At 43.4% G+C, this 576,716-nt stretch overlaps 2 protein-coding genes, 1 long non-coding RNA gene and 1 other non-coding gene across 5 annotated transcripts; 2 read left to right on the plus strand and 2 right to left on the minus strand.

Moving 5' to 3' along the window:
• Positions 1-79,557: 79,557 nt before the first annotated feature.
• myo5b (myosin VB) lies at positions 79,558-418,235 on the plus strand. Of its 2 annotated transcripts, none has more exons than XM_041190990.1 (39): positions 79,558-79,922; positions 183,696-183,806; positions 191,262-191,433; positions 199,839-199,983; positions 221,888-222,044; positions 245,916-246,059; positions 248,483-248,564; positions 269,926-270,033; positions 271,097-271,206; positions 286,180-286,445; positions 287,053-287,134; positions 287,342-287,482; positions 291,612-291,734; positions 297,536-297,619; positions 309,070-309,216; positions 310,944-311,041; positions 330,441-330,527; positions 332,378-332,489; positions 332,711-332,922; positions 336,111-336,267; positions 340,295-340,534; positions 341,975-342,211; positions 362,077-362,170; positions 369,982-370,130; positions 372,129-372,248; positions 373,350-373,487; positions 376,643-376,708; positions 383,001-383,240; positions 390,840-390,937; positions 395,307-395,505; positions 397,763-397,856; positions 399,528-399,665; positions 404,111-404,262; positions 404,856-404,945; positions 408,490-408,640; positions 409,660-409,945; positions 411,333-411,507; positions 412,766-412,846; positions 413,978-418,235. In XM_041190990.1, exons 1-39 carry the CDS (start codon positions 79,896-79,898, stop codon positions 414,128-414,130), a joined length of 5,466 nt encoding a protein of 1,821 aa, XP_041046924.1. In that variant the 5' UTR covers positions 79,558-79,895; the 3' UTR covers positions 414,131-418,235. The 2 variants fall into 2 exon arrangements, with proteins under 2 accessions (XP_041046924.1, XP_041046932.1); XM_041190998.1 differs by having other exon boundaries at positions 79,559-79,922; positions 373,350-373,484.
• Positions 418,236-474,023: 55,788 nt separating this feature from the next.
• On the minus strand, positions 474,024-478,318 carry LOC121282751. Its single transcript, XR_005944136.1, has 3 exons — positions 478,183-478,318; positions 477,412-477,627; positions 474,024-474,157 (listed from the first exon to the last, which is right to left on the minus strand). It is a non-coding gene; the product is annotated as an uncharacterized LOC121282751 (long non-coding RNA).
• On the minus strand, positions 477,781-477,867 carry LOC121285841. The gene has a single exon (XR_005944808.1).
• Positions 478,319-478,567: 249 nt separating the features above from the next.
• On the plus strand, positions 478,568-533,999 carry acaa2 (acetyl-CoA acyltransferase 2). The gene is made up of 10 exons (XM_041191603.1): positions 478,568-478,812; positions 492,108-492,274; positions 495,504-495,632; positions 503,898-504,014; positions 509,878-510,025; positions 510,973-511,148; positions 512,102-512,231; positions 514,280-514,350; positions 515,007-515,161; positions 529,117-533,999. The coding sequence occupies exons 1-10, from the start codon at positions 478,797-478,799 to the stop codon at positions 529,199-529,201; spliced, it is 1,194 nt and encodes a 397-aa protein (XP_041047537.1). The 5' UTR covers positions 478,568-478,796; the 3' UTR covers positions 529,202-533,999.
• The last annotated feature ends 42,717 nt before the right edge of the window (positions 534,000-576,716 follow it).

Below are 576,716 nucleotides of genomic sequence, written 5' to 3' on the forward strand. Positions count from 1 at the left end.
TCGCTCCATCTCTAGCTCTTCATTCTTCCCAAAGGTTAAATCTTTGGTCAACTTTCTCTGTTTTTCAATTTCTCCAGGGATTTGTAAGACAGCCCTAATCAATGTTACAAATGACATTGTCTGTGACTGATCATGTTGAAATTCAACATCATCATGGAAAGAGCAGTTCACTGGACTCAATTTCCAACTCCCTCCTCCTCCACCAGTGCCCTGTGATTACAGTGTGTGCAATTTACAGGAATAGATACAAAAAGGTTTACAACAATGGTTCAATGAATAGGATCTTTCAGTTACCTGGATAGGTTGGCAAAGCTGGAATTGTTCTCTGGAAAGAGAAGGTTGAGAGGAGATTTGATGAACACAAGAAATAGGAACAGGATTAAACCATATGGCCCATCGAGCCTGCTTCACTATTCAATACGATCATGGCTGATCTTGGACTTCATCTCCATTTTCCCACCCGCTTCCTTTATTCCCTGAGAGATCAAAAATCTGTCTATCCCAGCCTTAAATATATTCAGTGATGGACCAGGTCAGAGGCTAGGAATCGTGCGACGAGTAGCTCGCCTCCTGACTCCCCAAAGCCTATCCACTATATACAAGGCACAAGTCAGGAGTTTGATGGAATGCTCCCCACTTGCCTGGATGAGTGCAGCTCCAACAACGCTGAAGAAGCTTGACACCGTCCAGGACAAAGCAGTCCGCTTGATTGGCACCACATCCACATACATTCACTCCTTCCACCACTGATGCACAGTAGCAACAGTGTGTACCATCTACAAGATACACTGCAGGAATTCACCAAGGCTCCTTCGACAGCACCTTCCAAACCCACAGCTACCATTTAGAAGGACAAGGGCAACAGATAGATGGGAACAGCATCACCTGGAAGTTCCCCTCCAAGTCACTCTCCATCCTGACTTGGAAATATATCGCCGTTCCTTCACTACTGCTGGATCAAAATCCTGGAATTCCCTTCCTAACAGCACTGTGGGTGTACCTACACCACATAGACTGCAGCGGTTCAAGAAGGCAGCTCACCACCACTTTCTCAAGGGCAACTAGGGATAGGTAATAAATGCTGGCCCAGCCAGCGAAGCCCACATCCCATGAATTAATGAAAAAAAGATCTATAACCCTCTGGGGCACAGAATGCCAAAGATTCACATCCCTTTGAAGTAATCTCTCCTCATTTCAGTCCTAAATGATCAGCCTCTTATCCTGAAATTGTGCCTCCATGTTTTAGACTGCTTAACCAGCAGAAACAATCTTATCAACATCTACCCTATTGACCCCTTCAGGATTTTGTAGGTTTCAGTAAGATCACCTCTTATTCTTCTAAATTCCACACAATATAAGCCCAATTTACTTAGCTTCTCATCTTAGGACAACCCCCTCATCCCAAAGACCGATCTAGTGAAGCTTTGCTGTACCACCTCCAATGCAAGTACATCCTTTCTTAAATGTGGAGACCAAAACTGCACACAGTATCCAGATGTGCTCTCACCAAAACCCTGTACAAGAATTTTTTATTCTTGTACTCCAATCCCCTTGCAGTAAAGGCTAACATGCCATTTGACTTCCTAATTGCTTGCTGCATCTGCATGCTAACTTCCTGTATTCCTTGTACAAGCACACCCAAGTCTCTTTGAACATCAACACCTACAAATTTCTCACCTTTTAAAAAATATTCTGCTTTTCTATTCTTATAACTAAGTGATTAACTTCACACTTGCCTATCTTATCCTCCATCTGCCATTTTGCTGCCCATTCCCTTAACCTGTCAGTATCTCTTTGCAGCCTACCTTCCCGCTTAGCTTGGCATCATCAGCAAACTGATACATTACACTTTGTCTCCTCATCTAAGTCATTCATATAGACTAAATAACTGAGGCCCCAGCACTGATGCTTGTGGCACTCCAATATTCACTGCCTGCCAACTTGAAAAAGCCTCTTTATGCTCACTTTCTGCTTTCTATTCATTAACCAATCCTCTACCCATGCTAGAATAATACCCACAACTTCATGAGCCGTTATCTTGCCTATTAACCTTTGTGTGGCACCTTACTGAATGCCTTTGGGAAATCCAGGTATACTATATCTACTGGTTCCCATTTACTCTGTGAGCTACATTCTCAAAAAAACTTAACAAATTTGTCAAACAGCATTTCCCTTTATTAAAACCACATCGACTTGTTCTAATCATACAATGCCTTTCCAAGTGTAATATTAAGACTTCCTTAATAATAGATTCCAGCATTTTCCTAACAACAGATGTTAGGCTAACTGGCTTGTCTTTTTTAATTTGTTCATGGGATGTGGGTGTTGCTGGTGATGTTGTCCATCCCTAATTGCTCTTGAGAAGGTGGCAGTGAGCTGCTTTCTTGAACTGCTGCAGTCTATGTGTTGTAGGAACACCCACAGTACTATTAGGAAAGAAGTTCCAGGATTTTGACCCAGTGACAATGAAGGAACAGAGATATATTTCCAAGTCAGGATCGTGTGTGACTTGGAGGGGAACTTGCAGGATGTGGTGTTCCCATGCATCTGTTGTCCTTGTCTTTCAAGGTCATGGGTTTGGAAGGTGTTGTCGAAGGAAACTTGGTGAATTTTTGCAGTGCATCTTGTACGTGGTACACACTGCTGCTAATGTGTACCAGGTGGTGGAGAGAGTGAATGTTGAAGATGATGGATCGGGTGCCATTCAAGCAGGCTGCTTGTTCTGGATGGTGTCGAGCTTCTTGAGTGTTGTTGGAGCTGCACTCATCCAGGCAAGGGGAGAGTATTTCATCACACTCCAGATTTGGGCCTTGTAGGTGGACAGGCTTTAGGGAGTTCGGAGGTGACTTAATGACTGCAGAATTCCCAGTCTCAGACCTTTTAGACACAGTTGCTGAGCAGACTCAATGGGCTGAAAGGCCTAATTTCTGCTCCTATGTCTTATGGTCTTATTTATAGGTTTGGCCCAGTTCAGTTTCTGGTCAATGGTGATCCCCAGGATATTGATTGTGAGGCACTCAGTGATGGTAATGCCATTGAATGTCAAGGGGAGGTGGTTACATTCTCTCTTATTGGAGATGGTCAATGCCTGGCACATGTGTGGCGCGATTGTTACTTGCCACTTACCAGACCAAGCCTAAATATTATCCATGTCTTGCTGCATTTGGACATGGACTGCTTTAGTATCTGAAGAGTTGCGAATGGTGCTGAACATTGTGCAATCATCTGCAAACATCCCCACTTCTGACCTGATGATGGAGGGAAGGTCATTGATGAAGCAGCTGAAGATGGTTGGGCCTAGGACACGACCCTAAGGAACTCCTACAGTGATATCCTGAAACTGGGATCATTGACCTCCAACAACCACAACCATTTCCTTTGTGCTAGGTATGACTCAAACCAGTGGAGAGTTTTCCCCCTTATTCCCATTGACTCCAATTTTGCTAGGGCTCCTAGATGCCACACTCAGTCAAATGCTGCCTTGATGTCAAGGGCAGGCACTCTCACCTCACCTCTGGAGTTCAGCTCTTTTATCTATATTTGGACAGAAGCTGTAATGAGGTCAGGAGCTGAGTGGCTCTGGCAGAACCCAAACTGATCATTATTGATCAGTTATTGCTGAGTAAATGCCACTTGATGGCACTGCTGATGACACTTTTCATCACTTTGCTGATGATTGAGTGTAAAATGATGCAGCGTTAATTGCTTGGGGTGGAATCGTCCTGCTTTTTCTGAACAGGACATACCTGGGCAAGTTTCCATATTGCCAGGTAGATGGCAGTATTGTAGCTGTACTGGAACAGCTTGGCTAGGGACGCAGCTAGTTTTGGAGCACATATCTTCAAAATTGTTGATAGAATGTTTTCAGTTCCCATAACCTTTGCTGTATCCAGTTCCTTCAGCGTTTATTGCTATCACGTGAATCGTATTGGCTGAGGGCCTGCGTCTGTGATGTGGAGACCTCAGAAGGTGATCAATGTGGATGATCCACTCGGCACTTCAAGATCGCTGCAAGTGCTTCAACTTTGTCTTTTGCACTGATGTGCTGGGATTCCCCATCATTGAAGATGAAGATATTTGTGGAGCTTCCTCCTCCAGTGAGTTGTTCAATTGTCCACCACCATTCACAACTGGGTGTGGCAGGACTGCAGAGCTTAGGTCTGATCTGTTGGTTGTGGGGTTGCCTAGCTCTTTCTATTGCATGCTGCTTTCACTGTTTCACATGCTATACAATCCTGTGTTGTAGCTTCACCAGGTTGCCACCTCATTTTTAGGTATGCCTGGTGCTGCTCCTTTGTTGAACCAGGGTTGATCCCCCAGCTTGATGGTAATGGTAGAGTGGGGCAAATGTTGGGTACAATTCTGCTGCTGCTGATGGCCCACAGCACCCCATAGATGCCCAGTTTTGAGCTGCTAGATCCGTTCAAAATCTATCCCATTTTGCACGGTGATAGTGCCACACAACACAATGGAGGGTCAGTTGGAAGGACGGAGAGGTCTGGTCACCCTGACTCAGGCTTACATTCTACACCAGACAGACCAGTGTGTTGGGGGTTGTAAGTGTTTTCAGCCATATTGTGGTGATATTGGCCTGAAGATTTTAGGCTGCATTGGAAGAAGGGTCGAGTTTGGTCACCTTGACTCAGGCCTACAGCCAACAACAGACAGCCGAGCTGTGTTGGGTATTGAAAGTTTCAGCCAAATGGTAGTAATATTGGTCTGAGGGTTTTATGCAGGTTTGGGGTGAAAACTTGGTGTTTCTGCTGGTGCCTTGTAATTTATTCCAGCCATATCTTGGTGATATTGGCCTGAGGGTTTTTTCTTAAGGATTCAGGACAAGACATGATGTTTTGCCAGTGTTTTTGTAAGTTTAAACTGAGTCATGGGTAAATTGTGTGGAGTTAGTGTTTTTGTAAGTTTAAGCCTGAGTCGTGGTGACTTCGTGTTGAGTACTGGGAATGGGCTGTTTTAAATTTTGGGGTTTGTACCCTGGGGTTGTAGGTGATTCAATAAAGCAATTGTGAATTATCAGAAGAAACTTGTCTCACTGGCCATTCTGTTCAAGCCATACACGCATATCTGGTGTCACGGACTTGAGTGGGGAGAGTCCCTGAGGGAAGAGGGGAACCCCTACACAATTGGCGAACACGGCAAGACACCAGTAGGTGATATGGCCGAAAAGACGGCACCGTGGACAAAGTTGGGGAGGAAAATGATCCTCCCATGCTAATGCAAATGAGGCTACAGAAGTACATCAGTGAGAAGCGAAGGCCAATTGAGGCTTGGTTAAGGGAGATAGCTAATTCAGAGAACCCGTTAGGACGGGTCGAAGGGTGGACTGAGTCATCCCAAAGGTGAAAGATGGTAGAAAAGGCAGTGTGGTTGTATGGGTAAGCACTGTAAGGATCAGCGTGAATATATTAAACTCAGACAATAAGTAGAGACCCTGAGGAAACAAGCCTCAGACTGGTAGTTAACCGTTTGATGAAGGAACTTGAGGAGCTAATGACACAAAAGCCCACTGAACAGTCAGGGCATGAACAGACCATGAGCTATTATCAGGGCCAGGTCTGTAAGGTAGAGGAAGAGAGAAACGAGTATCGGAGGTTATATTAATAGGTCAAGGCACAGGCTTAGGACTTGAAGACTAAGTATGAGGGTATGAAGATGACTTATCATTTGGTAAAGGAACAGAACAGGGACAAAGTGCCTTTTGAAATAGAGAAGTTGTCTAATAATCAGGTCCAGACACAGCTCACTGAGTGCCTGGAGGAGGTGGACAGGGTCCCTTTTGCAGAAGTTGTGTTCATTCAAGAATGGATGGAGGAGAGAAAGCTAAGAGCTGAAAAGGTAACAGACTTTTTGGTTAGAACAGTTTATAGTGCTGAGAAATGTGGCAAGGCTTTTCAGGAGTCAGAGAATGTAAGATGCAGGGCATGCAAGGGAATTCGGAACTTAAAAGGGAAAATGGGTACGCAACGGGTACTGGTCCCTACTGAGAAGAGAAGAGATGAGTTCCTCTGTCAGCGAGGCTATGGTCCAGCTGTTTGCGTAAGGTTGAGATATAAAAGAAACTTTGGGGTCATGGAAATGGTTAGGGGAAAGTAAGAAATTCAGTTGACGTGCCCACAGTATAGCTAAAATGCTGTGTGAACAGTAAAAGGAACCTTTTACTGTCCACACAGCATTTCTGATGAAAAGTCATTTGGACTCGAAGCGTTAACTGTATTCCTCTGCACAGATGCTGTCAGACCTGATGAGTTTTCCCAGCTATTTTTGTTTTTGTAAAAGGAACCTTGTGTGTTTGTGAGTGGATTCAATTTCTATCTGTGTGTTTTAATAGAGTGTCTTGTTTGAATTTGTGTGTCAGTGCTCCAGTGTTCAGTGTCTGTCACTGAGTGGATGTTGGAAGTGTTAAATCCAATTGTGTTGTACGCTTGCGCTGAGTGAGAGGGAGAGTGGATCTTTGTCTCTTTGATTTCTCTGTGTGTCTGCAAGCGACTGTCTGTTCACCTAAAAGTTGCTTAACCCCTTGTGGTCTATTTTCGTATGTGGTTTTCAAACAGCTGATTGTCTAATGTGTTTTCAAAGATATAATATTGTGAGAGAATGTGTGTGTGATAAAGAGTTTGCGTGGATGAGTATGTTTTAAAATTTCTCCTGAAACTGTGATACCTATCTTAAAAGGGAAGTGTAATTAGTGAAGTAAAATCTTCAAGGTTTGAACCTGGAGTCATGATTACTGGCCAGAGTCATGATTCCAGGGCATTTTAATAAACATGTGGGAATTTTAGTCTAGATACGAATTCACACATGTGAGAGCAAGGTTTGATTGGAATCTGGAATATTTGAAGTGATCATGGCTAACCCTAATTGGATTGGTCTTGGGTTAGAAATTTGCTGCAGATTTTAAAGATTTGGGAATTTTGTCTCTAGAAAAGGCAAATTTCTGAGATTGAATACTACTAATTGGAACTTAGGTTCCGACTGCCAAAAGTAGGGCAAATAAAAAAGAGAGCTTGATATTTTTAACAATTGGAATAGTGATTTAAAACACTGTCTGAGGAGAGCGTAAAGATATATGAGCAAGTGTGTAAAAGACATGAGACTTCAAAACGTGGATACAGTTTCTGGTTTTTTTAATTTATTTGTATTGGGCATACAAAATTTTTAAGTTTCTCAATTGTCACATATGTTTGGACAAATTAGCCCATTTTACCCCGAGCAAAATGGATCTTTTGTGTTTTTCTTACAGGTAAACTGCAAGGAACAAGATCTGCAGTAGCTTCGATAATTTGAGAATTTATCTGCAGATTTTCAACATCACAGAAATAATCATGGACTAAAGACTTCCTTTTTAAAAAAAAAGAAAACTAAGAGGAATGTAGCCTTAACCCATTCAGGCCATTGGTTATTCCCCAAAACAAAGTGCTTGAGTATGAGAAATCTGATGTAAACACATTGACCAATGAGTATCAGACTTTTCAAAACCAGTAAGTCTGGGCACAAGAAATTGGAATTGATTAATTAATTTTAATTCATACTGGTTGGTACTCTAAACATTTTGAAGGAAAATTATCTGAAATTCAAAGGGATTCTAGGAAAACAAAAAGGCATACATAGACAGTCTAGGTGGTTCCTACGGATATCAAAAAAAGTGAGTTTCTTCTGAGGAAGAAGTGAATTAAATATTACAAGAAATCTGTCTGCCCAATGACACTGTTATTTGGATTTAGGACAATTTTGAGACATGAAGAGCATGAGAATTGTAAGGCCCCAGAGAGATGGATACAGATGAAGGGAAAGCTGGAGAATCTTTTAAGTTCATGGCATGATGTAATTTTGATGATATTTAATGAGGTGATCTGCAGGCTGGGAGTGTCATCCCAAAAGGGGTATCAATCTAAACTGATATTATTCAGAGATCACATTCAAGTTACAATGGATAAGATCAGTTATACTGGGGATGGATTTTAGCGCTGATATTCAGATCCATCTCTGGATCCGTATTGCCCCTCAATTTTTGTTATTGTGCAATTCATTATTTTATTAGATTTACTGTGTGATTTGAGAAGACGAAGGTGTTAGAAAGCCAGATGTTTGTATGATTATATGCAATCGTAATAGTAAGAGAAGGCATGTTGTAAAATGGGTAAGTGCTTAGATCAATATGTATGTAACTCAGTTAGTTAAGGGGGAGGAAACACAGTCAGCCATGGTTGGCAAAAGACATGTGACCGAGCAGTAATATCTCATTTTGGGTATGATATCCCGCCATTACCTGAGCATTTAACAAAACTGGTAAAAGATGTGGAGCTTTCATAAAAACATAATTAAACTCTCCAACAGAAGAATAGTAAAACGAGAGATGAGATCAAGGAGGTAAATACCCCACCTTGGTGGGATATTGGTCTCAATATCGAACCCCCCCTTGGATTTGAATTGAATCACATATATTAGTAATTACAGTTAATTATGGCATTATATGTATCTATACTATCATGTAAAGTAAAACATGAGGCAAAACCGGTGATATTGGAAGAGTTATTTAAAGGTGGATTTGGGTTGATGGATTTAAATGTATAGATTCTGTAAGAAGTGTAGGGTTTGGCTGGGATCTGCAATACCTCATCATGGTGGAAGATTCATCAACAGTAATATCTTATTTAAGATAAAAAAAGAGATATTAAAAGGGGGAGATGTAGGATTGGAATCCCCTCCAACTGGGAAATTTATGGAACATAATTTCAAACCCACGGACATATTTTGACCTCATGAGTGGAAATTTAATTACAAAAAAGTTAAGCTGCAGTCAGCAGTACAGGGCTGGACAGCAAGGGGTTTATTCGGACATTTAGTGAAAAAACAGTGACTCATCAAAAGGGTTTGGACATTGACTGACTGCTATCAGGGAACAATGGTACCAGGGAAATGCCATTACCTGCCATCAACTAATGCAACCTGAAGTCTGATTATCCAATACAGTGGCACAAAGGACATATCATCAATGAAATACACTCAAGGAATTATGCAACTAAGGTCTTCATCACAGACAATAGGACTGGAATAGGGTCATTCAAACCCTCTTTAACTTTGGAGCAAGGTGCTGTTACTGTGCCACTTCAAACAGCAGGAGAATTGCTCATACAATGAGAATTGATAATATTTGTCTGGATATGTCTTCCATGGAAGACCCAATATTGTTTCAACCAGCAGCAGCTGATGACAGTTGTGTGGACTTTGCATGGAATCAAGTAAATGGACATTGTAACAACAGGAAATAGGTTTTGTCTAACATATCTGAGTTAAATTATTGTAAAAGAAGTCCAGATCTGAGTATCTGGGCTGCAGTTGGAAGGAGGGTCAGGGCTGGTCACCTTGACTCAGACCTACAGTTAACATTGGACAGACCAGCCATGCTGGGGACTTTAAGTGTTTTCAGCTATTTGTGGTGATATTGGCCTGAAGGCTGCAGTTAGGAGAAGGGTCGAGCTTGGTCATCTTGACTCAGGCCTACACTAGACAGTCCAGCTGTGTTGGGGCTTGTAAGTTTCAGCCAATCGTAGTGATATTAGTCTGAGGGTTTTGTGAAGGTTTGGAGCGAAAACTTGGTATTTTTTGCTGGTACCTTGTAAATTGTTTCAGCCATATCTTAGTGATATTGATCTGAGGGTTTCTTAAGGTTTCAGGACAAGACTGTGTTTTTGTAAGTTTAAACTGAGTTGTGGGGACGTTGGGTCAGGTACTGGGAACGGGTTGTTTTAAATTTGGGGATTTTGTGCTGTGGGGTTGTGGGTGATTCGATAAAGTAATTGTGAATGATCAGAAGAAATTTGTCTCGTTCAAGCCACATACGTGAATCTGGTGTCATGAACTTGAGTTTGGGGAGGGTCTCTGAGCGAAAAGGGGAACCACTACAGCCTCCTCAATGTGAAGACGGGAATTTTTCTCCACAAGGACTGCCCGATTGTCACTTCTAACAATACTGGACAGATGCATCTGCTAGTGGTAGATTGGTGAGGATGAGGTCAAATAGGTTTTTCCCCCTTGTTGGTCTTCTCACCACCTGCTGTTGACCCAGTCTGCCCTCCATGCCCTTTAGGACTTGGCCAGCTGGGCTTGTGATGGTACTATTAAGCCATCTCTAGTGATGGACATTGAAGTCCTCCACCCAGACTACATTCTGTGCCCTTGCCATCCTCGGTGCTTCCTCCATGTGGTGTTCAACATAGAGGAGTACTGTTTCATCTGTTGACAAGGGGACGTTTGGTGATAAAAAGCAGGAGGTTTCCTTGCCCATGTTTGATCTGATGCCATGAGACTTCATGGAGTCCAGAGTTGACATTGAGGACTCCCAGGGGCAACTCCCTCCCAACTGCCTACACTGTGCCGCCACCTCTGGTAGGTCTGTCCTGTCAGTGGGACAGAACATAACCAGGCATGCTGATGGTGGTGTCTGATACATTACTTATAAGGTATGATTCTGTGAGTATGACTGTGTCAGGCTGTTGCTTGACTAGTCAGTTGAGCAGCTCCCCCACAAGCCCTGAGATGTTAATAAGGAAGACTTTACAGGGTCGGGTGTGCCCTTTTCATTTCCAGTGCCTAGGCCGATGCTGGCTGGTCTGTCCAGTATCATTCCTTTTAGACTTTTTAGTGGTTTGATGCAACTGAATGGCTTGCTAGGCCATTTCAGAGGGCAGTTAAGAGTCAACCACATTGCTGTGGGTCTTGAGTCACATGAAGTCCAGACCAGGTAATGACAGCAGATTTCCTTCCCTAAAGGACAAAAGTGAACCAGATGGGTATTTATGACAATTGACAATGGTTTTGTGGTTACTATTACTGAGATTAGCTTTTCAGTTCCAGATTTTATTAATTGAATTTAAATTCCACAAGCTGCCATGTCAGATTTGAATCTGTGGCCATAGAGCACTAGCCTGGGCTTTTGGATTGCTAGTTCAGTGATAGTACCACTACACCACCACCTCACCCACCCTGTAGTTCATTGTTTTCTCTCTCCTTCCTTTCTTGAAAAGTGGTGTAACATTTGCCAACTTAATGGAACTGTTCCCGAATCTAAGGAAATTTGGAAAATCATACCCTGGGCGTGAGCCACTAGGTCCTGGGTAATTGTTGGATTTTAGTTCCTTAAGTTTTGCCAATACTTCTTCTCTGCTGATATTAATTTCCTTAATTTCCTCATTCTTTTTAGCCCCTAGGTTACCATCTATTACTCGTGTCTTTTACTATGAAGACAGACATAAACTTTTTGTTCTAAAACTCTGCCATTTCCTCATTCCCCATGATAGTTTCTCCTGCCTCTTCTTCTAAGGAGACAACATTTACTTTAGCTATGCTCTTCCTCTTTATATACTTATAAAAGCTCTCAAAATCTGTTTTTATCTTTCTGGCTAGTTTACTCTCTATTCTATTATATTCTATATTCTAATTTTTTCCCTTTTTATCAACTTTTTGGTGGCCCTCTGCTGGTTTCTAAAACACTCCCAATCCTAAAACTTGTTACTGTTTTTTTGCAACATTGTAAGCCACTTGTTTTAACCCAATACTATCCTAACTCCCCGAGTGACACGTAGATGAGTTTTCTTTGCTGAGATTTTGCTTTTCAATGGAATGCAATTTTGTTGAAGATTTTGAATAGTTTTTTTAAATGTTTCCCACTGTACATTTAACGTCATACTTTTTGGTCTATTTACCCATTTAACTGTAGCCAATTCTCCCTTCATTCCTATGTAATGGCTTTATTTTAGTTTAAGTTTTTGTTTGCGATTGGAGTAGGTCAATTTCAAACTTAACATGGATTTCAATGGTATTATGATCACTATTTCCCAGATGGTCTTTTATTACAGCATTATTAATTAACGCTGCTTCACTACACAATACTAGATCTAAGATAGCTTTGTACCTAATCAGTTCCACCATGTATTGCTCCAAGATTGAGGTGTTCAAAATCATGAGGGGTCTGGAAAGAAAGAAACTGCTCCTGTTGTTGTAAGGGTCAAGAACCAGAAGAAATGGATTTAAAGAGATTGCAAAAGAAACAAAGGTGACTTGATGAAAAACCTTTTTACGCAGCATGTGGTTAAGGTCTGGAAACCACTGCCTGACAGTCTGGTGGTGGCAGGTACAATCATAGCTTTCAAAACAGAATTGAATAATTGCCCGTAGAGAAAATATTTACAAGGCTTTGGGGAAAAGGCCGGACAGTTGGAGTAGCTGAGTTACTCTTGCAGACAGCCGGCATGGACACGGTCAACTAAATTACATCTTACTGTAGTGTAACCATTCTTTGTTTCTATGATGCTAAGAAATGCATACATACAATCCTCTCAGTCCCAGGATGTTGCTGCAGGAGTTCCTCAGTCCTATTCATCTTCAGCCGCTTCATCAATGACCTTTCCTCTATCATAAGGTCAGAAGTGGGAATGTTCGCTGATGATTACACAATGTTTAGCATCATTCATGACTTGTCAGATACTGAAGCAGTCTGAGTCCATACGCAACAACACCTGGATAACATTCAGGCTTGGGCTCTCAAGTGGCAAGTAACATTTGCATCACGTAAGTGCCAGGCAATGACAATCTCCAGCAAGAAAGAATCCAACCATCTCCCCTTGACATTACTATTACTATTACAGCATTACTATTGCTGAATCCCCCACCATCTACATCCTGGTGGGGGTTAACATTGACCCGAAACTGAACTGGACCACCATATAAATACCGTGGGTACATGAGCAGGCCAGAGGCTGTGAATTCTGTGACAAGTAACTCATCTCTTGGCTCCCCAAAATCTGTCCACCATCTACAAGGCTCAAGTCAGGAGTTTGATGGAATACTCTGCACTTGCTTGAGTGAGTGTAGCTCTGTAGCATAGGGGGATTAACACAGAGAGGAGAGGTGGGAGTTCAGTTTAAAACAGCGAGGAGAGCCGAGAGTTCAGCACATGGAGAGCAGACCTGTTTGAAAAGGGCAGCAGAGTGGGAGATAAAAACCAGCGGCAGAGAGGGAGGCTGAGCAGATGGAGAGCCGAACTGCATGAGAAGGGCAGCAGCAGCGGGAGATAAAAACCGGCAGCAGAGAGATCCTTCAACATGTTTCTACCTGTCAGAGCTGAAGTGTGACGTCAAAGAAAAACAGGTAGGTGATTGGTCAGTATCTCTTCCGTGTCTCTTTTGATTGGCCAAGTGGTTTCAATCAGGGGACGTTATTACAGTTGAAGAGTACATTTCAGAAATTCACATTTAAAATATTTATCATCCAAATGAATTAATTAAATAGAATAGAGATGGCTGGGCAGGTGATGTGTTGCAGCTGTGGTATGTGGGTGCTGGTGGACGCCGGTGCGATCCATGGCAGCCACATCTGCAGCAAGTGTTGGCTGCTCAAGGAACTTGGGCTCAGAGCTGATGAGCTGGAATCTGAGCTGCAGACACTGCGACACATCAGGGAGGGGAAGATTTACCTTGACACTGTGTTTCAGGAGACAGTCACACCCCTTAGATTAATTACATCAAATTTGGACTGTGGTCAGGGACAGGAGGGTGTGAATGCGAGTAAGGCAGGTATGGGGATCCAGAATTTAGCTCTGGAGGAGCATCAGCCAGTGCCCTTGTCCAACAGGCATGAGGTTCTTGCTCTCTTTGTGGACGAGGGCACAGACTGCAGGGAGGATGAGCGAACTGACCACAGCATGTGGTACAGAGTGCCATTCAAGCTGGGGGAGAAAAGAGAAATCTAGTAGTAATAGGGGATAGTATAGTTAGGAGAACAGGCACTGTTCTCTGCAGCAAAGACAGCGGGCCCGGATGGCTGTGTTGCCTATCTGGTGCCAAGGTTAAGGATATCTGTCCTAGGCTGGAGAGGAACTTGGAGTGAGAGGGGAAGGATCCAGTTGTTGTTGTCCTCGTCAGTACCAACAACATAGGTACGGCTAGGAAAGAGGTTCTGCTGAAGGGCCATAAGCAGCTCTGGGCTAAATTAAAAAGCAGAACCACAAAGATAATAATCTCAGGATTACTACCTGAGCCACATGTAAATTGGCTTAGGATAAATAAAATTAGAGAGGTAAATGCGTAGCTCAAAGATTGGCATGGGAGAAATGGGTTCCGATTCATGAGACACTAGCACCAGTACTGGGGAAGGAGAGAGCTGTTCCGTTGGGACGGGCTTCATTTAAGAATGCTGGGACCAGTGTCCTGGCGAATCATATAAATAGGGTCGTAGGTAGGACTTCAAACTAATTAGTGGGAGGGAGGGCTCAATTGAAGGGAAGTTAAAAAATCAAAAAGAAACAAGAGTGCAGAGGTGCAGGTTAGTGAAGAGGCGAACGATAATCGAAGTGTGGCAGGAAGGGGCAGAAAATATAAGCTGAAGAGTGCAGCAGAAATTAGTTAAAACAGCGAGGCTTCAGGACAGAGGTTAAAACAGTGAGACTCAAGTAGGAGTAAGGGTAAAATAAAAGCAAGTGTCCATATTCTAATTAGTTAAGATATGTCTGGGGAGCTCATTTGATTATCGTTCGCCTCTTCACTATCCTCTGCACTCTTGTTTCTTTTTGATTTTTTAAACTTCCTTTCAATTGAGCCCTGCGCTATGTGGGAAATCCTAGATGCTCCTGGCAGTCTGGATGACCATGTGTGCAGGTGGTGCCTCCGACTGGAGCAACTCGAGCTCCGGGTTTTAGAGTTTGAGCAGCAGCTGGGGGCACTACGGTGCATTCACGAGGCTGAGAGGTTCATGGATAGCAAGTTCCAGGACGTGGTCACACTACTGCATTAGAAAGTGCAAGTAGAGAGGGAATGGATGACCACCAGACAGAAGAAGGGGACCAGGCAGGTAGTGAGGGAATTCCCCGAGTGCCTCTTACTCGCAAACTGTTTCACAGCCTTGGAAAACGGTGAGAGTGACGGTTCCTCTGTGGAGGCCAACCAGAGCCAAGGCCATGGCACTGTGGGTGGACCAGCTGCTTGGGGGGGAGGAGGAAGTGTGGAAGGGCAATAGTGGTAGGGAATTTGTTAGTGAGGGGAGTAGACAGGCACTTCAGCGGCTGTAGACTTGACTCCAGGATGGTATGTTGCTTCCCGGGTGCCAGGGTCAAGGATGTCATGGAATGGCTGCAGGACATTCTGAAGGGGGAGGATGAACAGCCAGAGGTCGTGGCCCATGATGGGACCAAACACTTAAGAAGAAAGAGAAATGAGGTACTGCAAGCAGTCTTTAGGGAGTTAGGTAGGAAATTGAAAAGTAGGACTTCAAAGGTAGCAACCTCTGGATTACTCTCGGCGACACTGTTAATGAGTATAGGAACAGTAGGAAAGAGCAGATGAATGCGTGGCTGGAGAGATGGTGCAGGAAAGAGGGCTTTAGATTCCTGGGGCATGGGGACCATTTCTGGTGGAGGTGGGACCTATACAAGTTGGATGGGTTGCATCCGAACAGGAACGGGACCAACATCCTCATTGGGAGGTTTGCTCATGCTGTTGGGGCGGATTTAAACTAAATTGGCAGGGGGGTGGGATCCTGAAAAGTAGTTCAAAGGGGAAAGAAGCTGAGATGGAATTAGAAGTTAAAATGCTTGTGAGCCTGGAAGGCAGAGGAAACATAGGCTAGATAAGAAAGAAGTGAGTTTAGCAAGGCTAAATGGAATATATTTTAATGCAAGGAGCCTGGGGAAGAAGACAGATGAGCTGAGGACACAGACAGGCACGTGGGAGTATGACATCATAGCTGTGACCGAGACTTGGCTAAAAGAAGGGCAGCATTGGCAGCTCAACATTCCTGGTTATAGGGTATTCAGATGAGATAGAGAGGGAGAGGGGAATAGAAGAGGAGCGAGGGGTTGCAATATCGATCAAGGAATCAAATATAGCAGTGAGGAGGGATGATATCTTGGAAGGATCATCAAATGGGGCCATATGGATAGAAGTTAAAAGCACAAAAGGGACAGACATGCTGTTGGGTGTGTACTATAGGCCCCCAAACAGTCAAGGAGAGATAGAGGATCAAATATATAATCAAATTTCAGAGAAGTGTAAGAATAATAAGGCAGTAATAGCAGGGGATTTTAACTAGCCAAATATTAACTGGGATAGTTTTAGTGTACAAGGTAGGGAGGGAGCAAAATTCTTAAGTTGCATCCAGGAGAACCTTTTTAGCCAGTAAGTAGAAAGCCCAACAAGGGAGGGGGCAGATCTGGACCTAATATTCAGAAATGAGTCTGGGCAGGTGGAAGGCGTAGGGGAGCATTTTTAGAGATAGTGACCATAAGACTATAAGACCATAAGACCTAGGAGCAGAAATTAGGCCATTCAGCCCATCAGGTCTGCTCCGCTATTCAATCATGGCTGATAAGTTTCTCAACCCCATTCTCCCACCTTCTCCCCATAACATTTGATCCCCTTACCAATCAAGAACCGAGCTATCTCGGTCTTAAGTACACTCAATGACCTGGCCTCCACAGCCTTCTGTGGCAATGAATTCCATTGATTCACTCTCTGGCTAAAGAAGTTTCTCCTCATCTCTGTTCTAAAAGGTCTTCCCTTTACTCTGAGGCTGTGCCCTTGTGTCCTAGTCTCTCCTACTAATGGAAACATCTTCCCCATGTCCACTCTATCCAGACCTTTCAGTATTCTGTAAGTTTCAATCAGATCTCCCCTCATCCTTCTAAACTCCATCGAGTATAGACCCATGGTCCTCAAAAATTCCTCATATGTTAAGCCTTTCATTCCTGGGATCGTTCTCGTGAACCTCCTCTGGACCCTCTCCAGGGCCAGCGTATCCTTCCTGAGATACGGGGCCCAAAATTGCTCACAATATTCTAAATGTGGTCTGACCAGAGCCTTATAAAGCCTCAGCAGCACATCCCTGCTTTTATATTCTAGTTCTCTCGAAATAAATGCCAACATTGCCTTTGCCTTCCTAACTACAGACCCAGCCTGCAAGTTAACCTTAAGAGAATCCTGGATTAAGACTCCCAAGTCCCTTTGCACTCCAGATTTCTGAATTCTCTCCCCATTTAGAAAATAGTCTATGCCTCTATTCTTCCTACCAAAGTGCATGACCTCACACTTCACCACATTGTATTCCATCTGCCACTTCTTTGCCCATTCTCCTAACCTGTCTAAACCCTTCTGCAGCCTCGCTGCCTCCTCAATACTACCTGTCCCTGCACCTATCTAACTCAGTTAGATTTAAGATAGTTATGGAAAAGGATAAGGTTGGGCTGGGAATAAAAGTTCAAAACTGGGGAAAGGCTACTTTTGCTAAGATGAGATACAATTTGGCCCAAGTGGACTGGGAGCAGCTATTTGGGGATAAAACTGTCAGAGCAGTGGGGGCCATTCAAGGAGGAAATAGCAAGAGTAGTGCAAATATGTTCCCGTAAAGACAAGTCCCAAGAACCCTGGATGTCAGGGGGCATAAAGGTTAGGATTAAGAAAAAAAGAGAAGCTTATGGCAGATACCGAGGGCTTAATACAGCAGAGTCCCTAGAGGAGTATAAAAAGAGAAGGGAGGGGGATCTTAAAAAGGAAATTAGGAAAGCTAAGAGAGTGCATGAGAAAGCATTTGTGGATAGAATAAAGGAAAACCTAAAGGTGTTTTGTAAATGTATAAAGAGCAAGAAAATAGCTAGGGGTTCCCGTATGGCGTGGTGCTGGGGTCCTTACTGTTTGTGGTGTACATAAATAATTTGGACTTAAACGTAGGGCGTATGATCAAAAAGTTCACGGGTGACACAAAAATTAGCAGGGTGGCAAATAGTGAGCAGGATAGCCGTAATCAGCAGGAGTATATCAATGGACTGGTCAGAGCAATGGCAAATGGAATTCAACCTGGAAAAGTGTGAGATAATGCACTTGGGGAGGGCTAACAAGGCAAGTGATTACACCATGAATGGTGGGACCCTGGAAAGTACTGAATATCAGAGGGACCTTGTTGTGCATATCCGCTGATCCCTGAAGTAGCAGGGCAGGTAGTTAAGGTGGTTAAGAAGGCATATGGGATACTTGCCTTTATTAGGCGAGGCATAGAATAAAAGAGCAGGGTGGTTATGCTGGAACTGTATAAAATGCTGGTTAGGCTACAACTGGAGTACTGCATGCAGTTCTGGTCACCACATTATAGGAAGGATGTGATTGCACTGGAGAGGATGCAAAGGAGATTTACCAGTATGCTGCCTGGGCTCGAGCCTCTGACCTATGAGGAAAGATTGGATAGGCTGGGGTTGTTTTCCTTGGAGAAGTGAAGGTTGAGAGGGGGCCTGATAGAGGTGTATAAGATTATGAGGAGCATAGATCTGGTGGATAGGAAGGCGCATTTTCCATTTGTGGAGGGGGCATAGATGTAAGGTAAAAGGTAGAAGGCTAAGAGGGGAGTTGAGGAGAAGTTTTTTCACCCAGAAAGTCATGGGAACCTGGAACGTGCTGCCTGAAAAGGTGGTTGAGACAGAAACTCTCATAACATTTAAGAAGCATTTAGACATTCACTTGTGTTGCCATAGCCTCCAGGGCTATGGGCCAAGTGCTGGAAAATGGGATTAATGTAGTCAGATGCTTGTTGATCAGCGCAGACACAATGGGCTGAATGGCCTCCTTTTGTGCTGTAAACACCAATGAGTCTTTGAGTCAAGAACCAGAATGAGTAATAATGGTAAAAAGTCAAAGCTTAAGGCTCTTTATTTGAATGCACGCAGGATTTGTAACAAGATAGATGAGTTGATGGCACAAATAGAAATAAATGAAAATGACTTGATAGCTATTACAGAGACATGGTTACAGGGTGACCAAGACTGGGAGCTCAATAGTCAAAAGTATTCGCGGTTCCAGAAAAATTGGGAAAAAAGGAAAAGGAGGTGGAGTAGCTTTGTTAACAAAGGGAGGTATCAATACGGTGGTGAGTAGTGATATAGGTGCAATAGATTGTCATGTGGAATCAGTTTGGGTGGAAATAAGGAATAGCAAGGGGAAGAAGTCACGGGTGGAAGCCCTCTATAGTTCTCCGAAAAGTTACCTCACTGTAGGACAAAGTATAAATCAGGAAATAATGGAGGCATCTAGGAAAGGTGCTACAATTGTCATGAGTGATTTTAACCTGCATATTGACTGGACAAATCAGATTGGCAGGGATAACATGGAAGACGAACTTGTAGAGTGCAGAAGGGATTGTGTTTTAGAGCAATACATTGCAGAACCTACCCAGGAACAGGCTATTTTAGATCTAGTAATGTGTAATGAGGTAGGATTAATAAGAGATTTCATAGTTAAGGATCTCCTAAGGGGTAGCGATCACAACAAGGTAGAATTTCAAACTCAGTTTGAGGGCGAGCAACTCAAACCAATGTCCTCAACTTAAATAAAGGCAATTATAGAGGTACGAAGAAAGGGTTGTCTAAAGCGGGCTGGGCAAATATACTAAGGGGAAGGTCAGTGGACGAGCAGTGGCAGATGCTTAAGCAGATATTTCATAACACTCAGCAAAATTTATCCCAGTCAAACAGAAGGACCCAATGAGAAGGATGAATCACCCGTGGTTAGGAAAGGTGGTCAAGGAGAGTATTCAATCAAAAACTAATGCATACAAAGTGGCAAAAACTTGTGGTAGGCCAGAGGATTAGAAATTTTTTTAGGAACCGGAGTGGACGACTAAAAAGCTAATGAAGAGGGAGAAAATTGATTATGAAAGTAAATTGGCAAGAAACGTAAAAACATACAGCAAGAGCTTCCACGGCTATATAAACAGAACTAAAGTGAGCGTGGGATCCTTGGAGGATGTGACTGGAAAATTGAGAATGAGGAATAGGAAAATAGCAGATAATTTCAACCAATATTTTGCATCGGTATTCACAGTGGAGGATACGACAAACATCCCAAAAATATCAGATAAGCAAGGAGTTAACGGGAGGAAAGATCTTGTAACAGTCTCTATCACAAGGGACAAAGTATTTGACAAACTAATGGGACTAAAGGCAGGCAAGTCACCAGGACCTGATGGCCTGCATCCAAGGGTTTTGAAAGGAAGTGGCTGCAGAGATAGTGGAAACATTGGTCAAAATATTCCAGAACTCACTGGATTCCCGGATGGTCAAAGCGGATTGGAAAACCGTTAATGTGATGCCCCTATTAAGAAGGGAGGGAAACAAAAAGCAGGAAACTACAGGCCAGTCAGCCTAATATCTGTTATTGGGAAAATGCTAGAGTGCATTATTAAGAAAGAAGTAGCTGGACATTTAGAAAAGCTTAATGCAATCAGAGTCAACATGGTTTTGTGAAAGGGAAATCATGTTTGACAAATTTGCTAGAGTTTTTTGAGGATATAACAGCAGAGTTGATAAAGAGGAACTGGTAGATGTAGTGTATTTGGATTTCCAGAAGGCATTTGATAAGGTGCCACATAAAAGATTATTGCACAAGAATGGAGCTCATGGTTGGGGGTAATGCATTAGCATGGATTGAGGATTGGTTAACACATAGAAGACAAAGAGACGGGATTAATGAGTCTTTTTCAGGTTGGAAAGATGGAACTAATGGAGTGCCACAAGGATCAGTTCTAGGGCCTCAATTATTGACTATCTATATTAATGACTTGGAGGAGGGGGCAGAGTGTACTGATTCCAAATTTGCTAACAATACAAAAATAGGTGGGAGGGCATATTGAGATGAAGACATAAGGAATCTGCAAGGGGAAATAGATAGGTTGAGTGAATCGGCAAAAACTTGGAAGATGGAGGTTAATGTAGGAAAGTGTGAAGTCATGCACTTTGGTAGGAAGAATCAAAAAGCAGACTATTACTTAAATGGGGAGACACTCCAAAAGAGTGCAGCACACAGGAGTCTGGGTGTTCTTGCGCATGAAACACAAAAAGTTAGTATGCAGGTGCAGCAAGTAATTAAAAAGGCAAATGGAATGTTGGCCTGTATTGCTAGGGGGTTGGAGTTTAAAAATAGGGAAGTCTTGTTACAACTGTACAGGATGTTGGTGAGGCTGCACCTGGAGTACTGCGTACAGTTTTGGTCCCTGTATTTAAGAAAGGATATACTGGCATTGGAGGCAGTTCAAAAGAGATTCACCAGGCTGATTCCTAGGATGAAGGGGTTGACTTATCAAGAACGGCTAAACAGGTTAGGTCTTTATTCATTAGAGTTTAGAAGAATGAGGAGTGATCTTATTGAAACATAAAAGATTCTGAGGGGCTTGACAGGGTAGATGTTGAGAAGATGTTTCCACAAGTGGGGAGATCTTGAACTAGGGGACATAGTTACAGAATAAGTGGACACTCATTTAAAACTGAGATGCAAATGAATTTCTTGTCTCAGGGGGTAGTGAATGCCTGGAATTCTCTACCCCAGAGGGTTGTGGAGGCTAGATCACTGAAAATATTTAAAGAGGAAGTAGATATTATTGGGGAGTTGAGGGGTATGAGGTGTGGCATGAAAGAGGAGTTGAGGCCTGGGCAGATCAGCCTTGATCTTATTGAATGGCAGGGCAGGCTTGAGGGGCTAAATGGCCTACTCCTGCTCCTATTTCTTATGTTCTTATGTTCTATCAACCATCCACGACAATTCAGCCTGCTTGATTGGCACCCCATCCACCACCTTTTACAGTCAGTCCCTCCACATTAATGCCTTTTATTGAAGGAAATCTGCCATCCTTACCTGGTCTGACCTACATGTGACTCCAGCCCCAGAGCAACGTGGTTGATTCTTAACTACCCTCTGAAATGGCCCAGCAAGCCATTCAGTTCAAGGGCAATTAGGGATGGGCAACAGATGCCGGCCTAGCCAGCAACGCCCACAGCCTGTGAAAGAATAAAAAACAACTTTGTTTTGCACCATATATTTTCTACAAACGCAAGGAGCTGGTTAAGGTTAACAATTACTGCAAAATGTTATTTTGTGTTATAATTGTTATTGATTTGATAATTTACTTTTCAACAAATTTACTTAAAGCCCAAGTCAAGGTCCAGCCATTTTTTTCCTCCAACCTTCCTAAGGCGAGGTAGGTCATGTGATAAAACTAAAACTTTTGCTTATTTCCCTGGGCACTTCCTGAATATTCCTAGATATTGGGCTAAGCTAGGACACTTTCCCTGAGATGTAGGAAAATAAAACTCATCTAACTCTTGTGATATTGAATGGCAGAGCAGGCTCAAGGAGCTGAATGACCTACTGCTTCTATTTTCTATGTTTCTATAGCTGTGATTCAGTTGGAAGCATTCTTGCTTCTGAATCATAAAGTTCCACGTTCAAGTCCTGCTCCTAAAATTGAACACACTAAAAATCAAAGCTGATGGTCCAATGCAATACCAAAGGAGCATTACACTATTGGAGGCACCGTCTCTCGGACGAGACATTAAACTGAGGGCACATTGGCCTACTCGGGTGTAAAAATTCCCATAGTGCTATTTCAAGTAAGAGCAGGTAAGCTCTCCCCAGTGTCCTGGCCAATAGTTATCCCTCAGTGAACATCACAAAAAAATAGATTACCTGGTCATTAACACATTGCTGTTTGCTGAACGCAAATGAGCTGACACGTTTCCTACACTTCAAGAAAGACTTCGTTATCTAAAAAATACTTTGAGGTGTCTGGTGCTCATGAAAAGCACTATGTAAATGTAAATCTTTCTTTCTTTAACCCAAGTGGCCTAAAACAGAGAAGTCAAATATATATCTAGAGGTAACAAGAGCAAGAAGCCCAAATATATAACTTCTAATTTACCCAGAGATGAGATAAATCAGGAAGGAATAATTTAGTAATGTCAAGTTTGACTTACAAAGGTCTTTTGACTGTAAGAAGAAAAAAGTAATGAGGTGAGTAAAGAGCTTTAATGTCTGAGTGGTTTGGGTGGGGGAATATTCTCAGAGTTGTCATGATCTGATGAGCCTAGATTTCAACACACAAAAAAATCAGATATGCTTGAGAGTGACTTCAAGTCAATTGTGTGATCTTGCAGAATCAGATGACTGCTGTAAACTGAGCTTCATCCTCAGGCTTTATAGCTGTCATCGAGTCCATTGACCAGATTACTGTCCTTGAATCACTCCCACAATTCCATTATCCTCCAGGGAGATGCCTGATGAGACAGAAGATCAAATTTGTGTTGTATAACAGGCGGGTGAAATATAAAACCTCAACAATTTACAGTATAACATAGCTCCCTCGACAGCTCCCATAAGGATTTACAGTATAGTTAATAGATAGGATGTACCTAGTGAAAGAACTACTATTGAATACAAAACACATGTACATGTGACTTCTGCAGAAAAAAAAGTTTTATTTAATCTTGGATATCCTAGAGGGCCAAACAACATGAAATTCCTAAGTTTCTTGAGAGACCTTAATTTCTGCTCCAGTACACTTAATTATATCATTTATGGTCCCTGTCTCTGAATTCAGTGGATTTTTTTTTAAACTATTGTTTTTAGATATAAATGTAAATGCAAATGTTTTTAGATATATTGAAATGCAATATTTCAGGATGCATTACTTCAGTTTTATGTGTGTACATGTATTTCACCTGCCTCGATTCAGTGGTGGCACTCGTCTCTTAGTCAGAAATCTTTGGGTCCAAGCCTCATTCCAGAAATCTGAATGCATAATCAAGGCTGATACCACAATAGAGTGCCAACAAAGTGTGAAATTTGCCCTATTTCATAAGAGCCATTAAACCGAAACTGCATCTGCCCTCTCAGATGCATGTAAACAAACCCAGGACACTCTTCTAAAAACTCTTCTTATGCATTTGGCTGCTGCGCTTCCCTACATTTCGAACATACTTCATTTGGCTGAAATGCATTGACATGTGCAGAATATTATTTACAAGAAAAGGGGAGAATAATTCATTTGGTTGTGCTTACTTCCTGATTGTCACATATTTTCAATGTCATGAATTGGTCAGACCTTGTCTCCCAATCTCTGACAATTTTCACACTAAAGATGAGTAACATCACACAAGTGCCAGGCACTGACCATTTCCAAGAAATGAACAGCTAACCACCACCCCTTGACATTCAATGGCATTACCATTGCTGCATTTTTTTTATTCATTCATGGGACATGGTCTTCACTGGCTAGGCCAGCATTTATTGCTCATCCCTAATGTTGTTCATAGGCAATTAAGAGTCAACCACATTGCTGTGGATCTGGAGTCACATGTAGGCCAGACCATGTAAGGATGACAGATTTCCCTCTCTAAAGGACATTAGTGAACCTGATGGGTTTTTACAATAATAGGCAATGGTTTTGTGTTCATCATCAGACTTTTAATTCTAGGTTTTTATTGGAGTCAAATTTCACCATCTGCCATTGTGGGATTCCAACTCGGATCCTGAGAGTATTATGAGGGTCTTTAGAATAATAGTCCAGTGGCAATACCACTATGCCACCACCTCCACATCATCAACTGGGGGTCACCATTGACCGTAAACTGAACTGATCCAGCCATATAAATACTGTGGCTACAAGAGCAGGTCAGGGGCTGGAAATTCTGCGGTGAGTATCTCACCTCATGACTCCTCAAAGCCTGTCCACCATCTCCAAGGGACAAGTCAGGACTGGGATGGAATACTCCTCACTTGCCTAGATGAGTTTTTTTTTAACTCATTCATAGGATGTGGGCTTTGCTGGCTGAGCCAGTGAAATGAGCCAGCATTTATTGCCCATCCCTTGATTATTGCCCTTGAGAAGGTAGTAGTGAGCTGCCTTCTTGAACCGTTGCAGTCCATGTGGTGTAGGTACACCCACAGTGCTGTTAGGAAGGGAGATCCAGTATTTTGACCCAGTGACAGTGAAGGAACAGCAATATATTTCCAAGTCAGGATGGTGACTGACTTGGAGGGGAACTTCCAGGTGGTGGTGTTCCCATCCTTCTGCTGCCCTTGTCATTCTAAGTGGCAGTGGTCGTGGGTTTGGAATGTGCTGACTAAGGAGCCTTGGTGAATTCCTGCAGTGCATCTTGTAGATGGTACACACTGCTGCTACTGTCGGCAGTGGAGGGAGTGAACATTTGTGGATATGGTGCCAATCAAGTGGCTTGCTTTGTCTGGGACGGTGTCCAGCTTCTTCAGTGTTGTAGGAGCTGCACTCATCCATGCAAGTGGGAAGTATTCCATCACATTCCTGACTTGTGCCTTGTAGATGGTGGACAGGCTGTGGGGAGTCAGGAGACAAATTATTCGTCACACAATTCCTAGCCCCTGACCTGCTCTTGTTGCCACAGTATTTATATGGCTAGTCCAGTTTAGTTTCTGGTCAATGATAACTCCCAGGATGTTGATAGTGGGGGATTCAGTGATGGTAATGTCATTGAACATCAAAGGGCGATGGTTGGTTTCTCTTTTGTTGGAATTGGTCATTGCCTGACACTTGTGTAGCACAAATGTTACTTGCCACTTGTCAGCCTTTAACATCTTCTGGCTTTTTGAGTGTTGTTGGAGTGCAGCTCCAACAACACTCAAGAAGCTCAATGCCATCCAGGACAAAGCAGCCCCTTTGATTGGCACCTTATGCATCATCTTAAATATTCACTGCCTCCGCTACCGGGGCACACTCAATGGCCATGACCTCCCCACTCTGTGGTGCCAAGTTGTTCAATGCACAGCAAATCACCACAATTTGGTAGACCCTTGCTGGGGTGTACTGAAGTGCCCCACCTGAATCTCGATTTCAGACCTATGGTGTGCCTGTTGGTGGTGCAGGTTGCTAAATGGCTCGCATTTTATCATTCCTCTGCCACCATTCTATGATTCCTCACTGGTGTCAGCAGCCATCTCTTTTATGGGTATCCCTTGTTGGCAAGAATCCTGCCTTGAAGGTGCGAGGGGGAACAAAAAGCTATGGTACCTTGGAGCATCCAAGTAGATAGGCATACTCCCAGGGTATTGTGCACAGACTTACAGGATTCACAGGTGGTGCTCATAGACCAGTTGCGCTTTTATGGAATGAAATCCCTTCCTGTTAATGAAGGCCACTGGCTGGCCTGTGAGAGCCCTGATGGCACATGCATGAAGTCTATGAGACCTTGCACCTAGGGATTTCAGCAATGGCGCTGAATCCTCTGCCTCTCTCAGCCTGACTCTCCACATCAGTTCAACACTGTATGTATTGACGAAGGCATTGGTCACCACCTTGATGCAGTGATGTACAGTTGATTGGAGATGCTACACATGTCTTCTTTGGGCCCCTGGAATGAGCCAGATGTATAGAAATTTAGGGCCATGCTGACCTTGATGGTCATTGGCATCAAGTGACAAAGATTACAACCAGAGCTCACCTCCAATGCCAGCGTGACACAATGATCTGTGACAGCCTCTTGGGAGAGGCGCAGTCTTCAATTACACTGCCTCTCTGACATTTGCAAGTAGCTAATCCTGGTCTGTATACCCAGGCCGGTATACCTGTACACCTGCTGGTACCTGTTCATAGTCCCTGTGAGTTCTGCTGCTTTCAGATCTCGAGATTGCCCCTGCAGATAGCAAGAGGTTGTCACTTGAATCTGTGTGCCTGCACCTCCTTCCCTCTCAGGGTCCTCCACCCCACTGGAGGATCCACCTCCTGAATGGGTGATACCCTGGCATGGGCATTGCCGGTCTCAAGGGCCACTCTACCAGATACTGCCCACCCCACACCCTCTCATGCCCCTCTTATTGACCTCCATGCCAGGAGTTTGATGGCACGATGGAGGCTTGACTCCAAATTGACTCCTGGCTCTTCAATTCCATGTCCTTGATGCTAACCACTGAGACATATTGCACCAGCCTTCCTGGAAAGGCAAAATGCCTGACCCCATGGCTGCAGAAGGCAGCAGTGACCTCATTTGCTATGCCAATGCCACCCTTAAATACCTGCTGAGGCTCTGATACCCCATGCACTTCTTGTAAAATTTGAACAGGCCCATAAAATGCCATTCATATGGGTCTTCAACAACCTTAACAAGCTCTTGACTGCCGGTTTTGAGAAAGTGTGCTTTGTTCCCATTTGACTTGCCATCTGCTGTTGGCAAAATGCAAACCTGACATGAAGACGTCTGAGGTCCAGTCCAATGCCATGCCACACAATTTTATGCCACCCATTGCCTCCAAAGCCCCCTGCTACAGAGCCATTAAAACCAGGCTATCTTCTACCCAATTGAAATCCTTCACGAGTTTAAAGACCTCTCTCAGCTCACCTCTCAGTCTTTTCTTTTCTTGTGTAAAGAGCCCCTGGTTGGACCCTGGGAAGTACTGAGGATCAGAGGGACCTTGGTGTACATGTCCACCGATCCCTTAAGGTAGTGGGACAGGTAGAAAAGGTGGTTAGGAAGGCATATAGGCATATGGGATACATGCCTTTATTAGCCAAGCATAGAATTATAAGAGCAGGGAGGTTATGCTGGAACTGTAAAAGGGCTGATTAGGCCATGGTTAGAATATTGCATGCAGTTCTGGAATCCGCATCATAGGAAGGATGTGATTGCACTAGGGAGAGTGCAGAGGGGATTTACCAGGATGTTGCCTGGGCTGGAGAGTTTTAGTTATGAGGAGAGATTGGATAGACTGGGGTTATTTTCCTTGGAGCAGAGGAGATTGAGGGGGTACATTATTGAGGCTCATAAAATTATGAGGGGCATAGATAGGGTAGATAGGAAAGAACTTTTCCTCTTGGTGGAGGGATTAATAACCAGGGGGCATAGATTTAAGGTAAGGGACAGCAGGTTTAGAGGGGATGTGAGGAAGAATTTTTTCACCCAGAGGGTGGTGGGAATTTGGAACTGCCTGAAAGGGTGGTGGAGGGAGGAATCCTCATAGCATTTAAGAAGTATTTGGATGTGCACTTGCAATGCCATGGCATTCAAGGCTATGGGCCTAGTGCTGGAAACTGGGGTTAGAATGGTTAGGCACTTGTTTGACTGGTGCAGACTCGATGGGCTGAAGGGCATTTTTCTGTGTTGTGGACCTCTATGGCTCTATGTATATTCAGCCTGCCCTAAAAGTTACAACCTTTTGGCTCTGGGACAGTTCTTGTAAAAGTTATTTGTACCTCTCCTGTCCTCTATGTCATTTTTTGTAAGATACTGGGGACATTTTTCCAGGCTGTTTGAGGCAACTTCAGAGGTGAACGGGATGGGAATGTCCAGGAAGTTGACATTGGATTTGGATTCCAATGTGATCCCACCCTCTGCCAACCCGCGCTGGGACAGATTGAAGGAGAGTAAGAAGTCACATTGAATGTCTCTGGTAAGTAATTAAGAAGTGGTTGATGTTGTTAAGAAGCCAATTATTAGCTGTTTTATCACTGAACCCTGAATTTGCAAGCCATGGAATATACTTCCTGGCCAACTGCAACTATACCAGCCACCTAAAACAATTATTCACGGTTCTACTTCCCTGACCTTTCCTCTTGATTTTCTGTTTATTTACCTTTTTCAAGTATGCATCCACTTTCCTTTTTAAAAGCTATTTTAGATTCAGTTCCTACCACAGTTCCGAAATGACATTCCATATCCCAAAATTAGTTGCATTAAGAATTCTCTTCACATTACTTCTTGTTTCTCTTTGAGCCATGTCCTCTATTTTCTGATTTACTGACCAGTGCAGATAGCTTCCCTCTATCTTATCAAGCTACAGCTAGAGCTGAGATAACTACATTCATCACAGCACAGAGATTGAACTTGGGGCATTCCTGGTCCATACGGATTCCATTATTCATTGGATAAAGTCAGTGATCCATTGGCAGAACCAGTCAATATAATTTTCAAATGATAACATTTTTAAGATAAATGGTACTTTGTGAAAATTCTACCTATTATATAGTGAGTGCCAATCACTCGAGGAGTTGGTTTGGAGCCTAAAAGAACTACACTGACAACAAGCTGCATAAAATATATTTCAATCTCACATTAATTCATCCCTTTGTGACACTTACTCTACCAAGGACAAATTCGACATATAATAATATTACAATAAATGTATATAACTATATCTTTCCAGACGATCGGCTGCAGTAAAATAAATACCGAACAAGAAACCTAACCAAAGTAGAATATTATTCACGGTCCTTGAGACTACAAAGTCAACCAATCAACATGATTCTGGATAACAAAAACCTAAATTGTAGGGGAAAAAAAGGAAACATTCAGAAACATTTTGAAGATTGGCAATGTTTAATTCATTCAAGTTACATACAAGTTAAATAGCAAGGGTACAGAAAATTCTGGAAAATCTCAGCAGGTCTAACAGCATCCATGAGAGAGAGAAACAGAGTTCACGTTTCAAGTCCATATGAACCTTCTTCAGAGCTAAAGAGAAGCAGAAATGTAATGTAATTTATACTGTTTAAGGTGGGTGCAGCAGGTGAAGCTGGATAGAAGGCTAGCGTTGTGTGGCGAGCTAAGGAGAGATTGACAAAGATGTCATGGACAAAAAGACAAAGGGAGTGTTAATGGTAATGATAAGGACCAAAGGAGGTGCTGATAGCAGCATAAAGGTAAGAAAGCAAAATGTGATAATAACAGAACAAGGGTCAGCACTGTGTGAAAGAACAACATTGAGCAAGTAACAGATGGCCCTTTTGGGGTGGGGTTGGGGGAGGGGATGGTGGTTGGGGAAAAAGGATGGAAAAAGGGATAAAAAGGGGATAAAACAATGAATAAAAATGAAAATAAGTGGATAAAAAATAAAAAATTTTAAAAAAGGGGATTAAAAAATGGGTGAAGATACAGGAGAGAGAGTTCATGGTCTGAAACTGTTGAACTTTTTGTGGAGGTGTGTAAAACAACAATAATAGAGTAATTATAAAAACAAAAAACTGCGGATGCTGGAAATCCAAAACAAAAACAGAATTACCTGGAAAAACTCAGCAGGTCTGGCAGCATTGGCGGAGAAGAAAAGAGTTGACGTTTCGAGTCCTCATGACCCTTCAACAGAACTAGGTGAATCCAAGGAAGGGGTGAAATATAAGCTTATATTTCACCCCTTCCTTGGATTCACCTAGTTATGTTGAAGGGTCATGAGGACTCGAAACGTCAACTCTTTTCTTCTCCGCCGATGCTGCCAGACCTGCTGAGTTTTATAGGGTTATATTACTTTCGCAACATTAATTGGGATAGGCATAGTGTTAAGGGCTTGGATGGAGTGGATTTCTTAAAATGTGTACAGGAGAACTTTTTAAGTGAATATGTAGAGGGTCCAACAAGGGACTGTGCAGTGCTGGACCTAATTCTGGGGAATGAAGCCAGACAGGTGGCTGGGTTGGTGGTGTGGGAGTATTTTAGTGATAGCGACCACAACATGGTACAATTTAAGCTTGTTATGGACAAAGAAATAGACAAGTTGCAAAAAATTGTTTTGGATTGGGGGAGAGTGGATTTTAGTAAAATAAGGCAGGATCTGGCCAAGGTGGACTGGGAACAGCTACTTGTGGGGAAATCTACAGAGGAGCAGTGGGGGGCATTCAAAAAGGAAATGGGGAGAGTACAAACTCAACATGTTCCCTCTAGGGTGATAGGTAGGAGAAACAAGCCCAGAGAACCATGGATGACCAGGGATATTCAGGATACAATGAGAAGGAAAAGAGAGGCTTTGAGCAGGTACAAGGGGAACAAATCAGTGGAGGTATTAGTGGAGTACAGAAAGTGCAGGGTGGAGCTTAAGAAAGCAATTAGGAGAGCAAAGAGGGGATATGAGAAAGCTCTGGCTGGTAAAAGTAGAGAAAATCCCAAGATATTCTATAAGTATATCAATGGGAAGAGGATAACCAGGGAAAGAGTAGGGGCCATTAGGGACCATGGGGACAATCTATGGGTGGAGCCAGAGGACATCGGTAGAGTGTTGAACGAATACTTCACATCCGTCTTCACCCAAGAGAATGAGAATGAAGGTATGGAACTCGGGGAGACAGACTGCGAGGTTCTTGAGCAAATTGATATAGGTAGGGAGTGACAAGGTATTGGAGGCGTTGGCAGGCTTAAAAGTAGACAAATCTCCAGGTCCGGATGATTTGTGTCCCATTGCAGCAGGCCAAGAACAGATATGTGGGCATAAGAACAGGATGGTGTGTTGAAATGAAGGAGGAGATCGCATGGGCTTTGACCCAAATTTTTAATTCCTCTCTGGCTACAGGGGAGGTGCCAGAGGACTGGAGAACAGCTAATGTGGTTCCGCTATTTAAGAAGGGTTGTAGAGATAAGCCAGGGAACTACAGGCCAGCGAGTCTCACATCATTGGTAGGGAAACTATTGGAGAAAATTCTGAAGGAGAGAATCTATCTCCACTTGGAGATAGGTTTGATCAAGGATAGTCAGAGGGAGGTCCTGCCTAACAAATTTGATTGAATTTTTTGAGGAGGTGACCAGGTGTGTAGATGAGGGTAGTGCAGTTGATGTAGTTTATATGGATTTCAGCAAAGCCTTTGACAAGGTCCCATATGGGAGTCTTATAAAGAAGGCAAATGCACATGGGATACAGGCTAATTTGATGAGGTGGATTCAAAATTGACTTAGTTGTAGGAGGCAGAAGGTGATGACAGAAAGATGCTTTAGTGACTGGAAGTCAATGTCCAGTGGCGTACCACAGGGATCTGTGCTGGGTCCCCTATTATTCATCATTTATATAAACGACATAGATGACTATGTGGGGGGTAGGATTAGTAAGTTTGCGGATGACACAAAGATTGGCTGGGTGGTTAACAGTGAGATTGAGTATCTTGGGTTACAGGAAGATATAGATGGGATGGTCAAATGGGCAGATAAGTGACGGATGGAATTTAACCCTGAAAAGTGTGAGGTGATACACTTTGGAAAGAGTAATTTGACAAGGAAGTATTCAATGAACGGCATGACACTAGGAAGTTCTGAGGAACAAAGGGACTTTGGCGTGTGTGTCCATAAATCTCTGAAGGCAGAGGGGCATGTTAATGGGGTGGTGAAAAAAGCATATGGGACACTTGCCTTTATCAATTGAGGCATAGATTACAAAATTAGGGCGGTCATGTTGGAGTTGTATAGAACCTTGGTGAGGCCACAGCTGGAGTACTGTGTGCAGTTCTGGTTGCCACATTATAGGAAGGATGTGATTGCACTGGAGGGGCTGCAGAGGAGATTCACCAGGACGTTGCCAGGGATGAAACATTTAAGTTATGAAGAGAGGTTGGATAGACTTGGGTTGTTTTCATTGGAGCAGAGAAGACTGAGGGACGACCTGATCGAGGTATACAAGATTATGAGGGGCATGGACAGGGTGGATAGGGAGCAGCTTGGGTGACGGGTCAGTCATGAGGGGACTTAAGTTCAAGGTAAGGGGCAGAAGATTTAGGGGGGATGTGAGGAAAAACCTTTTTACCCAGAGAGTGGTGAAGGTCTGGAATGCACTGCCTGGGAATACACTTTTCACCCAACCAGCCTCCGCATTCACAGGATCACCCTCTGCTGCCTGTGACCAGGCCACGACCGCTGCAGCACTCATCGCTCCCTGTGTGTGGGGGTAGGGCGAGCACGGAGATTCACGCATGCACATGGGCGCGTGCAGTAAAAGCTCCCTCAGTGGTGGAGGTGGGCTGCCTCACATCCTTTAAAAAGTACCTGGATGAGCACTTGGCACGTCATAACATTCAATGCCATGGGCCAAGTGATTAGGTAGGTAGGTCAGGTGTTTCTCAGGTGTCAGTGTAGACTCGATGGGCCGAAGGGCCTCTTCTGCACTGTGTGATTCTGTGATTCAATGTTAAGTCCAGAAGGCTGTAATGTGCTTAATCTGAAGATGAGGTGCTGTTCCTCCAGTTTGTGTTGGGCTTCACTGGAACATTGCAGCAGGCCAAGGACAGACATGTGGGCATAAGAACAAGATGGTGTATTGAAATGGTAAGTGACAGGAAGGTCTGGGTCATGCTTACAGACAGTCCAAAGGTGTTCCTCAAAGTGGTCACCCAGTCTGTGTTTGGTCTCCCCAATGTAGAGGAGACCACATTGGGAGCAGCGAATGCAGTAGACTAAATTGAAGTGGGTGCAAGTGAAGCACTGCTTCACCTGAAAAGAGTGTTTGGGCCATTGGACAGTGAGGAAGGAGGAGTTAAAGGGGCAGGTATTGCACCTTCTGCGATTGCATGGGAAGATGCCGTGGGAAGGGGATGAGGTGTTGGGAATGCTGGAGGAATGGACCAGGGTGTTCCGGAGGGAACATTCCCCACGGAATACTGATGGGGGGGGTGCGGCGAAGATGTATTTGGTGTTGGCATCATGCTGGAGTTGGCGGAAATGGTGGAGGATGATCCTTTAAATGCAGAGGCTGGTGGGGTGAAAAGTGAGGGCAAGGGGGACCCTATCATGGTTCTGGGAGGGTAGGGAAGGTATGAGGGCAGAGGCACAGGAGATGGGTAAGAGATGGCTGGGTCCCCCTTGTCCTCACTTTTCACCCCACCAGCCTCCGCATTCACAGGATCACCCTCCGCTGCCTGCGACCAGGCCACGACCACTGCAGCGCTCATCACTCGCTGTGTGTGGAGGTAGGGCGAGCACGGAGCTTCACGCATGCACACGGGCGCGTGCAGTAAAAGGTCCCTCAGGCAGCTCTGTGCCTTAGGGGGCTTTCTCAAATAAAAAAAATGAAGAATTTAAAAATGTTAATAGCATGGCCCCTCATGTGGCTCTGTTACATGAACAAGGACATGTTACAAATTAGTTTGAAAATTTTAAATTTTTTTTAAAAATCACTGATTGAAACCTCATTTCGCCCGTGGATGAGGTTTCACAAAAAATCCAAAGGCCGCTTGGTCTTTTCGCCTGCCCACCAACCGTAAGGCTGGATTGGCAGCGAAAATTTTCATTTAATTAAATCTTTAATGGCCTTAATAGGCCTGTTAATTGTCGGCCGGTGCGACGCCAACTCCCTGGCGTGCGCCCGCTGACCGAAATATCGCGCGAGTGCACAATGACATTGGGATGCTTGCCCAACGCCATTGCGCATCATTTTACTCTTATTCAGGTTGGGCGCACGTCCGCCTGATGAGTGCAATATTCTGCCCAAAGTTTCTGTTGGCTGGTAAGCTCCTATATGAAATAGATTTGGGAGGCATTAAATGTGTCTTACTGAGCTTACCATAAAAAAAGTTAGAAGTTTTGGATGGGGAATCCAAAGTTTAGGGCCTAGGCAGATGAATGCATGGCTGCCAATGGAAAAGTGATAAAAATTAAGGATGAACAAGAGGCCAGAATCAGAGGAATGCAGAGATCTTGGAGAATGGCAGGGTTGGAGGACATTACTGAGGTGGTGGTGGTGGGGGGGGGGGGGGGGGGGGGGGGGGTAAGGCCATAGGAAAGTTTTGAAAACAAGGATAAGAATTTTAAATCAAGGCACTGCTGGACCTGAAGCCAATGTACGTCATCGGCCACAACTGATGGGTGAATGAGACTTAGTATGAATTAAGGCATGAGCTGGAGGGTTTCAGATGAGTTCAAGTTTACAGAAGATATAAGGTGGGATGCTGGCCAGCAATGCATTAATATAGTTAGGCCTAGAGATAACAAAGGCATGGATGAGTGCTTCAGCAGCAGATGAACTGAAACAGTAATAGAGAAGGGTGATGTTGCAGCATTACAATTAGGTGTTCATGGTGGTGGATTGGAATTGGGGTCAGAAGCTCATCTCTGGTTCAAATAGGATGCCAAGGTTGCGTACAATCTAGTTTATAAATCTGTTTAAACCTCAGCTACAGCACTGTATAGGAAGGAAGTCAAAGCTTTGGAATGGCTGCGCAGATTTGCTAGAATAGTATCAGGGATGAGGGAATTCAGTTAGGTGGAAGGACTAGGGAAGCTGGGGTTGATCTACTTAGAGCAAAGAAAGCTAAAGGGAGATATGATAGAGGTGTTCAAAATAATTAGGGGTTTTGGAGGCAAATGGGGAAAAACTATTTCCATTGACAGGAGGGTCAATAACCAGAGGACACAGTTTTAAGATAATTGGGAAAAAAAAGCTAGAGTGGGGGTGAAGTGAAATGTTTTACTCAGGAAGCACTAATGATTTGGAATGCGTTGTTTGAAAGAGTAGTGGAAGCAGTTTCAATGAAAACCTTCAAATGGGATTGGAGAAATACCTAAAATGGAAACATTTGCAGAGCTATAAGGAAAGAACAGAGAAGTGGGACTAATTGGATAGCTCTTTCAGAGGGACAACACAGGCGCAATGGGCTTAATAGGCTCCTTTTATGACATATGATTCTAATGTGTTTTGTGCTCTTGTGTTGCAGACATTTTGTTTGGAGTTTAGCACCTCGAGCAATTCTCATAACTGAGTCACTGTATGATGCAGGGTCTGATGGTTGATGTTTCAGCTGCCATTGCAGAAGAAGCAGCAGCCACCCATCGTCTGAGTGCTGCAGTGGATATAAGTATATCTTTCCCTGCCAGTATTTAGGCAATTGGTAGCAAGCTAGGGGAACAAGGGAAAAAACCCTTGTTACGGTATTTTGGCTCATTGGTTATATAATGTATCCTCACCTGATCCTCCTCAACTTTGGAAAACAGTTGAATAAATGCTTCACTGGTTCAGGCTATAAACTGCCAAACAACTTTATTAAATAACAAATGAATAAGCGAATAGTAGAAATGACTTCCAGTTATTACAGCCTTAATGATATCAAATAACAATTTGTCTCCTCTGTTGCATCTGTAGACTATATCAATCCTTCTACATCACACTCCGCCCACTGACAGGTTTACAGGGGCTGCCCTGGGCTGTCGCACAGGGCTCTGCTGCACAGGACTCAGGTGAGCACTTTAATAGGGCCGCCTACAGAATAAGCCTGATGGACATGCACAACAAAATGCTTGGTGCATTGGGAATCCTGCCAAAAACCTGTATTCAGTGTCAAAGAGCATGGAGGAGTCCAGTACCAAATTTGCTTTGCGCAGAGTCTGGAATCCATCATCTCCAGAGTCGAAGTTTTGGCAAATTCTGTTCTCACACTTATAGACCCAATCATGATGCAGGGTCTGATGGCTGATGTTTCAGCTGCCATTGCAGAAGAAGCAGCAGCCACCCATCTTCTGAGTGCTGCAGTGGAAGCTCAGCTTGCTGTCATGCAAGGGCAGTCTTCTGCCATCATGGTTGTGGAATATAGTGTGCAAAGAGGCTTGTAGGATGACATAGCAGTCCAGCAAGTCCTCCAACAGATTAGCAGCATTGCTGAGGTACTGCTCTGGGGGTGGGGTGGGTGGGGGTGCAGGGCTGGAGGTGCCACTTTCCATGGAACACAAACTTGCTGTGCTCTCTCAGGAAAACTGTTGCATTTGAGCTACAATGGCAAACCAAAGTGTTGCCATTGGGCAACAAGAGTTATCCACTGATGACATGATTCGTGATGCCAGTGTGCAACCCAAGCACTCGTATGCAACATGCATACAGTGAAAGCCTCCCAACCCTGCCAACCCACAGCACCCTTGCTGTAGCCAAGGACGCACCTGTCCGTGCCAAGGTGATGCAGTCTGCAACCAGACATTCTAGGTCCCCTGCAAGGCCATCTGCTGCGTCTCCCACTGAAAGTCATCAGCCTTGCACTAGCCATACTGCAGCCTCTGAAATAGCACTAGGATAGGCAAACACACCTGGATAAAGATAGTAAGGGAATGCACAAGGGTGATAGTTGAATTCTATATGCAAGATGGCATGATTTCTTTAACAAATTTTGTTTGGAATGTTTATTTTTATTGGAATGTGGCAGCTTTTATTTTTGTATTGTGGCCAAATGGACACTGTGACGATCAGTTACAGAGGGAGGTACTGTTGCTGAATTGGCTATTGCAGTTGCAGTTACTGGTATTGCATTTGGATGAGTTCTTCATGGACAGCCCAGCCAGAAAGGGGACATCTAGTTTGCTTCCTTGCTCTTCTTCTGCTTAGTCCTTCTCATCATGCTCAACTGCTCACCTTGCTGATGGCAAGGGCTGCCCCCTCATGATGACAAACTCGTGCAGCATGCCGAAGACCACCATGAATCTTGACACCTGCTCTGCCCAGTAATCTGGGCTTCTCCTAAGAGGTGTGCGCAGTGGAATCATTGTTTCAGCATGCTAATGATCTGCTCTAACACATGTGTGATGCCATGGCTTTCACTGTATGCATGTTGCATATGAGTGCTTGGGTTGCACACTGGCATCATGAACCATGTCATCAGTGGATTACACTTGTTGCCCAATGGCAACACTTTGGTTTGCCATTGTAGCTCAAATGCAGCTGACACGGTGGACTGTCACAGAATGAAGGCTTCATGACCGCTGCCAGGGTACCGGGCAATGACGCACATGATTTACTGCCTATGGTCACATAACGACCCGCCCCCCCACCGCTCGCACAGGGAGCGCATAGCGCTTCCCGCCGGACGTCACGCTGGGCGGGCCTTAATCAGCCCACCCACGTAAAAACACTTCTCTGGCGGGGATCGGCTCCCCACCTGCCTGACAGGCAGAAAATTCTGCCCATTCAGTTTGAGGCTGAGTTATGTATTGCAGAGTGCTTCCCTGCATATGCATTCTGGTGAGATCTCATATTAAGGACTTAGATGAAATACTAATGACTTTGATGAAAAGACAGAGAGTAATGTATCTAAGTTTGCCAAGCTAAGTGGAAAAGGTGAGGTGTCGGGGGGCACACAGAGAGGCTGCAAAGAGATGTAGACAGGTGAGAGGGCAACAAGATGGCAGATAGAGTATAATATAGGGAAATGTGAAGTTTGGTCATTAGAATAAAAAAGCAGAATTTTTAAAAAGGTGAGAAACTTGCAAGTGTTGATGTTTAAAGAGACTTGGGTGTACAAGGAATGCAGAAAATTAGCATGCACGTGCAGCAAGAATTACAATGGAGAATGGTACGTTGGCCTTTATCACAAGGGGATTAGAGTACACGTGGTCAATCTGCTCACATTGTCTTAAAGGTGTATTGCGCCTCCGATGTGGTAATTGAGAGAATGTGAGCAGATTGACCACAGTACAGGAATAAAGAAGTCTTGCTACAGTTGTACAGGGTTTTGGTGAGACCACATCTGGATTACTTTGAGCAGTTTTTGTCTCATTTAAGAAAGGATACATTTGCACTGGAGGCAGCATGGCGAATGTTCACTAAATTAGTCCCTGGGATAAGAGGGTTGCCCTGTGATAAAAGGCTGAGTAAATTGGTCTTATATTCTCTGCAGTTTCGAAGAATGAGAGTTGATCTCATTGAACCATACAAAATTCTGAAGAGGCTTGATAGGGTTGACACGGAAAGATTGTTTCCACTGGTCGGGGAATCTAAAACACGGGGGCATAGTCTCAGGTTAAGGGACTGAACATTTAGGACTGAGATGAGGAAGAGTTTCTTCACTCAAAGGGTTGTGAATCTTTGGCATTCTCTATCATAGAGGATTGTGAATGCTCCATTGTTGAATACATTTAAGGCTGGGATAGACAGATTTTTAGTCTCTCAGGGAATTCAGGGATATGGGGAGTAGGTGGGGAAATGGAGTTGAAGATTAGTCATGATCTTGTTGAATGGTGGACTAGGCTTGACGGGCTGTGTAGTCTACTCATGCTCCTATTCCTTATGTTCTTATATGCAGGCACAAAATATTAAAGCTGCTTTATGCTAAGTATAGATTCAACCTAAAAGGGAAATAAAATTCCTCTTTCTTCTTTCCCTCTGGTAATAATCACCCTCTGCTTCATTGTGAGAACTGATTTAATTGGGAGGGCTGGTCCCATTCTATACCCCATCCCAAACTTCCTCCATACAGGGTTATACATTTCAGTCCCAGCAGTGCAATACCAGTAGTTCCAAAACAAAAACAACAGGTCAGTTGGCATCTGTGGAGAAAAGAGACTCATTAATGTTTCATGAAGTGTCTATGTAGTATAAAGTGTTAATAGAATGGATATGCTAATCTATGGGGCACATGATGATGTGGTACTGACGTCAGGCAGTCATGTGCTAGGTACTGTAGTCAACAGATAGGTATCTCTGAGGGGAGATGTGCCTTCCCAGTAACCCACTATGTACCTGCTGTAAATAGTGTAAATAAACTAGGTTTTAAGTTAATACCCTGATATGCCTATAGCTCATCCTTACTATGATCCTAGCTTAGCACATTCTACAACTGTCTACACCTGAAATGTTAACTTGTTTGTTCTCTCCACTGATGCTGTCTGGTCTGCTGAGGGCTTCCTCTATTCCCTCCATTTGCTGTTTTTTGCTTTTGGTCTGATGGTTCTAAATCTTTCTGTTTCTTCAGTTCACTAACATCAGGAGGTAGAAATCAAAAGGTTATGTATGAATGAAGAACTGGTCTATCCCTTCACTATAATTAGCATCCAGAGGAAATCATCACCACAAGCCTGAAAGGGACTAAAATGTTACTCTGATTTACCTGAGTAGTTGTGAAATGCTGCTTGTGTTTTTCATTAATAGTCTGAACAAACACAAATTGACATCTTCTGAATTTTTGGTAACCTTCATTAATCCATTTTTCTGAAGGGGTAGGGATTGCAGTACAGATCACTCTGTTAGTGTGTTCTAAATAAATAACATAACCCTTCATTGACCTCTACTTTTGCATATTCATTAATCTTATAATAATATTGCCCGACATTACAGGGTGAAAACTGTGATTCTTGCTCAGGATTGGTACTTTTGTCCCTATGTTGGCATATATGAACTTCTTGACCTAGAAGGAGGTCGGACCACAGCAAAATGGAGGCAAGCAGAAGACAACTCCAAACAGGCTCCTGGAATTGTGCTACTACTTCAATCTGCTTAGATTCTTTCCAAAAGAAACAGTGTTTTTTTTTTAATTCTTTCATGGTATGTGAGTGTTACTGGTATGTGAGAGATGCCTAATTGCCCTTGAACTGAGCGGCTTGTCCTTTCAGAGGGCAGTTGAATCAACCACATTGCTTTGGATGTAGGCTAGACCAGATAAGGACAGCAGATTTCCTTCCCTAATGGACATTAGTGAACCAGATGGATTTCTGTTGCGTATGGGGGGACAAAGTTGTCAGGGGGTGAGGTTGGGAGTGGGGGAACGAAGGTGTCGGGGGGGTAAAGTTGGGAAGGGGGAGGAGGAAGTGCGGGGGGGAAGGAGGGCGTAATGGGAGAGAGAATACGGCAAGTGGGGAGGTAGATATAAGGGGGAAGAATGTTTAAGGGAAGGAGTTCAGAAGTGTGGGGAAGGAGTTCAGAGGGGTTAGGACTTTGGAGGGAGGAAGGAATTTGGGGGAGGAAGGAGTTTGGAGTGGGAGAAGGACTTCAAGGGAAGAAGAAGGTCGGAGGGGGGGAAGGCTTTGGTGGGAGCAAGGAGTTCAGAGAGGGGGAGGAGTTTGGATGGGGGAAGGAGTCCAGGGGGAGGAAGGAGTGGAGGGAGGAAGGAGTCTGGAGGGAGGAAGGAGTCAGGGGGAAGGAAGGAGTTTGGACGGGGGGCAAAACTTCAGGGGGAGGAAGGAGTTTGGAGGGGGGAAGGAGTCCAGGGGGAGGAAAGGGTCCCGGGTTAAGAAGGAGTTTAGAGGGGGTAAGGAGTTTGGCGGGAGGAAGGAGTTGGGAGAGGGAAGGAATCCAGGGGGAGGAAGGAGCCCGGGGGGGAGGAAGGAGTCCAGCGGGAGGAACAAGTCCGAGGGCAGGAAGGAGTTTGGTGGGGGGTAGGGGTAAGGGCAAAGGAGGGAGTAAGACTGGAGGAGGGAGTAAGGGGGAGATGTCCAGGTGAACGTGCAAAGGAGGGGAGACAACTACTGCCTCCTGGGGAGCATACTGAGGGTGGGCATGGCAGGAGGAAATGGTGAGTATGAGAGAGGGTAGAGTGAGCCGGGAGGGTGAGGGTGCAACAGTAATGGTAGAAGGCACAGTGATGGTGGCTGGTGGGGACTTGGAGACAGACACAGATCCTGGGGATGCGAAGGAGGAGGCCAATGTGGATGGAGGTGGGATTCTCAGGAAGGTAGGGAATGTGCACGGTGAAGTGGGTATCCTGGAAAGAAAAGAGTTCTGGCTGGTAGGTGGTGCTGAGTAGGTGGAAGGTGATGCCAGGGGGGTCAACAGTGATGGGGGAAAGAACATGGGTGACGGGGGAGGGGAAAGTATGCGGGAGCTTATTTGGAACTTGACTACGACTGTGTTTTTCAAATCGAAAGTGAGCGGAGCCTCCAGTTGGATGGGCACTGCATGGGAGTGCGATCTGTGGCTTGGAGGAGGTGTAGGTCAGCTCAGATGGACAACTGAAAGAGAGCCCCAGCAGGCAGCATTGAAAATGCTCAGGACAAAGAGGTGAGTGTGATGGAGGAAGGCTCTGCATGCATGGGAGAGTGCTTGTGCGAGGCTCCGAGAGGCCCTGCCACACACACACACTTCTCCCTCCAGAATCACTTGTGCTCCCGGTGCGTGTAGCTGAACTGCTAGTAGCTGTTGGGGGATGGAGGTGGTGGTGGGAAGGGCGGTGGTTGCCGGGGACGACACCATTATACATTATTCAGTGAATATATTTTCAGATTATAAACTGACAATATGTGTTCACCCATGCAACCACTATGATCAGAAATTCTTAACTTTTCTAAGTCTACCACTTCTTCTAGATGCTGCCCTCACATCCACAGCAAGGGTGGAGACAGCCTGTGCATCCACTGGAGAGCAGAGACCTTGAGGGCCATGTCTTGCTTTGGCTGTCCTCCTGTGGGCCAGCTGCTCGCTCTGCAGTGACAGAGGGCGAGATTGAGGGGGTCAAAGGCAAAGGGGACTCAGTGGGAGAGGGCACCCTCTGAGATTCCTGAATGGATGACCCAGGGGTGTTTAGCTGCTGCTCCTCCTCTCTTTGGGTGCCTGAGGACCCTGGCCTGACTCCATGAAGGGCAGGAGCACACAGGGGACGTCAAGGTGCCCCGTTTCCCTCTTGCCACTGCAGGAACTCCCCCACGGCTACTGCGATGGAATGCAGGTCTGCGTGCATCTCCACATTCTGCTGGACCAGGGACTCCATGACATCCACTATCTTTCCTAGGGAGACCTCCATACAGGCACATGTGAACACCACTTCATCAGAGAGCAGGTGGATGCACTTCTCCAACTCGATGCCACTCTGACTCTCCACAATGAGTTGGAAGGCTGAATCCAGAGGCTTGTCATCTGACTCGGACCTCACAGATGTCTCCTCCCCAACAGTCCTCCAAGTGCCAGGGAGCTTGGCTGAACTTGCGTCTTCCTGGTGCAGACACGTGTCCATGTGGTGACCACCAGATTGTGAAGCTGAGCCTGCTCTAGATCTAGGTCCCACTGAGGTGTGTGTCTCTGCACTGGTGGAGGGTGTGGTTAATCACTGTGATGGGTCTTCCAGGCTACTCATTTCCAGCTCTTCAATAAGACCATAAGACATAGGAGCAGAAATTAGGCCATTCGGCCCATCAGGTCTGCTCCGCTATTCAATCATGGCTGATACGTTTCTCAATCCCATTCTCCCGCTTTCTCCCCATAACCTTTGACCCCCTTACCAATCAAGAACCTATCTATCTCATTCTTAAATGCACTCAATGACCTGGTCTCCACAGCCTTCTGTGGCAATGAATTCCATAGATTCACCACTCTCTGTCTAAATAAGTTTCTCCTCATCTCTGTTCTAAAAGGTCTTCCCTTAACTCTGAGGCTGTGCCCTCGGGTCCTAGACTCTCCTACTAATGGACACATTTTCCCCACGTCCACTTTATCCAGGCCTTTCAGTATTCTGTAAGTTTCAATCAGATCCCCCCTCATCCTTCTAAACTCCATCGAGTATAGACCCAGAGTCCTCAAACGTTCCTCATATATTAAGCCTTTCATTCCTGGGATCATTCTTGTGAACCTCCTCTGGACCTTCTCCAGAGCCAGCACATCCTTCCTGAGATACGGGGCCCAAAATTGCTCACAATATTCTAAATGTGGTCTGACCAGAGCCTTATAAAGCCTCAGCAGCACATCCCTGCTTTTATATTCTAGTACTCTCGAAATAAATGCCAACATTACATTTGCCTTCCTAACTACCGACTCAACCTACAAGTTAATGGAGGAGGTGTCCTCTTGACTGGACCTGGATGGAGCTGAGAGACTGGCTAGTTGAGGGTGTCGGTCACTTGCCAGGGCTCCCTGTGAACCAAAGATGAGATCATTAGTGCATGGCAGCGGAGTCAAAAGCAGGAGAGAGAGCACTCACAATTGTGTTGAGAGAGAGATGAATGGTTGCAGGATCCACATGTCGGTGTTCACCGCCGACCTCATTGCTGCTGGAGCCACAGTCCACGTTCTCACCAGTCAGCGCAATTGTACACTCCTCCAATTGTGTGGGGGGCCTAATGTGGGCTACCCCACTCCTGGTCTGGGACCTCTCCCTGCTGATGTGAGCCAGCTTCTCCTGCATGAAAACAGATGAAGAGAGTGTGAGCAGGACACATGGCACTGCATGAAATGTTTGTGTGGTGAGATGGGATGGGATGAGGACGCGAGCTCCAGAGGATATGAGCCTGATGGAGATGTGAAGGGGAGTGTGTGTGAGAGTTAGTTGTGTTGTCCCTTGAGGTGTGAGGTTCCTGTGGGTTTGAGAGTGTGTGAGTTGAGGTGGTTGACTTACCCTGGTGGATGGATGAGAGCATTCATCCTCTTCCTGAGTGGATGGCTGATCTCCTCTGTGCTCCGGTAGCGCTGACTGCCGCTGCCACCAACTCCCAGGCCAGATTGTGACTCTGGTGAACCTCCTGTGGCCAGAGCAGGGTTAGGGGAAATCATGGTAGCCTTCCACTGTGTCCAGCAGGTGCCCCAGAGAGGCGTCACTAAATTTGGGGGATGCCATCTTCTTTGCTTTCAGGGCCATCTGTTGCCTGTAGCAGTCCTGGTCTGAAGACATGAAGCTGGCTGTGCTCTGTGAGCTTTAAATATGGCGCCCGGAATGAGGAATTGCTGAGGTCACTGCATGGCAGGAAATCAGAGCCTACCTACCAGCGATCTGGCGTGTTCCCCGTGAATGCATAATTAATGAGGTGGGATGCACCAGGATGCATAAAAAGCCGTCATTACAGCTGGCAGTAAAACATCCTTTTTCCCACCCGCTACTGCACCTAGTGCAAATCTGGGGTGATTCTGCCCATTGAGTTCTGAGTTAGTTGATCTTGGCTGGGAATTTACTTGGGCCCATACAATTGGCCTCAGTGTCTCTGGAATACGAAGAGATAGATGCATCAGAGTTCCTGGGGTTGTGATCACCATTGAGTAATCTCCACTGGAAACTGAAAATATGTGAATATTATGTGGTGAAAATGTGAAACATGACGCCAACTAAAAAAAAGCCTACATTCAGATGGGGAGGCGATGGCGTAGTGTATTGTGTGTCATTGGATTAGTAATCCAGAGAGCCAGGGTAATGCTCTGGGGACCCCTTATCTAAGGAAAGATATACTGGCATTGGTTGCAGTCCAGAGAAGATTCACAAGCTTGATCCCAGGTATGGAGGGATTTTCTTATGAGAAGAGGTGGAGTTTAGAAGAATGAGAGGTGACCTTATTGAAATATATAAGATTCTTAATTTTTTCTAATTGGAGCCTGTTTCTCTACCCCTTTCTTTCCCTTAACTTAACTGGGACCTGTTCCTGTCTTTGTCCCTTACCTGGGGCTTCATTTTGGGACCTCTGCCTTGTCCCTCTCTCTGTGACACTTCTCCAGATTAAAACTGACTCACTGGCTGACTCAAACTGACTGTTTACTGACCCTTGAAATGGTCTGGTGATCTATCAAAACATTCCAAGAGGATCTCACCCTTGTTTCTAGGCAGGAACAAATATAACAAGCAATGGAACATTCTGTACCTTAATGTTACAATCTCCATTGTCTGTTAAATTAGCACATGGAAACATAGAAAGAATGGATTTCATAACAAGGTTCCATCGAGACTTTTGGGAGGGGATTGGATTGTTATCTGAAAAGAAAATATGTGCAGAGTTACGGGGAGAAGGTAGAGAAGGGAGTGGCACTAGGTAAATTGTTCCTCTGGAGAACAGATGCAGACACAATGGGCCAAATGGCCTCTTTCTGTACTGCAACAGTTTTGTGATTCGGTGATTCTGCTTATTTCCTACTTAGCTCCCTAAAGTCTGAATGCAGGATCACATCCCTCTTTCTGCCTATGTTCTTCACACAATGTGGACCACAAATGCCTGCTGATCACCTTCTCTCAGGCTGCTCTGCAGCTGCTCGGTGAGATCCTTGACCCTAGCATCACGGAGGCAACACACCATCCTATATTCACACCTGCAGCCTATCTAAATGTCTAACTATTCCCTTAACTATTGAATCAGCTATCACTACTCCTCTAGTCTTCCTTGCATTCCCGGTACAGCTGAGCTACCCATGGTGCCATGCGTTTGGCTCTGGCTGCACTCCCCAGATGAAACACCATCAGTATTCAGACCTGAATACTGGTCGGACAGTAGGATGCACTCAGGGGATTCCTGCACTACCTGCCTGTTCCTTTTTGACTGCCTAGTGATCACCCATCCCTTTCTTCCTGAATATTCTTAAACTGTGGGGTGACCACATCTATAAATGTGCTGTCCATGAAGCTCTCAACCTCACGTATGTGTCGCAGTGTTGCCGGCTGCTGCTCAAGTTCCAAAACCTGGAGCTCAAGATGCTGCAACTTACAATACTTCCTGCACAAATGGTTATCCAGAGCGTGGGAAGCATCCTGGAGTTCCCACATAGCATACATGTGCACTCTAGAGAATGGAGCAATCTTGCCATTTCTTTGTTAATTAACCTTCCACTTTTAATAACCCTTACCCATACTAATAAACTTTACTGCTATCAATAAATTTTACTAGTCTTAATAAACCTTATTAATACTGATAAATCGTACTATTACATGACACACCTTACTGGTGGTAAAAAACCTTACTTAAAAATAAAAGATAAAGGATAATATTCACCAGCTGCTCTCTTGTTACTTGTTATTAATGGTTAAGATCTTTTATTGTTTTTAATTTACCAGTTGTTTAGAATCAGTCCCTCATCAGCCAATCAACTTATGAACTTCCTATGATAACACACCTTGATTTTTGACTCTAAACACAGGCTCTGACTGTCCACACATTAGACCCCCCAGCTCACTGAGCTCTCGCTGAACTCTTGCCACTTTTCTGGCCCCTTTGAGCTCTTGTAGCTTTCCTGGCCTCTCTTCTTTCTGAGATCTCACCACATTTCTAGCCCTCTAATGAAACACACTATACATCATATGAAGTGATGCAATGCCTCATGATTTTGTTCTCTCTTGTACAACCTCGTAGTGAGATATAGCTCCCAGTAAGATGTGTTCCAATTAAGTTAATGTTTTCTCTACCTCAGCAGTCTCTATAAATAGTCTGTGACCGTGCAACAAAACCAACATTATTATATGATGGTAGTGAATGAAAGAAAAAGCATAGAAAAGTCTCTACCATTATCAGAAAACTTTGAGCAGTTCACAGGTCTCAACCAAGCAGAAGCATGGCTGAAATGGCACTGAAAATTTACCAGATATTGTGCCACATTGGATTTCACTGCAAAGCCAAACAGTGAGCAGATCAGTACGCTATTATATGTGATGGGCAGCTGTACAGATGATGTTCTAGTTAGGCAGGGGATTGACAAAGAAAAAGCTACATACGATGAAGTAGTAAAAGCACTTGATGCCTACTTCAATCTGCAAAAGAATGCTATTGTTGAGTGGGCTAAATTTAACAAGTATACCCAACAATAAAGGGGGAAGGTATCAATGCATTAATCAATGATTTGTATAGGCTTGCTATGATATGGCAGGTAATATTTGCCAGGCTGACCAAATCCACAAGGAAAACTTGACCACACTATCACAATGGTATTGCAATTTGTATTTTTTACGAGAAGGTTAGTGCACTGAATTCAGAAGTAATGAGTCCACTAACACCTTTAGGGATTTTAAAAATTAAATTGAAACATTTATTAACAAAAGAATAAAACACATACACTAAATTATAGTTACACAGTTGCTTAATATTATAACAATCCCCAAAATCCCTAATTAACCAGCCTCCCAACTACACACCCTGTTAAGACAGCAGTCCATAATAGATTTTAAATGTATAGAGACAATCTGGCAAGGTTACCACAAGCACCCATTTGACAGTGGAATTCTAAAGGCTTTTAACACAACATTGGTTACTGGAACAGCAGACTTCTGCAAAGGGGATAGAGGCTTTTCTCCCAAGTCTGTTTCACACAGTGTGCCTTTCAGGTCTCACATGGCGAAGAAATACACCCTCTGATCCTGCAACGACCACACAGGCCCATTAAAGAGGAAAAGTTACACTCTCCAATCCCACAGCGACACTCAGACTTCCTTTTAACTTGTTAAAACATTTGCAAGGGAGCCGCAATCATTCCTAAGATTGAAGACCCAGCTCCCAGCTTGACTACATTTCATTATTTTTGTACTTTTTCTTATCATAATACATTTGAGTACATTTGAAAACATCCAACTGGTAACCGACACACCAGTCCCATGCTAACTCTATCCTATTGAGTACATAAACATGTGATTTTGCTAACCAATTATTCTAAAGGCCGTATACATAATTATATTATACAATCAAAATTAAAACACATATGCAAAGACCTTGGTTCTCACAACTCAAGGCTGTTTGTGTTTCATCAAAGTCCCCTCTTTGTCCATTGTATGTCTTCCCATATCTAAGCTCAAACCATCTGCCCCTTCCCTATGTGAGAGGGGAGTACACTTAATCTAATTTATGTCCTACTTTTGTCTCCAGTCTGACTCTCAAGGCTATGCAACATTCATCTGGTAATCTTCATCTCTAAATATGTTTAGCAGCCATGTCTGCCTGGAGATTTTAAGGGTTTTTCAGTAAATTATTACTGTATTCTCTTTTAGCATGTTTAATTTCCCCCTAACACATGGCCACCCCGACACAGTCTTCCACCCTTCCTTGAATATTGCTCCTTCTTTGATTTGTAAATCTCATTGTTCCCCATGTCTTTGGAATTTATTTTCCCATCATATAAAAATCTTTTAATTTGTCGTTATGCTCAGCACTTTTGGGAAATATCAACATAATTTTAACCTTGCCCTATTTATCTTGCCATATCATGTCTCTGAAAATCCAACAACTTTTCCCCTTATCTAAAAATGCAAATTTCATTCACACACTATCTGCTGACTTTATCCTAGCTCACTCATTAGCATTTCAAATGCCATTTTACACTTAACTCTTTTGATATTTTTAACCTTGCAGTCTATCCATCTCTAATTTAATTAAATCAGCCACACAAAGAAACACACACACGCCTATTTACAATATCCCACAATAATGTTATGAAAAATAAGATAGTTTTGTGATATTTGCAGAGAACTGTTAAAATGGCAGCTTAAAGGATAAACTAATCAAGGACAGAATTGTTGTCGGAGGCTTGGATGAAACATTGTCTGACCACTGGGATTCGAGGGATGATTTTAACATTAACAACGGCAGTTCAACTGAGCAGACAAGTTGAGGTCAAGAAGCAAAATTGATCGGTGATTCGGGGCGACAGAGAGAACCATATCCTGAAAACAACTGACTCGGTGGAGTATGTTAAATCTAAAAGCAGAGAAGTGGCCATAGAAAAGCAGAAGGAGCAGGAAGAGCATTTATCAACTGCCCCGTGTGGTGGAAAAAACACAGGCACGACAATTGTGCCACCAAAGAGGCCAAATGCCATTTTTGCAGAATGAAGGGTCACTTTCAGGATTTGTGTCGTAGCAAGAAGCCTGTACAGTACAAGCAAAATGAGAAGCCTTTGAAAGGTGGCAAGATCCATGAAGTAAAAGATATCAATGATATTGAGATGCCTTTCCTTGGAGAGATCCAGGAACCAGGAGGAAGCTCCTGGATGAACCTAGGATTGGGAAATGAGACACACTTTAAGTTAGGCACAGATGCAGCAGTTTTGGTTCTGTCTGATGCTCAACTCTAGTTTGAGATAAGATCTCTTCAGCCATCATGCAAAAAAGTACATGGGCCAGGAGGATTAGAACTCAAGGTCAAAGGACAATTGAATGCAACCCTTCAATGTAGAGAGAGAAATATTACTGAAACCTTATATGTGAGCCTGAACCAGAGTTGTTCACTCTCAAACAGGAAAGCCTATCCTGGCTTACATCTGAGTTGCAGAATGAAGGAACTGGAGAACCAAGAAGATCAGCATTAAAAGCTTCAGAGCTGAATTTCCACAGCTGTGCACAGGGTTAGGAAAGCTGAAATGAAGCCCATGTGCCTGTTTACACAAAAGAAAAGTTCCTCATCCACGCTTGCCAAAGGTAGAGAAGGAAATTGTTGAAGCAAGAGGTTATTTCTCCTGTGACAGAACCAATAAGCTGGTGCTCAGGGATGGTCCCAGTGCCAAAATCCAGCGGACCTAGCAGAATTTGGGTAGATCTTACACAACTAAGCAAAGCAGTTGAAAGTGAAGTTCATCCTATGTTGTCTGTGGATGTGAGCTTAGCAAAATTGGGAAAGAATTTAATTTTCACAAAGCTAAATGCTAACAGTGGTTTTTGGCAACTACGTCTTGATGAAGAGCTTAAGTTGCTCACAACCTTTATTCTGCTGTTTGGGAGGTTTTATTTCAATAGATTACCCTTAGACATCACATCAGTACCAGAAATCTTTCAGAGGACAATGTCAAGTATTCTAGAGGGACTGGATGGAGTTGTATGTCAGACGGATGTTCTATGGATCCTCTCAAACAGAACATAACACTAGAGTGTGAGCTGTACCGCAATGCCAATAGGAAACAGGACTTGTACTCAACAACAAATGCAAATTCTCACAGGTGACTGTCAAATTCCTTAGGCATATTGTGGATGCATCCAGTATCAGAGTTGATGCACAAAAGACATGAGCAATTAAGGAGTTTTCAGTTCCTTGGAACATGACTGAGCTCCAGGGATTCATGGGTATGGTAAACATAGAAACTAGGAGCAAGAGTAGGCCATTCAGCCCTTCGAGCTTGTTCTGCCATTCAATATGATCATGGCTGATCCTCTATCTCAACGTCATATTCCTGCTTGTTCTCCATACCCCTTGATGCCCCTAATATCCAAAAATGTATCAATTTTTGTCTTGAATTACTCAGTGACCTGGTCTCCACAGCTTTCCCTGGTAACGAATTCCATAGGCTGACCACCCTCTGAGTGAAGCAATCTTTCTTCATCTCAGTTCTAAATGGCCTGCCCCATATCCTGAGACTCTGGCCCCTGGTTCTAGATTCCCCAACCAGGGGAAACATTCTTCCTGCATCCAGTATGTCTAGCCCTGTCAGAATTTTATATGTTTCAATCAGACCCCCTCTCATTCTTCTAAACTCTAATGAATACAGGCCCAGTCAAACCAATTCTCCTCATAAGACAGTCCTGCCATCCCTGATACCAGTCTAGTGAACCTTCACTGCACTCCCTCTATGGCAAATATATCCTTTCTTATACTGCATGCAATATTCCAGGTGTAATCTCACCAGGGCCCTGTATAACTGCAGTAAGACATCCCTACTTCTGAACTCAAATCCACTTGCAATGAAGGCCAACATACCACTTACCTTCCTAATTGCTTGCTGCACCTGCCTGTTTACTTTCATTGGCTGGTGTACAAGAATGCCCAGATCCCTTTGTATATCTACATTTCCCAATATATCACCTTTTAAATAATACTTTGCCTTTCTGTTTTTCATACCGAAGCGTATAACTTCACATTTATCCATGTTATACTGCATCTGCCATGTGTTTGCCCACACACGCAACTTGTCTAAATGGCTCTGAGGCCTCCTTGCATCCTCCTCACAGCTCACAACCCCACCCAGTTTGTTTTGTCAGTAAACTTGGAAATATTGGTAAACTAGGTTGGAAAGTTCTTTTCCAACCTAGATGTCATCAATGAGTCATTAAGTCAGCATTGAAACAGGACAATACTTGGCGCTGTGAGGAAGCAAAACAGAGGTCTTTTGAGAAGAAAATGAGATGCTGATGGCATCTGACATTTTAGCTTACTATGGCCCAGAGCTACCCACTACCATTGCTGCAGATGCATCTTCTACAGGTTTGGGAGCTGTACACTTCCAGATAGAAAGTGTAGACCATACAAACAAGGAGCAGGAGTAGGCCATTCAGCTCCTCCAGCCTGCTCCATCATTTAATAAGATCATGGCTGATCTGATTGTAATTTGAAATCTGCATCCAGCATCCCCCAATAATCTATCACCCCCTTGCTTACCAAGAATCTATCCACCTCTGCCTTCAAAATATTCAAAGACTCTGCTTCCACCACCTTTTCAGTAAGAGAGTTACAAAGACTCACTATCCTCTGAGTGAAAAAATTTCATTTCATCTCTGTTTTAAATGGGTGACCCCTTATTTTTAAACTGCAACCCCTGGTTCTAAATTCTTCCACAAGAGGAAACATCCTCTCCACATCCACCTGTCAAGACCCCTCAGGATCTTCTATGTTTCAATCAAGTTGCCTCTTTATCTTCTAAACTCCAGCAGATACAAGCCTAGTCTGTCCAATCTTTCCTCATAAAACAACCCATCCATTCCAGGTATCAGTCTGGTAAACCTTCTCTGAACTGCTTCCAATGCATTTACATCCTTCCTTAAATGAGGTGACAGATACATACACAGTACTCAAAATGTAGCCTCATTAGTGCCTTGTGCAACAGAAGCCTAATGCCCCCTACTTTTGTATTCAATTCCCCTTGCAATAAGTGATAACATTCTATTAGCTTTCCTAATTACTTGATGTACTTGCATCCTGGCCTTTTGTGATTCATGCACAAGGACACCCAGAATTCTCCACACTTCAGAGCTCTGCAATTTCTCACCATTTAGATAATATGCTACTGTTTTATTCTTCCTGCCAAAATGGACAATTTCACATTTTGCCACATTCTACTCCATTTGCCAAATCTTTGCCCACAACTTATCTATATCTTTTTGTAGCCTCCTTATGTCCTCTTCAAAACTTACTTCCCTACCTATCTTTGTGTCATCAGCAAATTTGGCAACCACCCCTTCAATTCCTTCTTCCAAGTCATTTATATAAATTGTAAACAGTTGAGGTCCTGGCACTGATCCCTGTGGCACACCACTCGTTACATCTTGCCAACCTGATAAAGACACATTTATGCCTACTCTCCGCTTCCTGCTGGTCAGCCAATCTTCTGTCCATGCCAATATGTTTCTCCCTATACCATGAACTCTTATTTTCTGCAATAACCTTTGATGTGGCACTTTATCAAATGCTTTCTGAAAATCTAAGTCCACCGGTTCTCCTTTATCCACAGCACATGTTACTTCCTGAAATAACTCCAATATGTTGGTTAAACACAATTTTCCTTTCCGAAAACCATATTGACTCTGCCTGATGACCTTGAGCTCATCCAAGTGCTCTGCTATAACTTCTTTAATAATAGCTTCTAATATTTTCCCTATGGCAGGTGTTGTTAACTGGCCTGTAGCTTCCCACTTTCTGTCTCCCTCCCTTTTTGAATAATGAATAGATCAGTTTACCAAGCATCTCATTTACTGTCAGAGACTGAGCAGAGATATGCACTGATAGAGAAAGGAGCATTAGCTGCTACGTGGACTTGTGAAAAGTTTACAGGTTATGTTCTGGGTCTCCACTTACAGATAGAGACAGTCCATAAACCCTAGTGACCTCTTAAATTCTAAGGAGTTAGCAAAAATGCCTATATGAATACAACGATTCAGACTGAGGTTGGTGAGGTTTGATCCAAGGATACAATATTTTCTGGGAAAACAGCAAATGCTTTGTCCTGTATCCCAGTGGCAAAGCCTGAACAAGGTGATGTAGCCCTTGTTGAAGAGACAGAAACCTTTGAATCAACAACAACCACATCTCTACCAGCAACAACTCAGCGACTGAATGAAATCAAAGATGCACAGAAATCTGATGAAGAATGAGATCAGGTCAGAGAGTATGGAGTTAAAGGATGGCCACATAATCTCATTCTCAGACAGGACTATGAACAGTGAGAATATCTCAAGGTAGTTGTTGAATTGCTCATCTATGATGAGAGTGGTCATTCCGAGAGTTCTAAGACTCAACATGCAAACATAGTTCCATTGTTTAAAAAGGGATCAAAGGACATGCCAAACAATTATAGGTCAGTTAGTCTAACATCAGTGGTGAGCAAATTAGTAGAATCAATCCTAAAAGATACGATTAACTGTCAGGTGGAAAGCATGGACTAGTCAGGGATGCTCAGCATGGATTTGTTAAAGGAAGGTCTTGCCTCACAAATTTGATTGAATTCTTTGAGGAGGTGACAAGAAGGGTTGATGAAGGTAATGCAGTAGATGTTGTGTACATGGATTTTAGCAAGGCATTTGACAAGGTCCCACATGGCAGGTTGGTCAGGAAAGTAAATGCCCATGGGATTCAGGGTAATTTGGCAAACCGGATAAAAGTTTGTCTTTGTAACAGGAAACAAAGGGTAATGGTCGATGGATGCCCTTGCGAATGGAAAGTTGTCTCAAGTGGTGTTCCACAGGGCTCGGTGTTGGGACCCTTGCTGTTTATGTTATATATTAACGATTTGGAAATGAACACGGGGAGCATGATTGGGAAATTTGCAGATGACACAAAGATTGGCCGAGTAGTGGATAGTGTGGAGGATAGTCATAATCTCCAAAATGATATAGATGTGTTGGTGGAGTGGGTGGTAAAGTGGCAGATGGATTTTAATATAGAGAAGTGTGAGGTCATACATTTAGGGAGGTCAAACAGTTACAGGGATTACAAAATAAATGGGAATTTACTAAGAGGGGTAGATGAAGTGAGGGATCTTGGCACACAAGTACACAGGTCCCTGAAGGCAGCAGTTCAAGTAGACAAGATTGTAAAGAAGGCATATGGAATGCTCTCCTTCATTGGCAGAGATATAGAATATAAAAGTAAGGTTATAATGTTGGAATTGTATAAAACACAGGTGAGGCCACAACTGGAGCATTATGTGCAGTTCTGGTCACCACATTACAGGAAGGACGTAATAGCTCTGGAGAGAGTGCAGAGGAGGTTTACAAGAATGTTGCCAGGGTTAGAAAAATATAGCTATGAGGAGATAAAAGCAAAAAACTGCGGATGCTGGAAATCCGAAGCAAAGACAAAAATACCTGGAAAAACTCAGCAGTTCTGACAGCATCTGCGGAGAGGAATACAGTTAACTTTTCGAGTCCGTATGTCCCTTCACCAGAACTAAGGAAAAGTAGAAAAGAGGTGAAATATAAACTGGTTCGGGGGTGGGGGGGGGGGGAGGTGGGGCAGGTAGAGCTGGATAGAGGGCCAGTGATAGGTGGCGATTCCCAAAAGATGTCACAGACAAAGTACAAAGGGGTGTTGACGGTGGTGATATTAGCTAAGAAATGTGCTAATGGTGACATTAAGGGTAGAACACAGGACAAGCAAAGGACAGATAGCCCTAGTGGGGGTGGAGTGGGGGGAAGGGATCGAAATAGGCTAAAAGGTAGAGATAAAACAATGGACGGAAATACATTTAAAAATAATGGAAATAGGTGGGAAAAGAAAAATATATAAAAATTATTGGAAAAATGGGGATCGGAAAGTGGTTGGGGATAGAGGGGAGAGTTCATGACATAAAGATCTTGAACTCAATACTCAGTCCGGAAGGCTGTAAAGTGTTTAGTCGGAAGATGAGGTGCTGTTCCTCCAATTTGCGTTGAGCTTCACTGGAACATTGCAGCAGGCAAAGGATGGACATGTGGGCATGAGAGCAGGGTAGTGCGTTGAAATGGCCAGCAACAGGGAGATCTAGGTCATGCTTGCGGACAGACCAAAAGTGTTCCACAAAGCGGTCACCCAGTCTGCGTTTGGTCTCTCCAATGTAGAGGAAACCTCATTGGGAGCAGCAAATGCAGTAGACTAAATTGAGGGAAGTGCAAGTGAAATGCTGCTTTACTTGAAAGGAGTGTTTGGGCCCTTGGACGGTGAGAAGGGGGGACGTAAAGGGGCATCTTCTGCGGTTGCATGGGAAGGTGCCGTGGGACGGGGTTGAGGTGTAGGGGCGTGGAGAGATTGAATAGGTTGGGGTTATTTTCCTTTGAACAAAGAAGGCTGAGAGGTGACTTGATTTAGGTGTACAAAATTAAGAGGGGAATAGATAGAGTGGACAGGATAAAATTGTTTCCCTTGGTGGAGAATTCTAGAACCAGGGGACATAGATTCGAGATAAGTGGCAGAAGGTGTAGGGGGGACATGAGGAAGAACTTTTTTATGAAGAGGGTAGTGGGTGTTTGGAATTCACTGTCCAAGTTCGTGGTAGAGGCAGAAGCTCTAAACTATTTTAAAAAGTACCTGGATCTGCACCTTAAGTGCTGTAAGCTGCAGGGCTATGGGCCGGGTGCAGGAAGGTGGGATGAGAAAGGGCACCTGGGTGTCCTCAGACTGGCTTGGACAAGATGGGCCGAATGGCTTCTTCTGTGCTGTAAATTTTCTATGGTTCTATGGTTCGGTTTACTGCAATGATTACACCAAGCAATTTTGGCATCACAAAATGTTGAGCCATAGCAAGGTATTCTGTTTGATTGCCAGGACTCTCTAAATGATTGCAAAAGAGGGTATCAAGCTGTATTACTTGTGCTACTCTTCTTCAGGAGATATAAGAACATGAGGAATAGGAGCAGGAGTAGGCCATTCGGCCCCTCAAACCTTCCCCGCCATTCAATAAAACCATGGCTGATTTGCTCCAGCCCTCAACTCCTCTTTTGTGCCAGCTCCTCATAGCTCTCAACTCCCTGATATTTCAAAAATCTATCTATTTCCTCTTTAAATACTTTCAGTGATCCAGCCTCCACAACACTCTGGGGTAGAGAATTCCAGGCATTCACTACTCTCTGTGAGAAGAAATTCCTTTGCATCTAAGTTTTAAATGAGTGTCCCCTTATTCTGTAACTATGTCCCCTGGTTCGAGGTCCCTCAACTAGTGGAAACATCTTCTCAACATCTACCCTGTTAAGCCCCCTCAGAATCTTGTATGTTTCAATAAGATCACCCTTCATTCTTCTAAACTCTAACGAATAAAGGCCTAACCTGTTTACTCGTTCTTGATAAGTCAACCCTTTCATCTTAGGAATCAGCCTAGTGAATCTCTTTTGAACTGCCTCCAATGCCAATATATCCTTTCTTAAATACGGGGACCAAAACTGTACTCAGTACTCCAGATGTGGCCTCACCAACACTCTGTATAGTTGTAACAAAACTTCCCTATTTTTAAACTCCAACCCCTTAGCAATACAGGCCAACATTCCATTTGCCTTCATCATTACTTGCTGCAGTTGCACGGTAACCTTTTGTGTTTCATGCACAAGAACACCCAGATCGCTCTTTTTTAGAGTCTCTCCCCATTTAAAAAATAGTCTGCTTTTTGGTTTTTCCTACCAAAGTGCATGACCTCACACTTTCCTACATTAAACATCATCTGCTAATTTCCCTCCCCCCACTAATTAATTTAAAGTCCTATCTACAACCCTAGCCATACGATTCACCTAGATACTGGTCCCAGTATGGTCCACGTGAAGCCCATCCCAATGGAACAGCTCTATCCTTCCCCAGTACTGGTGCCAGTGTCCCAAGAATCAGATATATTTCACCCACACCAATCTTTGAGCCACACATTTACCTCTCTAATCTTATTTATCCTATGCAAATTTGCACATGGCTCAGTAAGTAATTCGGAGATTATTACCTTTGTGGTTCTGCATTTTAATTTAACCCCGAGCTGCTTGTAGCCCCTCAGCAGAACATCTTTGCTAGTCCTACCTATGTTGTTGGTACCTACATGGACCATGACAATTGGATTCTTCCCCTCCTACTCCAAGTTTCTCTCCAGAGCAGAACAGATGTCCTTAACCTTGGCACCATGTAGGCAATACAGACTTCAGGCCTTTGTCTTTCCCTAACTATGCTATACCCCATTACTACAACATTTCTCTTTCTTCCCCCACATAAAAGGTGTTCTGTACATGGTGTTGTGGTCAGTTTGCTCATCCTCCCTGCAGTTTGTTTCCTTGTCTACACTGGAGCAAGAACCTCATACCTATTGGACAAGGGCACTGGCTGAGGCTCCTTCAAAGCTAAAGTCTGGATCCCCATATTTTCCTCACTAGTAGTCACACCCTCCTGTTCCAGATCATGGACCAAATTTGATGTAATTAATCCAAGGGGTGTGACTGTCTCCTGAAACACAGTGTCCAGGTAACTCTCCAGCTCCCTGATGTGTCATAGTGTCTGCAGCTCACATTCCAGCTCATTAACTCTGGGCCAAAGTTCCTTGAGCAGCCAACACTTGCTGCAGATGTGGTCACCGTGGATCACATCGGTGTCCACCAGCTCCCATATACTACAGCTGCAACACATCGCCTGCCGAGCCATCTTTATTCTATGTAATTCATTAATTTGGATGTTAAGTATTTTAAAAATGCGTTTCTTAACTGTACTCTTCAACTGTAATAAGGTCTCCTGATTGAAACCACTTGGCCAATCAAAAGAGACATGGAAGAGATACCCACCAATCACCTACATGTTTTCCTTTGACATCAGGTAGAAACAGATTGAAGGGGCTCTCTGCTGTCGGTTTTTATCTCTCGCTGCTGCTGCCCTTCTCACGCAGATCTGCTCTCCATGCACTGGGCCTCCCTCTCTGCTGCCAGTTTTTATCTTATTTAAAACTTATTAAGCCAGCTATTTAATTAACTAGATGCAGCTGCCGGCAGAGCCTGTATCAGCCCTGTTTTAAGGCTGACTAAAACTCACCTTCTTCCAACCCTAAGAGCAACTTTTAGTTAATTGCTAAATTAAAGAAAGACTAGACTTTAGATAGAATTTAACCCTTAATTCAACCCTTAAACTCCCTCAGTCACCAAGCTCCAACTGAAGAACTCGACTGCAGTCAAAAACAGCACTCTAGTGCAGACAAGATAACTGTTGATGTAATTTTCCTTTCCATCAAGACCAATGGGGACATCTTGGGATGAGCCTCTTTAAACACAGTGGTAAGATGTTCTTGATCATAGTAGATGACTACTCCAGATGGATAGAAGTCAAACGACGGCAGCGTCACAATTCTGAAGTAGTAATTACATTGCTGAAAGAGATATCTGCAACACATGGAATCACAGACCTTGTAGTCTCGGATAATGGACAGCAGTTTGCCGGTGAATACTTTAAAGAGTTCACAGAATTGTTTGGATTTGTCCATACTATCCTCAAGCTATTGGTGAAGCAGAAAGAGGAGTGAGTACAGTAAAAACATTGCTGAAGAACAAAGACATCCAACTTGTACTTATGAGCTTTTGTTTGACTCCACTCCCAAATGTTTTAGCACCATGTGAACTTCTAATGAGAAAAAGACTATGAACTTAACTCCCTAATCTCCCCCCGCCACACACACATGCTATGTGTACAAGCTGGACAACCTGGATAAGGTGAAGGAGAAAGAGGATGAGTATCATTCCAGCCAGATGTGAAATTATGACAAACGTCAAAAAGCAGACAATCTACCAGATCGCCAACCAGGAGAGCCAATTTGAATCCAAGACCAAGCTTGTTATGGGCAATAGGTTGAGCAGATACCACAACCACCATCCTACCTCATCCAAACAGATAATGGTACAGTGAAATGCAACAGGCATGCACTAGTTGCCACACTTGGGGAGGTATAGTATAGGGAGTTAAATCCAACTGTCTGATATGTTAATGAGACATTATACATCATCACAGGAAATGATGCATTGTCTCATGATCTTATTCTCTCTTGTATAATCTCTTGGTGAAATGTGTTAAGAAATGGGAAAGTACCTGGTGGAGGCCAAGGACTCCATTTTCCCGCAGGCCCCAGAGTTCTGGGCATGGAGCGCAGCAGTGGTGATAGTCTGTGTGTGTTCCATTATAGTTTTGTTTTTTTTTTAGTTAAAAACTCAGCTCTCTGGGACATTGGGAATGCACCTGCATTGTGAAAACAACAATCACAGGACCCAGGTTTGGCGCCATAACTAGGTGATCTCTGGGATCGAGAAGGGGAACCCAGGGAGAGAACCCAGGGACAGGTTCTAGAGAAAGAGAGAGTGGGAACTCAGAGAGGGAGTCCCTGAGGAAGGAGCCCCCACGAGGAGACGACGGTCGGAACTACAGGGAGAGAAACCACTGGGGAGAGGTGCAAAGAAAGAGGCTCCAAGCAGCAAAAGTGCTGCTATTGACAGGCTCCAAGTAGTGAGGGCTTGGGAGAAGTCCTGGAGAGCTGAAAAAGCAGCAGAAGGTGACTCCATGCTGTGGGCCGTTAGGACAAAAGTAATTGATTGGAGCAGTGGTGTTCTGCTCGGCATGGCTGAGGAGCTGGAGTTGTGCCTATGAGTCGGTGCTGGAGTGCAGCCTGAGGAAGCAAGTGGAACAAAGTCTCAGAAGGAGATTAAACCATCAGGAGGTGAGCAGATATATTATGTAATTCACAGTGGACGCTGATGTCTGGGTGGGTTGCTGAGAAATCCGTGGGATCTGTTTTGGTTGCGTATGCCATTTATTTTGCAGTGTAGTATGTTTGACCACAGTTTGCTTGTTAGTTCACATGTACTGCAAGTTAATTCTGAATGTTAGGCCTGAATTCTACCCTTGGGGTGCACCCGAAGCCGACGCAGCCTGAAGCGGATGTGAAAACGTCCCCTGACATAGTTCGCGCTATGAACCTGATCTTATGTTGGGTGGCCAATTAAGACCCGCGCAGTGTTAAACGCAACTACCGGATGTATTTTCCATGTGAGATGTGGGAACATGTTGGTCGCGGGGTCCAACTGGGGCCCGGCGGGGTGTTCAAAAACGGAAGGGGCTGCCAAGAGTTATCGGGGAGGCCAAGGGAGCTGTGATAAAGCGACCCAAGTGTCCTGGTGTGCAGTCATAGCCTCAGCACCTGGTGGTCATGGAAGGTGGGAGGGCAAGTCGGGTGGGCACTCTGCTCCCCATTTCTCAGATGAGTGCCTGGGAATGCTGTTTGAGGACGTCAGTGTCAGGCGGCATACCTTAATGCCCAGGAACGGCAAGAGAAGGCCGCCACACCTGACCAAGAAGGCCTGGACAGAAGTTGCCACCCAAGTCAGTAGGTACGACGTGGTGTGCTGCATGTGGCTTCAGAGCCGCAAGAGGTTCAGTGATCTGCTGTGGTCAGCAAGGATAAGTGCGAAAAATGCATGGACCTGTGCGAAGAACTTTAGTTGGGTGCCCGTTGCTTGGAACGTTCAAGGGTCTAGGAGTGTGTATGCCAACTGGCTCTGAAGACTGCCCTGCCAACGCTGGGATGTCAGCACAACCGGCCTCAGTGCATTGCGGGGTGAGATATGCCACAGTGACACGGCCCGCCTAATGCCCGGGTGGGAGGGCCGCTGCTGGGGGCGGGGTGGGGGGGAGGTGAACCAGGAAAGGACCTTCAGGAAGCAAGAGTAGCAATGAGGATATTTTTCCCTGTCAGGAGAAGAGGAGTCATAACGCTATGGAGCACTGCAGAACGGGTGGAGGAGTGCCAAATCTGTGCATCCTCACTAAGCATGAGTGTGATGCACTGGAGCTGGGATGTCACCGGCCAGCTCACTCCTCCAGTCATGGTGAGGTGGGGGGTCTCGGATGAAGGTAAGAGTGCAGGTGACAAATTCGTGTGTGGTGGGTACTGGAAACATAACGGGCTCCTCTCATCAGAAACTGAATTGTCATCACCATAGACCCCATTGAAGCTCCAATGCAGATGGCACAATGCAGCAGGTCCCCACTATCTCCTCGGCCCGCCTAGCATGCATAGTGACTATGATGATTGAATCTACTAATCGTTTGCCTTCTTCCTGCTGATGCTCTATCCACAGGAGCCACCAGTGATCCTAACGACCCCACTGAGCTCTGAGGAAGACATCACACCTGCACCAGCGTCACACCAGCTCGGCAGGTAATGCACAGAGGTAAGGGCACATCACACTCGCTTGAAGAACTGGCAGAGGCAGAGAGGTCCCAGGGAGCTGACAGTGGGAGTACAGCTGGAGACTAGGGCCATGCTGTGTCCAAAGCAGATGATGAGTCCCTGGAGTCATTCATCAGGCAGCTGATGCTGGATGTCCAGTGCGATGCGCGGGAAGAACTGGCAGAGATCCATGAGGGTCTGCATGCCATGGTCTCCATCCTGGAGGAGTCCATGCAGAGCATGAGTTCTGCGTTGTCCCTGCCTCCCCCATGGAGAGAGTGATGACCCTCATGGAGAGGCAGCTTCAGGAGCAGACTCAGGAGTTCCTGGGGATGCACTCGGATCTGCAAGCCCTCACACAGGCAATGACCTCAGGAGGTCACTGCCAGTGTGAGAGATGGATGAGGCACCAAGTCTCTCTGCTGGGACCTCAAAATCAATGGTGAACAGGGATGTGTAAACGCACCTCACACTGGCAGATGAGCTGCCTGTCATTTCTGTGAGCTTCTCTCATGGCTCTCTGGACAAGGCCACCTGCCCCTCCACCCCTCTGCCAGATGCTGCCGTGATGACTGAGGAGTGCCCAGCCATGGGGCTGGACACATCCTCCTAGGCGGAGCCTGCTCAGGCTCCGGCAGCCAGACGATGACCCCAAGGTCATCAGGGCCACCAGGACAGCAGAGTGAGCAGGCTGCCTCCAACACCACTGTCAGCGAGGAGGGGACACCAAGACGTATCACCCGCAGACTTAAATTGAACGCACCTTGAGCACAACAGGGGCGTGTCACAGGTGACATTATTTGTGTTAATTATTTTGAAGCTTGTGTTAGGGATGGACAGCTTGCTTGTTCCTTGCTCATGTGAAGTAACATAAATATTTATGTAACTTAAATGGGCTGAGTTGGTTGAATGGTATGAATAGGTGCCAGATGCAGCACAGGCTTATAAAAGTATGGCATTGTGTGGTATTGGCATAATGTGTTGGGTTCTCTTTTATTGAGCGTTAGCAAAGGAGACAGTGCCATTGGATTGATGAGGCGTTGAGGCCTTGGATGCCCAGCAGAAGGTTTGCTGCATCAAAGCATCCCTGGTGTCCCTGCCTCCATGAAGGTTCCTGTCCTCTGCATCAAGGTCCTCACCCTTCACCTCCCTAGGCTCGTCCTCTGAGCCATCACTTGAGTCATCCTCTGTGGTCTGTGGAGCTGCCTCCCTTCCCTCAGTCTGCAATGGGTCCCCCCTTGACAGAGCCAGATTGTGCAGGGCGCAGCATTTGATGACCATGAGGGAGACACCCTCTGGAGGATACTGCAATGCTCCTCCTGATCAATCCAGGCATCTGAAGCCCGATGGTCCTCTCTGCCACTGCCCTTGTGGAGGCCTGACTCCTGTTGTACCTCTCCTCAGCCTCAGTTCTTGGGTGACCAAGTGGCATCATAGAAACCTAGAAACTAGGAGCAGGAGTAGGCCATTCGGCCCTTCGAGCCTGCTCCGCCATTCATTATGATCATGGCTGATCATCCAACTCAATAGCCTGCTCCCGCTTTCTCTCCATACCCTTTGATCCCTTTCACCCCAAAAGCTATATCTAACTCCTTCTTGAAAACATGCAATGTTTTGGTCTCAACTACTTTCTGTGGTAACGAATTCCACAGGCTCACCACTCTTTGGGTGAAGAAATTTCTCCTCATCTCAGCCCTAAATGGTCTACCCCATATCCTCAGACTGTGACCCCTGGTTCTGGACTCTCCCATCATCAGGAACATCTTTCCCGCATCCACCCTGTCTAGTCCTGTTATAATTTTATAGGTTTCCAAGAGATCCCCCCCTCATTCTTCTGAACTCCAGTGAATATAATCCTAATCGACTCAATCTTTCCTCATACGTCAGTCCTGCCATCCCAGGAATCAGTAGGGTAAACCTTCACTGCACTCCCTCTATAGCAAGTACATCCTTCCTCAGATAAGGAGACCAAAATTACACACAATATTCCAGGTGTGGTCTCACCAAGGCCCTGAACAATTGCAGAAAGATACCTCTGTTCCTGTACTCGAATCTTCTGGCTATGAAGGCCAACATTACATTTGCCTTCTTTACCGCCTGCTGCACCTGCATGCTTACCTTCGGCAACTGATGTACAAGGACACCCAGGTCTCGTTGCACATTCCCCTCCCTCAATTTATAGTCATTCAGATAATAATCTGCTTTCCTGTTTTTGCAACCAAAATGGATAACCTCACATTTATCCACATTATACTGCATCTACCGTGCATTTGCCCACTCAGTCAGCTTGTCCAAATCACACTGAAGCATCTCTGCATCTTCCTCACAGCTCACCCTCCCACCCAGCTTTGTGTCATCTGAAAATCTGGAGATATTACATTTAATTCCCTCAATAAATCATTAATATATATTGTGAATATCCAGCATCGATCCCTGCGATCCCTACTAGTCACTACCTGCCATTTGGAAAAAGACCTGTTTATTCTTACTCTTTGTTTCCTGTCTGCCAACTAGTTTTCTATCCATCTCAATACAACACCCCCAATCCCATGCGCTTTAGAGGTGGTCATTAGCCACCTCTTCAAGGGGGTAGCCCTTGTCATCCAGGAGCCATCCACCCACTCGCGCAGGAGCCATGAATAGCTTTGGTACCTGTAACAAGACGTAAGCATCATGTGAGCTCCCAGGGTAATGGGCACAAACTTGGAGAATCTGTGTCCTGTGGTCACAGATGATCTGAACCTTCATTGAGCGGAACCCCTTTCTGTTGTCGAAAGCTCCCGGCTCACCTCTGGCACCTTGATGGCCACGTGAGTCCATCTATTACACCCTGGACACGGGGGAACCCAGTCATCGCAGCGAAGCCTTGTGTTCTCTTCGCCTGGCTTGCCTTGTCTGTCCGGAAGTGCAGGCTTGTCTAAAGATAGCATCAGTCACTAGCTTGACACAACTGATTGAGAAACGCTGCACAGATCCCCCACTGAGCCCTAAAAAGGACCGGAGGCAAAGAAGTTGAGGGCCACTGTGACCTTCAAAGCCACTGGCATGAAGTGTCCTTCCATGAAGTTGGAGGCGATTTCCGAGCCTATCATGTGACATATAGCTGGCACTGTGTCCCTGGAGAGGCAGAGCCTCCTGCAGCACTGGACCTCAGACATCTGGAGGTAGTTGGAGTGCTGCCTGAACACTCTAGCTGCTGGGTAGTGGGGTCTTCGGCATGCCCTCATGCCTTGGCCTCCCCGTTGGCCCTGCACCAACCGAGTCCGTGCCTCTCCTGTTAAAGGTCTGTCCCTGAGATGCTGCCCACGCTCACCTCTCCCTCCTCCCCCTCTCTTCCTCTTCAGAGGAGGTTCCACTGGCAGAATACACTATCCCCATTAGATGGGATGCAGAGGAGCAGTGCCGTGAAAATGAAGGAGCACTGGGCTGCAATACACAGGAGAACCTTCCAGGGAAGATGAGGACCTGAGATGCTGAAAAGCAGGCTTGGCAATCAAATAAGATGCCAAGAAACTTTTGGACAACTCTGTACTCACACAGCAACAGACTGGCAATGACAGAGAAAGTGCTGCTTCTCCGGGGAGCTTTTATCCCACCTGTGGATGAGGAAATGATTAAAACATGAATTCTGCCCACCGTTTTGCCCTCACGACGAGCTAACAATTGCACAGGCAACGTACAAGTGTGGTCAATGGGCTTTTTAAAGACCTTAATTGGCCATTTAATTGTTGGTGGGCGCTGCTCCAACTGCCGCACGTGTCTGCCGACCTCAATATTGCACGCGTGCGCAATGGCGTTGGGACGCATGCCCGACATCATTTTGTGTAATTTTACGTGTGTTTGGGTTGGGTGCTCGCCCAACCTCAGAACAGAAGACTCAGGACGTAGAGTATAAGATAGATATTTTAAATTGTTTTACTTTTCTGACGTTGTGTAGGAAAGTTTATTTGTTTAGAAACCGTGGAATCTTGTGGCTTTCTCTCAGTAAATTCCTGGGATTTCAAACTTTGTCTACTTTAAACAAAAGTTACTGGTCCCTAACTGGTTGATAACAGATTTCGCTCACGGTAAGGTGTGTTCCAATAAAATTAATGTTTTCCTTACCTCAGCAGAATGTAAATATTCTGTGGAAGCATAATGAGCCCAAGAATATTATCGTAATGACATTAAAAGAAACACAATGCTATTCATTGACCTTAGAGTGCAGTCAGTCAGTCAGATGGATGATCAGCTATTTTTGATTGATTAAAATTGAAAGGCAGCATATGGTTGCTTTTGCCAAGTCCTTGTCTAAAGAGGCAGGAGAAAAGAAATCAGGAAAATGTGGGTAACATTGAATGTTGAGATTTAGGTTTGCTTAAGATGAAAATTAATTTCAAACTATTTATATAACTGATGTAGCTGTAATTTATAAAATTAATCATTTTAATTCACCTGCATAGCGAGACAAACAAGTGCAAAAATGCATTTAGTTTATAAATCAGATCTTTGCAGGTTGATTTTAACCCTGTCCATCTGGCGGACTGGGCAAGCAAGGAGTTAAAATGACTGCAATGACTTTCCCCTCTGATCCTGCTGACACCCCACAGCTTGTAACTTTTAACTAGATCATGGTTCATGGTTAATAGTTTAAAGGTAATTTTTAGTTCTGGGAAAGTTAAAGTTTGACTGTAGAAAATGGGGTAAATGCAACTAAAACAGCTTGAAGTCTATTACACTTAAAAGGTTGGGAACATGTTGAGTTAAGGGGTTAACAGCTAGAAAGGAAAGATCCTAAAACAGCAGGTGGGCTTGCTTAGCTGGAGACCTGATGGCTACAAGGCTTGCAAAGAAACCATAGAAACCATAGAAAAGCTACAGCACAGAAGAAGGCCATTTAGCCCATCTTGTCCATTTCAGCCCAAGGACACCCAGGTGCCCTTTCTAATCCCACCTTCCTGCACCCAGCCCATAGCCCTGCATCTCACGGCACTTTAGGTGCAAATCCAGGTACTTTTTAAAGTTTCTGCCTCTACCCCCAACTTGGGCAGCGAATTCCAGACACCCACTACCCTCCGTGTAAAAAAATTCTTCCTCATGTCCCCCCTACACCTTCTGCCATTTAGAAGTGCAGTCCAGAGAGATGTTTTGTTTTGAGAGTTAGAGTTAAATTATTTTTAAAGCATCCAGTGAATCTTGAAAGGCTATGTTGTCATGGAGATAGGTGGAGCTTAAGCAGATTCTATGGTTTCAATTTTTCTGTGTGTTTGCTGGGAGAGGGGGTTGGTTGCAGTTTCAATCTCGTGTGGTTCGCAGCTCACAGAGAAGCCCTGGGAGCTGTTAGCAGGTCCCAAGCAGTTTAGGCTCAGAGAAGTTCTGGGAAGCTGAGAAGGTGGTGGAAGGTCACTGGTTCCATGTTGGAGGCGGTTAGGGCTCAGAGAGGCCCTGTGAGCCATTTAGAGCTTGGTGTATCTGGGAGACTGCAGTTTGGAGAAACCAAGGGGCGGTACCAGCTTAGTGAAGTTAGAGGTCTGTGAAGGACCTTGAAATGTGCCAGTAATTAGAGGTGGGAATGTTATTATTCATAGAGTCATAGAGGTATACAGCACAGAAAAAGGCCCTTCAGCCCATCGAGTCTGTGCTGGTCAAACAAGTACCTAACTATTCTAATCCCATTTTCCAGCACTAGGCCCATAGCCTTGTATGCCATGGCATCACAAGTGCACATCCAAATACTTCTTAAATGTTATGAGGGTTTCTGCCTCTACCACCCTGACAGGCAATGAGTTCCAGATTCCCACCACCCTCTGGGTGAAAAAGTTCTTTCTCACATCTCCTGTAAACTGCCTACCCCTTACTTTAAATCTATGCCCCCTCCACCAAGGTTATTGATCCCTCCTCTAAGGGAAAAAGTTCCTTCCTGTCTGCCCTATCTATGCCCCACATAATTTTATTAACCTCAATCACAGCTCCATCTCAATCTCCTCTGCTCCAAGGAAAATAACGCCAGTCAATCCAATCTCTCCTCATAACAAAAACTCTCCAATCCAGGCAACATCCTGGTAAATCTCCTCTGCACTCTCTCTAGTGCAATCACATCCTTCCTATAATGCGGATTCCAGAACTGCACGCAATTTTCTAGCTGTGGCCTAACCAGCATTTTATACAGTTCCAGCATAACCTCCCCGCTCTTATATTCTATGCCTCGGCTAATAAAGGCAAATATCCCATATGCTTTCCTAACCACCTTATCTACCTGCCCCACCACCTTAAGGGACTAGTGGACATGCACACCAAATTCCTTCTGATCCTCAGTACTTCCCAGGGCCCTACCATTCATCGTGTATTCCCGTGCTTTGTTTGTCCTGCCCAAGTGCATCATCTCACACTTACCTGGAATAAATTCCATTTGCCACTGATCAGCCCATCTGACCAGCCCGTCTATATCCTCCTGTAATCAAAGGCTATCCTCCTCACTATTTACCATCCCACCAATTTTCGTGTCATCCGTGAACTTACTGATCAATCCTCCTATGTTCAAGTCTAAATCGTTTGTATATACAATAAACAGCAAGGGACCCAACACTGATCCCTGTGGAACCCCACTGGACACAGGCATCCAGTCACAAAAACATCCCTCGACAATCACCCTCTGTTTCCTGCCACTCAGCCAATTCTGGATCCAATTTGCCAAATTGCCTTGGATCCCATGGGCTTTTATCTTCGTTATCAGTCTCTCATGCGGGACCTTATCAAAAGCCTTGATGAGGTCCAAGTGGACTACGTCAAATGCATTGCCCTCATCTACACACCTGGTCACCTCTTCAAAAAATTCAATCAACTTGGTCAGACATGACCTCCCCTTAACAAAACCATGCTGACTGTCCTTGATTAATCCCTGCCTCTCCGAGTGTAGATTAATTCTGTCCCTCAGAATTGCTTTCAATAGTTTTCCCACCACTCAGGTTAGACTGACTGGCCTGTAGTTCTCTGGTTTATCCCTTCCTCCCTTCTTGAATAACGGTACCACATTGGCTGTCCTCTAGTCCTCTGGCACCTCTCCTGTGGCCAAAGAGATATTGAAAATTATTGCCAGTGCCCCTGTTATCTCCTGCCTTGCCTCACTCAACAGCCTGGGATACATTTCACCCAGGCCTGGAGATTTATCTACTTTTAAGCCTGCCCGACCACTTAGAACCTCCTCCCTTTCTATGCTAATTTACTTAATTATATCACAGTCCTTCTGCTTGATTTCCATACCCACGTCGTCCCTCTCACTTGTGAACACCTACACAAAGTATTCATTTAGAATCCTACCTACAACTTCCGGCTCCACACACAAATTACCACTATCGTCCTTCATGGGCCCTACTCTTTCCCTGGTTATCCTCTTACTCTTAATGTACTTGTAAAATAACATTGGATTTTCCTTTATTTTACCTGCCAATATTTTATCATGCCCCCTTTTTGCTCTCCTAATTTCCTTTTTAAGTTTCCTCCTGCACATTCTATATTCCTCTAAGGCTTCAGCTGTTTTGTGCCCTCGGTATCTGCCATAGGCCTCCCTTTTTCTCAAGATCCAATTCTGTATATCCCTCAACATCCAGGGTTCCCTGGATTTGTTGGTCCCATCCTTTATCTTTATTGGAATATGTTGGCCTGTACTCTCCCTATTTCCTCCTTGAATGAGTCCCACTGCTCTGACGCAGATTTACCCAAAAGTAACTGCTCCCAGTCAACTCTGGCCAAATCATATCTGATCTTATTAAAATTGGCCTTCCCCCTATTTAGAACTCTGATTTCTGGCCCATCTTTGTCCTTTTCCATAACAACCTTGAATCTAACGGAGTTATGATCACTGTCTGGAAAATGTTCCCCCACTCTTACCCCTACCACTTGCCCGGCTTCATTCCCTAAAATTAAGTCCAGGACTGCCCCCTCTCATGTAGGACCTTTTATGTATTGCCTTAAAAAGTTCTCCTGGATGCATTTAAAGAATTCTGCTCCCTCTAAACCTGTCGCACTATGACTAACCCAGTTAATGTTGGGGAAGTTGAAATCCCCTACTATTACTACCCTATTATTTTTACACTTCTCTGAAATTTGCCTACATATTTGCTCTTCTATTTTTCTCTGTTTGGGGGCCTATAGTACACTCTCAGCAATGTGATTGCTCCTTTTTTGTTTTTAAGTTCTACCCATGTGGCTTCATTTGAGGAGTCTTCCAAGATGTCATCCCTCCTTACTGCTGTAATTGATTCCTTGATCAATATTGTGATACCCCCTCCTCTTTTACCTCCTTCCCGGTCTCATCTGAAGACCCTATATCCTGGAATATTGCCAATCCTGCCCCTCTCTCAACCATGTCTCTGTGACAGCAATGACATCATACTTGCATGTGTTAATTTGTGCCCTCAACTCATCTGCCTTATTCGTCAAACTCCTTGCATTAAAATAAATACCACCCAACCTTGCCAAACTCCCTTGTGCTTTAACTGGCCTATAACTTACATGCCTTCCAGAATCACTTGCTCTCTCTTCTAATTTTGGCTGTGCATCTCCCCCTGCTGAACCTCCTCTCAGGATCCCATCCCCCTGCCAAGTCAGATTAAACCCTCCCCATCAGCACTAGCAAACCTCCCTGCAAGGATGTTAGTCCCATTCCGGTTCAGGTGCAACCCGTCCGCCTTGTACAGGTCCCACTGCCTCCAGGAATGGTCCCAATGTCCCAGAAGTCTAAAGCCCTCCCTCCTGTTAATTCTAAGTTGTGCATGATCAAGAATGAACATCAAACTGCCTGTTAGTAAAAAAGGACAGCTGATCATTTATGACATACATTCATCTGGACTAACCTCCTATTTCTATACTCAGTAGCGTGGCACCAGAAGTAACCAAGTGATTACTACCTTTGAGTTCCTGTTTTTCAATTTGCTTCCTAGCTCCCTAAATTCTGCTTGCAGGACCTCATCCTTCTTTCTACCTATGTCGTTAGTACCAATATGTACCACGATCTCTGTCTGCTTGCTCTCCCCCTTTAGAATGCCCTGCAGCCATTCAGTGACATCCTTGACCCTGGCACCAGGGAGGCAGCATACCATCCTGGAGTCACGTCTACCGCCACACCAATGCCTATCTGTTCCCCTTACTATTTAGCCTCCTACCACTATTGCTCTTGCCCTCTTTTTCCTCCCACCCTGTGCCCTGAGCCACTCACAGTTCCATGAGCGTGGCTGCACTCCCCAGAGAAACTGTCACTCTCACCGTTTTCCAACACAGAAAAATGATTCTTGAGTGAGTTGCACCCTGGGGATTTCCTGACAACCTGCCTGACACCTTTCTTCTGACTGATGGTCACCCATTCCCTCTCTGTCTGCACATCCGTAAGCTGTTGGGTGACCAGGTCTAAAAACGTGCTATCCACAAAACTCTCAGCCTCTTGGATGCACCTCACTGAATCACAACAATCACAGAATCACACAGTGCAGAAGAGGCCCTTCGGCCCATCGAGTCTGCACCAACACATGAGAAACACCTGACCTACCTACCTAATCCCATTTACCAGCAGTTGGCCCATAGTCTTGAATGTTATGACGTGCCAAGTGCTCATCCAGGTACTATTTAAAGGATGTGAGGCAACCCGCCTCCACCAGCACATTCCAGATCGTCACCACCCTCTGGGTAAAAATGTTTTTCCTCACATCCCCCTAAACCTCCTGCCCCTCACCTTGAACTTATGTCCCCTCATGACTGACCCTTCAACTAAGGGGAACAGCTGCTCCCTATCCATCCCGTCCATACCCCTCATAATCTTGTATACCTCGATCAGGTCACCCCTCAGTCTTCTCTGGTCCAAGGAAAACTACCCAAGTCTATCCAACCTCTCTTCATAACTTAAATGTTTCATCCCTGGCAACGTCCTGGTGAATCTCCTCTGCAGCCCCTCCAGTGCAATCACATCCTTCCTATAATGTGGCAACCAGAACTGCACACAGTACTCCAGCTGTGGCTTCACCAAGGTTCTATACAACTCCAATATGACCTCCCTAATTTTGTAATCTATGCTTCAATTGATAAAGGCAAGTGTCCCATATGCCTTTTTCACCACCCCATTAACATGCCCCTCTGCCTTCAGAGATTTATGGACACACACCCCAAGGTTCCTTTGTTCCTTAGAACTTCCTCGTGTCATGCTGTTCATTGAATACTTCCTTGTCAAATTACTCCTTCCAAAGTGTTTCACCTCACACTTTTCAGGGTTAAATTCCATAATAAACTCAGAGCTCAAGTAGCTGCAGTTGGTCGCACTTCCCACACATGTGGTCGGTCAGAGCGCAAGGAGCATCTAGGACTTCCCACATGTTGCAGGCGGTACATAACACGGGACAGAGCTGTCCTGCCATGCCTCTAGTTGAAAAAAAACTTTTACTTTAAGTTACATATAGTAAAAGAAGTTAAATTACCTTTCCTTACCTTTCCTTAACTTAATCTATTTTAAACTGGAGAAAAACTGGAGAAAAAATTGGAGAAAAACACTTACCACCACTCACCAATCAACTCTCACCTTTGTCACTTTTTGAAGCTTCTCCGCACTTGTGCTGGTTCTGGTCTCTCCACCACTCTCTCACGCTGTCTTGTGATGTCACTCTTGTTATTTTTACTGAGAACTGACTGCAGGACACTCTTCCTGCATTGTATAATGTCATTGGCTGAACATACATATGTATTGAACTTTTTCGAAAAGAACACTTTTCCTAAGCAAAGTACACTGGCTTACAGCAGCTACTGTGTTATAGAGTCATAGAATCATATAGCACAGAAACAGGCCCTTTGGCCCATCATCATCCGTGTTGGCCAGCAAACACCTATCTATTCTAATCCCATTTTCCAGCACTTGGCCCATAGCCCTGTATGCTATGGCGTTTCAAGTGCTCATCTAAATACTTCTTAAATGTTGTGAGGGTTCCTGCCCCTCCCACCCCCCTCAGGCAACGTGTTCCAGATTCCAACCACCCTCTGGGTGATAAACCCTTCTTTAAATCCCCTCTAAACCTCCTGCCCCTTACCTTAAATCTATGCCCCCTGGTTATTGAAACTTCTGCTAAGCAGAAAAGTTGCTTTCTATCTACTCTATCTATGCCCCTCATAATTTTGTATTCCTCTATCAGGCTCCCCCTCAACCTTCTTTGCTCTAAGGAAAACAACCCAAGCATATCCAGTCTCTCTTCATAGCTGAAACGCTCCAGCCCAGGCAATATCCTTTGAATCTCCTCTGCACCCTCTCCAGTGCAATCACACCCTTCCTATAGTGTGGCAATCAGAACTGCACACTGTACTCCAGCTTTAAACAGCTCCACCTAACCTCTATGCTCTTATATTCTATGCCTCGGCTAATAAAGGCAAGTATCCCATGTGCCTTCTTAACCACCTTATCTACCTGTGCTGCTGCCTTCAAGGGTCTATAGACATGTACACCAAGTCCCTCTGATCTTCTGTGCTTCCTAGGGTCCTACCATTCATTGCCATGTTAGTCACTCCCTTGCCATGTTAGTCCTCCCAAAATCCTTCACCTCACACTTCTCATGATTAAATTCTATTTGCCACTGCTCTACCCATCTTCCCAGCCCATTTTATTGTCCTGTAATCTAAGACTTTCCTCCTCATTACTTACGATACTACCAATTTTCATGTCATCTTTGAACTTACTGATCATACCTCCTATATTTATGTCTAAATAATTAATGTACACTACAAACAGCAAGGGTCCCAGCACCGATCCCTGTGGTACACCACTTGTCACAGGCTTCCAATCCCAAAAACAATCCTCGACCATCACCCTCTGCCTTCTGCCACTAAGCCAATTTTGAATCCAATTTGCCAAATTGCCTTGGATTCCATGGGCTCTTACCTTCATGACCATTCTCACATGCGGGACCTTGTCAAAAGCCTTACTGAGATCCATGTAGACTACCCTCATCTACACAACTAGTCACCTCGAAAAATTCAATCAAATTCGTTAGACATGATATCCCCCTAACAAAGCCATGCTGACTATCCCTGATTAATCCCTGTCTCTCCAAGTGGCGATTAATCCTGTCCCTCAGAATTTTTTCCAATAGTTTCCCTATCACTGATGTTAGACTCACTGGCCTGTAATTACCTGGTTTACCCCTACTACCCTTCTTGAATAATGGTACCACATTCACTGTCCTCCAGTCCTCTGGCACTCCACCACCACCACCACCAGAGTGGATTTGAAAATTAGCGTCAGAGGCCCTGCAATCTCCTTCCTTTCCTCACATAGCAGCCTGGGATATGTCTCATCTGGGCCTGGGGATTTATCCACTTTTAAGCCCGCTAAAACCGTTAATATCTGCTCCCTTTCAAAGCTAATTTGTTCAAGTATATCACAGTCCCCCTTCCTGATTTCTACACTGACATCGCCCTTCTCCATAGTGAACACGGATGGAAAGTAATCATTCAAAACCTCACCTATGTCCTCCGGCTCCACGAACAGATTGCTACTTAGGTCCCTAATGGGCACTAACCTTGCCCTGGTTATCCTCATGCCCTTAATATATTTATAAAATGTCTTGGGATTTTTCTTTATCTTGCCCCCTCAGTGTTTTATCATGCTCTTTGCTCTCCTATTTACTTTTTTCACTACCCCCCTAGACTTTCTATATTACTCTAGGGCTTGCGCTGTTTCCAGCTCTCTGTATCTGCCATTAGCCTCCTTTTTTTCCCTTATCTAATCCTCTATATCCCTTGACATCCACGATTCCCTGGGCTTGTTGGTCCTACCCTTCACCTTTATGGGAACATGTTGGCCCTGAACTCTCACTATTTCTTTTTTGAATGACTCCCACTAGTCTGATGTGAACTTTCCTACAAGTAGCTGCTTACAGTGCACTTTGGCCAGATTCCATCTTATAATATTGAAATCGGCCTTCCCCCAATTCAGGACGTTTATTTCTGGTTCATCTTTATCCTTTTCCATAACTACCTTAAATCTTACAGAGTTATAGTCACTATCCTCGAAATGCTCCCCCACTGACACTTCTGTTGCATTTGCAAAGGACGCAACCAGCTTTTGTGGAGACATAGAGCTCCCAGAAAGAGGTTGTATGATCCAGCTGTAGGGTGTAAAAGATACTGGAATTAAAATAGACGGAGACTGCCACAGGAGCACCAGCTTCCCCCACCTCTCTTTTCTGAAACCCCTCATCAAAGCTGAGTTGTTTGTAATTTGAAAATCTAACAGAAGACCTCATTGCTGCAAGCTGGGAGTTCTTAAATTCTGAATCAACACCACTCTCTCAAGGGAGAAACCCCAAGAACCAGCAGCTACTGTGGACTGGGACACTTCAGCTGTGATCAAGCATTTGAACGATCCATGAGTATTTTTTTCCTGACTTGTTACTTGGCCAAGTTTTTAATATTTATGTTCTGCAGGGCTTTACTTCTTTTTTGCATGGTTTGGGGGATTGTGCATGTGTTATTTTTGCATTAGTAGGTAGTTGGACATATTTGTACATTTTAAGCCTTTTGTAATAATTTCTGCATCTTTACCTAAGTTTTAGCAATAAAACTAACTCTTTACTTGTTAACTTAAGGAGCTTGGCTGTCTTATTTCTTACACCGAGCTATGAACAGTTAAATATATATTAAATTGGCAATATGACGTCCCTTGTAAATTCAGATTCTGTTATAACCAACTCAGGAGTAGGACAAAGTGAGGAGTTAGTTCACCTCTGCTGACCTGGTTATAACATAGTGAATCCTCAGCACTGATGCAACGCTAAGGTTTTTGGGATGGTGTTACCAAAAAGTGCATAACAATATGCGCAGTATGAGTGTGCATGATCTACATTAATGTTGGTCTAATATTGTTTTAATTTTTAACAGAAAAACCTGCTCTTTTAGTTGCTTTAAAATAAATTTCTGGCTAAATGAGACACCCCTCTGGTTTTGAATCAGACAGTGTTGTTTTTGAGCAGGCTACGCACCGAAGCAAACGTTTTAACCCCCAGCAACAGCTGAGTGGGCAGAGGTTAATTGGAAATGGGAAACTGCCCAATCTTGTACAACGTGATAACCAAGAGATTTTAACACCTGGGCCTTACCTTCATTGGCCTTATCAGTCTCTCACCTGAGCATAATGGGAGTCACCATTTGGCCAGTGGGCAAGAATGAGAGTTTGGGAGGCAGACAGTCACTACCAGGGAAGGAAAGGAATGGAATAAAAACAGAAAATGCTGGTAAAACTCAGCAGATTTTAACGTTTCGAGTCCTGCTGAGTTTTGCCAACATTTGCTGTTTTTATTTCCGATTTCTAGCATCTGCAGCATTTTGCTTTTACTTAAGCAAAGGAATAGATCCTGACAGTTGGAGTGGGACAGGGGTGGGTGGGGGGTGTTGATGGTAGAAATTATGAGGACATCAAAGTCAGAAGGATGCCTGGAGAAGGGGGAGGTCTAAAGTTTATGTGGAGCCTGAAGGAACATATCTTCTCCACCTGGCCTCCAAAAAATCAAATTATCATGCTTTACTAGGACTCTTCTGGCTCCAGGTTGTTTTGGCAGGGAAGCTATGATACCTTCCACATGCAGATCTGCAGTTAAAATTACTGTCAATTCCTGACTACACCATTGGAGTCTGATTTTCATATTTGAGAAGGGCTCTGCTGTCTCCTGGTGACTGTCATGCTTGTCTGATCAGTAGAGAAGTTTGTTACAATCCAGTTAGGGACCAGTAACATTTTGTTTATAGTAGATAAAGTTTGAAATCCCAGTTACCCACTAAGAGAATAAATCCACCAGATTCCATAGTTTCAAACAAGCAAAATAAACTTAATTATACAAACTCAGAAAATTAAAACAATCTACAATATCTATCTTATATTTTAACATCCAGAATTAACATGAGGTAAAAATGAATTAATAGGCAAACTGTGGCCGAACACACTACACTACACATTAAATGGCAGATGCGACCAAAGCAGATCCCATGGACTTCTTAGCAACCCACCCAGATGTCAGTGACCAGTGAGTCAAAATATCTCATTAAAACTCTGTCTCCCTCACAAGGAAACTCTTGACTTTTGAAGATCTAGCTTCTGAATTCCCTCAAAAGCCACTCCAACTTGGATTGCCTCAACCATTGCTCACCTTCCGATGGTTCAATATTTTCTCCTGAGACTGCATTCCACAGGATTTACAGGGTCCCCTTCTAAAGGGGGAGGGCAAACAGACAGAGATAGTAGGTACATATTGCTACCAATGACAAAGGTAGAAAGAGGGATGAGGTCCGGCAGGCAGAATTTATGGAGCTAGGACACAGATTAAAAACACGACCTCAAAGGTAGTAATCTCTGGATTACTTCCGGTGCCACATGCTAGTGAGTATAGAAATAGGAGGTTAGTCCAGATGAATGTGTGGTTGGAGAGATGGTGCAGGAGGGAGGGCTTTAGATTTCTGGGACATTGGGACCATTTCTGGGGATGGTGGGACTTGTACAAGGCAGATGGGTTACACTGAACCAGAATGGGACCATGGGCCAGTTAAGGCACAAGGGAGTTTGGCAAGGTTGGATGGTATTTATTTTAATGCAAGGAGTCTGATGAATAAGGCAGTTGAGTTGAGGGCACAAATTAACACATGCAAGTATGATGTCATTGCTGTCACAGAGACATGGTTGAGAGAGGGGCAGGATTGGCAGCTCAATGTTCCAGGATATAGGGTCTTCAGATGAGACCGGGAAGGAGGTAAAAGAGGAGGGGGTATCTCAATATTGATCAAGGAATCAATCACAGCAGTAAGGAAGGATGACATCTTAGAAGGCTCCTCAAATGAAGCCACATGGGTAGAACTTAAAAACAAAAAAGGAGCAATCACATTGCTGGGAGGAAGGGATAAACCAGGGGACTACAGGCCAGTCAGCCTAACCTCACTGGTGGGGAAACTATTGGAAGCAATTCTGAGGGACAGAATTAATCTACACTTGGAGAGGCAGGGATTAATCAAGGACAGTCAGCATGATTTTGTTAAGGGGAATTCATGTCTCACCAATTTGATTGAATTTTTGGCATGGGAGACTGATAATGAAGTAAAAGCCCATGGGATCCAAGGCAATTTGGCAAATTGGATCCAGAATTGGCTGAGTGGCAGGAAGCAGAGGGTGATTGTCGAGGGGTGTATTTGTGACAGGATGCCTGTGACCAATGGGGTTCCACAGGAATCAGTGTTGGGTCCCTTGCTGTTTGTGGTATATACAAACGATTTAGACTTGAATATAGGAGGATTGATCAGTAAGTTCACGGATGACATGAGAATTGGTGGGGTGGTAAATAGTGAGGAAGATAGCCTTAGATTACAGGAGGATATAGACGGGCTGGTCCGATGGGCTGATCAGTGGCAAATGGAATTTAATCTGGATAAGAATGAGGTGATGCACTTGGGTGGGACAAACAAGGCATGGGAATACACGATGAACGGTAGGTCCCTGGGAAGTATCAAGGATCACAGGGACCTTGGTGTGCATGTCCACCGGTCCATTAAGGTGGCGGGACAGGTAGATAAAGTGGTTAAGAAGGCATATGGGATACTTGCCTTTATTAGCCAAGGCATAGAATATAAGAGCAGGGAGGTTATGCTGGAACTGTATAAAATGTTGGTTAGGCCACAGCTAGAGTATGTTGTGCAGTTCTGAAGTTTGCATTATAAGAAGGATATGATTGCACTACAGAGAGTGCAGAGGAGATTTACCAGGATGTTGCCTGAGCTGGAGTATTTTAGTTATGAGGAGAGATTGGATAGACTGGGATTATTTTCCCTGGAGCAGAAGAGATTGAGAGGGGACATGATTGAGGTAGATAAAATTATGAGGGGCATAGATAGGGTAGACAGGAAGGAACATTTCCCCTTAGAGGAGGGATCAATAACCAGGGAGTATAGATTTAAGGTAAGGGGCAGGAGGTTTAGAGGGGATGTGCGGAAGAATTTTTTCACCCAGAGGGTGGTGAGAATCTGGAATTTACTGCCTGAAAGGGTGGTTCACGCAGAAACCCTCATAACATTTAAAAAGTATTTGGATGTGCACTTGTGATGGCATACAAGACTATGGGCCTAGTGCTGGAAAATGGGATTAGAATAGTTAGGTACTTTTTTGACCGGCGCAGACTCGATGGGCCAAAGAGCCTTTTTCTGTGCTGTGGACCTCTATGACTCTATGAGTAATATTATAGATAACACATCTTCATAACAACTATACAAACAGCACGTCTTTGCCAATACTTATTCCTCGACTAACATCACTAAAATAGATGATCTGATCATTGATTTCATTTGTGGGTGCTTGCTGTGTACTTACTACCACATCTCTTATATTACAACAGTGACTACTCTTCAAAAGTACTTTGTTGGCTTTAGAGTGATTTGCGAATACTCAAAGTGCCAAAAAGTATGATAAAAAGTAAGTTTTTTAAAACAATGTTGTCACTAATCATTCAGTGGTTATGTAGGCAGATGTGCGCTTTCTCATACAGTAAGTATTGGATCTGCATTTGCACTCCATGAGGGAAAAGATTATATATTGCCATATTGAAAGAATTGGACCCACAGGTCTGAGTGGCTTCTAATGACTTGGCGGGTAAATGCATCACATTACCTGATACGAGATTGGGAAGGTCCAAGTGGTCCTAATGCTCCTGATCTCTAAGATTGGTCAGAATTGTTGAAGAAGGATGCATGGCAGATGTCAGATAAAGGCAGGAGTGGGAATGGCTCTGAAGTTCCAAATGGGTTACAGGTTCCTGTGGGAACTGATCAGTCTCATGAATGATTATGCTAGGGTTGCGAACTCTGGTTGGATGCATTCCTGAAGGTCACATCACATGGCCTCATGCCTCCATCCACTCCATCCCCACACTCAGGCTGCTGATCACCTGAACGTCCATCCTCTTGGTTCAGTACCTTCCCCCTTGTAATTAGTGGACCAACAGACTCTCCATTAGACGATTGGGTGATTCTTGACTATGTCAAAGACTTTTCCCCCCAATCTCTAACATTTGTACAACTAATAAATGTAAGTGTGCAAAGCAGAGGAAGGAAAAAAACGTTTTTTCTTTAAATATTCCTGTGATTTTTTTCCTCCTAAAATTAGTCACAACAGTGCCCAGGAGAATAATTTTTAATTCCTGGAAACTCGAGGACAATCTTGGAGGGTTGGCAGCCGGAACTGGGTTTGACACAGAGGGCGGGGGCTGCAGAATCCCATCCCACCCAGGTGCTGCGGGATGGGTAAAGGTGAGACGCGGGCAGAGAAAGCCCCAGCAGATAGTGCAGGTGGAATCGGCAGCGAACACTGTCGCAGTCCTGAATTAATCACTGAAGCTCAAAACGCGGAAGTCACCAGCAGATGTCTCACCATCAGTTCCCAGTGCCTGTTGGGGAAAAGGCTGGGTGAGGTGACCCCGGAGATCAGAACACCTTGCGAGGCTTTACCCAAACACACACACCTTCTTGTCAAGCCTGCCTCATCAAGTTTGGGGAGCAATTTATCGTTCTTATTTTGTTCGATTTGTACATTCTGTACGATTTCATTTCGCAATTTTATATATATATATATATATAAACCCCATCCCATTAGCAGGTCGGGGAGCGGCTTAAAACCTGGGCGGAGATCTCGACACCAACTTTACACCTGAGTGAAAGGTCGCTGGAGGAAGGGAATTGCGGCGGGTGTGTGAAAATGGCGACCAGGGAGACATCGCTCTGCCAATGTCCACTTTAGGTAGCAATTGAGGCTGTCGGCGGCGGCCACATCGACCCCTTCATTTCTTCAACAGCAGGTCGGACAAAGTGCAGAGCGACATGTCAGCCTCGGAACTTTACAGCAAGGTGCGTACGAGAGATTGTAACCATTTTAAAATGTGTCTGTCTCCTGGATACCACAATGCGAACCTGTGTCAAAAATCGACAGCTCGCTGCAGCACCGAGTCCAAATAATATACATGTATATAAGATAATCACAATACTATCATTTTTAATGGCTGAGTTATTTTTAAAAGAATCGGTTTCTTCACCTCACTTCCTTTCGCCTGTGTTTGTTCGGAAGCTTGAGTAAACATTTGGCTTCCCGCTGCCGTTGAGATTAAAGTCACGGTTGTGCGATCGGTTTAGTTGAGGTAATTTTCATTCTGGCAGTTTTTTTTGGGGGGGGGGGGGTGCGGGGGGAGTGTGAAAAAATATTGAATGCTATTTCCTCGAAGCCTTGTAGTGCGGAACAGGTGTTTAGTGCAGGTCGGATGTGGGGAATAGGGATCGTCTGCAGTTTAGCAACACTGGTAACAGGCGTAGGGTTAAAAAAAAATCTGCACTGGGCTTTGAATGAAAAAAAAAACGATTTTATGCATTTCCACCTCCCGCAGTTGTAAGATTCAGGATTTGCTGTTGTGCCTTATTCCGGAAAGGCGGGAGGAAAACAACGATGGAATTATGAAAATGCTGATGGACCCTTTAATGAAACTTTGATTCGATGAATCTGATACAATATTAAATCTGGTACAATAGGAATCTCCTCTGCTTTTCACGAAACGCGAAACGATTTGTTTATTTTTTTAGCCATATATGGGTTTCACAAGATCCTTGCAACTACTGACGCCAGGCATCATAAACTGTAGATAAAAGCAAAAAAACTGCGGATGCTGGAAATCCGAAACAAAAATACCTGGAAAACTCAGCGGGTCTGGCAGTATCTGCGGAGAGGAACACAGTTAACGTTTCGAGTCCGTTTGACTCTTCTGTAGATGCTGCCAGACCTGCTGAGTTTTTCCAGGTATTTTTATTATCAGAAACTGCCTGGGTTAAAGGAAACATTTTTTTCAACAACGTTATTTTGTTGTAACAACCCGAGGCTGGCTGCAGAGTTCTTGGTGGTATCATAGTGGTGATATTATTGGAGTAAGACCCTGCAGACCTGAGTTAAAATCCCACCAAGGCAGCTGGGGGAATTTGAATTAATTAGTGAAATCTGGAATTTAAAAAAAAAAGCTAGTCTCAGTAATAGTGACCATGAAACCACCAGATTGCTCAAACCTTTTTGGCTCAATAATGTCCCAATGGGAGGAAAGCAGCCATCTATACCTGGTCTAACCTACATGTGACTCCAGGCCCTCAGCAATGTGGCTAAATCTTAACTGCCTTCTGAAATGGCCCAGCAAGTCACTCAGTTGTATCAAACTGCTACCGAAAAGTCAAATATGAATAAAACAGGACAAACTACATGCCATTGAACTAAGGCATTGAATATGACAAAGGCACACCCTGCCCAGTTGAACCTGCAAAGCACTTCCCATTAACATCTGGGTACTTAAGCCAAAGCTGAGAAAGCTGTTCCACCCAGCCATTCTCCCAGGCTCCTCCATTACTATCCCTGGGCATGTCCTATCTCACTGACAGGCAGATCGACCATAGGTGGTGACACAGTTGGAAGGGAGTGGTCAGTATTGACTCCGGACCACATGAAGTCTTGTGGCATCATGGGCAAGGAAACCTCCTACTGATTATCATCTACTGTCTTCTCTCAAATGGTGATCAGTACTTCTCCATGTTTTTAAAATTTATTTTTTCACAGGATGTGGGTGTCGCTGGCTAAGCCAGCATTTATTGCCCTTGAAAAGGTGGTGGTGAACCGTTGCAGTCCATCAGGTTGTGGTACATCCACAGTACTGTTAGGAAGGGAGTTCCAGGATTTTGACCCAGCAACAGTGAAAGAATGGCGATATAGTTCCAGGTCAGGATGTTGTATGGCTTGGAGGAAAACTTGCAGGCAGTGGTGTTTCCATGCATCTGCTACCCTTGTCTTTCTACGTGATGGAGGTCACGGGTTTGGGAAGTGCTGTTGAAGGAACCTTGGTGAATTGCTGCAGTGCATCTTGTAGATGGTACACACTGCTGCCACTGTGCATTGGTGGTGGGGGGAGGGAATGTTTTTTACATGATGGATAGGGGGCTGATCTTGTGGGCTGCTTTCTCCTGGATGGTGTGAAGCTTCTTGAGTGTTGCTGAGAAGTGGAGAGTATTCTATCGCACTTTTGGCTTAAGCCTTGGACAGGCTTTGAGGAGTCAGGAGATGAGTTACTCGCTGCAGAATTCCCAGCTTTTGACCTGCTCTTGTAGCCCAGTTGATTTTCTGGTCATTGATAACCTGTAGGATGTTGGCAAAGGCACAAATGTACCCTTGGTGGAGGACTTCAATATCCATCACTAAGAGTAGCTCTGTAGCACCACCACTGACTGAGCTGGCTGAGTCCTGAATGCCATATCTACCTGACGGGGCCTGCAACAGGTAGTGAGGGAACCAATATGAGGGATACTTCTGACCAATCCACCTGTTTCGGATGCATCTTCCCAAGACAGTATTGGTAGAAGTGAACACCACACAGACTTGTGGAGCCAAAGCCCTGTCTTTATATTGAGGACATCCTTCATCAGGTTTTGTGGCACCACCATTGTACTAAATGGGATAAATTCAGAACAGATCTAGCAGCTCAAAACTGGGCATCTATAAGGAGCTGCAGGCCATCAGCAGAAGCAGACTTGTATTCCACTACAATCTGTAATTTCATGGCTTGGCATATCCTCATCCTTAGTGGTAACACTTTTGCTTCTGGGTGCGAAGGTTGTGGGTTCAGGTCCCACTTCCAGTGGCTTAAGCAGAAAATCCAGAAGGACACTTCTTCAGTACTCTACTGTTGGAGGGGTTGCATTTTGGAGGTGACGTTAAACAGGTAGACGTAAAAAATCTTTTGATGCTATTTTGAAAAAGAGCATATGGACTTTATCCGCATTGTTCTAGCTAGTATTTATTCCTTGATCAACATCACTATCTGATTATTTTTTCATTGCTGTCGTCAGTCAGTGTGCCAAATGTTTTTTTTAATTGTAATGTATCTAGTAAAATGTCAGGATGTACAATGGGTGTGTGAAATTTCCATTCGTGAATCCACATTGCAATGGAAGCAGTTTTATTGTACTTCATGCAATGGTTCTCTGGTTCCTAAATACTTACACCTGGTGAATGTAATTACAACTGCTACAAAAGTTTGCAACCTTAACCTTCTGGTTACAGAACAACCAGATGGCAAAAAAAATACATTGTGTTGTGTGAGGTACAGGCTATTGTAAACACTTACACTGGGATTGATAGACAATAGGCAGTTTCTAAACACAGGCAGATCATATTGCTAAGAAAGGATAACATATATCAGAGTTCACGTTAAATGTTGCATTTGTAATACACTAGTACCAGTGTTATATTGACTTGAACATGTTGGTGGATGAGAGTTCAGTTTTGACAAATATATATGTTTTTAAAAACTGTGTGGGATTTCTACAGGGAATGCTTGCAATTCAGCTAATATAAGCCCAGGATAGCTGCAAGTGAGTTACATATAAAACTCTGATCTTGTGTCATTTATTTCAGATTGTATAGATGGCTTCTTGGACCCATGGTATACAAACACTTCCCTTTAATCTCTGGGACCTCTAAATGTATCAAGCTTAATTCAGTATAAGCCTGATTGGCTGTGATGGTCCTTTATGAAATTAGTTTGGAACAACTTGAACTTAGTTCCAAGGCCATGCAGGCATGGACCCATAAATAGAATTATTTGATGCTGAGTTGGCAAGTTCACTGAAGGATGGAAAGAAAAATGGAAATGTACAGAAGAGGTGGTCAGGGCTAAGGCAAATTATTGGGATAGTGTAGGAGATTTTCTGTGTACTTGAAAGTGTATTGTACCCTCATGTCCCCAAATGATACCTGGAGTGACTGGCCTGCTGTATCTGGCACTGGCTACCTAAGAGAATGGAGGTGGCATATGTTCAGAATGTAGGTAGGTGGGAAGATAAAAGTATTCTAAAAGACTAGGGTAAGGACACAGCAGTGCAATTCCAATTTGGTTATTTAATTTGGAACATTTATACATTTTTAATTGGAAGCCTATCAATAGTACAACCACGATATTAGTTCCTTCAGTTTGAATTATTTTAAAAATGTTATATTTGATGAATGAGGCTTCATATCCTGGAAGAGCTGACTTAATCACAGGCAACCCTTTATATAATTTAACTTTCCTCATAATTAAATATTTCACTGTTTTCCCCCAATGCCAACTATTAAGATCAGAGCTGATTTAGCCCAGAAACTTAGGAAAGGGACCAAGGCCCATATTTTTAGAACACCATCAAGTTTGAAAAATGCAGGAAAGAAAGCAAGATAAACTGAGAAGCAATAACTAAATTGAGTTTTAAATGTTTAAATGAAGAAGAAAAGACTGAGGGAGGTAGGGAGTTTCATAGTTTTGAGGCCTTGGAAAAGCATGAGTCAGTGTGGGAGAGGGTCTGTTGAGTCTTGATTTTAAGACAGTGCGGATGCAGGGTGGTGAGTGGGTGCACATGTAGAATTATTTTAAAAAGTTGTTATTACAGTGATATTAAAGCAAAATATTGAACTTTTTGTATTCTGTAGCATTAGAGGAACTACAGCTTTAGATGAACAAAAGAGTAAAGAAACACTGATTATAGTGACAGGGCTGAGTACGAATGGCATGTATGATAATTCCATAGTACAGTTGAGTCTGCCTAAATGTTGTATTCTGTTACATTGGGCAAAATTGTCACATGATGCAGGGTATAGTAATAGGAAAACTTTCCTTATAAACACTTAAAAACAATTTCCAGACTGTTCTGAAGGCTTTTACAATTTCAAAGATAAAAAAAGTTGCAAAAATTCAACATTTTACTTCTATTTCACTAATACGTTTTTTAAACAATGTTAGTTCTTTTCAACAGCAACTTGTATTTACATAGCACCTTCAATGTAACAAAACATTCAAAGACATTTCACAGAGACATTATGAAACAGCTTATGCCACTGAGCCACATAAGGAGCACCTTTTAAAGGAAAAAAAATGACTTAGAGAGGTGAAGAGGTTTAAGGAAAGAATTCCAGAGTATAAGGCCTTGGGAGCTGAAGGCATTGTGAGATTGGAGAAGATTAGAGATAGGGAGGGGTGAGCACATAAAAGGGATCTGAAAAATTTAAAACTGAGGAGCCAGTGTAAGTCAATAAACACAAGGACGATGGGTGAATAGGATTTGGTATGATTTATGACACTGGGAGAATATTTTTGGATAACTTAAACATGACAACATAGCATGGATGGGAGTTTTGGCAGCAGATGAGCTGGGGTAGGCGCATGGGTGGACAATACTACAAAGGTGGGAGCCCATTTTAATTTGAAATTGAACCACAATAATTGCTGTTTCATCTTTTGCATTTTTTAGTCAATCAAGTCATTATATGAGAATTGCAGGTAATAGTGGATGTCAGAGAGCATCTTGTGATTGGATCAGGAGCAATATCATCATCTTTACAATTCACACTATATTTAATGATTTCATTTATTTAATTTCAACACTTCTTAACTCAAGGCTTTGATGACTGTTTGGATGATAAAAGATCATCAGTACTGGGATCTGTCCTGCTTGCTGAAGCTGCTTGTAAATGTTCTGTAATTCTGTGTCAGCTTCAATCTCTTCCAATACAGTATAAAGAGTTAATAGATGGGACTTGCTAATGTATTATGTAGATGATGGTGTACCACTGACATCAGTCATGTGTTAGACTCTCTCTCGATATAGGTTGGAGCACCATGCCTAGGAGCAACATGCCTACTCTGCAACCTGTTTGGAGGTAGCATTGATAGACACACTCTGGTATCTGCCTAACAACAATTGTCTACAGTCTGTCTACTAACCCGAGAGTCCACATAGAAGAACCATCTCAGAACATCCAGATCCACCATATTCTCTCCTTTACTGACCAGAATTTTATGGCCAAAGCAGTTGACAGTGTTTCTGAGTCATGTGATCCAACTTCCAGCAATGAAATTCATGGCGTTCAGAAAACTAATAGAAGATTATTTTGGTTTTGTAAACAGCTAATCTTTTTCTAGAAAGAAATGTTACGTGGTGATTCCTGAAAAGCTTGTTAACTTCAGTGTTCTTCAACTGAAGCTTGTACATGATATTGCTTCAAAGATAGACAAGTTCCACAATTGTCAGGCCAGAAATTTTAGGATGTGCAGGGCAGTTATCTATAATGATTAAGACATTTCAACCCTGAGCTCAAAAACTTCTGTCCAGAGATTGACTTTTACAATTAATATACGTGCAAAACATTCAGGAATGTCAGTTGAAAAGATAGACACAGCTCCCAGGAAAGTCCATGGGGGAAAAATGGAGCAAAGAGCAGGTGACTTCTTCTGGACACAAATATGAACAGATCTGAGAAAGTTCCTCTTTGAACAGCCAAGGTGTTTCAAAAAAAACAGTGGCTAAAGGCATGAGTTTCCCTCCCTTCCTCCCACCCCACGCCCCAACCCCAATGGCTAAAGCTTCCAGAAAATTCTTGTTTTAATGTGGTGGAGCACTTCACAAGGCTGGTAAATTTAAAGTGATGCAGGCAGAGTTGATGAAAGCCATTCCTTTATCATTTCTGAGGTCACTTCATTTCATTAGCTTCTCTGACCATTACCTTACGAGTTGCAGGATGAAATTGTTTCTATCACTTGTTCAATCCCAAGCTGACTTTAGAGAAATCATGAAACATGCCAGCCTCTGCAATTTTGTTGGCTTTTTCCAGTAAAATATATTCTGAAATTTTGGGAATATTGTGGTCAAAGCCTGCAATGAGCCGTTCAGTATGTTCTGTGTCAATGTCATTGGCCTGGATTTTGCAGTAGTAATCACAGTGAAGCTCAATATTTACCATTATTGTTCCTCTGAAACTGACAGCTTCTGGTGTCACATCTGTGCAGTCAAATTCACAAGCTGCTGTCAGTAATTCTACCTTTCCCCGTAGGGTGTACTGTTAAGTCATTCTGAGGCTGTGATCAATCAGAAATCACTGAACTGATTTGCCCTTTTATGCTATTGGTCTCACTGTAAAAAAAAAAATCTTTGAAAAAGTTGTAACGTTGTTAAATGAGTTGTAACTCAATTTTTAAAGATATATTAAGTTCATATTTACTGTTGAACAGCCTCACTGGCCCTGAAGAGTAGTTTTTTTATTCATTCACGGGATGTGGACTTTGGCTGGCCAGCATTTATTGTCCTTCCCTAGTTGCCCTTGAGAAGCTGGTGGTGAGCTGCCTTCTTGAATCACTGCAGTCCATGTGGTGGAGGTACACCCACAGTGCTGTTAGGAAGGGAGTTCCAGGATTTTCATCCAGCAACAGTGAAGGAACGCGATCTATTTCCAAGTCAGGATGGTGGGTGACTTGGAGGGGAACTTCCAGGTGGTGGTGTTCCCTTCTACCTGTTGCCCTTGTCCTTCTAGATGGTAATGGTCGTGTGTTTGGAAGGTGCTGTGTAAGGAGCCTTGGTGAATTCCTGCAGTGCATCTTGTAAATGGTACACATTGCTGCTACTGTGCATTGGTGGTGGAAGGTGTGAATGTTTGTGGATGTGGAGCCAATCAAATAGGCTGCTTTGCCCTGTATTGTGTCAAGCTTCTTGAGCGTTGTGGGAGCTGCCCTCATCCAGGCAAGTGGGGAGTATTCCACCACACTCCTGACTTGTGCCTTGTAGATGGTGGATAGGCTTTGGGGAGTCAGGAGATGAGTTACTCGGCACAGGATTCCTGGCCTCTGACCTGCTCTTGTAGCCACAGTCTTTATACAGTTAGTCCATTTCAGTTCTTGGTCAATGGTAACCCCCAGGATGTTGATAGTGGGGGATTCAGTGATGGTAATGCCATTGAACATCAAGGGGCGATGGTTGGATTCTGTCTTATTGGGGATGGTCACTTGTGTGGCGCGAATGTTATTTGCTACTTGTCAGCCCAAGTCTGGATTTTGTCCAGGTCTTGCTGCATTTGGACATGGACATGGACTGCTTCAGTATCTGAGGAGTTGCAAATGGTGCTGAACATTGTGCAATCATCAGCGAATACATTTTTATTTGTGGACTATCAAATTTTTCCATTATGATAAATTCCCATTTTAAACATTTTTTAAAAAGTTTGATATTCCTGCTATTGTAACGCTGTGTTTATGCCCCAATCATTCATTGCTTTCTCTGTAACATTTTAATTAAAATTGAAAAATTCCGTGCAGTCGGAGTCTGAGAATGCTTCAATGTGATTGGCTTGTTACCCTGCTTGATGGCATCATTGTTGCTGGATGCCTTGAGATGCCCTTGACTTGGTGCCAGATTCAAACTGTGATCTGGCAAGGGAAATCCATGCCAAAGATGTTGGATCTTAATGAAAAGCTTTCTTTGAGGTCAGCGGCAAGCGCTGTTGCTTTTTAGCCATTGCATTCAGAAGTGCGCAACCATTCTTGTTGGTCCTGAAATCTCCATCTCTGACCTTTCAAATCAGAATCACATTGTTTGTCATTAGTATTGCTGATGGCTGCTTAATTGACACCATATTCATTTGCAGTTGGGGCAATGGCTTGTTTTAGTGCTGTACATTTGATGTATGTAATTAAAATCTAATCTGTGATTTTGACATTTTGTTCAGAGCAGAAATAATTTTGTACTTGTGGCTCAAACATAGATTTTTGCGCTTTTTTAAAATTGTAACTTCATCTTCAGGAGAATTACTATTGTTACAGGTGCTAAAATACTGTACTGTAATAATTTCTCTTCAAGAGAAATTAAGAGAAAGTTCCCTTGAAGATTGCAGGAGGGCATGCCAGAAGCAGCACCAGGCATACCTAAAATTGAGGTGTCAACCTGGTGAAGCTACAACACAGGATTACATGCATGCCTAACAGTATAAGCAGCAAAACAGACACAGCTAAGCGGTTCCACAACCAATGGATCAAGTCTAAGCTCTGCAGTCCTGCCACATCCAGTTGTGAATATCCCCATCCTGTGTGATGGGGGAGCCCAGCACATCAGTGCAAAAGATAAGGCTGAAGCAATTGCTACAGTCTTCAGCCAGGAGTGCCAAGCGGATGATCCATCTTGGCTTCCTCCAGAGGACCCCAGCAGCACAGATGCCAGTATTCAGCCAATTCGATTCACTCCACATGATATCAAGAAATGACTGAAGGCACTAGATACTGCAAAGGCTATGGGCCCTGACAACATTCCAACAATGGTACTGAAGACTTGTGCTCCAGAAGTTGCTATGCCCCTAGCCAAGCTGTTCTAGCACAGCACTGTCATCTCCCTGGCAATGTGTAAAATTGCCTAGCAGAAAGCAGGACAAATTTAATCTGGTTTACTCTCGATCATCAGTAGAATGATGGGAGGGGTCATCAATAGTGCTATCATGAGGCACTTGCTTAGCAATAGCTTGCTCATTGATGCCCAGTTGGGATCCTCCAGACTTCATTACAGCTTTGTTTTAAAACATGGACGAAAGAGCCGAACTCTAGAGGTGAGGTGAGAGTGACTGCCCTTGACATCAAGGCAGCATTTGACTGAGTGTGGCATCTAGGAGCCCTAGCAAAACTGGGGTCAGTGGAAATCAGGGAGAAAATTCTCCACTGGTTGAAGTCATACTGAGCACTAAGGACTCCTCTGATACTGTAACAGTCCATGTCCAAATGCAGCAAGACCTGAACAATATCCAGGCTTGGGCTGACAAGTGGCAAATAACATTCGTGTCACATATGTAGCAGACAATGACCATCTCCGACAAGAGAGAATCTAACCATCTCCCTTTGACATTCATTGGCATTACCATCGCTGAATCCCCCACAACAACATCCTGTGGGATACAAAAAAATAAAAACAAAAAACTATGGATGCTGGAAATCCAAAACAAAAACAGAATTACCTGGAAAAACTCAGCAGGTCTGGCAGCATCGGCGGAGAAGAAAAGAGTTGACGTTTCGAGTCCTCATGACCCTTCGACAGAACTAGGTGAATCCCAGGAAGGGTTGAATTATAAGCTGGTTTAAGGTGGGGGGGGGGGGTTTGGGTGGGGGAGAGGGAGAGAAGTGGAGGGGGGTGGTGTGGTTGTAGGCAAAAGCAGTGATAGAAGCAGATCATCAAAAGATGTCACAGACGGCAGAACAAAAGAACACATAGGTGTCGAAGTTGGTGATATTATCTAAACGAATGTGCTAATTAAGAATGGATGGTAGGGCACTCAAAGTATAGCTCTAGTGGGGGTGGGGGGAGCATAAAAGATTTAAAAACATTTAAAAATAATGGAAATAGGAGGAGGGAAAAAGAAAAATCTATATAATTTATTGGAAAAAAACAAAAGGAAGGGGGAAGAAACAGAAGGGGGGTGGGGATGGAGGAGGGAGGTCAAGACCTAAAGTTGTTGAATTCCATATTCAGTCCGGAAGGCTGTAAAGTGCCTAGTCGGAAGATGAGGTATTGTTCCTCCAGTTTGCGTTGGGCTTCACTGGAACAATGCAGCAAGCCAAGGACAGACATGTGGGCAAGAGAGCAGGGTGGAGTGTTGAAATGGCAAGCGACAGGGAGGTTTGGGTCATTCTTGCGGACAGACCGCAGGTGTTCTGCAAAGCGGTCGCCCAGTTTACGTTTGGTCTCTCCAATGTAGAGGAGACCGCGTTGGGAGCAACGAATGCAGTAGACTAAGTTGTGGGAAATGCAAGTGAAATGCTGCTTCACTTGAAAGGAGTGTTTGGGCCCTTGGATGGTGAGGAGAGAGGAAGTGAGGGGGTAGGTGTTACATCTTTTGCGTGGGCATGGGGTGGTGCCATAGTTGGGGGTTGGGAGCCACTCCTTTCAAGTGAAGCAACATTTCACTTGCATTTCCCCCAACTTAGTCTACTGCATTCGTTGCTCCCAACGCGGTCTCCTCTACATTGGAGAGACCAAACGTAAACTGGGCGACCGCTTTGCAGAACACCTGCGGTCTGTCCGCAAGAATGACCCAAACCTCCCTGTCGCTTGCCATTTCAACACTCCACCCTGCTCTCTTGCCCACATGTCTGTCCTTGGCTTGCTGCATTGTTCCTGTGAAGCCCAACGCAAACTGGAGGAACAATACCTCATCTTCCGACTAGGCACTTTACAGCCTTCCGGACTGAATATTGAATTCAACAACTTTAGGTCTTGACCTCCCTCCTCCATCCCCACCCCCCTTCTGTTTCTTCCCCCTTCCTTTTGTTTTTTTCCAATAAATTATATAGATTTTTCTTTTTCCCTCCTCCTATTTCCATTATTTTTAAATGTTTTTAAATCTTTTATGCTCCCCCCACCCCCACTAGAGCTATACTTTGAGTGCCCTACCATCCATTCTTAATTAGCACATTCGTTTAGATAATATCACCAACTTCGACACCTATGTGTTCTTTTGTTCTGCCGTCTGTGACATCTTTTGATGATCTGCTTCTATCACTGCTTTTGCCTACAACCACACCACCCCCCTCCATTTCTCTCCCTCCCACTCCCCAACCCCCCCCACTCCCCCAACCTTAAACCAGCTTATATTTCAACCCTTCCTGGGATTCACCTAGTTCTGTCGAAGGGTCATGAGGACTCGAAATGTCAATCTTCTCCGCCGATGCTGCCAGACCTGCTGAGTTTTTCCAGGTAATTCTGTTTTTGTACCTGTGGGATATCATTGGCGGGAAACTGAACTGGACTAGCTGTATAAATACTGTGGCTACAAGAGCAGGTCAGAGGCTAGGAATCCTGCAGCAAGTAACTCCACTCCTGACTCCCCATAGCCTATTCACCATCTATAAGGCACAAGTCAGGAGTGTGATAGAATACTCCCCGCTTGCCTGGATGAGTGCAGCTCCCACAACACTCAAGAAGCTTGACACCATCCAGGACGAAGCAGCCCATTTGATTGGAATCTCATCCACAATCATTCACTCCCTCCACCACTGATGCACAGTAGCAGCAGTGTGTACCATCTACAAGATGCACTGCAGGAACTCACTAAAGTTCCTTCGACAGCATCTTCCAAACTCACTATCATCTTGAAGGACAAGGGCAACAAACACCTGGGGACACCGCCAACTGGAAGTTCCCCTCCAAGCCACTCACCATCCGACTTGGAAATATAACCCTGTTCTTTACTGTTGCGGGGTCAAAATCTTGGAAGTCCCTCTCTAATAGCACGGTACCTACACCACATGGACTGCAGAGGTTCAATAAGGCTGCTTACCACTATCTTCTCGAGCAATTAGGGATGGGCAATACATGTTGCATACATAATAGAAATTTGAGGACTGGAATACAGTATGGTGCTTTGGTAATTGGCACTGTAAATTAGCAATGAATTATAACATTATTGGGCTATGAAAATACATAAACTTAAATGTGGGCAAAACATACCAAAGCACGTCTGAGACCATCTTTACAACATTATGTGTAACTATAGGTGACTTAACGTTATGCAAATGTGACTGTAGTTTAGTCAGGGTATCAAATATTTAATGAACACGTGAATAATGTTTCCAGAAGTTGAATATGTTAATTAGACTATTCTGATGGTGAGCAACAATTGTGTGTTAATTTGCTGCAGTTTCTCTCTATTGTATCCTGGGATAGGAGAGCATGGTCAGATGTTTTTATCTTTTGGTTTCCTTCTCTATAAAAGAAGAATCCATCCAGCACACTGTCTATTGAAGTTATTAGTAATATTGTAGATCAGACCTATAACACTTTAATAAGTACAGTACCAACCCTCCAGTTACCACTGCATGGTTTAATGGGAGTGATGTAGATCATTAGAAGTTCATACCCTCTATTCTAGGTTCTAATTAGTCGAGAACAACTGTGATAAAAACCATTCCAAGGGTGGAATTTTAAGCTGGTGGGACTTTATTATCCCGCTGAAGTCAATGGACTTTTGATTGGCTCGGGACATTTTACGGGCTTTGCCCACACTGCCCCAACACCTTCAGGAGAGGAAGGGAGGAAAACAAAACCCTTTCAGATATAATAAATGTACAAACTGTCAGGTACAATAAATGTACAAACTTGCCAACAAAACAAGTTATAGTACGTTAGCAGTTTTGGAAAAAAGGATGAGTCTGTAAAAGCACCTGAGGAAAAGGAAAGTGTTATTCTGTTAACACAAAGTGACTGCTACACTATAGCTTCTTTAATTGAGAGCTGTAGCTTTGATCTTGAAGTATAAGTAATTACATTTGTTATTCAGAATATTAATGTCCTTTGTAGCGTAGGATCGTTCCAACTATTCAAGAATTAAAGATCCATCTTGTGAGCAACCCAGGAGAAAAACAGGCTTTATAAAACAAATTGTGTGTTTTTTCTCATTTTCTTTGAACCCTTTTGGTTATTAATTATAAAAATAATTTGATGGGGGTGGTTGAAAGCTGAAAGTCACATGATGAAAAATCCAATATATGTCCAGCCTACTGGATTAGTTCCTGGGAGGAGAGGGTTGTCCTTTGATGAAAGGCTGAGCAAAAGGGGCCTACTCTGTCTGCAGTTTAGAAGAATGAGAGTTTTCATTGAAACATCGGACTCCGAGGGTGGATACTGAGAGGTTGTTTCCCCTGTCTGGAGAACCTAGAACTAGGAGGCATGGTCTGGATGAGGGATCAATTATTTATGACTGAGTTGAGGAGGAATTTCTTTATTGAGGCTTGTGAATCTTTTAATTATCTACCCCAGAGGGTTCTGGATTGCACAGTCATTGAAGAAATTCAAGGGAGAGAGAGTTTTGAGCTCCAAGGGAATCGCGAGAAATGGAGATCAGGCAGGAAAGTGGGATGAAGGTTAAAGAGCAGACATGTTCTTGTTGAATGGTGGAGCAGGCATTGGGCTGCATGACTACTACTCTTACTGTTATGATCCCAGCTATGTTGCTACTGGATAAGCCACATCCCAGGGTGGAATCCGGCTTGGAAGATCCTAGCTTTTATTTTTTGTTTAGAAACGTGGAGGACGACTACTGAACAGAGTCACAGGAGTTAGCTGATGAACTTTTAACAAAAGAATAAAACATTTAGTAAACAAGAAAATATGAACTATATTACAATACTTCTTCACTTACAACTATACCTGTACAGATTTGTAAGGATAACACAAGTTACAAGGACTATTTTATACTCTACTATGCACAGTCCATGTAGACCAATAGGCAACCTGTGGTCAGGCAAATCACACTGTGAAACCAAGTGACAGATGCCACCCCAAACAGATGCTATGAATCTCTCCTCAACTTCTTCCCCAGAAGCTTGTCACACCGTGAGCCAAACGGTCTCACTGAACCCTGTCTGTCACACAAGGATTTCCAATCTCCACTCTGGAAGAACTCACTTTGGAATCTTCTCCCAAATGACGCTTTCTCTCAGACGCCTTCCACAAGGGGCCACCTCCAGAGTTTTATACCCTCCTTCCGATGTTCCTCTCCCCTGGATCGCCATGTGCATTCAAGCTTTGCCTTCCACGCACTCTCTGTCAAATGCTCAGTCATGCCAGTTGAACGCCACAGTTTCACATGCCCATAATAAAGAGCTACAGACCTTTGGCTGTCTCCTTGTTGCTTCTCACAAGCCTATTTCACTTTTTAGGTTTGCGTCCTGCAGCTTTCTCCCTTTAAGCTTGGAGCCTTTCTCTACTCTTCACTCTTAACTTCAGTTAACAGGACTTTTCCAGATTTCTGTTCTTTCCCTTTGACAAGAAGGTCCTCATGGGAACCCCCTTCTGTTCTTTGGAGGAACTTGCTTCCTGCAGCTCCCTCCTGTCCAGCTTCTTCTAGCTCCTGTTTCCAACTTTAGTTTGGGACTTGCTATCTGTCCTTCTCCTATGCTGCTTCTTCTGATTACTCCTTTCAACCTTCAAACATAATCACCAATTGAACTCAAGCTGCTTTCAGTTCCTCCATGTCCCTGTGTTGGTCTCCTGTTGCTAGGCAACAGCCCAGTTTTTTTTTTCTAACTTTGTTTTAACCCCCCTTCAAGAGTCATAAGGTGTTATTAAAATTAAGGCATCTTTTAAAGTGAAACTAAAACTCAAGTTCCCCTTTCTGAACCCACACATGCAGAAACACAAATCAAACTTAAACTTACATATGAATTGGGAGCAGGAGTAGGCCACTTGGCCCCTTGAGCCTGCTCCGCCATTCAATAAGATCATGGCTGATCTGAATGTAACCTCAACCCCACATCTCTGCCTACTCCCAATAACCTTTCACCCCCTTGTTAATCAAGAATCTATCTTGCTCTGCCTTAAAAAAATATTCAAAGACTCTGCTTCTACGACCTTTTGAGGGAGAGAGTTCCAAAGACACTCAACCCTGAGAGAAAATGTTTCTCCTCATCTCTGTCTTAAATGAGTGACCCCTTATTTTTAAACAGTGACCCCCCAGTTCTAGATTCTCCCACAAGAGGAAACATCCTCTCCGCATCTACCCTGGCAAGACCCCTAAAGGTTTCAATTAAGTTGCCTCTTACTCTTATAAATTCCAGTGGATACAAGCCTAACCTGTCTAGCCTTTCCTCACAGGACAATCCACCCTTTCCTGGTATTAGTCTAGTAAACTTTCTCTGAGCTGCTTCTAACACATTTACATCTTTCTTTAAATAAGGAGACCGGTACAGTACACAATACTCCAGAAATGGTCTCACTGATGCCCTGTGCAACTGAAGTATAACCTCCCTGCTTTTGTAATCAATTCCCCTCATAATAAATTATGACACATTCTATTAGCTTTCCTAATTACCTGCTGTACCTGCATACTAACCTTTTGTAATTCATGCACGAGGACACCCAGATCCTTCTGAATCTCGGGGCTCTGCCAGCTCTCACCATTTAGGTAATAAGCTTTTTTTTTTCATTCTTCCTGCCAAAATGAATGATTTCACATTTGCCCATGTTATACTCCATTTGCCAGATCTCTGCCCACTCGCTTAACTTAACCTATCTATATCACTTTGTAGCCTCCTCATGTCCTGTTCACAATTTACTTTCCTACTTATCTTTGTGTCATCAGTAAATTTAGCAACCATACCTTCGGTCCCTTCATCCAAGTCATTTATATAAATTATAAAAGGTTGATGCCCCTGCACTAATCCCTGTGGCACACAACTCATCATATCCTGTCAACCAGAAAAAGACCCATTTATGCCAATTCTCTGCTTCCTATTAGCTAACCAATCTTCTATCCATGTCAATATGTTATCCCCTACACCATGAACTTTTATTTTCTGCAATAACCTTTGACATGGCACTTCATCAAACGCCTTTTGGAAACCTAAGTGCAGTATGTCCACTGGTTCCCCTTTATCTACAGCACATGACTCCATTCTGTCATGACTCCTTCAAAGAACTCTAATAAATTGATTAAATATGATTTCCCTTTCACAAAACCATGTTGATCTCTCTGATTGCCTTGAATTTTTCTAAGTGCCCTGCTACTTTAATAATAGTTTCTAATATTTTCCCTATGACAGATGTTAGGCTAACTGGCCTATAGTTTCTTGCTTTCTGTCTCCCTCTCTTTTTAAATAAAGGAGTTATATTTGCTATTTTCCAATCTAATGGATCCTTCCCCGAAACCAGGGAACTTTGGAAAATTAAAACCAGTGCAACGGTTATCTCACTAGCCACTTCTTTCAAGAACTTAGGGTGAAGTCCATCTGGACCTGGGCATTTGTCAGCCTGCAGCCCAACCATTTGCTCAATACCACTTACTCGGTAATTGTAATTTTCCACGAGTTCCTCAGCCCCTTCTGTTTTCTGATTTTTAGCTATTTCCGGGATGTTACTTGTGTCCTCTCTGGTGAAGACCTAAGCAAAATACCTGCTTAATTCATCCACCATCTCCCTACTTTCCATTATCGATTTCCCCAGACATATTCTCTATAGGACCAATACTCACTTTGTTAACTCTTTTTTTATTTAAATATCTATGGAAACTCTTACTATCCACTTTTGTATTGCTACCTAGCTTCCTCTCATACTCTAATTTTTTCCTCCTTATTAATCTTTTTGTCGTTCTTTGCTGTTTGTTTACATTCTTTCCAATCTTCTGACCTGCCACCTGTCTTTGTGTAATTATATGCTTTTTCTTTTTAAGTTTGATACTGCCTCTAACTTTTTTAGTTAACCATGGATGGTGGGCCGTCCCTTTGGAATTTTTCTTTCTCATTGGAACGTATCTATTCTCTGTATTCTGAAATATGCCTTTAAATGTCTGTCACTGAACTTCAATTGACCTATCCCTTAACCTCATTTGCCAGTTCACTTTACCTAGCTCTGCTTTCATGCCCTCATAATTGCCCTTATTTAAGTTTAAAATACTAGCTAAAACTCAATTCTAACACCTACAAACACAAACATAACTAACTTAAACTATCCCTAGTTCCTAACACTTCTTTTTATGTTCTAACCATATTGGATATTGCTTCATTATACATTCTCATTATTATAATAATGCTTCAGGTACAATGTCCTAATTGACTTGATGTTCCAGAACTGTTGATGCCTAACTCTACACTAAAACTGTAAATCTTGGTGTATTTTAGAAAATAGTTACATTGATAGTGATCAACTTTACTGAAGATGAGGATGAATGGTTGTGTGTCTATTTATATAGGGTAACAAATATGTCAAGCTGAATACAAGAGAACTGCTATATTGTATCCAGTTAACCTTGGTAAAGCGCTTGAGTTATTGTAGATCTCATTATGTCACGTAGTGCATTCATTTCCTTTTTTTGACTTTAACTTCTGTCCCTCATTATTTTTTTCATTTCATCTCTCTTAGTCATGCACGTAATGTGACAAGTGAGTGAACATTAAATCTGCTCTGGGGCCTTCCATTAAAGTTGATGAGAACTGACTTCTGAGGGGTGAGCCTTAATGTGGAATTACAGATTCTTTCTGTAAGAGGGGACTAGTGTCCCCTTGGCAACAGGTTTAAGAATTAGGAACTGAGAGGAGCACAGTGATTATAGAGGGGGACAGTTTTAACCTGCATCCTACCATCCCGCACAGGACATTAGAGTTTAGAATGCACTGCTCAGAACTAGAAACCGGCAAAAGGAACTAGAGATTTTGGGAGTTAGGAGTCAAGTTTCAAACCCAATATAGCTTGCAGTAAGCTGAGGGGACATTGGATTCTCTTGTACTAGAAAGTCAAGCCCTTTTTTATGCATTTGTTTTGCATTGCCTTCCCTTTGTGCACCTTTGTTTTTATGTACCACAGTCTTTTGAAATTTGATATTCAAATATTGTTATTTATTATTGTCACTACCTTGCATGCAGACATCTCCCAGTTAGCCCTTCATATAATTTTTGACTCACAGTATACTAACTCATCCAAGTTTTTCTCCATTTCTCTTTGATATGAAACTATTATTGATTGTTATAAAAACCCATCTGGTTCACTAATGACCCTTGGGGAAGGAAATGTGCTGTTTTTACCCAGTCTGGTGATTCCAGACCCACAGCAATGTGGTTGACTCTTAATTGCTTTCAAAGGGCAATTAGAGATGGGCAACAAATGCAACACCCACATCCCATGAAAACATTTTAAAAGTGTATTATGAGGTTAAGAACTATTAGTGAAAATCAGCAGGGAGGAATAGCCAGTCATGAAGCTATTAATGTGTATAATATTTTGGAAAATATTTTTCTTTTAAAATAGAAGTTTAGTCTGTGGGTGTGTCTTAGTTGGATTAAAGCAACCAGTCTGGGTACTATGATTTGTACTAGTTTTGATATGTAAGAGAAATAGTGTGCATTTGCATTTTTTGAATAGAGCATTCAAGAAGTGGGGTGAAAACTAACAGCTACCGAGCAATATATTTATATTACTAATAAAATTGGTACTATGAAAGGAGTTTTATTATTAGAGAGGTTTAGTTCAGAGGTTGTTGATACAATGAGAATTAACATTCAATGGGAGTGATAACTTCACCAGTTTTCGGGTGTGCAGAGCAGAGGCAATGTAAGATCAAAGCCTGTAAGCCTACCACTGTGTCCACAGGAACCAGGGTGAAAAGAACCTCATTTTGAATTCATAAGGTGAAAATACTTTGCCTGGTGTTTGGTTAAATCTATGGGTTGCTGTTGCCTTAATGGAGATTAGTTTAGGAACTGGTTAAAAGTTACGATGGTAGTAATTTGTAGCCGTGTGTGTGTGTATTTTAATGTAAAACTTCAAGAACTGGTGGTCTGATTTCTGAATTTAGAGTCACATCTCAAACATAACACTTAAAATGATAGGTTATGCCAGTTCACAGAATCACAGTGCAGAAGAGGCCCTTCAGTCCATTGAGTCTGCACTGACACATGAGAAACACCTGACCTACCTAAATAATCCCATTTACCAGCACTTGGCCCATTGCCTTGAATGTTATGACGTGCCAAGTGCTCATTCAGGTACTTTTTAAAGGATGTGAGGCAACCCACCTCCACCACCCTCCTAGGCAGCGTTTTCCAGACCGTCACCACCCTATGGGTAAAAAAATTTTTCCTCAAATCCCCCCTAAACTTCCTGCCCCTCATCTTGAAATTATGTCCCCTTGTGACTGACCCTTCAACTAAGGGGAACACCTGCTCCCTATCCACCCTGGCCATGCCCCTCATAATCTTGTACACCTTGAACAGGTTGCCTCTCAGTCTTCTCTGCTCCAACGAAAACAACCCAAGTCTATCCAATTTCTCTTCGTAACTTAAATATTTCATCCCAGGCAACATCCTGGTGAATCTCCTCTGCATTCCCTCCAGTGCAATCGCATCCTTTCTATATTGCGGTGACCAGAACTGCACACAGTACTCCAGCTGTGGCCTCACCAATGTTCTATACAACTCCAACATGATCTCCCTACTTTTGTAATCTATGCCTTGATTGATAAAGGCAAGTGTCCCATATGCCTTTTTCACCACCCCACTAACATGCCCATCTGCCAGTTGTTTAATGTTTCCCTCTGGGATTTGTAAATAACTCCACTTTACCAACTGCCTCAGTCATAACAAGCTTTTTTATTAAAAAAAAGTTGTGTAGGTTTCTTTGGTTTTTTAACAGACAGCCAAGGTCAGTGGAGTCAGGGACAAAGTCCGTATTCTTTCGAAACTGCTGCACTGTTACCTAAATCTTTTTGGTTTAGATCTATTCCAGATTTTTATGAGAGTGTTTACCTGGTTATTCACAAATTATGAGTCAATCCACAAAAATAAAAATAGTCCAATGGAAGAGATTGCTCCTTTTTAGAAAGAAAATATGTTATTTTTTTTTTCTCAGAATATTTTGTGACATATATTTTTACAATCCCTCCCCCACTCCTTTTTCGTTTTTTCTCAAGTTTCTGTCGATACCTCCATCACCAGCTGTCAGGAACTCCCCAGGCATGAATCTCCCTTCCTTGCTTCCCCCTCCTGTCCTTCCCTTCCTGGGAGTGGGCCTATTTATTGCCTCCTACTAAAAAGGGTTCTAATTAGGAACTGGACCGATTGGGAAACCATTTCTGCTCCTTACACTAATTTAGGGCAATCATTTAGTGGCACTAGGCTCCTATGGAATCAAATAATTCTTTAGTGGAGCAGCCTTGCTGCAAGTCGGTGAAATGTGGATATTTAATGTTGATGAGGCAAATGTAGTTATCAGCTGGAGATATCAGGCTGGCAAATGTAATACATTGTGCCCTGTAATTTCCATTGATATGTTTGTCAGGTTTTTTTTTTGTGGGTGGGCTTCCCTACCAGGTTAGCACCATACAATTTCTCCTGATTTTTCCTCATACTTTGCCTCAAAATAGCAATCTTGACTTCAGCCACTCAGGCCACATGCTCTGGAGTCCTTTCCCAAAACTTCACCACATCCCTTTTGTCCTTATCAAGACCCCCCCAATATTTCATTCTTTGGCCTAATGCCCATTTCTATTTGATTACACCCGTGTGAAGTGCCTTGGATCTTTTTCTATGTTATCATTGCTTTATAAATAGGTTGGACTTTTGAAAACATCTGCCCATTTCTGGACAAATGCATTCAAATGAGGTGGCAAATATGCACTATCATTCTCTGCTCGTATTATCACATTTCAGTTCATTCTGAATAATGCCTTCATAACTGCTACCCAAGGTGTTGGGAAATACCTAAATTTAAAGTGACCAGCTTGCACATTTACAGGTGCTGTTAAAACCTTATTACTACTGTATTATTTTTGTAGTTAATTTATTTGGTTTTTGCCATTTGTGGGTGTGCACTCCTCTATTCAGCCAGCCATCTGTAGTGTCTTTTGATAAATTCCCTATTTTGTTTTGTATTCATTCAAGGGATGTAAGCAACACTGGTAAAGCTAGCATTTACTACCCACCCTTAATTGCCCTTCAGAAGGTGATAACCTTCTTGAATATAACTGAATGGCTTGCTAGGCCATTTCAGAGGGCAATTTAAGACATTGTTGTGGGTCACATATTGGCAAAGGACAATAGAATTCCTTCCCTAATGGATATTAGTAAAACAGATGGATTTTTACTACAATCTAGTAGTTTCTTGGACCCCATTACCTTTATTCCAGGTTTTTAATTTAATAACTTAAACTTAAATTCTCCAGCTGCCATGGTGGGATTTGAACTCTAGATCATTACTCAAGCAATATAACCACTGTGGCATCATGACTAAAATGTGCCCAAGTACTTGGTGCTCCACATACATCCCCCTTTTAAAAATAGGACCCATGAGATTTAGTTTGTAAGCAAGAGGCGACGTGTCTGGGCCTCCTGATTAGCAGTTCCACAAGTTCCACCCTGGTTGCTCCTGTTTGGTCTGTAGATCAGATCTGCTCTGTGTGTAACCCACACCACTGTTACTCATCCTTTCTGCACTAACTCATTCTCTCACTCCTGGGTGAGCTGATACTTGCGAGGTATTAAATGATGGTAAGCACTATAAAGTCCTAGCGGAGCTGATTGTTGTAGCAGTGCCTCTTCCTTTTCTCCCCTCTTCTTCATGATCTAATAAAATGAAAGGAAAATTAGAGGTTAGAATGGTTGCTGAGGTTCAAAGTGAATGTGATATTTCAGTGGTAGAAGTGCCACGAGGGTTTTTGATATAGTTACCTTATAGAAAATGCAAGTACAAAAGGATAATAAGGAAGAAAAGCAAAATATCATAATAAACCTCCCAGTTTTCCATTTCCTTGCCAAATGGTCTTTAGTATGCGATCATCCTAATTCTGATGGGACTTAATCATCTGTAAATGATCTTCACATCAGTTCCCAATGGAGCATAATGATCTAGGCTCTCTACCTGGGTGAAACCATGAGCATATGAAATGGAAGAGTGTAATTCACACCTACGCAACAAGCAGGGTGACTGTGCCACAATTTCTGGGGCAGCTTAATTTAGACTGTGACGGTGACCTCTCAGGATGCTGAATATCAATCAGTCATTCAGAATGTGTGAACTGCCATGCTACTGCGAAATTTAAAGATCTGCATCAACTTGAAAGGGCAGAAAAGTTTCATATCCACATTAGAGGCTCTTGCTCCAAGAATGTCCCCCTGGTCTGCTGGAGGTCCAAAGCTACCAGATGAAGCAATAGAAGTACTTCTGCATGCGGTCAAGAGGAGGAACATGGCACTTGGTATAGAGTAATGCAAGCCTACAAGGGGAACAGCCCAGCTGCAGTGACATAAGGTAGCCAGTGAATACAAACTCCACTAATCTATATGTAGCATTCAGTGTTGTTGTGGCTTAAAGGTTTTGTCAGAAGGCACAGCAGGAGCATTCAGCTTCACCTCCCTATAATACACTGCACAAAGCATGTCTCCAATTTACAATGCCCTCCCCTCGCACAATAGTCAAGTGTTTGAATTGTTAGCTATCAATGCCTAAAAGGCAGTACTGTACACTTTTTATATCCCTAGCCTTCGTTTGGAAGAGGTCACTCCTTCAACCCCACTAATGCTTTTGAGGAATCTTAATTTTTTGGTACATGCACCTATCATCCAGTGTGGTCATTACCTAATAATCAAAGGTAACTCATTTGTTGCATTCTTTGGGTGGAATCTTCCAGTCCTGCCAGCAGTGGGGAATGTAATTTGGTAGAAAGCCAATAATCAGTTTCCTGATGACAGGATGAACTTTTGGAATTATGCTCTTGGGACATTAAAGGTGCGTTGAACTTCCCAAGGCCAGCTCGTCGGAATTATGCTCCCCCTCCAAATTAATTCCGCACCAGCGAGAAATTAGGTGTTTACATTTACGACTGCACATATGAGGTGTGCACCTGGGGAGGCCGACTTCTTCCATGATTAATGGTGAGTTGCTGTTGCATTGTCCTCTTTGGGGAGCATCTGTAAATGCCAATCTGCGCTTGAGACTGGGTGGTGGCAGTGCAAGTTGTGTGGAGGAAGACCAAGGAGGGAGGAAGGGTTAGCGGGGAAGGGTGGAGCAGTGGCTGGGCATAGGTAGAAGAGAGTGAGTGCAGGCTGTCCAGCTGCCCTTTAAATATGGCGCCAGGACCTTCGACCCCATGAGGTTAAGGCAGGCATGGTGACTTCTTGCCTGTGCCTAACAGGGGAATCGGCGAGCTCCTCGTGGATGCAGATGTAATGTGCTGAACAGCGCAAGATCATGCATGGTCAGCAGTCCCACCCCACCAGGAGAAATCATTCCCACTTTCGCGCATGCCACCGAATGTAGACTCCAGAATGGAAGATTCCGACCTTTGTAACAGAAGAAGCTGTCTATGCCAGCAGATGGCAGATTCCCAAACTTCCACCCTCCCACATCCTTAGAGGAAGGACCATTGCAACTCATTGCCACAATAAAAGTTAGGCTGCCCCGGAAACCATGGTGGAGTCAGCCTCCTCCTTATTCATAGATGTGGATCACACTCTGCTGTTTATCTGATCAGGGTTTTACACAGGCAGAGAACCTAGGTCATTATGCTCCAAAGGTGATTGATGTGAAGATCACTTTTATAAATTTTTTAAATTTATAATCATATATAAATTGGCCCAGTCCCATCAGAATTAGGATGATATACTACAGACAATTTGATTGCTGCTATTTGCTTTTAGTCTTGCATCCTCCAATCTTGTTTATGCATTGTTTATCCTGTAGCTCCTGTTCAATGGAGGTTAATTGACACAGTATCAATTGCAGAAAACACAGTGTGTGCCTACTGATAGCTTCAGATGTTACTTGGAATGTGCAGGAGTGCCTTCAGAGGCAGTAGTAATATGAGGCAAAAGGAGAAACTGGAAATTAAAATAAAAACAAAAAATGCTGGATATCCAAATAAGGTCTGTCAGCATCTTAGAAGGGAAAATATGAACTCATGTAAATGAAGCCTAACCTGTTTTTCCTCTGTGCAGGCTATTGATGGCCTTGCTGTATATTTCTAGCATTTTCTATTGATATTTGTATGATTTAAATGAAATGATGGGTGGAATTTTCTGTGCCCACTGGCGTCGGACGTGTTCAATGGCCTCAGTGGAAAATATGGCGAGTAGGCCAAAAATTGGTTTCATGACATCGCGAAACCAGTTAGCAATCGTCCGCCGATGGCAGGCCACGTTTCCCGCTGTTGGATGTTGGGAACCGCATTGTAATACATATGCCTATCATTATAAGGCCAGGCCGCTGGAATGATTCCCCATTCCCCCACAACCCTGCTGGATCGCCCGCCTACATTGGTGGGAAAACATACCAGTACAGAACATGTCTTGACAAGTGTGATGTACAGGAGTTGGGACTTGCCACCAGGGCCTTGCTCACGTCATGGACATCCGAGGAGTAGAAGATGCTGGAGCCCAATAGCAATGGCACACCGGACGAATGTCCATGGCATGCTGGGTGGATTCTGATGGACATGGTTCTGCTGCAAAGCAGCCCACGGAAGTTGCAAAGTCACCATTGAGGGTCGGCTCACAACGGATGATGGCCGAAGGGGTGGAGAGGAAGGTCCAGCTGTGTTTGGGAGAGAAAGATGTACCGGGGAGGGGGGTGGGTTGGAGAGGAAGGTCTAGGATCGACTGGGAGAGGAAGAGGTGTTGGGGAGTGGGGGGGGGGGGTGTTGAGTTTGGGGTGGGTGGAAGTACGGAGGAGGAGGGGTACTGGGGAGAAGATGGCAACTGAGGAGGTAGGTGTAAGGGGTGAGGAAGGTGTAAGGGAAGGAGTTCAGAGGGGGGAGAAAGAATGCAGGTGGAGGAAGGAGTGCAGAGGGTGGAGGGATTAAGGGTGCAAGAAGGAGTGTGGAGAGAGGAGGGAGGAAGGGGGAAGGACTAAGCGGGGGTGGAGGTGGTGGAAGGGGTTCCAAGGGGGTGAAGGGTTTCGGAGGGGGAGATGTCAGGTGAATAAGCAAGGGAAGGCACCGATGAGCCCATGACTGTCTCCTGGGGAGTGAACTGAGGGTGGGAGTGGTTTGAGGGAATGGTGAGAATTCCGAGGGCAGAGTGAGGTGGTAGGTCTGAGGGTGAGGGTTCGGCGGTAATGGTACAAGAGATGGCAAGGGTGGTTGGTGGGGACTCTGAGGCAGACACAGACCTTGGAGGTGGGAAAGAAGACATCCAGGAGGTTAATGTGAATGGGGGTGGGATTTTTGGGAATATAGGGAACGTGCACGTTCAACTGGACATCCCTGAAGGAAAAATGTTGTGGCTGGTGGGTCACGGAGGGGAGATGGAAGGTGACTGGGGAGGGGAAAGGACAGGGGAGTGAAAGAAAAACTGTATTACCACCATGCTGCTCAAATCAAAAGTGGAACGAGAGTCATGGTGGGCGAGATCAGGTGCTGCATGGGAGTGTGACCAGTGGGTGGAGATGCAGGTCAGCTCAGATAGACAACTGAAAGCGAACCCCAGCAGGCAACATTGAAAATGCTCAGGCTATTGAGGTGAGTGCGATACGGGAAGGACCCATGTGCATGGGAGAATGCTTGCATGAGGCTCCGAAAGGCCCTGCCACACGCACATGCACTTCTCCCCCCAGGATCACTCATTGGCCAACTGCTCCCTCTGTGGCAATAGAGGATGAGGTTGAGACGCTCATAGGCAAAGGGGACTTGGAGGGAAAGGACAGCCTCAGAGATTCCTGAGTGGATGACCGAGGGGCATCCAGCTGCTGCTCCTCCTCCCTCTGGGTGCCCAAGGACACCGGCCTGATACCTTGAGGGGAATGAGCACCTGGAGGGTGCCCTGTTTCCCTCTCGCATTGCCACTGCAGGAACTCACCCATGGCTCTCGCGATGGAGTGCAGGTCTGCACACATTTCTGCATTCTGCTGGACTAGGGTCTCTATGGCGTCCGGCATCTTCCACATGGAGACCTCCATACATGCACATGTGGGCACCACGTCATCAGGGAGCAGGCGACAGACTTCCAATAGTTCTGCGTGATGTTCCCACACCTTCTGCTGACTCTCCAGGATGAGTTGGAAGGACAAATCTAGAGGTCCGTCATCTGACTTGGACCTCACAGGTGCCTCATTGATCCCCAGCAGTCCTCTGAGTGCTGGAGAGCTCAGTTGAGCTTGCTTCCTCCTGAAGCGGGCACATGTCTGGGTGGTTTGTGAACCCAATTCAGCTCTAGATCTAGGTCCCACTGAGGTGTGTGTCTCTGTGCTGGTGGAGGGTGTGGTCAAGTGCTGTGATGGGTCTTCCAGGCTGCTTATTTCCAACTCTTCAATGGAGGAGGTGTCCTCTTGGTTGGAGGTGAGGACGTGGCTCTTAGCTGGAGGTGAGGATGTGGTTGGAACTGAGGGTCTGCCTGACTGAGGGTGTCGGTTGCTTGGCAGAGCTCCCTGTGAACCTAAGTAGTGATAATGAGTGCATGTCAGCAGAGTCAAAGGCAGGAGAGAGAGCACTCACTTGCATTGAGGGGTGATGTGGTGCAGGATCCTCATGAGGGTGTTCGCTGCTGACCTCACCGTTGCTGCAGGCAAGGTCCATGTCCTCACAGAGGTGTGTGTGCAGCTACACTTTAAATGTGGTGCCCAGCATGGTGAAGTGGCGAGGTGATGATGTGGTGGGTGAATGAGAGCCTGCCATCGGTACAGCATGAGAAGCCGCCATTGCGGCTGGCAGGTAAAATGTCGTTTTCCCCACGTGCTGCCGTACTTGGTGCAAATCTGGGACGATTCCACCTGATGTCTATGCATGAAGATGCACAGAGGTTAAGCAATAGCAATTAGAAAGGTAATGGGTTTATTCAGGCCCATTGTTTTGATCATGGATGACTGGGAAATTTGCAGAGAACTATCAATGGACCTGTGCAGCTAGGCAATATGACATTGATAGCTTTATGGATCTTCATCTCATATTAAACTAGTGTGATGCGCATATCCTGTGCCTGTGCTGACATTTCTACTGGTTCCTGAATTCAACCTGCATTATAAAGTGGACAGATTTAGCACAGTGGGAATAATACAGTATCAGTGGGTTATGAGTGCACAGAAGCAGATGATAACTAACCGCAGTGCCTAGCTCCTGCCTTTGCAGGACATTTCAATTTGGCAAACAATTGCCTGATTACATTGATTACTAAGAGGCTAAAGTACTGTGGCATAAAAGGACATTTTAATTAAAGATTCAGTCAGTATACAGATGGGATCATCTTACCCTATTAATGCAGTGAACATTTAAGCTCATTTACAGTAGCTATAAGGCAGGTAAACCATAACTTTTCTTGTAAGAGACACCAATATTTGGATTTGTATACCAACAAAGATGTACTTGGAGCAAAACACATGGGTATGGACAATTGGAGCGCTTTTAATTGTCTTGCTTATATGGGGTAGACATGGCAATGTTTAATGTGTATTAATGTGTTTAAGCTGTATTTTATAGCAGATAGGTGGGATACTGTTTAGCACTGATGAGTTATATTTTGGTATTGAATAAAATTGGAATTCTTTCAGATTAAGCAACAGAAGTAAGAGCTTTCTGTTTATTCTTTAACAGTACAAACATAGGTTGATAGTCAATGCATGTAAAATCAACATCACAAATGGTGCTATTAATATTCTAATTCCACCTGTTTATGGCATGTAAGCTTTCCTGTAAAATTAAATGACATTTGTGCCTAACAAGTGACAGGCAATGAACATTTCCAACAAGAGAGAATTTAATCATTGCTCCTTGACATTCAATGGCATTACCATGACTGAATCTCCCACTATCAACATTCTGGGGGTTAACATTGACCAGAAACTGAGCTAGAACAGCCATATAAATACTGTGGTTACAAGAGCAGGTCAGAGGCTGGGAATTCTGAGGTTGATAACTCACCTCCCGACTCCCTAAAGCCTTTCCACCATCTACAAGGTACAAGTCACGAGTGTGTTAGAATACTCCATGACTTACCTGGATGAGTGTGTCTCTAAAAGAATTCAAGAAGCTTGATGCCATTAAGGACAAAGCAGCCCGCTAGTTGAGCACCCCATCCACCAACTTAATCATTCATATCCTTCCCCAGTGATGTACAGTGGCAGCAGCGTGTACTATATGCAGGTTGCACTGCAATGACTTACCAAGGCTCCGTCGACATCACCTTCCAAACCAGAGACCTCTACCACCTAGAAGGACAAGGGCAGCAGACACATGGGAACACCACCATCTGCAAGTTCCCCTCCAAGTCATATAACATCCTGACTTGGAAATATATCGCCGTTCTTTCATTGTGGCTGGATCAAAAGCCTTCCTCATGGCACTGAATGGACTGACACCATATGGACTGCAGCGGTTCAAGAAGGTGATTCATCATCAGCTTCTCGAGGGCAGTTAGGGATGAGCAATAAATGCTGGTCAAGCCAGTGCTGCCCACACCCCATGAAAGAATAACAAAATGCAGGAAAATGAAGAAGCAAGAAAGATGTGGGATAGAGTTTCCTCTTTGAGCTCATTCGAGAAACTGGGCTCAACGTGGGCTTGAAATTACATTGCTTATGCACAACATAGGCTGACACTTTAGCGCAGCACTCCTTCCCGTGTTGCATCAAAGTAACCGCTTTGGCTGAGACGTCAAACCAAGTTCCTATCTGCCATTTAGGTAGTGTTATGGCATAGCCGATTGGTAAATGCTGAGTTGTTCAAATCCCAGAGGGAAACAACTGCCACAACTTATTTTGCAATTTGTGTAAATTTCAAGATGTGTGCCTTGAACTTGGTAGTAATAAGACCACCAAGTCTTATAGGTTTTTAGAAAACTAGATTAAACATTTATTAATAAGAGATTTTAAGCACATACATATGTTTACAAGCTGATACCATAATAACTTCTGAATCCCCTAAATAATCTGAGTCCCAGTTACACCTCCATTAAGGCAACACTAAGACACACAGATTTTAAAAGACCCAGGCAAAGAAACATAAAACCCTGAACAATCCAATTCAAAGTGAGTTTCTTAACTTTAGGTCGTTGTAGACAGCAGCTTGAGGCATAGATGCTGAAGGCTTTTTACACATGTTAGATCTTAAAATGCCTACTCTTACACACAGCCTTCACTCCTTTATATATATATATTTTTCCCTTTGAATGCAAAATCCCATTTTTTCAATATGTCTTTGGACTTTACCTTTCCAATAATAAAAACCTCTCCATAGTACCAATTTTACAAGTGTCTTTGGAAAAATAAACCCACTGTTTCTGAACTTCACCTGGCTAGGTGACACATTTCACCCCTCCTTTGAAATCAATCTAGTCTGGTTTATTTAAAAATGCAAATGTTCTTTTACACCTATATTTACCTACTTAACATTTCAAACCTAGCTCATCTGCTAAAACATCAACACCGTCAGACCAGCAGCCTTTAATCCAATTCTCTCTCTCTCCCTCTCTCATGTGCGCGCATGCACGCTTGCGCACACACACACACACACCAACCACTATTTTACAATAAATTCCAATGATATTATTCTAGCTTCCTGACAGTGGACATAGCTGATTGTTTGTTTGAAGAAGAATGGACTTTTCTTAGTTTTCTGGCTAATATTGGTCTCTTAACTGATTCTGGTCATTTATCTCATTGCTATTTGTGGGATCTTGCTCTGCAAAAATTGGCTATCATGTATCACTGTTTAAAAAAAAAATTACTACACTTCAAAAGTACATTGGCTGTAAAGAACTTTGGAACATCCTCCAGTTGTGAAAAGCCAATCATTTGGTTTTTTTTCTGACTTTTGAATGAACGAAGCAGAAGAAAGCATGAAACACAAATCTGGGTTCCACTCCCCATGCTATACTTCCAGTGTTCCACTTTGACTCAACAGAAGTTATCCTATCCCAAAGTGAATAGAATCCTTAACCAAGTAGTGGTGGAGGTTATACACTTAACTCCTGACAAGTAGTAATCTTTGTTTTATTGAATTAAAATTTTAATTCACTTCTGATATGGAAAGTTAATGAGGCAATCTCATTATTGACCTGCCATTTTTAGAACACTTTTGGGGGGAAAAAAAATCCAATTTTTGGAAAGAATTATTAACTTTATCCGTGCTAAGTGGGATGGTGTTAGTCTGTCCTGCAGTCAGGATGCTTTAGGAGACCTTTATGTCCCAGGGCTTGGTAGGGAAAGAAAATCGAGCAGGGTTCTCAATTGAGAGCCACTAGCTATCTCTGCTGAAAATTACGTCTGTGGACTTTGAGCACAGGATCAGGCTCAACTGTGATGGCATCCATGGTAAAATAGCCTGGAGGTACTTGGGCCCATGACGAATGGCCACTTTGATAGGTATCAAAGAGTGCAACTACACTTCCAGAGGAGTTTTTGACTTCTGGGCAAGTGAGGAGAAAATAGGATAAAACTGAAGGGAAAGGTTTTACATTAAAACAAAGGAAGGGAGAAAATATTGGACAGAACTTCCCCTTTTCTTTGAGTAACTCTGTGCGATCTTAAATCTCCATTTGAACAGCAGACGAGGCTTGGATTTAGTGTCTTATCCAAAAGACGAGAGGCGTCCAACAATGCAGTTCTTCTCAGTACTGGGTTGTGTGCTGATCTTCTGGGGAGCAGTTCAAACCCATAACCTTATCGCTCAGAGCCTGCTCTTGGCTCCCACAGCCTGCTCTTGGCTCCTTTCCTGAAGCTGATGGATATAGTTCCTTCAGTACCTTGCATGAGTGACCAGGCTTTATTGGTGACTTTAAGCAGTGAGTGTCACCTATTTGACTGTGGACAACATGTCAGCTAAGCCCGAATCTGTCCTATCTTGACATTGCACACAGGAGTCACCAGATACTTGGGAATCGGAACCTTGGCTGATTCATTTTCCCTTTCCAGGCTATGGTTGCTTTGGCCAATTGTGCTACTGATAATCTGCCTCAATTGAGATGAACCAACTCGGCACAAAATAGTAGAAGTGATATTTATCAGAGGACAAAAAGATGAGGAAATAAAAGACAACTACCAGACATTGAGTGGGAGAATTGATAGAAAGGGAAGCTTTTTTTAAAAAAAAGAACAGACTCCAGGACCCTGGGATACTTGTGGAAGTAAAGTAGCAGATCAACTCCAAGAGTGCAAATTACCCTACAAGTGTTATGGTGAGAGGTCCCAACGTCAAGTACCAACCTATTCCTTCCTCTCATTCCTCCCACCCAACCCCCATACCAACGCACCCATTCAACATTGCCAGAGAGAAAATGGAAGTTGTACTTGTGGCCTGAAATGGAGGGATAAGAGAAGTTGGGATTGTTTCCCTTAGAGAAGGGTGTTTAATGGAAGTGCTTAAAATTGAGTGATTCTGATTGAGTAAGTAGGGAGAATTGTTTCTGTTGGCAGTAGGTTCAGTACCAGAGAGTGCAGATTTAAAGTAAATTGACAAAAGAACTAGATGGAAAAGAGGAGGATTTTTTCTTAAGATAATGAGTTATTATGATATGCAATGCACTACTCAAAAGGGTGGTAGAAGCAGAGTCGATAATAACTTTCAAAATGGGATAGGGTAAATAGTTAAAAAGGGGAAAAAATGCAAGGCAGTTGGGAAAGAGCAAGGGAGTGCACAGTTCTTTCAAAAATAACTGGCGCAAGCACACTGGACCAAATAGCCTCCTGTGCTTTATGACTCCATGTTGTTAAAGTCAATGTTGAGGCTGAAATGTATCTAGAAAGAGAGAGAGTGCCATTCTTCAAGCTTGCTTCGACCTTTATTGGAACAGTATAGAAGTTAAAGGGAAGAGAGGTCAGTGTATGAATGGAATGGAGGATGAAAATGGTATATAGCTGAGAGCTCCAGCTTGCTTGTGTGAACTAAATCGATGTGTGAACTAAATTTAATGAAGCAATCATCCACCCTGCATTTGGTTTCCTCGATATAGAGCAGATAGCATCAAAGTGGAGACACGTTGCACAGGAAATGTTTGGGGGCCTAGGTAGTGGTGTGGGGCGAGGTGAATGGAGGATATTACATCTCCTGTATTTGCCCGGGAAGGAGAGGGGATGGTAGGGGTGATGGAAGAGTGGATTGGGATGTCATGGAGGAAATGCTGCGTGGGAATGGAAGGGGAAGATGTTTTTGTTGGTGGGATTGCGTGGAGGCGATCTAGTTGGCGGAAGATCTTAAAATGCAGAGACTGGTGGGGTGAAAGATGAGGATAAAGAGAATCTGAAACCATGCTGAAAGGGGTGAAATCAGAGGCAAAGAAATTGGATGAACTCATTTGAGGGAGTTTAGTTTCACAAAGAAACAGCACAGCATACGGATCATTTGACAGTAGCTGGTGTTGCAGAATAATTTAAAATTTTAGCAAATCAACAACTGCTGTTAATTGTCAGCCCGCGCAGCAATGAAAACATCCTGGGAGAGTTCATCCCACCAGTTCATCCATGAGAAGTCATGCACTTTGCAGAAAAACATGCCTAAATTATAGCTTTTTGAACAGATACAGCAAATGAGGAAAGCTAGTATCAAAAGCTAGCGCCTTGCATGCCCCTTAGCAGCCTATACTGATTTGAAAACAGAGACGTTGTAAGTTTGTGTGAAATAGAACCAGCAGGTTATGTATCTACCCCCAGGGATGGAATTTGGCATCCTCAGATGATCAGTTTGAAACTCATAAATGCATTAGAATACTGTAGTTTAATGAGTTATGTTAGTCCCAGCCAGGTGGAACTATTGTACATCTTTGCTGATCAGCAGATTATTGCAATAATTTCATATTTTCCATTTGTCATGTGTTTCCATTCAAATGGGAATACAGGGAATTTCAAGAAGCAAGACTGTTTGCAAGAACAAGTGATCTCCGTGTGAAGATACTTCTACATAATGAAAGTGCTGTAAACTCAAATTTAGCCTTTACTCTTTGCAAAATCAAAACAATACGAGACAGCTTCTTGGAAGGATTCATATGCTTCATGGGCTTTGTTATGTTCATAAGCTGTACTGCTATTTCTTCGTTGTTGTATCCCCAAACATTTTCAGAGCCAGAACTAATGCTGACTCCAGATCTGTAACGTGTAAATGTGCTCAATTTCTCTACTGCTGAAGTATTTATCGTCAGAAAAAAATGTTCAAACATCAGCAATTAACATGTCTTCAGATAACTTAAGTCTTTGTACAAATGTTAAATCACAGTACATGAAATGGCTTTCATTTTCTTCTTAGACTGTCCTTCAGGGTTGAGGATGACTTGCTCCCATGCTAAGAATGAGTTCTCAGGTGACTGAAGAGTCCAATGCGTTACCTACAGTCTCTAACACAGGTGGGGCAGACGGTGGTATGGGGAGTGGGTGGGTGAGATGCCGCGGTTGCCATATGCTTCTTTTGCTGTCGACACTTGGCTTCAGCTAGCTCTTGGCAATGAGACTCAAGCAGTTCAACTCCTTCCCGGATGCTTTCCCTCCAATTTGGGTGGTCTTGGGCCAGAGGTTCCCAGATGTCAGTGGGGATGTTACACTTTTTCAAGGAGGCTTTGAGGGTCCTTGAGGCATTTCCTCTGACCGCCCCGCCCCCCCCCCCCCCACCCCAGGGCTTGCTTGCTATGTCGAAGCTCCTAGCAGAGCGCTTGTTTCGGGAGTCTATTGTCAGGCATTTGGATGATGAAGCCTGCCCAGTGGAGCTGATCGAGCATGGTCAGTGCTTTGATGCTGGGGATGTTGGCCTGAGCGAGAACACGGATGTTGGTGCACCTCTCCTGCCAATGGATTTATAGGATCTTGCGGAGGCAGCCCTGGTGGTACTTTCCAGAGTTCTGAGGTGGCTGCAGTACATAGTCCATGTCTCTGAGCCATATAGGAGGGCAGGTACCACTGTTGCTCTGTAGGCAGTGAGCTTGGTGCCAGGTTTGAGGTCCTGATCTTCAAACACTCTCTTCCTCAGGCTGCACTGGCACACTGAAGGCGGTGTTGAACCTCGTTTTCAATGTCTGCCCTTGTTGACAGTAGGCTTCTAAGTTATGGAACGTGGTCAACGTTGTCCAAGGCCTCTTTGTGGATTCTGGTAGCCGGGGTCAGTGTGGTGTTGGGGGGGCAGGTTGGTAGAGGACCTTTGTCTTTACGGATGTTTAGAGTAAGGCCCATGTTCTCATGCACCTCAGCGAAGGTGTTGATGATGGCTTGGAGCTCGGCCTCTGGGTTTATGCAGATGCAAGCATTGCCTGCATACTGTAGTTCAGTGACAGAGGATGGGACAACCTTGGAGCTGGCCTGCAGGTGGTGGAGGTTGAACAGGTTCTCGCTTGTCCTGTAGTTTACCTCCACTCCAGTTGGGAGCTTGCTGAGGGGGTGACGGAGCACTGCATCAAGGAAGATCGAGAAGAGCGTTGATGCGATGTCACAGCCTTGCTTGACCCCGGTCCGAACGTGGGTTGGGTCTGTGGTGGATCCATTGGTTAGGATCATGGCTTGCATGTCATCATAGAGTGGGGGCAGGATGGTGGCAAACTTTTGGAGGCAGCCAATACGAAGGAGGATGCTCCATAATCCTTCACGGTTGACAGTGTGAAGGCTTTTGTGAGGTCAAAGAAGGCCATGTACAAGGATTGGTGCTGTTCTTGGCATTTCTCTTGCAATTGCTGCGCAATGAAGATCATGTCTGTTGTGCCCCTTAGTGGGTGGAGTCTGCATTGTGATTCTGGGAGGGACTCTTCAGCCATACGGAGAAGGTGATTGAGGAGAATTCTTGTGCTGACCTTCCCTGTGGCCGAGAGCAGGGTGAATCCTCTATAGTTACCGCAGTCAGGCTTGTCACCTTTCTTGAAGATGGTCATGATTACGACGTCTCTGAGATCTCCAGGCGTGCTCTCCCCCTTCCAGATAAGGGAGATGAGGTCAAGTATTCGTGTCAAAAATGCTTCTCAGCTGTGCTTTAGTGCTTCGGCAGGGATTCCATTGACTCCCACAAGACCATAAGACAAAAGAGCAGAAATTAGGCCATTCGGCCCATCAAGTCTGCTCTGCCATTCAATCATGGCTGCTAAGTTTCTCAACCCCATTCTCCCGCCTTCTCCCCGTAACCTTTGATCCCCTTACCAATCAAGAACCTATCTATCTCGGTCTTAAATATACTCAATGACCTGGCCTCCACAGCCTTCTGTGGCAATGAATTCCATAGATTCACCACTCTCTGGCTAAAAAAGTTTCTCCTCATATCTGTTCTAAAAGGTCTTGCCTTTACTCTGAGGCTGTGCCCTCGGGTCCTAGACTCTCCTACTAATGGAAACATCTTCCCCATATCCACTCTACCAAGGCCTTTCAGTATTCTGTAAGTTTCAATCAGATCCCCTCATCCTTCTAAACTCCATCGAGTATAGACCCAGAGTCCTCAAGTGTTCCTCAAATGTTAAGCTTTTCATTCCTGGGATCATTCTTAGGAACCTCCTCTGGACCTTCTCCAGGGCCAGCACATCCTTCCTGAGATACGGGGCCCAAAATTGCTCAATATTCTAAATGTGGTTTAACCAGAGCCTTATAAAGCCTCAGCAGCACATCCCTGCTTTTATATTCTAGTCCTCTCGAAATAAATACCAACATTGCATTTGCCTTCCTAACTACCGACTCAACCTGTAAGTTAACTTTAAGAGAATCCTGGACTAGGACTCCCAAGTCCCTTTGCACTCCAGATTGCCTTGTTACTCTTTAGCTGTCGAATGGCCTTTCCTACTTCGTGTTGAGATGGGGCTGTGCTGAGATGGTGGTGGATAGCATGCTGGGGGATGGAGTCGAGGACAGTCGCATTGAAGACAGAGTCTCTGTTAAGATTGTCTTCGCAGTGCTCCTTCCAGTGGGCCCCGACTGCCTCTCTGTCCTTGATGAGCACCTCTCTGTTCTTTGCTAGCAGTGGAGTGGGACTTTGGGTGCTTGGGCCGTAGGTGATCTTGACTGTGCTAAAGAAACCTCATGCATCATGGTTGTCAGCTAACCGTTGGATCTCCTGTGCTTTCTCCACCCACCATCTGTTTTTTAGGCCGCAGGTTTTTTGCTGGACCTCAGCCTTCAATCATCTGTAGAGCTGCTTACTTGCTCTCGGATTGGGTTGCTGTTTCAGGTTCAGAAATGCCTGCATTTGCGGCTTATCAGCTCCTGAATCTCCTGGTCATTCTCACTGAACCAGTCTTTTCCTGGTCAAGTGGCCAAGTGTCTCTTCGCAGGTGCTGATTAGGGAGGCCTTGAGGGCAGACCAGGCACTGTGGACACTCTGCATCTCTGGGTCACTAGGAGTTGCCAGGTTGGCAGTGAGGCACTGACTGGATAGGGCTCTCTTATCAGGGTCCTTGAGTGCCTCAGTGTTGATTTTCATGTGGTATTGTTTCCGTTGCCATTGCTGCTTTGGGGTTATGTTGACATTGATTACAGAGTGAATTAGGCAGTGATCCTGTCATGGCGTGAGTGATACACAGGGCCTTGCCGTCCCTCACTCGGACAATGACGTAGTTGAGCAGGTGCCAGTGCTTGCAGCGAAGGTGAGGCCTTGTACTTGTCTCTCTGAAGGAACAAGATGTTGGTTATGACAAGGCCATGTTCCAGGCATTTTGTCAGGAGCAGGAACTGTTGGTGTTGGATTTCCCTACCCCAGCTCTACCAATTACATCACCCTAGCGGTCCCTGTCCTTCCTAACTCTGGCATTGAAGTCACCAAGGAGGATCAGCTTATCGCCCACTGGGACTCAGGCCAGGGATTGTTCGAGGCTGGAGTAAAGTTCTTCTTTTGACTCATCTGTAGCATCCAGTGTTGTGGCTTACGTGCCGAGGACTTCAGTGCATTGGTTCTGGGCTAGCGTGAGCAGAAGGATCATGAGGTGCTTGTTAATCCCGCAAGGGGTGTCTTTGGGATGGCCAACAATACGTTTTTATTGGCGAAGCCAACCCTGTGGAGATGGTGATCTTCTACTGGTTTACCTTACCAGAAGAAGGTGTAACTGCCACCTTGTTCCTTGAGCTGGCCTTCCCCTGCCCGCCGGGTCTCCCTTAGGGCAGCGATGTCAGTGTCGAAACGTCTGAGCTCCCAGGCAACGAAAGCAGTATGCCGTTCCGGTCTGTCGCTTTTGGAGTTGTCCGTGAGGGTCCTTATGTTCCAGGTCCCGAACTTCATTTTAAGGGCATGGAAGATGCCTGTGCCTGAGTTCTTTTAACGTGGGGTGGCAGTTGCACACCAACTACCGCACAGGCTTCATGGAGCAAAGCCTCTTGGACCAAAGGGGTCCGAGTCGACTGGAGACCAGGCTCCGCTGTGTGGGCCTAGGGCGCACAATCCTTATGCTACATTCCCTCAGATGTGAGGGATGCCAACTCCTCCCTGTAAGATCTTGTACAGTTTGCTGTCATAGAGAAGCTGAGGATGCCTTGCTCTCTGTGATTCCAATTTCACTGCTACCTCTTCCCCATTGGTGATGTTAATCATCAGGTAGATATCACCAAATGAGCCCTTGCTGATTTTCCTGACCAGTTTGTATTTTCCGCTGATGATAAATGGCTATCTACTGACATTCCTTGCTGTTTCGCCCCTCTAACTCCTCACTTCTGCTGATTTAAGTTCCTCTAATTCTAACCATGGTTGCATTTTAACATGAACTTCAAGTTAGCTGTTATTTTAAACAGCCTCTGGCTCATGATTCAAAGCCCATCCCCTGATGTGAGCTTTGCTAAAGATTTGGCTATGGATTTTAAATGCCTTGACTTCATCGGGCATCTAGACCATAATTCTGCCCTGGACTACACTGGAAAAAAAGGTATGACCCTGCTTCTGATCAGAATCTGCTGTAATTTTTTTCCCTTCTTCCCGATCCACAACCTCTGGGAAAACCTAGCTCCACAACACCTTTCAAGCTTGGCTTCTAATTCCTGGATTCCTTTCAACGTCAGCTCAACATTTTCTGTTCTGGACTACACTGGCTATATCATAAGGCCTAAACTCTATCTCTCTCTTGCTGATCTCCTGTGAAATTTAAAGGATCTTGGGTTAGTCTACTGCCCTAACCCCATCATTGATTGAGAGAGAAGATGGAGAATTAGGGTGGGTCAGCAGTGCTCGGGAAACGAAAGGAAAGGAATAGGAAAAGAAGCAGGAAACGGATCCGAATAATTCAGGAGAAGGGGCTGGGGGAAAGTGACACAACCCAGTGACTTCTATATGCTGTCGTTGTGCTGAGACAGAGAGAGAAAAATATAATAATGACGAGGATGGCTAACGCCAGTGGTTTGAAAGTGGCTTTCATTATATTGAAATTTTAGAATGATACAGCACAGGAAGTCATTTGGCCCATCATGACTATGGCAACTCTTTAGAGCTATATAATTAGACGCTTACCTTTCAAGTACTTATCCAATTCTCTCTTCACTATTCACAATTGTGAACTAAGTATAACTCACTCCAATTTAGAATTTGGAACTTTCAAACTGAGTGCTGTTACTCTCCTTGCAATAGCTCCTTACTATTTTGTTGATAAATGTCTTAAACTATGAGAGTTCAAAATGAAGAAATCTCCATGAATGGATGACATTTGTCCAAAGAGTGCTGGGTGAAACTTAGGAGGAAATATGTGAAACATTATGCGGGATCACTGGAAATGCCTGTAGATTGGGCGCAGGCTAATAAGGTGTCTATTTTTGAAGTGGGTAACAAAACCAACACCAAGCCAAATATAGACCCGTTATTTGGGTCTGTGCAAAATCGTGGTGTCATTATCATGAGTAAATTTGTGGATTTTTTCAACAATAATAACCTTGTAAACAGCAGCCTCATGAATTCAGTGAAGTATTAATATGGAACTGTAGAGCACTGCATAGGGTGAAAAATGATGGGCGATGTGCATGCGCACTGATGGTATTAAACAGTTAAAGATGAAATTGAAAGAGTTATCATAAATTCAACACATCCAGATAATGCAGAACAGCAGTCAACAAAGTGAATAGAATGACAAAACCAGCACAATAGTCCTGCAGTCCAGAGAAGTCACACTAGACCCGTGAAGTCCTTTGGTAAGACCACACCCAGAGTAGTGTATCTAGTTCTAGTTTACTGAGACATTCAGGTGCTGGAGACATTGTAAAGAAGAGCCATGAGGCTGATTGCATGTGTTTGAGGCCTGAATTATGATGATGGATAAGTGAAGAAATGTAGGTTTTTGGCGTTGAAAAGATGCAATGGATTTTAACATTACAAATATTTTATCAGGCTACCTGGTGGCTTTTCTCAGTTTTGAGTAGAAAAGCCCTACAATTTCAATTTTCTCTTTTCACAATTGTAAACAGATATTTCTAGTAATATTCCGGTCCACCTGTTCCATTGTTTTTACATTCTCCTTATAATGAGGTGCCCAAAACTGTTCACAATGGTCCTAACTATGGTCTAAATAAGTTTTAAAAAATAATCAACATTACCTCTATACTTTTGTATGCTATGTTTCTAGATACAAAACTATGGATTCCATTTCATCACATTTTTTTAATGTCTTCCTTTGCCTGAGTTCTTGTACGTACGAACAAGGAGCAAGTAGGCCATTCAGCCCCTCGAGCCTGCGCCACCATTTAATAAGATGGTGGCTGATCTGATAGTAACCTGAAATCTGCTCCCGATAACCTATCACCCCCTTGCTTACTAAGAATCTATCCACTTCTGCCTTAAAAATATTCAGACTCTGTTTCCACCACCTTTTCAGGAACAAGAGTTCCAAAGATTCCAGACCATCTGAGAGGAAACATTTCACCTCGTCTCTGTTTTAAATGGGTGACCCTTTATTTTCAAACAGTGACCCTTAGTTCTAGATTCTTCCACAAGAGGAAACATCCTTTCCACAACCACCTGGTCAAGATCCCTCCGGATCTTCTATGTTTAAATCAAGTCACCTTACTCTTCTAAACTCCAGCTGATACAAGCCTAGTCTGTCCAACCTTTCCTCATAAGGCAACCCATCGATTCCAGATATTAGTCTGGTAAATCTTCTCTGAACTGCTTCCAATGCATTTACATCCTTGCACAAGGCTCCCCTGCATCATTTACAAATCTAGAATGGTGTGCTTGGATTAGTTGGTAGTGTGCTCACCATTTTGAGTCAGAACGTTCTACCAATCTTCTTGCATACTCTATCTTATTGTTGAATTTTAAAAATTATGGTCTGAGCCTCCACTATTTCTTTTTTAGCTTCTCTTGGGATCCTTTGATGTAAACTGCCAGACTCCAACGACTTGTCTACCTTAAGTTTGAGCAGCTGTTTTTTGTATAATTTACCTTTGAATAACAATATCACAGTAACTTTACAGTGCAGAAGGAGGCCATTCAGCCCATCAAGCCTGCACTGGCTCTCTGAAAGAGTATTCTGCCTAGTCCCGCTCCCCTGCCTTATCCCCATAACCTTGCACATTATTTCTTTTGAGGTAGCAATCCAATTCCCTTTTGAATACCTCAGATGAACTTGCCTCCACCGCCCTTTCAGGAAGTTTGTTAACTACGAACTACTTCTGGCAGAACCCCAACATCCACCTCCTCCAACAATGGAGGAAAATTTATTTATTTGATGTCTCTATCATTCCTTGAGTCTCTATTGCAAGATTGTCTCCTTCATTGCTTTGCAGTCCTATCTGTCTTACATTATTTATCTTTGTTCTTGTTTTCATTTGATCATCATCTCAAAGTGATATTTAGTTTCAAATTCAATCGAATCTCCAATCCCTGGAACTCTAATCAGCTACATGCATTACTGGGATATACTTGATTTGTATCCTTTCTATCTCTCAAGTATTTACTATTGCTGATCTACAGTTTTTGTAGCCATTTTTCCTTCCATTTAACCTGAGCAAGCTTCACAATTGAGATGGTGAACTGCTTTTAAAAATGAAACTAATGCATGAATGGTTTGTTGAAAAAATGGATTTAAGCTTTTTGGGGCAGTGACATGCATCATGCATGTTATCTCTGACATTGAAACTATTTGGATTGTGCTAAGTGATTTGAGATAACACTGATTTATGTGTTTGTGATAAAATTGCTTTTATCTTCAGCATCTCTTATATGTCTCTTCCCCACCTCCCTTTTTCTTTGCTCTTCTTGCTTTTACGAATGTGACTGATAGATGGGATTTGTTTATCTTCTTTAAAATAAAGCTCAAATAGGCACCCCAAGGACCTGTTGTGCTGGAATTACCAGTTGTTAATTATTCTGTGCAATGATCTGAACCAGAAAAGCTTGTCTACTTAAAACCTATTTAACAGAGTTAACATCTTTTGAACAGTTGATGACATTAATTTGTTTACCTGCCATTGTCTGAAATTAAGACCTTGATTGTAGCAATGGTAAAATACTCATGATTAGCTTCAAATTTCTCCTTTTCCCCCATCTCCATGTCTACAAGCTCTTCCAGCAGCTATCCCCTTCCTCACTATTTGGTCCTTTTGATCCTATCATTTCAAGTATATACCCCCCTGATCTTTGGCAGAGTCTTCAGCTGTCCTAGCCCTACACTCTGAAACTCCCTTTCTAAAGGCAACCCCCCCCCCCCACCCCAACACCCGACCCCCACCGACACACCAATCGCTCCACTTCCCTCTCTGTAAAACATGTGATGAACCAAGCTTTGAGCCAATCTTCTCAAATGTCTCTCCAGTCCATTTGTGGTATATTCCTTTATCAAGTGTTCCCACAGCACCCAACCACACCCCCCCATCTGCCCCCAATATAAAGCATCTTGGGCTTTCTATGTTATAGGTGCTATATGCATAATAGTTGTTTTTGTCATAGAAAATATTTATTAGAGTACTGGCATCAGGAATAGAAATTGTTAGTGTGCTTTTATGACATTGGAATTTGCTTGGTTCTTGCTTCCATGATTTTTGTTCTTTAGGGTGGGATTTCCTGATTCCGCCTGCTGCAGGACTGGAAATTCCCACATGATGTGAATGGATCTTTTGTTGGTCTGTCAAATTTTCCATTCCGCCGGTGACGATTCCCACAGCGGGCGGGACTGGAAAATTCTGCCCATAGATTGGGAATCCAAAGTGAAAAAAAACACCTTCATCGTCGTTTGAGATTCTAGGAATGAATAAGCTAGGAGTGAGAAATTATGCATTAAGTCATGATTCAATACAGTGAGGGTGCAGGGAGGAACACTGATGTAGTATTAGCACCTTCTAGAGATCTAAGAAAATAGGAGTTGAGAGGACCAATAGGCATAGATGAAATTGAGGAAGATGGGGAACAGTTGGAAGCTAGGAAAGAGGAAGTGATCATTGAGCTTGGCAGGGCCCAGCAATGATGAACAAAGCAGGATGCAATAGGTGCACAAATTGCAGAGCTCTCAAAACTGCTATTCTAATTTTATTAGCTAAGCCAAAACGTTCTCAAAAGAAGAAAAGGTTTTTAAAAAAAGGAGCACCCATCTAGTAGAGGCTTTTGGAAGTTGTCGCACTCCAGATGTGACACTGATACTTTATGACACTTTTTAAAGGAAGAGCTATCTCAGAACACATCAATCATTTCTCCAAACAATTATCCTCTTCATGACCTCAAGGTGTGCATATTCATAGCAATTTGATCTTGATTTTAAAGGGGCCAGTCCAACTGCATACCACTGTATCCCTGCATCAGAATGAAATGCGTTTGTCTCAAATGATGAGGCTTCTGAAATCTTTTGGAGATTACCTAGTTGCATAGAAGGAAATAATTCCAGTGAATTTAAAGTGAAGAAATATGAAAGCGGTACATCTGGGTAGGAAAAGAGATGTAGGAAACTGAAGAAACAGCATAAGCTTCCTCAGCTGTAATTTTTATTTAGATGGGTGATTCAGCCAACTGCAGTGAGGTTTTTCTGTTTTGCTTTGAGGAAGGTGTACTTTCTTCTAAGAAAATAATAGAGGCATATTTATAGATGCAAAATTTACACTTTTTGATCAATAGTCAGTAGACCTCTCCAATTGATCACACAGCAGAATATGTAAAACCTGCTTAACCAAAAGGTTTAACACACTTGTGTTTAATGTTAAATTGCTTTATTTTCTGCATACATTTTCTCAGTAACCTATTTGTCGGTACTGTATTATTCAGAAGGACAGCTTGTGCTTCTGAAACTACAGGTGGAATCATTCCAGATTTGCACTGAATGTGGAAAAAGGACATTTTACCCGCCGGCCGCAATGGCGACTTCTCACGCTGTATCGTTCCAATCCCACCTCATTAATCATGCATTCCTGGGAAACACGCTGTGGGGCTCAGGTGTTTTAGTACTGTAATGGATTTCTAGGCTCTTAGCCAAGCCTCATTATGTATGCTTGGCTGAGAACCCAGAAATCCATTACTGATGGTAATAAGAATCATTGAAGATGGCCAGACAGGTTAAGAGCGCAGTTAATAAAGCATACAGCATCCTGGGCTTTATTAATAGGGTGTTATGACTGATGCAGCTGGTAAAGCAGAGTTATTTAAAAAATCCCAGAGGGAAACTTTAAACAACTGTCATAATCAATAATTTTAAGTGTTATGTTTGAGATGCAACTCTAAACTCAGGAATCAGACCACTAGTTCTTGAAGTTTTACATTAACTAAATGAAACATTTTATTAATTTACAAATATTAAAATATATGTACACATGGCTACAAATTACTACTGTCATAACTTTTAACAAATTCCCAAACTAATCTCTATTAAGGCAACAGCAACCCATAGACTTAACCAAAACACCAAGCAAAGCATTTTCACCTTACAAATTCAAAATGAGATTCATTTCACTGTGGAGCCATTGGACCAGTTCGAGGCTTACAGCTGCCTTTTGATCTTACATTGCCTTTGCCTGAACACCCGAAAACTACTGAAGTTATACCTACCAGCCCCATTGAATGTTAATTCTTATTGTATTAACAACCTCTTTGAATTTCACCTTTTAACAATGAAACCCCATTCATTGTACCAATTTTATTAGTAATATAAACATATTCCTGTTTGAAAGGCATCAAGAGTTCACCCTGCTTATTGAATGCTCTATTCAAAAAATGCAAATGCACGCTATCTCTCTTACATATTAAAACTGGTACATATCAAAGCACCCAGACTAGCTGGCTTCAGTCCAGTTAAGACATGCCCACAGACCAAACATCTGTTTTAAAAGAAATATTTTCCAAAATATTATATACATTAATAGTGCTTCATGACATAGGGGCATTGAGTAAAGAGCAAATAGGTTATGTTGAATTTGTATAAGTCACTTGTTAGGCCTCAGTATTGCATCCAGTTCTGGGTGCCGCACTTTAGGAAGGATGTGAAGGTTTAGAAAGAGTGCAGAAAAGATTCACGAGAATGGTTCTGGGATGAAGAGCTTCGGGTATGACGATAGATTGGAGAAGTTGGGATTGTTTTCCTTAGAGGAAAGAAGGCTGAGAGGAGATTTGATAGAGGTACTCAAAATCATGAGGGGCCTGGACAGAGTAGATAGGAAGAAACTATTCCCACTTGTGAAAGTATCGAAGATGTGAAGCCAAATATTTAAAATACCTAGTAAAAGAAGCAATATTGAAATGAGGGAAAACCTGTTCCTGCAATGAATGGTTAGGGTCTGGAATGCTATGCCTGAGAGTGTGGTGGAGACAGGTTCAATTGAAACACTCAAAAGGGAATTAGACTGTTACTTGAAAAGAGAGAATGTGCAGGCTCATGGGGAGAAGGCGGGAGAATGGCGCTCAGTGAGTTGTTCATTCGGAGAGCCAGTGCAAACAAAATGGGTCAAATGGCCTCCTGTGCTGCAACACTCCTATGATTGTGACTTTTTTTTAACATAGTGTGAAGTAATGAATGAATTATATTTTAAAGCCATTTTTTTTACGCATCCTATGGTCGCTATAGGGTTCCTTGGTTCTATAAGGTGTAGAGTGGGTCAGTGGGCTTGGAAGTACTATAGCTTGTCATAGGGGCCACGCGGAGCTATGGGGATGGGTGGGCTGCCATAACTTAGTTTAAGAGCCATGAGAGGCTTCGGGGGTGTGAGGGGGTCATGGGGAGTGTGTGAAGGATGAGGGGATGGGAGGGCTGGAAAGCCTTTCTGTTTTTATTCTAACTGGGACGAAGTCCCATGGCACCGAGGTGGGCATTTTAAACAATACGTCTTGGCACCCTCTTTGGCTGCCTCTGGCCCCTTTCCTGGGTTGGCTGATCTGACTCTTGCCTACACTTGCCCCCAGCCATGAAGATCCCACCTTCACGGGCATTTGCTCCTGAGGCGGACAGGCCGAGCTGGGAATGTTCCCGATTCCTGCTTCCTGCCTTGGGGGTGAAAATCCAGGCTGTAATAATGCATGATGATAGGGAGCCAGTGGAGGATAGGTACAATTTTATTTAAATCACAATTAAGAGCCAAGAAATAAGTTACCATGCAAAGCCATTGAATCAGACAGTAATGAGCTTGCGATCAGAACAACATTTATGTGGTGTCTTTTCACACAGCAAACCTCTTAATGCACTTCAGACAGAATAATTTTCTCTAGCTCTGAAGAAGAGTCAAATGGACTCTGCTTCTCCTTGCACAGATGCTGCAAGAGTTTTTCCAGAATTTTCTGCTTTTATTACAGATTTCCAGCATGCTCAGTATTTTGCTTTTAGCATAATCCCTGTTTCCAGGAGACTGAGGGCGGAATTTCCACGTCCGCTGGCATCGGGTGCGTATGGGGCGTGAGCGAACGATATGGTGAGAAGGCTAAAAATTGGTTTCACGGCACGTGAAAACAGTTCGTATGAAGCCCAGCTCACCGGAATCACTCCCCCCCCCCATACTGGACCGTCCGAGCGCGTCGGCGGGAAAACACGCCGGTGCAGAACACATTGTGACAAGTGTGACAGACAGAAGTTGGGATTTACTGCCAGGGCCTTGCTCACATTTTAGACATCCGAGGAGCAGAAGATGCTGGAGCCTGACAGCAACGGGACCCTGGAGGAACATCCATCACATGCTGGATGGATTCTGATAGAAATGGCACTGCTGTGAAGCAGCTCATGGAAGGTGGAATGTCACCGTCGAGGGTCTGCTCAGTGTCTTGGCCTTGGTCTGCAATGGATGATCATCGAGGGGGTGGAGAGGAAGGTCCAACTGTGTTTGGGAGAGGCAGATGTACTGGGGGATGGGAGAGGAAGATCTAGGTTTGACTGGGAGAAGAAAGTATGTAGGGGGTGGGGGGGTGAGGTTGGGAGGGGAGAAATGAAAGCGTAGGAAGTGTAATGAGGTTGTTTGGTGGGGGGCGGCGAAGGTGTCAGTGGGGGGTGAAGTTGGGAGGGGTGGAACAAAGGTGCCGGGGGTGAGGCTGGGAGGTGGGGAAAGAAAATGGGTGCCTGAGGGAGGGGAAGAAATACTATACCATATTATTCAGTGAAAGTGAATATTTTTTCAGATTGTAAAGTGACAAAATGTGTTCAACCATGCAGCCAAGTGTGATCAGAATTTCTTAACTTTTCTCTGCCCTAGATTTTTAGGTGCTTCCCTGACATCCACAGCAGGGATGGCAACAATAGTTGGCCCTGTTGCCTCTGATGACTTTGGCATGGGTCCTCTGGGGAGGTGAGGCCTTGGGGGCTCTGGCTTGCTTTGGCTGTCCTCCTGTGGGCCAGCTGCTCCCTCTGTGGTGACAGAGGACGAGATTGAGGGGGTCACAGGCAAAGGGGATTTGGAGGGAGAGGACGGCCGCTAAGGTTCCTGAGTGGATGACCCAGGGATGTCCAGCTGCCACTCTTCTTCTGTCGGGTGCCTGAGGGCCCTGTCCTGACTCCTTGAAGAGAAGGAGCACCTGGAAGGATGTTGAGGTGTCCTGTTTCCCTCTTGCGTTGCCACTGCTGGGACTCGTCCATGGCTACCGCAATGGAGTGAAGGTTTGCGCACATCTCTGCATTCTGCTGGACCAGGGTCTCCATGGCTTCCTCCATCCTTCCCATGGAGATCTCCATACACGCATATATAGGCACCAATTCATCAGAGAGCAGCTGGACCCAGTCTTCCGACTCACATGCCATTCTGTTGAGGGTTTCCAAAAACTCTGAGTGGTGTGCCCCTGCCTTCTGCTGACTGTCCACGATGAGGCTCATCATCTGACTTGGACCCACAGATGCCTCTTCCCCAGCAGCCCTCTGAGTGCCGAGGAACTCGACTGAACTTGTCTCCTCCTGCTGTGGACACGTGTCCGTGTAATGACTACCAGATTGTGAACCCAAGTCTGCTCTAGATTTGGTCCCACCAAGGTGTGTGTTGCTGCACTGGTAGAGGATGTGGGTAAGCATTGTGACGGGTCTTCCAGGCTGCTTATTTCCAGCTCTTCAATGGAGGAGGTTTTCTATTGGCTGGGGATCAGGATCTGGATGGAGCTGAGGGATTGGCTGGCTGAGGGTGTCGGCCTCTAGGCATAGCTCCCTGTGAAGGGTCATACGGACTCGAAACGTTTACTGTGTTCCTCTCTGCAGATGCTTTCAGACCTGCTGAGTTTTTCCAGCTATTTTTGTTTTTGTTTCAAAGTAGAGATAATTAGTGCATGGCAGCAGAACCAAAAGCAGGAGAGAGACACCCCCATTTGTGTTGAGAGTGATGATGTGGTGCAGGTTCCCCATGAAGGTGTTCGCTGCCGACCTCACGATCGCTGCAGGCATGGTCTATGTCTTCACCCTTCAGCATGATGGCACTCTCTTCAAAGAGAGTGAGGGGCCTAATGTGGGCCACTCCACCCCTGGTCTGGGACCACTCCCTGCTATTGTGAACCAGTTTCTGCATGAAAACAGATGGAGAGAGTGTGAGCAGGACACATGGCACTGCATGGAATGTTTGTGCGGTGAGCGGAGCCATGGACAGGATGAGGACGCGAGCTTGAGAGGATACGAGCCTAATGGAGATGTGAGGGTGTGTGTGAGAGTTAGTGGTGTTGTCCCTTGAGGTGTGAGATCCCCATGGATGTGTGATGGGTCTGAGAATGTGAGAGTTGAGAGTGATGAGAAGAGTAAGTTACTGTGACGGAAAGGATGAGACCATTCATCCTCTTGCAGCACTGGGTGGCTGTCCTCTTTTGCAGGGCTTTGGCACTGACCACTGCTGCCACCACCTCCCAAGCTGATGATGTTGTTGCCCATCCTGCGGCCAGGGCTGGGGTAGAGGACATCACGGTTGGCCTCCACAGCATCCAAAAGATACTCGAGGGATGCATCACTAAACCAGGTGCCTGCAGTCTTCTTGCCTTTCGTAGCCATGTCTTCCTTGCAGCAGTCATGGGCTGGAAGCGCTGAGAGGTGTGCGCGCAGCTGCACATTAAATATGGCACTTGGTGTGAGGAAGCGGCAAGGTGACGGTGTGGCGGGTGAACGAGAGCCTGTCCACCATCGAAACAGCATATTTCCAAGGAATGCATGATAATGAGGTGGGATTGGGACAATACGGCGTGAGAAGCCGCCATTGAGGCCAGCAGGTAAAATGTTCTTTCCCGCCCACTACTGCACTTATTGCAAATCTGGGATGATTCTGCCCTGAGTTATGCGATTTACATCTTTCTTGACAGGAGATAAATGGAAGGGTACCTTGTAATTAGTAAAAAAAAAAGATTAATTCTAGCACTTTCTCAAGTTAACTGCTGGTGAACACTGAATAATAAAATGCATGTTCAGGACTGGAAGTACTTCACACAAGGAATGATTAATACTTTCAATAGCTCTTCAGCTGGGACATTGAAAAAAGACTCCTGAATCATTCAAAGAGCACTTTCAAACATTTCAAGACGATCTGTAAATGGAAGTTTTGTTCATGCTTTCACCTGAGAAAAGAAAATATCTGATGTGTTCTCAGTGAATCTATGAAAACCTGTAAGTGATTCAGATGCATTAGAAATTGGAGCACATCAAAGCATATAAAATAGATGGTTAAGCAGTAAAAGGTATGTCAAAACAGTACAATTAGAGGACAGAAAAGTATAACTAGAACAAATGTGAGGTAAAACGTTTTCAGTCAGTGATCACTGAGTGAAAATGATTGGAGATAAAAAGATTGGGGTTAGTTAGAATGTAACCAGATGTAATAATAATTGGCAGCCTTCCATCTTGTAAGATGATGGTTTGTGTGTGCTAGTATGCTGTGTGTTACCTATTGCCTGGTGTGATCAGGCGCCCCACTATGGCATGGCAGTCTCGATTGCATTTGTTGCAGGGGAAGACAGTGGGTTGAGAAGGTGCAGAATTCCCTGACCTCTCTTCTTTGGGCTCTCCCCTCGGCCAGCTGAGCTTTCTGTTTCTGCTTGTCTCTTCCAATGCCCCTCCAAACCATCAGTCTCCAGAGGTCACGGCCATTGTGACTGTCTCTCAATTGTCAGTGTCAGATGTCTGCCATCTTCATATCTTGGACATTGACACAGCAGTTATATTGGGTTAATTAAAATATAACTGGATCCAATAATGGCAGTTAATGTAATGGAGGTAGTAACAGTTTTAGACATTCCAGAACTTATGGATATGATGTTTTCATTTCATGGAGGAGAGGATTTGGTGTAAAATAAATAATGTCTTGAAAATACCTAAAATTTACAATATTATATATTGTAATAAGGTAATTGGTTAAAAGGTTCTGATGTAAAATGCTGAAATGTGCCATCATCATTTAAAGGTTTTGTGTCTGCCATTTCCTTGTATAAGTTTTTAATGTATCTGTAGGATGAGATATGTTGACTCACTTAATTTTTATAGTTTATTGTCTTTCTTACATGCATTAACATTTTGCCGTTTTTCTAATGAAATAACTACACTCTTCCTTAATCACAGCTGTAATGTTTCAGCAACAGTGGAATTTGAGATTTCATATGTAATGATATAAAATCCCAATACTACATCAAATGAGATATTTCAGATTTAAAACCTGTTGCTAGAAAATACCTCACTCTAGTACATAGTGCTTTAAGGTTTCAGCACACATGATACTTGCAAGTAGAAGATGGTTGTCACAACAGGCAACTGATTGAACACTTGGATTGGAATGGGCACATTAAATGTAAGATTATTATAAATATAGGGAACGACATCCTGTCTTTGCCAATTTTTAGTAAAGGAAGACACTTGAATAAAAAATGCCACATCAGTTGAAATGGATCATTTGCCCTATGACTGATTCACCTCCAAAATTGGAACATTGGCAAAAAGTGAGTTTTTATTTAAATAAAAGAAATGGTTGTTCGAAATTAAGATATATCATTTGATATTTGAAAAATGTAAGTATTTATTTTTGGGCTATTTCCATAGCAAATTTATTTTCAGTATCCTGAAGGTCGTTTGTTAATCCACAGAAGAATCCTGCTCACTCTAAGCACCAAATGTAGAAGAAGCACATAAAACAAGTATGGGTAAACAATTGCCGCAGCACAGTTTTGGTTTAAGTGCATGTGCCTGTGTGTGTTCTTGGTCAATATTTTTTAGTCAGGGCTGTTTCCCAGTTTTCTATTTCTTGGGCTGTCAGAATATTTTTTTTGAAGTTGTTTGTCAGTTTTTCCGAGTTCTGTAGCTTGATATGTATCAAAGTTGAAAAGAACAGAAATTTTTGTTTTTGAAAGCATGGCAACTTAAGGAGAAGGGAACACTGAGGGAATTTAGGAATTCCATAGACCGAGGCGTTTGAGAAGAATAAGTTAGAATAGAAAACCGGAAATGATTTTTGAGTTTAAAACAGCATAGACATGAGGGAACGAATATATATTCATATACGGACTCGAAACGTCAACTGTATCCCTCTCCGCTGATGCTGTCAGACCTGCTGAGTTTTCCTAGGTTTTTTTTTGTTATACATTCAGCAAGGTCCATTTGTAGTTTAGGCGGATGATGCCAAAATAAAAAGCAATGACTGAAAGGTTGGTCAAAGTGCTGTATTTTAAGGTGGGCCTTAAAGGAAGAGAGAGAGAGAGAGGGAGTGAGGCAGTGAGGTTTAGGGAAGGAATTCTAAGAGTTTACGACCTAGATTGTTTAAGTTCAGGATGCCACAGATGGGGTGAAGTGAGTGGCACCTACTCACAGGGCCAAATTTGAGCTTATTCCCAATGTCTTCACCATGACATAATAATTACTACTATTCTCTGTTTCATCACATATTACACTGAGAGATCAGTTGAAATTTCATGCTTGGAAAGAAAGTAAATTTCAAATGCCAGGTCAAGGTAAGAAGCTATGAGTAATAGGAATACATTTAAGTATTAGCATTCAGAATTAATTTTGTGACTTCAGAACTTTTACAACCCTTCAATCCAGGAATGAACTGTGATTTTATACTGCTTGGTTATAATTGGGAAGTTCAAGCTTTGAAACTGATTTTCAGTAAAAATAGGTGCGTTAATGATTAAACGCGTGACCTTTAGAGGAGATGCTACTCCTACTGGTTTGATGGATGTACTCCCTATTAATGTTTCAAAACCAATTACTTCTTTCTGCACAATTATAAATGCCAGTCTTACATTGGTTAAAGCCAGTTTGAACTAGTCCTTGATGTGCCCTCATTGATGCTTTCACAAAGTTGGTGCAAATATTTTATTCAGGATGTTGAATGGTTTCAGTACCAAGATCACACTCAAAATGAGGAATTTCATAGGAAAATGAGAAATCGGGTGGAATTGTCTTAAACAATGAAACACCGTACCAACCTGGTGCAATTAAGTCATTCTTGCTTTTAAGCCAAAATGCTGTGGGTTTAAGCTCAGTCCAAGGCCTGAGCACATAATTTGGATTGACACTTCAGTGTAGGACTGGGAGGGAGGCTACAATGTCTTGAGTGCTGTCCTTTGGAAGATACGTTAAACCAAGATGCTGTTTGCCTCTTAAAGGTCCCATCACAGTTATGGGTAGGAAAATTTCCAGGTGTTGTCTTATAGCAATTTGTGGCATCTCAGTGCTAAATTAAATGACAAGATGGGCTGCATTTCAAAGTAATTAGATGTATGTGAAGTGCTTTATAAACTCCAGAGAAATATGTTGATGTGCTACCTGACTGGAAATTCCTCTGCACAGCCCTTTTCCTGAAAGAGGAGAAGGAATGGATGTGGTTAGATTGTAAGCCACACCTGATACAGGCAGAGACAATCTTCCCTGCCTTTCCCCGAAGAGCAGAAGCCCAAAGAAAATGTGATTGGCAATCACCTCCTGGCTCCAAGACACATCATGCCCCAGTGATAAAGAACTACCATGTTTGGCCACTACTTGAACAGTTCTGTTTCTAACACACACACTCCATCATCCACAGCACTTTCCAAATGTGCATCTACTCCTAAAGTTGTCATAAATTAAACTTCATTTAAGTCATGCAAAGAACAATGCCTACGTGTACAGCCACCTTAGTGCAACTGTAATTTGAACCAAAGCTCACCATATGTGTGCCTAGCATTTTTTGCCAGTATGACAGTGTGAATTCTTAACTTATCCCTAATTCATTTGCTGTTTATGCTGTACCTGCACCTCCTCTCATCTTTCTTCATTTTGTCCTATTCTGTTCTCCTATTTAGTCTCGCCTTAAATGCATTTATACTTTTTTTTGTCTCAACCACTTCATGGTGTGGTGAATTCCCCATTTTCACTACTCTGACGTTTCTTCTGAATTTTTAAATTGGATTTATTAGTGACCATCTTTTATATTTATGGCCCCCAACTTTAGGCTTACCCTGCAGTTGAAACAACTTTTCTATATCGCCACTATTGAATGCTTTCATAATTTTAAAACCTCCTGATCAGATCAGCTCTGTCTCATTTTTGAGAGAAAAGAGCCTTCACCTGAGCACTCTTGTCTGTTTAGTTGTACAGCGATGCAGATATATTCTAATGCTTTGTGTTCAGAAATGTGCAGGGCAATGTGCAACTGTTCCATCTAGCAGTAAGGACTTAGAAAGTTTCATATCTTTCTCTTATTTTCTTCAGCATGCCTTGTCCCTGCCCCACACTTGCACACAGTTTTCATTGTTACTTGTTGGAGGCAAGTACCATGGAACCTGCTGAATCTCCAGTAGGAATGGGTAAAAATCTGATTTGTTTCCTGTGGGGGCAGTACTTCATGTTTCTTGGTCACTGGGAATTGGAGGTCTTGCTGGAGGCCTGGAAGCAGACAGCCTTCTACTTGTTTGGCAGCAGAGCTATGAGTTCAAGCAGTCATGGGACTAAATTAGTAAATTAAATGCAGAAACCCTGATTTTGAAGGGCAACAGAACTGAATTGATATGTTGCTGTGTTTTTGATTCACCAAATATGAAATGATGAGTTACCAAAAAGGTGAAGAAAAGAAAAAAATATATATTTGTTGCCCACCTCTAATTGCCCTTGAGAAGGTGATGATGAGCAGCCTGCTTTAACTGCTATAGTCCATCTGGTGTAGGGACGGAGTTCTAGGATTTTGACCCAAGAACAGTGAAGTCACAGTGATATAGTTCCAAATCAGATAAAAGCAAAATACTGCAGATGCTGGAAATCTGAAACAAAAACAAAAATACCTGGAAAAACTCAGCAGGCCTGATAGAATCTGCAGAGAGGAGTACATTTGATGTTTCGAGTCTGAATGACTCTTCATCAGAACTAGTTCCAAGTCAGGATGGGTGTGTGGCTTGGCGGGGAACTTGCAGGTGGTGGAGTTGCCATGTGCCTGCTGCCCTTGCCCTTCTAGGTGGTAGAGATTGCAGGTTTGGAAGATGCTATCGAAGGAGGCTTGGTGAGGTGCTGCAGTGCACCTTGTAGATGGAATACACTGCACGCCTTTGTGGGTGAAGGGAGTGACTAAAGTGGTGAATGGAGTGTCAGTCAAACGGGTTGCTTTCTCCTCGTTAGTGTTGAGCTTCTGGAGTGTTGTTGGAACTGCACTCATCTAGGGCAAGTGGAGAGTATTTCATCACACTCCTGACTTGTGCTCTGTAGATGGTGGAGAGGCTTTGGGAATCAGGAGATGGATTACTTGCTGCAGAATTCCCAACCTCTCAGCTGCTGTTGTAGCCACAGTTTTTATATGGCTAGCCCAGTTCACTTAGTAGTAACCCGAGGTCTCTATAGAGTCTGTCCAGCATCTACAAGGCACAAGTCAGGAGTGTGATGGAATACTCTCCATTTGATTAGATAATTGCAATTTCAACAGCACATTCAAGATTCTTGACTAGAGTTGGTCCTCTCTGGCTGGTATTATTCCAGGAGATGTCAGTGGAAGTGACGTCACAGACAGACTGACTTTTGGAAACTGGGTCCAGTAAACAAGTGACTTAGCTGCCCCAAGCTTGAGATTCAGTGAAGGATTTCTCAGTGAAATTGGGATCATTTTAAAGTAAGAATTAAAAAAAAAAGGAATTTAGCAGATCATCAAGGCACAGGAATTTGCCTTTTTAGTTTATTTGCCTGGCGATTCAGTGCCACTTTCTAAGCTGGAGCCAGAGGGTTTCAGACACAGATTCCTGCCTGTTCTCCTCGCCGGGATCATTAGCTGCAGCTCAGCAGCGGTTCCCGGCCATGGAAGCGGAGCGGAACTCACTCATTGCTCCTGCCCAGGAAAGGATGAGCCGGTGCAGCTGACTCCCAGTATCATGAACCTGGCTTTCTCCCGGCTTCTTGGTAGCCTGTCGGTCGGTGCTGCCGGGATGAGGCAGAGTCTCTACTCCCGTGTTGGGCAGGGAGTCAGCCATCTGAGTGTGCTCCATTCCTGGGACCGTGTCCTTTCGCCCTGTGCCTGCTTTCAGCAGAAGTGTCAATTTCCCCCTCCTGAGCAGCTCTCTGAGCCTCCTACCAAGCAAACCAGCAGCCAGCCAGTGACAAGATGGTCACCATTGCGTTACTGGGAGTCACTTCTGTAGCTACTCCTGCTGTAGCTTGCTCACCTTGCCCACCGAGGGTTTCTGGGACAGGAGGAGGTTCACAGTTTGCACCAGAACATTTATTGGTTGCAGTAAGGTAGTTAGGAGGCGTTCCCTCTGACCGAGAGGCGCATTGGGTGGGGAAAAAACCAGCAGCGATGTTTATGAGAGCAGCATGCGTATGTGACCCACGTCAGTACTGGTTTACCTCTTATGTTATCGTGCTGTCAAGTACATCATCAGATCACCATTCTACAACGAACCATGAGTTTCTGTAAATGAATTATTCTACACGTTAGTTATTGCTTTAAATAATGTTTAAAATCTCCTGGGCCAGAATTTTGAGGTGGTCGGGTGGGAGCAGGGGGTGGGCAGGCCCGAGAACGGCCGGGAAACAGCCGCCGCCTGCGATCGGCCCCTGACCGCGATTTCACGGATGGCCAATTAACAGCCAACCACCGTGAAAGGCGCTGAAAGGCTCAGCATTGTTGGGGTGCGGGTGGGATGAGGGCGAGCGCTGAAGTCGGTGCGGGGGAGCGTGCAATGAAAGCTTCCTGAAGACATGGAGCTGAAGAATTTAAAACGATCAAATAAAGATTTATAAATGCAGGAAAAAATGTCCACACAACGGATTCAGTTACCTGAACATAAAAATTATAAAAAATTCTGGCCAAACGTTTTTATTTTTTCTAAATTTAATGTGAGAAACCGCATCCCGCCCTTAACTGGCCTCTTAACTGTTGGCGGGCACTGCCGATTCTCGCGCCCGCCACCTGAAACTTCGCGCAACTGTGCGATGACCTCGGGACGCTGACCTGACATCGTCGTGTGCGATCAGGTCGGGTGCACGCCTGCCCATGGGATGTAACATTCTTCCCCTGGATTACTTTAAATAGTCACCGGGAGATTGAGAGCAATTCCAGGAGACACCCGGCCACTCGAGGAGGGCTGCCAACCCCAAGCTTAACACCATCCAGGACAAAGCACCCAGCTTTATTGGCACCACTTCCACCACCTTAAGCATTTACTCCCTCTACCACTGACATGTAGTGTGAACCATCTACAAGATTGCTGCAACTTGCCAAGCCTCCTTCAGCAGCACCTTCCAAACCTGTAATCTCTACCACATACTTAAAAGTTGGGGCGGGAGCTGTAATCTCTGGAGAACAATTACTTTAAGCCAATTCAATTCACTCCATGTCATATCAAGAAATGGCTGAAGACATTGGATAGTGCAAAGGCTACGGGCCCTTACAATATTCCGGCAATAGTAGTGAAGACTTGTGCTCCAGAACTTGCTGCGCCCCTAGCCAAACTGTTCCAGTATAGCTACAACACTGGTAGTTACCTGGCTATGTGGAAAAAGCAGGACAAATCCAATCTGGCCAATTACTGCCCCATCAGTCTACTCTTGATCGTCAGTAAAGTAATGGAGGGGGCCATCAACAGTGCTATCAAGTGTCACTTGTTTAGCAATAACCTGCTCACTGACGCCCAGTTTGGATCCGCCAGCGCCACTCAGCTCCCGACCCATTATAGCCTTAGTTCAAACATGGACAAAAGAGCTGAACTCCTGAGGTGAGAGTGACTGCCCTTGACATCAAGGCTGCATTTGACTGAGCATGGCATCATGGAGCCCTACCAAAACTGGAGTCAATGGGAATCGGGGGAAAACTCTCCACTGGTTGAATTCATACCTTGCACAAAGGAAGATATTTGTGGTTGTTGGAGGTCAGTCACTCAGTTCCAGGACATCACTGCAGGAGTTCCTAAGGGTAGTGCCCTAGGCCCAACCGTCTTCATCTGCTTCATCAGTGACCTTCCTTCCATCATAAGGTCAGAAGTAGGGATGTTCGTTGATGATTGCACTATGTTCAGCACCATTCGCGACTCCTCAGATATTGAAGCAGTCCATGTCCAAATGGAGCATGACCTGGACAATATCCAGGCTTGGGCTGACAAGTGGCAAGTAACATTCGTGCCACACAAATGTCAGGCAATGACCTTCTCCAACAAGAGAGAATCTAACCATCTCCCCTTGATGTTCAATGGCACTACCATTGCTGAATCCCCTACTATCAACATCCTGTGGATCACCATTGACCAGAAACTGACCTAGACGAGCCATATAAATACTTTGGCTACAAGAGCCAGTCAGAGACTAGGAATTGTGCGACAAGTAACTCACCTTCTTACTGCCTAAACCCTGTCCACCATCTACCAAGGCATAAGTCAGGAATGTGATGAAATGCTCCCCACTTGCCAGGATGAGTGCAGCTCCTACAACACTCGAAGCTTGACACTGTCCAGGACAAAGCAGCCCGCTTGTTTGGCACCGCATCCACAAGCATTCACTCCCTCCACCACTGATGCACAGTAGCAGCAGTGTGTACCATCTACAAGATGCACTGCAGGAATTCATCAAGGCTCCTTGGACAATACCTACCAAACCCACAACCATTACCACCTAGCAGGACGAGGGCAGCAGATAGATGGGAACACCACCCACCATCCTGACTTGGAAATATATCGCCATTCCTTCACTGTCACTGGGTCAAAATCCTGGAACTTCCTTCCTAACAGCACTTGTGGGTGTACCTAAACCACATGGACTGCAGCGGTTCAAGAAGGAAGCTCACCACCACCTTCTCAAGGGCAACTAGGGATGGGCAATAAATACTGGCCCCGCCAGCAAAGCCCACATCCTGTAAATGAATTTAAAAAAAAGGATGAGGATTACGACTTTAAGATCTGAAGAAGGGCAAATACATTTTGAAAATTGGAAGAGGTGGAATTTGAAAGAGTGATGAGAAGTATTGAGACACTGTATGATTCAGTTTCATGTAGTAATTTGACCTTTTATTGCTGACACTCGAAAGCCATCTCAATCCTTTTACCCTGTTACAACACACGGGTGTGTGCAGGAATGTCGATAGTGATATGATGAGTTTTCATGTAACTATGTTTGCAATTAGTTTCACTTTGCGATTGCCAAGTGTAGGAGCTGCCAGTGAAAACTGGTGTTAAAGAGGAGCAGGGCCAGAAGAAACCAGTGAAAATTCAGATTAATTCTTTTTCTAGTTGTTGGTTTCTCTTATGGCCTGAAAAGTAGGAATGCACCTCCTGGACCCAAAAGGAAACCTTGGGCCTTCTCTTTCTCCGGCTCCCTTCACTTCTTACTATAACAGTCACCACTATAACCACATCTCCAACCATCACCATTTGGCTATGCCAAGGAATGTCCCCTTGGTGACCACATGCTGTGGTTCCTCCCATTGTCAAAGTTAGACTTTTTGTGTCCATGGTGTTTGTTCCAGTTACTGTTGTTCCATGGAAAAAACTAACAGAACGTTGAGCCTCTGAACAGCTAATCACAGGAGCCTAATTTGTTTGAATTGTGGTGTATACCTGACAGAAGGGAGATGGGAATCTTCAGAATAAGTGTTGCACACCTCGGGGTGGTGAGAGAATCTCAGATTGTTGCTTGTTCAGGTTTTAAAGTGAGATGTCTGGAAAGTTTTCAGTTGTAAACTGAACACCAGAAAGTGTTTGTAAATCTCAAGGGATTCTTTTTTTGAGAGAGATCAAGAGAAGGGAGGAGAAAGCATTTGCAAATCTGACAGCCAGTCTGTGGTGAGAGCAAGAGAAATACAGCTAAGGGAGTTAGAGAAAGTAAAACAGAGCAAGGGATTAAAAGAGACTAAAACAGGAAGAGACACCTGCCTGTCCACGCGTCCACACAACAAATGCCACCCGCTGCTTTTAGACATGTTTGAAGCAGTAGACACCTTAGGTATATGGCTCTCAACTGAAATCTCACATCTTAGATTTGTCCGGTATTGACAACCCTACAAGCCACATAGTGGGGGATTGGAGGGACGCTGCAGTATCTGTAGTAACCAACAGTAATTCAGACAGACCAGCCTGTCATCTAATATTTGCATCTAATGTTTGCGTGCGAACCATTTCTGTAGCTTGCACGTATGGCAGCCAATTGTGTTTATAAATAGTTGTGGGAAGTTTGCAATCTGCATTGTTTTGGGAGGAGCAGTGTGCGGACTGCATGTCAGATGTAGGAAGGTGCAAGAGCTGAAACAGGTACACTTCTGTACATTGGCATACAGCCATATTATTTCAATTATATGATTACATTTAAAAAGAGGAGGTTTTCTGGCTCCTTGCTCAGTGATTTCCTAGGTCAGGCTCTTTTTTTCTCTAGCTTGTGACATTGCTGAGTGGAACAGTTTACAAAAAAATACTGAACCCTTTTGACATGAGTTTTTTTTGTTTTAAAAACACAGTGGAATTTAACTCTGTTCATAAACCTCAGTGAAAGTAGCTTAACTGTGAAATACATTGGTTTGATTTCCTTTTACTATGATGATGCACACGTGCATTGAAGTGGCAATGACTCTCCGGTTGGAATTCCTGGTTACATAAATCACATTTGATTTTTCCCTGTGGCCATTGTTGAAATGAGATTGAAAGTGAAGGAATACATTGGCTCGTGAGGAGGTGACCTTGTTTCCACTGCTTTTTATGGACCCTGGTGCTCACTGACATAAGAATTAACCTAAAGCTGGTGGAAACCTTCCTATTGCTTTTTTTTTAAAAAAATCTTGCATGGGATGTCAGTATCACTGGCAAGCCCAGCAGTGATTTTTGTCCATCCTTAATTTCCCTTGAAAAGTTGGTGGTGGCGGTGAGCCATGCAGTATCTGAAGCAACTGGTTAACATTGCAGGAACTGTACATTTCTATCTTACACCATATTTTAGATTTACAAAAACATTTTAAGATTAGTTTTTACAAATGTTAAATAGATCTCCTGTCAGAAGCTTACAGAATTTGTGCAGTACAAGCTGGCGGTTTTCTAGTAATTCACTGTTGGAGCTATACAATGTGGTATAATGACCACAATGCCTTCAACCATTGCAATATTTAAAATACTTTGACACTTCCAGAACCACGAGTTCAGATGGTGAAATTTGAAACCTCATCACAGAACCACCAAGCTCAACATCACAAAATACAGCAAAATCTTATCTTTTTTTTTCAAATTTTCTCCTCCTCCTCCCCTTCTAGAAGTATTAATTCCTTCTTGGAGTGCAGTTCCACAGGTGCTCGCCACCTACAGCTACCTCATCTAACTTGCCATTGCTGATATATGAAGTATGAAGCTACGTAGTGAGTGTGGGCAGTCAGATGGAGAAGTGAGATCCTCATACATAATCTGCTCAAACCACTCTCTATCGAGTGTCACGGGAGAGCAATCAAGAAGTCAATGGGGCAGGATTTAATGCAACCCACCAAAGAGGGATTCATGGTGGAAGGGGCCATAGAATCACCTGCGAATCCCAATGGCAGAAGTAAATGTCCGATGGGAAGACAGCGAGGTAGCGAACCTGAATGAATGTGGCAGGAAACCATTTAAAATTGTAAAGAAATAGGTAAGAGACATTCGCAAGCTGTTGAACTCTATTACACACACCTTTTTGGGATTAAGAGAATGGCGATCAGAGATTACAGGCTGTCAGACCCCTGACTCCTGAAAGCTGGCAGTGTTGAAGTGATTTGGAAGGTCAGCTGTCTTGTCACTGCCTTTCACAGGAGGACCAAAGGAGTACAGAAAGTGATGGGCTGAGGGGCATACACTGGAGGTTGGGCATACGTTGACACTTTAAATCCAGGGGCAGCAGCCAGCGAAAGGGCTAAAATCAGACCTATGCAGATCACACCCCCAAATATAGTGGGACACAGGAGTGGGGGAGGAACAGTGCAGAGGCACCAGTGGCACCATCATCAGAGAGGCATGTGCAGCAAAAGGGCTGGCCCCTGTCACGTAATTGGACAGTCCATGCAGGTCACTTCCCTTAATTGGCAGTTGCAGCTTGATTGAGATTGACTAGTCCCATCTGTCCCACTCAGGCATTCTACTGACTTCTGGGCCCACTGGCAGGAGCAGTGTCTTCTGGATTAAATTCCACCTGTAGTCTTTCTGAACTTGCAATGTAAAAGAAGTCTGAAGTTGACGTTGTAATTATGAGATATACAAGACTGTTGTGTTTTGGGACTGCATCTTTAATTTAAGTTAGATTGACAGGGTCATATGACCAGTTCTGAAAGTTGCCTGACCGCAAGTGTGGGTAGTTTGATTGTTATAAAGTAAAGGGGGCCTAGATTGTTTTACCGGGAAGAAGGTGTAAGGTGTTGGAGACAAAGGCAGCAGTCTGCATGATAATAGTGAATAGATTCTGAGTCTCAAAGGTCCCAGAAAAGTGTTGATAATATTGGGTTGTAAACAGTTCTGCTGTGAACTGTCCATTTACTTCAATGATAAAAGAGAGTTGGGATCTCAAGGATAGCTAATCAGCATTCCAACCTGTGATTCCTGTTGCCATGGAGGCGTGCTTTGCGAGGAGTTAAAATGAGGCTGGAAGATTTGCCTAGAGGAAGCTTATGCTATAGTGGGGTGGGTGAGAGAGGCAGTTCTGAGATTAAAAGTTCCCAGGCTAAGAAAGGAAAAGAATAGAAGGAAACCTTTGAGAGCTCAGAATACCTTGGACTGCTTCTGGGAGGATTGAATGTCTACTTAAAAGACAGTGTAAGGTAAAAATATGTGAAGTTTGTTTTTTGGTTGTGCTAGAAGGAAAAGGGAAATGTTCTGTTTTATGTTTTAAAAATATATATCACCTACAAAACTAATGTTTGGTCATAAATGCTTTTAATCTTTTGTTACAGCAATAGTCTTAATGTGAAATCTTATTGTTTCATCCTTTTAGCAATTAACTCGAAGTTCTGGTTTCTCTTAAAAAGTTATTGGTTTCCACGGAGATCTTAACATGGAAGTTAACATGGCAATACACTACTAAGTCATTTGAAATCGGATTCTTGCAGAAACTGGGGCTGCCTGAAGGCTCCCTAGGAATCTGAAGAAGTTGAGGACATTGCACCAGTGAGATCAGAGTGGTATCCTTCCATTTCTGGACTTTAAGTTGAGCCCAGACTGAGGGATAGAATCTTCTTCCATATGTGAAACTACTTTGGGGCAGTCTCTACTCCATTCTAGGTGTGAATCAAGTGTAGAAAGTTAACAATTAAAAATCTGAACAGTGAAATATTCTTCCAATACTACAATGGCAAGAGTTTTGTCAGAGAATAGGTGAGAATATTAAAAATTTCAATGGCTTGAAATTGAGCATGAAGACAAAATAAATGTTCTGAATGGTTACTTCCTCAAAGTATTCATGAGAAGAATTGAAGAATATGCCTTCGCTCCTCCCTCTTCCCCTCCCCAAAAAGTAGCAAAGCAAAATTCATGATTTTTGATATAAATTAGATAAAACATCCAGACAAGTTGATAGGCCTTTAACACTCAGAATTCATTGGTTTTGGCAGTTTTTAATCACAGTATTAGATAAAATAATGAGATTTGGAATGACAACCATCAGGAGGGAGTCACTTGAGACCTGCGATGTACCAGTAGATTGAAAATTGGCGAATATGATGTCATGAGCAATAAAATGGGCCACATAGATACTTTAAGAATCATGTTGAATAAGAACTAGGAGTTTCTGTTGACTCATTCTTCAATGTGTTCATCAATGTGGAATCAATAAAACCAGTGGAATATTGATCATTGTAGGCCAGTGTTTCTCAAAAAGTGTGGTCTGCAGACCACTACTGATTTGCGAGAGTCCGCCAGGTAGCCTGCAGGCTGGTCCAAAATGCAAGCCACTGAAGTACAACTCCACGGCCGAGGCCAAATGAGAAAACGGGCCAGGATCCTCATCCCTACCACTCGTGTGACATCAGACAACCAAAACCTGCTCCTGCATGCACAGCACGCAACATCATAAGTGTGCAACAGCAATGTAGTTTTATAAGCAAGATTTAAGTTACTGTTACAACATGCAACTGTGAGATTGGATTTTCAACACTCATAGGGCTGAAAACAAACAAGAGGGAACTGGCTGAACATGGAGCCTTACATTAGATTGAAGCTCTGCAGCTTGGAACAAGACATCACCTCATTGGTGTCTCAGCAAAAGTGCCATTCTCCCCGTTTATTTGGAGTGTTTTGCAGTGGTGAAAGGACTGGTAAGGGGCCCACAGGATCTTCTGCTGTGGCTAAGTGGTTTGTGGGCTCAAAAGTTTGAGAACCACTGCCATAACCAAAACAGTAGCAGGATATAAGTCATCTGATCAAAATCTGCAGCACCCTGAGTATTGCGAAGAAGATGATGTTCCGAAGAAGAGTCATATTGGACTCAAAATGTTAACTCTGTTTCTCTCTTCACCGATGCTGCCAGACCTGCTGAACTTTTCCAGCATTTTCTGTTTTTATTTCAGATATCCAGCATCTGCAGCATTTTGTTTTATATTACTTGAATATTGCATCCAGTTCTGGTCATCAAGAAACGAGGGCACTGGTGGCAATGCAGAGTAGTGCAGTGACAACATATTAGCATTCTGAGTTCTGAGGAAAAGACTGGAGAGTCTTCTGCTTTTTACATTGGAGAGGAGGTGGCTGAGGCTTAATGTTTATGGAGATGTATGAGATAATAAATGGTATGGAAAAGGTTAAACTGACATAGTACTATAAAATAAACTGTGGGAATAGGATGAGAATACAAGTTCAAACCAGTAAAAGATAATTTAAGGACTGAGATTAGGAAGTCATCTCACAGAACATGGTCAATAATTGGAGTGAACTCCTGGGCAGAGAGGTGGAAGCAAAAACCTTAGAATCGTTTAAGAAATAATGAAATGCTGAAATGGGGGAAGTGTAGAGTTATTCTGGATGGACTAAATGGCCTTTCTCATCAGTAAATGTCTTGAAGCTGTCACTGAGTCAGCTGTTTCATTTAGAGAACAAAACTTGCTGTCAGTGTTCTCCATTTCTTCTGTCAGTTAAGTCTGAGTACAAAATTAATTAAGTTCCTGTGGCCTGAAAAGTAAAAAAAAAAATCCACAAAAGGCAAAGCTTTCAGTAGATTTAAAATCCTTTTATATATTGGTTTAAAGAGTCTCCCTTTGGACTGAATTTTGCAAAAGTCAGTTTCTAATTCAAATATGGTGCCTTTTTGAAGTCTGAGCAGATTGAATTTTTAATGTTTGTTAATGACCACCTAGATAGTTCCAGAGCACCTGCTGCCCTATAGCACTTCCAACTAAATGGTCATTATTTGTTTGTGAGCCTTGATGATTCATGTAACAGGTTTTTGTTATGCAAGGGGCATCACAACCAATGCTGATGTTCACAAAGGCACAGCTCCAGCAGGCATCAGTGAATAGTGAGCAGCCGCTGAAACCTATCCCAAGTGTATTGAGACAAACTGTATCCCTGCCAACTCACCACCACCATCCCCCTCACCCTCTATACCATCATCATTGTCCTGATTAAGATCATATATAACTAAACCTCTTTTGCCTCCCTACCCCTCCCCATCAACTGTCTCCTCCATCGACATTAGTCCTGGTCAAGATCAACTAACTCACCATAAACCCAGAATCAAAGCCTAGGCTGCCCAAATCTTGATAAGACACTGAGCTATGAATGGAGCCCAGATTGGTGACTGCTTAATGAGTAGAAGCTGAAAATGTCATATATGTTTTTCAGCACAACAGTAATCTGAAGACTACTGTGAATCTGGCATATACAACAACTTTCATTTAGCACCTTTAATGAGGTAAAATATTCTAAGAAGCACAATCAGATAAAAATTGATACTAAGCTAAGGAAGGAGCTGTTAGGGCAAGTGTTATGAATACCAAACTTTACAAGGTAATTATGTTTGAAAATGTCCCCTTTAACTTGAAATGAAATAGAACAATTTGAAAACAGGGATGGTTAGGTCATGCTAACCACTTCTGTTTGGAGACGGGCCCATGTGACCTGGTTACCACAGGGGGAGAAATTCAAACAGATACCTTTTGAAGTGACAGTTGTTGTGATATCACTTTCAGGGAATCAACAAGGAGCCTAGATGTAAAGCAGCATATGACCAGGACAAAAACAAAAATAAAAACACCTGGAAAAACTCAGCAGGTCTGACAGCATCTGCGGAGAGGAATACAGTTAACGTTTCGAGTCTGTATTACTCTTCAACAGAACTAAGGAAAAATAGAAGAGAGGTGAAATATATTCTGGTTTAAGGGGGGGTGGGACAGGTAGAGCTGGATAGAGGGCCAGTGATAGGTGGAGATTGCCAAAAGATGTCATAGACAAAAGGACAAAGAGGTGTTGACAGTGGCGATATTAGCTAAGAACTGTGCTAATAGGTGACATTAAGGGTAGAAAGCAGGACGGGCAAGGTACAAATAGCCCTAGTGGGAGTAGGGTGGGAGGAAGGGATCGAAATAGACTAAAAGGTAGAGATAAAACAATGCATGGAAATACATTTAACAATAATGGAAATAGGTGGGAAAAGAAAAATATGTATAAATTATTGGAAAAAAGGGGGTAGGGATGGAGGAGAGAGTTCGTGATCTAAAGTTGTTGAACTCAATATTCAGTCCAGAAGGCTGTAAAGTGCCTAGTTGGAAGATGAGGTGCTGTTCCTCCAGTTTGACCAGGAGTTGGTTTGTGCAGCTGTAGTTGCAGCTATTGCTGTGAGTAATGGCGGTTGATATATAATTAGTTGTGGTCTTCAAATAAATTGAACCTACTTACAGTTTGCATAAAGAAACCAGAAATGCAACAAGTCTTAACACCTCAGTGTCTATAGAAAAAAGACAGTTGCTTTTTGAGAAGCTGCTTTTTGAGAGGCCAAGAGACAAAGAAGACACTGCTTCCGAGAAGCAGAGAAGGATTGTTTTGTGTTACCAACCAAGCAGAATGCTTGTGAGAGTTTATTTTTTGTTCAAAAGGGAACAGAACAGACAGGATTCTTGGAGATTTAAGGAACAGGGAGTCGATGAGGTGGTGAAAAATTGGATCCAGAAAACTCTGGTTGAAGGATACTCCAAGTTTCCACCTTGCATGGCGAGGAGCAGTGAGCCTGCTAGAGAGCTGGGAGTTACCGTGGAACTGTTCCTGCATACTACATATCTGCCAGAAGTGTAGTGCACACCAAAAGGGTTTCATAAGACATATCTCAATTGCTTCAGTTAGTTAGGTGGTGTATTAGTTGCCTGCTAAGTAATGTTTGGCCTATGTTGATTTTAGTTTATTTGTTAGAGTAAACATCTAAGAACATGAGATCTTGTCCTTCAGTTCTTTCCATCAGTTTTTGGCAAATACAACTCTTTGAAAGCTATTGGTCTCTACAGAGATTGTAACACAAGTGACTAAAAATTTGGTCAAAGAGATGGGTTTTAAAGAAGCGGAGAGAGGTAGAGAGGCTGAAAAGTTTAGAAGAGGGAATTCCAAATCTTGGGGTCTAGATTACTGAGGGCATGGCTGGCAATGGTGGGGCAAAGATGCACAAGAGATCAAAGTTGGAGTAATCCAAACTTTTTGGAGGGTTGGAGGCTGGAGGAGGACACCGAGATGAGGAAGAATAAAAATATTTTCTTTGCTCAGGAATGTGTTAGTGCATTTTTATGTCTGAGTCAGAAGGTTGTGTGTTCAAGCCCACAGTAAAACTTGAGCACATAATCTAGGCTGACACTGGATTATGATGGATGATTGCTGCTTTACAAGCTGTGCCAAACTTCAGATTTTATTTATGCCTAACCAGGGAGCCAAAATCAATTGTACTATTATTACCACTGACCCAGTTTGAGAACAAATGGTCTGAAGATAAAGTCAAGAATCTTCCTTGTCTGTATGGATCAGCTACTCATGAGATGAATTTGCAAAGTTATTGGTTGAGCTTGTTTCAGTCGGATTTCTTGGTTAGATAGCTGTCTGTTTCCATTTTACGAAAGAAACTGATACAACTGACTTACCTTTGCTGTGTGCATCTGTTCAACATCTCCACCACTATGTAGAGAAGTGAAAAAATTAAATTCTATCCTTGAATGGAGCTGGTTGTTTTTTATAGTTGTATGTACTTAGCTTATTTGATAATTTAGAGCAAATTTTACATTCTGCTTTTTGAAGATGGATTCAGGGAACTGGCCTCTGGTGTTTAAACCACTAATTCATAAGAAATTGTATCCATGGCCGGAATTTTCCAGCACCCCCATGGCGGTTTCCCCTGCGATGGGGCCAGTGAGCCATTGAAATCTCCATTCACATCAGCGAGACCAGAAGATCCCACTGGCATGAGGGGCTGGAAAATTCCGGCCATTTGAGTAAGGAAATTGGATTTACTAGTGTAAATGCAGGGAGTTAGTTTATATATACTGATCTGGTATCCAAACTAAACAAGTCATTGAGTCACTTAATCAGTTTACATCCACTTTTCAAGTGGTGACAGATTTAAAGATCATGGATCTTACTCCTATCAATCATTGAAAATAAGATTTAATTTTAGAACCTTATTTTTGTAACTTGAGTTTTATGTCACAAAAGTATATTTGTCACTAACTCTGAATTATCTTGCCTTTGAGATTCATTGTGGGATTTGGTTAATTTTATTGCTAACAGCCTTATTCTAACTGCATATTTTCAATAAAAAGTTGTCACACAGATTTTGTTTCTTTATTATCCAAACTATGCAACGGGCGCCCAACTATTTTATACTTTTCTTGTTTCCTGTACCAGTGTGTGTAACCTTTGAACTAATCAGTTACTTAATTTTCCCAGATACTTTTTGAGCACAGTAATTCTCAGGCCTGATGGAGTAGGCTGGGTTATCTGCAAATTTTATATTGTATCCCTAGAAGCACCTTCCTATTTACGAAACCTTACTGATAAGGGAGCTTGAAACTGATTACTGTTTATTTCCCCTGCAAACCTACTTTGGTCTATTAGTGAGCCAATTTTCTGTCCAATATCAAAATAATACATGTTAAATCCATGTCTTTGAATCTTTAATCTTCTTGAGACTTGCCAACTCCATAATGTTCTCTTGTTCTGCAGTCACGATTAAAGTTGATTAATCTGTTTGCATTCAGATTAGCCATGCTCTTTAGTAATTTGTGATGTAAATTATATTCCTTTGGGATCTTAAGTCTTTCTGATGTTTAACAGAGGTTACAATGAAAATGTCTTAAGCAACCAATAAGTCTGTCATCAATATTTTCCCAGTGTGTTTGTTTCAACAGGCAGGATCAGGGAGTTGTCCAGTCGACGATGCTCAGGATCTGGAAAAGACTGCAACATTAACTTTTTTAATTCATTCATGGGATATAGGCGTCGTTGGCTAGGCCAGTATTTATTGCCCCATCCCTAATTGCCCTTGAGAAGGTGGTGGTGAGCTGCCTTCTTGAACCGCTGCAGTCCATGTGGTGTAGGTACACCACAGTGCTGTTAGGGTGGGAGTTCCAGGATTTTGACCCAGCAACTGATTCTGAGAAGATGGCTGCTGGGGAACAGTTGGAGGCTTAGGGCGGAATTTTCCATACCATGGTTGGGGAGTATATGCTGAGAAGGTGCCAATTTTAAACTGTCCCTAAAAAAATTTAGGAATGAGATGAGAAGAAATCTGAGGTTTGTTCAAGCATGGAATGCTTTGCCAAAGGTTAAAACAAGATAAAATATTCAAAACCGATAAAGGTACAACGTTATGTAGAAGGTGAAGCAGTGGGATTAGTTTTGCATAGCTCTGGCACAGAGTTGACACAGATATAATGGACCAAATGACCTCTGCCTGTGTTTTGCTTTAAACTTCTGTGTTATATGGTTCTATGTGAGAGATGCCAATACATCATGATTGTGCCACTTTGCCATTTGTACATGCAAGCCAACTTAGAAAACTAGCAAAAGTTGACTAACGGCTTAAAAAAAAAGCTGACACCTCAAGAATTGCTTTAAGCATTTAAAGTTTAAAAAAATTATTTATTCATCCGAGGTGCAGGCATTGCCGATGAGGCTGCATTTATTGTGCACCCCCCCGTCCCCGATGCTCTCGAAGCTAGTGGTGTGCAGCCTTCTTGAGCCTGTGTTATGAAGGTGCTCCCACAGTGCTTTTCGGGAGGGAGTTCCAGAATTTTGACCCAGCGACAGTGAAAGGATGAAGAAATAGTTCCAAATCCAAATGGTGTGAAAACATGTCACATGACTTTGCTACTTGAGCAGCAAATCAATCCAATGTCCCTTCATTAGCATTGGGGAAAATAAACAGATCTCAACCTGAAGGGGAAATCAAGTTTTGAAAGGACGAAACTAATGCTGTATTTCCAGGACCTGCTGTGTTGGAAAATTGGGAATTTGTACACCAAAAAGTGAAGCATTTTGGTTAATATAAGATTGTAAATGTTGCCTTTCTGAAACAAGGAAGAAAAGCTAATTGATTTTTGGATTCAAAACAGACTGACCAGAGCATCACTTCTTAAAAATCAATTCAACAGTCGCTGTCCTGCACTTTACTCCAGTTCACAAAAGCACCTTACACGCTCTGGACCCACTTCACAGAAATGATGCACCCTATCCAATTCCGTACTTATTACACCATGGGCAGAATTTAATTCTCCCGGCAACGGGATTGGAGGTGGGGTGGGCCATATAATCTGGTAGGAGGGTGTGGGATGGGGACCCTGCCACCTCCCCACCTCTGCCTGATTTAAGTCTGGGGTGGGAAGGTACAAATTCAGGCCTTTAAGTGGGCAATTAATTACCCACTTAAGGGCCTCATCCTACCACCACTGGTGTTCAACTAATGGTGGGCTGGGGAGTCACCAAGTGGAGAGCCCATAGAACAAAACCCTGTTGGATTTGTTTGTGGACTTCCGGGTGGAAACTGGTAGGGTCCCCACCCACACCTCCCCACCTGATTGTTGCATCTATGTATTAATTCGATTTCACACACGAGTCATACAAGTGGCCTGTTGGAGTAAACTTGCAGGTTTGAGACCAATTTATCCTGTGGACTTATGATCACCTGGAACCGAATTGAAACTGTTCAAATTGCTTCATGTGAGAGGCGAGTATAGAGAATTGAAGTTATAAGGAAATGTTTAGCAAATTGATCTTGTTTCTTTTGGATAAGAGGACAATTCAGGATGATCTGATTTATTAGAGTAATTTAGTCCAGGTAGTTTTTTTCTTTCAGCATGAATAACTGATTCTAATAGCAGAGACACAAGTTTAAGAATTAGGTGTTAGGAGTAAGATGGCAGATCGGGTGGAATTTCTTCACCTGCAGGGTCACCAAGTTGTGGAGTAATTAACCAGAAAGGCTGTTTAAACAAATGTTATAATTTGATTCTGGAGACTATTGGTTTTGCTTCCTGAGAGAGGAGATTTGGGTTATGATGAGAAGGTGAGGTTAATCTCTGGAAAAAGAATACAAATTTTATCCTTGTGACACTTTTCTATTCGTAAAAATTCTTAAGGCTCTTTTTTATTCATTCACGGGATGTACCCTTTGCTGGCTGGGCCAGCATTTATTGCCCATATATAAAAACAAAAAAAACTGCGGATGCTGGAAATCCAAAACAAAAACAGAATTACCTGGAAAAACTCAGCAGGTCTGGCAGCATCGGCGGAGAAGAAAAGAGTTGACGTTTCGAGTCCTCATGACCCTTCTGTCGAAGGGTCATGAGGACTCGAAACGTCCACTCTTTTCTTCTCCGCCGATGCTGCCAGACCTGCTGAGTTTTTCCAGGTAATTCTGTATTTATTGCCCATCCCTAGTTGCCCTCTTACAACTATGTAAAGAGAGAATTTTGTCCCACTAATTTGAGCTGTATTTGAAGTCAAGTCTCTCAAAAAGTTTAAGTTTTTTGAAAGTTTTTCACTGAAGTGGTCTTCTATTCTACATAGCTTTGAACACTATCCTCTTTTTTAAACAGAAAATATATCAGTACCCAATCCTTCAGTAGGAGTGGAGTTGATTTTGAGGGAGGCGTTTGCTAGAAGGATAATTCAGGGCAGGAGAAATGTGTCAATCAGTTAAGGCTGGAATTTGTAATAAGACCAGAAGACATAGGAGCAGAAATTAGGCCATTCGGCCCATCGAGTCTGCTCCACCATTCAATCATGGCTGATAAGTTTCTCAACCCCATTCTCCCGCCTTCTCCCCGTAACCTTTGATTCCCTTACCAATCAAGAACCTATCTATCTCAGTCTTAATTACACACAATAACCTGGCCTCCACAGCCTTCTGTGGCAATGAATTCCATAGATTCACCACTCTCTGGCTAAAGAAGTTTCTCCTCATCTCTGTTCTAAAAGGTCTTCCCTTTACTCTGAGGCTGTGCCCTCAGGTCCTAGTCTCTCCTACTAATGGAAACATCTTCCCCATGTCCACTCTATCCAGGCCTTTCAGTATTCTGTAAGTTTCAATCAGACCCCCCACCATCCTTCTAAACTCCATCGAGTATAGACCCAGAGTCCTCAAATGTTCCTCATATGTTAAGCCTTTCATTCCTGGGATCGTTCTTGTGAACCTCTTCTGGGCCCTCTCCAGGGCCAGAACATCGTTCCTGAGATACGGGGCCGAAAATTGCTCACAATATTCTAAATGTGGTCTGACCAGAGCCTTATAAAACCTCAGCTGCACATCCCTGCTTTTATATTCTAGTCCTCTCGCAATAAATGCCAACATTGCATTTGCCTTCCTAACTACCGACTCAACCTGCAAGTTAACCTTAAGAGAATCCTGGACTAGGACTCCCAAGTCCCTTTGCACTCCAGATTTCTGAATTCTCTCCCCATTTAGAAAGTAGTCTATGCCCCTATTCTTTCTACCAAAGTGCATGACCTCACACTTGCCCACATTGTATTCCATCTGCCATTTCTTTGCCCATTCTCCTAACCTGTCCAAATCCTTCTGCAGCCTCCCTGCCCCCTCAATACTACCTGTCTCTCCACCTATCTTTGTATCATCTGCAAACTTAGCCAGAATGCCCTCAGTTCCTTCATTTAGATCATTAATGTATAAAGTGAAAAGTTGTGGTCCCAACACTGACCCCTGCGGAACTCCACTAGTCACCGGCCGCCATCCTGAGAAGGACCCCCTTATCCCCATTCTCTGCCTCCTGCCAGACAGCCAATCTTCTATCCATGCTAGTCCCTTGCCTCTAACACCATGAGCTCTTATCTTACTGAGCAGCCTCCTGTGTGGCACCTTGTCAAAGGCGTTCTGGAAGTCTAATGATGACGTCCATTGGCTCTCCTTTGTCTAACCTACTCGTTACCTGCAATAATAATGCTAAATTGGCATCAGTATGAGTCAACCTCCCATGGTGGGTCTGGTTTATGTTGTTGCTGGTTTCAGCTTATATTTGTGGCTAAACAAGAGGTTTGATTTTAGGATGTGCCCTTTTGAATAAAATTATAGAGGGTGGTGGGATGGGGGTGTTGACCTCTGTTTGCCATTGTGAGCAGGGCATTATCCCAGGCATGTCTAAAATGGTGCAAAGAGCACACAGTTCCTGTCAGTGGTTGTCATGCTGTGAACACAACCTTAACAAAAAAATCATTGGGCTAATGAGGAATACCAGCTGGCACTTCACACTAAAATGCTCACTGGGATAGTTTGGTACTAAACTGAAGGTAATTACAGTATATTCATATTAAGCCCATGTTCTGGAGCTACAATATCCTTGAGTTCAGCATCATAATGAGATCCTAGAAGGGCAACTCTCTATGTGTACAGATGGTGGTTCTGTTTATGTCTGCAAAATAGTCCATTTCAATATGTTTTTGACATGAAAGGGGGGAGGGATAAGGGACTGAAAGACAAGAATGGACCCGGTGTGCTTTTGGTTTTATGCTAGAGGATATTGTTTTCTTTTTCTGCTTGTCCTGTTGCCATCTCTTTATCACCACCGGTCATTGATGACTTAACGCTTTGTATACTGCACGTTAAAAATCCATTATACATAGATAAATTACTTATTATGGTATTGAGTTTCTAATATTTCCCTCAGTCATTTCTTCCATCTACTGTCTGCAAATTTTTAAAATCCCATTCCTGGAATTACCTAATTTCTGTTTCCTGACTGATTTCATTTTCTCAAAGACTCATTTCAACATTTTGTGCGGTTATGCATATGGGCCATTCAGCTAGGTGTGTCAATTTGAAAGAAAAAACATAAGCTGTAAAACTTGGTTACTGATTATTGGGGAAGACAGAGGTTTTATTTTGTCCAAATGGTTTAAAAAGTGCAATTTTTGCAAGTTAATAAATAAAGCTCCCGTCCAATACTTGAAGAATTGATTCCATGTGCTGGATTTGACAGGGTACCACGGTTTCCACCCTCCGCTGGCTAAATGTCTTGGGGGCAGCCCGCTCACGATTCTGACGGCTGCTCCAAAGCAATTTAATGCTGGGAACAAAATTACTTGCTTTAAGGTGAGACTTCCGCCAATAGGATAAAAGGTGGGAATAAAAAAAATGAATAAAAATGAAAATAAATAAAAAATAAGTGGATAAAAAATAAAAATTAATATTGATAAAAGGGGGGATATAAAAGGGGTGAGGATGGAGTACTGCGTTCATGGTCTGAAGTTGTTGAACTCAATGTTCAGTCCGGAAGGCTGTAAAGTGCCTAATTGGAAGATGAGGTGCTGTTCCTCCAGTTTGCATTGGGCTTCACTGGAACATTGCAGCAGGCCAAGGACAGACATGTGGGCATGAGAGCAGGGTGGTGTGTTGAAATGCCAAGCAACAGGAAGGTCTAGGTCATGCTTGCAGACAGACCGAAGGTGTTCAGCAAAGCTGTCACCCAGTCTGCGTTTGGTGTCTCCAGTGTAGAGGAGACCACATTGGGAGCAGCGGTTGAAGTAGACCAAATTGAAGGAGGCGCAAGTGAAGCACTACTTCACCTGAAAGGGGTGTTTGGGCCCTTGGATGGTGAGGAGGCAAGAGGTAAAGGGGCAGGTGTTGCACCTTCTGCGATTGTATGTGAAGGTGCCGTGGTAGGGGGTTGAGGTGTAGGGGATGATGGAGGAATGGACCAGGGTGTCCCGAAGGGGACAGTCCCAATGGAATGGTGACAGGGGGTGTGAAGGGAAGATGTGTTTGGTGGTGGCGTCATGCTGGAGTTGGCGGAAATGGTGGAGGATGATCTTTTGAATGCAGAGACTGGTGGGGTGAAAAGTGAGGACAACGGGGACCCTATCATGGTTCTGGGAGGTAGAGGAAGATGTGAGGGCAGAAGCGTGGGAGATGGGTTGGACACGGTTGAGGAACCTGTCAACTACAGTGGGTGGGAAATCTTGATTAAGGAAGAAAGAAGACATGTCAGAAGCACCGTTTTGGAAAGTGGCATCATCAGAACAGATACGACAGAGGCAAAGGAACTGAGAGAATGGGATAGAGTCTTTACAGGAAGCAGGATGTGAGGAGCTGTAGTCGAGGTAACTGTGGGAGTTGGTGGGCTTGTAATGAATATTGGTGGACAGTGTATCACCAGAAATGGAGTCAGAGAGGTTAAGGAAGGGAAGGGAAGTGTTGGAGATTTTGTTTCAGACTTCTAGCATCCACAGTATTTTGTTTTTATCTTAAAGGAGTTGACCTTTGGAGGGGTGTGCCTCAGGCTGGTGGAGCCTGCAAAGGAATTTCACTCCCCTCTTGCCCGTCACCGGTCCACGCAGCTAAAGCTCTCAGGCTCCCTGCATGGCATGGGACTCCCCGGTCATGGATAAAATACCAGTGCAGTGGGATGAGGCCCTTAGATGATCATTAATTCACCCCATTAAGGGCCTCACTAGGCCCAAGAGCAGGCGGGCCATCCGACATTTCCCCCGCCCCCTGTAAAATTTCAGACAGGAGGTAGAAAGGGCATCTGCGATACTTTACGTGCTGTCTTGCCTTCAAACTTGCCAGCGGGGAGCATAAAACCCAGCCCAGTGGTTCTATTTGCATTCCTTGGAAGGTAAGTGTGAGACTAAGTTATTCAGAGATCTAAATTCGGTACTTACTGTTTTAGAGTGGGACATAAACCCATGGCTAAAGACTTGAATACATAAACTAGGCTGAGACCATGGGACCAATTTTTGTCTGGGTGGAGAGGTGAGTTACAGTGCTCGAATGGCTGCACTTGGATATTGTTTGGAGGAAATCCAATTTTCCCCTGCATTCTTGACCTTGCTCCATTTTCCTCTGGTCTTTTTGTGGATCAGGAATGCCTAGTGTGCAAAATGCACACCTGCCTGCATAGAGGTCAGGTTCCCCATTTTAAATGGGGGACAGATATTGGATTTCCTCCCATGCACCATTTTTGTCTGGTGATGCAGGGTTTTGGAAGCCCATTTGTAGCATGCCAAGTTTGAGAGTTCCTGAAGAAAATTGGAAGCCGACTGAGGAGACTGGAACATTTTGAAAGTGTAAAGTGTATTTGCATCTTCAGATGTCACCATTAGGTGCTGCATTCTAATGTAGATGTGTTTTTAATGCAGTGATTCATCATGGGGATCTGACCTTTTAAAGGTAAGTTGACCGTTACATTGACCAGTCTTGTGTATTTGTTCAACAGTGCTATCAAGCGGCACTTGCTTAGCAATAGCCTGCTCACTAACGCCCAGTTTGGGTTCTGCCAGGGCCACTCAGCTCCTGACCTCATTACAGCCTTGGTTTAAACATGGACAAAAGAGCTAAACTCCCGAGGTAAGGTGAAAGTGAACGCCCTTGACATCAAAGCTGCATTTAACCAAATGTGGCAAAACTGGAGTCAAAGGGAATCAGGGGAAAACTCTTCACTGGTTGGAGTCATACCTAGCACAAAGGAAGATGGTTGTGGTTGTCGGAGGTCAGTCATCTCAGCTCCAGGACATCACTGCAGGAGCTCTTCAGCTACTTCATCTATGACCTTCCTTGCAGAAGATCAGAAGTGGGAATGTTCGCTGATGATTGTGTAATGTTCAGCACCATTCACAACTCCTCACATACTGAAGCAGTTCATGTCCAAATACAGCAAGGCCTGCACAATATCTAGGCTGGGGCTGACAGGTGGCAAGTAACATTTGTGACACACAAGTGCCAGGCAATGACTATCTCCTCCAACAGGAGAGAATCTAACCATCGCCCCTTGATGTTACCATCACTGAATCCCCCACCATCAGCATCTGGGAGTTACCATTGACCAGAAACTGAGCTGGACTAGCCATATAAATATTGTGGCTACAAGAGCAGGTCAGAGGCTGGGAATCCTGCGATGTGTAACTCATCTCCTGATTCCTCAAAGCCTGTCTACCATCTACAAGGCAGAAGTGAGGAGTGTGATGGAATACTCCCCATTTGCCTGGATGAGTGCAGCTCCCACAACACTCAAGAAGCTTGACACCATCCAGGACAAAGCAGCCCACTTGATTGGTACCACATCCACAAACATTCATACTCTCCACCATCGACACACAGTGGCAGCAGTGTGTACCATCTACAAGTTGCACTGCAGGAATTCACCAAGGCTGTTTAGACAGCACCTTCCAAACCCACAACCACTACCAGCTAGAAGGACAAGAGCAGCAGATAGATGAGAACACCACCACCTGGAAATTCCTCTCCAAGTCACTCACTATCCTGACTTAGAAATATATCGCCGTTCCTTCACTGTCGCTGGGTCAAAACCCTGGAAGTCCCTTCCTAACAGCACTTTGGGTGTACCTACACCACATGGACTGCAGCGATTCAAGAAGGCAGCACACCACCACCGCCTCAAGGGCAACTATGGATGGGCAATAAATGCTGACCTAGCCAGCGAAGCCCACATCCCATGAATGAATTAAAAAAAACATGCATTACAGTGCTTTATCAATGGAGAAAACACCATAATGCAGTGAAAAATGTTTCAAAATGTCATGTCAGTTGGTGTTGTCATCTTTTCTATCGTGGTTTAAATGACTGGCTGGTTTAACAAAAAGTCCTGGTTTTGACACTTGAAAAAAAAATTCTAACCACCTGCTCCCTTAGATTGAATGAGAGGCACTTTGCTTTGAAATTGAAATATTCTGTTCTTTCCTTTTCAGAGAGCAGTTTATTATTTGGACAACTGTAGGCATTATCAGTGCTTGGTTGAGTTTCAAATGCTAATAGGCTTCAGCATAGTCGGTGTTTCATGCACCTGAGAATAAATGAAATTTTCAGGAAGTTGTAATAACAGATTGGCCTTTTGATTCCTGGTTTGTTGACACAATAATAAAATTACAATATTGCAAAGTTTTTTTTATCCATGTGGCAAAATGCATTTTTTCCTCAAAATCAATGAAGGTGGTGTAGCTATACCCACAGTGCTGTTAGGAAGGGATTTCCAGGGTTTTGACCTAGCGACAGTGAAGGAACGGCGATATATTTCTAAGTCAGGATAGTGAGTGACTTGGAAAGGAATTTCCAGGTGGTGGTGTTCTCATCTATCTGCTGCTCTTGTCCTTCTAGCTGGTTTGTTGACACAATAATAGAATTACAATATTGCAAAGTTTTTTATCCTCGTGGCAAAATGCATTTTTTCCTCAAAATTGTTCATTGATGGATTTATTTTTCCTGCTCCCACCCCAAGAGCTATATCTGACTCCTTCATGAAAACATACAATGTTTTAGCCTCAGCTACTTTCTGTGGTAGCAAATTCCATAGGCTCACCACTCTCTGGGTGAAGAGATTTCTCCTCATCTCAGTCCTAAATGGTCTACCCCATATCCTCAGACTGTGACCTCTGGTTCTGGACTCCCCCACCATCGGGAACATCCTTCCTGGATCTACCCTGTCCAGTCCTTTTAGAATTTGATAGGTTTCTATGAGATCCCCCCTCATTCTTCTGAACTCCAGCAAATATAACCCTGATAGACTCAATCTCTCCTCATATGTCAGTCCCACCATCCCAGGAATCAGTCTGGTAAACCTTTGCTGCACTCCATCTATAGCAAGAGCATCCTTCCCCAGATAAGATGACCAAAACTGGACACAATATTCCAAGTGTGGTCTCACCAAGGCCCTGTAGAATTGCAGCAAGACGTCCCTGCTCCTGTGCTCGAATCCTCTCGCTATGAAGGCCAACATACCATTTGTCTTCTTTACCACCTGCTGCACCTGCATGCTTACCTTCAGCGACTGGTGTACGAGGACACCCAGGTCTTGTTGCACATTCCCTCTCAATTTATAGCCTTCAGATAATAATCTGCCTTCCTGTTTTTGCTACCAAAGTGGATAACCTCACATTTATCCACATTATATTGCATCTGCCATGCATTTGCTCATTCGCTCAGCTTGTCCAAATCACCCTGAAGCATCTCTGCATCCTCCTCATAGCTCACCCACCCACACAGCTTTGTCTGCAAATTTGGACATATCACATTTAGCTCTCTCATGTAAATCATTAATATATATTGTGAATAACTGGGGTCCCGGCACCGATCCCTGCGGTGCCCCACTAGTCACTGCCTGCTATTTGGAAAAAGACCCATTTATTCCTACTCTTTGTTTCCTGTCTGCCACTTTCTATCCATCTCAGTACACTACTCCCAATCCCATGTGCTTTAATTTTACACGCTAATCTCTTATGTGGGACTTTGTTGAAAGTCCACATCCACTGGCTCCCCTTCATCAACTCTACTAGTTACATTTTCTAAAAATTCCAGTAGATTTGTCAAGCCTGATTTTCCTTTAGTAAATCCATGCTGACTCTGTCCAATTTTGCCACTGTTTTCCAAGTGCTCAGCTATTAATCTTTTATAATGGACCCTAGAATTTTTCCCACAATGAATGTCAGGCTGACTGGTCTGTAATTCCCTGTTTTCTCTCTACCTCCCTTTTTAAATAGTGGGGTTACATTAGCGACCCTCCAGTCTGTAGGAACTGCTCCAGCGTCTATAGAATCTCGGACGATGACCACCAATACATTCACTATTTCTAGGGCCATGTCTTTAAGTACTCTGGAATGTAAATGATCAGGCCCTGGGGATTTATCAGCCTTCAATCCCACCAATTTCTCTAACACCATTTCCCTACTAATACTGATTTATTTTAGTTCCTCCCTCTCACTAAATCCTGTGTTCCCCAACATTTCTGGTATGTTATTTGTGTCCTCCTTTGTGAAGACAGAACCAAAGTATTTATTTAATTGGTCAGCCATTTCTTTGTTCTCCATTAGAAATTCCCCTGTTTCAGACTGTAAGGGACTTACATTTGTCTTCACCAATCTTTTTCTCTTCACATACCTATAGAAACTTTTGCAGTCAGTTTTTATGATCCCTGCAAGCTTACTCTTGTACTCTATTTTCCCCTCCTTAATCAATCCCTTGGTCCTCCTTTGCTGAATTCTAAAGTGCTCCCAATTCTCAGGTCTGTTGTTTTTTCTGGCCAATTTGTCTGCCTCTTCCTTGGATCTAATACTATCTCTAATTTCCCTTCTAAGCCATGGTTTGGCCACCTTTCCTGTTCTAATTTTGCACCAGACAGGGATAAACAATTGTTGCAGTTCATCCATGCGCTCTTTGAATGTTTGCCATTGCCTATCCACCGTCATCCTTTAAGTAACGTTTCCCAATTCATCATAGCCAACTCGCGCCTCATATCATCACCGTTTCCTTTATTACGATTCAGGATTAGTCTCAGAGTCAATTAAGTCACTCTCCGTCATGATGAAGAATTCTATCATATTATGATCGCTCATCCCCAAGGGACCTCGCACAACTAGATTGCCAATTATTCCTTTCTCATTACACAATACCCAGCCTAAGATGGCTTGTTCTCTTGTTGGTTCCTCAATGTATTGGTCCAGAAAACCATCCCGTTTACACTCCAGGAATTCCTCCTCTACGGTATTGTTACTAATTTGATTTGCCCAATCTATATGAAGGTTAAGGTCACCCATAATAACAGATGTTCCTTTATTGCATGTGTCTCTAATTTCCTCTTTAATGCCATTCCCAACATCACCACTGCAGTCTATATACAACTCCCACTAACATTTTTTGTCCCTTAATGTTTCTCAGCTCTACATACAGATTCCACATCGTCGGAGCTAATATCTTTCCTCACTATTGCGTTAATTTCCTCTTTAACCAGCAATGCAACTTCACCACCTTTTCCTTTTTGTCTGTTCTTCCTAAATACTGAATGTCCCTGGATATTCAGTATTCACCCTGCAGCCATGTCTCTGTAATCCCGACTATATCATACCTGTTTACATCTATTTGCACGGTTAATTCATCCACTTTATTGTGAATGCTCCTCGCGTTAAGGCACAAAGCCTTAAGGCTTATCTTTTTAACATTAATTGTCCTGTTCCCACTATTTTTCACTGAGGCCCCTTTTGATTCTTGCCCTTGATTTCTCTGTCTATCACTTTCCTTATTCCCCTTTCTGTCTTTTATTCAAACACATATTATCTGGTCATTTTTTATGCTTTGTGACCATGCTATGTGAAAATTAAAACCCTCCCAGGCATGAACAATGCTCTTTACAGTTGAGAACTGTTAATGTATCCTCAAATATTTTTGTTTTTGAAATCCAGTTTAGTAGAGTATTGTTCAAGAAATATACTCCAAGATAAGGTCTTGTGCCAAATCAATCCTTTGAGTTGAGGAATGCCCTTAGCTAGGTCCCTGGAATGTGCTGAGTTAGTGAATCTCTTCCATTGTGATTGCTGCATCTGCCTCAGCGGCCCTGATGCAAAGTACCTAGATATTACAAAGAAATTACAACATGGGAAATGGGCCATTCATTTCAAATATTCAACCCGACCAGTCTATGCTGTAATTTACCCTTCATGGAAGCAAATATTTCTAACCAGGTTTATGGACTATCTGCCTATATTCCTTCAGTCTTTTCCCACTGGGTGGAGATAGGGTCAAACTCCATTTTGATGGCACCCATATTGAAATAATTTACTGGCCGTTACCCAGCCTCGTGTGAACAATGAGTGAGGCACAAGAGGACCGGCAATGCAAAGTCCAGGGACGCTAAGGCCCATTACTACCCTGGCTCAAAACTTTGTCCATAAAGATGAGAATCTACTTTTGAGTAGTCTGAATTTGCAATGCACACTGCAGATTAAAATAATTATTGAAAATAACTTTACACAGTATCTGCATCTTGGTTCTTTTACAGTATGCATGACATCACAAAATGAGTACTGTAGCAAGAAATTTAGCTCATTTATTGACTAAAATAAGGGTAATTCTGTGAAGTCAGAAGACAGTGAACCGCAGTAAACAAGCTGCTGTTCCACATCTTTTCTCTAATTTGCTCTGACATAATGAGGTTGAATAACTAGTTCAATTAGTCCAGCTATTCAAGCACTTCAACTCCACCCTGTGTCGCCATACCAAGCTAAAGCAAACAATGCTATTATTTGCTGACACTTAAGTAAATTCTACCAATCTCAAGCTCTTTGGCGCACATGGAGGAAGAGAGCAAATGTTCAGGTGTGACAGGATTCCCCGTTCAACCACTTTTTCTTGTGTCTCAGCAAGTAAAGTGATGCAAAGTGAAATACTGTTTCACCCTTGAGATCAAAGAATTCCTATAAGTCTAGCACAGGTTAAATCACCTTCCATTTCTTCTGTACTAACCTATCATCAGGCAATGTCCCCCCAGTTTCCAATCCATTTGTATCAATAAAACAAATGAGAAGTTCTGACCAGTTGCTCTAACTTCAAATTTCCTCTATACACATACTTAACAACAACAACATTTAACTCATGTTTAAACAGTTCCTTTAACAAAATAAAACATCCTTAGGCGATTTGCAGGAGGATTATCAAACAAAATTTGATACTGAGCTACATATGGGGATATTAAGACAGTTGACCAAAAGCTTGTCTGAAGAGGTAGGTAAGAACATCTTTAAGGAGGAAAGAGAGGTGGAGTGGTTTTCTGCCCACAAGTTACTCAATCTCGCATATTCCCTCCTCCCATTCACATTTTTGTAGCCCCATAGCATTTATGTTTAGGGAGTCGCTGGGTATGATTGCTTAACCGTTTTGGAAGGATTCATTTGATGTTTATACTGGCAGATTGCATGAGCTTGTCTCACTTAAAATGCTGAGCAGACGTCAATTACTTTGATTCGATCTCTGATCTGGGTTTAGGTGAAAGAATAAACACTTGAACTCTGAAAGCCAACCTCCTTTAAGGACTAGCAGTTAGGTCTTTGTTACATAGGGTGTTGCATTAAAGGATTTGCATTACCTTCAGATGAGATTGGGTTGATTTATTTAAAAAAAAAATTTAACCATTGTGCCATTCGCAGCCACTTCCCCTTCATGGTTGTTGAATTGGATAATGGCAAATCCTTTAGAAAGACAAATCCTCTGTTAAGTTATTAAACAGATGGTCACACGAGCCAACCTGTACTGTTACATTGCGAGGATAATTGAGTTAAAGTTGCACTGACATCACTGCAAATTGTCTTATGTTGTTTTTCAGGGAATGATGAATTACTGGTATTTATGATGCATCACTTCACCAGTCACATTTAGCACATTGACCATTGTCATTTTCAGTTCATTTTCAAAGGTTTTCCCTCTTTAATTTTGCCTCCTTCCCATACTCCATTCCCTTCTTTTCATTCGTTCATGGGATGTGGGCGTCGCTGGCTAGGCCAACATTTATTGCCCATCCCTAAGTGCCCTTGTTCAGTAGGCATTTTAAGAGTCAACCACATTTTTATGCATGGATCAATGCTATTCCAGTGTTTTCCAATGATACCACAAACACTTAATCATATTTAAGCCTGGGCAGTGAATGTTGGCGAGGTGTTGAATTATATGGGCTGAGCCCAAGCCATTCCTCATCACCTCACCAGTATACTGTTTGTTAGGCGTTGCTCGATAGTACTGAAGACTAGGGTTGTTGCTGTTTGAGCTTGACTTTTAATGATGGTAGAAGCTAAGATAGCCTCCGAATTAAGTGCATCAGAACCACTACTAGGACTGTGAGGATGCTATTAGAAGCCGATCAACCTGCAGCTTGATGGGAAAGTAACTGATTTATTATTTTTTCCTCAATGCGGAGTGGTGAGGCCGTACTGGCTGAAATCTGCTAACTCAGCATGAACAGGCGATCAAATCCTCACTGCCTTACTGATTAAATCCTTATTTGCTTTATTGGTTTGATATGACAGTACTTCACTGGGTGGTGCATTTACTTTCAAAGCCATCAGGGCCACAAAAATGCTTTTTTGTTAAAATATTTTGGTCAATACATTATATGGTGTTTTCTGAAGATTACATTTCTCCAGTGTTCAAAAATGCTTTTCAGTAAATTTGCCAGAGGCTGAATTTGAACTCTGCATAACTTTTGCATCACGTGTTAGGAAAGTTTTAGTTTTTAGATGAAGAACTTTAGAAAAATTTCATTCAGCTATTTTTTTTGCTTCACAATGAATATATCTGTTTATTGTGTTTTGTAATATTGTAAGATTGTGCTCCGCATGCAACAGTGTTGATTTAGTCTGTGATATCATTTGGTTAATATTGCTTCATAAGGCTATTGGTAAGACATTGTCAGGCTGCCTTCTGTTGCCATGATAGGTCCCCATTCCCCTTCAGTTAATCCTCCACTTTGCCCATCTTGCACACCTTCAGTATTGCTGAAAAAAGATTTTTTTGTTGAAACTTCTCATCTTGCACTCATCAGTACAATTGGCAAGAAAATACCAATGTCAGGGGAAATGACATATTTCTGCTGTATGAAAAGCGAGTGGTGATTGGTTGGCAAGTGCTTAATCTAAGCTGACACTTCAGTGCAGCAGTCTGCACTGTTAGAGGGGTGGATTTTTTTAAGAGGAGACATTAAACTGAGGCCTTATCTTCCTTTAGGTGGATATAAAAGACCCCATGGCACTTTTCAAAGAAGAGTAGGGGAGTTTTCCCTGTTGTCCTGGCCAACATTTATCGATCAATCAATACGACAAAAAATGATTATCTGGCCATTTATCTGATTGCATACAGCAAATGTAAGTGTAGAGGATATTTATCTAGATGCCTAATAGATTAATACAAAGAGCGACTTCAAGTTTCAAGAACAATTCTCTTTGAGAATTAATCATTTTCATTAACTTTGGAAATTAATTACTCATATCCGTTAGAAAAATGTGACCATGAAGCTGTCACATTGTTGCAGGACCCCAGCTGGTTCATTCCAGTTCCAGTGGAAGGGGTGTGGAGAAACAAATTTGCAAAGAGATTACAGAGAGGTGCAAGAATTATAGAGTAATCATAATGGGGACGTCAATTATACAGATATAGAGTGGGATAGGAATAGTACAAAGGGGCAAGAGGGGTGAGAGTTCCTGGAATATGTTCAAATAATTTTCTGCAGCAGTATGTTTTCAGTCCAACGAGAGGATGTGCACTTTTGAACCTGGTTCTGGGGAATGAATTGGCCCAAGTGGATCAAATATCAGTGGCAGAGCCTCTAGGGGACAATGACCATTGTATCATAAAGTTTAGGTTAATCACGGAAGAGAACAGGGAGTAATCCAGAGCAGGGATAATTAATTGGGGGAAAGCCAACTTCGTTGGGATGTGAATGCATCTAAGTCGAGTGAGTTTGAATCAAGTGCTGGCGGAAAAGACAGTGGCTGAACAATGGGCCACATTCAAATAAAAAGTATTGCAAGCAATGTCCAGGTATATTCCCCTGAGGGAGAAGGGTAGGACAAATAAATCCACAGCACCCTGGATGACGAGAGAGATAGAGGTAAAGATGAAAAGAAAGAAGTGCGCATACAACATATGTCAGGTAGAAAATACAATGGAGAATCAAGCTGAATATAGAAGGACCAGAGGACAATTGAAGAAACTAATAAGAAAAGTAAGGAGAGAGCATGAAAGGAGGCTGGCAGCGAACATAAAAAGGAATCCTCAGATCTTCTATAAGCATGTAAATAATAAAAGGGTGGTAAAAGAAAGAGTAGGGCCAATTAGGGACAAAAAAGGAGACTGGCATGTGGAGGCTGGAGCAATAGCGCAGGTGTCGAACTTTGCATCTGCCTTTACAAAGGAAGAGGATCCTATCCGGGCCGAGGTGACAGAGGAGGTAATTACGATCGAGAGGAAGGGGATGTTGGAAAGGCTATCTTTACTTAACATAGATAAAGTACCAGGACCAGATGAGATGCAGCCAAGGGTACTGAGGGAAGTGAGAGTGGAAATTGCAGACACAGGGGAGGTGCCAGAGGACTGGAGAGTTGCAAATGTTACACCCTTGTTCAAAAAGGGGTGCAAGGATAAAACTGGCAACTACAGGCCAGTCAGTTTGACCTCAGTGGTAGGGAAACTTCTGGAAGCTATAGTACAGGATAAAATCAATAGTCCCTTAGGCAAGTGCAAGATAATTAAGGAAAGCCAGCATGGAAGCATTAAGGGAAGTTCATGTTTAACTGACCTGCTGGAATTTTTTGAGGATGTAACAGAGTAGATTGTTAAGGGAAACACTGTTGATGGGAAATGATGCTGACGTGGTGTGTGTGGATTTTCAAAAGGCATTTGATACAGTGCCATGCAACAGACTTGTGAGCAAAATTTTAGTTACGGAATAAAAGGGAAAGTAGGCACTTGGAAAAGAAATTGGCTGAGTGATAGGAAACAGTAGTGATAACTGGTTGTTTTTCACATTGGAGAAAGGTTTGTAGTGGAGTTCCCCATGGGGTCAGTGTTTGGACAATTGCTCTTCCTGATTATATAAATGAATGACCTAGACTGTGATGTGCAGGGCATGTATTCAAAACTTGCAGATGCTACAAAGATTGGAAATGTTGTCAAGTGTGGGATAGTCTTGAACTTCAAAAGGACATAGACATGTTGGCGGATTGGGCAGACAAGTGGCAGATGAAGTTCAATGCAGAGAAGTGTGAGGTAATTCATTTTGGCAGGAAAAATATAATGAAACAGTGTAAAATAAAGGGAAAGCCTCTAAAGGAAGTGCCGGAACAGAGGGACCTTGGTGTATACATACATGTTTCATCGAAGATGGCAGGGCATGTTGAAAGAGCAGTTCATAAAACATATAGTGTCTTATGCTTTATTAATAGGGCAGTGAATACAAGAGTAAGGAGGTCATGTTGAACTTGTATAAGACACTACTTAGGCTTCATCTGGAGTACTGCATCCAGTTCTGAGCACCAAACTTAAGGAAGGACGTGAAGGCATTGGAAAGAATACAGAGGAGATTCACAAGAATGATTCCCAGGATGAAGAACTGTAGCAATGAGAATAGATTGGAAAGGGTGGGACTATTTTTCGTGGAGAAAAGAAGGCTTTGAGGAGACTTGATAGAGGTATTCAAGATCCGAGGGGTATGGACAGGATAAATAGTGAGAAACTGTTCCCACTCAAGAGGACATCAAGAACTAGAGGGCAAGATTCAAAATAATTGGCAAAAGGAGTAAATGTGATGTGAGGAAAAGGTTTTTCACCCACAGGATGGTTGGAGTCTGGAACAAACTTCCTGAAAGGGTGCTAGAGGCAGGTTTGATTGAGGCATTCAAAAGGGAATTGGATTGCTGCCTGAAAATAGAGAATGTGCAAGGTTACAGGGACTAGGTGGAATACTCTTTCAGAGAGCCAGTGCAGACTTGATAGGCCGAATGGCTTCCTGCTACACTGTGATACCAAAAATTGCTGTCTTTACCAGTCTGGCCCTATATGACTTTAGATTCTCACCATTGAGATTGAGTTGGCACTGCCCCCTGCAATGGCCTAGCAGGAAACTCTGTTTTATCATCGCCTTGTCAGGGCAACTAGAGATGAGAGACTAATGATCACATCCCGTTAAGGGGGAAAAATCTATATTGGCGGTGAAGCTCTTTAGGACTTCCTGAGATCACGAAAGGTATAAAATGCAAGTCTTTTCTACCTTTCATCTATCCATTCTTATTCTTAGCCTGAGTGTTTACTCAAGTTTCTCCCTTATCTACAGCAGTTAATACACCTCCAGTCAGCCTTAATTGAAGAATGGAACAAAATCAGAACACAGTTGCAAGAAGTGAGGCATACTTTTGTTTCTATGGGATACCACGAGAGATCAACCAGTCTCTCAACAATTAAAGAAAAACAGAAAATGTTGGAAAACCTCAGCAGGTCAAACATCATCTGTGGAGAGAAAAACAGTTAACTCCACTTCAGAGAGTTTAACTGTGTTTTTCTCTCCCCAGATGCTGTTAGACCTGCTGAGTTTTTCCAGCATTTTCTGTTTTTGTTTCAGGTTTCCAGTATCCTCAGTATTTTGCTTTTAGCTTTGCTTTTATCTCTCAACAATTAATGTTTTTCAGTGAAGGAGTTGGCTTTCTGTTGGAGAGCTTAAGCTGACATGGAACTGACCCCACTCCTTGATTAAGATTTGCTTAATACCCTTATTAGTAATATGTTGATACTCTGCTCCATGAACAACTTGTCAGGCTTTGTCTTAATGTGTTCGTTCCTCAGTTAATGAGTATCGGTTGGTGCCAGTAATTGAGTAATATCGAGGGTGTGCTTTAGTACTAATCATGCTATGCCAAATCTGGTATATAATTGAAACCCACAGGAGTCATTAAGCGTATAATCCATGCAGTTGTACATTCTTTCCTTATACAGTGAGATGAGGTGCCCATTGAATGAGCAAACTATTTGAATATGATTTCAACTAAATTTGTTCTTCTCTTTAATTAGCGGGTAGAAGTCAGTTAGGAGTTGTTGAGGATAGAAGAGAAACTGGGCTGAATTTCTGGGAGAGCTGGAGTCTGGGGGCGAAACCTTGTTGAAGCATTGGGGGTCTCGCCTGCTGGCTGACTCTTTCTCGGTTCCGGTACGCCATCATCCCTCCTAGTTACATGCCCTTCCTGCCTCCAAGCTCGCCACCAGTGAAAGCAGAAGATTGTGCCTTGGGAGGCAGCATGGGTTGAGGGGAGGAGGTGGGGGCATAGAATCTGTGTCAGGAGGGAAGGCTTGAGCTGAAGTCTCTTCCATCTAAACATTGTGAAGACGTTAGCCCTTGCCACAAATTCTGTGCTCTTTAGGATGACTTGAATTATTTAAGTTTTCCCAACCCCTGCCCGCCTTAAGTCATAGTCTCCACTTGAACCAAACTGCATGCTTGAAGAACTATTTGATCCTGATTGCGCATCTACCCCATATCCATCCTGTCATAAAGACCTCCTACTTCACCCCTGTAACATCATCTGTCTCGGCCTCTGTATCCGCTGTGTTATTCTGAAATCCTCATTGGAGGTCAATCATCTCAGTTCCAGGACGTTACTTTAGGAGTTCCTCAGGGTATTGTCCTAGGCCCAACATCTTCAGCTGCTTCATCAATTACCTTCCTTCCATCATAAGGTCAGAAGTGGGGATGTTTGCTGATGTTTGCACAATGTTCAGCACCATTCGCGACTCCTCAGATACTGAAGCAGCCCACGTCCAAATGCAGCAAGACCTGGATAATATCCAGGCTTGGGCTGACAAGTGGCAAGTAACATTTGTGTCACACGGGTGCCAAGCAATGACCATCTCCGACATGAGAGAATCTAATCATCGCCCCTTGACATTCAAGGGTATTATTATCCTTGAATCCCCCACTATCAACTTCATGGGGGTTACCATTAACCAGAAACTGAACTAGTCTAGCCATATAAGTACTGTGGCTACAAGAGCAGGTGAAATGCTGGCAATCCTGTGGCGAGTAACTCACCTCCCAACTCCCCAAAGCCCGTCCACCATTTAAAAGGCACAAGTCAGGAGTGTGATGGAATACTCTCCACTTGCCTGGATGAGTGCTGCTCCAACAACACTCAAGAAGTTTAACACCATCCAGGACAAAGTGGCTCACTTGATTGGCACCCCTTCCACAAACATTCACCCCCTCCACCACTGACGCACATTGGCAGCAGTGTTTACCGTCTACAAGATGCACGCGGAAACTCACCAAGGCTCCTTAGGCAGTACCATCCAAACCCACATTCACTACATCTGGAAACAACAAGGGCAGCAAATACATGGGAACACCATCACCTGGAAGTTCCCCTCCAAGCCACTCACCATCCTGACTTGGAAATATATTGTCATTCCTTCACTGTCGCTGGGTCAAAATCCTGGAACTCCCTAACAGCACTGTTGGTGTACCTACACCACATGAACTGCAGCAGTTCAAGAAGACAGCTCACCACCACCTTCTCAAGTGCAGTTAGGGATGAGCAATAAATGCTGGCCTAGTCAGCAAAGCCCACATCTGGTTAAAAAAAAATGAATTAAAAAAATTCACACTCCCTTCACCTCCAGATTCAACTATTCCAATACTCTCCTGACCAATCTCTCATTCACTGCCTGTTCAATCAACTGATCCAAGCTTCATTCAATGTACCCTACCCAAGTCCCACTCATCTACCTCTCCATTTATTGGCTGCTGAACCCCCATTGCCACAAATTTAAAATGTACATACTTATGTTTAAAACCCTTCATGACCTTGGCCTTCCCTCTCAGTGTAACCTGCACCATTTCTACAATTCCCCACTGCATAATCTGCCCCTTTATCTGCCTTTTCCTCTGACTCCAACTTCTTGCACACCACCCCCCCACCCGTAGTCCTATGGTTAACAACCATTCTTTCAGCCAGCTTGGTCTTGCCCTGTTGAAATCCCTCCCTGAAATACCTCTGGTCTTCTGCCTCTCTCTCCTCTTTTTAAGACCTTCCTTTTAAACTTACTACTTTGAACAACCTTTTGATCTGCCCTCCTACTATATCCTTTGTCTTGGCATACTCTTCTTTTATTATGCCTCCAATCAGTGGAAATATTTTTCCAAGTTAAATGCGCTATAAAAATGTAAGTTTTTAAAAAAATTACTCTTTCATGGAATGAGGACTTTGCTGGCTAGGCCAACATTTGTTGTCCATCCCTAATTGCCCTTGAACTGAATGGCTTGCTTGTCCATTTCAGAGGATAATTAGGAGTCAACCATATTTTTATGGAGCTGGAATCCCATGTAGAATAGCAAATTTCCTTTCCTAAAGCTCATTAGTGAGCCAGATGGGTTTTTATGACAATCAATGATAGTTTTACAGTTTCTGGACTAGCTTTCGTTAATTGAATATAAATTCTAAACTGCCATACTGGGATTTGCCATTGTTGTTACTATTATTACGACTGCATTAAAGATGCTTTCTAGTGTGTTTTTGTTTCCAACAATGATTTCTCCAAGAGTTAATAAAGTACTCATATATCATTTCAAAGTCCTCTTGTGATGGTGATGGCGTTGGCCAACTTTCTTGAAGAGATTGAAACGGACGAGTGTAAGATCTTGTTTAATTTCAAGTCAATCCAACAATTTCCATTTGTTTGTCCCTTTTATTCTTTTTTATAATTACTATTGATTGAATTGCAGAATTGGCACAGGCTTGATTCTGAATGTATTGTCAGCCGATCATTGTATTGGCTTGATTGACTGAATTGGCCGAGTCAGCAGCACTGCTTAAGATGTTGGTATGTTACAACATACTTTTAAATAGCCAAGAATGCTCCACTGACATTTGCATGCTTATTAAAGCACTAATACATTAAAGATTAGTGAAGCATTCAGAGAGTGAGGAGTTTAAATCATTAAAAGTAGGTGGAATCTACACAAATACACATCACTGCCTTTTGCTGAGGTATTGCATTTTGAGGTATTTTCATTTTCTTTTTAAATGTGAAATACAAAGCATAATCTTGACTGACTGACTATATTCACAGGTAGAATTTTTCAGATGGTGAAGTTTCTATCCCCCAGCGGGGAACATATCCCCCACTGATACCAGCTATCCTGCTGCCACATAATGGCCCAAGGAGCATTAATTGGCTGGGGATCAAGTCCTGTCTTCACAGTGAGGATAATGTATATCTTGTTGTCCTTCGCTACCACTGTCCTAAATGGGATAGATTTTGAACAGATCTTGTGCATCCATGAGGCACTCTAGGCCATCAGCAGTAGCAGAATTGTACTCAACCACATGGCCTGGCATAACCCCCACTCTACCATTGCAATCGCACCAGGGGATCAACCCTGGGTCAATGAAGAGAGCAGGAGGGGAGGCCCGGAGCAGTACCAGGCATACATAAAAATGAGGTGTCAACCTGGTGAAGCTACAACACAGGATTACTTACATGTGAAACAGTGAAAGTAGCATACAATAGACAGAGCTCACAGATGCCACAACCAACGGATCAGATCTAAGCTCTGCAGTCCTGCCATATTCAGTTGTGAATGGTGGTGAACAATTAAACAACTCACAGGAGGAGGAGGCCCCACAATTATCTCTGTCCTCAATGATGGAGGAGCCCAGCACATCAGTGCTTAAGACAAGGTTGAAGCATTTGCAACCATCTTCAGCCAGAAGTGCCAGTGGATGATCCATCTCAGCCCCCTCCTGAGGTCCCTAGCATCAGAAATGCCAGTCTTCAGCCAATTTGATTCACTCCATGTGATAGCAAGAAATGGCTAAAGGCATTGGATATGCAAAGGCTATGGGCCTTGACCATATTCCGGCAGGAGTACTGAAGACTTGTGCTCCAGAACTAGCTACGCCCTTAACCAAGCTGTTCCAGTACAGCTGCAACACTGACATCTACCTGGCAATGTGGAAAACTGCCCAGATATGTCCTGTCCACAAAAAGCAGGACAAATCCAACCCAGCTAATTACCGTCTCATCAGTCCACTCCCGATCATCAGCAAAGAGATGGAAGGGATGGTTGATGATGCTATCGAGTGGCATTTACTCAGCAATAACTTGCTCACAATGCTTAGTTTGGATTCCTCCAGGCCCAGTTCCTGACCTCATTATAGCCTTAGTACAAATATGGACAAATGAGCTGAACTGAAGTATGGCATCGAGGAGCATTAACAAATTTGGAGTCAATGGAAATCGGGAGGGAAAACTCTCCACTTGTTGAAGATGGTTGTGGTTGTTGGAGGTCAATCATCTCAGTCCCAGGGCCTCACTGCAGGAGCTCCATTGCTCTATTCACCAAAACGTACTGGAGGTTACCATTGACCAGAAACTGAACTGGACTAACAATATAAATGCTGTGGCTACAAGACCAGATTCGAGACTGGGAATTCTGCAGAGAGTAATTCGCCTCCTGACTCCCCAAAGCCTGTCCGCCCTCTACGAGGCACAAGTCAGAAGTGTGATGGAATACTCCCCACTTGCCTTGATGAGTACAGCTCCAACAACACTCAAGAAGCTCAACACCATCCAGGATGAAGCGGTGTGCTTGATTGGCACCCCATCCACCATCTTCAACTTCCACTCCCTCCATCATCGATGCACAGTGGCAGCAGTATGTACAATGTACAAGATGCACTGTAGCAACTCACCAAGCCTCCTTTGACAAACCCTTACAAACCCATTATCTCTACCACCTAGAAGGACAAGGGTAGAAGGATGTATGCGAATATCACCACCTGCAAGTTCTCCTCCAAGCTGCACACCATGCTGACTTGGAACTATATCACTATTCCTTCACTGTCGCTGGGTCAAAATCTTGGAACTCCCACTGTAGGTGTGCCTACACAACATGGACGGCAGCGGTTTAAGAGGGCAGCTCACCACCACCTTCTCGAGGGTGGTTAGGGGTGAACAATAACAATGCTGGCCTAGCCAGCGATGCCCATGACCTGTGAAAGAATTTTAAAAAATCAACTTGGGAGTAAGTCCCACCTCAAACATCTGAGCTCTGTAGTCCCTGCAGTGCATTGGCCAGGACTGGGACTACAAGTCAACCCAGATTCCAAGTCCCGGAGCCCAGGATCAGGTAAATGTGGGTTGTCTCATGGTTGGGGAGGGAAGGTGAGGCCCAAGGGGCATGGGGGTTTTGATGAAGAGACCGAGGGGTTGGGTGGGGAGCACCTACAGGGAGCAGACCTTGTAGGAGGGAATGTGCCTGATGTGGAAAGAAGGCCTTTGAAGGAAGCATGCCCCCTGCTTCCCTCACAGGGCCTGAGCAGGGTGACTTTCTTGGCTCCCTCCTGCTCCTGAACCCCTCTGCCAGCCTGAAAATTGAGGCCGGATAGGAATCAGTGCTTAAGTGGTCATTAGTTGCCCACTTATGGGCCTCAATTGGGGCAAGGCCTAGGCTTTGCCCGTCCCACATTAAATTGCAGACTGGTTGGCTGAGGTGGGAGGGTGGTGGGGAGGTGATCTGGGTAATTTAGTGAGCACTCCCCCCACCCCCAACCCACGCCTGCAAATCCGCCGGTGGGGAGCATAATATTAAGCCCCAGTTGTTAGTCATGTTCCTGGTTAGTTTCACAGCTTTCATTTTGACATCACTAGCACTCCCTTTCCCCACACAAATTTCACTTCTGCTGCAATAATAAAAAATAAACTTCTTTCTGGGGAGGCAGTGGAAACTAGAAACATTTATTCAGGATAGAATTAATAGCCACATGGAAGAATGTGGGTTGATAAGGAAGAGCCAGCATGGATTTCTTAAGGGAATATCATGTTTAACTAATTTGTTGGAGTTTTTTGAAGAGGCAGCAGAAAGGATTGATGCGGCCAATGCTGTTGATGTGGTTTACGTGGACTTTCAAAAGGCGTTTGATACAGTGCCACATGAATGACTTGTGAGAAAAGTTTTAGCTCTTGGAATAAAAGGGAAGTAGCAACGTGCATACAAAATTGGCTGAGTAATAGGGAACAGTGAGTAATGATTAAAGGATATTTTTCGGGCTGGAGGAAGGTTTGTAGTGGAGTCGGTATTGGGATCCTTGTTTTTCTTGATATGCATTAATGATCTAGATCTTGGTGTGCAGGGGACAATTTCAAAGTTTGCAGGTGATACAGATCTTGTGAGGAGGATAGTTTAGAACTTCAAAAAGGCATAGACAAATTTGTGGAACGGGCAGATATGTGGCAGATGATGTTCAATGCACAGAAGTGTGAGGTGATTCAATGTGGTAGGAGGAGCATGGAGAGACAACATAAAATAAGGGATACTATTCTAAAGGATGTGCAGGAACAGAGGGGCTTGGGTGTATATGTGTCTGAGTCATTAAAGATGGTGGGACAGGTGGTGAGAGCAGTTAATAAAGCATACAGTATCCTAGGCTTTATCAATAAGGGCATAGAGTACAACAGCAAGGAGGTTATGCTGAACTTGTATAGTACACTAGTTAAACCTCAGCTGGAGTATTGTGCACAGTTCTGGCACCACACTTTAGGAAGGATGTGAATGCATTGGAGAGAGTGCAAAAGAGGTTCACAAAAATGGTTCCAGGAATGAGAAACTGCAGATATGAGGATAGATTGGAAAGGTTAGGACTGTTCTCCTTGGAGAGAAGAAGGCTAAGTGGAAATTTGATAGAGGTACTCAAAATCAGGAGGGGCTTGGATAGAGTAGATAGGGAGAAGCTGTTCCCACGCATAAAAAGGATCAAGAACGAGAGGGCACAGATTTAAAGTGATTTTCAAAAGAAGCAAATGTGATATGAGAAAAAACTTTTTCACAGAGTGAGTGGTTCGAGTCTGGAATGCACTACCTGGAAGTGTGGTGGAGGCAGGTTTAATCGAGGCATTCAAGAGGGCATTAGATCATTATTTAAATGGAAACAATGTGCAAAGTTATGGGGAAAAGGCAGGAGAATGGCACTGAGGCATAATGCTCATTTGGAGTGCTGGTGCAGACACAATGGGCTGAATGGCCTCCTCCTGCGCTGTAACAATTCTGTGATTCTTCTTATCTTAGGAAATAAATGAAGCATTTGTGATATCCTCTCCATCATTTGTCTAGATGAGTACTGAACAGTGGTCTACTAAATGCCACAGTACATATCTGCCGCAGTCTGTGTGAGATGTAGGTGAAAGCTGTTTTGTGAAACAGGTTATTAATGCTTTGTAAAATCATTAGTGTTCCTAAACTTGCTACGAACAAAGCATTGGTCACCAGGAATGAAAAAATAGCCTCTTCCCCTTTTTTATTCGGTAAATGCTGTTGTGGATGTGACTAAGCTACAAGAAAATGATTTAAGTGCCAGTCAGAATTGTACAAAATGCCTCATAAGCTCTCCGGCTAGAGAGGACAAAACTCAACTGGATCTGAGGCAGCTGAGCACAATCTGAAGATTCTGAATCGCTTACAGGCTTTTAAGGAATTGAGCTTGAATTGATATTCCCCATCCCTTGGCTCATCTCTTAAGAATAGTGAATCAGGCACAAATTTGGATGGCTGTTTGTATCCATTGAACTACATGTCAGCATCAGTAACTGCTTTTTTAGCCTCTCCATTCTGATCCACTCTCATCCACAAAAAATGGCTTTGCTGATTGTGAAAAACTACTGAACTACTCTCCTGGTTTTTACCTTCGTAGGTTTGTGACTGGAGCTGGTACATGTGAGAATACTGAAACTCCTGTTCAGTTTTATAGCACCTAATCTAATGATATGGCACTGTGAAGGAAGTCATGAATATAAGTTGACATTTTACCCACACTGTTGCAGCAGTTTGAAATGTCAACACCCTATGTGTCTCAGTTTGGTTTTCTTGCATAGATGTCCCCATTTTCTGAATGAGTAGAGGGCCTATATCCATGTATTTGCTAATCACACTGTATTTATTCATTAAACTAATTGAGTGACTTTCCCTCTGGTTACACCTCCACCCTTAAAATTCCCCAGACTCAATTATCTTTTGTTGCTCACCTTAGTAATTTCTTTAAGTTATGAAAAAACATTCAGGCAGTTCACTTGTTTTCTTTCAAAAGAGGAAAGGTTGCAATATCCCATGTCAAATTTCCAACGTTTCGAAAGGGCTTGACCAAGTAAATTGAGACAAATTGCTGTTTGTGAGGAAGCATTCAAGTTTTAGGTTGTACAAGCCCTTGGAAAATAAGCAGGAAAGTTACTTATTTTTGTAACAGGTGATATTAGTAGTTATTTTCATGATGGGCCTATTCTAATTCTAATCCGAAGGGAACAGCATCAGTGAGCTGATGTCCAACATACATTCTGATAAATCCAAAGGTGTTAACTCACTGGCAGATTTGTAGACCTAGATTTTTGCTCCTCTTGGCAGAATTTAATAAGGTTACAAAGAAGGAGAAGGTTATTCCTTCCTGCCCCACCACCCAAGCCAAATTGTGGTTGTAGACATGGAGAAAAGTAAATGTACCAATGCCTGTGCAACTTGGCATACTTACTGCTCCGAAGTGACACAGATAGATAGATATTTTGGGATTTGCTTGACTTAATCCGTGACTGCATCACCATCTGCCCCACCCCCACCCCCACCCCCACCATCTGCCCCTCCCTACCCCCAGATTTGTGAAGTAATGATCTGAACTACTATAGGCTAAATGCTGCAGGCTTATGACCTAAATGGACAGCACCTGGATCAGGTGATAAGAGTTGCCTACAGTATAATGACGTTATAAACTAGGCATTGGGAAAAGAAGACAGCTGACTCATTGTTCCTATATATCATCAAAGCTGCTGCAGATTACTCATACCTGGGACACACCTGCAGTTTTGAAATATAAGGCTTTCATTTTCTCGGTGAAGGCTTGTTTTTTTAAATCACTGTATTGAGCAATTGAGCAAGAGACAATAGAATTAGGACATGCTGTTACAAATTCGAGGCTCTTGGAAGAGGAGGGCCAGTGTGTAACTAAATAAAAAATTGGCTTAAGGACAGAAAGCAGCAAGTTGTGGCCAATGGTTGTTTTTCAGACTGGAGGGTTGTGCGTAGTGGTGCTGCCCAAGGGTCAGTGCCAGGACCATTGCTTTTTTTATGCCATACAAATGACTTGGATCTTGGAATGTGGAGTAAAATTTCAAAATTTGCTGATTGTACCAAACTTGAAGGACTGGCAAACGGTGATATAAATTGCCTGCAACAGGACATGGATAGGTTATTAGAATGCGCAGGCAAGTAACAGATAGAATTTAATATAGAGAAGTGTAATGTGATGCATATTGTCAGAAGGGATGGAGGAAGAAGTGTGGACGAGCAGAGGGACATGGGGGCGCATGTGCATCGATCTTTACAGGTGGTAGGACTTATTGAGAGAGAGGTTAGCGAAGCTTATGGGATCTTAAGCTTCATAAATAGAGGCATTAAGTACAAAAGCTGGGAAGTTATGCTGAACCTTTTATAAAGCTCCGGTTGTTCCCTAACTGGAGTATTGTGCCAGTTCTGCTCACCAGACTTTAAGAAAGATGTGAAGGTCCTTGAGATGATGCAGAAGAAATTTAACAGAATGCTTGTGGGGACCGGGGTTGGGGAGAATTTAGTTACAAGGTTAGGTTAGAAAGGGCGAAATACTGCAAAGTTTGGAAATCTGAAATAAAAACAGAAAATGCTGGAAAAACTCAGCAAGTTTGGTAGCATCTGGGGAGAGAGAAATGGAGTTAACGGTTCAAGTCCATATGACTTCTTCAAAACCTTAGTCCTGTTTCTCTCTCCACAGATGCTGCCAGACATGCTGAGTTTTCATGGCACACATGATGAGCAGGATAGCAAATTTCTGTGCTCTTAAATTTTTATGGTTAGAAAGGGGTTGTTTTCCCTGGATTGAGGGGAGATTTGATCAAGGTGTAAAAGATTATGACAGGCTTCAATTGTTCCCATTAGCTGAGGGTACAAGGACCAGGGGACACAGATTTGAGATTTTAGGCAAGAGATGCAGGGGGACTGAGAGAGAGAGAGAGAGAGAACATTTTTTATGCAGCGAGTGGAATGATCTGGAACTCGTTGCCACTAGAGAGGTGAAACAATCAATGATTTCAAAAGGAAATTGAAGCAAATAAACTTGCAGGATTATGTGTACCAAGCACATGAGTGGGACTGACTGGATTGCTGTGTGGGGAGGCAGCATGGACTCGATGAGCCAGATGGCCTCCTTTTCTGCTGTAAATGATTCTATAACATGTGCTCTGCAAATTTATTTGAAATGGCTCTCTTAGAACACCTGGTTGGGAAAGGCACTCCTCAGTGCACTAGAAAGCCATACATAGCTGACAACCTCAGAATGATTCTGTCTATTTTTGAGTTTGATTATCTTGGCTTTGACAGCTATTGACCTTGTCATCCTTGGTTGGAGGAGAAGGGAAAAATACTCTAATATTCTCACAAACAGCTGGCACACATGATGAGCAGGATAGCAAATTTCTGTGCTCTTAAATTTTTATGGTTCCTGATTATTGTATGGTGACAATGTGCATGGAATAGCCATCAGCTGAGATTAACAACATTCCCACTTGTGGTAACTCTGTGATGAAATTGCCTGCCAACTCTCTATTTCAGCTCATTTGTGAATACTGGCCCTTTGTGGAAAAACTGAAGAACAATGGAACTGCCCTCCAGCACGAGTGTACCGACACCACAGGGACTGCAGCAGTTCAAGAAGGCAGTTCACCACTGCCTTCTCAAGCACAACTAGGGATGAGCAATAAATGCCATCCCAGCCAATGAAGCCCACATCCTGTGAATTAATTTTTTAAAAAAAGCAACTCCAGGAGACAAGTGGAGGAAATTACAACAATAATAATTATTTTGGCATGCAAGTTTCTTTAACCAGTGTGTCTATACACCATATGTTGTCATGTGGCGCACACATGGCCACTTGGCAAAGTACTGAAAGGCTGCAGGTGCCCATGGAACTGTGTTCCAATTTAGCGGATTCGGCTCTTGCATACTAAATAATCCTAGTGACAGCTGATGTTAAATGAATTAGTCAGTAGGTGGAATTAAGGTACAGATTAGCCATGATCTAATTAATTTTTAAAAATTAATTCAAGGGATGTGGGCTTCGCTGGCTGGGCAAGCAATTATTGCCCTAGTTGGCCTTGAGAAGGTGGCAGTGAGCTGCCGCCTTGAACCACTGCAGTCCATTTGGTATTGGTACACCCACAGTGCTGTTAGGGAGGGAGTTCCAGGATTTTGACCCTGCAACAGTGAAGGAACGACGATATATTTCCAAGTCAGGATGGTGAGTGACTTGGAGGGGAACATCCAGGTGGTAGTGTTCGCATGTATCTTCTGCCCTTGTCCTTCTAGATGGTAGTGGTCATAGGCTTGGAAAGTGCTCGATAGGCTGAATGGGCCTCCTCTTGTTCCCATCATCCCCCTCATTCTTTTGTCTAAAGATATACTGTATGGTTTGTTATGGAATGCAGAATATGTGAGTTATTTCGTTTCCAGTCCATTATTTGAGAGCCATAGCCATTATTGTTGTAGTCGTATCAGTAATTCAAAGCATCTGTGTAATAGGGTGGGGTAGAAGAGAGAGAATTTACCCCACTGTAGCACTAAACCATGAATAGAAGATTTATATTTCCAAGAAATAAGTATTCAAGTGCTGACAAGGTATTTGTCACAGTATCCTTCTGCTGCCTGGTGTTTCTTTTTATACATTTCATCAAGGTCATACAACCATGACTTTTGTCTACCAAAAAGGTTTTTTGTTAAATGGTCACTGTCTTCATGAAACATGTTGGGCAACACAAGGTTCAGCGATGTAACACTTCCCAGTGTCACTTGTATCTAATGTTACAGTAACATAAATGGTGCACTGCAGTTCTGTTCCCCAAAGCAAAAATGGTGGTTGGTTACAACCCTATAGCTTATCCTATTCTTCATGTGTCATTACCAAGGAAGAGATGAATTATGACTTTTTCAAGCATTGAGGAAAAGCTGTGTTTATGGTTTAGACTTGGGAATGCCAATATCTTTTTATTGGGCAGTTGTATTTCAAACATCACACTAAAATTCAGCTTATGCTGAGTTGGCTGATAACAGCTGGCGTTGATGCCAATGGCTCGGGTGAAAGAAAATCTTGGGATAGCAGCTTCTGATTGTTACCCTGCCACCTGTGCCAGAAATGGTATCAATATTGATGAAGGCGAAGGCAGGATCAGCCTGCAGTGAATAGTCTGGCTTTCCAACCCTCGCTGCCTGGATGCAAACATAGCCACTTGCCAAGGTACTGGAAGGTTGCTGATGCACACGAAACTGCAGTCCAATTTAGCAGACTAAATAAAAGTTTTTCTTTTGCACCCCCCCACTAACATATTAATATCAATATTATGTTAAATAAACCTAGTGACAACAACTGCAATTAAATAAATTAGTTTGATGATGAAGCTAAATTGGATACATACTGTGTAAACAAAGAGCTTAATGGCCAAATAGGCCTCTTTCATTCCTTGCTGAAGCCTTGGCACTGAAAATCACAATGCGGATGTGTGGAGTCAAGCTTCACCCGCCCAGGGCCAGGCCAGTTTAAAGTACATTTGACAGGCGATCATAGCAATTCTGACATCCGAGCTTGGGGGAGGAATTTCTCTGCAATATCTTCCTGCAATGTAATTGGACCCACAGACCTCAGCGAGGGTTCATATGAATTTTAAAAATTGTCTGGTGTCTACTTCTGCCAATTTTGGCAGTACCGTTGATCTGCTCTTGAATTTAGAGATTTTTAGAGATTTCAACCTCCGCCACTGCCCCCCCCCCCCCCCACCCCCGCCCAACATTGTCCCTAGCAAGGTGGTTCTAGAGATTCTTGCGTATCACCTGCTAATGAATGAAATGTGTGGCATGGTATCATAATACACTTCCCCATTTGTGAGCAGGTGTAATATGGGTGGCAACTAAAAGTGACTTTATTTTTGACGGGTTCAAGAAAGTTTCTGTTTTTGTCCTAAATCCGGCCACATTACCATTACTCAGGAAAACTGTCTTCCCAAGAATTTCACGGACCTTGTTTTTCATCTATCGCTTTTGAAGCTTATGATGTCATCAGAACAGCTTGGGTAAATCAGCAAGATTAGAGAAAAGCATTGGGGAGAATTTTCTCTCCGTCGGGGAGGCTGGGTGGGAGTGTGCGCAGATGAGGGCGCAGCCAATTGCCACCCGCGATTGGCTACGTGCCGTCATTTTACGTGGGCGGGTCAATTAAGGCACACCGAGTGTGACACGTACCTGGAAGCTCTGAGCGCTACTTGTGCGGGCGGGGGGGAGACAGGAGAGTCGAGGCCTGCACTCTTTCGCAGGCATAGAGCTGCTTCAATGAGATCAGTTTGATTGTTAAAAATCTAAATAAAGGAAAAAAAATTAAGACATGCCCCCTCGTGTGACAATGTCACATGAGCTGGGACATGTCTATGAATTTTATTAAAATTTTTTATTAAAGTTTAAAAACTTTCATGAAACCTCATCCCTCCCATGGATGAGGTTTCATGATAAATGTGAAGGCTGCCCGGGCTCTTCACCTGCCGCCAACCTTAAGGTTGGACAGGCAGCTCTGTTAATTATTTTAACTGATATTTAAATGGCCTTAATAGGCCTTTGACAATTTGGCGGGCGTGCAGCCGACTCCGGTGCGCGCCTGCTGAACTGAAGATCTGAGTGACGAGCCGATGTCACCGTGCGTCATTTTATGCATTGGTGAGCAGGGCCTGCCTCCGCTCGCCGACCAGAAGATTCTGGCCATTGTTTCCCCTTCGAGGACAGTGGACTAAATACTCAGAAAAAGTAGTTCATTGAGTTAATTGACATCTTTAAAAGAGACCTGGATCAATATTTGTTGAGTGGGGTGATGGAGGGTTATAGAGATATTAATGACACAGCTTGATTTATTTTCGTGCTTTGTAGGAGAAGAAATTAAATGTACCTTGGGGATTGACAGGCAGTGGTAGTAGGAAATGTCTACAATCATTATATTATACATCGGTGATCATACATGGACTCTGGGTAGAGTCAGCTTGACAAGTGAAGTGGTCGTCTTGCCCTACAAAGTATGCTTTTACTTTAGTGTCATTTAGCTATTATTCTAAAGTTACACTAGCTCAAAAATCCATCACACTCCAAGGGCAGTAAAGCATTTGATTTTGAAAAAGCTTTAAATATCCACAGGTCATCTGAACTAGACCCTACAATCTTTCCAGAAATGAGCAAGTAATCATTTTCAGGTGCTCCATAAATGAAATTGAGGACTTGAAAGTGACCTGAACTCGATAAGAAAAGGAGTGATTGAAGAACTAATGGGCTAGTAATCCAGAGGCCCAGACTAATGCTCTGGGCACACGGTTTCAAATTCCCACCATGACAGCTGGTGGAATTTATTTTTATTAATTGAATTTAATCTGGAATATAAAGTTAATCTCAGTAATGGTGGCCATGATAACTATCATCAATTGCCATTAAAAACCTAATATCTTCAGGGGAGGAAATCTGCCATCTTTCCTTGGTCTGGCCTACAATTGACTCCAAACCCACAGCAATGTGGTTGACTCTAAACTGCCCTCTGAAATGGCCTAGCAAACCACTCAGTTCAACAAATTTGCCAGTGACACCCACATTTCATGAAAAAATTAGAAAAACTAGGGAATTGTGTGTGTCCATGTTGTGTGCATGAGTTTGTGTATAATATGTGTATGTGTGTATGTATAAAATAAGAAAGTTAATGAAATCATCAGCTGGATTGAAAATGTAAAGCAGAGAGTGCTGACTAATGAAGAGAGATCTGTTTGGTGGGGCAGAGAGTAGTGAAGTTCTACATTCTCTGTTTTGTGTCAGCACTTTCTCGCCAACATTTCTTCAAATGAAATGGAGGAAGGTGTTGGGCTGCTTTCTTGTTACTTCAAACATCAGAGTAGGTACACATACACACAGCACACACACACAAAATGCCGTATGACTTCTTTTATTGAGAAATCATGCTTCACGATTCCAGGATGAATGTTGCTTTGTAATGGTTCGCTCATGTCTCATATATCATATCTTAATCGCTACATTCCACACATACCATCAACAAATCATAATACATTAAAGATACATAAAACAGAACAACAACGGAGCCAGCCAAGTGCGTCTGCCACTTCTCCATCTCTTCCAGTCATTTTATTACCTTAGTTATATTATCCTCATAATTTTTTCCATTTTATTACCATGAACACACATGACCAAATTAACATATTCCCGACCATTTCAGACATGGCTTGACCATTCCAAAAACCTCTTCGTGCCTGAAGATATCCTTGCCTTAAGCCTGTTTACACAATGCACCCCATGATCAGCAGAAAGCTGTTTTAACTAATGAAGTGCTGATCCCATAGATAGCCCTGGGCATAGAGATACTTGGGTAGTGTGAATTCTCATTCCAACAAGGTTTTTCTCAGAATATATTCTTCTAAAAATCCATTGATAAGCAAACCAGGTAAATCACAAGGGGTGAAAGCAAAAAACTGTGGATGCTGGAAATCCAAAAATAAAAATACCTGGAAAAACTCAGCAGGTCTGGCAGCATTTGTGGAGAGGAACACAGTTAGCGTTTCGAGTCCGTATGACTCTTCAACAGAAGAGTTCTGTTGAAGAGTCATATGGACTCGAAACGTTAACTGTGTTCCTCTCCGCAGATGCTGCCAAATCACAAGGGGTGACTGGTTAGTATTTAGATTTTCTTCAGCGGTGAATGTAGTCACTCTGTTAGATCAAACAGACAAGAATCATCTTTGTATTATATTTCAGTCTAACAGAAAAGGCAATCCTGGTTACTGTGATGTGGGAGTACCCACAGTACTCCCTGTAATTTGATGCTTTTTGTACACTAATCTGCCTGAATTTTATTTGCAGTACACAAAGGTTTGGATTCCTGATCCAGAGGATGTTTGGAGATCAGCAGAAGTCACCAAGGATTACAAAGAAGATGATGCAATCCTTCACCTCAAACTGGAAGATGAAATGGTCCGTATGTCTTTGGCTTTGGAGGGAGGTGATGGAAGGAGAAGGAATATTTACTGTCAGTGCCATATGTTGGAGGTTGAACATACTGCACTTGGTTCTAAATTTGGCTAAGTTTTACCTTTCAAGAGGGAGGGAAGCTGAACAATATCTGCAACACAACAATGTCATTGTCAAATGACTAAAACACCACAAGTTGTACACAGGAGGTTCCATATTTGTGTGCAGAGGAGGGTAAAAAGTGAAATGACTGTGCAATGGGACAAATGAACATCAAAGCAAAGATCATCATCACCCATAAAACTTTTACAAAATATATCTAAGTATTTGAACATCCTGTGGGATGAGCATAGTCTTTATCTCAGCCCTCAACACAATTTTTGGCTGGTACAACATAGGGAACAATCTAGTTCTTTGAGGGGTAGGGTAGCATGCAGGATGAGAACTGAAAGGAAGAGTCACATCTGAAATGACGTGCACTGCTTCCTGATAGGTGCAAATATCTGCAGCGTGACATTTATGGTGACCAATGCCCAGGCTTGGACATCTGCTAACCTGCTATTTGGCGTAGTTGGTAATGTTCTGTCTGATGGGTTTCAGGTTCCATTCCAGGGATTGCTGTATGGCAAGATTACTTTAATTCAAAGCCCCATCTGCATGCCCTGGCAAGTGCAATTAATGCCGATCGATCACTTTTTGAAGATGAGAAAATAGTTCTCTGTGTTCTGGCCAGCACTTCTCTCTTGCAACACCACCAAAAAGAGTTGTAGTACTTAGCTGCACCATTTGCTTGCATAATAACAGTAATAGATTTATTGTCGATGAAAAACTTTAAGACGTCATGGGATTATGAAAGGCACTATATCAATGCAAATTCTTTTTTCTTTTCTCTTGAAGCATTAGTGTGAAGGCCAGATGGATTTGAGAAGGTGGATAATTTTTGACAAAAAGAATTGCTTTAAGATAAAAAATCTTAAACCAAAAACTTGTAAGGTCTTGTAATAAAAATAGAAAATGATGGGAATATTTAAAAATGCAGACTGACTGATCAGCATGAGGAGAAAGATGGGTTAATTTTTCAGATGTAGCCCTTCGGTCGAAAATTCAGGAGGCATGTAATTGAGAAACTTTAGGATGAACATAAATTCAGCCAAGCCAGGAAGGTAGATAGAGGTCGTCTAATTAATGAAGAAATAAAGAAGTGTAGAGTCTGGAGACCAACTTGTAGAAGGGATAGAAGTGTATAGTATTTGAATGTCTGTCTATGTTGAAACTGAGTCAATGGGTGCCAGGAAAATGAAATCCATCATAACAGAGAGTTACAAAAATAGGTGGGAGGACGCTGAACAAAAATAGGTGGGAGTCTGATGAATGATCTCAAACAAATATTAATTTATCCTTCTACATTACATGTTAATTAATTGCTGCCATTTCCTTAGATTTTATATGTCCATCGCTTAGTTTTTCTTTTAAACTTTTGGAATAGTTTCATGTCAGTGTCGCAATTTTGTAACTGAGCTTTAGGAGCTCAGTGTTCTAGGTTATTGCAGAATCTGAGTCTGTCCTTATATGTTTGGCCTTTGCCTCTTATTGATATTTGAAAGTGTTGAGGTCTGTGATTCAAACCGCTCTTACAAGTGCTGGTTAAAAATCAGTTCGCAGCTTTATTGACTCAGCAGTCCAGCACTTGGGAAGAATGGTTTGTGAGCTATAATTTTAAAAATACAGAGCAGAAATTAAGTCTCACATTTGACAGTTGCTTGTTTTGCCATAAAAGTTGTGAAGTGGACATTTTTTATGGCTTTAAAGGGGAAGTAAAGACATGCTAGTTTTCATACTGTCCTTTCAACTCTAGGACCTAGGTTTAAGTCCAATGCAGACAATCTGTTCTCTGAGTGTCAAGTTCTACATGAGAAGGAGCTCTGGTGGTCTCAGTCCAGTTCCTAATGCGTATCAGTCCACAGTACAGGACTACTGATAAGTTGTCAGTTGCAGTTAGAAAGACAAATAAGATTGATAATGTAGATATATGATTATTACATGGGTCCAGAGGGTGTACTCTTCAAAGGTTGGAGTTGAGACACATTATTGAGGCAGAGTAAGGAGTCTGCAGGACTGGCCTCGCATGCTTGATGCAATTGAGGAAGCGTTTCATTTCCCAACCCATCTTTCACTTTTTGATTATATATAAATACAACATGCCAGCTGAATGCTGACCATCAGGAATGTTGATATATTAAATGGGTCAGCAAATGAGGCTTTATGGATTGAGCTTAGAAATGAAAAAGGGACAGTTACTGGGAGTATACTACAGACCCCCAAATAGTGAAAGGGAGATAGAAGAACAAATATATGTAGGCAAATTTCTGCTTGTAAGAACTAGGGGGCAAAATAGTGGGAGACTTCAACTATCCTAAAATCAATTGGGATTCAAACGATATAAGGGGCACTGAGGGAGAAAAATTCATGCAGTGTGTCCAGGAAAACTTTTTCAACCAATTAGTGACAAACCCAACGAGACGAGATGCAATTCTAGACCTAGTCTTGGGGAACGAAGAAGGGCAAGTGGGTGAAGTGACAGTTGGCGACCATATCGGGGACAGTGATCACAATTCAGTTAGATTTAGCATTACCATGGAAAAAGACAGAGATAAGGCAGGAGTAAAAGTCTTGAACTGGGGGAAGGCAAATGTTGCAGAAATGAGAAGGGTCTTGGCTGAGGTGGACTGGACAGCACTGTTGGAGGATAAAACAGTGGGAAGCACTAAAAACCGAGATCCTAATTATACAACGTAGACATGCCCTCTACAAAAATAAGAGTGGTACTGTCAAATCTAGACTTCCCTGGTTGTCTAGAGGAATACAGGTGAAGATCAAACAGAAAAAGAAGGCGTACAATAGGCACAAAGAACTAAGCACTGCAGATAGCCTAGACGAATATAGGAAGTGCAGGTATGAAGTAAAAAAGGAAATAAGAAATTCAAAGAGAGGGCATGAAAAAAGATTAGCAAGTAAAGTTAAAGATAACCCAAAGATGTTTTACCAATACATTAATGCTAAAAGGTTAGTTAAGGAAAAAGTGGGACCTATCAGAGATGAAGATGAAAACTTGTATGTAGATGCGGAGGCTGTGGGAAGGGTCACCAGGGCTAGATGGATTGTTTCCGAGGCTGCTGAAGGAAGTCAGGGAGGAGATAGCAGATGCTCTGAGGATGATTTTCCAAGGTACCGGAGGACTGGAGAAATGCAAACATAGTTCCATTGTTTAAAAAGGGATCAAAGGAAATGCCAAACAATTGTAGGCCAGTTAGTCTTACATCGGTGGTGAGCAAATTAGTAGAATCAATCCTGAGAGATAGGATTAACTGTCATGTGGAAAGGCATGGACTAGTCAGGGATGGTCAGCATGCATTTGTTAAAGGAAGCTCTTGCCTCACAAATTTGATTGAATTCTTTGAAGAAGTGACAAAAAGGGCTGATGAAGGTAGCGCAGTGGATGTTGTGTACATGGATTTTAGCAAGGCATTTGACAGGGTCCCACATAGCAAATTGGTTAGGAAAGTGAAAGCCCATGGGATTCAGGGTAATGTGGCAAACTGGATAAAAGGTTGGCTTTGTAACAGGAAACATAGGGTAATGGTCGATGGATGTCCTTGCGAATGGAAAGTTATCTCAAGTGATGTTCCACGGGGTTCGGTGTTGGGACTCTTGCTGTTTGTGATATATATTAATGATTTGGACGTGATCAATTGGGAAATTTGCAGATGACACAAAGAATGACCGAGTAGTGGATAGTGCAGAGGATAGCCATAATCTCCAAAACGATATAGATGGGTTAGTGGAGTGGGCGGTAAAGTGACAGATGGATTTTAACATAGAGAAGGGTGAGGTCAAGCATTTATGGAGGTCAGACAGTTACAGGGATTACAAAATAAATGGGAATATACTAAGAGGGGTAGATGAAGTGAGAGATATTGGCATACAAGTACACAGATCCCTGAAGGCAGCAGTTCAAGTAGACAAGGTGGTAAAGAAGGCATATGGAATGCTCTTCTTCATTGGCAGAGGTATAGAATATAAAAGTAAGGATATAATGTTGGAATTGTATAGAACACTGGTGAGGCCACAACTGGAGCATTGTGTGCAGTTCTGGTCACCACATTACAGGAAGGACGTAATAGCTCTGGAGAGAGTGCAGAGGAGGTTTACAAGAATGTTGCCAGGGTTAGAAAAGAGTAGCTATGAGGAGAGATTGGATAGGTTGGGGTTATTTTCCTTCGAACAAAGAAGGCTGAGAGGTGACTTGATTGAGGTGTACAAAATTATGAGGGGAATAGATAGATAGACAGGATAAAATTGTTTCCCTTGTTGGAGAATTCTAGAACCAGGGGACATAGATTTAAGATAAGTGGCAGAAGGTGTAGGAGGGGACATGAGGAAGAACTTTTTTACGCAAAGGGTAGTGGGTGTCTGGAATTTGCTGCCTAAGTTGGTGGTAGAGGCAGAAACTTTAAACTTTTTTAAGAAGTACCTGGATCTGCACGTAAAGTGCTGTAAACTGCAGGGCTATGGGCCAGGTGCAGGAAGGTGGAATTAGAAAGGGCACCTGGGTATCCTCGGGCTGGCATGGACAAGATGGGCCGAATGGCCTCCTTCTGTGCTGTAACTTTTCTATGGTTCTATGCAGTGGAGATTATACTTCTTGTTAGGAGGCTGAGATATGTGACAGAGTTGAACAAATTAATGGGCTACATTTTCCACTCATTTACTATGAAGGGATGAATTATGCTTGGATCTCATCAACTTATCATTCACATATTTGTGTGAACTTGTTCCAATTTTGGGACCACTGCCCATTCTCAGATTCACTCCCATAAGCTGGTCTTGCAAACTCTATGACCTGCAGAGTTACTTTATCGCTAAGTATCTAGTTAACATAGCTTGTGGACTGTAACAACCAGATTCCTCTTGTGTACTGGATAATGTGATTTTAGATTTGCTGCCGTGTACTTTTCTTCTATCTTTTGGGAGGCAGACTGATGTGCACGCTAGTGATATAAAGCCAGTTCTATATTAACAAGTTAAATTATTTTTACATAAAATAAAAGAATTAACAGAACATAATTTTCTAGTGAGATTCAGTCAATCCTCTATTCCTCTTTGTAGCATCACAGTAATAAATTATGCAAATTTTAGCCTTTGGCACAATAATTTCAATTATTTCAGACTCAAACCTGCTTCCAGAGAGAGGAAAGCAAATGGTTGCCTTATAACCTCCACTTCTCCCTTGGCTGTCTGTGCTGAGTATTAGCTCCCCAATCTGCCAATTGGCACAACCTCTTTGAAGGAATAATTTCCTCCTGCTTCTCCACCACCTCCCCCAATGTCTCAGTCATGACCCTGGCTGCTAAGTTTTATTCTGTGTGGTGCTTGGTGGTGTCATGAAGAGCATTGAAAACATTGTGTTTGGTGCTGACAAAGTTGTAGTTGAGGTTTTCAACAGTGGCGATGATGAGGCAAGGATGGATGAGGGTAATGTTATCGAGATAAAATAGTTGATCTTGGTGGTGTATAAGATTTGGGTTTTGAAACCCTGTGAATCAAATAGGCACTGAAGTTTAATTTTCATTCCTTCACGGGGTAGGGGCCAGTATTTATTGCCCATCCCTAATTACCTTGAGAAGGTGGCGCAGTCCATGTGGTATAGGTACACCCACAGTGCTGTTAGGGAGGGAGTTCTAGGATTTTGACCCAGCAACAGTGAAGGAACAGCGATATATTTCCAAGTCAGGATGGTGAGTGGTTTGGAGGGGAATTTGCAGGTGATGATGGTCCCATGTCTTTGTGGTAGAGGTCGCGGGTTTGAAAGGTGCTGTTGAAGGAGCACTGGTGAGTTGTTTCAGTGCATCTCGTAGACGGTGCACACTGTTGTCACTGTATGTCGATGATTGAAGGAGTGAATGTTGACGATGGTGGATTGGGTGCCAATCAAATGGGCTGCTTTGTCCAGGATGGTGTCAAGCTTCCTGAGTGTTGTTGGACCTGTACTCACCCAGGTACGTAGAGAGCATCCCAACACACTCCTGATTTGTGCCTTGTCGATGGTAACAGGATTTGGGGAATTGGAAGGTGAGTTACTCGCTGCAGAATTCCCAGCCTCTGACCTACTCTTGTAGCCACAGAATTTGTATGGCTGGTCCAGTTCAATTTTGGTCATGGTTGTGCACCTTTTGGGCTTGGTCTGAGTGAATAGCCAGTGAGGGTGATTGGAAAGAGTTCAGGGTTTGAAGTTTTGGCAGGAGCTGAACAGGATGGTTTTCATCTTGGCCAAATTGGACAAGCTTCTAGTTTATCCACAACATGATTTGGAGAAACCCTCTTAGCATTGTGCTCTCTGTGAAGTTAAGGATGGTGGCGGTGGAGGGATAGAACAAGGGATCTCTTTTGCTAAATAGATTTCTACAATACACAATTCAACAATACCATTGTTTTCTGTATATATTCATTACTGTAAAGTAGCATACATCAGAAAATATGACTATTTCTGGGGGAAGAAAACTGCTCCAAATGGTGTGAAAAATCAACATTTTTGGAGAGAGGCTACCTCAAGTATCACCTGGAAAATAAATTCCATATATAGTGTATATCCACTTCTAAAATTACCACTGTTGTTAGGGCTTGGCACTAGGCTTCCAGCAGATCTGGATCATCCAAGATGTTGCAGCGATATCACATAATCACACAGTGCAGAAGAGGCCCTTTGGCCCATCAAGTCTGCACCGACATGTGAGAAACACCTGACCTACCTATTTAATCCCATTTACCAGCACGTGGCCCATAGGCTTGAACGTTATGAGGTGCCAAGTGCTCATTCAAGTACTTTTTAAAGGATGTGAGGCAACCCACTTCCTCCACCCTCCCAGGCAGCGCATTCCAGATCATCACAATCCTCTGAGTAAAAAGGTTTTTCCTCACATCCCCCCTAGACCTCATGTCCATCACCTTGAACCTATGTCCTCTCGTGACTGACCCTTCTACTAAGAGGAATAGCTAGTCCCTATCCACTCTGTCCATACCCTTCTTAATCTTGTACACCTCGATCAGGTCGCCTCTCAGTCTCCTCTGCTCCAATGAAAATAACCCAAGTCTATCCAACCTCTCTTCATAACTTAAATGTTTCATCCCAGGCAACATCATGGTGAATCTCCTCTGCACCCCCTCCAGTGCAACCACACCCTTCCTATAATGTGGCGCCCAGAACTGCACACAGTACTCCAGCTGTGGCCTCATCAAGGTTCTATACAACCCCAACATGACCTTCCTACTTTTGTAATCTATGCCTCGATTGATATATTACTAGGTTACAAAAGGTTGATGTATCATTGTATTCTGCTGGCTGTGAAGTCTCTTTATTGAATGTGCTTTTTGTTCTTTCATTGTTTCCTGCTTTTTCTGCAGCCGCTTGAGTATCCCATCAACTCAAAGGCAGAGCAGTTACCTTTCCTGCGCAATCCTGATATTCTGGTTGGTGAGAATGATCTGACTGCTCTCAGTTATCTACATGAACCTGCAGTGCTCCATAACTTAAAGGTCCGCTTCCTCGAGTCCAATGCCATATACACGTACTGTGGTGAGTAAAAAAAATAGTAATCAGAGCAAGAGTGACGGGTAGGTAGGCTTCCCTGTTGGTGCAAGTAAGATGAGGCACTTCCTGCCACGGACAGGAAAAGTGAAATGTTGGTTCAAGATGTCAAATTGTTGATGTATGAATTTAGTTGGCACTGTCTCAGGGCAGGGCAGGCAGAGGAGTCAAGTAGAAGTAAATTATTTTTCACTCCCTCCAATGACTCAAGTGAGTTTATCTTGTAAATATGTGAGCCATTGTTTACCAAAAAGTTCACAAATTTTAATCTGCTGTCTGGTGACTTAGTTCAACCCTGCATCTATGGTATTCAAAGCTTTCCAATTGGTCTTGGGTTAGGAAGGAAAAAATTGAGTAGTATTTCAACTCCTAATTACAATTAAGTGACTCAGGCTTTAAAGTGGGCTGGTGTTGATTATGGGTGAGGGCACAATTGGTTCTTCTGTGCTGTTACTAATAGTGAAATAGCTTGCTGCTATTCACTATCAGGGTTCATAGGATCATAGAATAGTTATGGCACAGAGGTTATTCAGCCCATCATGTCTACACTGGCCAAAAAAGAGACAGAGACAGAAAAACTAGCTGTGCCATTTTAATCCCACTTTCCAGCACCTGGTCTGTAGCCTTGCAGTTTACTGCACTTCAAGTGCAGACCCAGGCTTATAATATAGCATAACAGTTATGTTCCTGGACTAGTAATCCACATACTTGGATTAATAATCCAGGGAATATCAAATTCCACAATGGCAGTTTGAGAACATGAATTTAGTTTTCGCAAATAAATCCGGAGGTTTTAAAACAAAAAGCTGCCAACTGATCATGAAACTATCAACTTGTCACAGAAGCCCAACTATTTCAATGATGTCCTTTATGGGAAGGAAACATTCCATCCTTACTTGTGTATACTATTGAAAGGAGTGTTTGGGCCCTTGGATGGTGAGGAGGGGGGAAGTAAAGGGGCAGGTGAAGCAGCACTTCACTTGCACTTTCCTCAATTTAGTCTACCGCATTTGCTGCTCTCAATGTGGTCTCCTCTACATCGGAGACACCAAATGCAGACTGGGTGACCACTTTGTGGAACACCTTCGGTCTGTCCACAAGCATGACCCAGACCTCCCTGTCGCTTGCTATTTCAACACACCATCCTGCTCTCATGCCCGCATGTCTGTCCTTGGCTTGCTGCAGTGTTCCAGTGAAGCTCAACGCAAACTGGAGGAACAGCACCTCATCTTCTGACTAGGCACTTTGCAGCCTTCCGGACTGAATATTGAGTTCAACAATTTCAGATCATGAACTCTCTCCTCCATCCCCACCCCCTTTCCGATCCCCCCCTTTTCCAATAATTTATAATTTTTTTTACACTATATTTTATTCTTTTCCCTACTATTTTAAAATTTATTTCGATCTATTGTTTCATCTCCACCTTTTAGCCTAATTCGATCCCTTCCTCCCACCCCACCCTCACTAGGACCAGCTGCCACTAGCTTGCTTCCCTTAATGTCCCCATTAGCACATCCTTTAGATACTATCACCACTGTCAACACCCCTTTGTCCTTTTGTCTATGACGTCTTTGGCAGTCTCTTCTTGGCCTCCACCTATCACTGGCCCCCTATTGAGCTCTCCCGTCCCACCCACTTGTGCCAGCTTATATTTCATCACATTTCTATATGTGTTAGTTCTGATGAAGGGCCATACGGACTCGAAATGTCAACTGTATCCCTCTCCGCAGATGTTGTCAGACCTGCTGAGTTTTTCCAGGTATATTTGTATTTTGTTTTTGTTCTAGATTTCCAGCATCCGCAGAATTTTGCTTTTATCTTACTGGTCAGGATCTTGTATACTTCAATATACTTCAATCAAATTACCCCTCACTCTCCTAATCTCCAGTGGAAACAGCCCAGTCTGTCTAACCTTCCCTCATAAGACAACCTGCTTTCAACTAGGTTTCAACCTAGTAAACATCCTTTATACAGCCTCCAATGCATTTACATCCTTCCTTAAATTAGGAGACTAAACTGCACACAGTATTCGAGATGCGGTCTCGCCAATGCCTTGTACAACTGAAGCATAATATCCTTACTTTTATGATCTATTCCTCTTGAAATAAAGGATAGCATTCCATTAGTCTTGATTACATGCTGTACCTGCATACTAACTTCTTGTGACTCATGTATGAGGATGCCTAGATCCCTCTGCACCTCGGAATTTTGCAGCATTTGTTCATTTAAGTAATGCTCTGCTTTTATATTCTTCCTGCCTAAGTGAACAGCTTTACATTTTCCCACATTATACTCCATCTGCCAAATTTTTTCCCATTCGCTCAACTTATCTATATCCATCTGCAAACTCCTTATGTCTTCTTCATAACACACTTTCCTACCTATCTTTGTGTCGTCTGCAAATTTAGTTACCATGCCATTGCTCCCCTCATCTAAGTCATTGATGTAAATTATAAAAAGTTGAGGCCCAAGCAGAGACCCCTATGGGACTCCATGCATCACATCCTGCTAATTAGACAAAGACCTATTTATGCATACTGTTTTTTTTTTGCCAGCCAGCCAATCTGCTGTCCAGGCTAATATGTTACCCGCGACACTATGAGCTTTTATTTTCTGCGATAACCTTTGATATGGCACCTTATCAAATGCCTTCTGGAAATCCAAGTACAGCACATCTATAGGCTCACCTTTAACCACAGTGCACGTTACTCCTTCAAAAAACTTAAATAAATTGGTTAAACATGATTTTCCTTTCACAAAACCATGCTGACTCTTCCCGATTACCATGAGTTTTCTAAGTGCCCAGCTATAACCTCCTTAATGATCAATTCTAACACCTTCCCCACAACAGACGTTAAGCTAACTGGCCTATAGTTTCCTGTTTTCTGTCTCCTTCCCTTCTTGAAGAGAAGGATTATATTTTCTACTTTCCAGTCTGATGGAACCTTTTGAGAATCTAGCGAATTTTGGAAAATGAACACTGATGCATCGACTACTTCATTAGCCACCTCTTAAGATCTAGGATGAAGTTCATCAGTACCCAAAGATTTGTCAGCCCACAACTCCATCAGTTTGCTCAGTACTGCTTCCTTAGTGATTGTAATTTCACCAAGTTCCCCGTTCCCCTCTCCCTTCCACCTCCTGTTTTACAGCTATTACTGGAAAGTTTTTTATACCCTCTATTGTGAAGACAGAATCACACAGTGCAGAAGAGGCCCTTCAACCCATCGAGTCTGCACCAACACATGAGAAACTGACATACCTACCTAATCACATTTACCAGCACTTGGCCCATTGCCTTGAATGTTATGATGTGCCAAGTTCTCATCCGGGTACTTTTTAAAGAATGTGAGGCAACCCGCCTCCACCACCCTTCCAGGCAGCACATTCCAGACCATCACCACTCTATGGGTAAAAAAGTTTTTCCTCACATCCCCTCCCCAACACCTTCTGCCCCTCACCTTGAACTTATGTCCCCTCGTGACTGACCCTTCAATTAAGGGAAACAGCTGCTCCCTATCCACCCTCTCCATGTCCCTCATAATCTTGTACGCCTCAATCAGGTCGCCCCTCAGTCTTCTTTGCTCCAGCGAAAATAACCCAAGTCTATCCAACCTCTCTTCATAACTTAAATGTTACATCCCAGGCAACATCATGGTGAATCTCCTCTGCATCCCTTCCAGTGCAATCACACCCTTCCCATAATCTGTTGGTCAGAACTGCACACGGTACTCCAGCTGTGGTCTCACCAAGGTTCTATATAACTCCAACATGATCTCCCTACTTTTGTAATCAATGCCTCAATTGATAAAGGCAAGTGTCCGATATGCCTTTTTCACCACCCCACTAACATGCCCATCCGCCTTCAGAGATCTATAGACACACATGCCAAGGTCCCTTTGTTCCTCAGAACTTCCTAGCGTCATGCCATTCATTGAATACTTCCTTGTCAAATTACTCCTTCCAAAGTGTATCACCTCACAGTTTTCAGAGTTAAATTCCATCTGCCACTTATCTGCCCATTTGACCATCCCATCTATATCTTCCTGTAGCCCAAGACATTCAACCTCACTGTTAACCACCCGGCCAATCTTTGTGTCAGAAACAAAGTATTTGTTCATTTCATCCGCCATTTCCTTATTATCTACTATTAACTCCCCACTGTCACTCTCTAGAGGACCAACACTCACTTTACTTACTCTTTTTCCTTTTTAAATACCTGTTGAAACTCTTGCTATCCGCTTTTACATTTCTAGCTAGCTTCCTCTCATACTCTAATTTCTTTCCCCTGATTAACCTTTTAATCATTCTCTGCCATTCTTTATATTCTGATCAATCATGTGCCACTCAATTTTGCTCAAGTTATTTGCTTTTTCCTTAAGTTTGATGCTTTCCTTAACTTTTTTAGTTAATCTTGGATGGTGGGTCCTCTCCTTAGAATTTTTCTTTATAGTCGGAATGTACTTATTCTGAGTATTCTGAAATATCCCCTTAAATGTCTCTCATTGATTCTCTATTGATCTATTCTCTAGCCTAGTATCCCAGTTCACTTCAGCTAGCTCAGCTTTCCTATCCACATTGATGCCCTCATTTAGGTTTAAACTACTAGTCTTAGATCCACTCTTTTCCCTTTCAAACTGGATGTAAAATTCAAGCATGTTGTGGCTGCTGCTACCAATGCCTTATCACATTACACAATACCAAGTCTAATATAACCTGCTCTCTGGTTGGTTCTAGAACGTGTTGCTCTTAAAAAAAAAACTACTTCGAAAGCATTCTATGACCTCTTCACCAAGCTACTATTGCCAATCTGATTTATCCAGTTTACATGTAGATGAAAATCACCCATAATTTCTGCTGTCCCTTTTATCACAAGCACTCAATATTTCTTCATCTATACTTTGTACTACTTTGTCATTACTGTTAGGCAGTCTGTTGATCACTCCCACTAGTGACTTCTTTTCCCTACTATTCTCATCTCCACCGAAACTGATTGTACATCCTGATCTCCTGAACCAAGGTCATTTCTAGCTAATTGCACCAGTGCAATCCTTGAATTCCCCTTCACCTTTACCCAGCTTCCTATTATTTTTGAAGGTCATATATCCCTCAATGTTCAGGACCCAATCCTTCTCATCCTGCAGCCATGTCTCCATAATGGCTATCAGATCGCATTTATTTACTTAAATGTGCACCATCAATGTTTTATCTCTCTCTGTTCCTTCCTGCTATTCTATGACCCTCATTTCCCATATTACGATTATGGTCTCCTGCCTTGAATTTATCCCTTGATTTGCCACATTTACCCAAGCTTGATCCCTTACTGCAGCTGTACAGGGCCTTGGTGAGACCACATCTGGAGTACTGTGTGCCGTTTTGGTCTCCTTACCTAAGAGAGTATATACTTGCTGTAGAGGGAGTGCAACAAAGATTCACCAGACCAATTGCTAGGATGGTAGGATTGTTGTATGAAGAGAGATTGGATTAACTGGGCCTGTATTCACTGGAGTTTAGAAAATGAGACGGGGCCTCATTGAAATGTATAAAATTCTGACAGGGCTGGACAGACTGGATGCAGGGATGATATTTCTTCTGGCTGAGGGGTCTAGAACAAGGGGTCACAATCTCAGAATACAGGGTTGCCATTTAGGGCTGAGATGAAGAGAAACTTCTTCACTCGAGGGTGGTGAACCTGTGGAATTCTCTACCACAGAAGGCTGTGTATCACTGAATATAGTTAAGAAAGAGATAGATAGATTTCTGGACTCTAAAGGCATCAAGGGGTATAGGGAGAGGGTGAGAGAATGGCATTGAGATACAGGATCAGCCATGATCATATTGAATGTTGGAGTAGGTTCGAAGGGCCGAATGATCTATTCCTGCTCCTGTTTTTTTTCTGTTTCTATGTAGAATGATCTTGCCAATGCTGCACAAAAAGCAACATACTCAAGGATGTCTATAGCAACAATAACAATGGTTTCTCAAAAACAATTTAAGAAATTTACAGCCAATGTGTTATTTTCTTCTACTGGAAAAAGTACTTTAAACCATTAAGGGTACAGATGCTGTTACTGGAAATAAAACATTTATCCATTTTTGTCAAAAACCAAAACAGAAACATAAATACCTGGAAAAACTCAGCAGGTCTGGCAGCATCGGCGGAAAAGAGCACAGTTGACGTTTCGAGTCCTCATGACCCTTCAACAGAACTAAGTAAAAATAGGAAAGGGGTGAAATATAAGCTGGTTTAAGGTGGGGGGGGAGGGATTGTTGGGACAAGAAGCCAGTAATAGGTGGAGATAACCAAAAGATGTCACAGACAAAAGGACAAAGAGGTGTTGAAGGTGGTGATATTACCTAAAGGAATGTGCTAATTAAGAGTAGAAAGCAGGACAAACAAGGTACAGATAGCTCGAGTGGGGGTGGGGTGAAAGAATCAAAAAAGGCTAAAAGGTGGAGATAAACAATGGGTGGAAATACATTTAAAAATAATGGAAATAGGGAAAAGAAAAATCTATATAAATTATTGGAAAAAACAAAAAGGAGGGGGAAGAAACGGAAAGGGGGTGGGGATGGAGGAGAGAGTTCATGATCGAAAATTGTTGAACTCAATATTCAGTCCGGAAGGCTGTAAAGTGCTTAGTCGGAAGATGAGGTGCTGTTCCTCCAGTTTGCGTTGAGCTTCACTGGAACAATGCAGCAAGCCAAGGACAGACCTGTGGGCAAGAGAGCAGGGTGGAGTGTTGAAATAGCAAGCGACAGGGAGGTCTGGGTAATGCTTGCAGACAGACCGAAGGTGTTCTGCAAAGCGGCATCCAGTCTGCGTTTGGTCTCTCCAATGTAGAGGAAACCGCACTGGGAGCAACGAATGCAGTAGACTAAGTTGGGGGAAGTGCAAGTGAAATGCTGCTTCACTTGAAAGGAGTGTTTGGGCCCTTGGACAGTGAGGAGAGAGGAAGTGAAGGGGCAGGTATTGCATCTTCTGCGGTTGCATGGGAAGGTGTCGTGGGAGGGGGTTGAGGAGTAGGGGGTGGTGGAGTTCTGGATCAGGGTTTCATGGATAGAATGATCCCTACGGAATGCCGCCAAGGGGGGGTGAAGGGAAGATGTGTTTGGTGGTGGCATCATGCTGGAGTTGGTGGAAATGGCGGAGGATGATCCTTTGAATGTGGAACGGGGAGAGGACTCCTGCCCAAAGAAGTGAGCACGGAGACGAAGTCGGCGGTAGAAGAGTTCAGCATCATGCCGGGCCCGCAATTCATTGAGATGAGGGCATAAGGGTATGAAACTAAGTCCTTTGCTGAGCACTGAACATTCAGTGTTGGAGAGGGGAACGTCAGGGGGTATAGTGAATACACGGCCGGGGCTGGGATTGGAAGACGGGATGGGGACAGAGGGACAGGCAGGGGTGGAGGGTCCTGGATGGGTGTTGTTGTCGATGAGTTGTTGGAGCTTGCATTACCCAGACCTCCCTGTCGCTTGCCATTTCAACACTCCACTCTGCTCTCATGCCCACATGTCTGTCTTTGGCTTGTTGCATTGTTCCAGTGAAGCTCAACGCAAACTGGAGGAATAGCACCTCATCTTCCGATTAGGCACTTTGCAGCCTTCCGGACTGAATATTGAGTTCAACAATTTTAGATCATGAACTCTCTCCTCCATCCCCACCCCCTTTCTGTTTCTTTCCCCTTCTTTTTGTTTTTTCCAATAACTTATATAGAGTTTTCTTTTCCCACCTATTTCCATTATTTTTAAATGTATTTCCACCCATTGTTTATCTCTACCTTTTAGCCTTTTTTGTATTCCTTCACCCCACCCCACCCCCACTCGGTCTATCTGTACCTAATTTTGTCCTGCTTTCTACTCTTAATTATCACATTCCTTTAGATAATATCACCACCTTCAACACCTCTTTGTCCTTTTGTCTGTGACATCGTTTGGTTATCTCCACCTATTACTGGCTTCTTGTCCCAACAACCGCGCCTGCCCCCTCACCCCCCCCCCCCCCCCCCCCCCCCCCCCCCCCCACCTCCTTAAACCAGTTTATATTTCACCCCTTTCCTATATTTACTTAGTTCTGTTGAAGGGTCATGAGGACTCGAAATGTCAACTGTGCTGTTCTCCGCCGATGCTGCCAGACATGCTGAGTTTTTCCAGGTATGTCTGTTTCTGTTTTTGTTTTGGATTTCCAGCATCCGCAGTTCTTCGCTTTTATCTCTGTATCCATTTTTGTGCCTAGTGTCACCAACCCTTGTCTCTTTAAATCATTCCAGCCAGCAGCCAGAGACTGTCTGGCTTATTGGTCTGGATGAGATTTGCATGCAGACTGCAGAAGTGAAAATGATAGTGCACTTGATCTTTGGATGTGTTATAGTGATGTTCTATGTTTCTAGGTATTGTGCTGGTTGCTATCAATCCCTATGAACAGTTGCCAATTTATGGAGAAGATGTCATTCAAGCTTATAGTGGACAGAACATGGGGGACATGGACCCCCATATCTTCGCAGTGGCCGAAGAAGCGTACAAACAAATGGCTAGGTGAGTGGTTTTATGCAAATTGTTGTTGACTTTCTTACCTAATAATGTGGGAAAAACAAATTCCAGTATCAAACATTTTTAATACATGTGCAAAAATCTACACATTGTGAGGTGCTGGTTGAATACGTGAGGTGTGTAATCAAACTGCTGTTCTACTCCTGTGTTGCTGGTGCTTTGCAATCTAAGAATTGAAGGCATTGTTAGAAATGGAAGAAAATGAAGCTGCCTTATTATGCCTGAAGCTATAAAAGAATACTAGAGGCAATTTACAACTGGGCAATAACCTGGCTCACTATCCTCATGTAAAATCCAATTGATTTCCATTCTATTGAAAGTATGGGGTCACATAAAGGTTACCACCCAATGTGACTTCATCAGTCCCTCTGGAGTGAGGATGAATTGAATCCACTCTGGCTTGATGGATTCTGTGATGACTGATAAGTCCAGTGTGTGACCTGCAGACTCTGCCACATGTGGGGCAGGAGGTGCTTGAAGGGTCGGACAGATGAGTTTTTGGGAGGTTTGTGCACTCTCTCTGTTGCCTTGGCTTCACCTATGCATGTTTCTGACAAAGGACTGGTGTCTTCCTGAATGAACCTTCTCCATTTCGGTTGGTCACAAACCAAGGACTCCCATGAGTTAGCGTGGATGTTTGACCTCTTCATGGATGTCTTGAAGACATCCCTAAAGTGATTCCATTGTTTTCCTAGGAGACTCCTGTTGTGACCAAGTTCCAAGTCGAGCAGTTACTTTGGGAGTCCGGTGTACGACATGCCCGTGAGTGGTTTTGTGTGATTGGCGCATCGATTCTACGCATGTTGGCTTGGGAGAGGATGCTGCTGTTGGACCGTCTTTCTTGTCAATGAATTTGGAGGATCTTGTGAAAGCACTGCTGGTGCTTCTCCAGTTCTCTGAGGTGTCCATTGTAGGTTGTCCAAGTCTCCGAAGCATATAGGAGGGTGCGAAACACCGCTGCTTGTAAACCATGACCTTGGTCCCGAGTTTGAGATTCTCATTTTCAAGTATTCTTTTCCTCAGTCAGCTGAAGGCTGAGCTGGCACATTGGAGGCAGTGAAGAATTTTGTCATCAATGCCTGCCTACGTTGAGAGGAGACTCCCATGATATGGAAAATGATCCACATTTTCCAGTAACTTGCCATTGATTTTTATTGATTTTGTTGGGGTTGGGGGTACGGAGGGGAGTGTTGTGCCATGGGAGCTGGCTACCACCCTGGTGTGCACAGTGATGTTGTCTGTATTCTGGTAACAGTCGGAGTTCCGCCTTGGTGGTGTGTTTTGGTTTAGCTGGAAGAGGCTGTGCTTCTTGCTGTAGTTCTTTTTGTCTTTTCATCTGCTGGCAGCACTTCCGGTAGGATTTTCTGTGCCCCCCCGCCGCCCGCCACCATGATCTCCTGGTCCCGCCGCGAGTCAATGGACTTCTGGCTGGGGCACCGCCTTGCCTGCGGCGGGTCCTGCCTGTGATGGAGCTGGAAAATCCTGGCCTTAACGTATGAGAAGAATTTGCTGCACACGGAAAGTTCAAGAATATTTTCTTAATATGAATTGTAGATTGGTGAATATGGTTTGACTGTAGTATGGGGGCAGTGGGATACTGATTTCCACTATTTTGTGAATTTATTAATTCACACTCACGTTTCTATTTCTTTATTTTTAATAATTTTTCTCCTCCCCTCCCCTCCCACTTCTGTCTCACACTTCTCCAAAGAATGTTAATTTCACCGAAATCCGGAGAAGCTTGGAACTGGACGTTATTACAAGACAGGAAGTTTAAGGAAGTACAGAAAATTGGATCCATTTCCGGAGGAGACAGAGAAAGGAGAACTGAGGATTGTTAAAGCATAGATGGGTTAATGGAGTGGGCGGTAAAGTGGCAGATGGATTTTAACATAGAGAAGTGTGAGGTCATACATTTAGGGAGGTCAAACAGTTACAGGGATTACACAATAAACGGGAATATACTAAGAGGGGTAGATGAACCGTGAGATCTTGGCGTACAAGTACACAGGTCCCTGAAGGCAGCAGTTCAAGTAGACAAGGTTGTAAAGAAGGCATATGGAATGCTCTCCTTCAATGGCAGAGGTATAGAATATAAAAGTAAGGATATAATGTTGGAATTGTATAAAACACTGATGAGGCCACAACTGGAGTATTGTGTGCAGTTCTGGTAACCACATTACAGGAAGGACATAAATCTCTGGAGAGAGTGCAGAGGAGGTTTACAAGAATGTTGCCAGGGTTAGAAAAGTGGAGCTACGAGGAGAGACTGGATAGGTTGGGGTTATTTTCCTTCGAACAAAGAAGGCTGAGAGGTGACTTGATTGAGGTGTACAAAATTATGAGGGGAATAGGTAGAGTGGACAGGATAAAATTATTTCCCTTGATGGAGAATTCTAGAACCAGGGGACATAGATTCGAGATAAGTGGCTGAAGGTATAGGGGGGACATGAGGAAGAACTTTTTTACACAGAGGGTAGTTGGTGTCTGGAATTCACTGCCCAAGTTGGTGGTGGAGGCAGAAACTCTAAACTCTTTTAAAATGCACCTGGATCTGCACCTAAAGTGCTGTAAGCTGCAGGGCTATGGGTCGAGTGCAGGAAGGTGGGATTAGAAAGGGCACTTGGGTGTCATTGGGCTGGCATGGACAAGATGGGCTGAATGGCCTCCTTCTGTGCTGTAACTTTTCTATGGTTCTATTGCAGAGCCAAAGAGAGCCAAATTGGTGCCCTAATGACAGAGGTTTCTCTCTTCCACTTTCCATTCTGTCTTGTCGAGGTTTCTGGCCTGATTACAAATCAAAACCTGTCCTCTGCTATTAATTTTTCAAACTCTTCGCCCACCTTTGCTGCAATACACCAAACCATAGGTGGCAAAGAAGCAATAGTTTACATTGCGTTAGTTGTGTATCTATTGGGAATGATTAACAGGGAGAGCTCAGAGGGCTTAAATCTTCAGTACAGCCTGTCTAATGGAATCACATAGTGAATTCATTTGGTGATATCTGCTTAAAACAGATTAAATCCAATGAACTGCCGCAGTTATTTGTCCAGAGCCTCCCTTTTGCAGTAATTTTCACACACATCTTCCATTTCTTTGGAGGCAGAAAAGAAGTGCCTAGATTCACTTAGGAAACATACATGCATTTTGAAAAAAATAAAAACCAAGAGAATAGTGTCTGATTTAGTTAAGTTCTGGAGGTTGTAATTGGCACTGGCTTGAATTGTCCTGCATAAATGAACATCTGATTTATGCCTGGTAACATCAATCATCAGAAAACTGGAGAAGACTCTAATTATTTCTAAGACGGCAGCGTTTTATTTTTGTCCTCCAAGTTAGTTTTTTCTCCTTCTTCCACTGAAAGCTTTGCTGTGTTATGGGTCCCTAGCCAACGGCTTCTCCTCAGTCTCGCCCACTTGCCATCAGAGATATTCCTCTATATGTGAGCATTGGGAGTGAATGTTGGCAGGTTTTTCATTTTGGGAGAGGTGAGGGCTACATCACAGATAAGCCTAATGTTGTTCTCATCAGTCGACAAAAACATGCACTTTCTAGCAAAGAGCAAGGTCACTGTTTGTAATTAAAAGCTGGCTGATACTTCTCCTCCTTTATCTTCTCTCCCAGCCCTGGGGTGCTGAGGTCATTTCTAATGCCCCTATCCTAATCCTGACTCTGATCAGCTCACTAAGCACAGACCAAGGATGGGATTTGGGGTCTAGTTTGTGGCTGTCCATTGGTTAGTGTATTTGCTAGTCATTTGACAAAGAAGAAGGAATTTGGCAGCAGCTCCTTGCTTACTGTATGAGCGAAGTTAAGTATTTAAAAAAAAATAAAACCATAGGAGCCAAAATGGTCGGTAAGAAATTAACAGAGGATTAGCAGCCAAAGTGTATTATACTACATCTCTTGTTTGCCAAATTCTATCTTGGTTTATATATGCAGAATGTTGAAATTTTGGCCAGTGGTGACACTTTTTCTATACAGAATTCCAACAGATTGGTTATTACTTTGTTGATCCATCGTTTGAGTATATAAGACCAACCTGAATGCAGAAGGGATGTCTTGTCACAAGAGTGCCTCCAGCAATTCACGAACAACTATAATCTGTATGATACAAGAAACAGAAGGAGCATAAACATGTAATACAGTCCCCATGGAGAACTATAGTTTTTAGTAGTATGGAGCATTCAGCAATCTGTCTTTTCTGTTTCGGGATGCATTATTAGAGGCTAAGGGTCAGTGCTCCTTCCACTTAAAAATTACTTAAATTGACTGACTGAAACAAAATCCCGATGTAGCTCTTGGCAGATTGTAGCCATTAAGTATAACGTATATCATCCCTTTTCAATGAACTATTTTCTCCATCATTGTATCCTCCGCCACCAAAATTTTCTATCCACTTATTTTGAAGGCACTGACCCATCTTGTAGTTCTTCAGGAACTGGTAGCTCTTTTGAGTTCAGAGGCATGTCTAGGAATTTTGCAGGATGTCACAGCCCATGCAACATCCCCACCTCAGTATCTTTATAAGCAACTCACATGGCTCATATTCTTCAAAACACAGAAGCTGCTTACTGCTATATAAATAATGAGCAAGCAGCAACATAAGGAAAATGTGTGAAATAAATCAAATTAGCCTTTAATTAACCTCAAAAGACCACTCCATCACTGGACGCTATCTATCACCAGTGCACCGTGGCTGTATATCTACAGGATGTGCTGCAATAGCACAGCATATTTACTTCAAGAATACTTCTCAATTGCAGGGCTTGTTGCCATTGAGGACAAGAGCAGCACCATCATGGGAATAACTTTGTCTACAAGTTCCTTTCTGAGTATCACACATCCTGACGTGAATATTATTGTTCTTCCTTGATAGTCATTGGATCAAAATCCTGAAAATTCTTGGGGGAGCACCATCAGCATCAGCACAAGGCGGTTCAAGGGGATAGCTCAGCATAACAGTCTCTGCTTGGCCTCTAGGAGCGGTCAGTAATTGGAGCCTAGCCACTGTTTTCCACATCCTGAGAATATGTCCTTCCAAAAATCACAAAGTGTCTCAAAACTAACTTCTTACCACTTCTGGGATATAGTCATTCTCATCAGTTAAACTTTGAGTTGTTAAAGGGACAAGTAAAATTAAACAGAGCCCCATTTCAGCTGCAGAGTGAACAATAGTGTGCATACATACCAACCTATGAAATATGGAAATGCTGATGAACTGCTTCAAAAAAAACTGGTGACCCTATAGAAATTTGAACTCTCACACCAATATACAACTTAAAAATAGTTCTGAATAAAGGCTCTGCTTCATGGCAGCTATATAAGTTTAAAAAAAACTTTTTTTTAAATTTACATTGGAATAATGTCAGTATTTTGTGATCACATTCCACAATTCAGTTTGATTTTCTGTGAAAAATGAAATCCTTAATTGAAGTCCCATTTGTTCTGGAGCTTTGAACCTTCTGAAGGCGGAACAAAAGGCTTTTTATGTGAATGCATCACCACTGAGCTGTAAGAACTATGTACAATAGCAAGTTCAAAGTTACCCTTCAGAAGTAGGTCACTCATGAAGCAAAATAAACTGAACAAGCTGCATTGACAGCACTTAATATAACTTCTATCTCATTGTGAGACTATTACTCTAATTGATCAAATTTAGGCAGTTTTCACCATGCAGTCAGAGTGGATCCTTCTACCCATATGTTTAATCTCTATACACAAACATCATCACTGCTGTAACATTACAGTGTTCTATAATAAGTGTTCACAAGGGAAGATATGATAACACAACTTTCACAAACAGCCTAGGCCATCTTGCTTTGCATCAGGTATGGTTCATTCACTGGGTTGGGGGAGGGGTGGGGTCCATTTGATTCCCATTGGCTTCAATTTTGCTGGGGCTGTTGGTGCCATATTTTGCCGAATGTCATCTTGATGTCAGGAGCACCTGCTTTCACCTCTTCTCTGACATTCAGCTCTCGTGTCTATGTCTGGGTCAAATTTGTGATGTGGTCATGGTTTCAAGTGGTTCTGAGCATCAGTGAGCAGATCATTGAGGAATGAATGTTGCTTGACCACACTATTGGTGACAATTTCTTTGAATTTACAGATGATTACGTGGAGGCTAATGGGAGGAGAATTGGCTGGGTTAGATTTGTGTGGATAAGAGACATACTGTAGCAAACTTTCACATTGTTGAGTTGATGCCGGTGTCAGAACTATACTGGAATAATTTATCTAAGGGAGTAAGCGCTCTGAGGCACAAGTCATTCATCATGACAGGGAGTACTGCTTTAGAAGCCCTTCATAATCAATCAGTTTAACTGCAGTAATTAAGTGGAAGTTACTTCAAGCTCAGAAGTTACTGACTTGATAATATTATGGTCAGGCCCATATTTTAATAGTAATGTTTACCAAAGCCTCTTCCCATCCACAGATGCTGCAGAAAGTACAACAGCTACAATAAGCTTCCATCGAGCAGTTAGTTATGATTGTGCAGGTCATGGTAAAGCTTATAATAAAGAGCTTGCATTTATATAGCACTTTTCATGGCCTCCGGATGTCCCAAAGTCTTTAACAGCTAATGACTACAGTTGCTTTTTTTCACTAAAATTCCATTAACTAAATGACTTATTTCGGGTCAATATAATAAGTTGCTGTTTAGTTATGGTCTATTTTAGCCTCCACGTATCTGGATGAACATTTGGAATTTGTCTTCATCTTTTTGTTTCACTAACATTCCAGGAGGCCAAATTAAAAGTTTTGATTTTATCGATTAGGTCAGCTCACTTCAAACAATGAGAGACTTAAGGAAAAGAAAAACATCTTTGGCTGCTTGAAGATCTTAACATCCACATTGACTTGCTGACTGGGCACTTCTAAAATGGCTATATTGAAAAGATTACAAAGAACTTGCTTATTCTCTGCCATCATGTGTGGATAGTATTCAGCAACAGTAATGTAATGAAGATATGAATTTTAAAAGATATATTTTACTAGAGCCATATTAATAAAGAATCTGCATTAATTTACTCCAAAGGTTCCATTGGCAGAGTAGAGCTTGATGGTTGGGAACGCAAGGTGGGAATGCAGGTCATAAAATGATGTTGCTGAGGGGCAGCATGCAGATAAGAAATACGAGGGGGACAATGACATCTCCTTGGGAACACCAGAGATAATTGTGCCAGAGCAGGAAGAGAAGCCATTGCCAGTGATTTTCTGGCTGCAATTAGAATGAAACCAAGTGAGAGCAGTCCCATCTAACTGGACGACAGCGGAGAGGCACTGGAGGAGGATGGTGTGGTCAACCATGTCAAAGGCTGCAGACAGGTCTATAGCCCAATATTTTGTTGCTGAATCTTTTCTAGGGCACATTTATATAGTGCCTTTCATGGTATCAGCCAATGAAGTACTTTTGAAGCGTCATCACTTGTGTAATGTCGGAAAAGTGACAGCCAATTTGTACAGAGCAAGTGCTCTCAAACAATTAAAAAATGACCAGATAATCTGTTTGTGAGAATAGTTGAGGGATGAATTGGCCAGGAAACTGGGGAGAACTCCATGTGCTCTTCTTCGAAATAATACTGGGGAATCTTTTGAGTTACCGAAGAGGACAGATGGGGCCTCGGTTTAATGTCCCTAAAACAAAAATGGCACCTATGGAAGTGCACTATCCCTCACTACTGCACTGGGATGTCAGTTTGGATTATGTGCTCAAGTCTCTGGAGTGGAATTTGAACCCTCAATCTTGTGATTCAGAAGTGAGAATGCTAGCACTTGAGCTGTAGCTGACGCCAAATCATCATACAGCCCATTGTGTTGTTGCTGAATCTTTGCTAGAGCAATCCAAAACCAAAACCTCGTAATCAAAAAGTTAAATGTGCTATAAATTCCATTACATAATTTTTAACAATTGATAACCAGGCATTATGGAATAGTGTATCTGGGATAATTTTCTGCGTTTATGATGTCAACGATGTGAACTCAGGGAAGCAGCCCTTTAGTTTCTTTTGCATACACTATTGACGGGGAGAAAATGTTTAATTTGCATACTCTACTCAAATGGGATAAAGTGTAACTAAACTGTAATGAGAGCCTTGACTTTGGAGCAAACAAATGCAAATAATGCATATTCTAGCCATTAAGTAGTTGTGTGTTTCTGAAGGATTTGGTTTCGAATTTTACATTATTTCCTGTGTTCTAACAGCGATTGAGGCTTCACCCAAGTGTAGCATAAATTGTGCACTTGGAGGTTCAAAACAATCTTATAATTTACTTTGTTATACTGAATGTAAAATCATTTCACTAACCTTTAACAAAGACTCAACTCAAGCAGGACACATAGTCTTTTAAGAGTTTGGTGACATAATTTTAGCGTAGGGTTGCCAACCGTCCAGGATTATCCTGGATTCTCCACAAATTAAAGATTGATCTCCTGGGAATAATTTACAACAAACCTGGAGAAAAATTAATTGGGGCATTAAAATGTTTTACTTCATTCTCTTGGAACATTTACTTATTAGTTTTAAACTTTTTGGAGGCGGGGGCGAAAAGAGGTTACATGCATTTTTTGACTATCATTCAATCAGCTAAAAGAAAGTCTGTTCGCTTTTCAATTGATATGGGAAGGCAAAGCTCCTTGAGGATGGCCATATCCCCCGACCAGTGCTGAATGTGTGGCTGTTGGAGACAGGATTGTCATGTGACAATATCTGCGAGACTTTATCCAACCAAAATTGGGAACCTTATTTTATTGGGTTATTTTTAATCCCAAATGTTGTCAAGACCTGTGCAGCAGCTGAAAATGATTAAGAGCTGGGACTCTAATGTTGGTCTACTATGAACCATTCGGGCTTGGCCTAAATAGCCAAGTGGTTATGGTACTGGGCTTGTAAACCCAAGATCAAGAGTTCAAATCTCACAATGGCAAACTATGAAATAATATAACTTCATCTGAATAGGAACAGATGGAAACGTGTTTGTACTCGAAAGAGCTACTATGATCCATTCTTTGCAGAGTGCTTTGTGTTATGACACAACAGTTGATAAAGGCTGTGTTATTTAAAATCCCAGAGGGAAATTTTAAACAACTGTCATAACCTGCATTTTCAATTGGTATGTTTGAGATGCAACTCTGAATTCAGAAATGAAATCACCAAGCCCCCAGAGGTTTTTTTTATATAAATTTAACATTTATTAATTTTACAAGGTATTAAACACAAACACATCTACAAATTACTACCATAATAACTATTAAACAAATCCCCAAATTAATCACTCTCAGGTAATCTTCCCCAAGACAACAATAACCCATAAACTTTAAACAGACACCAGGCAAAGCACATTTTATCTTAGGAATTCAAAATGAGGTTCCTTCCAATTTGTTTGCTTTGCAGACAGTTGTCGGGCTTACAGGTGGCTTGGATGCCTCTTACATGCCCCCAACTTCCACATACAAAACTCTTCTGTATATACCTAGCCTCCCTTTGAATGTAAATTCTCATTTTATTACCTGGCCCTTTGAACTCCACCTCTTCTAACAATAAAACCCCTTCCATTGTACCAATTTTATTAGTAATATAAACATATTGCTTGGTGTCTCCTGGCTAGGTGGAAGAATTCGCCCCCAGTCTTTGAATGGCTTATTCAACAAAATGCAAATGTACCCTCTACCTTACTATGTACATCTCAAAACTATTCATCAAAGCACCCAGACTAGCTGGCTTTAACCCAATTAAGACACACACACAGACACAGACACCACTACAAGTCCAATTTAAAATAATTTCCAGTAACGTTATATTCATTAATATCTCTCCATGACATTTGAATGACCAGGAAAAGCAATGGAATATTATTCTGCATGTTGTAACATTCTTTTGAACAGATTTAAACAGGACTGCCTCCTGCTTCATGGTGGCATCGTTAGCATTCTGACTTTCTGCAGAATCACGTATTTCAATTGTTCTTATGTTTACAGAGAGTAAGCATATTGTACCTGCTGGAGAAGACTAGTGTCTGCAGGATCACCCTTCTCTAACTCCCCATGGCTCTCATTGTAATGCTGTGTTTTCCTTTGCATTGAGATTGTACTTTGGAGAAAATTATCCAAAAATTCCTCCCCGTCTCTTGTGTCGGGGTGTTTTTGGCTGCTGGATGGATTCAGCCCATGGAATAAAAGGGACAGTAGCAGCATGGACACAACATTGTCTGAGTGACAGGAAACAGAGAAATGGTGTTGAATGGTTTTTTGTACTGGAGGAAAGTATATAGTGGGGTCCGCCAGCGTTGGTGTTAGGACCTATGGGCAGAATTTTTCATCCCGTGGGCAGGTGCACATCCGTCCCGAGCGGGACTGAAAAAGTGCGCGATGACGTTGGGCGAGTGTCCCGATGTCACCGCGCACTCGTGATATTTTGTTCGGTGGGCGCGCGCGCGAGAGGCGGCAACGTGCCCGCCGACAATTAAGAGGCCTATTAAGGCCCTTAGGTTATTAATTAAGTTGCGTCTTTCATTGCCCGCTCAACCGTTCAGTTGGCGGGCAGGCAAATGGGCCAGGTGGCCTTTGCGTTTTTAACAAAATCTCATTCACAGGCGGGATGAGGTTCTTCTTCATGTGACTGAGTCACACGTGGGGACGTGTTTATGTAATATATAAAAAAAAGTTTATTTTTCACTTTAAAATCCTTCAGCTCCCTGAGGCAGCTTTGTGCCTTCAGGGAGCCGTTGGTGCGTGCTCCCCCGCACATGTGCACACTTCAGCACTCGCGCTCCTCCCGCCCTCACCCCGGCAGGGCTGAGGCTCTTAGTGCACCTTTCAAGCTGATAATTGGCATTGGCCAGCCAGCATGAAATCGCAGCCTGCGGTCAGTCTCACAGCCGTTACCAGATGGGCCCGCCCGTCCGACAAGGGGAAAATCCTGTCCTATGTATTCCTGATATATAATACTGACCTAAACTTTGGTGTACAGGGCACAAGTGCAACATTTGCAAATGATACACAATTTGGAAGTATTTTGAACTGTGAGGAGGATAGAGATAGATTTCAAGAGGACATCGACGGGCTGGTGGAATAGGTGGACAAGTGGCAGATGAGAAACTTAATGCAGAGAAGTGTGAAGTAATTCATTTTGGGGGGAAAGACGAGGAGAGGCAATATAAAATGAAAGGTACAGTTCTCAAGGTGATGCAGGAGCAGGGAGACATGGGGGTGTATATATATATATATATATATATATATATATATATATATATATGCATAAATCATTGAAGCTGATAGGGCAAGTTGAAAGTGTGGTTAGTAAAGCATGCTAGATCCTGCTCTTTATAAACAGAGGCATAGCCAGAATTTTACATCCTATGGGCGGGTAGGCAGGTGTAAAATCACGCGAAAAGATGTTGGGCAGGCATCCCAATGTCATTGCGTACTCGCGCGATATTTCGCTTGGCGGGCACGCAAAAGTCGTAAGTGCGCCTGCCGACAATTAAGAGGGCAATCAAGCCCATTAATGGCATAATTGTCTCCGATTTTTCGTGCCCCTTCCAACCTTAACGGTTGGCGGACCCAAATTGACCAGGCGGCCTTTGCATCTTTCATCAAACCTCATCCAAGGACAAGATGAAATTTCCGTTCTGAAATAAAATAAAAATAAATATCTGTGGACAGCATTTTTATGAGACATGTTTTCAGGTACTTGATTGTGATGCACGGGCTTTTTGTTTGCAGCTTTTTAAACCTTTTATTTGATAATTTTCAGGTCTGCAGCTCCCTGAGGCAGCTGGATTCCTTCGGGGAGCTTTCTCGCAGTGCTCACCCGCGCCTGTCCCCACCCCCACCCCCACCCGGGCAGCGCTGAGCTTTTCAGCACATGTTCCACGCTGGCTGGCCGTTAATTGGCCAGCCAGTGTGAAATTGCGGTCGGAGGTCGATCGCGTTTGGGGGGCCTGTTTCCCGAACGCTCCCAAGCCCGCTGATTGCGCGTGCCCGCCAAAGATAAAATTCAGGCCATAGAGCACAAAAGCAAGGAAGTTATGACGAGCCTTTATGAAACACTGTTTCAGCCTCAACTGCAGTGTTGTGTCCAGTTCTGGGCACCATGCTTTAGGAAGGCATTAGACAGAGTGCAGAAAGAATTCACAAGAATGGTTCCAAGGATGAGAAACTTCAGTTATGTGGATAGATTGGAGAAGCTGGGGCTGTTTTTCCGTGGAGAAGGGATGGTGGAGAGGAGATTTAATAGAGGTGCTCAAAAACATGAGGGGTTTGGACAGAGTAGAAAGGGAGAAACTTCCTATTGGTGGAAGGATTGAGAACAAGAGGACACAGATTTCATGTAGTTGGCAAAAGAATTAATGGCGACTTGATAAAACTTTTTTATGTAGCGAGTGGTTTGCACCTGAGAGTGGTGAAGGCAGATTCAAGCGTAGGTTTCAAAAGAGACCATTACCTGAAGCAAAATAATTTGCAGATCTACAGGGAAAAGTTGGGGGAGTGGGATGAGGTGAATTGCTCCTTCAGACAGCCAAAGCAGACACAAAGGGCTGAATGACCTACCTCTGTGCTGTAATCATTCTGTGATTCTATGATTCATTGCCCTTGCTCATTTAACATGTGGTTGTTTAAGGACAGCTGCACTTCTGTGGATGTGGCCCTGTTAATTTCTGCTTCTGTTTAAAAGTGTTTCGCAAGTGGAAAACCCCCCAATGGTCTGAATCAGAATGAAAGAAGAAATGTTCAGCATAGTGATATTCTCTTTGCAGTTATGAGAAGAACTAAGTTTGAAGGAAAGATCTGTTCAACATTGTAAAACATATAAACGCCAGCAATATGAAGTGGATCAGATAGAATCGGAATGAGAACTATTGTAACATTTTGTGAGGGCCCTTTGTCCCATTGAATGTTATCATTTTTGGGGAAATTCCCCTCAATTGGACCATATGTTTTATAATCATGTAAAGCAATATAGCTGCTTTAAGTTGTAGAAATATTACTGTGAAGCAAGAAGAAATTGAGAAAGTTCCGCCTGTCGAATATTCTTTTTAAACATGCAGTTTATTTATATTCAGCTGTCCAATGTTGGAGAGTTTTGAAGAGTCGGTAATGAATCTGTCAGGGTTCTGTACGATTTACTGTGATTTGTTTAAGCATGTGTTAATGTCGTAGTTTGGTGATCAGCATGTCAATTCTTTTTGCTTTTAGTGTGCACGTCTCTGTGTTTGTGACCAAATCAATTAATTAAGCGATAGAGACATCAAAGAAACACAAAACAAGTTGGACAGAAGCACACGGCCAAGGAATTGGTTTTTAACAAAAGTGAAAACATACGAACATACAAATTAGGAACAAGAGTTGGCCCATCAGCCCCTCGAGCCTGTTCTGCCATTCAGTAAGATCATGGCTGATCTGATTGTGGCCTCAACTCCACATTCTGCCTACCCCCCGCCCCCCAAATAACCTTTGACTCCCTTGTTAGTCAAGAATCTACCTTGCCTCTGCCTTAAAAATACTCATTGACTCTGCCTCCAAAGCTCTGAGGAAGAGTTTCAAAGATTTACAACCTTCTCTGAGGAAAAAAATTCTTCTCACCTCCGTCTTAAATGGGAGACCCCTTATTTTTAAACTCTGTTCCCTAGTTCAAGTCTCTCCCACATAGGGAAATATCCTTTCAGCATCCACCCTGTCAAGTCCCCTCAGGATCTTATATGTTTCAATAAGATCACCTCTCAATCATCTAAACTCCAATTAATACAGGTCCAGCTTGTCCAACCTTTCATCATAAGATAAACCCCCATCCTAGCTATCAATTGAGTGAACCTCTAAACTGCCCCTAATATATATTTTTGTATATTCTTCCATAAATAAGGAGACCAAAACTGTACACAGTACTCTAGCTGTGGTCTCACAAACGCTCTGTAGAACTGTAGCAAAACATTCCTACTTTAATGGTCCATTCCCCTATAATAAACAACAATATTCCACTTGCCTTCCTAATCACTTGCTGTACCTGTATACTACCTTCTCCTGATTCATGTACCTGGACACCCCCAGGTCCCTCTGTTTACAGAGTTCTGCAATCGCTCTCCACTTAAATAATATGTTGCTTTTCTGTTCTTCTTACCAAAGTGGACAAGTTCACATTTTCCCACTTCATACTCCATCTGCTAAATTTTTGTCCCCTCACTTAACCTATCTACGTCCCTTTGCAGAATCCTTATGCCCTCTTCACAACTTACTTTCCTACCTATCTTTGTGTCATCAGCAAACCGTACATCCAAGGCAATTGATATAAATTGTAAATAGTTGAGGCCCCAGCACTGATCCCTGTGGCACTCCACTTGTCACATAAGACCTATTTATCCCTACACTCTGCTTCCTGTTAGCTAACGAATCCTCTATCCATGCTCCCTCCCCCATCCCCACCCCCTTCTGTTTCCCCCTTCCTTTTTTTTTCCAATAAATTATATAGATTTTCCTTTTCCCACCTATTTCCATTATTTTAAAAACATTTTTTAAATCTTTTATGTTCTCCCCACCCCCACTAGAGCTATACCTTGAGTGCCCTACCATCCATTCTTAATTAGCACATTCGTTTAGATAATATCACCAACTTTAACTTTAACACCTATGTGTTCTTTTGTTCTATTGTTGTTGACATCTTTTGATGATCTGCTTCTATCACTGCTTGTTTGTCCCTACAACCACACCCCCACTCCACTTCTCTCTCTCTCTCTCTCTCTCCGCCCCCCACACACACACACCTTAAACCAGTTTATATTTCAACTCTTTCTTGGACTCGAACGCAAGTTCTGTCGAAGGGTCATGAGGACTTGAAACGTCAACTCTTTTCTTCTCCGCCGATGCTGCCAGACCTGCTGAGTTTTTCCAGGTAATTCTGTTTTTGTTTTTGTTTTGGATTTCCAGCATCCGCAGTTTTTTTGCTTTTATCTCTATCCATGCTAATACGTTACCTCCTACACCATGAGTTCTTATTTTATGTAGTAACCTTTGGTGTGGCACCTTGTCAAATGTCTTCTGGAAATCTAAGCACAGCAAATCCACGGGTTCCCCTTTAACCACATTGCTTGTTATTTCCTCAAAGAACGCCAATAAATTAGTCAAACATGGATTTCCCTTTCACAAAACTATGTTGACTCTGCATGATTGCATTGAGATTTTCTAAGTGACCTGCTATAACCTCCTTAATAGATTCCAGCAATTTCCCTAAGGCAGATGTTAAGCTAACTAGCCTGTAGTTTCCTGCTTTCTGTCTGTCTCCTTTTCTATAATAGAGGAGTCATGTTCACTATTTTCCAACCTGATGGGACCTTTCCAGAATCTAGCGAATTTTGGAAAATTAAAACCAATGCACTCACTAATTCAGCAGTCACTTCTTTTAAGACCCTAGGATCAAATCCATCAGCTCTTGGGGACTTGTCAACTCTTAGTTCTAATAATTTTCTCAGCATCCTTTCCCTGGTGATTGAAATTGTTTTACGCTCTTCCCTCCCTTTCACCTCCTGATTCACAATAATTCCTGGGATGTTGTTTGTATCCTCTACAGTGAAGGTAGAAGCAAAATATCTGTTCAATTCATGTGCTATTTCCTTATTTTCCATTATTAATTCCCCATTGTTACTCCCTAGAGGACCAACACTCATTTTACTTTCTGCTTTCCTTTTTAAATACCTGTAGAAACTCTTACTTTTTTCTATTTCTAGCTAGCCTTCTCACATTCTCTAAGTTCTCCCTCCTTGTTAATCTTGTAGTCATTCTTTGCTGTTTTTTATACTCTCTCTAATCTTCTGGCCTGTCACTCATCTTTGCGGTATTATACACTTTTTCTTTATTTTTTAAAAGTCTTATTCTTTACTATCTTTAACTTCCTTAGTTAGCCGCAGATGGTGCTTCCTTCCCTTGGAATCTTTCTTTCTCACTGGAATGTATCTTTTCTGAGTATTCTGAAATATCTCCTTAAATGTCTGCCATAGCATCTCTACTGACCTGTTCCAGGATGCTGAATAAATTTAAGGAGGGGATAGACAGACAGATTTTTAATTAGTAATGGGTTGAAAGGTTATGGAGAGAGGGCAGGAAATTGGAGCTGAGGCCAAAATGAGATCAGCCATGATCGTATTGAATGGCGGGGCACGCTCGAGGGGTTGAATTGCCTACTCCTGCTCCTAGTTCTTATGCGCTTAACCTAATTTCCCAGTACACTTTAGCCAGTTCTGTCTTCATGCCCTCATAATTAGCCTTACTTTAGTTTAAAACACTAGTTTTAGATCCACTCCTCTCCCCTTCAAACTGAATGTGAAATTCAATCATATAATGATCACTGCTACCTAGGGGAGCCTTCACTGTGAAGTCATTAATCCTGTTTCATTGCACATTACCAGACTTAATATAACCTGCTCTCTGGTTGGTGGTAAAATGTCCTGCTGTAAGAAACTGTCCTGAAAACACTATGAACTTAACCTTCAGGCTGTCTTTACCAACCTGATTTGTCCAATCCGTATGTAAATTAAAATCACCCATGATTATCACCATAGCTTTATCACAAATCCCCATTATTTATTCCTGTACACCCTGCCCTACAGTGTGGTTACTGTTTGGGAGCCTATAAGCCACTTCCGCAAGTGACTTCTTACCTTTACTATTTCTCATCTCTACCTAGACTGATTCTACATCTTGATTGCCAGAACTAGGGATATCTCTCTCTAATGTACCAGTGTCATCCTTAATTAACGGAGCTACCCCTCCACCTTTTCCTAGCTTCTTGTCCTCCCTAAATGTCATGTACCCTTGAATATTCAGGCCCCATACTTTGTCATCATACAGCCATGTCTCTAATAGCTTTCTGATCATAACATATTTATTTCTATTTATGCTGTCGATTCATCTGTTTTGTTATAAATGCTCCATGGGTTGAGATACTGAACCTTTGGTTCTCTCTTTTTACTTTTTTTGGAACCTCTAGCCTTATCTGCTGGTGCACTCTTAGGTTTGTACACCCTGTCCCTTCCTGCCGCATTCTGATCATCATTACCCTTATTCCTATCTTGCTTTTTTGCCCTTTCTTCTCTATTTAATATATCATATCTTCCGAAACTTGATCCCTTGCCCCCACTATTTAGTTTAAAGCCCTCTCTACCGCCCTAGTTATACAACTCGCCAGAACATTTGTCACAGCGTGGTTCAGGTGAAGATCATCCTACCAGTCCAGCTCCTACTTTCCGCAGTACTGGTGCCAGTGCCACATGAATCAAAACCCATTTCTCCCACACCAATCTTTGAGCCATGCACTTAACACCAATCTGATTTACCCTAAACCAATTTGCTCGTGACTCAGGTAGTAATTCAGAGATTATTACCTTTTGAGGTTCTGATTTTTAATTTATCCCCTAGTTGCTCATACTCTAGCAGAACCCCTTTTCTAGTCCCTACCTACGTGGACCATGACCACTGGATCCACCCCCTGAAAGTTCCTCTCCAGCCCAGAGCAGATGTTCTGAACCCTGGCACAGGACAGGCAACACTGCTGTCCTTGGCTGCAGAGAACTGCATCTATGCCCCTGACGGTACTGTCCCCAACAACTACTACATTCGTATTAACTCCCCCTACCTGAATGACTTCCTGTACCATAGTGCCATGGTCAATTTGCTCATCCATCCTGCAGCCATTGCTGTTATCCATGCAGGCTGCAAGAGTCTTGAACCTGTTGGGCAATTGCAAAGGCTGAGGCTCCTCCAATTTTACCTTCTCGGTCCCTATACTTGCCTCACTCGTAGTCACACCCTCCTGTCCTTGACCACTGACCATATCAGAAGGCCCTATTGTAAGGGGTGTGAGTGCATCCTGGTACAAAATGTCCAGGTAACTTTCCCCCTCCCTGATGCATTGCAGTGTCTGCAGCTTGGCCTCCGGCTCAGTGGCTCAAGCCAAAACTCCTCAAGCTGCAGACACTGGAGAAGTGTTTACCCTGGATCACCTCGGTGTCCAGGAACTCCCACATTCTGCTGTTTCAAAACACCACCTGCCCTGCCATCTTTATTATGTGTTAATTAATTTATTCTTAATTAATTTATAATTGCTGAAAAAATACATTTTTTCGAAGCTTTTCATCTTGCACTCATCAGGGCAATTTGCAAGAATACAATATAAGGGAAAACAGCAAATTTATATTAGATGTGATTACATTGGATTTGATTTCGCAATTGGACAATATTTGCTAAGTAACCCTCAGTGTGATAAGAATTTTTCTGACAACAATTGTAAGATTGTCAGTCAGGCTCATGGTGTGGTACATTTGCGTGTTCTGGAAGCTACATATATTAATACACATGGCGCTGTTCTTCGCAGACGGAAGGAACATGTACACACATTACGCCTGTTTCAGCTAAACAAAATAAGTGACAACTATTCACTGATTCATTTCTCAGGGCAATGCCTTGGCCAATCAGAGTCAAGCTGCGTTGTTTACATTTCAAACAATGATTGACAGTTAACTGTCAGTCACCATCAACTGGTGCATTTTCCATAGCAGTGCCTCTACCAATCAGAGTCCACTTGCCAAACAATCAGTAGTCTCTTCTCATACAGCATACATTTGTATTCTTGCAAATTGTCCTGATGAGTGTAAGACAAAAAGCTTCAACAAAATGTCTCTTTTTTCAGCAATATTCAAATTTTATACTATCAAGCAGCTAATTTAGAATTAATAAACATTGCTATTCCCAATAGCTTTTACTATTGCTAGTAAACCTTACTACAACTAATAAAACCTTACAATTATTAATCAATTAGACAAGCTTTGCAGACGAACGAGCAAAACATTCACCAACCAATCACTTAACTGTATTCCTGTGGTGTCACGTTTTGATTTCCCTCAGAATGCGGCCACTCCATTCTGAAGCTACAGACTGGACTGGATTGGATGGCTCTTCCAAGTGGAGGTTTTGTCTCTGGGTCACTCTTTTGCTCTGTCTTCTAGGTGGTGGTTTACTGCCTCTGGGTCCTCTTTCCACCCTCCTTTCAAAAATTGCCTCCTTAAGTTTTCCAATGTGGATTTGTTTAAGAAAATCTGGTGATCTGTGTGTTGACTTGTGCTTCAAACTGACTGAATTAGTGCATCATTTATAGTGAAGGATGCTATATTCTGAGCCATTTGCAGATGCAGGAGAATGATTTTTTTGGAGCTCTACTCACATATTTCTTGTGTGTCAAGAATCACTCATGTAATTGACTGCTCAGTCCCAATGAACTGGTGTTCATGGATGCAATATCTTGTTCTCCAGGAGGAAAGCACTTGCCTTTATATAATAGTGATTTTGACAACTTCAGGCTGTTACAATGTGTGTCACAACCAATGATCTGCTGTTGTAATACAGGGAAATCCAGCAATGCAGATTGCACACAGTAATTCCAACAAACAGCAATGAGATAAGTGGCAAATTAAACTGTTCTTGTGATGTTAGTAAAGGGATAAACATTGGCCAGGACATCTGGGAGAACACCCCAGCTCTTTTTAAACCAGAAATGTGAATTCTTCTTCACTGTGTAGAAGAGCGCAATCCCACCCACAACAAACACATGTACAATATCTACCAGTTGCAGTGAGTAATGTTTATAGTCTCTGTGTGGATTCGGGAAAGTATTATTAGTTGTTCTGGGACCCAATCTTGAAGATCCATTCAACACAAACCACTCCCTCAGTGCAGTGTTTAATGCACCAGCCTCATAGAACATGAACCCTGACCAACGGAATCATCAGCTTTGAACTCCTCGTCACAACCCCAAATGCTAACACCAGAATTAAGGGCCAAGCAAGCTGCATTGCCCCCAGAGCAACTGGTCTGATATGGTATAATATATTCCTCCTACAGGCAGTTAGGTTGTACTTCTTGAAGAAATGGTGAAAGAACACATTTACATAGAACCTTTCACCATGTCCCAAAGCACTTTGCACCCAATGAATTATTTGATATGTTGTCACAGTTCTCCTGCTGGTAATTATGCCAACCAATTTGTGCACTACAGTGAGATAAATGACTGAATTAGTCAGTGTATTTTTTAGTGATGATAAATGTTAGGCATGAGGCTGGGCGAACAGAGAGATCTGCTCCACTCTTTTTGGATTATGTGACAATTTAGTAGAACGCACTTCCTATAGAAAAGTAGTTCTACTTTAGTTCAAAGGCCAGTGCCTGGACCACCAAGGTTGAATGATGTGGGAAAGACAGCTTCAAAAGTCCAGCGGTAGTGACTAGGTGATACTGATTATCAGCCCAATTATGTATTTTACAGGAATTCTTTTGTGTTGTTTTCTTGTGTATTTTCAAGACTGTTTGCCTACACTAGCAGCCCCAGAGGGACCTCACTCTGTGCTGGTAAACAGGGCATAACCATAAAAAATATGAACACTCTCTTTTTGGGAAGAAATGTCTAGCTGCCTTGCTGTTCCTGAGGGTCTCATCTGAATAATATCCCTGTATTGATTAACAGTTTATGAAAGAATGGAATGAGTATTTGGTTAATTTTTGGATTATGTGTTTTGGTTCAATTACAGCAAAAGATTGATTTGTTTTCTTACCAGGAATGTCATTGGGGTTGCTCCCCATCTACCACTGTAAATTTGGCTGAGGTTTAGTCGGCACATGCTTTCATACAAATGCATGAATTAGGAGCAGGAGGAGGCCATTTGGCCCCTCCAACCGCTTCCACCATTTGATAAGATCAGGGTTGATTTGACTGTGGCCTCAACTCACTTTCCTGTCTACCCCTATACCCTTAGACTCGCTTGTCAGCCAAGAATCTATCTAACTTAGCCTTAAAAATTTTCAATGACTCTGCCTCCACTGCTCTCTGGGAAGGAGAATTCCACAGACTAATGACCATCTGAGAAAAAATTTCTCCTTAGCTCTGTCTTAAATGTGAAATCCCTTATTTTTAAAGCGTGCCTCCTAGTTCTAGTCTCTCACAAGGGGAAACGCCCTCTCAGCATCCCCTGTCAAGTCCCCTCAAGAGTTTGTGTTTCAATAAGATCACCTCTCATTCTTATAAAATCCAAAGAATACAGGCCCAACCTGTCCAACCTTTTCTCATAAGATAACCCCTTCATCCCAGGAATTAGTTGAGCGAACTTTCTCTGCACTGCTTCGAATGTAGTTCACTTTTTGTGAAACACGTTCCAGGACACCCAGATCCATCTAAACCACAGAGTTCTGCAATCTCTCTCAATTGAAATAACATACTGCTTTTCTCGTGACAAGAGTGTTAACTACTGTTTCTGCTGGATTTCCTCTGTCTTCTAACCAAAATTACAGCTGGAGGTCAGGAGAAATCTGTGGAAATTTTGTGCCCTTATCTTTTTATTCCTGATGTTAGGCAAATGAGACGAAACTGACCCACGTGCCACTGCCCTTCATTTAGACTTGGTTCCAGGCTCTGCGTGGAGTTCAACACCTGTTAATGCTCAGAACATTGTGATAAATGTAGGACTGGGCATTATGCAATATAAGGAATTGACATTTAACAGGCAACAATAAGAGGTGGTTGTTCTAAATATACATCACAGGATGCATAAAAATTTGGGTTTCCACCAATGGAAATTATCTTATAAATATTTATAAATGACATTGACAATGCACCTGCAAATCAGCAGTAGGAAGGTAGAGGCATCAAGGAGATGATTGAATGCTTTGTGAATAATTCTGGTTTTTTAAATGCAGTGAGGGAAAAAGAGTATGTCTGGTGGCAGAACTGGAGCTTCAGGAGAATGAGAGGAAAGTTAAAAGGAATAATGACTCCAGTTGTGAAACAGGGATGGAGAAGATTGTGATGGAGAGGGACAAATCTAAGTTGTGTATGATTTCTTTTCTTCTTGCCAGAGATGAGAAGAACCAATCCATTATTGTAAGTGGGGAGTCTGGAGCTGGGAAGACAGTGTCTGCTAAGTATGCCATGCGTTATTTCGCTACTGTTGGTGGATCAGCCAATGAAGCAAATGTTGAAGAAAAAGTACTGGCCTCAAGTCCAATTATGGAGGTAAGTGAGCTATTTTCTCAACAGCAAAGGAAATGTAAACCCCTCTTAATCCAGTTGCTGTGAGGTATTTAATAGAAAGTAATTTCTTTCCTTTCCTCCCTCGCAGCCTTCTTGTACTATGGACCATCCATAGTCACAAAAGCAAATTGACAGCTTGCTCTTGGGCCTCTCCAAGTTGCAAAAAAATATAGAACTAAGAGGTATGAAAGGGTGGTTCCTGGGCTATTTGCCATTTTGGTTTGTTCCCCTTTCATTTTGATGAACTGTGTTGGTACCTGTCTAATATAGAAGTGTGAGAGTAGTCACCCATCACACAGGGGTTGTTACTCTAGCACATCGTATTCCCATTTGATGACAGCAATTCCTGTTTGAATTGGGTCAAGATACTATTTGAGGCACTGTTTCATAGATGTCCCTGTTCATGAGGAAGATCAGGTTACTCTAAGCAGATTGGAATAATAAACTGTGGTTGGTCGACACAGCAAATTCTATGCTTCACACTTCTCTTGCTTTTCTAATTGCTAGTTTAACAAATGACAGGAATTAGTTGTAAAGAGTGGAGATAATTATTACAAGATTAACATAAGTATGCATTTTTAGAGAACTTTTAATCTTTAAAATAAAAATTCCAAGGCACTTTGGAAGAGGCCATCTGGACAAAAAATGATTCCAAAACAATGAAGGATGACCACAAGTAAAAGAAGGGAGGTGGAGAGGCACAGTGCTGACAGTGGTTTGGAGGTATACACAAAAGGCCAGAGACACAGAAATGTGGAGCTCATGGGTGGGACTAGTGGTGAGTTTAGTGGTTGTGCAGGCATTGGAGGCTAGAGATAGGAAAGGACAAATCAAAAGGAATTTAAACATGGACAAGAATTTTAAATCGGAAGCTGTGGGTCTGGTATCTTATGCAGGTCAGGAAGAACTATGGGGATAGGTGAGTGGGAATTGGTCACAGCACACAGACAGCAGAGTTTGAGATAAGCTGAAATTTAGAGGTTGGAATATGGAATACAGGTGAGGAGAACATTGGATTTTGGCGAGTCTGGAAGTGACAAAACATGTTTGTTAATTTCAGTGGTGGATAGCAGGAACTGGTTGTAAAGAGTGGGAATGTTTGTAGTTAGGCTACACAGAGTTGATATTACAGATGTGGAAGTAAGTGCTGCTTGTGATGGGGAATATGTGGGATCAGAAACTTGGCTCATGGTTGAATTGGAGATTGTCTCAGGTTGAAGTTGAGAATTTGCAATGACCAGGGAGCAAATACAATCAGTGGAGAGGTTATGAAGTTTTTGTGAGAACGCAAGATCACTGCTGCAGTCTATTCAATGTTTAATTGGAGAATATTGCTGCTTATGCAAGACTGGATAACTCTCTTTAGGGCTAGGAGTGATGGTGTAGAGCTTGGTATCATTAGTGTATTTCTGAAAGCTGACAAGCTGGTATACAATTTTGCATTTTTGACATATTTATTGGTATTATATCCTTGGTTACCAAAAGTTCAGTGATCAGTAAACTGCTATCAAATTGATATCAATATTTTATGGGAATATGGATCTACATCATTGTTTTGCAGTATTTCTATTTTTTGCTTTTCTAATCTTGATTTCTTGATTAGCTTTTGCTGTATCTTCAATTGCTCATTCTCTGTACAAGAAACATAGAAACGTAGGAGCAGGATTAGGCCATTCAACCCACCGAACCTGCTCCGCCACTCACTACGATCATGGCTGGTCATCCACTTCAATGCCTTTTTCCTACACTATCCTCATATCCATTTGTATCATTGGGTATTTAGAAATCTGTCAATCTCTTCTTTAAAAATACTCAATGACTGAGCTTCCATGATCCTCTGGGGTAGAGAATTCCAAAGATTCACAACTCTGAGTAAAAGTATTTCTTCTCATCTTGGTCCTAAGTGTCTTCCCCCTTATTTTGAAATTATGTCCCCAAGTTCTAGACTCCCCAACCAGGGAAAATATCTTACCTGCATCTACCCCATCTATTCATTTAAGTATTTTGTAGGTTTCAATGAGATCACCTCTCATTCTTCGAAATTCTAGAGAATACAGGACCAGTTTGCCTTATTTCTCTTCATGAGACAGTTCCACCATCCCGGGAACAAGTCTGGTGAATCTTTGTTGTACTCTCTCTATGGCAATAATATCCTTCCTAAGTTAAGGGGACCAAAACTGCTCACAATACTTCAGGTGTAGTCTAACCAAAATTCTATCCAATTGAAACAAGACTTCGCTACTCCTATATTCAAATCTTTTTGCGATAAAGGCTAACATATCGTTTGCCTTCCTAATTGCTTGCTGCGCCTGCATGCTGGCATTCAGTGACTTATTGATGAGGACACCCAGGTCCCTTTGTACAACTACAAGTTCTAATCTCTTACCATTTAGGAAATGTTTTGCATATCTGTTCCTTCTACCAAAGTGGGTAACCTCACATTTTTCCATGTTATGTTCCACCTGCCATGTTCTTGCCCACTCATTAAGTCTGTCCAAAGCCCTATGAAGCCACTTTGGATCTCCCTCACAACAAACATTCTCACCTCGCCTTGTGTCACCTACGAATTTGGAAATATTACATTGGGTCTCCACGTCCAAATCATTGATATATATTGTGAACAGCTGGGGCCCAAGTACTGATCCTTGCGGTACCTCACAAGTCGCAGCCTGCCAATGCGGGATTTTTTTTGTTTTCTTCATTTATGGGATGTGGGTTTTTCTGGCAGGGCCAGCATTTATTGCCCATCCCTAGTTGCCCTTGAGAAAGTGGTGGTGTGCTGTCTTCTTGAACCGCTGTAGTCCATGTGATGTAGGTATACCCACAGTTCTGTTAGGGAGGGAGTTCCAGGATTTTGACCCAGTGACAGTGAAGAAACAGCAATATATTTCCATGTCAGGATGGGGAACTTCCAGTTGGTGGTGTTCTCATCTATCTGTTGCCCTTGTCCTTCTAGGTGGTAGTGGCTGTGGGTTTTGAAGGTGCTGTCTAAGGAGCCTTGGTGAATTCCTGCAGTGCATCTTGTAGATGGTACACACTGCTGCTACTGTGCGTCGGTGGTGGAGAGGGTGAATGTTTGTGGACATGGTGAAAACGGTTGACTGACTTTCCTTTTTGGGTTTTTGTGACTTGAAGGAATGTAGCTGTAAACAATGTAATAATTCTTTAAAGACTGCCCATTGCCTCTGTGCTGTAATACCTTTTAATGTATTTTCCCAATCCACCTCAGCCAATTTGCCCCTCATATACCATCATAATTTAAAATTTAACATCCTGGCTTCAGATTGAACTACCTCATTTTCAAATGTAAATGGGAATGGCCCGTTTATTCCTACTTTCTGTTTTCTGCCTGTTAACCAATCCTTAATCCATGCCAGTATATTACCTCCTATCCCATGTGCTTTAATTTTGATAACCAACTTCCTGTGGGGGAATTTATCGAAAGCCATCTGAAAATCCAAGCACACTACATCCACTGATTCCCCTTTATTAATTCTGTTGGTAACATCCTCAAAAAACTCATCCAAGTTCTTCAAACATGACTTTCCATTCATAAATCCATGTTGCTATGCCCAATCAGATCATTATTATCCAAGGACAGAATTTTCTGCTTGACATCTGGGGAGGTGGGCCCCGCACGTCAGTGCGAAAAATGACACACGGTGATGTCGGGCGAGCGTCCCAACTGCGTGCCATCGCGATATTTTGCTGGGTGGGCGCGCGATGAAGTTTGATGTGCGCCCGCCACTAATTAACGGGCTAGTTAAGACCCTTAAATTGTCAATTGACGCCAATTTTCAGGCGCCCGTGCGATCTTCAGGTCGGCGTATGGTGCAACGGGCAGGCAGGTAAGAGGGCTCAGTGGTGTTGTCAACGTGTTATGTGAAGTATTTATTGCAGAGAGTGTTTTAAACTTGCCTGTGTGATCTGTAGCAGTGCAGAATGAATTCCAGCAGCTTTCAGTGTATTTTGAACCTTTAGCTCAGCACTCTTCAGTCAGGAATCTTTATCAGGCCTGCAGCTTTCCGGAGGACTCCCTTTAGCCTGGGTATGGGTTCTGACATCTCCACTGGAGACAGCTCCTCTGAGTAGGAAGGGAAGGATAGAATAAGGAGGAGGCCAGGACTGGACAATTAGCCTCCAGGGGAGCCACCTTTGGGAGTACAGGTGCAGGCACAAGTGGCGCAGGGCCAAGAGGTGGTCCAAGGTGGAAGGGGCCGCAGAAGATGCCACTATCCTGCTGCCAGGGTATACAGGTAGCAAAGCAGCTACCTCAATATGATTCAAGTGCAGTGCTGAAGGAGGCTCCAATGTCAATGGATACAGTCAACTACACCTGTCAGATGATTGGCCCTGAGATCTCTCCTAACTGTGTGGGCGGACACCCCATGCCAGAGGCTCTGAAGGTCACAGTTGCTCTCAACTTCTATGCTTCTGGCTCCTTCCAGGGCTTGGTGGGTGATCTTTGCAGTGTTTCCCAATCAACTGTGCACACTTGTGTCAAGCAGGTTACAGACGCTCAGTTCAGTCGTGCATTGGCCTTATCCACTTCCGCTGGGACCAGGCAAGCCAGACACAGTGAGCCAGAGGCTTCGTGGCCATTGCTGGCTTCCCCCATGTTCAGGGTGCAATAGACTGCACACATGTGGCCATCCAGGCGCCAGTAAGAGAGCCATGTGCTTTTGTCAACAGGAAGGGATTCCACTCCATTAACATGCAGATAGTGTGTGATCACAGGATGCTGATTCTACAAGTCTGTGCCAGGTACCCAAGCAGCTCCCAAGACGCCAACATCCTCAGATACAAGTAGGTGCCGGGGCTCTTCAGTACTCTGGCTCCGTTTGATGGATGGCTGCTGGGTGGAAAGGGCTATCCCCTTGGAAGGTGGCTCATGACGCCTCTCCGCCATCCAATATCAGAAGCTGAGCAGCGGTACAATAGGCGCCACGCCTCCACAAGGGCTGTGGTGGAGAGAGCCATCGGTCTTCTCAAGATGCACTTCTGATACCTGGACCACTCGGGGCGCAATCCAGTACCCCCCAGATCGTGTGTCGGTGATACTGGTTGCATGCTGCACTCTCCACGATCTTGCGCTGGAAAGGGGGGGCGCAGTGGACGATAAAGACGTTGACGCAGTGGATGCGGCTGCACATGACGAGTCCAGCACTGATTCTGAGGATGAGGAAACACAGGGGAATGCTGAGGGGCTAAACACTGCCCCGGGACTACACCAAGGAGGCAGGGATGCCCAGGAGACTTTGATCCAATGATCCTTCAGCTAGCTTCAGACAAATGGATCAGGAGGACCAGCCTTGCATGGAGCTTCCATACTTGGCACTTAAGTGCTACATCTGCCAACTTCATCAGCTGCAACTAAGGGCTTTGGACATAAACTTCAATGTCCACTCAAACACTCATGACATGTAGGTAAAACATACAAATGCAGAACAAAGGAGCCACCCTCAGCCATGGTAACACATCTGGTTTTAATTTTCACCATCATAAGGTCACACAAAGTCAACCAAAACATTTATCAAGCATATAAAAATAATTCCCTAATCTAGGGCTAACACAAAAGCACCACGATAAACCTGTGGTGTGCCTAAGGTGCCTTATGTTTATGTTTCTGGGTGCTACGTCTTGGTGCCACCCTATCATTCGGGGTGGCATCTGAGACAGCCTGCTGACTCTGTTGTCCTGTTGGCCTCGATGACCTTGGCAGCCGTCCTCTGGCCCGAGGAGCCTGTGCTGGCCCCGCCTGGGAGGGATCTGCCAGGTCCACAGATGGCATTTCGCCAGTTGTTGCAGCCTCACCCGATGAAGCGGTCACTGGGAAAGGGGCGGAGCAGCTGGTGCCCTCATCCAGAGCGCCCTGAGAGGAGCCCACAGAGATGACAGGCAGTTGCTCCACCAAAGTGAGGTCACCCTGGACCTCCCTGCTGACTGTCGATGGATGAGCAACAAGCTGGGAAGCTTGAAGCCCACACCATCTCCCACATTGGCAATGACCAGCTGTGGCCACTGGCTTGCAGGTCCGAGCGCAACCCCAGGAGAACCTGCTTGTTCTTCTGGAATCCCCTCTCCATGAGAGTCGCCACTGTGTCCATGGAGGAAGCATGACGCTCTGCCATGAGGCTCATTGCATCACTGATGCTCCGCATGGACTCCTCCACCACAGACACCAAGTGAAGCATCAGTTTCATGCAACACTCTCAGATGCTCCTGCACACCCGGCCGCATTTCCTGCAGCTGCTGCGTCGCGGACGACTCCAGAGGCACATCATCACACACCGACTCAGCATGTGCCTGGTCCCCTGCAGTCCTCCGACTGCTGGCGCTATCGGAACTCTGTCTCTGCCAGCTCTTCCAGCGATTGTGAGGTGCCTTCTCCATTGTGCCCTGGGACACTAGCTGATATTGTTAAGCCCACTGATGTGCTAGTATCTGCGCTGGCGCCTGCTTCGCAGAAATGGTGTGATGCAGGTGACAGTTGAGGGCCCTCAGGTGTGAGAAGGGGCATCTGGAATTGCTCCTGGTGAACAGGCTCTGATGCTGCAATTAACAACAAGGACAGTGGATCAGTTAGTGTGCACACAGTGACACACTTCATCTCTGTCCCCCTGCCCTCAACCTTCCAGAATCTATGGAGGTGAATATTGGTGGGGTGGCAAATAGTCAGGAGGAGATCCTAACATTGCAGGCGGATACAGACGAGCTGGTCACATGGCCTAAGGAATGCCAAATGAAATGGTATTTGGATAAGTGTGAGGTGATGCACTTGGGCAGGAGAAACGAGGTGCAGGAAAACACAGGGAATGGTAGGACCATGGAAAATAAGGAGGATCAGAGGGACCTTGCTGGGCATGTTGATAGGCCCGTTAAGGTAGCGGGACAGCTACATAAGGTGTTTACGAAGGTAAATGCCACACTTGCCTTTATTAGCCGAGGAATAGAATATAGGAACAGGGAGGTCATGTTGCAAGTGCAGAAATCACTGTCTAGGCCACAGCTATAGTTCTGCGTGCAGTTCTGAAATGCACTTCATGGGAGGGATGTGACTGGAGTGAGGAGAATGCAGAGGTCATTGACCAGGATGCTGGCTGGGCTGGAGAGTTTGACTTATGAGGAGGTAAAGCATAGACTGGGGTTATTTCCCCTGGAACAGAGGAGGTTGAGGGGTGACATTCTTGAGCTTTATAACATTGAGGGGCATAGATAGGGACGACAGAAAGGAATTTTTCCCCTTGGTGGAGGGATGAGTAACCTGGTGGCATTGATTTAAGGTAAGGGACATGAGGTTGGCAGGTGAGACGATGAGGAACTTTTGCACACAGTAATGTGGGATGCACTGCCTGAAAGGGTGGTGGATGCAGAAACCCTCCTGACAAGTAATAAGTATTTCGATGTGCAGTTGCAATGCCATGGCATACAAGGCCATGGGGGTAGTGGTTGGAAATGGGATAAGGCGACTTTGGAAGGTGCTTGACACGCGCATCTTCGAAGGGCCGAGGGACCTTTGTCTATGACCCACACGTCTGACTCTATCAGTCTGTGAATGAGCAATGTTACAACAATAACGATTCAAACAATCATTAGTGCTATGGATGGTGGGAAGACAGAGCAGATGTCACTGTTGACCTCAAATACCAGGCCGTTCCACCGACACCTGTGGACCTGTGCGCATGGTGCCTTTCAAGCTCCAGGGCCTTCTGCTCAAAGCAGCTTAAAATCATGAGCTGGGCCTGGCCACCTCCAGTCCGTGAACGCTCACATGCATCGTGCATTGTGAGCATTCTTCTCCTGAAAAACAGAGAAGACTAATCGCACATGGACTCTGCACGCGCACGCCGCACCCCAACCACAGTGGCCCATATCAGGCCTCCAGTGCCTCCTATCCCCGCTACTGCTGAGCAGTCACACAAAGATAATACACCTACTCTCAACCCCACTCCACCCCCCGCCCCACGGCCACCTTAGACACATTCTGCGTCCATCATTTTAGGAAACGCACGGTTTTAGCTCCCATATCAAGGAGGCGCAACTACGTGCAGCGTCAAAGGAAGCAGATGGCTCTTGGCCACCAGACCTTGAGGCTCCCCTTCCACAATGTCATCACCGTGAATAGGACAGGCGTTGGAGTTCTGAATATGCGCCTAGCTGCATTTCCTGCAGGTTGTTCCCAGACTAGTCATGTACGACTTAGAGCAACAGGTGATGTGGGGGAGAGCTCATCACCTCATGAACCACTCAGGCTGATGTAAGCATAGGCACTATCTGCTTGCCCGCCCAGCGTATGAGAAATGCCCAACATGATTCAATGCAGTCACGACAGTAAGACTTTGTTGGGGGGTGCCCTCAAAGGCTAAGGCTACCTGCTGGGTTAAATGCCCAATGCCAACATGGTACTCACCCTTCCAGAGTGCAACAAATCATCAAAGCGCTTACGGCACTGGATCCAGGTGCGCCGCACCACGCCGGGTGAGCTCACCACCTCCGCCACCTCCCCCCATCCTGTGGGATCAACACCTCCTGCCGTGCTGCCACCTCCCCAAGGAGGGCAACAAGGCAGTCATCAGAAAAGTCAGGGACACATTGGCCTCCCGCTGGCCTACCCTGCTCCTGTGGCAGACCCTGCAGCCTGCCCTGCTCCTCTGCCCTTCCCTCTAGCATGCCCTGCTCAGCAGACCCCCTGCAGTGTGACCTGCAAGTGGCCATTGTGAGCAGCCTACAGGAGGCTGCCAGGCCTTCCTTTAACCAGACTGCTGGGTCGCCATTGGACCCGGTGGTCTGTGCACGCGTGCCGCAGCCTGCACACTCCTATTATTCACGGGAGTTGGAAATGCGCTGGGTGGGCCTTAATTGGCCCGCCCACACAAAATGGCACGGACCCAATCACGGGCGCCAATTGGGTCCGCGGCCGCTCCTGTTCTGCCCGCCAAACGAAAAATTTTGGCCTAAGTGTCCATTTATCACATCCTTTGAAATAGATTCTAGCAAATTCCCTACTACTGATGTAAGGCTAACAGGCCTGTAGTTCCCTGTTTTCTCTCTCCCTCCCTTCTTAAATAGTGGGGTGACATTTGCTCTATTCCAATCTGCTGGAACCGCTCCAGAATCTAGAATTTTTGAAGATGATCACCAAAGTATCCATGCTCTCCATAGCTACCACTTTCAACATGCTGGGATGTAAAATATCAGGCCCCAGGAACTAATCAACCATCAATCCCATTAATTTCTCCAATAAAACCTTCTTAGTAATACTAATTTTCTTCAATTCCTCATTCTCCCTAGTCTCTTGGAACTCAAATTCTGGGAGATTTCTTGTATCTCCCTCAGTGAAGACAGACACAAACTAATCATTTAGCTTCTCTGCCATTTCTCATATTCCCTATTATAAATTCTCCTGACTCTGCCTGTAATAGACCCATATTTGTCTTAACCAAGCAGTTTCTTTCTAAACACCGCAAGAAGCTTTTACAGTCCGTTTTTATGATTTTTGCTAGTTTACATTGATATTCTATTCCTTTTTTTTAAATTGGGTTCTTGGTCCCCCTTTGCTGTATTCTAAAACCTTCCCAATCCTTAGGTTTACTACTATTTCTGGAACTTCATGAGCCTTTTCTTTTAATCTTATACACCCTTAATTTCCTTTGTTAGCCAAGGCTGACTGACTTTTCTTTTTTGGCTTTTGTGCCTTGAAGAAATGTATAGTAGCTGTAAACTATGTAATAATTCTTTAAAGACTGCCCATTGCCTCTGTGCTGTACCAATTTTTAATGTATTTTCCCAATCCACCTCAGCCAATTTGCCCCTCATACCTTCGTAATTTCCATTGTTCAAATTTAATACCCTGGCTTCAGATTGAACTACCTCATTTTCAAACATAATACAAAATTCTATCATATTGTGGACACTTATCGCTAAAGGTTCTTTTACAAGAAGATTATTAATTAGCCCTTTCTCGTAACATAATACTAGATCTAAAATAGCCTGTTCTCTGGTTCCTCAACATACTGCTCTAAAAGACCATCCTTAATACACTCCAGAAACTCGTCCTCCACAGCATTAGTGCTCATTAGATTTACCCAGTCTATATGCAGATTGAAGTCACCCATGATTACTGTGTTACCATGCTACATGCTTCTGAATCTCCTGATTAATACTATGGCTGTTTAGTGGCCTATAAACAACTCCTACCAATGTTCACTGCCCCTTGCTGTTTCTTAGCTCCACCCAAACCAATTCCACATTTTGTTATTTTGATCTGAGATCCTCCCTGACTAACATGCTGATCCCATCCCTTATTATCAGTGCAAAACCACCTCCTTTTCCTTTTTGCCTGTCCTCCCTAAATGTTGAATATTCAGTTCCCAGTCTTGGTCACCCTGTAGCCATGTTTCCATAATGGCAATTATACCATACCCATTTACCTCTATTTGTGCTTCTAAGTCATTTATTTTGTTGTGAATGCTGTGTGCATTCAGGTGGCGTGCTCTTAACTTTGTCTTTTTTACACTATAACGCATTCTAAGCTTAGTTGATGACCCTCTTTGTTTTACCTGCTTTCTAATTTCACTTGCTACTTTTCTACTTCCTGTTACCAATTTTACTTCCTTCTAATTTGAGCTACCCTTAAGGTTCCCATCCCCCTGACAAGCTAGTTTAAACCCTCCCCAACAACACTAGCAAACCTCCCTGTGAGGATATTAGTCCCAGTCCTGTTAAGGTGTAACCCGTCCATCTTGTACAGGTCCTACATGCCTCAGAACCAGTCCCAGCGCCTCAGAAATCTGATGCTCTCCCTGTTCTCCAGTTGTGTGTTCAATTGAGCAATCCTCCTATTCCTCTGATCACTAGCATGTGGCATTGGGAATAATCTTGAGATTACTGCTCTTGAGGTCCTGCTTTTTAATTTTCTTCCTAACTCCTCAAAATCTGCTTTCAGGGCCTCACCCCTTTTCCTATCCATGTTATTGGTGCCAATGTGGACCATGACCTCTGACTGTTCACTCTCCCCCATAAGGATATCTTGCAGCTACTCCATGAAATCCTTGACCCTGACACCAGGGAGGCAACACACCATCTTGAAGTCATGTTTCTGCTTGGCTGATCCCCTGCTATCGAATCCCCTATCACTATTGCTCTTCCATTCTTCTTCCTCTCTTCCTGTGCAGCTGAGCCATCTGTGGTGCCACGGGCTTGGCTGTGGCTGCACTTCTCTGAGGAACCATTGCCTTCACCGCTATCCAAAATGGAAAACTGATTAGCAAGCAAAATAGACTCGGACTCCTGCACTACCTGCCTGATTCTCTTAGACCTCCTGGCGGTCACCTATTCCCTCTCTGCATGTATGCTTCTAACCTGCGGTGCGACCACCTCCCTAAACATGCTATCCACATAGTTCTCTGTCTCACAGATGCACAACAATGATTCTAGCTGCGGCTCGAGTTCCGAAACTCTGAGTTCAAGCTTCTGCAGCCAGTGACACTTCCTGCAGATGTGTTTGTCTAGGACACATGGTGCATCCATGACTTCCCACATACTGCAGGATATACATTCCACTGGGCCAAGCTGACCTGGCACACTGTAATTTTAAAAAATATTTATTACAATCAGAATATGTAGAATAACTTTCTAGTTACTCATCAATCAGCTTTGTCCCCTGTATCAAAGTAAGAGCCAATTATTGGAGGCTGAAGAAGGTAGAAAAAGAAAGAAACACCCCCCTCCCCCCCCCACTGAGCTTTCTCACTCACCAAACTCCCACTTTACACTCTGTGCACCCAAAGCAGCACTTAGAGCAACTCAGGTAAAACCAAGTCAACTGTGATCTATCGTGTTCTGTAACTTGGTGCTCACCGTGAGGGGAAGGTGGGTCAACATCATTGCCAATTGCCTTAAATCTGTGCCCTCTGGTTCTCCATCCATCTACGAAAGGGAAAAGTTTCTTTCTCTCTCTCTCTACTCTATCCAAACCCCTCATGATTTTGAACTCTTCTATCAAATTTCCTTTTAATCTTCTCTTCTCCAAGGAGAATAGTCCCAACTTCTCCAGTCTGTCCATGTAACTGTAGTTTCTCATCCCTAGCACCATTCTTGTGAATCTTTTCTGCACCCTCTCTAATGCTTTCACATCCTGCCTTATGTTTGGTGCCCAAAACTGAACGTAACACTCCAGTTGAGGCCAAATCAATGTTTTATTTAGGTCTATCATAACTTCCTTGCTTTTGTACACTATGCCTCGATTTATTAAACATAAGATTCCATATGCTTTATTAACAGAGCTCGCAATCTTCCCCGCCATCTTCAATTATTTGTGCATGTATACCCCAGGTGCCTCTTCTCCTGAATTCTCAATCAGGGTGCCGATAGCTCTGAAGCCTCAGCAGCCCCAGCAGGAGCAGTGGGCATTGCTGAGGCAGGTCTGGGCCCGTGAAGGTACAACAATATGGAGGCATCCTCTGATGTGTAAAATTAAATAAATTAATCAAAGCAGGGAAGCCGGTAAGTTACTTGAATTTAAAGGGAAACCCCTCTGAATGGCTCACTGGGGCCACAGCGGTTGCCTTTCCTGCCCCTGGCCCGTCTTTGGGAGATGGAGTCCATGGGTGGAATTGTCCAATCCTATTGTTGGTGCGTGTGTCATGGCGGGCATGAACAGACAATATGGCGAGAAGGCCAAAAATCAGTTTTAAACCGTCGTGAAACCATTTTGTGATTGTCCGCTCCACACATCAATGGTGGACTATGATTCCCCCTGCTGCATGTCAGGAACCTAATTTCAGTACATTAGTACCTCAGTATAAAACCTGCTCACTGGAATCATCCCCCCATGCTGAATCATCTGGGTAAATTGACATGATTGTATGCCGATGAGTTTCACAACTGTACATAAGCGACGTGCACCTGGCGACCTGCACTTGGCTCGTGACTTCAAGGTTTGTTTGCCTACCTTGCTTTGGGCAGCACTTGCGGTCATCAGAGTTAAGCTTCACAGGCAGCACCACATCAATTTTAGTGGGGCTCATGGGCTGGTCTCTACCTACCAGACCAGCTGTAAGGCTTTTTAATGGCTGCAGGGCTAGAGCTTGTTTGGGGAAGAGGGAAAGGGGCCTCAGGCAAGGGAAGAAGCTGCAGGGCGAGAGCTGTGTGTGTGAGAGAGTGAGTGGTGATGTCCCTTGAGCTGCCAGTGAGTGAGATGCTAGTGAATGTGTGATGGGCTTGTGAGTGCGAGTGTTCACAGTGATGAGATGGTTGCTTTATGCTGATGGCACAGATGAGATCATTCATTTTCCTTCTGTACTGTGTAAAAGAAATATAATTTCTTTCCTAATGTTTCTGTGGGATACTTTAAAACATGTTTGTGGATCTGTGTTTTGTGTGTGCGTGACTAATTTACTTAAACTGTAGACAGTCAGACTGCAAGGTTTAAATCATCAAAGGTGTAAAGTGTAAAAGACAGGCATTTAGAAATTGAGATGGGTGAGTTCAGGTGAAGTCCCAGTAGATGCAATGTGAATGGAATTTGCATTTGTAGATAAGTTGAGAGGTGGATTGATTTTCAAAGGGACATGATGAGATGTTTTACAACTGGCAAAATAGATAAGGCAAAGTTATTAAGTTTATTTTTGCTGAAAGTGCTGGCCATAATGATAACACGAAATATTTTAATATTCTGGGAAAAGTAACTTGCAAAGAAAGGGTGAAACAATGGCATTTACAGATCGAAAGGGAGACAATATATTTAAAGTGAGAGAGAAAGCTGTATCAGGAGTCGCTATGTGAGATCATGAAGGCGGATTGTGTGAAATGGACCTGTGAAAAAACAGTCTCTAGCCGCTCCAGAGAAGTGTTTGCTTGTTCCAGGGAGCAAGGTGTTTTTTTAATAGCCTTGGAATTCTATTGTCGAGAGAGAAGCTGTGAAAGACCTCCCTTATAGCAATGGTGGGTGCTTGTGGTAATATTGCTGGATGTTTTATGGATTAACAATCTATTTGGACAATTGTTGTAGGGGTGTGTAATTGGGAGTCTGGTTAAGCAGGAATCTTTTGGGAACTGTTATAAGACTAAGTTTAACTGTGTGACTGCAATCTTATGTGTTTTAAGTTTTCTTTTCATTTGTTAATAAATGTTTTAATTTAATATTTAAAATCTCCAAAGGTGGTAATGGACTCTTCTGACTTCAGTGCACAAACCTTCTTGTAATAAATACAAATTGCAAAATCATTGTGATGGCTTGGCCAAATTTCCCTTTGGGATTTGATTGCCTGGCAAACACTACCTGCCATATCATAACACCTGGATGGTCACCGGCTAGCTGACCACCATTGCCACTGCCTCTCAAGCCCGAGTGGTGAGATTGCTAGACATCCTGCAGCCAGTGTGGGTGTGGAGAACATCACGGCAGGCCTTCAAAAGGCATTCCAGTGATGGGCCACTGAATTCTTCTTGGCTTTCAGGGCCATGTGTTCACTGGAGCAGTCCTGGATTGCAAGCACTGAGAACTCTGTGCATGGCTGCATCCAGAGTGAGGACACGGTGAGGTAATGGCATGGCAGGTGATTCAGAGGCCGCCCACCAGTGAGTTGGAGTGTTTCCTGTGGCTGCATAGTTAATGAAGCGTGAAGTGGATGATACGACGTGAAAACCTGCCATTGCAGCTGGTGGGTAAAACGTTGTTAAAGGAAGATGGTTGTGGTTGTTGGAGGTCACTCATCTCAGCTCCATGGCATCACTACAGGAGTTCTTCAGGGTAGTGTCCTCGGCCCAACCATCTTCAGCTGCTTCATCATTGACCTTCCTTCCACCCTAAGGTCAGAAGTGGGGATGATCACTGATGATTGCACAATGTTCAGCACCATTCGCAACTCTGCAGATACTGAAGCAGTCCATGTCCAAATGCTGCAAGACCTGGGCAATATCCAGGCTTGGGCTGACAAGTGGCAAGTAACACAAGTGCCACACGTGCCAGGCAATTACCATCTCCAACAAGAGAGAATCTAGCCATCGGTCCTTGATGTTCAATGGCATTACCATCATTTAATCCCCCACTAGCAACATCCTGGGGGTTACCATTGACCAGAAATTGAACCGGACTAGCCATATAAATACTGTGGCTACAAGAACAGGTCAGAGGCTAGGAATCGTGTGATGAGTAACTCGCCTCCTGATTCCCCAAAGCTTGTCCACCCTCTACAAGGCACAAGTCAGCAGTGTGATGGAATACTCCCTATTTGCCTGGAGAGTGCAGCTCCCACAGCACTCAAATAGCTTGGCACTGTCCAGGACAAAGCTGCCCACTTGATTGGAACCACATCCATAAACATTCATTCCTTCCATCACCGACGCACAATAGCAGCAGTGTGTACTATCTACAAGATGCACTGCAGGATTTCATCGAGGCTCCTTAGACAGCACCTTCCAAACCCATGACCGTTACCATCTAGAAGGACAGGGCAGCAGGTAGATGGGAACACCACCACCTGGAAGCTTTGCTCTAAATCACTCACCATCCTGACTTGGAAATAAAGCACTGTCCCTTCTCTGCTGCTGGGTCAAAATCCTGGAACTCCCTTCCGAACAGCACTGTGAGTGTAACTAAACCACATGGACTACAGTGGTTCAAGAAGGCAGCTCTCCCCCACCTTCTCAGGGGCAACTAGGGATGGGCAATAAACGCTGACCTAGCCAGGAAAGCCTACATTCTATGAATGAATATAAAGAAAAACGCCTGCTACCGCACTTGGTGCAAAATTGGGATGATTCCGCCCATATGGCTATGAACAGCCCCCAGATTACTACAGGGGGACTGTTTCCAGTAAGATGACAGCTTTCCCATCCTGTGTGGAGCTGCTCTGCTACTGGCAAAATGGCCCCTAATTGTTGCCTTAATTATGTAAGTTGCCTGCCTGCCTCTATAATGTGGGCAGCCAATCGGAATTGTGTCCACCCATGAGAAACTTTCCTTGCAGCAGGAGTATAGGGAAGCCGACCTAGCGAGTGCTCCCTGCTATTTTCCTGACCACCTCTACCCCCAAGCACTTCCGCAGGGCTGGGAAAATCCAATCCCTTGTCTCCCTCTGTCTGTCTGTCTGTCTGTCTCTCTTGTTTTTCAACTTGATAAAACCGAAGTTTAAAATGATTAGATGCTCACCTTTACAAAGATGTCTGTTGATATTGATATAAAGTTATCCACACTGAATAAGGACACTATTGTAGGAAAAATTAAAGATGTGCATTATTGTGTGTTGTCTGTAGGTGAAGATAGAAAAGAACAGAAATTGGGTTATTGATTATTCAGAAGTATCAGCCAGTCAACTTGCTGTTAAATGTAACCTGAGCTGTATCTTAAAGGCAACTTATTAGAATCAAAAGAACCCCACTGCAACTAAATTTTAAATACCTGATCAGGATTGTAACTGAAGTCTGCAGGGGAAAATGCAGAGAGATATTTGAAGATTGTTCAGAAGGTGCCTTATACTAAGGTATTGGAACTGCTAAGAAAGGCAAACCATCAAAAGTACGATTTGCATTTATATAACATCTTTCACGATCATCAGATGTCCCAAAATGCATTACAGCTAATGAGGTACTTTTAAAATGTGGTTACTGTTATACCGGAGGAATCAAAGGTAAATATGTAAGTATTCTGGAGTCTCTTCCAGCCCCTGACTCCACTAAACTACTGTGCCATCTCCAACCTCCCTTTCCTCTCCAAAGTCCTTGAACGTATTGTTGCTCCCCAGATCCATTTCCATCTTCCCTGGAACTCCATGGGCGGAATCATCCCAGATTTGTACTAAGTGCAGTAGCGGGTGTGTAAAACAATGTTTTACCTGCCGGCCGCCATGGCGGGTTTTCACGCCATATCATCCCAAGCCCGCCACATTATTTATGCATTCCCGGGAAACACACTGCTTCCATGACAGGCGGGTTCTCATTCTCTCACCCGCCATCACCTCGCCGCTTCATCACGCTGGGTGCTAAAGTGCAGCTGCACGCACACATCTCAGTGCTTCCAGCCCACGGCTGCTGCAGGGAAGATGTCCATAAAAGACTAAAAGACTGCAGCCCGAAGATTCAGCGATGCGTCACTGGAACGCCTTTTGGATGACGTGGAGTCCTGCCAGAATGTCCTCTACTCCCATTTTGGCCACAGGATGGACAATGGTGTGACCAACCAGGCCTGGGAAGCAGTGGTCAGTGCTAACGCCCTTCAAAAGAGGACAGCCAGCCAGCACTGCAAGAGGATGAATGATCTCCTCTGTTCCGCCAGGGTAAGTCACTCTTCTCATCACTCTCAACTCACACACTCACTACCCCATCACACATCACTCACTCACTGCCGGTTCACGGTACTTCACCATTCACTCTGTCACACACCTTCATTGTTCTCATCCCGTCCATGGGACCACTCACCACCCACACTGGCCAGGCATACTTATCATCTGGCTTGGCAGGTGTCCTGCTTACACTTTCTCCATCTCTGTTCATGCAGGATAAGCTGACATAGAACAACAGGGAAAGGTTGCAGACCGCTGGAGGAATACATGAAATCGAGGTCCTCACAGACTTTGAAAACAGAGCCATCCAGTTGGCCGTTGACGATCTGGACCAGTCCTGCGCTGATGGTGCAGTCAGCGGTGCTCTATGAAGTGAGGGTCCAGCAGTGCAACATCCATCAGACAGCCATGCTGTGACTGATGTGTCCTGATTCACAGGCCACTGCCATGCACTAATCACCTCCCCTTGCTTTCGCAGGCACATCTGGGAAACTGCCGACGGAGTCCATGACCCAGGGCCTCCAATCAAGCCCCAAAGGAGCCTCTGAAGAGGAATCTGGAGACACCCTCCTTGAAGTCCCGTTGTCAGCGCTGACCCACACTCTCCACCAGCGCAGACATACATCTCTGTGGGACCAATCTTTAGAATAGCCTCGGCATCACAACCTGGAGAGCACGTTGCACTGTCTGATCCACAGCAGATGGTGGCAGGGACTTCCCAGGTGTCCGACACTTGGAGGACTGCTGAAGGCCATAAGTTTGCTCAGTCTGAGTCAGATGATGAGCCTCTGGACTTGGCCATGTCACAGTTGCTGGAGTTGCAAAGACAAGCTTGGGTTCTTCAGGAAGGGATGCTGGCTGCCCTTCTCAGATTGCAAGGCACAATGGAAGAGTTCATCCGCCTTCACTCTGAGGTGATAGCACCAGCATGCCAAGCACCGAGGTCAACATTGGTAGGATGGCAGCTGCCATAGAGACCTTGGTCCAGAGCATTGGTTCTACACTACTATGCGGGCTGAACTCCATTGCTGATGCCATAGTTGACCTCTAACAGTGTTCAGCGCTGACCCACACTCTCCACCAATGCAGACATACATCTCTGTGCTGCGCAGCTCGATCTTTACCCCTTCTCCTCAAGGAGTCAGCCTGGGATCCTCGGGCACCCATAGTAAGGAGGATCAGCAGGTGCACACCTGGGGCCAGCCATCCAGGTTACTCCGAGAGTGTCTGGTCCATCTGAATCCCCTCTTCCTGTGACCTCAGCAGCTCCAGCTTTACGGCTGAGAAGGGTGCTACTACTATGTGGTGGGACCCTGAAAGCAGGCTGGGGTTCTCCAAAGTCTCAGCCCTCCAGGGGACACCCGCCAAGATCATCACAGACAGGGGTCTTCAGTCAGCAGGCTGCCAGCGCCTCCACTGTGGATGTCCAGGGAGCACCAAGACATAGCGGCAGGGTTAGGAAAGTTAAGAATAATTAGTTGCACAGTTAATCACTTGTACATACTGTTCACTATTGTTAAAAAACTCCCAAGAATGTCTCTTTATTCTGATGAGCAGTGTTCTTGTCACACAAATGTGAAATCTTTCTGCACAAGATAAAGGCAGGTGTCTCAGATCACGGCCTCTTCCCTGTGCTCTGTGCAGTCTCCAGACCAAAGTGATGGTCCAGCCTCTCACTCCCTGGGCACATTCTGATGCCTGCACCTGGATGGTGCTCCTCATTGCTGCCAGAATGCAGTGGGCAGGTGCCACAGAGTTTCAGCTTTCAATCTGTGTGCTGTCAGCACCTTTAAGTTGTGTCTGGCCCTCATCTCTTCAGCATCTGTGACCACTGACCACTTGTGCTCCTGAAGGGGTCAGGTGCTGAAAGTGGACAAAGGATCAGATGCTTCTAAAGTTTCATGACTGCACCTCTATGATATGACCCTGATCACAGCGCGCAAGTGAACTACCCTCAGCCAGACAGGAGTCAGACATTCTCAGTGGCTTTGTGAAGATTTATGGAGTGTCCTCGCTGCATGTGACATCATCATCCTGCAATAGAGCAATGATTAAGGTCTTCACTCGTCTCCGTGACAGGAGCATTCTCACAGAGGGGGCTGCCATAAGCCAGACTGGAGTCAGATATTCACAGGTGCAATGTGAGGGTCTATGGGGTCATCTCACTGCATGTCGTCATCATCCTCCACAAATCTAGCAGCTATGGTGGCCTCCCGAGCGTGCCTGCCTCATCTGGTCAGTGCGAGGGCCTCATCCCTGTCATCGTCACCTTCGAGGACCTCCTCACCCTCAACCCCGTCGGCATCCTCCTCGTCGGAGACCTCCAGCTCCTCCATCTCCTCCTCAGCCAGCTCGTCACACTGTTGCAGCACCAGGTTGTAAAGGTCGCAGCAGATGACAACAATGCATGACATCCTCTGTGGACTGTGTTGCAGGGCTCCACCAGGCCAGTCCAAGCACCATAACGTCATCCCGATGGTCTGCTCCAGCAAGTTGCAAGCTGCAGCATGATCCTCATTATACCGTTGCTCTGCCGCAGTCTGAGGCTGCTGCATGGGTGACATCAGCCACATCCTCTGCAGGAGCCCTTGTGCCTGAAGAGCCATCCCTGCAGCCTCTGTGAGCCCTGGAAGACTTCAGTGATCTGTGACCGACTGAGGATGTGGGAGTCATGCACACTCCCTGGAAACCGTGTACGCACCTGCAGGATGTATTTGTGGTGGTTGCAAATCAGCTGCACGTTCAGCGAGTGGAGGCTTGGCCTAAATAGCCAAGTGGCTATGGTACTGGGTTTGTAATCCCAAGATCAAGAGTTCAAATCTCACAATGGCAAACTTTGAAATAATGTAACTTCATCTGAATAGGAACAGATGGAAACGTGTTTGTACTCGAAAGAGTTGCAGGAGTATTAGATACCTTTCAGCGAGTGGAACCCCTTGCCGTTGATGTCATTCACTGCATATTGCGATGGGAATCTGAGCATCACGTGAGTGCAGCAGATCACACCCTGCACCTGTGGGAAACCCGAGATCTGGGCGAATCCAATTTCTGGCTGCCCTGGTCCCGGGTGAAATGCACAAAACTGTGTGCCCCGCAAAGTTGTAACCGTGACCATTCGTGATGTATTTGTGGGTAGGGGCTTGTGAGATCCCACAGAGGTCATCTGTGGAGCCCTGAAAGGGGCCACTGGCATAGAAATTGAGTGCTGCGGTCACTTTCAAGGTCGCCGGCAGTGGATGCCCTCCATGTCCCAATGGTGCTAAATCCTGCAGTAATTGGCAGATGTGACCGACCAGTTCCCTAGACACGCGCAGTCTTCGGTAACACTGGGTCTGGGTCATTTGCAGGAATGAAAGGTGGTGTCTTTAGACCCTGGGTGTCGCTAGGCACCGACCAGCGATGGCTCACTATGGCTCAGCTTTTCGGCGGCGTGGATGGGAGTCCAAGCCACCCCTTCTTCCTGAGATTGCTGCTCCTGCCTCTGCACAGCCAGGAGCCTCAGTTGCTCTCTCCTCTGTCATCTTTGCTCTCTGTAGGCCATCAGGCATACAACTGGTTCACCAGGTTCCATAATCCTGATGTACTCCTGCAGGATGAAAGAAGGAGATACGTAGTTAACATGGGTGTACAAAGAACCTGTCCTGGTTAAGTGTGAAGGCCCCTTAATGCTTCTCGGAGAGTGCTGGCCACTACTTGGATGGCCAGAGATTAGAGCGTTGCATGGTTGCCCAAAACCCCACCCACCTCTGCTCCACTCCATCCGACCAATTGGTGGCAGATTTACTCATTGCTGTGCTCTTAGCTCAGGCGCAGGCATTCGCCTAACCTGTGGTGTGAGGTTGCACTTTTAGCTTGAACCATGGGAGAGACTGGTCCAACTGGGATGCTAACGTTGCAAGGCACTGTGAGCCCCTCCAGCAGTGACTGCTCCATGGCCAGCTTTAGCAAGGAGATTGTACAACGTGTGGAGATGTCCAACTGTTCTGCAGTCCACAAAAACGCTCATGACTTTGCAGTCTGTGCCAGGCAGGTAAAAAGCTTTGGAGCACTTGGTGGCACTTTGATGCCTCTACGTTGCTTGAGTAGACAGATAAGCTAGAGACCTGACTCCATTCATATCAAGCTCCTCAAGCTTGAAGTCCAACAGGCGACCCTGGCAAGCGCTGCACAACGTTGCTGTGTTCTCACCTCCAAATTCCCTTCAAAGTGCAGCCTGCCAAGTGAAGGCCTTTTATGTGCTGTTGTGAAACATGTCGGCGGGGGCGGTCGATTCATGGGGGGCTGGCCTAATAATTATATGCGGATGTATTACAATGATGTTCCTGATGTCTGATGTTGGGGAACACGGCCTGCTGTCGGCGAACCGGTTTCACGCTGTCGTGAAACCATTCACGCCATATTGTCCGCTTGTCACTGAACACATCCTGGCCCATATTTGAATTCCCCTGATCAGGTTTACGCTCTGCCACAGTGCTGAAACGGCTCTTATCACAGTCACAAATGTATCAAAGGTAAACTTTCCCTCCTCGTCGTGTCTGCAGCCTTTGACACTTGTGACCATAACCATCCTTTTCCAACACCTCTCTACTGTCATCCAGCTGGGTGAGACTGCTCTCACATGGTTCAAATCTTATCTATCTCACCTTAACCATAGAATCACTTGCAAAGGCTTATCTTCCTGTTACCTCTGGTGCCCCCCAAGGATCAGCCCTTGGCTCCCTCCTATTTCTGATTTACATGTCGCCCCTTGGCAACAGTGACATAATTTGAAGGCATGGTGTTAGCTGTCATGTATACGCTCTTGATACCCAGCTCTATATCACCACTGCCTTTCTCGACTCCTCCAGTGTTGCTAAATTATCAGACTGCTTATCTTTCATCTAGTGTTGGATGACCAGAAATTTCCTCCAGTTAGATATTGGAAAGACTGAAGCTATTGTTTTCAATCTGCGCTCCATGCTCCAATCCAACTCCGTCCCTCTCCCTGGCAACAGTTTGAGATTAAGCCAGTAATAATAATACTGTGGGATACTGAAGTAGCCTTATGTGCAGCGTGTGTATGTGAGACAGTCAGAATGCAAGGTTTGACTCATCAAAAGGGGTTACATATAAAACAGGCATTTGAATTGGAGATGGGTAAGCTAGGATCAAGTCTCAGCAGATACGGAGTGAATGGAATTTGCATTTTTTGATAAGCTGTGAGGTTGTTTGATTTGCAAAGGGACATGATATGTTGTTTACAACTGGCAAGGTAAATAAGGCGAAGTTATTAAGTTTATTTTTCTGGAAGTGCTGGCCATAATGACAACATAAAAGATTTTTATTTTTGGGGAAAAGTAACTTCCAAAGCAAGGGTGAAACAATGGGACTTACAGGTCAAAAAGAAGAACATATTGAAAGAAAGATGGAAAGCTGTGTGTGATGTGGCTGTCTGAGATCTTGAAAGGTTCACTGTATGAAACAGACTTGTGGGAAAAGCCTCTAGCCACCCTGGAGACATCTACAGTTCCAGTACCCAAGGTTGTGTTAAAAGCCTTTGGAGTTTCATTGTCGAGTGCAAGAGAGAGAAGCTGTGAAATATCTCTCTTATAGCAACAGTTGGTGCTTGTGGTAATATTGCTGGATGTTTTATAGATTAAGAATCTATTTGGACTGTTGCCTGAAAGGGGTGTGTAGTTGGGAGTCTAGTTAAATTGACATCTTGTGAGAACTGTTATAAAACTAAAGGCAGAATTTTGCCATTATTGGGTGGGCTCGGCAGGTGGGCTCAAGAGCGGTTGGGAAGTGGGAGGAGTGCAAGTGCCTAAGTTCGTGCGTGCACACGGGTGCGCGCAGTAATAGCTCCCTGAGACACAGAGCTGCCTCAGGGAGCTGAAGATTTTGAACAATAAAAATAAAGAACTTTAAAATAACGAAAACATGTCCCCTCATGTGACTCTGTCACTTGAGCAGGGACATATTCAATATGAGTGCAAAAAATTTTTGTTTTCTTTTACTCACGAGATAAAACCTCATCCTGCCCATGGACCAGGTTTCGCCAAAAATGCAAAGGCCACTTGGCCTTTTTGCCTGCCCGCCAACCAAACGGAAGGGCAGCAAAAAAATTCCAAACAGTTCGTAGATTAAGGGCCTTAATAGGCCGCTTAATTGCTGCTGGGTGTGCTGCCGACTCCTGTGCGCCCGCCGGCTGAAATATCTCGTGGATGCGTGATGATGTCGGGACGCTCTCCTGACATCATCGTGCGTCATTTTACGCTCGTTCGGATCCGGCACGCTACCGCTCTAAATGTAACAGTGTAACTGTAATCTTTCATGTTTAAGTTTTCTTTTCCTTTGTTAATAACTGTTTTAATTTAGTCTTTTAAACTCCTAAAGGTGGTAGTGGACTTCTGGCTTCAGTGCACAAACCTTCTCACCAGGAATACAAGTTGCAAATTGTTATGACAGAATGACCAAGTTTTTCTTTGGGATTTGGTCAGCCTGACAAATGCCACCTGACAAATTACCATGGCTAAGTTAGTACATCATTACCAGGTTATAATAATTCCATGTTTTTTTTTTTCCTTAACAGGCCATTGGTAATGCTAAAACAACAAGGAATGATAACAGCAGCCGCTTTGGGAAATACATCCAAATCGGTTTTGACCGACAATATTATATAATTGGTGCCAATATGCGAACATATCTGCTCGAAAAGTCCAGAGTGGTTTTCCAGGTTAGTACAGATGTTTGCAGTAGAATTTATTGTGTCATCCACATCATAACAAATCAACTTTTGATTATTCTCTTTAAAATGAGAGGTAATGGAGCAACTGTTGGACCTTGCTTTTACACCATTATAACCGAATAGAAAGATAGAAACATAACCGTTGATTTCTCCCTAGCTCTAGGTCAGGGCTTGATCAGCTGATGTCCAAATCAGCTGGCTGCCTCCTTTCAGACAGTGGGCGTTGCTGGCATAATTGAAACTACTCAAATATATTACATGAAATTTACTGTCTGGGATGTGATGTTCATTTTTATTGTGTCAACCTGATGTGATATACGAGAATGCACAAATCATATTACTGACGTATTGAATTATAATCCACATTCCCAAAAACACAACTCAGCTTAACTTAAAAATTCTCCTTTGTTACAAGATCGATAATCCCAAAGCTTCACATTTGATAAAGTATATTGTGACACTCGGATTAGTTTCCCCCTTATTTTCTCTTTCTTTTTTCTCCTGCATGTTTATCTGCTTTCTGTTGTGTCTATGTGTTGAGGAAGAATGTAACAGAGGCAGGGTTTAGCTACACTGAACAGTGAAAGTACATCTGCCCAACAAAATAGAGAAAATAGTCGTTTCACTTTTGAATGTTATGTGATTTATTTCCAATATTATGAAACTTTTCCACCTTATGGTGAAGCTAGATGTTACACTTCTGTTTGTGCATTAAGCTGTTCGGAATGATGACTATAATTATTAATCTGTCTAGTGACAACTTTGGTAGGCATTTGTCATCTGTATGACCAATTAGTGTACCATTATCATTACATGTAGCTTGTCTGATGGATTTTTATTTAACAAGTATAATTATTGGTCTGAAATGATTGTCTTATATACAAAAATACTGATTAATGGGTGACTCTGCTTATATGATTGAGAATTGCTGGTACCAATTTACCTCTATTGATATTGGAAAAATGTCTTTCTTTTGAAGCTGCCTAACTACATTGGGATGATGCTGTGCCACAAAGTGGTAAAGTGTGGGTACATGTCCAGAATCCGTCATTAATGGATTTTCAAATTCAACTACATCATTAGGTTGAAATGGAAATTGGTGTACTATGTGCTGTTTTGATTTCCATGGAAGGATACACTTGCCTTGGTACAGCCAAGGCTCACTAGCGTGGTTTCTGGGATGAAAGGGTTGGCCTATAATGTGAGGCTGAGTAAATTGGACCTATGCTCTCTGGAGTTCAGGAGAATTAGAACTGATCTAATTGTAACAATTGTTGTTTTCTCTGGCTGGGGAATCTAGAACACAAGGGCACAGTCTTAGGATAAAGGACCAATCATTTGGGACTGAGATGAGCAGGAACTTCTTCACTCACAGGGTTGTGGATCTTTGGAATTCTCAGTCCCAGAGGATTGTTGCTGCTTGATCATTGAATAGCTGAAATAGTCAGATTTTTGGGGTCTCGGGTTTTCGAGAGAATAAGGAAGTAGGCGTGAAAATGGAATTGAGGTAGAAGATTAGCCATGATTGTATTGAATGGTGGAGATAGCTCAAGGGGCTAGATGACATACTCCTGCTCCTATTTCTTTTGTTGTTATATAGACAAAGAAGGAGGGCGCAAAACCAGAAAGTGGGGAATGAGTCACTAGGCTCACATGTTAACTTTCTAGCGTCTGCTGACAGAGCACAAAATATTAAGTACTAATAATCCATTCTCAGCTAGCTGCTGCACAGAGACTGAAAGAAGGAAGGGTGCCAACTGCATGTCCCCACTCAACCTGATTAAATAGCATTTTAATTCATATTCTGAACACCCAAAGCACTTATATCTAATGAGCTAAATTTTACAATCACTTTACAGTCTTGTTTTACTTTTTAACCATCACAAATATTAGGCAATTAAATGGGACCCACTGTAACCAGATACTTTTTTAATAGTTTAGAATTGCCTTGTCGTCACTTTAGAGAGGACAGCGGTCCAGTAAATACTGTAAAATAGTTTGTGGCCTAACAATCCTAAAATTCAAAGAACTTTTTTTTAAAAAGTGATGCATTAATAAAAAGAAAAGTGAACCCATTGCAGCCTAATTATGAAGTGCAATGAAGCCCCAAAACCCCTCCTGGAGAGAAGAGCACAGCTCAACTGAGTTTTAATTACAGGTGAGGCTGTGTGGAGAATGGTTTAAATACTTCATTACGCAGGAGAAGAAAGACCACCAGAGGGAAAAGTTAGCCTTGGGCTTCAGTTGAGCAATTCTAATCTTGTTTTGGTGTAGTATTGTTGTCATCCTAGAAACAGATGACAGATCTCCTCTGTAAAATGGGAATGAATCATGGGAATGGGAGAAAAGAAAGATTTTAAGAAGGGAGAATCTCATCAACAGAAACTAGTTGTGCTTTTTGTCCTCATTAGGCAGAAGATGAACGTAACTACCACATTTTCTACCAGCTGTGTGCCTCGGCCAATCGACCTGATTTCAAAGAACTGAACCTAAGTAAGTTAGCTTGTCCAACTATTATTATACTAATAGAAAAATTGTAAACTCACTTTCCATTTGATATTTGAATTTAATCTCAGCAAAACAACTGTCATGGGAATGTTCCTGCAATCACATTGGTGTTAGAAATCAAAATGTTAGTGTGGGATGACATATATTGGCTGCTGATGATTCATGATGCGCTACCAACTTAATTTTATCTCGGTTGTTTTTACTGAATAAAATTAAGGACTTTTAAATAGCGTCATAGCATGCCCTGGGAATTATCTCAAGTGCTTTGCAGCTAATTAGTTACTTTTGAAGTGCTGTCCTGTGCCCTCTGTTGTTATCATTGTTGTTATGCAGCCCAATAAACCACGCAGTTTGTATACAGCAAGGTCCCATAAACACCAGGGAGTAACAACGGCCAGGGCATCCACAGGGTTCCCTGCACTTTTTCCAAATAGCACTGCAAATTCTTTTATGTTTACTTTACAGGCACCTCAGATTACCTTACTTGGCTTAAAGAGAGAGAGACCTGGAGGTGGTTATGCACAAATTTTGAAGCTGGCAGGACAGTTTAACAAAGTAATTAATAAAACATGGGATCCAGGGTCTTATAAATAGACGTATTGAGTATAGAAGCAAATAGGTTATGCTAAATCTATAATAAAACACTAGTTTGGCCCTAGCTGGAGTAGTAGGTCAAATTCTGGGCACCACACATTAGGATAGGCATTAGAGAAGAGATTTGCTAGAACAGTTCCAGGGATGAGGGATTACAGTTACGTGGACTGGAGAAGCTGAGGTTGTTTTCCTTAGAGGACACTAAGTGGAAATTTAATTGAGATTTTTAAAATCATGAAGGTTCGGAGAGATAAAAGGGAACTGTTTCCAGTGGCTGAAGGGCCAATAACCAGAGGGCACAGATTTAAGGTGATTGACACAAAAATTGAGAGATAACATGAGCAAAAGCCTTTCTCCGCAATAAGTGTTTAGGATTTGGAATACAGTGCCTAATAGTGTGATGGATCCACTTTCAATAGCAGCCTTCAAAAGGGAATTAGTTAAGTACTTGAAGGAGAGAAATTGCAGGGATAAGTGGAATGAGTGGAGGAGTGCAACTAACTGGATTGCTTTTTGAAAGAACCAAAGCAAATTTGATCTGTGCTGTTCTCTGATTCCATGGTAATAGGGGTGAAATTTGACTTTGGCAGCACAAAGTGGGCTATTATGGGAACTTAAAGTACTGTTTATGTGATGTTTCACAGGAGGTTAAAATTATACATGTATACAGACAGATAAGTTTGGCAGTGTGATTATTTAAATATATTTTGTTTTCCCAATGGACAGAAGGCATTAGATTGGAGGAAGTACAGTGTCAGCTGTGTCTTACTGGATAGCATTCCCTCCTCTAAGCCACAACATTAGGTTCAAGTCCCACTTGAGCACAAGCTCAAAAAGCAATCCAGTTAGTTGCACTCCTCCACTCATTCCACTTATCCCTGCAATTTATCTCCTTCAAGTAGTTAACCAATTCCCTTTTGAAGGCTGCTATTGAATGTGGATCCACCACACTATCAAGCACTGTATTCCAAATCCTAAACACTTATTGCGGAGAAAGGCTCATGTTGCCTCTCGTTTTTTGTCAATCACCTGAAATCTGTGACCTCTGGTTACTGCCCCTTCAGCCATTGGAAACAGCTCCTTTTTATCTCTCTAAACCTTAATGATTTTAAACATCTCTATTAAATTTCCGTTTAGTGTTCTCTAGGGAAAACAATCCCAGCTTATCCAGTCTATCCATGTAACTGTAATCCTCAACTTTGAAACTGTTCTAGCAAATCCCATTTGAGCACAAGTCTAATCTGACAATCCAGGCTGACTGAGAGGTGCTACACTGTTGGAGATACCAGCTTTTGTATTGGACGTTATACTGAGGCCCAATCAACTCTCAGGTAAACATATAAGGTGGTACCATTTCTAAGTTAAGTGTTTTATCCCCAGTGTCCTGGCCAATATTTATCCCTCAACCATTGTCACTATGAACAGGTTATTTGGCCACTCTCACAATACTGTTTGTGGAACCTTCCTGTTTCAAATTGGCAACTGCATTTCATGTGCTATAAAGCACTTTAAAAGTACTTTAAAATGCTTTGGGACGTCCTATATAAATGTCAGTAACCTGCTTAACAATGCTCAGTTTGGATTCTGCCACTCAACTCCGGACCTCATTACAGCTGCTTCATCAATGATCCATCATAAGTCAGGAGCAGGGATGTTCATTTTTGAGCGCACGGTGCTCAGTACCATTCACAGCCCTTCAGATACTGAAGCAATCTGTGTGTGCATGCAGCAAAACCTGGACAATATTTAGGCTTGGGCTGATAAGTAGAAAGTAAAATGCTCGCAACACAAGTACTAGAAAACGACCATCTCCAACAAGATAGAGTCTAACCACCTCCATGTGACATTCAGTGGCATTGCTATTGTTGAAATCCCTATCATCAAATCCTGGGGATCGTCATTGACCAGGAATTAATTGGACCAGCCATATTGTGGCACAACAGCAGAACAGAGACAGGGGTTGGAATATAATGGAAACCACAGGGGTGGGAAATGTGGTGGTGCTGATTGACTTAATTAGGTGGGAAGCCAAGTTTTGATTTTCTGAGGCGTTTTGAGATGCAGCCATGAAGTCAGCAGTGTCTTTGCGGTGATAGAAGATACGGGATCGGATTTGGAATGTAACATGCACCATACATTTAGAGCCTCATGTCAAACGCAGCTTCTCTGAACATAAGCTCAATTGAAGTGGGAGAAAGGACATTTTGGGCGGAGTTCATATTGTGCACAATTAGCCAACTAAAGGGACTCCCTAATAATTAGATAAATGGCTGAAAACCATGGAGGAGCAAACTCTCACTTGTATATCTGCCCTCTTCACACAATGCAATTATTTCCATAACCATGGGTCTCATTCACCCAATTTTCATGCAGACCTTGGAACCAGGGGAATGCGAAGAAGGAAAGCTATTGCTGACTGCAAGGCTAACAACGGGCAGCAGCAAAGGGAGAGGCTGGTCCAGATGCAGACATCCAGGGAAGGTATTGGCGAAGACTGGCACAGCGTGCCAATGCATCCACAGGACAAGAATTAACTGCCTTCAGATGTCAGAGAGGCGATGTCCAAGAGACTATGCCACAGACGCCTGAGGTTGACCTGGGTAGTGATCACCGAGATGTCAGATTGTTTATCAAGATGTGCAGCCACGAGTGTCGGTGAGAACCCCATTCAGGGGTTCTCAAGGTTACAGCAATGCTCAATTACTATGTCAGCGGGAGCTTCCAGGGTGCCACGGGTGACCAATGTAGCATCTCACAGGCTGCCACAAATAGCTGCATAAAGGAGGTGACTGATGCCCTATTAAGTTGTGCCAATGATCCACTTCACCACTGATGAAGACAGCCGGAGACAAGGGCAGCCATGTTCGGTCTCATCGATGGGTTTTCTCAAGTGCAAGATGTCATCGACGGCATTCATGTGGCTATTAAAGCTCTATGGGAACAGCCAGCTGCATTTGTAAATTGCAAAGGGTTTCACTCCTTGAACATACAACTGACATGTGACCACGGGAGAAGACTAATGCAGGTCTGTGCTCATTTCCTGGGGAGCTGTTATGACACATACTACACAGCTGATGGCTCCCAGAGCTTTTTGAAGCCTGGGCCCAGGTTAATTGATGAATGGATCCTCGGTGACCAGGGCTATCCCCTGCCTACCTGGCTGATGACATCAGTGAGGCATCCCCAGAGGGAGGTAGGGGAGTGCTGCAATCAAGCTCATGACTCCACCAGAGTCATCATCGAGCACACCAATGGGCTATTAAAATGTGCTTCAGCCTATTTGACCAGTCTGGTGCAGCACTGCAATATGCATCCCAGAGGGTGTCACAAATAATGGTGGTCTGCTGTGTGCTACACAACCTGGAGCTGGAATGCAGGCAAATGTTGCAATGAGAAGAGTGCAAGAAAGATCTTCAAATGAGGAAGATTTTTCAGAGGTTGAGGAGGAGCCCATGAATGCAAATGAGCCTTCCATGAATGCCAGGTACATGGAGAGACGTGCAAGGAATGCCAGGGACAGCCTGATCAATATGAGATTCGTACAACAAAGTTTCTGCATGACAGTCGCTCCATCGCCTTCCTGCAGTATAGAACCAGCCCTGTTCTGTCTTGATGAATTACCCCTAAACCTAAACTAAAATATTGCAGATGCCGGAAATCTGAAATAAAAACCGAAAATGCTGGAAAAACTCAGCTGACCTGGCAGCATCTGTGGAGAGAGAAACAGTTAACATTTCAACTCTTCTTCAGAGCTTGAAGAGTCATATGGACTTGAAACATGCTTATAATTTTTAAAGTTTTCTTTTCCTACCACTACCGCTAAGTGCTACCATGACATCAACTGAAGTGGAGGCAGTCTGCTCACTTGGATGACCATGGCAGGTGTCCACTGGAGGTGTGGCCTCCATCCTACTGGGGGCTCTCCTGCAGTGGTGCAGGGACATCCCCACAGCCTCGCCTACTGGAGCTATTAGGGTCATTGGTAAAGGAGATGAGGAAACGTCACTAACTCTTGGGGTGTCCTGAGCTGAAAGCCCCGGGGCAGCTGGCAGTCTCTCCTCCTCCTATCATGGTGTGGGAAGGGGCACAGAAGGGGTGTGTGAGGGAGGTCCAGGTGCTTCATCTCCCCTCTCACCTAGCCCCTGCTGCACTGAGCTCATGGCTAGAGCGGTGGTTGGATCGCACATGGATGGAATGCTTGAACTGGCTGTGCATGGTGGCCACCATCCTCTCCATGGATGAAGCCATGTGCGCCAATGCCTAGGATATGGCAGAATTCATGGCATGCATGGACTCCTCCATACCCCCAGCAAAGCTGCGGGAAATCAATTTCCCCTAACCTCTGCTGCATGATCTAGAGGCCCCTCATCAACTTGGGGCACAGCAGGGGCCTGGTCTCTCAAGGTGGTACTCAAACTGTTTGTAAAAGTTACACAAATAAATTATAAACCTGAACTCAGTATGTTACTTTTTAAAAGTATGTGTACATATCCATTTGCATGCTGAAGTGTGAGCAAGAAATATTTATAACTAACTGCTCCAGCATGAGTGGTTTATATGATTTATGTACTTGATGCCAGACAATTACAGAAAAAGATACTTAAAGGGACATTCATGAAACAGTGCCACACATTTGCAGATTAAAAAGGTTTGCCAAAAAGATTAGGTAAACCTTATGCAAAACAATAGATCTTCATCGTGCTAGTGTGTGCTGTCAGTAATGAACATGATGTATGTCTCTTCTCAAATTAACTCTCTCTTTTATGAACTTATATCTCTTTTAGTGTCTTGTAATGTAATTACTGTAGTTATTTGAAAGAAGATCAGAGGACAATTACAACGAACGTCTTGCATTCATTATGCATTGGAGTAAGACATATTTCAGCATTTCAGTGTAGCAAATACAAAGATTAAACTCCTGGAAAGCCAACTGGTTATTGAAAAGGTGCATTTTCACCTAGGGAATGGTGGCACAGTAATAATCTTACTGACTAGTAATCCAGAGGCCTGGTAGCTTTTAACTTCAATTAATTTATAAAACTGGAATAAAAAGCTAGTCTCAGGGCGAAGTTCACACTCGCGCTCCCCCCTCCCGCCTGCACAGGCAGTGCCGAGTGCTGCCGCTCACGTTTCACACTGGGTGGCCCGCCAGCGTGAAATCGCCTTCCGGCCTCGATTGTGGATGGTGGTCGGCTTCCTGCCTGACATGGGCTAAATTCTGTCCATTGAGATGAGTGTGATACGGGAAGGATCCGCGTGTGTGGAGCGAGGCTCCGAAAGGCCCTGCCACACACACACACTTATCCCTCCAGAGTCACTCATGGGCAGGCTGCGTGCAGTCAAATGACTAGTTTGGTGGGGTTGGGGAGTGGGTGCTGTGGGGTGATGCATTGGGAAGATCCATGAAGCCTGTCAATGAAACTGAAAGACTCCTTTACACATTATTAAGTGAAAGTGAATATACTTCCAGATTGTAAAGTGACAAAATGTGTTCACCCATACAACCAACTGTGATCAGAATTTCTTAACTTTTGAATGCCTTAAACTTCTAGGTGCTGCCCTGACATCTGCAGCAGGTCTAGAGACAGCCTGCACAATGGTTGGCCCTGTTGCCTCTCATGCCTTCGGCATGGGTCCTCCGGAGAGCTGAGGGCTTGCTTTGGCTGTCCTCCTGTGGGCCAGCTGTTCCCTTTACGGTGGCACAGGCTGAGATTGAGTGGATCACAGGCAAAGGGGACTCGGAGGGTGCAGACAGCCTCTGAGATTCCTGAGTGGATGGCCCAGGGGTGTCCAGCTGCTGCTCCTCCTCCTTTCAGGTGCCCAAGGGCCCTGGCCTGACTCTTTGAGGGGAAGGAGCACCTGGGAGGATATCGAGGTGCTCTGGTACCCTCTCATGTCGCCACTGCAAGAACTCACCCGTGGTTGTTGCGATGGAGTGCAGGTCTGCACAAATCTCAGCTGAACCAGGGTCTCCATGATGTCTGCCATCATCCCCATGGAGACCTCCAAATACGAACATTTGGGCACCACTTCATCAGAGAGCAGGCAGATGCACTCCTCCAATTCGTGTACCACTCTGTTGAGGGCTTCCAGCAGCTCTGCGTGATGTTCCTTTGCCTTCTGCTGACTCTCCAGGATGAGTTGGAAGGCCAAATCAAGAGGCTCTTCACCTTACTTGGACCTGACAGACGTCTCTTCTCCAGCAATCTTCCTAGTGCCGGGGGGGCTTGGCCAAACCTGCCTTCTCCTGCTGTGGACACATGTCCACGCAGTGTCCATCAGATTGTGAACCTGAGCCTACTCTAGATCAAGTTCCCAATGTCGTGTGTCCCTCTGCGCTGGTGCAGGGTGTGGGTAAGTGCTGTTCCAGGCTGCTTATTTCCAGCTGTTCAATGGAGGAGGTGTCCTTTTGGATGGAGGTGAGGACCTGGATGGAGTTGAGGGACTGGCTGGCTGAGGGTGTAGGTTGCTTGTCAGAGCTCCCTGTGAACCATAGTAGAGATAATTAGTGCATGGCAGCAGAGTCAAAAGCAGGGTAAAGAGCACTCATGTTTCCGTTGAGGGAGGGATGATGTGGTGCAGGATCCTCACAAGGGTATTTGCTGCCAACATCATCCTCACTACAGGCAGGGTCCACACCCTCACTAGTCAGCACAATGGCACACTCCTCGAAGTGAGTGAGGAGCTTAATGTTTGCCACTCCCTGCTGCTATGAGCCAGCTTCTCCTACATGAGAACAGATGGAGAGAATGTGAAGACCTGAGTGTGAGGGATGAGGACCTGATCTCCAGAGGATATGAGCCTGAGGAAGATGTGAGGGTGTGTGTGAGAGCAAGTGGTGTTGTCCCTTGAGGCGTGAGATCCTTGTGGATGTGTGATGGGTTTGTGAATGTGTGAGTTGAGAGTGATGAGAAGAGTGAGTTACCCGGCGGAACAGATGACACCATTCATCCTCTTGCAGCACTGGGTGGCTGTCCTCTTTTGGAGGGCATTGGTGCTGACCACCGCTGCCACTGCTTCCCAGGCTGGATTGGTGATACAGCCCATCCTGCGGCCACAGCTGGGGTAGAGAACATCACAGCGGGGCTCCACTGCGTCCAAAAGGGAAGCATTATTAAACTGGGGTTCTGCAGTCGTCTTGCCTTTCGGGGCCATGTCTTCTTTGCAGCAGTCAAGGGCTGGAAGTACTGAGGTGTGTGCGCGGCTGCACCTAGCACGATGAAGCGGTGAGGTGATGGCGTGGCAGGCGAATGAGAGCCCATCCACCATTGAAACGGTGTGTTTCCCAAGAATGCATAATCAATGTGGTGGGATTGGAACGATATGGCGTGAGAAGCCGACATTACAGTCGGTGGGTAAAACATCATTTTCCCTGCCCACTACCACACTTAGTGCAAATCTGGGACAATTCTGCCCTCAATAACAGTGACCATAAAACTACTGGATTGTTGGGAAAGCCCACCTGGTCCACCAATGTCCTTTAGGGAAGGAAATGTGCTGAACTTATCTGGTCTGGCTGACATGTGACTCCAGACCCATAGCAATGTGATTGACTCTTAACTGCCCTTTGAAATGGTCCAAGCAAGCCATTCCATGCACCAAACTGCTACAGAAAAATCAATAGAATAAAATTGAATGGTCCACCAAACAACGACCTAGGCATCCAGAATGACAAAGGCACACCCTGTCCTGTTGAGCCTGCAAAGCCCTGCTCACTAACAATTGGGAACTTATGCAAAAATTGAGAGCTGTCGCACAGACTTGTCAAGCAATAGCCTGACACAATCATACTCACCAAACCATACCCTACAGCCAATGCCCCAGACTCGTCCAATACCATCCCTGTGTTCCGTTCCGTCAGCGGTGATGGCACAATGGTATATACTTGTAATCAGGAGAGTTGCCCTGGGAGTCCTCAATATTTGACCCGGGACCCCATGAAACCACTTGCCATAAGGTCAAACACGGACAAGGAAACCTCAGGCTGGGAATGATAACTGGCAAATAACATTCATGCCACAGAAGTGCCAGGCCATGACTAACACCAACAAGAGAGAGTCTAACCATTTCCCCTTAATATTGAGCAACAAGGAAACCTCATTCTGATGATCACCTACCGCCACCCCTCAGCTGATGGATCAATAATTCGCCATGTTGAACACCATTTAGAAGAAACACTGAGAGGTGGCCAGGGCACAGAATGTACTTGAATGGAGGACTTTAATGCCCATCAGTAAAAGTGACTTGGTAGCATCACTACTGACCAAGCTGGCTGAGGCCCGAAGTACATATGTGCCAGACAGGGTCTGCAGCAAGTGGTGAGGGAACCAACAAGAGGGAAAAAACTTACTTGGCCTCGTCCTTGACCATCTACCTGTTGCAAATGCATCTGTCCGTGACCGTATTGGTAGGAGTAGCCACCGTACAGTCCCTATGGAGATAAGTCCCATCTTCACACCGACGATGCCCTTCATTGTGTTGTGTGGCACTACCACTGTACTAAATGAAATAGATCCAGAACAGATTTAGCAGCTTAAACCTGAGCATCTATGAGGTGCTTATGGCCTGGCATATCCCTCACTTAGCCATTACCAAAAAGCCAGGGATCAGTGGCTCAATGAGCTGTTCAGGAGAACATGACAGGAACAGCACCAGGCATACCCTTAAAAATGAGGTGTCAATTTGGTGAAGCTTTAACATGGGTATGTGCATGCCAAAAAGAAGAAGCAGCGTGTGATAAATAGAGCTAAGTGATCAATCAACCAACAGATCAGATATAAGCTCTGCAATCCTGCAGCATCCCCACTCTGCTCCAGACCTCATTGTAACCTTGGTCCAAATGGACAAAAGAGCTGAATTCAAATGGTGAAGTGAGAGTGACTTCCCTTGCCATTAAGGCATCATTTGACCAAGTGCAGCATCAAGGAGCCCCAGCAAAACTGATGTTACTGGGAATTGGCGGTGGGCAAGGTGGGGAAACTATCAACATCCTGGAGGTTACCATTGACCAGATACTGAACTGGACCAGCCATATAAAAACTGTGATTACAAGAGTAGGTCAGAGGCTGAGAATTTTGTGCAGAGAGTAATGCACCTCCTGACTCCCCAAAGCCTGTCCACCACCTGCAAGGCACAAGTCAGGAGTGTGATGGAGTACTCTCCACTTGCCTGGATTAGTGCAGCTCTAACACTACTGAAGAAGTTCGATATCATCCAGAACAAAGCAGCCCATTTGATCGGCACCTCATTCATCACCTTATACATTCACTCCCTCCGCCACTGGTGCACCAGCAGCAGTGTATACCATCTGTGAGATGCACTGTAGCAACTTACCAGGACTCCTTCAACAGCACCTTCCAAACCCGTGACCTCTACCACCTAGAAGGACAAGGGCAGCAGATACACGGGAATGCCGCCACCTACGAGTTCCCCTGCAAGCCACATATTATCCTGACTTAGAACTATATTGCCGTTCTTTCACCGTCGTTGGGTCAAAACCCTGGAACTCCCTTCCTTGCAGCACTGTAGGTGTACCTACGCCCCATGACCACAGTGGTTCAAGAAGGCATCTCACCATTACCTTCTCAAGGGCAGTTAAGGATGGGCCTAGGTAGCAACATCCACATCCCATGAATGAATAAATAAAGAAAATCTCTCCACTGGTTAATGTTATACCTAACACAGAGGAAGGTGGCTGTGGTTGTTAGAGGCCAGTCACCTCATCCCCTAGACATAGAAACAGGAGTTTCTCAGGGTAATGTTCTAGACCTAACTATCTTCACCTGCTTCATCAATGATCTTCCCTCCATCATAAGGTCAGAAGTGGGGATGTTCGCTGATGATTACAGAGTGTTCGGTACCATTTGCAACTCCTCAGATACTGAGGCAGTCCATGACTGTATGCAGCAAGATGTGGACATCATTCAGGCTGGGAATGATAACTGGCAAGTAACATTCATGCCACAGAAGTGCCAGGCCATGACTAACACCAACAAGAGAGAGTCTAACCATTTCCCCTTAATATTGAATAACATTGCCATTGCTGAACCCCTCACTATCAACATACTGAGGGTTATCATTAACCAGAAACTTAACTGGACCAGCCATATAAATACTGTGGCTGCAAGAGCAGGTCAGGGGCTGGGAATTCCGAGGTGACTAACTTACTTCCTGAATCCCAAAGCCTGTCCACTATTTACAAGGCACAAGTCAGGTGTGTGATGGAATACACTTCTTTGCCTGCATGAATGCTGCTTCAATAATGCTCGAAGCTCAACGCCGTCCAGGACAAAGCTTGATCGGCACCCCAATCACCACACTAAACATTCATTCTTTCCACCACCGGCAGTGGCAGTAGTGTATACCATCTATAAGATGCACTGCAGCAAATGCTAGAAGGTGGAAGGGTGTATTGAGAGATTGGTTAACAAAACATAAAGGATCTTGGGCTTCATAAATAGTCTAGCAGCTATGTCATTTAGGACTTGGCCTGTAGTGGTGCTACTGAGCCACTCTTGGGCATGGACATTGAAGTCCCCCATCCAGAGAACATTCTGCACCCTTGCCACCCTCAGTGCTTCCTCCAAGTGATGTTCAACTGATACATCAGCTGAGAGAGTGAGTATGTGGTAATCAGCAGGAGGTTTCCTTGCCCATAGTTTGACCTGATGCCATGAGACTTCATAGGGTCCTGTGTTGATGCTGAGGACTTGGCAGTCATGGATGCCCAGTCTTGAGTTACTGGATCTGTTTGAAATCTACTCCATTTAGCACAGTGGTAGCGCAACTCCCTCCTGACTGTATGCCACTGTGCCGCCACCTTTGCTCAGTCTGTCCTGCCGGTGGGACAGGACATACCCAGGGATGGCGATGTTGGTGTCTGGGACATTATCTGTGATTCCGTGAGGAGGAGGAGGAGGAGGAGGATGATGATGACGATGACAATGACTGCCAGGCTTGGCTGTTGCTTGACTAGTCTGCAAGACAGCTCTCCCAATTTTGACAGTAGCCCCCCAGATGTCAGTAAGGAGAATTTTGCAAGGCTTGCATTTCTGAATTCAAATTCCACCCTCTGCTGTGGCGGGATTCACATCCAGGTCCTTTGAGCGTTACCCTGGGTCACTGGATTACTAGTCCAATTACATTACCGCTACGCCATCGCCTTGCAGGGCTACAAGGACAGAGTGGTGGAATGGAACAGAGTGGGGGAATGGGACAAAGTGGGGGAACAGGACTGATTGGATTGCTCCACGGAGAACTGGCATGGACTGGTTGAAAAATGGGCTGTAATGACCCTGACTCTATTTGTAAAATGTAGAAATTTGTAATTCTGTTTTCTGGAATACATCTATGAGATAAAAGACACGTGAATATTTTGATTAGCGATATGAACGTGGTGTTTACCTAGCAAAACAAATAGATGTTGGCTGTTTTTCACTTGGTGATTAAATTTCCAAAATTAAAGCAGAAGTATAACTGCAGCATGTCGTATTTGGTGGCTGAATTAACAAATTTATGTTCAACTGATACAAGCTGTACTTTAGATACCATCGCCTGCAATTGTTCAGAGATTGCGGGCTTCAACACTGATCTAGTGAGACTGCCACACAGATTCTTTGCGTTCTTAGGATCTGATTATACATTGTTCTTATTTAATTTTAATAAATCCTGTGGTTTATATAGATGCTTTCTTTATTCTCATTTCATGTCACCTGTTGTTGAAATCAGTTCCTGTAGTAATTCATTTCTCTAGAACATCTTTGTCAGCCTCCTTCACAATCTTCAAAAATCTATTTATATTCATCTCCTGTTTTCCAAAGAAAATAAACCCCTTTTCTCTCAATTTAAATTGCTGACAGCCTTTCAGTAACTCACCTTTACCCACTTCAATGCCATCCCAAGGGCAATATTTGAATGCCCAGGTGGAGGAGGTGGTGGCGTAGTGGTATTGTCACTGGACTGATATTCCAGAGACCCAGAGTGATGCTCTCGGGACCTGGGTTCAAATCCCACAACAGCAGATGGTGAAATTTGAATTCGATTAAAGTAAAAGTCTGATGATAACCATGAAACCATTGCTGATTGTTGTAAAAACCCATCTGGTTCACTAATGCCCTTTAGGGAAGGAAATCTGTCACCCTCACCTGGTCTAGCCTGCATGTGACTCCTAGCCCCCCACAGCAAATTTGAAGAGCTCATTGCTCAGGAGAGAAGAGGGCTAAATTGTTGATGGCAACTAACTGTCCTCTATACAAGGGCAATAGGGATGGGCAATAAATGCTGGCCCCACCATGCCCATGTCCCATGAACAAATATTAAAAGAAAAAAATCATTCCATGTTGTGTGGGAGAACTGGATGCTTTGAAAAGAGGAGAGAAAATTTAAAGAGCTCAGTGCTAGGGAGAGAAGAGGGCTAAATTGTTGATAGCAACTAATGAGAAACATTGTCATTGTGTGGCATACAAAGAATGGATATATTAAGTTAATGAGAAATGTCTGAATTATGCAATTTGACCAAAGTCCAAGCGATAATGTATCATGAATCTCTCAAAAAAAGAGTAGCAGCTTAGAATATGAAGCTAAGGAAATGATAGTGATATTGTGGAATACTGATGGAATATTTTAAGCATGGTAGTCAGTGCTGGACATAGAGGCATTTTCAAAAAGGAAACAAAAATGGGCTGTAAGTTTGGACAACTGAATTATAATGGGAAACTAAAGGAGTATAATTTATTCTTATTGGAAATAGTTTAAAGAGAAACCATAGTATTGCTTTGTAAAACTTAAAAATTAGGCAACACAAAAACAGAATTACCTGGAAAAACTCAGCAGGTCTGACAGCATCGGTGGAGAAGAAAAGAGTTGACGTTTCGAGTCCTCATGACCCTTCGACAGAACTAGGTGAATCCCAGGAAGGGGTGAAATATAAGCTGGTTTAAGGTGGTGGTGGTGGTGGTGGGGTGGGGGGGGGTGGGGAGAGAAGTGGAGGGGAGTGGTGTGGTTGTAGGCAGAAGCAGATCATCAAAAGATGTCACAGACAGCAGAACAAAAGGACACATAGGTGTCAAAGTTGGTGATATTATCTAAACGAATGTGCTAATTAAGAATGGATGGTAGGGCACTCAAGGTATAGTTCTAGTGGGGGTGGGGGGAGCATAAAAGATTTAAAAATATTTTAAAATAATGGAAATAGGTGGGAAAAAGAAAAATCTATATAATTTATTGGAAAAAACACAAAAGGAAAGGGGAAGAAACAGAAAGGGGTTGGGGATGGAGGAGGGAGGTCAAGACCTAAAGTTGTTGAGTTCAATATTCAGTCCGGAAGGCTGTAAAGTGCCTAGTCGGAAGATGAGGTGTTGTTCCTCCAGTTTGCGTTGGAAACCACACCACCCCGCTCCACTTCTCTACCCCCACCCAACCTCCCCCCCCACCACCTTAAACCAGCTTATATTTCACCCCTTCCTGGGATTCACCTAGTTCTGTCGAAGGGTCATGAGGACTCGAAACGTCAACTCTTTTCTTCTCCGCCGATGCTGCCAGACCTGCTGAGTTTTTTCAGGTAATTCTGTTTTTGTTTTGGATTTCCAGCATCCATAGTTTTTTGTTTTTAAAAATTGGGCAAATGTTGAGAGCGAGACAGATGGACAGTTCTCCTCAGTGTTATTTTTCTGTTAAGGCTTGACCATGCAATGCACCAATTTTTGCTTAGAAGAACTAACAGGTGGATCGCTTTATCGTATCACTTTGGGATCTATAATAGCAGATATCTGACAGCCCTTTCCCTCTAATTTTCCACTGGGCCTCTTTTCTGTATCTTCCTCGACAGCATATCTGTGGTTTGGAACTTGGCCAACGTCAATCATTCTTGCCTCAGTCCCAAATTGGATGGAACTAATATACTAAGTGATTCTGTCTTTCTGCAAGTGCACTAATTTGTGGCATTTATGGATTTCAGCCAAATGATATGTGGGCTCGAGAGATTCGTCTCTCACTTGAGCCAAATCCCAAATAATACCATGGACAGATGTCAATGTTCTCTGATTGTCAATGAAAACTACATTGGAGATACTCTCAATAGCACAGCACATTTAATTATTAATTTAATCATATTCAGTTGTGACAGTTTTAATCTTTGATGTGCTGAGCATTGAAAGCCTCGAGAGCTTTTAGTGCATTTCCAATGGTTCGTTCATTTGTTGGCATTTTACTTCCCAGCCTTACACTTCAAAGAATTTGCTGATCTCTCACAGGATTATGGATCTGTGTTCAAGAGTGTAGAGGAATCATCTAGGATATATTTTGTGGGGAGACAGTGGCATAGTGGTTTTGACACAGGACTAGTATTCCAGAGAGCCAGGGTAATTCTGTAGGGAACCTGGGTTCAAATCCCACCATGACAGATGGTGAAATCTGAATGTAATAAAAAATCAGAAATTAAAAGTCTGCTGAAGACCATGAAACCATTGTCTGGTTCACTAATATCCTATTAGAGAAGGAAATCTGCCTCTGGCCTACTTGTGACTCCAGATCCACAGAAATGTGGTTAACTCTTAATGTCCTCTGAACAAGGTCAATGTGGTTATGTTATGTTGTGTTGGGTGGAGGCACAGGACATTTAATTGGGAGGAAGCCTTGTCCCCTGGCTGCCAACAAAGGCAATTAGGTAGGCAGTTAATGTCCACTCAGCAGCCTCATGCCACCGCCACTGCCGCTGGTATTCACCCTGTCTTGGTTGCAGGTGGGCTCCCCTGGGGTGTGGGGTGGCCCCTTGTTCAAAGCCACTCAGTGCCTGATGGAGGAAATCAGCACTGGGAAGGTGAAGGGTCAGCTTAGAGCCACCCACCTGTCCTTGCTGTCAACCTGCCACCTCCTACCTTGGCCTGGGTCCCTCGGTGATCCTAGACATCGGAAGGGCATTGCATCAGCAACAGCCGCTGCTGATCTGTTGGCAGCAAGGGCAAGGGGTAGCTCTGATTTGCCCCGTCCCCTCTCCGATGCCTCGATCAGGCGCTGTGCTTTTGAGTGAGCCGGTCCCCCCAGAACCCCAAGCAACCCAATAGAGTTTTGGGTTTTCCACATGGCAAGTCCTCCCCCGCCCACCATTGGGCAAACATCAGCAGCAGTGGCATGAGGCCCTAAAGTAATTGGGCATTAATTGCTCACTTAAGAGCATCAATTGACTGCAGGGCGAAAAGGCCGTCTGTGTGCCTTCCCGCCACGGAGTTGATCAGGGCACTGATTAATTCCTGGTTGGCTCTAGAATATACTGCCGTAAGAAATTGTCCCAGATACACTCTAGGAGCTCATTTGCCAGTCTACTTTTGTCAATCTGATTTGCCAACCTACATGTAGATTAAAGTCACCCATGATCTTTGAATTAGTGTTCCAATGAAGGGTCATTGACCTCAAACGTTAACTCTGTTTCTCTCTCCATAGATGCTGCCTGACCTGCTGAGTATTTCCAGCATTTCCTGTTTATTACTAAACAGAATCAGTTCAAAATGAACAAACATTTCTAATATTTTAAGGGGTTTTAATGAAATTCTTTGCCATAACGCTCATAGTCCATTGCAAAAACATGATTGCTTAATACTTTACAGCACATGTTCAAACAGATCGGTAAAGTAAACTGTGATGTACTTGCAAAATAGGACATGCTAGTAAAAATATCCTATTTCATTGTAAATCTCATGTTGCTGTTGAACCCAAACGACCAATCCACATCAGATTTACAAACCGGTTCAGACACCCTGATTGCTTTGCAACCTTATGACTGAAGTGACTTTTTTTTTACGTGTACCGCCTCACCACTTCATTGAAAGGAGACTTACGAATTTTGGTAGTTTTTTATGATCGGTAGAAAGCTGATAAAATGGCAATAAATTTTGACTACCTGGTAATATGTCTGTAACTTTAAAATAAAGGATTAGAGACAGTACAGTTGGTGGACAGGGAGAAAAACCGGAGTTCTGACTCTCAAATGTCATCCATGACTCCTACTGCAAAGCGTATGCATATGGAAAGAATATTTGTGTAGACAATGGATGAAGATGAGATCAGGTTCTGCTGTAGTGGCGTCTGCAGTGAATATCCTGCTCATTCCGCTGTGAAGGCTCATATATGAAAATAGGCCATTTAAATGAGGCGGTTGAGGGCCTTCACATTCTGGCCACAATCTTGTGATTCTTGACAAAGAATCTCATCGGAAATGCTAGGCATGAAGTAGGGATCTTCTGTATATGGTTGGCTTTGTTGGAACAGAAAATCTAGGCTGACATTCCATGCAGTTCTGAGGGAATGCTGCAATGTTAGAGGTGCCATCTTTTGGGTGAAGCATTGAACCAAGGCTCCATCTGCTCTTTCAGATGGATGTGAAAGACCCCATCACATACTTCAAAGAAGAGCAGGGGGGGTTATCCCCAGCGACCTGGCCAATGTTTTTTCCTCAATTTACATCACTAAAACTGATGATCTGGTCATTATCACATTGCTGTTTGTCAGAGCTTGCTGTGCACAAATTGGCTGTCACGTTTCCTACATTATAGCAGTGACCACATTTCACATGTCCTAGGGTCATGAAATATACTATGTAATGCAAGTTTTTCTTTATTCCTTTTTTTTAAAACTGCCGAAAGATTTTAAATGATAGCTGTAACTGGAAATTTAAACTCTGTTGATACATAAATCTTGACAGATGGAGTGTAATTCTTGTAATGTTTCTGTCTTGTCAATTAATTGCCTAAAGCAGATTGCACTCTGTACCAAACAATGAGTAATTATAGAATCCATTGTAAAGTATTAGACTCAATCTTTTTGACCCAAATTAACTCTTCATCCACCAGCACCTCAAATTTAAAATTCTCCCCTAAGATAAAAGCAAAAAACTGTGGATGCTGGAAATCTAAAACAAAAATAAAAATACCTGGAAAAACTCAGCAGGTCTGGCAGCATCTGTGGAGAGGAGCACAGTTAACGTTTCGAGTCCGTATGACTCTTCAACAGAACTAAGTAAAAATAGAAAAGAGGTGAAATATAAGCTGGTTTGGAGGGAGGGGTGGGGGGAGTTGGTAGAGCTGGATAGAGGGCCAGTGATAGGTGGAGATAGCCAAAAGATGTCACAGACAAAAGGACAAAGAGGTGTTGAAGGTGGTGATATTATCTAAGAAATGTGCTAATTAAGGGTAGAAAGCAGGACAAGCAAGGTACAGATAGCCCTAGTGGGGGTGGGGTGGGGTGAAAGAATCAAAACAGGCTAAAAGGCCCATCTCCCGTGCATCCGCCCTCACACCTTCCTCTCCCTCCCAGACTCATTATAGGGTCCCCCTTGTCCTCACTTATCACCCCACCAGCCTCCACATTCAAAGGATCATCCTCCGCCAACTCCAGCATGATGCCACCACCAAACACATCTTCCCTTCACCTCCCACAGCGGCATTCTGCAGGAGTCATTCCCTCCGGGACACCCTGGTCCACTCCTCCATCACCCCCTACACCTCAATCCCCTCCTACGGCACCTTCCCATGCAACCACAGAAGGTGCAGCAGCCTTTACTCCCCCTCTCCTCACCGTCCAAGGGCCCAAACACTCCTTTCAAGTGAAGCAGTATTTCACTTGTACTTCCCTCAATTTAGTCTACTGCATTCGTTGCCCCCGATGCGGTTTCCTCTACATTGGAGAGACCAAACGCAGACTGGGTGACTGCTTTGCAGAACAACTCCTATACTCAGTACTTTGATTTATGAAGGTCAGTATGCCAAAAGCTTTCTTTACAACCTTGTCTACCTGTGACGCCACTTTCAGGGAACTATGTATCTGAACTCCCAGATCCCTTTGTTCCTCCGCACTCCTCAGTACCCTGCCATTTACTGTGTATGTGCTACATTGGTTTGACCTTCCAAAATGTAACACCTCACACTTTTCTGCATTAAATTCCATCTGCCATTTTCTGGCCCATTTTTCCAGTTGGTTCAGATCTCTCTGCAAGCTTTGAAAGCCTTCCTCGCTGTCCACAATGCCTCCAATCTTAGTGTCATCAGTAAACTTGCTGATCCAATGCACCACATTATCATCCAAAACATTGATGTAGACAACAAACAACAATGGTCCCAGCACAGATCCCTGAGGCACACCACTAGTCACAGGCCTTCAGTCTGAGAAGCAATCATCCACTACCACTCTCTGTCTTCTCCCACACAGCCAATTTCGAATCCAGTTTACAACCTCTCCATGGATACCAAGTGTCTGAACCTTCTGAACTAACCTCCCATGTGGGACCTTGTCAAAGGCCTTACTAAAGTCCATGTAGACAACATCCACGGCCTTTCCTTCATCTACTTTCTCCCTAGATCTCTCTACACAACTTTCCTCCTTTAAAATGTTCCTTAAAACGTATCACCGTCCAACATTTTGGCCACCTGTCTTAATGATTATTTCATTTTTTCATGTCACATTTTGTTTGATAGTGCTTCAGTTTTAGGAAGTTTTACTTTGTTTATGGTGTAAATGCAAATTGTTGTTGCTTTGGTTAATAATTTGATAAAAAAATTGATCAGTAACATATGCCTCAAGTCATGTTTGAATTTCAGAAGATCACCTTTATAATCTGGGGTCCCCTTGGTAGGCTTCAGTTTCTTTTTTGCTACACTACTATGCATGCCATGGGCCACAGGTGATCCGTAAGCCTAACTTTTTTGCCATCATGGACTGAGATGATAACGATTTATGGAAAAGAACTACGCAATTTATTTAAACATTCGACCCCGTTTGTATTAGTCTGAATTTGATGTTTGTACTGCAGTGCATCTTCCCTACCTTTTGTGTGTTGTGTATAATTTTCGGGAAGCCCATTCTTCCAGGTTTCCTTACCTCACATCAGCTCTGCACTCTCTCTCCAGTCCATCTGCTAATATTTTGTTGCCAGATTTGTGAGTGGAAGTTATGCTAAACTAGAAGCTGGGGTTGTTCTTCTTGTTTCAGGGAAGGTGAAAGGTTTTTATAAGAGTACATGAGTGAAACACTTTTCTGTGGGAGAAAAGTCAGTGACCAGAGGACACGGAGTTAGGGCAGGATTTTGCCCTTGGCTGGGGTGCTTGGTGGGGGCGGCTGGGAAGCCAGCTGCCACCCGTGGTTGGCTCCACTCCACTATTTCACGCAGACAAGCCAATAAAGGTCCCGCCCTGCGTGGATTGCAAGCTGCAGCACTGAGTGCTGCCTCTGCAGGAGGGGGGAGGAGGGAGAGCCGGGCCTAGCGTGCAGTTCGTGCATGCGTGAGAAAGAGCACTTCAATCTCCCTGAGGCACTGAGCTGCCTCAGGGAGATTGAAGCCCTGTGTAAAAAAAAAATGAAGAGAATAAAAATGTAATAAAATATGTCCCCTCATGTGACTGTCACATGAGCTTGGATATGTTTTTAATTCAAAAATAAAGGTTTTATTTAATGTTTATTTGCTTTAGGAAACCTCATCCCACTCGTGGATGAGGTTTCCTAAAAAATAGAAAGGCCGCTTGGCCTTTTTGTCTGCCCACCAACCATTAGGTTGAATGGGCAGTGTAAATTTGAAGCTAATTAGATTGTTAATGGCCTTAATAAGCCTTTCAATTACTGGCAGGTGCGCAGCCAACTCCATGCTCACTTGCCGAACGAAATATCACGAGACTGCGCAGTGATGTCGGGATGCACGCCTGACATCATTGTGTGTCATTTTACGCTTGGGCGTGTCGGGTGTGAGCCTGCATGCCCAGCGTAATATTCTGCCCTTAAGGACTACTGGGAAAAGAACTAGAGACAACATGTGAGAAAGCATTTTTACACAACTTGGTTGTTATGATCAGGGCACTGCCACAAAGCATGGTGGGAGCAGATAAAATAATGGATTTCAAAAGGAAACTGGATTAAATACTTGGAGAGGAAAATATTGCAGGGCTTTGGGAAGGAGCATGAGTGGGACTAATGGATAGCTCTTTCAAAGAGCTAGCAAATACTCTGTTGCACCATTCTATGTAGTGTTGTGGTATTTTTCTCATGATTGCCGTGAGGAGAGGATGTGGCGGGCATTGAACATGTCCTACCTCAAGTGACTTGTCTTGAATTAAGGTTAATTGTTTTACCTGGGCTAGATTAACCCATGTCAGCAAAGAACAATATGAGTTTCTGTACAAAAAAAGACATTGCTTTTGAAAACTGATCTGGAGGTGAATAGGATATGGCGGGGTGAGGTGGGGAAGTCCAATTTTTGTCGGATGTGGGCTGAATCATGGACTCACCCTACATTCCCAGACATTTTTTGCTTAAATCTTCAGCATTTATGCTTATTGTTTTAGTCAGGAATTCCAATCTTTATTGTAATTAATCAAAAATCATCAAGGAAAGAGTAAGTAATTGTGGAATGCATAATCTTGATTGTAGTGAAACTATGACTAATATGGGTGGGCTGCAACTATTTTGAACCAAATTAACTTGAGGTGGGTGTTATTGTAATTTTATGTAAAATATGTAAGGATACTAATTGTAATCTAAAATCATCGTAAAATTGCAATAAAAGTCCCATCCCTTTAGATTTTTAATTCTATTTTAACTATGCAGATGAATTCATTTGTAATCCATGACCTTTTTATTTTCTGGCAATATAATGTTACCTTGATAAACTTGTAATGACTACGCCACAACAACATTATCTTCCAGAATAGAACAATATACACTCCTGAGCTGCTGCAAATCTGTAATTATAAATAACTGGAGTTTTGCTGTCTTTCAGGTAGTGCAGAAGACTATTTTTATACCACACAGGGCGGTGACACATTAATAGATGGAGTTAATGATGCTGAAGATTTTGAGAGGACATGGAATGCCTTCACGCTGCTTGGTAAGGGCAAAGGTCTGGAATTTCGAATGTTGAAATCAATTTAATTTTGTCTCCAAAGGTATTGCACTTGGTGTAGCTTTAAAGTGGTGATGCTTTAATGAAAGTGTGTGTTTGAAGGTTGTTGCATGGCAATTGATCTTGGTATTCTCAGGCTAAGGAGGGGAAAAATATCTGGTAGAATTTCCACTCGCAGTCACTGCCCAGTGACTCCTATTGCTATCAGGCAAGGACATGATCAGGCTTAAATCCAATTTAAGCTTGCTTGCATTTGCTTGTTTACAAATGAGGAATGGCTACCTGAGTGAGGATTGCTAACATCTGGGGAACCAAAATTCTATAAACCAAAGTTGATGCCATTGTGGGAGGAATGATGGATAAAGGTGTGTATTTGTTAAAAGTGGAAGACTTGCCTCATGTGAGTAATTGGATTGAAAATCTTTTTGCGTTTGGAATTTTGTGTGGAAAATTTTAGTTAAGAAAAAAGTGGCACCAGGCATTGTTTTAACTTCAGAGTGCAGTTTAAGTGAAACAACCCTGTGTTTGGAATTGCTGATTTAAAGATTTTTGTATACTTGCAACTGAAGTTGCTAATCTGTAACTCTTTCGAGTACAAACCCGTTTCCATCTGTTTCAGATGAAGTTACATTGTTTCATAGTTTGCCATTGTGAGATTTGAACTCTTGATCTCTTGATAATCTTTTAAATGAAAACCAAATCAACAAAATTGGGATAAATCAGGCACAGCCCCTAATTCAGGTCAGCTGTAAAACCAAGAACAAAGTTTAAAGGAAACTTACAAATTTTAAATCAAAATGTGATTAAAGGGGTCAACAAAACACCCCAGTCCCCGCGGTGCCCACTGAGCACGGACGGCCTCGAGAGTGCCAGCAGACACCGCGTGCTCCTTCTCCAGGGACATCCGGCAGCGAACGTAGCCGCGGATTCATAGTTTGCCATTGTGAGATTTGAACTCTTGATTTTGGGGTTACAAACCCAGTACCATAACCACTTGGCCATTTAGGCCAAGCTCTGAGGTTGCTAATGATGCATTTATTTTCTTCAGGTGTAAAGGATGCACACCAGATGAACATTTATAGAGTAATAGCTTCAATTCTCCACCTGGGAAACGTGGGAATCGTGTCTGAAAGAGATGCAGACACTTGCGGCATTGCTGTAAGTCACACACAGCATTTACTCCAGTTAAAACCTGCTGAAAGGGTTTGGTTAGTGGCTGTATCACAGACATTAGTGTTTCATTTGTGAAAATCTAATATTGAGAAATAGGGCTATACACAACATAGATGTGATCTAACCCCATGACCAAACGATGTGCTGCCAGACCAAACTTCACTAATTTATATCCATTGCCTGAACTTGAACATAAGATTCTGTGATTCTATGATCTAAATGGCACAGGAGAAGGCCATTCGGTCCATCATGTCTGCACCAGCTCTCCAAATGAGCATTATGATCTAGTGCCGTTGCCCTGCCTTTACGCCGTACCCAATCCCATTGTTTCTGTTTAGATAATCATCTAATGTCCTCTTGAACGCCTCGATTGAATCTGCCTCCACCACACTTCCAGGCAGTGCATTCCAGACCCTAACTACTCGTTGTGTGAAAAAGTTTTTACTCAGGTCATACTTGCTTCTTTTGCAAATCACTTTAAATCTGTGCCCTCTCGTTCTTGATCCTTTTATGTGTGGGAACAGCTTCTCACTATCTACTCTGTCCAGCCTCCTCATGATTTTGAACATCTCTATCAAATCCCCTCTCAGCCGCCTTCTTTCCAAGGAGAACAGTGCCAATATCTTCAATCTATCCTCAGAGATGGAGTTTCTCATCCCTGGAATCATTCTTGTAAATCTCTTCTGCACTTTCTCCAATGTGTTAACATCCTTCCTATAATATAGTGCCTAGAACTGTCCACAATATTCCAGCTGATGTCTAACGAGTGTCTTATATAAATTCAGCATAACCTCCCTGCTCTTGTACTCTATGCCCCTGTTAATAAAGCCCAGGATACTATATGCCTTATTAACTACTCTCTCCACCTGTCCTACCACCTTCAATGATCTATACACATATACACCCAAGTCTTTCTGCTCCTGCACCCACATCAAAATTTCACCCCTTATTTTATGTTGTCTGTCCATGTTCTTCCTACCAAAATGCATCACCACTTCTCCACATTGAACTTCACATGCTGCTTAGCTGCCCAATCCCCCAACTTGTCTGTGTCCTCTTGAAGTTCCACACCGTACTCCTCACAGATAACAACACTCCCAAGCTTTGTATCATTCACAAACTTTGAAATTGGCCTCTGTGCACCAAGATCTAGATCATTAATATATATCAGGAAAAGCAAGGGTCCCAATACTGACCCTTGGGGAGGGAACTCCACTACAAACCTTTCTCCAGCCTGAAAAATATCCATTGACCATTACTCTCTGTTCCCTATTTTTCAGCCAATTTTGTATCCACGTTGTGTCCACAGCAATTTCTATTCTCACTTCCTTCAATATCCTTGGATGCATCTCATCTGGTCCTGGTGCCTTGTCAACTTTAAGTACCGACATTCAACACTTCCTCCTTATCAATTTTGAGCCCTTCTAGTTACAGAGTTTCCTCCTCTGCCACCGTAGCCTGGGTAGCATCTACCTCCTTGGTAAAGACAGGTGCAAAAGTATTCATTTCATACCTCAGCCATAGCCCCTTCGTCCATGCGTAAATTCCCTTTTAGGTCCCTAATCGGCCCTATTCCTCCTTTTACCACCTTTTTACTATTTAAATTAGCTTTAAATGTTCTCCTCGCTGTATGCGTTTTTCTTTTACAATGTAGGCTAGATTAACCAAAAAGCCGGTGTGCAATAGGTTCATGAGAAATCAAAGGATTGAGAGGTCAGGCCCTGCACCCATTGCATATCAGGCTGCAACACCGTGTTCCTCTTCATTTAGTGAAGTGAAGGCATTTTGTACCTGAGCCCCATTTGATGCAGCAAGTGATTGAGAAATATCCATCTATAACGTGGCCAGTTAGCTGTTATTTTTCTCAACCTGAAGCCCCTCCTTGATGCAAGGATGTGATCATGTTTGATGTTTGAATAATTTAATGTGTAAAGCCCTTTCAAGATGCAGGTATAACAAGGCTTTAGATTGTAAATTGCAGCTTGACTTTATGGTTATGTATGAGGTGTTGTGGAAGAGTTCTAAGGCTGTCCAAGGGCTTGGAATGAATTAGCAATAAATATACATCAACAATTTGGGGTCATCACTGATCAAAACTTAATTGGACAAGCCGTATCAACATTATAACTAAAGAAGCAGGGCAGTGTCAGGAGTGCAGTGAAATACTCATCATTTGCCTCGATGGGTGCCCCATCAAACTGCTTGTCGACACTTACTGTCTGGTCCATCCATAAAAGAATGATAACTTGGGTTCAATACTAAAGGACTACCAGCAATTCTGGTTGAATTTAAATTCAATAAAAAATAAATCTGAAACCATTGCTGATTGTTGCAGAAGCCGATCTGGTTCACTAATGCCCTTTAGGGAAGGAAATCTGGCCATGTGACTCCAGACTCACAGCAATTTGGTTGAATCTTAAAAATGCCCTCTGAACAAAGACAATTAGGAATGGGCAATAAATACTGGCCTAGCTAGTGATGCCCACATCCCATGAATGAATAAAAGTACATCACTCAGAAGGGAAAAAAAGAGCTTTTGAAGTGCAAACTGTTTAGATATTTACGGTGGATTCTGCAGAGGTGACCCTTGGACCTTTGATTGGCAGGAGCAACTCGAGTCACTTGTAAATGAGCCCATTAAATTCAGGTTCTCAACTTCTAAAATAAAGCAGAACAGATTGTGTTGAACCGTGATCTGTTTAATGAATCATATTTTCATATACCAACTCAAATTGTTTACATATATTTGCACAGCACTGTCAGTCTGGGTCATTTGAGATTGACACATTAATCTACATTTTTTTCAAACTGTTCTCTTTCCCTCTACCTGTTTTTTAGTTTAAAATTGCAGTTTGAGGTGAGGTTGGAGCATCAAGCAGGCTTTATCTTTTTGAAAAAGAATAATTCGGGACGTAAATCCCATGATTTTATAATTGGCCCAAAGACAAATAAAGCTGAATTTCCATAATTGAAACTTCAGTTCATTGCTGTGCAAATTGTGATCAAAGATTTAATCTTGAGGAATTTTCATGTTGCGTAGATCTTAACTTTTACAACTTTTGCATATGATAACAACTGTATACTTTTGTGCCAGCATAGGGCAGCACCAGGTTATTTATAGCAAACTTGGTGAACATTTCTAGAAAAATACCCAATGATTGTAGCACAATAAATATACCAGAGGATTTTGTGGTGACTATAGCAATGTACTTGCAAAGTGCAAAAAACTGAAGATGTTAGATATGTAAAGTAAAAACAAAATGCTGGAAACAATCAGCAGGTCCTTTAGTATCAATGGAGAGAGAAAAAAAAGCTACAATTTCAAGCATAGGCTTTTGGTCTGATGAAGGTCGTATGCCTGAAACTTTACCTTTTATGTTCTCTCCGCAGATGGTGACTAACACATTTTTTGTTTTTGATTTTGTGGTAGAGAGGGTACAGATAGACCCCTTAGTGTTACTCAATCACTGGACAAATGTAGAAATATTTATATATGTATATACAAATATAGGAACAAACTTGAGGAATACCTGTAAACGGTCAGGCAGATAGTAGATGTAATTTAACATGGAAAGGTGAGAAAATGCATTTTGGGAGTAAGAACAAGAAAAGGGAGTTGACACCCATGGGAGCGATGGGCCTAACTCCATCCTCTACCTGCTCACCCAGAGCAAATATCCCGCCAACGGGGCACACTGAGCCGGGAAATTTCCTGACTCGAGCTACCTGTTTCAGGAGTGAAAATGTGGCTTGTAATTCCTTGAATGTGTGAGCGAACCATGCAACCATAAAAATTTACAGCAACACAAACAGGCCTTTCATATCTGTGCTGGTTCTCTACTAGGGTCATCCGAAACTAATCTCACTGCTGCATTTTCTCCTCATAACTCTGTATCCAGCTCTATTTTAAATATTTATTCAATTTTCCTACGAACAATAGTGTTCTTGGTCTTGACCACTCCAGTGCTCTGGATTGTTGTCTAGTCATTTTTGCCGGAGACTTCTGTATTCAGACAATGGATGATTATACCCCCTCATGCCAAAGCAGTCTAGTGTCCTCAATGTTCGTGCTCAAATGGCTTTTTGGTGAGCTAGTGAAAGACTGTTGATACCTGTAAAAGCAAGAACCATTGCCCTGAGGAGCTGAGGGGAGAAAATAACAACTTCCAGTAAGCTAGAGTACTCTTATACAGTACAATAGAAGTCCATGGTTTTCCAATCGTAGCTGGAGACTTACTGGTGTTTTTCCATCGTTACTGCAGTTGTCGACAGAGCCTGTTTCAATAATTTATAGTTCCAATACGAGAATCAGTAGGCTGTGCTATCACATTAGTAGCACAGTTGATACACATATATTGCAGAAATAAACTTCAGCTATTTCATGTCTGGAATTTATCTGTCAGGGTAATGGATGTAGGGTGATAGGTAGCATTGAGTTATTTTGCAGATTGATTATATGACTGTCAGGTAGAACGCTAAGAATTAATTAGAGCCTGAAACTCAGTGTGAATGTTCACTTCTCTTCAAGAAAAAAATACTGATTTTATTTTTTTTTCTTCTTGCCTTTTGCTTTTTTTATGCATTCATGGGATGTGGGCATTGCTAGCAAGGCCAGTACTCCTCACCCACCTCTAGCGCCCCTTGAGACGGTAGTGGTGAGCTGGCTTCTTGAACACAGTTGAATGGTTTGCTAGGCCTTTTCAGAAAGCAGTTATGAGTCAACCGTTTGCTGTGGTTCTGAAGTCGCATATAGGTCAGACTGGGTAAGGACAGCAGATTTCCTTTCCTAAAGAGCATTAGTGAACTGGTAGATTCATGGTCACCGTTATTGATAAGAGCTTTTTAATTCAAGATTTATTTAATTAACTGAACTTTAAATTCCCCAGTTACTGTGGTGGGATTTGAATTCACATTTGCAGACCATTAGTCCAAGCCTACTTCAGACTATTCCAGTAATTGAACAACTATGCTACTGTACACACTATTTACATGTGTACTGTCCTGTAGGTATTGACTTGTCCTTGGACATAGTCCCACAGGCACCATCAGTCCTCTTAAAATAACCCAGAAAATGTACATGAAGTGCAAAGAAGCAATGACCTGCCGATTTACTCTGCCCTTTGTTCCCCCTGCTTTGTGCTCAAGTGGAAAAGGAGACGAAAATTGGTCCGTTGGAGTGGATTTTATGCTCCCCCTCCAGTAGGTTTGAAGGCAGGGGGCACTCGCCCTACCCTGCCCCCACCAGTTTTACCAGCGGGGGGTGGTCTCAGGTGGCCTGCCCAACAGTTGGCCAATTGAGACCCTTAAGTGGAAAATTAATGCCCACTTAAGGGCCTCTTCCTGCCGCCACCGGGATTTAACCGGAGAGATCCACGCCAAGCAGCCAGCCTGGCAGCTTTCCCTGAGCGGGGTAGGGGGTGCCTCCTTAGTGGGCCCCATGGGTGCATCGGTGGATGCTCAAAGTGTCACCTACCCCCACCTGTGGCCTGCAAGCCACCTTTCTTCTGCTGTGTGGGCCTCCCCCCCCAATCCTGATAACTTTTTTTTTAGCTAATGGGAGGCTTTGGGAACCACGACACCCAGTAAAATCCAGCCCATTGTGTCTTTGGAAGCATTGAAAGAAAAAGTATTTTACTTACACCATTGAAGGCCTTGCAGGGAGGTCAGAAGATGCTGAATCAGCCATTGAACTTCAAGGGAACTGTAGTTTGGAGCAGGAGGGGAATATGATCTGAAGGTAATTAGCACAACGTGGAAATAGAATTAAAGTTAAATTATAATGAAGAGCTTACACAGGTACAATGGGCCAATGGTGTCCTTCTATATTACAATTTCTGTGATAAGTGTGGATGGGATTTCATGAGGGTGTATGGCATCATGTGACATTACTATAGTAAAAGAGTTTCACAGGAAAATAACTAGTCACTGTATACCATAATACAGTATCAGCCCTTCTAGTTTTGAGGAAATAACCTTGTCAATAATTTACAGATCCTTGGCAGTGAAAAGTCTGGTGAATTGGATGACCCATTATTTGAAATCAGTGCACTGATTCCCTGGGATTATGTATATTTGACCCAGTGTAAATCCAAATTGTTATTGCCTTTCCCCATCTCTTGATCAGCTTGGAAAAACTCAACCAAATTAGGCTTGACCCTACAACCACCACCCCCCACCTCCCGCCCCACCCTCCACCTTAAACCAGCTTATATTTCACCCATCTCCTATTTTTACTCAGTTCTGTTGAACGGTCATGAGGACTTGAAACATCAACTTTGTTCTTCTCCGCCGATGCTGCCAGACCTGCTGAGTTTTTCCGGGTAATTCTGTTTTTGTTTTGGATTTCCAGAATCTGCAGCTTTTTGTTTTTATCTTGATCAGCTTGATCCGGTTGCATCAGAAAGGATCATATTGCATCATGTTGTGTTCTGTGCACCATTGTCTCCTGAAATATTCACTTGTTATAACTAAAGACTGGGAACAGTAACCAAACTCCTGCCAATGCCACTATCAATCTGGCTTCTGGATGTTGACTGCCTTCCACCTTTGCCCTGCCCCTTTTCCTGGCATTTTTCCACACTCTGCGAGGAGGTACTTGGCTCGACATGACTTTGTCTTTTGGCTGTACATCATGATTTAGAAACTCAGGGAAGCATATAACTTGTTTTGATTTCATCATACTTAACATCTGAAATTACTCATTTAAGTGACACGTCTTCCCTTGGAGGCCCCACGCCTCCCCTTCCCCACCCCCCATCCCCAACCACCACCAGCTCCCACAAGAGGGAGGGGTAGAATTAGGCAGAGTTTCTATTCTTGAACTCTATTCTGAGCCTGCTATTGAGAACTAAGTGAAGGCAGGATCAGCTCAATCCTAAGCTCTCTGTTATCAGATGTCAGCCGGCAATCACTATCCAAGCTAGCATGTGAATGATGAAGACTTGATGTGGGATATAAGGAGCCTGCCAACAGTCATGGAACCATATCCCAACATGCACTCTCACCTTTGGCAGGGTGGGAGAAAACTCAAGGATCAAAAAGAATGAATATATTTCTTTCCTGCAAAACTGCCACCCCTTGTAAATAATAGGCCAATATAGATGCTGACAAAGCCTGCTACTGAAGTCTTATTGAAATTAAATCACTAGGGCTAACATAAAATGAAGCTATTTCCTTCAATACAGTTAACATCTACTAAGTAATTTTGTCTGAAAAGATTCAACTTGGATCAGGATTTTAATCAACTCCATGAAAAATATAGATTGTTGGTAAATCTATACCCAGCATTCTTATTCACGCAGCAACCCAATCTATATAAGCAGTATCAAGCATTTAATACATGTTACACAGGACTGATCAGTTGTAGCTCAGTTAAGCCCAGATATAGATTGTGGGAATTTTAAAGAAAAAAGACAATTGGGAAGTATTTTACATGAGGATTTTTTTCATGTCTTCTTGGGATCAGAAGTAAATTGGTGTTATTTTGAAATTCTGCATTGAATGAGGTACAAATAATCTTTAGGCTGAAAATTATTGTGTAGAGCTTCTGTTTATCTAGTGGTTGCACACGACTATCTTCAAATGTTTGTGGCTTTTCTGTTAATCAAGGGAACCGATCACTTTTCATTTCAGGCACCCAAGAGCGGGATCGTCATCAGTCAGCTATGATACTGTAGTTAGATTCCGAGTAAAGCTCTGTCAACCAAGCCCCAACAAAGTGCCTCCACCTCAAGCTTAGAGGTTTATCCCTTATTGCACCAATGTGAAATTTCTTGACTTAGCACTCCAGCAACCCTATGGCTTCCCTGGGCCATTTTACGTCGGTGCCACTATTTTACTGATGTCGGAGTGACCGCCTCTCCCCACCCAACTGTGTGCAGAGGCTGCCAGCTCATTTGAAGCAGGGTGGCCATCGGAGCTGGGGACACACTCTGCCGCCCCCCCTCTCCCAGGGGTCAGGGCTAGGGGGATGAAAGGCAACAGCCCTGTCCTGTAGACTATCCTTCCAACCCAATAACCCTTACCAGCTTTGGGCCTCTTTAATTGGTCTCTTCTATGCAGTTAGCTGAGGGCGCCACCTCGTGGAGGTAGCTTTGCTCTTGTTTTCGCCTGCCTTGGCAATCAATGTCAGCTTCTCCTCATAGGCTGCCAGCGCAACATCGTTGTGGACCCTGTAATTGGACCTGCAGCCTCAGGAGATGGTGAGTGTGGAGGTTGCCTCCTAATTGACTGCCTCCTGGAAATCTGTGCTGGTGGGTTCACTGACAATATGGACAGGGGTCCCGATTTTGGGATCCTGACAATATTCAGTCTCCTGAATTCAGCTTTCAAATATAGTTTAAATTGGGGCACCTGGAACTGGATTAAAGCTACCCAAGCTAGTTTCCTGCAGACAGAAGGAATAACTTTTATGTGACTACTTTTGGGAAAGTCCCGAATAAAATTGCTTTTGATCACTGTCCAGTGACCGTGCTGGATGTGCATATGTGTGGACAGACGAGTTCACAAAATTGCTCACTCTCAATGTTTTCACATTAATAATAATTACTTGGACAAAGTACAAACTATTCCAGAGGTGTACAGGTATTGTTTACTCAACTGCACTACCCAATAGTCTCAACCTTTTTTCTCATTATTTTTGCCTTCCCTCCGCCCTCCTCCACCTTCTTATGAAGTTGTTGAATCCTTATTGAAATAAGGTTCCATTGGCATTAGGTAAGCACTTTGCCCAAATGACTATTATTCATATGTAAGCCTTGATGGTAAATAGGAGGGGAGATTTTGTGTATTACTAGAGCCCCTGGCTGTTGTCACAACCACCAGATCTTTCAAATTTGGCGTATACATTAAATGGGTGGCAGCAGATTGCCTGCCAGTTCTGTACCCCACCCAGTGGAAAGGAAAATAAGGCGGGGATGTAAAATGGGCGACCAATCCACTACAGACCATTCATACGAATGTACGAACATACGAATTACAAGCAGGAGTAGGCCACTCGGCCCCTTGATCCTGCTCCACCATGCAATAAGATCATGGCTGATTTGAATATAACTTCAGCCCCACATTTCTGCCTACCCCCGATAACCTTTCACCCCTTTATTAATCAAGAATCTATCTAGCTCTGCCTTAAAAATATTCAAAGACTCTGCTTCTCTGCAAAAGGTGGTAGACCTTTTGAGGAAGAAAGTTCCAAAGATCTCAACACTCCTGAGAGAGAAAATTTCTCTTCATCTCTGTCTTAAATGAGCGATGCATTATTTTTAAACAGTGACCCTTCATTCTAGATTCTCCCACAAGAGAAAACATCCTCTCCACATCCACCCTGTCAAGACCCCTCAGGATCCTAAAGGTTTCAATTAAGTCGCCTCTTACTCTCCTAAATTCCAGTGAATACAAGCCTAACCTGTCCAGCCTTTCCTCATAAGACAACCTACCCATTAGTCCAGTAAACCTTCTCTGAATTGTTTCTAACGCATTTACATCTTTCTTTAAATAAGGAGACCAGTACTATACACAATACTCCAGATGTAGTCTCACCAATGCCATGTATAACTGAAGCATAAGGTTCCTACTTATTGTAATCAATTCCCTTCACAAATTATAACATTCTATTAGCTTTCCTAATTACCTGCATACTAATCTTTTGTGATTCATGCATTAGGACAGCCAGATCCCTCTGAAACTCAGAGCTCTACAATCTCTCACCATTTAGATAATAAGATTAATTTTGGCAGGAAGAATAAAAAATAATGATTTCACTTTGCCCACATCATACTCCATTTGTCAGATCTTTGCCCACTTACTTAATATGTCTGTCATTTTGTAGCTTCCTTACGTCCTCTTCACAATTGACCTACCTATCTTTGTGTCGTCAGCAAATTTAGCAACCATTCCTTCAGTCCCTTCATCCAAGTCATTTATATAAATTGTAAGAAGTTGGAGTCCCAGCCCTGAACCCTGTGGGACACCACTTTTCACATCCTGCCAACCAGAAAAAGATCCATTTATGGCAGCTCTCTGCTTCCTGTTTGCTAGTCAATCTTCTATTGATATTCTATAAGTATATCAATGGGAAGAGGATAACCAGGGAAAGAGTAGGGCCCATTAGGGACCAAGGGTGCAATCTATGGGTGGAGCCAGAGGACATCGGTAGAGTGTTGAACGAATACTTCACATCTGTCTTCACCCAAGGGAATGAGGATGAAGGTATGGAACTTGAGGAGAGAGACTGTGAGGTTCTTGAACAAATTGATAAAGGGAGTGACAAAGTATTGCAGATGTTGGCAGGCTTAAAAGTGGACAGATCTGCAGGTCCGGACGATTTGTGTCCCAGACTGCTGAGGGAGGCAAGGGAGGAGATCACAGGGGTTCTGACCCAAATTTTTAATTCCTTTCTGGCCATGGGGGAGGTGCCAGAGGACTGGAGAACAGCTAATGTGGTTCCACTGTTTAAGAAGGGTTGTATAGATAAGCCAGAGAACTACAGACAAGTGAGTCTCTCATCAGTGGTAAGGAAACTATTGAAGAAAATTCTGAAGGAGAGAATCTATCTCTACTTGGAGAGGCAAGGTTTGATCAGGGATAATCAGCATGACTTTGTCAGAGGGAGGTCATGCCTAACAAATTTGATTGAATTTTTTGAGTTGACCAGGTGTGTAGATGAGGGTAGTGCAGTTGATGTAGTTTATATGGATTTCAGCAGTCTTTGACAAGGTCCCACATGGGAGACTTAAAAAGAAGGCAAATGCACATGGGATACAGGGTAATTTGATAAGGTGGATTCAAAATTGGCTTAGTTGTAGGTGACAGAGGGTGATGACAGAAGGCTGCTTTAGTGACTGGAACCCACTGTCCAGTGGTGTACCACAGGGTCCCCTTCTATTCGTCATTTATATAAACAACATAGATGACTAAAACAAAAACAAAATTACCTGGAAAAACTCAACAGGTCTGGCAGCATCGGCGGAGAAGAAAAGAGTTGACGTTTCGAGTCCTCATGACCCTTCGACAGAACTTGAGTTCAAGTCCAAGAAAGAGTTGAAATATAAGCTTATATTTCAACTCTTTCTTGGACTCGAACTCAAGTTCTGTCGAAGGGTCATGAGGACTCGAAACGTCAACTCTTTTCTTCTCCGCCGATGCTGCCAGACCTGCTGAGTTTTTCCAGGTAATTTTGTTTTTGTTTTGGATTTCCAGCATCCGCAGTTTTTTTGTTTTTATAACATAGATGAATATGTGGCGGGTAGGATTAGTAAGTTTGCGGATGACACAAAGATTGGCTGGGTGGTTAACAGTGAAGTTGAATGTCTTGGGCTACAGGAAGATATAGACTAGATGGTCAAATGGGCAGATAAGTGGCAGATGAAATTTAACCCTGAACAGTGTGAGGTGATACACTTTGGAAGGGGTAATTTGACAAGGAAGTATTCAACGAACGGCATGACACTCGGAAGTTCTGAGGAACAAAGGGACCTTGGCGTGTGTGTCCATAGATCTCTGAAGGTGGAGGGGCATGTTAGTGGGATGGTGAAAAAGGCATATGGGACACATGCCTTTATCAATCGAGGCATAGATTAGCAGGAAACAAAGAAGGAACAAAAAGCACATTCAATAAAGAGACTTCACAGCCAACAGAATATAATGGTACATCAACCTTTTGTAACCTAGTAACATATCAATTGAGGCATAGATTACAAAAGTAAGGAGGTCATGTTGGAGTTGTATAGAACCTTGGTGAGGCCACAGTTAGAGTACTGTATGCAGTTCTGGTCACCACATTATAGGAAGGATGTGATTGCACTGGAGGGGGTGCAGGGGAGATTCACCAGGATGTTGTCTGGGATGAAACATTTAAGTTATGAAGAGAGGTTGGAAAGACTTGGGTTGATTTAGTTGGAGCAGAGAAGACTGAAGGGCGACCTGATTGAGGTGTACAAGATTATGAGGGGCATGGACAGGGTGGGTAGGGAGCAGCTGTTCCTCTTAGTTGAAGGGTCAGCCACGAGGGGCAGGTTCAAGGTGAGAAGCAGGAGGTTTAGGGGGGATGTGAGGAAAAACCTTTTTACCCAGAGGATTGTGACGGTCTGGAATGCATTGCCTGGGAGGGTGGCAGAGGTGGGTTGCCTCACATCCTTTAAAAAGTACCTGGATGAGCACTTGGCACGTCATAACATTCAAGACTATGGGCCAAGTGCTGGTAAATGGGATTAGACAGGTAGGTAGGTCAGGTGTTTCTCATGTGTCGGTGCAGACTTGATTGGCCGAAGGGCCTCTTCTGCACTGTGAGATTCTGTGATGCCAATATGTTACCTCCTACACCATGAGCTTTTATTTTCTGCAATAACCTTTGATGTGGCACTTTATCAAATGGCTCCTGGAAATCTAAGAACGGTACAACCACTGGTTCCCCTTTATCCACAGCACATGTGACTCCTTCAAAGAACTCCACTAAATTGGTTAATCATGATTTCCCTCTTACAAAATCATGATGACTATGCCTGATTACCTTGAATGTTTCTAAGTGCCCTACTGTAACGTCTTTAATAATAGCTTCTAACGTTTTCCCTATGACAGGTGTTAGGCTAACTGGCTTATTGGTCCTTGCTTTCTGCCTCCCTTTTGAATAAAGGAGTTACATTTGCTATTTTCCAATCTAATGGAACCTTCCCCAAATCTAGGGAATTTTGGAAAATTAAAATCAGTGCATCAACTATCTCACTAGTCATTTCTTTCAGGACCTTATGGTAAATTCCCTGTAGACCTTGGGATTTGTCAGTCTGCAGCCCCAACAATTTGCTCAATACCACTTCCTGGTGATTGTAATTTTCCTGAGTTCCTCCCTCCCTTTCATTTCCTGATTTACAGCTGTTTGTGTCCTCCTGTAGTGAAGACCGAAGCAAATTACTTGTTTAATTCATCCGTCATCTCCCTACCTTCCCATTATCAATTCCCTAGATAAACATTCCATAGGACCAACACTCACTTTGTTAACTCTTTTCTTCTTTAAATATCTATAGAAACTCTTACTATCCATCTTTATATTACTAGCTAGCTTCCTTTCATATTCTAATGTTTCCTTCCTTATTAATCTTTTTGTCATTCTTTGCTGTTCTTTATATTCTTTCCAATCTTCTGATCTGCCACCTGTCTTTGCATAATTATATGCTTTTCTTTTACGTTTGATACTGTCTTTAACTTTTTTGGTTAACCACGGATGGTGGGCCCTCCCCTTGAGAAAGAAAAATTAATACATCTATTCTCTTTATTCTGAAATAACCTTTTAAAGTCTGCCGCTGAACTCCCATTGACCTATTCTTTGACCTCAGTTGCCAGTTCACTTTAACTTGCTCTGCTTTCATGACCTCATTATTGCCTTTATTTAAGTTTAAATACTCATCTTGGACCCACTCTTCTCTCCCTCAAAATGAACGCAAAAGTCAATCATATTATGATCGCTGCTACCTACCTTCACTAGGAGTTTATCATTTAGTCCTATCTTGTTGTTCAATACCAGCTCTCGTATAGCCTGCTCCCTGGTTTACTCCAGAACGTGCTACTCTAAGAAACTATCCTGAAAACTTTCCATGGACTTCTCATCTATGTTACCTTTGCCCATCTGATTTTTCCAGTCTATGTGTAGATTAAAATCCCCCATGATTATTGCTGTACCTTTCTGGCAAGCTCCCATTATCACTTCTTTTATAGTCTGTCCTACTGCCTAGTTACAATTAGGGGGCCTGTACTCCACTCCCAAAACTGACTTCTTGCTTTTATCATTCCTCATCTCAACCCAAACTGCTCCTACATCTTGGTTTCCTGAATTTAGGTCAGCCCTTTCTGATGTGCTAATACCCTCATTAGTTAACAGATGGTAATCCATCCACATTTTCTTAACTTCCTGTCCTTCCTAAATGTCACATACCCTTCAATATTCAGGTCCCAATCTATGTCATCCTGTAGCCATGTCTCTGTAATAGCTATCAGATCGCACTTATTTTTTTCTATTTGTGCTATCAGTTCATCTGTTTTGTTTGGATGCTATGATCAGTTAGATACAGAGCCTTTAGTTTTGTCCTTTTATTATTTTTGTAATGTCTAGCCTTTTCTGCTGATTTACTCTTACATTTGTACTCTTTGTCCCTTCCTGTCACACTGTGTAGTTACAATTAGGAGGCCTGTATATCTCTCTCACAAGTGACTTCTTGCTTTTATTATTCCTCATCTCAACCCAAACCGTTTCTACATCCTGGTTTCCTGAACTTAGGTCATCCCTTTGGGATGTGCTAATACTATCATTAATTAACAGAGCCACCCCTCCACCTTTTCCTAACCTCCTGTCCTTCCTAAATGTCACATACCCTTCAATATTCAGATCTCAATCTGTGTCATCCTGTAGCCATGTTTTTGTAATGGCTATCAGATCGTACTTATTTATTTCTATTTGTGCTATTAGTTCATCTGTTTTATTTGAATGCTACATCCATTTAGATACAGAGCCTTTAGTTTTTTCATTTTATTATATTTGTAGTATCTAGCCTTAGCTGCTGATTTATGCATTTTTTGTTCTCTTTGTCCCTTCCTGTCACAGTCTGTTTATCATTTTCCATATTAATACCTGTCTCTCTTGCCTTGTCTCTACTATTTGATTTACAACATCTTCCCAAATTTGATCTCTTGCCCCCGCTTTCAGTTTAAAACCCTCTTTATTTCCCTAGTTAGGCAGCTCGTGAGGATACCAGCCCTAGCATGGTTCAGGTGTAGACCGTCCCAACAGTACAGATCCTACTTTCCCCAATACTGGTGCCAGTGCCCTACGTTGTAGTTTAAACATTTAGCTTCAGCCTATCATTCCATTTTATTTTAGGAGCCTCTGATATGCAGTGACTATTTTAGTGAGTAGAAGGGTTTGGAGAAATTGAATGGGCTCAAAGCATTACTTATTAATTTATGTATTTTCAGAAAAAAGATGAGCACTTGAACTACTTCTGTGATTTACTGGGAGTGGAGCACGATCAGATGCAACACTGGCTGTGTCACCGCAAGCTTGTCACAACATCCGAGACCTATATCAAGACTATGTCCAAGCAGCATGCCATCAATGCCAGAAATGCACTGGCCAAGCACATTTACGCCCAGCTTTTCAACTGGATTGTGGATCACATTAATAAAGCACTGCACACAACCAGCAAACAGCACTCATTCATTGGAGTATTGGATATTTACGGGTACGGTATGGAGCGGGGTTAACACAAAATTGAGCATCGTATAGCTATAGCTGAAACAAAAACAGAAAATGCTGGAAAAACTCAGCAGGTCGAGCAGCATCTGCAGAGAGAGGAACAGAGTTAATGTTAAGAGTCCATATGACCCTTCTTCAGAAAGACTTGAAATGTTAACTCTTATGCTTACTCTCTCCACAGATGCTGTTAGACCTGCTGAGTTTTTCCAGCATTTTCTGTTTTTGTTTCAGATTTCCAGCATCCGCAGTATTTTACTTTTATTATAGCTGTAGCTGTCTTTTCAAACTGTGACCCTTAGTGCTTTTTAAAATTTCTTACTTTTTATTTATCTTTTTTCTCTCTCCCAAATCCAATCTTTCTTGTCTTCTCTCCACTTCCAGTACCTGTTTTGACATTGGATTCTCCCACTATAAAACTTTCTGGGCAAAGATTTTGCAGCTGAAGGGCACAGGAACAAATCCGATTTGATTGATGTCTTGCTCCAGCAAATTATGGAATATAGTTCTAGTTACCCCCTAGTCCCATTATGTTACCACTACAACCAATTTGCTCACTGTATAGAAATAATGTTTATTTTTCCAATGTATTGCAGGTTTGAAACATTTGAAATCAACAGTTTTGAACAGTTTTGCATCAACTATGCCAATGAAAAACTGCAGCAGCAATTTAATCTGGTGAGACCAGTGAACTATGTACTCACACACCCTTTCTTTAACTCATGATGACATTCAATTCTAAACGTAGTGGGTTAACTTGGTTTTTGAATTTGCCTTGACTCTAATATTCCTCTTTAAATGGTGATTGAACAAAATGGAGATTGCCAGTAATAGATGTCTTTTGAATGTAGCCACTGTTTGTTGAGTGCTTTCAATATTTTTCAGCATGTCTTCAAACTGGAACAGGAGGAATACATGAAGGAACAAATACCATGGACCCTTATTGATTTCTATGACAATCAACCTTGTATTGACCTTATTGAGGCTAAATTGGGCATTTTAGACCTGTTGGATGAAGAATGCAAGGTAAAGGTGTTATTGCAAATTTATTGCTGCCCCGCATACTTTTCTTTTAATTGAGGAACAACAATCAGATGATAAGTTTTCCTCTGATTTCATAGTAGGGTAGATGAGTTTCTCAACATGGGTGAGTGCAATAGCCTTGCCTCTCAGTGAGATGGAAGAATCAGCATGCAATTAAACTGGACAAGAAGCAGGCTGGCTGGATTGTGGGACTGCGAAGGGGAGTAACTGTTTGGGATTTTGTGAAAACGGTTTGGGAAATTTATATATATTTTTTGAAGTCTTAAACCTGGAGTGACCTACGCAGCACGTTGGAACATCAAAGGAAATATTAAGGGAATTAGCATCCTTGAAAGTGGGTGAGCCACCAGAGGTGGATGAAATGTATCCCAGGCTGTTAAAAGAAGCTAAGAAGGAAATAGCGGATGCTCTGACCATCATTTTTCAATCGTCACTAGATGCAGATGTGGAGCTGGAGGATTGGAGGACTGCGAACGTTGTACCTTTATTTAAAAGTGGAGCGAGGGATAGGACGAATAATTAGAGGCTGGTCAGTCTAAGCTCAGAAGTGGGCAAATTATTGGAATCAGTTCTGAGAGACAGGATAAACTGTCTCTCAAAGGCGTGGAGTAATTAAGGACAGTCGGCATGAATTTGTTCATGTCTGACTAACTTGTCTGAATTTTTTTAAGGAAGTAACAAGGAGGATTGATGAGGGTAGTATAGTTACTGTCTACATGGATTTTAGCAAAGCTTTTGACAAGGCATACTGGTTAAAAATATAAAAGCCAATGGGAACCAGGGAAATGTAGCAAGCTGAATACAAAATTAGCTTAGTAGCAAGAAACAAAGGGTAATTATTGGCGGGTGCTTTTGTGGCTGGAAGGCTGTTTGCAGTGGGGTTCTAGAGGGCTCAGTACTAGGTCCCTTGGTTTTTGTGGTATATATTAATGATTTGGACTTAAATGTAGGCGGAATGATCAAGAAATTTGTAGGCAACACAAATATTAGCCGCTTGGTTGATCATGAGGAGGGAAGCTGTAGACTGCAGGAAGATGTCAATGGAGTGGCCAGGTGGGCAGAAAAGTGGCAAGTGGAATTCAACCCAGAGAAATGTGAGGTGATGCTTTTGGGAATGTCAGACAAGGCAAAGGAATATGCAATAAATGGGAGGATACTGAGTGGTGTAGATGAAGTGAGGGACCTTGGAGTGCATGTCCACAGATCCCTGAAGGCAGCAGGGCAGATTGATAAGATGGCTAGGGAGGCATATGGAATCCTTTCTTTATTAGCTGAGGCATAGAATATAAGAGCAGGGAGGTTATGCTGGGGCTATATAAAACACTAACTAGGCCACAACATGAGTACTGTGTGCAGTTCTGGTCACCTCATTACAGAAAGGATGTAATTGCACAAGAGAGAGGAGGTTTACGAGGATGTTGCCAGGACTGGAAAATTGTAGCTCTGAGGAAAGATTGGATAGGCTGGGTTGTTGTCTTTGGAGCAGAGGAGGCTGAGGGGAGATTTGATTGAGATTTGACAAGGTTGTGAGGAACCTGGATAGAGTGGATGGGAAGGACCTGTTTTCCTTGGCAGAGAGGTCAGTGACTAGGAGGCATAGATTTAAATGATTGTGAGAAGGATTAAAGGGGAGATGAGGAAAAATCTTTTCACCCAGAAGGTAGTAGTGGTCTGGAACTCACTTCCTGAAAGGACAGTAGAGGCAGAAGCCCTTAACTCATTTAAAAGGTGTCTGGAAATGCACCTGAATTGCTGTAACCTAGAGGGCTATGGACCAAATGCTGGAAAGTGGGATTAGGTTGGGTGGCTTGTTTTGTGGCCAGCGCAGACATGATGGGCAGAGTGGCCTCTCTCTGTGCTGTCAATTTTTCTACATTTTCTGTATTTTAGAAATATCTGAAAGGGAGGAATTTGCAGGCATGTAAGGAGAGGGTAGAGAAGTGGCAGTAGGTGAATCGCTCCTTAGGAGAGCCAGCACAGCCACGATAGGCCAAATGGCTGCCTTCTGTGCTGTAATGATTCTATGATCAAATGGGTGGGATGTTGATGTGTGTCCTCAATCTCTTTACTGCTGAGTTCCCATTCTTAGTTGTGAGGGACTGCAGGGCAGAGAAGTAAGAAGGTCATTGACATCAAGAAGGTAAATTACTCATGATTGGTTGCAGATAGCATTGTTGCAGGCCTGGGATCATCCTCTCTCTTTGCCAAGGGCAGGAGACACATGGGAACACCACCACCTGGAAGTTCCCCTCCAAGCCACTCACCATCCTGACTTGGAAATATATCGCCGTTCCTTCACTGTCACTGGGTCAAAGTCCTGGAACACCCTCCCTAACAGCACTGTGGTGGTGTACCTACACCACGTGGACTGCGGTTCAAGGAGGCAGCTCACCACCACCTTCTCAAGGGTAATCAGGGATGGGCAATAATTTTGGTCTAGCCAGCGTTGCCCACACCTTGTAAATGATTTTTTTTAAATAATGATTCCGGGGATGAGAGAGGCCATTTTGGGAAAAGGAGAAATTAATTTGACCTTAAAAGGGGTACTGTTGTCCTTAGCTGCTCCAATAGTATCTATTTATATTTCTTAAAAAGACAAGATGATTTTAAATCTGCTCTGCTGGTGATTGCTGTTTTAATCAAGGGAATTTATTTATTCTAATATACAACCTGGTTCAGTTGAGGAACTCTTGACAGGGTTTCTCTGAGTATGTTCAAGACAGAGACTGATAGATTTCTAGATAAGACATCGAGGGATATGGGGATAGAGAGGGAAAATGGCGCTGAGGTAGAAGATCAGCTGTGATCCAGTTGAATGGCGGAGCAGGCTCGAGGGGCTGAATGGCTTACTCCTGTTCCTATATCCTATGTTCCTATTTTTAAAGAAACAGCAGTGCCAATACTATTCAGGCTAATGTCCTGTGTGCACCCATTTCTGCAGTAAATAGAGGATAAACAGCTATAGACCTGATACTTGGGTCTTCACCACTGTTGCATGTCCTGGGGAAACCCGATCACACGCTCAAAGCTGAAACAGGAGGGGTGACATTTAAATTTTATGTTCATGTTGCAGGAGGGACTGCAATGTCTTGCACATTATTTTACTGCAATTCTGGCAGACAGTCAAATGGAAAGAAGATCACCCTTGGCAAATGGACGGTAGAAGTTGCTGACTGCCTTTCTGGATGGCAGGGACAATGTGATTTTATGTTGTAGTGACAGGCCTTTACTTTTGTGTGAACTTGCGGGAAACAGCAACTACCATACAGAATGGATTTATTCCTTTCTGCTGCTGCAGACATTCGCAACATGACCTTAGCTTTCCCTAGGTTTAAAGTGAGTGCTATTTCCCAGGCATTCACCCTAAATATTTAAAATTGTTAAGCCTGGTAAAAAGTGCAGTTCAACCAAGGTCAAGCCACACACTTGTCTAAAGTTCAATGCTCGAGTTGCACTGGGGGCCAAGGGAAAAAGAGAAAAACAGGATCTGCTGTATTCGAGGAAAAAAGATGGGCTGAATAATACTGGGTACACTGTCCCTGCACCACCCCCCCCAGCTAAAAAGTACTGGGGGAGCCCCCCAAGGGAATGAATGGCTGTCCCACAGCCATTTAATGGCCAAATAGCAGCTCTCCAGCATGTTAGGCCAGGAGAAAGTGTGCGGAGATGGATCAGAACTGATGGCGTTTGGGCATCTTGCTGGGCGATAAGCTGTCAGGACTTGGGCCAGTTATGGAGAGACGTCCCCACTCTCCACCAGTCCTTGCAGGGAAACCTGCCGGCTGGCTGCTTGGTGTGGGCCTCTCCCATTGCTGGTTAAATGGACATTAATTCTCAATTAGCCCACTGGTGGGCAGGCCGCCTGCTGGATTTAACGTGCCCTCCTGCCTTCAAACCCGTTGACAGCGGAGTGTTACATCCAGCCCGATGTGTCAACAGACTTGTTTTCATCTAAAAGAGAGGACCATCTTTGTTAGTCATCGGTTCTGGAAATATACTAAAACTGTTTTTCTGCCTGCTGTTTCACAAACGTGATGCCATTTCCAAAAGCTTCCTTTCCGGTGAGATCTAATTAGCTTTTAAGTCAAATTGGTTTTGTACCTCCTTTCAGATGCCAAAAGGGACAGACCAGAGCTGGGCGCAGAAGCTCTATGACCGCCATTCAAGCAGCGTACACTTTCAGAAACCCCGAATGTCCAACATTGCTTTTGTTGTTATACATTTTGCTGATAAGGTAAGTAACAATGCGGTGATTATTCCACACATTGGGGTTTATATCCCTGCATACTCAGCAAACTTGCTCAGCGTCCTTAGTTTAAGAGTTAAAATGGAGAACCAGAAATAAACAGGACAAATTAAATCTGCATTAAATAATAATTGGAAAATAAAATGAAACCAGATTCTAGTAAACCATGGGCAGAATCTTACGAGTCAGCGAGCAGGGGCAGGGTCCACTCACCGACGTGTAAAATGTTGTGCAGTGACATCGGGGGGAGCTCCCAACATCACCGCTTCCGATTTAAATTTTCAGGAAGGTGGGAGCGCAGTTTTTATTTTTATTTTATTTTTATTTTTCTATTTTTGTCTTTTTTACATTCAGAGCAGATCTCCCTGAGGCAGCACTTAGCCTCAGGGAGATGTGTGCTCTTTCGTGCGCATGCGCGAAAGAGCACACTCTCGATTTTGGGAATGCACCCCCCCCCCTCCCCGCCTGCACAGGAATCACATAGCGCTTCTGTGCAGACGTCACACTGGGCGGGCCTTGATAGGTCCACCCACGTAAAATGGCGGCACGCCTCTGATCGGGGGCGCCGATCGGAAGCGCATCCATATGCGCCAGCCCAACAACTTCCCCCCAACGGGGGGAAAATTCAGCCCCATGGTTATTTTACCTCCGGAATCGATTATTCCAATACTCTCCTTCCCAGATTCTCATCTGCTATAAATTTCAGATCATCTAAAACTCCGCTCTCTGAGTCCTAACTTGCTCGAAGCCCTGTTCACCTATCACCCATGTTTTCACTGATTTACATTGACTCCTGATTCAACAGTGCCTCGATTGCAAAATAATCGACCACACCTTAAAATCGTTACACAGCCTGCCCCTCTCTATCTCTGTAATTCCTGCAGCCCTAAGCCTCTAGGAACTCAGTGTTCCTCTGACTCTGGCCTCTTATGGATCCCCTATTTCCTTCATCTCACCACTGGCAGCTACGCTCTCAGAGGCCCTAAGCTCTGGAGTTCCTCCCTTGGACCTCTGTGCCTCTCCCCAGTGTCCTTCTCTGGGTGAATCTTTAAAACCTACTGCTCTAAGTTTTCAGTCATCCATGCTAATATTTCCTCCTCGGGTTCAGAATTGATTTTTACTCAACAGCAGGATCTTCGTAAAATACGTTAAAGTTGAAATCTCAGTATAAGAAGAGTCCAAACAATGCTATTCACATTAAAGAGCCATCCTTATTATTATTGATAGGACCAACATATGAGCAGCAAGGAACTTGTATCCACTAAGAATATTAATGTCGTATGCAAAAGTCCATTTGGTACTTCAACCCTATTCCTTCACAAACTATATAATTTAGCTTTATCCAACTCATTTGATCTCTTGAGAGTTAAGCAACTCTAGGTAAAACTTGTAAACTTGGAAGTTATGAGTAATTTCACCCCTAAATCCCAATGAGAAGTGAGTAGAACTCAGAATATTAATCCACATTTTTTTCTTTATTGGTTCACGGGATGTGGGCTTCACCGACTGGGCCAGCATTTATTGCCCATCCCTAGTTGACCAGCTATGTATCACAGGTGAATTCTTCATGTTTATAGCAACACATGAACAATTATGTTACATAGACTTAAGGCTGTTCTTGAATGTTTACCCAGCACTTTCTTTTAAAGGGATTAATCAATATAGCATTGATTGACTTTGTTGGTGTTGTAGGGTGGCCGAGTTGTGCTATTAATGATAGAGTTGATCTGCAGACATTTCTTGGGTGGAAACTTTAAATTTATTTACAATATACTTAGCAGCAACCACATGTGTGCTTTCAACCTCAACTCTATCTCTACACTGACTCCTGAGGTAGCCCGCACAACTCTTCTATTGGTTACCACAGATCATGTGATCTTGCCTAACAAGTATTATTCTTAAAGGTGCGTTACACACTAAATAAAACCATGATTACTACAGTTGGGAACGAAGTGGATTGGTGGAAAGTGGATTTATTTTCTTAACTTGTATTTATTTATTCGGTTTCTGAGGCCACACCCCAGATTAAAGGACAGCAAAATACTGTGGATATTGCAAATCTGAAATAAAAACTGAAAATGCTGGAAACACTCAGCAGGCCTGGCAGTATCTGTGGTGAGACAGAGTTAATATTTCAGGTTAATGACTTTTCATCAGAACTGCCTGACAGATCATTAACCTGAAAGTTAACTTTTTTACTCTCCACAGATGCTGACAAACCTGAGTTTTGCAGCATTTTTAACCTTTATCCCAAATTAAAGGCTCTGCTATATCATTATTGCTTACATCTATTATTGTTATGTAACACGGTCTTTGTAAACATAAGACATATGAAAATGATGGGTAGGAGAAGAGCACTAGTCCCTCAGGCCTGCACCCTACTCATGATGCTCAAAGCATCATGACTGGACACTTCTTAATGCCCCTCCTCACTATTGACACCCTAACTCCCACCACCTCAACAGCCTTGTTGTCCAGGAGCAAGAAAACTGCAAATATACCACTGAAAAACTAACAAAGGCAGACTAACAGCTTGAAAAAACTGGCCCATCTCCCTAAAAATTCACAATTCGGGAAGATGACTATAAGCCGTGTCAAATATCATGTCAAATGCAAAATGCAATAATTATTTTGTGTTTGTAACTTAAGCAGTAAGTTTAGCCAACATTCTTCCTCTTGCATTGCAGTTTAAAGAAAAATAATGCATTAAAACATGAAGAAGAAATCTAAATGTTTCAAGTACAACACTGGTTATACTTATTTAAGTGGTCTCCAGACTTGTTCCCCCAAGAAATTTTTGAACGTTTATGTTAATCTTTAGAAAAAAAGGAACAAGCAATATTGGGATTTTCAAAAAATGAGCCAGATCTGAGCGAGAGCCAGAGCCAGTTATCTTATCTGTACTCACCCGGTCCAGGACCCCTTTCACTGTTTCAGTTCTGAGGCCCTGTGACTGCCTCAGAATCGAATTGAGAAACAGGAGCAGAAAGGCCTGAGTTTATATGTGCATGGGTCATTAAAGGTGGCAGGACAGGTGGAGAGAGCAGTTAATAAAGTATATATTATCCTTGGCTTTATTAATAGGGGCATAGAGTACAAGAGCAGATGGTTATGCTGAATTTATATAAGATACTTGTTTGACCTCAGCTGGAGTATTGTGTACAGTTCTGGGTGCCACACTATAGGTAGGATGTGAATGCACTGAAGAAAGTGCAGAAGAGGTTTACAAGAATGGTTCCAGGGATGGGAAACTTCAGTTACGAAGATAGATTGGAGAGGTTGGGACTGTTCTCCTTGGAGAGAAGGCAGCTTAGAGGAGATTTGATAAAGATGTTCAAAATCATGAGGGGGCTGGACAGAGTAGATAGGGAGAAGCTGTTCCCGCTTGTAAAAGGATCAAGAACGAGAGGGCACAGACTTAAAATGATTTGCAAAAGAAGCAAATGTGATGTGAGAAGAAACTTTTTCACACAACGAGTGTTTTGGGTCTGGAATGCACTGTCTGTAAGTGTGGTGGAGGCAGGTTCATTCGAGGCATTCAAGACAGTTTTAGATGATTATTTGAATATAAACAATGTGCAGAGGTACAGAGAAAAGGCAGGGCAATGGCATTAGGTCATAATGCTCATTTGGAGAGCTGATGCAGACATGATGGGCTACATAACCTCCTGTGCTATTAAAATTCTGTGATTCTTTATTGCCATACGTTTCCTGTTACCTCCTTTCCTTCATTACTAGGCATTTTCTCCCATTTCTCTACCCTTTGTTGCTATCTATTCTTTCCCCTCTCATGCACCCTTTTCTGTCCCAACAACACTGCCTTAACCTGAGTTCTTGAAGTGATTGTGGTGACTGCATATTGTAAACAAGAATTACTGTCCTAGCAGGAATGTCTGCCAATCTATCCCAGTCTGGGATAATTTCCAATAGCGGCAAGACTTGGGTATGTTTGGATGAACAAAGATTGGCCTGGTCCATGTTGATTTTTGATAGAAATGCTGACATGGACAGTGGCTCCAAAATGCTGAAAGTTGGCATATATAAAACTGACAGTTCACGGCTTTTGACACACAAGTGCCTAAAGGCCTTTATCTGGTCACGCTGTAAAATGATTGAACATGCATACGAGCATACGAATTAGGAGCAGGAGCAGGCCACTCAGCCCTCAAGCCTGCTCTGCCATTCAATAAGATCATGGCTGATCTGATTTTTAACCTCATATTCCTGCCTGCCCCCAATAACTTTTCACCCCCTTGCATATCAAGAATGTATCTACTTCTGCCTAAAAGATATTAAAGGACCCTACTCACCCATCTTTTGATGAAGAGAATTCTAAAGTCTCGCATACCTCGGAGAAAAAATGTTTTTCACATCTCTGCCCTAAATGGGTGAACCCTTATTTTGAACCAGTGACCCCGAGTTCTGGATTGTCCCACAAGAGGAAATATCCTTTCCACATTCACCCTGCCAAGTCCCCTCAGGATCTTATATGTTTCAATCAAATAACCTCTTACCATTCTAAACTCCAGTAGATACAAGCCTAACCTGCCCAGCCTTTCCTCATAAGACAACCCGCCCATTCCAGGTATTGATCTAGTAAACTACCCCTGAACTGCTTCTAGTGCTTGATGACTATCCTGGTGACCAGGAATATTTTTCCATTTCCTGAAAGTTTTTTCCTAAGAGGTAGACATTTTCAAATGAAGCCAATCTGGCTTGGTTCAGCTAGTTAAATGGTTCATAATTTCTGCTTGTCCTGAATCACCAGTAAGAGGATTCCAACTCTGTTTCTCATTGGAGAAGTTAGTAGTAGTTTCAAACTTTGCACAATTTTCAGACAATCACCTCAATGACTTAACAAAGATAGATGAGCTATTTGTCCAAATTTTTGAAAAATAGTGACAGATTATGGAATAACTACAGTTTTGAAAAGTAATTGCTCCTACTTCCCTTAGAGTTCAGTTGGTAAATCACTACTACCCGTATGGAACTAAGCTTTATTGGTCAAGAAGGCATTAGATTCCCAGGTCATTATACGTTATGAATTGCATGGTGAAGGTCATTTGTAATTGCCTACATGTAAGTGGGTCTAGGTTCAATCTCAATCAGTTATACTGGGATATATGCAAGTGTGTTTCAATTAGCCTCATGATGTCTTGGGAGAGACAAAATCAATTTTGGCACCTGATGTCAAGTACTTGGGAACCATATTCCAGCTTGGTTGTGTTTTTAATGGATGATGGGAGAATATTTGACAGGCATGTGTGTGGAGAGAAAGTTAACCTTCTGCTGTGCAGAAATCCAATTTACATCTGCACATTGTGGCTGATTACTGACTTGCTTCCAGTGATCAGTGATTCCGTGGCACTTGTCTGTGTACATGTTGTAAATGAACACACATGCATTAGGTGCTTTCTCCATCCTTTTCCCTCTGTTGTTTTCATGTCTCAAGCAGCAGCTCGTGCTTGGTGCAATTCACTGGGCATTGGCAGGTTTCTTTGTCTGCGCAGACTATTTGACTGTGAAAAGCATCATAGCTGATTCCAGCCCTGCCCTTGCACTTTCAATAGGAATCAGGTGTATTGATCTCCCTGCAGTTTACAGAGCATTTACTTAGCAAACCATTGTACCTTTTTAAAAACTCTGTTCAGTGATATCTTCCACATGTTTGTGACAAATTAACTCTCACGTACACTTGTAAAAGTACTTAATATAAGTGCATTTCTGTAGATTAGTTATCTAGTGGTTATTGCCTCTTAACAGAATGTATCTGTTATTCTCTTCTGCAGGTGGAGTATCAGTGTGATGGATTTCTGGAGAAAAACAGAGACACAGTGCACGAGGAGCAGATCAACATACTGAAGGCCAGCAAGGTATGATGGCACAGCTCAGAATGCATCTACTTTACATCGGCACATTAATCCAAGGCTGAGGCAGCCTGCTCCAGATTAGGCATGTTCCCAAACAATGCCAGTTGTAGCGTTCAACCAACTTAATTCTTTCCATGTATGTATTCCCACTTGGAATACAGTTTGGAAACTTGCAATCCAGGAAAGTCGAGTGATCTGACAGAAGCATTTATTTCACAGCTGCTTCACGTTTTAAGTGCTCAGCATCATGAATTAACTGCTGCAATTTGCCTCAAGGCAAAGTGGGAAGTTATCTTTCCTACAATAACTACCACAGTCTAAAATAAATTGCTCAATCCTATTTCTTCTGTTCCCCTCCTGAAAACATTAAATAGTTCTCTGGATGCCTTCCCTAAACCTCACTCAAGAGGTACTTGAGTGTGATCCTGGACATCTGTTGTTTATGCATTTTTCACCTTTGGAGCATGATTCCATTCTCATTTGTTGCTACATGCATGCCCTTTCCATTAGGAGCAGCTGATTATGTTAATGGGGTATGATGGAGCTTGGGTCTGGAAGTTTAGACTGGCTAAGGGGCTCAATGCTTTGCTGCTGACTTGCTCTTACCATGGGAATGTTATAGCTAGGGAAATTGGATTCACCATGAGGAGGAAGGAGAAGTCAGGAATCGCAGTTGTATTGAATTGAAAGCACTGAGGATGGTACTGATCAGTTTACGTGGAATTTTTTATCTAGGGTTTGCCCTCCTATCTCCCAGCGTTGATCTTGGTGGCACATGTAAAAGCTGTCAACAGAGACAGATTAAAATATTTTAGAACATGGAAAGGAACATAGATTTTCAACCCAGAAGGAGGCTTTTCGGCCCATTGTGTCCATACTGGCTGAAAAAGAGCTATCCAGTCTGATCCCACCTTCCAGCTCTTGGTCCTTACTCCTGTAATTTACAGCACAATGCATATCTAAATATTATTTAAATGTGATGAGTGTCTCTACCTCTAACACCCTTTCAGGCAGTGAGTTCCATCCTTTGCATGAAAAAATCACTCCTCAACTCCCCTCTAATCTTTCCACAAATTACTTTAAGTCTATGCCCCTGGTTATTAACCTTCCTGATAATAGAAATAGGTCCTTCTTTATCCAGTCTATATGCCTTGATACATGTGGGATGATCATTCATTACAATTTCTAGACTGCTGAAATAAAAATGCAGATTAACTAGTCTTTGAATTTATTGCAAATAGTGGGATTTGGTGTACACCAAAATGGCTGCTCAGTTTGGCTACATAACAAAAGTCAGTGCCATTCAAAAGTGTAATATGTTTTATGTAAAGTGCTCTGAAATGATTTGTTGAGAAGTAATGAGATGCTAAATTTAGTTAGCTTTTCATATGTTTATTTTGTACATTTTTAGTGTATGTAGTGCTATGATTGAGATCTGTATCCTGAAGATATTGACTTTGCAGCAAAGTCATTAGGAAAAGTCTTTTTTTGGGGTGGGGGAGAATGATTTTGTGTGTATTTTGTTTTGTTTGCATGATGATTGATCAGAAATGAAAATAGAAAATAAATCAGTTCCAAAGGAGGAGAGTGCATAGATTACATAATTATTCAATCTGGAAAAATGACTGATGTCCACAATACATGCTACTGGCATATGGTTTTTTTGTATCAAATTTATATGCCGACATACGTTTCCTTGATTACATTAATACAGGCTTGTCCGACCCACGAAGCCCCTCCATGTGGCCCCGGGCCAGTTTTCAAAATTCTGGTAAAACAGGGTGAGTTTCAGTGGAAGATTTTTTTTTAAAATTCATTCAGGGAATGTGGGCATCACTGGCTAGGCCAGCATTTATTGCCCAACCCTAACTGCCCTTGTTCAGAGGGCATGTAAGAGCCAACCACATTGCTGTGGGGCTGGAGTTATGTGTAGGCCAGACCAGGTAAGGATGGCAGATTTCCTTCCCTAAAGGACATTAGTGAGCCAGATGGGTTTTTACAACAATCGTTTCATGGCCATCATTAGACTTTTTAACTCCAGATTTTTTAATTGAATTCAAATTCTGCCATCTTCCGTGGCAGGATTTGAACCTGGGCACTACTTGGATCTCTGGATTGCTAGTCCAGCGACAGTACCACTACACCATTGCCTCTGCTAATAATGTATGGAGCTGCTCCTCCAATCAGAGAAAGCTTCTCTCCTTCTCTCACTAGTCAGCAGCAAATAGGGAAATAAAAAGTCTCTGACTGGAGGAGTGGTGGACATCGGCATTGGCGAGTGTGCTGATTGCTGCCGGGCCGAGGGAAGCAAAGGTATGGTGGGGCTGGTGCCCGGAGAGTCAGGTAGATCTGGCCACTGGAGGGCGAAGTTTTGGCGACCTGGGAGGGCGAAGTTGATGTGAGCCCAGGGTGGGGCAGGAGGTCAAATTCTCATCTATCCCATGGAAGGTGAAATCGCATCGGGCCCCGATGTGGGGTGGTGGTGAGCGAGTGCAGTCGCATCGGGCCTGTGGATGGTGAAGTTTCGGCAGGCCCGTGGAGGGGACGGTGCCCGAGTGAGTGAGTGAGTCTGTCTGTCTGTCTGTCTGTAGGGGTGATGGGGCCTGGGGGCATGCATATTGAGAGTATGGGTTGTGGGGGTGGGTGGAGTGAGACGGCGTGTTTGTAGTGAGGGAAATGAGAGAGTGAATGTGTGTGTGGGGGAAGGTGAGAGGATGTGTGGGGGTGAGTGCTGGAGACTGAGTGTCTTGGGGGGGAGAGTGCAACAACCTGTGTGTGCGCGGAGGGAGCGTGACAGACTGAGTGTATGGGGGGATAGTACGAGAAACTGAGTGTTTGTGGGGTGTGCGCGAGAGACTGAGTGTGTGAGGGGGCAGAGTGCGAGTCTGCCTTGCGCATAGTTTCAGCTTCTCATTCTCTCTTTCAACACCACACACCAACACATACACAAGCACCCACTCACAATGGGTGAGTGTGAGTGAGTGAACATCCTGAGACTGGGAGTGAGCCGGACACAAACGCTCTGACCTTCTCACACTCTGGTCATTTTTATTAATTACTCTTTTTTTAGTTAACAATTTATTGCTATGATATTGCTGTACAATTGCTCAGCAATGGTTTCTTTCCTTAGAACCCAACATTATTTTGAAACTCAGTTTATTGTTCTGCCAAACCTTAGGGGCAGAATTTTGCCCTCGGATGGCGGGCGGGCCCCACTGGCTCGGCGGCGTGCAGACAGCTGACCCCCGCCGCCGAAACGGGGCCTGTCACCATTTTAAATGTGCGGGCCAATTAGGGCCCACCCAGTGGCCTGCCCGACGGGAAGTGCTATGCGCTATGCGCTTCCTGTGCAGGGGAGGGGAGGGAATCCCCAACTGTCAAAGTGCGCTCTTTCACGCATGCACGTGAAAGAACGCACTGCTCCCTGAGACTAAATGCTGTCTCAGGGAGATTCGTGACAACTGAAAAATCTTGAAAAATAGAAAAATAAAAAAATGATTAACATGTCCCCCTCATGTGACAGTGTCACACGAGATGGGACATGTTAATAAATCTCACATAAACTTTATTAAAGTTTTTAAAAACGAACATGAAACTTCATCCCGCCAATGCATGAGGTTTCATGTATTATCAGAAGCCCGCTGGGGCTCCTGGCCTGCCCGCCAGCCTTAAGGTTGGACGGGAAGGGTCTTTAATTATCTTAATGACCCTGTAAATGGCCTCAACTGGCCATTGACAGGTTGGCGGGTGGACAGCTGATTTCGCTGTCCGCCCGCCATCCTAACAATTTAAAGGGACCGGGAGGACATCGGGGGTTCCTCCTGATGTCATCCCGCGTCATTCTCCTGTTGGCGAGTGAGCCCAAATCGCCAATGGGAAAATTCTGGCCTACCTTTCTGAAATTCGCTCATCGGCTCCTTGAGTGAGGAAAATATGCAAATGTGCCCCCTCCCATCGAATGGAAAGATTGGGCAAGTCTGCCTTAATGTTATGTCATTGTCATTCACTTCTGTTCAATGTAATGATGCAGGTGCTGCAGAATGAGTATTAATTTAATATTTTTTCATAGATTTTAAATGCAGCAGGGAATGTACGGAGGGTCATAACTTTAGAGGTTAAATGAAAATGTAAACTAAAAATATATTCATTTTTCTCGATATTTTAATGTTATAAATTTCCATTAATTGGGCTCTTTTGCACATGATGTTTGCCCAGAGATGTTTTCTCGCAGGTAATTTCCTGCTGCTGACCCCCATTCAAATCACTGAAGTCCCTCCAGCAATGTAATTGCGTAATTGTCCTTGTCATGTTCAACGTACTAATAGTTCCTCAACGCCTTTGTTTGATTAACATAATTCTTGATTCGGTTTGATGTGATATAATCTTTTACTGTGAATCTACAGTGCATTCTGTAGATAGTACACATTGTTAATAGTTTATCAATTGTGTTAAATTATATTCAGGTAGAGGGTGGGGTTTCACTTGAGCACAAATAAAGAGACAATCATTGAAACTGTGGTGTGGTTGAATTAGGAGATAAATGCTTGTAATGTTTCACTCTGTTTTTAAAAAAAAAGTAAGACTGAGTACAGATTGGGTCCGGTATTACCCTTCACCAACTGGTGTTCCAAATCAAAACAGACACTGCATTCAAAGTGCACCTGTGGCAGGGGTGGTTGTTCAGGCTAGTGGATGGATAAAATAGTTCTACCTGACTTGATGGTGCATCTTTGCTCGTTTTTACCATGCCCTTTGGGATTTTCTGTCATCATAAATGAACAATCTGTATGGATCAATTTTGTCAATTCCATTGATATTCTTGGAAAGTTCTATTGGGGCAGCTTGAAGTACCTTTTTTTGAGGAGAAAAGCCCAAATTCTTTCAGCTGTTCTTGTGATTTAACTTATTTGTTCTTTGTTATAGCCTCAAATGTGGGTTGACGTCCTCTAGTTAATGATCCAAATGTTCAATATCTGAATTGCTCCCAGTTGATGAAAACCGCTGAAAGATGGTTAAATCAGATGATGAAAGTAGAAAATAATCAGTTAAAAAGGGGAACAGATAGATTACATAATTATTCAGAGGGCAAAATTAAGATCAACTGTGATAAATTCATGGCTGAAGTAAATAGACCCTACTGCAAAATCAATGTCATCGACCATTTTCCTAATCCTAGGAAACCCATGGAAGTTGCTTATTGATGTCGTGGGTGAATAGATTTATTTTCTAACTGCTTACCTGTACAAATCCTATCAAGTTGGTAGCTTGCAGTCATTTGTGTAACCCTAATTTTAAAACTACTTTGTTTCAGTACCTTGTGTGGATGGTGTACAAGCAGAATTCCTGGCTTGGAAGTAGTGAAACATAAGAAATAATTCAGTCGTATAAGTAATCATGAAATTAGCTGAGTTTTCTTTGCAGTCTCTATGCAAATAGCTTGAATGGAGTCTAGAAACACTGAAAATCTATTCCAAAAGTGGATTGCTGTTGCTATGATACATGTGGACATGCCAAGTTTTACTCACTGACTATTACCTTCTGATGTTGTAAAAATCAGCTGTGATACAGGACAACTATTTTTATTCAAATATTATTTATTTTGCAACTCCAGAGCTTATTTTTCCCTTCAGAAATTTCTAAATCCACCATTGCAAATTACATTACAAATTTATACTTTTTTTTTTCCCTATGATTCAACTGATCTGTATAGATGCAGCTTAAGTCATGTTACATGATGCCCTTAGAGACCAATAATTTTTAGAAGTATGAATTTCCCAGTGATGGATGCAAAGAGTCACACAACAAGGTTTCATGTTATAAGACTTTTACTGTAACAACAAACTGAAATCAACATAGACTAAACATTACTTAGTAGGCAACTAATACACAAAACTACAGAAAAGGCACTCCCCATTAACTTCTTGCCACAACCGAAAACTCCACTCTACATTTATACGTTACACCGGACTCTAAGCAGAAATGTAATCCTGTATATAAAGTCCCAAGCTCCTGCTGACTTCAACAGGATCTCTGCTCCCTGTCCAACCCAGGATGAATCTTCCAGTGTCCTTTTAAAAGTATGTCCCTTCACTCAATCTCCTCAGCAAGGGCGCCCTCTGGTGACTCCTTGGTCTTTAATTCTCCACAAGCCTCATTTCTTTAAACAGGGAATCTGTCCTCACCAGCACTTTGCTTGGTGCTTAGCACATAAAAAGTTATTTTCCTCTGCTTGGCATAGCAGTGCCTATTTATGGTTATTTTCCCCAAATGTCTCTGTCTGACTAACTCTGAGAGCCTCTGACTCTGTGTGCAGCAAGAAAAGCTGCCTCGTCCTTTGTTTCCAAGTGTTAAACTTGCACCTTATCTTCAATAAGTTTTGAGCTGGGTCCCTGTCACCATGATAACCAGGTCACATGGGCTTATCTCCAGACAGATTTCGCAGGAGGTCACATCCCCTTTCCAAACTACTCTATTTTACTTTAAATTAAAGGAGAGAGTTTAAAACATAAATTCCAGCTTTTCTATCTGTCGTATGTGAGGCCAGAGATTTTTCAGTTTCTGGAGAAAAAGAAACAGAGTTGCGGAATGTGAACTCAAAACACTACATTGAAATCCAATATAATAAAAAAACAATTAAACTTGTCAATTGCCTTGGTCATAGGCCTTTTATTTGTGGCAGCTTTACCTCACTTTTGAGTGATCAGAGTTTGCATTTTCCAGTTTGTTTTTATTGCTTGAATCAGGAGCCCGATGGCTGGGGTTTGGTTTGCCCTGAGGGATCCATTCCTGGTAACATCACAAATATTCACATTGCATCAGGTGAAGCCTTTGAATGGATTGTTAACCTGGCCATTGTACTATAACTGCCTCCCCAGCCATATGAATAAAAAAAGGGGTTTGTATCAAGTTTTTTGGAGATGTTCATTGGCTTTTCTGAATCTTGTAGACTGGCATAGATATGTGCGCAATGTGGAATAGGATTGCAATCGTGTTCTCCGCAATCAAGTTTACAATTTGATATATGTAGCACATGTTAGAACCTTTTCTTGCATAGAACCTGACGACTGTGAATGGCATGATTGCTGAAAATCTATCAGTGGAGTCAATGTAAGAATAGGATCACCACTGCCTTAGCTTCTGGTGGCCTCCCATAAGCAGCTTTGCCTATTTTGAGAGTGTGTGATTGGGGTGGTGTCCCAATCAAGACATTTATTGACTTTGCTAATTTAGGTTGGCATGTGTAGATTTTTTTTCTACAATATAACTATGGAGCATTAAACATTAACTGACTACTTTGTGAACAATGGCAGGCATTTTGTTTTCCTTTCACAAAGTTGCAACTTCCAGGCCAGAATTATTCAGTTGGTGGGTGGGCTCAGCAGGAGCGGGCGGGGGCAGTTGCAGAGCCAATTGCCACCTGTGATCAGCTCTGCGCTGCCATTTTACGTGGATGGTCCAATTAAGGCCCACCCAGCGTAATATGAGAGCCGTTGCGCTCAGCACTACCTGTGCAGATGGGGGGAGGGGCGAGAGTCGGTGCCAGTGCTCTTTCGCGCATGCGCATGAAGGAGCGCTTCAACCTCCCTGGGGCACGGAGCTGCCTCAGGGTGATTGAATCAACATTGAAATAATTAAATAAATGGAGAGAAAATTTAACTAAACATGTCCCCTTATGTGACTCCGACACCGGCACGCACCCGCTGAACAAAACATTGTGAGATAGAGCGATGACATCTGGACGCACACCCGACATCATTGCATGTCATTTTACACATCGGTGTGCTAGGCCTGCCCCCGCAAGCCAAATGAAAAATCCTGCCCCCAAACACTATATATAGGGCAGTTTTGTTTAAGCAGCATATAATAGTGAATACTCAGACTTGGTTCCCAAATCTGGTCTGAATATAAATCCAGGATTGATCTTATTGGCACTATTCAGTTGCACCATATTCCTAGTTGTAAATTTCCACCAGATAATGCAATATCCTTGCATAAGGAATTATTACAACCAAAGTGTTGCTCCTAACTACTAGGGGGTGTCATTTTGTATACTGAAGCTATGCGTGGTTGCCAAACTCTCCATTTTCCAAGATATAATCTTCAATGTGTGGAGATAATGGTAGCAGTCAATTGAGTTGACTGAAAGACAACGTGGATAGAGAGGAAACCAGCAGGATTAGGAGACCAAACGTCCAATTTATTGTAAAATCATAACATTCAACCTCTCACTCCATAACTCGGTGGATAAAATAAATGGTGTCTTCTTGGCTTGGGTATTTTCAGTCACGCTGTGGGTGTTACTGATGGTTGGCTGTTGCTAAACATGGCACGAAGGAAGTTTCTTTGTGTGCTGAGCTTTCCCCAGGATTGATTCCTTGAGACACTGCCTCGCATGGGTATAATTTTGTAGGTACCAGCGATCCTCCTGTCTCTTTCCTGAAAGATTTAGCGAGTGCTGGATAGTGAATGCTGACAGGCTATATGATCATGGCAGCAGGTTGTAAGGAGAGCGTGGGGAAATGAGGAGGTATAACAGATAATTTCGACTTTGTTCACACCCATATATTTACAAGTGCACTATCCAGCAAAGTCAACTAGAAAACAATAATGAGTGGGAACTGAGTGGCAGATTTTGTGCCAACATCACCCAACTCATGTTTGGTGCATTCAGTTGCTGCCCCATCTGATCCCAAACTTGGCAGAGACCAGGGGTTTAATTTTGGATCTTCCAAATCTATAAGTCTGGCTACCTCGCCACTAAGGCATTGGCAGAGCTTCTCTGTGACTTCTGGGTCTTTTGTATTCTCTTCAATTTATTGTTGAAATTTAATTACTTCAGGTCGTGATGGGTCAGCTATAAATAACTTGAGATAACCCTGTAGAGAAAAGAAAACAGATACTCATTGCATGATGCTTTAATAATATATCTGTGAGAAGTGTTCCCTTTTGGAGAAAAAACATTGTTATAAGGGTGAATTCCTTTTATGTTCAGTTGTTGGAAATCATTTTGTTTCTTAAGTGAAGAACAGACCTCATGAAGATTTTTCATGAAGTCTATTAGCCTCCCAATAAAGTTAAATGAATCCATCATAATCCATTATGTGAATCCATCCCTAAGGCTTTTTATCAACTGCTGGCAGCTGGTTCAATAACCTTTCCTGTCAGTTGACCAGTCTGCATTAGTGAGTTGATTTCCCACAAGCCATTTGTCAGGGTTTCCCTCCTATATCAGTTACAAATAACGACTTATTTTAAAAGAAATCACAAAATGAAAAGTTGGCATTTAAACAGAAAGCTTGTTTATACTTTGAGGTCTCTATGGGAAGATAGTATAACATATTCATCCTTTCACTTCAGCAGAGACAAAGCTATTATTCATTCAGCACCACATTGATCATGAATGGACTGCTCTGTGTAAGTGGCAGCAGGTGAAGTAAATTGCAGATTTTTGGAACTCCTGTTGCACCGTTCCAGCTGAGTTCAATTGTGGAAATGTGTCCCTCCCATAACTGCAGCATGCTCTGCTTTATTATTCTGCTTCACTGAAGTGAGGAAGAAAAGTTCTTCCCTGCTTTCTTGAAAGGCTCAGAGAATAAATCCACTGCATGCTGTGGTACTGATCAAACGGTAGGACAATTAGACCTGGTAACCCTCGAGAGGAAAAACAGTTAATTCCTGTGCCTAGAATCATAGAAAACTATGCACATAAGATGAGAAGGAAACCACTCAGCCCATCAAATGCACTAGCTCTTGAAGAGTAATCCAAGTAGACCTGATCTCCTCTTTTCCCATATCCCTACATTTTTCTTTCTCCAGCTACTTATCCAATATCCTATTGATGGCTGCTATTGAATTAATATCCACCACCCTATCAGGCAGTGTATTCTAAATCCTAACCACTCATTGCCTAAATAAGTTTTTCTCAAATTTTAATGTTCTTTAGTGGGATGTCAGTGTCGCTGGCTAGGCCAGCATTTGTTGTCAACCCTAATCGCCCTTGAGAAGGTTATGATGAGCTGTCTTCTAGAACTGCTGCAGTCATGTGGGTACACCCACAGCGCCATTCGGAAGGTAGTTCTACGTTTTTGACTCAGCAGCAGTGAAGGAATGGTAATTTAATTCCAATTCCAGATGGTGTGTAGGTTGGAGAGGAAGTTGTAGGCAGTGGTGCTTCCATGGTTCTGCTGCCCTTGTCCTCCTAGGTGGTAGAGGTCATGGGTTTGGAAGGTGCTGTAGACTGAGCCTTGGTGAGTTGTTGCAACAGCTGGTACACACTGCTGCTACTATGTGCCAGTGGTGGAGGGAGTAAATGTTTAAGGTGGTGGATGGAGGTGTCAATCAAGCGGGCTGCTTTGTTGTGGATTGTGTAGAGCTTCTTTAGTATTGTTGGAGTCGCACTCATCCAGGCAAGTGGAGAGTATTCCACTACACTCCTGACTTGTGCCTTGTAGATGGTGGACAGGTTTTAGGGAGTCAGGAGGTGAGTTACTCATCAGAATTCCCACCCTCTGGCTTGATCTTGTAACCACAGTATTTATGGGGCCAGTTAACCCCCAGGATGTTGATAGTGGGTAATACAGCAATAGTAGTGCTGTTGAACATTAAGGGATGATTTTAGATTCTCTCTTATTTGGGATGGTCATTACCTTGCACTTAAGTGACGCCTAACATTATGCCCAAGCCTGAATGATGTCTAGGTCTTGTTGCATGTGGACATGGACTGCCTCAGTATATGAGGAGCCACGAATGGTATTGAACACTGTGCACTTGTCAATGAACATCCTCATTTCTGTCTTTATTTTGGAAGGAAGGTCTTTGATAAAGCTGATGATGCTTGTGCCTAGGACACTAGCCTGAGGAAATCCTGCAGTAATGCCCTGGGGCTGAAATAATTGATCTCCAACAACCGTAACCAGCTTTATTTTTTGTACTGTGTGTGACTCCAACTAGTGGAGAGTTTAGCCCCGATTCCCATTGACTCAAATTTTGCTAGGGCTCCTTGCTGCCACGCTTGGTGAAATGCTACCTTGATATTGAGGATAGTCACTCACTTTACCTGTGGAATTTGACTCATTTATCCATGTTTGGAGCAAGGCTATAATGAGACTGCCTCTAGTTCTTCTGCCTGATCTAGTTGTTGATGGTGGACAATGCACGTGTGGATGTTGGGTGAGGACAGAATTAGATTTGACTGTGGCACCACCCCCACCCTTCCCTCTGAGCATTTATTGTGCGGACTCTGACACGAAGAATAATTGATTTGGTTGAGAGGCTTGAAGGGTTGTCAACAGCTGTAGAATTTCCTAACATTCCTGGGAGAGAAAGTGAAGCAAAAGTGATCTTTTTACTTAGGGGAGGGAGGAATCTCATCAACTATTAGTTCTGTACAACTTGAATTCCCTCCCCACCCCACACCACACCACACCAATTGTCTCCTTTTCTTTTGGTTTCAGTATCAGCTGGTGGCCGATCTGTTCCAGGATGAGAAGGAACCTGCTACTTCCAACGTAAAGGTGAAAACTTCAAAAATAAACATTCGACCACTCAAACCTGCCATGAAAGCACCCAATAAAGAGCACAAGAAAACCGTTGGACATCAGGTACACGTTTTATTGTGTCCCCTTTTCCCCCCCAAGCAAATCCACTGATTTTCTTGATCAGCAATCCCAAGATATAACAGAAGGAAACTCAACTTTTTTTTTGCCAATTTTCGCCATCCTAGAGAGTTGATTTTCTTTCTTCGATGCAAGATATGCTCCTGTCTTCCCCCATCACAAGGTTGATCTGTGGCATGCAGAACCTTTTGCTTTAGTGTTTATAAGTCCTAGGTACACACTGGAAAGGCTTTCTTTGGCATAAGCATGCAAACTAGGAACCAAATTGTTAGGTGGATTTATGACAAATAAAGGGACACAATTCTAGGGAGGGAGGGATCCAGTCTATCACTGAGTACCCTGAATTGGGACTCAGCCCAAGCCCCTCAAATGAAGGCCTAGATCAACCATTAGTCACAAGTAAGTATTAGACTTGGTGTCTAGAGTAGCAGAGGTTTCTACTTTATTTAGCCAACAAATGCATTCCACTATAGTGACAAAACCTTTAGTCGGGTCCATTCTATTGTCATAAAAGCAAAGTACTGTGGATGCTGGAGATCTGAAATAAAAATAGAAAGTGCCAGAAAAACCCTCTAGGTCTGGCAGCATCTGTGGAGAGAAAGAAACATCTGTGGAGAGAGAGAGAGAGAGAGAGAAACAGAGTTAATGTTTCGAGTCTGTATGACTCTTATTCAGAACCTGGATTCTGAAGAAGTCGCATTGGACTCAAAACAGCCCCTTTTTTTATTCCATTCTGTTGTCCATGCTGTGTACTCACCCTTTCCCTTTCTCACAACCTTTATAGAATCCTCTTGTCCTCATCTTCTCTTTCCCCTTTACCCTCCCCACCCGACCCCCTCCCACACTACTTTCTGAATTTGACAGATCATTTATACCACCTCTAATTGTTCCATCACCATTTGTATCTTACCATTCTGGTTCTGACGGAACCATTCATCGCACCTTATTTCACTTACACCACTCCTACTGCTTGCGCTTTAGCTGATACATACCTGCAGAAGAACAGGAAATGCAATGCTACCCATTCACCTCCTCCCACACCGCTATCCAGGCCCCCTGGCTCTTTCTCCAGATGAGAAAGCAGTTTACATGTACTTCCTCTAACCTAGGCCATTGTATTTTCTGCTCATGCTGTAGATTCCTTTTCATTGAGGAAACCAAAAAGGGGATTAAGTGAACATTTTTCTGAATACCTCCTTTCTGTCTGCAAATACAAACCAGTGATCCCCGTTGTGTACCAGCTTAATTCTGCAGCCTATACCTATTCTGGTCTGTCTGTCTTTGGCCGTCTACAGTGCTCCAATTCAAGCTTTAGGAGTTCTGCAACCTTTTGGATGCCTTATTGACTTGAATAATTTAAGACCTTATCTATAGCCCCCACTTCCTATATTCAACAGGAAGTTCTGATGTTTCCAAGGGGAGTGACATCGAGACTCTTAACTTGCTTTTTTTCCTCCAATGGAAAAGAAGAGTGAGGTGATTTTAGAGCAAGAGTGCCTTTTGCTCCACCAGCTTACCGCTCAAATGATGAAGCTGAGAAGGATCCTGTTACTTCCTGTTGCCGCAGCACAGCTAATACCATGTTAAATTGGCTTCTCTCCCTTCCTTTCCCCATCCGAGTGTTCCCTTCCTTTCCCCATCTGAGTGTTGAATATTGCTCGTGTGTGTGCGCATGTGTGCCTTCTGTGAAAAATCTGTTTCTTCCCCTTCAGTTTCGTAACTCACTGCACCTACTCATGGAGACCCTGAATGCTACAACACCACACTATGTACGCTGCATCAAGCCAAATGATGAGAAATCTGCATTCTTGTAAGTACACTATGGATTGACCAAGGTGGCAATATTCCACAAGTCGCTATGTCCTTGGGTGGAGTTTTCCTAGGCCCTTAATGGCAGGCTTGGAGTGAGGGTGGGGAGAAATTTGAAAAACATGCTGCAGGCCAGTTGTCTTCTCACCTCAGGCCACTTTTCCCCAGTGGGTGGGTTGGAAGAGGGCTGACTGCCATGTTGTGAATGCGCAAAGCAGTTGCCAGAAGCCAATTAAGGTTATTTGAGCAGCAATTAATAGGACTTTTTCCAGGAAATGGAATTTAACTAGCGGGCCACAGTCAACTCGCAGGAGTTGAGAGGATACAAAATTGGCTGAGGGATAGGAAACAGAGTGATGGGTTAATGGGTATTTTTCAGGCTGGAAGAAGGTTTGCAGTGGAACTCCCCAGGGGTCGGTATTGGGACCCTTGCTTTCTCTGATATATATATATATATATATATATATATATATATATAAATGATCTAGATCTTGGTGTGCAGGAGATGATTTCAAAGTTTGCAGACGACACAAAACTTGGGAGAATTGTAAACTGTGAGGAGGACAGTGTAGAACTTCAAAAGGACACTGACACATTGGTGGAGTGGGCAGATAGGTGGCAGATGAAGTTCACTGTGGAGAAGTGTGAGGTTATACACTTTGGTACAGAGAACATGGGGGCACAATATAAAATAAAGGATACTGTTCTAAAGAGTGTGCAGGAGCAAAAAGACTTGGGTGCATATGTATATAAGTCATTAAAGGTGACGAGACAGGTAGAGAGACCTGTTCCTAAAGCATACAGTATTCTAGGCTTCATTAATAGGGGCATAGAGTACAAGAACAAGGAGGTTTTGCTGAATTTATACAAGACACTCGTTAGACCTCAGCTGAAATATCGTGTACAGTCCTGGGCACCACACTATGGGAAGGTTGTGAATGCATTGGAGAGAGTGCAGAAGAGGTTTACGAGAATGGTTCCAGGGATGAGACTTCAGATATGAGGAAAGATTGGAGAAGTTGGGATTGTTTTCCTTGGAGGGAAGGCTAAGAGGAGACTTGAAAGAAGTTTTCAAAATCCTGATGGGTCTGGACAGAGCAGATAGGGAGGAACTGTTCCCACTCGTAAATGGATTGAGAACTAGAGGGCACTGTTTTAAAGTGTTTTTCCAAAGGAAACAAATGTGACATGAGAAAAACATTTTCTACACAGCGAGTCATTAGGATTTATAATGCATTGCCTGGGAGTGTGGTGGAGGCAGGTTCAATTGAGGCATTCGAGGGCATTGAATGATTATTTAAATAGAAACAATGTACAGGGTTACAGGAAAAGGCAGGAGATTGGCACGAAGTTAAAATGTTCAGAGAGCTGGTGCAGACATGATGGGCTGAATAGCCTCCTTCTACACTAACAATTCTGTGAGAGCCTAGCAGGAAGTCATTGAGGCCTGGAGCTAACAGGCACACAGGGCTATAAAGGCTGAAATTGGTAAGGCTGAGGTCAAACATAGGAAGAAGCTCGGTGAACCCGCTGCTGCTGCTAAAATTGTTACAGATAGATAATTGCTGAAGTCCCCTATTGAATACCTTGCCAAGTCAACAGGGGTAGAAGCATGTGTGCTTTTGAGGCTAAAAGTGAGTGCCACCTGTTCTGAGGCTGGGTCCACAGATGGGGAGTTTGAGTGTGAGGCAAATTGGTAGCCACTGGGGGAGGAGCACCACCTGGATGAGGAACAACAGCTGTAGCAAGCTATGCACCCCAATGCAGCTGAGTGATGCAGAGGCAATGGCTGAGGGCCAGGAGATAGAAGGCTCTATCATCAGCTTCTTTAACCTATTGGAGCATCAGTGCCCCTGTCGCACCATGTGGTCGCAGACCTCAGTGCCTCTTGGGGGATGAATTGACCTCACAAGGAGCGTGTGGTCACCTATTGCCTATGGCGGTGAAAGTGACTGTGGCATTAAATTTCTTTGCACCTGGATCATTGAGTGTGGCAGCGGACATCTGCAGGATCTCCCCCTCACAATCTTTTGCCCATAATTGCATCACTCATGATGGAAAGCTTCGTATGCAAGGATAGTGGACCACATCAACCGACCACATGCTAGGCATCCATGTCAGCTTCATTTCCATGGCAGGGGCCTTCCAGTGCAGGGGGTGATGGGCTGTACCATTGTGGCCATTAAGGCACCACCAGACCAGCCAGGTGTATTTGTAAACAGAAAGGGCTTCCATTCCTTTAGCATGCAGCTGGTGTGCAAGCACCACAAAAGTACCCTGCAAGTGTGTGCAAGGTTTCCAGGCAGCTGCCATGATTCCTTTGTACTGAGATAGCTGCCTCAGCTGTTCAGGTCACCAGGCAGCCCTCATGGATAACTGCTGGGTGAGAAGGGGTATCTGCTGAAGACATGGCTTATGACACAAGTGCAGATTCCCAACATGGAGCCCCACAAAAGCTGCAACCATCACCATTTATCGACCATGGCAACCATTGAACAGCCAAAGGCCTTATAAACATTATTTTCCAGTGCCTTCTCTGGTCTGGAGGATGCCAGTCCATGAGGCCTCTTCAAGGGCACTCCACATAACTTGGTGATAGAGAGGAATGGAGCTGGCACAAGAATATGGTGATGAGTGCTCATTGTAATTTTCCTGCTCCTCCTCCTCTGAGGAGAAGGACAATCAGCCAGCACACCATGCCCAACCAGAGGTCCCACTGAGGCTGTGCCCATTGACCAACATGCCAGGGAAGTTTGGGATGCCCTCATCTAGCAAATATTCACCGGAATGTGAGACTTCACACACTTGACTCTTGGCACCCAGACCCCTGTGGCAGAAGTTGTGGCCCCAAGCACAAAATGCCATAAAAATCTCTAATTGAACAAATACACATACTACCCCTCCCACTTCAGCACCATGTCACATGATATGCACTGATATCAAATCCACTCTGCTCCAAATGGTGAATGTACAATAGAGCAATAAGAACTACACAAGAGTTATCTCTTAGGCAAGATAAACGGTTTCATTCCAGTAAAGCAAATCAAGTTGACAGTGGCATAAAATAAAGCACCCCAGGAAATCCCATTTTGCAGCTAAACCTACTTTTGTGTTCTCTTCTGTGAACTTTTGTGTGGTGCTAGCCCTGTAGCTAGAGAAAATGTGGAAGCAGCCTACTGGTTTGTTGGCTCAGGCAAATGAGATGCCCATGGCATGCGTCCTCTGGGTTACAGTGCCATGAGTGGCAGTGTAATGGGCAAAGTCTGTCCGCCTGTGCAGTTGTGATTGATGGGTCCATTAGGATATGCAATCTGATTGATGAGGCAGTTAATACATGAACGTGTGACTTAGAAAAACTTGAACAATACGCATTTTTCATTGATGGAACCTATTGACCTAGACACTAATTGAAGGGAACGGCTAGCATCCACACTTGTAATTGAGAAAACCTAGTGCATAACATGTAGCATTTACCAGCTGGAGGAACATAACCTCCAGGTAATGCAACTGAATGTATGATCAACAGCAGCGCAACAAGATGATTAGTAATAGAGTAGTGAAGCATATAAATATGGCGCATTTCGCAAACCATCTCAATAGTTTATTGGAGGTGCCATCTTTCTGATGAAACATTAATACAAGAGTCAATCTGGCCTCTCAGGTGTACGTAAAAGGTCTTAAGACATCTTTCATTTTCTTGACAAAAATCCCTCAATCAACACCATCAAAACTAATTATTTTGTTACTGTTGTTTGTAGGACCTTGCTGTATGCAAATTGGCTGCAGTATTTCCCTGTATTAAAACTATCAAAACACTTCAACACTTCATTGCTTACAAAACACTTTGTGACACACTGAAGCATCATTTAAATGTAAGTCACATAGAATCACAGAATCTTAATGGCACTGAAGGAAGCCATTCAGTCCATCATTCTGCACCAGCTCACTAAATGAGCATTATGATGTAATGCCATTGCCCTGCCTTTTTGCGTACCTTTGCACATTGTTTTTATTCAAATAATCATCCAATGTCCTCTTGAATGTTGTGAATGAACCTGCCTCCACCACAGTTCCAGGCAGTGTATCCCAGACCCGAACCACTTGTTGTGTGAAAAAGATTTTTCTCATGTCATATTTGCTTCTTTTGCAAATCACTTTAAATCTGTGCCCCCTCATTCTTGATCCTTTCACGAGTGGAAACAGCTTCACATATCTACTCTGTCCAGCCCCCTAATGATTTTGAGCATCTCTATCAAATCCCCTCTCAGCCTTCCTTTTCTCAAAGGAGAACAGTCCCAACCTCTCCAATTTACTCTCATAACTGAAGTTTCTCATCCCGGGACCCATTCTTGTAAACCTCTCTGCACGTTCTCCAATGTGTTCACATCCTTCCTATAATGTGGTGCCCAGAACTGTACACAATACTCCAGCTGAGGTCCAACGAATGTCTTATATAAGTTCAGTAAAACCTCCCTGCACTTGTACCCTATGCCCCTATTAATAAAGCCTAGGATATTATGTGCTTTATTAACTGCTCTCTCCACCTATCCTGCCACCTTTAATGATCTATGCACATACACACCCAAGTCTTTCTGCTCCTGCACCCATGTCAACATTTCAACCCTTATAATGTCTGTTCATGTTCTTCCTACCAAAATGCATCACCTCACACTTCTCCACATTGAACTTCATCTGCCACCTATCTGCCCACTCCACCAATTTCCTCACCACACCATCATCCTCACAGTTCACAACACTCCCAAGCTTTCAAACTTTGAAATTGTTTCTAGAATCTTGCTCACCATTGAAGTTAAACTGACTGGTCTGTAATTGCTGGACTTATCCTTACAACTTTTTTTGAATAAGGGCGTAATGTTTGCAATTCTCCAGTCCTCTGGCACCACCCTTGAGTCTAGGGAAGACTGAAAGACCCAGTGCCCCTGCAATTTCAACTCTCTCGCTTCCTTCAACATCCTTGGATGCATCTCATCTGACTCTAGTGCCTTGTCAACTTTAAGTACAAACAGTCTATTCAACACTTCCTCCTTATCAATTCTCCCTTATCCCACATAAGAGATTGGCGTGTAAAATTAATGTGCATGGGATTGGGGGTAGTGTATTGAGATAGATAGAAAACTGAAACAAAAACAGAATTACCTGGAAAAACTCAGCAGGTCTGGCAGCATCGGCGGAGAAGAAAAGAGTTGACGTTTCAAGTCCTCATGACCCTTCGACAGAACTTTTTTTAGATAGAAAACTGGTTGGCAGACAGGAAACAGAGTAGGAATAAACGGGTCTTTTTCCGAATGGCAGGCAGTGACTATTGGGGTACTGCAGGGATCGGTGCTGGGACCCCAGTTATTCACAATATATATTAATGATTTAGATGAGGGAATTAAATTTGCAGATGACACAAAGCCAAGTGGGAGGGTGAGCTGTGAGGAGGATGCAGAGATGCTTCAGTGTGATTTGAACAAGCTGAGAGAATGGGCAAATGCATGGCAGATGCAGTATAATGTGGATAAATGAGAGGTTATCCATTTTGGTAGCAAAAACAGGAAGGCAGATTATTATCTAAACGGCTATAAATTGAGAAAGGAGAATGTGCAATGAGATCTCGGTGTCCTTGTACACCAGTCGCTGAAGGTAAGCATGCAGGTGCAGCAGGGAGTAAAGAAGGCAAATGGTATGTTGGCCTTCATAGCGAGAGGATTCAAGTACAGGAACAGGGATGTCTTGCTGCAATTCTACAGGGTCTTGGTGAGACCACACCTGGAATATTGTATGCAGTTTTGGTCTCCTTTTCTGAGGAAGGATGTTCTTGCTATAGAAGGAGTGCAGCGAAGATTTACCCTACTGATTCCTGGGATAGCGGGACTGACATATGAGGAGAGATTGAGTCGATTAGATTATATTCACTGGAGTTTAGAAGAATGAGGGGGATCTCATAGAAACCTATACAATTCTAACAGGACTGGACAGGGTAGATGCAGGAAGGATGTTCCCGATGGTGGGGAATCCAGAACCAGGGTCACAGTCTGAGGATATGGAGTAGACCATTTAGGACTGAGATGAGGAGAAATTTCTTCACCCAGAGTGGTGAGCCTGTGGAATTCGTTACCACAAAAAGTAATTGAGACCGAACCATTGTATGTTTTCAAGAAGGAGTTAGATATAGCTCTTGGGGCGAAAGGAATCACATGGTATGGGGAGAAAGCGGGAGCAGGCTATTGAGTTGGATGATCAGCCATGATCGTAATGAATGGCAGAGCAGGCTCGAAGGGCATAATGACCTACTCCTGTTCCTATTTTCTATGTTTCTATGAACCCTTCTAGTGACAGAGTTTCCTCATCTGTCACCATGGCCTGGGTAGCATCTACCTCCTTGGTCAAGATGGATGCAAAGTATTCATTTAATACCTCAGCCATTGCCCCTTCATCCATGTATAAATTCCCTTTATGATACCTAATCAGCCCTACTCCTCCTTTTACCACCGTTTTACTATGTATTTGCCTATAGAAAACTTCGGGATTCCCTTTATGTTGGTTGCCAGTCTTGTCTCAATCCCACTTTGCTTCTCTCATATGCTTTTTCATCTCCCCTCTGTATCCCTCTTGATTTTCAGTTGTATTTTCTACCTGACACCTGTCGTAAACATACTTTCTTCTTTATCTTAGTTTCAATCTCCTTTTTCATTCAGGGAGCTCTAGATTTGTTTGTCCTACCTTTCTCTTTTTTTGGAATATACCTTGACTGTGCCTGAACCAATTCTTTTTTGAAGGTAGCCCATTATTCAGCTACAGTTTTTCCTGCCAATCTTTCCTTCCAGTCTATCTGGCCCTGCTCCATTCTTGCCCCATTGAAGTTGGTTCTTGTCCAGTTAATGTTCCCCCACTGACACTTGATCTACTTGGCCCACCTCATTTCCAAGAACCAGGTTCAACAAATGCTTCTTTTCTTGTTGGATTGGACACATACTGCTGTAGAAAATTCTCCTGAACACAATCTAGGAACTTTTGCCCCTCTCCACCCTTTGCACTACCACCGTCCCAGTCTACATTTGGGTAATTAAAGTCCCCCATTATAACTACTCTATAATGCCTGCATCTCTAATTTCCCTGCAGATTTGTTCTTCTATGTTCTTCACTATTTGGCGGTCTATAGACTACTCCGAGCAATGTAATTGCACCCTTTTTATTCCTTAGCTCTAGCCAAATTGATTCTATCCTTGAACCCTCGGGACATCCCCTTTCTCCAGCACTGCAATGCTCTCCTTAACCAATACCCCCATCTCTCTTCCTTTCCTATCTCAACATCTTGTACCTGGGAATATTTAACATCCAGTTCTGCCCTTCCTTGAGCCAGGTCTCTTATTGCCACAACATCATATTGCCACATGGCAATCTGCACCTGTAACCCTCCTCACCAATCTGATTTGCTATAATCTGTGCATTCACATACATGCAGCATAACCCTGATTTAGATTTTGTTACTTTCTCTCTTACCCCAACTTTACCGATTAACTTACTGTTCTCTATACTAGTGCTGTCTGTCTCTCCCAGTATTTTGTGCATCTTGGTATTCCTCTCCAATATTTTGTCTTGGCGCCCATACCCCTGCCGAGTTACTTTAAAGGCCTCCCAACAGCACTAGAAAAACGACCTGCAAGAAACTCAGTTCCAGCTCTGTTCAGATGCAACCCGTCCGGCTTGTACAGGTGCCATCTCCCCAGAGCCAGTCCCAGTGTCCTAAGAATCTAAAGCCCTCCCTCCTCCACCATCTTTCCAGGCACACATTCACCTGCCTTATCCTCCTATTTCTGTACTCACTGGCATGTGACATTGGGAGCAATCCAGAGATTACTACATTAGAGATCCTGCTTGCTGGTATTCTATCTAACACTATAAATTCTGATTACAGGACAACATCCCCCTTCCTACCTATGTCAATGGTACTAATGTACTGCAGCTGCTCTGTGACATCCTTGACCCAGGCACCAGGGAGGCAACGTACCATCCTGGAGTCACACCTATTGCCACAGTAACACCTGCCTATTCCCATAACCAATGAATCCCCTTTCATTATTGCTCTTCCTTTCTTTTTCCTCCCCTCCTGTACAGCCAAGCTGCTCATGGTGCCAGAAACTTGGCTCTGACTGCACTCCTCTGAAGAACCAATGCCCTCACCAGCTTCCAAAATGGAAACCAGATTTATGAGCAGGACCCCATGGGACTCCTGCACTACCTGCCTATTTCCCTCTGACTGCCTTGTAGTCACCCATTCCCCCTCTGTCTCCAAACCCTTAAACTGCGGTGTGACCACCTCTCTGAATGTGCTATCCACGTAGCTCTTAGCCTCATGGATGTGCCACAGTGACTCCAGCCGCCACTCAAGCTCTGAAACCCAGAGCTCAAGTTTCTGCAGCTGACAACATTTCCTGCACATGTGATCAGCTAGGATGCTAGTAGTGTCTATGACTTCACACATATTACAGGACATGCATTCCACTTGACTGAGCTGCCCTGCCATGTCTTAACTACTCATCTTACTTAAATTTATTCTACTTTGGATTATTTGCCTTACTTTATTATATTGGCCCTAAATTTCCCTTATTCCTGGCACTTCACAGTTAAATCCAAATATAGGAACTTTAAAAAATTACACTTTTCTAATTTACTCACCAGTTCCTACTGACTAAGGCTTCTTTCTGAACAAACGTAGAAAATGAAAAGAGTACCTCCTCACTGAACTCCCTTAGTCACCAAACTCTAACTGAAGCTCTCCATTGCAGACAAAGTCAGCAATATAAGGTAGCCTACTTTTATACTCTCTCAACCTAGCCTCTGAAAACCTGATTAAGCCAGTTACCTAATTAACTAGTTGAAGCTGCGAGCAGAGCTTGTATGAGCCCTGTTTTAAGGCTGGACTAAAAACTCACCTTCCAACCCTAACAGCAACTTTTAGTTAATTGTTAAATTAAAGAAAAACTAGACTTTAGATAGAATTTAAGCCTTAAATGCCGTCAGTCACCAAACTCCAACTGAAACTCTCTACTGCAGCCAAAAACAGCACTCCAGTGCAGATAGTTCTTTTTTCATTACAGCCAGGGGCAGAAAGTTCTTTCTTTCTTTATAGCCAAGGGCCCAAGACAAATGGAATAACTGGCTTGTTGAAATTTTCAATTTTGCCTCTATGTCCAAAACATCATATTAATCTTCCCATAATAGCACCATAATTCACTCTGTGAAAGATTATTACTGTAAATCTACATCGGTTCACTCCTTTGCACAACTAGGAGACATTCCAGTGTTGTCTTCAGTAACAATGTGCATTTATTTAGCATAGAAAATTGCTCTAAGGTGCTTCACCACGGTGTAGTCAAGAAAAGGGGAGTGCTGGGCCAAAGGAGATATTATGTGGTCACTATGGTGATCTTAAAGGTGGAAAGGCCAAGTAGTCTAGTGAGGGAATTCCTTGGAGGATTGTAGAGCATTGCACCCTATTATAGATGTTGTCCCATACTGGGATCAAATGCAATTCGAAAAATATGATATCTAAAAAATTAAATCTTGAATTTGAATCTTGTATTAAGACAAAATGTAGTTTGTTGCAATTTCTGCATACACTTTGTTTCCTGGAATTTTAAGGAGAGTATTCATAACACTTTCTGTCTCTTTCAAGAAGCAAGGAAGGGTTAAACTGAATTCTGAACTATCCCAATAACAAGCAGGAGCCTATGATTCTGCAGTAAAATTTCATAACCTGGAAAATCAATGAAGCAATGCATCAAATGAAGTTTTATAGCAGTCTTTTTTCTTATAAAGTGTTTCAGAAATTATTGATAACGCAAAGCTTTGGGAATGGTAATCCATCCAATGTTACCTCTTTTATTGCTTGATTTTTGGAAGTTGATTTAATTTTGAAAAGAAAAAGGATCAATATTTCTTCTGCACTGTAGACTTGTGCAAGTTTTACTGCAGTTCAAGCAGGTAGCTCATCTATAACTGTCAGTACTGTTACCAGCAATAAAAGTGTAATTGGTTCTATTTGGATTGATCCTGTTGGGACTCGCACTGCAGTGTATGCAGCATTTTCTGTTTTCCGTCTGATGACTGCATTATTGTGTAAATGGATGCAGCAGAGGTTAGACATAGAGCAAGGCTCCCCTCTTTAGATCTCTTGAGGTACTTTTTCTGCACCAGTTTGACTTTTCTATTTCATGCACTCAAATATGCATCTTCAGTTTGCTTTATTGGTTATCCATGGAATATTCGGGTCTAACAATTTCATTGTGGGCTGATAGCCTATTACCTGACATTGACTGGCACCCCTTAAACATTCATTTCCTCTACCACTGGTACACTGTGGCTGCTGTGAGTGTACATTTATAAGTTACACTGTAGTAACTCACCAAGGCTCCTTCGACAGCACTTTCCAAACCCACAACCTGTACTACCTAGAAGGACAAGGGCAGCACATGCATGGGAACACCACCACCTGGAAGTTCTCCTCCAGCCACACACCATCTATATCGCCTTCCTTCACTGTCGTTGGGTCAAAATCCTGGAACTCCCTTCCTAACAGCACTGTGGGTGTACCTACACCCCATGGACTGTAGAGATTCAAGAAGACAGCTCACCACCACTTTCTCAAGGGCAGCTAGGGATGGGCAATAAATGCTGGCCCTGCCAGCGAAGCCCACATCCTGTGAATAAAGAAAACAAAAGAAATTGTCCAAAACTCAGCCGCATTACTTATTGCACCTTGTCTCACACTAAATCATACTCAACTATTACCCCTGTCCTTACTGGCGGAGATAAATTACAAAAAATAGCCCCAAGATTTTCAAGAGCCTCCAAAGCAGAACTTTCGTTTTACTAATTTTACGATGATTATAAGTTGAAAATTGGATCTGCTAATTTGTGGAAATGTCAATTTCTTAGATGAGCAATCTTTGGAACCATTTTTTTTTCCAAATGTGACAATAAAAAAAACGAATCTCATTCAAAGGTTGGATTTTTTCAATTCAGTTTTGAGGGAGAATTTTCTCCCCTTCGTGTGGGCTGGGTGGGAGCGGGTGCAGGTGTGGGCGGGCTCGCAGCCGATTGGCTGTGCGCTGCCATTTTACGTGGGCAGAGCGCTCCATGTGCGGGCGAAGGGGAGGGAGGAGAATCAGGGCCTGCGCAAGAGAGCGCAGAAATCTCCCTGAGGCACGGCGCTGCCTCAGGGAGATTATTTTCATTATTAAAACTTCAAAAAAAAAGAAGTGTCACATGGGGCAGGATTTTCCCGTCGGCGAGCCCCCAGGGCGGGGCCCATTTGCCGATGCGTAAAATGACGGCGGTGATGCCAGGCGGAACACCCGACGTCACCGCGCCCCTTTTAAATTTTTCAGTAGGCGGGGGCTCAGCAAAATCAGCTGTGTGCCTGCCGACCTGTCAATGGCCAATTGAGGCCATTGAAAGAGTCATTTAGCTAATTAATGGACATGCCCGTCCAACCTTAAGGTTGGCGGGCAGGCCAGGGGCCCTGGCGGGCATTAGAAAAAGCATGAAACCTCATCCACAGGATGAGGTTTCATATAGGTTTTTAAAAAATTTATTAAAGTTTTTGTAAAAATTGTGGACTTGTCCCAACTCATGTGACAGTGTCACATGAGGGGACATGTCAGGATTTTTTTTCTATTTTTAGTATTTGTCATAGAACAGCTGATCTCCCTGAGGCAGCACTTAGCCTTAGGGAGATGAGTGCACTCTTTCATGCGCATGTGCGAAAGAGCGCAATCTTGATTTTGGGATTACCCCCCCCCCCCCCCCCCCCCCACACCCTGTACAAGAACCGCATAGCACTTCTATGCGGACATCATGCTGAGCGGACCTTAACCCGCCCATATAAAATGGCACCGTGCCCCCAGTTGGGGCCGCCATCGGAAACGCACCTGTGCGCGCCCACCATTCAACTTCACCCCCGATGGGGCGAAAATCATACCCATGAGCTGGGACATGTCATTGAATTTTAGTGAAAAATTTTATTTGATTTATAAACACTTCATGGAACCTCAACCCAACCGTGGATGAGGTTTCATGATAAATGCAAAGGCCGCCTGGGCTCCTCGGCTGCCCGCCAACCTTATGGTTGGATGGGCAGCCCTGAGACTCAGCTAAAGTAGTTAATTAGTTAATTAATGGCCTTAATAGACCTTTGACAATTCGGCAGGTGTGCAGCCGACTCCGCTGTGTGCCCGCCGAACTGAGGATCAGAATGATGCGTCCGATGTCGGCAAGCGGGGCCCACTCCCGCACACCAAACAGAAGATTCAGGACTTGGTGTTTTATTTTGGTTTGGACATCTGACACATAAGTAGATTTTTTAAAAATTCGTTCGTGGGATGTGAGCATTGCTGGCTAGGCCAGCATTTATTGCTCATCCCTGTTTGCCTTTGTTCAGAGGGCATTTTTAAGAGTCAACCACATTGCTGTAGGTCTGGAATCACATGTAGGCCGGACCAGGTAAGGACAGCATAGAACATTAGTAAATCTGATGGGTTTTTACAACAATCAGCAATGGTTCATGGTCATCATTAGATTTTTGTTGGATTCAAATTCAAACCCAGAAGGACAAGGTCATCATTAGATTTTTGTTGGATTCAAATTTCACCATCTGCCATGTTGGGATACAAACCCGGATCCCTGGAGGATTAACCTGGATCTCTGGAATACTAGTCTAGTGACAATACCACTATGCCACCGCTTTCCCTGTTCTGAATGTTCTGAAAGGGTCCGTAGTTCAATGGCTTTCCTTATAACCTCTCAATGTTCTCTTTCAATGCTGAACCAAATTATACCAACTCTTTTGTTCCCTGGAATGCAATTCCAAAGCGCTATTTGCAGTTATGCCAGTCAGCAGTTTCTGGTGATTGGAAGATGTGAGATTTGAGATACCTTTATTGTGAATGGACAGAGAATCAATTCTTCTGGATTCAGGCTGAAAAATATTCTCTGCTAGGAGAGACTGTCAAGATGGGTGAAATGTTGAGGAAAGGTATGCTCTAATTTCCTTTCAGGAATTTCGTCAGCAAATAGAATGGCATGAAGCGGCCCTCATTTATCTTTATATTGGTACTAACCAATCAATTCTCTTTTGATGGAGTTAAGATTTTTTAAGTTCGAGAATCATCTGGCTCTCTTCTTCAAAAATAGCAGTCAAGTATGCAAGTCATGCTCAGAATTTTGGAATGCCATTGAATTTTAACTGATTGGACAGTCATTTTCCATTACAAATAGCTCTCAGCACATAGCTCTCGGACACAGTTCAAGAATTTACCAGCTGACTGACTAAGCCCAGTTCCTTGAGCAGCCATCTATTCAATGCACAGGATTTCATGTATTTCAAAAATTTAGGAATTCAAAAGCGATATGGGGGAAAAAAAATTCACGCAGCGAGTAGTTAAGGTGTGGAATGCAGATTGTGGTGGAGGCAGATTCAATTGACGCGTTTAAAAGGGAATTAGACTGTTATATGAAAAGGAACAATTGCTGGTTAAGGAGAGAAGGCAGGAGAATGGCACTAAGTGAATTGCTCATTCGGAGAGCCAGTGCAGACACGATGGGCCAAATGGCCTCCTTCTGCACTGTAACCCTTCTGTGATTCTGTGAATTCAGTGATATTTGCCAGTTTTCACAATACTGTGACTCTGCAGCTTAACTCCAAGGTCTTTTAATGCAAATGTTGTCTGAGTTTACACAGTGGTAAGTATAACTTTTGGACTATTGCTTTGACTGTAAAACAAAAAAGGCAATTTTGTATCCAGTGCAGCCTTGCAGCATTGTCGCTCATGCCAATGCAGCTTTTCTATTTGAGACCAAAAGCTTCCACCATATTGTTGAAGATATTGACCACTTGTGCCATTTTTGGCTGATAACATAAGTAACTTTGGTGTTTTTATAGCACACTTAAACCAGAAACACATCCGAATTTCTAATGTCAATCATCTCAACCAACTGCAGGCTGAACTGTGAGGATTTCAGAATTTTGTCTGCCAACTTAATTTGCTGGGCTAAATTTTTACATGCTTGCGGCGTGTGCGTTAATCGTGGAGGCACGTAAAATAGGGAAATAGGGTGGGTGCCCATCCCATCATCTTCCCGCCCACCCCTGAGCTCATGGTCAATTAGGCTTGATATCAAGCCAACTGACCTTGATAATACGCTGCCCATGCCATAAAGCATTTGGTGTGGGCAGCAGGGCCGGAGCGGGAAGCCTGATTTTTTTACCTTGGGCGCTCAAAGGGCAGTAAAGAAAGGGTGGGGTGGTTGCTCTTTGGGGGTTGCCCTTTGCCGAATAGGGGGTGTGCGGTCCCCTTTCGATTGAACCCGCCCTACCTTCCTACCTGTTTTCTGCCTTAAATCCATCTCCTTTCCCCTCCCCATTCCCCCACACTGTCCTGCTCCCTAACCTACCCAAACCGCTCCCAGCCCAAGACCCCGGACTTAGCTGCTCCAGGCATCCAAGGTCTTTGGGTCCTTTCTTCTCCAGCAGTCCCAGCAGCAGCTACTGACGCCTTCCTGACACTGCCCAGACTGATGGAGCTGACAGCCAATCAGATTGGCTGGCAGCTCGAGAGGGTGGGACTTCTGCCCCAATAAGGGATGGAACTCCCACTTCGATCCCATTAGTCCACACTGCAGCGCTCTATGTCTGCTGGGCGGGTTGGCGTAAAGTGTGCCGGCCCCACACTGACATGGTTTCTGGGGATTGTGTCATCCAGCAACCCCCCCACCACCGCCATCCCCCGACTGACCGGTATTATTCAGCCTCGGAAGTATTGTGAACTGAGAAGAATAGGGATAGTCTTCAAGAGGACATAGGTAGGCTGTTGAAATGGGCAGACACATGGCAGATAAAATTTAATGCAGAAAAGTGTGAAGTAATTCATTTTGGTAGGAAGAATGAGGAGCGGCAATATAAATTAAAGGGTACAATTCTAAAGGGGGAGCAGCAGCAGAGGGACCTTGGAGTATATGTACAAATTATTGAAGGTATTGGGGCAAGTTGACAAAGTGATTAATAAGGCATAAGGAATCTTGATTTTTATAGATAAGAGTTATAGTATACAAAAGCAAGGAAGTTATGGTGTACCTTTCTAAAACACTGGTTTGGCCTCAGTAGTTTTGTGTCTAATTCTGAACACCAGAGAGACTTGAAGGAATTGTGGAAGGTGCAGAAAGGATTTATGAGCCTGGTTCCAAGGATGAGGGACTTCAAGTTACATTGAGAAATTTGATAGAGATGTTCAAAATCATGAGAGATCTGGACAGAGTTAATAGCAAGAAACTGTCTCCATTGATGGAAAGGTCGAGAATCAGAGGACACAGATGGAAAGTGATTGGCAAAAGAACCGAAGATGACATAAGGACAAACTTTTTTATGCAGTGAGTCATTAGGACCTGGATTGCATTGCCTGGGGAGGCTTTGGAGGCAGATTTAATTGTGGCTTTCAAAAGAGAATTGGATAATTAGTTGAAGTGAAAGTAGTTACAGGGCTTTGGGAAAAGTTCAGGCAAATGGGACTCGGAAAGTGCTCTTGCAGAAAGCTGGCACAGTAAAAGGGGCTGAATGGACTCCTGTCTTGTAACCATTCTATAGTTCGATAATTTGCTCCTTTGACAGCACTTTCCAAACCCGCGACTTGTACAACCCAGAAGGACAGGGGTAGCAGATGTGTAGGAACACCACCTCCCGCAATTCCCCTCCGAGCCACACACAATCCTGACTTGGAACTATATCTCCATTCCTTCACTGTCCTTAGGTCAAAATCCTCAAACTCCCTCCCCAACAGCGCTGTTGGTGTACCTACAAGACGAGGACTTTAGCAGATCAAGAAGGTGGCTCATCCCCACCTTCTCAAGGGCAATTAGAGTTGGGCACTAAATGCTGGCCTAGCCAGTGATGGCCACGTCCTGTGAAAAGAATTTTTAAAATTCTAGAATAATAATCAGCTCAATCCCATGAAGGATGTGACAGTCTCGAGTTTATTGATGAAACCAGTGAATCACAGAATGTTTTTGACCCATAAAGATTTCACCACTGAGTACACATTTCTGAAAATTGTTAACATACTGATGTTTCACTGCACATCATTCAGTGCTTTCTGTAGCTCACTAGTTATGCATATATTCATACCAGGAGTACTGTAGAACTACAATATAATGCAAGATAAGGGGAAATTTATGAGTCCTTTGGGGACAGGGACACGAGCAAAATCAGGGATAAATGAATTGTGTTGGTTCCCCAATGTGTTTCCGCTTCTTCCCGCTTTTCCCGATGGCATCTTATTTGTGGTGGCAGCAGTTAGCAGCAAATTTCCAAGGGCAGTGCAATTGATTGAATAGGGCCCGCGCAGCACGATGTCAGACCTTGGCTACTCAGAGGAAGCAGCTGCATGGTGGGAGGTCAGAGCAGTACGCAAAAAGATGCAATCCAACAATGTGATAACCCTATGCAGCAGTTAATTTGTTTCCCACACACCATCTGACGCCATAACACCAGTCTCAAGAATGTTGTCAACACCAGATGCTTATAGTGGAATTTACTTCATGAAAAAGCAGGGAAACCAAGGGCACTTGTAATTTCTAAACTACTTACCTTACTGATGTCGACTAATGTTCCAGCCCAGAAATTGAACGGGATGATCTTGTTTGTTGTGGGGAGATGGTTGTGTACTGGCAATGTCACTGGACTAATAATCCACATTAGCTGGTGGAATTTAAATTCAATTAATAAAACTGGAATTGAAAGATACTCTCAGTAAAGGTGGCCACATCAATTATCACCCATTGTTGTAAAAACCCATCTGTATTTTAGGGAAGAAAATCTGCCGTCCTTACCCAGTCTGACCTACATGTGACTATAGATCCACAGCCCTCTTAACTGCCCTCTGCAATGGCCTAGCAAACCATTTAGTTCAAGGGCAATTAAGGATGCTGGCTTTCCCAGTGACACCCACATCCCATGAAAGAATAGAGCAAAAAAGCCACATGCCATTTGGTTATGACTGAAATACAGGAAAGTAAAAGTTTTCCTTTAAGAAAAAAAATTCAGAAGTTTAATGTTAAGAGAAACCAAAATTTTTCCAGCTGTAACTTTTTGCTGATGGCCAGACTATCCTGTGGGTTCCTGCAAGTATTCTTTTTGAAACCATCTAGTGCAACGAAGCAGAAGCATCTCTTAAGGTCGAGAAATCTTTAAATCAACATTAGGTTCTGTGAGCATGTAACGTAATGGAGTTCCATATAATCTCAATTTGATTTATGAAAAATAATCTTGTTATGCCCCAGTCCTTGTGCTGAAAGTCACTTGTTATATTAATCATTCTTTTAATAAATGTTCTTTGCACTACAGGTCTGAAGTTGAGGGAATTAAATATAGATCAATATCCTTTAAATATTCATGGTATCTTATTTTCTTCATGGTTTGCAAACCTGTAGCACACATCACAGGAATTTGTTCTTGAGCCAGTCATTATTAAGGGGTGAAGTACTGCTGCGGCTATACTGCCCTGCCCTGTGCAGTCTTGGAGGAAGGTAGACATTTCAGACTGAATCATCTCCGCGGTCGCTCAGGTTAATGCCTGAGACTAGCATCTTGCTACATGGAGAATCACAGTTGCACATATTGCCGCTCAATTCATAGTGTGAGGTAAACAGAATTACCTGGAAAAACTCAGCAGGTCTGGCAGCATCGGCGGAGAAGAAAAGAGTTGACGTTTCGAGTCCTCATGACGGTCATAAGGACTTGAAACGTCAACTCTTTCCTTCTCCGCCGATGCTGCCAGACCTGCTGAGTTTTTCCAGGTAATTCTGTTTTTGTTTTGGATTTCCAGCGTCTGCAGTTTTTTGTTTTTATCATAGTGTGAGGTCCCTGTCATGATTCTGCAACATCTGCAGTTAACTTAATAAGATGGTCATTAACACATCCATTAGGGAATTCAGGAGGAACTTCTTTACCCAAAGTGGTTAGAATATGGAACTCGCTACCAAAATGAGTAGTGGAGGTGAACATCATTGAAGTATTTAAGGGGAAATTAGGCAAGCACGTGAAGAACAAAAGAATAGAAGCATACGTTGATAGGGTTAGATGAAAGAATGTGGGAGGAGTCTTATGTGAAGCATAAACACTGGTGTGGACCTGGTGCATAAAAAAAAAAGTATTTCGGGATCAGTGTTACTTCATTTCAAACCTGAAGAGTATCTGTGCCAGCTTGGTTGGTACTTTAGGATAGCCACTACAAGCATGGATACAGTGAAGAACCTCTGAGCTCCATCCACTTAATGTAATTTCATGTGCCCTTTCTGGTGACTCTGAGAAAATCCATGAAAATAATAAAAGAACTTCTGTGCTGTGTATACTACTTCAAGAAGCTCACCTTCATGGAGAGAAATTTGTTTTACATGGGATTGCATAGAATATATGGCACAGAAACAGCCATTTTGGCCCAACCAGTCCATGCTACACTCAAGTTTCCTCCCATCTTTTCTCATCTAAATCTACCATCATAACCATCTATTCTCTTCTCCCTCAAAGGCTTGTCTAGTTTCTCCTTAAATGCATCTATAATATTCATTTCAACCACTCCCTGGGCAATTGGGTTCCACGTTCTCACCATTCTTTGGATAAATAAGTTTCTTCTGAATTCCCTATTGGATTTCTTGGTGACTATTTATATTGATGGCTTCTAGTAATGTTCTTCTCTACAAGAGGAAACATTCTTGTTGTATCCACTCTCTCGAGATCTTTCACAATTTTAACAACCTTTATACTCCAGGAAAGAAAAATTCCAGTAATAAATTCTAAATTCTAGAACATTCCATAACCAAGTAATAGCCCAACTGCACTGCAGAATGGATGTTTTCACAGATGTGCTGACTAGTCTAAAGGGCAACAAGATTAGTTAAACAGGAAACTGCAAGGTTGTACTTCCAAAACACAACGAGAGTTCTTCTTGAAAGGCCACTATATACATTTAAAGCAGTAGAGATTCAATGTAAAAATCTGGGAATGGATAATTAATTGTTTCACAAGTATCCACTGTTTTCTTTCTTATAAAATAAATACCAAGTGAACTGTTTCAGGAATTGATGTTGGAATCACTATTCAATTTATTTTGAATTTATATCGGTTCAGAAGCTCAATGCAAATTGAATGGAAAGGATGGGGTTAGTTTTGACTCAGTTTCTACTGGACATAAATCTGTAGCACAAAGTGGTTAATAAATTGGCACTCTCATAGAGCAAGGCTGTTAAAATCCCATTGTGTTAAAAACAGAAGATAAATGAATAAGAAAAATGGATAACAAAGTTTTAACTGGAATTTGTTTTAAATACTCATTTCTCTCTTGCAGATTTGATCCCAAACGAGCTGTACAGCAGCTCCGGGCCTGTGGAGTTTTGGAGACTATCCGCATCAGTGCTGCGGGATACCCATCTAGGTAGGTGTGTGGTTCATGCCACTGTACAGAGTTCATCTAAAACCATTGTTTGCAAAGCAAATGGGAGGTGGCATCAGGATTATATCATCACTGAATGCAAAGTATCACTGGTAGATAAAAACAAAAGTATTTCAGGATCAAATAACCGTATTTCAAACCTGAGGAGTATCTGTTCCAGCTCATTGGACACTCTAGGATATCCACCACAAGCATGGATATAGTGAACAACTTCTGAGATCCATTCAGTCCATGTAATTTCTTTTGCCCATTCCCGTGACCTCTGAGAAAATCCATGAGGAAAACAAGAAAACTGAAGCAAACCATTAGTAAGTTTTTTTTTGAAAAGGTGTGAGCTATAATAGATGCAACATTTTCAGTAGTAATGCAACTCAGTTGTAAATCATACTGAGCCCAGAGATCAAGGGCAGAACATTGAGCTCGACAGGCAGGCGGATGCCCAACCCAGCCGAGCGGAGCGTAAAATGATGTGCAATGACATTGGGTGAGCGTCCGGATGTTGTCGCGTAGTCCTGCGATATTTTATTCAGCGGGCGCGCGCTGGAGTCGGCAGCATGCCCGCCGACAATTAAGGGGTTAATTAAGACCATTAAAAAGGTAATTAATTTCAAATTTATGCTGCCCATTCAACCTTATGGTTATTCTCTTCATTAATTTTTTAAACAGCGCTTCATCTCCCTGAGGCAGCTCCATGGGCAGGATTTTACCTTTGGCGCGCTGAGGAGGGGCCCACTCGCTGACGCGTACAATGATGCAAGACGACGTCGGGTGGAACTCCCGATGTCATCTCGGCCCATTTAAATTTTCAGGAAGGCGGGGGGCTCAGCAAAATCAGCTGCTGGCCCACCAACCTGTCAATGGCTAATTGAGGCCATTGACAGATCAATTAAAGTAATTAGTGGACCTGCCCGTCCAACCTTAAGGTTGGCGGGCAGGCCAGGAGCCCCAGCGGCGACTAGAAAAAATATGAAACCTCATCCACTGGCAGGATGAGGTTTCATGTAGGGTTTTAAAAATTTTAATAAAGTTGTTATGGAAATTATGAACATGTCCCATCTCATGTGACATTGTCACATGAGGGGACATGTAAGGGCCTTTTTTTTTCTATTTTTAATATTGTTGACAGTAGAGGCAATCTCCTTGAGGCAACAATTAGCCTCGGAGATGAGTGCGCTCTTTCGTGAGCATGTGCGAAAGAGCGCACTCTCGATTTTAGGGACTTCCCCCCCCGCCCGCACAAAGAGTGCTTAGCGCTTCCCTGCAGAGGTTGGGCCCCTCCCCACGCAAAATGGCAGTGTGCCTCCAATCGGGGGCGCCAATTGGAAGCACACCTGCACGCGCCAGCCCATCAACATCTGCCCTGATGGGGGGGAAATTCTGCCCCACGTAGTAATTTCTCTTAATTCCTCCTCTCAGAAATTGCATCCACTGGTTTCTCAATAAAAGTAAAACAATATTGTCTGGTAATTCTATTCCCATTAAATACTTTACTAAGAAACTTAGCTCATAACTCTATTACTCTGGAGTGAAAATATCTCACCTGACTTCTCTTAATTCTTAATTCTTTTAGTTTTTTTCTCTTGTCATTATTAATTGTACTTGCCTACAAACTGAAAAATTTCTTGGATCAACATCACTTTGTTTTTAAATTTAGTTTTGTATGTAAATTTTTATTTTTTGATTTTGTTTTCTAAAATATTCCATTTAGTATTCTTGTATCTGTCTGCATCTAATGTATTTCCACTGTAGCTTTCTGAACATGTGGCTTTAAGAACCAATTAAAAATTAGCAAGTTGAGCTGTCATAATACCTAACACCGTTCTTTTTGCTAGGTGGACATACCATGAATTTTTCAACCGATATCGAGTCCTGATGACAAAGAAGAACATAATGTTAAATGATAAGAAAGAGACCTGTAAGAGGCTTCTTGAAATTGTTATCAAGGTAATAACTTGGTGCCAGCCCAATGTTATCTCATAATTGAGGGAGACTGTCTCTGTCAGTGGGGGAGAGAAAAGAACTGCTTGCCAATTTATGTTGGTAAGACCTGCCAACAATATCATGAGTGTTTCTTTTCGTTCCAATGTATGTATATGTTACTCTTGTGCTGATGAAACACAGTACCATTCAATCACTCATTAAAACACCATGTTCTATTTTGCCAGGATCCTGATAAATTCCAGTTTGGCCGAACCAAAATCTTCTTCCGTGCTGGCCAGGTGGCATATCTGGAAAAACTCCGGGCCGATAAGTTCCGAGCTGCATGTATGATGATACAGAAAACCGTTCGTGGTTGGTTACAGAGAACCAAGTACAGACGGATGAGGAAAGCTGCCATCACTATTCAGAAACATGTTCGGGGCTACCAAGCCCGCAGGTAGGCACAGTTCTCAGGACTTTATTGCTTCATTAGGGGCTGAAGTGATTGCATCGTATGTGCCAACTTAGAAAACTAGCACATTTTGACTATTGTGAAGATGGATTTTTTTTAAATATCTTTGGGAACATAGTGGTATTCTGTAAAGAAAGTTGTGAGTATGTGTGTGTAATTAAACTGGGGGAAGGTTAGTAAAGACAGCTTTTCTGTGGGAGCAAGGAGACAAAAGGTAAAGGAGCTAGGTGCATGCATTTGTAATGACAGGCTATGGTGAAGTTGAACGTACAAGTAAATAGTTGGGTTTGAAATTTGTATTATAAGAGAAGTAAGAATTTGACTTTTTAGCTGTTAAATTTTAAAGTGAGTTTAGAAGTGACAGAGGACTTTTACAGCTTACAAATGTTTCATAAATAAACAAGGGAAGGTTATTAAATTTTATTTTACCCGAAATTGGAGGCAATAGGTAAACACGAAAGATTTTTGTTTTTTGGGAAAATTGAGTTCAAAGAAATGCTTGGAACTATGGGGCAGAATTTTCAGCCTGCCGGGCGGGCGGGCTTGACCCAATCTCTGGCAGGTGGGGAGCCGATCCCAGCCAGAGAAGTGGGCCCCGCCGCCATTTTAAGTGGGCAGGCCAATTAAGGCCCACCCAGCATAACCCAAAATCTTCTTCCGTGGGTGGAAACCGCTATGTGCTTCTTGTGCAGGCAGGAGGGGGATTCCCCAAAAGCGAGAGTGTGCTCTTTCACGCATGCGCACGAAAGAGTGCACATCTCCCTGAAGCTAAGTGCTGCCTCAGGGAGATTGCTGATAGTTCTAAAGGCAATGAATTCCATAGATTCACCACTCTCTGGCTAAAGAAGTTTCTCCTCAACTCTGTTCTAAAAGGTCTCCCCTTTACTGTGAGGCTGTGCCCTTGGGTCCTAGTCTCTCCTACTAATGGAAACATCTTCTCCACGTCCACTCTATCCAGGCCTTTCAGTATTCTGAAAGTTTCAGATCCCCTTCATCCTTCTAAACTCCTTCGAGTATAGACCCAGAGTCCTCAAACGTTCCTCATATATTAAGCCTTTCATTCCTGGGATCGTTCTCGTGAACCTCCTCTGGACCGTCTCCAGGGCCAAATCTGAATGTAGTCTGTTGTTGAACCTTTCTTTCTGGGATTTCCACAGCAGTGTGGAAGAGAGTGACAAGTCATGTGGCATACCCTTTATTAAAGTAGCAGCAGTTTTGCCTTGGGTAATATTACTGGATTTTTAAAATCTATAAAGGAGCTGTTGCCAACTTGTTTACTTGTGTGTTCTGACCAAGTAGATTTTTTGGGGAATGTTGTGTGTAATTTTAATCTTGCAATTTTTTTTTCTTCTTGTTAATAAATCTTTTAATTTTAAAATCCTAAAGGTGTTACCAGGATTCTATGCTTCTGGGATTAGTAGCTCTCACCTCATTTTCAAAATACAAAAAAAATGGTTATGATCAGTAAGACAAGTTTCCCTCTGGAATTTGGCTTGCTCAGCGAATAACATAGGCCGCGGTCGTAAAACTATCCAGTTTCCTCTCCCACCCTATCATTGAACTTCATGTGAAACGGATACCATTTAACACATCCACAGTTTACCTACATATGGAAACAATATTGCTCGCCATGCACATTAATTGAACTGTTTAATGTAATGTTATGTATTTTCTGGACCAATTCACAGGAAACCACAATTAATTTCAAGAAGGATGGATATGCTTGCCTAAAAGGGGTACAACAAATACTCATTTAGATTGATTCCTGAGATGAGACAGCTGTTGTCTGAGGCAATACTGAGTAGAATAGGCTTATATTTTCCTGAATTAAGAAGAATGCAATCTTATTGAAAGGTATAAAATTATGAGAAGGCTTGATCGGGCTGAGGTACAGTTCTTTAAATTTCAACAGCCCCATGTTACTTCACCATAAGGTTGCTTGTTATCCTTTGGACTAGATAGTAATTGTTTGAAGGCTGTTTGATTGTATGTGTTTTACAGTCCATTGTGGAGTTTTACTTGGAGCTGATGTACTTGGTCACCACCCTTGTCCCTTCCGACACAGCGTGCTTGGCCAGTTCCCCGGGCAGTAGCAGGCGCACAGCAGTCTGGATCTCCCGGGAGCTGATGGTGCTGCACTTGTTGTAATGGGCCAGGTGGGAAGCCTCACCCGCGAAGTGCTCGAAAATATCATTCACGGACGAGTTTGTGATGCTCATGGCCTTGGAGGAGATGCCGGTGTTGGGGTGAACCTGCTTCATTACTTTGAAGATGTAGATGGAGTAACTCTCCCTCCTCGACCGTCACCACTTCTTCCTGCCCTTTGCTGCCGGTTTTTTTAAGGCTTTCTTGGGTCCCTTTTTGGAGCTAGTTTCTTCTCGTCAACCATCTTCAGTTTGATTGTAGGAGCATCACAGCCAACCCTGGTCTGACTTAAACCACTTGTGCTTTAATAGCTTTGAGTGGGGCAGAAATGAGTTCCAGCTTGAGGATAATCACAGAATGAATTAAAAAATGCTTATATTAAATAGACTTGTTTCTTCCATCTTCATCTTTGTTATCTGTTATTAAAGGAAAATTCCCTCACCTCTCCTGAAGGTGTTCCCAGGATATGGTGCATGGTGTAGTGGTAACATTACTGGACTTATAATCTAAGTTCCCCGTTTCTGTAGTGTAGTGGTTATCACATTCACCTACCACGTGAAAGGTTCTCAGTTTAAAACTAAGCAGAAGCATTATCAAAAAATCTGAAGGTGTTTCCCCCATGTTGGAGGTCCAGTGGCCCAGGTGTCAGGAACCTAATGGAATTTGCCCTTTTTTTCTGTGTTCCTAAACAGCAAACATTAGCATCCTGCTCCACACATGAAACATCACGGTTGCAAACACTGTTTTCCTACCACCAGCACCCATCTTGAACCCCAATTCTCCAACCCAGCATTCTCTTTTCTTCCCCATGTCCTTGCTCTTCCTTATATGCCAGCTCCCTGCAACAATGTCTCCCTCTCTTTCCCCCCCAAACTCTTGAGCCTAACTTGATTTCAGAATCCTCTTGATTTCAGATTTTGAGATGATTTTTTTTTTTAAATGACATATTTTCAGATGTATTGGATCACGTGCAAGCTTGCATTTGTGCTTACACTGTTTTTCTTGGTTCATTCTTTTCTCATTCTAAGGCTGGTGGATTTCCTACGGAAAACAAGGGCGGTGATAGTTTTCCAGAAGCAGTACAGGATGCTTGCTGTGCGACGTGAGTACCTGCAAATTCGCAATGCAGCCATCACGATTCAGGCTTATACTCGTGGAAGGTTTGTCAGGCAAGTGTACCATGAGGTAAGTGTTTCACACTTCTGGGCCGAGAATTCATGTGAAATGAGGTTCTCATTGTCAGTTTTTTAAGAAAGATAAAAGAGAAGAACAGGGAAGAAAGCAGCCCCGGAAGCATGTGTTTTTAGGCCAATGCACTTCATCCTGCCCTGAAGATAATGATTTTCCATCAGTGAAGATGGAAATTTTTTTTTAAACATTATTACAGCACCAGACTATCTAGGGAGTTGACGTTTCGAGTCCTCATGACCCTTCGACAGAAGTTCTGTCGAAGGGTCATGAGGACTCGAAACGTCAACTCTTTTCTTCTCCGCCAATGCTGCCAGACCTGCTGAGTTTTTCCAGGTAATTCTGTTTTTGTTTTGGATTTCCAGCATCCGCAGTTTTTTTGTTTTTATCTAGGGAGTTGTCTATTTCCGTACGCCTGAGCTTGCTATTTTCGTTAAGCTTTTCACTTGGCATACTGCAGGGCAGAAATTTGTCTGGGGTTACCATCAGGCTCAGAACCAATGCTGGAAGCACCTGTCCCACCTGGGATGCCTGAAGCTAGTCCAAAAAACGTAATTATAATAAACTAGGCATTGCAGCCTCCGCAAGCAGATTGCCATTTCAGAAGATGGATTTCAGGCCACTTGCTGCACCAAAGGCGACCCTTGGGGGAGTGGCGGGGAAGGCGAGGGTGTTTAATGTGGCCAGTAGCAGCCAGCAGGAATGCCGGGCGCTGGGAGGAACAGCCCTCATTCTGTCTCCTCTTGAGTTTGAAATTAAAGTTTGAACTTGGAGAATTTTTAGCTCGCCGGTTGGGCGTGCACCTGACCTGACCCGACCGAGCCTAAAATGACGCATGATGATGTTGGGTGAGCTCTCGCAATAGTTCCATCAGCGGGCACGCGCCGGAGTCAGCAGCGCGCCCGCCGACAATTAAAAGGCCTATTAAAACCATTAAAAAGGTAATTGAAAGAGATTTTTCGCTGTCCATCCAACCTTATGGCTGGTGAGCAAGCGAAAAGGCCAACCGGCCTTTGCATTTTTTAGGAAGCCTTATCCACGGGCGGGGATGAGGTTTCCAACAGCAAATGAAAGTAACATAAAAAATTTTAAATTTAATTTATAACATGTCCCTGTTCATGTGACAAAGTCACATGAGGTGACATTTTTTATAATATTTTTAACATCTTGATTTCTCCCTGCGCTTCAGGGGGCTTTTCCGGTGCACTCTTGGGTGTATGCGCAAAGTTCGCACTTGCCTCCTCTCTTCCCCCTCCCCACACCCCAACACAGCTCTGTGGAATAGGTCAGTGTTGGTCATGTCTTCAAAAGACACTGCAACAGTGACCAATTTAACACCTCTAATGCCAAAGGATTACCTAATATTATAGTCGAAGTTTTCCTACTTATTTCTTTCCTTCTCTCATTTTCTGTACCAAGAGTCTGCAGACTACAGCTCCAGGGCCATATGTGGCCTGTGCCACCTGTGACAATCTGACTCGTGATTCTCACTTGCAGTAATTCCTCGCTTAAATGTTGTTTCCCTATAATGTCGCTGGTACAATAGGGACCATATACCCTTTTAATGTTGGAATGTTTGCTGTTAAATTGTTTACTTTGCGTTGGCGCTGATTGTTCCAACTTTCTAGTAGGTTTTATTATAGTGAAAGTAAATAAATCCTAGTTTTGGTTGGAAAGAACGATGTTACAGACATTACCGAATGTGTCTGCTAAAATATTGCAAGTTGGTGCAAAGACATGTAACGCAGCTCCGATGCTCACGCTGAAACCACTGGTTTTCCGGGGCTGCAGACCCTAACAGAGGGAATCTCCGACTCTAGCTTGCAGGTGTACCAGGCAACTTTGTGTCGAAGAATAGGGAGGACTGGGGAGAAGCAGATCTGAAACCGCTGCAATGGACTTGGGTCCTGTGTGTGCATTGCTCTCACTGTTGTTCTCTGGGGAGCACTGCGGAATATATAGATCAGCCTGAAAATGGCCTCTTCATTCCCACGCATACCTTGTAAGTGGCGCCCAGATCACACAAGAGGAAAAAAAAACAAACTATTTTATTATTAATTGAGAGAGGGAACTGAAAACACAAATGAACAAATCAGAAACAGCTCGATCCACCATTACAATAATTTGATCTCTGACTCCCTCATATATCTAACTTCAGTTTATACACTAATTCTTAGGGGAAAATCTGATTCGCTTAATCTTGTTTTGCCTAAAGTTGCATCTCTCAAGAACTAAACAATGACATTAAATGAGGAATTATTGTAGTTTTATTTGTGATTGATTTCCTCCTTGTAGCGTTGTGCTAATTGAATTCCATAGGCCTAGACATTGGAAAAGGCTGTTTTTAGGTCTGTTATGCAGTTGGCGGACAAACCCTAAATAGAACTCCAGTGTTGGTTAATATCAGCAATGTTAGATATTTCCAAATGATATGTAATGTGGATTTATATGTGGCCTTTTGAGGCTTCTAATCAATATATAAGCAGTCAACAAAGTCAAGAGCTTTGACACTATGCCATATAGCTTTTATATTCTCCACATCTTCCATCATTTTCTATTGTTAATTTGTAACTTTTCTGTCTATTTTTATTGAAAGCCCAATTTGCCTTTACTGCCTCAGGCTTACCTCATTAAAATTCCATTTCTGATTAAAAATTTTTTTTATAACTCACACGTAATCTGTAGCACAACAAACTCATTACACACTGACCCCGTGACAATGGAATAGTGAGGAAAGTCAACGGGATTGCGTGTACAGTCACCTGGACGGACAGTTCTAAACCTTGAAACTCATTCAATTCTTTATAATGCCTTTTTTAATAGTGCCCCTTTCCTTCTGTTATAAATGAATATGTTTGGGAAAGGCTGTGCAATTTCATATTTAAGGGGTTTCTTTTTAACTGTGTAGGACTGATCCTCTTTTACTTCAATTTTTACTTATTCACAATAATTTCTAGTTTGCTGAATAAGATTGGTCACCTGATTGAAGCTTCCATTTTTATTTTTATTTTCCCCATTGGTCTTCTCCATTTTTATTGTCTAGGTTCCTTTTCACTCCTCTCCTGGAGTGGGAATTGCTGGGGTGCAGTTCCCTGCAAAGTGAAAAGCCTTCAAAGTTTGTCCACCGAACAAAATGTGATCGCAGACATTAATTACTGGCAAAATCAAAACGGGCCCAATTCAATACTCACTGTTTGCCAGGGTCACTGACATCAATTTAGTGGATTTTCTGTCACTAGTCAAAGGGAACTAAGGGTGGTTAAATTTGCCACACAGCTACTGCAGCTCAGATCAGCAGAAATCAGGAATCAAAACTTAGGTCTGCCATGTTTGTATCACTCAAGCCAATTGTTCCACATTCTGTGGTACTACGCATTTATTGATCCGTGGAGCTGAATTTGTCATTTTAACTGCAGTGTTGTCTCATTGGGAGGCATGGTGCAGAATGGTGACATTCGGCTCCCTGTCAAATTAACTTCAAATGTTTTGCATGCTTCCCTTGTTTTTCTGAAAAACTATGGTTCTGTTGCTCCAATAAAGCCTCCAATTATTAGGACCTTAGCAATAAATAAAAAATGCATGCTCGTTAAGAATTGTGTGCGGACTGTCCAACTTCTTTCACATGAGGAAATTCATTGCTGTTTTTCCTACAACATTTCAAAAGCACATCACTGGATGTTAAAGTGCTTTGGGACATCCTGAGGTCTAGAAGGATTCTATAAACACAAACTTGTCTTTAGAAGATACCCATAACCAGTAGGAAAAGACTGACATTCAATCAATCTGGGCAGGATTTGAACCTTGATCTAGAGCTAAATAAGTCTTGTCTCATCCACTGCATCTCCCTGTTTTTAATGGATTTTTCCAAACCTATAGAACTTGCTGTTTTGGGAGTTGTAGATATGAATCCAAAACCTGTCATTTTGTGGCCTTGGAGCTGTAGCTTGCTGTCCCCTACTATGTAGGCTATCAGGTTATGCCAGGTTTTTCCTGATTTTTCTAAGTCATCTTCTAATTTCCACAGTTGCTAAGGCAGCACAAAGCCACTATTATTCAGAAGTGTGTAAGGGGCTGGATGGCTCGAAAGAAGTTTTGCAAGGTGCGCAATGTGGTCATCTATCTCCAATGCTGCTACCGGCGCATGAAGGCACGCCGTGAGTTAAAGACACTGAAGATTGAAGCAAGGTCAGTAGAACACTACAAGAAACTCACCAGCGGAATGGAGAATAAAGTGGTTCAGCTTCAAAGAAAGGTAGATGATCAGGTAAGAATAGCCTCAGTCTAATTTCCAAGTTCAATGCAAATTTAGAATGTGCTATCACATAAAAGCGGGAACAAATAAATAATGCTGGCACATGTATAAGTGACGACTAATCAGGGTCACTGCTTTACAGTATTTAAGTAAGTCAGATTCTAATTATGGAACATTTTCAGTGGAAACTTCAATTTGTTTGAATAATGAAGATAAATTTTTCATCCTGATCCTTCTCCCCTTTCCTACCTTTTCCTTAAGGCAATGCTTCCCAAACTTTTTTCCTGATGTGACCACATTTTAATGTCTCAGACTTCACGTGACCCCAGAGTGAAAATTGGGGCAGATGGGTGGGGGAGGAGAGAAAGAGTTGTTGAGTTGGAGGAGGGGGTTTAAAATTGCTGGCTGTGATTGTAGCAGCAATCAGACCTCGGAGAGCAGACGATTAAACCGTGGCCACCAACAAAGAAAAAACCCGAACATTTGAAGTAGCCTTGCAGTTGTCAAAAAGCAGCCTGAACGCCATGCTGCCCCAGGGTCGTGGCCCACAGTTTGGGAACCCCATACTTTAAGGAAAGGTGACCTACACTTTGACCCATTGACTATTGGGGCTGAACAGGTAGAGCCCAATTTACATAATGACTCCAGATTTTATTTCTGTGGAATATTACATTAATCAATAATAATCACAATGTATTTTCCAAAATTTTGTAATTCCCACCAACAGTACATAGAATATGACCCAGGGATGAACTCCTGCTTTCATTTGTGCCCATCAAAAAAGTTCCTGTCCGTTTTGGTTCTAGTCTCCAATTCCCAGTCTCCATTCACATCCACCACTTGTTGGATATTAGCAGAGCTGGGATTCAGCATTTTCCCTTCCTATGTTAGGAGAAAAAGACGTCATTATCTCCACCTCCCCCACGCACCACCCAAATGAAAGGCTTTGTAATAGAACATTTGTTACTCTCTGTTCTACTTCTTGTGAGGAAATGCTTGACTTCCACTTGTTATCTACTTTAAGCTCTCCTTGTCAGATTTTTAAAAAATTCTCTGGGTATTGTCTTGCTGGCTAATTGGTATCTATTGCTAATCTCTGGTGCCCCTTGATAAGGTGGCGGTGGTGGGCATCCCTGAACTAATATCATAGAGACATTCCAACACTTCACAGAGCACCATATTGGAACATTCCTGAAAGTGGCCCTTGAGCAAAACTCTTTAGGATAGCAGTCTTCAATATAAAGTTCATGAAAACCTTGTTCCAGATTGAGTAGTGGATAGAAAACTCCCAAGCTTTTAGTAATCTTTTGACATTTTCTCAATTGGGAATCACCTATTTGGGTCCATCTTTATATAAGATAACCTACCAGAATGTATATGTTTATGGGAAGTTCCGTGCAGTACATGTTGCTTTACCTATTTGGTTGATCATGCTTACTATCCTTTCCATAGAACAAGGAGCACAAGGTGTTGACCGAGCAGCTGATGGCAGTGACCTCGGCACAAGCTACTGAAATCAATAAACTTAGCAAGGAGTTGGACCGATGGCGTGAACAGCAGGGAGATGAGAACCGAGCAAATAGTTTACAGGAGGAGATTGAGAAACTTCACAAGGAACTCGAGAAATCCCAGACAGAACGCAAAATCCTGGTAGACGCCCACACCAGAGAGAAAGCAGAACTTCAGCAGGTAACTGAAGCCTGGAAGTAATGTTAAACCAATTAATAACTGAAAACCACTTTAATGGCCAATTCCAGATAATTCCTTTCAAAAAATAATCTTGGCATGGCTTGCCTCAATATCTTGTCATTCATTGGATAAAAATTAAAGTGCATTTTGTGATTGATTGTTTATTCCACCAGTGTTAGCTGTATCAGAGAATGATTGTGACTTATATACTTAATTCAGTGTTCATATTCGGAGTATGAACTGGATCCGCTGGCTTCAGCTCTCAGGCATTGACGGAAACCCAAATTTTACTTTTTCCATCATATGGATGGAGATGTTTGTGCACACTTCGTCCTATGTAAGATGATTACTGTGAGCTTTCCTTAAAAGCTTCTGTGCTCTCGTATTGTGATTAATTGTTTCCTTGACGTTGTGTATATTCACCTGTCCTTTTTGCTTGGGATTTCTGAATGCACACGCACCAACCAGCCATAAGAAAAACTTAAGTTAATCATAGGAATTACAGCACAGTGAGAGGTCATGCTAATGGTGCTCGTTATTAAACCAGAGCTATCTATATTCACTGTTCCTTTCCGCATTGATATTTATATTTTTTTCTTAGGAATTCAATGGGTATTTCATTTTAATTCTCTGCCTCAGTAGCCACTTGGCGCAGAATATTCCATATTCTAATTATCTGTGTGGAACTTACTGAAATCCTTCTAACCTCCCTCTCTATTCCGCTAGTGATATCTATGAACTTTCCATTGATTCATCAGCTGCTGGAAACAATCTTTCCCAATTGACGCTCTTAAACCATTTCACTACAGAAAAAAATCTTTCTCTCCCTTCTCTGGTTAATTGGGAAAGAAATTAAGCATTTCATCATAACTATATAATCTTTCATTCTCGCTATTGTAATAAATCTTTGCTGTACGGCTGTAATACCTTTCCCAAAAAGGGATACTGAGACTTAACTTATTTCCTTTCTTTATGTTTAATGTCCACTATGAAACTAGTAAGCCTGTTTGTCGCTTTATTGTCTTTCCATACAGCAAAACCACCTGGCATGAAATTCCAAATGAAAGGACCTGGCCCTTTATAAAGTCGTATTGAAATCCTCTAACTATTTTTACGTTCATATTTAAAGTATCTGTTAACCTATCAGGAGAAATTATTTTTGGCTTGAAAGACAAAATTATTCTAGGCAGTAAAATATGCCAAATAACGTATAAAATCATTTTTCCCCTCTGGACTGTAAATCTCATGTCTTCAGCATTTAATTCAGTGTCAGTAATTTCTCAATTCACCACTACCACAAACCGCGTTTCTGTGTATTTCAGTTTTTCAGTCTGTCATAAAAGCATTGCGTGTCGAGCTGTGTCAGCATTTGTGAAATTGTTGGTCAGTTTTTGCTGGTTTTCTACGTTAACATGTATAAGGATGCTTTTTAAAATTAAGGTTATGATATTAGGGCAGTGTAGATGGAAACAAATGCTGTATCTAACTAAAAGTGGTTGACGCTGACACGGTGCAAAAAGTGGGAAAACATTCTAATCTCAGTGCTCAGCAAAGGACTTAGTTTCATACCCTTACGCCCTCACCTCAATGAATTTCGGGCTCGGCATGATACTGAACTCTTCTTCCGCCGTCTTCGTCTCCGGGCTCACTTCTTTGGGCAGGAGTCCTCTCCCAGTTCAACGGATCCTTTTACCCATCTTCAATATTCTCCCTCCACCTGGACCCCTCCCTCTGGATTCTTACCTTCTCTCGATCTTTTCATTGAGAACTGTCGGCGCGACATTAGTCGTCTCAATTTCTCTGCTCCTCTCACCCATTCTAACCTGTCTCTCTCTGAACTTACTGCACTCCATTCTCTCAGGTCCAACCCTGACATTGTCATCAAACCCGCTGACAAGGGTGGTGCTGTTGTTGTCTGGCGCACTGACCTCTACCACGCGGAGGCTGAGCGTCAACTCGCAGACACTTCCTCCTACCTCTCCCTGGACCATGACCCCACCACTGAACATCAAGCCATTGTTTCCAGGACTGTCACTGACCTCATCTCCTCTGGGGATCTCCCTCCCACAGCTTCCAACCTGATAGTTGCCCAACCTCGGACGGCCCGCTTCTATCTCCTACCCAAAATCCACAAACAGAACTGCCCCGGTAGACCGATCGTCTCAGCTTGCTCCTGCCCCACAGAACTCATTTCTCGTTATCTTGACTCCCTTCTCTCTCCCCTTGTCCAGTCCCTTCCCACCTACATCCGTGATTCCTCTGACACCTTACGTCACATCAACAATTTCCAGTTCCCTGGCCCCTACCGCTTCCTCTTCACCATGGACGTCCAATCCCTCTACACCTCCATCCCCCACCAGGATGGTCTGAGGGCCCTTAGCTTCTTCCTCGAACAGAGGCCCGAACAATCCCCATCCACCACTACTCTCCTCCGTCTGGCTGAACTTGTTCTCACGCTGAACAATTTCTCCTTCAACTCCTCTCACTTCCTCCAAATAAAAGGTGTGGCTATGGGTACCCGCATGGGCCCCAGCTATGCCTGTCTCTTTATGGGGTATGTGGAACATTCCTTGTTGCAGTCCTACTCCGGCCCCCTTCCACAACTCTTTCTCCGGTACATCGATGATTATTTCGGTGCTGCTTCATGCTCTCGTCAGGACTTGGAAAAATTTATTAATTTTGCTTCCAATCTCCACCCCTCCATCATTTTCACGTGGTCCATCTCTGACACTTCCCTTCCCTTCCTTGACCTCTCTGTCTCAATCTCTGGTGATAGACTGTCCACCAATATCCATTACAAACCCACCGACACCCACAGCTATCTCGACTACAGCTCCTCACACCCCACTTCCTGTAAGGACTCCATCCCATTCTCTCAGTTCCTTCGCCTCCGTCGCATCTGTTCCGATGATGCTACATTCAAAAACAGTTCCTCTGACATGTCCTCCTTCTTCCTTAACCGAGGTTTTCCACCCACGGTCGTTGACAGGGCCCTCAACCGTGTCCGGCCCATCTCCCGCGCATCCGCCCTCACTCCTTCTCCTCCCTCCCAGAAACATGATAGGGTCCCCCTTGTCCTCACTTATCACCCCACCAGCCTCCGCATTCAAAGGATCATCCTCCGCCATTTCCGCCAACTCCAGCATGATGCCACTACCAAACACATCTTCCCTTCACCCCCCTTATCGGCATTCCGTAGGGATCGCTCCCTCCGGGACACCCTGGTCCACTCCTCCATCACCCCCTACTCCTCAACCCCCTCCTATGGCACAACCCCTTGCCCACGCAAAAGATGCAACACCTGCCCCTTCACTTCCTCTCTCCTCACCGTCCAAGGACCCAAACACTCCTTTCAAGTGAAGCAGCATTTCACTTGCATTTCCCCCAACTTAGTCTACTGCATTCGTTGCTCCCAATGTGGTCTCCTCTACATTGGAGAGACCAAACGTAAACTGGGCGACCGCTTTGCAGAACACCTGCGGTCTGTCCGCAAGAATGACCCAAACCTCCCTGTCGCTTGCCATTTTAACACTCCACCCTGCTCTCTTGCCCACATGTCTGTCCTTGGCTTGCTGCATTGTTCCAGTGAAGCCCAACGCAAACTGGAGGAACAACACCTCATCTTCCGACTAGGGACTTTACAGCCTTCCGGACTGAATATTGAATTCAACAACTTTAGGTCGTGAGTCCCCTCCCCCATCCTCACCCCCTTTCTGTTTCCCCCTTCTCTTTTTTTTTTTTCCCAATAAATTATAAAGATTTTCCTTTTCCCACCTATTTCCATTATATAAAATAAAAAAAAAAAACCCACTAGAGCTATACCTTGAGTGCCCTACCATCCATTCTTAATTAGCACATTCGTTTAGATAATATCACCAACTTTATCTTTAACACCTATGTGTTCTATTGTACTATTGTTGTTGACATCTTTTGATATTCTGCTTCTATCACTGCTTGTTTGTCGCTACAACCACACCAACCCCCTCCACCTCTCTGTCTCTCTATCTCTCCGCCCCCCACACACACACCTTAAACCAGCTTATATTTCAGCTCTTTCCTGGACTCGAACTCAAGTTCTGTCGAAGGGTCATGAGGACTCGAAACGTCAACTCTTTTCTTCTCCGCCGATGCTGCCAGACCTGCTGAGTTTTTCCAGGTAATTCTGTTTTTGTTTTGGATTTCCAGCATCCGCAGTTTTTTTGTTTTTAATTCTAATCTCCAGCACTTGCATACGTGAGTGAAGAAGAATGATGTCTGAGGAGAGAGGCCTCTAAGGCAGGAAGTTTTGCCACAATTATGCTGATATTTTGCCGCATAATTTACACACCATGGTGTTGCTTGCCTCAGCAGTTGATTCAGATCATCCCAATTAATGCCGAGTGTGTAAACAGGACCAAAGGGGCATGTCTTTGCTTTGCATGCATATTATCTGAAGGAGAGAAATCAATCATGGCATCAAACCCATGCGCAAAGTCTGATGTTTCTGTGAACTACTGATAAGCTCTAGGGAATTCAATTAATCTGTGTCTGCTTAGTATAATTATATCTGTAAATTATAGCAACTGAATAATAGGGCTGGATTTTATGTTCCCCTGCTGGTGGATTTGAAGGTCGGGTCACGTAAAATCCAGCGACTGGCCTTCCCGCCGCCCCTGACATGTCTGAAATTTTACGGGGGCAGGGGAGGCATCAGGTGGCCCACCCATAATTTGCCCAAGCAGAGGTGGTATAGGCCCATGCCATGTGGGATGCCTATCAGCTTTAACCGAGCGGCTGGTGTCAGACAATGGGGTTGACCTGCTTTGTGAGTCCCCTGGGCAGATCAGAGACATCCCCAACCCCCCAACAAGACCCCAATCCTGGATTTACCTGGGCTCTCCGATGTGACAGGACTACCTGTATTCCGAGTAGTGGCTGGCACTGCTGGAACTACAGAGCTGCCAGCCATCTGATTGGCCAGCAGCTCTGTAAGGTGGGACCTCCTCCCAGGAAAAGGGTGGAAGTCTTGCCTTAAAGCAATTAATGTTGCTCCCAGGGTTAAATTGCTGCAGGGCAGCTGTCGGGATCATGGACAGGCTTCCCCCAACTTTTGAGCTGAGGAACAGTAACCACAATGCCCCATAATATCCATATCAACTGAGTCACAGTGACAACTCCTGTAGTTGCACCACGTGAGTGGTGTACTGATGAACATAGAAACAGGAGTAGGCCATTTTGCCCTTCGAGCCTGTTCTACCATTGAATAAGATCATGGCTGATTTGTGACCTAACTCCGTATAGCTGCCTTTGCTCTGTATCCTTTGGTTAGTAAAAATCTATCAGTCTTAGTTTTAAAATTAACAATTGACCTAGCATCAAATACCATTTGCAGAAAACAGAATTCCAGACTTCCACCAACCTTTCAGTTTGTAAGTGACTCCTAACTTCACTTCTGAAATGTAAGGCCCTACTTCTGCCCCAGTCCTAGACTCCCCTACCAGTGGATTAATTTCTCTCTCTCTATCCCTCAGTTCCCCTTCGTGCCTTAAAAATTTGAATCAAATAACCCCTTAACCTTCTAAATTTCAGGAAATTCAACTGTTTGTGTCATCTCGCCTCGCAATTTAACCCCTGACATCCAGGTATCATTCTGGTAAATCACAGAATTGTTACGTTACAGATGGAGGCCATTCAACCCATCATGTCTGCACCTGCTCACAAATGACCATTATGACTTAGTGCCATTTTCCTGCCTTTTCTCCATAACCCTGCACATTGTTTCTGTTCAAATAATCATCTAATGCCCTCTTAAATGCCTCGATTGAGCCTGCTTCCAGCACACTTCCAGGCAGTGCATTCCTAACTCAAACCACTCTTTGTGTGAAAAAGTTTTTTCTCAATTTGCTTCTTTTGCGATTCTGTGCCCTCTTGTTCTTGATCCTTTACAAGTGGGAACAGTTTGTCCCTATCTACTCTGTCCAGCCCTCTCATGATTTTGAACGCCTCTATCAAATTTCCTCATAGCCTTCTCTTCTCCAAGGAGAAGTCCCAATTTCTCCAATCCATCTTCATAGCAGAAGTTTCTCATCCCTGGAACCATTCTTGTAAACCTCTTCTGCATTCTCTCCAATGCGTTCACATCCTTCCTAAAGTGAAGCACTCAGAACTGTACATAATACTCCATCTGATATCTAACAAGTATCTTATACAAATTCAACATAATCTGTTTGCTCTCGTACTCTATGCCCCTATTAATAAATCCTAGGGTACTGTATGTTTTATTAACTGCTCTCTCTACCTTTCCTGCCACCTTTAATGACTTATGCACATATACACCCAGGTCTCTCTGCGCTTGTACACCCTTTAGAGTCGTACCCCTCATTTTTATTATCTCTCCATGTTCTTCCTACCAAAGTGAATCACCTCACATTTCTCCTCAATGAGTTTCATCTGCCACCTATCTGCCCATTCCACCAATGTGTTAATGTCCTTTTGAAGTTCTACACTGTCCTCTTCACAGTTTACAATGCTTCCAAGTTTTGTATCATCTTCAAACTTTGAAATTGTCCCCTGCACACCAAGAACTAGATCTTTAATATATATCAGGAAAAGCAAGAGTCCCAATACTGATTTCTGGGGAACTCCACTACAAACCTCCCTCCAGCCCAAAAAATATCCATTAACCATTACTTGCTGTTTCCTATTACTCAGCCAAATTTGTATCCACATTGCTACTGTTTCTTTTATTCCATGAGCTATAACTTTTCTCACAAGTCTGTTGTGTGGCACTGTATAGAATGCCTTTTGGAAGTCCAAGTACGCCAGCTCAACAGCATTACCCTCATCAATCCTCTCTGTAAACTTTTCAAAAAATTCCCGCAAGTTAGTTAAACACGATTTTCCCTTAAGAAATACCATGCTTGCTCTTCCTAATCAACCCACATTTTTCCATGTGACTATTAATTCTATCCTGAATAATTGTTTCTAGAAGCTTCCCCACCACCAAACTGACTGGTCTGTAATTGCTGGGGTTATCTTTACAATCCACTTTGAACAAGAGCATAATGATTGCAATTCTCCAGTCCTCTGGCACCACCCCTGACTCAAGGGAAGACTGAAAGATTATGGCCAGTAGTGCCCCTGCAATTTCCACCCTCACTTCCTTCCTTGAATGCATCTCATCTAGTCCTGGTGTCTTGTCAACTTTAACTACCGACAGTTTATCCAGTACCAACTCCTTATCAATTTTCAACCCTTCTCGTGACAGAGGAGGAAACACTGTCTCCATGGCCTGGGTAGCATCTGCTTCCTTGGTAAAGGCAGATGCAAAGTATTCATTTAACAGCTCATTCATGCCCCTTGCGTCCCTTTTTTTGGTTTCTAATTGGCCCTTCTCTTTTTAACACCCTTTTCCTATTAATGTGCCTATAGAAGACTTATCCCCTTTATGTTAGCTGCCAATATTTTCTCATAATCCCTCTTCACTTCTTTTATTTGCTTTTTCATTTCCCTTCTGGATAAGGGGTGCAGAGGAGATTCACCAGGATTTTGCCTGGGATGAAACATTTAAGTTATGAAGAGAAGTTGGATAGACTTGGCTTGTTTTCGTTGGAGCAGAGAAGACTGAGGGGTGACCTGATCGAGGTGTACAAGATTATGAGGGGCATGGACAGGGTGGATAGAGAGCAGCTGTTCCCCTTAGTTGAAGTGTCAGTCACAAGGGGGCGTAAGTTCAAGGTGAGGGGCAGGAGGTTTAGGGGGGATGTGAGGAAAAACTTTTTTTCCTGGAGAGTGGTGACGGTCTGGAATGCACTGCCTGGGAGGGTGGTGGAGGCAGATTACCTCACATCCTTTAAAAGTACCTGGATGAGCACTTGGCACGTCATAACATTCAAGGCTATGGGTCAAGTGCTGGTAAATGGGATTAGATAGGTTGGTCAGGTGTTTCTCACGTGTCGGTGCAGACTCGATGGGCTGAAGGGCCTGTTCTGCACTGTGATTCTGAACCTTCTGAAATCTATGCTCCACTCCCTCTGAGGCCAAGATATCCGTCCTAAGGTGAGGTGCTCAGGACTGCTCACAGTACTCCATATGTGGTCAGATCAGGACTTCATGCAGCTTTAACATAACTTCTGCACTCTTATATCCAGAGGATAGAATACAAAGTCTAGAATTCAATTAGACATTTTGATTATTTTCTGTACCTGTCCATGATATTTTGATAACCTATGTACCTGGACCTCCACTGCATTTGTCATAGTTTTGCCCATTCCCTTAATCTTTTAAAATCAGTTCGTAACTTTATGCTTCCATTGACACTGCTTAAAATGCCACCTATCTTTGGATATTTGGCTTTGTCTCATCATGTTGTTGGGAAATATGGTGACTACTTGGGGCCCTTGCACATGCAGCTGATTGGGGTATCTGCCTGTTATGACACAGCTGTTGGTAAAGGCTGAGTTATTTAAAAATCATCGTGACACTGCCCGTTATTCTTTCTTGCTGCCTTTCTCCACTCAACCAATTTCCCAACCTGGTCAGTAATTTTCCTTCAATTCCATGAGCTTCAACTTTAGCTAATGGTCTCTCACTTGAGATTTTCTCAGATGCCTTCTGGATTCCTATACAAATAGCATCTGTAGATATTTCCCAGTTCACTATCTTAATCACACTTATTTGTTTATTCTTTCACAGGATGTGGGCATTGCTGGCTAGGCCAGCATTTATTGCCCATCCCAATTTCCCTTTAGAAGATGGTGGTGAGCCGCATTACATACGTACGAATTAGGAGCAGGAGCAGGCCACTCGGCCCCTCGTGCCTGCTCTGCCATTGAATAAGATCATGGCTGATCTGAATGTAGCCTCAACCCCACATTCCCGTCTACCCTGATAACCTTTCGCCCCCTTGTTAATCAAGAATCTATCTCAGTGCAAAAGGGGAGATGGTTCCCCAGGTGTCCATAAGTTCTCTTTTTTGGGTTTGCGACTTAGATTACATGTTTAAGAAGCTTCCCCGTACACCACCCTGACCCATCATTCCTTCCACCCTGCCATCTCATTCTTGAACTGCTGCAATCCATGTGGTGTATGTACACCCACGGTGCTGTGAGGAAGGGAGTTCCAGGATTTTGACCCAGCAACAGTGAAGGAACGACAATATATTTCCAAGTCAGGATGGTGAGGGAAGGGAACTTGAAGGCGATGATATTCACAATCATCTGCTGCCCTTATCCTTCTAAGTGCTAGACGTTGCGAGTTTGGCGGGGGTGCTATCAAAGGAGCTTTGGTGAGTTGCTGCAGTGTATCTTGTAGATGGTACACACTAGCCATTATATGTCGAGGGTGGAGGTGGTGGATGAGGTGCAAATCAAGTTGGCTGCTTTGTCCTGATGGTGTCCAGCTTCCTGAGTGTTGTTGGAACTGCACTCATCCAGGCAAGTGGGGAGTATTCCATCACACTCCTCATTTGTGCCTTGTAGATGGTGGACAGGCTTTGGGGAGTCAGGATGTGAATTACTCACCGCAGATTAGCCATATTATATGGCTATTGCAGTTCAGTTTCTGGTCAATGGTAACCCCAGGATGTTGATCTTCAAAAAAAAAATCATCAATTTGGCAGACATGCCCTACCCTTTACAAATCTATGTTGGCTCTCTCTGATTAGCTGAAAATATTAAAAGTACTCAGTCACTCTCTTCCTAATTATATGTTCTAGTAATTTCCTAGGTTATAGGTTATATAGGCTAATTAGCTTATAATTCTATAGTTTCCTCCTCTCACTTTTCTTAAGTAGCACAGGTTGGCTTATGCAATTTTCCAATCAAAAGGAATGGTTCCCAAATCGAGACAACTTTAGGAGATTTTAGTTAGGACATCTTCAAGGGTCTCACCTACTTCCGTTAAAACACTGAGATGGAAACCACCTGGCCCTGACATTTGTTACTCTTTAGTGCCATTATTGTTTATTATTATTTTATTTATATTAATTTTGGGGAGAACCTATTCTGATCCAATATTGATTTCCTTGGGATATCTGGCATGATGACCCCTTCCTCTGCTGTACATCCTGAAGCAACCCTTATTTGGGTTGGTACTGGAGGACCCAAGGATTAACTCAGGGCCATTACATCCTTGAGGGGATCAATAGAGCTATGCAAGGGCTAGGGTTACATAAGAAGCCAGTAAAACTTGGTGAGGTCAGGGATGATGATGTTGTGGACCTTAGCCGAGTTGAGGGCATGGGCAGGAACATTCTGGATGAGTTATGTTTTATCAGTGGCAGAATGGGAGGTTGGCAAGGAAGAAATTGAAATCCAGCCATGATATGATAAAAGCAATGGATTAGGATATTAAAGACAGAGGGGAGAGTTATTAGTGCTGGTAACCAATTAGTTGTGATAGAGAAAGCGATGTTTGGGAGAAAGCATTATATCAAGAAAAGCCTTTAGAAGTAGTTGAGAGTATGTGAAGCCAAGCATGGAGCCATACAGATGTTTGCAATAGAGAAAGAGAATGCTTATCTTTGCTGAAATTAAACTAGAGAATGTTTCAGCTCATCATAGAAACATAGAAAATAGGAGCAGGAGTAGGCCATTCGGCCCTTCGAACCTGCTCCACCATTCATTATGATCATGGCTGATCATCCAACTCAATAACCTGCTCCCGCTTTCTCCCCATATCATTTGATCCCTTTCACCCCAAGAGCTATTTCTAACTCCTTCTTGAAAACATGCAATGTTTTGGCCTCAACTACTTTCTGTGGTAGCAAATTCCACAGACTCACCACTCTCTGGGTGAAGAAATTTCTCCTCATCTCAGTCCTAAATGGTCCACCCTGTATCCTCAGACTGTGACCTCTGGTTCTGGACTCCCCCATCATCAGGAACATCCTTCCTGCATCCACCCTGTCTAGTCCTGTTAGAATTTTATAAGTTTCTAAGTGATCCCCCCTCATTCTTCTGAACTCCAGTGAACATGATCCTAACTGACTCAATCTCTCCTGTTATGTCAGTCCCGCCATCCCAGGAATCAGTCTGGTAAACCTTTGCTGCACACCCTTTATAACAAGAATATCATTCCTCAGATAAGGAGACCAAAACTGTACACAATATTCCAGGTGTGGTCTCACCAAGGCCCTGTATAATTGCAGCAAGACATCCCTGCTCCTGTACTTGAATCCTCGCGCTATGAAGGCCAACATACCATTTGCCTTCTTTACCGCCTGCTGCACCTGCATGCTTACCTCCAGTGACTGGTGTACAAGGACACCGAGGTCTCGTTGCACATTCCCCTCTCTCAATTTATAGCCATTCAGATAATAATCTGCCTTCCTGTTTTTGCTACCTCACATTTATCCACATTATACTGCATCTGCCATGCATTTGCCCACTCACTCAGCTTGTCCAAATCACACTGAAATATCTTAATAATAGACAACAGCAATGGGGAGAAGAAGAAGAGCTGGTTGGAATGAACCTGTGCTTCCGAGAATAGCATTTGAATAATGAAGAGGAATCGGTGAAGAATAGAACCCAGGGTTCACCAAGAATGATTGTTTGGGCAAAGGATGTGAAACCATTTTTGATGGATTAATGTTTCTGATGCAAAAGATAGGAGAGGAACCAGGAAAGAGCAATCCCATAAATGTGGAATGCGGAGGAGAAATCTTCAGAGGATCAAATGGTAATCAGTATTACAGGCAGTCAAAAAAATCCAGCAGTCTGAAAGAGGGCAGTGAGCCTTGCTTGCAGTCACATTACGTTTCTTTGATCAATGTGATACAGATGAGATGGAAACCTGATTGCAGTGCTTGGAACAGCAAGTAGTAACTGTTGAAATTATGTTCACAGGGCAGACAGACCCTTGCTTTTATATATCATATGAAAAGCAGCACCTGTGACAGTACCACATTTCCTCGATACAGCCGGAAACTATAAGAACCAATCTTGATCTCTTGGCTTTATGGCTTAAGTATGGAGGAGTGAGAATGTGTCAGGCTGTGAGGTTAGAGATTGGGGTAGTATAAAATTCTGCAACTGCTGATGGTACACAGTGTCTGGCGGATGCCTAGTTTTGGGCTCCTGGATCTGTTCCCCTTTACAGATGATACACAATACAGAGTGTTCTTACTGTGAAACAGGCTTTCAGTTAAGTGACAATGAGCGATTGTGTCAGAGACTATCATGACCTTGTTCTCATCCAACATGCACACATATCCATTTTCCAACTTGGATAGAGATCAGGAGAACAAACCCAATATGTTTTTTTTTTCCTTCCCTTTCACTGTCTTGCTGAGGCTAGTTAAGTCAGCACTGCTGCAGTGAGTCATTCAGTTGCACACAGGGTAATTTGTTTTCTAACTGAACCATTAAGCAAGTATGTTTGATGCTTTATTCAAATCAGAATAACAGATTTTTAGCACTAGGATAAAAGCAAAAAACTGCGGATTCTGGAAATCTAGAACAAAAACAAAAATACCTGGAAAAACTCAGCAGGTCTGACAGCATCTGCGGAGAGGAATACAGTTGACGTTTCGAGTCCGTATGACTCTTCATCAGAACTAATACATATGGATGAGATGAAATATAAGCTGGTAGAAGGGGGTGGAACAGGAGAGCTCAATAGGGGGCCATGATAGGTGGGGGCCAAGAAGAGATTACCAAAGATGTCAGTGACAAAAGGGTGTTGACAGTGGTGATATTATCTAAAGGATGTGCTAATGGAGACATTAAGGGTAGAAAGCAGAATGAGCAAGTGACAGATGGCCCTAGTGCGGATGGGGTGGGGGTGGGAAGGGATCGAAATGGGTTAAAAGGTGGAGATGAAACAATAGATTGAAATAAATTTAAAAATAGGAGGGAAAAGAAAAAAATATAGGTGTAAAAAGATTATAAATTATTGGAAAAAGGGGGTTCGGAAAGGGGGTGGGGATGAAGGAGAGAGTTCATGATCTGAAATTGTTGAACTCAATATTAAGTCCAGGAGGCTGTAAAGTGCCTAGTCAGAAGATGAGATGCTGTTCCTCCAGTTTGTGTTGAGCTTCACTGGAACATTGCAGCAAGCCAAGGACGGACATGTGGGCATGAGAGCAGGGTGGTGTGTTGAAATGGCAAGCGACAGGGAGATCTGGGTCATGCTTGCAGACAGACCGAAGGTGTTCTGCAAAGCGGTCAGCCAGTCTGCGTTTGGTCTCTCCAGCGTAGAGGAAACCGCATTGGGAGCAGCAAATGCAATAGACTAAATTCAGGGAAGTGCAAGTGAAATGCTGCTTAACTTGAAAGGAGTGTTTGGGCCCTTGGACGGTGAGGAGGGGGGAAGTAAAGGGGCAGGTGTTGCACCTTCTGCAGTTGCATGGGAAGGTGCTGTGGGAGGGGCTTGAGGTGTAGGGGGTGATGGAGGAGTAGACCAGGGTGTTCTGGAGGGAATGGTCCCTGCAGAAAGCCAGTGGGGGGGTGAAGGGAAGATGTGCTTGGTAGTGGCATCATGCTGGAGTTGGCGGAAATGGCAGAGGATGATCTTTTGAATGCAGAGGCTGGTGGGGTATTAAGTGAGGACATGGGGGACCCTATCATGGTTCTGGGAGGGAGAGGAAGGTATAAGTGTGGATGCGTGGGAGGTGGGCCAGACATGGTTGAGGGCCTTGTCAGCCACCGTGGGTGGAAAACCTCAGTTAAGGAAGAAGGAAGACTTGTCAGAGGAACTGTTTTGGAAAGTGTCATCATCAGAACAGATGCGACGGAGGCGAAGGAACTGAGAGAATGGGATGGAGTCTTTATAGGAAGCGGGGTGTGAGGAGCAGTAGTTGAGGTAGGAGTGGGAGTCGGTTGGCTTGAAATGAATATTGGTGGACAGTCTATCACCAGAAATTGAGACTGAGAGGTCAAGGAAGGGAAGGGAAGTGTCAGTGATGGACCACGTGAAAATGATGGTGGGGTGGAAATTGGAAGCAAAATTAATAAATTTTTCCAGATCTAGACGAGAGCATGAAGCTGCACCGAAGCAGTCAATTATGTAGCGGAGAAAAAGTTGTGGGAGGGGGCCTGAGTAGGACTGGAACAAGGGATGTTCCACATACCCCATAAAGAGACAGGCATAACTGGGGCCGATGCGGGTACCCATAGCCACACCTTTTCCTCCAAATAAAAGGTCCCCCTTGTCCCCACATATCACCCAACCAGCTTCCCATGTTCAAAGGATTATTCTCTGCCATTTCCACCAACTCCAGCATGACGCCTCTACCAAACACATCTTCCCTTCATCCCCCCTGGTGGCTTTCTTCAGGGATCGTTCCCTCCAGGACACCCTGGTCCACTCCTCCATCAACCCCTACGCCTCAACCCCCTCCCATGGCACCTTCCCATGCAACCGCAGAAGGTGCAACACCTGCCCCTTTACTTCCCCTCTCCTCACCGTCCAAGGGCCCAAACACTCCTTCCAAGTGCAGCGCTTCACATGCACTTCCCTCAATTTAGTCTACTGCATTTGCTGCTCCCAACATGGTCTCCTCTACATTGGAGAGACCAAACGCAGACTGGGTGACCGCATTGCGGAACACCTTCGGTCTGTCTGCAAGCATGACCCAGACTTACCTGTCACTTGCCATTTCAACACACCATCCTGCTCTCATGCCCACATGTCCATCCTTGGCCTGCTGCAATGTTCCAGTGAAGCTCAACACAAACTGGAGGAACAGCACCTCATCTTCCGACTAGGCACTTTACAGTTTTCTGGAGTTAATATTGAGTTCAACAATTTCAGATCATGAACTCTCTCCTCCATCCCCACCCCCTTTCTGATCCCACTTTTTCCAATAATTTATAATTTTTTTACAACTATATTTTTTTCTTTTCCCTCCAATTTTTAAAATTATTTCAATCTATTGTTTCATCTTCACCTTTTAGCCTATTTCAATCCCTTCCCCCATCCCACCTGCACTAGGGCCATCTGCCATTAGCTTGCTTCCCTTAATGTCTCATTAGCGTATCCTTTAGATAATATCACCACTGTCAACCCTTTGTCCTTTTGTCTATGACGTCTTTGATAATCTCTTCTTGGCCTCCACCTATCATGGCTATCCTGTCCCAACCCCTTCTACCAGCTTATATTTAATCTCATTTCTATATGTCTTCATTCTGATGAAGGGTCATACGGACTCGAAGCATCAATTGTATCCCTCTCCGCCGATGCTGTCAGACCAGCTGAGTTTTTCCAGGTATTTTTGTTTTTGTAACAGATTTTTAACTTGCGTTGTTGAGGAGTTTTGTGCTTGTCAAAGTGAAGAATGTCAACACTACAAAGTGGAACTTTGACACAAATTTGCGCACAATGTCAGCCTTAAGCACTCCCAAGCTATAGTATAGATTCAGATTCAGTACAAATTTAGAAGTGTGTCCTCTATTATACGAGTGTCACTGGCACACAGCAATCCTTTTGTGTTTTTATTTATTTTTCACTGCTGCAGGTTATTTTTCAGCTTTGTCAATGAGATAATTAGTTCCCCCTGTGGCCATTTTTGAGTGTCTGAAACTGAAATATTGCAGCAAAAACGTATCGATCTTTCCACATCTGGATCTCAATTTGTTAGAGAACAGGCCTTTGGAGGTCAATCTTGGTCCAACTTCCAAGGACAGCAGTGCCAGGGTGAATGAAGTTCATGTGAAAGCATTTTTTATTATTTTCCCAAGGGGTAGAAAAATAGAAATTCCATAGTATTTATTACCCCCAGTTTTGGACTCCTTGAGTGGAAACAACTTATGTCTACCCTATCAAACATTCATAATTTTAAAGACCTCAATCAGGGCCATCTCTCTTCTCTTTTCTAGCGAAAGGAGCCTCTGCATATTCAGTCCTTCTGACTTTATTTTTCCCTTCCTTAAACTGAGGGGGCATGGTTCCTTCACCATTTCTCCAGCTGAAGTCAGTTAATTCATTAGAGTTTAGGATTTTCTTTCCAGGGTGATCATGTTTATTAGCCATCCCTAGTTGCACTTGGAAAGTGGAAATGGACATTTTTGTTGAGTACCAATTATTTGTACAACTGACGGGCTTTATAGGCCAATCCCAAGGTATTCAGATTCAACCACATAGAGTAGACTAGAGCCACACATAGGCAGCATTTTCCCATCGGTGAGCAGGGGGCAGGGCCTGCTCGCCGACACGTAAAATGAAACACGGTGACGTTGGGCGTGCGTCCCGATGTCACTGCATGTCACTTAGATTTTCAGTTCGGCGGGCATACAGCCTTTAAGGCCTTTAAAAAAGTAATTAACTCAATGAACAGACCTGCCCGTCCAGCCTTAAGGTTGGCGGGCAGGCGAAGAGCCCAGGTGGCCTTCAGAAAAAACATGAAACCTCATCCATAGGCGGGATGAGGTTTCATGAAGGATTTAAAATGCATATAAAATGTTTAATTGTCGTATGAGGGGACATGTCAGGAATATTATTTTCTCCCTTTAATAAAGTTTTCAAACTTGAGCCGAGCTCCCTGAGGCAGCACTTTGCCTCAGGGAGATTTGTGCGCTCTTTTACATGCATTCGCGCAAAAGAGCGCACTCTTGGCTCTCGGAATCCCCTCCTTCCCCCGCCCACACAGGGACCGCACAGCACTTCCAGTTGGACGTCACGCCTTAATTGGCCCACCCACATAAAATGGCAACGCGCCCCCAACTGGGGGCACCAATCGGAAATCCGCCCTCCCGTGCCCGCACCCGCACAACCGCCCCCCCGACGAGGGGAAATTGCTGCCCACAGACTACATGAGTAAGACTAAATGGGTAGAGCCAGCAGGTTCCTTTAGCAGAGGAACTTGGTAAGACTGTTGGGTTTTTACAGCAATCAGTCTGCTTTCATGTTCAAATTTTTCTGTGCCAGATTTATTGAATTCATTGTTACAGCTTGCCATGCTGGAGTTTAACCTTTCAACCTTTGGTCCAGTCCAATAACCACTACAATACCAAAGCCTGTAATTAGGACCTTCCACATTCATATGACTCAGTACCATACAACACTGCCTCTATGAACATGCATTAGAGGAACTAAATTAAACAGGTTAACAAATGCAGATGATGCTTGTTCCAAGATGCTTGTGTCCACATTTTAAGATGCCAAGTTACTGACCTCAACTGAGAAACCCAAATTATGAACTTTATCTCATAGGTGGGAGGCTGCCTTCATGATGTACAAAGCCACCTGAAGCCAAATTTTCTTAATGCCAATCAATCAGTAATGTGATCGTCCATGTAAAGCAAAAGCTTTACCCATTAATTTTGCACACCATGAAGAATGAGCTCTGTGACTCCTCAATCAGACTACAATCAATTACATTGATGCCAACCTTGCAATATTTTGTTGAAGACTTTTGCAACAATGATCATTACCAAGCCAAAGGCAATTACTATGGCTGCTTCAGAGACTATTGCAAAGTTTTATTGCTGAATGCTTAATAAAGTGAAGAGAGGCAATTTTCTCTCAAGTGTTCGGAGATTTCTGTTTCTCCAAATTAGTGTCAGAGTGAAAAATCTCTACAATAACAGTAAAAAGAAAAATTCTAAGGGGAGGACCCACCATCTGTGGTTAACTAAAGAAGTTAAGGAAAGCATCAAACTTAAGGAAAAAGCATACAACTCTGCAAAGATGAGTGGCAGGACAGATGATTCGACAGAATATAAAGAACGGCAGAGAATGACTAAAAGGTTAATCAGGAGAAAGAAAAGGGTATGAGAGGAAGCTCGCTAGAAATGTAAAAATGGATAGCAAGAGTTTCTACAGGTATTTAAAAAGGCTAAGAGTAAGTAAAATGAGTTTTGGTCCTCTAGAGAATGACAGTTAGTAGTAGATAATAAGGAAATGGCAGAAAAAATGAACAAATATTTTGTTTCTGCGTTCACTATAGAGGATACAAAAAACGTTTCAGTAATAGCTGCAAATCAATGTTTTCTCTTGTGGGTGAGTCCAGAACTAGGGGGCACGGTTTTAAAATTAGGGGTCACCCTTTTAGGTCAGAGATGAGGAGAAAATTTTTCTCACAGAGGGTTGTGCAACTTTGAAACTCTCTGCCTCAGAAGGTAGCGGAGGTGGGGTTATTGAATATTTTTGAGGCAGAGGGAGATAGATTCTTGTTAGGCGAGGGAATCAAAGGTTAGCGGGGTTAGATGGAAATGTGGAAATCGAAACACAGGAAGATCAGCCATGATCTTATTGATCGGTGGAGCAGGCTCAAGGGGCCGAATGGTCTACTCCTGTTCCTATTTCTTATGTTCTTAAAAGTATGTTTAGAAATTGAAATTCTGAATTGCTTCTGATGGAATTGCGCTGGATAAATCAGACACAATTTCTTCTGAAACAAAAACAGAAAATGCTGGAAAACCTCAGCAGGTCTAACAGCATCTGTGGCGAGAAAAACAGAGTTAGCATTTCAAGTCTGTATGACTTTTCTTCTGAATTGCGGTAGAAAGCTCCTGTGTAACCCTTATATAAAAAAAATGGCACTTTTTAAGAACAAGAAAATGCAATTGGTGTCATCCATTTTTATTTATCTAACTTCATCTAACCACCTTCTCAGCTCAATCCCTTCTCTATTCCAAAATCATCTCCGGTGTGTGGACTCATTTAAAGGCTGGAATGATCCAGCCCTCCTGCAGTGGGTTCCCCTGCAGCAGGGCCGGTGAACCATTGAAATCTCCGTTCGCATCAGCGGGAACGGAAGATCCTGCCAGTGTAAGGGGCTGGGAAATTCTGGCCAATGGCCTTCAGAGATAACTTAATCAATGTGCTCTCTCATTTTAATTTTATGTTTCTCCCAAATGTTATTTGGGACCTATGCTACAATGTCTATTTGTGGGGAAAGTCCAGAACTAAAGGCCAAAAATAGGTGCTAATGAATCCAATAATAAAAACATAGAAACTAGGAACAGGAGTAGGCCATTTGGCCCTTCAAGCCTGCTCCGCCATTCATTATGATCATGGCTGATCATCCAACTCAATAGCCTGCTCCCGCTTTCTCCCCATACCCTTTGATCCCTTTTGCCCCAAGAGCTATATTTAATCCTTCTTGAAAACATATAATGTTTTGGTCTCAACTACTTTCTGTGGTAACGAATTCCACAGGCTCACCACTCTCTGGGTGAAGAAATTTCACCTCGTCTCAGTCCTAAATGGTCTACCCCATATCCTCAGACTGTGATCCCTGGTTCTGGACTGCCCCATCATCAGGAACATCCTTCCTGCGTCTACCCTGTCTAGTCCTGTTAGAATTTTATAGGTTTCTATGAGATCCCTCCTCATTCTTCTGAACTTGAGTGAATATAATCCTAATCGACTCAATCCCTCCTCATATGTCAGTCCTGCCATCCCAATGAATTCAGGAGAAACTTCTTTACTTGGAGTGTTGTGAATGTGGAACTTGCTGCCACATGGAGTGGTTGAGGCAAATAGCATAGATGTATTTACTGGTATTTAGTTGGTAAATATATGAGGAAGAAAAAAATATAGGGTGAGATCAAGTAGAGTGGGAAGAAGCTCATGTGGAGCATAGACAGGTTGGGCCAAATGACCCGTTTCTATGCTGCAAATTCTATGTAAACAAAACTTGGCATCCTGATCACTGCTGGAAAGTGCATGTCTGAGTGCAGTGCCATTCCTAGTTTAATAATTTACTGATGCTGGTTGCCAAGGATGACACATGAGTCGCAGGAGTATGGCAGACACCTTGGAAATATATCACAGTGCAAGACAACACTCTGTGACAATGAGAGATAATTGCGGTTGGGAAGAAAAACCTCCTACTCACTTTAGAAGGTTTAATATTTAATGTTCTTTTACCTAAAGGAAGTAGCATTTAAATCAGTAACTATGTGGTAAAGTGGTTGCTTTTGATTTTCTCTTGCTAGCGTGTGCTGGATCTGGAGAAGGAGAACACACTGCTGAAAGATGAGAAAGAGGAACTGAACCAGAGCATCAAGAATGAGTCCAAGGATCTAGCAGGTGAGATGAATTATTGTGATGGTGCCAAGTTTCTCTAGTTTTGCCTATGGCCCTCTAAAACACCTGTGATTTAGAGGCATAAGAATGAGATCTGACTGTGCATATGACATTCTCGAACATAGGAGGGACTGATCTGGATCCACTAATACTGCTGTGAGCTATCTATTCGAAAATGTTAGGGATAGCTGTACCTTATGAAACATGTGAAATTATGTGATTTGTTCTTAAACACTGCCTTTCCATTCCTTAATATTTGTATTCTCACCTTAACATGCATTAAGTAATCCTTTCTTAGTGCTATAAACAGTGAAAGGCTCATTGTTTTGCTCAATTGCAGGATTTTTTTCCACTGTGTCGTTTTTGTGTGTAACATACCCAAAATTCATGCCTGCTGAAACTCCCATTGAAAGGCAAACAGACTGGAGAGGCTAACTGACCTACTCCTGTTTCTATGGGCTGAGTTTTACGCTGATCAGGCAGGCGTGCGCCTGACCCGATTGGGCGTAAAATCGCGCAAGATGGCGTCGGGTGTGCATCCTGATGTCATCCTGCACTCGCGAGATATTTCGGTTGGCGGGCACACACAGGTGTCGGAGCCACGCCCGCCGTCAATTAAAGTGGCAATCTCATGTTGCCAATGTGATTTTGCTCTTGTCGCACGGACCGGCGATCAGCCGACATTTTGCAAAACCTCATCCATGGGCAGGATAAAAAGGGTCAGCAGCATTGCCAGTGTGAGTAGGGAGGAGTGTTGGAGATAGTTTGCTGCTGGTTGCTTATTGGTACTTGGCAGCTTCATTTCAGTTTGGGACTTCGTTGTTAGTATTTCCAGGCTGCATGTGAGGACTCATTGGTGTCTCCAAGGACCCTGGAGAATTCAGACCGTGTGGACCCTTTCAGGTGTCACACGACCGCCTTTTACCCTGGTACTGGGGATTGTGGTCTCCGCTGGAGGCACCTCCTCTGAGGAGGAAGAGAGGGGCAGAAGGGAGAGGAGGCCAGGTGACCCTATGAGCTTCCAGGAGAGTGACCGATGGGAGGAGTGGTGCAAGCACAAGGGGCGCAAGGCCTTCAGGTAGCTCAAGGTGGAAGGGGCCGCAGAAGATGCCACTATCCTGCTGCCATGGTTTATAGGCAGCGATGCAGCTACCTCAACATGTCTGAGGTGCAGTGCCAAAGGAGGCTCCACCTTTCGAGGGAGAATGTGACCTCTGTTTGTCATATGATTGGGCCTGAGATCACCTCCAACTGTGTGAGTGGACACCCCATGCCAGTGGCACTGAAGGTCACAGTGGCCCTCAAATTTTATGCCTCTGGCTCTTTCCAGGGCTCAGTGGGGCATCAGTGTGGAGTGTCCCAATCAGTTGTCAACAGGTGGGTCAAGCTGGTGACAGAAGCTCTATTCAGGTGGGTCATAACATTTATTCATTTCTGTACAGACGAGGCCAGCCATGCTAGGCGAACCAGAGGGTTTGCAGCAATTGCTGGGTTCCCCTGCATCCAGGGTGCAATTGACTGCACTCACGTGGCCATCAAAGCGCCAGCGGATCAGCCAGGTGCCTTTGTCAATAGGAAGGGATTCCACTCCATGAACATGCAGATAGTTTGTGACCACAAGACGCATATTCTTCAGGTCTGTGCAAGATACCCTGGCAGCTCCCATGATGCTTACATCCTCAGACACTCCTAGGTGCCGAGGATCTTCAGTGCTCCAGCCCGATTGGATGGATGGCTGCTGGGTGACAAGGGCTATCCATTTAAAAGGTGGCTTATGACGCCTCTTCGCCACCCAAGGACAAAGGCAGAGCACCGTTATAATATGGGTCATGCCTCCACAAGGGCGGTGATAGAGAGGACCATAGGTCTTCTGAAGATGTACTTCCAATGCCTGGACCGTTCAGGGGGAGCACTACAATACCCCCCAGAGCAGGTGTCACTGATCATGGTTGCATGCTGCGCTCTCCACAATCTGGCTCTGGCAAGGGGAGGATCCACTGGAGGCAGAGGATCTTTGGACAGCTCCACAGGCCACAGAGGATGAATCCAGTAGTGAGTCAGAAGAGGAGCACGGTGAGGAGAATGCTGAGGGCATGGAGGCAGATCTCTGTGACCTCCAGGGAGGCAGGGATACCAGGCTTGCCTTGATCCAACGCTCTTTTAGCTAGGCTGCCAAAGATCCACTCCCACCTCATGCCAGGGCTGCCGCTTCCATCCAGGATGTCTGAAATGCCCCGTCATATGAACCCAAAATCCATTCAGTGCCTGTGGAATAAAGTTCAGAGCCACTCACGTCCAGCATCAAATACTGGCATACCCTGCACCAAAAAATAGGTGAAGCATACTCAGGCCATCACAAGAAAAGCAAATTTAATCTTATTGTCACATTCAAATCATATTGACGTGACCATTATTGGCATTTGCCAGAAAGATATAATAATTTTCAAAATGTTATTGGAATTTATTATAGAGTAATAGTGGCTTCTGTGTCTATGGGCCTGTGAGTGTGTGTATGTGTGTGGGACTTAACTGAATTAAGGACAGCTGGTCTGAAGGCTTTGATGTAAGAAGAGAAGCTGGGTTTGAAATGCTAAATAGGTAAACATGTGTGAATGTGAAATGTAAAGCGAACATTTGCATTTTTAAATAAACCAGACTAACTTGAATTCAAAAGAGGGGGTGAATTGTTTCACCTAGCCAGAAGAAGGTAAGAAACAGCGGGCAGAATTTTGCCCTTGTGGGCTGGCGGTCCCCACCGGCTTGGCGGCGGGCAGGCAGCCGAACTCCGCCGCCGAAATGGGGCTCACTGCCATTTTGAGTGGGCGGGCCAATTAAGGCCCGCCTAGCAGCCTTCCCAACAGGAAGTGCTTATGCGCTTCCTGTGCGGGGGTGGTGGTTGGGGGGGAGGGGTAGGGAGTCCCCATCTGTCAAAGTGTGCTCTTTCGCGTATGTGCTCGAAAGAGCGCACTGCTACCTGAGACCAAGTGTTATCTCAGGGAGATTACTGACAGGTTAAAAAAAACTCCAAAAATAGAAAAATATTAAAATTATTAACATGTCCCCCTTATGTGACAATGTCACACGAGATGGGACATGTTAATAAGAAACACATAAACTTTATGAAACTTTTAAAAAACGGACATGAAACCTCATCCCGTCAGTGGATGAAGTTTCATGTATAATCAGGAGCCAACTGGGGCTCCTGGCCTGCCCGCCAACCTTAAGGTTGGACGGGCAGGTCTTTAACATACTTAACTATCCTGTCAATGGCCTTAATTGGCCATTGACAGGTCAGCGGGCAGACAGCTGATTTCGCTGTCCACCCACCTTCCTGAAAATTTAAAGGGACCGGGATGACGTCGGGGGTTTCTCCTGACGTCATCCTGCATCATTTTCCTGTTGGCGAGCGGGCCCTACCCCCAAATCGCCAACAGGAAAATCCTGGCCAGTGTGTTTATTTTTCCCAAAGATTAGAGGTAAAATTAGTACTATGATAGACTTTTATTATTAGAGAAGTAAAGTCCAAAGGAGAGAAGGCTGTGTGTAAGGACAGGCATTCTAACATCTAACACATGTGTGAAAAGTCTCCAGCATCTAAGCCTGAAGCTGCTGTCTACAGGGAACCGAAGCTGAGAAAAACTCATTTTGCATTTGACTGTCCAGGGTGTGTGCTTCGCCTGGGTCTTTTAAAATCTATATGTTTTACTGTTGCCTTAATGGAGGTGTAACTGGGAGATAGATTAATCAGGAGGGCTAGGCGTTATCATATAATTTGTAGATCTATGTATGTGCTTAAAAATTATTTCTTTTATTAATAAATGTTTAATTTACTTTTGTAAAAACCCTCTAAGACTCGATGGATGTATTACTACTGAATTCAAGGCTCGCATCTCGAAATAAATATACAAATTGCAAAACATTGTGGCAGTTGTTTCAAGTTTCCCTTTGGGATTTGAGCAGCTCAGCATTTACCGATTTACCATTGGCTGTGCCATAACATGTTGATGTCCACACCAGTAGACATATAAACCAAACATAACTGAACAGAAGTCACCAGTGAACTCTTATGCTCATGGTGCCTTAAACTTACATTTGCGAGTGCTGTGTCTTGGTGCCCCCCTCACCCCCCCACCTTGCTGGCAGGGACATTAGAGACAGCCTGCTGACCCTGGTGTCTTGTTGGCCTTGATGACCTTGGTGGTCATCCTCTGGTCAGTGGAGCCTGTGCTGGCCCCACCTGGGAGGGTGCAGCTAGTGCCACAGCTGGTATCTCCTCATCATCGCAGCCTCATCTAATGTCACAGTGGGGTGGTGGAACTGCTGCCGCCATCTGGAGCGCTCTGGGAGGAGCCCACAGAGACAATGGGCAGGTTGTGTGCCAATGTCAGGTCGCTCTGGACCTCCCTGCTTGCCATTGACGGACCAGAGTGGGAACTGTACTCATCCAGGCAATTGGGAGTATTCCATCACACTCCTGACTTGTGCCTTGTGGATGGCGGAGAGGCTTTGGGGAGTTGGGAGGTGAGATACTCATCGCACGATTCCTAGCCTCTGACCTACTCTTGTAGCCACAGTATTTATATGACTAGTCCAGTTCAGTTTCTGGTCAATGGTAACCCCCAGGATGTTGATAATGGGAGATTCAGTGATGGTAATGCCATTGAACATCAAGGGGCGATGGTTGGACTCTCTTTTGTTGGAGGTGGTCTTTGCCTTGCACCTATGTGGCGTGAATGTTACTTGCCACTTGTCAGCCCAAGCCTTGATATTGCCCAGGTCTTGCTGCACTTGGACTTGGACTGTTTCAGTATCTGAGGAGTCACGAATGGTGCTGAACATTATGGAATCATCAGTGAACATCCCCACTTCTGACCTTATGATGGAAGAAAGTTCACAGATGAAGCAGCTGAAGACGGTTGGGCCGAGGACACTACCCTGAGGAACTACTGTAGTGAAGTACTGAAGCTGAGATGGCTGATCTCCAATAACCACAACCATTTTCCTTTGTGCTAGGTATGGCTCTAAACAGCAAAAGGTTTTCCCCCTAATTCCCATTGACTCCAGTTTTGTTAGGGCTCCTTGATGCCACACTCGGTCAAATGCTGCTTTGATGTCAAGGGCAGTCACTGTCTCCGCACCTCAGGAGTTCAGCTCTTTTGTCCATGTTTGAACCAAGGCTGTAATGAGGTCAGGCACGAGTGGCCCTGGCGGAACCTGAACTGGGTGTCAGTGAGCAGGTTATTGCTAAGCAAGTGCCCCTTGATAGCACTGTTGATGACCCCTTCCATCACTTTACTGATGATCAAGAGTAGACTGATGGGCCAGAAATTGGCTGAGTTGGATTGTCCTGCTTTTTGTGTACAGGACATACCTGGGCAATTTTCCACATAGCCGGATAGATATCAGTGTTGTAGCTGTACTGGTCCAGCTTGGCTAGGCGCGTGGCAAGTTCTGCAGCACAAGTCTTCAGTACCATTGCCGGAATATTGCCAGGGTCCATAGTCTTTACAGTATCCAGTGCCTTCAGCTGTTTCTTGATATCACGTGGAGTGAATCAGATTGGCTGAAGACTGGCATGTGTGAGGCTGGGGACCTCCGGAGGAGGCTGAATGGATCATCCAATCGACACTTCTGGCTGAAGGTTGTAGCAAATGCTTCACCCTTATATTTGCACTGATATGCTGGGCTCCTCCATCATTGAGAATGGGGATATTTGTGGAGCCTCCTCCTCCAGTGAGTTGTTTAATTGTCCACCACCATTCACGACTGGATGTGGTAGGACTGCTGAGCTTAGATCTGATCCGTTGGTTGTGGGATTGCATAGCCCTGTTTATCACTTGTTGGTTATGCTGTTTGGCTTGCAAGTAGTCCTGTGTTATAGCTTCACCATATTGACAACTCATTTTTAGGTATGCCTGGTGTTGCTCCTGCCGTGCCCTCCTGCACTCTTCATTGAACCAGGGTTGATTCTCTGGCTTGATGGTAATTGTAGAGTGGGGAGGCCATGAGATTACAGGTTATTTTTGAGTACAATTCTGCTGCTGCTGATTGCTTATGCTCTCCGTGGACTCATCCACAACAGAGACCATGGCACACATACCCTCATAGATCTCTGCCAGATCCTATCCTCCCGCACATACTGCTGGATGTCCAGCAGCTGCCACCTAATGGACGACTCCAGAGGTTCATCACCTGTCTTTGACACAGCATCATCCTGGTCTCCAGCAGTCCTCCTTCAGCCGGCGCGCTGGGCACTCTCTACCTCCGCCCGCACCTCAAGCGAGTGTGAAGTGCCCTCAGCAATGTACACTGACAATGTAGCTGACAATCTAACGCCCACCAAGGAGCTGGTATCTGTCCTGGTGCCTGGTTCAGAGAGTGGGTGTGATGAAGGTGCAGATGAAGCCCGGCAGTCCTCTGGCATCAGAGGTGGCCCTTCTAGGTCCAGAGAGCAAGTACATGCTGGCGATTCTAAGGGAGAACAAGGACATGTCATTAGTTAAAGTTATCACACCATCACTGTGCATGCCAGGTGAGACAATGGAGATCTGCATCATGGTGCCATCGTCTTTCAATGATCAACGGGGACTCAAGGTTTGGGGCTCCCATCAATTAAGAGACCACACTAGAGTGGTTGCACAAGCCAAAACTCTCACCTCCGTGCACTGCGATTTTACCTTCATCCGACACCCCTGCCTCTCCATGACTGGTTGCACTTGGAAAATGCCAGCACTCCAGCTCCAGGGTGTCCTGCTTGAACCTGGTCAGCAGCAGCAGGTTGGGTGGGCCTCCGCCTGTCCATGACCTCTCCAATTGGCTATGGCTAGCCTTCTGCTGAAAGGATAGAGAAGCAATGATTAGTTCACTCTCTACCTGCAGCGCCTTTGCTGCCTGGCTGACCCAACCTGAGGAACACCTTTCAGGGCACATCCGAGCCGTGGCCCTCGGTCTGCAAGGCAATCAGTCCAAGCTGCCAGGTCTCATCCCCTTGGCCACCTCCAGCGTCATTGAACAGTTGGCACTCAGATGCTAACACCCCTGAGCTTCACGGGGGGATGACTAGCCCTAAACACTTCACCACACTGACCCATGCCAACATGGTACTCATTCTTCCTGAGTGCAGCAGGTCTTTGCAGCAGGTAATTGAACCTCTTGTGGCACTGCACCCCTGTGTGCCGCACAACGTCAAGGCTGCTCACCTAGGCTGCCACCTCCTCCCAGGCTTTCATCAGGCATGGTGGCCTCCTCCTTCTGTCCCTTGGTACAAGGGTGTCCCTTCTAGCAGCATCCTCCTCCAGGAGGACCGTGAGGCACTCTTCTGAAAACGGGAGGGGCCAAGTGCCCTCCCGCCTAGCGTCTCCAGCCTCTGCCGAGGCCATAAGTACCATCTCCACAATGCAGACTGTATGCTTCTTCACTGACAGCCTTCAAGGGGCTGCCTGTGCCATTTTTAAACTAGCCGCCGGGTCACCATTGGACCTGGCAGCCAACAGGCCCCCGCCCGGCCCTTCCCAGCCATTGGGAAGCCGCGTTTCACAGTGGGTGGGCTTTAATTGGCCAGCCAGTGTGAAATCGCGGTCATGGGCTAATCGCAGCGAGGACCTGTTTCCTGGCCGCACCCGGGATCACCAATCCCACCCACCCGCCGAGCTGAAGATTCAGCTCTATGTTCCTAAATTATGTCAATTGGAGTTTTCCTTTTAAGTGTGAATAAGCACAGCAAACCAAGTACACAGGGAACATGTGAATCTGATTAGCAATATTTTTTTCCACTTCAACCCATTGCCTATAACAGGATTGCATTGTATCTACAGAAAGATTTACACAGAAGACAGCGAAGGAAAATGAGCTGGCAAAGAAGGAACTGGATGAAGAACGCTCTCGTTATCAAAACCTCCTGAAAGAGTATTCCCGTCTGGAGCAGCGCTACGACAATCTGCGTGAGGAGATTACCTTAATTAAGGTGATTTTCTAAAGCCATACATGTTAATTAGGTTTTTTTTAAAGCACAAATATATATAGTGAAAATGCCCAACATTTGAGATTGAGCAGGACTTGCATATATTTCTGAACTCTGGTGCAATTTGTGTCAGGAAATACCCAGAATTTAGGGCCAATTTCCACTTCTAAAGGTGCAACAGAGATGGTCGTGGATAGGGTGCACAGTGTCTCGTGTAGATGTTGGAAGCTCACAGACAGAGCAGATGAAAAGAGGGCATCAAAGTCATTTATGTCATTTCCCAGCTAACGAGGCTGCTAGAAACAATGTTCAATCTACCAAGAAAACTGTCATTTTCTGTTTAGAACACCTAGTCAAAATTGCATTTGGATCCCAATGATGTCATCGGGACCCAATTTGCATGGGATTTAAAAGTTCATTGGCAGATCAGGTGAAAATAGGATGTGGCGGCTTCTGGCAATCCAGTGGCAGGTAAGTAACTGGTGATTTTAGCTGTCAATCCAGCAGGATTAAGATTGCCCCTATCATGTCTCAGGAAGAATGGGAGGAGGTCCTCTGCTCCCGGTGGATGCTATGCTCATGTGGGCTATGAGTCAGAGATAAGACGATAACAATATAGGTCAGAGAATCAAACTTTATGTGACTAAGGCTTCTTACTGGAAGCACAAGGACCTTGGGATTACCTGATACCCAGAGTGGAGACATGCTAGGAGCAAATCATGACTAATCACAGTCCTGCAATTACCTCATTCCCAGAGTGGAGACATGATAGGAGCAAATCATGACCAATCACAGTCCTGCAAGAGTATTTTGCTCTGTTGGAGCTTATCAATATGATAGAGTGATCTTACATCTGGAGTGGATCCGAGGTACAGGGGCCACACTTGAACACAAATGAGTTTTGGATGCCCATTGTAAATCCCTATGTTGCATGTTTTCAAAGCACCATCAACAAATCTTCATCAACACTTGAATAGTGTCTCAACAGCCAATTAAAGAGGACTGTTGAGAGTTGTGTTTAAGGCCTACAAATTAAGCCAGTCATATCTTCCAGGTTGGTGGAAAAATAGGAATTCAGCCTACAACAATAGAAAAATAGTGTGAAAGGTAAATATAGCTTTATTCTTCAGCTCATTTTCTCCCCTGAACCTGCTAACAAAGTAGGTTTTTGGCACTGGCAGTCCAACATCATTCTTTCAAGTGACCATTCTTCTTATGCGATAAGTGATGTGAGTTTAGGGAGACTATCCTTGGAAAACATCACAGTTCTGGCCTCATGCTATATTCATGCACCCTCAGGACTGGGAGGAAGAAACTACAGTCAATATTCTCCGCCCTCGACCAGAGATACACAGATTAAATTTTTGAAATTAATTAAACATCCAGATTAGGAATTTAATATGGGATTCTCTGGCTTGTTTGGCTCAGTTTCACTTTGGAAAGTACCTTTATGTGGGCGACACAGTGGTGTAGTGGTTTAGAGTTGCTGCCTCACAGCTCCAGGGACCCGGGTTTGATCCTGACCTTGGGTGTTGACTGTGTGGAGTTTGCACATTCTCCCTGTGTCTGTGTGGGTTTCCGCTGGGTGCTCCAGTTTCCTCCCAACACCCAAAGATGTGCTGGTTAGGTAGATTGGCTTTGGTAAATAGCCCCTTTTTGTATGTGAGTGAGTATGTGCTCTGTGATGGTGTCCCATCCTGGGTGTACTCCGCCTAGCACCCATTGCCTGTTGGGATAGGCTCCAACTCCCCATGACCTTGAATTGGATGAACCAGTTCTGGAAAAGTGAGTGAGTGAAATATCTTTATCTACTGTGTCATTTGGGGAGCTCTGTGATATAAAACAATTCCCTAAGACATGGTCAGCTCAGGTAAGGATGTCAGCATTGTATGACATGGTGATACTATAACGTTGTGGAGTTCCGAAGGTTTTAAAAGTACTTTGTCAATTAATCTTTTCTTTCATTCCACTAATTCCCATTTATTTATAAAATTATTACAGCACACTCCAGGCCACCGGAGAAACCCCTCCAATCAAAGCAGTCTCGGATCAGATTCTAACTACCCTTCCATCTCTACATCTGAGGTTGGGGATACAGAGGATGCAGTACAGTTGGTGGAGGTGAGACTCAGGACAGATTTTGAATTCTGTAACTTCACAACACAAATACATACAATTTAGCAAGAAACAATGAGAAAAAGCACTAACAGTGCATCTAAAATAATCAGATGTGCAGCATTTTTCTAAACATAAAATCATACAATGCAGAAGGAGGCCATTTAGCCCATTATGCCTGTGTCAGCTGTTTGAAAGACATCTCTAATTAATGCCACTTCCCTGATCTTTTCCAATAGCCCTATAAATATTGTCTTTTTTTAAAATACCTTGTCATCTCCTTTTTGAAAGTTATTTGGCTTCCACCACCCTTTCAGACAGTGCATTCAAAATCATAACTTACTGCTCTTCTAACTGTTGAGGTTATGCTGAGCATGATTAAAGAATAACACTAGAAATCTGGGTGCTTAACTGTCTCCAGCTTCTATTCCTTTCAAAGTTATCAGTGTGTGTTGGGTAGGTTTGATTTGACCCTCCAACAAATTTTTGGTGGACTGTGATTTTTGGAACTGTTCTCTGTGATATCACTTGATTTAAAATTTAGGAAGCAGGAAAGGCACGTCACTATACCATCCATCCATAGGCTATGTATCATCCGCTCCGTTTTCAATCTCTTCCTATCCCAATTGATTTCCTAAGGGAGTGTTCTGCACATACGTTTCCCGGTTTACCCAATCCCCTCGTTCCAATGGTAAAACAAGCAAAATTTACAATACCTCCTAACTTTAGACCCTCCATTAGACCAGTTTGACTTCTTTGGTTTGACCTTTGCATGTCCCAGAAGCTCAGTAGCCATCCTGAAATCCATCTTGGGAACATTATGTCCTTTTGCTTCAGAGGATTTTTTAAAAAAAAGAAAGAGAAATTAATGAACAAGCACACAGATCTTGTTGACTACACTTGATTATGATGAACAGTCACACATGAGCTTTGTGATGCCATGGGCAGAAATGTTGGTGTATTGTGCAGTCACCTTGGTGTAATGCATAGCTATTCTTGTAATGTAGCAATACATTTAATGATAAATCGTTATGAGCCAATGGAGGAAGCTGTCTTTCATGGAAGATTGCCTGGTTTGGTGTATTTCAGATCTTTTTTTCTTCACAGGAAGCTGGCTTGGAGAATGCTGCCATGGATATGACTATATTCCTGAAACTGCAGAAGCGAGTACGGGAACTGGAACAAGAAAGAAAGTCACTGCGAACTGAGATTGAGCAAAAAGAAGCTGCGGAAACAAAAAAGGTGGTATGGTAATAAATGGGCGACGAAACTTTGCGTGAACGCGCTTGAAAATACAAAATTCACCAAGCTTCATGTCTCAGTACCAACTTTATTTACATTATCACAGGCAACCTATTTGCTATTAAATGATAATGGAGGTTTCCTTGTCAAAAGCAATCTCTCTCGTCAATAGCTCGTGGACCAAGTGCATTATCTGATGTGTTACAGAGCCATACAAACCTGGAAGCTTCTGGGTTCAATTCCTGCTCTGATTTCAGCTGCAGCAGCCATTGGGCTCCTATAGTTAGCCTCATCACCTATTGATTAGTGAAGGGAATAGTTGCTGCAGATTCCTTTTCTTGTTGCAGGTTTGGATTTTGGATGAGGCCCAGATGATGTTAAATAGCTGAAAATTATCACTGTCCAACATCACCAGTAGTTTGGGCAGGGTGACACCAGTGTTTATGAAACCATAGCACCCTTCCTTCATGAGACATAGGGTAGAGGATGAGGAGAAAAACAGTCCCCAAATAGAAGTACACAGTAGGAAGAAATTTATGCCATGATTAGAGATCATTTTAATAAAAGCAACATGCTGCAGAAGGAGACAATGTTCTTTTAAAAAAATGTCAAATTATGCTATCAAAAACAGTGCACGGTAAGGGACATTGTGCATGTCACAACTAAGAGTGGGGTAACCCACAGTGAATTCAGTCTGGCTAATGGACTATGATCATGCAATGGTGTTTGATGGACTTGGCATTCAGGAGGTTAAAGTTGGCTTAACTAAGCATAGGCCAGGAGAGCAGAAATGAGGAATGTAGGACAATTCTGTTTCAGTCCTCCTATTCCAAGAAAAATTATATCGGCTATATCCTGTCCTATAGGTAGTAAATATCCCAGTAGGTGAAGCACATGTTGATAATCATGAAATACTGTATATATCACTACAGAAATCTGTTGCAAGATTTGGTTTTAAGTTAAAATAAATTGCATTGACATTTGTCAGACCAATTTATCTTCTGATACATGCATAGAATCACAGAGCACAGAAGGAGGTAACTCAGATCATTATGCCTATGCCAGCTCTTTAAAACAGCGATCCAATTAGTCCTATTTCCCTGCTCTTTTCCCATAAAGTAGTTTTGTTTTTCTTTTCAAGTGTACGTCCAATTCTCTTTGAAACTTACTATTGAATTTACTTCCACTAACCTTTCTGGCTCTGCATTCCAAATAATTCATTGCGCAAAATAATTTCCCCTCATTTCCCTGTGGTTCACTTGCTGTTATATTAATCCTTTGTCCTCTGTTTACAGATCCTCCTGCCAAAAGAAACACTTTCTCCCTGTCTACTCTATCAAAGCTCTTTAATAGTTTTGAACACGGTTATTAAATCAGCCCCTCTGCTCTGAGGAGAACAATTCCAGCTTCTCTGACCTCTCCATATGTTGTCCCTCATCCCTAGGAAAAAAAAACAAAATGCTGGAAATACTCAGCAGGCAGCATCTGTGGAAAGAAACAGAGTTAACATTTCAGGTTAAGATGATCTATCATCAGAATCTCAACCTGAAACATGGAGCAGGATTTTTAGGTCGGCATGTGAATGTGATTGACAGGCCCCAGGAGTGGCCAGGGAACAGACAGCCACCCATGATCAGCCCCCAACCGTGATTTCACGCCACTGACCAATTAACGGCCAGCCAGCATGAAGCGCGCGCTGAAATGCTCAGTGCTGCTGGGGTGGGGGTGGGAAGCGTGCAGGCGCTGACGTAAGTGCGGGTGCTGTGGAGCACCGAATGAAGGCAGAGAGCTGCCTCAGGGAGCTAAGAATTGAAAACCAATAAATAAAGATGATAAAATCTGGAAAAAAAATGTCCACGCATCAGAATCAGTCAGCTGAACATAAACATGATGAAAATTCTATCAATACATTTTTATGTTTTTAAATTTAATAACGGAAACCTCATCCCACTGTTGAATGAGGTTTCATCAAAGTGTAAAGTCCGCCTGGGAGATTCGCCTGTCCACCAACTGTAAGATTGGACGGACCATGAAAAATCTGGGACAGTTGGAACCTTAACAACTTTAATTGTCATCTTAATTGTTGGCGGGCGTGTTTTCGACACTTGCGTGCGCTCACCAACCGAAATATCGCGCGAGCACGGAATGACGTTGGGACGCTCGCCCGATGTCGTCTCTTGTGATTTTGTGTCTGATTGGGTCGGGCACATGCCCGCATGCCGACCTAAAAATTCTGTCCATGAACTCTGTTTCTTTTCACAGATGTTGCCTGGCCTGCTGAATATTTCCAGCATTTTTTGTTTGTATTTGAAGATTTCCTGCATCTGCAGTGCTTTGCTTTTCCCTCATCCCTGGTATCATTCCAATGAAGCTTCTCTGCTTCCTCTCCAGTTCCTTAACATCCTTTAAAAAAAAACCTGAATTTTATTTTCTCTGAAATACTATGAAGTAGTATTATCTCTCATGATGGCCTTAATTCCCCAAATGTGCGCTGAAGATAATCTCTTCTACAAATTAAGAAAGAGTTGTTTTGTGAAGGTAAAGTTTTCCCATACTGCTCAGTGCAATACAGAAGCATAATCTATGGATAATCGAGTACTTTTGCTCTCACTAAAGAATATGGAAATCTAAATACAATTAGAATAGAACTGCTGTTCAGAAAGAATTGCACACGCTCTTACCAAATGATTGAAAATTATTTTTCTCCCCTGAAAAGCTTATCATTTGTGATTTATTTGGCTGGCCAGATAACTGCAATGTCATTGTGGAACTGTGCACAACAGACAATCCTAGATTTAATCCCTAGTCTATATTGAGTTCCTTATATCATTTGAATAGCAGATGGGAGGCTGCAATTAACTTTGATGTCCTTGGCTGTGTGGGACACTCAGTGTCAAGCCACATCCACTGATGTGGGTGGACATAAAGTGTTAGTTGTGCTGAGTCCTTGACGTCAAATACTTGCCAATGCTCTGATTAGAGGTACATATAAAGAATTGCCTCTTGGATGGGGTAATGTACAGGAAGGCTGCCTCTACCTGTGTATTTATATCCTCAAATAAGTCAATATTTTTAAGAAAAAAATCTTAAGAAAATGGAGAGTATTGTATTTTTTCCAGGTATTTTTCTCCCATTGACATTGTCTTCCTTCTGTGCAGGTGAATGAGTACAACAGCATCCCAGACAATGAACAAACAGCAGACTTGGCCTATGACAGTTTAAAGGTACGAGATGAGTTAATTGGGATATTGCTTACAAAGTAAGGTGATTGAATGCATGTTTCCCACTAAGAATAAGAATAAACAAGTTTCAAGAGGCCCTAGGCCACTTTCTCTGGGATGACCCAATGCAATGAGTCATTAAAAAAATGTTATATTTTAATGCAATAGAATTATTGATACACAGTAAGCAGAACTGAATCCTGTGCAAACCACTACACACTTCAACCACTCTGAAAAGCTCCCCATTTCTATTCTTTGTTGGGATGTGGGTATCACTGGCAAGTCCAGCATTTGTTGCCCATCACTAATCCTTAATTGTCCTTGAGAATGGTGGTGAGCCGCTCCCTTGAATTGCTGCGGTCCAACTGGTAACGGTTTGGTACAACGGAGTGACTTGCTCGGCCATTTAAAAGGGTAGTTGAAAGTTAACCACATAGCTGTGGATAGAGACCAGGTAAGGATGGCAGTTTTTCTTCCCTAAAGGAGCTAGATTTTTTTTTTTAAATGACAATTGTTTCATGGTCACTAGTTTCCAATTCCATATTTATTAATCAATTGAATTTGCATTCTACCAGCTGCCATGGTGGGATTTGAATCCGTGTACCCAGTGCACTAGCCTGGGCCTCTGAATTGCTTGTCCACATACCACTATGCAACTCTCTCTCCTCTTAACTCCTACTGCCTGTTTTTGTCCTTTTAACCAATTGTTAATCTAGTTTGTAATTCTTCCTCTAATTCCTTACCCCATGTGGTACCTTGTCAAATGTTTTCCTATAGTTCATATACACTACATCCACTCCACTTTGCCCATCTCTGATATCTGTTATCTCCTCAAAAAGAGAACAGCCCTGTGGCATTTGATGACCATGGCACATGTCCTCTCAGTGCTGCAGGCCTCAATGGTTCAGAGTAAATAGGGGCATCCGCTGTGGGCTGCTGGAGGAGTTTGGCAGAGGGGTCAGTAGAGGTTGGGCTACCCTAGGAGAGAGGACAACTCTAGTTTTTCAGCTGGTGCTCCTCACACCTCCCTGTCCAGTGTGGAGCCTCCCTGCTTTCCGCAGATGGAGCTGCTCCTTGAAGGATTTCCAGGGGCACCGTCCACCTCTCATTGACCCAGTGCAATACTGTTGTCATGATGCCAGCAATGGTCTGTAGGTTGGCACTATAACCAGGCACTCTGGTGTGGTCTCCTGCGACTGCCTGTCCTTGATGGTCACCAACTCTCCATGAAAGAAGCAATGTACTTGCCCACCTGAGACATGGAAGAGGCCACGGTCTTGATAGACTTCTCCATCGCACATGCATGCCTCCTCGATGCGCCAGGTAGCTCTGCCAGATTCTCCCGTCAGTCTCCACAACTCCAGCAGCCTGAGTGTACCCCTCATTAGAGGCCCTTCATCAGCCTGAAGCGCAGCATGGACTGGCCTCTAGCAGCCCTCTGACTGTCAGTGGCCTCAGCTGTTACAGCTTCCGTCAACTGCAACTGTTCAACAGTGAGGCGCTCATCACATTGTGACCCAGAGCCGATTCACGTGCATCTACCCAGCGGGATGTGTCTCTGCTGGTGCCTGCTACAGAGGAATGATGTGACACTGCACCCTCTGAGACTGGACCACTCTTAACATCTGAGAAGATGTTCACACGGCATGTCATCTGCCTTGTTCCTATTAAGAAAGGAGGAATACGATTAGGTCCTCATATTATACACTTTGAAAGATCAACCCTGAGTGCAGTATTCTACCATTTTGGTGGAAGCTAATTGCAATGTACACACGGTCCTCACTCTTAAAGCCAGATACACCAAACTCTACTGGACTTGCATCTACTGGACACGCATCTCCCTCCTATGCCTGCACTTTGTGCAGTGTATTGGACTGAGAGGAGGATGGAAAAACGTATGCTTCCAATGATCATGAGATATGCTGAGGGTTCACAGGATAGGTTTGAAGGCACAATCAATCAGTTAGAGGCTGAGTGACCCCATTGTCCGCACCCACCTTTCAGCCACTGTTTGCATGACATTCACTAAAGCTCACCCTTGCAGTTCAGTGAAGGTCATTCATCCTTTTGTGGTACTACTCCCAACTTGCTGCTGGACCCCTCGGCTGCTGACCTCTGTCAGCACTTATGACTTTGCCTCCTTGGTCATGAATTGCTAAACCTTGGGACAATCCTGGGACTACACTGTGGCACATCCTCTGGATTAAACTTTATGACACAACCAGTACTGCAGGCTTATGTCATGGATGATTTCCTCATTATGGTTACCTAAATTGTAATTTAAAGGTTCTCACAATTAGACAATCAGCTCCTTTCACGTCCACAGAAGCAGTTACTTTAACTTTGCTTTTATACGGAGTGTTGTTCTGGCTGCCTTTCAAAAATGGTACCAGCAGCAGCACCTGGGTAAGGTGCTCCGCAGGTCACCTGTCCCTGGTACGTGATCACTTGGGCCCTCCATGCCATCTCGGTTAATTGGACAGCTGATGCATGATTGCGTTCCGCTGACCGCAGGAGACCCGCGACAGAATACTGTCGCCCTCCCGACCCTATGTCAGGAGCTATGACGCCATAAGTAAATTCCAACCATAATTCCAGGGACATCAACAAAATACTCCCATCTCCCACGGAATCCCAGGATGTATCGTGTTTGTGTTTTGCTCTTCTTTAGTCTAACAACCTCATCTAAAATTTTTCTTTTATCAGTTATAAGATTACCCATCTCACACACTTGATCATTTCAGGATTTTCCTCCTCCCAGATATCCTTCTGTTTAGTAAAGACAGATGCAAAAAGATTGCAGTCATACCATGGTTGGAGGCACAAAGGAAGATGGTTGTGATTGTTGGAGGTCAATCATCTGAGTTCCAGAATATCACTGCAGAAGTTCCTCAGGGTAGTGTCCTAGGCCTAACTATCTTCAGCTGCTTCATCAATGACCTTCCTTCCATCATAAGGTCAGAAATGGGGAAGTTCGCTGATTATGCAATGTTCAGCACCATTCTCAACTCCTCAAATACTGAAGCAGTCCGTGTCCATAAGACCTGGACAATACCCAGGCTTGGGCTGACAAGTGGCAGGTAATGTTCGCGCCACACAAGTGTCAGGCAATGACCATCTTCAACAAGAGACAATCTAACTATCACCCCTTGACATTCAAAGGCATTACCATTGCTGAATCACCTACTATCCATATCTTGGGGGTTACCATTGACTAGAAACTAAACCGGATTAGCCATATAAATACCGTGGCTACAAGAGCAGGTAGAGGCTAGGAATCCTGTGGCAAATGACTCACCACCTGACTCCCAAAAGCCTGTCCATTATCTACATGGCACAAGTCAGAAGTATGATGGAATATTCTCCACTTGCCTAGATGAGTACAGCTCCAACAACACTCAAAAAGCATGACAGCATCCAGGACAAAGCAGCCCACTGGATTGACACAAGCATTCACACCTTCCACCATTGACACACAGTAGCAGCAGTGTGTACCATCTGCAAGATGCACTGCAGAAACTCACCAAGGCTCCTTAGCTTCCAAACTCATGACCGCTATCATCTAGAAGGACAAGGGCAGTAGACACATGGGAACACCACCACTTGGAAGTTCCCCTCCAAGCCACTCACCATCTTGACTTGGAAATATATCACCGTTCCTTCGCTGTCACTGGGTCAAAATCCTGGAACTCCCTCCCTAACAACACTCTGGGTGCACCGACACCACATGCATCACTGGGGAGAATTTTCCTTTCAGTGCCCACGCTCACCGATGCATAAAATGACGCATGGTGACGTTGGGCGGGCATTCCAATGTCACTGCCCGTCATTTAGATTTTCAGTTCAGTGGGCGCGCAGCCGAGGGCCCACCAAACTGTCAAAGGCCTATTAAGTCTTGTTTAAAACTAATTAAATCAATTAAATGAGCTGCCTGTCCATCCTTAAGATTGGCGGGCAGGTGAAGGGCCCAGGCAGCTTTGCATTTTTAATGGAACCTCATCCACAGTCAGGATGAGATTTGAGATTTCATGAAGTGTTTATAAATTAAATAAATTTTTAAAATAATGTTCCTTGACATGTCCCAGCTCATGAGGGGACATGTCTTAAAATATTTTCAATTCTTTATTTAACTGTTTGAACCGCATGCATGTGTGAAAGAGCACAGGCCCAGACTTAGGGAAACCGCACACCCCCCCCCCAAACCCAGGGAGCGCTCAGCACTTCCAGGCGAGCGTCACACTGGGTAGGCCTTAATTGGCCCACCCACGTAAAATGGTGGTGCGCACCCAACTGGGGGCACCGATTGGATTCGTGCTCACTCCCACCTGCCCCCGCACAACCCCCCTAACGGGGGGTGAATTTGGCCCCTACAGTTCAAGAATGCTGCTCACCACTGCATTCTCAAGGGAAATTGGGAATGGGAAATAAATGCTGGCCAAGCCAGCGATGGCCATACTACAGGAAAGAATTTTTAAAAATTCCTTCAAGTACTTAATCCCTTATGAGAGCTAACATTTGTATTCATAGCCCCACATCAAAGGCAGCTAATCTCTTTATAAACAATTGGAGCTGTCAATCAAACCGTAAACTTATAGGCCCCCATACTGTGATATTGATAGGTTGTTGAATCAGTCAAGTAGCACTAATCCTACAATTATAACCCCAGACTTATGTCAACAAACAATGAAATAGCAAGCATTGATTTTTTTTTCAACCACGGGCTGGGTGATTTTTTTCAAAAACTTAAGGGCTGGGATTTAAATGATTTAAGTTACAGAGAGCTTAGCCACTTTTTACTTTCCCTGACTACTCTTTACAATCCCAAAGGGGAATCCTGGCCTCTTCAAATAACTCGATTGGCTTTAGACCTTTTCCTCAAAAGTCTAAAGCCCACAGGCCATGTGTTGGACATCCCAACAATGAAAATTGCTTCTGTTTGTAGGCAACTACATTTTGACATGTGCAACTGCCTACGTAAACCATAAATTTGCAAAGTACAAGCTTCCCCATTCTGCAGACCCCCCCCCCACCCCCCCAGTGATAAAGATGGGGGCCAGGTTCGGTGGTGGGACTTCCAGAAATGGGGCACCTGTGCCATTTTGGCTAAGGCACGGAGTCCTTCCAGCTTTATGAAAATTCAGGCCTGAGATATGAGGCCAGAAATGGAGGAGCACACAGTTCTCTTGAATGTAGAAAAAAATTGGTGGAGGTGAAGAAGTACCTTAGCATTTCTGTAGGAATTGATCTGTCACTGATCACAAAGACAATTGTCTAGTGGTAATGTCACTGGACTAGTAATCTGGAGGCCTAGGCTAATGCCCAGGGGGTGTGGGTTCAAATCCCACCATGGCAGCTGGTGGAATTTAAATTCAGTTAATAAAATCTGGAATTGAAAGCTCATCTCAATAATGGTGACCATGAAACCATCATTGATTGTCATAAAAACACATCTGATTCACTAATGTCTATTAGGGAAGGAAATCTCTGGTCTGGCCTATGTGTGACTCCAGACCCACAGCAATGTGTTTGACTCTTAACTACCTGCTGAAATGACCAAGCAAGCCACTCAGTTTAAGGGCTAATTAGGGATGGGCAACAAGTACTGAACTTTCCAGTAAAGCCCACATCCCATGAAGGAATAAGGAAGCTTATATCCACTCATGTTTGTAAGTTGAATGAAATCCTTGCAAACCCTTTTTTCAGGCAATAAACTTACATCTTAGGCCGGAGGTTCCCCCATGGTAGATGCGGCAAGTCATTCAAACGTTCAATGATGTTGGCAGGACCAGAAGATCCTGCCAGTGGGAGGGGCCAGAAAATTCCAACCTTAGTCTTTTTTTATACATCCTGTACTGAAGATAGTGGTCATTTTTGGGGAATGGCTTCATAGGTACTTGTCTTTTGGTTTCTTGCTCAAGTGCCAATTCTTCATGTCTTAGCCCAGTCAGCCTGTTTTCATGGAAGGCATCACAGCTAATCTTGTCCGTCAGCAGGTAGTTTCTAGCAGAAGTACAAATGATTACTACTTTCACCCTCTTCAAGTCTCAAGGACGCTGCAAGAAAAATATGAGTAACAGACCATGAGAACTACTATAGGATTAGACCATTCAACCCCTTGAGTCTATTCTGCCATTCAAAGAGGTCATGATCGATCCGAATCTTAACTGCATCTCCCTGCCTTGCTTCCGTCACCCTTGACTAATAAAAAAATATCTATCAACCTCGATTTTGAAATTTTCACTTTCCCTAAACATTAGTTGAATTGCATAATGACACTTTCCAATTCCTTACACAGCGACAAGAGCTGGAATCTGAAAACAAGAAACTGAAGAATGAGCTCAATGAGCTGAGAAAAACCATAGCAGAGAAGGCAATTGGGGAGAATCCAACTAACGATGTGGAAAATGCTTACACTGTATTGCTAAATCAGCTGAGGGTAGCCAATGAGGAGCTAGAAGTGCGCAAGGAGGAGGTTCTCATGCTGAGAACTCAAATTGTTGATGCTGCTCGCCAGAAGGAGGTGACCGGAAGCATGGTAATGTACTTTGCATTGCTACAACTTGTCTTTTCTTCGTTCCGCCTGTCTTCCCCATTTTCCATGTCCCCTCTTCTCCTCTTTCCCTTTTGCCCTCTGCTGTTTGCTTTTTCATATTCTCAGCCTCATTGTTTTACCTGTATTAGATGGAATCTGTCTTCAATATCTCTCACTTCCAAAGATTTGATGAGTTTTGAGCACAGTGACATTTAAAATTAACAAATGAGATTTGATTGGAAGAAACTGTTTTGTTTGTGGGTTTTTGCTTTTGATATTTTTGCCACCACGAAACTCATTAATATATATCAAAAGAGTGGTGGCTTGAGTACCTGCCCCTGGGGAACTATAGGCTTTCATCCATTCTGGAAAAACAACCGTTCACCACCATTTTGTGCTTTCTGTCCCTTAGCCAATTTTGTACCCATGATGTCACTGTCCCTTTAATCCCACAGGTTTTAATTTTGCTCAGAAGTCTATTATGTTGTACTTTGCCAAACACCTTTTGGAAGTCCACATATGCAACATAAACCACAATACACTCAGCCCTCTTCCTGACTTCATCTAAGGACTTGATCACGTTATCAAGCATGATTTGACTTTAACAGATTTCTGTTGGCTCATATGCCGTCTTTCCCTCTTATTTCCCTTTATAAAAGATACTCTCTCTACTTTATATATTCAGCTTGGTTCTCTAAGGTATTTACAATTGTTATAAGCCTCCTTTTGTATTTAATTTTAACTTTTGTATCTTTAGCCAGCCAGGGAGTTCCATCTGTGAATACCCTTCCTTCTCCCATGAAGGAAATGTGTAATTGATCTCACTAAAGAAACTAGCATTTTTTAAAGAAAAATATGGTTATGGATGCATTGGGACCATTAGTTTCACTGAATTTTATTGTTCAGTTATAGTTCTGCTTACCAGCTTGCGATTCCAATCCACCTGGGCCCAATCCCTTTCAACTCACTGAAGTTAGACATCCACTAGTTAAGTATTTTTGTGCTAGATTGCATCTTGTCCTGTTAAATTGGTAACGCCACATCTACATCTATCCCATCGAGCCATGACATAGGGCAAAATCTTTCTGCTTGGCATGTGGGCGCCCGACACGCTCGAGCGTAAAAGCACTCACGCAATGACGTCGGGTGAGCATCCCGACATCATCGCGCACTCGCATAATATTTCGGTTGGCACGCACATGCTAAACTCAGAAGCACGCCTGTCGACAATTAAGAGAGCTATTAAGCCCATTAATGGCGCAATTAACTGGGATTTTTTGCTGCCTGTCCAACATTACAGTTGGCAGGTTGGCGAATTGGCCAGGCGTCCTTTGCATTTTTCAGGAAACCTCCTCCAAGGCTGGGATGAAGTTTCCAATATTAATTAAGAAAAAATAAAAATGTTTGGACAGAATTTTCACCATCCATATGTTCCAGTAACTGATTCTGATGCGTGGGTATTTTTCCCGGTTTTTAAGATCTTTATTTTTTGCACTTAAATTCTTCAGCTTCCTGAGGCAGCCCTCTGTCTTCAGGGAGCTTTCATTCCACGCTCCTCCATGACAGCACTGACTTCAGTGTTCACCCTTCTCCCGCCCCCAACCCAGGCAGCACTGATCATATCAGCGGCGCTCCATTAATTGGCCAGCCACCATGAAATCGTGGTCGGCATTCCATTTCATGATTGCACCCAGGCCTGCCGAGCTGAAAATTCAGGCCATAATTGTAGAGACTTCTTTTCGGTCACCTCTTAGCCTTTCCTTTTCCAGAGAAAAGGGCCCCAGTCTTCCTGATAGTTATAACCTTTCGGACCTGCTAGTCTCATAATTTTTTTTTGCAAATCTCTACTGCCTGTGTATCCTTTTTCCAAAATACCCATAGCTTTTTTACATTCCATGCTTTTTTGTGTTCTAAATGGAGCTCACATTTCTGCTTATGCAATTAGAGCCTAATACAATATAACAGTAACTAAAATTTGAAGTGGCTGTCATTTTGACATAATTAGAATTGGAACTAAAACTTCCTAATTGTCCCCATGTGAGCATAGAGCTACAGTGACACAGACTTAAAATTAACCAACCTCAGGTGAGGCTTGAGATGAGAAATTTCCTCAATTCCATTCTCTCTTCTTGTCACTGAGGGGTGGTGTAATATGTATATCACTTGCCAGCCAAGGCTGGGTCAATTAATTGTTGGGATTGGAAACAAGAATGGAGATTTTGTGGATATGTGTAAACTGAGTTGAACAAATACTGCACAGGGCAGGATTATGCTTTGCTGCTGGGAGAGGGGAAGAGGAGAATATTGCCCAGGAAGGCAAACCAATGTTCAAAATTGGAAATATGGGATTGGGTGATTATTCTGGAGTTTTATTTGATTGCCTTTGAGCGTAGGGGAATACCGGATACACCAGAGTCATTGGCCTTTAATTGGCTGGAGGCGAGATTTCTGCAGGGACAGGAAGTCCTGCCTCAGTGTTGTGAATCTTTGGAATTCTCTGCCACAGAGCGTTGTGGATGCTCCATTGTTGACCATGTTTAAGGCTGGGATATATAGTTTCTTGTGACTCAAGGAATCTGGCTTTCCCGCTGCCAGTCAATTGTGGATGGCAGCAGAATGAGGCAATTAAGTGGACGTTCATTGCCCACTTAAGTTCCTCAATTGTCCCCCAGGCAGGCAGCTTGGTGCCACTCTAGCCGGTAGTATAATTGCGGTGGGGGCAGGGCAGGGTCGGCAAATAGGCAATGGGCAGGCCGCCCACTGGATTTAACATGCTCCCCCCCTCTCCCTTCCACCCCCAGCCTTCAAACCTGTCAGCGAGGGAGTTTTGCTTTTCAACGGAAACTATTTCTTCAAATGTTTCTTACTGTTTATTTACAGCCCATAACTTTTAGTCTATTTACACATTCAGCCTTAGCCAGTTCTCCCCTCATACCTATATCTGTCACTTTCAAACTTAATGTGGAATTCCAATTGTATTATGATCACTATTTCCCAGTGGATCTTTTGATTCTATGAGATTACTAATGAACTCAGCCTCATTACACAGTACTAGATCTAAAACCGCTTATCCCTAGTCAGTTTCACAACGTATTGGTCCAGGAAACTGTCATAAACACATTCTACAAGCTCATGTCCTTGATCAGCCTTGCCAATTTGATTGGTCCATCAAGATTAAAGTCCTCCAATTACTACATTGCTTTTGTTACACACTTCAATAATTTCTTGTTTGATGCTCTGTCCGATGGTGTAATTAACTATTGTTAGGGTTCCTTTAAACTACTCTCACCAACACTTTCTGAACCTTGCTATTCCTAATCTCCATCTATATTGAATCTACTTCGTGATCTTCTGAGGCCAGATCCTTCCTCATTAATGCCCTTGTGTCATTCTTGAACATCAGGACTTCCCCTCCTCCTTTGCCATTCTGTCTGTCTTACTGAAATATTGGGTGCCCTGGAATATTTATTTATTTTAATTTATTCTTTCACGAGATGTGGGTGTTGCTGGTTAGGTCAGCAATTATTGGCCACCCCTAATTACCCTTGAGAAGGTGGTGGTGGCCTTCTTGAACTGCTGCAGTCTGTGTGATATAGATACACTCACAGAGCTGATGGGAAAGGGGTTCTAGGATTTTGATCCAGTGACGGTGAAAGATGACGATTTAGTTCTAAGTCAGGATGGTGTGTGACTTGAAGGTGGTGATGTTCCCATGCATCTGCTGCCCTTGTCCTTTTAGGTGGTAGAGGTTGTGCATTTTGAAGGTGCTGTAAAAGGAGCCTTGATGAGTTGCTGCAGTGCAAATTGTGGATGGAACAACCCGATACCACCTGTGCATCAGTGGTGGAGGTAGTGAATGTTGAAGGTGGTGGATAGGGTGCCAATCAAGCGGGCAGCTTTGTCCTGTTTATCCTGAATGGTATCAAGCTTCTTGAGTGTTGTTGGAGCTGCACTCACCCAGGCAGCTTTGTAGAGTCAGGAGGTGAGATACTGCAAAACTCCCAGCCCCTGACCTGCTGTTGTAGCCATGGTATTTATATGGCTAGTCCAGTTCAGTTTCTAGTCAATGGTGACCCCCAGGAGATTGATAGTGGGGGATTCAGTGATGGTAATGCTATCGAATGTCAAGGACCGATGGTTAGATTCTCTCTGTTGAAGATGGTCATTGCCCGGTGCTTGTGTGGCGTGAATGTTACTTGCCACTTATCATCCCAAGCCAGGATATTGTCCAGGGCTTGCTGCATATGGGCACTGACTGCTTCAGTACCTGAGGAGTGGCAAATGGTGCTGAACATTGTGCAATTATTAGCAAACACCCCGCTTCTGACCTTATGATGGAGGGAAGGTCATTGATGAAGCAGCTGAAGATGGTTGGACCTAGGACACCCCCCTGATGCACTCCTGTAGCAATGTCCGAGGAATGAGATGATTGAACTCCAACAACCATAACCATCTTCCTTTCTGCTATGCTTGACTCCAATCAGTGGAGAGTTTTCCTCCTGATTGCCATTGACTCTAGTTTTGCTAGGGCTCTGTAATGCCACACTTGGTTAAATGCTGCCTCGATATCAAGGGCAGTCACTCTGGCCTTTGTCCATGTTTGAACCAAGGCTGAAATTTGTCAGGAGCCGAGTGACCCTGACGGACCCCAAACTGAGTGGCCAGGATTTTCCCCTCGGCGATTTGGGGGCGGCGGCCGGTCGCCAAGGGGAAAATGATGCGGGACGGGATGACGTCGGGAGGAATCTCTGACGTCATCCCAGTCCATTTAATTTTTAGGAAGGCGGGCGGATAGCGAAATCAGCTGTCCTCCCGCCGACCTGTCAATGGCCAATTAAGGCCATTGACAGGCTACTGAAAGTAATTAAAGACCTGCCTATCCAACCTTAAGTAGCTGGCGGGGAGGCTAGGAGCCCCAGCGAGCTCCAGATTATTGATGAAACTTCATCTGCTGGTGGGATGAAGTTTCATGTCAGTATTTTAAAAAATTAATAAAGCTTATGTGGTCTTTATCAACACGTCCCATCTCATGTGACATTGTCAAAGAGGGGGACATGTTAATTTTTTAATTTTTGTATTTTTAAAGTTTTTTGGACTGTCACTGGTCTCCCTGAGACAGGACTTTGTCTTAGGGAGAAGTGCGCTCTTTCGTGAAAGAGTGCACTTTGACAGTTGGGGAATCCCTTCCCACCCCGCACAGGAAGCGCATAGCGCTTCCCGTCGGGCAGGCCATTGGCCTTAATTGGCCCGCCCGCCCGCCACCAAGCCGGTGGGGCCCCTCCGCCATCCAAGGGAAAGATTCTGCCCAGTGTCAGTTAGCGGGTTATTGTTGAGTAAGTGCCACTTGAAAGCACTGTTGTTGATGCCTTCCATCACTTTGCACAAGTTAAAGAGTAGACCAAATTTGATTTACGAACATACAAAATTGGAGCAGAAGTAGGCCATTCGGCCCCTCGAGCCTGCTTCACCATTTAATAAGATCATGGCTGATCTGTGTTTCGAGTTCCACATTCCCATCTGCCCCCAATAACCTTAGATTCTTGTCAGGCAAGGGAATCAATCGACCTCCGCCTTAAAAATACTCAGTGACCCTGCCTCCACTACCTTCTGAGGTAGTGTTCCAAAGTCACACAACCCTCTGAGAGAAAAAAATTTCCTCATCTCTGTCCTGTAAGGGTGATCCCTAATTTTAAAACAGTGCCCCCCTAGTTCTGGACTCACCCACAAGAGGAAACATACTTTTCATATCCACCTTATCAAGACCATTCAGAATCTTATATACTTCAATCAAGTCACCCCCTGAATTCCAGTGGAAACAAGTCCAACCTACCCAATCTGTCCAACCTATCCACATAAGACAGCCCACATACCAGATTTGTCCTGCTTTTTTGGAAAAAGACATAGCTGGGCAATTCTCCACCCATTATCGTGTCAGTGTAGTAGCTGTACCGGAACAGCTTGGCAAGGGGCATGGCTAGTTCTGGAGCATAAGTCTTCAGTACTGTTGCCGGAATATTGTCAGGTCCCATAGCCTTTGTAATATCCACTGCCTTCAGCCATTTCTCGGAATCACATGGAGCGAATCAAATTGGCTGAAGACTGACATCTGTGATGCTGGGGCCCTCCAGAGGAGCCTGAAATGGATCATCCACTCAGCACTTTTGGATGAAGATTGGTGCAAATACTTCAGCTTTGTCTTTTGCATTGATGTGCTGGGCTCCTGCATCTTTGAGGAGTGGGATATTTGTGGAGCCTCCTCCTCTCATTAGTTGTTCAATTGTCCACCAGCATTCACTATTGGATGTGGCTGCAGAGCATAGATCTGATCCATTGGTTGTGGGATCGTTTAGCTCTGTCTATTCGCATGCTGCTTGTTTAGTTTTGCATGCAAGTCAATCCTGTGTTTTAACTTCACCAGGTTGACACCTAATTTTTAGGTTTGCCTGGTGCTGCGCCTGGCATGCCCTCCTGCACTCTTCATTGAACTATTAATCCTTGGTTTGATGGTAATGATAGAGTGGGGGATATGCTAAGGCATGAGGTTACACATTGGGGTTGAATGCAATTCTGCTGCTGCTGATGGCCCACAGTGCCTCATGGGTGCCTAGTTTTGAGTTGCTAGATCTGTTCCAAATCTATCCCATTTAGTACCACACAACACAATGGAGAGTATCCTCAATGTGAAGACAGACTTTGTATCAACCTTATTTCTCAACCTTTGTCACAATGTCAATGTCTGCCATCTCCATTGACATTGGCTACTGGAAGTCAGTCGCGATGGCCATGATCTCTGGAGGCTGACTGTTTTGAGGGGCATTGGATGGGGGGGGGAGAAATGAAATGTTCAACTGGCAGAGACGAGGGCCCAGGAGCTCAGGGAAAACAGTGAATCATGGACTTCCTCAGCCCACTGTCTTTCTCTGCAGCAAATATGGTAGAGACTGCCATGCCAGAGTGGGGCTCCTGAGTCTCACCAGGAGAAGCTTAATATAGTTTGCACCATGGTGATCAACTCTATCATCTTACAAGACTAAAGGCTGCCACCGGTCACGATATCGGTCTCTGTAATGACGATCAGGTCTAAACCATTTATCTCTATTTGTGCCACTTGTTCATTTATCTTATTCCAGATGCTTTGTGCATTTGGATAAAGAGTCTTTAATTTCATTTTTTAACTACTATCTTAATTGAATTTAAATTCCACCAGCCATGTCCAGTGACATTACCACTAACCCTCCCTCTCCCTAGATCTTGCTGCTGCTTTCCAGCTGCTTTCCAGCTATTGGCCCTTTAGCTATGAGAGCCTGCCTGCCGGCCTTAATTGGACAGTGAGATCCCTCTCTGGCTTTAAGGAGAAAAGCACAAGTGAGTGTCTGTTTCAGACACAGTGCAGGCTTCTGACCCTCATTTGAGTCTGGCGGTGGAATTTTGAAGCTCACCAGAAAATCCTGCCCATGGTGTCAGCTAATTGTAACCTTCTTGGGTCTAATAGTCTTGTTGAGTTCTTTCTTGTGTGCCAAACGGAGCTCACATTTTTGCTCAGTTGGAACATTTCAGTGAGTTTGGTCATGTCGAGTAAGTAATTTATTTCTCCCATTGCAGGATAAAGTGACTGAGAAGTATGAGTGGAAAAGAAGTAATGAAAACACAGAGAAGGATGATGTCATTGAGGCTTACAATGGTATATGTGAGACCAACAGGTAGGTTGGTGTTTGTTTGATCCATGTACCCTCTCCCCGTCTCCACTCTGTTGATCTCCCATTTTGTATCACCTGTCCACAAGTGTACTCTTTTATCATAATAGGAACAAGCTGAAGTAATTTGCCGTGGACCTGATCTCCCACAGAAATCTGAACAGGATAATATACTGGTGTTCCCACAATACTACCCCTTTTTTACTGCAGTGTGAATAGAGCTCAGGCTGTTGGGGTGATGTTAGTTCTCTTTACTGCTGTGAGAATTTTTAAGTGAATTGGATTTCAATTGGAAGCAATTCCTAGCCTATAGTGAAAAGCTTCTCATAATATATACAGTAGCAAAAACACAGGCTCACTCTAACCCAAATTACTGAATCTGGGCCAAAAATCCATGCTGACTTTTTTTCCTATTAGCCCTCAACAATGCTATGGCCAATCTGATACTCCAGTTATAAATATCACTGTCGTAGTGGAGATTAGAAAATAGCACAAATCTAATTAAATCTCCTTGGTGCTACACTTTATTTGTCATTGAACCATTGGAGGAAGAAGAGATTTTCAAATGATCAAAAAGCTGCTAATTTATTTGGAGGGAGGGTGCTGTTACTGGCTTTATTAGTGACCATTGGTCAGCCATACGGATTTCCTGATCTCATCAAACTATCATCTAATTTAGATTATTTATTATTCATTTGGTATTGAAGAAGAGCTTCATGTGGGATAGTGCACTCAATAGAAATCTCACCTTTCAGAGTTTGGCTGTTGTATATACTTTGCTCAAACTCATGCTTTACTTGAAATGAGATTGCTCACTGCTATCACTTGATGTGACATTTCCTGGTGTTTATCATTTCTCTGCTGTTTAATTATATATGTAAGCATAAGGAATCTTCCTTTCTTATTTCTTTGCCAGTACATGCAGCGTATGGCTGTAAGACATGCTAACCCAATCTTCACCATGCTTTTACATGCCTTTGCAGATTTAATTGAGACTTGCCAAATCTACTGACGTAAGCTTCAATTGCTTGGGCTTGTCGGTAAATTTCTTTAGGACTTATGTCCTTGGGAAAAGTGTTACTTGGGTTGCTATCTCAGGTTGTTTTTCAGCTATTAATATTGCTGTTGATGCTAAGGAATCAAAACCAAATCAAAGACATAGGGCAAAATTTTCTGCCTGTCAGGTGGGCGGGACCGACCCAATCTCCATGGGCAGGGAACCAATCCCCACCAGCGAAGTAGGCCGCACCGCCATTTTACGTGGGCAGGTCAATTAAGGCCCACCCAGTGTGATGTCCGGCGGGAAGTGCTATGCGCTTCCTGTATAGGTGGGGGGAATGCCCTAAAAGTGAGAGTGCGCTCTTTCGCGCATATGCACGAAAGAGTGCACATCTCCCTGAGGCTAAGTGCAGCCTCAGGGAGATCGCTTCCACTTTGAAAAATATTAAAAACAGAAAAAGAAAATTCACTGGATGAGGTTTCATGTTTTTTCTATTTGCCGCCGGGGCTCCTGGCCGACCTGCCAACCTTAAGGTTGGACAGGCAGATCTTTTAATTGTTTAAATAACCCTGTCAATGGCCTCAATTGGCCATTGACAGGTCGGCAGACCTGCAGCTGATTTTGCTGCGCCCCCGCCTTCCTGAAAATTTAAATGGGGCGGGATGACGTCGGGCGTTCCGCCTGCCGTCATCCCATGTCATTTTACACATCGGTGAGTGGGCCCCGCCCCCTGCTCGCTGACGGCAAAATTCTGCCCATAGTGTTCTGTCTTAGAGATGCAGAATATTGAGTTTAATATCTCTATTTTAATTTTATAAATATTGGCAAGCAACATTCCCTTTAATCAGCGTGACCAGGCAGCAACATGGAAATTCCCATGCAGGCCATGTGCAAGTTGGCCCCTTTGCACACTTAAATTACCCCTGCGTTCCAAACAAAAAAGAATTGGAGGGAATGTTATTGGCAAGTGCTGTTTGGCAGAAAGGAAATAGAGGGGAAGACATCTTCATAGCTGGAGTCTTGCCCATAGATCATTTTTGAAAACAAATCAAGTCATTATATTTCATCCTTCAGAGATGGAGGAAAAAATCGAGAATGTTGGTACTTATTCTTGCTTTCTACTTAATTCTTGCTTTCTATGTTAACACAGTCTTTGTTCTGTCTGAATGACTCTTATGCTTCTTTCTCTCTTTTGTTCCTGCTTCCTTTCTTCTGTCATTCACTTACAGCCAGGCTGAGGACTGGCGTTACCTCAATGAAGATGGCGAGCTAGGCCTGGCTTATCAAGGCCTAAAGGAAGTTGCCAGGTCAAATATTTGTTTGCTCTTTGTTCTAAATATCTGCAAGGTGTAAGGCTGTTGGGAAGAGTTTGATTTCTGCCTGGTGCTATGAAAAGAAATGGGTATTATATTTTTGTGATTTCTGAAAAACTTTGCATCTCACTTTTGTTATTCAGCTTTGTCAAAGGGATAATCTTCACATGGTTATTAACTGTGTGGTATTTCAGGGTATCCCTAACCCCCACAGGATTTCAGAGAAATATTGGAATCTTTTTAAAGATAATTACAATACTTATATTTGCCATAGGTATTTCCTAGTGTGGAACTGAGACAACTGATCTGAAATGAATAACAGGAGTACATGGCTATCCTGTGAACCTTACTGGATATGTTGCAATGTGGCATGTGGGAACATTGGTAGGATTGGTTTCAGTTGTAGTGCCTGTCACAGTAGGATAGCCTGTTGATGTAAATTGCCTAGGTTCATGCATGAAGACTGACTACTTGTGCAAAGAAATATAGAATGGACAACACCTGTGTAACTCTAATATAGGGCATAACAGATTTTTAGAAAAAAATAATTGCTGGAAAGCACCAACTATTGAACTGTTTGTAAAATTTGATTGTCTTATGTAATGAAGGAGTAGAATCATAGGATAGCTGGAAGACAGAAGGAGGCTATTTGGTGTCGCGCGAGCATGCCAGTTCTCTACAAAAGCAATCCAGCTACTCCCATTCACCCATCCTTTCCACATAGCCCTGCAAATTATTTTCCTTCAAGTATTTTTCTAATTCCCTTTTGAAAACCACAATTGAATCTGCCTCTGCCAAACTTCCAGGCATGCATTCCAGATCCTAACCACTTGCTGTGGGGAGGATGGGGGAAGATTTTCCTGCGCCTTTGGTTCCTTTGCCAATCACCATGTGTTCTTTGGTTCTCCACCCCTCTTCCATTGGAAACTGTTTCATCCTATTCACTTTGCCCTCATGTTTTTGAACATCTCTGTCAAATCTCCTCTAACCTTCTCTGCTCTAATGATGCTTGAAGAGGAGAGAATATATATTTTTTAAAATGCCCTGTGCATCACCTGGTGTGGAACTAGGTTAATAAGGTCGCTGTCATTACTTGGCTGATTTCAACCAGGATATAAGTAGGTGTTCTACAGTTGGTTTCAGTGCTTATAACTTAGTAGGAGAAACGTTATCAATGGTTTCTGCTTCTGATAACTGTTTGTGGAGAGGTCACTTTCCTGTCACCTTGTCAGAGGTAGGATGTGTAGTGAAGGAAAGGGAGAAACACACATCAATTTTAGTTGTATTTAATGCTGCAGAAACGAATCAAAATGGTTAATCAACTTCTCTGTGGTTGAAGAATGTTCTATTTGCACAGCTCGTTTGCTCCTTGAGAAGATCACGGGGAAATGATGGTGTAGTGGTAATGTCACTGAATTGGGAATCCAGAGGGCCCAGGTTAATGTTCAGGGGACAAAAGTTCAAATCCCACTATGGTAGCTGGTTAATTAAAATTCTATTAATAAAATCTTGATTATAAAACTAGTCTGAGGAATAATGACCATCGATTGCCCTGAAAACCCATCTGGTTCACTAATGTCCTTTAGGGAAGGAAATCTGCCTTCCCATCTGGTCTGGCCCACAAGTGACTCCAGATCCAAGCAATGTGGGTTGACTCTTAATTGCCCTCTGAAATGACGTAGCAAGCCACTCAGTTCAAGGGGAATTAGGGATGGGCAACAAATGCTGACCTTGCCAGCGATGCTCACATCCCATGAAAGAATAAATAAATTTTAAAATGATCAACTACAACAGATCATCCAGCCTTTCTTCCTCTGTAACCTAGCTAATTTGTATATTTTGTATATGATAGTTATATATTAGTTATAATACAGTAAATTATTAGTGTACTTCTAGGTGTGAAGTAAAAACTATTGTTCCCCCAAGCTAAGGAACACAAACTCACCACAATGAATCTAAAGCTTTTCTTTTTTGATAAAGAAAAAGATAGTCTTTTAAGAAAGGAACCTCTTGATTAATGTTTGTAGCTGCCATTTTCTAATTTGATGCTGTTGTATCACAGGCTGCTGGAGGCACAGTTGCAGGCTCAGATCAGGCAACATGAGGAAGAGGTGGAAAGAATGAGGACTCAGATCGAGGTTCTGAAAGAGGATATGGAAAAGCAGCAGCATGTCCTCACACAGACACTACAGATGTCTCCAGAAGCACGCATTGAATATAATGTGCAACAGGAGATCACACGCCTCACCAATGAGAATCTGGTAAGAGGGTCAGTGCTGACCTTTACAGTGGCATTCAAGCCCATACTTACATTTAAATAGATCATACTACAATCTGGAGTATTGTTTATTTCTGTTAGCTTTGTGTATTATACACACTTAAACAAGTGTTATTCAGTAACTTTGTAGTCTGGGCCACAATCCCAATGAATGACTTTCTCAATAGCTGTTTTCAGAATGTTGCAGTGCACTGCATGCAGGTCTGAACCTGTGATTCCCCAAGTGGTAAGCTCTTGATTTCAATTCTGCTGCTGTAGGCAATTACCATATGGAAGCTGGGCATTTCCTAACATGAAGATGGTCATATAAAAAAAGATCAATTGGGCCATTACTTGTTTAACTTTATTAGAACCCTTTATCATGATGTATAGAACTATTATAACTCTATCTCCTGTACTGAAACATAAGAAAAGAGAAAGAATCCCAACTCAGTCAACATCCCACTGCGAGGCAGGCCATAAACAGAAAGAGACATTGTGAATCAACAAGCCTGCTGAGAGTCACAGATTAAAGGGAGGTGATCTTCAAGTAGTAATGCTAGAGTGGGGGATATGCTGGGCCATGAGGTTATGGATTGTGTTCAAGTACAATTCTGCTAATGGCCCTCAGCGCCTTATGGATGCCAAGTCTTGAGTTGCTAGATCTGTTCAAAATCTACCCCATTTAGTACGGTGGTAGTGCCACACAACACAATGGAGGGTATCCTCACTGTGAAGGTGGGACTTTGTCTCCACAAGGACTGTGCGATGGTCACTCCTACCAACACTGTCATGGACAGATGCATCTGCGGCAGGCAGGTTTGTGAGGCTGAGGTCAAATATATTTTTCCCTCTTTTTGGTTCCCTCACCACCTGCCGCAGACCCAGTCTAGCAACAATGTCCTTTAGGACTCAGCCAGCTTGGTCAGTAGTGGTGCTACTGAGCCAGACTTGGTGATGGACATTGAAGTCCCCCACCCAGAGTACATTCTGTGCCCTTGCCACTCTCAGTGCTTCTTCCAAGTGGTGTTCCACATGAAGGAGCACTGATTCATTAGCTGAGGGAGGGCGGTACGTGGTAGTCAGCAGGAGGTTTCCTTGCCCATGTTTGACCTGATGCCATGACACTTCATGGGGTCAGGAGTCAATGTTAAGGACTCCCAGGGCAACTCCCTCCGGACTATATATCACTGCGCTGTTACCTCTGCTGGTAGTTTGGGACAGGTCACACCCAGGGAGGGTGATGGTGGTGCCTAGGACATCATCTATAAGATATCATTCCACAGATAATATATGGCTAGTCCAGTTCAGTTTCTGGTCAGTGGTAACCTCCAGATGTTGATAGAGGGGATTCAGTGATGGTAATGCCATTGAGTGTCAAGGGCAATGGTTAGATTCTCTCTTGTTGGAGATGGTCGTTGTCTGGCACTTGTGTGGTGCAAATGTTACTTGTCACTTGTCAGCCCAAGCCTGGATATTGTCCAGGTCTTGCAGCAGTTGGACATGGACTGCTTCAGTATCTGAGGAGTTGTGAATGGTGCTGAACATTGTGCAATCATCAGCGAACATCCCCACCTCTGACCTTATGATGGAAAGAAGGTCATTGATGAAGCAGCTGAAGTTGGTTGGGCCGAGGGCTATTAATTAAAGCTGAAACAGTAAAATGCAAGTTAAGGTCACACTGCACTTTGTATACATCATCTAGTTTTAGTTGTCAGGTAACATGGGGGACATATGAGCATTAGAGGCAGTACAGAGAAGAACCAGAAAGTTAATCCCTAATGTCAGAGGACTGAGTTCTGAGTAATGACTATGAAAAACTCACTCTTTCAAAATAAAATGGTGTGTGAGAAGTGATCTTGCAGAAATACATGTTTGTTTTGGGAATAGAAAAAGTGTTAGTTCAAATTAAATTGCAGGAGAACTGGGTTCAAATTAGTAAAATGTAATTTTAGGACTGATATCAGAAAACTCCTTCAAACAAAGGTAGATCAGTGTGAAGAATGACTTCTAAACAGTGTAGTGGAGGCAAAACCCCTGGAATTATTTAAGAAACAACAACTTGCTACAATGGGAGTTAATTTAAGCAGAAACATTAGAGTTTCTCTCTTATATCCTTGTATTATGCATCCTTTACCTGAATGACATTTCTATAGTCTAAGAGACCATTATTTTGTACACAATTTTGGGTTACCTCCATTTTTAATTACCCATAACACACACTGAAGCAGATAACGTTTATCCATCATTTTGTGTTCTAGGACCTTAAAGAGCTGGTAGAGAAACAGGAGAAGAATGAGAAAAAGCTGAAGAAGCAACTCAAGATCCACATGAAGAAAGTTCAAGAGCTTGAAGGTATAACTGAGTTTAAAACATTATTGTCTGTGATCAGATTTGCGGGATTTCTGATCTGTGTGGCTCCATTCTGTTATGTTGGGCAGGATTTAAAGCTCCCCTGCTGATGAGTTTGAAGGAGGGGGGTGCACATTAAATCCAGTAGGCAGCCATCCTGCAATTCATGCAGTTTTACCAATGGTGGGGTGGTGTTGCATGGCCTGCCCCTCACTGTGCCAATTGAAGCCCTTACATGGGCAATTAGTGCCTATCTAAGAGCCTCATCCTGCCACTGCCAGGATAAAACCTCTTGTGAGTGAGTCCAGACTAGGAGGTACTTTTCAAAAATTAGGGGACTCCCTTTTAGGACCGAGATGAGAAACTTTTTTCTCTCAGAGGGTTGTGTGACTTGGGAATTCTCTGCCTCAGAAGGTGGTGGAGGCGAGGTCATTGAATATTTTTAAGGCCGATTGGTCTACTTCTGTTCCTATTTCTTATGTTCTATTGACCATTAAATGGCTGTGGAACAGCTATTCTTCCCCCAGGTGGGCTTCCCCCCACACCAGCCTTTTAGCCAGGGGTTGGGGGGGGAGGAGCAGAGACCTGTCTTGTATAATTCAGCTCGTAGTTGCCAGCTGAGCCATTAGGGAGGATTTATAAGTCCAACTGGAGACGCAGAATCAAGCATTTTGTGTTACTCAATCCTTAGTAGGTGAATGGTGATTATTGGAAACAGAGGAGTGGTAAGCTTATGTGTATGTAAAAGTGTAAATAGATGTACAAATGATATTATATTCAGATATCCACAAAGCTTTAATTGATAAAAACAAAATAATATTTTACGTTGGGAAAACTATCCAGTCTAGTGTCTTGTGCATCTTGTGCAGTTCAATTTCAGCCAAGAGGTAATATTAATAAGGTCTGGCACAGTTTGAATTGTTTTTTTCACTGAAGATTTTTTTTAAAAAGTCGAATGTATGGAATGTTGGGGAGATATATGGCTCTCCTGAGCTCTCAATGGGAAAGGCAGGCATCTGTTATTGAGTCTTAAAACATGAAGATTCCAGATTTCATCCTTGGTCTGTCCTAAATCATCTTACCTCAGTTGAAGCAACAGTAAGAACAACAGCTGTAGTGTCCCTTGACATACAGGGGGAATCCAGGGAGAGTACTCTTGTTCACTACGTTAACCCTGCCGAAAACTAAAGGGAGAGCGTGGGGCCATTGGGCAAGATCAGAGTTGAACTCCCCATCCAGACTGGCCCATGAAAAATGGCCAATTAAAGGAGCTGCCAGCTAACACTTGGCCGGACTGTACTCAGAATAAATAAGGAAGAGGATGGGAAAAATTTGGGAGAAAAAATTAACTAGGGGGATAAATCTGAATTTGGAAAGAAGTGACATAATCATACTTATCATTGGTGAGAAATAGAACTGATGCCACAAGTAAGAGAATTTTATTTTGATCCTGATGCTCAGTTCAGGGTAGTTTTCCTGCTTTTTGAGTTATGGCATAGTACAGCTTTACATATGTTTATCCTCCATCTCACCCACATAGCAGAAGAAAAGAGTTGCAAAGATGATTGCATGACTTTTTATAGTGTATATGCATTTTATGCTTATTTTCAAACTCACTTTAACTGCTTTTGGGTTCCTTCTATTAATTTAACTTGGTGTTCACTGTGTTATCAGCAAGGAACTCAGTCCAGAAGGAGCCAAGGCCTGAACTAACCAGGCAGGTCACTGTGCAACGTAAAGAGAAGGAGTTTCAGGGAATGTTGGAATATCACAAGGAGGATGAATCCCTGCTGATTCGCAACCTCATCACAGGTACTCATCACTGTGATTTTAGAATGTAAGAGGTTTGACTTGGCAATGATATTGATATTCTTTAGGTATATGAAAAGAAAAGATTAGAAAGGACAAGTGTGAGTCAATTACAGGGGGAGACAGAAGAGCTTATGATGGAGAATAGGGAAATGGCAGAGAAGCTAAACAATTACTTGGTGCCTGTCTTCACGGATGAAGATTCAGAGAATCTCCAAGGAATGCTAAGGAACCAAAGGGCTTGTGAAAATGAGAAACTAAAAGAAATTATTATTAATAAAGAGGTAGTACTCAAAAAAATTAATTGGATTGAAGGTTGATAAATCCCTTGCACTAGATGAGCTACATCCCAGAGTGTTGAAGGAGGTGGCTAGACTGATAGTGAGATGCATAATCTTTCAAAATTCTATGGATTCTGGAAAGGTTCCGGCAGACTGGAAAGTAGCAAATGTAACCCAACTACTTAAGGGAGGGAGAGAGAAAATAGACCTATTAGTTTGACCTCAGTAAGTAAGGAAAATGTTAGAACCTATTATAAAAAATGTGGTAACTGGACAGTTAAAAAATGATATATTTGGGCTGAGTCAACATGATTTATCAAATATGAATTTGATAAACCTGCTGGAGTATTTTCAGACGATACTTTGATAAGGTCCTACACAGGAGGTTAGTAAACAAAACTAGAGCACATGGGATTGGGGATAATATACTGGTATGGATTGAGAATTGGTTAACAGACGGGAAACAGAGAGTAGGAATAAATGGATCATTCTAAGGATGGCAGACCATTACTAACGGGGTACAGCAAGGATCAACGCTGGGGCTACAGCTGTTCACAATCTACATAAATGATTTGGATGTGAAGACCAAATGTTATACTTCCAAATTTGCTGATGTCACAAACATTCCCACCTAGTTTAGTTGTGAGGAGGATGCAAAGAGACTTCAAGGGGATTTGGACAGGGTAGGTGAGTAGGCAAGAAAATGGCAAATGGAATATAATTTGAATAAGTGTGAAGTTATCCAATTTGATAGAAAAGAACAGAAAGGCAGAGTATTTCTTTAATGGTGAGAGGTCGGGAAGTGTTTATCCAAAGGGGCCTGGGTGTCCCTGTTCATGAGTCACTAAAAGGTAGCATGCTGGTGCCGCAAGTAATTAGGAAGGCAAATGGGTATGTTGACCTTCACAAGGGGATTTGAGTACAGGAGTGAAGATGCCTTGCTGCAATTGATAGAGCTTTGATGAGACTGTACCTGAAGTATTGTGTACAATTTTGGTCTCCTTATCTAAGGAAAGATATACTTGCTATAGAGGGTGTGCAACAAATGTTTACCAGACTAATCCCTGGGATTGCAGGATTGTTATGTGAGGAGAGATTGAGGCAACTGGAACAGAAACAGAAATACCTGGGAAAACTCAACAGGTCTGGCAGCATCGGCGGAGGAGAGCACAGTTGACGTTTCGAGTCCTCATGACCCTTCAACCGAACTAAGTAAAAATAGAAAAATAGGACTGTGATCTCCTCCGCCGATGCTGCCAGACCTGCTGAGTTTTTCCAGGTATTTCTGTTTCTGTTTTTGTTTTGGATTTCCAGCATCCACAGTTTTTTGCTTTTATCTTTGAGGCAACTGGACCTGTATTCTTTAGAGTTTCAAAGAATGAAAAGTGAACTAATTGAAACTTGCAAAATTCTTACAGGGTAGATGTAGATAGGATGTTTCCCCTGGCTGATGAACCTAGAACCACGGGACACAGTCTCAGAATAAGGGCAGGCCATTTAAGACTGAGATGAGGAGGAATTTCTTCACTCAGAGTGTAGTGAATCTTTGAAATTCTCTACCCCAGGGAGTTGTGGAAGCTCAATCATTGAGCACGTTCAAGGCAGAAAAGGATAGATTTCTGGAGACTACTGACATCAAGGGATTATGGAGATAGTGGGGAAAATGCCATAGAGGCGGATGATCAGCCATGATCTGTTTTAATAGCAGAGCAGGCTCGAAGGACTGAATGGCCTACTCCTGCTCCTATGATATGTAGTAAAGAAAGAATCTTGGTGAGTGAGCCTGGGACAGGTGTGTTAACAGGGACTGTAATGAATGAACTTGTGTGAGGAGGAGTGCAAAGTGGAGCTATAATTACTTAGTCTGTACAGGAATTGTGTTATGCAATGAGTTGTCAAAAGAATCTGTAATGAATGAAACAAGTCAGGAGCTTGACAGAATACTCACCACTTGCCTAAATGATTGCAGCTCCAACAAGATTTGAGAAGCCCAATCCCATCCAGGACAAAGCAGCCCACTTGATTGGCATCCCATCCAGGACCTTAAACGTTCACGCCCTCCACCACTGGTGCACCGTAACTGCAGTGTGTACCATTTACATAATGCACTGCAGTAACCCGCCAAGGTTGCTTCAACAGCACTTTCCAAATCTGTGACCTGTACCACCTAGAAAGCCAAGAGCAGCAGGTCCATGGGAATACCACTATCTGCAAGTTCCCCTCCATGTCACACACCATCCTGACTTGGAAATAAATCACCATTCCTTCATTGTTGTTGGGTCAATGTCATGGAACTCCCCTACCGACTTGGATTGTGGGAATGTCTTCACCATACAGACTGCAGCCATTCAAGAAGGCAGCTCAGTACCACCTTCTCAAGGACAATTAAGGGGCAACATTATATGCTGGTGTGGCCAGTGATATCCACATCCCAGTGTTCAAAATACATGGAGGCGGCAGACGGATTTGCCCCCAAAATCCCCCCAAAAGGTCAGGGAGGTCTTTTGGCACAGTGGGGTAGCGTCCTTCTCTCTGGGCCAAAAGCTCTGGTTCAAGTCCTACTTCAGGACGTGATGGTGCGTTCATAACATGGCCAAACAGGTTGATTATCAGCCTGTAAATTCTTCCAATGAACCTGATGGCAAATGGTGAGAGCAGAAGAGTTTCCTGGTAAGCCATACTGCAGAAGGCAATGGCAAATCTCTGCAGTACTTCGCCAAAAGCATAATTATGGACAAATCCAATGGAAGTCTATGGTTGTAATGCCCTCTTAGTGCATGATACCTGAAGGAGAAGGAAGATGAAAGGTCAAAGACCTGAAACATGGACTGTTTCACTCCACAGATGCTGCCTGAGCTGCTGAGTATTCCCAACATTTTTGTTTTTTATTCCAATGAATGCAGCCCCAGTTTATGTAATCTCTGCTTGTAATTTACTTCTTGGAATCCAGGTATCATTCTGCTCAATTTATGCTTTTCCCTTTGCTTGGACTGGTGATTTTCAGTCTAACTCTCTGTGTTAACTGACTCATCGATAAGTGAAAATAATTTTTTACTATTCAAACACTCATAACCTTTCATAATTTTGAAAATCTGTTACGTCCTCTTTAATGTTCTCTGTTCTAGTGAGAAATGATCAATTATCAGCCCTTTCTTTGTAACTAGAACCTTTCGTTCCTGATATTCCTTCCCGTGACTGCAGTTTCCTTCATATAATGAGATGACCAGAACTGTGTAATACTCCGACCTTAGATTAATTGTGTTCTATAAATTCACTATAATTTCCTTGCTTTAATATCCATGAACCTAAAATCCTATTTTACTTTTTAAAAATCATATCTATCTGCATTTTTACCTTTAAAGATCTATGCATCTTCATCCTTCAATTTCTCTCTTCTTTCACTCTTAAGAATCTTACCCTTTAAGGTGTATTTTCCATCAGTGTGAATTTTCCCAACATTTTATTGCTTCACATTTCTCTGCATTGAACTACACCTGCCCACTTCAGTAACCTTTCAATTTTTGACAGGTATCACCATGATGCAGCACACATCTCTCTTTTAAATAAGTTGCATTATATCATGAAAAAATATACCAGAAAAAAATTATCTCTCACTCTATCTTTTACAAAGTTAAATACCAGCAGTGTATTTTAAGTGTGAGGAGTGGTGTCAGCAGAAGCTGGACTCAATAACTAATTATCCCCAGTCATCTTCCCAATAGGCCATGTGTCAACACTGTCAGTAAGATTGCTTTTTTTATTCTTTCATGGAATGCAGACATCGCCAGCATTTATTGCCCAGCCCTAATAGTCCTCGAACTGAGCCAGTTCAGGCCATTTGAGCCATTTAGGCTATTAAGAGTCAACCACATTGCTGTGGATCTGTAGTCATTTGTAGACCAGACCAAGGATGTCCTTTCCTAAAAGGACATTAGGGACCAGATGGGTTTTTGTATCAATCAGTGATGGTTGGCATCGCCACTATTACTGATGGCCAACTTTATGTAGTAGATTTATTAATTGAATTTAAAATTCACCAGCTGCTGTGGTGGAATTTGAATCCATGTCCTCAGAGCATTACCCTGGGCCTCTGGATTACCACTATGCCACTGTTCCTCCATTGGTGATTGAATTGTACTGTGCTTTCTCCTTCCTATCCATTTCTAGACCTGAAGCCTCAAGCAGTCTCTGCCACAGTGCCAGGCCTACCTGCATATATCCTCTTTATGTGCCTTAGACATGCAGATTATACTAATGACGACCAGAAAGTCCACTCACTCCTCACTAGTACCATCAATGGCATCAAGAAAGTATTAAAGGTAAGGGATTCATTTCTTCGATGTGGCCAGTGAATGTTTCCAGTTTGGTTGAAGCAAAGTGAGGTTCTGGTGATTTAGCTGGTATTTAGAATTTAGTACACAGTAGCACATTCTCGTAAAGCAATAGCATTCATTTTAACCCCTCCACTCCTGAAGGCACTGATATATGCCAGATTACAGTTTTATGGAAACTGGCCATTTACCCGTGTAGCTTTCCTTTCATTTTGTACATGAATATGCAGCAAGTGTCAGCAGGATACATGAAAGTTGAGGAACATTAGAGTTGAAGTTGTTCCCATCGTCATAGAGATTATTTTTAGTAGGAATCATTGGATAGATATCAGAGGCTGGCACCCTTGTTTATTTTTGTTCTCCCTTCCTAGTGATTATGCTGAGGCCAATTATCATATCCCAGCTAATCCAGTGCACGCTGGAAAGTGTAACCTGTTACCTTCCTGGTCTAACTTAGCTTTACATTAGTTGGCCATGAAGAAAACCACAAGGGTTTTATTAAACTACCTAGTACACTGGGGATTATTTCTATGTTTCAGCTGTTCTGTTGTTGAAAGTAATTTTTATTACTTGTTTTTCAGAAACATAATGATGACTTTGAAATAACTTCATTTTGGTTGTCCAACAGTTGCCGCCTGCTACACTGTTTAAAACAATATAGTGGAGATGAAGTAAGTCTGGTTTATCATTTCTACGCAGCAGCAGTTTTGCGTATTCTTTCTGAAAATAAAATAGAATGTTTTTCAGCAAAGTAAGAAGTCATTGCTGGAGAAAGTGAGACTTTTTCTGCCCATCAAGCACTCCTTGATCAAGAATAGTACAGACGGCTGGAGCAAAGATTCCCTCTAATCATCCCTAATAATGTGCCTTACCCCAACCTCAGAATAACACCTCCTATTGCACAATGCAATTGGAGTTTTTTCAGTTGCTATATCAACAACCTCTGAGTGCGATTTTCATTGTTAAGGCAATTTTGTGTTTTGGGAGCAAGTCCACAAGGATTTAGAACGCAGCGTTTACAAAATTATGAGTTGTGATTGGGAACCTTAACTGATAAAAATTACCACAGCTTCTGGAAAGGTGCAAGACAGAGGGAAACACTTCTTTCACATTGCTGGTGACTTGTTAAAACCTTGCTTTATTTCATAGAATAGAATGATAGAGAAGAGAAGGAGGCCATTCAGCCCATTGTAGTAGAGCTATCAATTTGTTATTTAGATACAATGTACTCGTAAATATGAAATGTCTGATGCTTGGCATAATTCCACTCTGATTTTTTTATCATTAGTAATGTGATTGGAAGTCACTTACAAACCTAATCTCTGAAAATACTCTGGGGTTTATAAAGGAAACTTTCAAAATATGAATATAATTCTGAAAAACAAAGTGCTGGAAATATTCAGCAGGTCAGGCAGCATCTATGGAGAGAAGTGTTTTAGGTCTATGACCTTCAGTTCTTTTTCTGTTTTTATTTCAGATTTCCAACATCTGCAATACTTTGCTTTTGTATTAGTAAAATTCTGTGCTGGTCTGCCACTAGTCTTTACCTTACACTTTCTAATGATTGGATATATATATTATATATAATATATGTGTATTTTTATAAATTGTGATTACACTTCTTTAAATTGTAGTTAGAACAAAGTAAGATTTATTAGACAGAATTTAAGGCCTTCCCCACCTCCCACCAACCCTCCCCCCAACACCCCTCTCCTGGCCCAGGCAAGGGTTTGGAGATGGGGGGCATTTAATGGGGCAAAAGATACAATGTGGGCCTCCTGCCACCTTCCCACCTCCGCTGATTAAGTCTGATTAAAGTTTGTGGACAGCCTCCCCGCGAGGATGTCAGTAGAGACCCACTTAATGGCCTCAGACCACCGCTTGTGCAGGAGTCATCATAAAGGAAAGCAAACCCTCCCTCCCCTGCAATTCTCACCCCACAATTCCTATCCTGCCCTTGCTCACATTTGGCCTGGAGTTCTTCATTGATCCTTGGCCTCTGGTGCATTGCCGACAGATTCCACCACTGCTGGTGGCACAGATGGCAATGAAGAGCTGGTGGCCTCTGACTAGCATCAATCGGTGGGGAAGCAAGATTTCCACCCCCCCAGGATTTTAATTCCAGGGAAGGCCTGACGCTGGTTAGTTAAATGCCTGGGCACTTAATATGGTGGGCGAAACCCTGGTTGCAAATGTTAAATTTTGCCCACTGTGGGGAACTTACATTTATCCAATGCTTTCAGTCTCAATTTGCACCAACTAAGGCTGGGATCTTCCGTGCCCACTGGCATCGGGTGTGGTCGGTGGCTTGAGTGGACAATATGGCATGATTGGTTTCACGACAGCATGAAACCAGTTTGCGATCATCTGCTCAGCCCGCCGATGGCGGACCGCATTTCCTGCATTGGACGTCAGGAACCTCATTGTAATACATCTGCATATCATTATTAGGCCAGCCTGCCAGAATTGTTTTCCCCCCCACACTCCGCTGCTGGATTGTCCACCCATGTCAGCGGGAAGACACACCAATGTATTTCACAACAGCACATAAGCAAAGTGCACCTGGCGGCCTGCACTTCACTTGGGACTTCAAGATTTGTTTGCCTACCTTGTTTCGGTTAACACTCGCAGTCATCAGCACCAGGCTACACAGACAGCACCACATCACTTTTACGGGTCTCATGGCGGGTCTCATGGCAGGTCTCTACCTACCAGATCAGCCATATGTGGGTGGCTTTTCAATGGCTGCAGGGCAAGGTTTTGCTTGGTGAAGGGGGAGAAGTGGCCTCAAGCACGGGAAGGACAAAGGCTATGCTAGGGAAGGTAACCCAGGGTGTGCGTGGGGGCAGATGTTGACCTGTCAAGTGGCGTCAAGATGATGAGGGCTGAGGAGACAATCTCCAGAGGATATGTAAGGGTATGTGTGTGAGAATGGTTGGTGATGTCCCTTGAGCGGACAGTGAGTGAGATGCCAGTGAATGTGTGCTAAGCTTGAGTGTGAGAGTTTAGAGTGATAAGATGGTTGCCACACCCTGGCTGCATGATCATTCATCCTCGATCTGCATTGGATGACCAGCCTCTTCTGTGCAGCATTGGCACTGATCACCACTGCCGCCGCCTCCCAATCCTGGTTGGTCACGCCACTGACCATCCTGTGGCCAAAGCTGGAGTAGAGGACATTGAGGCAAGTCTCCATGGTATCCAAGAGGCATTCCAGTGACATGTCACTGAACCTGGGAACTGCAGTCTTTTTGCCTTTCATGGACATCTTCCCTGCAGTAGTCATGGGCTGGAAGCACGGAGATGTGTGCATGTGTCTGGACTTTAAATATGGCGCCTGGCATGATGAAGCAGCAAGGTGATGGTGGAACGGATGAATGAGAGCCCACCCGCCATCAAAACGGTGTGTGGATGAGTGCAGCTCCTACAACACTGCAGAAGCTTGACACCATCCAGGACAAAGCAGCTCACTTGATTGGCATCACATCCCCACAAACATTCACTCCACCACTGACACACAGTAGCAGCAGTGTCTACAAGATGCATTGCAGGAATTCGCCAAGGCTTCTTAGACAGCACCTTCCAAACCCATGACCACTACTATCTAGAAGGACAAGGGCAGCAGATAGATGGGGACGCCACTACCTGGAAGTTCCCCTCCAAGTCACTCACCATCCTGACTTGGAAATATATCACCGTTCCTTCACTATCAATGAGTCAAAATCCTGGAACCCCCTTCCTAACAGCACTGTGGGTGTACCCGCACCACGTGGATTGCAACGGTTCAAGAAGGCAGCTCACCACCACCTTCTCAAGGGCAACTAGGGATGGGCAATAAATGCTGGCCCAGCCAGCGAAGCCCACATCCCGTGAGTGAATAAAAAAAATTTTTTCCACAATTAAAGCAGTTTTTTCTATGATACTGATGTGTAATATTTGTCGTGTTGCATTTTGACACTTATTTGGGAAATTAGCAACACTGCACAACAACGTCCTTGCAGTAACAGATGAGATGGGGAAATGCTGAAGGCAAGATAAGCATGTTATTCCTTTCTTCCTAATGCTTATCAGCAATATATAAGGATGTGGCTATTTCCTTGGGTCTTATTATTAGTCTTTTGCAGATTTGTTAACTATTGGTATGGTCGCTTGTGAAAATAAACCCAATATAAGGATAAAATTTTATTTTCTCACGTCCCTTCTCAATTCCTTCAGGATTTTATGAAGCAGAATAATACTCGGCAGAATGAGCACAGCCTCAAGAACTTTGACCTCACGGAGTATCGTCAGGTTCTAAGTGACCTCTCTATTCAGATCTATCAGCAGATGATTAAGGTTGCAGAAGGTCTCCTTCAGACCTTGATAGGTAAGGCTCTTATTGATAAATACTTATCATTTAAAGGGGAGTTTTTGTTTTAAAAGAAGGATGTCTTTGAGAGGAAAGTACAGTTGCACAAGCATTACTACCTTTTGATACCCTAATGGCACTCTTCATATATGAGCTTAGACTTGAGTGTTGACAGGTTATTTGGAATGTTGAGCATTAGACATAATGTCAAGACTGAGCTTGATACTGACCTTGCCTGTTATCCACCAGAGGTTATTAAATGGTAATCAAGTGTGTTGTAGTTGATTTCTCCATTCCCACCCCAACCCCACTCCCCTGCATAGGCATTATGGGTGCTGAAGCTATTCATAGCATCCCGACTGACAACCCACTTGGGATCAACTAATTCAACAATCACTTGGGGCTGGAATTTTACATTTGGGAGCAGGAAACAGGAGACAGTGCTGTTTCTGGATCCCATACCTACCCTGGTGGAAACAGTCATTCACTGGGATTTTCATGGGGCACCTACTTAATTGGCATGGAGACAGGTTCTCAGTCCAATTAAGGATGGTGAGCAGGCTCTTGAAGCTTGGGGGGTTAATCAGAGGCATTTCTGCATGATTGGAGCAGCAGCCTGCAATGGATAGTAAGTAACTGAGAAGGTATGACAACATGATGGGTAAGGTTAGCTATGATGGGGCAAAACTGGAACTGTTTGAAATCCTTGGTGGGATCAAACAAGATTGCATTCTGGCACTAACACTCATTGGCATATTGCTGCTATCATATGTCATCAGGTCATCTACAGAGGGTGTCTACTTACATGATAGAACTGACTTGTCATTTCAACCCATTAATGAACATTGGGGAAATTTTTTTTTTCAGATTTTTTTCTTAATTATATACAGTCCAATAAGTATATCAATCCTTTAAATTTAATACAAGTTGACTCATTTGTATTTCATTGTGAATTGATTTCTATCCAGTGCTATTTGCATCTTGTATGATGTATGATTGGAGTAGCTGTTGTATTAATTCTGGCTTTTCTTCTAAAGTTTCTGCAATGTTGGAAAATGAGAGCATTCAGGGTCTGTCCAGTGTGAAACCCATGGGCTACAGGAAACGTTCTTCCAGCCGGGTGGACGGGGACAGCAGCTACACATTAGAGGCCATGCTACGTCAGCTTAACCTGTTAAACAACACTATGTGTGAGCATGGACTTGATCCTGAGATTATCCAGCAGGTCTTTCGGCAGCTTTTCTACATTATCAATGCTGTCACACTTAACAATCTGCTACTGAGGAAGGACGTGTGCTCATGGAGTACCGGAATGCAGCTCAGGTACGATTGCTGGAGAATAACTCTCTCTCCTACCCCAAGGTGTTGTCATATCTTGGAATCCACAAACCACATCCCATCCCTAATGCCCAAATATCAAGTTTCAATAAGTCAAAAGTGATTGTGAGAGAACTTTTTTTTTGTTGTTGGTTCCCAAAGGTTTAAGGCCTCATTGGCACCCTGAAGGCAATTTTCATGTCAATCAGTCAAGTACATTTATCGCAAAAACTATCATTTGATCAAAAATATAGGTCATCACAACAAAATTATGCAGGTGACTGCACAAAGCAGCTTTGTTGTTTTCATCAAATGACAATGGATAGTGAATAAGTTGGATGTAGGGGACCGAGAATACCCTTGCTGCCACAGCTTTTGACACCAGTTCACCATGCACTCAGGCTAAAAGAAAAGACAGAAAATCATCACCAAATATTCCAATTTATTTCTCTACTCCAAAAGCGCATTAATGTTTGTTTCCTCAGGACTGGCCTTTGATGGTGTAGAGTATGTTATCTACTTTCTAACATCCTGCTCTTTCAAATTGTCACATCACTGGGAGGAGCAAGTGTTGTAATATGCCAGTGCTCCTCAGTGGCGATTCCATGACTCATCTGTGAAGATGTCTGCTTCTGTAATGTCATGGGTTGCCCTTTCCCTACTGCTAACCTATTTCCATCTCCACGTGTTCACAACTGACATTCCTTTTACTGGTCTCTTCTGCAGTTCTCTGAGTGGGCTGGTGGAGAAAGGTAGTTGTTTCCTCACCCTGAGAGATGAATGTATTCTGCTGTCATAGCTTTGCTGCTGGCTGCCCTTGACTGATGAACAGATATTGTGTGGGAATAGTTTGCTGGCACTAGAGAGTGAAGCTTACTATGAGATTCCTCAAGCTAATTTTCTCGCCACTGTTTGGTGAGAGTACTGCATCAGTATTTAGGGAATATATTCTTAGATTATTTATGTTGTGTTAATTAGCCAAACCAGAGTAATAGGGTGGGATTAAGCATCCACTCAGTCAGTATTGGTACACTCAGGAGCATGGGACATTTTATAATCCTATTGTGGTCTTTGTGAGCAACTTTAATTGTTACTGTGTGAAGGTAGCAAGTTGGCACTCTTATCTGGCTGTTTATACTGTGCTCCTAGAGCAAAGTGGTAAGGTTAGGCACTTTTTATAAAATCAAGATGAATAAAGGCCATTACAGCATCCAAGTCACCTCTGCCTATTCTCCGCTACATGATGCCCTGGGCAGAGGCCTGAGAACCTGTATGCTTACCATGTGGGGTATTTGATGAGGTTTTTGTGATGAAGGGGGAATTGATCAGAAAGAACGAACAGAAATTAATGTAAATTTGGATGTTGCAAAAATTTCTGACTTTGTTTATGTAGGTACAACATTAGTCAATTAGAAGAGTGGCTTCGAGGAAAAAATTTACATCAGAGTGGAGCTGTGAAGACAATGGAGCCTCTAATACAGGCTGCACAGCTCCTTCAAGTGAAGAAGAAAACAAGTGATGATGCTGCAGCTATCTGTTCAATGTGTATAGCTCTTAACCCACAGCAGGTAAATAATCTTTGGCTATCTTACAGTGGTGGCAGAGAACTCAGCCTTTGGGCAAATTCTAAATGTGAGGTTTTCAGTAACTCAGTGATATATCAGAACCATGGCCTTATACCAAGAATGTGATGTTGCCCATATATCCCAACAATCATGTCAAGACTTCAGACGGCAGCAAAATGTTAATCAGTGAGTGAAGCAGATTGCAAACTCTACTAAATACGTTCAGCTTATTTTTCAAAGTAAGATCAATCAAAATTAAATTTATATCCAATTGACACAAACACAAAAGCAAAATGCTGCAGATGCTGGAAATCTGAAATAAAAAAAGAAAATGCTGGAAACATGCAACAGCTTGGCAGCATCTGTGGAGAGAGGTCTGTGACCTTTCAGCATAACATTAGAACAGAAAGGTCACAGACTTGAAACATTAACTCTGTTGCTCTCTCCACAGTTACTGCCAGACCTGCTGAGTATTTCCAGCATTTTCTGGTTTTATATCCAAATGACTGGTTAAGATACCAGAAAAATCAACCCACCTGATGGTGCCTTCCATTTGTAGCCATTATTCTTGTATCCCATCAGTTTTTTATTTTAAAAAGTGCCTCTGGATGCATCCGAATTCAATATTTTTGTGTAATTGTAAAGCCCTGGTTGTGATAAATTGTAATTTCCTCTTGCAATCTGTTCCTATTTTTCCTATAATGCCACTACTTAAACCAGTCAGAGGGAACTTCACACTGTTAGGCATGCACTTGCAGCTGTGCTAACTTTGGTATTTTTCTCATAACTTTTTTCCCTACTGGATGTGAAATAATTTTTAATCTGGCTGCGGTAAAACTGCTCTTACACAGTAGACTTGTCTGTACAAGAAACACAAAGTTTTGCTGTTAAACAACATTGCAACCTCCTTCTCCTGAGTCCTGCTGGAATTCTGTAGCACAGGTGCTAGGTACCCCCTGTTAACTATTTGAAGTGACCATTTTTGTGTGAGCCTAGACACTGAGTATCAACATGCTATTCAACTATGTGGTGCATCCATATATCTGTACTTCCTAACAAGGGTAACTGGATAGCAATCTGAATCAGGAAGTCTAGCTGATATTTGTCTTTACCCTTCCTGAGACTCCAAAAGTAGCAGCCCTGCCCATCATTGGCTAACGTAATACACAGCCTTATTGAACACTAGGACCTTCGATTTTGTCAAGTTTTCTAAATAATAGCGTATTAAATTCTGTATCATTGCTATTACTTTCCACAACAGATTGTCAAGATTTTAAACCTCTACACACCAGTGAATGAGTTTGAAGAACGTGTGACAGTAGCCTTCATTAGAAATATTCAGGTATGTTCTTCATAGCCCAAAACAGCAAATGATGCTTTGTTTAGAAGAAGCCTGTCACACTTACATCCTTTTAGGCTGATGGTTCCCAATTTCAGGCATTCATAACCAACATTCTGTAAATAAGAAATCCACAATTTTTTTTCTTTTGCACCTTTTGATCCTAAAGTTCAATAGTTAAAGGAATGTTTTAGGGAAACTTGCTTTAAGTATCTTCTAAGAACATAGTCCAATAAACAAAATAAGCCTGTAACTTTAGGCTGGAAATGCTCTGCCCATCTCCCTAAATTCCTCAATCATTTCTCATAGCTTGAATTTCTAATAGCCAAAGGACAGTTAAAATCATCCATTTTGGTAAGGACTGGAATCACATAGGCCAGACTAGTTAAAGATGCATTTCCTTCCTTAAAAGATATTGTCAAACAAGTTGCGATTTTACAACAATGTCAGCTTAATGAAACTGGATCTTACAGCCTCATGGAGGTGGGTTGGCAGACAAAGATGCTTGTATGGCATTCCACAGATGCCATGCATGCTGCCTACCTGCGCACCTTTCCCCCACCACAATTTTACCATTGGAAGTGGAGGCCCACCTGTCCATTGGTCAGTTGGCTATTTAAGGGCCTCATCACACCACCACTGGGATTTAACCAGCAGCAGGAGAGGCCCATGGCAAGGGTTCAGTCCAGTAGTTCTCACTGGGTGAGTTCATGACAGACAAAGGTGGGAGGTGTCCTTAACAGGCTTTCCTTTAACTCCAGCCATTGGGGACTAGATGCAGTCACAGTATTGGCCACCACCCCCAGTGGTGCTGCTGGGACTAGAGAGCTGCCAGCCATTTGCAACCATAAAATAACTGCAGAACAAGCTGCAAACTGGGTGTGGAGTTGCTGGGAGAGGGGGTTGCAGAGACCCGAGTGCATCACAAAATCGAGCTCATGGTGACTTTTTACTGATGCCAGGCTTTTTTAAAAAATGCTTTAAAAGTCTCAAACTGTCACTGTGGGATTTGAACTTGCATTCTCTGGATTACTTGTCCAGTAGTATAATCACAACACCACTATACCAACTCGTTGTTTCAAAATGTAGAAATAGGTACAAGCTGTATTTATCGTTGTTTTTTTCTTCACTTAGTCCTGTTTACAAGACCGCAATGAACCTCCTCAACTATTACTGGACTTCAAACATATGTTTCCTGTTATATTTCCATTCAACCCTTCTGCACTCAACCTGGATACCATTCACATGCCAGCGAATTTGAACTTAACTTTCCTCAACAGAGTATAGAACAAAATTGTGTGGCTGTGGAAGGACGGATGGAGAGGGAAGAAAGCTGAATCTTGGATAATTGCTGCCTTTAAATAAAAAATTATTATGGAAAGAAATAATTGCACAAGATCAATTCAAAATCTGACTGGAAGCTTAAATAACCCACCTATTTAAAAAAAAAATCTACTAGAGGCCATTTGAGAAGTATTTGGAGGGAACGGCTAGCATTTAGTGATGGACCATGATTTTTTTTTATAATTTAAAAAGCAGTGACTATTTATTGGGTATAATGTAAAAAAAAATCAACAGCAGCCCTGTTATGTAACCAAAAGAAAATACTGGGATTCATAATGTAAAAGCAAAAAACTGCGGATGTTGGATATCATGTGCTCCCTGCATGGTTAATAGCTCAAACCTGCATTCTTTTGACTTCCTTGCAAAGTTCAAGCACCTTATTTTGTATTTAGTCAGTGTGGGATTATTCTCTAGATGAATAATGAACTGTGTAGATAAAAGGAAATGAATGAAAATGCAAGTAGAGATGGACTTTGGTTCTGCTGAGTGTACAACCAGTTTGGAACAGATATCACCTTTCTGCTAAACACATAAGTAATTCCTCGTTCCTGCTCTGACTATAGCTGAGAACTTGTTTAACACTTGTGTAATTTATTATTTCAGCTATTAATTACAGTGCTTCTATCACTGCTTGTTTGGCTCTTGGTCAAAGAGGGACTTTGAGCTGGTTGCTGCACACTTACATTGTAGGTGTGACTCTTAAGTGAGGATCATCTTAGCTTTGGGATTGTATTTGACTCATTAAAGGGATAAATTTGGCAATGCCGTGTGTAACCCCTTGAAGCAATGACATCTAAGTTGAAGCCAAAAATTGTGAAATTGTAATTTGCAGGAACTAACCTGCACTCATCCCAAAAATCAAGATGATGATCTGCATTAATTGTAAAATCTAAGTAATGTCTGATACATCACAGTGCTACTTTCAGAAATAGTCTTCCAGTGCTGAGACAGCAGAACCCCACTGGCAAAGTCAGTGCCTTGCTGAATATTTAAATCTAGCAAACATTTTGGTTTTGTTTGGATATAAGTTGCTTGTTGTTAATGGTCAATTACCTTTAGATTTATCACGTCCTACTCCCCGCCACCTTCCATATGTAGACTGCATGTGCCTATACACCTCTATTGGCTGAAATTTGAATTCAGCGCTTCAAAAGTGAATGTTAGATCACTACAACATTTGAATTGATAGTAGTTTTTCCAATAACACATTCCTAGTTAGCAGTAGGATTAACAACTCCTATCAAGAACATTGATTATTCTTACCTACAAGTACACTTGTTAAACACATGGAACATATCAGCCAGTAGTATGAACCACAGGTCATTAAGTTTCATGATCTAGAACCATAATCTTTTCTCTGATTTTCTCCTTTTAACCACTGATCCCCAATGCATGAATTCAATTGCACCTTTTCAATACAAAGCCTACAGTATCCACACACTTACATAACAGCAAACAAAACATCTCATCCTCAGATGCATCATCATCTCTTCCTGTTCCTCTTTCTCAGCTGATTTTCCCATCTTCCCCCTGGAGCAATAAAGTGGAACCAAGGAAGTGGCAAAGCCTTGAACCAGTCCTTTCAGGCTATCTAATAAATTCAGTGCTTGCTAATGGAAATGGGTGAAATAATTAAAGTAATTTGGTTATGAAAGACAATGTACATTAAAATGCAGTGATTAGAAGCTAGAACATTACACATCTTAGATTGGTGTAATTTCTCTTGAATAAATTTAATTCAGGTGGTCTTTGGTTGAAAATGGTCATTTGTTTTTGATCTAGATTCATGGAAACAAAATGATAGGGCAGAAATACATAACTATAAGACCTGATCAAGATGCATGGAAAACTGATGCAGTTTCAGCATTATGCTCTGATATGATCAGGAGAGAAGAATCAACCACAAAGGATGTAATTAAAGGCAGTCTGTCCAAGGACAGTAATTATACTGTTTGAAATTGACTGCATGCCTTATCAGCAACATGACTCATTTATCACAATGAGATGATTGTAGAATAAATCAGAGTTCTCTTGATGGTTGGGTGGTTAAATGCACCACATGCTGTATTAAATCATAAAGACCACATTCAATCGCTAGTGTACTGAGTTAGCTGATTTCAACCAGATGACAGTGGAGGTGCTACATCCAAATCTAATAAAGGGTTAAAACTCAGCTTGGGTAGTGTAATGGTAATAGCCAATGACCCCAGTCAGAAAGTGTTTTGGAGAGATGCCCTTCATTGTCAAGTAGGCTTGTACTTTCACATTCTGGACTGACACATGATGAAAGGCCACACAGTAGAGGACTGTGGAATCCAATCACAGCAAGAGCTAGTACTTTCAAGAGGAAGTTTTTCATGCAGTGAGTTATGATCTGATGTGTACTGCTGGAAAGAGTGCTGGGAGAAGATCCAATAGTGATTTGCGTATTTCATTATGATGACCAAACTTGCCAGATTGTCATAAAACCCCCAAGTCTGGCTGCTCATGGTGGAAGTATCACTGGGTATTAAAAAGCTCGAGGACCTTTCAGACGTACTTTCAAAGGATTGTGATAAATGGAGACCAAGCACTTTCATTGTAAACTCCCCCCTCCAAGTTCAGCCATTAATATTTTTTTATATAACGTGCCACTGTATTACTTCTGAATGATTTTTTGAGTTGATTGAACATTGGATATGATGGTAGACATTGACCAGGACATTTGGTAAGTTAGTGCTTGATGACATACTGATCAATTGAATTTGTGAATTAATCACCGCAAGTTATTTGATTTTAATCTGGATGTATTTGTTTCCTAATATATTTGAAGCCAGAATTATTCTATCAAATGGTCTATAACAAACACAACTGTCATGATGCATGTTCCTGTGCACTTGGAATGCCTGAACAATGGTGGATCAGATTAATGGAAAGTTCTGATTGCTGTCCCTTTTCATAAGGTATTCTTATAAAGGAGCAATATCTTTGTGAAAATGTAAATTTTTGTACTTGAGGAGGAAGAGCCAGGTGACATCATGGTCATGATGACCCATTTAATCAGTATTTATATCATCACGCTATCTGCAACTAGCTAGGGATAGATCTTCGACGGTGTCTCTAACACCTGTGAAGGGCAAAAAAATAATTAATTTATCCATTGTTTTTATGGAATTCCACAAAGACAACATGCCAAAGTTTGGCATCTCCAAGTAATATTCTGATGTCATTCTAGACCTGAGGTTTGGACATCAGACACTGGAATTCTTGCATCAGATGTATTGAAATTTCAGAATTAAGTGAATATTTTGAGATTGGCACCCATTTTGCTTAATTAAAAATTGAAAATTCATATAATGCATGAAAATGAGAGATTTGAGGTAATTTGCAATAAGTGATACCTTGTGAGTGACCACAAGGCATCTTCATGATTTAGCCCTGATAGAGGGCTTGGTATAACTGTACAGTAATTTATCAAAGTTGTTTTACATTGATCAATATTCAAGCGTGTTAAGCTTACTGGCCAATATAGGATTGGTTGGGTGGTTGAGGGAAATTAGGCTGCCTGTGTAGTAAAGATTAAAAACGGTAGGAATTGCTTCTCCCTTCCTTTGATGATTCAACAACAATAAAAAAAACAATGTATTCATAGGAAGATTTACAGGGTGAACTTTATAGCCCTTCCTGATACTTTTGTCTTTTTTTGCACTAGTTTGATTTTTTAAATAAGCTTTTTGTTAAACAAAAAACAAGTAAAAATCTTGGAAGGGAGAGGTGACTATCACCAGTATTGGTAACATCTGCTACAGTTGGCTGATTATTGGTCAATAATAAAGGAACAGCAGTACAACAATGTTAAGTGAAATATTAAATGCTTATAATGATGGTTAAGACTCAAACTAATTATAATGAATAACTAATGAATAGTAAAATGTAAAAACGATCATTGATGAATATTCTGGTCAAAGTAATTTTTACATTTTGAATAAAAACTGTAAACTACACACTTTATTATAACTGAAATACTTTTAAATAGAGAAACAAGTTATGTCAAATAAAGGATTTTGAATATAAAGACTCATTGTATTTATCTTGACCTCTGATCCAATTTCAGATTATTTTCCAGGTACATTTTCCTTTTAGAAATGGTGCGGAAGAAGTTTACTGGAATGGTTCCACAGTTACATGGATAGACTGGAGAAGATAGTGTTGTTCTACTTAGAGCAGTGAAGGATAAGAGATTCAATAGAGGTGTTTTAAATCATGAAAGATTTAAATAAAGCGTTTCCAATGGCAGACAAGTCAATAATCAGAGGGTACAGATTTTTAGGTGACTTGGGTAAGAAAAAAGAACCAGTGGTGACATGAGGAAAATCTTTTTTAAGCAACGATTTAGAATGCCCGGTAGTTGGTGAGAACAGTTTCAGTGGTAGCCTTCAAGAGAGAATTGGATAAATACTTGGGCTGAGATTTTATGGCCCCTCCCACCCGGTGGGATATTATGGAGACTTAAATGGCTCGCCGCATTTGCCTGGGGGGAGACATGCCATGGTGGGGCTGTAAAATCTTGGCCTTGGTGGAAAAAATGTGTGAATATGGGGAAAGAGAGTGGAATTAAATGGATTGCTCATGAAAAGAGTGGGCACCGACTCTTGGGGCCAATAGCCTCGTTCCATGCTGTATATTCTATGATTCTATAGTCAGTTTAGATTAAAATTGTGCAAAATGGGAAATAAATTGGTTGTTTGGGTGGTTAAAAAGTTGTCGAAATACAATCAAATGGAAATTTCTGTTAATAGTAAAACAAGCAATGATATAACGCATTGGAGATCCAGCAACTGTAGGGGTTAATGCAGGTTCACACTAACTATATCCTGATTTCAGCTATGCTGTTGTTGGGAAAGTGTTAAATGGAGGCTGAATACTTCCTTATTGAGAAGGAGTGGACTACCCTGTTCTTGCAAAAATTAGGCAGATGCATACAGTGCTTAGGGAGAAGAGGAAGAGAAGGATAGCACTGCAGAGCACAAAGTCACTGAACATTACTCACACTGCTCTTATTTCATAGGATTGACTAGAACAGTCTGCATGTGGAGATTCACCTAGCACAACTGTGCAGGAGCAAAAATAAAAACAAAAAACTGCGGATGCTGGAAATCCAAAACAAAAACAGAATTACCTGGAAAAACTCAGCAGGTCTGGCAGCATCGGCAGAGAAGTTCTGTTGAAGGGTCATGAGGACGCGAAACGTCAACTCTTTTCTTCTCCGCCAATGCTGCCAGACTTGCTGAGTTTTTCCAGGTAATTCTGTTTTTGTGCAAGAGCAAGGATAGGGATAGGATTGCCCTGGGTGCAGCTCATCAGAGGGGAAGCACACCTTCCAGCCCTGATGCGCAGCGTGCAGTGACATCCAATGTAATTTTACTTCATATTTTTCCTCTCAAGAAACATTGGTGAATTTACTCCCCTAGCATGAAGCGTTTCGGTGCAAAGTAATATAGAAATACAGAACAACTACATGAGTCACAGGATACGCTGTCCTTTCAATAGTAATGTCACAATACTCTGACAGCAAGTTCACTCCTCTACTATTGTATTCAGATTGCCACCCACTCTCACTTCCTACATAGTGAGTTTCCACTGATTATCTCCCAAGCAAGTATCATCATAAGGGACACTATTGTTGCAGTATTTGAATGGATGATACCATATTGCAAGAATTTCTTAGTGAGCAACTGATAAGAAAACCGGTAACCAATTTATAACATGGAACTGCTCAATGAAAACACTCCCACAAGTGTTAGAAAGGCTGATGGTGTTCTGAATTTATCCAGCTTACATTGTGGGACAGATTCAGCAAATGGGCAGCAACCCAAGCAAACATCCATGCCCAAGATGACTAATAAACAGTTACAAAATAAACAGCCCTATTCCCCAAATAATGTTTCTGGCTATAGATTTGCCACAATATTGATAAAAGGAAAGGAGGGAGTGAGAAAAGCAATGTAAAGACTGCAGAAATGTAGAGCTAAACTGAGGTTAACCTATTGCCCAACAAAATAGCAAGCACCACCATCTGGTGGAGTACTTATGTAATTTACATTTGCAATGATGAACCTCTTCCTCCAAGGGACTCTAGGAAACCCACCTCCAAGAATATTGGACCGACTGGAATACAAGGCAGAATATTGAAGTGCGTTAGGATTTAGAACCAACAATTATTCATTCTAGTCGACAAAGTACATGCTGGTTGTTTCCTGTCTATTCATTGTTCTACTATCTCACTTTCTTACTCTATGACATTGTGCATGAGTGTCCTAAAACACAATACCACCTTACTCCCTCGACATCATTTTGAGGCCTGTATCTCAGTACGCAACAACAATCTTGATGAAGGAGTATGCTGAAATGTTAAGTCTATTTTTCTCTTTCAAATGCCAATCAACATAATCTGCATTTCCAGCACTCTGTTTTAATAATCCTTTTTATACTGATGTAACTTGCTCCTCAAATTCAAATGGCAGCTAATAGGTTTTCCAATTCTGAACACAATTTTTTTTCTTCACGATATCATTGTCTGACTGCACTGAGGTCAATGAATGGATTTGTTTATCCAATCTGTTACTCATCAATCTTCATGGTTAAGCTTGCTGCTAATGTGCTTACTTTTAACCTGTACAAATATCCCATTAAATTTTGTCATGTTCTGCTGCAAATCCAGTCATAAAATAAGACAAAGAAAGAGGTACTTGAATTTGCAAAAGTAAAAAGAACTCTCAAAGGTGACATCCAAAAAGGAATGTCAGTATTTCAGCCATTTGATCAGAGCTGAAAAGCTACAGAGATCTCTGCTAGAGGGCAAAGTGGAGGCCAGCCAAAAGGAGGGTGGACCTAGGCATAGTTGGACGACTGACATCACAGAAGGGTTGCGGACGAGCAACAGAGGATGGCGCAAGACAGATGAGCGTGACATACAATGACAGCAGATCACCTGGTAGGAGTAGCTACAAGCAGCAGCAGTTGTTAATCATAGATCATGTTATTCATAGATTTGCAAACATTTCTTGACAAGAAGATATCATGAAAAATGTAATATGAAATTAACAATATAAAAAAGCATAAGCAGGAAAGCACCATCAAAATTCCAAGTCTTATTTTCCACAAGTTTACTGTTATCTTGGCTCATTTTTAGCATTTTCATCTCAGTTGGACTGTTAAAGCTTCAAGTTCTATTCATAATCTAGGCTAAAGCTTCAATGCACCGAAGAAATGCTGCATTGTCAGAGGTTCCATCTTTCAGCTGAAATGTTAAACCCAGGTGCATGTAAAAGATCCTGTCACTCTTTGGTTAAGAAAAGTGGAGATTTCCAGTCAATATTTAGTCCTCATCCAGAACCAGCAAAACATATTAATGAATCATTTGTCTCAGTGTTGTTTGTGTTACCTTATTGGGCACAAACTGGATGCCCTGTTTTCTTACATAGTAACAGTAATTATACTTTAAGAATAACTCTTCAGCTTTGAAAGCCTTTCAGACATCCCGAGGAGAGAGAGCTTCAATAGTACTATAGAAGGAAATATTAGATAGGAGCAGACTAAGAATACAGGTTTAGAATGCATGTACGTAAACACACAAAGTGTGGTGAATAAAGTTGATGAGTTACAAGCACAAATAGTTGTGTAGTGATACAATATAGTGACAACAACAGAAACATTGCTTAAAAATGGTGATGACACAGTGCATAATATTCAAGAGTATAGAGTGTTCAGGAAAGATAAAGAAGATAAAAAGGAAGGTGGGGTGGCAGTAATGATTAGGGAAGACATTGTATTGTTGGAAAGGGAAGGTGTCCTTGAGAGGGCAAAGACAGAATCCATTTGGTTAGAGTCGAGAAGGAAAAAGGCTATGATCACGATACTAGGGAATTTCTCCAAATAGTCTCCAAATTGTGACAGAGACAGATAAATAAATCTGTAGGGAAATCACAGAGATGTACAAGAACTATAATACAGCGATATTGGGGATTTTGGTTACCTAAATATTCACAGAATCAGAGAGTGCAGAAGAGGCTCTTCAGCCCATCGAGCCTGCACCGACACGTGAGAAACACCTGACCTACCTACCTAATCCCATTTACCAGCACTTGGCCTTCAATGTTATGATGTGCCAAGTGCTCATCCAGGCACTTTTTAAAGGATGTGAGACAACCAGCCTCCACCAGCCTCCCAGGCAGTGGATTCCAGACTGTCACCACCTCTGGGTAAAAAGGTTTTTCCTCACATCCCCCCTAAACCTCCTTGAACTTGTGCACCTTCGTGACTTCAACTAAGGGGAACAGCTGCTCCCTATCCACCCTCATAACCGTGTACACCTCGATCAGGTCACCCCTCAGCTCCAACAAAAACAACCCAAGTCTATCCAACCTCTCTTCATAACTTAAATGTTTCATCCCAGGCAACATCCTGGTGAAGCTCCTCTGCACCCCCTCCAGTGCAATCACATCCTTCCTATAATATGGCGACCAGAACTGCATACAGTACTCCAGCTGTGGCCTCACCAAAGCTCTATACAACTGCAGCATGACCTCCCTACATTTGTAACCTATGCCTCGATTGATAAAGACAAGTGTCTCATATGCCTTTTTCATCACCCCACTAACATGCCCCTCCGCCTTCGGAGATCTATGGACACACACGCCAAGGTCCCTTTGTTCCTCTGAACTTCCTAGTGTCATGCCGTTCATTGAATACTTCCTTGTCAAATTACTCCTTCCAAAGTGTATCACTTCACACTTTTAAGGGTTAAATTCCATCTGCCACTTATCTGCCCATTTGACCATTCCATCTATATCTTCCTGTAGCCGAAGACACTCATCCTCACTGTTAACCACCTGGCCAATCTTTGTGGCATCCACAAACTTACTAATCCTACCCCCCATGTAGGCATCTATGTCGTTTACATAATTGACGAATAATAGGGGACCCAGCACAGATCCCTGCGGTGTGCTACTGGACACTGCCTTCCAGTCACTAAAGCATCCTTCTGTCATCACACTCTGCCTCCTACAACTAAGCCAATTTTGAATCTACCTTATCAAATTACCCTGTATCCCATGTGCATTTGCCTTCTTTATAAGTCTCCCATGTGGGACTTTGTCAAAGGTTTTGCTGAAATCCGTATAAACTACATTAACTGCACTACCCTCATCTACACACCTGGTCACCTCCTCAAAAAATTCAATCAAATTTGTTAGGCATGACCTCCCTCTGACAAAGTCATGCTGACTATCCCTGATCAAACCTTGCTTCTCCAAGTGGAGATAGATTCTCTCCTTCAGAATTTTTTCCAATAGTTTCCCTACCACTGACGTGAGACTCACTGGCCTGTAGTTCCCTGGCTTCTCTCTACAACCCTCCTTAAATAGCGGAACCACATTAGCTGTTCTCCAGTCTTATGGCACCTTCCCCGTGGCCAGAGAGGAATTAAAAATTTGGGTCAGAGGCCCTGCGATCTCCTGCCTTGCCTTCCTCAGCAGTCTGGGACACAAATCATCTGGACCTGGAGATTTGTCCACTTTTAAGCCTGCCAACACCTCCAAATACCTTGTCACTCCGTATATCAATTTGCTCAAGAACCTTGCATTCTCTCTCCCCAAGTTCTGTCCCTTCATCCTCATTCTCTTGGGTGAAGACAGATGTGAAGTATTCATTCAACTGATATCCTCTGGCTCCACCCATAGATTGCCCCCTTGGTCCCTAATGGGCCCTACTCTTTCCCTGGTTATCCTCTTCCCATTGATATACTTATAGAATATCTTGGGATTTTCCCTACTTTTACCAGCCAGAGCTTTCTCATATCCCCTCTTTGCTCTCCTAATTGCTTTCTTAAGCTACACCCTGCACTTTCTGTACTCCACTAATGTCTCTGTTGATTTGCTTCCCTTGTACCTGCTAAAAGCCTCTCTTTTTCTTCTCGTCGTAACCTGAATATCTCTGGTCATCCATGGTTCTCCGGGCTTGTTACTCCTTCCTATCACCCTAGAGGGAACATGTTGAGTCTGTACCCTCCCAATATCCTTTTTGAATGTCCCCCACTGTTCTTCTGTAGATTTCCCCACAAGTAGTTGTTCCCAGTCTACCTTGGCCAGATCCTGCCTTATCTTACTAAAATCTGCTCTCCCCCAATCCAAAACATTTTTTGCAACTTGTCTATTTCTTTGTCCATAACAAGCTTAAATTGCACCATGTTGTGGTCATTATCACTAAAATGCTCCCCCACCACCAACCCAGCCACCTGTCTGGCTTCATTCCCCAGAATTAGGTCCATCCCTTGTTGGACCCTCTACATATTGACCTAAAAGGTTCTCCTGTACACATTTAAAGAAATCCACTCCATCCAAGCCCTTAACACCATGTCTATCCCAATTAACGTTAGGAAAGTTGAAATCACCTAATATAATTACCCTATTGTTATTGTTTTTACACACCTCCACAAATTGTGCACATATTTGCTCCTCGATTTCTCGCTGATTATCCGGGGTCTATAATAAACACCTAACAACGTGGCTGCATCTTTTTTATTCCTAAACTCTACCCATAAAGCTTCATTCGATGCCCCCTCCAAGATATCATCTCTCCTTTCTGCCATAACTGACGCCTTAACTAATAATGCAATGCCTCCTCCTCTTTTACCCCCTCTCCTGTCTCACCTGAAGTTTTTATATCCCAGAATGTACAGCTGCCAATCCTGCCCCTCCCTTAACCTATATCACAATTCCACATGTCAATCCTCACCCTTAACACATCCGTTTTACCTGTAATACTCCTTGCATTAAAGTAGAGGCTATCCAACCTTGCCTTACTGCCTTGAAATTTAATGCAACTGTATTCCCTCTGACTTGATTATTTTACTATATTATAATGTGTCCCTATTCAGCTAACATTCTGTGTCCCCTCACCCTGCTGAATTAGTTTAAACTCCTCCCAACAGCACTAGTAAATCTGCCTGCAAGGATGTTAGTCCCGCTCTGGTTCAGATGTAGACCGTCCTGCTTGTACAGGTCCCACCTTCCCCAGAAATGGTCCCAGTGATCCAGGAATCTTAAACCCTCCCTCCTGCACCAACTCTTAAGCCATCTATTCATCTGCGTTATTCTACTATTTCTGAGCTTGCTAGCACGTGGCACTGGGAGTAATCCAGAGATTACAACCCAAGAGGTCTTGCTTTTTAGTCTACTGACTAACTCCCTGAATTCTTGATGCAAGACCTCATCCATCTTTCTACCTATGTCATTGGTACCAACATGTACCATGACCTCTGCCTTATCACCCTCCCCCTCCAGGATGCCCTGCAGCCATTCAGCCATTCAGTGACAACCCGGACCCTGGCACCAAGGAGGCAACACATCATCCTGTAGTCACGTTGATGGCCACAGTAGCGCCTATCTGTTCCCCTGACAATAGAACCTCCTATTACAATTGCTCTTCCTCTCTTCCTTCCCTCCTGTACAGACAGGCTGCTTGTGGTGCCAGAAGCTTGGCTCTGTCTGCACTCCCTGGAGGAACCAGCACCCTCATCAGTCTCCAAAATGGAATACCATTCCATACTGAAGTATTGATTGGGATAATGTCAGAGTAAAAAAATAAAAGGGGGAGAAATTTTTGAAATATGTTGAGAGAACTTCTTTGACCAGTATGTTATCGGTCCAACTATGAAGGAAGCATTGCTGGATCTGGTGCTGGGAAATGAGGTGGGCAAATGAACCAAGTGTCTGTGGGAATACACTTGGTTAAGAGATCCCATCATATCATAAGGTTTAAATTAGTAATGCAGAAGAGGGGATAAGGCAGGGGAGTGGGGCTAGGTGGAATGCTCTTTCAGAGAGCCAGTGCAGACTTGATGGACTGAATGGCTTCTTTCTGCACTGTAAAGATACTGTGATACTGTGAAGATCATGGAACAATTTAAAGTAGAACATTCTAAATTGGAAGAGGACTAACTTGAGTGGGATGAGAGGAGATCTAGCTGGGTTAAAATGGAACCAAACATTGACAGGAAAAACCATAACAGAACAATAGGTGATCTTTAAGGAGATGTTTCAGTAGTACATTCTACTAAAGGCAATAAGATAAGGGAACAACCAGGGATTCTCGGATGATGAGGGAAATAGAGAATCTGATTAAACACAAAAAAGGATGTCAGGTGAATTTCTCAAGCAAGAACCAAACAAAATACAATAAGTTGAGAAGGGGAAGTAAAGAGATTTTTTTTGTTCCTGAGATGTGGTCATCACAGGCAAGGCCAACATTTGTTGCCCATTCCTAACTGCCCTTGTTCAGAGGCAACCACATTGCTGTGGGTCTGGAGTCACATATTGGCCAGATCAGGTAAGGATGGCAAATTTCCTTCCCTAAAGGATATTAGTGAATCAGGTAAGTTTTTATGACAGTGATAGTTTCATGATCAACATTACTGAGACTAGCTTTCAATTCCAGATTTTTAAAAATTACATATTGAACCACATTCACAGAGAATTAGCCCGGGCCTCTGGATTACTAATCTAGTGACATTTCCATTGCACCACCGTCTCCTCCAGTAAGACTGATATATAGCAAATGTGACAAAAGAATAGCAGTTAACATAAAAGGCAACCCAAAAATCTTCTACCAGCATATAAATAGTAAGCAGGTGGTAAGAGGTGGGGTGAGTCGTACTGGGGACAAAGAGGGTGATATGTGCTTGGAGGCAAATGGTAATGTTAGAATACAATACCAAGTGACTACTTTGCCCAGTCGATCCTGGAAAATCCTCCTCAATAATATCTGAGGGACTTGTGTCAAAATTGGGAGAACTGTTCCACAGAATAATCGAGCAACAGCCTGATGTAGTCATACTCACTGAATCATACATTACAGCCAATGTTCCAGACCATCTCTGGGTATATCCTGTCCCACCAGAGGTGGTGGTACAATGGTGTAAAGGCAAGAGGGAGTGACCCTGGGAGTCCTCAACATTGACTCCCAATCCCAGAAAGTCTCATGCCATCAGGTCAAATATGGGCAAGAAAACCTCTTGCTGATTACTAACTGGCATCCTCCCTCAAATGATGAATCATTGCTCTTCCATTCTGGACACCACTTAGAAGAGGCACTAAGTGTAGAAAGAGTACAGAATATACTCTGGTTGAGGGGCTTCAATGTCTATCACCAAAATTGGCTTGGAAGCAAGACTACTGACCGAACTGGCTGAATTGGCTGAGTTCTGAAGTCAGGGCTTGCAGCAAGTGGTGGGAGAAGCAACAAGAGCGAAAAACTACTTCACCTCTTCCTTACCTATCACAAATGCATTAGTCCATGATAGTAGTTCAAGGAGGCAGCCCACCAGTTATGGGTGGGCAATAAACGCTGACTTTGCCAGTGACATTCACTTCCCATGAGCGAATAAATATTTTTGAAAAAGGAAGCAGAGCTCGTAGAGATAATGGATGGGGTGAAAATTGATGGGAAGGATGTACTGCTAGCTATGTTTAAAGTGCGTAAGCCACCTGGTCCAGATGGCATGCATACCAGGTTGCTAAAGGAAGTGGGGGTGAAGACAGTGGAAGGTTTGCCTTAATCTTTCAATCTTTCCTTGATCTGGTGGTGGGGGGGCGGGGGGCAGTGTCAGAGAATTGGAGTGTGGCAAATGTGATACCCTGATTCAAGAAACAGTGTATGGACATTCTTAGGAACAAGGTGCCAGTCAGTTTAACATCAGTGGTGGCTAAGATTATAAGAAGAATAAATATAAGGAAAAAATAAACAGGCACTTGGAGAGGTTTGAATTAATTAAGGACAGCCAGCATAGATTTGTGAAAAAAACAGATCATGCTTGACTAATCTAATTGAATTTTTTGATGAAGTACTGGAGAAAGTAGATGAAGGGAAAACAATGGATGTTGTCCTTATGGATTTCAAGAAAGTTTAAAGCTGTACACCATTTGATCTCAATTCATTCAGAATAGTTGATTCTAAGCTTTTATCAGTGGTTCATTGGGTATTAAAAAATCTCATGCCACTACTTGAAGAGCAAGGAATAATGCCAGTAATCTGGTCAATATTCCTCACCCAAGAGATGTGATAAGGACAAGGAATAAGTACAAAGTGGTATTATCTCAAATGAAACTAAAGCCTTGATGTATCTTTTTCATAAAATAGTAGAAATATGTAACAACTTCTCATCAAAACTCACTAAAGAAAATCTGATTATAAGCAATAAAGATTATGCTAACAAATGTGGATGAAGATGATCAAATACTCTTTTGAAAATGAGGTTTCCGTGGGACCATAAGAATATCAAAAGTGGAATGCAAATATTTATACTGTTTCCTGAAATAAGTTTAATCTAGGAATTTTTACTTGACATTTGGAAATAACTCTAATTTTATTTTCTTTGTCCTTCACTTCCCAAAGGGATGTGGAGGAAATTGCATAAATTGAGCATTTTGCATACCTGCAAATTGTACATGGGTCATTAGTGGGAGCAGGCTTGAACACATTGATTTTTCTCACTCTTAAATATTGCCCAACATTAATTAGGGTGGGATTCCCAAGTGGAGGGGAGGAGTTACTATCAAGAAACCTGGGACAGAATTTTTAGATTGGTGGGTGGACATGATTGGCGGGTCCAGGATTGGCCGGGGAGCAGACCACTGACCGCGATTGGCCCCCAATTGCGATTTCACGCTGACTGGCCAATTAACGGCCAGCCAGCGTGTAGTGTGCTGAGAAGCTCAGTGCTGCCAAGGGAGTGGGGGAGGGAGAGCTGCAGACCTGAAAGTCCTCAAATAAAGTTTTGAAAAGCAGGAAAAAAATGTCCTAGCATCTCAATCAGGCACCTGAAAATATATATAATAAAAATGCTGCGCACCAATTTTAATTTTATTTAATCACGGAAAATCATGCCGCCCTTGGATGAGGTTTCATGAAAAATGTAAAGGCCGCCTGACCAATTCGCCCGTCCACCAACAGTAAGGTTGGATGGGAAACGTAAAATTAAAGGCAATTGCGCCATTAATAACCTTAATGGGCCTCTTAATTCTCGCCGGATGCACTTCTGACTTTTGCGCAAGCCCGCCAACCAAAATATTGCAAGAGCGCGAGATGACGTTGGGATGCTTGACTGACTCTTGCGCGATTTGACACCGTATTGGGTCGGTCGTGAGCGTGCCTGCCTGCCCGCTCAATGAAAAATTCTGCCCCTAGAAATCTGGTTTCCCAAATGCTGTCAAGCTTTAAATTTATAGAATGCATGTTTTTAAAAAAAGGAACATGTTCCACAACCAGAAGCCAATCTGATTAGCAGGAATGGCTCCCCAACAATTAGGGGACACTGCAGCAGAGCCCAAGAGTAGGAAGGGTTCTTGTTGTTTACAGATTGTGAATTGAGTGCACAGTGTACAGAGCGGTTTAGAGGGTTGGGGGAGTCAGAGCCAGATTGGAGGCCGAGATGGCGGTTTGGGTGGGATCAGTGAGCATGGAGGGACGGAGGGAATTCAATCATGCAGAGTGGATGGGTGGGGTCTGGTTGCCAGTGGAGGTCAAGAAAGGTAGCAGGCTAGCTTTGTGGGGGCTGGGAAGAAGCATTTGTGCTCTTTCTGGACCACAGGCTGTGCTGGAAAAGCATTTACCTTCTCCGTGCAGCAGACCTTGCCTCTCTTTAGCTGCCAGGTCAACTTTAAAATGGAGATAAAATGTTAGGCATACAACCTCGTTAAAACATTTAAATAACCAACCCACCTTCTAGGAGCAGGTTGCCCAATGCTTGTCCTGCCTCCGTTAAAACTCAATGTGGGTTGCACTCATGTCTGAGATTTTTAACATTTTTACATCCCACCTGACCCAAACCCACCCATTTTTGTGTGTTGATATTGCCCCCATTGTTTTTTTAATATTAACGATGAAGAAAATAGAGTTTATTAAGGTCAAATCATGCCTTTCTAGCTCACTGGCACACACTTTCATTTAATAATTCCAAAGCTCAAAGAGATCTGTGTTTGTCAGCACATAAAATAAACAGAACATTAGCTCTTAACTACATTTGGAATAACACAGCAAGTGCCAGAGCTGGTTGGTGACATGGTTCAATTTCCTCTCTAAATGCTTAATTACACTGAAGCGGGCGAGTGAACAGAGTTAGCCATTTGGAATTTTGCAGGTCAAAAAATGTCAATGCATCTGGGAGACCAATCCTTTAGATTCATGACAGGCCACAGCATTTCCATTTGAAAATTCAAGCAGAGGAGATTACATGCTAATTTATAAAAGAAACCTGCTGTGATAGGAAGAAGAAATAAACTATGGAAATAACCCTGTTATTTACTGAGCACCCTAATTATAAGGTAGGTGAAGCAAATTGAACTGCTAAGTCTCTTTCAGGAAAATTAAAGCTAACCACATACTTGTCAAGCTTTACAAAAGAAGAATCAGAAGTCAAGTCCGCTAAAAGTGAAAATGGTCCAGAGGGATATTGGAGAAACCCTCCCATACATACAACTACCCATAAATAACTGGTTGCAGCAGAATCCTGGTTTATGTAATGGCTTAGAGAAAAGTTATATCGAATAGCATTGACTCCCAATTACCTTGGCTAAAAATGGAAACAAAACACTCAGTGTGTTCCTAATCCTGATCACCAGTACACAAAACCTAGATCTAAGTAATCTCTGTGTGAACATTAGGTAAGAACGGGATTGGGCATGGCTGCAATGGCCATCATGTTTGAACAGCTTGGTGACACTAGGCCCTGAAATGCCATTCATTAAGGTCCCAGTGGCTGTGCCAGTGTCCTCCAACAACGGCCCTAAAAGGACATTACAAGGTCAATGGGAGGACACCACTTTCACAGGGGGCTAATGGTCATTAGTGCCACTTGGGACCATTCTATTGTGTTCACTTGCCTAGTAGATTGTCCAGTGATGGGTGGAGTAGAGCAGCCTCACACTACACAGAGCCATGCTTGGACTCTACCATTGCACTATTCAGTTCCTGAATGAGGAGGCAGACCTAAAAATTTAAATACAAAGATTCAGACTGCTCGTCAGACCAGGACCAACGTTCCTTTTAAGCTGTGCAGGAGAGCAGCTCTGCAACATTTGAGAGAGTGCCATGCAGGAATAAAACAGGCTGCACACAAACAAACAATGTTCCCTTTAATAAAAACAAAAAAACTGCGAATGCTGGAAATCCAAAACAAAAACAGAATTACCTGGAAAAACTCATCATTCCATGTCCTCAGTGTTAAGGTTCAGAATCCTTTGGGTTTCAGGGAACACATTGCTCTGTGCTCCCCACAATATCAGGCAGTCAGTCCGGCAGGTTGAACAGGCTATCGTTTTTCTGAAAGTACTTCCTTTTGACCAGATGAAGAGGAGGAAGGTCTAGAGCCAATAGCTAGTTTGTGATCACCAAGCCATTATATGGACAGCTCTGAAATATAAAGGAGAGCATGAACAGAACTTATTCATTGAAACTGCATCAGAAGATTACAAGACCAGCAGCAAATCACAGCCTAAATCTAGTACCAAGATATATTCTTTACTCTTCTCAGGAACAAGTAAAGAAGCAGCAAGTAAAACAGTGAAAGAAGAAATTCCAGGCCCTTTCACACCTGGGAGCTGGCTTTAGAAATTTGCCAACCCCATCACTTTTACTTGCTCAGTAGCAATCAGTAAGATATGAAGTCATATATGAGAAAGGTGAAAATCATAGAATATAGAACAAACAATGTCATCTTGTTCTAAACCTATTATTTGCACACTCAGATAACCTTCTGAGCATACACTTCTTCCTGCCTTCAAATCACACTGAACTTGGGACAAATATACATAGGGCAAAACCCAAAGGATCAAGCTTTTGTCCACTTATGCAAAAAATAGCACTATTATGCCCCACTATTATCACTTTGCTGCTTTAAACTCAGTAAGAAACTGGAAAAAAACTGTCAAGGAAATGGGAGACCTGACTACAGTGCTTCTGCACTGCCTTGCAAAAGAAAGGAAGATAGCAGGACTAAAGGTGGGGATTGCCTAAACAGGGAAATCCACCCTAAGCCCTGGGTGGGGACCTGGCATATCAGTGATAGGCAGCATGCAGCATACCAACCTCCACAAAGGCACATGTGGCCTCTAACTGGGGTCTTGGTCAATGTTCCCTTTACTTTTTGTTTGTAATGCATAGCCAGCTTATTGCAGAGTGTGTTTCCTTTAATAAAAACAGAAAATGCTGCAAAACTCAGCAGTTCTGGCAGCAGCTGTGGAGAGAAAAACAGAGTTAACATTTTTTTTCTGTTCTTATTTCAGATTTCCAGCATCCGCAGTATTTTGCTTTTATCTTTGTGTTTCCCTTAAGATTGACATATAGCCATACATATGCGCATCTTAAAGGGAACATTCAGCAGGTCTGGCAGCATCGGCGGAGAAGAAAAGAGTTGACGTTTCGAGTCCTCATGACCCTTCAACAGAACTTGAGTGAATCCAAGAAAGGGGTGAAATATAAGTTGGTTTAAGGTGTGTGTTGGGGGCGGTTTGGTTGGGGGGAGAGAAGTGGAGGGCGTTGGTGTGGTTGTAGGGACAAACAAGCAGTAATAGAAGCAGATCATCAAAAGATGTCACAGACAACAGAACAAAAGAACACATAGGTGTTAAAGTTGGTGATATTATCTAAACGAATGTGCTAATTAAGAATGGATGGTAGGGCACTCAAGCTATAGCTCTAGTGGGGGTGAGGGGAGCATAAAAGATTTAAAAATATTTTAAAATAATGGAAATAGGTGGGAAAAGAAAATCTATATAATTTATTGGAAAAAATAAAAGGAAGGGGGAAGAAACAGAAAGGAGTGGGGATGGAGGAGGGTGTTCAAGACCTAAAGTTGTTGAATCCAATATTCAGTCTGGAAGGCTGTAAAGTGCCTAGTCGGAAGATGAGGTGTTGTTCCTCCAGTTTGCGTTGGGCTTCACTGGAACAATGCAGCAAGCCAAGGACAGACATGTGGGCAAGAGAGCAGGGTGGAGTGTTAAAATGGCAAGCGACAGGGAGGTTTGGGTCTTTCTTGCGGACAGACCGCAGGTGTTCTGCAAAGTGGTCGCCCAGTTTACGTTTGGTCTCTCCAATGTAGAGGAGACCACATTGGGAGCAACGAATGCAGTAGACTAAGTTGGGGGAAATGCAAGTGAAATGCTGCTTCACTTGAAAGGAGTGTTTGGGCCCTTGGATGGTGAGGAGAGAGGAAGTGAAGGGGTAGGTGTTACATCTTTTGCGTGGGAATGGGGTGGTGCCATAGGAGGGGGTTGAGGAGTAGGGGGTGATGGAGGAGTGGACCAGGGTGTCCCAGAGGGAATGATCCCTATGGAATGCCGATAGGGGGGGGTGAAGGGAAGATGTGTTTGGAGCTGGCATCATGCTGGAGTTCGCGGAAATGGCGGAGGATGATCCTCTGAATGCGGAGGCTGGTGGGGTGATAAGTGAGGACAAGGGGACCCTATCATGTTTCTGGGAGGGAGGAGAAGGCGTGAGGGCGGATGCGCAGGAGATGGGCCGGTTGAGGGCCCTGTCAACGACCGTGGGTGGAAAACCTCGGTTAAGGAAGAAGGAACTGTTTTTGAAGGTAGCATCATCAGAACAGATGCGACGGAGGCGAAGGAACTGAGGGAATGGGATGGAGTCCTTACAGGAAGCGGGGTGTGAGGAGCTGTAGTCGAGGTAGCTGTGGGAGTCGGTAGGTTTGTAATGGATATTGGTGGACAGTCTATCACCAGAGATTGAGACAGAGAGGTCAAGGAAGGGAAGGGAAGTATCAGAGATGGACCACGTGAAAATGATGGAGGGGTGGAGATTGGAAGCAAAATTAATAAATTTTTCCAAGTCCCGACGAGAGCATGAAGCAGCACCGAAGTAATCATCGATGTACCGGAGAAAGAGTTGTGGAAGGGGGCCAGAGTAGGACTGGAACAAGGAATGTTCCACATACCCCATAAAGAGACAGGCATAGCTGGGGCCCATGCGGGTACCCATAGCCACACCTTTTATTTGGAGGAAGTGAGAGGAGTTGAAGGAGAAATTGTTCAGTGCGAGAACAAGTTCAGCCAGACGGAGGAGAGCAGTGGTGGATGGTGATTGTTCAGGCTTCTGTTCGAGGAAGAAGCTAAGAGCCCTCAGACCATTCTGGTGGGGGTTGGAGGTGTAGATGGATTGGACATCCATGGTGAAGAGGAAGCGGTTGGGGCCAGGGAACTGGAAATTGTCGATGTGACATAAGGTGTCAGAGGAATCACAGATGTAGGTGGGAAGGGACTGGACAAGGGGAGAGAGAAGGGAATCAAGATAACGAGAAATGAGTTCTGTGGGGCAGGAGCAAGCTGAGACGATCGGTCTACCGGGACAGTTCTGTTTGTGGATTTTGGGTAGGAGGTAGAAGCGGGCCGTCCGAGGTTGGGCGACTATCAGGTTGGAAGCTGTGGGAGGAAGGTCCCCAGAGGAGATGAGGTCAGTGACAGTCCTGGAAACAGTGGCTTGATGTTCAGTGGTGGGGTCATGGGGGCTCCTCCATCTCCACCCCCTTTCTGTTTCTTCCCCCTTCCTTTTGTTTTTTCCAATAAATTATATAGATTTTTCTTTTCCCACCTATTTCCATTATTTTAAAATATTTTTAAATCTTTTATGCTCCCCCCACCCCCACTAGAGCTATAGCTTGAGTGCCCTACCATCCATTCTTAATTAGCACATTCGTTTAGATAATATCACCAACTTTAATACATATGTGTTCTTTTGTTCTGTTGTCTGTGACATCTTTTGATGATCTGCTTCTATTACTGCTTGTTTGTCCCTACAACCACACCAACGCCCTCCACTTCTCTCCCCCCAACCAAACCGCCCCCCACACACACCTTAAACCAGCTTATATTTCACCCCTTTCTTGGATTCACTCAAGTTCTGTTGAAGGGTCATGAGGACTCGAAACGTCAACTCTTTTCTTCTCCGCCGATGCTGCCAGACCTGCTGAATGTTCCCTTTAAGATGCGCATATGTATGGCTATATGTCAATCTTAAGGGAAACACAAAGATAAAAGCAAAATACTGCGGATGCTGGAAATCTGAAATAAGAACAGAAAAAAAATGTTAACTCTGTTTTTCTCTCCACAGCTGCTGCCAGAACTGCTGAGTTTTGCAGCATTTTCTGTTTTTATTAAAGGAAACACACTCTGCAATAAGCTGGCTATGCATTACAAACAAAAAGTAAAGGGAACATTGACCAAGACCCCAGTTAGAGGCCACATGTGCCTTTGTGGAGGTTGGTATGCTGCATGCTGCCTATCACTGATATGCCAGGTCCCCACCCAGGGCTTAGGGTGGATTTCCCTGTTTAGGCAATCCCCACCTTTAGTCCTGCTATCTTCCTTTCTTTTGCAAGGCAGTGCAGAAGCACTGTAGTCAGGTCTCCCATTTCCTTGACAGTTTTTTTCCAGTTTCTTACTGAGTTTAAAGCAGCAAAGTGATAATAGTGGGGCATAATAGTGCTATTTTTTGCATAAGTGGACAAAAGCTTGATCCTTTGGGTTTTGCCCTATGTATATTTGTCCCAAGTTCAGTGTGATTTGAAGGCAGGAAGAAGTGTATGCTCAGAAGGTTATCTGAGTGTGCAAATAATAGGTTTAGAACAAGATGACATTGTTTGTTCTATATTCTATGATTTTCACCTTTCTCATATATGACTTCATATCTTACTGATTGCTACTGAGCAAGTAAAAGTGATGGGGTTGGCAAATTTCTAAAGCCAGCTCCCAGGTGTGAAAGGGCCTGGAATTTCTTCTTTCACTGTTTTACTTGCTGCTTCTTTACTTGTTCCTGAGAAGAGTAAAGAATATATCTTGGTACTAGATTTAGGCTGTGATTTGCTGCTGGTCTTGTAATCTTCTGATGCAGTTTCAATGAATAAGTTCTGTTCATGCTCTCCTTTATATTTCAGAGCTGTCCATACAATGGCTTGGTGATCACAAACTAGCTATTGGCTCTAGACCTTCCTCCTCTTCATCTGGTCAAAAGGAAGTACTTTCAGAAAAACGATAGCCTGTTCAACCTGCCGGACTGACTGCCTGATATTGTGGGGACTGCTACCTATGACCTGCTGCTCACTTACATTTTATGCCAACTTCTGCGAGAAGAATTAATCAATGTGAAATAGCAGTAGCATTTTCAGGGCTTTATCTCAATTAACTGCTTGCATTCCAAGCATGCAGTGGACGGGCTCTGATTTCTGGCTCTGGGAGATGAACTTCAAAGGTTGAACATAGGTGGCTAGATGTAAGGAGACATTAAATGGAGGGATTCATGTGGCAGACAGATTGACTGGTGCACAGAGCAATGTGTTCTCTGAAACCCAAAGGATGCTGAACCTTAACACTGAGGACATGGAATGATGCGTTTTCTCACAGGTTGTCAAGGCACATATGTGGCATGTTACTTACCTATGCTGCCCTGATGAGATCATTTAATTTCCTGTCTTTTCAATGGGTCTTGGTGTTATGATGATGCTGCTGCTTCTGCCACCATTTTTACATTGCACAAGTTATTGTATTACCTGTTCTCTTGAACTAAAATTTCCTTCTCTCCTCACACACCTCATCATTACTTCTTTGGTAGGTGCCATATCCTTCTCTCCTCCAGTAACCTTGTCCCGGATGCTAGTCTTTAAATCCTGCTCTTGGCCTCCTCCTCCACGTTCCCAACTCAGTTTTCCTAGTCTCCCTGGTTAAAATTACCCTATTGCTGACAGCACTGGGGTAAGGCTATCTTGTGCTGTTTAGCTTCATTCAAATGAACTGACTCCAGGGGGCAAAATTTTTTAGCTTGGCAGGCGGGCACGCGCCTGACCTGCTCGAGTATAAAATGATGTGCGTTGACGTTGGGTGAGTGTCCCGACGTCAACGCGCAGTTGTGCGATATTTCAGCTGGCCGGCGCAAGCCAGATTCAGCAGCCCGCCCGCCGACAATTAAAAGACCTGTTAAGGCCATTAAAAAGGCTACTAAAAGAAAATTTTCACTGCCCGTCCAACCTTACGGTTGACGGGCAGGCAAAAAGGCCAAGTGGCCTTTGCACTTTTTAGGAAACCTCATTCACAGCTAGCATGCTTAGATATGAGCAGGATGAAGTTTCCTAAAGCAAATGAAAATAAAATAAAATTTTTTACATTTAATTAATAACATGTCCCTGCTCATGTGACAGAGTCACAGGAGGGGCCATGTTTTATTATACTTTCCAATTCTTTACTTTTTTTTCACAAAGCTTCATCTCCCTGAGGCAGCTCTGTGCCTCAGGGAGATCCTGAAGTGTGCACTCGCACGCATGCACCAAGTTCGCGCTTGTCCTCCTCCCCCCACCTGCACAGGTGTTTCACGCTGGGCAAGCTTTAATTGGCCCGCCAGCATGAAATCGCCTTCCGGGTTTGATCGCGGGCAGCGGTCGGCTTCCAGACTGCCCCCAACTGCCCTGGCCGAGCCCGCCCAACAAGGGCTAAATTCTGCCCTGGATTTCCAATGGGGTCAGGGTACTGCATTTCTGGCAAAATTGCACTTCTATTGGCAGAACAAAGGCAACCAAATTTCCTGGTGTTTTGTGTCTTCCTCCTCATCTGTCACACTTAAATTTATCTATTTATTGTATTTATTTCCGACTCTTCCTAGGATGGAATCACAGAAGTAAATATGGGGCGCAATTTTACGTTCCTGCCGGAGTCAATGGAGTTTAGAATGGCTGGCCAAGTTTTATGGCCCTGTAAAATTCCAGGCATGGTTTAAGATTGTCTGCATTAGATGAGTAAGCACCCACTTACAGTCTATCTAAGCATATACAGTGCTGAAGGACCCAATCTAATCAGTAGATTATCAAAGTGCCCATTTGCCTGCACGTGGCGATTTGTTTTTCAAATACTTATTCTAGCAGAATTTGGAAGCATGATATAAACAGCAATGTCTGAAAACAAACTGCTCATCTCCTGTAACACAGTTCAAGGGTACTGTGTAAATGAGCATGGGGTTATGTGAAGGAGTTCTAAAAATAGTAGGGTCCGGATCTCCCGAGGAGCGGCAATGATGCCGCTGCTCTTGAAAATTCCCCCGAATTGATGCTGCTGTGCATTTCCACTGGAGTCTTCCAAACCCGGCTATCACAGAAATGTGCAGCCCAGCATCCATCGGGAGACTCTGCTAGAGCGGAATGGAGTCAGGGGAAGAAGGAGACTAACTGCCGTATGGTAAGTTTAAATATCCGTGTGAATGGGTGAGTACAAGAGTGAGTGAATGGGTGGGTAGGTAGGTGGATATATCGGTAGGGGTAGGTTGGTGAGGTGGGTAAGTGGGTGAGGTGGAAAGGTGGATGTGGATAAATTGGTCAGGAAGGTAGTCGGGTCAAGGGGTATCATGTCGGGGGGTGGTCGGGTTGGAGAGTAGTCAGGTGGTCTGGAGGTTGATCGGCTCTGGTCATGGGGTTAGTCAGGTTGTACCGATGGGTAGTCTGGTGACTGGGGGGAGGGGGTAGTCTGGTGACTGGGGCAGGGGGGTGGGGGTGTGGCTAGTCTGGTGACTGGGGGGGTAGTCGGGTCAAGTCTTGGGGGGTATGGCAATAAGGCAGTAAGGTCAGGTTGGGGGGGTTGTCAGGTGGTCAGGTTGGGGGGTTGTCAGGTGGTCAGGATGTATTTGGGGTAAAATTGAGGCTGAGAGAAATTGTTTGGGGGTCAGTTGTGTAGTTACCCAGATGTTAGACTAGGTTTTAGTCTGTCTAACATTTCTTGGGTAACTACCAAGGTAAATACTGCAGAACTGTCCGAAGTCTCTAATTCTAGCTCAGAGTCAGAGGTCTTGCAGAGCAGAGGATTTTCCGATCGGACGTTTAAACTTTCTGGGCAATTCCCACGGAGGTCAGTACGTCCGGACTTGCACATGGTCTCGATGTGCATCTTCAGTCTACGTCTGGTCCAACTCTATTAAAATTCTGATTGTTAGTTTTTGTTTAGTTTTTTACTGTTCTTTACACTCTTCTCATCTTGTCATCCTCAATACTGTACATTTTTGTCACTGTAAAGGTCAGTTACCTTCAACAATTGCTGTCCTACAATGACACTCCTGGTCAGTCAGGGAACTGCAGCAAAAATTCAGTGGTTGAATTTCATTGGCGTTCTTCCAATCTCCCACTATAACGTAGGAGAATGATCAGCTGAAGTGCTGGAGAAACAGAATCACAGAATTGTTACAGTGTAGAAGGTGGCCATTCGGCCCATCGTGTCTGCGCCGGCTCTCTGAGCATTTTAATTTAGTACCAATCTCCTGCCTTTTCCCCGTAACCCTGCACATTGGATAATTATCTAAATAGAAATAGGCCCTCTTGAACCCACCTCCACCACACTTCCAGGCATTGCCTTCCAAACCCTAACTACTCGCTGTGTGAAGGAGTTTTTTCTCACCTCACATTTGCTTCTTTTGCAAAACACTTTAAAACTGCGCCCTCTGGTTCTTGATCTGTTTACGAGTGTCCAGACCACTCGTTATTTTTGAAAACTTCTATCAAGTCTCCTCTCAGCCTTCTCCTGTCCAAGGAAAAGTCCTAACTTCTCCAATCTTTCCTCATAACTGAAGTGTCTCATCCCTGGAATCATTCTCATAAACATCTTCTGCACTCTCTCCAGTGCGTTCACATCCTTCTAATAGTGTGGCGCCCAGAACTGTGCACAATACTCCAGCTGAGGTCTAACCAATATCTCATATAAGTTCATCATAACCTACCTGCTCTTGTACTGTATGCTCCTATTAATGAAGCCTAGAATACTGTATACTTTAGAAACAGCTCTCTCTACCTGTCCTGTCACCTTCAATGACTTATGTACATATACACCCAGGTCTCTCTGCTCCTGCACACCCTTTAGAATAGTATCCTTTAATTTTATACTGTCTCTCCATGTTCTTTGTACCAAAGAGTATCACCTCACACTTTTATGCATTGAACTTCACCTGCCACCTATCTGCCCACTCCACCAATGTGTCAGTGTACTTTTGAAGTTTTACACTGTCCTCCTCACAGCTTACAATTCTCCCAAGTTGTGTGATCTGCAAACTTTGAAATTGTCCCCTAGACCATTTATATATATCTGGAAGAGCAAAGGTCCCAATACCAACCCCGGGGAACTCCACCAGAAACCTTCTTCCAGCCTGAAAAGTACCCATTAACGATTACTCTCCGTTTTCTATCCCTCAGCTAATTTTGTATCCACATTACTACTGTCCCTTTTATTCCATGACCTATAACTTTCTTCACAAGTCTGTTGTGTGGCATTGTATCGAATACCTTTTGGAAGTCCATATGCACCACATCAATGGCCTTGTCCTCTTCATGTTACCTCTTCAAAAAACTCCAGCAAATTAGTTAGACATGATTTTCCTTTAACAAATCCATGCTGACTCTTCCAAATCAATCCATATTTTTCCATGTGACTATTAATTCCATCCAAAATAATTGTTTCTAGAAGTTTCCCCACCACCAAAGTTAAACTGACTGGCCTGTAATTGCAGGGCAGATCTTTACAACCTTTTTTGAATAAGGGCATAACGTTTGCAATTCTCCAGTCCTCCAGAACCTCCCCCAAATCCAAGGAACATTGAAAGATTATTGCCAGTGCCTCTGCAATTTCCACTCTCACTTCCTTCAATATTCTTGGATGCATCTCATCTGGTCCCAGTGCCTTACCAACTTTAAATACCAACAGTTTATGCAATATCTCCTCCTTTAAACCCTTCTCATGACTAAGTTTCCTCCTCTGTCAACATGGCCTGGACAGCATCTACCTTGCAGGTAAAGATAGATGCAAAATATTCATTTAACACCTCAGCCATGCCTCTTGCCTCTATGTGTAAATCCCCATATTGGTTCTTCATTGGTTGGATCGTCCTTTTCCGACACTTTTACTATGGATGCACTTATAGAATGCTATGGGATTTCCTTTTATGTTAGCTGCCAGTCTTTTTTCATAATCCCTTTTTGCTTCTCGTATTTGCTTTTTCAAATCCCTTCTGAACCTTCTATATTCAGCTTGGTTCTCAATTGTATTGCTATCTGACACCTGTCGTAAGCACACTGTCTCTTCTTTATCTTAATTTCTATCTCCTTTGTCATCCAAGGAACTCCAGATTTGTTTGTCCTACCCTTCCCTTTTGAGGGAACATACCTTGACTGCGCCCATAAAACCTCCTCTTTGAAGGTAGCCCAAGCTTAAGCTATTTTTCCTGCCAACCTTTGGTTCCAGTCTATCCGGCCCAGCTCCGTCCTTGCCCCATTGAAGTCCGCTCTGGGCCAGTTGATCATATCCACCTCCCAACCTCCCAACCACCCCATCACACAATACAACTTCCTCTCCCACTCACACCTCAACCTTCCTCTTCCGTCCCTCCCCCCACCCCTGTACATCTTCCTCTCCCAATCACAGCTAGACCTACCTCTCCCCCAGCCCTCGCCGATCATCTGTAGCAACCTATAGCCAAGACCATGGTGTCTTATTCTGGATTAACCAATAAATATCCTCTTCCACCATAATCTTAAACCTTATGATACAATGATCACTGTCCCCTAAATGTTCCCCTACTGTCACTTGATCTACTTGGCCCACCTCATTCCCAAGAACCAGGTGTAGCAGTGCCTCCTTTCTTGTTGGACTGGACACATACTGCTGCAGGAAATTCTCCTGAACACAATCTAGGAATGCTTGTCCCTCACTGCCCCTTACACTACCACTATCCCAGTCTATATACAGGTAATTAAAGTCCCCCATTATAACCACTATACAATGTTCCCACCTCTCTATAATTTCCTTGCAGATTTGTTCCTCTACTTAAATAGACTGCTTCTCTGGGAATCCAACCAAGTTACGATGGGAAATTGGAAAAACTCTGAACATTCTACATCTCTAACTGCTTCAATTTTGTTATAGTTCCTGGATTCAGTAGCAGTAGCTGTTCAAAAAAGACAAGCTGCTGAATATTTTTAGCAATAAGATCTTAAAAGTCCTCTGCAAACGTAAATTCAATTTTTCATTTAACTTTCTAGTCAAGCCTCTCTTCAATCATCACAGATTTTTGCTCTTCCCTCCTCTGAACTTCCACCTTCTGTTCCCACATCTATCTGGGAATGTTTCTGGACCTCAGTTTCCTGTAGTCCTATGCACATTCTCAAATGCTTTCAGTGCTCAGAATCCACCTCAAACACTAATATCCACCTCCCACCATCCCAAACACCCCAGTACACGATAAACCTGCCTCTCCCATTCATACCTAGACCTTCCTCTCCCATCCCTCTCCCCACTCCTGTTCCCCTTCCTCTCCCCTCGCCCTCACCGATCATCTGTAGCAACCCATGGCCAAGACCATGATGTTCCAAAGCAGACCCAAAGCATCAATGGAGATCTCCCACATTTTGAGAGGTGCTTCGCGGCGGAGCCATGTGCATGAGGATCCACCCAGCATGCAATGCACGTGTTCCTCCAGGGTCCGGTAGCTGTAGTGCTCCAGCATCATCTTCTCCTCAGATGTCCGTGATCTGAACAAGGCCCTAAAGGTGAGTCCCGACTTCTGCACGTTACATTTGTCCAGGCGTGTTCTGAGCTGGTGTGTTTTCCCGCTAGTGTAACAGTAAATTGGGTGTGGGAGGATGATTCCGAGATGCAAATTGGGTTCATGCCGGCCTCCAGGGCGATTTGTGTTCTGCCATGGCGGATACCATAGGATGATCCCGCTGTGACTTCACGCCAGCGTGAAACCGATATCTGCCCCTCAGGCTGAATTGTTCCCCCACCTGCTGTGACACCTGCTGCCAACGGGACCGGACAATTCTGCCAAAAATTGCTGAATGCTTGTAACTTTGATCACCACTATCACTTAGGGCATTAAAGAATATTGCCACTTAGCTTACAAACATTTGAAAATGACCTACGTCTAGCCTGTCTCATATAGTTGCGATGCCTTATCCATTGTTATATAGATATTCCCCTTCCAGCCGGAGCCATATATCTCCTGGGAGAAATGAAGAAACAGAAAAAGCCCCAGAGAGAAACATGTCCAGTTCTCTTGAAGGAATACAGTGAATTATTGTTCACTGCTTGAACAGCCAACCTGTTTCACAGACCTAATATTTTCTCGAGAAAGAACCACATCCAACCTAGTTCCGCTTTTCCATAACTGGTAAACATAACCCCTCCTCCTCCTTCATTTACCCAGCTGAAATAATTGGTCCATATAAACACAAACCTGTCACTTCATTATAAATGCTCAAATTTTTAAAGAATACAGATCAGTTCTTTGAATTTACCTGTGTAGCTAAAGTGTTTTAAACTAGGAATAAATCTTCTGCCCTGCTTCTGCATCCTTTCAAAAGTCTCAATATCCCTCACCATGCAAAACCACCTCTCTGGACACCATATTCTAACTAAGGCCTAACCAAAGCCTTGTACAAGAACAAATTGCTATGCTTTGTTTTATAGTGAATTATCCTGTGAATATGACCTAGAACCTTTCTAACAATCCTTGAAAACCACAATTAATCATGTCCTTCCAAGTCATAACATAAATTCCATCAACAGAAGGACTTCTGTTTTGTATCAAATGAAATTCAATGTGCGAAAGTATGAAGTCATCCACTTTGGACCGAAGAAAGATAGGTCAAAGTTTTTCTTAAAATGGTAGGAAGCTTGGCACTCTGGTGGAGCACAGAAATTACTAAAGGCAAATGGAAGGGTGCAAAAATAATTGAAAAGGGTAATGGAATGTCAGCCTTTTGCTCAAGGGGGCTAGAATACAAAGGGGTGGGAGGTGTATAACACTCTAGTTAGACCCCTTTGGAGTATTCCATTCAGTTCTGGGCACCACACCTCATGAGGGTCATGTTAGCCTTGGGGAGAGCAGCACAGATTCACCAGAATGACTGGAGCTAAAGGGTGAAATTATGAGGAAAGGTTCCACATAATTGGTTTGCATTTCTTTGAATATGGATGAATAATGGATGATCTAAAATCTTACAGCACAAATGGAGGCCATTGAGCTCATCGTGCCTGTTTCGGCTGTTTGAAAAAGTCATCTCAGTTTAGTCCTATACTTCAGCTTTTTCCAGAAAAAGCCTGCAAATTAGTCTAGTTTAAGCACATGACCTTTGAAATTTCCTATAGAATTGAATTTCACCACCTTTTTAGTTAGTGCATTCAATTCTTAACAACTATCTTTGTAATTCCCCTAATTTTTTCTCTAGCTCTTATGCCTAACATTTTAAATCTATGACCTTTGGTAACCGACCTATTTGTCAGAGGAAAATCATTTATTTGCTCTATATATACCTCTATTATGCCTTCCTTTAACTTACTCTACTCCGAGGAGAATAGTCTCAATTTCTCCAATTTCTTCAAATAATTGAAAACCCTCTTCCCTGGATTCATCCCTGTAAATCTCTTTTCTACATTCTCTGAAGTTTGGCATCTTCCTAAAATGTGATGTCCAGCTTGATACACAATGCTCCAGCTGAGGCCTAAACAGTGATTTGTAACTGTTTAGCTTGACCTCCTTGTTTTTATACCTTTTTCTTGCCCTTTTGCTGCTCCAATTTACAAAGCCAAATATTCCTTATGTTTTTTTAACCATCTTATCATTTTACTCTGCCATCTTCAAAGATTTGTGCATATGCAACCCCCAAGATCCTCGCACCCCGTCAAAATAGTGCAAATTTGATTATAATGCCTATCAATCATCTTCCTCCCAAAGTGCATCACTTAACACTGATCTGCATTAAATTACATCTCCCATGTGTCTGCCCATTTTTCTAGTCTGTGTCTATCTATGTCCTCCTGAAGTCTGCTACTGACTTGGTCACTTTTTACTATATTGGCAAGTTTTTTTATCATCTGCAAACTTCAAAATTGTACTCCTTGTACCAAGTGCAGGCCCATTTGTATAAAACAAGAAAAGCAATGCTCCTATTACCAGTCCTCAGAGGATCACTGCATGCTTCCAGGGATGAAAGTGGCCAAAGACAAAAAAGTTTATGTGATGAGAAATCATGTAATTATAGCACATTTCTAATCCATAGTTAATGAAAATGCTTTTAAGCCACTTCAATTGGTGGAATTATAGAATTCAAATGGGTAGAAACATTAGTTTTCACTTTCTTACATTTAATACTGCGTCAAGACTGGACCAAAGCATTTGTATAAAATCACCAAAGTGACCTCAGCATTTCAGCATTCATTGTAATTAATGCATTTAATACAGGGTAAAACCCATATTAACAAAAGAACATGACTTTGAAAACTTATTCATAAATCTTTCAGTTTTACAAACACTGCTCTGACCGAACAGATTGGTTTTTGCCTTTTAGCAGATCCTAAAGGAGGAGGCACTGTGGGTCGCATCCCTGCCTCTGAGACAGAAGCTCTGGGCTTGAGTCCCATCCCAGGACTTGATGGCCAAGGAATGTGCTTTCATAACATGGCCAAGCAGGGTAGGTATCAATCTTTTTGTTTGTTCATTCATGGAACGTGGGCATCGCTGGCTAGGCCAGCATTATTGCCCATCCCTAATTACCCTTGAGAAGGTGGTGCTGAGCTGCATTCTTGAACTGCTGCAGTCCATGTGGTGTAGGTACACTCACAGTGCTGTTAGGAAGGGAGTTCCAGGATTTTAACCCAGCCACAGTGAAGGAAGAACGATATATTTCCAAGTCAGGTTGGTGTGTAGCTTAGAGGGCAATTTCCAAGTGGTTGTGTTCCCAAGCATCTGCAAATCCTTTCAACACACGCCAAAGGAAGGTGGAATGAGCGGGACAGATTCTTGGTCAGCCCTGTGAAGAAAGAATGTTGGAGCCTCTGTCATCACAATCCATAGCTCCAGACTACAACATGTACATAAAAGTGCATGTTGCAACAGCGACTCGGACTTCCTGAGTGAACAGTGACATATCACTACCAGGTATAAAGGGAGCTACTCAACTCCATCATGCCACTCAAGAACAACTTGCATATATGCTTTTAATGTAGAAAAAAGTGCTTGTTAGAGATGTGCAATTTTTCTCCTTTATCTTGTACTTGTTCTGCACTGCTGCAACGGATAGCATACTATTGATATAAATAAATGAACTGAAATGTCTTTACTATTGCAGAAAGATTGAGAGATGACACAATTTATATCTTTAAAAATACCATGAAAGGCATTGATCATTAGTGTATCAAAAAAATTGCAATCACAGAAAATGACTGCAAAATTAACAGCCACCTTCACTCACCTAGCATTTGATGCTGTATAAATTAACCTTTTTTGATAAACTGCATGGACAGCGATTGTCAACAATATGAATAAAGGCACAAATGATCAAATACTATATGAAACATACTGCTGGGAATATAGTTGAGTGACTTGTGAAATGCAGATGGACATAATTGATAAGTCGGGATAAAATGTTGTATTCACGCTCAATTAATCTTGAAAGCTAGAAAGGTATTTTACAAGAAAAATCAAAAGCAACTGCTATGTTGACTAGATATGCTTTTCTTGCCATCTTTTATGTGTATTTAATAGCAGGGCAAATTAGCAATTGATTATACTCAAAGGTACCAAAACCATCTGCGTTGTGCTAATGCCGAAAAGAGTACAGTTATGCTGCTCAGGTTGTCATTTACAGGGGTGATTCAAGATTACCAAAAAGTATTTTGTGTAGCAATCTGGAATGATAAGCGAATCAGGATGACCAGGAAATGAGATATGGGGCAAATCAAATAATACAAAACTGTCAACTACTAGGAACATCTCATAGCTAATTGCAGGAGCTGGCGAACAGCAATGTCATGCGTGCTGAGAACGAGGGTGCTGATCTGAAGTGGCAAGAGCTGAATAGTAAATAGCAACTTGTCCAATATGCAGGAGAGCTCGGCTCTGCTAGAAACCTTAACATTCAGCACAATCGTCAGGAGAGAAAACACTGAAACTACACAGAAAGGTCCAAAAGGAAGGCAGATCTGATGCTCCAAGTGCAAGACCACCCCTTACACCCAAAAGTATTGGTGGTGTCCAAACTGTCTGAAAAGCGCCAGACTTGCACATGTAAAATTATTCTAATGTTGATTGCCCAAAATGCAAATAACAATTGTCAAGGTACCAGCTGCACCAAGCAAGATTCCAGATGATGAGAAATTCATGGAGCCGCCCTCAGGGCTCTTTCACACTAATTGAAGTATTTACCGGATTCCTTTATGGGAACCTGGAACCTCTTCCATTAACCAACAGTTCCTTTACGAGCACCAGGCCCAGATTTCCACCCTCTCATTAACCAGCGGTTCTGAAAATTTTCTCCATTACTCACCTCCCTTTAAAACTTCATCTTGAAAAACTCATCCGAGCTCTGTCATTGCAAAAAGATGAAAGGTCAACCAAGAACCCTGGCCCTGTCTGCATGCATGGTAGCTGGGTCCAGGCCAGTGCGAGTCTAAGTGGTGGCTCATCACAGGCCTGCTCCCAGTCTCGTTTTACTGGTGGAGATTTTCTGGGTTTTCTGACACTACCTCCTCTTCTTTCTTTTTCTGCTTCTTCTCCTCAGCCTGCTGGAAGATGTCGAGCAGGTCAAACTCAACATCCAGCAGCTGTTGAAAAGCGATTGGTCATGGCGCATCCAAAACTCTGCTGCATGGCAGCAGGAGTACTGGACAAAATGACTGCCGCTTGACCTCCAATTATAGATTCCCTCCATTCTGCCCTTGCTGTTTCTCAAATCAAAGATTCCCTCTGTCCCGTCCTTGGTGCTTCTCCTTTCATAGATTCCGTTTCTAGAGAAGCAGCAAGAGTGAAAGAGAGGGATCCTGTGATTGGAGGAGCTGGAGCAGTGAGTGTGAGGGAGACAGAATTTGGGATCTGAGGAGCACTTGCTGCTCCTCAAATCACAGCTCTGCAGTCAGTTCCCAATCTCAATGATTGACAGCTGAGTTGTGATTCTTTTTAAGCCTCGTACATTGGAATAGCCCCGAAGGTTGGAACATATATTTAAACAACAAATTTCTGAGACACCAAATGACGGAAATTTCTCCTGATACTTCTTTCTAGTCAGAAAAGCATCCATCTATCACTACTCTCTGCCTCCTATTCCTTAGTCAATTACCCAGCCAAGTTACCACCATCCCCTTCAATATCATACGCTTCTATTTTTCAAATAAGTCTGTTGATATGTGGCATTTTATCAAGTGCATTTGTAAAGTCCAAATATACAATGTCTAATGCACTGTCTTCATCAATCTTCTATTATCTCATCATAGAACTTGATCAGGTTAGTCAGACATGTTTAACAGGTCCAGGCTGGCTGCCTAATTGAGGTGTATAAGATGATTCAAGGATTTGATAGGGTAAAGAGAGAGGGAAAAACTATTTCTTCTAGTGTGGGGTCCTGAACAAACTCTTTGTTAGATAATGGTATTGAGAGATATGGAGCAAATGTTGTTAAATGAAGAGTTGAGGTACAAATGAAGCATGAGCTAACTGAATGGCAGAGCAGACTCAGGGCTGATTAGACCATAAGACATAGGAGCAGAAATTAGGCCATTCGGCCCATCGAGTCTGCTCCGCCATTCAATCAAAGCTGATAAGTTTCTCAACGCCTTTCTCCTAACTTCTCCCCGTAACCTTTAATCCCCTTACCAATCAAGAACCTATCTATCTCGGTCTTAAATACACTCAATGCCCTGGCCTCTACAGCCTTCTGTGGCAATGAATTCCATAGATTCACCAATCTCTGGCTAAAGAAGTTTTTCCTCATCTCTGTTCTAAAAGGTCTTGCCTTTACTCTGAGGCTGTACCCTCAGGTCCTAGTCTCTCCTATTAATGGAAAGCATCTTCCCCACATCTACTCTATCCTGGCCTTTCAGTATTCTGTAAGTTTCAATCAGATCCCTCCTCATCCTTCTAAACTCCATCGAGTATAGACCCAGAGTCCTCAAACGTTCCTCATATGTTAAGCCTTTCCTGGGATCATTCTCCTGAACCTCCTCTGGATCCTCTCCAGGGCCTGCATATCCTTCCTGAGATACAGGGCCCAAAATTGCTCACAATATTCTAAATGTAGTCTGAGCAGAGCCTTATAAAACCTCAGCAGCACATCCCTGCTTTTATATTCTAGTCCTCTTGAAATAAATGCCAACATTGCATTTGCCTTCCTAACTACCGACTCGACCTGCAAGTTAATCTTAAGAGAATCCTGGACTAGGACTCCCAAATCCATTTGCACTCCAGATTTCTGAATTCTCTCCCCATTTAGAAAATAGTCTATGCCTCTATTCTTCCTACCAAAGTGCATGATCTCACACTTACCCACATTGTATTTCATCTGCCACTTCTTTGCCCATTTTCCTAACCTGTCTAAATCCTTCTGCAGCCTCCCCGCCTCCTCAATACTACCTGTCCCTCCACCTATCTTTGTATCATCTGCAAACTTAGCCAGGATGCCCTCAGTTCCTCCATCTAGATCATTAATGTATGAAGTGAAAAGTTGTGGTCCCAACACTGACCCCTGCAGAACTCCACTAGTCACCGGCCGCCATCCTGAGAAGGACCCTCTTATGCCCACTCTCTGCCTCCTGCCAGATAGCCAATCTTCTATCCATGCTAGTACCTTGCCTCTAACACCATTGGCTCTTATCTTACTGAGCAGCCTCCTGTGCGGCACCTTGTCAAAGGCCTTCTGGAAGTCCAGATAGATAACATCCATTGGCTCTCCTCTGTCTAACCTACTCGTTACCTCCTCAAAGAATTCTAACAGATTTGTCAGGCATGACCTCCCCTTAATGAAACCATGCTGACTTTGCCCGATTTTACCATGCACTTCCAAGTATTCTGAAATCTCATCCTTAATAATGGACTCTAAAATCTTACCAAAGACCGAGGTCAGGCTAATCGGCCTGTAATTTCCCATCTTTTGCCTCTCTCCCTTCTTAAACAGGGGGATTACATTAGTGATTTTTCAGTCCTCTGGGACCCTCCCTGACTCCAGTGATGCCTGAAAGATCACCACTAACGCCTCCACTATCTCTTCAGCTATCTCCTTCAGAACTCTGGGGTGTAATCCATCTGGTCCAGGTGATTTATCCACCTTCAGATCTTTCAGTTTTCCTAGCACCTTCTCCTTGGTAATGGCCACCATACCCACCTCTGCCCCCCGACTCTCTTGAACTTTGGGGATGTCACTCGTGTCTTCCACCGTGAAGACTGACGCAAAGTATCTATTCAGTTCCTCTGCTATTTCTTTGTTCCCCACTACTACTTCTCCAGTGTCATTTTCCAGCAGCCCAATGTCCACTTTTGCCTCTCTCTTACCCTTTATATATCTAAAAAAACTCTTACAATCTTCTTTTATATTACTGGCTAGTTTACCCTCATATTTAATCTTCTCCCTCCTTATTTCTTTTTTAGTTGTCCTCTGTTGGTCTTTGTAGGCTTCCCAATCCACTGGTTTCCCACTGCTCTTTGCCATATTGTATGCTTTCTCTTTAGCTTTTATGTTATCCCTGACTTCCCTTGTCAGCCATGGTTGCCTTGTCCTCCCTTTAGTATGCTTCTTCTTCCTAGGGATGAATTTTTGCTGTGTCTCCCAAATTACTCCCAGAAACTCCTGCCATTGCTGTTCCACTGTCTTTCCTGCTAGGCTCATCTCCCAGTCAATTCTGGCCAGCTCCTCCCTCATGCCTCTGTAGTTACCTTTATTCAACTGTAATACCATTACATCTGATTCCAGCTTTTTCCTCTCAAATTGCAGGGTAAATTCTATCATATTATGGTCACTTCCTCCTAAGGGTTCCTTCACCTTAAGCTCCCTTATCAAATCTGCCTCATTACATATCACTTAACTAGAATTGCCTGTTCCCTAGTGGGCTTCACCACAAGCTGCTCCAAAAAGCCATCTCGTACACATTCCACAAATTCCTCTTCTTGGGATCCACTACCAACCTCATTTGCCCAGTCTACCTGCATATTGAAATCCCTCATGTTCACTGTAACCTTGCCTTTCTTACACGCCTTTTCTATCTCCTGGTGTATCTTGTGCCCCACATCCTGACTACTGTTCGGAGGCCTGTACATAACTCCCATTATGCTTTTTTTACCTTTGCGATTCCTCAATTCTACCCACACAGATTCTTCATCATCTGGCCCTACGCCATTTCTTGCTATCGATTTAATTTCATTTACTAACAAAGCAACCCCACCCCCTCTGCCAACCTGCCTATCTTTTCAATAGGATGTATATCTTTGGATATTTAGCTCCCAGTCCTGATCCCCTTGCAGCCATATCTCTGTGATGCCCACCACATCATACCTGCCAATTTCAATCTGCGCCACAAGCTCATTACCTTATTTCATATACTGCGTGCATTCAGATACAATATGTTCAGTGCTGTATTTCCTGTCCCCCTTCTCATTGTCGTCCCTTTATCTGATGTGCTTGAAGTTAGATTACTAGCCCTTTCCAAACACGCTGTCCTATTTTGTGTCCTGGAGACTTTAGTAGCCTCTCCTGGGTTCCCCTTTCTTTTCAGTTTTTTCGTAATTTTTCATGAAGTTGAATCCACCAACCCCCCACCCCCTCCCCGCTGCCCCACATCCTAATCTGCTGCTTTGTTTCCCATTAGTTATTCTTTTTGGAGTTTTACCCTTCCCTTCCCCCCAACGTTCTAGTTTAAAGTCCTGTTGACCACCCTGTTTACCCTTTTTGCTAGAACATTGGTCCCAGATCGGTTCAGGTAGAGACCGGCCCAATGGTACTACTCCTGGTCCTAAAACTTCAATTACTTTTGTTACTTTGTTTACACTACAGATTGCCAGGTAATTATGATCAGATTATACCTTGAACAGACATTAATCTTCTGACACAAGTACTATCACAGATCAAGAATATGAAGGCATTCCCAAGTTACTATCCACAATGCTAAAAACAGAGAAGAACTCAAAACCTCCTGTCAAATTGAAATAGTACAGAGTTTCAATAATGCAAGATGCTGGGGGTGGATTCCTAAATAAATAAAAAGAGCACCACATTTTAATCTTTTTGATTTACAATTAGGTCTAGATTTTACCGGGGCAGGGCACTTACCGGCTTTAGTCCCTGTACCCGTCAACTCAAAGTTTTGCCACGCTGTTTCTGAAAGTGCAAGTTATAAATGGCATGGAGAGGGAAACAGGGCAAGCAACAGGGAATCTCCTTTACCAATGAAATTTAAGAAATGGGAAATAAATAGTGGAAGGACTAAAAAGCGAAGGGGGTGAATTCAATGTCAGATCAGGTGCAGAAAATGAAATGAAAATGAATTCATACCTGTAATAGTTAATTTTCAGTGCCAGAGTGGCTGATTGCAGTAGTTAACAATATTCATGTCAATAAAGAACATCTATACTACTGATTACTAGCCTTAAATATCTTCAATGGATTTACATTCATAATACCACACAAATACAGCAAGCTCATAGCAGTCAATGTATGTCAATGGTGAGGCAGATAACAAAATGCTGTTTTTGCAAAGCCAGTGGTGGAGTGGAACAACTTGGACAGCAACATTTTGATATTTGCATTTAACAATGCATCTGTTCCTTTCATGAAGTTACTGTATATATTTATTTATGTATAAATAATAGGGAGTGCCATTAGCTTCACTGTTATTTTGATAGCAAATTATGGCCCAATAGTCTTCTGATAGCTTGCATGCATCCCCCTTGTAAGTCAAACTTCAAGAAACCTACATGATGCTCTAAGTACAGGAAATTAACATGATGATGAAACATCATTTAACAAAGTGATGATAAAGATACACAAGAGCCCATTACAATTTTACTACCACTGTCTAGAATTGGCTATTGACTGTGCTGCTTCTGATTTGTCACTATGCTTCTTTAAACAGTTTTCTCATGAATTTTGGCATAAATTCACCACTGGAGAATTAGGACATACAATAGTGCAAAGATAATATCACCATTGCAGGCAATTCACACCGTTGTGTTGGAACTTTCAGGGAACAGTTGATGACTATTCTATAAATATGGAGTCCTTCTAATTTAGCTATGACTTTTCCACTATTTAGCTGGAGGCCAATCATTTCAGCCTGAGGATACAACTGCAGGAGTTCCTCGGGGTAGTGTCCTAGGCCCAACCATCTTCAGCTGCTTCATCAATAACCTTCTCTCCATCATCAGATTAAGTGAGGATGCTTGCACAGTGTGCAGTCCAATTCGTAACTCCAAAGATAATGAAGCAGTCCATGCCCGCAACAAGACCTAGACAACATTCAGGCTTAGGCTGATAAGTGGCAAGTAACATATGTGCCATATAAGTGCCCGGCAATTACCATCACCAACAAGAGAGAATCTAACCGCCTCCCCTTGACATCCAACAGCATCCCCCACTGTCAACAGCCAGGGGAGCAGCCTTGACCTGTAACTGAACTGAATGAGCTGTATAAATACTGTGGTTACAAGAGCAGGGCAGGCGCTGGGAATTCTGTGACAAGTAACTCGCCTCCTGACTTCCCAAAGCTCGGCCACCAGCTAGAAGATACAAGTCAGAAGCATGCTGCAATTTTCTAGACTTGCTTGGATGAGCAAAATTTGCTGTCTCATTGTCCCAACTACCTTTCACAAATTTCTTCTCTACATTTGTTCAGCTCTTCTGCTACCTTTTTCATCAACACTGTTTCATATACTTTGCTTTGTGTGAAGGACTATTATTCCATTTATTCTTTTCCTTCTGTTCTCATCCTGAAGGCAGGTTTGATGCACAGCCTACACTTTCCTCCATGGGTAGGGCAAGGAGATGGGTCCCAAATCCACCCCAGCCAGAAAGTGGATCAAACCTCATGCAGTTGTCACCAATCTGATCCACACCTGGCTGTCCAGCCAACCGAGTCAACCGAGTTGCTGTGGCAACTTAGACTTTTACATGCACGTCGTAGCCTGGAACTATGGGTATCAACAAAGGTTCCATAGGGAAAGAAAGATTCTAGGATGACGTGCACTATCCCTGGCTAGCTAAGTAAGTAATGGATGGTATAAAGTTGAAAGAAAAGGCATACAGTGCTGCGAGGAATAGTGATAGGTCAGAAAATTAGGAGAAGTTTAAAAACTAGCAAAGGATAACTTAAAAGTAATGAAGAGGGAGAGATACTGCAGTAGAGAGAATCTGGGTGTCCATGAATCACTAAAAGTTAGCATACAGGTACAGCAAGTAATTATGAAGGCAAATGGAATGTTAGCTTTTATTGCCGGCCGGGGAATAGTGTATAAAAGTAGAGACATCTTGTTGCAACTGTACAGAGTATTGGCTAGACTGCACCTAGAGTATTGCATACATCTTACTTGAGGGATATACTGGCACTGGAGACAGTTCAGAGAAGGTCCACTTGGTTGATTCCTGGGATAAAGAGCTGTTTTATGTGGAAAGGGTGAGTAGGTTGGGCTTATCCTCATTGGAGTTTAGAAGATTGAGAGGCGATCTTACTGAAACATAAATGATTCTGAAGGGATTTGACAGGGTATATGCTAAGAGAATGGGGGAGGATTTTTAGGTTGGTGTGTGGGCACAATCAGTGGGCCCTGGAGTGGCTGGGGAATGAACTGCTGCCTGCGATGAATCCTGACCGCGATTTCACGCTGCTGGCCAATTAACGGCCAGCCAGTGTGAAGCACGCACTGAAGTGCTCAGTGCTGCTGGGTTGGGGACAGGTGGAGGGCAAGCGCTGAAGTCAGTGTCGGCGTGGGGAGCTCGGAATGAAAGCTCCCTGAAGGCAGAGAGAGCTACCTCAGGGAGCTGAAGAATTTAAATACAATAAAAACAGATTTTAAAATCCGGAAAAAAATTCCCACGCATGAGAATTGCTCACCTGAACATATACAAGATGAAAATTCTGTCCGTACATTTATATTTTTTAAATTTAATAACGGAAACCTCATCCCGCCCGTGGATGAGATTTCCTGAAAAATGCAAAGGCTGCCTGGCCGATTTGCCAGCCCGCAACTGAAAATCTCTGTTAATTACAACTTTAATGGCCTTAATAGGCCTCTTAATTGTTGGCGGGTGCGCTTCTGACTCTTGCACGCGCTTGCCAACCGAGATATGCGTGATATCATCAGGATGCTTGTCTGATGTCATCACGCGTTATTTCACGCTCAAGTGGGTCAGGCAATTGCCCACATGCCAAGTGAAAAATTCTGCCCAATGTTTACCTTTATTGGGGAATCTAAAACTAGGGGGTATAATTTCAAATTAAGGAGTTTCTTCTCCAAGGGGTCATTATTCTTTGAAATTCTCTACCTCAGACAGTAGGGGAAGTTGGTTCGTTGAATATATTCAAGGCTGAGTTAGATAGATTTTTGATCTACAAGAATGTCAAGGGTTTTGAGTTCAGGCAGGAAAGTGGAGTTAAGGCCAGAATCAGATTACCCATATCTTATTGAATGGCAGAGCAGGCTCACGGGGCTAAATAGCCTACACCTGCTCCTATTTCTTATGTGCTAATTGCAGCTCCCCTCAGTAAACTAATTGCTTTATAATTAATTGGAATATATGAGGCTTCGCTTTGTGTGTTTCAGGCTTTCTCGCACATAACTGTCGTTAAGTTGCTGCTTATTTCTACAATTTAAGCCTGAGGTTGAATTTTTCCAAAGCTTCAAATGGACAATTTGCTGGCTGTATTCCCGAAGGACATTGCCATTCCTTCTTCCCAGTGGACACACATGGCTTAAAACAGATTTTAGGAATTCAGTCTGAATATTATGCACATCTGCTGTTCTACCATTATGTCGGCAATACACAGAGGAATTCACTTCATCTCATTAAACAGGTTCATTAAAGCCTCCTGTCTGTGCAGCAACCCCAGTGGCTTTTCCAGGCTCCATTCTAATGCATGCTTACTGCTGTCTAAGATTAGATACCAGTCAGTATAGTATCCTAACCAGGTCCTGATGTTGGCCTTTGCTCAACATTGGACTCATCAGACTTTGGCACTAGCCCAGATGAACTCTTTTTACCATGATTGACAGGCAACAGGAAGACAACTCCAGTTCATTTTTATAAAATTGTACACTCTATGGTACTAGATGCAAAGTTTCCGGAAACATTTTTCAAGAGGCAATCAAATGCTTTGACAATATTTTAAGGAAGGATGAACATGATGCGTTAAATTGCCTCTTTTAGCTTTTATTTTTCTGAAACTTGAAGAATATTTCTTCAGCGAGTTGCAAAAATTTGGCATATGGAGAAAAACCCTAAAGCAGCAGCTGGATAAAAAAAAATAGGCTAAATACTTTCATGTTCTTTTCCTTGTTAACTGTGCAGACTATAATGAGGGCACAGTTAAAACTGACAAGCTTCAAATGTGACTCGAGAATGCATGAGTACTGAATAAATGGAGTTTCCCCAGGGGTCAATATTAGGACCATTACTTTTCTTGTTTTATATAAATGATCTGGAGTTGGGAACAGGGAGTACAATTTCCAAGTTTATGGATGATGTAAAACTTGTCAATGTAGTAAATAGTCAACAGAATAGTTGCAGGCTTCAAGAGGAAGTAAATAGGTGAAATGGGGAAACACATGGCAGAGATTATCAAATGGTGAAGCAGGCTCAAGGGGCCGAATGATCTACTCCTGCTCCTAATTCATATGTTCATAGATGCACTTTGGGAGGAATAACATGAAGAAGCAGTATAATCTAAATGGCCTGAACAGTCCCCATCCACCACCACACTCCTTTGCTTGGCTGAACTCCTTCTCTCATTGAACAATTTCTCCTTTCACTTGCTCCATTTCCTCCAAATAAAAGGATACCCACTTGGGTCCTAGTTATGCCTGGTTTTGTGGGGTAGGTGGAAAATTCCTTGTTCCAGTTCTACTCAGGCCTCCTCCCACAGTTCCTTTTCTGGTACATTGATGGCTGCCATTTCCTGCTCTCAAGTGGAACTGGAAAAATTAATCAATTTTGCTTCCAATTTCTACCCCTCTCTCACCTTCACATGGTCCATCTCCAGCACTTCCCTTCCCTTCCTTGACCCCTCTGTCTCCATTTCTGGGGATAGACTGTTTACTAATATTCATTACAAGCCCACCAACTCCCACAGTTATCTTGACTACTCTTCCTCACAACCTGCTTCCTGTAAGGACTCCACTCCATTCTCCCAGTTTCTTTGTCTCCATCACATCTGTTCTGATGATGCAGCCTTTCACAATGGCGCTTCCAATATGTCTTTTTTTTCTTGAACCTAGCATTCCGTCCCATTGTGGCTTACAGGGCCCTCAACTGTGTCTGACCCATTTCCTGCACTTCTGCCCTCACCCCTGCCCTTCCCTCCCAGAACCACGATAGGGTTCCCCTTGACCTCACTTTCCATCCCACCAGCCTCCATATTCAAAGGATCATCCTCCGCCACCTCCAGCATGATGCCACCACCTTCCCCTCCACTTCCCTGTTAGCATTCTGAAGGGACCCTCCGTGATACCCTGGTCTACTTCTCTATTATCCCCAACACCTCACCCCCTTTCCATGCACCTTCCCATGCAATCGCAGGGGATCCCGTTAACTCCTCCCTGTGCACAGCCCTAAACACTCCTTTCCAGGTGAAGCAGCGATTTACTTGTACTTCTTTCACTTTAGTCTGCTATATTTACTACCCACAGTGTGGTCTCCTCTACGCTGAGGAGACCAGAGACTGGATGACTGCTTTGCAGAACTCCTCTGCTCAGTCGCCAAGCATGACCTGGACCTTTTGGTCACTTGCCACTTCAGTACACCATCTTGCTCTCATGCTCACATTAATATCCTCAGCTTGCTGCAATGTTGCAGTGAAGCTCAACACAAGCTGGAGGAACAGCATCCCATCTTCCGATTAGGCATTTTTCAACCTTCTGGACTCAACATTGAGTTCAATAACTTCAGACCATGAACTTTGTCCTCTATTTTGATGCTTTTTGTTCCCCCAAGTGCTAGTTTGCATCTTCTTTTCATGTTTTTGCTTTCAGACAGAGTTGACCTTTATTCTGCTATTAACACCTACTGTGGACCAATGCTTTCTTCCTTTACTACTACCATTATCACTCCCCTTGCCTTTTGTTCCATGACATCTTTGATATATATATCCCCCACTCTCTTCTAACCAATCCCTGGCCTTCCCTTTTGTTCCACCTGACTCCCCTCACCCTTTATCGACAGCATAAAATCCAAGACATTTCTACTCTCTTCAGTTCTGAAGAAGTGGATTCAAAATGTTAAGTCTGGGAGGAATTGTCCCAGATCTGGACGGTGTGCAGTATTGGACATGTTTTACTTGTCAGCTGCATGGTGGCTTTTCACGCTGTATTATGCTTTCCCGGGAAACACACTGGTTCCATGGTGGGTGGGCTCTTTCACCCGCCACGCCATCACCTCGCCATTTAATATGCCGGGTGCCTTTTTATGGTCCAGCTGTGCACACACCTCTCAGTGCTTCTAGCCCACAGCTGCTGCAAAGAAGACATGGCCCCGAAAGACGAGAAGACTGCAGCCTCCCAGTTTAGTGATGTATCCCTCGAGCACCTTTTGGATGCCATGGAGGCCTGTCATGATGTCCTATACCCCTGCTCTGGCTGCAGGATGGTCAGCTGCATCACCAGTCCAGCATGGGAGGTGGTGGCAGGGTTGGTCAGCACCAATGCCCTGCAAAGGAGAACAGCCACCCAGTGCTGCAAGAGTATAAATGGTCTTACCCGTTCCAGCAAGGTAACTCACTCTTCTCATCACTCTCAACTCACACACTCACAAACCCTTCACACATTCACAGGGATCTCACACTTCACGGGACAACAACACTAACTCTCACACACACCCTCACATCTTCATCAGGTTCATATACTCTGGAGCTCACATCCTCATCCCGTCCATGGCTCTGCTCACCACACAAACATTCCATGCAGTGCCATGCGTCCTACTCACACTCTCCATTTGTTTCCATGTAGGAGAAGCCTGCTCACATCAGCAGAGAGGGGTCCCAGACCGGGAGTAGAATGGCCACATTAGGCCTTGACTCACTTGCAGGAATGGGCCATTGCGCTGACGAATGAGGATATGGACACTGCCTGTAGCGACAGTGAGGTCAGTGGTGGACACCCACCTGAGGATCTTGCACCATATCATCTCTCTCTCAACGCAACTGTGAGTGTTCTCTCTCCTGCTTTTGACTCTGCTGCCATGCACTAATTATCTCTACTTCGGTTCACAGGGAGCTTTGCCAAGCGACCGACACCCTCAGCCAGCCAGTCCCTCAGCTTCATCCAGGTCCTCACCATCAGCCAAGAAAGCACCTCCTCCATTGAAAAGCTGGAAATAAGCAGCCTGGAAGACCCGTCAGCAATTACCCACACCCTTCACCAGCACAGAAACACACAACTCGGTGGGACCTAAATCTAGAGCAGGCTCAGGTTCACAATCTGGCAGTCACTGCATGGACACGTGTCAGAGCAGGAGGAGGCAGGTTCAGCTGAGCTCCCCAGCACTTGGAGGGCTGCTGGGTGAGAGGCATCTGTGAGGTCCGACAGATGACAAATCTCTGGGTTAGCCTTCTAACTCATTCTGCAGAGTCAGCAGAAGACAGGGATACATCAAGCAGAGCTGTTGGAAGCCCTCAACAGAGTGGCACGCGAGTCGGAGGAGTGTGTCCGCCTGTTCTCTGATGATGTGGTGCCCACATGTGGGCTTATGGAGGTCTCATGGGGAGGATGCCAGATGCCATGGAAACCCTGATCCAGCAAAACAGTGGAGATGAGTGCACACCTGCACTCCATCTTGGGAGCCAAGGGCAAATTCCTGCAGTGGCAACGCGAGAGGGAAATGGGTGCCTCGAGGTTCCTAGCTCCCTAAATTCTGATTATAGGACCGCATCCCCCTTCCTTCCTAGGTCACTGGTACCAATGTGGACCACACCCTCTGGCTGATCACCCTCCCCCAGAAGAATGCCCTGCAGCCACTCTGTGACATCCTTGAAACTGGCACCAGGGAGGCAATGTACCATCCTGGAGTCACGTCTACTGCCACAGAAACACATGTCTGTTCCCCTAACCAATGAATACCTGATCACTATAGCTCTTCCTTTCTTCTTCCTCCCCTCCTGTACAGCTAAGCTGTTCATGGTGCCACAAACTTGGTTCTGACAGCACTCCTGAGGAACCAGCACCCTCACCAGCTTCCAAAACGGAAAACCGATTTGTGAGCATGACCACTGGGGACTCTTGCACTACCTGCCTACTTCTCTAGGACTGCCTGCTGGTCACCCATTCCCTCTCTGTCTCCAGGCCCTTAGATTGCGGTGTGACCACCTCTCTGTACGTGGACGAGAGCAGACTTCGAAGGGGCAAGAACTGAGCTGGACCAATAGACTGGAATGAAAGATTGGCAGGAAAAACTGAAGCTGAACAATGAGCTACCTTCAAAAAAGAATTAGTTCGGGCACAGTCAAGGTATATTCCATCGAGAGGGAAAGGTAGGACAAACAAATCCAGAGCTCCCTGGACGAAAAAAGAGATAGAAATTAAGATAAAGAAGAAAAAGTTATGACAGGAGTCAGGTAGAAAATACAATTGAGAACCAAGAGGATTACAGAAGGTTCAGAGGGGAGGTGAAAAAGCATATTTGAGAAGCGAAGAGAGATTATGAGAAAAGACAGGCAGACAACACAAAGGGGAATCCCAAAGTCTTCTATAGGCATATAAATAGTAAAAGGAGGAGCAGGGCCGATTAGGGACCTAAAAGGGAATTTACACATGGACGAAGTGGCTTTGGCTGAGGTATTAAAGGAATACTTTGCATCCGTCTTTACCAAGGAGGTAGATGCTACCCGGGTCATGTGACAGACAAGGAAACTGTCACTAGAAGGATTCAAAATTGATAAGGAGGAAGTGTTGAATAGACTGTCGGTACTTAAAGTTGACAAGGCATCAGGACCAGATGAAGATGCATCCAAGGATATTGAAGGAAGTGAGAGTAGAAATTGCAGGGGCACTGGCCATAATCTTTGTATCTTTCCTGGACTCAGGTAGTGCCAGAGGACTGGAGAATTGCAAACATTATGCCCTTGTTCAAAAAAGGTCATAAGGATAAGCCTGGCAATTCCAGATCACAGTTTAACTTTAATGGTGGGCAAGATTCTAGAAACAATTATTCGGGATAGAATTAGTAGTCATGCGGAAAAATATGGGCTGTTAAGGAAGAGGCAGCATGGATTTCTAAAGGGGAAATCGTGTTAAACTAAATTGGAGTTTTTTGAAGAGACAGAAAAGGTCGATGTTGTTGATGATGGACTTTGAAAAAGCATATGACACAGTGCCTCACAAGAGAAAAGTTATTGCTCATGGAATAAAAGGGGCAGTAGCAGCATGGATACAAAATTGGCTGAAAAAAAAAGGAAGCAGAGAGTAATGGTCAATGGATATTTTTCAGGCTGAAGGGCGGTTTGCAGTGGAGTTCCCCAGGGGTCGGTATTGGGACCCTTGCTTTTCCTGATACTAATGATCTGGATCTTGGTGTGCAGGGGACAATTTCAAAGTTTGTAGATGATATGAAGCTTGGGAGTGTTGTGAACTGTGAAGAGTATGGTGTGGAACTTAAGAGAACACAGACAAGTCGGTGGAGTGGGCAGATAGGTGGCAGGTGAAGTTCAGTGTGGATAAGTGAGCTGATGTATTTTGGTCGGACGAACATGGACAGGCAATATAAAATAAGGGGTGAAATTTTGAAGGGGGTGCAGGAGCAGAAAGACTTGGGTGTATATGTGCATAGATCATTGAAGGTAGCAGGACAGGTGGAGAGAACAGTTAATAAAGCATATAATATCCTGGGCTTTATTAATAGGGGCATAGAGTACAAGAGCAGGAAGGTTATGCTGAATTTATATATGACGCTCGTTAGACATCAGTTGGAATATTGTATATAGTTATGGGCACCATATTATAGGAAGGATGTGAACACATTGGAGAGAGTGCAGAACAGGTTAGAAGAATGGTTTCAGAGATAATAATCTTCAGCTATGAGGATAGATTAGCGAGGTTGGGAATGTTCTCCTTGGAGAGAAGGCGGCTAAGAAGGTATTTGATAGAGATGCTCAAAATCATGAAGGGGCTGGACAGAGTAGATAGGGAGAAGCTGTTCCCAGTTGTAAAAGGATCAAGAACGAGAAGGCGCAGATTTAAAGTGACTTGCTAAAGAAGCAAGTGTGATGTGAGAAAAAGCTTTTTCACACAACAAGTGGTTCGAATGTGGAATGCACTGCCTGGTAGTGTGGTGGAGGTAAGTTCAACTGAGGCATTCTAGAAGATGGTTATTTGAATAAAAACAATGTGCAGGGGTACGGGGAAAAGGCAAGGCAATGGCACTAGGTCATAATGGTTATTTGGAGAGCTGGTGAAGACTTGATGGGCCGAATGACCTCCTGCTGTGCCATTAAGATTCTATGATTCTGAGTACATCATGATCGTGGAGCCTGGTGTACTAGCTATATACTTGATGGCCTACAGAGTGCGAAGGAGATAGAGGAGAGAACAACTGAGGCTCCTGGCTTCACAGAGGCAAGAGCAGCAACCTCAGGAAGAAGGAGCAGCTGGGGCTCCCACACATGCCATCCAAGAACCACAGTGAGGCAGCGCCTAGCGACACCCAGGGTCTATAGACATCACCTTTCATTCCTGCAGATGATCTAGAACCAATGTCTACAAAGACTGTAAATGTCCAGGGAACTAGTCACTCACAACTGCCAGTTACTGCAGGATTTGGCACCATGGGGACATGGAAGGCATCCACTGCCGGTGGCTGTGAAGTGACCTTGGCGCTCAATTTCTATGTCAATGGCTCCTTTCAGGGCTCCACAGGTGACCTCTGTGGGATCTCTCAAGCCTCCACCCACAAATGCATCCATGAGGTCACGGATGCCATCTTTGCAAGGGCACACAACTATGTGCATTTCGCCCAGGACCAGGGTGCAAGAGTGATTGGATTCGTCCTGATCTCAGGTTTCCCACAGGTCAGGGTACAACTGATTGCACTCATGTGGCGCTCAAATCTCCGTCACAACACACTATATGGACTATATCAATCGCAAGGGCTTCCATTCACTGAATGTGCAGCTGGTGTGTGACCACTAGAAATGCATCCTGCAGGTGTGCACACGGTTTCCAGGGAGCGCGTACAACACCTACATCCTCAGTCAGTCACAGAAGCCTGGAGTCTTTCAGGGTCCACAGAAGCTGCAGGGATGGGCTGTGGCTGATGACACCCATGCAACGGCCTCAAACTGCAGCAGAGTGACTATATAATGAGGCTCATGCTGCAGCTCGCAACTTGGTGGAACAGACCATCAGGATGCTGAAGAAGCAGTTCTGGTGCCTGGACAGATCTGGTGGAGCCCTGCATTACAGTCCGCAGAGGGTGTCACGCATCATTGTCGTCTGCTGTGCCCTTTACAACCTGGTACTCTAACAGCGAGACAAGTTGGCTGAGGAGGAGATGGAGGAGCTGCACTTCTCCTCTGATGAGGAGGACGCCGACGGGGATGAGGCTAAGGAGGTCCTCTGAGGCAACTATGTCGGGGATGAGACTCTCATGCTGGCTAGATGAGGTAGGGGTGCTTGAGAGGCCCTCATAGCTGCTAGATTTGTGGAGGATGATGAAGACATGCAGTGAGGTGACCCCCCTTATTCCTCGGATCTCATTTGTGAACATTTGACTCCAGTCTAGTTTATGGCAGCGTGAATTACCTCTGAGAATGCTCCTGTTATTATTGTGGAATCACTGAAATCTTCCACACACAGGGGTAAGAGGTTTTGGGTCTTGTTCCTTTCAGGAATGGAGCTATTCAGCTGCCATGTTTTCACACACAAACCTGGTCACCTGGTCAGGAGCCAATTAAAACATTATTGCTAGGCAGCTCCCGAGGACTCCTTTCCAGTGCCATCCTGTCTTTCATGGCACACTCTGTTCCAGGACTGCAACATTGTGTATATCTCATCCTGTTCTACTGGACACATCCCTCAAAGTGCAGCCATCGAAATTTCAATCCATGGTCCAACAGAAATAAAAATATATGTTCGTTACAGTGTCCTAGTGCATGAATCACAAAAGGCTGGTATGCACGTAACTAGGAAAGCTAATAGAATGTTATCATTTATTGAGAGGGGAATTGAATTCAAAAGTAGGGAGGTTATGCTTCAGTTGTACAGGGAACTAGTGAGACCACATTTAGAGCATTTTGTACAGTATTGTTCACCCTATTTAAGGAAGGATGTGAATACGTTGGAAGTAGTTCAGAGGTTTACCAGGCTAATACCTGGAATGGGTGGGTTGTCTTTTGAGGAAAGGTTGGACAGACTAGGCTTGTTTCCACCGAAGTTTAGAAGGTTAAGAGGCGACTTGATTGAAACATAAGATCCTGAAGGGTCTTGACAGGGTGGATGTGGAGAGGATGTTTGCACTTGTGGAAAAATCTAGAACTAGGGGTCACTGCTTTAAAATAATAACAGATGAGGCAAAATTTTTTCACAGATAGTTGAGAGTCTTTGGAACTTTTCCTGAAAAGGTTGTGGAAGCAGAGTCTTTGAATATTTTTAAGGCAGGGGTGGGTAGATTCTTGGTAAGCAAGGGGGTAATAAGTTATCAGGGGTAGGTGGGATGCAGATTTTAGGTTACTATCAGATCAGCCATGATCTTATTAAATGGCGGAGCAGGCATGAGGGGCTGAATGGCCTACTACTGCTCCTTGTTTGTATAAGAACATAAGAAATAGAAGGAGTAGGCCATTCGGCCCCTCAAGCCTCCACGCCATTTCATAAGATCATGGCTGATCTGCCCCAGGCCTCAACTCCCCAATATTTTAAAAATCTATCTCCCTCCTCTTTAAATAATTTCAGTGATCTAGCCTTCATAATTTTCTGGAGTAGAGAATTCCAGATATTCACTATCCTCTGAGAGAAGAAATCCCTTCGTATCTCAGTTTTAAATGAGTGACCCCTTATTCTGTAGTTCAAGATTTCCTCCACTAGTGGAAACATCTTCTCAACATCTACCTTGTCAAGCACCCTCTGAATCTTGCACGCTTCAAAAAGATCAACCCCCTGCCTCATTCTTCTAAACTCTAATGAATAAAGGCCTAACCTGTTTAAACATCCTTGATAAGTCAGCTCCTTCATCCCAGAGATCAGCCTAGTGAATCTCTTATGAACTGCCTCCAATGCCAGTATATCCTTTCTTAAATACAGGGACCAAATATGTACACAGTACTCCAGATGTGGCCTCACCAACACCTGTACAGTTGTAACAAGAATTCCCTGCTTTTAAGCTCCAGCCCCCGAGCAATACAGGCCAACATTCCATTTGGCGCCTTAATTTCTTGCTGCACCTGCATGCTAACTTTTTGTGTTTCATGCATGAGAACACCCAGATCTCTCTGTACTGCATGTTTTTTGAGTCTCTCTCTATTTAAATAATAGCCTACCTTTTGATTCTTCTTACCAAAGTGCATGACCTCACACTTTCTTACCTTAAACTACATCTGCCAAGTTTTTGCCCATTCACTCAACCTATCTATATCCCCTTGCAGATTCCTTATGTCCTCATCACAACATGCCCTCCAACCTATTTTTTGCATTGTCAGCAAATTTGGATACATTACACTCTTCCCCCTCCTCCAAGTCATTAATATAGATAGTAAATAATTGAGGCCCTAGGACAGATCCTTGTGGCACTCCACTAGTTACATCTTTCCAACCCAAGAAAGACCCATTAATGCCGACTCTCTCTTGTGTGTGTTAACTAATCCTCAATCCATGCTAATACATTACCCCTAATACCGTGAGCTCCTATCTCCTAGGCTCAATAACCTTTTATGTGGCACCTTATTGAATGCCTTCTGGAAATCCCAAATACATCTACTGGTTCCCCTTTATCAACTCTGCTTGTCATATCCTCAAAGAACTCTAGCAAATTTGTCAAACATGATTTCCCTTTCACAAAGTCATGTTGACTCTCTTTGATTGCATTAAGCTTTTCTAAATGTCCTGCTATTTCTTCCTTGATGGACTCTAGCGTTTTCTCAACGACAGATGTTAGGCTGACTGGGCTATAGATTCCTGCTTTTTGTCTCCCTCCATTCTTGAACAGGGGTGTCACATTAGTCATTTTCCAATCCACTGGGACCCTCCCGGAATCCAGTGAGTTTTGGAATATTTCAACCAATGCCTCCACTATCTCTGCAACCACTTCCTTTAAAACCCTTGGATGCAGGTCATCAGGTTCTGGCGACTTGTCTGCCTTTAGTCCCATTAGTTTGTCAAATACTTTGTCCCTCGTGATAGAGCCCGTTACAAGATCTTTCCTCCCATTAGCTCCTTGCTTGATATCTTTGGGATGTTTATAGTGTCCTCCACTGTGAAGACCAATGCAAAATATTGATTTAAATAATTTTCCATTTCCCTGTTCACTGTGATCAATTCTCTAGTCACATCCTTCAAGGGTTCCACGCTCACTTTAGCCACTCTCTTTTTATATACCCGTAGAAGCTCTTGCTGTTTGTTTTTATATTTTTTGCTAATTTACTTTCATAATCAACTTTCTCCCTCTTTATTAGCTTTTTAGTCATCCACTGCTGGTCCCTAAAATAATTCCCAATCCTCTGCCCTACCACTAGTTTTCGCCGCTTTGTATGCCTTAATTTTTGACTGGATACTCTCTCCCGGTACTCTCTATGTACTTATGCAGAACTTTCTTCTGGGCAATTAAGTAGAGTGAAGTATGTGATAAGTTGAAGTGTTTGATGGACCACATTATCCTTTTTCACTCTATTTTATATTCATAATTCTTTTGCAAAGACTTTCATTCACTCTTCAATAGTCAACAAATAAAACTGCTCTCTCTATCAGGAATGGGAGACATTGAACTTTTGCCTGAATTCCAATGATTAGGTGGACTCCAGCTGGCTTTATTAACTTAACCTTTACAATTTGAACACAAACAAGTGAAGTAAAAAAACCCACAAGCAGCAAGTATGTATTTACATAACCTGTGACTTGGTTTGCCTTAGTTAATGTGACTTTCAAAAATTAGGATCTGTAATGATTATAAATTATAATTTTTTAAAAGGTCTTTTAGAAACAGGTCACTCAGCCCATCTGGTCTGTGCTAATGATTTTCTCCATATAAGCTAACTAGTTTAATCACATTTTCCTGCTCATTCTCCATAACATTTAAAAAGTTCAAGGAACAATCTGATTGTCGTTTGGTAGTACAGAATTTGAATATTGCTGAAAAAAGAGACATGTCTAAGCTTTTCCTCTTGCACTCATCAGGACACTTGCAAGAATACCAAAATAAGGGGGAAAACAACAGTTTATACTGTATATGAAGAAAGTGCTAATTGGTTGGCAAGTGGCATTGCCATGGAGAATACACCACTGATGGTATCTGACAGTTAACTGGTAAGCATTGTTTGAGATTTAAACCAGGCAATTTGATAGCAACCCATTTCCCTGCCTTGTGATTTCCTGGAGTGTCTCCAGTGAGCATGACTGTACCTAGGTCCATGACTGTGTCCTTGTCCCAACCATCTTCAGCTGCTTCATCAATGACCTTCCTTCCATCATAAGGTCAGAAGTGGGGATGTTTGCTGCTGATTGCACAATGTTCAGTACACTTCACAACTCCTCAGATACTGAAGCAATCTGTTTCCAAATGCAGCAAGACCTGGACAATATCCAGGCTTGGGTTGACAAGTGGCAACTAACATTCATGTCACACAAGTGCCAGGCAATGACCGTTTCTAACAAGTGAGAACCTAAATATTGCCCTTTGACATTCAATGGCTGAAAAGCCCACTATCTGCTGGGGATTACCATTGACCAGAAACTGAACTGGACTAGCCATATAAATACAGTGTTACAAGAACAGGTCAGAGGCTAGGAATCCTGCAACACCTCCTGACTCCCCAAGGCCTGTCCACCATCTACAAGACATAAGTTAGGACTGTGATGGAATACTCTCTACTTGCCTGGATGAGTGCAGCTCCAACAACATGCAAGAAGCTCAACACCATCCAGGACAAAGCCGCCTGCTTGATTGCCATCCCATGCACAAATATCCACTCCCTCTACCACGAACACACAGTAACAGCAATGTGTACCAACCACAAGATGCACAACAGGAACTCACAAAGGCTCTTTAGACAGCACCTTTCAAACCCATGACCGTTACCATTTAGAATGACAAGGGCAGACACAAGGGAACGACACCACCTGGAAGTTCCCCTCCAAGCCACACACCATCCTGATTTGGAAATACATCACCATTCCTCCACTGTCGCTGGGTCAAAATCCTGCAACTCCCTCCCTAACAGCACTGTGGGTGTACCTACACCACATGGACTGCAGCAGTTAAAGAAGGCAGCTCACCATCACCTTCTCAAGGGCAATTAGGGATGGTCAATGAATGCTGGCCTAGCCAGTGATGCTCACATCGAATGAATGAATAAAAAGGCCTCCACAGATGATAGGTATAAGCTTCCTCTCAGGGGGACTGCACGTCGGGCATCCATTGATGAAAATAACTTTTTTCACAAAATACCGAATCATAATGCTTCATAATCTTGAAGATCTCTATCCCATCACCACTCAATCTTATTAGCACTAGTTGTTTTGTATCTTCCTTCAACAAGTAGTATGAACTAGTGGAAGTATTCACAGGCTAATTCAGTCTGAGAGGCCATGACATGATGCTCCTTCCATGGCCCTTGCCATCTTGATAGGTTCCCATAACCCACACTTGCCAGACATAAGTAACCCTCTGCATGTTAACCCAAAATTCAGAACTGCAGCTCCAGTCTCCACTCACCAGGAATGTTTGGAGCAGGGTTTGAAAGCGTGTTTTGATTCAGTAGCAAGAATGACAAGTGGCAAGCCAAAGGCTCCATTAGCTCTACTGAAAACAGCTCAAGTCTCAACCCTGGTAACACCTTAGTGAATTGATACTGCACCTTTTCTGCATCTTTGCCTTTCCATCTTTGCTATAATGGGTTGTCCAAAACTGTACACACTGCTTCAACCAAGACTAACTGAGGCGTTGTAAAGTTCATCATCTCCATGCTTTAAGTGGCCATCAAAGCCTCTGTTTTAACAATTTCATCCTTCTTTTCAAAGCCCTCCATGGCCTCACACCTTCCCTAGCTCTATAATCTCTTCCAGTTCTGCACACTTGGAGATCTCTCTGCTGTTCCAATTCTGGCCTCTTGCACACCCTAACTTTAATCATTCACTACTGGTTGCTATGCTTTTAGTTGCCAGAGCTCCAAGCTCTGGGATTTCCTCTCTAAGCCTTGCCAAGGCCCTAGCCCTTCTCTTTTAAGATGCTCCTTAAAATCGAATTCTTTAACCACATTATTGGTTACGTGTGCTCACGTATCCTGATATGGTTCAATGTCAAATTTTGTTCGGTAACATTTGTATGAAGTGCAAGGTATGCTCTAATTTATTTTTGTACTGTGTGGCCTTTCAGTTTTTTTATGTGGCTGATCACAAGCACAGTAACTTAAAAGTGCTGTCATGTATATGGCTTGTGCAGGAACTTGATGAAGTGGACTGGAATGTTTCACATTAAAAAATGCTATATAAATACATTATGCTATTCAGCACATATCTAGAGTGACACTTCAGTGCAGGACTGAGGAAGAGATGCACTGATGGGATAAGATTTTTCGGATGAGGCATTAAACCAGGACTCCTTTGCCCTCTTATGCGTATTTTAAAGGTGAGCAGGGGAATTTTCCTGATCTCCTGTCCAACATTTATTCTGCAATGAAAACCACAAGCAAATTATTTGGTCATTTATCTCACTGTTGTTTGTGCGTGCAAATTGTAGCTGAGTTCCCTTCATTAAAACAATGACTGTGCAACAAACGTAGATGGGATTATCTTGAGATTGTAAAAAGCACTATCCAAATACAAGTTCTTTTCTTCAAAAAAACTCATGAGTCATGACTGTTGTGGCCTATAGCTCGAATATAGAGGCATAATACAGTTTGACACTATATAGAAACTGGAGCCTAAACTTGATAGCCCCTAAAAACAAGCGAAGGGACCATGACATATGATTAACAAATGTTCATTAACTACAACTTAATGCTACCTATTTTAAGTGACTTCAGTGTCCAACTGTTGTCAATCATCCTGTTGATAGGGCGGACAATTGAATATCATGAGTAAATAACTAGTTAAAGCTAGCCTGTACTGCTTAAAACTATATTTCAAAAGGGCAGGTGCTTTATGGCTGTTGCATGACTGCTAGCAACTGCTCAAGTGAATCTGACCATCTACTAATAATCAATCAGGACTCATATCTCACATTCATATGCTTCACCCCACCCTCTCACACTTGGCACTGTTTCAAGCCTAACACCAACATCTCAGAGCTTTCATGCACTGCCAGGTATTCAACATGACAGCCATAGCACCCGGACAGATTGCATGATAATCACTGGCAAGTGATTATCTTACAGCACAAGGTAGTGCACAACTGGGGGCAGCGGGAGCTAATCAGAAGGGGACAGATACACCTGCATGTCCTGACCAACCCACCCTGCACCCCACACCACCTACCCCCACACCCAAGCCAGGAGGAGATGATACTGAGCATTATTAGGATGCTCATTGTTGAGGCCTTAGCCAGCAGAAAGGCCAAATTGATCAAAGATGGTTTCCTTATACCTAATCCTCATATCCCAACTCCTCTTCATATATCACACTCTGATTTTTCAACTGCAGATGGTGTAAGCATTCATACCTCACATTTCACTCCCTCCACGTACAACCTTACCCTTCTGCCTTTCTTTTTTCAGATATCCAAGAGGCAATGGAGGAACAGCTATAACAATGAAGACGACACACTGTCAATTGACTTCACAACTGGAGCCAACAGCTCCGATGCTGACACTGTGCATAATTTCGAGGATAATGGAGAAGTGGGATCTGCTTGTGGCAAGAGACTGGACAGGAGTGGCCTGATGATGCATGGCACAAGGGTAGCGTATATGTCAACCCACTGTAGGGCAACGTTGCACATGGGTTCTGCTGTAGAGGAGCAGCCAACATAAGTACTCTTACTCTGATGGGGAAGTACAACTTAATGCTTGGTGCACTGGTGTTAGTGCTTGGTGCTGGCTAAGGCCTCAACAATCAGCATCCCAATAATACTCAGTATCATCACTTCCTGGCTGGGGGCGGGGGGGCTAGTGGTGGTGGTTTGGTGCAGTGCAGGGGGGGTTGGTGAGGACATGCAGGTGTATTTGTCCCCTTCTGGTGAGCTCCTGTTGCTCCCAGTTGGGCACCACTGGGTGCTGTAAGATAATTATTTGTCAGTGATCATCATGCAATCCGTCCGGAAAGCCTGTGGTCAATGTCAAGGCATGAAGGAGCCCAGCACCAACCAGGACTGTGCAGCAGGTCGGAATTGCTGCAAAGCGGAGGTCAGGATTAACAAGGAGAGAGAAAGAGAGACAGACACAGACTGAGACAAAAAAATAGAGATCACAGGAAGACGGTGAGTTAATTGACTGGTAAGTTTTGTGGCTTTGTTCCATGACATTTGTCATTTCATCTCTCCTGCCCTCTAGCCTATATCCGACAGTCTCTCTTGCTCCACCTTTTTCAACAACATAAAACCCATCACCTTCCTATCTCTCTCCAGTTCCAAAGAAGAGTCATATTGGACTGTTTTTCATTACACAGAGGCTGCCAGACTTGCTGAGTTTTCCAGCACTTTGTTTTTATTTCAGCATCTGCAGTAGTTTGCTTTTATGGTAGCTTTGTTTCCCCTTCTCCAGAGTTAGTGAGCTAGTCCAAGGAGCTGGGAAATTTTAAAAAATATATCATTTTTGATAATAAGGGTTAAGTAAAGCATTTCAATTAACCTCCCTACAGTTAAGTGACAACAGAAGAGAAGTGAGTAGCTGGTGAGTCTAATTTTTTTTTAAGTAGTAAGTTTTGTAATCTAATAGAGGAATGGCAGGACAACTCTGAACCCTGGAGTGCACTTCCTTTTCAATGTGGGAACTCCGGGCTATTCCCTGTGTCCTGGATAACCAAATGTGCAGGAAGTGCCGTCAACTGCAGCAGCTCAAACTCCTGGTTTTGGAGCTTGTGCAACAGCTGATGTCACTGTGGTGCATCCATGAGGTTGAGAGCTTTGTGGATAGTTCACTTATACACATGGTCACCCTCATCTTAAAGAGCATGCAAGGAGAGGGGGAATGGGTGACCACCAGACAGCCAAGAAGATAGGCAGGTATTGCAGGAATCCCCTGAATGCATCCCACTCTCCAACCAATATTCAGTTCTGAATCCTCACGAAAGTAATGATTCATCTGGGGAATGCAGCCAGACCCAAGTCCAAGGCACCATAGTTGGCACAGCTGTATATAGGGGTACATGAAGACAACTAGAAGAGTAATTGTAATAGATTTAATAGTCGGAGAACATACAGGAATGTCTGCGGTCACTGCAAAAAATCCAGAATGATGTATTGCCAGGTCAAGGATGTCTTACCCAGAGTAGAAAGGCTGAACAGCCAGCAGTTGTGGTCCACATTGGTACCAATGACATACACAGAAAGGAGGATGTGGCCCTGCAGTCAAAATTTTAAACAGCTATGGAGGAAATTGGCAAGCAGGACCTCAAAAATAATAATTTCCAGATTATTCTGGTACCACATGCAAGTGAGTATAGAAATAGGATAGTACAGATGAATGCTTGGCTGCAGAGATGGAACCAGGGGGAGGCTTTAGATTCTTGGGACATTAGGACCAGCTCTGGGGGAGGTGATAGCCACTGAATCTCCCACTATCAACAACCTCAGGGTTACCACTGACCAGAGACTGAACTGGATCAGCCACATAAGTGCTGTGGCCACAAGAACAAGTTACAGACTGGGAATTCTACAGCAAGTAACTCACTTCCCAAAGGCACAAGTCAGGAGTGTGGTGAAATATTTTATACTTCCTTGGATGAGTGCTGTTTTAACAACGCTCAAGAAGCTCAACACCATCCAAGACAAAGCAGCCCACTTGACTGATACTCCATCCACCACCTTAAACATTCACTCTCTCCACCATTATCACACAATGTGTACCATACACAAGATGCACTGCAGCAATTCGCCAAGGCTCCTTCAACAACACCTTCCAAATCTGCGACCTTTACCACCTAGGACAGATGCATGAGAACACCACTACCTGCATGTTTCCCTCCAAGCCTGATTTGAACTATACTGCCATACCTTCACCATCACTGGATCAAACTCCCTAACAGCACTGTGGCTGTACGTAAACCAAATGGTCAGCAGTAATTCAAGGCAGCTTCTCACCATCACTTCTCAGAGGCAATTAGGAATGCGCAACAAATTTTGGCCTCATCTGTGATGCTCACATCCCATAAAAGAAAAAGTCTCCCACAAAAGAACAGTGTAACTATCACTCACCTCATTTATGGAAATCTTGAACCACATTGATCCAAGCAATTAATTATATATAGAAACACTGCTGTCTGATATATGGAAGAATGTGCAATAGAACAATTCTACTTTAACCTCAAATCTGAATAGTCTAAGTGACTGAATAGCATGCAGACATTTTTAATATAAACCTTTAAACAGGGGGAACATCCAACAATGGTTGCTGCATTATGCATTCAATTCCAAGCAGATAAGGAAATAACACACTTGTTATTTGTAAAACTAATTTTATTGAGCTCCTTTGACATTTCAGTTGGAAAAATATAACAGTATGGAATTCAGCCAGAGACCAGGTTCAATCTACACCACGTGATGAGATATCCAGCAGTATCAGATGGCAATTCTACAATTGTCCTTAGGCCCCTGATCTGGAGGTAGAAGGAAAACAAAAAATCACAATGCCTACTCTTGACAACCTGCAACATCTGCTGCAAAGTGCATGTATAGAGGTTTAATTGTGATGGCCCTTACAGTCAAACAGGCCACCAGCTTTCACCGCTTAGATTTGTACATTAAGAATCAACAACTGGCTGAGGGTCCAAAAAGCAGACAGCACATGGCGAACATGAATCATTAGCTCCAAGAGAAGTCCTCTTCCACCAAAAGGCACAGACGTAAACGGAGGTTCACTTCCCAACGCCAGTGGTTCTTCCAGTTTACTGATGATCCCATTCTTCACATTTTTCTAGACAGTGTCAGCAGGCAATTTGATCTAAAAGAAAGGCATCAAAACCAAACCCCATCTGTCCTCACCCAATGTCCTCAAATTGGAAAGATTTTAAAAACATGAGACACATCAAGGACTTGAGGGGGCGGCAGTCCATCTGGTCCCCAATATGTAAAAAAAAACATAAGCCCTCTTCGTTCCTCTTTCCAAGTGCACAGCCGCCGTACCCTTTTTCAAAGCTGCGCGTGCCCCCAGTTTCATTTTATCCTTCGGCTCATCCGACGCCTCAACAAGAAACTTTTTCTCTTTCTCTCAAGTGCTAAGGAACGCAAGCTTAAACAACTCATCGACACCAACACCCATCTAGGACCCTCCACCCCTGCCTGTTCCTCCGTCCCCACCCTTTCTTCCAATCCCAACCCCAGCCGTGTATTCACTATACCCCCTGACCTTCCCCTCTCCGATGCTGAACGTTCAGTGCTCAGCAAAGGACTTAGTTTCATATCCTTACGCCCTCACCTCAATGAATTTCGGGCTCGGCATGATACTGAACTCTTCTTCCGCCGTCTTCGTCTCCGGGCTCACTTCTTTGGGCAGGAGTCCTCTCCCAGTTCAACGGATCCTTTTACCCATCCCCAACATTCTCCCTCCACCTGGACCCCTCCCTCTGGATTCTTACCTTCTCTCGATCTTTTCATTGAGAACTGTCGGCGTGACATTAGTCGTCTCAATTTCTCTGCTCCTCTCACCCATTCTAACCTGTCTCTCTCTGAACTTACTGCACTCCATTCGCTCAGGTCCAACCCTGACATTGTCATCAAACCCGCTGACAAGGGTGGTGCTGTTGTTGTCTGGCGCACTGACCTCTACCTCGCGGAGACTGAGCATCAACTCGCAGACACTTCCTCCTACCTCTCCCTGGACCATGACCCCACCACTGAACATCAAGCCATTGTTTCCAGGACTGTCACTGACCTCATCTCCTCTGGGGATCTCCCTCCCACAGTTTCCAACCTGATAGTCGCCCAACCTCGGACGGCCCGCTTCTATCTCCTACCCAAAATCCACAAACAGAACTGCCCCGGTAGACCGATCGTCTCAGCTTGCTCCTGCCCTACAGAACTCATTTCTCGTTATCTTGACTCCCTTCTCACTCCCCTTGTCCAGTCCCTCCCACCTACATCCGTGATTCCTCTGACACCTTACGTCACATCAACAATTTCCAGTTCCCTGGCCCCAACCGCTTACTCTTCACCATGGACGTCCAATCCCTCTACACCTCCATCCCCCACCAGGATGGTCTGAGGGCCCTTAGCTTCTTTCTCGAACAGAGGCCCAAACAATCCCCATCCACCACTACTCTCCTCCGTCTGGCTGAACTTGTTCTCACACTGAACAATTTCTCCTTCAACTCCTCTCACTTCCTCCAAATAAAAGGTGTGGCTATGGGTACCCGCATGGGCCCCAGCTATGCCTGTCTCTTTATGGGGTACGTGGAACATTCCTTGTTGCAGTCCTGCTCCGGCCCCCTTCCACAACTCTTTCTCCGGTACATCGATGATTACTTCGGTGCCGCTTCATGCTCTCGTCAGGACTTGGAAAAATTTATTAATTTTGCTTCCAATCTCCACCCCTCCATCATTTTCACGTGGTCCATCTCTGACACTTCCCTTCCCTTCCTTGACCTCTCTGTCTCAATCTCTGGTGATAGACTGTCCACCAATATCCATTACAAACCCACCGACTCCCACAGCTATCTCGACTACAGCTCCTCACACCCCGCTTCCTGTAAGGACTCCATCCCATTCTCTCAGTTCCTTCGCCTCCGTCGCATCTGTTCCGATGATGCTACATTCAAAAACAGTTCCTCTGACATGTCCTCCTTCTTCCTTAACCGAGGTTTTCCACCCACGGTCGTTGACAGGGCCCTCAACCGTGTCCGGCCCATCTCCCGCGCATCCGTCCTCACGCCTTCTCCTCCCTCCCAGACACATGATAGGGTCCCCCTTGTCCTCACTTATCACCCCACCAGCCTCCGCATTCAAAGGATCATCCTCCGCCATTTCCGCCAACTCCAGCATGATGCCACCACCAAACACATCTTCCCTTCACCCCCCTTATCGGCATTCCGTAGGGATCGCTCCCTCCGGGACACCCTGGTCCACTCCTCCATCACCCCCTACTCCTCAACCCCCTCCTATGGCACCACCCCATGCCCACACAAAAAATGCAATACCTGCCCCTTCACTTCCTCTCTCCTCACCGTCCAAGGACCCAAACACTCCTTTCAAGTGAAGCAGCATTTCACTTGCATTTCCCCCAACTTAGTCTACTGCATTCGTTGCTCCCAATGTGGTCTCCTCTACATTGGAGAGACCAAACGTAAACTGGGCGACCGCTTTGCAGAACACCTGCGGTCTGTCCGCAAGAATGACCCAAACCTCCCTGTCGCTTGCCATTTCAACACTCCGCCCTGCTCTCTTGCCCACATGTCTGTCCTTGGCTTGCTGCATTGTTCCAGTGAAGCCCAACGCAAACTGGAGGAACAACACCTCATCTTCCGACTAGGGACTTTACAGCCTTCTGGACTGAATATTGAATTCAACAACTTTAGGTCATAAGCTCTCTCCCCCATCCCCACCCCCTTTCTGTTTCCCCCTTCCCTTTTTTTTTCCAATAAATTATAAAGATTTTCCTTTTCCCACCTATTTCCATTATATAAAAAAACCCACTAGAGCTATACCTTGAGTGCCCTACCATCCATTCTTAATTAGCACATTCGTTTAGATAATATCACCAACTTTAATTTTAACACCTATGTGTTCTATTGTACTATTGTCGTTGACATCTTTTGATGATCTGCTTCTATCACTGCTTGTTTGTCCCTACAACCACACCCCCCCACCCCCCCTCCACCTCTTTGTCTCTCTATCTCTCCGCCCCCCACACACACACCTTAAACCAGCTTATATTTCAACTCTTTCTTGGACTCGAACGCAAGTTCTGTCGAAGGGTCATGAGGACTCGAAACGTCAACTCTTTTCTTCTCCGCCGATGCTGCCAGACCTGCTGAGTTTTTCCAGGTAATTCTGTTTTTGCACAGAATACTTTGTGAGCTGCAGTTCCCCTTGAAGAATATCTGTCAGTACCCTCACTGAGATTCAAAATATTCTTTAAAAAAGGTTAAATAAACAATTAAACATGCCGATTAGAAACACACCAGGCCGGTCAAGCAAAAAAAAATTAAAAACGCTTAATTCAGGACTTTTCATTTTTATATCAGTAATACTTTAACCCATCTTTCAGCCCAATAGGTTTATAAGTGGGTCTCAGACTTTTTCCAGCACTAATTCAGTCATAAAGGTTCACTCTGGAACTCAGATTGCGCAGTGGGCTAGTCATCATTGACCACTTTCAAAACAATAAAAGGTTCAACCACCCACCCTGCAAAGGAAACTGTGACCAAACCCCCTCCCCCCTCCACTCTCCCTATCCACACCAGCTAAACCAATTAAATACAAAGCCCTTCCCAAAAACACACCCAAAAGAAAGATGGATTAAGATGGTTATTAATTCCCCCCCCCTACTTACTGTAAACTCTACATCCAAGATTAAATTAAGAATTAGACACAGACAGACACAAAGCCCCATCGCAAAGTCAGTTCAATCATTTCAGGCTCCTCAAACAAAAAGGCCCGATCATATAAGGAAAATATCGATGCTCACCTGGGGAAGAATTTCACACTCATTCAATCAATCAATCAATCAGTTGCATTAAAGAAACCGCTTCATTTTGAATCCAACTCCTCACTAAAAAAAAATCCATTCAGCTTCTCTCACACTAAGCTCCAACCGCCTTCACCCCCCCCCCCCCCCAAAGCCTCAACCTAACCTGCTGCTGCGCATGTGTGACATCACCGGGCGGGGTCACAGATGAACTTTACCAACAGAAACCGCCGGCCGCGGGCTGCACCAGCCGGCATCAATTGGTTGATTTAAATGTCAATCAGCGACCCCCGCCGCGTTTCTAATGGACGAGAGCCCTGTCAATCATAGGGAGCAGACAATGGATTTATAATTCAGTTCGCAACTTTCGTCATCACCTCCCCCCCTCCGTCGTCCCCACCACCAGAAAATTAATCGAATTATTCAATTAAGTTGTGCCACCGGGTTCATTAGTCCTTAAAGCCGCTGTTTTATTTTATACCGCGATGAGGTGTTTAATAATGTAAACGAGAGAAGCGAAGTGAATGTTGTCCCCTGGGTGGAGGGCTGGCTGGGCAGTCGAGTCCAGGAGTTGAGACTCTTGACAGTCAGTCAGCAAGAGGCACGTTTACAGGATGGCTCTCCTCAGAGGTTAGTCAGTCTAACTATCATCATTAATATTCATGTACTTGCTCTGAGTCAAATAAATAAGGAAAATCCCTTTTCCTTTCAGTAACAGCGGGAACTGGCACTTTGCAGCGGTTAAATTGATAATTGAAAGAGGAGTAAGTTACCCCTGGGTGTGATCTTCCCTGTAATTGCTTCCCTGTATTTTGCCCCGTTAACAACCTCCATTCAAACTCACTCGTGTGGAGCGTACGCCAAGTTTAAATGGGCTACAGTGCGAACTGTTAACGTTTCACGGGGTAGTTGGACTCGTGTTTAAAACTTTGCAAAAGTTTTAAAACGGGCTGAGTGGACTGGCGTTGAAGGAAGGCTGAGCTGTGTGTAATATTGTTAAGGGCGCTGATAGGTACATGTGCGGCTGGACAACGCCGCGAAAGTTGGGTTTGTAATCAGAAAAATACGTTGCAATCCTATTTCGTCAGGGCAGTTGTAATTATTTTTAAGGATGTCTTTCATCAAAGTGGGCTGTCTCGTTGAGTTACTTGAATGAGCAACTAAGTGTACAGGTCAAGTGTGGCCATGACTGAGGAACTGAGGTCTTGGACATTTTCCTGCTGGTTGGTGAATTGGTGGGGCTGTGTCTAAGAAGTGTGGCTTTACACACTTATGGACTTTCAGAGTGGACAATAGAGAAGTCTTGTGATATCAATGACTAGTCTAGTTATGATTGATCAGGGAATTGAGTTTATGATTTTTAACAGAAATGATGGGTTGTATTTACATAACAACCAAGGTATTTTCACGGAGTCTTTTTGGGAGGGCTACAGAAGGTTACAGATAGCTCACACAAAAAATGTGTTTTAAGAGGTTTTAGAACCGTAGAAAAGTTACAGCACAGATGGTGGCCATTCGACCCATCTTGTCCATGCCAGCCTGAGGACACCCAGGTGCCCTTTCTGATCCCACCTTCCTGCACTCAGCCCATAGCCTTGCAGCTTACAGCACTTTAGGTGCAGATCCATCTACTTTTTAAAAGAGTTTAGAGTTTCTCCCTCTTTTGGAAGGAGGGAAAAATTAGAGAGGGGAGTGGGGTGTGATCTGTGGAGGGGTTCCAAAAATTGCAACAAGGTAGCTGAAAGCTCTCCAACTGAGGGTAGAGGGAGCCACAGCAGATCAGTCAAGAAGGAGATTTGCCATTCTTTTGGGAGTTATTTTTGTGTTGGAAATCTTACACTTGCAACTGTTACTTTGTGTCCTGTTCATTCTAAGGTGAATATAGCTTTATATATTGTGCCTTCCAAACTTGCTACCAAGTTTCAAAGGTAATTGTGACTTATATGGACAAACTTTTGTTAAAATAATCAGGTTATAACATAGCCGTGACTTTTTTCAGTCAATCTTTTTTTAAATTCAAATCCTGCCCGTGGTAATGCATTGTAGCCGGTTTCTCCTAGTACATCTTGCCTCAAAATGGTGAGGGGCTTGGATAGAGTAGATGGGTAGGGCCTGTTTACTTTAACAGAGAGGTCAGTGACTGGGGGGGTGGGGGGGGGTCATAGATTTAAAGTGATTAGTAGAAAGGTTAGAATGGAGATGAAAACATTTTTCACTCAGGATTCTGGGGATCTGGGACTGACTGCCTGAAGCAGTAGAGGCTGAAACCGTCAGCTCATTTAAAAGATGTCTGGATGTGCACCTTAAATGCAGGACTATGGACCAAATGCTGGAAAGTGGGATTAGGCTGGGCGGCTCGTTTTTCAGTTGGCGCAGGCACGATGGACCAAGAGGCCTCTTTCTGTGCCATAAACTTTCAATGATTCTATGTCCTTGATGGCATCAATCTTCCAAAACTCATGATCTGGGAGGCTTCCTTTACAGCGATTCACACTGGTGATATTTCCTGTATAGTTCAAGACTGAGTGTAGATTTGCAATTGCAAAGAGTGAGAAAAACTTTTAAGAGCAGTCTTATAAGTGGAACCATGATTTTAATGAGATATTGTCAAAATGTGTTCCATCATTAAAAGCAGAACTTCTAATGAGATTGACAGATCTGTTAGTAACAGCAAATGTTTCTATTATGACTTATTGCTTTACTTTCCAGCAGTTGTTTTCTCCTCTCTGAAATTGTGTGTATATATTGCAGAGTTGTGTGATCATTTAAAAAAGGAGTTTAAGCCACTTGTAGTTTGCAGTTTGTGGATTGATCAGTTCTGGATTTTTGAAAAACAATTAGAAATAGAAAATATAACCTTGTATTCTAAAGCATTTTTTACCACCCCAGGATATCCCAATGCACTTCACAGCCAGAAAAATACTTTTTGAAGAGTAATCATTGTGCCAGTGCGGGGAAATGTGGCAGACAAATTGGTGTCTCAAATACCAGTGAGATAAATGATGAGATAATCTGTTTTAGTAATGTTTATAGAATTGCATATGGTATACAACCAGTCCATGCCGGCATTTGTACTCTACTCGAGCCTCCTCAGGCTTCCTCATCTACCTCTATCAGCATACCCTTCTATCCTGTTGTCTAGCTTTCTCTTAAATGCATCTATACTTCTATACTGTTCACCTCAAGTGCTCCCTGTGGGAGTGATTTTTACATTCTCAGCACTCTCTGATTAGAGAAGTTTCTTTGAGAATTCCCTATTTATTTTATTTCTTGGTGACCGTCTAATATTGATGGCCACTAGTTTTGTCCTTCCTTACTCTTTCCCATAAATGAAAACAACTACTTGCCATTATATAGCGTCTTTGCTGGTGTAAAAATGTCACAAGGTGCCCACAGAAGCATTCTCAAACTGAATTTACACAGTCATATAGAGATATTAGGGCAGGAAAGCAGCATCTTAAAGGAGGAAAGAGAGATGGAGAGATTTGAGGAGGGAATTAGGTCAGGGTTTCAGCAGCTGAAGGTATGGCTGCCATTGATCAATTGATTAAAATCAGTGATGTCAAAAGACTAGAAATGGAGGAGTGCAGATATCTTGGAGGGTTGGAGGGGCCCACAGAGGCAGGGAAGGGCAAGGCTACAGAGGGCCCTGAAAACGAACATGGATGAAAATTTTAAAATTGAAGTGTTGCTCAACTTGGGAGCCAATGTAAGTCAGAACAATCAGTAAATGGGTTGGTGCGAGTTAGGATACAGGTTGCAGGGTCTTGGATGGCAGTAAGTATATGGAGGGTGGGAGATGGTAGGCTGGTCAAGTCTAGAGGTAACAAAAGCTGTGAGCTGAGGCAGGCAGGGTGGAGTTGGGTAATGCTACAAGATGGGAGTATGCAGTCTTAATAGTGACATGAATATGTGGTCAGAAGCTCATCACGGTATCATATATGGTGACTGGTTCAGTTCAGCATCATGCAGTTGTTAGGTAGGGGGATCGAGTCAATGGCTAAATGAGTTTGTGACGGTGGTTTCAGTCTATCCAGTATTTAGTTGGAGGAAATTTATGCTCACCCAGTAGTGGATATAGGACAAGCAGTCTGACGATTTGGAGACAGTGACTGGGGTGGGGGCATGTAGTTGGGGGTAATTAGAAGTTGTTGTGAAAAAGTGAAAGCCACCGTAGTCCCAGAGAACCATAGGTTGCTCTCTCTCGTTAGAGAGCGACGAATGGTGGTGAGTTTAACCTGAGATTCACCACACCTCCAGGTGAGGGATGAGGCTGAGAACTCATGGATGACCTCAGCCGGTACTGGAATTGAACTCCTGTTGTTGGCATCACTCTACATAACAAACCTGCCGTCCAGCTAACTGACCCCCAAAAGTGGTTGTTGTAGAGCTGGTTGTCATCAGCCTTCATAAATGCCATTGATCAGGAACAGAAAAGGCTGACTTGTGCAGAAAAAAGTTGATTAGTCATTTGGCAAAGATACATTCAGTGGGGAATTGATTCATGCAGATCTTCAGCTGATAATGGTACATGATGTACATCAACATTACAGCCTTGGCTCAAGCATGGACAAAAGAGCTCAACTTCAGAGTGGAGGTGAGAGTGACTGCTGTTGACATCATGGCAGCATTTGATACTGTGGCATTGAGGAGCCTTAGCAAAACTGGACTCTGAGAAAACTCGTCACTTGTTGAAGTCATCCCTGGCACAAAGGAAGATAATTGTGGTTGTTGGAGGTCAATCATCTCAGTTCCAGGACAGCATTGCAGGAGTTCCTCAGGATAGTGTCCTAGGGCCAAACATCATCAGCTGCTTCATCAATAACCACCTTCCTTCCGTCATAATGTCAGAAGTGGGGATGTTTCCTGATGATAGCACAATTCGTGACTCCTCATACTAAAGCAGTCCATGTCCAAATGCAGCAAGACCTGGACAATTATAGGCTTGGACTGATAAGTGGCAATTAACATTTACACCACACAAGGGCCAGGCAATGACTATCTCCAAAGAGAGAGAGCCTCTGGACATTCAATGGCATTGTCATCACTGAAACACCCCACTATCAACATCTGGGGGTTACCATTGACCAGGAACTGAACTGAACTAGCCATGTAAATACTTTGGCTACAAGAGCAGGTCAGTGACTATGAATCCTGAGTAACTCTCCAAAGCCTGTCCACCATCTACAAGGCCCAAGTCAGGATTATGATGGAATACTCCCCACTTGCCTGGATGAGTGCAACTCCAATAACACTGAAAAAGCTTGACACCATCCAGGCAAAGTATCTTGTTTGATTAGCACCCCATCACAAACATTCACTCTCACCACCATCAACACACAGTGCCAGCAGTGTGTACCACCTACAAGATGCACTGTAACAACTCACCAAGGCTCCTTTTGACAGCACCTTCCAAACCCACAACCACTACTATCTAGAAGGACAAGGACAGCAGACACATGGGAACACCACCTGGAAGCTCCCCTCCAAGCCATTTTCCATCCTAACTTGAAAATATATCACCGTTCCTTAACTGTCGCTGGATCAAATTACTGGAGCTCCCTCCCTAACAGCGCTGTGGGTGTACCTACACCACATGGATTGCAGTGGTTCAAGATGGCAACTCACCACCACCACCACCACCACCTCAAGGGCAATAAATGCTGGCCTAGCCAGTGATGCCCAGGTCCCATGAATGAACAAAACAAAAAATGAGGAGGGACAAATATATTTCTCAATATGTAACGAGGCAATGATATAAAATAATGAAGCAATGATGGCCACTTTAAGTATTGCATTTTGTTGTCTGGCTTCTGAACACAATTATTAGCATGGTATGCAACTTCACTTTACATTGGTGATTAGCATTATAAATCACCAGTTTCTTATCAAAAAGATAACCTGTTTCACTGATAATTGAAAATGTTGGATGTATGAATAATTCTGTTGCATTGCCTTCTCTTGAGGTATTGCAGTTAATATTTGGCTACTTTTTAACAGAAATTGATGAGGTCAGTTTTAAATCTTTTCTTTACTAAACCAAAGTTCAACGGTTTGTTTATTCTACTACCCCACCCTCCCCACTGGCAAAAAGAAATGTACCAGTCAACAACCTCTGCAATCACTACTGCAGTTATCAAATGAAGTACTAAACTCCTGAGGTTAGATATTTGTCTTTTTGTTTGCAATATTTTTAAATAATAATACAGTGATGGAGAGTCAATACATCACAGCCTGGTGGGACATTTCAGGAGTTGCCACCCTGTGCATCATGAGAAGGGAAGAAGCTGCTGCCTGCTGTTCCCATGGGTAAGGAAAAGAAATCAGAAGGAAATAGCCCTAGTTGCTATCTAATGAGCAATGTTGGGATACAAACTGGAAAGGGAAAGTATATGGTATTATACGTAGGATTCCAAATAAACTATTATCCTTTAACTTGGGCCTTGTGTTGACCTCGTGATCACTTCACTTGCTTAAACTCCTGATTTTACAAACACTGCTGCAGGTTTTAGGGCACTAGAGGGAAGCCAGTCACACTCTAAATGTTAAAGAAACGATGGAAGCCGGAGGTGGAAGTTGTTGCACATTCCAATTCCCTGCTATTCTGAAAACTTAAATACATGATAGAAAACAATAATTTTTAACTTGAATGGTGAGCTCCCAAACTCAAATAAACAATTTTTTAAAAAATGAAGCAATAATTTCACAAGATAGACACACTAATATATTAAGATTTTGAAATGCTTTAAATTTGTATTCGGTCCTGAAAGTCCAACTTCTAGCTGTGATCACTTCAAATCTAGAAATGACCACATCAGATCACACTGTCTTGCAAAGCACCATTTTGTTAATCACAGCTCAGTGACTTAGTTAACCTCACCATCAATACTCCCAGTCAGTTATCTATTTCATTCCCAGATAATGCCTTTGGCTAGTCACATTTCTGCCAAAGAGATCTGGGAGCTCCCTGGATAAGGATACAAGTTTCTTTTGGTGATCTGACAGGGTTGGGAGGCACCCTGCTTTGGCAGGATATGACCCCCAAAGGCCTACAAGGCATAACTATAACTTGGCTCCTGGCCCCCTAAAGCCTACCTGTCTATAAGGCGCAAGTCAGGAATGTGATGGAATACTCTCCACTTGCCTGGAGTGCAGCTCTAACAACACTCAAGAAACTTGACACCATCCAGGATAAAGAAGCTCGCTTGATTATCACCCCATCCACGAAAACTCACTCCCTCCACTTCTTGAATCTCAGTGGCAGCAGTGTGTACCATCTCCAAGATGCACTGCAGCAGCTCACCAAGGCTCCTTCGACAGCATCTTCCAACCCCATGATCTCTACCACCTAGAAGGACAAAGGCAGCAGATGCATGGGAACATCACCTGCAAGTTCCCCTCCAAGCCCCACAACATCCTGACTTGGAACTATATCACTGTTGCTAGGTCAAAATCCTGGAACTCCCTCCCTAACAGCAATGTGTCTGTGTACCTACACCTCATGGACTGCAGCAGGTCAAGGTACCTCACCACCACCGTCGCAATGTAGGAAGCTCTGCAGCCAGTTTAAGTGCAGTAAGGTCCCACAAACAGCAATGTGCAATGGCCAGATAATCTGTTTAATTTAGATGTGTGTTAACTGCTTTTTCTTGGGGATGACTCCTATCTTCCAATTTCCATACCTCCACATTTCTCTATAGTGTAATATTGCCAAACCGAATTTGCAGACACTTCTCCCGTTATCTGCTTTAAGGTATCTTTATTTAGATTTGAAGTGTTTCACTGTTAGTTGGTTATTTTCCTTCAAGGTTGTAAGAATAACTTTCTAGTTAGGGCTATCAGTGGTCCTTGTGTGATATATGAATACCCTTTGATCTGTTTTTAAGTAATCCTTTTACAAAAGCACAGAGTACAAGTATTTGTTCTCGCCATTCATTTGTTTTTGTATTTACATTTGTTGCCACCTATAATTTAAATGTGATTAAGGAAATATCAAAAGCAGCTATTTTGGATTATATGAAAAACAAGAAATATCTGATGTAAATATGCTTTGCAATTCACAGTGTACAACAACAGAAGATCATAATGTAGAGAGGCTTGAGAATGCAAATGGTGAGCGGGTGCAAAGGAAAATTAAATATGAATGGATTGGCACTTGGAGTTGAGTAGGGTAGATGTGATAAGGGGGAACAAGGGCAAGGGTGTTGAATGCCATGCAGGGAAAAGGTAAGGATGATAAGAGTGCAGGATAGAGCACATGTAGTGGAGTGTTATTGCAAGTTGTGTCAAATTTGATAAATCTTTGAAACCAGTTTTGAGAAATTGAACCTGGAAGTGATGAAAACTAACATGAGTTAGAGGGAGAATGGCAGTGTTATTGATGTGGACATAGAGGGTCTTGGGGTTTTTACTCAAGGTCATATAGGACATTTGAGGCTGTAGACCATTGGTTTGGCCTGAGTGAGCAGTCAGGCAGGGGGAAAGAATGAGAAGCAGAATGGTTTCCTTTAGCAACTGAACCATTGGAGCCACTAATTGAGTATATGTTGTAATGTTTTAAAAATAAGAATTTAAATGATAAACGTGAACAAGGCATCATTTGAGACCAGACGTCAAAATATTTAATTTTAAGTTGACAGGACTACTGTAGTAAAATCCAGTCGTGTTCCAATTCATCTCCAGGCAGCTGTCTGTGTAACTGTTGCATGTGTATCACCTGTTGCAGAGCATTCACATACCCTTGTTATTATAGCAACTGTCAGCAGAGTTTGGTTTGCAGTGGAATGCAGACATGGGGCACACTTTTTTTTAATGCATTTTGTGGATGTGACTAAGGCAGCATTTATTGCCCATCCCTAATTGCCCTTGAGAAGGTAGTGGTGAGCTGCCACCTTGAACCGCTGCAGTCCTTGTGGTGTAGGTAGACCCGCATGGCTTTTAGGGAAGGAGTTCCAGGATTTTGACTCAGTGACAGTGAAGGAACAGAGATATATTTCCAAGCCAGAATGGTGAGTGGCTTGGAGGGGAACTTCCAAGTGCTGGTGTTCCCACGTATCTGCTGCCCTTGTCCTTTTAGATGGTAGTGGCCCTGGGTTTGGAAGGAGCTTTGAGTTGTTGCAGTGCATCTTGTAGATGATATACACTGCTGCCACTGTTCATTGGTGATGGAGAGAGTGAATGTTTGTGGAAGGGGTGCCAATCAAGTGGGCTGCTTTGTCCTGTTTGATGTCGAGCTTCTTGTGATGTTGGAGCTGCACTCATCCAGGCAAGTGGAATGTATTCCATCACACTTCTGACTTGTGCCTTGTGGGCAGGCTTTGGGGAATCAGGAGGCGAGTTACTCGCCGCAGGTTTCAGAGTTATAGAGTTATACAGCACAGAAACAGGCCCTATGGCCCATCGTGTCCATGCTGGCCATCGAGCACCTTTCTATTCTAATCCCATTTTCCAGCACCTGGCCCGTAGCCCTGTATGCTATGGCGTTTCAAGCGTTCATCCAAATACTAAAATATTGAGGGTTCCTGCCTCTACCACCCCCTCAGGCAGTGTGTTACAGATTCTAACCACCCTCTGGGTGAAAAAACTTTTCCTCAAATCTCCTCTAAACCTCCTGCCCCTCAGCTTAAATCTATGCCCCCTGGTTATTGACACCTCTGCTAAGGGGAAAAATTTCTTCCTATCTACCCTATCTATGCCCCTCATAATTTAGTATACCTCTATCAGGCTCCCCCTCAGCCTTCTCTGCTCTAAGGAAAACAGCCGTAGCTTATCCAGTCTCTCTTCATTGCCTGGGCTGGAGCATTCCAGCTATGTCCTGGTGAATCTCCTCTGCATCCTCTACAGTGCAATCACATTCTTCCTATAGTGTGGCGACCAGAACTGCACACCAGTATTCCAGCTGTGGCCTAACCAGCGTTTTCTACAGCTCCAACATAACCTCCCTGCTCTTATATCCTATGCCTCGGCTAATAAAGGCAAGTATCCCATATGCTGCTTTAACCACTCTATCTACCTGTGTTGCTGCCTTCAGGGATCTATGGACATGTACACCAAGGTTCCTCTGGTCCTCGGTACTTCCTAGGGTCCTGCCATTTGATGTGTTTTTCCTTGCCATGTTTGTCCTCCCAAAATGCATCACCTTGCACTTCTTGGGATTAAATTCCATTTGCCACTGCTCTGCCCATCTTGCCAGCCCATCTATATTGTCCTGTAATCTAAAGCTTTCCTCGCTATTTACGACACCACCAATTTTTGTGTCATCTGTCAACTTGTTGATCATACCTCCCTATATTCACGCCTAAATCATTACACTACAAACAGCAAGGGTCCCAGCACCAATCCCTGCGGTACAACTCGTCACAGGCTTCCAGTCACAAACATCCTTCGACCATCATCCTCTGCCTCCTGCTGCTAAGCCAATTTTGGACCAAATTTGCCCTGGATCCCATGGGCTCTTGCCTTCATGACCATTCTCCCATGCAGGACCTTGTCAAAAGCCTTACTGAAGTCGATGTAGACTACACCAACTGCACTACCCTCATCTACACAACTAGTCACCTCCTCGAAAAATTCAATCAAATTTGTTAGACAAGGTCTCCCCCTGACAAAGCCATGCTGACTATCCCTGACTAATCCCTGCCTCTCCAAGTGGAGATTAATCCTGTCCTCAGAGTTTTTTCCAATAGTTTCCCTATCACTGATGTTAGACTCACTGGCCTGTAATTACCTGGTTTATCCCTACTACCCTTCTTGAATAATGGTACCACATTCACTGTCATCCAGTCCTTTGGCACCTCTCCTGTGGCCAGAGAGGATTTGAAAATTAGTGTCAGAGCCCTGCAATCTTCTCCCTTACTTCACCTAGTAGCCTGGGATACATCTCAGCTGGACCTGGGGATTTATCTATTTTTATGCCCACTAAAACTGCTAATACCTTCTCCCTTTCAATGCTAATTTGTTCAAGTATATTACAGTCCCTCTCCCTCATTTCTACACCTACGTTGTCCTTCTCCATTGTGAACACAGATGGAAAGTAATCATTCAAAACCTCACCTACATCCTTCGGCTCCACGCACAGATTGCCACTTTGGTCTCTAATGGGTCCTATTCTTTCCTGGTTATCCTTTATATATTTATAAAATGCCTTAGGATTTTCCTTTATCTTGCCTGCCAGTGTTTTATCATGCCCCCTCTTCTCTCTCCTAGTTACTTTAAGTACCTCCCTGCACTTTCTATACTCCTCTAGGGCTTCTGTTGTTTTCAACCCTCTGTATCTGCCATTAGCCCTTTTTTTACCCTTATCCAATCTTCTATATCCCTTGACATCCAGGGTTCCCTGGACTTGTTGGTCCTATCCTTCACCTTTACGGGAACATGTTGGCCCTGGACACTCTCTCTTTCCTTTTTGAATGACTCCCACTGGTCTGATGTAGACTTTCCTAGAAGTAGCTGGTCCAAGTCCACTTTGGCCAGACCCTGTCTTCTAATATTGAAGTGCGCCCCCCACCCCCAACCGCCTCTCTTATAGGACCTTCTACATACTTTCTCAAAAAGCTCTCCTAGATGCACTTTAAGAATTCTGCCCCCTCTAAGTCTTTCACATAAGACTATCCCAGTTAATATTGGGGAAGTTGAAATCCCCTACTATTATTACCCTATTATTTTTACACTTATGAGATTTGCCTACATATCTGCCCCTGACTTTGTTTGGAGGCCTATAGTATTCTCCCAGCAAAGTGATTGCCCCTTTTATTTTTTTTAATTTGTACCCACATGGCCTCATTTGAGAAACCTTCTAAGATACCATCCCTCCTTACTGCAGCATTTGAGTCCTTGATCAATGGTGCAATGCCGCATCCTCTTTTACACCCACCCCCCTGCCCCCCGTCATGCCTGAGGATTCTATACCCTGGAATATTGAGCTGCCAGTCCTGCCCTTCCCTCTGATAGCAACAATATCATATTCCTATCTGTTAATCAATGCCCTCCATTCATCTGCCTTACTTGTAAGACTCCTTGCGTCCTAGCCTCCAACCTGCTCTTGGGGGCACAGTATTTATATGGCGAGTCCAGTTCTGTTTCTGGTCAATGGTAAACCCCCCCCACACAGGATGTTGATATTGGGGGAGTCAATAATGTCATTGAATGTCATGGGGCGATGGTTAGATTCTCTCTTGTTGGAGATGGTCATTGCCTGGCACTTGTATGGCATGCATGTTAGTTGCCACTTGTCAGCCCAAGCCTGTATATTGACCAGGTCTTACAGCATTTGGACATGGACTGCTTCAGCATCTGAGGAGTCGCGAATAGTGCTGAACATTGATGATTGCACAATGAGCATCTCCACTTTTGACCTTATGATGGAAGGTAGGTCATTGATGAAGCAGCTGAAGATGGTTGGGCCAAGGGCACTACCCTGAGGAACACCTTAGGGGAACTGATCCATAATAGGCCACATCTATTTTCAAATTAAATATTTTTTTCTATTACACTCATTGCAAACAGCATTGGAGGCCAATGTTTAGTCAATATGTATATTCCATTCAACATGTGTTTATATAGTGCCTTTAACAAAGTTTCCCAAGGTGCTTCACAGGAATGATTAGCATATAAGATTTGACAGGAAAGGTGACCAAAAACTTGGTCAAAGTAGTAGGTTTTAAGGAGCAGGAGGAGGAGAGAGCGAGGCAGAGAGGCTTGGGAAGGGAATTTCTGAGCTTGGGCTCTAGACAGCTCAAGGCTTGTCCTCTAGTAGTGGAGTGAAGAAACCTGGGCATATGAGGCCGGAATTGGAGGAGAGATCTGGGAGTGTTGTTGGGCTGGAGGAGTTTACATGGTTAGAAGGAGCAAGGCCATGGAGGGATTTGAAAACAAAGATGAGAATTTTAAAATTGAGGTGATGCCACACTAGAAGTTAAAGTAGGACAGCAGGCAGTTGATAGTATCAATTTCTCACCACTAATAGATAACAATTGGTAGACCTCTTGCTTCTGGGTTGTAGAATCTCAGATCAGGAATCTGCACTCCAATCCAAACTAACTCTCCAGTGCAGTATTAAGGAATTGCTGCCTTAATGAAGCTGTTATCTTATAGATGAAACATTGGCCCATGCTGCCTACATAAATCATTACGCACCAAAATAACCCATTGTGAGACATTTATCAGGGACATGGCTTAGAATCATGCTTCAACAAAATGTAAATTAGCATTTACATAATAGGGGCATAGAGTATAAGAGCAAGATTATGTTAGACTACTATAAAACACTGGTTTGGTCTTAACTAGAGTATTGCATCCAGCCTGGGTGCCATAATTTAGGAAAGATGTGTACGCATCAGAGAGATTGGTTCCAGGGTTGAGGAACTTCAGTCGCATAGGTTGAGGAACTTCAGTCGCATAGGTTGAGGAACTTCAGTCGCATAGGTTGAGGAACTTCAGTCGCATAGGTTGAGGAACTTCAGTCGCATAGGTTGAGGAACTTCAGTCGCATAGGTTGAGGAACTTCAGTCGCATAGGTTGAGGAACTTCAGTCGCATAGGTTGGAGAAGTAGAGTATTTTCCTTGGAGAGGCGAAGATTGAGAGGAGATTTGATAGAGGTATTAAAAATGATGAGGGGTCTGGGTAGGGTAGATAGGGAAAATACTGTTCCCACTGGTGGAAGAACTGAACAATAGGGCACAGATTATCATCTGAAAAGGAAGAATGTGCAGGGTTATGGGGAGAGGAGGGACAAAGTGGTACTCACTCAGAGCCTATGCAGACATGACACCAAATGGCCGCCTGTGCTGTAACCATTTTGTGATTCTAGTAATTTATTTATGAATGCTCCTTTTTAAGGTTCTTATTATTATTCCTGCGAGTTTGTAGAGAAGTTTGTCCAGTATGTATTAAGGAGTTGTAAGTTTCTATGCAATTTTTTTTAAAGGTGTATTCATTGTTGCTGCTAAACGTACCCCTTTTGGTACTTATGGAGGAGTGCTGAAGGACCACACTGCCACGGATTTAGCTGCACATGCTGCAAAGGCTGCACTCGCTGCTGGAAAGGTTAATCACGACCTCGTGGACAGCGTCATTGTTGGAAATGTAATGCAGGTCAGTATGTGGTGGATCACAGTTCTAGAGTCTGAAGACATTGCTGCTGTTGTATTCCAAGCCTGTGTTTCTTCAAACCTTTTGACATGGGGGCAGGACTGCTGCACATATTGACATGTGCCCAGAACCTACCTACCTGCCTGCAACCACCACCCCCCAGTTTGAATCAGCATTTCTGAATGGCATCCTAATGGTCCAAGGGAAAACCTCGCTATAATTGCATAAAATAATTTTGAATAATGCAGTAAGGGAAATAACTTGGAAATAAGTTCACAAATACAATAAGGTTTGGTACTCCGCTGATTTCAGGAGCTCCGAGATTCAGGAGCTCATTTGCAGATCTGTGTTCTAAAGGCCACTTGCGTTTTCCGCTCTTTGGGAAGGAGTTAGTGCAGCCAAGTTTTACTAAATGAGGCCTAGCATAAAGAGATAAAATATACTATTATTAACTTTGATTTCATTTTATCAACAATTTCATTTCACTTGCTTCACAGCAGAAAATTAGTTACATCAGTGCCAATGACCCTTCAGTACTTTAACTGAGCATGAGCCTGCCTGGTAGCAGAAGCAGGCTTTTTACCCTTCTGAGTGCTTACAGCGATGAATTGAAACAAATTAATTGTGAGTTAAGCACGTTGGGACATTTAAGATAGACATAATAAGGTACTATAAAAATGTGAGCTCTTTCTTTATTAGTGAGCTCCAGTTTATCTTCACTTACTGCATTGTATCTCTGTACGTATACATTAAGTAGCATTTGCCAGCAATCCTGAATTGAATTATTTTACATCCTTACAATTTCCTCAGTGTCCCTAGAGTAATGCTTCTATTTAAGATCAACTAACTCAGCACAGATAAGTTAAAAGAAGCACTTAGGAGCCAGCTGTCACAGTGGTTAGAGAATAGATGTCATTGAATAGCTGGTGTTGAAGAAGTAGGTAATCTCTGAAATCTGTTATAAAACAGAACTTAACTTTGCAACTATCTATCAAAAATCCTTGGGTTCACTAGCACTGGTTACATCTGAAGGTCTTTTGTGAAGTGTTCACATACTGTACAAGTAGATGAGGTTAGTATTATTCAAGGGTATTGTAAAAGTGCAGCCTTGTGATGTCCTGTAGATAATTGTGCCCCTTGCACTCCAGGAGAACCAAGCAAAATCTTGATACTATTCATTTAAGCTGCTTTATTTAGTTATGATCAGATTACATTGATATTTGGTTTAATCAATACTGATTTTAACATATATAATGAACACTGTACTTCCTCACATTAATGTTTTCCTTGATGTGGACCAGTGTAAAGCTAGGTTATGTACTCGGGTGCCTGAAGTGGGGCTTGAACCCACAATCTTCTAACTTAGGCAACAGTGCTACCACTGAGCCAAGCTGACATCTTTATAAATATGTTTTTTTTTGAGGATATCTCAAAGATGAGGAAGCAGGGATTTATAGTGGGATTTTGGGGAAGGCTCCACATATGATGGGGTGAAAAGGAGTGAAATGTTCAGGAGATTGCAGAGATGTGTTGGGCACTGGATAAGAAGCCTACTGAGCAAGACACAGATGATGCGAGAGTGGATTCTTCATGTGGAACAGGATGTGTAGAGGACTTGGAGTTTATGGAAGGTGAAGGACAAGAAACCTTTAGGAGGATTTGAATCAGGAGGTGATGAAGGTGATAAGTTTCAGTGGTGAGGTCTAAGGTAGTATATACGTCTAATAGTTTAGTCTGAATGTTTCCACCCCTTTGCCCAGTTATGCAATATCGACTGAATGGACTTTATGGCAGGAACTGATGGGAAGACCGAAGTTATTCCCTATGTTGAGTCAGAGGAAGGTGTAACTTATCTAAAACTTAATTTTGGACAAGAACTCTGATAGCCCCTTGATTGACTCTATGCTAAGTGAAGAGTTTGATTAAGTACAGGCACGTGAAAGCTGATCCCATACTAGTAGCCGATGTCACCAAAGGGCAGCATATATAGAATGTACTGAAGAGTCCAACAATAAATTCTTTGATAAAAGCAACATACTGCGGATGCTGGAAATCTGAAACAGAAAATGCTGGAAAAACTCAACAGGTCTAGCAGCATCTGTGGAGAGAAAAAAGAGTTAACGTTTTGAGTCCGTAGAACCCTTCAGAGCTGAAGAGAAGTGGAAACGTGATTATACCTTTTAAGGGGGAGGGGGTGGAGCTGGATAGAAGGCCAGTGATAGGTGGGGACAAAGGGATTGACAAAGACGTCATGAAATAAAGGACGAAGGGAGTGGTAGTGGTAAGGGCTAAAAAAGGTGCTGATAGTGGCATAAAGGTGAGAAAGCAGAATGTGGTAATAACAGAACAAGGGTAGTATTGTGTGAAAGAACAACATGGAACAAGTAACAGATGGCCCTGTAAGGGATGGGGTGCCTCATCTTCTGATTAGGCACTTTACAGCCTTCTGGACTTAACGTTTGAGTTTAACAATTTCATACCATGAACACACTCCTCCATCCTCACCCTTTTTTTAATCCCCTTTTTTCTGCATTTTTATTTTTTATCCACTTTTATTTTTATTCATTTATTATTGGTTTTATCCCCTTTTTTTAAATCCCCCCCCCATCCCATTTTCTAGACCTGCTTAGTTTTTCCAGCATTTTCTATTTTTGTTTGTGATTCTTTAGAAGCCCTGGTGTGAGTGCTTTGTTCTATAGTCCCCTTCTGATTATACTGCTTTTCCTTAGCAAACAAGCATGCTGCTGACTTTGCTGGACTCTCGATGTAAAGACTGAAAAGTGCTGTGGTCAGACTAACGAGATTTACTTAGAACCACTAGGAATATAAATAAGTAAAGGTTTGATCAACAGGCTGTTGGGTAGTTGCACCAGTCCCTTGGTGGTTCAAAACACCATCAGCTGGGAGAAGTAGAATACTACGATAATCAGCTTTAGTGAAATAAATCATTGATCATTGTCTATTTTTTTAAATCCTCTGGTTATGAGCTTTCCTCTGGTAAGAAACAGACATTTTACAAATTATTTTAATTTCTACTTTCTGTTAGTATATTAAAGGAACATTTTTCAGTCCAGGACAGTGGGTGGAAATGATGATCTTCCATTCAAGTAATCTGCTTCAGTGAATCATGCATAATTTTCAGTATAGATTCTACCTTGTCCAGTATCTTGTTAAAAGTAGTGGGGTTTGACAAGGAGTAAAGTAAATATATCTTTCTGTTTTTTTTTTAAAGAGTTCTCCAGATGCTGCTTATATTGCGAGACATGTTGGATTGCAAATTGGAATTCCTATTCCAGTACCTGCCTTAACTGTAAACCGACTCTGTGGATCTGGTTTCCAGTCAATCGTCTCTGGAGCACAGGTACTGAACAATTGCAGTGCATTCTGCATTAATGGATTAAGCACAATAAGCTATATGTAACCAATATTACCATATCTATATTTTTTAATGGAAGCTTTTGTAAGATGGCTATATTTATATGGAGGGCATTTGTTGCTCTTTCATTCCTTGATATCCTGACATTTTTAAATTTTATTCTTTCATGAGGTGTGGGTGATGCTGACAAGGCCAGCATTTATTTCCCATCCTTTATTACCCTTGAGAAGGTGACCGTGAACTGCTGCAGTCCATGTGGTGTAGGTACACCCACAGTGCTGTTAGGTAATTCCAGATTTTTGACTCGGTAATAGTGAAGAGATGGCGATGTAGTTCCAAGTCAGGATGGTGTGTGGTTTGGAGGGGGACTTGCAGGTGGTAGTGTTCCTATGCATGTGCTGCTCTTGTCCTTCTAGGTGGTAGAGGTCGCAGGTTTGGAAGGTGCTGTCGAAGTTTTTCCAGCATTTGGTGAGTTGCTGCAGTGCATCTTGTAGATGGTACACAATTCTGCCACTGTGCATCTGTGGTGAAGAGAGTGAATGTGGAAGGTGGTGAATGGAGTGCCAATCAAGCGTGCTGCTTTGTCCTGGACGGTGTCCAGCTCCTTGTGTTGTTGAAACTGCACTGATCAAGGCAAATGGAGAGCATTCTGCTACACTTCTGACCTGTGCCTTGCAGATGGTGGACAGGCTTTGGGGAGTCTGGATATGAGTTACTTGCTGCAGAGTTCCCAGCCTCTGACCTGCTGTTGTAACCACAGTATTTATATGGCTGGTCCAGTTCAGCTTCTGGTCAATGGTAACCCACCCCCCGCCCAGAAGCCCAGAATGTTTATAGTGGGGGATTTGGCAATGGTAATACCATTTGAATGTCAAGGGGTGGTGTTAGATTCTCTCTTGATGGAGATGGTCATTGCCTGGCACTTGTGTGCTGCAAATGTTACTTGCCGCCTGTCAGCCCAAGCCTGGATATTGGCCAGGTGTTGCTGTATATGGACTCGGACTTCAGTATCTGAGGGGTCGTGAATGATGCTGAACATTGTGTAATTATCAGCGAACATCCCCACTCCTGACCATATGATGGAGGAAAGGTCATTGATGAAGCAGTTGAAGATGCCTGAGCCTAGGATACTACCCTGAGGAACTCCTACAGTGATGTCCTGGAATTGAGATGATTACACCCACCACTACAACCATCTTCCTTTGTGCTCAGTATGACTCCAACTAGTTGAGGATTTTCCCCTGATTCCCACTGACTCCAGTTTTGCTAGGGCTCCTTGATGCCACACTTGGTCAAATGCTGTCTTGATGTCAAGGGCAGTCACTGTCACCGCACCTCAGGAGTTCAGCTCTTTTGACCATGTTTGGTGTGGTGTTGGATGCAGTACAGCTCTCCCTCGTTTAGTACGCCTACACGGCGAGCTAAATGAAAACACACTAAAACCAAAATCACTTTCCCAGAACAAAATATGTAATTTGGGTGGGCTACCTTCCTGATCTGTAATTTTTTTACATTAAAAACCTATTGGCTGCCTTGAACCTAATTGACCCAAAAAGCTTCTTACTCATCCTTAACCCTAACAGCTTGCTAACTCTTAATAGCTTTCTCTTACTAACCCTTAACATACTGAGTCTTTCTACTTGCTCACCTCACCTTGATCTTCTTGTTCACCACTTTTCCCCTCTCCTTCCATCGCTACTTCCTCAACTCGCCTGCCACTGCCCTCCCTCCTCCCTCTGGCTCATCACTTCCCACTCAGACCCACTCACTCCCTCCTCCGTCTGGCTCGCCATCTCCCTCCCGCTGCCCCCTTGCTACTTTCCTCCCGTCCTTTACCTCCTGCTCACTGCTTTCCTCCCACTTCTTGTGAGTGTTTTGAGGAGGGAAGTAATGAGTGGGAGGAAGAGAGTGAGAGGGAAGCAGCAAATGGAAGGGTCAGGTGAAGGAAATAGGGAGTGGGAGGCAAGAAACATGGGAAAGCAGGTGTTTCAAGCCTGCTCTGCAATTCAATAAGATCATGGCTGACTTGGTTGTGGTCTTAACTGCACTTTCCTGCCTGCCCCCCATAACCCTTGACTCCCTTGTCGATCAAAAATCTGTCTAACTCTGCCTTGGATAAATTCAATGACCCAGCCTCCAATGCTTTCTGGAGAAGAGAATTCCACATACCAATGATTTGCTGAGAGAAAAAAATTCTCCTCATCTGTCTTCTAAAGAAGACCTCTTATTTTTAAACTGTGTCCCCCACAGGTAGAAACATCCACCCTATCAAATCCCCACAGGACCTTTTATATGTTTCATAAGATCACCTATCATCATCTAAACTGCAGTGGGTATGGGCCCAACCTTTTTTCATAAGACAACCCCTTCATCCCAGGAATGAGTGGAGTGAACCCTCTCTGTACTGCTTCTAAGAGTGATATCCTTTTTCAAATGAGACCAAAACTGCATGCACTACTCCAGATGTGGTCTCACCAAGGCCCTGCACAGCTGCAGTAATACTTCCCTACATTTATATTCCATTCCCCTTGCAATAAATGACAACATTTAATTTACCTTCCTAATCAGTTGCTGTACCTGCATACTAACTGTGATTTATGTACCAGGACACCCAGATCTCTCTGTACCACCAAGCTCTGCAATCTCTCCCTATTTAAATAATATACTGCTTTTATATTCTTCCTACCAAAGTAGACAAGTTCACATGTTTCCCACGTTATACTCCATCTGCCAAATTTTTGCCCACTCACATAACCTGTCTATATTCCTTTGCAGACTCTGTACCTCCTTTTGACAACTTACTTTCCTACTTATCTTGGTGTATTTGGCAAATTTAGTTCCATACCTTCAGTTGCATCAGCCAAATCATTGATGTAGATTGTAAATAGCTGAGGTCCCAGCATTTATCCCTGTGGAACTCTACTAGTTCAGCTTGCCAACCCAAAAAGGACCCATTTATCATTACTCCCTGCTTCCTGTTAGCTAACTAATCATTTATCTATGCTATGCTTTGACCACGAGGGGGCGGAAGAGAAGCATTGAGCAGGAAGGAGGGAGAAGGACAGTCAGAAGAGGTGGTGAGCAAAGCAGCAGATTTTCTTTCAAGATTGAGCGTAGTAACAGCACTAATAGGAAAATGGAGGCAGTGCCATTGGGGGAAACTTCCCTAATTTACAAACTCTACTAAAATGAAAGAACTATTGGAGCATGCTTTTAAATGGGGGAATACCCATTGAAATCAAGGTGGCTCCAAAATGCCACCTGAGCAATGGAATCTAAATCAGCTCTTTGTGGCAGAATATTGACCTACACAGATTTGCAATGCTTGAAGGCATTTTTCATGATTCACCATATAAATTAATCCAGGAGTAAGATAAGAGCCCATGGTGTTAGAGGCAAGATACTAGCATGGATAGAAGATTGGCTGTCTGGCAGGAGGCAGAGAGTGGGGATAAGGGGGGCCTTCTCAGGCCATCCAGGATGGCGGCCGGTGACTAGTGGAGTTCTGCAGGGGTCAGTGTTGGGACCACAACTTTTCACTTTATACATTAATGATCTAGATGAAGGAACTGAGGACGTTCTGGCTAAGTTTGCAGATGATACAAAGGTAGGTGGAAGGACAGGTAATATTGAGGAGGCGGGGAGGCTGCAGAAGGATTTGGACAGGTTAGGAGAATGGGCAAAGAACTGGCAGATGGAATACAACGTGGCTAAGTGTGAGGTCATACACTTTGATAGGAAAAATAGAGGCATAGACTATTTTCTAAATGGGGAGAGAATTCAGAAATCTGGAGTGCAAAGGGACTTGGGAGTCCTAGTCCAGGATTCTCTTAAGGTTAATTTGCAGGTTGAGTCAGTAGTTAGGAAGGCAAATGCAATATTGGCATTTATTTCGAGAGGACCAGAATATAAAAGCAGGGATGTGCTGCTGAGGCTTTATAAGGCTCTGATCAGACCACATTTAGAATATTGTGAGCAATTTTGGGCCCCATATCTCAGGAAGGATGTTCTGGCCCTGGAGAGGGTCCAGAGGAGGTTCACGAGAACGATCCCAGGAATGAAAAGCTTAACGTATGAGGAACGTTTGAGGACTCTGGGTCTATACTCGATGGAGTTTAGAAGGATGAGGGGGAATCTGATTGAAATTACAGAATACTGAAAGGCCTGGATAGAGTGGACGTGGGGAAAATGTTTCCATTAGTAGGAGAGACTAGGGCCTGAGGGCACAGCCTCAGAGTAAAGGGAAGACCTTTTAGAACAGAGATGAGGAGAAACTTCTTTAGCCAGAGAGTGGTGAATCTATGGAATTCATTGCCACAGAAGGCAATGAATTGGTCATTGAGTGTATTTAAGATCGAGATAGATAGGTTTTTGATTGGTAAGGGGATCAAAGGTTAAGGTGAGAAGGCGGCAGAATGGGGTTGAGAAACTTATCAGCCATGGTTGAATGGCGGAGCAGACGCGATGGGCCGAATGGCCTAATTTCTGCTCCTATGTCTTATGGTCTTCATTAATGCAAATTGAACTTGTCACAGGGTTATGACTTTCTTCCTTCTTACACACTTCCAGAAGTTTAGGGCCATCCAAACCAAGCTGAGAAATTAATACAATTGAACTTTGTCCCATATGAAACACACACTATCCTCATAGGCATAGAGCCTACCAACAAAGTTTAGAAACCTAAGCACGGATTAACAACAACCAACATTTAAGATATTCTAAATATGTAGAGGCATATTGTTGGAGTTTTGTTAGTCTAAACCATGCAGATTACCAGCATATCTTCCTGCTTTTAACATTTAAAAACAGAAAATTCTGGAAACATTCGCTCAGGCAGCATCTGTGAGGGGAACAGAGACTTAGTTTTCTGCTTGTTCACCCTGGGTTTAAAATTATCAGGAGGTGACGCATATGGTGATGGGGTGGGGGGTGGAGTGAGATTCCACTGGAACTGGATAGAAGATCTATCATCTAACTAGGCTGGCTGGTTCCCTGAGCAGACTGTTAAAGCCATTTGGCAGAATGCCTCATCACCAGAACTTTTCCAACAAGCACCAAGATGTAGCTTGGCTGGTGGTGAGAAAGGCCCTCCCCATCAGATCCTACCTACATGCCAGGAGTCTCATCCCCTTCTGCACGTTGCACCCGAGGTGGCTGTGGTGGGGACAAGACTGTTATCCACTTGCTTGTGGATGTCTCTTTGCAAAGAAGACCTAGAGAGAGATGCAGTGGTTTTTGTCGAGGTTCATCCTGAGCAGCCCTGTGACACAGGACTCTGTGCTCTACAGGCTGTTCCCAGGGATGCACACCAAGACGAACATCAACTGCAGCTGGAGGATCATCAACTCGGTGAGAGATGCTCTTTGGTCTGCCCAAAACTTGTTGGTCTTCCAGTGCAGAGTTGTCCTAGACAATAATCGAGTGTTGCAGACTGGTGCCATTCCACGGTCCAGGATTACGTGCTGAAGGGAGCTTGGGGTAGCCGACGCAGAGGTGCAATGTGGCAAGGTCGCTGTCTTAAGACCTTTCTGCCGTAGTGCACCGAGGGGCTGGGAATGACTCGCTTTGAATGCATACATTGAATACCACACGTGCCACAATTGTATTTAAGCACCTCAGTGTAACATGATCTATGTAGTCAACTTGAATTCCATGGCGCTGTCTGTTATGACTATTTTGAAATGTCAGTAATGTTCCTTTGATTGTTTTGAAGTAAGCACCTTGATGCAACATGATCAGTGTAGAAAACTTGAATATTATTGCACCTTCTGTGATGACCAATTTGAAATGTTTTGTAATGTTCTTTCAGATATTTTATGAATAAAGTATATTTTTGCTAACAAAAAATGCTGGCTGCTGAATGCCCTTGAGTATTATGGACTCACCTGGCCCAGGTCTACTATGGAAGATTGACTGTGTTTTAGTCTTGCATCAGCAGGGATGTCAATTTGGAGTCTATTTGATCACAGCCTCTGCACTCCTCAGAAGCATTGTTATTAGTTAATTACCAGTGACCGTACATTCGAACCCTTACTTTGTAAACAGCAGATACCAAGGATAGTCCTCACAAGTGGCATGGTGAGCAGGACAATTCACCATAAACTAGCTAAATGCGGTATCATCCTCCTGCTCGCAGCATAGATGCATACCATGCTCTAATTAATGATGTTTCTAATAATTGGAAGTTCAGCTTGCTTTACAAGTAATCACGGCAAATATAGAGCCCTCAACTCGGCCACTAGATGGCACTCAGAGGCAGTTGTCAAGCCTTAGAATTACCTCATCAGTTCTGTGCCTTCATTGTGATAAGGACCTAACCAGAAACTGCTAGCTGTTCAAATTGAGTGCTATGAATGATATCCTCAATTATGCTTCAATCTGAATTTCATGAGAAACTTTGAAGACACATATTTGCATTGTGGTTCACTATCCCTCCACGGTGCTGAGCAATAAGTCAGCACAGGCTGGGGATATTCTTCTTTGCAACCATTATACCATTTTTGCCACATTGCTTCATAACTGGACCACTTAAATGAACAGTAGGGAGCTCTTCCATTGCTTGCACTGACATTCCAAGCCATGCAGAACTAATTAGGCCCATATCTTTCCTGAGAAGTTGAACTTGTATTTTGCCGTCACTGAGAAAGCAACTATTGCAACAGACATTCCTTGCGCTTTCCAAACATTATCTTCAAGGTGCTCCCTTCAGCCTCTCAAAGGCATATTGCCACACTTGGAGGCAATCCATGATAATCTGTTGTTGGATTTTGTCTAATACCTTTCATCATGCCCAAGTCAAAAACAGACCTTGCTCTCTATGAACTAAAATGTGACTTTATACACCATCAAGTATGCCCAGACTTAACAATAAGCCCTTTATGCTGCTAATGAGCTGGCTGGAAATAATATGAGACACCTCATCCTCTACCATCATCCCTTTTGACGTTTAATCTTTTCTGTATTCCACCATATCCTAGACTGCCCTTCTGTTCTTTTGTCCCTGCCCTCCCCTTTCTCTGCGTCTGTACTTGCTTAAAACATTTTGCACTGCTAACTTTTTTTCCATTCTAATTAAACAACAGCCTGAAATGTTACCATTGTTTCACACTCCCCAGATGCTGCCTGGCTTGCTGAGCATTTCAAACATTTTCTGTTTTTATTTTAGATAAATCATTGCGCCAGATTTAAAAGATTGGCAGCTATGTGAACAGATGGCAATAAGTGCAACATCACATTGTACTCCATTGTATTCAGGCCACTCAGCCCAATGGGTCCACATAACTGTTTGAGCCTCCTCCCACCATTTTTCATCTAATCCTATCAGCATATCCTTTTATTCCTTTCTCCTTCATTTGTTATCTGGCATCCCCTTGCATGCATCTAATCTATTGGTCTTGACTACACCTTTTGATAGTGAGTTCTGTGTTCTAGTTATTTTCTGGGTCAGCAGGTTTCTCCTGATTCCGTGTTGGATTTGGCAATGGTCATCTTATAATTATGGCCCTTAGTTCTGGTCTTGCTCACAGCATCTTTCCATCCACCCTATCAAAACCTTTCATAATCTTAAAGGCCTCTATCAGGTCACCCTTCAGTACAGAGAAAAGAGCCTGAGCCTCTTCAGTCTTCAGTGATCTTCTCAGATCTGGTATCATTCTCATAAATCTTTTTTTTTATATAACCTGGAGATGAGAATTGCTCATGGTACTCCCAAGTGTGATCTAAGCAAGGTTATATAGGAGTTTAACATAACTTCTCCATTTTTTACTTCTATCCCTCAAAATGAAGCCCAGTGCCTAGTTTGCTTTTTTTAAATCACCATCATCTGTGCTTAGTGATTTATATTCTCTACCCCATTTAGTGATAACTCTACAATTAAAGTATTAGAACATTTAGAGATTAAACTGAAATAATGACATTTGAGCTGCTGTATGTGGATTTAAGATGTTCTTTTTAATTTGCAGTATGGGTGGTTAGAGGTTTTTAATCACCATTCTCACTGTTGTAGCCATAGGAACATAGAACTTGGACCAAAAGTAGGCCAGTCAAATACATTGGCATTTTTTAGATAAATGTGCATTATACATTTTAAGGGTGTATTTTTAAAACATTTTTTTGGATCTCCCATAAAGTATAATGAACTAGGTCTTGGAGGAATGTGCCGCCAATGCAGTATCATCAATGAATGGATAAATTCATTCAGATTTTAAATGGTATGTGCATTATTACTATAAAACGTTCCGTTTGTTGCAGGAAATCTGCCTTAGAGAATCCGAGATTGTATTGTGTGGAGGATCAGAAAGCATGAGTCAAGCTCCATATGCTGTTCGAAATATACGATTTGGCACAAAGCTTGGCGTTGACATCAAGGTAAAATGTACTTATTTTATTCAATCATGGAAATATGGGCATCACTGGAAGGACCAACATTTATTTCCCATCTCTAATTGCCCTTAAGAAGGTGTTGAGATGCCTCCTTGAACCACTGCAGTCCACGTGTTGTACATTAGGAAGGGAGTTTCAGGGTTTTGACTCAGCGGCGGTGAAGGAACAGTGATGAAGTTCCAAGTCAGAATGGTGCGTGTATGACTTTGTGTAGGACATGCAACTTGTGGTGTTCCCATACCACTGCTGCCCTGTCTTTCTAGGTGATAAAGGTTGCAGGTTTGAAAGGCGCTGTTGAAAGGAGCCTTAGTGAGTTGTTGCAATGCATCTTGTAGATGGTACACACTGCTGTCTCTGTGTGCCAGTGGTGGAGGGAGTGAATGTTTAAGGCAACCGACAAGCTGTTGAACAAGTGGGCTGCTTTGTCCTGGATGGTGTCAAGCTTCCTGAGTGCTGTTGGAACCGCACTTATCCAGGCAAGTGGTAAGTATTCCATCACGCTCTTGACTTGTGCCTTGTAGATAGTGGACAGGCTTTGGGGAGTCAGGAGGTGAGTTACTTCAGAATTCCCAGCCTCTTATCTGTTTTTTGTAGCCACAGTATTTATATGGCTAGTCCAGTTAAGTTTCTGGTCAATAGGAACCTCCAGAATGTTGATGGGAGCATCAGAGATGGTGAATGTCCAGGGGAGATGGTTATATATTCTCCTGTTGGAGATGATTATTCCTTGGAATTTTGTGTATTGAATGTTACTTAGCTGTCTGAGCCTTAATGTTGTCCAGATTTCACTGCATGTGGGCATGGACTGCTTCAGTATCTCAGGAGTTGTGAATGGTACTGAAGATTGTGCAATCATCAGCAAACACCTCCACTTATGACCTTGTGAAGGGAAAGTCATTGATGAAGTAAATGAAAATGTTTAGGCGTAGAACACAATCCTGAGGAACTTCTACAACAATGTCTTGGGGGTCGATATGATTGGCCTCTAACAAATGCAACCATCTTCCTTTATGCTAGGTAGATCTCCAACCAGTGGAGAGCTTTCCCCCTGATTCCCATTGACTTCAGTATTGCTCTGGCTCCTTGATGCCACACTTGCTCAAATGCTGCCTTGATGTCAATGTCACTTATACCTCACTTCTCAGCTGATGATCGAACCATGGTTGTAATGAGGTCTGGAATGAGTGACCCTGGGAGAACCCAAACTTAGCAAATGATTGCTGTGTAAGTGCCACTCGATAGCACTATGACAACATCTTTCCTTGTTTTGCTTTGGATTGTGAGTAGACTGATGGGGCAATAATTGGCCAGGTTGGATTTGTCCTGTTTTTTGTGGACAGTACGTACCTTGGCAATTTTCCACATTGCGGGGTAGATGCTAGTGTTGTAGGTATACTGGAACAGCTTGGCATGGGGCATGTCTAGTTCTGGAGTACAGTCTTCAGTACTACATCTGGTATCTTGTCAGGGCCCTTTGCTGTATCCAGTGCCTTTAGGTGTTTCTTGATATCATATCAACTGAATCGAGCTGGCTGAAGACTGGCATCTGTGATATTGGGGATCTTGGCAGAAGAGGCTGAAATGGGTCATCCACTTGGCACTTTTGGCTGAAGATGGTTGTAAATGCTTCAGCCTTGTCTTTGACACTGATGTGTTGAGCTCCTTCATCATTGAAGATGGGGGTATTTGTTGAACTGCCCTCCTCTGGTTAATTAAATTGTTTACCATCATTCATGACTGGATGTGGCAGGACTGCAGAGTTTTAATCTGATCCATTGGTTGTGGAATCAATTAGCTTTGTCTGTTGCATGCTGCTGTTTTTTAACATGCATGTAGTCCTGTGTTGTAGCTTCTCATTTTGGATCTAAGAATCTCAGAATTGTTAAGGTGCAGAAGGAGGTCATTTGGCCCATGTTAACCAGCTCTCCAAATGAGCAACTTCCCTAATACCATTCTCCTGCCTTGTAACCCTGCACATTCTTCCTTTTCAAATAACAGTTTAATTCACTTTTGAATGCTTCAGTTGAACCTGCCTCCACCACCCTCTCTGGCAGCGCATTCCAGACCCTAACTGCTCACTGTGTGAAAAAGTTTCTTCTCATTTCACTATTGCTTCTTTTGCCAATTACTTTAAATCTGTGCCCTCTCATTCTCAATCCCTTCACGTGTGGGAATGATTTCTCCCTATCTACTCTCACAGATCCATTATGATTTTGAATATCTCCATCAAATCTCCTCTCGGCCTCCTTTTTTCTAAGGAAAACAGTCCCAACTTCTCCAATCTATCTTCATAACTGAAGCTTCTCACCCCAGGAACCACTCTCATGAATCTTTTCTGCACTCCCTCCAAAGCCTTTACATCCTTCCTAAAGTGCAGCGCCAGAAGTTGATGCAATACCCCAGCTGAGGCTGAACTGGTGACTTATACAAGTTCTACATAACTTCTTTGCTCTTGTACTCTAAGCCCCTATTAATAAAGCCCAGGAAAATGTATGTTTTAGTAACCACTCTCTCAACCTGTCCTGCCACCTTCAATGACTTATGCACATAAACACCCAGGTCCCTCTGCTCCTGCAACACCTTTAGAGTTGTACCCCCTATTTTATATTGTGTCTCCACGTTCTTTCTATTAAAATGAATCCCTTCAAATTTCTCTGCATTGAATTTTATCTGCCACCTCTTTGCCCATTCCACCAACTTGTCCAAGTCCTTTTGAAGTTCTACACTATCCTCACAGTTCACAATACCTGGTGCTGCTCCTACCATGCTCTGCTATACTCTTAATTGTACCAAGGTTGGTCTCCTGGCTTGATGGTAATGGTAGAGTGACAGATATGCTGGGCTATGAGGTTGCAGATTGCTGTTGAATACAATTTTGCTGCTGCTAATGGCCCATAGCATCTCATGGATGCCCAGATTTGAGCTGCTAGAACTGTTCTCAATCTATCCCATTTAACACAGTGGTAGTGTCATCCAACATGATGGGGGATGTCCTCAGTGCAAAAATGGGACTTTGTTTCCACAAGGATTGTGTGTTGGCCACTCCTGCCAATGCTATCATGAATAGATAGATCTGTGACAGGTAGATTGATGAGGATGAGGCCAAGTAGGCTTTCACCTGTTGTTGGATCTTTCACCACCTGTCACCTGGCAGATATATCCTTCAGGGTTCAGCCAGCTTGGTCAGTAGTGGTGCTACCAAGCCACACTCTTTCTGTGCCCTTGCTACCTTCACAGCTTCAACTTGATTCATCAGCTGAGGGAGGGTGGCAGCTTGTAATCAGCAGGAGATTTCCTTGCCTTAGTTTCCGGAGTTAATGTTGAGGACTTCTGAGGCCCTCTCTCCTGACTGTATACCATTGTGCCAGCACTTCTGATGGGTCTACCTGCTGATAGATAAAGGCATACTCGGGGATGATGATAGAAAATTGTCGGCTGCTCCTTCCAGTTTCATTCCTTTGACTTTTCTGTAATGGTTTGATATAACTGAATGGCTTGCTAGGCTATCAGAGGGAAGTTAGGGGTCAACCCACGTAGCTGTAAGCCTGGGGTCACATGTAAACCAGACCAAGTAAGAATGGCAAATTTCCTCCCCTGAAGGATATTTGTGAACCAGATGGGTTCTTATAATAATCTAGTAGTTTCATGATCATTGTTACTTTGGGAAGCTTTTAATTCCAAATTATTGCATTAATTGAATTTAAAGCCTCCCAGCTGCCATGATGGAAGTTGAACTCGTGTCCCTGGAGCAATAGTCCCAGTAACATTACCATTTGCTGCAAATCCATTACTTTAGGCATTAATGGTGATTAAGACAAATGATCAACTGTTTAAAATTTTCCTGATGTAAAGCTAAAGTCTGGCTCTACAGTCATGAAACATTCTAACCTGTGATCAGTGCAATATGTTACGGCATTGAGCAGTGCTTTGGAGGAGTAGGACAAATTGCTTTAACTATAGGCTTAAAACTGAAGGATTCAATTGTAAAATTCATGAGATTAGAAGAAACTGCCTTTCGTCTGTAGGGTAGTGAAAAATGGAAGAACATTCAATAGAAATGTTGGAACTGTAAGGAATTCTGTCAGTTTTATCGCAAAATATTTTGTAATGACAGCTACGTGTAGATATGTTTTTGTTCTTGAGGCAATTGCCTGTGCTATTTATTTCCTGTGAGGTGATGGGCCTTCTCTTTGAACTACTGGAGTATTTGTAATAGTGCTCCCATGATGGCGTTACGTAGGGCATTCTAAGACTTTGACCACCAATGATAAAAGCATTGTCAGAGTAAGCTTGTGGTCTGAATCTTCCAGGCAACAGCAATGTTGAGCAGATAGCTGCTGCACTTCCAGATTCTCCCGACCAGACACTGCTACACATTTCTTCCGGGACTTTCTGATCCTGGCTGTCCGAGAAATGTGCAGTGCAGCAGCCCTTGGGCAATTCTGTTGGAACTGAGTAGAGTCAGGGATGGCAGAAGAGCCCCCTTTTTATGGCATTAACTGCTGTATGGCAAGCATTAAAGGTCCAGTCTTCGAATGTTAGGGAATGGATGAGTGGCTAGGTGGGTGAGGTGGATGGGCAGTCAGATTGAGTCGGGTGTGTGTTAGGTCAGAGAGTAGTCAGGTAGTCGGGGTAGTAAGTTGGAGCTGATGGGGTGGGGTCAAGTGGCATTACCCAGCTGTTAGATCAGTTTTTAATCAGTCTAACATTTTTGGGTCAAAAACAGAAATACCTGGAAAAACTCAGCAGGTCTGGCAGCATCTGCGGATAGGAGCACAGTTAACGTTTCCAGTCCGAATGACCCTTCAACAGAACTTAGTAAAAAAAAAGAAGAGAGGTGAAATATAAGCTGGCTTAAGGGGGGTGGGACAAGAAGAGCTGGATAGAGGGCCAGTGATAGGTGGAGATAACCTATGTGATATCTTTTGGTTATCTCCACCTATTTTACTAAATATCTCCACCTGTTCCTCATATTTTGTTAATGATTTTTTGGACATCTTTTGGTTATCTCCACCTATCACTGGCCCTCTATCCAGCTCTTGTCCCACCCCTCCCCCCTTAAACCAGCTTATATTTCACCTCTCTTCTATTTTTACTTCTGTTGAAGGGTCATTCAGACTCGAAACGTTAACTGTGCTCCTATCCGCAGATGCTGCCAGAGTTTTTTCAGGTATTTTTGTTTTAGTTTTGGATTTCCAGCATCTGCAGTTTTTTTGCTTTTATCTTAACATTTTTGGGTAGTTATCCAGGTAAGTCTCATGGATCTGTCCCAAGTCTCTGACTCTGTTTTTCACTCTGAGCTATTCGTGGAGGATCCTGGGAAGCAGGGGAATTGCCCATCGGAAGTTTAAACTTCCCAGGCAATTCCATTGGAGGTCTGCATGTCAGGATTTCCACAGGGTCCTGACGCGCATCTTCAGTGTGCACTGGAAACTGGAAAATTTGGCCTAGTTGAGTTACTACAGTGTATTTAATAATAGGATGTGGAGGAGGGGATGAATAATTAAGCCTTTGTGCTAGTGGCGTATATTAAGCTGATGATGTCAAGCTTCTTAAATGTTGCAGCTGAGCCCATCTAGGTATTTGGAGAGTATTCTACCATATTCCTGGCTTAAAGCCTGTGAGCAATAGAAAGGATTTGAAAGCACTGCCAATAAACTAGAATATAGCTCATGTGAAGATGCTGCAGAACAAAGCACTGTGTTTTTTGGATACTGACACTGGCCTCATGATGTTAGGAGATGAAACTCAGTGTTTATCATCTTTACCTCCAATAAACATGCAGAAAATTTTCTGAATTTAACTAAAATTAGTTTAATTTTAATAGCTGTGAAACATTTCTGTACAGATGGAAGACACCTTATGGGCAGGATTGACAGATCTCCACATTAAAACTCCTATGGGTCTTACAGCAGAGAACCTTGCTGAGCAATATGAAATAACCAGGGAGGAGTGTGATGCATATGCATTGAAGGCTCAGAAGAGATGGAAAACTGGTGAGTGCTCAGTGCTGCTGTGTCACATGTAAAATCTGCATGTGAGGACACTTTTTAATGTGAATTGTAGGAAAGATTATTGGATTAAGTAGAAATAAAAAGGTAACTGCAAATACTAAATATCTAAAACAGAAAATGCAGGAATGCATCACAAATACAATTGGCATTTAAATAAATTACCTTAAAATCTTAAAGTCAGTAATTAAAAACATCTTTGTAGCTTTGTAGTTGATATCTCATCAGGTAGAATCTATACACCACAATTGTTTGTCTGCTAATATCTTGAGTGCATGTGTTGTAGCCTATAACCGTGAATGCAGATTGTAGGGATACTTTTTTGTACAACCAATCCTTCATAAATATTTGCATTTTTCTTTAATAGTGAAATTTATTAATTGGAAAGGAAGTTTAAGATAAGGCTTTTAATGTTGTTAAAATCCCCACTTCATACTCTTGTCCCAATTAATCCATTTAATAAAATTAAAAACCTGAAATAAAATAAAAGCATTGTTAATGATTTAAATGGCCCACCAGGACTTGAGGCCACTCCTTGAACCTATCTCTAAAAAGAAAATTGTAATATTATGTAATTTTAAAATTATACCTTTAAAGGGGTCTTCAATAATTTTTATTTTTCAAGAAAAAATAATGTGAGGGAAATTACAAACTCTGTTATCACTTGGTTTCACAAAGAAATGGAAGAATGACTTTGTCATTTCAAAAAAAATTCCCAATAAACATCTTAGTTTCTCCCCGGTAATTTGTTAATTCAAACATGTTTGGTATTAGTATTATTAGTATTTTGGTCTGTTTATGAAGAAAAATTGTTCGTAATTTCTTTCTTCATTGGAAAGGAAACTTGGGCAATAGCTGATGCCTGGTACTACAGATTGAGAAGCAAGTAATAAATGCATGTGTGCACTTACTAAGTACATAATGTCTTTCAGCCCATGAAGCCGGTTACTTCAATGAGGAGTTGGCTGCAATTGAGGTGAAAGTCAAGAAAGGAGTGCAGTCTATAACACATGATGAGCACCCCAGACCACAGACCACTGCAGAGCAAATGGCCAAGCTACCAACTGTGTTCAAGAAAAATGGCACCGTCACTGCAGGAAATGCTTCAGTATGTTCCAAAACCCCCTCCTTGTGAAATGTTGTCGAGTCTACTTAATTTCAGATTTTGTGTTAGCAAATTTTGGCATCAAATTATTTTGTTTCTCTAGTTTACCTTTAGTCTCCGCCAATTCCAGAAGCACTAACTTTTATGTTTGGATTATGATTCACAATATTAGTCAATCTCCAATAACTTTGACGTGGCACTTTATCCTTCTGGAAATCTAAGTACAGTACATCCACTGGTTCCCCTTTCTCCACAGCACATGTAACTCCTTCAAAGAACTCCGATAAATTAGTTAAACATGATTTACCTTTTACAAAATCATATTGACTCCACCTGATTGCCTTGAATTTTTCTAAGTGCCCATATCTCTCTTTGTGTTTTGGTGTCAGATTTTTTTTCCCAATAAGCCTCCTGTGAAGCATCTTGGAATATTGCACCACATTACAAGTGTGATTTAAATGCAAGTTGTTGTAGTTGTTATTTGGTGAAGTGATTATTATTCATGTGTGAGCCAAGATAGTGAATTTTCAGAGACTACTGACTAAGGAGGCCTTCACAACCAAGCTTGATCTTTTTTTTCCTGATGCCAACACATGCAGCAGGAATTGCAGGGTAGAAATTAGGAACACAAATGTTAGATTTTTTTGGTTCTCTAACCTCTCCCTAATCAGGAACATTGAAAAGAGTTGGAATGCCTGAACTGCTGCTACAGTCAGCAGATTGAGATCCAAACTGGGACCTTCCTGGCTTACATGGCTTAGTCCTTTAATACTCAGTGTGTTTTCTTTACTTTCATTGTGTTACCAGACTCATGAATCCATATAAGTGTAAATAGGCAGTTACTACCCTAGAGTCTAGATTGCCTAAGATTATTGAACAAATATAACCAGATTTGTCTTGAGAGCAATAATACAATTTATAGTCCCCAAAAGCTATATTTAATGTATTTTCCTTAGGGAGTGTGTGATGGTGCTGCTGCAGTGATTATAGCCAGTGAAGACGCAGTCCAGAAACACAAGCTGACGCCACTGGCCAGAATAGTGGCCCATCATGTGTGTGGATGTGACCCAAGCATTATGGGAATTGGTGAGTACCACTAGCATCAGTAAAAGTAAAGATTTTCTCAGGCTGGTGAACAGATGGGAAGCACAATTGCTGATGCAGTGATGTAATTAAATATAAAGCTTAAAAATTGATTGAGAATTGTTTGCTTAACTCTAAATTCTTGTTCTCTTAATGATTGAAACTGCCCTTGGGTTTTGGAGGGATGGGCGGGTGATACTATGGCAAAGTAAATTGATCTGTCAGAGCAGCATTTGGTAGCTGCATGTAGCTTCTGCATCACCACATTTGGAAAGCAAAATAAACCAGTTGCTGACTGATGTGCTGCAAAGGGAGAAGGATCATACATAGATGAAGGATGAGAGTGATTGATTATAGTCCTCTGCACAGTTGAGCCTGCCAACATTCACTACATAGGTTTCAGTAGTAAGAAGTTGCCTAGTATCAGTCATTGCTATGATGAGACAAAACACTGGGAGGAAAACTAATCATAAAGCTTGCCAGGAACTGACCCTGGCAGTAAATTCTCTTTCAATGATGCCTGAACTACCAAATTCTAAGCAGTCCAGCATCGGGCTCTATTACTGCTTATATATCATCTTTTATTAGCTGTCTAAGTTTGCCCAGTTTAGCGTTTGTAGTTAAAATACTTAATTCTTCCATCTGAAAATCCTCTCTCCCTTTTGGGATAACACTAACTTAAAATAGTGTGATGGGGAATTTCAGGTGAATTGTTAAGCTGGTTTATAACAATATAATTTCAATGCCATGCCTGTTGTTTTGTTTCTTTTATGGAAAAAATATTTTAAGTGTGCTGTGGGAGCCTAATTTAGATGTGAAGTGGGATCCAGTGCACTCTATGGAATGTTGGGATGCGAGTTTATACAAATGGTTCCCAACAGGATGAGGACGTCGTCATCATCTTGTATCCAAATTTCTCTCTCGCTCTGCAGAAGATGCTGAATTTCACTACGTTGTAGATACCTGGACACTGGCAGTCCTCCAAAATCAAATTTTATGCACAGGCCTATGGCTATTCACCAATGAAGAGCATCACCAGCTTCATCTTGCTATTGCCAGTCAGCTACGGATGCATGTAATGTCCAGCAGGAGCTATCTGACAGCAATCAGGAACAATAACCCTGGCCCCCTTTCTTCCTCCCTTCCCGTCCCCCTCCCCCCCACCCCTCAAACTTAATTTGGGATTCTGGTGCCCAGTTGTGACGTTTCCTCACCACCACCCTTGTTAAGATTTTTGAGGTTAAAGACGGAACCTGGCAATATCCTGGCTTGTATGGCTTTATGCAAATTCAACATCATTTTCAGGGGTCTAATGTTCCGCCTGATTCAGTAAGTCTCTGCAGATTTACATTTGGCTTGCATCAAGCTGTGCAACATCAACCTGGTGTCTTGTGATATGAAAACAGCTTTAAAGGAGCTTTGCCACCTAACAGCGCCAGTTTCTATAAGCACTCAGATTCAAAACATTAACCTATTCATCTCTCTCAGATGCTGATCAACATATTTTATCAAGTAAATTGGCAGAAGCCTGAGAGCTGACCCTCCTTGATCAAATATATAGGTGGGGTTGAAGATAGAAAAAAATAAAGTTGGTTAATAGGGGGAAAGGGTGGGAAAGCAGCAATTAGTTGTTCCAATGGTAACTTTTTCTACAAAATACATTCTTCCTTATCTCACTCCAACCAAACATGAAAGTTAAACCCAGACTTTGCTTGTACAGTATCAACCATTAGCAAGAAAACAAAAGTGATTTAGGAAGGTGAATTTTACTCATGAAGTGATCACTAAAACTTCAGAGTGGATACCTTTGCATACTTCTCCCCATGGAAATCATCTGGCCTTTGTTCATGGACTTCTGTGGTCAGAATGGCTAAAACTAAGAACTGTGTAGGGTGACTGTGAGTTTGCATTGCCAGCATATGGCACATTGATGCCTCAATATTCTAACTTGCTGCATAGTTGTTGTTTTTAAAATCTGGAGAATATAGTGGCATAGTTTAAGTACTTAAAATTGTTTCCTTATTTACTGGCTCTTCTTCTGTCTCTGGCAGGCCCAGTGCCAGCAATCAGTGGGGTCCTGAAGAAAGCAGGATTATCCTTGAAGGACATGGATCTGGTAGAGGTCTGTGAAAACCATTTGAATTAGCTTGTGATGGCCATAAGTAAAAGTGTTATATAATTAAACTGCAAGAGATTCCTCGCACCCCTCTTCATCTAACTCTTAGCTTCATTTTCTATTTCTCCTTCCCTCATGTATCTATCCAGCTCTCTTCCTCCCCACACCTCCCCCCCCCCCCCCTCCCTTTTATAGGCTTGAGCAGTGTTTTAATCAGCCATGATCTAATTGAATGGCAGAGCAAGTGCAAGGGGCTGAAGAGGCCTGCTCTTGTCCCTTTGCTTCTTTTCTAATCCCTCTTTTTGTCATTTTTCTCCCCTCCTTTGATATCCTAAAGATGTTGCTTCTTTCTGTACCTCACATGAGCTCGCTCTTCACCCGTGGGCCAGAACGGAGAGTTTTGGTAGAGTACTCTGGAAATTACTGGATTTTGGAGTAAGAATCTGGACTGAAATCCCCCTCCCTCAGCCAGGGGTCCTGAGGCAAATTACAGCTGCTGTTGCCCTGGCTGAGATTAGCTAACTCAGTCCATATCGAGTACAGGAGCTGGAACTTTTCTAGGCCATGGCCCAGCAATTCACTTCCTTGGCCAAATGAGCACCCTTGTATTTCAAACTAATGTTTACATTGTTATTGATTATGATGTATCTTTTCTTCAAAAGGTAAATGAAGCCTTTGCTCCTCAGTATTTGGCTGTACAAAAGGCTTTGAAATTGGACCCTGAAAACACTAATGTAAATGGAGGGGCTATAGCATTAGGACACCCTCTGGGAGCATCAGGAACCAGGATAACGGCACATCTAGTTCATGAGTTGAGGTATGATAATTAAGTTGATTTATCTGCCTGTCCATTTCCTGGCTAAGTGGTATTCATTTGCATGAATATACCCTGTGAATTATTTTTTTAATAAGCAACTTGCAAGATCAAACTGGAGCTTCAGTGCATTGCATAGTGGATTGTAGGATCTGTTGCTTGTTCCCACAGTTCTCCACAAGCTGAATTTCTGATCATGAACCAACCTATTGCAAGGAGGAACTTTATCAAGTTGTGGCACTTGTAAAGAATGCATTTTCTGTATTCCAGAATAAAAGCATGTGTGTCAGTATAAGCTGACCAACTAGAAGGACAAGGGCAGCAAATAGATGGGAACACCACCACCTGGAAGTTCCCCTCCAAGCCACACGCTATCCTGACTTGGAAATATATCGCTGTTCCTTCACTGCCGCTGGGTCAAAATCCTGGAACACCCTCCCGAACAGCACTGTGGGTGTACCTACACTACAGGGACAACAGTGGTTCACCACCACCTTCGAGGGCATTAGGGATGGGCAATAAATGCTGGCCTAGTCAGCGGCGCCCACATCCCGTAAATGAATTTTTAAAAATTACCCATAGCCTAGAAAAGGAGAAGTTTACGAGTGTGGCTCAAGGGTATATAGTTCAGGTTCTGCCAAGGCCACTCAGTTCCTGACCTCATTACAGCCTTGGTTCAAACATGGACAAGAGAACTGAACTCCCGAGATGAGGTGAGAGTGACTACCCTTGACATCAAAGCAGCATTTGACTGAGTATGGCATTAAGGAGCTCTAGCAAAACTGGAGTCAATGGGAATCAGAGGGAAAATTCTCAGCTGGTGGGATCATTCCTAGCACAAAGGAAAATGGTTGTGGTTGTCAGAGGTCAGTCAGCTCAGCTCTAGGACATCGCTGCAGGAGTTCCTCTGGGTAGTGTCCTCAGCCCAACCATCTTCAGCTGCTTCATCAATGATCTTCCTTCCATCATAAGGTCAGAAGTGGGGATGTTCGCTGATGATTACGCAATGTTCACCATTCACGACTCCTCAGATACAGAAGCAGTTCATGTCCAAATGCAGCAAGATGTGGACAATATCCAGGCTTGGGCTGACAAGTGGCAAGTAACATTCGTGCCACACAAGTGTCAGGCAATGACCATCTCTAACGAGAGGGAATCCAACCATGGGCTCTTGATGTTCAATGGCATTACCATCATTGAACCCCTCACTATCAACATCCTGGGAGTTACCACTGACCAGAAACTGAACTGGACTAGCCACATAAATACTATGGCTACAAGAACAGGTCAGAGGCTAGGAATTCTGTGGTGAGTAACTCACCTTCTGACTCCCCAAAGCCTGTTCACTATCAATTCAGGAGTGTGATGGAATGCTCCCCACTTGCCTGGATGAGAGCAGCTTCCACAACAAACCAGAAGCTTGACACCATCCAGGACAAAGCAGCCCACTTGATTGGCACCACATCCACAAACATTCACTCCCTCCATCACCGATGCACAGTTGCAGCAGTGTGTACCATCTACAAGATGCACTGCAGAAATTCACCATGGCTTCTTCAACTGCACCTTCCAAACCCATGACCATTACCATTTAGAAGGGCAAGGGCAGCAGATGCATAGGAACACCACCACCTGAAAGTTCCCCTCCCAGTCGCTCACCATCCTGACTTGGAAATATATCGCTGTTCCTTCACTGTCACTGGGTCAAAATCATGGAATCCCCTCCTAACAGCACTGTGGGTGTACCTACACCACATGGACTGTAGCAGTTCATGGCAGCAGCTCATTACCACCTTCTCAGGGGGAACTAGGGATGGACAATAAATGCTGGCCCAGCCAGCAAAGCCCACATCCCAAGAATGAATGAAAAGAAAAGTCTTCAAAAGCCTGAATATAGCTTTGTGGTGGATTTGGTACATTGTTCTGTAATCTAGACCAGGCCTGTACGTACGTTAAGTTCAACTCCACTGTACAGATCAATATGTATGACGATACCACTCCAGATCCAATAATATTCCCCGCTCAACTTCAAATCACCCTATATTGTAACTGTTAACCATGGTAGTATAGGGACAGTGTTTTTTCAAACAGTTTTGGATTAATAGCGTGCATAAGTGCAATACTATGGACCGATTTTGTGGTTGTAATGACAGTGAAACTGTCAGCGTTCACTGTCATTACTCTGTGAAACTGACTGCAACTTCTGGCGAATGCACATGCGTAGTTAAACTCAAAAGTTGCTCTAGTTGCTTTCCTGCTCCTCCATGGGATTTTCAGTTTTATTTGTTGCAAATGGAAATGTTTAGAAAGCGGAAAAGGAACAGCTGGAAGTACTGAGCAGGCCAGGCAGACCTTGTGGACAGAGAAACTGAGTTGACATTTCAGATAGTTGACCAGTTGCATATATTTAATGAAATGTTATGGAATATAATGTAGAGTGAAACTAGTATAAATGGATACTCCCAAAAAACAGATTTTTTTGAGACCCCCAAAATAACATGCAGGGTAAAATATATAAAAGGTACTCTGAAACCACAGACATTCAAATTACACAGCCATCAATGCACCAAACCCTTCTTCAACTTAAAATATGGGACACAGCCTGTTGGAAACTTTCACTGAGTCAGACTACTGGCTCTTTTTCTTGCAGCTTGCTTTACTTCTGCCCCCGAATTCTTGAGGTTTGTGTATGTCAGCATGAGGTGGTAGCGGATTTTGTGGAAGTAACAGGTTTTGTGGAATGAGAAACCATTTACCACCCCCAACCCCCCCACGCACAGCAGCAGAAAACCACTCTGCTTCTGGGATTAAATGCTTGCATGGCTATAGCCCAGAGAGAGCATTTTCTGCTCCTTTGCTGGGGAAATACTTCCCCTTTGACTGAAAATTTGTATAGACTGTTATAATCCACATACAGACCGATAACATTTAAAAAGACAATTGTATTTCCAGTGACCGACTCGGTGTTACACGATGAGATTTCACACTTTTAAGCCTTTTACTGTGATAAATACACTAAAAGCAACATCAACTAAACATCACTTTGCCAACTAATACACTAAACCACAGTAAAGATATCTCCCCCTTAATTTCCTAACACAACCAAACCTAGGTTGCATTTATACATTGTTGCATGCTCTGCAGAGTAGTAATCTTTCCAGGAACCTGTCCAAAGTTGCTGCCAGCAGGCTTACTTTTCCCCATTTTGCTAAGTCAGAATGTTCACTGTCTGTGGAAAGTTGTTCTCGGTCTCCTGAGAATCTCCAAACTGACCTCACGCCCTGCTTCCTGTAAGGACTCCATCCCATTCTCTCAGTTCCTTTGCCTCCGTTGCATCTGTTCTGATGATGCCACTTTCAAAAACAGTTCCTCTTACATGTCCTCCTTCTTCCTTAACTGAGGTTTTCCACCCACGGTGGTTGACAGGACCCTTAACCGTGTCCGGCCCATCTCTCGCGCATCCGCCCTCACACCTTCTTCTCCCTCCCAGAAACATGATAGGGTCCCCCTTGTCCTCACTTATCACCCCACCAGCCTCTGCATTCAAAGGATCATCCTCCGCCATTTCCGCCTACTCCAGCATGATGCCATCACCAAACATATCTTCCCTTCATCACCTTCCCCCCCCCCCCCCCCCCCCAACCAACCAACCAACACCGGCAGCATTCCGCAGGGATTGTTCCCTCTGGGACGCCCTGGTCCACTCCTCCATCACCCCCTACACCTCAACCCTTTCCTACGGCACCTTCCCGTGCAACCGCAGAAGGTGCAACACCTGCCCCTTTCCTTGCCCTCTCCTCAACGTCCAAGGGCCCAAACACTCCTTTCAAGTGAAGCAGCATTTCACTTGCACTTCCCTCAATTTAGCCTGCTGCATTCGTTGCTCCCAATGCAGTTTCCTCTACATTGGAGAGACCAAACGAGAGTGGGTGACCGCTTTGCAGAACACCTTTGGTCTGTCTGCAAGCATAACCCAGACCTCCCTGTCGCTTGCCAGGGTGGAGACCCTGCTCTCATGCCCACATGTCCATCCTTGGTTTGCTGCATTGTTCCAGTGAAGCTCAACGCAAACTGGAGGAACAGCACCTCATCTTCCGACTAGGCACTTTACAGCCTTCCGGACTGATTATTGAGTTCAACACTTTTAGATCATGAACTCTCTCCTCCATCCCCACCCCCTTTCGGATTCCTCCCCCCCCCACTTTTTTTTCCAATAACTTATATAGATTTTTCTTTTCCCACCTACTTCCATTATTTTTAAATGTATTTCCATCCATTGTTTTATCTCTACCTTTTAGCCTTTTTTGATTCCTTCACCCCACCCCACCCCCACTAGGGCTATCTGTACCTTGCTTCCTGCTTTCTACCCTTAATTAGCACATTCCTCAGATAATATCACCACCTTCAACACCTCTTTGTCCTTTTGTCTGTGACATCTTTTGGTTATCTTCACCTATCACTGGCCCTCTATCCAGCTTTACTTGTCCCACCCCCCTTAAACCAGCTTATATTTCATCTCTCTTCTATTTTTCCTTAGTTCTGTTGAAGGGATATTCGGACTCAAAACGTTAACTGTGCTCCTCTCTGCAGATGCTGCCAGACCTGCTGAGTTTTTCCAGGTATTTTTGTTTTTGTTTTTGACTTCTATCAGCAAGGCCCACTCTGGCCAGCAGCCCTCGGGTGGTGGGATTTTCCACCCCTGGAGCCCTTGATTCTGGAAGGGCCTTCTATTGGCCACTTAATACAGTGAGCCTACCCCAAGGAGGTGATGTAGGGCTCTCTGGTGCTCCAGCCAATGGGCAAGACCCCTCATCGCCTGCGTTAAATACTGCCTAGCGACTATTTTGAAAATACGGTGCCTGTACAAAAAAAATAGTTGATGCCAGTCCCTAAAGTTTTTACAGTTTTACTGTATATAAACACATCTGGAGACCTAAGGATAGCTGAAAATGTACTTTTGTGCTTCCTTTGAAACAGAAATATATTAGATATTTAGATCAATGCACTGAGCTGAGTTTAATTAAAAGCAGAAAATGGGGAACTCTTGCAGCAAGTTGGGCTGCATCTAATGGGAAAAAATAGTTCAATGTTGGGAATTTTGATGAAACATTCTGCCTGAAAAGTATTCTTGGATACTGGTTGTCCTTTATGTTTCCTAATTTGGTTATTTTGTAGATGAGTTTGTGGGACAGTAGATGGTGCTCTTACACCCTTTGTATAAAAACTGAAGTATTCACTTTGTTGTTATTGATTTTCTCTCCTGTCCATATTTTGAGCTTGCATGATTATAACTCAGCAAACTTGTGTTCATATAGCACTTTTTAATATAGAATAAAAATAGTCTCAAGTCATGTCCAAGAGGCATAAAGAAAATATGGTCACCGAGCCAAAGGAGATGTTAGGAGGCAGTGGTGATTAGTAGCTTGGCCAACGATATGGGTTATCAGGAGGGCCTTACAAAGGAGGAGAGGAACAGGGAGATGTGGAGGCTTTAAAGAGGGTACAGTGCTGATTTGCTGGAATGCTGTCAGATATGAGAAGCTTTAATCCAAGAAAAGCCTTTAAAATCATTTGTTCCATTGAAATAATGCAGATTGTGGGCTCAAATTTCAGTTGTCCTAAAGTCCAGTTTTTATGGAACTTTTGGAAAGAAACAGGCTGTTTCATGAGGGATTTAAAAAATCTAAAGTGCAAGCTATGTCAAAAAATGAAATGAGATTACAGGGTCAACATTTCAGAAAATTGGAGTCATTATTGAGTGGTATGTAAGTAAATGCATTACACATTAAAACAAAATTAGAGTTAATAACAATGCAAGTATGATACGGTTGCATTAATAAAAAATCCATATGGATAGAGTTAACAAATAGGAGTGGGGGGGGGGATACTTTTTTCATTAGTCACCAAATACTAGTTGCGAGACAGAAGTGATCACTGTTTGCCAGTTCAGAGAGATATACAAGAGCAATGGGTCAATAACATTGGGCAATTTTAACTATCCTAAAATAGACTGGAATAAAGGTAAGGCATGTGTTTGGATTAGGGAATGCTTTTCAGAATTCATTCAAAATTGCGTCCTAAATCAGCATTTTTCTAGTCAAATCATGGAAAGAGGCACTGATTTAGTTCTGGGAAAATGTATGGTCTAATTGAGGTGCTCAAATAAAATAATAAAGGGATTTGATACGGTAGATACTGAGAAGCATTTATCTTAAGTAGGACAACCCAGAACAAGCAGCCATAATCTTAAAATTAAACTTGGGCCAGCTAGGAGTGAAATCATGAAGCGTTTTTTCCACACGCACACAGTCGTAATCCAAAAAAGTGGACGTTGTGACAACTGAAATTCAAGACCACAACCTGCATCGTTCCAAAGGGACAAATGATTTAAAGACTTGGATTAAAGCTCCTCATATTAAGCGGCAAATCAGCACTGTACCCTCCCTAAAGCCTCCGCATCTCCTTCTTCCTCTCCTCCTTTCGAAGACCCCCTCCCCCGTTAACCCATATCATTGGCTAAGTTACTAGTCACCACCACCTCCCTAACAACTCCTTTAGCTTGGTGACCATATTTTCTTTATGCCTCCTGGATATGCCTTGAGAGTTTTTTTTCTATATAAAAGGCACTATATAAACACCCTTTCTATTTTGTCCCTGTGGGCTTGTATTGTCTGTCACTGCCTTCTGGGTGATTCCAGAAATCCCTCATTCTGGCTAATGCAGTAAAATACGGTGAATTATTTCTTTGCTTCAGAGACTCAGACTCAGACTCGCTTATATTTTATGATATTCCACACGCACATCACAAGTGTTCTCTGCACTCCCATCCCTTTTAAGGATTTTCAAGATGTAGATAGTGTTAACTTGAGCTCCCCACCAGCACCAAACGGTCCCAATAATTACATTCCTCTTGTCCCATAACTATTAATTTTAAATTTGAAAAAAAAATTCTTGTCTCATAACACCTAAAGGTTGAACTCCTGCTGAGGTGAAATATCAGATTTTCTGTCCTCTCTAAAGCTCAGGAAAGCACTAAATGTCAATAGGAAAATCTCCATGAGATGTGATATTGTTACATCAAATCCAGACTGGGAGGAGGTCATTCAGTTCATTAGTTTTAATCGATTAAGGGCCCATGTGTGATTATTCTATTATGGATTTCCTTCTCAAACCACTTGTTATTTCTTATCACTCTCAGCTTCCCCAAAAGAAAGCCGTGCTATTAATATCTCTTCAACTTTGAAAACCCCTCCTTGGGGTTCCTTTTCTAATGAATTCCCCTGCTTTCTCAATTGCCTCAAAGGGTGGTGTGGTGGTATTGTCATTGGACTGGTTCAAATCCCACCACAGCAGATGGTAAAATTTGAATTCAATAAAAATCTGGAATTAGAAGACTGATGATGATCACAAAACCATTGACAATGGTCGTAAAAATCCATTTGGTTTATTGGTGTCCTTTAGGGAAGGAAATCTGCTGATCTTACCTGGTCTGGCCTACATGTGATTCCAGACCCACAGCAATGTGATTGACCCTTAAATGCCCTCTGAACAAGGACAGTTAGGGATGGGCAATAAATGCTGGCCTAGCCAGTGACAACCACATCCCTTGAATGAATAATAAAAAAGAACACTCAATACCATCGTATATGAAGCTGTAAAGGCCAAGAAGGCACCGACTCTAACTTGTGTCCATCTCAGCCAGGTTGGGTGTTATTACAATTTCCTGGGCAGTGCAAGGGAAAAACGAAATAAACATGGCACCAACTCCTGGCAGAATAAATAGTAAAAGTCGTAAAGCTTTTCCACCACAGAGAACATTATTGCTGATCCCATTCCTGCCAGGCCTGGTACCCCATTGTATAAGTGCTTTCCTGCAGGAATTACTAAGGACAGCCACTCAGGAGTTGAAGCCATGGTTAACGTTTCAGGACAATGAGCTTCTGTCAAAACGTTGTCATAAATCTTAATTTATAAAATTTGCGGCTAATATGCTGGCATTTATGGTGGAGTTTGGGCCAGCAAATAGTGTTGTGGTTTTCAAAACATGTACCTGTTTCCCTTTCCTTTAGTCAGGAAGCATTTCTTCACCTAAAGGCTGATGAAGGCCTGGAGTTTAAAAAAATAAAAAATAGATCATAAGACATAGGAGCAGAAGTTAGGCCATTCAGCTCATCGAGTCTGCTCCGCCATTCAATCATGGCTGATAAGTTTCTCAACCCCATTCTCCCGCCTTCTTCCCTTAACCTTTGATCCCCTTACCAATCGAGAACCTATCTATCTCGGTCTTATATACATTCAATGACCTGGCCTCTACAGCCTTCTGTGGCAATGAATTCCATAGATTCACTACTCTCTGGCTAAAGAAGTTTCTCCTCATCTCTGTTCTAAAATGTCATCCCTTTACTCTGAGGCTGTGCCCTCAGGTCCTACTCTCTCCTACTAATGGAAACATTTTCCCCACGTCCACTCCATCCAGGCCTTTCAGTACTCTAAGTTTCAATCAGAACCCCCCTCATCCTTCTAAACTCCATCGAGTATAGACCCAGAGTCCTCAAATGTCCCTCATATGCTAAGCCTTTCATTCCTGGGATCGTTCTCGTGAACCTTCTATGGTTCCTCTCCAGGGCCAGAACATCCTTCCTGAGATACGGGGCCCAAAATTGCTCACAATATTCTAAATGTGATCTGACCAGAGCCTTATAAAGCCTCAACAGCACATCCCTGCTTTTATATTTGAAATAAACGCCAGTATTGCATTTGCCTTCCTAACTACCGACTCAACCTGCAAATTAACCTTAAGAGAATCCTGGACTAGGACTCCCAAGTCCCTTTGTACTCCAGATTTCTGAATTCTCTCCCCATTTAGAAAATAGTCTATGCCTCTCTTCTTTCTACCAAAGTGCATGACCTCACACTTGCCCACGTTGTATTGCGTCTGCCACTTCTTTGCCCATTCTCTTAAACTGTCCAAATCCTTCTGCAGCCTCCCCACCTCCTCAATACTACCTGTCCCTCCACCTATCTTTGTATCATCTGCAAACTTAGCCAGGATGCCCTCAGTTCCTTCATCTAGATCATTAACGTGTAAAGTGAAAAGTTGTGGTCCCAACACTGACCCCTGCGGAACTGCACTAGTCACTGGCCACCATCCTGAGAAGGACCCCCTTATGGGAGGAGGATTAGGTCATTTGGCCCTTTGAGCCAACTTGGAAATGTTACGTCTGGTTTCCTCATCCAAATCATTGATATATATTGTGAATATCTGGGGCCCAAGCATTGATCCCTGTGGTACCCCACTAGTAACTGCCTGCCACTCTGAAAAAGACCTGTTTATTCCTAATCTGTTTCCTGTCACTAACCAATCTCAGTCCATGCCAATACATTCAATATGATCATGGCTGATCCTGTATTTTAACGCCAGACTTCCATGTTCTTCCCATACTCCTTGATGCCTATAGAGTCTAGAAATCTATCTATTTCTTCCTCAAATATGTTCAGTGACTTGGCTTCCACAGCCTTCTGTGGTAGAGAATTCCACAGGTTCACCACTGAGTTTCTCCTCATCTCAGCCCTAAATGGCCTACCCTATATTCTGAGACTGTGACTCCTTGTTCTAGACCTGCTGGCAGAGGAAATATCATCCCTGCATCAGTCTGTCCACCCCTGTCAGAAGTTTATATGTTTCAATGAGATCTCCTCTCCTCTAAACTCAAGTGAATACAGGCCCAGCCAGCCCAATCTTTCTACACATGATAATCATACCATCCCAGGAATCAGTCTGGTGAACCTTTGCTGCACTCCCTCTATGGCAAGCATATCTTTTCATGGGTAAGGAGACCAAAACTGCACACAATATTCTAGGCGTGGTCTCACTAAGGCCCTGTATAGCTGCAGTAAGACATCCTTGCTCCTATACTCGAGTCCCCAATGAAGGCCAACATACCATTTGCCGTCTTAACTACTTGCTGCACCTGCATGCTTACTTTCAGTGATTGATGCACAAGGACACTCAAGTCCCTTTGTATATCAACATTTCCCAATCTAATCTATCACCATTTAAATAACACTCTGCCATTCTGTTTATGCTACCGAAGTGGATAACTTCACACTTCTCCACGTTATACTGCATCTGTCACGTATTTACCCATTCGCTCAACCTGTCTAAATCGTCTTGAAGCCTCTAACACCCTCCTCATTGATCACATTCCCATCAAGTTTTGTATCATCAGCAAACTTGGAAATGTTACATCTGGTTTCCTCATCCAAATCATTGATATATATTGGGAATATCTGGGGCCCAAGCACTGATCCCTGTGGTACCCCACTAGTAACTGCTTGCCACTCTGAAAAAGACCTGTTTATTCCTAATCTGTTTCCTGTCACTAACCAATCTCAATCCATGCTAATACATTACCCCCAATCCCATGTACTTTAATTTTATGCACTAACCACTTAGGTGGGACCTTATCAAAAGCTTTCTGAAAATCCAAACACACCACATCCACTGGTTCTACCTTATCTACTCTCCTAGTTACATCTTCAAAAAAAAACTCCAGTAGGCTTGTCAAACACGATTTCCCTTTGAATAAATCCATGTTGACTTTGTCTAATCTTGTTGATATTTTCTAAGTGTCCTGTTATCAAATCCTTTATAATGGACTCTAGCATTTTCCCCACTACTGATATTAAACTAACTGGTCTATAATTCACTGTTTTCTCCCTCCCTCCCTCCCGTCTTTTTTAAATATTGGGGTTACATTTTCTGCCCTCCAAATGCTGCGACTGTTCCAGAATTTTGGAAGATGACAACTAATGCATCCACTATTTCCATGGCCACCTCCTTTAGTACCTGGAGGTAGATTATCCAGCCCTGGGATTTATCAGCTTTCAGTCCCATTAATTTCTCCAACACAATTGTTTTAGTAATACTAATTTCCTTCAATTCCTCCTCCTCACGAGACCTTTGGTTCCCTAGTATTTCTGGGAAGTTGTGTCTACCTCTGCGAAGACAGAACTAAAGTAGTTGTTTAATTGCTCTGCCTTTCCTTGTTCTCTATTATAAATTCTCCTGTTTCAGACTATAAGGGACCTACATTTGACTTCACTAATCTTTTTCTTTTTACATATTCAGAATCTTTTACAGTCCGCTTTTACATTCCTTGTAAGTTTATTCTCATACTCTCTTTTTTCCCTTCTTAATCAATCTCTTGGCCCGCCTTTGCTGAATTCTAAACTGCTCCCAATCCTCAGGCTTGCTACTTTTTCTAGCAGCTTTATAGGACTCCTCTTTGGATCTAATACTATCCTTCATTTCCTTTGTTGTGTTTTTGCGGCAGAAAGGATGTACAACTGTTGCAATGCTTACATTCATTCCTTAAATATTAGCCATTGTTTATCCACCATCATGCCTTTTAATGAAGTTCCTCAATCTATTTTAGCCAACTCACGCCTCATACCTTCGTAGTTTCCTTTGTTTAGATTTAGGACCCTAGTTTCAGATCAGACTGCTTGACTTTCCCTCCTAATGACCAATTCTGTCATGTTATGGCCACTGCTCCCTAAAGGACCCCTCATAACAAGATTATTAATTAGCTCCTCCTCATTGCACAATACCAAATCTAGGATAGTCTGTTCCCTAGTTGGTTCCTTGACGCACTGGTCTAAAAAACCATCTTGTACACACTCCAGGAATTCATCCACCACAATATTATGGCTAATTTGGTTTGCCCAGTCTATATGTAGGTTAAAGTCACCCATGATTACTGTAGCACCGTTGCTACATGCATCTCTAATTTCCTGTTTAATGCCATCCTCTACCTTATCACTGCTGTTTGGAGGCCTATAGACGACTCCCACTAATGTTTTCCCTTGTTGCTTCTTAGCTCCACCCAGACTGACTCTACATCTAGATTTTCTGAGCCAACATCCCCTCTCACGATCACACTGATTTTATCCTTAACTAGCAACACAGTGCCACACCGCCACCTTTTCCATTTTGCCCGTCTGTCTTAAGTATTGAATACCCTTGGATATTCAGTTCCCAGCTTTGGTCATCCTACAGCCATATCTCCGTACTTGCAATCATATCGTACCCATTTACAGCTATTTGCACTGTTAATTTGTCTACCTTATTGCGAATGCCCCCTGCATTCAGATTCAGTGCCTTTAGACATTTTAACATTTTTACACTTTTTTTTGTACTATGGCCCTTTTTGCTACTAGCCCTTGTTTCCTCTGCCTTCCAATTTTGATTTCTAGTTTTCTGTCTTTCATTCCTATCTTTGTTTCCCTCTCTTGTGTCTCCCCGCACAGGTTCCTATCCCTCTGCCATTCTATTTTAAATCTTCCCCGCAGTGCTATGAATACCCCTGCGAGGATATTGGCCCCGGTCCTGCTGGGGTGCAACCTGTCCAGTTTGTACAGGTCCCATCTTCCCCAGATTCAATCCCAACGCCGCAGGAGTCTAAATCCCTCCCTCCTACACTATCTCTTCAGCCACGCACTCATCAGGTCTATTCTTCTACTGGGAGTGAGATTACTACCTTTTGAGGCCCTACTTTTTAATTTATTCCCTAGCTTCCTATATTCTGCTTTCAGGACCTCATCCCTCTTTTTTTTAAACCTGTATCGTTGGTACTAATATGGACCACAGCCTCTGGCTGTTCACCCTGCCCCTTCAGAATGTCCTGCAGCCACTCTGTGGTATCCTTGACCCTGGCACCTGGGAGGCAACATACCATCCTGGTGTTACGTCTGTTCGCCGCAGAAACGTCTATCTGTTCCCCTTAGAATCCCCATATCACTATTGCTCTCCCACTCTTTTTCTTTTCCCCCACTTTGTGCAGCTGAGCCACTTGTGGTGTCACAGACTTACCTCTTGCTGCATTCCCTTGAGAAACCATCTTCCCCAGCAGTATTCAAGATGGAAAATCTGTTGGAGAGGGTGATGGACACAGGGGACTCCTGCACTACTTGCCTAGTGCTTTTATTGTCTGGTGGTCACCCATTCCCTTTCTGCCTGTGCACCTTTTACCTGCAGTGTGACCACCTCACTGTACATGGTATCCATGAAGATCCCATCCTTGCGGATACTCCACAGTGATTCCTGGCACAGCTCCAGCTCTGAAACATGAATTTCAAGTAGCTGCAGCGGAGACGCTTCCTGCACACACGGTTGCCCTGGATACTGGAAGTGTCCCTGACTTCCCACACCATGCAGGAGGAGCATTCCACTTTGCCAAGCTGCCCCGCCATGACTTACCCTTAAATTACCCCCTTTTGTTTTATTTCCTCTAGTTTAGAGAATATTAAGGTCAGAAGAAATACTTACTAGGTCCAACTTACCAAGGCCACTGCTCATCTTACTGAGGAAAGATAGAAAATGTAAGGATCACCTCGTTCCCTCTCCACTGGACTCCAACTGAAGCACTCTAATGCAGCCCAAAACAGCACTCCAGTGCAGACAAAAGCGGCACTGTAGATGGTTGTTTTTATGCAGTCTGAACCTAGCTTCTGAAAACCAGTTTAAGATAGTTAAATTACTAACTGCAGCTGTAAGCAGAGCCTGTATAATCCCTGTTTTAAAGCTGGACTAATCCAAAGAGCCACTTTTAGTTAGTTGCTAAATTAAAGGAAGATTAGAGTTTAGGTAGAAACTAACCCTTAAAAGTCCCCCTCTCACCAAACTCCAACTGAGGCACTCTAATACAGCCCAAAGCAGTACTCCAGTTCTCTTTTCCAAAAAGCTGTTGAGATTCAGTCAATTAAAAGTTTAAAAACTGAGATTGATAGATTTTTGTTAGGCAAGGTTATTGAAGGTTTTATAATCTAGGTGGGTAGGTACAGATCAGTTTTAGCCTAATTGAATGGTGTAACTAGCTTGGGGGCTGAATGGCCTATTCCTGTTCCTGTGTCTCAGATTGATGGAAAGCCATATTGATTGTGTTCATTCTTTTCAGACGCCGCAGAGGTAAATATGCAGTGGGTTCGGCCTGCATTGGAGGTGGGCAAGGAATCGCCATCATCATTGAGAACATGAAGTAAAGAAAAGGGGGCACGCAAAGAATGTTGTGCTACAAGAACTAAACTACAATATTCAGTGCTTGTTGCTGGCTTTGTTTGTGGTAGCTGCTGCCGTATCTTACATTAAGGCCCTACTTTACTCCTTCTAAAAACGTTCCTGATCAAATGATTCGGTGTGCCCATTTTGGGGGGAAAAGATTGACAATAATGTAATCAGAAAGATGTAGCAACGCCAGGGTTGTGGGTCAGCCAACATTCTGCTTGTGGGTGTACAAAGAAATCAATGGAAATTTTGCAGATAATCACTGTTCAAGAATACCAAAGAACTTTTAATCTTACACAATTGTATTGGCTAGAATTTTTCTTTTTGTTTTTAAGCAAAGTGTATATTTTCCTAAGTCCTTTAATGTTTAGAAAATCTCCAGCTTACATGCACAGTGGTTCAGACCACAGATGGTTGAGCTACAGAAGCTAAGGGTCAAATGAAATCACTCATTATACATATCCTGGAGAATAAGAGCATAATAAATAGCAGCAGCTATTTATATGTCCCCTCTTTCAATAAGATTATGGTTGATTTGATCTTGGCTTTAACTCCATTTTCCTGCCTGTTCCCCATAACCCTTGACTCCCTTATAGTTCAGATCCATCGTGAATATATTCAGTGGCAGCCTCGAACCCCCCTGAGTTAAAGATTTCCAATGATTTAAAATCCTTTGAGTGAAGGAATTCCTCTTCATCTCCATCTTAAATATGTGACCCCTTATTCTGAAACTATGCCCCCAGTTCTAGATTTCCCCCATGAGGTGAAACACCCTCCTAGCATCTACCCAGTCAAGCCACCTCACAATTTTAAATGTTTCCAACAAGCTCATTCTTCTAAGCTGAGTATAGGCCCAACCTGCTCCGCCTTTCCTTTTAAGACAGCTCTTTCATCCCAGGAATCAATCTGGTGAACCTTCTCTAAACTGCTTCCAATGCCAGTCTATCCTTCCTTTAAATGAGGAGACCAGAACTCTATGCAACGCTTTAGGCGAGGTCTCACTAATGCCCTGTAACAAGATTTCCCCAATTTTATACAATAAAGACCATTTACCTTCCTAATCACTTGCTGTACCTGCATGCTATTTTTTTTGTGATTCATGCACTAGGGCACCTGGATCTCTTTGTACTGCAGCATTCTGCAGTCCCTCTCAAATTAAATAATATTTTGCCTTTGTTTTCCTCACAATTATACTCCATCTGCCAAATTTTCTGCCATTCACTTAACCTATCTGGAAACTTTTGCAGACTTTACATCCTTCTCACAACTTGCTTTCCTACCTCTTTTGTTTCAACAGCAAATTTGGCCACAATACGCCCAATCTTTTCATCCAAGTCATCAACGTAGATTGTAAATAGTTGAGACCCCAGCACCAACCCCTGTGTCACCCAGTTACAGTTTTCCAACTTTGAAAGTGATATTTATCCTGACTCTTTGTTTTCTATTGGTTATCCAATCGTTTATCCATGCTAACACTATTAACCTCAACGCCATGAGCCCTTACCTTCTGTATCCACCTTTTATATGGCACTTTATCAAATACTTTTTGGAAATCCAAATGCACTACATCTACTGGTTCCTCTTTTGTCCACCCTGCTTGTTACATCCTGAAAGAACTCTAACAAATTTGTCAAATGTGATCTCCCTTCCATAAAACTATGTTGACTTTGCTTGATTGTATTATGACTTTTTAAAATGTTCTGCTACTACTTTTGTTAACAATGGATTCCAGCACTTTCCCAATGTCAGACATTAGGCCCATAGTTTCCTAAATAAACAAGCTCACAAACTTAAAATAAGGAAGTTGGGAACAGAAGGGAAATTAGAGGGAATTTTTTCCTTTTGGTTAAACAGTTTTTGGAATAAGCTTCCTGGAAAAGTAATTGGCAAAAGTATAAACAGATTAAAAAGTAATATAAATTTATGCCTGGAAAAAGAAGCAGTAGAGAGATATAGTTACCTTCCAAGATTAAAAAAGGGATAGACATTTTGAACACTAGTCTTTTACTAATCCTAAAAATGATGGTATGATCCATGTTTTCATTTCCTGTTTCCTTCCCTTAAGCAGAAGTTGCTTCAATGAGCTGAAAATTGACTAAATTAATTACATCGTGGTAGGCTCACATGCATAATCATCTACTTGGGGATGCCGACACTATGGTTGCTAAACCACTCGGATTTTCCTTCAAGCATCAATGGATTTATTGACACATGTTGTTTTTATCCCTTCCTTCTCCTCATCCCCAGAGCTGCCTTTTTTGGTGTTGTGAATATTTTAAAAAAATTTTGTAAAATTGTCAAGTCAAATCCACGCTGCTTACTCTTTTTAATTAATTTTCCTCAATTTCTGTTTTCTTGAAGCAGCAACTTGTACTGGGATTCTATTCTCACAGTTGTTAGCTCTTAATACGTGTATTCTTAAGCTATAAACCCAAACCGTGGATGTCAGCTGACTATTTTACCACAGAAGGAATCACAATTAAGCCCAATCCTATGTTCGTCTGGAATCGTATCTTTCCAGTTGTGTAATATTAGAAAAAGGATTCAATCATTTTCTAATCCTTTAATTTAGTAAGGGTTTTATGTAATGGCTGAGATCTACAGTCACGCACTTTCCAGCAGATAATACCAGATGATGATCAAAGTGGGAATCCCGTGCTTTTTTATTTCTGATACACTCTCTGTCCCTGGCTGAAATCAATTATTTTGGCACATACCAGTGCTGGAACTGTGACTGAGCTAATATTGCTCATCATAAGTCAGCAAATGGCAATTTAATGACCTAACCATTAGGACAGCTGCTGTCTTTTATGTAGGTCCTCTTGAATTTTCTGGAAGTCCCACTCTGTTGCCACAAGTGCAGTGTAGTGGAGCAGGACCTCTGCCTTCCCTTGCCCCAAGCCAGAGACCGTGTGCATCCCAAATACTGGGCACAGGGTCATTTGCACAGCCAGAGTGGGTGCGTCAGTGAGGCCCACAATGGACTTGGAATGTTGGCCTGGCATATACTCTATTTCATCTCGCTCTTGTTTTGTTCCCAACAAAACAAGCAGCTCTTTGGTTTGGGGGATCTCTTCTAGGCTTCAGCTGACATAAGGACAAATGAGTGGAATTCCTAGGAACATTCCTTGGATTTAAGAGGCATAGGCAGAAATCCCTCCTTGTCACACCCAACATACTGCCCCCACCCCACCTTTACTGTAATTCAAAGGACTACAGTAAATGGGGCATAATTAGGTTACACTCAAATTACTGGGGACCCTTGAGTGGAAGCTGTCCTCAGGAATTTCAGGATCTAAGTATTTTGGGGACAGAATTGTTATTTTGGAGTGCCTTGATTTTTTTTTTGCCCTGTTAGACCTGTGAATCATTAAACAGTATTGTATTAAGGAGGAGACTTACTGAAAGTGTACTTTCCAAATAAAAATACTGCAACCTTCACTACCAACATAACTTCCTCTCCAATATGGACCACAAAATAAAAGCCCTGAAGCATCATGCTGACCTGTTGGGAGAAGGAAGAATTCCACATTGGCCATAGAAGTTTCTTATAGAAGTTAATATTGCAAATAATATTTTTGTGTGTTGTCATCATGTCACCCATCTTATCTTTCCTGGCTGCTGGTTGGTGATATTTCTCCAGACAATGAAGATGGTCAGAAACCACTTTACAACGTCAAACAATTGTACATGTTTAATTACACTGATTTTGCAGATTCCATGCTACAGTATAAATGGGCACTTTCATGCTGCAGCACCATCAGCCTCTGGCGATATTGTAAACAGTTCTATAATTGCAGCTAAGCATAAAATTATTGTTCTTATAGTCACAATTGGGTATTCATCATTCGATGTAAGGTCATGAGAGAGGAAGCATTCTCTTGTGATATTTGAAGCAGTAAAATCATGGATTATAGTGTGATATCAAAATGAATGAATTCCAGCACTTTTTCTGAAAACCAAATTTAAATTCTAACTAAGGCAATGGCTCTTCACCTAGAAGTGCTCTCATGCCGCAGCCTATGATTTAATATGTTGCCACATCCCCCTCTAATTAGAGCACCTACCCCTCCTTAAAATATTGTAGCTCCCATAGTTTGTTCCTGGGGATGGTGGGGAAGGTTGTTTTAGTTGGACACTGTCCTTACTGGTATGCTCAGCGGGAAAGTAATGTTGACTAATGCATTGTGCAACTCTAATGCTAGAAATTTTGAAATAAAAATAATCAGCTTTTCCCTTGTTCAAAAACTATAAGGCTATATCTGAAATCTGTTTTTAATATAATTGTGCCGGCAATCTAGACCTGTTATACAAATTATCTTTAACATTTTTGTTCCATAAGCAAATGTAAAACTGTGCCTTACATAGTGATCTGTTACTCTGTGAAGCAGTGACAGAAAATAAATTACCAATGATTTTGTTTTATTGGTGCCTTGTAATTGGTGCAATAATTTTATTGCACTGCATTGTAACATACATAATTGGAATAAAATATAAATGTCTTTGTTATATATTCTCCTCCTACCCATCTATGGGCTGGCTTGCTCCTTGCATTGTCCTTCTAAGAGGAGCAGGGAGCTGTTATATTTTTGAATCTCTGCCGCTGCTATCAATCAGCTACCAGTAAGTGTCTGAGAGCAGCCAGACAGTGTAGGTTTACTGAATTTTTTTTTGCCCTTTGGGGAATGTTTTCAACTATATCAAAAATTGTTTTTTTTTTAAAAGAATGTGTAATCTGTATGCCATGAAATCCAAACAATAAACTGGGGATCCTCAGTAGGATTGCTTTTTTTTTTTAGAATTTCTGCACATTCACTAATGCTGTACCAGATTCAACCAGCTGATCTTTACTTCAATGCGATTTGCCCACCTTAGCTTCACATCTCTTGATAATGTTACCTGAGAAAAATCCACTAATCTCACTCTCTAGCAAGCTCCAATTGCTCAATATCCATAGCCCCTTTGTGTGAAAAAATGCCCCCTAATTTCACTCCTGAATTGTCTAGTTCTAAAGTTAAAATTATTCTCCCTTGTTCTTGATTTCCCATCAGAGCAAATAGTTTTAAGCATCTTGATCAGATCACCCCTCTAATCTTTCATAGTCTAGGGAATATGGAATAAGTTTATCACAACTATCTGCTTGTGCTCAGGTGCTCCCTTCCCCTTCTAACATGCTGCCTTCTACTCCAAGTATCAGCTTGACTCCTTCGTGGGGCCTGTCAGTCAGCAGGCATACATTAAAGCACTACACCATCAACCTCAGCTCATGTTCTAAGCTGCTACTTCAGTGCCATACTGAAGAGGTATTTCAGATGAGGCATAAAACCAATCTTTGTCAGCTTCTCCAACTGGAGTGTCATGGCTAGAAGACAGGAAAGAAAAAACTGGCTAATATATTTATTATTTTAAAAATAGACAAGGCTAAAGACTAGCCATGACTCATACCAGAGGAATTTCTAACCTTCAGAAACCAGGAGGGACCTCATATCTTTAAAGATGTTCTAATGACCTCTGTGACTGCCGACAATCAAATTCCAAAGAAGTGCGCCTCCCCTTTTACATTGCTAAGTCAGAGCTCTGGCCAGCGGAGACAGTAGGTCAGCAAAGGACAAAAGGGACCTGGACTCTTCTATTAAACATCTCAAGCTTCCAGACCTGGGGAAATACATTGTCCAACAACCAGGAGGAGAAGTGAGAGGTTTGTCACACCCCCTCCCACTGCCCGCACCCACCCCCCCAAAAAGAACCTGTATTATTGCTGTGTGGAACTGAACACAGGCAGTCTCCCATTTTACCATCTAACAGGTAGCAGCAGAAAGATCTCTGACCAGGTGAAGTGCCTGGCCCTCTTCTACACTGTGAATTACTGGAATATTGGAACTCCTGTATCTGTGCCTTCAAGACTAATTCATCTTTACTTGCCTTCTCCCATCGTGGAAGTCCTCACTTCTGGAAGGACGGATCATCCTGCAATAGTTTCAGCCTGCTAACCTCTGGAGGAATACGCCACTAGACCTTTTGATCCTGGACTAATGTGAAACTATAATTATTTTTATTGTGGTTTTTGCCCTGAACCCCTTTCTTTCCCTTACCCCTCTATTGTACGAATGCAAAATGAAGCAGGCATTGTAAAATCCGTTGCCTGCATGTGTGTGTGTGTGTGTGTAAAATAACATACCCCTCTTATTTTGACTTATCTTGAGTTTGCTGTGGGGTTATTAATAGAGGATTGGATTGTTCCAAAACTGAAAATGCGCTGCCACTTTTAAAGGGGGAAATCAGAAATCAAAAACACCTTTCTGTTTACTGATGTGTAGAGAGAGGAGAAATCAGGCTGCATAGATTAATCCCCCACTCCCCCTGGTCTGCAACAGAAGGTCAAAGATTCTGTAATAAAGAAGAGCAAGTGAGTTATCCCAGTATCTTGGCTAACATGTATATCTCAACCAACACCAGGAAAACAGATTAGCTGGCCATTTATCTCTTTGCTGTTTGTGGGACTTTGATGTGTTATCAGTTGGCTGTCATGTTTGTTTACCTAATGATGAATACATCTCAAATGTAATTCATTGGCTGTGAAGTACTTCGAGATGTCCTGAGAATATGAATAGTGCTGTGTAATGCAAATTCTTTGAAAGTTGTGATATGTACGTGCAACTGGAGCTGTGCATTATTTTGCTCAAAGGCCCATTTGTCATACCTGAGTATCCGTATCAATACAAGTCCACACAATGGCAACACTGAGGAGTGTCAGCCTGCTTCAAAACCACTTATGGGCAACTATTTCCAAGCAGCAGCCAATAGGCAGCAACTCCCCTAAACTGACTGCTGTTCCTTCATTGCAACTAGGTCTAAGTCCTGGAACTCCCAACTTAACAGTATTGGGGAGTGCCTCCACCATATTGAGTGCAGCAATTCATGAAATAGGCTCAGCCCAATCTCCAGGGCAACTTATGATGCGGACCTTATGAGTGACTTCCACAACCCAGAGAACAATAGGTGGGAAAATAATATCAGGAAAAAAAACAAGTACTGAGAAACTTAACTTTTCTCTGCATTTGTAAAGGTTCAATCCATTCTCAAATAAAAGCAAAATACTGTGATGCTGGAAATCTGAAATGGAAACAAAGTTCTGGGAAAAACTCAACAGCTCTACAGCATCTGTGGAGAGAGAAACAGAGTTAACATTTCAAGTACAATATGACTTCAGAACTGCAGAAGAGTCATGTTTTCATTTCAATCTATTCTCACCTTTGTTGTGTCTAGTATCTCTATGTATCTGCTTATGCTGCTGTGAATTTGAATGATTGCAGATCAGTATGGAACAGAAGGCATTACTGTGTCATTCCTGTCTTGCCTACAATTACGGTGGCTGCCATTGTAATTAAGTATTAAACTCTACCCAGGAATCAAGAATATAATGCATGAGAGGAGACAGGCTATTTTACTTATTTATTTTCTCCCTTCAGCCCTGTCATAGACTCCTCTCACCCTATTAAAATCTAGATGTGACTGTGATTTTACAGTACAAACATATTACTCTGCAATTTCAAGAGGCGTTGACCTGTTTACTTTAACATAAAAACAGAAAATAGGAGCAACTCGGCCCTTCACGCCTGCTCCGCCATTCAATATGATCATGGCTGATCCTCTATCTCAACGCTGTATTCCTACTCTCTCCCCTTACCCCTTGATGCCTTTAGAGTCTGTTTAAACAGGTTAAAGTTTCTGTAAAAGTAATAAATGAAATCCATTTATAGCTTTTAATCACACGAGCAATATTTCTACATAGTTACAGATCCCAAAGTGTGGTGAAGCAAAATTCCAAAACATTCACCCATCGTCTACTATTCAATCGGGACCTGCTGTTCTGAAGACAACTTTTCCTTCCCCAGCTGTGCTGAAACCTTTGTGCCCCACATAATATTTGGTCAATTCAGTCAATAGTTAATCCCGTATGACCACAATTTCATTCCCAGCGTCATCTTAAAAGAATGAATCAACTTCAACTGCTTTTGAGGGTGATTAGTTGCTTGGGATATTTACCTTACAGTGCCATCCTTAAATTTGTGCTTGCTGATTTTCAATTTCCTGATGCAGTGCACGTTGTTCCTTATTTCAGTGCTCAATTCCAAGGTACAATACAGGCAATCCCTTCAGTAAATCTACCTGTCCATGACACATTACAGAGTGTTTATCGCTCTGCGTATCTCCTCCTGCGTGCACCGCTAGTACTGTTTCAGTTCCACCCTGTCTCTTCTCTGCTCCCTCTGTAAAGTGCCAGGTGGACAAGGGTAGCCAGACAAATGAGGCTCCAAAACCTGTAGGCTTTTAATCCTAATGTTAACGCTGAGATAGGCCTCCCATGTGTCTTCCACCAGAATATGTAAATTTTGCTAGTGTGTCCATATGCTCACAACTGGAGTACCCTCCTGAGTTGGGGCAGGGACGTAAGAGCATCACTTTCCAGCCACTCACATTTACACTGGCAGCATCGTTTAACTTTTTTGCCTGTCAGACTCCTTTACATGTGGGATGATCAAGCTGGATGTCTAGCAGAGTTTTTTGAGAGCCTAGGCCAAGACCCAATCCTTGATCCTGACCTCTCAAGTCAACTCCAGTTCTGCTAGTGAGTATGCCCCCTTTCATCCAAGCACCTAGTGAATTCCAGGCCAGAACCAACAAAACCCCTGCCATGCCCTTCTGATGTGGTTTCTACCCTAAGCAATATTCTGTAGAATTAGTGATATAGGCTAGGACTTATTGGGCAGAATCTTCCTGTCCCCACGTAGATGGCATGGGAGGGAGGGACAAGGCATGTTCAGTCAGCACCCTAATGTGTTCTTGCCTCCAGGAGATTTGCTTGGATGTGGGTTCCCTGCAGCAGTGGCTGTCCGCCTTTCTATGACAGGTAGCCAATCAAGGTATTTATAAGGGCAATTAGCCCTTAACTGTACAGAGTAGTTTAATCTTACAGAATGCACACCCTCCTGTGTCAAGAACCTGGCAGGGCATCAGAGTCGGCCTCACAGCGGGAGGTTAGAGGGACATCAGAGGCTGCTGTCAATTCTGCTGAATGAGCACAGTCCCAGGCAAAGGCATTCTTGTTGAGGCATCCCTCCCTCCACACTGATGGGACTGACAGCTCTGGGCCTTTAATCCACTGAAGTTCCCTCATGCTTTTTATCAGCCTCAGCAGTGCCTGCCTCTCCCAGTGGGACTGCCAATCCTGCAGGCCTGCCAAAACAGAAATACCTGGAAAAACTCAGCAGGTTTGGCAGCATCGGCGGAGAAGAGCAAAGTTGATGTTTTGAGTCCTCATGACCCTTCAACAGAACTAAGTAGAAATAGGAAAGAGGTGAAATATAAACTGGATTAAGGGAGTGGGGGGGTGGTGGTGGGAAGAAGGGTGGGGGGTTGTTGGGACAAGCAAGCAGTGATAGGAGGAGATAACCAAAAGATGTCACAGACAAAAGAACAAAGAGGTGTTGAATATTACCTAAAAGAATGAGATAATTAAGAGTGGAGAGCAGGACAAGCAAGGTAGCTCTAGTGGGGTTGGGGTGAAATAAACCATTGGTGGAATACATTTAAAAATAATGGAAATAGGTTAGAAAGGAAAAATCTATATAAATTATTGGAAAAAACAAAAGGGAGGGGAAGAAACGGAAAGGGGGTGGGGGTGGAGGAGGGAGTTCAAGATCAAAAGTTGTTGAACTCAATATTCAGTCCGGGCGGCTGTAAAGCGCAGCACCTCTAAAGCATAAACAATGCAACAGAAAGTGACTAATATCCACTTATTGTGATGAACTGTTTTTATTCGTAATTGACCTAGGTCTCATTTTGAACTTGTCCTAATCATACCATCTTGATATAATTATCCTGGAGTTTAACAATATTCAATTAATTAGAGCCACTGGAGTTTGACAGCATGAAGGGCCCTTTGATGTTACTGCAGACGGGTAGCCTGGGGTTTCTTAGAACAGTGGAAGGTGAAGCCGAGATTTGGCCCTGCTGAAGATTGAATGTAAGTTTTGTCTCATTGATTGGTTCCTCATATCTCTCAGCAATGAGGGAGTGGCATGGTATGAACCTCTTAGCATTGAAGGAATGCTGGTTTTGTGACTTTCCATGTGAACTCTGTAAGCATTCAAAATTATGTTCTGTGATTGGTTTCTGAATGTTTATCTCTGTGCTTCTGTCCCACATTCTCTCTCACAGCCTTTAGATCTGTCTCTGACAGAAGTAAGAAAAAATTAGCATTAGTTACCATCAATAACACCCAGGGCTTAATTAAAACATTCAAAATGCAACTTCATTGGTTTTACTTGAAAACAAATTAAATTAAGAAAGGCATTATATAATGATTTTCTTTCTTGCTGTGTCTGAGCACTGTTAGCAGTTAAAATGTTTACATTTTCTGTCAAGTGCCATGATAATTGCTAAAGGTAATTAGAAGCTATTTGCTTCAAAACTTTTTTTTGAAACGTGAACCATATTTAGTATACTTGATGGTTCCAACATACTGATAGATCTAATGGGTTTATACCTGTTCCAACCATTGGGGAGGGAACTGGAATATCGCATATAGAAAGGATAAACTGGTTGTTTATCTCATTTAAGTTCCACTCTTAATTTCTTTGAAATGAGGGAATGTGTAAAATGTGTTCACTTCGATTAGGGTTTAGCCATGTTAACGATGGTTTAGAAATCCTACACAATGAGTTGCTCCAGATTTTCACCATGCAGTTGTGCCTACCAATGTGCCACAGAGCTCAATCCTCCAGATTATGTAGGTCAGCTCATTTGCAAATCCATTGGGAGATCCCTGCTGCAAATTCTATGTATTACCGGGGTAATCTATTAAGGATGCTTGGAAATTAGCCTTTAAAAGGCTAGGTTTGGCTGGCAATTGCAATGACAATGCAGTACGCCAGATCTGGAAATCCCGCCCCCATTTCTGGCAGATCTTATTTTCGCCAATAGGGGAAAGGGGGCAGGATGTGATTCGCATATGTGGGAAACCCGAACGCAGCAACCTGAACTTAGCACTCAGTTCAAACAGTCCCAATTTTCGCTGGACCGAGATCCAATTCCTGCGGTGAGTAACTTACGATATTTAGCAGTAGATGTGAATGTGCATAAAAGGTGAATAAGGTTTGTGGAACTGTCAGGTAGTCAAGCTATTTAAACCCCCTGCCCTTTAAATTTTGGGGAAAAAAACAGCCTGCTGGGGGCATTAATTGCCCACTTTAGGCACCCCAATTGGCTCACAGGTGAAGGGCCTCCTGACACCACTCCTGCCTCTAATAAAGTTTTGGTGGGGATAGGGCTGAGTAGGTAGGCGGCAGGCTCTCTAGATTTTAGGTTCCCCCCCCCCCCCCCCCCCCCCCCCCCGCCCCCCACCACTCCTGCTGACTTCAAACTCACCAGTGGGAAAGCATATAATCTGCTGCAATGTTTTAGGTCAATGACCTTTTATTAGAACTCAGAGCTTTCATCAAAATTAGTGTTCTGACCAGAACTGTAAAACGAGGAGAAGGACTCTTGCACACAACTGGAGGAAGAGCATCCAACAGAGGGCACTGGTGAGAAGTGACTGAAGCATTCTGGAAGAAGTCACCGCAGCCACCACAACTCAGGAGGGAATCAAGGAGGACCTACTGTCAAAGAACGGAATAGCCCCAAACATTACATTGCTGTAGTGTTTCCATCCCTCCCTCCTCCTCAAACCTAAAAAAAAAGAGAGAGAAAGGGGCAGTGCCTTCAGGAGTGCACCAGACCTGTGAGGGACACTCTTCTGAAAGTGGATTTTAAAGAAAAGGTAACTGATTGGTGAGTAAATTCTGGGAGCAGACTCAGAGGGAGGAGCACCGGAGTGGTGACCTTGGGGTACAGAGTAACTGAAACCAAAACTGAAAAAGTGTCATCACAGGAAAGCTGTGACCTGATTGGTTGGTAGGAAATCTGCACCAAATTTGAAAAAAAAAACACTGCAAAGCTAATTAATAAATTAATTAACTAAGTCGAGATGGCTGGGCAGGTGATGTGCTGTAGCTGTATGATGTGAGAGCTGGCAGATCCCATTGCGAGTGGCACTGACCCCATCTGCAGCAAGTGTTGGTTGCTGTAGGAATTCCGGCTCAGAATTGATGAGCTGGAGTCCGAGCTCTGGACGCTGCAGCACATCCAGGAGGGAGAGAGTTAACTGGACGCTTTGTTTCAGGAGGCAGTCACACCCGGTTGATTAAGTATCTCAAGTTCAATCAGTGGTCAGGGTCAGCAGGGTGTGACTGCAGGTGAGGTAGGAAGAGGGATCCTGTGTTCAGGAATAAAGGAGCCTCAGCTCTTGACCTTGTCCAACAGCCACGAGGTACTTGCTCCCTGTGTGGATGAGGAACAGGGCTGTAGGGAGGATGAGCCAGCTGACCACAGCACCGTGGCACAGTAGGCCATTCAAGAGGGGGGAGCAAAAAGACAAGTGGTAGTTGTAGGGGATTCTATAATTAGGGGAATTGACAGCATCCTTTGTAAGCAGGATTGAGAGTCCTGCATGGTATGTTGCCTGCCTGGTGCCAGGGTGAGGGACATCTCTTGGCTTGAAAGGATATTGGAGAGGGAGGGGGAGGATCCAGTTGTTGTGGTCCACGTAGGGACAAATAACATAGGTAAGACTAGGAAGGAGGACCTGTTTGGGGATTATCAGAAACTAAGAACTAAATTAAAGAATAGGTCCTCAAGGGTTATAATCTCCAGATTACTACCCGAGCCACGTGCAAATTGGCATAGGGACACGAGAATAAGGGAAGTAAACATGTGGCTAAAGGAGTGGTGCAGGAAAGAGGGGTTCCATTTCGCAGGGCACTGGCATCAGTAATGGAACAGGAGGGATCTGTACCGTTGGGACGGTCTCCACCTGAACCGATCTGGGACCAATGTTCTAGCGAAAAGGGTAAATAGGGTGATCAACAGGACTTTGAACTAAAAGTGGGGGCGGGGGGAGGGAAGGGTAAAACTCCAAGAAGTATGACTAAGCAGCAGGTTAGCATGTGGTGGGGTGGGGGGGTGGATTCAACTTCATGGAAAATTATGAAAAAACTGAAAAGAAAGGAGAGCCCAGGAGAAGCTATTAAAGTCTCCAGAACACAAAATAGGACAGAGTGTTTGGAAAGGGCTAGGAATATAAATTCAAGCACATCAGATAAAGGGACGACAATGAGAAAGGGGACGGGAAATACAGGACTGAAGGTGATGTATCTGAATGCACGCAGTATACGAAATAAGGTAAATGAGCTTGTGGCACAGATTGAAATTGGCAGGTATGATGTGGTGGGCATCACGGAGACATGGCTGCAAGGGGATCGGGGCTGGGAGCTAAATATACATGGGTATACATCCTATCGAAAAGATAGGCAGGTTGGCAGAGGGGATGGAGTTGCCTTGTTAGTAAGAAATGAAATTAAATTGATAGCATTTAATGATGTAGATCTGATGATGTAGAATCTGCGTGGGTAGAGTTGAGGAACCGCAAAGGTAAAAAAACCATAATGGGAGTTATGTACAGGCCTCCGAACAGTAGTCAGGATGTGGGGCACAAGATACACCAGGAGATAGAAAAGGTGCATAAGAAAGGCAAGGTTACAGTGATCATGGGGGATTTCAATATGCAGGTAGACTGGAAAAATCAGGTTGGTAGTGGATCCCAAGAAAAGGAATTTGTGGAATGTCTACAAGATGGCTTTTTGGAGCAGATTTGATAAGGGAGCTTAAGGTGAAGGAACCCTTAGGAGGAAGTGACCATAATATGATAGAATTTACCCTGCAATTTGAAAGGAAAAAGCTGGAATCAGGTGTAACGGTATTACAGTTGAATAAAGGTAACTACAGAGGCATGAGGGAGGAGCTGGCCAGAATTGACTGGGAGATGAGCCTAGCAGGAAAGACAGTGGAACAGCAATGGCAGGAGTTTCTGGGAGTAATTTGGGAGAAACAGCAAAAATTCATCCCTAGGAAGAAGAAGCATACTAAAGGGAGGACAAGGCAACCATGGCTGACAAGGGAAGTCAGGGACAGCATAAAAGCTAAAGAGAAAGCATACAATGTGGCAAAGAGCAGTGGGAAAGCAGGGAATTGGGAAGCCTACAAAGACCAACAGAGGACAACAAAAAAGAAATAAGGAGGGAGAAGATTAAATATGATGGTAAACTAGCCAGTAATATAAAAGAAGATTGCAAGAGTTTTTTTAGATACATAAAGGGTAAGAGAGAGGCAAAAGTGGACATTAGGCCGCTGGAAAATGACACTGGAGAAGTAGTAGTGGGGAACAAAGAAATAGCGGAGGAACTGAATAGGTACTTTGCATCAGTCTTCATGGTGGAAGACATGAGTAACATCCCCAACTTTCAAGAGAGTCGGGGGGCAGAGGTGAGTATGGTGGCCATTACCAAGGAGAAGGTGCTAGGAAAACTGAAAGGTCTGAAGGTGGATAAATCACCTGGACCAGATGGATTACACCCCAGAGTTCTGAAGGAGATAGCTGAAGAGATAGTGGAGGCGTTAGTGGTGATCTTTCAGGCATCACTGGAGTCAGGGAGGGTCCCAGAGGACTGGAAAATTGCTAATGTAACCCTCCCTGTTTAAGAAGGAAGTGAGGCAAAAGACGGGAAATTACAGGCCGATTAGCCTGACCTCGGTCTTTGGTAAGATCTTAGAGTCCATTATTAAGAATGAGATTTCAGAATACTTGGAAGTGCATGGTAAAATCGGGTAAAGTCAGCATGGTTTCATCAAGGGGAGATCATGCCTGACAAATCTGTTAGAATTCTTTGAGGAGGTAATGAGTAGGTTAGACAAAGGAGAGCCAATGGATGTTATCTACTTGGACTTCCAGAAGGCCTTTAACAAGGTACTGCACAGGAGGCTGCTCAGTAAGATAAGAGCCCCTGGTGTTAGAGGCAAGGTACTAGCATGGATAGAAGATTGGCTGTCCGGCAGGAGGCAGAGAGTGGGGATAAGGGGGTCCTTCTCAAAATGGCGGCCGGTAACTAGTGGAGTTCTGCAGGGGTCAGTGTTGGGACCACAACTTTTCACTTTATACATTAATGATCTAGATGAAGGAACTGAGGGCATCCTGGCTAATTTTGCAGATGATACAAAGATAGGTGGAGGGACAGGTAGTATTGAGGAGGCGGAGACACTGCAGAAGGATTTGGACAGGTTAGGAGAATGGGCAAAGAAGTAGCAGATGGAATACAACGTGGGAAGTGTGAGGTCATGCACTTTGGTAGGAAGAATAGAAGCATAGACTATTTTCTAAATGGGGAGAGAATTCAGAAATTTGGAGTGCAAAGGGACTTGGGAGTCCTAGTCCAGGATTCTCTTAAGGTTAACTTGCAGGTTGAGTCGGTAGTTAGGAAGGCAAATGCAATGTTGAAATTCATTTCGAGAGGACTAGAATATAAAAGCAGGGATGTGCTGCTGAGGCTTTATAAGGCTCTGGTCAGACCACATTTAGAATATTGTGAGCAATTTTGGACCCCGTATCTCAGGAATGATGTTCTGGCCCTGGAGAGGGTCCAGAGGAAGTTCACGAGGATGATCCCAGGAATGAAAGGCTTAACGTATGAGGAACGTTTGAGGACTCTGGGTCAATACTTGATGGAGTTTAGAAGGATGAGGGGGGATCTGAGTGAAACTTACAGAATACTGAAAGGCCTGGATAGAGTGGACATGGGGAAGATGTTTCCATTAGTGGGAGAGACTAGGACCCGAGGGCACAGCCTCAGAGTAAAGGGAAGGCCTTTTAGAACAGAGATAAGGAGAAACTTCTTTAGCCAGAGAGTGGTGAATCTATGGACTTCATTGCCACAGAAGGCTGTGGAGTCCAGGTCATTGAGTGTATTTAAGACCGAGATAGATAGGTTCTTGATTGGTAAGGGGATCAAAGCTTACAGGGAGAAGGCGGGAGAATGGGCTTGAGAAACTCGGCAGCCATGATTGAATGGCGGAGCAGACTCGATGGGCCAAATGGCCTAATTTCTGCTCCCATGTCTTATGGTCTTATGGTAACCTGAGCAGAAATGTTAACTCTGTTTCTCTCTCTCTGTCCACAGATGCTGCCTGACCTGCTGAGTATTTACAGCATTTTCTATTTTCAGTAAGGATATTACAGAGATAAAAACAAAAAAACTGCGGATGCTGGAAATCCAAAACAAAAACAGTTCTGTCGAAGGGTCATGAGGACTCGAAACGTCAACTCTTTTCTTCTCCGCCGATGCTGCCAGACCTGCTGAGTTTTTCCAGGTAATTCTGTTTTTGTTAAGGATATTACAGTATGTGTAGACAGCTTTTGAACAGCACTTACTTGCATGCACAGTCTGAAAACCACTTTGACAGGGTGATATTAATTAAGTCCCTTAAATCAATTGTTAAATGTCACCTGGAAGGCAGTCACCAAATTTTTTGGCTTTCACCTAATTCACTCAACAACAACTTGCATTCACATAGCTTTAAATGCCAGAAACTGTCCCAAGGCACTTAAAACTTGTTGCAGAAGAAGCTTGCTCATTCACGGACATAGCAATACACTGGCAGACTGATGATTTTCAAATAAACTAAATTCTTAGTCAAAAGTTATAGATCAAAACCAGATTTTTCAAAACTGCTTCCAAAAAACCCTTAAAACAGATGGCTCAACATATTTTGAACATTAAATATGAAAAGTTGTCTAATATTTTGTTCTGCCAAATACTAAATGTTCTTATGTGAGATGCAGCAGGATTAAATGCAACACCAAAGCTTCTTCATGCCTCTGTTGGTGATGTATTTTTTAATCCCAATTTTCTCCTTTTCTCCTTTAAAGGCATTGGAAGTTATGCTTCCATTGTATAGAGCCATAGACAATATATGTCAAAGTCAGGATGGTGTGTGACATGGAGGGAAAGTTATGTGTGATGATGATCCCGTAACATTGCTGTTCTTGTTCCTTCTTGATGGTAGAAGTCACTGGGCAGGGAGATATTGTTCAAATCCACATGATTGGCACCTCGCTGTGAGGAATGGTAGTTAATATTAGAGGGACAACCACCTTACGAACCTTTCAGCAACTTGTCACAGACTTGGTGGTGAGATTTTAGAGGTCAGCATACCCTAAAAAAAAGAAACTATTGTTAGCTACTTCCACACTTGATTGCTCTCCCATGACACTTGCTGTTTCATGTGTTTGTGTGTGTGTTAGAAAGGACGGAATCACATGCAACAATCAAATCTCCCACAGTCTTGCTGACAGGTTTCCTAACTCTCAAGCGGGCACCACCCTGCTCTCACATTCTGACAATAGCAACTAAGTTTTAAGAGTGTTTCATTAAAATTGGGGGAAAAGTTATAGCTCTGGTATTAATTAGACCTTTGACAATGTGTGTAGAACTGGTACAATGCACAAAAGATACACTGGGAGGTAATGAGCAGTATCCGTAATTTGAATTGACTGTTCTGGGCATGTGCCAGATTTGAGAGAGTCTCTGATGAGCAAATGCCCATTGAAGGGTGAAAGAAATGCTGTTCTTCTCCAAGGTCTCATCCCTGTGGTTCAATGAAGGTGCTCTTTCCTTCAATGCAGGCACTGTGAAAACCAGCAAGGTCCTGTTAATTTATCACATGTCGTGCACTTATGATGAGAAAAGGTCATCAGACCCATGCACACTTTCCCAATGTGGTCATCCATGTTGTTGCTATGGCAAACCACGGGACAGAGCATTATAACTTTTTTCTTCACTTAACTGAATTATGCTAGAAGCAATTTTGCAGGTCATCACGTGCAAAAATCTTTGGACTATCTGCCCCTGCACCAGTAATGCTTTGCATAAATGAGGTTTCTGACATGCTTCTGGCAAAGTTCTGCTGAGCAGCAGAAAGTCAGGACCAATTATTGATTTCACTGACATCCAAAATGAAAAATGTGTCAACACATAATAATCCTGGGCAATTGGCTTGGATTTGACCTGGAAGTGGCCTGAAAGTGAAGTTAGTCTTTGGAGCAATGGTGATGATTCAAGGGGCCCTTGAAATGGCCGTGACTGGGGAAATGTTGACCTGGGCAATCGATGAAGGCAGTTGCAGCAGACAGTAATACAGCAAAGTGATACAAAGTGAAAGCATGTAGAGATTAATCAGTTAAGATCAGGCACAATTAATTTCATGTGGGGAGGTGTTGGCATAGTGGTATTGTCACTGAACAAATATTCCCTAAGACCCTGGTAAAGCTCTAGGGTTTGAATCTTACCACAGCAGATGGTGAAATTTGAATTCAATAAAAATCTGGAATTAAAAGTCTGAAGATGACCATCAAACCATTGCTGTTTGTTGTAAAAAACCCACCTAGTTCACTAATATCCTTTAGGGGAAGGAAATCTTTTGTCCTTACCTGGTCTGGCCTACATGTGACTCCAGAATGTGGTTGACACTTAAATGCCCTCTGAACAAGGACAATTAGTGATAGGCAATGATTGCTGACTGAGCCAGTGATGCAGATTAGAAAATCTCTAATGTAACACCTCTATTCATGAAAGGAGGGAGATGGAAAACAGGAAACAACAGGCCAGTTAGCCTAAAGCCTGTCATCGGAAAATGGCTCGAATCCATTTTTAAGGAGGTAATAGTAGGACATTTAGAAAATCACAATATGGTCAGGTATAGTCAACAGGGTTAGGTGAAAGAAAAAAACATGTTTGACTAATTTATTGGAGCTCTTTGAGGAAGTTACAAGCAAGTTGGATAAAGGGGAACTGTAGATGTAGTGTACTTGGATTTCCAAAAGGCATGTAATAAAGTGCCACATCAAAGGTTACCATATAAAATAAGAGCTCATGGTGTAGAGGGTAACATATTAGCATGGATAGAGAATTGGTTAGCTAACAGGAAGGAGCGAGTAGGGATAAATGGGTCATTTTCGGGTTGGAAAGCTGTAACTAGTGGAGTACCGCAGGGATCAGTGCTGGGGCCTCAACTTATTACAATCTATATCAATGACTTAGATGGAGGGACCAAATATATGGTAGGTAAATTTGCTGATGGTGCAAAGATAGGTAGGAATGTAAGTTGTCAAGAGGATATAAAGAGCCTACAAAGGGACTTAGATAGGTCAAGTGACTGGGCAAAAATTTGGCGAATGGAGTATAATGTGGGGAAAATGTTAACTTGTCCAGAATAAAAACAGAAAATGCTGGAAAAACTCAGCAGGCCTGACAGCATCTGTGGAGGGAGAAATAAAAGTTAATGTTTTGAGTCTGGTGTGTATGACCCTTCTTCAGAACTTGTAAGCTTGTCTACTTTGGCAGGAAGAAGAGAAAAGCAGTATGTTATTTGAATGGAGAGAGGTTGCAGCACTCAATGGTACAGAGGGGTCTGGCTGTCTTGGTACATGAATCACAAGAAGTTAGAAGTACAGCAAGTGATTAGGAAGGCAAATGGAGTGTTGCGTTTTATTGCAAGGGGAATGGAGTATATAAGTAGGGAAGTGTTGCTACAGCTGTACTGGGTCTTTATTAGACCACTACTAGGGTGTTATGTACAGTTTTGATCTCCTTATTTAAGAAAGATATAATTGCATTAGAAACAGTTCAGAGAAGGTTCACTTGATTGATTCTTGGAATGAAGGGGTTATCTTATGAAAAAAGGTTGAGCAGGTTGGCCCTATGCCCATTAGACTTTAGAAGATTGAGAGATGAACTTATTAACACATATAAGACTTGACAGGCTGGATATTGAGAGGATGTTTCCACTTGTAGGGGAGTCTACAACTAGGAGAAACAGTTTTAAAATTAGGCATCTCCCTTTTAAGGCTGAGCTGAGGATGTTTTTTTTCTCTCAGAGGATCATTAGTCTGTGGAATTCTCTTCCCCAGGGAGCAGTGGAGCCTGGGTCATTGAATGTATTAAAGGCTAAGTTAGACAGATTTTTGATTGACAAGGGAGTCAAGGGATATGGGGGGGCAGGGGGTGGGGGGTGGAAAGTGGAGTTGAAACTACAATCAGATGAGCCATGATCTTATTGTGTGCAGGGCAAATAGCCTTTTTCAGCTCCTAATTCTTTTGTTTTTGTGTTCTTGTTTTTAAACCATGCCTCCACCAATGGCTGGGCTGTGCAATGTATTACAATGGATACCTTTTCTGGTCGGTAGACTTGACTTGATCAGGCATTGGAATAAGAGTTTCTGAATACCTATTGTGTTCTTCACAGTAGATCAGATGGAAGGCTGCACATCATTGTGTGGTTGTTTGAGAATGATGCAGGAGAGTAATGTGCCACTGTCACGGAATGCTCCAAGCAGCAAGCATTCTTTAGGTGTCTACAGACAAGGAGAGAATAAAGCTTTGTACGTACTGTCAGCGAATCTGGCATTCGCATGTATAATCTGATTCAGATAGTTTCACGCCAGCTAGCAGATGACAAAGGAGGAGTCCTTCCTGTTTACAATTCTAACATTCCTCTGCAGTGAAGCAAAAATTTTTGCATGTGCTCCATGGAATTTTGAAAGGGGGCCAATTGGAAGAAGCCTAAGGTGTCTGTCTGCTTACCACTGGGGCGGTGGAAGAAGTGGTGAATTCCCCAAATCTGCCAATATATGGTATGATTTGATGAATGCGCCTGTGGACTGTAGACTGGCTTTTCGCTGCAGATGTCACATAAGGACTTCAAGAAGCACTACCCACCCACAAGTCCCCCCAGAAGTAAAGCAATTCAAAGACTTGACAGGCAATGGCGAGCCCACCATGCACCATGGCTCCAATTCAACTGCAGTATATCACTTCATTCCTGCACAGTCTCCCTGAATAGCCTTTACTTTCAAACACACTTCCTCTGAGTAAATTCTTACAAGGTGCATTCCTCCATCTGTGGTGTTAGCACCCCTTGTCATCAAAACAAGCTTTCTACAAAATGTTGCAAGCCAATTTTTTTATATTCATTCATGGGATGTGGGCTTCGCTGACAGGGTCAGCATTTATTGCCCATCCCTAGTTGCTCTTGAGAAAGTGGTGGTGAGCCACCTTCTTGAACCACTGCAGCCCATGTGGTGTAGGTACACCCACAGTGCTGTTAGGGAAGGAGTTCCAGAATTTTGACCCAGCAACAGTGAAGGAACAGCGCAATATATTTCCAAGTCAGGATGGTGAGTGACTTGGAGGGGAACTTCCAGGTGGTGGTGTTCCCATATGTCTGCTGCCCTTGCCCTTCTAGATGATAATGGTCATGGGTTTGTAAGGTCCTGTCTAAGAAGCCTTGGTGAATTGCTGCAGTGCATCTTGTAGATGGTACACTCTGCTGCTACTGTGGATCGGTGGTGGTGGAAGTGAATGTCTGTGGATGTGGTGCCAATCAAGTGGGCTGCTTTGTCCTGGATAGTGCCAAGCTTCTTGAGTGCTGTTGGAGCTGCACTCGCCCAGGCAAGTAGGGAGTATTCCATCACACTCCTGACCTGTGCCTTGTAGATGGTGGACAGGTTTTGGGGAGGCAGGAACTGAGTTACCTACCACAGGATTCCTAGCCTCTGACCTGCTCTTGTAGCCACAGTATTTGTAAGTTTAGTCCAGTTCAGTTTCTGGTCAATGGTAACCCCAGGATGTTGATAGTGTGAAACTCAGTGATGTTAATGCCATTGAATGTCAAGGCATGATGATTAAATTCTCTCTTGTTAGAGGTGGTCATTGCCTGGCACTTGTGTTGCGTGAACACTTGTCAGCCCAAGCCTGGGTATTTTCCAGGTCTTGCTGCATTTGGACAGGGACTGCTTCAGTATCTGAGGAGCTGGCAATGATGCTGAATATTGTGCAATCATCAGCAAACACTTATGATGGAAGGAAGGTCATTGATGAAGCAGCTGAAGATGGCTAGGCCAAGGATACTACCCTGAGGAACTTCTGCAGTGATGTCCTGGAACTGAGATGATTGACCTCCAACAACCATAACCATCTTCCTTTGTGCAAGGTACAACTCCAACCAGCAGAGAGTTTTCACCCTGATTCCCACTGACTCCTGTTTTGCTATGGCCCCTTGATGTCACACTCGGTCAAATGCTGCCTTGATGTCAAGGCCAGTCACTCTCACCTCACCTCTCGTGTTTACTCTCTTATCCTTGTTTGAATCGAGGCTGTAATGAGCTGAGTGACCTGATGGAACCCAAACTGAGCATCAGTGAGCAGGTTATTGCTAAGCAAGTGCCGCTTGATAACACTGTTGATGACACCTTCCATCACTATACTGATGATTAAGAGTAGACTGATGGTGTGGTAATTGACCTGTTTGGATTTGCCCTTATTTTTGTGTACAGGACTTACCTGGGCAACTTTCCACATTGCCAGGTAGATGCCAGTGTTGTAGCTGTACTGGAACAGCTTGGCTAGGGGCAAGTCTAGTTCTAGAGCACAAGTCTTCAGTATATTCCCCACATCTTATCAGGGCCCATAGCCTTTTCAGTATCCAGTGCCTTTAGCAGTTTCTTGATATCACGTGGAGTGAATTGAATTGGCCAAAAACTGGCACCTGTGATGCTGGGGACCTCTGGAAGAGGCTGAGATGGATCATCCACTCGGCACTTCTAGCTGAAGATTGTTGCAAGTGCTTCAGCCTTATCATTAAATACATTAGCAGTTATAATTCAGTTCAATTTATAGTAGCTGTGGAAAAGAATAAAGATAGACCAAGAGTAAAAGTTTTAAATCAATTTTAATAAGCTAAACTGTGATTTGGCAAAAGTAAACTGGAAACAGCTACTTGAGTCAGTGTCAGACCAATGGGAGGCATTCAAAGACGATTCAAAACAATTCTGTCACCACAAAAGAAAAGGGTGGGACACACAAACCTAGATGCTTTTGGACGTCAAAGAGCATATAGAATAGGATAAGATGAAGAAACAACGCATATGTTGTCTGCCATCAGCTCAATAATACAGAAAGCCTCCAGGAGTAGAGGCAAAATTGAAAAGAAATTAGGAAAGCAAAGAGAGGGCATGAAAAAATGTTGGCAAGTATAATCAAGAAAAACACATACATATTTTACAAATACATGAAGAGCAAGAAAATAACCAAGGAATGAGTAGGGCCTAATAGAGACCAAAAAATGGCTCAAGATTGTTCTTAATAAATACTTTCCACCTGATTTCACAGGAGAGGGACAAAACAGACATTGTAGTTAAGGAAGAAGAGTGTTAAATATCAGATAGGATAAATATAATGAGGGAGAAATATTATACTGTGTAATTGGTGAAAAGACTTGGGAGTTGAGGAGTAATTTTTCACCCAGAGGGTTGGGGTCTGGAATTCACTGCCTGAAAGGTTGCAGAGGCAGAAACCCTCATCATAGTTAAAAACCATTTGGATATGCACTTCACAAGCCTTAACTTACAGGGCTATGAACCACGCAGACACATTGACCGAATATCTCCTTCTGCAGCGTAAATCTTTCATGTCTCTATTGTGGGCCGAACTATTGAGGTGTCAGATACAGAGTCAGTCAGTACTCTCCAGCACCCAAAGCAACACATTTCAAGGGTTCAATTGAACTATAATTGGATTTGTAGTCAATAACAGTGCCAGTGTAACCAACTTAAAAACCATTAGCTCTCTTGCTTGTATCTTACTTACTGCTGGGGAGGCCTATCCATGAATTGCCTGGGGAAAATAAACCAAATTCAGGAATGGGTGCTGCCAATGTCATCAGAAGATGATCTTAATCTTGTTTACATGAAAATATCAGCTTTAGGAGCAGGACATATTGAGGGTAGCAGAAATTGAAGGCACTATGATTAATGGGGGAGAAGTCCCTGGTATTTTCGTCCCACACATCCCTGATACTTTTCCAGCTACCAACTTCACCTGTGTTGATCCCATACTAGGGATCAAGCCATTTAAATGGTCATCATCTTCGATGGCCACTGTCCCTTGATTTGAGGATGACGTCATTTAAATAGTATGCCTATGCCTGTAGCAACACAACAGAGGTGCCCACCTCACATTTGCCACTGGAATGCCAAAGATGGAAAGGTTGATAAATCTCTTTAAAAAAATGTGTCCCATTTCCTACTGCTGTACCTCTTCATCAGTGCCCATAGAAATAGGCCAGAGGACTTCAAAGCAAGCTGCCAGAGTGCCCCATTTGCAGTCTAGAATGGCATTCATGCCTGCTCTCACAGGATGAAGGTAACTCTAGGTCTATCAATGGTCTTTCTGGTGTGATTCCTTGGGGTAACCTTGGAACGCCCCCTGACATGCCCCTAAACTACTGCTGAAGCATAAGTGAGGTTGGAAGAAGAAACATTCCTGACCTCAGCTGAGATATTCCTGCCCTCAGCTACAGCTCTGTTAGAATTTCACCATCACCCCAGGGTTGGAATTATTACTCCAATGTTTTTGCATCCCTTCTTCCTCTCTGCTGCTCCCAGGGGAAAAAAAACAGGTGCAGAACGGGACAGGTTGGGAAGAATTTTATCTCTTGTGCTGCCTGGAGACAATTTGGGGTGAATGTTCCCGATGAGCATCCCACAGATCCCAAGAGTGCAGTGCACATACTGACTGCAGTCAGACAACAAGAGCTGAAGTCACAACACTGCCATTATGCTTGCAAAGTTCCGTTATTATGATACACAGTTTTGACATTTTTTGATTTAAGTTCACAGCTTTGTTGCTTTCCCATCAGCGTTCATTATAGCCATTATTATATAAAATAGAATTTGTGGACTGAAAAGTTATGGAAAGATTAAATTTAGAATTTTTTGGCAGCATCAAGACAAAATAGGAAGATAGATGGGTGACTCAACAAAGCATTTCACACAGATTTTACCAGCTATAGTTACAAAACAGTTTTTATTAAATTAACAATGGTGCCATGCTCTATCATGAGGCATCATTCCTGATGAGGGGAGAGGGGGGAGGGGGGGAAGGATACTTTCCTGTAGAAATAGGGAACTGGACTTTAATTATGGGAATTTTAAGAGTCCACTATGCTTTTTGCAAACACAGGTATTGTTTGAAACTGATGCAAGAAGAAGCCCAAGATGGAAGATGCTACGCATAACAGATTCTTATGCTGGTCTGGAAGAAAGAAAGAGATTGTAGCATGTAGTTGCTATTGGTGCACTTTTGATGTATCTAGAATTCACTGTTTCCTTTCCAAAGCTTTGACCATCTCTCTTTTGCACAACAGCAGCCTATCCCTTTAAGATAGACGTGTTGGGCTCAGGAACAATAAAGCCAGGTTTTTATAGGGACAGTTGGTTCCTGATCTGTGCTGGAAACGTTAGAGGAAAGTTGTGCAGAAACATTCATTTGCATTCATTTCAACACCCTCTTCAAGTGCAGTCGGGGTAGTTGCCATAAAATTTGGAGGGGGGAGTTTGGCTCTAGTGCCATTTGGCCACAGAACTGTAAAGTACATTCCACCCTTGTTTTTCGCTAGCTTTTCGGGCTGTTACTTTGGAGTAGAACAAAGGAAAATCTATCATTTCAATCTTATGTTTAGGAGGACAGTCATTGAGTCCTCAATACTGTTCTTAATAGAAGGGAAAAGAACAGTAGTGAACTAAGTGATTGTAGCTTGAGATGTCTGCATTCTGACTACCATGAGCCCCAAGTGCCAAATGACTTCACTGCATATGTATGCTGAGTGCATGTTCTTGTGATTTCCACTATAAAATATACACTGTATTTATACACTGTACTCATGCTTAAATTCTATTTTTCTGGCTCCTGTTTTAATTGAAATCCCTGTGTTGTTGGATTTCTATTTAGAAGCCAAATATGATAGATGTGCACAGCAGAATTGTTTGGATCTGAAAACACCAGTTTCAGTTTACATAGCAGTTTTAATGTAGTAAAATGTTCTATGATGCTTCAGCAGGAGTATTATTAACAAACAAAATTTGATACTGAGCCACATAAGGAGGAATTAGGACAGATGCCAAAAGCTTGGTCAAAGTGGTAGGTTTTAAGCAGTGTTAAGACAGGATAGAGAGTTAGAAAGATTAAGAGGTTTAGGGAGGGAATTCCACAAATTAGGTCCTCAGCAATTGAAGGCACCATTGTCAATGGTGAAACGATTAAAATTGGGATCACCCAAGAGGCCAAAATGTGAGGAATGCAAAGATTTCAGAGTGTCGGAGATTCCTTTTTATTTGTTCATGGGATGTGGGCATTACTGGCAAGTCCAGCATTTATTGTACGTCTGCAATTGCCCTTGAGATGGTGGTGGTGAGCTACCTTCGTCAACCACTGCAATCCAGGTTTTGTAGGTACACTCAATGTTCTGTTGGGCTTCCTGGATTTTGTTCCAGCCACAATTGAAGTATGACAATATGATTCCAAACCAGGATGTTGTGTGATTTGGGGGGTGACTTGCAGATGCTGGAGTTTTCATGTATCTGCTGTCTTTCTCTTTCTAGAGGTTGTGGGTTTGGAAAGTGCTGTTGAAGGAGCTTTAGTGAGTTGCTGTAGTGTATCTGAAAGTACACACAGCTGTCAATGAGAGAATACGATCACAATCTTGACTTGTGCCTTGTACTTGATGAATAGGCTTCAAGACAGAAGATGAGTTACCTGTTGCAGCATTCCCAGTCCCTGACCTGCTCTAGTAACCACAGTGTTTATGTGGCTGGTCCAGTTAAGTTTCTGGTCAATGATGAGCTCCCAGATGTTGATGAGGGATTCAGTCAGGGCTGAATGACAAGAGGAAGTCCTTAGACTCTCTCTTCTTAGAGGTGGTCATTGTCTGATACTTGTAAGATGTGAATATTATTCACCACTTATCAATCCGAGCCTGAATGTTGTCCAGATCTTGCTGCATCAGGCATGGACTGCTTCATTATCTGATGAGTTGTGAATGGTTCTGAAAACTATGCAGTCATGACCGAACATCCATACTCTGACGTTATGATGGAAGGAAGCTCATTGCTGAGGCAGTGAAGATGTTTGAGCCTAGGACAATACCCTGAGGAACTCATGCTGTGATGTCTCAGGACTGAGATGATTGACCTGGAGTGCTGCTTTGGGCTATGTTAGAGTGCTTCATTTGGAGTTTGGTGAGAGTAACTCTTAGGGTTAATTTCCATCTAAACTCTAATCTTTCTTTAATTTAGCAACTAACTAAAAGTTGCTCTTTGGTTCAGAAGGTGGTGAGTTTTAGTCCATCTTCAAAATGGGTTATAAAGGCTCTGCTTGTAGTTGCAGCTAGTTAATTAGTTAACTGGCTTAAACGGGTTTTCAGAAGCTAGATTCAGACAGCATAAAAGCCATCTTTCAGTGTTGGTTTTGACTGCACTGGAGTGCTGTTTTGGGTTGCATTAGAATGCTTCAGTTGGAGTTTGATGAGAAAAGGAGTTCAGTGAGAAGAGCGGCAGCCTTAGTAAGTAGCACCTGGTAGGCATTTCCTCTACCCTTAATATTCTCTAAACTAGAGGAAGTAAAAGTGAAGGGAGTAATTTAAGGGTAAGTCATAGCAGGGCAGCTCGGCCAAGTGGAATGCTCAGCCTGTGCGACATGGGAAGTCAGGGACACTTCCAGTGTCCAGGGCGACCATGTGTGCAGTAAGTGTCTCCAGCTACAGCTACTCGAAATCCATGTTTTGGAGCTGGAGCTGTGCCTGGAGTCACTGTGGAGCATTCGCAAGGATAAGATCTACATGGATAGCATATACAGTGCGGTGGTCACACTGCAGGTAAAAAGTTCATAGGCAGAAAGGGAATGGGTGATTGTCAGACAGAATAAAAGCACTAGAACAAAGAACAAAGAACAAAGAAAAGTACAGCACAGGAACAGGCCCTTCAGCCCTCCAAGCCTACGCCTATCATATTGCCCGTCAACTAAAACATTTTGCACTTCCGGGGTCCATATCCCTCGCCCTCTATTCCCATCCTATTCATGTAATTGTCAAGCTGCCTCTTAAACACCACTATCGTACCTGCTTCCATCACCTCCTCTGGCAGCGAATTCCAGAATTCCACTACCCTCTGCGTAAAGAACTTGCCCCGCACATCACCTTTATAGTTTTCTCCTCTCAGCTTAAATCTATGTCTCCTAGTAATTGACTCTTCCACCCTGAGAAAACACTTCTGACTATCTACTTTGTCCATGCCACTCATAATTTTGCAAACTTCTATCAAGTCACCCCTCAATCTCTGTTGCTCTAGTGAGAACAATCCGAGTTTCTCCAACCTGTCCTCGTAGCTAATAACCTCCGGACCAGGCAGCATCCTGGTAAACCTCCTCTGCACCCTCTCCAATGCCTCCATATCCTTCTGGTAATGTGGTGACCAGAATTGCACGCAATATTCCAAGTGTGGCCTAACCAAGGTTCTGTACAGCTGCAGCATGACTTCCCAGCTTTTATACTCAATACCCCTGCCAATGAAGGCAAGCATGCCATATGCCTTCCTGACTACCTTATCCACCTACGTTGTCACTTTCAGTGACCTGTGGACCTGCACGCCCGTCGATGCCCTTAAGGGTTCTGCCATTTACTGTATAATTTCTACTTTCTCCGCCCAAGTCTCCAACCGATCTGAATCCCATTGTATCCTTTGACTATCCTCTTCACTATCTGCAACTCCTCCAACCTGTGTGTCGTCTGCAAACTTACTAATTAGCCCAGTTACATTTTCCCCAAAATCATTTACGTATATTACAAACAGCAAAGGTCTCAGCGCTGATCCCTGTGGAACTCCACTGGTCACTCTCCATTCAGAAAAGCACCCTTCCACTGCTACCCTCTGTCTTCTATGACCAAGCCAATTCTGTATCCATCTTGCCAGCTTACCTCTGATCCCGTGTGACTTTACCTTCTGTACCACTCTGCCATGAGGGACCCTGTTAAAGGCCTTACTGAAATCCATGTAGATAACATCCACTGCCCTTCCATTGTCGATCATTTTTGTCACTTCCTCGAAAAATTCGATCAAGTTAGTGAGACACGACCTCCTCTTCACAAAACCATGCTGTCTCTTACTAATACGCCCATCTGCTTCCAAATGGTAGTAAATCCTGTCACAAAGAATCTTCTCCAATAATTCCCCTACCACTGACGTAAGGCTCACCGGCCTGTAATTTCCTGGATTATCCCTGCTACCCTTCTTAAACAATGGTACAACATTGGCCATTCTCCAGTCATCTGGGACCTCACCCGTAGCCAGTGAGGATACAAAGATTTCTGTCAAGGCCCCAAAAATCTCCTCCCTTGCCTCCCTCAGTACTCTGGGGTAGATCCCATGTGGTCCTGGGGACTTATCCACCTTAATATTCTTCAAGACACCTAACACCTCCTCTTTTTTGATCTCAACATGATCCAGGCTATCTATACACTCTTCCCTAGACAAATCGACTGCTAGGTCCTTCTCTTTGGTGAATACTAATGAGAAGTACTTAATTAGTATCTCTACCATTTCTTCTGGCTCCACACACAGATTCCCACCTCTGTCCCTGAGTGGGCCTACCCTTTCCCTGGCTACCCTCTTGCTTTTTACATATGTATAAAAGGCCTTGGGATTTTCCTTAATCCTAGTTGCCAGTGACTTTTCATGACCCCTTTTAGCCCTCCTGACTCCTTGCTTAAGTTTCTTCCTACTTTCTTTATATTCTCCACGGGCTTCATCTGTTCCCAGCCTTCTAGCCCTTATGAATGCTTCCCTTTTCTTTTTGACTAATCTCACAATATCCTTCGTTATCCAAAGTTCCTGAAACTTGCCATACTTATCCTTCATCCTAGCAGGAACATGCTGGTCCTGAATTCTTATCAACTGACATTTGAAAGCCCCCCATATGTCAGTAATTGATTTGCCCTCAAACATCCGCCTCCAGTCCAGATGCCTCAGTTCCTGCCTAATGTTGTTATAATTAGCTTCCCCCAATTAATCACCTTAACCAGAGATCTCCTGTTATCCTTATCCACCAGCACCTTGAAACTTACTGAATTATGGTCACTTTTCCTGAAATGTTCCCCTACTGAAACTTCGACCACCTGGCTGGGTTCATTCCCTAATACCAGGTCCAGTATTGCCCCTTCCCTAGTTGGACTATCTACATATTGTCTCAGGAAGCCCTCCTGGATGCACCTTACAAATTCTGCACCATCCAAACCCCTAGCACTAAGTGATTCCCAGTCAATATAGGAAAAGTTAAAATCACCCACCACAACAACCCTATTGCTTTTACGTCTTTCCAAAATCTGCCTACATAACTGTTCCTCAATCTCCCGCCAGCAATTGGGAGGCCTATGGTAAACCCCCAACATTGTGACTGCACCCTTCCTATTCCGGAGCTCTACCCATATTGCCTCACTGCATGAGCCCACCGAGGTGTCCTCCTGTTGTATAGCTGTGATATTCCCCTTAACCAGCAGTGCAACTCCCCCACCTCTTCTACATCCCTCTCTATCCTGCCTGAAACATCTAATTCCTGGAATGTTTATCTGCCAATCCTGTCCATCCTTCAACCAAGTCTCTGTAATAGCAATAACATCATAGTCCCAAGTACTAATCCAAGCTCTAAGCTCAGCTGCCTTGCCTGTTATACTTCTCGCATTGAAACAAATGCATTTCAAACCCCCAGTCCCAATGTGTTCAGTAATTTCTCCCTGCCTGCCCTTCCTCGTAGGCCTACTGGACATATTCTCTGGTTCCCAGACATTTATTTCACCTGCTGACCTATTGCTCTGGTTCCCACCCCCCTGCCATATTAGTTTAACCCCTCCCGAGTGACACTAGCAAACCTCGCAGCCAGGATATTGGTGCCCCTCCAGTTTAGATGCAACCGTCCTTCTTGTACAGGTCCCACCTGCTCTGGAAGAGATCCCAATGATCCAGATATCAGGAACACTCCCTCCTACACCATCTGTTCAGCCATGTGTTTAGCTGCACTATCTTACTATTTCTATTCTCACTGGCACGTGGCACAGGGAATAATCGTGAGATTACTACCCTACAGGTCCTGTTTTTTAACTTTCTGCCTAACTCCCTGAACTCCCGCTGCAGGACTCTTCCTGCCCATGTCGTTAGTACCAATGTGTACCACAACCTCTGGCTGTTCTCTCTCCCCCTTCAGAATGTTCCGTACCCGATCAGAGACATCCTGGACCCTGGCACCAGGGAGGCAACATGCCATCCTGGTGTCTCTTTCACGACCACAGAAATGCCTATCTGACTCCCTGACTATAGAGTCCCCTATGACAATTGCTTTTCTGTGCTTTGACCACCCCCCTGCTGAACAACAGAGACAGTCATGGTGCCACTGCTCTGGCTACTGCTGTTGTTTTCCCCTGATAGGCCATCGCCCCCAAAAGTATCCAAAATGGTATACCTGTTAGAGAGGGGGACAGCCACAGGGGATTTCTGCACTGACTGCCTGCCCCTTCTAGCAGTCACCCATCTATCTGTCTGTACTTTGGTTGTGACCATGTTGGCAAAACTCCTGTCTATGACGCTTTCCACCACCTGAATGCTCCTAAGTGCATCCAACTGCTTCTCCAACCGATCCATGCAGTCTGTGAGGAGCTGCAATGGGGTATACTTCCTGCAGATGTAGTTGTCCGGGACACTTGAAGCATCACAGATTTCCCACATCCCACAGGTGAAGCACTTCACCCCAGCAACTGCCATTTCTAGAACTATTTAATAAATTAATTTAAATCTAATAACTGCTTATTGACTCCTTATTAACTATACGTTCCCTAGGGCTAGATTTCAACTATAAATGCTAAATTTTAAGAGCAGTAATCCCCTGCTTCTGGTCTAGACACCCTCTGCTTATTAATTAAGTGATTCATTTATTTGGTTTAATTAGTTTAACAACGTTTTAGTTTCAAATTCAGTGTAGATTCCCTACCAGCCAATCAGATCACAGATTTACCGTGACGCCATTTTAATTTTTTTTAGGACCCGAGGTCCGCCAATCCCTGAGGTACAGTTTTTATACTCACCGCTCTGGAACTCCGCCCTCCGATTCTGCTCCCTGGAACTGAGGCTCGTCATCTGCACCAAAAACAGAAAATGCTGGAAAAACTCAGCAGGTCTAACAGCATCTGTGGAGAGAAAGACAGAGTTAACGTTTTGAATCTGTATGATTCTTCGTTACCTGCATTGGCTCAGCAGAAGCCTGGTCTCTGGCAGTTCTCCAAAAGTCAGATACCTTGGCTGTCACTTCCTCGGCCAGCTGTGGAGTCATGTCTATGATGTGTTCACCAGATTGTGATCCCGAGCCTACTCTATAACATGCACCCACTGAGGTGAATGTCTCTGTGTTAGTGGATGGTACAGAAGAGCACAGTGAAGGTGCATCCTCTTTTGAGGCATCATCCTCAGAGGTACTGTTGGAGCTAGTTCTGTGGCTGGTCTCCATTGTGAGCCTCTCGCTTTTCTTTCTGGTAACTGAAACGGAGAAAAGAAAGATTCAGGGATGCCTAAGCAGGCTCCCTTATTAAAACAATGTCTCATCCTGGATGCTCATAAGACAACTACAGGCTGGAGGCAGCCTCACTGGCTTCCTAGGGGAGTCCTATTTCAATTTCAGTGCAAGCATGGCCCTGCTCCTCCCCAGCTAATTCTGCAGCCTCCTCCTTGTTTGGGGTGAACATTCAGGCATCTGATAGGAAGATAGGAACATAGCAGGAAGAGGTAGGCCATTTCGATGCTGAAGATTGGAACTGTTATCAACAGTTATGAGGATAATCTTGAACTTCAAAAGGACATAGACATGTTGGTGGATTGGGCAGACAAGTGGCAGATAAAGCTCAATGCAGAGAAGTATAAGGTGGTCCATTTTGGCAGGAAACAGTATGAAATAATGGGAGGGGCTCTAAAGGAGGTGCAGGAACAGAGGGACCTCAGTGTAACGACTCAAAATGTCAACTGTATCCCTCTCTGCAGATGCTGTCAGACCTGCTAAGTTTTTCCAGGTATTTTTGATTTTGTTTGCTTTGACCTCAGTGTATATGTACATAGGTCATTGAAAATGGCAGGGCAAGTTGAGAGAGCAGCCTGGAGTTGAAATTGGCTGAAGAGGATGAGGATATGATCATACATCTGCAAGATATTGATGGGGACTTTCCGGCCCTGCCACAGCAGGTTGCCCCACAGTGGATGCGGTGAGCCATTTAAATGTCTGTTGTCCTCAGTGGGAGCTGAAGATGCCACAAGTGGGAGGGGCAAGAAAATCCTGGCCATTGTTCCAGAAATGGGACTGCAAGTACTGTTAATGATGAATGAAGGAAGATCATGGTGCCTTGGATGAGGCAACCCAAAATGATGTATGTGTAATGTATGGGTCGTGGTTAATTGAATAAGCCAAGGGTGACTTGGAAAAGATTACAAGCCCCCTCATGGTTAACAAATGAAGCCCTAGTCTCTTCTAGAATTACCTGACTGCTGGCCAGTTGTGAGGGCTGGGAGAAGTTCACCTTGTTGGACCGAATTGTACTCTCTTCAATCTGAGCCTTTTGGATTTGATTGCGCAAGCCCCTGTGTTATCAGGGCAGGAAGGTCCATCTCCAATATACCGAATGGAAAATATTGAGGTTATTAAGAAACAATTGCATGTGTAGTAACCTCAGTCTCTAAATTATATGCTGCCTATAGAAAAGAAGTTGGCAGGGACTAAATTGAAGGGATGTTCCACCCATGAAAGCATGGTGGTATGTTCTTACTGAGTCGAATCTCATCCAGCATTTAGCTCTGAATAATGCCCTGTCTTCAACTATGCAAATCCATAAGACTGTCGAGTATTCGGTCGAAGTATAGTCACTGCAGTGATGTGGGAAACACGGCTGCCAATTACCACTGCAGGTTATACTCTCACCACTTTGCACGTACACCTTCAAAAACCACCTCTTTTTTTACGTGCCACCAGATCACCAGCACAGTTGTATGACAACAGGGCAGCATAGCAGCAACAAGCAGTGCTGCCCGTAAAGTTAGTTTTCCAGGAGCATGTTGCAAGCTTTTCTGGCTTATATTAGAAATGTCTGGAATTGAAAAGCAAATGCCAGACTTTTGATTTTCAGTAGCTTACAAGGAGGTATGTTTTCAAGTCAATTTATTTACTTAATGCACAAGTTATTCCATGCAATTACTCACAATGTGATATGAAGACAGATGGATCTGGGGTGCATAGCTTCAGGACTTTAAAAACACTTCTATTCCAGGAAAGTCACTGAGTTCATTGAAGTTCAGCTTGGCAACTGTGTTCAGCAGAACGTTTTATTGAACAGTTTGAATTTATTGCTGACTTAGTTAAGCAAACATTTACACAGCTTTTTCCCAGGCTCTGAAAATCTCTTATTTGTAAGTCATAAAGATATCAAGTTACAATGACTGGCCTGCATGCTTGCAAAATATTTGGGTTTTTTTTCATTTTTCCAGGTTTTCTTTTTAACTTCATGTGTGAAAAAGGGAAAGAAAGTGACCCGCATCTCACCCCTTCTTGAAATGTCCAGCCTTTGACACAATTGACCTCGGCCTCTCTTCCATTATCTAGCTAGTGGGACTGTCCTTGCGAGTTTCCACTCTTACCTACCCAAACATATCCAGAGCAACTCCAGCAACAACTACCTTCACATCATTCACAAACCCACGATCACTACCATCTAGAAGGACAAGGGCAGCAGACAAATGGGAACACTGCCACCTGGATGTTCCCCTCCAAATCACTCACCATCCTGACTTGGAAATATATCACCGTTCCTTCGCTGTTGCTGGGTCAAAATCTTGGAACTTCCTCCCTAACAGCACTGCGGGTGTACCTACACCACATGGATTGCAGTGGTTCAAGAAGACAGCTCACCATCACCTTCTCAAAGGCAACTAGGGATGGGCGACAAAAAAAAATGTTGGCCTAGCCAGCAATGCCCCTATCCCGTGAAAGAATAAAAATGGATCTGTGATCTGTCTTTGATTCTACCCTTTTCCTCATTTGCCTTGCTGCCTCTCGATGATATCATCCAAAGACATCTGGTGGAATCATCCCAGATTTGCACCAAGTGGGGTAACGGGCGGGCAAAGCGATGTTTTACATGCCGGCCACAATGGCGGCTGTTCACACCGTACCGTCCCAAACCTGCCACATTAACTAAGCATGGTCCTGTAAGGCAAGAAGGCTGCAGCACCCAGGTTCAATGGCAGGTCACTCTTCATGTCACTCTCAACTCAAACACTCACAACCCCATCACACATCCACAGGGCCCTCACTCACTGCCAGTTCAAGGGACATCACCATTCACTCTCACACACACCTTCATTGTCCTCATCTTGTCCATGGGACCACTCAACATCCACGCATGCCAGGCATACTTATCATCTGGCCTGGCAGGCTCCCTGCTTACACTCTCCATCTCTTTTCAAGCAGGACAAGCTGGCACATAGCAAGAGGGAAAGCTCGCAGACTGGTGGAGGAATGCCTGATATCAAGGTCCTCATGGACTTTGAAAACAGAGGCATCTAGCTGGCCAGAGAGGGTCTGGATCAGTCCTGTGCTGATGGTGAGGTTGGCAGTGCTCTACCACGTGAGGATCCAGCAATGCAACATCCATCAGACAACCATGATGTGAGTGATGTGTCCTGTTTCATAGGCCACCGCCATGCGCTAATTATCTCCCATTCCTTTCGCAGGCGCATCTGGAAAGAGCCAAGGGAGTCTACGACCAAGGGCCTCCAATCAAGCGCCAAGGGAAGCTCAGAAGAGGAATCTGCTGAAACCCTCCCAGAAGTCCAGTCACAGTGCTCACCCGCACCCTCCACCAACACAGAGACACACACCTCAGTGGGACCAAGCTTTAGAGGAGCCGCAGGATCACAATCTGGTGAGCACTTTGCACTTTCTGACCCACAGCAGGCGGCGGCTGGGACTTCCCAGGTTTCCGGCACTCGGACGACTGCTGGAGGCCAGATATTTGCTGAGTCCGAGTCCCGTGATGAGCATCTGGACTCGGTCATGCCACAGTTGTTGGAGCTGCAGAGGGAAGCTTGGGAACATCAGGAAGGGATGTCCACTACACTCCTCAGATTGCAAGGCACAATGGAGGAGTCCGTCCGCCTTCAGGCTGAGGTGATAGTGCCGGCATGCCAATGCACCGAGGTCAACACTGGCAGGATGGTGGCCACCATGGAGACCTTGTTCCAGGATGTTGCTCTTGCACTGCTGCGTGAGCTGAACTCCATTGTCGATGCCATAGTTGGCCTCCAATAGTGTGTACGTGAAAGGGGTGTAGGGCAGCTCAATCTCACTTCAGCTACCATTTCTCCTCAAGGAGTCAGCCAGGCACCCACAGGAAGGAGGATCAGCAGGTATACCCACCAGGGCATTCCATCCAGGTATCTCTGGGAATGCCTGGCCCATTCGAATCCCCTCTTCCTGTGACCTCAGCAGCTCCAGCTCCACAGCCGAGGAGGGTGCCACTGCCACACAGCAGGACCCCGAAAGCAGGCCGGGGACCTCCAGGTCTCAGCCCTCCAGAGGACACCCGCCAAGGTTATCACAGACATGGTATAGCAGTCAGCAGGCTGCCTCCATCTACGCTGTGGATGTTCGGGGAGCACCAAGATGTAGCGGCAGAGTTAGGAAGGTTAAGAAAATGTAACACTTTTTGTTACAGAACAAATAAACTAAATTAACAAATCAAGGGACAAGGCAAAAGGCAGCCCCTTAAAGGGAAACTGCAAAAACAAAAGACAAAATGCAAAGGGAACTTACCAAATTAAATCAAAATGTGATTAAAGGGGTCGATAAAGCGCCCCAGTCCCCACAGTGCCACTGAGCACGGAAGGCCTCGACAGTGCCGATGGACACCCAGCCGTGTACATAGCCGCGGAAGAGGGGCAGGCAGCCGGGTCAGACGACCCCCTCAATCACCCGCTGCCTGGACCCGCTGCCTGGACCTATTAATTGTCAACTTGGCCAGGGCCAGGAGCAGGTTCATGAGGAGGTCCTCCTCCCTCCTGATTCTCCTCTGTACCAGGTGCCCATAGATCAGGAGTGTGGGGCTGAAGTGCAAACAAAACATCAGTAAAAGGCTTTTCAAGAAACTAAAAAGGGGGTGCAGCCTACAACAACCAACATACACGTGGTCCACGGACTTCCCAAGGCCGCAGTCGACGCAGGCTTCTTGGGAGTCTGTGAACCAACACATCCTACGGTTGTATGGGCCTGCTGCATAAAACACCCCCTACCCCAGGCCCTGATGTAAAAGAAGAGGACACATCCATAGAGAGCTCCCCACTGGGTATCTCCACTGCTGGATGGCAACAAGGTGCACCAGGACATGTCCATGCAGCAGGTGAGGGCAAGGAAATGAAGGTGTGCAGCAGCAGCCCATACAGGAAACCCCTCCACGCCACGCTAAAGGACACGGAGGGCATTTCCGCGAGGCAACTCAGGCTGGGGGCACCTGCTCCCGAGGGAGGGTTTGGGGCTTGGAGCCAGTGTAGGAAGACCACCGCGTGCCTTTTCCACCTCGAGTCCCAGTAGGACGTTGGGGCCAAGCATGACCGTCCTAATGTCTTGGATGGCATTGGCCGTGAGCTGGACATCCACTGATGCATGTTGCGCCAACTCCTGGCGAACCATCCAGCCCACTTCTCCGCCACCCAGCACATCCCTGATCCTGATCACCCTGGCAGCCATAGCCCTTCTCTCCACCAGCCACTGAAAAGGGCGGAGGTGTGAATTCCTGAGCAGTGGCTCTCTGACGATAGCCACTAGTCCTGATGGCGGAGAGCTGCGTCGCGAGGCGAACATGTTCCAGACTTTGATCAGGTCCTGGTAAAAGACAGGCAACGCCTGTGAGGACCCACAAAGGCCCCTCAAGTCTACAAACAGGAGCTGCACATCATAATTTAGGCCATGCACCTGGCAGAAGAAACACGTCACCAGGGCATGCCATTTCGGAGGGGTCTTGACATAAAGGTATCGCTGCAGGGCCTGAAGGCGGAAAGTCGCCACCTGGGTGCGGAGGCTCACCAGCGCCTGACCACCCTCCCTAAGCGGGAGATTCAGAACCTCAGCAGCGACCTAGTGCAGCCTTTTGTCCCAGAAGAAGTCCCAGAGAGCATTCGCTGGATTTTGTGACAAAATCCAGGGGTGGGGTCAAAGTGACCAGCTGGTACCACAACATGCCGGCAATCAGCTGGTTTATGACCAGCACTCGACCCTGGTAAGACAGCACTCAGAGCAGTCCTGTCCAGCACCCCGGGCAAGTGGTGACTTTGGCCTTCAGTTCCTGTCAGTTCACTGGCTAGGATTCCTCAGCTGGACAAAGGTGGACCCCCAGGTAGAGGAGGCTGGTCCTGCTCCAGATGAAAGGCCTGAGCTCCTCGGGTAGGAGATCCATCTGTCAAGGGCCGACCAAGAGTCCAGAACACTTGCCCCAGTTGATCCTGGCAGAGGACGAGGCAGGGTTGACCTCCTGGCACTTGCGCATCTTCCGCAGGTCAGCTGGGTCAGTGATGATGAGGAGCACATCATCAGCATAAGCTGGGAGGACCACCCTGATGCCCGGCCTGCACAGAACTAATCCCGACAACCTCCTCCGCAAGAGGCGTAGGAAAGGCTTCACGCAGATGGAATAAAATTGGCCAGACAGGGGGCAGCGCTGAAGCACTCCCCTCCCAAAGTGACGGGGTGCCAAAAGGGACCCGTAACCCTTAACTAGCCACTCTGCGGCAGCGTACAGAAGTTGGATCCAGGCGACGAAATGTGTCCCGAGCCCGAATGCTCACAGAGTCCCGAATAAATATCCATGATCCACCCTGTCGAATGCCTTCTCCTGGTTAAGAGCCAGGAAGGCGCTCGACAGACCAGTCCTCTGGGAAAAGTAGATGATGTCCCGTGCCAGATGGATATTACAGCCTGGGGCTGTGTAGGACTGGTCAGGGTGGATCATGTGATCCAGCACGGTGCCAAGGTGAGATGACATTGCCCTGGCAAAGATCTTGTAATCTGTACTGAGGATGGAGACCGGACACCAGTTCTTAAGTGAGCAGAGATCCCCCTTCTTAGGCAGCAGGGCAATGCACCATGAGACGGGCATCTCCCCAGTAGCAATACTCTCCCCCAGGACCCCCGCGTAGTCGTTCACCAGAACGTCCCGGAACGCCCTGAAGAACTCCACAGTCAGTCCGTTCAGCCCCAGGGACTTGCCCCTGGAGATGCTGTCGAGGGCGCTGGTCAGCTCCCCCAGACTTATAGGGGAGTCAAGTTTTCCAGCACCCTCCAGGCCGACCTGCGGCAGGTCCTCCCACAAAACTCTGTGAGCATCTTCACTGGACGGATCCGGAGAGAACAGGGCAGTATATTAGTCTTGGTCAATGGCCCTGACACCCTCCGGATCTGAGACAAGGGATCCATTGTCGGCCAGCAGCGTAAAGAGCTGCTGACGGACACCGTGCCTTTTTTCCAGCAAGTAGAAGGGGTCCAGTTTCTCCAGGACTGTATCCGCGACCTCATGTATGCGCCATGGGACCTGACAAGTTGCAGGTCTCACAGCGCACCCATCTTCTCTTCGTACACCAGCTGCAGGGCTGGGTCCACATCGGGCTGACAGAGACATGCCTCCAGGTTGAGCACCTCCTTCTCCAAATCCTCCACTCTGGATTTCCTCCTCTTTGTCCCCTTGTGTACTCCAGAAGGAAGGTGCGGACGTGAGCCTTGCCCACATCCCACCATAGCCTCAAGGAGGGGAAGCCTCCCGCCTCCGTCTGCAGTCGGCCCAGAAACGATGGAACGAGTCCAGGAACCGCTCATCCTCCAGCAGCAGGTTGTTAAAGTGCCAGTATGCGGACCCTGTCCAAGCGCAGAACAGAGCGAGCTCTGCCCACACCAGATGCTGGTCCATGCACGGCACCCACTGCACAGAAGTCGATGGAACTTGGGACACATATGCCTTAGAAACGTAAAGGCAGTCGAGGTGGGACACTCCGGCTCCAGGTGACACAAAAGGGAAAATGCTGGAGTCAGGATGGTGATGTCGCCAGACGTCCACCAAGTCGAAGGACCCGACCAGGTCCCACAACTTACTCACACCTAGTGTGCGGTGACCGTGGCCTCAAGGGTACAGTTGAAATTCCCCCCCGAGGATGATGCACTCGCCCGCGTCGATGGAGCTGAGATGAGTGGACTCTTCCTCAAAGAGTTTCGCTTGCTGCTGCGCACCCAGCAGAGCATACACGTTCACAAAGTGAAATGCCGCACCCACCAGGCGCACAATGAGGTGCCGCAACCGGCTGGCACCGGCCCCTTGACCCCCAAGATCTCCCGCTGAAAATGTGGGGCCAACAAGATAGCCACCCCCCCAGAATTGGAAGCTAGGTGACTCATGTAGACCCCCCCTCCCCACTCCAGGAGCCACATCGCTTTTTCTCCCGGAACGGTATGGGTTTTGCTGCAGGACGTACACTGCATACTTCCCATCCCAGAGGACTGAGAAGTTCTGGAACCTGCGCTATGTGTTCCTGCTGCCATTGATGCTGAGGCTGATTATGGTAGCCTTCATTGTCAGAAGTATGTGCTACCATCACCATGTCCAGTGTAAGAAGGAGAGGGCTATTTTAACCCTTCTTCTCCTTTGGCATTGTGTGCAAGAGCCCCAGCTGTCCCTTCTTCCTTCAGGTGCTTCTCTTTCCTCTGCACAACCAAACACCTCAGTCGCTCTCTTCTCCATCGTCTTCACTCTCTGCACACCATGAGACATATAACTAGTTCACCAGACTCCATGATTCTGATGTACTTCTCCTGCAGGATGCACGAGAGAGACGTGAGGGTTAGTTTGGGTGCACTAAGACCTTCTTTTGGTTAAGTCAGAAGGCCCCCCTAACACATACCGGAGAGTGCTGGCTGCCACTTGGATGGCCAGAGGTTGCTGCACTGCAGGTTGTTCGAGACCCCACCCACCTCTGCCCCACTCCACCTGACCGATTGGAGGCAGCTTTGCCCACTGGACTGTGTACTGTGCTCTCAGCTCAGGTGCAGGCATTATCCTAACTCACACTGCAAGGCTGCACCGTTAGCTTGAACCATGGGGGAGGCTGGTCCAACCCACAATGATGACATTGCAAGGGGCTGTGAGCGCCTCCGCCAGTGACTGCTCCATGGCCAGCTATAGCAAGGAGATTGTACAACTTGCCCAGTCGTCCAATTGTTCTGCAGTCCATTAAAATGCTCATTAGTTTGCAGTCTGTGCCGAGGAGTGCAAAGCTTTGGAGCATTTGGTGGCACCTTCATGCCTCTATGTTGCTTGAGTGGGCAGATAAGCTAGAGGCCCAACTCCACTCATGTCAATGTGGCTGCACCTAAACTGTCTCAGCTGCAGAGTAATGGTCACTTTATACAAGGTTTCTCTAATGTGTGGCCACTTGCCTTCCCCCCCCCCCACCCCCCACCCCAAACTACATATGTTTGCATACTACCTTCAACTGCAGGGCAGCCCTTGCCCCCACGCCTCCAATGCACCTCATCGTTGAAGTCCAACAGGTGACCCTGCGAGCGCCGCATAATGTTACTGTGCACTCACCTTCGAGTTCCCCTGTTATGACACAGCAGATGGTAATTGCTGAACTGTTCAAATCCCAGAGGGAAACTTGAAACAACTGTCACAACTAATTTTCAATTTGTATGTTTCAACGTACAGGCTTTAAATTTAGTAATAATAAGAGCACCGAGTCTTAACAAGCTTTTATAAAACTAAATTAAACCTTTATTAATAAAATAAAAGATTGTAAGCACATACATGTGTCTACAAATTACTGCTACAATAATTTTTAAATCCCCAGTTACACCTTTGTTAAGTCAACAATAAAACACATAGATTTTAAGAGATCCAGGCAAAGTAAATGATACTCTGAAAAGTCGAATACAAAGTGAGTTCTCTTAACTTCAATCCCTGAAGGCAGCAGTTTGAAGGTTTTTCACACTTATTGAATCTTAGACAGTCTGCCCTTACACACAGCCTTCACTCCTTTATACATATTTTCCCCTTTGAATGCAAATTCACATTGTTATGTCTTTTATATTTCTGATAATAAAAATCTCTCATAGCAATAAGCATTACCAGTAATCTTTGGGAAAAATAAACACACTCTTTCTAAACTTTACCTGGCTAGGTGACACATTTCACTCCTTCTTTTGAAAACAATTTAACCTGGTTTATTTAAAAATGCAAATGTTCCCTTGATACCCATGCTTCTAAACTTCCCCATGTTTATCTAATTAACATTTCAAACCTGACTTCTCTTCTTACATCAAAGCACCCAGACTAGCTGCCTCCAATTCAATTAAGTCACATATACACACACAGACACAGAGACACACAGAGACACACACGCACATACACACACACACACAGACACACACACATATAGACACATAGACACAAGCCACTATTACTCTATTTTACAATAAATTGCAATAACATTATGAGAATTATTATATCTTCCTGACATCCCCCCAAAGCGCAACCCGCCAAGTGCACGCCTTATATATGCTGTTGTGAAACACATCGGCATGCAATTAAGCCAATGTGGGCAGATGATCCAGCAGTGGGGAATGAGTCTGGCTGGCTATAATGATAAGTAGATATATTACAATAAGGTTCTCGATGTGCGATGGTGCAAAATGCAGCCCGCCATTGACAGGCTGAGCAGACGATCGCAAACTGGTTTCATGATGTTATGGAACCAATTTTTGGCCTTCTCACCTGGCAAAGTCACCCATGTACCTGATAAATGATGGCAGTATACCACCAACTGATGGCTGAGATTCAGCAACGCATTCGAGACATGACAAACAACTGGTGGTGGTGAAACAGTGATCAGTGCTGGGTCCTCAATTATTACAATATATATTAATAACTTAGATGAGGGAAGTGAATGTACTATTGCCAGTTTTGTGGGTGACATAAAAATAGGTGGGAAGGCAAGTGGTGAGGATGACACAAGAGTCTACAGAGGGACATAGACAGGTTAAGTGAGTGGGCAAAAATGTGGCAGATGGAATATAATGTGGGAAAATGTGAGGTTCTGCACTTTGGCAGGAAGATTAGAGGAGCTGGATATGATTTAAATGGAGAAATGGTGCAGAAAGCTGCAGCACAGAGGGATTTGGGAGTCCTTGTGCATGAATCCCAAAAAGCTAACATACAAGTTCAGCAGGTAATAGGGAAGGCAAATGGAATGTTGGCCTTTATTTCAAAGGGAATGGAGTATAAAAGTAGGGAAATCTTGCTAAAACTATACAAGGCACTGGTTAGACCACACCTAGAATACTGTGAACAGTTTTGGTCCCCTAATCTATGGAAAGATATACTGGCATTGGAGGCAAGGCAGAGAAGGTTCACTAAGTAGATCCTGAGTATGGAAGGATTTTCTTAAGAGGAGAGGTTAAGTAGGTTGGGCCTGTACTTGTTTAAGTTTAGAAGAATGAGGGGCGATCTTATTGAAACATAGAAGATTCTTAGGGGGCATGCCAGGGTAGATGCTGAGAGGTTGTTTCCCCTTGTGGGAGAGTCTAGGACCAGAGGGCATAATCTCAGAGGGCACCCATTTAAGACAGAGATGAGGAGGAATTTCTTTTCTCAGAGGGTAGTTAATCTGTGGAATTCTTTACTGCAGAGGGCTGTAGAGGCTGGGTTGTTAAGTATATTCAAGGCTGAGATAGACAGTAACAGTAAGGGAATCAAGGGTTATGTGGAAAAGGCAGGAAAGTGGAGTTGAGAATTATTAGATCAGCCATGATCTCATTGAATGGCAGAGCAGACTCTATGGGCTGAATGGCCTACTTCTGCTCCTACATTTTATGGTCTTATGCTAAGGCACACAAGATTCAGGCCTACGCTGACCAGCACAACATGTGCAACTTTTTCCAGGCTACCAAGACGATGTACGGACCCCCACTTGACCGGAAAAATCCCTCTCTGATCACAGGATAGCACCTAGCTCCTTGAGGATAACGATGCCATCTGTCACCATCAGAGGGAACATTTAGAACTGCTCCTCAATCTGGACCCCACCATATCAGAGGAGACCCTTCAAGTCACCACATTAGAACTCTGGAGGATTCCCTCCAGCGATCCATCAACCATCCACCATCCATCGATGAGCTTAAGCAGGCCTGTTATGACACAACAGTTTGTAACTTTAGAGGGAAACTTTAAACAACTGTCATAAACTATATTTTCAATTGGCATGTTTGAGTTGCAGCTCTAAATTCAGGAATAAGACCACCAGTTCACAAGAGGTTTTTCTATCAAACTAAATGAAACATTTATTATTTTACAACAAATTACTACTATCATAACTTTTAACAAATTCCCAAATTAATCTCCATTAAGGCAACAATAACCAATAGACTTAAACAGACACCAGGCAAAGTATTTTCACTTTATGAATCCAAAATGAGATTCTTTTCAATTTGGTTCCTTTGTAGACAGTTGTAGGTTTACAGGCTTAGATATTACATGCCTCTGACCTGCACACACAAACTCCTTTCTGTTATACCCAGCCTTCACCTTTGAATGTAATTTTTCATTGTATCACCAGGCCCTTTGAACCAGTTTCGTAGTACCAATTTTATTAGTGATAGAAACATTGCTTGGTGTCTCCTAGCTAGGTGCAAGATTTCACTCCCTCACTTGAATGCTCTATTTAAAAATGGAAATTACCCCCATGTTTATCTAATTACCATTTCAAACCTACTATGTTCCAAAGCACCCAGACTAACTGCCTTTAATCCAATTAACACACACACAGGCTAAACCTCTATTTTAAAAAATAATAATTTCCAATAACATTATCTACATTAATATCTCTTCATGATGGGGCCATCCAACAGATGATAACCAACAAAGCTTGTGGAACAGATGGTATACACACAGAGGTCTAGCTTACTGGAAGCTAGCAGCTCATGTCACGACTCCGCCAGTTCATACTCCACATCTGGGACAAAAAGGACATCCCCCAGGACCTCAAGAATGCGACCAATATTGCTATCCACAAGAAGAGGGACAAATCTGATTGTGAAAACGATGGGGGGGATTTCCCTGCTGTCCATCACGGGCAAGATCCTAGCCCACATCCTCATGAACTGCCTTCTCCCAGTTGCTGAGGAAATCCTCCTGGAAACCCAATGTGGCTTCCGACCATCCCGGGTTAGATTTCCCAGATCCACAGCTGAATTGATCAACAGCTAATTGCCCTCTGAACAAGGGCAATTAGGGAATGGGCAATAAATGCTGGCCTAAACAGTGATGCCCACATCCCTTGAATGAATTTTTTAAAATTAAAGGTACAAGCCACACAGTTATAATCAGATCCCCGGTTGATAGTTAGCATGTGGCTGCAATGATTATAAACATATTTATAATTAGAAACCCAAGTCAATGATACACACACAAAGTCACAAAAGCATGGAGTGATTTTATGTTGGCTTTTCCACAATGTATAAGGTTGGAACAGTGATCATAGTGGAATAATGTAAGTTACACCTATAATATAGAAAGGGAGAGGGTGGGGTTGTGGTGATGTAACATTACTGAGCTAGGAATGCTCTGAGGGCAGAGGTTCAAATCCCACCAAGGCAGCTGGTGGAATTTACATTTATTTAATAAAAATCTGGACTATAAAGCTGTAATATAAGGGTCTGGTATATACAGGGTTAATGTGGGACTGAGTACAGTCATCAGCGGTCCCTCAGAATTGAGGATGATGTCCATCAGGCTTGGTGAGACTTCAGATGACTGAGGAGCCCAATTCTGGGTGCACATTCGGGCTTCCCTCTCTTTCCTCTGCAGCTGCCGTTCTGCCTCATTGTCGAGTCACTGAACCTTGAAGTGGCTTGCGCTTTGATGGACCAGATGGTGCCATGCCGAGTGATTGGCAGCATTCTCCTGCTAGTCAGTGGTGTTAACGCCTCCGTGTTTTAGGACGACCTTGCGCATACCATTAGACCTTTTTCTTTGGCTGCCTTTTAAGTGTTGGCTAACAGAGAGCTGTGAGAAGAGAACAGAGAAGGAGGCAGTTTTCGGGCATCTGGACGCAATGGCCCATCCATCAGAGTTGGTTCCCCAGGAGCAGGGCTTCAATGCTGGTAGACACGGCTTCATGGGGGATGCTCGCATTGGTCTGGTGGTCTTCTCATTTGATCTCCAGGATTCGACGCACGTACCACTGATCGAAGGTCTCAAGGATCTTAATGTGGCGTCGGTAGACTGTCCATGTTTCGCTGCAGTAGAGGAGGGTGATCAATACAATGGCCTTATAAACCAGAACCTTTGTTGACTTCTAAAGGTCCTTGTTGTCAAAGACACGTTGATGCACCTTGAAAAAGGCAGCGCTGGCACAGTTGACTCGGTGTTGGACTTCCTCATCAATGGTAGTTCCCTGGGAGAGGTGGCTGCCGAGATAAGGCAAATGTTGCACATACTCCAGAGCCACCCCATCTACCTGGATGGTGCAGGGGATGCTCAACTGGCCCGGGGAAGGTTGGTGAAGGACCTTCACCTTGGCGATGTTTAAGGACAGGCCAAGCCTCTGATACGAGGTGTTGAAGAGGATAAGTGTCCTTTGTTTGTCCTGTACAGAGTGAGCCTTCATGCAGCAGTCAACCACAAACTGAAGGTCGTGGATGTCCATGGTGGTGAGATTTGTTTTTGCCCAGAAGCGACCAAGGTTGAAGAGCTTCCCGTACAGACGATACTGAATGCTGACACCAGGTGGCAGGTCATCTCGGATGAGGTAGACGATGACGGTCAGGTAAATGGTGAACAAGGTGGGGGCGATCACACAACCTTATTTGACCCCGGTCCGGATGTGAAAGGTGTCAATTTCAGATCCTCCACGCTGGACGGTGGCGGCCATGTTGTCATGCAGAAGCCTCAGGATGGTGACAAACTTCAACGGGCAACCAAAGCGTTGGAAGACGATCCATCAAGCTTCAGGATTTAAAGAATCAAACTCCTTGGTCAGGTCGAGGAACAATTCTTCATTTTGCTCTCAACTTTTTTCCTGGATCTGTGTAGCCACAAAGACCATGTCCGCAATACCCCAGGATGCTTGGAAACCACACTGGGTTTCCTGGAGGATCTCCTCAGCAACTGGGCGACGGTGGTTCATCAGGATGTGGGTCAGGATCTTACCCACGATGGAGAGGAGGGAGATCCCCCTGTAGTTTTCACAATCAAATTTGTCCCCCTTCTTTTGGATAGTAATAATGGGTCATGTTCTTGAGGTCATGGGGGATATCCTTCATTGGTGGTACACTACCATCATTTGCCAAGCATATGTGTGACTTTGTCAGGAGATGAAGTCTGCTGGCTTCCGCTCGAGGCGATTGTGGTGTCATTGGCATCAAACCTGTTCTGGCTCCGTCATGGTGCAAACCCAATAGTTTGTACGCTGGTGTATTGAGCTGTGGACTTGAGTTGTTCCTAGTATGCCTGGATGGAAATGGTGGGCAGTGCACTGTACAGCTGGGCCTGGAACTCTTC

Source organism: Carcharodon carcharias, chromosome 1, assembly GCF_017639515.1.
Source record: "Carcharodon carcharias isolate sCarCar2 chromosome 1, sCarCar2.pri, whole genome shotgun sequence".
In the NCBI taxonomy this organism is placed as follows: Eukaryota; Metazoa; Chordata; class Chondrichthyes; order Lamniformes; family Lamnidae; genus Carcharodon; species Carcharodon carcharias.

Bases quoted from the DNA above. Each gene is read 5' to 3' on its own strand.
- myo5b (XM_041190990.1), top strand. From the start codon at position 79,896: ATGTCAGCCTCGGAACTTTACAGCAAG. The intron at 297,620-309,069 runs GTATGATGGCAC...TTTTGGTTTCAG, and splicing joins ACATACTGAAGGCCAGCAAG to TATCAGCTGGTGGCCGATCT. The intron at 332,490-332,710 runs GTAATAACTTGG...CTATTTTGCCAG, and splicing joins TTCTTGAAATTGTTATCAAG to GATCCTGATAAATTCCAGTT.
- acaa2 (XM_041191603.1), top strand. The intron at 511,149-512,101 runs GTATGTTCCAAA...TATTTTCCTTAG, and splicing joins TCACTGCAGGAAATGCTTCA to GGAGTGTGTGATGGTGCTGC. The intron at 515,162-529,116 runs GTATGATAATTA...CATTCTTTTCAG, and splicing joins CATCTAGTTCATGAGTTGAG to ACGCCGCAGAGGTAAATATG.